General features: G+C 44.4%; 2 protein-coding genes across 2 annotated transcripts; one reads left to right on the top strand and one right to left on the bottom strand.

Annotated features, from left to right (window-relative positions):
* Positions 1-102,832: 102,832 nt before the first annotated feature.
* Positions 102,833-241,027, top strand: HPGDS (hematopoietic prostaglandin D synthase). Its single transcript, XM_082243432.1, has 11 exons — positions 102,833-102,942; positions 119,194-119,335; positions 124,484-124,576; positions 125,019-125,119; positions 127,957-128,046; positions 136,526-136,687; positions 207,537-207,672; positions 221,515-221,607; positions 232,944-233,044; positions 235,624-235,716; positions 240,857-241,027. The coding sequence occupies exons 2-11, from the start codon at positions 119,203-119,205 to the stop codon at positions 241,019-241,021; spliced, it is 1,167 nt and encodes a 388-aa protein (XP_082099558.1). The 5' UTR covers positions 102,833-102,942; positions 119,194-119,202; the 3' UTR covers positions 241,022-241,027.
* A 17,644-nt stretch (positions 241,028-258,671) lies between these two features.
* Positions 258,672-520,255, bottom strand: SMARCAD1 (SNF2 related chromatin remodeling ATPase with DExD box 1). Its single transcript, XM_082268551.1, has 24 exons — positions 520,136-520,255; positions 498,528-498,675; positions 495,712-495,874; positions 457,374-457,536; positions 455,362-455,428; positions 429,854-429,942; positions 410,615-410,716; positions 404,194-404,278; positions 368,452-368,840; positions 350,246-350,448; positions 340,212-340,302; positions 339,664-339,763; positions 339,093-339,152; positions 338,542-338,617; positions 334,270-334,405; positions 328,165-328,302; positions 315,297-315,392; positions 315,052-315,169; positions 305,090-305,211; positions 287,616-287,804; positions 273,620-273,738; positions 269,298-269,480; positions 265,993-266,102; positions 258,672-259,091 (listed from the first exon to the last, which is right to left on the bottom strand). Exons 2-24 carry the CDS (start codon positions 498,643-498,645, stop codon positions 259,030-259,032), a joined length of 2,979 nt encoding a protein of 992 aa, XP_082124677.1. The 5' UTR covers positions 498,646-498,675; positions 520,136-520,255; the 3' UTR covers positions 258,672-259,029.
* Between the last annotated feature and the right edge of the window lie 56,461 nt (positions 520,256-576,716).

The following is a 576,716-nucleotide window of genomic DNA, read 5'->3' as shown; positions in this document are numbered from 1 at the left end:
AGTGAGATCAACAATTTACGCCCTTAGAAAGCCTAAAGGTGCGCATTGGTTTTCCGGGTCCTGTACGCGGCTAGACTGGCAAAAAGTCTCACACATGGGGTATCATTGTACTCAGGAGAAGCAGCAGAATGTATTTTGGGGTGTCATTTCACATATACCCATGGCCTGTGTGAGCAATATATCATTTACTGACAACTTTGTGTAAAAAAATAAAAAAAAATAAAAAAAATTTTTTTCCTCGAAACTTGTGGCAAAATATAAACTATTCCATGGACTCACCATACTTCTCAGCCAGTAGCTTGGAGTGTCTACTTTGCAAAATGGGGTCATTTGGGGGGTTTTGTGCCATCTTGAAATTTCAGGGCCTCTGAAACTGTGACAGGTAGTCAGGGGTAAAATCAGCAATTTACGCCATTAGAAAACCTGAAGATGTGGATTGGTTTTCGGGGGCGCGTACACAGCTAGGCTCCCAAAAAGTCTCACACATGTGGTATCCCTGTACTCAGGAGAAGCAAAAGAATGTATTTTGGGGTGTCATTTCACATATTCCCATGGCATGCATGAGCAATATATCATTTAGTGACAACTTTCTGTAAAAAAACAACAAAAAAAAAAAAAATAATAATTTTCCCGAAACTTGTGGCAAAATATAAAATACTCCATGGACTCACCATGCCTCTCAGAAAAAAGCTTTGGGTGTCTACTTTTCAAAAAGGGGTCATTAGGGGGGTGTTTGAACAGTTCCGGCATTTTATACTCAATCTTATCCACACATCACCCACTCTTCTAACCACTTGAAAACCAAGCCTTTTCTGTGCCTTTTTGTTTACATGAAAAAATATTTTTTTTTTACTAGAAAATTACTTTGAACCCCCAAACATTATATATTTTTTTAAAGCAGAGGCCCTATAGAATAAAATGGTGGATGTTGCAAATTTTTTTGTCACACGGTATTTGCGCACAGATTTTCCAAACGCAATTTTTGCGAAAAAAATACATTTTTTTTTAATTTATTGCACAAATACACTATATAATTCCAATTTTTTTGGTAAAATTTAAAAGATGATCTTATGCCGAGTTCATAGACACCTAACATGACATGCTTTAAAAATTGCGCATGCCTGCGCAGCGACAAAAACGTATGTACATTTTTGAAAACCTTTAAAAGTCTCTACAGGTTACCACTTTAGACTTACAGAGGAGGTCTACTGCAAGAATTACTGCACTCGATCTGGCGATCGCGGCGATACCTCACATGCATGCTGCAATTGTGGTTTACATATGACACTAGACCACCGCTTGCGTGCGCCATTGCGCGCAAGCACCGGGGGTAAGGGGGGGGGCTCAATTTTTTTTTTTTTTTTTTTTTTTTTCTTTTGCTTTTTTATGTTATTTTGACACCTTTCCTTTAATTTATTTTTTTTAAATCATTTTTATTGTTATCATAGTGAATTTAAATATCCCCTATGATAGCAATCTGTAGTGACAGGTACTCTTTTTAAAAAAAATTGGTGTCTTTTAGACTCTAGATCTCTCCTCTGACCTTAACGCATCTGACCACACCAAAATTGGTGTGATAAAATACTTTCCCAATTTCCCAATGGCCCTGTTTATTTCTGGCGAAACAGAAGTCATAAAATGCTCGTAGCCTCCGGCATCTTAGGCCATAGAGATGATTGGAGCCATTCTCATCTCCAATTAGCTCTATGGTTAGATAATTGAACCACCGGCTGCACTCTCGGGTTAACCGGTGGGACAGGAGAGCCAGAGAAAAACCATGGAAGGCTGCGGAAGGCGGCGGTGGGGGGGGGGAGGCCCCTCCCACTGCATGTAAAAGCAGTCTAGCGGCCAATTACCTGCTAGAATTGCTTTTACATGTAAGCCGACCGCTGGCTGTAAAAAACGATACCAAGATGATGCCTAAATCTGCAGGCATCATCCTGGTATAACCACTCAAAGTCCAGCAACGTACCAGTACATTGCTGGTCCTTGTTTGGCATATAGGTTTTTTTTTTTTTCATGCAGCCTGTGGGCTGAACGGAAAAAAAGAGAACCTATCAGAAATCAGCACAGGAATAATGCGTAGTATTACTCATCATTAACCGCCCAAACAACCACCCACTGAATTTAATGATGGGTATACACGACACTATCCACGTATACCAAAATAGGATTTTAACTGCAGTGCTGAAATCAGAAAATCACCACAGCTGCTATCAGCAAAGGTATCCATATATGCTGAGCGCAAACGCTGTTTGTGTCAGAATATATAAAATCAATGCGTGGTAGCCGACGAGGGACCTGCAAGAGAAACAGGTCACAAAAGAATGAAAAAACAAACAAAGGACATTGAAAAAAAGTATAGTAGGAAGGAGTAGAAGGACATATAAAATGACTGACAACAACAGTTTTTGGATTTTCATCATTAACCGCCCAAACAACCACCCACTGAATTTAATGATGGGTATACACGGCGCTATCCACGTATACCAAAATAGGATTTTAACTGCAGTGCTGAAATCAGAAAATCACCACAGCTGCTATCAGCAAAGGTATCCATATATGCTGAGCGCAAACGCTGTTTGTGTCAGAATATATAAAATCAATGCGTGGTAGCCGACGAGGGACCTGCAAGAGAAACAGGTCACAAAAGAATGAAAAAACAAACAAAGGACATTGAAAAAAAGTATAGTAGGAAGGAGTAGAAGGACATATAAAATGACTGACAACAACAGTTTTTGGATTTTCATCATTAACCGCCCAAACAACCACCCACTGAATTTAATGATGGGTATACACGGCGCTATCCACGTATACCAAAATAGGATTTTAACTGCAGTGCTGAAATCAGAAAATCACCACAGCTGCTATCAGCAAAGGTATCCATATATGCTGAGCGCAAACGCTGTTTGTGTCAGAATATATAAAATCAATGCGTGGTAGCCGACGAGGGACCTGCAAGAGAAACAGGTCACAAAAGAATGAAAAAACAAACAAAGGACATTGAAAAAAAGTATAGTAGGAAGGAGTAGAAGGACATATAAAATTACTGACACCACAACAGTTTTTGGATCCTTTTATTTTTCTTTCTAACTGTTCCTTTACTTCTTGATTTGGGAGGGACTGCGATCATCTGCGATCTTCTCTTCCAGCTTGGGTCTCTCAAAATGTCGATGGACATCCAACATCCTTCGAGACCCTGTGTTTATGTGCCCTACACTGTGTCGTGCTGTACCCTACGCTAATAATCCACTAGTGTATGGTAGCGCTCGAAACATTCCCCGATGCAGAGACCAGGTTGGTCAGGACATTTGGGACAATAATAACGGGTGTCACGCCTAAATCCGCGCTTGCTACAGACACGACATCTTCTTTGGGGCCATCTTTGGGTAGGGGTACTCGGGAGGACATGTGAAAAATGCCTCTCATGCAGCCGGCTCACTGCATCTGGAAGGGGAAGTTGGGCAGGCATGCCTCCTGGGTACAGGTAGGCAAGGATGATCTCTTCCTGGAATTCCCGGAAAGATCCAGTTCGTCCTGACGCCCTGTATAGGACAAAGGCGTTCAGCATAGCCAATTGGTATAGGTAAACAGACACTTTTTTGTACCAGCGTCTGGCTTTACGGGCAACTAAATACGGCGCCAAAAGCTGGTCGTTAAGGTCCACCCCTCCCATGTTAAGGTTATATTCGTGGACACAGAGGGGTTTCTCCACAACGCCAGTTGCCGTAGGAATTTGGATCGTCGTGTCTGGGTGAAGGGAGGACAGAACATAAACATCCCGTGTATCCTTCCACTTCACCGCAAGTAATTTGTCCGTTTTCAAGCAGGCTCTCGCCCCCCGACTAAGACGGGAATCTACAAGCCGTTGGGGGAAGCCCCGGCGATTAGGTCGCACGGTGCCACATGCGCCAATTTGTAAATCAAGAAGGTGACTAAATAGTGGCACGCTTGTATAAAAGTTGTCCACGTACAAATGGTACCCCTTTCCGGATAAGGGTGACACCAAGTCCCAAACGATCTTACCGCTGCTCCCTATGTAGTCTGGGCAGTTGGGGGGCTCCACACAGCTATCTTTTCCCTCATAGACCCGGAAACTAACTGTATAGCCTGTGGCCCTGTCACACAATTTATACAGTTTGACCCCGTACTTGGCACGCTTGCTGGGGAGGTACTGTTTCATAGCAAGGCGGCCAGTAAATTTAATCAGGGACTCGTCAACGCAGACAACTTGTTCGGGGGTAAACAAGGCTGCAAACCGCTGATTGAAGTGGTCTATGAGGGGCCGAATTTTGTGGAGCCGATCGTATGCAGGGTCTCCCCGAGGACGACAGAGTTCATTGTCGCTGAAATGCATAAATCGCAGAATTTGCTCGTATCTCGTCCTGGACATAGAGGCAGAGTACATGCGCATATGGTGAACTGGGCTAGTGGACCAATATAGCCGCAATTCACTCTGTTTAGTTATGCCCATGTGGAGGGAAAGGCCCAGAAAGATCTTAAATTCGGAAACCGTTATAGGTTTCCAGCCGAATTGTCTGGCAAGGTGTGAATTTGGGTTGGCGGCGATGAACTGTTGTGCATACAAATTTGATTGATCCACAATAGATCTGTAAAGATCTTCCGTGAAGAACAGCTCAAAAAAGTTCAGGGGCGTAAAACCAGCTGTCTCCACGTGGATTCCAGGTTGGGCGGTGAATGGGGGAAGTACTGGCGCTGTAGTATCGGTGGGTTGCCAATTAGGAAATGCCAGCGCATCAGGGAGGGCACTATGGGCTCTACGGGCCTGTCTTCGAATACGCGGTGGCTGCGGGCCACTACTTGTGCTAGCCACCGCACCAGCTTCAACTGCACTTAGGGGACTCGCCACGTCACCAGGTCTTACTGCAGTGCTGGTTGTACTAGGTCCAGGTTGTACTAGGCCGCTGGCGCTTGCCAGGTCGCCAGAAGGATGAGCGGCACTAGTACCCACACTCTGCTCCATACGAGCACCCTGCGATTCCTGCATCACAACAACTTCAGAATGGGGTCGGGTACACCTGGGTCTAACAGGGACCCATCTGTCGTCGGAGCTATCTGTCAGGGAGCCGCTGCCGTCATCAGGTTCATATACTGACACTAATTCGGTCATTGTAGCTTCCCCTTCGCTATCAGATGACTCGGTCAGCATATAACTGAGAAGCTCTTCATCCCTGTACGAACGTTTGGTCATTTTGGCAACTAAATTTACTCGTACAGTGATGCGACTCACAGGTAATAAAAGCACCTGGTTGTCGAAGACTATTTCAAGCGCTACAAAAAAAACTGCTAATGCTAGCAGGGATCAGGCCTGACTCTGCTAACACAGCGGTTTTGTGTCTTGTGTTTTTTTGCAAGTGACAGTAATCTATTGATTACTACACTTGCCTGGGTGAAAGGGTTAAACGCAGGTGCTGGCCGGAATCAGTACTGATCGTGCAAACACCGCGTTTTGGGAACCCTAAACTATGGGGGCGCTAGTATAGTTCTGATCAGATCAGATATTGATCTGTTCAAACACTATACTAGAAATGGAAGTGTAGGTGCGTGCGTGCGTGCGTGCGTGCGTGTGTGGCAATCAAGGGGTTACTTCTAAACTATGCGCTGGGGATCTGGGGGGGGTGGCGGGGACCCTAAACCTCCTTTGGGAAAGAAACTAGCTAGCTAGCGCAACCTCAAGTCACAATGACACCAATACAAAATACAGTAAAAACAGTATATTATGTGTGTATTAGTGCTAATGTGACAGAGGGTGTAGGGGTTAACGGGATGTGATCAGGGGGGGATCAGGGGTTTAAATCTTTATTGGAAGGGACTGGCGGGTATCCTAAGGATAAAAGGAACGGTGGCAAGCGCTAAACCTGGTCACAAGTCACACTTATACGGGTATATAGAAAATGCTATATACTGTATACAGTGTGCGTTGTGGCAGGGGGTGTAGGGGTGATCAGGAGGGGATCAGGGGATTAAATCTTTATTGGGCGGGTGGGGGGGACCCTAAACCTGCTTGGGACACAAACTTAGTCGCCTGCGCTAATTCTGATCACAATGACACTAATACAAAAATACAAAAACACAGTATATTACGTTTGTATTAGTGCTGATGTGACAGAGGGTGTAGGGGTTAACTAGCGGTGATCAGGGGGGGATCAGGTGGGATCAGGGGCTTAAATCTTTATTAGGGGGGGGTGGCGGGTAATTCAAGTGGAAAAAGGGGGGTCGCAAGCGCTAGACCTGACCACAAATCACACTTATACGGGTATATAGCAAAATGCTATATACTGTATACGGTGTGTGTTATGGCAGGGGGTGTAGGGGTGATCAGGGGGGGGTCAGGGGCTTAAATCTTTATTGGGCGGGTGGCGGGGACCCTAAACCTTCTTGGGACAGAAACTTAGTCGCCTGCGCTAATTCTGATCACAATGACACTAATACAAAAATACAATAACACCGTATATTGCGTTTGTATTAGTGCTGATGTGACAGAGGGTGTAGGGGTTAACGGCGGTGATCAGGGGGGGTTCAGGGGGGATCAGTGGGTTAAATCTTTATTAGGGGGGGGTGGGGGGTAATTTGAGTGGAAAAGGGGGGGTCGCAAGGGCTACACCTGTTCACAAATCACACTTATACAGGTATATAGGTATATGCTATATGCTGTATATAGTGTGTGTTGTGTCAGGTGCTGTAGGGGTTAATTGGGGGGGCGATCGGGGGTGAAATGTGCCTATCTAACTGTGTGTGGGTGTGCTTGGTGCAGTACTCACAGTAAGATGTGCTCTCCTCTCACGCTGGATCCAAAAAGACCGTTGTGGGGGGAGGGCACATCTCCTCTAAGCCTGTGTTTACATTTCACAGGCTTAGAGGATGATCTGATTGGGCAGGACCGATCAACAGGTCCAGACCAAAAATGATTGGCCTGGACCTGATGACTGATCGGTTCTGAACCCAATCGAGTCATCATCGGCGGCGGGGACGCGCGGGAGCGCGCACAGGGCCGGCAAATTGTGCTGACTTAGGCCTACGTCAGTTTGCCTGGCCGGGGCTGAGTGCCGACGTAGATCGTCGTGCGCCGGTCGTAAAGTGGTTAACAGTATTAGATATTTAGCAGCAATGCAGTTTCAAGAATACACTTACATTCAGTGGTTATAGAAAGAGAAAAAAAAAATATTATATTATAAGTAACAAGTGTACAGAGATAAAGAGATCAAGGTAATAGCAACAGTAGGGATACACATTGGTCTACATGATAATTAGTACAAAGAAAATAGTCCAAACACGAGATGATACCTGCTATCCAGATCAGTATAAACTATAACAACGTCACCTACAGGGCAGCAATGATTAGTAATGATACTTGTGTAACAAACTCTAGAAACTAAACTCCCAATGTGCACTAGCTGTGGCTATGGTAGGCCTAAGGCAGTGGTTCTTAACCTGGGTTCGATCGAACCCCAGGGGTTCGGTGAGTCAGTCTCGCGGGTTCGGCGGAGGTCAAGACACACACCCGACTCGTATGATTCGTGATGACACGCCCTGCTCAGCCCCCCCCAGAAAATATTACTGATTGTGAGGCTGAGCGTACCCCGGGAAATCAGAGCTGCGGTCGGGACAACTCACAGCCATTACAAAAAGACACTTGATGCTCCGCCCCCTGTACCTCCCCCAGCAGGTTTCCAGCCTATCTCCTGCAGGCTGCTTGAGTGGGCCGGATGGGGATGTACCTGACCACGGAGATCACGCCCGCCAGGAAGAGGAAAGTGTGAGCAGCTGAGCAGAGGGAGCTGAGTGAATGTTCCTGGAGGTAGGCTCAGCTAACTGTACATGGTGGATTAGTTTACAAGCACCTCTATGCTAAGTCTTCTGAGTTACTGCAGCTTAGCATAGAGGTGCTGTTAGCTGACAAATGGAAATGCATGTCCTTTTCATTTAGCTCAATAAAGCATTGTGAATGCCCCCTGGTGTGTGCCCTCCTGACACCCCATGGTATGCCCTCCCAACCCCCCCCCCCCAGTGTGTGCCCTCCTGACACCCCATGGTGTGCCCTCCCAACACCTCCCCCCCAGTGTGTGCCCTCCTGACACCCCATGGTATGCCCTCCCAACCCCCCCCCCCCCCATTGTGTGCCCTCCTGACACCCCCAAGTCACACTGATTTGCAGTAAATATTCATTTTAATGGTTTTGTTCATTTTGTGCACATATGTATAATAAATATATACCTAAATATATACCTATGTTTTGAATTTGAAAAAAATCATATTTTATTTTTCCAATTAAGAAGGGTTCGGTGAATGCGCATATGAAACTGGTGGGGTTCAGTACCTCCAACAAGGTTAAGAACCACCGGCCTAAGGTAAGGTGACCAGATATTTAAAATGAAATCCGGGGACATATATATATTTTTTTTTTATTGGCAAATGGCACAGGACTGCATAACATACAGAGTGCTAGGCACAGGACTGCATAATACACAGAGTTCTGGGCACAGGACTGCATAACATACAGAGTTCTGGGCACAGGACTGCATAATACACAGAGCACTGGGTACAGGACTACATAATACACAGAGCACTGGGTACAGGACTACATAATACACAGAGCACTGGGCACAGGACTGCATAACATACAGAGTGCTGGGCACAGGACTGCATAATACACAGAGCAATGGGTACAGGACTACATAATACACAGAGCACTGGGTACAGGACTACATAATACACAGAGCACTGGGTACAGGACTACATAATACACAGAGCACTGGGCACAGGACTGCATAATACACAGAGTGCTGGGCACAGGACTGCATAATACACTGACCAAAGGACTGCATAATACACAGAGCACTGGGTACAGGACTGCATAATACACAGAGCACTGGGCACAGGACTGCAAAATCCACAGAGCGCTGGGCACAGGACTACATAACACACAGAGCACTGGGTACAGGACTACCATACATACAGGAGGGTGTTAGACATAGAGTACAGGGTTTAGAGGATTGCTATGCACAGAGGACACTTCTGCCCCCACTTCCGTAGCTCACCTCTGCACCCTTCTCTCATAGATTATCTCAGCAACCACCTCTTAGCCCTTCCCCCACAACAGCTAAACTCTCCATCTCTCCATGCAGCTGCATTAGCTCTGACCCCCACTGCCCTCACCTGTATACAAACAGACCCCCCCCCCCCCCCCATCTGCTCATCTCCCGGTCTCAGCCCTCCACACAGTCAATTTTTGTCTCTGCCTCTCCTCCACTGAACAGCAGCAGGAGCAGCAGTGAGATCATCCAGCAGGGGGCATCTGCATCTGAGCCACCAGGCTGTTTCTCAGCCAGCATGGGATGCCCTGTCTACATTAATCTGACCCTGAATCTGGGGACAAAACCGGGGACAGATTTGGACAGGGGACAGTGTCCTCAATCCGGGGACTGTCCCCGGAAACCAGGGACATCTGGTCACCCTAGCCTAAGGTCATATGGTAGCTTTACCAATGCTTAAAGTGTTAATAAACCCAGGACCCTGCATTCACTATATCTGGTCTCCCAAGTACACCGAGCATGGAAATGCAATTATTTTAGTAAATATAAACAGATAAATACCTTTTCTCATCGGCAGTATATACCAGCCTTGTGACTTGTATCAGTCCCTATAAAAGCTTGTAAGAGGAGTTTTCATTCTCCCCTGACCCTCTGTCTGGACAGTGCTGAGTGGCCTTTTGCTGATCACATGCACTCTCCCAAGAAAAAAAAAAAAAAACTCTCTAGCAATACACACCAAACTGAGCATGTGCAGCCCGTCCCCCGGCTCTGTAAATATCAGGTTATTTTTTAGAGACAGTGAAAGAAGAGGAGGATCGGGGAGACAGGATCAAACAGCCTTTATACACAATGCAGAGAATTAACCCCTTACGTTCCACAGTGAGTATAATGAATATACAGACTGATTTTACTGTTGTGGGTTTAGTAACACTTTAATAGAAATGAACTGGATGAACGGCGTCGGGACTGGGTTAATAAGAGTCAAGGTATGAAACTAGTAATATAAGTTTGCTATGGATGCTGAATAAAGCTGGAGTGGTGCAAAACGCGAGAAGTGTAATTAGCGTCCTGCACTCAGTAATATAGTTTCTGACAGCAGTAAACAAAACAGGCCAATAGCCCTTTCACAAATACCAAGAAACAGCTGTGAATACTCTTGGCGAAAGGAGAGGCCCCATTAGGTTTTTCTCTGAGGCTTCCAGTGAACAGCGATGGTAGCTGGCTGCAGTAGGCACTCCAACCCCCTTGTGGCAGTGGTCCGGTTGTGCATAGTGTAACCAATGTTGTGCTGCACCAGGTGTTCTCTACCCACAGTCACAGATCTTATAGGCAAGACTCCCTGTAGACAGGAGCCAATATACCAACGTCCTCTCTCTCTGTCCTAGCGCTCAAAAGCCCTGAACTTTCCCAGGCAGAATGATAAAAAAAACAAATCCTCCTCTCTTCCTGAGTCCCACAATCAATTGGGACCTGTACTTTCTCTGCCTCAGTGATCCTTGTCCTCACGAACTACATCTCCCAAGGTGCAGAATGGCAGCCATGTCCTCCTCCACCTACTGATTGGCCAGAATAACACTGCTAGAGAGGAAGAGGAGGGAAGGGGCTTTCACACATAGGCGACCCTCCGCTGCTGGATTCTGTCCATGTGTGCAGTAGTGGTAGGAAAGATGAAAAAGAAACCATAGCCAGTAGTACCCGGCTACACAGTTATGAAAGACACATACCTTTTTTGTTTTTTTCCAAATGCTGCTTTTTTTAAGTGGTTACGTATGTGTAGAGGTTTCCCTAGAGCAGGGGTCTCAAACTGGTGGCCATCCAGCTGTTGCAGAACTACAGTTCCCCTGAGGCATTGCAAGGCTGACAGTTGCAAGCATGACTCCCAAAGGCAGAGGCATGATGGGACTTGTAGTTCCACAACAGCTGAAGGGCTGCCAGTTTGAGACCCCTGCTCTAGAATGAAACAACAGTGCAATGTTTGCTGTGGTCTTCTCCTTGCTCCTATCTAGGAAGAAAGCTCCTGCCTCCTCTGAAATGTTGGTGGATCTTTAAAGGGTAGTCATGGATAGTTCTTGAAGTGGAAACTCATGCTATTACTAACTATATTTAAATCTGCCCCCACCTCTCCTTCTAAACCTTATTCTAACTACCCTGCAAAAATAGGATGTTTATGCTTACCTATTCACCGAGCGCTCTTGTCTGGTCACGTTCTCTCCTTAGCAATGGGCTTTAGGCTCCATGTACACGGGACGTTGTTAAAAGTCCCTTTGAATGCTGGAATTTTTAGGACGTTTGAAACGTCCGTTCGGTCGCGTTTGTACCCGCGTTTAGCGGCGTTTAGCAGCGTTTGCGGGCGTTTGCGGGCGTTTGCGTTTAGAAGCGTTCCTAGAGGTCAAAAAAATTATTCCCCTTTAAAATGGAAAAATGCGAACGCTAAACGCGGGTCATCGCGTTCAGACGCGTTCGGACGCGTTTGTGCGTTTGAAACGCCGGGAAACACACGTTCGAACGCAAATAATTGCGTTCTAAAAACAGTCCCTGAACGCAACTGCCTGCAAATGACTGTAAACGACCTGGTGTACATGGACAGATAAGATAAAATGTAGATGGGTTCAGGGGCTTCTGAAAAAAACGCCCAACTGCTCCTAAACGGCCATTTCCAGCGTCCCGTGTACATGGAGCCTTAGGGTCGAGGAGAGAGCAGCGACAACTACTGTAATGCATAGGCTGTAATGTCACCCATAAGCTGTGGGGCATCCATGATCGGCTGTCCCTCCTCTCCCCTGAAGCTGCTGCTGAGAGCTGGTCAGGTGACTGGACTGGAGCGCCCTCGCTATAGTTAAGTATAAGTATTTACCTGTTACAGGGTATTCAGTACAGAATATAGCAGGGGGTTGGAAACAGGTCTAAAGTGTAACCAAAGATAAAATTGTTTTTACGTTTTGGATAGAGTGGAGAAGGATTAGAACACTGGTCAGTTTTTATTGCTGTCTGTGCCCCCATTAAGGTGATTCACCCTCTCTATTTGTCCTATTTACTGTTATTAGTGGATGTAAAAGTAAAAGAAAATTCCAAATTATGGGTTGTCCCCAGAAAAGTAATAGAGGGGAAAGCTTCCAATGGGGACACTAGTTCTGGTGACTTGGGGACCCCAAAATAGTTCCCTTAATTTGCAGGGATCTCCTCTAACTTCCTGTTTGGTTATGGGGCAGGAAGTCAAGGGAAATCTCCCCAATAGGGCACAGATGGCGATAAAAAAAAAAAAAAAAAAAAAAAAAAAATCTGACAGGGGGTTATAACCCTTACTTGCTCTATCCAAAATGAAAAAAAAAAAAAAAAAAAAAAAAAGTTTTACTTTAAGCTTAGTTAGTAATAGCCTGGAATTCTACTTCCCTGTGACCTCTGCACTGTTATCTTCAAAATACAGCACAGGACCTGAATAACAACAAATCTTGGCATTAAAATATGTGTGCTTTGAAACATATGATGGCCAAAAAGATAGTGTACTTACATTAATATCAATGATTAATGCCATGTTTGATGCTCTCCCAACAGGTTAACCCGGAGCAGTTTTTTTCCATCACCATCACTTTTAGCCAGAAAGCACTGTTGTTATCTAAATGTTGCTTACTTTGCTTTTCATTGCTTTAGTTTATATACTGTGTTTTTAGAACGGTGTTTGCTGGGGGCGCAGCTGGAGCACAGTGTGCAAATAAGTCTTACCTCTCAGTTTGTCCTTCTCTGGCAATGATATGTGCATAGCTTTCAACTGTCCCACATTCGGATCAAAGTCCCCGTGTCCCTCTTTGCTCCTCATTTTGGTCTGGTACAAAAAATGCACTGCTTATCTATCAAAAAGTGTTTTTCAGTGCTAAACCTTTCATCCAATTTCTAAATTGCTGCATTTGTAAGTTCCAAAGTTAATTTGTAAACTGTAAGTTCCAAAAGCCAATATAAAGGAATAGTAGTGGTAAAAAAGCACTTGTGGGCAATGACACCAACATCATTATTTACACTCTTACACCTGAATCTATTTTTTCTCTTGTTAATATTGTTTGAATTAGAACTTAAAGGAGTTGTAAAGTCAGAAGGTTTTTTTTTTATCTTCATGCATTCTATGTATAAAGATAAAAAGCCTTCTGGGTGTAGCAGCCTCCCCAGCAACCCCCTAAGGGCCAGTTCACACCCACCACATACAGTCCAGTGCGTTTTTTTTCTGCATCAAAAATGCATGGAAAGTAGGTCATATGCTTTCCAATGGCATTGTTCACACCAGTGCTTGCAGTTCCAGTGCGTTCCAGAAAAAAAAGTAGAACATGCTGCATTTTTCCTGCACTGGACTGTACTGGAATGCTGTAAAACGCATCAAAAGTGCACTGGAATGCACCTAAGCATACCAAAAATGCACTGGAACACTCTTGTCCTTATTTAAGGTTAAGAAATAAAGAGGGGGAAAAATGCACTGGACTGCACCAAAAACGCACTGGAATGCATCAAAATTGCATGAAAAGCTCCTGGAACACATCCGGACTGCGTTTCTATGGCCCTTATACTTAAATAAACCTCATCTCTGTCCTGCGATGTCCACGAGTCACTGTACTGTCCAGTTCTCTCCCTCCTGATTGGCTGGGATACTGCTTAGGCGCCATTGGCTCCTGCGGCTGTCAATAAAAGTCAGTTAGCCAATAAGGAGAACGAGGGGGCGGGGTCGAATGGCAGCTCTGTGTCTGAGCTTGGCTTGGGTGCCCCCATAGTAAGCTGTTTGCTAAGGGGGCACTCAATAGGAGGGAGGGGGCAGGAGCAGCAATGAGGGACCCAAGAAGAGGAGGATCTGGGTTGCTCTGTGCAAAACCAACTGCACAGAGGAAGGAAGTATAACATGTTTGTTATTTTTATTTTTTTTTTAAAAGGAGATCTTACAATCACTTCAATGGTTGGACGTATTGTCTTCATCTCACCACACAGTATGTTCCCAGATGGGGTGTCTGGGGGTGCTAGACAATTCTCCGGACCTTACATCCAGTAACCAAATTTGCTTGCACTATTCACAAATGCTTGTTGTTACCGATTTGTCTTTTCCACCTTTCCATGCGTTGCTATTTCCTAGTCTTTTGTAAAGTTGATGATATCCATCTTTGTTCTTTCTGTCCTCATAAATAAAAGTATTGAACAAGAAAAAAGCTCTTGTGGGTTTAACCAATCATTTGTACAATTCTTATTTAAGAGGGGCCGACACTGCACACTGCTAATTACAGGTATTGAGATCATTTCCCAGTCTGTGCAGCTGAAATGTCGGGAAATGTTTCACTGCTTGTGATTAGCGGTGTGCAGTTTCAGCCCCTCGATCCCATACACATCTGAGCCCATCTCTAGGCAGCACGTGATGATGTAACTCCTATACATAAGCATTAATCCAACACTCCATTTTCACACGTGTGGAGAGAGCACACTGCACTGTGCAGGAGCAACGGGCAATGTATATTGCACACAATAAAATGCTAGGAGAAATGAGAAAGAAATGTTGGCAAAAGAGGCACACAAAGTCTAATTTTGCTAACACTCTGTGTCTACTAGCAATTTTTCAGACTTTAGCTTTACCCCCCGGATGCCTGCATACTTAGATGTACCTCTTGTATTCATCAACCATGTGAGTTGCTAAATGTTGTACCTTTATTAAATGTAACCATATTGCTACACTTAGAGGCGCCTCTCTTCTCTTTTATACTCTGCTGTGACGTGACGCTACTATTATATCAAGACATCACTTGTTTATCAAGTAAAAAAAAAATGTTGCTTGTCTTGCACAATGCTCTCAAACCAAGTTACTCTTTATCCAAGGTTTTACTGTATCAATATGCATCAGATCCCCTGAAGAAGTCACGTGAGCGATCGTGACGTAACGCGTAGGGCAAAGCACCGGAAGTGACGTACGGAACGCGGAAGTAAGTCCCGCAGCTGATTACAAACAGGTAAGAACAACATTTTTTTAATGTGAGTTGTTACAATTTTTTGAATAAATTTGTTGGATTGAAATTACTACACTATATTGGCCCCTTATTTCGAGATCCGAGGGAGTACCTGAGGGCCCCCAACTTGATCCAGATAATGCGAAGCACACCACCATCCTCCCACCATACACACCTTAAGAAGGAGAGGAGGAGAGATCATATCTTATATAGATCTAGAGGCACATTACCTGAGAGCTTGAGGTGAGAATTTAGCACACCCATAGGTGAGGAGCACCAAAGAGCACCCCATATATCACATGGTGTAAAGGTGGAAGAAATTGTATTGAGACACCTGGAAGAGGAAGATCAGCGTTATATGTTTCCTCGGACACTTGAGCACCTTTTAATAGATTTTGGCACTTTATTCCATGTTGCGAAATACACAAAAAGATATATCCGTTTATATTTGCACTGAACACTTTATTGGCACATTTATATTTTTTTTATGTAATTGATATGAACACAATATCACCATAAGCACCTTATGTATTTTGAAGAACAGTTTATCTTTACACCTATATATTTTATATATTTATTGATTTATTTTTATTGATATACTGTATATCACTATATATATTTATTTGAGCACTTCAATATTTATTGGTACATGGAATGATTTTTTTATATATTTATTTAGAAGATACCATACAAGAAATGATCTAGTATATACCACATTGCATATTTATTATTTATTGCTAAATAATTTTATTTATCTCACAAGTATTTATCAAACAACATTTCACTATTACTACACATCATATAGATTCCCCTTGAAGCGCGGTACTTCCCCCCATTTCTTTATGCATCAGTCTACTTGACAATAACTCTTAAATCATTTTTACTTTTTTGAGGGAAATATGAGAATTTTTTTTGTTTAATAAATAGCTTGCCTGTGTTTTTTATTATAAGCTGGCAATGGACAAAAATGTGTAAACATCCCATTATTGGTTTACACATAACAGTTTTTAATCAAAATGTTAAACATATTAAATGTGTTTTTATGCACAATGGTTCACATCTATGCAGGCTGCAGTTAACGCATTTTGCCAGTGTGTTTTGCATTTTTTTCATATGCGGTTTTTACATGTTTTTTAATGTGTTTTTGGTGCGTTTCCCCTTTTTTTTGGAGGTGTTTGTTGTCTTGCAGGAGAAATTAAAAACTGGGTTTTTGATACTATTGCTCTGCGTTTCAATTGAAGTCTATGGAACCAAAAAATGGACCGGTGGAAAACGCACAGATGTGAACGTAACCCATGGGAAACCATTTTCAATGGACTATAGTGCGTTTCTGTAAAACTGGAAATGCACTGAAGATGCATAGGTGTGAACATAATGCTTTTTCACTATCTGTTTTTCTCTGTGCAAAGTGAGGGCACAGAGAGAAAAGCATAATGCCATCTACAAATGTCTGTGATCAACATCAGACCTTTTTTTCTGAGAAAGTAGGTGCAGGAACTCAACCATGATCAGGGATGCACTACGTGAAGAGTTCAGGCGTGCGCTAGGTACATAGTGTAAAGTTCAGTCTTCTTCTACAGCTGCTTACCTCTGCATCCCCATTCCCCATCTTACTTTCACCCCTCTTCAGCTCTGAGCTCTGCATGCAACCCCCTTCCTCTGCCCCTTCCTCTGCAGGCAGCCGCTCCCAGGCAAATTGCCGTACATGTACAGGGGCCGCTCTCGGGAGTCTAGGGGGTGAGCGCGCGCTGCCGCCGGCGCACTCCCGCCCCCCGCTCATCAGCAGGGAAGCCGATGCGTGTGTCAGGCAGCTCCGATTGCCGCCTGACACCCGCGATCATTCCCTGCTGAGAGAGAAGGACAGTAGGAATCAGTGTGGAGATGGTGAAACAAGCAGCTGCTTCTTTAGACCAGAAAAGAGCCTCTATCAGCGTCCCTATTGGAAGTGTTTGGTCTGGTCTGGAGTGTCTCTGCCATACAATATCTGGAGCTGTGTCCTAGTGGAAGTGCTTGGTCGGGTTTTGGAGTCTCTTTGCCTTACAATATTTGGAGCTGGTAAGGGCATATGTATGTCAGCCCTCTTCGGTGGCACGGTTGGATTCTATATGCTCATTATACCTTCCTTTTGGTAAGCTGCAGTCCTATCGGGGGTGGCTTTCCCTTTGTCCTTTCTGCAACACTTTTCATTACTCTGGTAAGGAGCATTTTCACAGGATTGGAGGTGTCTGTGTCTTCTACCATCACTACTCTAGCACCTTTCTGACATTCCTATCACTTGGGGTGTTTATTCAATTTATTTGTGGTTTTACGCTATGGCATTTTTCATTTTTACATTTCACATGATCACCCAACACTGAGGAGATCCATCCAGAAATACGGAATCCAACTGACGTCTATCTCCTGTGGACTTCTTGAAGTTTCTTTGGGCCCTTATATCATTTGTTTTTGGTAAGCGGTACCTGTACAGATAACTCGTCAGACGTGCTGTTTGCTTACACATGGACTTTATTTTGGACTTTATTACATAATCATTTATGCTTTTCACTCTCTAGCGCAACTTATATATATATATTGTTTTTAAGGTGATAGTCACACTTGAAGTTGCAGCTTCACATTTTTCGTTGGTTTAGCGCAGTTGTCCACAATTTTTCTGTTGTAAACGCAGCCGACCGTCCTTCTCCCTGGGATGATCACAGAGCTCATAAGATCCTTCTATATAGGATCACATGTCTCTATGGTCATCTCAGAAGCCACGCCCCCCCCACAGTTATAATCACTCCCCTAGGCTTACATTTAACCCCTTGATCACCCGCAGGGTTAACCCTTCCCTGCCAGTGTCATTATTACAGTAACAGTGCATATTTCTAGCACTGATTACTGTAGTAATGTCACTGTTACCCCCAAAAGTGTCAAAAATGTCAGTTAGGGGTCCGATCTGTCCGCCGCAATGTAGCAGTCCAGCAAAAAAATCGCAGATCACTACCATTACTAGTAAAGAAAAAAACAATAAAAATGACATAAATCTTTTGCGTAGTTAGTAGACGCGATAACTTTTGCGCAAACCAATCAAGATATGCTTATTGCAATTTTTTTACCAAAAATATGTAGCAGAAAACAAATTGGCCCAAAATGTTAAAAAATTTTGATCTTAAATTTTTTTTTTTAGAATGTCATATAGCAGAATGTGAAACATATATATATATTTTTTTTCAAAATTGTCGCTTTTTTTTGCTTATAGCGCGAGAAATAAAAATCACACAGGTGATCAAATACCATTAAAAAAAAGCTCTATTTGTGGGGAAAAAAGGACGTAAATTTTGTTTGAGTACAGCGTCACACGTGTTAATAATACAGTGCCGAATCGCAAAATAGGACCTGGTCAGGAAGGGGGCAAATCCTTCCAGTCTTAAAGTGGTTAAAGCTCCAACATCTTCCACATGTCTTATTTTTGTTGTATTAAGCTGAAGCACCTCTAGTACCTCCCCGCACACTGTAGGTGGCTCTGCCTCTTTAACTTGCAGGGACATCATCCAGTGGGGGTGAACCCCGGACACTTGCATATCCCTTGTCCCCATCCTGCACTCAGTGGAAGCCGCTCAGGAGATCAGATCTATGGGAGCCAATGGGAGACGAGCTGCCACTTGTAAACACAGAAGCTGGGCTTCTGCATTTACAAGTGATAATGGTGAGCAGGGAGCAGAGGGCCTGAGCCAGAGGAGGTGGAAATCAGTTCCACCATGTTCCAGCTAAAAAAAAAAAAAACCCTGATCACCATTATTGGTAAAAACTGTGATCATGTTTGGTAACCACATTGATTGATTTTCACTCACTAGGCTGAGACTTGTAGCTGCCAGTAACAGCGGGGTCACAGAACTATGCGCTCATACACCTTGTTCTCTAGGTGCAATTGTAATTAGCATGCAAAACTGAGCAAGAGAACATTAATATACAGGTCCAAACTGCATGACAAGTCGCACCCTTTTGTCAGCAATGGAACTGTGCAAATCATTGCAATACTGACTTTGCAGTACCTCGCCGATTTGAAAAAGTAGTTCCTGCACTACTTTTGGCATTTTCAGGTGCGACTTGCATCTGTGCATGAAGTCACCCAGATGTTAGCCAAGCCATGTCTGAAGTCGCACTGACATGCAGCTTTGAAATCATGCGATTTCAAGTAAAGTTGCACGATTTTAAAGCCAAATTCAGTGTATACAAGTGCTAAGGCTAATCCTGAGCAAAAAGCTTAATATACAGATGGAATACATATATAGCTGCTCTACCTGCAAAAGGTTTTATAATTCTGCACATCCTGCCCTGAGATTTACACAGCTCATTTTTGTTCAACATGTCACAACCAAGCATTTCCTAACAAGAAAAAAATGCCAAGATGTAATAAAAGCTTCAGCTTAATTGATTTCCTTATGTTTTGGAAAGAGTGGAGAGACTAGAACACCTGTCAGGTTTTTATTGCTGTCTGTGCCCCCGTTAGGAAGATTCATCATCTCTGTTTGTCATGTCTACTGCTATAATTGAAAGTGAACGTAAAAGAAAATCCCAAATTTTGAGCTGTCCCCAGAAAAGTAGTAGAGAGTATATTTTGCAATGGGGACACTAGTTCTGGTGACAACAAGGGATTTCCTCACTTTGGAGGGATTTCCTCTCACTTCCTGTTTAGGCTACAAGACAGGAAGTGAAGGGAAATCTCCCCAATGGGACATAGATAGCAAAAAAACTGACAGAGGTTAAAACCCACTCTTAAGCCCTGTAAACACGAGTAGAAATTTGGCCGGGAAATTTTGTCCGACAACCGATCTGCCTATTTTCGGCTTGTTAGTATGATGCTTCCGACAACCGACTCCGACTTTTCGGCCGAAAAAATTCTGGTGTGCAGGCTATATAATTTTTGTCGACCATCAAAACACGTCCAATTTTCGTCTCATTAGTACAGATTTCGATGGGGAAAAATCTTATGTGCAAGACTAGGCATGCTCAGAGATGAAAGAACACATACAAAGCAATCCAACACATTGCATCACGTCTGAAGTAGAATTCTGTCGTGCGGGAAAATTCGTGTGCAGTCTAGAGCACATTCCAACCAACAAACACCACTCTGGACAAAAGACGGACGACCGGTCGGCGGAAATTCGTTGCGTGTGTACGAGGCTTTACTCTATCCAAAATGGAAAGAAAAAGTTTTCGCGTTGTGTTTATTTTAAGCAAAACAGCTTTTTCACGTCCCTGCCATCAGCGTAAGATTGGATAGTGATGGAGCAGTGATTGACTGATGAGTTCATCCCTCTACTCATATTGATCCATTCATAAGTTCTAATATTTTTTATCAACACCTGTGCATTCAGCAGAACTCGACTGGCTCTTGTGGTTCTCTATTACAGGAAATTACCAGGTCAAGATAGATACATTTAAATTTAATTTCAGATTTTATATGAACACGTAACTGCAATAACTGGTATTTTTTATATCTATTAAGGGAAAAAATATAAGTACCAAAGAATCTGACTACTGGGTAAATGATTAAGCCCGCAGTGAACTAGGGGACTGACTCACCATGACTGGTGACGCCTATTCCTTCAAACTCCCGAACATAAGAATCTATCAAAAGGAAATTTGGGAGGAGCCTAAAGGAGTTCTAAAAGCGAGGAGGGGAATCAGGCAAGCTGCGGTGTATTCCCATAAAAAATAAACTTTACTTTAACAAAGATGCAACATTCCTAATGAAAATATAGCAGACTACAAATAAGGGTCCTTTCACACGGGCTTTCCGCCCTGCGTACTCTGTTTTGCTCAGTGGAGATCGATCCGCCGATCCCCGCTGAGCAGGCGGATGACAGGTCCATCTCCATTTACTGTGCAGAGACGGACCTGTAAGATCCCCGCTCTCCTCTATGGGAGATCAGATGAAAATGGACGGCCTGTCTGTTTTCATCCGATCCAATCCTCCAGACGGATGGAAAATGGGGTTTCCATCCGTCTGGATTTCACGGACAGAATCGGATCGGAGAGCAGCGGGTGTCAGCGGACATGTCTCCACTGATATCCTCTGCTTCATAGGGGTGCGTGGAGCATCCGATCAGGTCCGCCTGAAAAACTGACAGGCGGACCTGATTGGAATGCCCGTGTGAAAGGGGCCTAAGAGTTAAAAATATGGCAAAGTTGCCACTAAAAACACACACATACCCTGGATTACCAGCACACCTCATGTATACGTAATAGTAGGAAACTTCAGTGTTGGTCATCTGCTCTCACCATTCACCTAAGATCAATACATAGTGAACTACTGATACATGCCTAAGAATAAACAAGCAAACAATTACTTTCACCAGAGATAATTCAGCTGGGGCGCCTCTAGAGTGCCAGTTCTACTCATGTAAAGTCACAGTGGAAGAGAGCCAGCTTTGTGAGAAAGCTGAATTTATCCCTGCGGGATGGATGGATTTTCTTAAGAGCACCATGTAGGATGAGGCGCTTTAGTAAGCGGGACAAGACCCAAGCTTAAAGATGTTTCAAATAGTTACTCGCTGTTCTGTGGCTATGTAGCACCGCTACAAGGTGACGGGATCACTGAGAGAGGGATTTCAGGGCAATGGCTTGTACCGTGTTTATTCCTGGAGCCGGTAGCGTTACTGATGGCGTGGGGCAATCACTATCATTCTGACAGGGTGCCTCTCTCACAGCTGTGCAGGGTATGTTGGGGGTGTGGGAGCCTCGATGCAACCGATAGTAGCCTCAGGGATCATGGATGCAAATGTAGGTGTAGCACGCCGCTTTATAGAGGAAGGCTCTGACTTAAATAGCGTTCCCGAGGCATTTTTTGGAAGTCCATCATAACTCCACTGAGGGTCTACGCTGCGCATTTGGATCATAGAGTCTATACCCAAACATCTTTCGGAAGCTCTACGCTTCTCTAGATTATGCCAACGCGAGACCTTCTGAATCTATACCCTCGACACTCTCAAGCCATATGGCCTTAACGAGAAGTTAGAGATCAGTACCATTCTTTAGATGTGGTCCATCTTTTGATGTCCACGGACAATAACCGTTTTTCATCTTTTCATCATTTCATTTTTTCATTTATTATTCATTTTTCATGTTTTCATTTTCTATTATTATTATTTATTATATTTTTTATTATTCATTATATATTTTTTTATTATTATTCATTATTTATTATTTGTATTATTATTATTATTATTCTTTATCTTTTTTTATCATTTTCTAAAAAATTTTATTATTATTTTTTTTCATATTTTATATAATTTTTTATAATATTTTTCATTTAACATTATGATTTAATCTTACTTATGTTGTTATGGCTTAGTCACATGTTCTATTATATGCATCCCTTACTATGGGTGCATATGTGTGGTTTATGTCCCATATTTATTATTTATCTTTTTTCAGATATCTCTTTTTTTTTTTTTTAGATATCACTATCTTTGTTTTTTCTCCATCTATGTTCATCCTTTTTTAATGATATATGGTTCACCTTTACTTTAATATCTACGGTGTATCCTCCTTTTTTTATATATATACATATGTACACTTTTATATGCCATTATGTACCCAGAATTGAGACTTGTGTCCATTATTTCCCTTGGCGCTTCTGTTTTCATTTATGAACCAGTATAGCCACCTCCCCTTTGTTTGTTCCCCTTCTCCTATATATTAGGCTTCCTCTCAGACTGTTATCCGATCCTACACTTGAAAAAAGAGTACGCATGCCCATTGTGAGCTTTGCGCAAGCTCTGAAATGCGTCGTGTCACCACCAGCTCCGGTGACGTCACGCAGCGTACGCTGCGTTCCAACCTGGTCCCTGGACACCAGCTGAACCCGGAAGATGGAAGACTCTACGGCCGGCTTCTTCCCGTCTACCGACTACACCATATCGGCTGCATACATCTACCTCTCCGGGACTTCTTGGACTTCACATCTTCCCTTTTATGGACCGCCGGAGCTGTTATAGCCTATTACTGTATATTATCATGTGAGTTACTACTATCTGTGATTTCATCGTTCAATAAATACTGCCCTTTGAGGCGCTCTGTGTTTCTCTTCCACCGACAAGTCTGTGAGCACTCAACAAACTGATCCGCACTCACTAGGTCCCGGAAGCAAGAGAGCTGGCACACTGTGAAGCAGATGGGTTTATAAGCTCTCCCATCGTCCTTCACTTCCCCATTATTCCCTGTGAGTACAGTTCCTTCAGCAATACAGATAACAGTCTTCTCCCAGTATAGAACTATGTCTCCCAAAGTCCAATTGTTTCACTTCCTGTGGGAGGCCAATCTCCCTCTGAAAGCAGTCTTAAAGAGGCGCACAGGCAATTCCAACAATAACGATAAACATGCAAATACATATATATTGTAGTAGTCTGATCCCTGCTACATAGGTTTTCACCAGTTAGCTCACCAAGGGAGTATCCCACGGTTAGGTATAGCCTAACGCCATCACTCTGAAGGTGCAGAGTGTATTTTCTTCGCTGACAGGCTCCGTACTGGATCAACTTGAATCAGTTGGTTGTACTGTCAACTGGTGGGCTGAAAGTGTCAGAGAGTAGTCTGTGGACGAAACATGTTGGTTCGCTTGCCCCTGCACCTCCCGGCTTACTCCCACACCAGCTGTCATCCCCTCCACCGACTACTCTCTGATACTTTGGTGGCAACATTGTCATATTTTTAACTCTTATGTGTAGTCTGCTATATTTTCATTAGGAATTTTGCATCTTTGTTAAAATAAAGTTTATTTTTTATGGGAATACACTGCAGCCTGACTGATTCCCCTCCTCCCATTTAGAACTCATTGGGGCTTCTCCCAAATTTCCTTTTGACATATTTTTTATATCTGCCTGGAGTTCAGGTTTAACAAATACATATATGTAAGTTACAACCACACCATTTGTACATAGAGGTAGAATAGCCGGTACTACAAAGACAAGTTGTGAACAGGGGAAAGAGCTGCCCCCGTGATGTTAACAGAACTGGACACCCGTACCTCTGAACACCAGTGCTTTCCGTTTGATGTCACAGCTTGTTATAAAATCAATTTGTTGTTTTTATGCTTCATTGGTTTTATGGGAAATTTTGAAATTCAGTATACTGCATGTCAGATTTTACCTTTTAGAATGATTTACAAACTAGTGTTTCCAGCTCTGAAGGAATGTAACACACTCTGATTTGCATCTCGGCTGCTCCACAATAGCTAGCTGAAATAACATTTTTTATTCTCATGAGCTGAAAGGTAAACACAGCGGACATTTTAATGAAAAAAAAAAATTCTTTTAACATTGGCTCTATTAAAATGACCTTAAACTTTAAATGGCGTCGTTTTGGGATGAGGGAATAGCAGAAATAGCAACTGACCTCAAAGAAACATGTTGCACCTTTTAGTTCCCTTCTGTTCAAATGGCAATCAGCAAGCAGTCTATGAACTCCCAGTTATCACAGCTTGCCATGTCCCAGTTAGTAAAGCAGTATATTGTAATATTTCCCTTTTCTGTACAAATTGTACTGAAAATATGGGGGAGGTTTTACTAAAGGTAAATAGACTGTTTTTTTTTGCAAGGGAAGTTGCATTTTGCAAGGGAATTTGCCACAGCGCCTAGTGAATGAAATTAAGTTCTGCTGATTTCCATTAGAGATGGTCTATGATGTATGTGGGATCCTAGTCCCAGCCCACCCAGCAGGAAGCCTACACTGCACACCGCCAATCACAGGAAGTGAGACATTTCCTGGTCTGCGCAGCTTTGGACCAGGAAATGTCTCACTGACTGTGATTACCGAGTGCAGTGTCGTCTTCATGGCGGGATCACACCAGCATTTTACAGAAAATGACAGCGCCTGCAGATTGAAAAGCAAAGGTACTTTTTAATAACATTCAATTACAATATGACTTTTACCCCCATAAAAGTGGAGTTACCCTTTAAAGTAATTGTAAATTTTCACCTTGTAAAACAACCCATTCAGTTTAAAATAGAAACAAAAGGAAAACATTTATGTATAGATATAAAAAAAAAACATGATAATGACCTTCCCCCCCCCCTTTTTTATAGTTGATCACATTCCCTCTGTTCTCAGCTGCATAAGAGCTGTGGGGGAGGAGAAGCAATAGTATACTGATCATCCCAGTGAATGACTGTTCAGCAGGGGCATGTCAGGACAAGTTTGGTCATTGGAGGAGAGCAGGCTGAGTTCCCAGCACAGCTAGAGAACTGACCATGCTGTGTTGTCCTGCTTGGTGTGGTCAGTTTTTAATAGGAAAGCAGAGGGACTGACAGGAATACCGGAGATTTCAGACAAAGGAAGCAATATAAAGAGAACAGGGGACTTCTTCATACAAGTACATGGTGCAGCAGCCACATATCAGGAATATGAAATGTTGGGGTAACAAATGCTTTAACTCCACATCTACCTGTGAGCAAACGCGGACTGGCCATAGGGCACACTGGGCATTTGCTCAGTGGGCCAGGGCCACATGTCTGTAACATGCAGGGCCAGCCGCGTGTGGATGTGCGGATTGCAGGCCCGGCCATGGGTGGATGTGCTGCATATGTAGTAGGAATCTACCATTCCCCCGCCCACCAAGCCGCTCCATGGCAACCTGGGCTGCCGCTGAACCGAAGGTCCTGGCTCCCACATGCGCCTTGCAGCCGCGGGTCATCTGGCAACCAGAACGCCAGGAGAGAAGGAAAGACAGAGAGGCTGAGGCCTTCCACACCACCACCTTCCGTATATGCAGTTGCAGGACCTTACTGGCTTTCATGTGCGGGAAGCAGATCTCAGGTGCTGCAGCCGCTTATAGGGAAAGCAGTGCAGCTGGTGTACACCCACCTCTTCCCGCCCACTTATTTTCCTGGGGGCAGCCTTGCTATGACCTGGGCACAAAATTTAGAGGAGTGCTGTCCAGAGTGTGCTGCCCTTGATGTCATGTCAGGTTCCATGGCAGCAGGAGCATGGCATGGCAGCGTCCTCTGGGTGCAGGCATGTATCTCCACACAGCAAGTGGCCAGATGGAGGCTGCTTGGATGGTAAACACTTAGCCTGGGAGCCCAGGAGGGAGAAGAGCTTCACAGCCTCCTTGACCCTCGAAGAGGCGCAGCATCCCCGCACTTTCTAAAGCCTGGACTCCGTCTCCTTCAACCTCCTCTCCGCTCCAACATCAGCAGCGAGGACAAGGATGGGCTTGATGCGCTAAAAAGGATGTCACTGAAAAGAGCAAAACACCCCCAGATCAAGGAGACTGGCATGGAAGGTACGGCATCATACAATAATACACAGACCTACCTGCAGACACAGACTGCGATAGGGGGGCAGACGAGAGACTGCAGATAGGGACAGGGCTAGGGGTCTCTCTCTCATCTCTCCCCTCACCCCCTCTCATTCCGCTATCCTCTCTGCCAGCCTCCTCTCCCTCTTTCAGTCCCCCTCTCTCTGTCAGCCCCCCTCTATCTGTCAGCTCCCCTCTCTCTCTCTGTCAGCCCCCCTCTCTCTCTGTCAGCCCCTCTCTCTGTCTGTCAGCCCCTCTCTCTCTCTGTCAGCCCCCTCTCTCTCTCTCTGTCAGCCCCCTCTCTCTCTCTGTCAGCCCCTCTTTATCTATCTACCACACTCTCTCTGTCTCTCTGTCTGCCACCCTCTCTCTGTCTGCCCCCTTCTCTCTCAGCCCCACTTCTCTCTGTCAGCCCCCCTATCTCAGCCATCCTCTGTCTCTCACCCCGTCTCTCACTCCCCTCTCTCTCAGTCCCCTTCTTTCTCTGTCTTTCTCTCTATCTTTCTCTCCATCTCTCTCTCTCTTTCTCTGAGGCCCCCCTCTCTCTCTCTCTCTCTCTCTCTCTCTCTCAACCCCTCTCTCTCTCTTTCTCCCCCCCTCTATCCCTCACCCCCCTCTCTCTCACCCCCTTTCTCGCTCTCACCCCCCTCTCTCTCACTCCCCTCTCTCTCTCTCAGCCCCCCTCCCTCTTTCTCCCCTCCTCTCTCTCACCCACCTCCCTCTTTCTTTTTCACCCACCTCCCTCTTTCTCTCTTTTCTGTGAATTGGACTGGTTAACACCTAGAGGGGGTGAAGGGGTAATTCATTAACAATGTCGTTAGTCAGTAAAATGCAGCAAGAAGGAGGTAATGTGCTGCCACTAGTCACTGGTACATTAGTGACCAGTGACAGTTATTTAACCCCTTTAGGCTGCATTAGTGACACCAGCGTCAGTGTTAATTAACCCCTTTATGAAGGGATTAAAAAACACTGCCAGTGGCCACTAATGCGGCACAAAGGGTTTAATAAACTCCACCAATACCCACCAATTCAAATAGAATTTCCAGTTTAAACTGAAGCAGCCTTAAAAATTCTCCCATCCCCTCTCCTAACACCTAAGGCTGGCTAATCTGTGTAGAAAAGATGTACTGTATACGCCAATTTGCAGGCTGCTCCGGTCTGGTCACATTATCTCCTGTGTGAGCCAGTGGTGTATGCGGGAGAGAGGAGGGAACACCAACAACAGATGGAACATAGGAACCTATGGGTGATGTCCCTGCTCCAGGCTTTACCGGGCATTGTCAAGCGTTCTCTCCTCTCCCCTGAAGCCACCACTGACTAACACAGAGAATCATGTGACCATACCGGAGCCTGCTGAGAATAGGTAAATCCACGGATTAGGGGGCGCAAATTACCTTCCTTGCGCCGAGCGCTGACAACCCACACTACACCACTGTTTCTGGGCACTCCTCTCCCTCAGCAGCGGTGTGCCTGGCTCAGGGTGAGGGGGAGACCGTTCTACCCAAAAAGATGACTTAGAATGAAATATTTAACATGCTTAACAGTACTAATAAAAATAATACTCATAAAGCCAATTATAAAGCAATACTTCTTTATAACCGGCTCTGTGAGTGATGCTTTATAACTGACATTGAAGTATTACTCATAGAGCCAGTTATAAAACATTACAAAGCCAGTTATAAAGGGATTTTTTCCCAAACTAAACAAGGTACCGTAACTGAATCCATGCATCCTGGAACCCCAAATACCATCACCAAGGGCTCCCCCACAAACGCCTGCCCCCAACCCCCCGAGCTTCTCAGTCTAAAATGCCTGGGCCTATTTTTTGTCCCAGTCCGGGCCTGACTGTCAGCCTGGCACCTTTGTTGCCATTCTTTGATTCTAACTCTGCACCTGCCCGCTGAACTGGTTACCTCTGCCTGTTGCAGACTTGACCTGCCTCTGAACTCTTTTCCAGCCATTCCAGGTGCCTGTGATCTGTCTGTGGTTTTTTTTTACTTCTTACCTTGCTGTTGCTCTTTCAAATGTTTCACCGCAGTTCAGTTACAGCTTCTTACAGAATTGTGTTACTGTTAATATATAAAGCTGCTGCTGTCTTGAAAATGTCACCGAATGTAACAGAAAGTCTCCCTTTTGCCGCACATGAAAACAATCCCATCAATAGGTGAAGAATGGCAGCCTCTGCCTGGCCTCCAACCAGTCCATGTTATCTCACTTATTGATTTTACAATTATTTTTTATATATTTGTTTTCTTTCCCTGAAACAGATTTCTTTGAGACTACAAAACAAAATCTATTTTGGTGATGTTGACGATGTAACATAAAATGTCCCCTTTTTTGGAAATTAACTATTGCTCCCTTCTGTATAAGATCTTCATGTGAGTTGTACAACATTTTATAGTTAGGTTTTTTAAAGATGGCCGTGCACAGCTTGTCATCTTTGAAGTAACACCTCTGCAGGGCATGTTGCTTCTTGGTGATGGTCTACATAACTATAGACTACAAATATGTATAAGAGCATATTCTGAGAGTTGATGAGTGGGTGTGCTTTTCTCTGCAGTAAACTTCATTATTTACAGATGAATGGCCATAAAAGGTTTTGTAAAATCTTGGATCAAGTTTACACTATCCAAATTATTGCTTTTATTGCCTTTTTAAACTGTTTATTGTACTTAAAGAGCACTTGAGCTATGGAATCTGTGCTCAAAAAAGTTAAACAGGGGGCAAAGGTCTAGTTACCGTGTTTCCCTAAAAATAAGACCGGGTCATATATTAATTTTGGCTAAAAAAAACACACTAGAGCTTATTTTCAGGGCATGTCTTATTTATTCAAATACAGTCATGTCATCTTCTGGGAAAAAAATATATATATCCTGACCCTTTAAAACACGATAGACAGCACAGTTCTTGTGCTGTGTCATGTTCTGAAAAACCTGGAATAAAATAAAATTTTATTTATTTATTTTTAAAAAGTTCCTGTGTCCCCTGTCGTATCTTCCCTTCTCCCCCTGTCAGCTCAGGAGTCAGCATTATGAAATTCTGAAATCCCCAAATTTTTGTTAAAGTCCTTGTAAAATTATGTAATCCATTCTGTAAAAAGATTACCGTATATAATGTGCAGTATGTCTCCTTGTGTAACTTTATTGTGGAAAATACCTCTGTGACGAGACCAATCTCGCCACTGGGCATTGGAGAAGCCTGGTTGCTTGCCTCCTGCAATATGACTATGGACCTAGGGGCTTTTACCCCTTTAAAACTGTATTTGGGCATGAAAATGTGCCTGCGGTCGGTCAGAAAAGGACTTCCGTCTAACTTTTTAACCCTTGGAGGGATTTCTATGATTTTTGGTTATGTTTGCATTTGAAGTATGCTGATTCTGAAAATGTAAGTTTTATTTGAATGTGATGCATATTTTAGAAGTTATGAAAATGTTGCTTTTGGCCTGAGGTGCATTCACCTATTGTCGGGTGTGCTAAGTATTCCTGTTCCATTCTTACATGCTAATGACCTTGCATTGTTCTGGCCAGGTGGCTAGATAATTAGTTTCGTGTTATTTTGTGCCTGTTTACAAATCTATCTGCATATGCTAATGCAATGAGACTCACATTACCTGATAGTGTATATAATGTGTTTGTGTGGATTTAATAAACTGTTCTAAGTCAGACCACTGCTTGAACCTCACACGGAGCTTTGTCTCGTTCTTGGGGGGATTCACTGTATGGTGTTGAAGACTGATTGCTAGGAGTGTAAGCTGATGTATGCTTTTCCTGTTTGTCTGCTAGCAGCTATTCGTGAGGTTCCAGGTTGGAGTGCTATTTTGTATCCAGTTCGGGAGTTTGGTGTCCTGCAAGTAGCTGTGCCTGTCTCTCAGAAAGGGGCATATCGCCTAAACTGATTTTAACCCCTTGTCTGCTGAAACGGTCCGTTATAACCTTATTTACAGTGCTGCTGGGCTCTCACATGACCTGCCGCAGCTCTTCTTTCCCGCTCCGAGCACTGCAGCCGGGAGGAGATAGGAGAGGAAAAGTTCTCCGGCGGGTCACGTGAGCGCCCAATGGTGCTGTAAATATGGTATTTTACACAATGAAGTTACCCAAGGAGACAAAACTGCACATTATATAATCTTTTTACAAAACAGATTACATGTTTTTACAAGGACTTTAACTAGGGCTTATTTTCATGGTAGGGCTCATATTGTAGCCATTCTCGAAAATCAAGCTAGGTCCTATTTTCAGGGTAGGGCTTATTTTCAGGGAAACAGGGTACCAGTGGTCTCCTGCAGCTAAACTGTTCCCATTACTGATTACTACAGATGGGCTCAGGCGTGCTTGGGTCATAGTCCCAACCCACCTGAGCAATCCCGCCAGCAAGCTGACACCGCCAATCATAGGCAGTGAGGCATTTCCCAGTCTGTGCAGATGTGGACCAAGAAACGCCTTACTGCCTATGATTGGCGGTGTGCAGTGTCAGCTTCCTGGCGTGATTTCTCAGGTGGATTGGGACTACGATCCCAAACACACCTGAGCCCATCACTACTGATTACCTTTTCTTGTTCTGCTCTTTGTATGGCCATCTTTGATGGCCATCTTTGTACAGGCAGATCTTTGCTTCATCTTGTCAATAGGGATGATCAAACTTTTGAAAAGTTCGGTTCGACCAGAACACCCGAATTTCCCGAAAGTTCGGTTCGGATTCCCGGACCCCATTGAATTCAATGGGACCTGAACTTCGGGAATCAAAAAACACCATTTTGAAGCCCTAAAACCTAATAAATGCCCCTGGGACTATGAATCAGGCAAAAAAAAGTTCTTAAAAATTGTCGTTTTTGATAAAGAGACAATTATTGAAAAAAAAAAATGAGATTTCTTTGGATTTAGTGTCTGGGGGGTCTAAGTGTACCTGTGAAGTTTCAGCTCTGTAGCATGTCCAGAACCAGAATTATAGCATGCCAAACCTTCAAAAATTACTTTTTTGCTTAACCACGCCTTTCTTTTGCTCCTAATCAAATGCACTGCCAATGTGTATGATGGGGACATAATGCAGTGCACTGGGATCAAGATTCGAGTTTTTTTTGGGAAAAGGTGCTGTCTCTTTAAATGTGGATATAATTAACAGGTGTATTTTCACAATGGGGCTATTATTACCAAATGTTTTCAAGAAGTTAAAAGATGTATCTAGATGCACTTTATTTCATGTAAAATGGTGTTTGGTGCACTTTAACTTGAATTTTCACAAGAAACAGACATATATGCACGGATACATTGAGGGTTAGAGATGTTTTGGATGAATACTGTTGTCTCTTGACTTTGAATAGAAGTAAAGGATTCTTAAAAATTGGGCCTTTGGTGGTGCCGACGATGCCTTGACACCATAACCCTATGAAAGTGCTGGTCATGAAGGCAATAATTGCCTTTGTAAGGAAAAAATTGCAATGATATGCATCTGTGAAACAGGTGCGCAAAAATTGTTGCTTGGGTGTTGGCGGAGCCATACCACTGTAAGCCCAAAGAGCTGGTGTTGAAGTAGGCGAAAAAATTAAGAAGATGTGTACCTGTGGATCAGGTGAGCAAACATTGTGTTTTGGGTGTTGGTGGAGCCTCCCCACCGTAAGCCCAAAGAGCTGGTTTTGAAGAAGGCGTAAAAATTATGAAGGTGTGCACCTGTGGAACAGGTGCGCAAACATGGTATTTTTGGTGTTGGCGGAGCCTCCCCACCATAAGCCCAAAGAGCTGGTGTTGCAGAAGGCCAAAAAAAAATTAATCTTTTGTAGTGGAAACTAAAATGAGGTTCTGTGAACCTAAACAGAACGAGAGGAGGGTTGGAGGGTGGCACCCTGGTCCAGGCTTAAACTGAGGCTCAGCTGCCACATCGCAACGATAGACTAGTCTACAAGGTCTGCATCAGGTGCATCAAAGCTTGATATCCACGACTGATTCATTTTAATGAATGTCAAAAGGTCGACTGAGTCAGTAGAGAGTCTCGTTCGATGGTCTGTGACGAATCCTCCTGCTGCGCTGAATGCCCGTTCCGATAGGACACTGGAAGCAGGGCAGGCCAACAACTCCATGGCATACTGGGCCAGTTCTGGCCAGTGGTCTAATCTTAAGACCCAGTATGCCAGTGGATCGGATTCGTCACATGAAAAGCCCTCTGTGTCACTTTGTGCCCTGACGTAATTGTCCACCATGTGATGTAGACGTTGTCGATGCGATGTGGCAGCTGAGAGGCCTGGGCGGTGAGGACTAAAAAAAGGCCGAAAGGCATCCGTCAACTGCACGCCTTCTCCAACGCTCCTCTCGTGACCTGCAATAGAGTCCCACCCTACGGGAGTCAGGGAACGTGTTCACCAAAATCCTCTTGACACTGTCCTCAAGGGATTTGATCCTGTGGACTCTCTGGGTGGATGGGAAAAGCTCAGAGACTTTTGACTTGTACCCGTGGTCAAGTAGGGTGGCCAACAAATAGTGGTCAGTCTCTTTAATGGCCTTGATTCTGGGGTCCTTTCGCAGGCTCTGAAGCATAATGTTTGCCATGCGTCGCAAATTTGCAAAGGCCTGAGAAGCTGACTCCTCGGGGTCACTCAAAACGACATGATCTTGAACGTGCTCCTCCTCCTCCCAGCCACGTACTAATCCAAAGTGTCCCGAGGGAGTCAAACTAGGCCTTGAAGATTGCCGCATGTCTTCCTCCTCCTCCTCAAAGCCTGCAAAAGTTCCTGAAGAATCGTCCACCTCCACGTCCTCTTCCACCCCTGGATCCTGCTCGGGAGCTAGGCATAATGGGGTCAGGATAAAGGGGGCCTTGAGAGGCAAGGAAGTCCTCCTCTTCCTCCTGCTGCTCTGCCTCCAGTGCCCTGTCCATAATGCCACGCATCTCTCTCTCTCTCTCTCTCCTCTCTCTCTCTCCCTCTCTCTCTCCTCTCTCCTCTCTCCTCTCTCTCTCTCTCTCGGAATTATGGTGTGGGGTGGCTTATCAGGGGTTGGGCCTAGCCCTTTAGTTCCAGTGAAGGGAACTATTAAAGGTGTCAGCATACCAAGACATTTAGGAAAATTTCATGCTCCAAGCTTTGTGGGAACAGTTTGGGGATGGCCCCTTTCTGTTCTAACATGACTGCGCACCAGTGCACAAAGGAAGGTCCACGAAGACATCGATGCACAAGTTTGTGGTGGAGGAACTTGACTGGCCTGCACAGAGTCCTAACCTCAACCCAATAGAACACCTTTGGGATGAATTCGAGCAGAGACTGTGAGCCAGGCCTTCTCATCCTACATCAGTGTCTAACCTCACAAATGCACTTCTGGAAGAATGGTCAAACATTCCCATAGACACACTCCTAAACGTTGTGGACAGCCTTCCCAGAAGAGTTGAAGCTGTTATAGCTGCAAAGGGTGGGCCAACTCAATATTGAACCCTACGAACTAAGGCTGGAATGCCATTAAAGTTCATGTGCATGTAAAGGCAGGCGTCCCAATACTTTTAGCGATATAGTGTATGTTTTCTATATACAATAAAGTGCAGTGTAAAACCATTTCAATTTCCCTAATCCTTCAATTTGTTTACAGCGTCTTTTCCCCTTGTGCCTTACGCAGAGGAAAGCTTAATCTCATGTAACAAGAATTCTGTGGATCTTTCAAATCAGTTTTCCAGGGCTCCTATCAAGAAACACCAGCTGTTATTAAAAACATTTCTGAATCAAGTAATACTGACATTAGGCACAACGATTACTGTACAGATTATTTCTCCTTAAAAAAACAATATTTTCAAGTTGGTGATAGCTATAATCTCTGTAGGCGTCTTCTGAGGCAATAAAGAAAAGCAGCCATTAGGGTAGTCATAAAATAACACCTGGTGATATAAAATAATTATTTATAAGAACATAAGGCTTTCAACATTTAAGCACCAATTCTTGCAGACAAAAAGGGACAACACACCTAATTGATATTTATGTTTGTGAATTGTACATTTTTATGACAATTATCATCTTAAAAAAATGGAATGGAGTTAAAATTACTCTATCAGCTAAACTGAGTCAGCAGGGTCTCCGAAAGCTAGGAACTTAAACAACTGAAGTAAACGAAACACTCAGTGCAGTGTGGGTAGTTTCTAGGAAAGGCTTGTAACAAACTTTACACTTATACCCAACATTGTCTTAATCTTTTGACTGCCAAAGACGTATTCCATACATTATGATGGTACCTTATCCTCTTATCCTAGATAGGCAATGATGCACGAACATGTGTTCAAAAGTATGTTCCTGGAGAGCTTTTTTCTAGGGTTGTACATCCATACACATGCATGTGTTTACTTACGTTATGGTGTAGACCTGTGTACACTCATTTATTTCTATAAGTGGCTGTAAGCAGCAACTGTGGCTCCTCGGCCTGAATTTTACATTTTAAGGCCACTGTCACCAAGACCAAGGTTGGGGGAAAAATCCAACATTTTGAGCTTTCACCAGAACAGAAATAGAGGGGAAATCTTTCCAAAGGGGACTGTCATGCCTTCAGCTTAGAAGTAATTAATGTTATTGGAACTTGTAATACCAATATTGTCCACAAGATGCCACTGTGACAAATACAAATGTTGGACAGTACTTTATGGTGTCTCTTGCTCTCTATTGCTGGATATTAGTTCCACCCCTCTCTGTGAAAATCTCCATTTTAGATTTACCTCGTGGACACAGCCAGACAGCATCTGAGGTTGCTGTGGGAGATTCCTGAACCCCCCTTGGAAGCATCGCTGGTATGCTCAGAACTGTTAGTATATACTCAGTGCATATATTGTTTACGTTTGTATACTGATTGTATGCTTTATCTGTTTTATTTACAGTTTCACCTATTCACAATCCTATTTGCATATCCATCTGACTTGTAACCTGTTTCATGTGACCACCATTCTTTCACTGGAATAAAGCCTTAAGTTACAAAAGGACTGGATACTATAGGATTAAAGGTTTAGCTATATGTTGAGCTGCACACGCCTGGGGCATACGTGTAGTGAGAACAGAACAGTGAAACAGCGGCTATCCAGCAAGTGGGATTTAGGACAGAGACTATACAGAGGCCTGCTACCCTGCCAGCGCAGTCATCTGCATATGCAATACAGCAGTCTCTACACAGTCAAGCATTCCTGCAAGCAATAGGTCACATAGCCAGACATCCTCACTCAAGACAAGGTCCCGAGTTTCCGGCTCCTCTAGATCTTCCTCCGCAAGCAATGCACTCGCCATAGCATGTGCGAAAGCTGAAGCCGCCAAGGCCTGAGCAGCCTTTGCTGAGCAAGAAATGCAGATTAAAAAGGAGAAAGTGAAGTTAAAGAAAGAGGCCGAGGAAGCCCTCCTAAAGGTAAAAACACAGAAAGAGACTGAGGAAGCCCTCCTAAAAACGCAGAAAGAGGCCGAGGAAGCCCTCCTAGAAGTAGCTATAGAGAAACTGACTGTAAGGAAGTAGCAGCAGCCATAGCTGAAGCAGACTGTGACGAGACCCTTGCTCGCTCTGTCCGCTCTCCCGACACTCCTCTGTTTCTAGTAAGTCAGCTTGCAGATCACAACGTTTGATGGTTCGGTCAACCAAGGATCCGGGATCCGAACTACAGCTATGTGCCGTCCGGAATCCATTAGAACAAACACCAAGCAAGCTGTATGTAAGTTCAAACAGGAAGACAATTTATTGGAAAAACACAGCACACTTTTATACAGAATTTGGAACATCCTGCCCCCAACAACCTATCCTATTGGTCAATTGTAAAGTACCTGCAGTTCCCATTCAGGTCCTCTCCAGACATGCAAATGAGGGCTCGAAAATGAGTCAGTAGTGATTGGTCAGATAGCTTGACCAGGAGACCTGACATGCAAATGAGGACTTGAAAATGAGTCAACAGGGATTGGTCGGATAGCTTTGACAAATGCAAGGAGACAGAAGCCCCAGGGGGCAAGCAATGTACACAATAGTCAGCCACAGAACAATGGTTCCCTAACGAGCCCTCAATACACATTACTCTGAGTGTCAATACCTCCCTTAGCAGACAACAGGTGTGGTCATTAGCACACCTGACAATAGGTGAATGGGGAGCCACCTCTTAGACTGTCCGGCTCCTCAGAACTTCCTGGGATGACCATATTAGGAGTGGACTTCCTGCTCAGAAACCTCATGGTAAAGGGAACAATTGACCTTGCTGACAAATATGAAGCAATTCAACCCCTCACCCATCTGTCCTTAAATTCCAGTGATGATTAACACCATCACATATCTTCCCCCGGGTAAACAGTCCAACAGCCACAGTGGGACCCCGAACGGGTCAACTCGAGGATGTTGGAAAAGTAGTCTTAAGGTTCTAGGTCTGTCTGTCGGGATAACCCCTCCGCATTCCCATGTATATTCCTGGTGTAGGGGTGTGGGGCCTTTGTGTAATTGAGAAATCTACACGTATGTGTCTTCCATCAAGTTCCATTCCATTTGCATGTTCTTTTGCCTCCTTTGCGTCTTCAACATTTTCAAAGCAGACAAACGCGAAACCCCTGGAACGTCGAGACTGCCGATCATACACAATGGATACATCAGCCATTGGACCATATGTTGAAAATACTTCTCTTAGATCACACTCCTTTGTGTAAAGACTTAGGCCAAACACGCCCAAACAGCAGTTAGGATCAGGATTTACCGGACGTACTCTACTTCCTATATGCCACCTTCGATTTGACATGGGAGAGCGACTGTGGCTGTGACGTCTGGTGGTCCCGGCCATGGTGGCCTCTGGGGCATAGGAGGAAGTTAAATGGCCCAAATCGTTCCCCAAAAGTACTTCTGCGGGTAACTCGCGTAGTAATCCCACTCGCACATATCGCTCCCCTGAGCCCCAATCCAAGAGGACTTGGGCGGTGGATAAACGTAGCACCTGGCCCCCTGCTACCCTGACTGCAACAGTCTGGCCGGTCCGGGCTGACTGGGGAATCATGTGAGGCTGGATGAGGGTAATCGTAGCCCTGGAATCGCGGAGTCCCTGGGCCGGCTGCCCATTAACCCATACTGCCTGGCGATGGTGCTGCCGATTATCTCTGGCAGCAGCTTGGACAGGATCCGCTTCGAAAAGTTTGCCGCACTCTTCCTGAACATCTCGATGGTTGGGCTCATTCTGGTAGCAATGAGCCGCTGGTCTGGATGGATGATTAGTCTCTCAATACCTCGTGGATTGGCTAGGGCAATGTCGTTGCAGATGACCAGTTTGGTTACAGGTATAGCACTTAGGTCCGGTAGGAGGGTTGGGTCGGGCTGGGGGTCTCGAGGCAGACCACGGAGGTACTGAAGTCGGCTTAGAGGCTGGTAAACTGGGCCGAGATAGTGGATAGCGCTCATTTTCGCCTGACCTTCGAGAGTCCAGATATTCATCGGCCAGAGTAGCCGCTTGCTGTACCGTCTGTGGTTGTTTATCTCGCACCCAATCCCGTACTACCGGAGGGGTGTGGTTAAAAAACTGTTCTAATAGTACTAGCTGGGTGATGTCCTCTATGGTATGAACGTGGCTTCCCTGTAACCAGCTCTTAAGGTTCCGCTGCATACGATGTGCCCACTCCACTTATGTTGTGTTGGTTTGTTTCCGGGATTCTCTAAACTTAATCCGGCTGGCTTCGGGTGTAATGGCAAATCGGGCTAGCAAAGCTTCTTTTACCCGGTCGTAGTCTTTAGCGTCTTTGTCCTCCAGGGCCCGATATGCATCCGCCGCTCTGCCAGTTAAATTACTCGCCAGTAAGGCGACCCAATCTTGGGACAGTACTTAATGTATCTGGCATAGTCTCTCAAAGTCCTGCAGGAATGCGTAAATTTCCTCCTCTCCTTCCTTAAATAGTTTGAACGCCCGAAAGGGCGACTTACGGACAGTCGCTGCATCTTTAGGCGTTTTCTCAGATTGACGTATTTCTGCCATTTTCTGCTCATGTTGCCGCTCTCGTTCCCTCTCTTGTCGTTCTAGTTCTTTCTCTTGACGCTCATCCTGCAGCTGGATGTCTCTAATGGCATTCTGTATGGCGGTCTCTGATGGGTTAGCACCATATAATGCCAACCGCTCCCGAACTCGTTGCTGAAACAAGTCTTCAACTGACCGGGGTCCTGCATCACCCTCCCTCTGATCCATCTCGGCCAGCTCACTGATCAGGGTGGCCTTGTTCTTTGTCCCACTGGTCCCTCCGCGGCTCTCAAGTAAGTCTCTCAACTACAGCTATGTGCCGTCCGGAATCCATTAGAACAAACACCAAGCAAGCTGTATGTAAGTTCAAACAGGAAGACAATTTATTGGAAGAACACAGCACACTTTTATACAGAATTTGGAACATCCTGCCCCCAACAACCGCTTTCCTATTGGTCAATTGTAAAGTACCTGCAGTTCCCATTCAGGTCCTCTCCAGACATGCAAATGAGGGCTCGAAAATGAGTCAGTAGTGATTGGTCAGATAGCTTGACCAGGAGACCTGACATGCAAATGAGGACTTGAAAATGAGTCAACAGGGATTGGTCAGATAGCTTTGACCAATGCAAGGAGACAGAAGCCCCAGGGGGCAAGCAATGTACACAATAGTCAGCCACAGAACAATGGTTCCCTAACGAGCCCTCAATACACATTACTCTGAGTGTCAATACCTCCCTTAGCAGACAACAGGTGCGGTCATTAGCACACCTGACAATAGGTGAATGAGGAGCCACCTTAGACAGTCTGGCTCCTCAGAACTTCCTGGGATGACCATATTAGGAGTGGACTTCCTGCTCAGAAACCTCATGGCAAAGGGAACAATTGACCTTGCTGACAAATATGAAGCAATTCAACCCCTCACCTATCTGTCCTTAAATTCCAGTGATGGTGAACACCATCAAACAGACAACAAACTTCAGATTACATCAATCAACACTTTAAAACAAGCAGTGTAAAAGATGACGTCAAAGAGACAAGCCAAAGACACTCCATGGTACCGCCGCAAGTCAGTGACAAGCCTCAAGCCTGCAAACGGGAGAAATCCGTGCAAAGTGACGTCTCCTACGACAGACTCCCCATAAGTGAGATAATAGAATCACCTTCTAATCGCCCTCTAGAACCAATGCCCAAGCCAGAACGGTACATCAGAGGACAGTTCGGTGCCAGCAAAAGGTATGACTAGGGTTGAGCGGACACCTAGATGTCCGTGTTCGACGGGTTCGGCCGAACTTTAAAAAAAAGTCCGGGTCCGTGTCCCGGACTTTTACCGAACTTTTCCCGGACACCGAACCCCATTGAAGTCAATGGGGACCCGAACTTTAAGGCACTAAAATGGCTCTAAAACACCAAAGGAAAGGGCTAGAGTGCTGCAAATGGCAGCAAAACGTAATTAAGAGCATGGCAAGTGCTCTGCAACCAAATGTGGATAGGGAAATAACTTAAAACAACAAAAAAAAACAGAAAAATAAAACAATGTTCTTCTTCATCTCTGAAGGACGAGGCCCATATGGAGTAGGAGGGAGGTTGAGGTGGTGGTGGATGTGGCGGTGACATAGGCGTGCGCACAGGGTGTGCTGGGTGTGCCTGGGCACACCCTAATCACCTAGGGCACATAGCATTGCCAGTGAGGAGATGGGAAAGATCTCCCTGGGACCTGCTCTGCTCTATTTCTCCTTGCCTACAGGTACATGGCCCCGATACATTACTCTCCCTGCTGGCAAACACATGCATGTGTATTTCAACTTTGGGGTGCACACCTTAATGCAATAGGCTGCGCACACCTATGGGCGGTGTAGGTGGAAGCGGCGGTGGAGGAGGACCAGGGCCGAAATTAACAGCATCATGGGCTTGGTGCTGAGGATTTTGAAGGGCCTTAAGGGCCGTGCCTTGCCATGCACCCAGAGGAGGAAGGGTGCAGCCATGCATGCCTAATTCAACATGGGATGCTGTCTCTGAAGCCCATAAACACATCCATGCATCGCCAACTGTCCCTCCTTGTCCGGCCTTCACGCTGTGTGGGGAGGTTCTGAGGGTGCTGCCTGGGGAAGCGAGCATAGAAGCCAGACTTCTGTGTTTACAAGTGACAGAAGAGCGGTAACAGTGAATATGGCCAACCCGGGGCCTATATAAAAGGTAGGGGCCTGGAGCTGCAGCTCCAATAGCCCCTACATTAATCTGGCCCTGAGGAGGAGGACGAGGTAGCCAACACTGCTTCTTTTCAAAAATTTTAAATGAGGGTACACCCCAAAAGAGTGAGAAAGAGCAAAAATGGAACAATGGGTGGGTAAGGTCGGTATCCATTGCTATTCTGCATAAGGTACGGAAAAGTCCCGTGGGATCCATGCCTGGTTCATTTTAATGAACGTGAGCTTGTCCACATTGTCTCTGGACAGGCGGCTGCGCTTGTCTGTTATAACGCCCCCAGCCGTGCTAAATACCCGTTCAGATAATACACTGGCTGCAGGGCACGCCAGCACCTCCAAGGTGTAAAGGGCAAGCTCAGGCCATGTGCCCAATTTGGAGACCCAGAAGTTGAAGGGGGCAGACCCGTCATTCACTACATGTAGGCGTGTGCACACATACTGCTCCACCATGTTGGTAAAATGCTGCCTCCTGCTAAGACGTTCCATCTGAGCTGCTGGTGCTGCTGTTTGTTGTGGCGTGCTGACAAAGCTTTTCCACATTTCGGCCATGCTAACCCTGCCTTCTGAGGTGCTGGCGGTGCCCTGGTTGCGTTGGCGACCTCCTCCTCCTCCTCCTCTGCCTTGTGCTTCCACTGTGGCCCCGCTGTCAGATGGGAATGCCAGCAGCATGGCGTCTACCAGCGTGCGCTTGTACTCGCGCATCTTGCGATCGCGCTCCAGTGAGTGAATTAAGGACGGTACGTTGTCCTTGTAACGGGGATCCAGCAGCGTGGCCACCCAGTAATCAGCACAAGTTAGAATGTGGGCAACTCGGCGGTCGTTGTGGAGACACTGCAGCATGTAATCGCTCATGTGTGCCAGGCTGCCCAGAGGCGACGAAAGGCTGTCCTCTGTGGGAGGTGTATCGTCCGTGTCCTCTGTATCCCCCCAGCCACGCACCAGTGATGGCCATGAGCTGGCCTGGGTGCCACCCTGCTGTGAACATGGTTCCATCTCCTCCTCCAGCTCCTCCTCCTCCTCATCCTCCTCATCCTCCAGAACTGTGCCCCTGCTGGACAATTGTGTCCCTGGCGTTTGTGTGTGCAGGAACCCACCCTCGGAGCCCCTTGCGAATGACTGCCCTGAAAGCCTTTGAAATGTTACCTCTTCATCCTCCTCCTCCTCCTCCTCATCCTGTGCCACATCCTCTTCCATCATCGCCCAAATTGTTTTTTCAAGGAGGCATAGAAGTGGGATAGTTAAGCTGAGAATGGCGTCATTGCCACTGGCCATGTTGGTGGAGTACCCAAAACAGCGCAACAAGGCACAATATATGCAAATGTCAAATATGCAAACTATGCCGCAATTTAATGTTTTTTACACCAAAAGGGTGTGTATTGAATAGCGGAATAGGATAAAAAACTGTGTATCTCACACGTACAAACACAGACTAGGCCCGATTAAATTTTTTCCTACCCTAAAGGGAGGATGAGGAAGAGGAGTATGGAACATGCAGCACCCTCAAATCTTCAGAAGTATGAGATGAACCCCAAAAACTTGGAAAGGTGGATCTCTCTCACACGTACCAACACAGACTATCCCCCAATTTAACTGATCCCCAAAGGTTTTTGATTAAATAGCGGAATAGAAAATATGATCCAAAAAAAGTGTATGTATATCACACGTACACAACCACACTAGGCCCCAATTACTATTGTTTGTACCCCTAAAAGGCTAGATGAGGAGTAGGGGGGGTATGGAACAGGCAGCACCCTCAAACCTTCAGAAGTATGAGATGAACCCCAACAACTTGGAAAGGTGGATCTCTCTCACACGTACCAACACAGACTATCCCCCAATTTAACTGATCCCCAAAGGTTTTTGATTAAATAGCGGAATAGAAAATATGATCCAAAAAAAGTGTATGTATATCACACGTACACAACCACACTAGGCCCCAATTACTATTGTTTGTACCCCTAAAAGGCTAGATGAGGAGTAGGGGGGGTATGGAACAGGCAGCACCCTCAAATCTTCAGAAGTATGAGATGAACCCCAAAAACTTGGAAAGGTGGATCTCTCTCACACGTACCAACACAGACTATCCCCCAATTTAACTGATCCCCAAAGGTTTTTGATTAAATAGCGGAATAGAAAATATGATCCAAAAAAAGTGTATGTATATCACACGTACACAACCACACTAGGCCCCAATTACTATTGTTTGTACCCCTAAAAGGCTAGATGAGGAGTAGGGGGGGTATGGAACAGGCAGCACCCTCAAACCTTCAGAAGTATGAGATGAACCCCAACAACTTGGAAAGGTGGATCTCTCTCACACGTACCAACACAGACTATCCCCCAATTTAACTGATCCCCAAAGGTTTTTGATTAAATAGCGGAATAGAAAATATGATCCAAAAAAAGTGTATGTATATCACACGTACACAACCACACTAGGCCCCAATTACTATTGTTTGTACCCCTAAAAGGCTAGGAGTAGGGGGAGTATGGAACAGGCAGCACCCTCAAACCTTCAGAAGTATGAGATGAACCCCAACAACTTGGAAAGGTGGATCTCTCTCACACGTACCAACACAGACTATCCCCCAATTTAACTGATCCCCAAAGGTTTTTGATTAAATAGCGGAATAGAAAATATGATCCAAAAAAAGTGTATGTATATCACACGTACACAACCACACTAGGCCCCAATTACTATTGTTTGTACCCCTAAAAGGCTAGATGAGGAGTAGGGGGGGTATGGAACAGGCAGCACCCTCAAATCTTCAGAAGTATGAGATGAACCCCAAAAACTTGGAAAGGTGGATCTCTCTCACACGTACCAACACAGACTATCCCCCAATTTAACTGATCCCCAAAGGTTTTTGATTAAATAGCGGAATAGAAAATATGATCCAAAAAAAGTGTATGTATATCACACGTACACAACCACACTAGGCCCCAATTACTATTGTTTGTACCCCTAAAAGGCTAGATGAGGAGTAGGGGGGGTATGGAACAGGCAGCACCCTCAAACCTTCAGAAGTATGAGATGAACCCCAACAACTTGGAAAGGTGGATCTCTCTCACACGTACCAACACAGACTATCCCCCAATTTAACTGATCCCCAAAGGTTTTTGATTAAATAGCGGAATAGAAAATATGATCCAAAAAATGTGTATGTATATCACACGTACACAACCACACTAGGCCCCAATTACTATTGTTTGTACCCCTAAAAGGCTAGATGAGGAGTAGGGGGGGTATGGAACAGGCAGCACCCTCAAATCTTCAGAAGTATGAGATGAACCCCAAAAACTTGGAAAGGTGGATCTCTCTCACACGTACCAACACAGACTATCCCCCAATTTAACTGATCCCCAAAGGTTTTTGATTAAATAGCGGAATAGAAAATATGATCCAAAAAAAGTGTATGTATATCACACGTACACAACCACACTAGGCCCCAATTACTATTGTTTGTACCCCTAAAAGGCTAGATGAGGAGTAGGGGGGGTATGGAACAGGCAGCACCCTCAAACCTTCAGAAGTATGAGATGAACCCCAACAACTTGGAAAGGTGGATCTCTCTCACACGTACCAACACAGACTATCCCCCAATTTAACTGATCCCCAAAGGTTTTTGATTAAATAGCGGAATAGAAAATATGATCCAAAAAAAGTGTATGTATATCACACGTACACAACCACACTGGGCCCCAATTACTATTGTTTGTACCCCTAAAAGGCTAGATGAGGAGTAGGGGGAGTATGGAACAGGCAGCACCCTCAAACCTTCAGAAGTATGAGATGAACCCCAACAACTTGGAAAGGTGGATCTCTCTCACACGTACCAACACAGACTATCCCCCAATTTAACTGATCCCCAAAGGTTTTTGATTAAATAGCGGAATAGAAAATATGATCCAAAAAAAGTGTATGTATATCACACGTACACAACCACACTGGGCCCCAATTACTATTGTTTGTACCCCTAAAAGGCTAGATGAGGAGTAGGGGGAGTATGGAACAGGCAGCACCCTCAAACCTTCAGAAGTATGAGATGAACCCCAACAACTTGGAAAGGTGGATCTCTCTCACACGTACCAACACAGACTATCCCCCAATTTAACTGATCCCCAAAGGTTTTTGATTAAATAGCGGAATAGAAAATATGATCCAAAAAAAGTGTATGTATATCACACGTACACAACCACACTAGGCCCCAATTACTATTGTTTGTACCCCTAAAAGGCTAGATGAGGAGTAGGGGGGGTATGGAACAGGCAGCACCCTCAAACCTTCAGAAGTATGAGATGAACCCCAACAACTTGGAAAGGTGGATCTCTCTCACACGTACCAACACAGACTATCCCCCAATTTAACTGATCCCCAAAGGTTTTTGATTAAATAGCGGAATAGAAAATATGATCCAAAAAAAGTGTATGTATATCACACGTACACAACCACACTGGGCCCCAATTACTATTGTTTGTACCCCTAAAAGGCTAGGAGTAGGGGGAGTATGGAACAGGCAGCACCCTCAAACCTTCAGAAGTATGAGATGAACCCCAACAACTTGGAAAGGTGGATCTCTCTCACACGTACCAACACAGACTATCCCCCAATTTAACTGATCCCCAAAGGTTTTTGATTAAATAGCGGAATAGAAAATATGATCCAAAAAAAGTGTATGTATATCACACGTACACAACCACACTAGGCCCCAATTACTATTGTTTGTACCCCTAAAAGGCTAGATGAGGAGTAGGGGGGGTATGGAACAGGCAGCACCCTCAAATCTTCAGAAGTATGAGATTGTGTTCACTGTACCCCACAAAGATTGAGTTCACTGCACCCCACAATGATTGTGTTCACTGCACCCCACAAAGATTGTGTTCACTGCACCTCACAAAGATTGTGTTCACTGTACCCCCCAAAGATTGTGTTCACTGCACCCCACAAAGATTCTGTTCACTGTACCCCACAAAGATTGTGTTCACTGCACCCTAAAAGGATGTTGTTCACTGCACCCCACAAAGATTGTGTTCACTGCACCCTAAAAGTATGTTGTTCACTGCACCCCAAAAAGATTGTGTTCACTGTACCCCCCCAAAGATTGTGTTCACTGCACCCCACAAAGATTGTGTTCACTGCACCCCAAAAAGATTGTGTTCACTGTACCCCCCAAAGATTGTGTTCACTGCACCCCAAAAAGATTGTGTTCACTGTACCCCCCAAAGATTGTGTTCACTGCACCCCACAAAGATTCTGTTCACTGTACCCCACAAAGATTGTGTTCACTGCACCCCAAAAAGATTGTGTTCACTGTACCCCCCCAAAGATTGTGTTCACTGCACCCCACAAAGATTCTGTTCACTGCACCCCACAAAGGATTTTGTTCACTGCACCCCAAAAAGATTGTGTTCACTGCACCCCAAAAAGGATTTTGATCACTGCACCCCAAAAAGGATGTTGTTCACTGCACCCCAAAAATGATTTTGTTCACTCCACCCCAAAAAGATTGTGTTCACTGCACCCCACAAAGATTGTGTTCACTGCACCCCAAAAAGATTGTGTTCACTGTACCCCCCAAAGATTGTGTTCACTGCACCCCACAAAGATTCTGTTCACTGTACCCCACAAAGATTGTGTTCACTGCACCCCAAAAAGATTGTGTTCACTGCACCCCAAAAAGGATGTTGTTCACTGCACCCCAAAAAGGATGTTGTTCACTCCACCCCAAAAAGATTGTGTTCACTGCACCCCACAAAGATTGTGTTCACTGCACCCCAAAAAGATTGTGTTCACTGCACCCCAAAAATGATTTTGTTCACTGCACCCCAAAAAGGATTTTGTTCACTGCACCCCAAAAAGGATGTTGTTCACTCCACCCCAAAAAGATTGTGTTCACTGCACCCCAAAAAGATTGTGTTCACTGCACCCCACAAAGGATTTTGTTCACTGCACCCCAAAAAGATTGTGTTCACTGCACCCCAAAAAGGATGTTGTTCACTGCACCCCAAAAAGGATTTTGTTCACTGCACCCCAAAAAGATTGTGTTCACTGCACCCCACAAAGGATTTTGTTCACTGCACCCCACAAAGATTGTGTTCACTGCACACCAAAAAGGATTGTGTTCACTGCACCCCAAAAAGATTTTGTTCACTGCACCCCAAAAAGATTGTGTTCACTGCAGCCCAAAAAGATTGTGTTCACTGCAGCCCAAAAAGATTGTGTTCACTGCAGCCCAAAAAGATTGTGTTCACTGCAGCCCAAAAAGATTGTGTTCACTGCAGCTCACACACAGAAAAATGGATGTGGATCACTGACACCTGCCTATCTCCAATCCCACACCACACAGCAATATCGATTGTAGTTTGTAGAACACAGTTTCCCTAAAATTCAGCAGACTCTGTCCCTAACAGGATTGAGAAGAGATCGTAGATCAGGATTGAGTGCAGATTCACCCCACCCCCCACACAGCAATATCGATTGTAGTTTGTAGAAGACACTGACCCTATAATTCAGCAGACTCTATCCCTAAAATGCCTACAACTCGCCCTGCCTAAACACTCCGACCTGTCCCTCAATTCTATCCGGACACAAATGGTTTTTTCCTGCCTATCTTTCCCTAATCAGCAGCCAGCACATTGATGTGTGCTCTGTCCCTTAGCTAAGCAGCAGAATGACGCTGCTGCGGCGGCTGCCTCGAACTTATAAAGACTTGGTCACATGCTTCAGACGGCCAATCACAGCTACTAAGACATTTGCAGGCATGGCTGGGATGGCTTAAGGCACACCAGTTAAACGATTGTTGATTGGCTGTTGAAAGCCCGCCATGAAAAGAGCGCCAAAGCATGCAAAACCCGGAAATAAAACGACCGAACACGGATTTTTACCCGAACATACAGTAAAGTGTCCGTGTCCGTGTTCGGGTAAAAAAAATCCAATTATTCGGTACGAACACGAATAATACAGTCCGTGTTCGCTCAACACTAGGTATGACTACACACAGCCATCTTACCATGACAACACACAGCAGGCTAACCAAGCCACCATAGACTTTGCAAGGTTCTTTGCACGACGCGAGTTGGTCACCAAAGGACTTGAAAAGTTTAATGACCGCCCTGAAAACTACAGAGCCTGGCGGTCATCCTTTCAAAACACTATCAGAGACTTAGGGCTATCTTCCAGCGAAGAGATAGACCTCCTGATCAAATGGCTTGGGAATGAGTCTGCCGAGCACGCCAGGCGAATCAGGACAATAAATATAAACTACCCAGACACTGGTCTTAGAACAATCTGGGATAGACTTGATGAGTGTTATGGTTCAACAGAAGCAGTAGAAAATGCATTATTCAAAAGACTTGATAACTTTCCCAGAATACCTAGCAAAGCCTACCATAAACTTAGAGAGTTAAGTGACTTGCTAATGGAACTTCAAGTAGCTAAATCCGAGGGAGACTTACAAGGACTTGCATTCCTTGACACAGCCAGAGGTGTCAACCCCATTGTGCAAAAGTTACCCTATAACTTGCAAGAGCAGTGGATTACACATGGATCCCGATTCAAAAGACAGCATGATGTTCCATTCCCTCCTTTTTCTGTTTTTGTGGACTTTGTGTGCCAGCAAGCTAAAACAAGAAATGATCCAAGTTTTGACTTTACGCTGTTGTGTGCTGCTCCTGTGGGACTTAACCCTCGCAAACCTCCAGTAGCAGTACACAAAACTAACGTGTCTCCTCCAGGTTCCTTTCACAGGTCTGCCAACTTTTCTAACTCAGAGACAAAGGTCAACAATCCTGGTAAGCAGTGTCCCTTGCATCGGAAGACACATCCTCTCCTAAAATGCAGAGCCTTCAGAGAGAAAACCCTGCAGGACCGCAAAGCCTTCCTCAAGGAGAACCACATCTGCTACAGGTGCTGCTCTTCAACATCTCATCTCGCCAAGGACTGTAAGGTCAGTTTAAAATGCACAGAATGTGACAGCTCAGATCACAACACAGGTTTACATCCTGGGCCAGCTCCATGGACTTTACAACACACCCTCAGCACTAGTGAGCACGGCGGGGAGGAGGAGCACACCACCACAACTACACCAGAGGTCACTTCACAATGTACAGAGATCTGCAAAGGAGCCATAGGTGGTAGGTCCTGCTCCAAAATCTGCCTAGTCAGAGTCTACCCAGCAGGCCAAAAAGACAAAGCTATTAAGCTTTACGTAATCCTGGATGACCAAAGTAACAAGTCATTAGCCAGCTCGACTCTCTTTGACATGTTCAGCATTAAAGGCCCCAACATTCCCTACTCCTTAAAAACTAGTGCAGGAATAGTGGAGACGGCTGGTAGGAGAGTATCTCCTTAAACGATGTCCTCTTGACAGGCCCAGACCTTAACAACAAACTCCTCGGATTGCTCTTACGCCTCCGCAAAGATTCTATTGCCTTCATAGCTGACATCCAGCAGATGTTCCATTGTTTCTTGGTTAGAGAGGAAGAAAGGAACTTCCTAAGGTTCCTTTGGTTCCAAGACAATGATCCTTCCAAAGATATCTCAGAGTATCGCATGAGGGTACACATCTTTGGCAATAGCCCTTCACCTGCAGTCGTTATCTACGGACTCAGACATTCTGCTCAAGAAGGTGAACTTGAGTTTGGCTCAGATGCAAGACAATTTGTAGAGAAAGACTGTTATGTGGATGACTGTTTAAAATCCTTACCTTCCAGTGAGTCTGCAATCTGTCTTCTTAAAAGAGCACAGGAAATGCTCGCTTGTTCCAATCTCAGACTTCACAAGATTGCTTCTAACAGCAAAGAGGTAATGGAAGCTTTCCCCACTCAAGACCATTCCAGTGATCTAAAGGACTTAGATCTGGGTACAGACTCTTTACCCGTACTACGCAGTCTAGGTCTACTTTGGGACTTGAAATACGATTCCTTTACCTTCCAAGTAAATGGAGAAGAAAGACCCTTCACTCGCAGAGGTGTCTTGTCTACAATCAATAGTCTGTACGATCCATTAGGATTTGCGGCACCTGTTACAATTCAAGGTAAAGCCTTACTTAGAGACTTGATTCGTGAAACATCTGATTGGGATGCCCCACTACCCCTTGATAAGAGGAACTCTTGGGTAGAGTGGAGGGACTCTCTATCAGTCTTATCTGATCTCCATGTTTCACGCCCATATGCTCCTGTACCTTCTACAGAGATACAGAGTCAAAACCTTTGCATATTCTGTGATGCTTCTGTCAAGGCAATAGCTGCCGTGGCCTACTTAAGAACTGTTGACACTACAGCACGATACCATGTAGGATTCATCATGGGCAAAGCAAAGCTTGCCCCACACCATGAGCATACTATACCTAGGCTAGAACTTTGTGCTGCAGTACTAGCTGTTGAACTTGCAGAACTAATAACCTCAGAGATGGACATTGACCTTAAAGATGTTCAGCTCTACACAGACAGCAAGGTCGTTCTAGGCTACATCTACAATGAGACCAGATGTTTCCATGTTTATGTCAACAACAGAGTGTTGAGGATTAGGAGATCCACCAGTCCAACACAATGGCACTATGTACCTACTGACTATAACCCTGCAGACCATGCTACAAGAGCTGTTTCTGCATGTAACCTTAAAGACACAACATGGTTTACAGGACCTGCATTCTTGTATGATGCAGAACAGACTTTTCCTAAAAGTGACACTATTGAACTAATAGATCCAGACTCAGATACTGACATCTGTCCTGAGATCTCAACATTTCATACTGCAACTTCAGGTTGTCAGCTTGAATCTTACAGATTTACCAGATTCTCAAAATGGAAGACACTTGTTCGAGCTATTTCTTGTCTTATTTACATAGCTCGCTCCTTTAAAGGTGACTCAAACAGCTGTGACCGCAAGGGATGGCACCATTATGAAAGGATCAGTTCAGTATTAGAGCTACAGCAGTCTCAGGATCTTATCATCCGCACTGTACAGCATGAAGCCTATGCTAAGGAGATTGACTATATCTTGAACGGAAAACCTATCCCTAGAGACAGTGCCTTGAGAAAACTTGACCCATTCCTTGATCAAAATGGACTACTTAGGGTAGGTGGTCGTCTAAGACAAAAATATAGTGATAATAATCAGCGCAAACCCTAAATAAAATAATCGAATAGTGTACACAAAGCTGCAAACAATTAGTGTCAAACACAAGACACCTGTGACTGAATTGATAAAAATATTGCTGCGCCAAGTGCATAAATCAATCAATAAATCAGATAAACATCAATCATAAAACCAATGAATAAATTGTGACATCAAGTGATGATAATAATAAAAAGTCCCAATTCACAGTGCATATATAAAGTGACTTGATGATAAACAAAATCTTCATCTGTGAACGTGATTAAAAGTGCTGCATGCTTCACATCCCGTGCTCCTGGTACCTGGTGTAAAATTAGCAGCTCACCTTAAAATCAGACTCCTGAGAGTCAAACACGCTTTTTGGGATAATCACTGCTGCCTGGTATTCCTTCCTATCACCGCCTTCACATAATCTCCAGATAAATGAGGAATCCGGTATGAAAAGAAAGAGATATCTAGTGCTCTCTGCTTAAAATAGGCTATTTATTTATATAACAGATAGACATCCACTCACTTTTGAAAGCACTTTCAAAGCAGTGCGGGCTTTCAGCACATCCTTGCCTGTAGCCTTAAGACATCCACGTAATTACGAGCAGGCTCCTCCCCCGTACGCGCCCCCGTACGCGTTGCGTCATCGACTTCTTCAGTGGGGTCTTTTCATACCGGATTCCTCATTTATCTGGAGATTATGTGAAGGCGGTGATAGGAAGGAACACCAGGCAGCAGTGATTATCCCAAAAAGCATGTTTGACTCTCGAGTCTGATTTTAAGGTGAGCTGCTAATTTTACACCAGGCACCAGGAGCACGGGATGTGAAGCATGCAGCACTTTTAATCACGTTCACAGATGAAGATTTTGTTTATCATCAAGTCACTTTATATATGCACTGTGAATTGGGACTTTTTATTATTATTATTATCACTTGATGTCACAATTTATTCATTGGTTTTATGATTGATGTTTATCTGATTTTTTGATTGATCTATGCACTTGGCGCAGCAATATTTTTATCAAATCAGGTCGTCTAAGACAAGCCAACCTAGATTCAGATGAGAAAAACCCTCTAATAGTTCCTGGTCACCACCACATCGCTTACTTGATTGTCTCACATCATCACTCTCACGTCAAGCATCAAGGAAGACTGTTCACAGAGGGAGCTCTACGAGCTGCTGGCCTATGGATCGTCGGAGCTAAGAGATGCGTGAGTAACATGATCTTTAAATGTGTTATTTGTCGTAAACTTCGTGGGATGTTGCAAACACAAAAAATGGCCAACCTGCCAGCTGATAGACTTGCTCCAGACCCTCCTTTCACCAATGTTGGTCTTGATGTTTTTGGCCCTTGGTCTATTGTAGCACGTCACACCAGGGGAGGACACGCAAACAACAAACGCTGGGCAGTAATATTTACCTGTATGGTCATCAGAGCAGTACAAATTGAAGTCATTGAATTTATGGACACTTCAAGCTTCATAAATGCCCTTAGGTGCTTCATCGCCATCCGAGGCCCTGTAAAACACATCCGCTCAAACAGAGGCACTAACTTTGTTGGAGCAGCCAGGGAACTGCATATTCCTTCTAATATGGACACCAAAAGGGTAGAGAGATACCTCAGGGACCAGGGCTGTTCATGGACTTTAAACCCACCTCACTCCTCTCACATGGGTGGAGCATGGGAAAGAATGATAGGCATAGCCCGCAAAATTCTGGACTCTATCTTTCTGCAAATGCAGACCTCAAGACTTACCCACGAGACCCTGGTAACCTTCATGGCTGAAGTCTCAGCCATCATCAACGCCAGACGTCTAACTTCAGTCTCAAATGACCCAGATGAGCCTGTTTTGCTCACACCAGCAGCACTCCTTACACAGAAAACTGGAGTGATCAGTGCTCCCTACGGAAATTTCACCACTAAGGACTTATACTTGCGCCAGTGGAGACAAGTACAAAGTCTGGTAAATACCATCTGGGACAGGTGGAGGAAACAATATCTATCTACCTTACAGCCACGTACTAAATGGCAAGATAACAAACCGAACTTGAAAAAGGGAGATCTTGTTCTTGTCAAAGACTGTCAGTCTCAAAGGAATGAATGGCCTTTGGGTCTCAACACCTTTCCAAGTGAGGATGGGAAGGTCAGGAAAGGGGAAGTCAAAATCTATAGAAACAAAGAGACAAAGTTGTTCCTCAGACCAGTTTCTGAACTAGTTCTGTTGTTATCATCTGAGGAATAAATAGTGGTATCTGATGATACCAGACGGGGAGTGTCATGCCTTCAGCTTAGAAGTAATTAATGTTATTGGAACTTGTAATACCAATATTGTCCACAGAACAAAAACAAAAAAACTAAATTAAAAACAAAGGACGGAAGGTATGTAGAGGAGAATAAAGGGCTAGCCGACTGCCTTAATGAATACTTCTGTTCAGTTTTTACAGAAGAAAAAGAAGGAGAAGGACCTCCACTTGAAAGGATGACTAATGAATCGTTTGATGCATGTGTCTTTACAGAGGAAGACGTTCTAAGATTGCTGTCTAAAGTGAAGACAAATAAGTCACAGGGTCCTGATCAGATACACCCAAAATTATTAAAAGAGCTTAGTGGTGAGCTGGCAAAACCATTAACAGATTTATTTAACCAATCATTAGTAACAGGAGTCGTCCCGGAAGATTGGAAATTGGCAAATGTCGTGCCCATTCACAAGAAAGGTAGTAGGGAGGAATCGAGCAACTATAGACCAGTGAGTCTGACATCAATAGTAGGCAAATTAATGGAAACCCTATTAAAGGATAGGATTGTGGAACATCTTAAATGCCATGGATTGCAAGATGAAAAACAACATGGATTTACTTCAGGGAGATCATGTCAAACAAATCTTATAGATTTTTTTTGACTGGGTGACTAAAATAATAGATGGTGGAGGTGCGGTAGACATTGCATATCTAGATTTTAGTAAGGCTTTTGACACTGTCCCAAATAGAAGACTTATCACTAAACTGCAGTCATTGAGCATGGACTCCCATATTGTTGAGTGGATTAGGCAGTGGCTGAGTGACAGACAACAGAGGGTTGTAGTCAATGGAGAACATTCAGAACAAGGTCATGTTACCAGTGGGGTACCTCAGGGATCTGTACTGGGACCAATTTTGTTTAATATCTTCATAAGTGATATTGCAAAAGGCCTCAATGGTAAGGTTTGTCTTTTTGCTGATGACACAAAGATATGTAACAGGGTTGATGTTCCTGGAGGGAAACGCCAAATGGAAAAGGATTTAGGAAAACTAGAAGAATGGTCAGAACTCTGGCAACTGAAATTTAATGTGGATAAGTGCAAGATAATGCACCTGGGGCGTAAAAACCCAAGGGCAGAATATAGAATATTTGACACAGTCCTGACCTCAGTATCTGAGGAAAGGGATTTAGGAGTAATTATTTCAGAAGACTTAAAGGTGGGAAGACAATGTAATAGAGCAGCACGAAATGCCAGCAGAATGCTTGGATGTATAGGGAGAGGTATAAGCAGTAGAAAGAGAGAAGTGCTTATGCCCCTGTACAGAACACTGGTGAGACCTCACTTGGAGTATTGTGCGCAGTACTGGAGGCCATATCTCCAGAAGGATATAGATACTCTAGAGAGAGTTCAGAGAAGAGCTACTAAACTAGTACATGGATTGCAGGAAAAAACTTACCAGGAAAGGTTAAAGGACCTTAACATGTATAGCTTGGAAGAAAGAAGAGACAGAGGGGATATGATAGAAACTTTTAAATACATAAAGGGAATCAACTCGGTAAAGGAGGAGAGCATATTTAAAAGAAGAAAAACTACCACAAGAGGACACAGTTTTAAATTAGAGGGGCAAAGGTTTAAAAGTAATATGAGGAAGTATTACTTTACTGAGAGAGTAGTGGATGCATGGAATAACCTTCCTGCAGAAGTGGTAGCTGCAAATACAGTGAAGGAGTTTAAGCATGCATGGGATAGGCATAAGGCTATCCTTCATATAAGATAGGGCCAGGGACTATTCATAGGATTCAGATATATTGGGCAGACTAGATGGGCCAAATGGTTCTTATCTGCCGACACATTCTATGTTTCTATGCCACTGTGACAAATACAATTGTTGGACAGTACTTTATGGTATCTCTTGCTCTCTATTGCTGGATATTAGTTCCACCCCTCTCTGTGAAAATCTCCATTTTAGATTTACCTCGTGGACACAGCCAGACAGCATCTGAGGTTGCTGTGTGTAACGCTCCGGCGTTTGTTTAGTGAACTGGATTTGCAGCTGCAGAATTTCCACTCAGTAGTCGTGTAGAGATGTGTTGAATTACCATATCCAACTCTCCAGACTCATAATTGTGGCCCAGCCTGCCTCACCATGCAAATATACAGACACTCAGATAAGATGTTCCTGGAGTGATAGGTTGTATACGATAGTATAGAGGTGATGTGCTGAAAGGACAGGCGTGAGTAGTGATAGCAATGATAGGCACTCAATAGTAATGTTCTAATAGTAATGAGTGTTAGCAGATGGTGATAGATAGTATGCAGATAGGTTAGCAATCATGTACAATAACAGGTGGTAGGGGACAGCAGATGAAGTGTACAGGAATTGTTAACTCAGTGCAAGGATATAGATGGTAGTAGACTCAAGAGCTAGCAATCTATGTAACAGTGCAGATGATAGAAATAGTAATGCATAGATAGCAACAGTCTTTAGTATGCAAGAGTAGATAGTGTAAGTTGATAGGAAGGAATCCCCTGTGGGGTACTTATCACTAGTTGGTTTAGAGAGATGAGGGGTCCGGTAATGAGATAAGGATCAGGTAGCGAGATACAGGATCAGTAGCGAGATACAGGAAATAGCTGGAGGCTTCTGCAGCGTCAGACAAGGCTGTGTAACAAACTGTTTGCACGAACACCTTGTGAGTGAAAGCCGGCGATTGAAATAGCCGCTCAGAGCGGCGCCTAGTGATGACGTCATGAGAGTTAAAGGGACAGCAGCTATATGCGGAAGAAATGGGCTGGAAGGGTACCGAAGGTACCAGAATCTTACAGTACCCCTTAAGGCCGGCTCCGGAAGGCCTATAGCACTGGTCTCTCCGGGTATTTGGAGTGGAACCTTCGTATAAGCCTGGGAGCGTGAACGTCAGAAGTGTCGACTTGGGGTCCATAGTTTTTCCATCTTATGAGATATTGGAGTTTCCCTCTGTGGATACGAGAATTCAAAATCTCCTTAATCTCAAATTCTTCTCCGCCCTCAACTTGTACTGGAGGTGGAGGCGAGATGGTAGGTCTTATTCCTTGGTTGGGAACATGTGGTTTCAGTAGCGACACGTGAAATGGGGTGTATTTTAAGATCTGCCGGTAAGGTGAGTTGAACTGCAGCTCTCCCAATGAGCTTCTCAATTGGGAAAGGTCCTAGAAACAAAGGCCCAAGCTTTTTGCTGGGGATCTTTAACCTTAAGTTTTTCGTAGATAGCCAAACGAGATCCCCAATAGCATATTGAGGAGAAGGTCTTCTACGGAGGTCGTAGTACCTTTTTTGTTGGCTATGAACATGTGAGATGGTGGTGTTAAGTAAACCCAGAGAGTCTTTTATTTGGGTAAGATAGTCAGAGGCTACTGGGTTACTTGATGGCAGGATGCGTGGTGGAAGAAGTGTGGGATGAAACCCATAGTTTAGGTAGAATGGACTTTGCTTAGTAGTACTGTGGGTTGCGTTATTGTAAGCAAATTCTGCCAGAGGGAGGAGGTCCACCCAATCATCCTGTAGGTATGAGGTGTAGCAACGCAAATATTGTTCAATGCACTGGTTGACTCTTTCAGTTTGTCCATTGGTCTGAGGGTGGTAGGGAGAAGTAAGTTTTCGCTCAATTCGTAGTATATGACATAGAGCTTTCCAAAACTTGGAGATGAACTGTGAACCTCGGTCAGATAAAAGAGTCATTGGAATTCCATGTAGCTTGAACACATGTTTCACTAATAATTCCGCTGTTTGCTTAGATGAAGGTAGTCTGCGAATAGAAATGAAATGTGCCATCTTTGTCAGATGGTCCACTGACACTAGAATGGTAGTAAATCCTTTGGAAGGTGGAAATTCTACTATAAAGTCTAAGGAGACAACTTCCCATGGAACTTTGGGTATTGGTAGACTGCAAAGTAGACCAGATGGTTTTGTAGTGTCAATTTTGGACCTTGCACAGATGTCACATGAGGAAACAAATTTTTGTACAGACGTCTTCATATCAGGCCACCAAAATTGCCTGGTGAGCAAATTGAATGTCTTAGTCATACCCATAGGTACTTCATGTGATAATTCCAAGATCTTGGTACGCATACCAGGAGGTATGTAGAGTTTGTCGTTAAAGTAGAGGAAGCCTTCTGCATCAGCACTTAGTTGTGGTGGTGGTGAATCCAGTCCTATACTGTGCAGAATCTCTTCCTTCAAGGAACGAACAACACCAATAATACGGTCATGGGGTATTATAGGAAGTGAAGGGATTTCGGCGCAGTTATCTTCGGTTAGCCGTGATAGCGCATCCGCTTTTTTGTTTTTGTCTGCAGGCGTGTAGGTCACTAGGAAGTTGAATCTTAGGAAGAATAATGACCAACGTACCTGCCGGTGGGAAAGAGTCTTGTTGGTCTGAAGGTATTGGAGATTCTTATGATCTGTATATATGAGTATTGGCAATCGAGTACCTTCAAGTAAATGTCGCCAATTTTCTAGTGCCAGTTTTATGGCAAGCAACTCTTTTTCACCCACTGGGTAATTCACCTCTGGGCTACTTAGTGATTTAGAGAAAAAGGCAACTGGGTGGAGTGGTGAAGTATTCGTTGGTCGTTGGGAAAGAACTGCTCCTACAGCCATATTTGACGCATCTACCTCCAGGATGTATTGGAGGGATGGGTCTGGATGGCGTAGTATGGGAGCAGAAGTGAAGCTTGATTTTAACAAGCGGAAAGCTTTATTTGCTTCTTCAGACCATTTGAATGGTTTCTTTACACTTGTAAGTTGTGTGAGCGGTCTCACAATAGAAGAGAAGTTCTTGATGAACTTCCTATAGAAGTTTGAAAATCCAAGGAATCGTTGTAATGCCTTACGAGTTGTTGGTACAGGCCAATCCAGTATACACGATATCTTGCTCATATCCATCTTGATACCGTTCTTAGATATGATGTATCCTAGGAATAGTACTTCTTCCTTATGAAATAGGCATTTTTTCAATTTTACGTATAAATTGTGTGCGAGTAATCTGGATAGCACAAGTCTTACATGTCTTATATGTTCGGACAAGGACTGAGAATAAATGAGTATATCATCCAGATATACCACAACACAAACATCAAGTAAGTCTCTGAAGATGTCATTTGTGAATCGCTGAAATGCTGCGGGAGCATTACACAACCCAAAAGGCATCACTAGATATTCGAATAATCCATATCTGGTTCTGAATGCCGTCTTCCACTCATCCCCATTACGGATTCGGATGAGGTTGTATGCCCCTTTTAGGTCCAATTTTGAAAAGTAGGTAGCTCCGCGCACTTGTTCAATGAGTTCGGGAATGAGAGGTAAAGGATAGCGATCCTTTATCGTAATGGTATTTAATTGCCTATAGTCAATAATAGGCCTGAGACTTAAATCCTTATTGCGGACAAAGAAAAGTCCTGCAGCTGTGGAAGAAGTAGAGGGTCTAATAAACCCTTTCGCTAAATTCTCATCCAAGTATTCCTTGAGATGAGAAAGTTCATTCTGAGAAAGAGGATAAACATGACCGAAAGGTAGTTTACTATTAGGGAGTAGATCAATAGAACAATCGTAGTCCCTATGGGGAGGCAATGCTTGAGCATTTTTCTCAAGGAAGACTTCAGATAGATCCTGATAGCATGATGGTGGTGTAATTTCATCCGACACCATGGACAGGATTTTTTTTTGAGATTGGAGGTTACACGTGGTCTCGCAGTAGTGAGAGGGGAAGGTTAGAGTCTGTGTTTTCCAATCAATGATTGGTTGATGTATGTGTAACCAAGGAAGTCCCAAAATAATGGGAAAATGTGGTGAAGGTAATACATCAAAAGTGGTGGTCTCAGCATGAGACTCGTTAGCAGTAGCAAGGAGTGCTTGTGTCTGATTGGTAATTGGACCAGAAGATAACGGAATACCGTTAATAAAACTAACAGAGACAGGTTTAGATTTTGAAATAATAGGTATTTTATTTAAAGTAACAAAACTAGTGTCAATGTAGTTCCCACAAGATCCTGTGTCGATCATAGCCTTGGTGGTGATCCTATTGTGGTCCCACTATAAGGTCAAATGAATAAAAAGATAGGGATTAGAAAAAGAAGTCGTTAATCCCCCCAGCAAGACATGTGAACACTCACCCTCTTTTTTGCGGACAAGGGGACAGACGCTTATCAAATGATCCGGGGAGGCGCAGTACATGCAGAGATTTTCAGATCTTCTCCTGGCTCGTTCAGTAGACGATATTGGTGGGCGTATGGTTCCTACCTCCATAGGAGTAGGGTCAACGGGCAAAACCCGAGAAGGATTGGATAATGGTACTCCCATTTTCTCAGCCTTTCTTTCTCGCAGTCGCCTGTCAATATTGATGCTGAGTTGTATTAAGGCATCCAAAGTGCCAGGTAAATCCGCTCGGGCGAGCTCGTCTTTAACGGCTTCTGATAACCCGAGTCTGAACTGGGTTCGCAAAGATGCATCATTCCACCCTGAATCAAGGGTCCATCATTTGAACTCTGCTACAAAGTCTTCAACAGGTCTCCTTCCTTGTTTTAAAGCCCTCAATTGGCTATCAGCAGTACTCTGCCTATTTGGGTCTTCATATAAGCTAGCGAGTTCTGCTAAGAATAAAGGATAGGAGTTAAGAAGAGGGTCATTTTTCTCAAAGAGAGAGTCTGCCCAAGCCCGTGGATCACCCGACAAGTATGAGATAGTGGTGCAGACTTTAATTTGGTCTGTAGTGTAAGTACGAGGTTTTAAATTAAAAAGCAATTGACATGCGTTTTTAAATTCACGAAATTTTTTCCGCTCACCTGTAAACACTAGAGGAGGGTTTATTTTGGGCTCACAAGGTTGAGCAGCAGTAAGCTGTGAAACACGGGCTATCTGCTGTCTCAAAGTCTGATTTTCATTTTTCACTTCAGCAAGGGAAAGGATTAATGCATCTACTTTTTGTGTTAGTTGTAACACATGAGTGGCTAATTCTGCTGAATCCGTTTTTTTTTCCTGGTTCGTGCAATCTGTAACGCTCCGGCGTTTGTTTAGTGAACTGGATTTGCAGCTGCAGAATTTCCACTCAGTAGTCGTGTAGAGATGTGTTGAATTACCATATCCAACTCTCCAGACTCATAATTGTGGCCCAGCCTGCCTCACCATGCAAATATACAGACACTCAGATAAGATGTTCCTGGAGTGATAGGTTGTATACGATAGTATAGAGGTGATGTGCTGAAAGGACAGGCGTGAGTAGTGATAGCAATGATAGGCACTCAATAGTAATGTTCTAATAGTAATAAGTGTTAGCAGATGGTGATAGATAGTATGCAGATAGGTTAGCAATCATGTACAATAACAGGTGGTAGGGGACAGCAGATGAAGTGTACAGGAATTGTTAACTCAGTGCAAGGATATAGATGGTAGTAGACTCAAGAGCTAGCAATCTATGTAACAGTGCAGATGATAGAAATAGTAATGCATAGATAGCAACAGTCTTTAGTATGCAAGAGTAGATAGTGTAAGTTGATAGGAAGGAATCCCCTGTGGGGTACTTATCACTAGTTGGTTTAGAGAGATGAGGGGTCCGGTAATGAGATAAGGATCAGGTAGCGAGATACAGGATCAGTAGCGAGATACAGGAAATAGCTGGAGGCTTCGGCAGCGTCAGACAAGGCTGTGTAACAAGCGGTTTGCACGAACACCTTGTGAGTGAAAGCCGGCGATTGAAATAGCCGCTCAGAGCGGCGCCTAGTGATGACGTCATGAGAGTTAAAGGGACAGCAGCTATATGCGGAAGAAATGGGCTGGAAGGGTACCGAAGGTACCAGAATCTTACACTGTGGGAGATTCCTGAACCCCCCTTGGAAGCATCGCTGGTATGCTCAGAACTGTTAGTATATACTCAGTGCATATATTGTTTATGTTTGTATACTGATTGTATGCTTTATCTGTTTTATTTACAGTTTCACCTATTCACAATCCTATTTGCATATCCATCTGACTTGTAACCTGTTTCATGTGACCACCATTCTTTCACTGGAATAAAGCCTTAAGTTACAAAAGGACTGGTTACTATAGGATTAAAGGTTTAGCTGTATGTTGAGCTGCACACGCCTGGTGCATACATGTAGTGAGAACAGAACACGGACAGTTGTTCAGATGACAGCTCAAAGGCAGTTTTCCTCCTTTAATGCCTCATTCACATGGGGTGATTACATCCATGTTCTGTGCAGGGCCATGTTTTTCCAGCACAGGGATTCACAGGTGTTTCATGCATTCCAGTGCCGGCAGTCCCATTAATGTATTTTGGGACGCAGCAGCTGCATGGGCAAAGCTGTTGTGTCCCAATATGACATCGGTGTGAGTGTGGGTGTGTGTCCCCAAACTCACCCTGGGTGCATTGAGGGCTGTGCACCCTCACAGATCTCATATTGGGAGCAGCAGCTGTGTCTTTGCTATGTCTTCCCAATAGTCATGCCACTGGGATGCACACAACACATCTTCATCCTCATGGTGGTTAAAGAATAAGTTCACCTTTGGGGAACATGTTACATATTCCACCCCAAAAATGGGAAACATGTACCCAATGCTGCAGCCTCTCCTCCTTTTTTGTGACAGCAGTACGGGGAGAAGTTCCCCATATTAGCTGTCAATTTTTTAAATCAACGTGGCCGCGTCCTTCATTCACACAGCTGTGTGTGAATTAACTACAAGCCCCAACATCCTTTGCAGCTTTTGACTTGTAGTTCTCAATGAACTACCATGGTTCTGCCATTGTATCTGCTTGCCCGTACGGGATGTACAGGCACACAAATACACAGAAAGATCTGCAGGAATCCTGCATGGAACCAGCAATCTGTTAATCGCTGGTGCAATATTTTACAGGCTCCAATGAAAAATAAATAAATGCACATTTTTTTACCTGCAAAAACGTGAACTTATCCTTTAAACATGGACCTGCCCAGGGCATGGATGTAATTACCCAGAGTGAATGAAGCCATAGAGCAGTGGTCTCCAATATGTGGCCCGGGATGTGGCTGGATGCAGCTCTTTGCTTGCCTTTTTCCAGCTATTGGGGCATTATTCTTACTGATACAACAAATTACATCAACAATGTGGCACATTTCTCCCACTGACACCAATCATGGGGCGCTATTCCTCCCAATGATACCAACGATGAGGCATTAGTCTTCCCCCTAATACCAAATGTGATGATGTTTACTCCCACTGATGCCAGGAAAATATTCACTCCCCCTTTCCACAGTCCAGGCCTCGTAATGTGTGAAAGACAATAAACTGGCCCTTTGTTTAGAGAGTTCAGAAACCGGTGCCATATAGACATTTCATCCCACTTGCAGCTGTCCCTACAGAACACAAAATGACAGGTAAATCTCCCAAATAGTACAGAGATGGCAAAAAAAAAAAAAAAATATATATATATATATATATATATATATATATATATATATATATTAGCTTGCATCATTCTATACTGTATACAAAATGAAGTAAAGAGTTTTTGTTTTAGATATGGAGATTAGCCTTTTATATTTAGTAGCAGGGTTGGTGATTATGCTGCATTTGTGTGCACTAATCATGATTTTCAAAATAAGGCATACAACATACAGTGTTATCTTTTAATTCTGCAGATGCTTTTAAAAATTTAAGATTTAGGGAATGTTTAGCAAATGCCTTTTAACTGCATTTTATAAAATGTTAAAAAATGGGAAAAATAATGATTTAGTGATCTGCAATGTAAAATAGAAGTCAATCCAAGGCAGTGCAGTGGTTAATCACTTCCCGACCACCACCCGCCTTTTTACTGTGGCAGGCTGGCTCTCCTGTGCAAATCGACGTAGACTTTGCGAGACGTAGACGGTGGCGCGACATAGACAGTCGCGCGCCAGAAGCTAGGGGGGCGAACGCCCCCACTCGGCAGCGGGGAAGCCGATGCACGGGGCAGGTGGCTCCGATTGCCGCCTGACACCTGCGATTGCTCCCCGCTGAGAGAGAAGGATGGGCGGCTGTTGTAAACACAGCAGACCGTCCTTCTCTATAGAATGATCATAGAGCCCATGTGATCCTTTTATATAGGATCACATGTCTCTATGGTCATTTCACAAGCCACGTCCCCCCCCCCCCCCCCCCCACAGTTAGAATCACTCTCCTAGGCTCACATTTAACCCACTGATCACCCATAGGGTTAACTCCTTCCCTGCCAATGGCATTATTACAGTAACAGTGCATATTTTTAGCACTGATTACTTTAGTAATGTCACTGGTACCCCCAAAAGTGTCAAAAATGTCAGTTATGTCTCCAATCAGTCCGCCACAATGTCGCAGTCCCGCAAAAAATCGCAGATCGCCGCCATTACTAGTAAAAAAAAAAAAAAGAAAACAATAAAAATGACATAAATCTTTCCCGTAGTTAGTAGACGCAATAGCTTTTGCTCAAACCAATCAAAAACACGCTTATTGCGATTTTTTTTTTTTACCAAAAATATGTAGCAGAAAACAAATTGGCCTAAAATTTTTTTTTGAGAATGTCATATAGCAGAATGTGAAAAATATATTTTTTTTTTCAAAATTGTCGCTCTTTTTTTGTTTATAGCGCAAAAAATTAAAATCGCCCAGGTGATCAAATACCACTAAAAGAAAGCTCTATTTGTGGGGAAAAAAGGGAATCAATTTTATTTGGGTACAGCGCCGCACGACCGCGCAATTGTCCGTTAAAGTAACGCAGCGCCGAAACGCAAAATAGGGCCTGGTCATTAAGGGGGCAAATCCTTCTGGTCTTAAAGTGGTTAAAGAAGCACTATGGCTTCACCCCATGAGATGCTGACCCAACGTTATTTCATGTTCATTTTAAACGGGTCTTTAAAACCGTGAAACATTTTCAAATATCAAGCTGTTTTTTTTATACTGATTTAAACAGGATTATAAACATTATTTGATTGTCATTTGATTATTGCTGCATATTTATGCAATTACCTCATGTACAAATTGATTAGACATGCAGGAATAATTGTGGTGTTTATTTCGAAATAAGCGGCACTGGAGGATGTAAACACTGCACATGGCCACACAGTGCTGTAGACACTAAGAGAACAGGTAACAGGTAGCAGGTAGCAAAGTTATTGATGGAAACCTTGATTTTTAGATATTTTTTTAAGTGCATATTTGAAATGCATTTGTTATAAAAATGTGTACACTTCTGATATTATATAAATAAACATCATGTTCATTAAAATCTTGATTTGAAAAACAAAAGATTGATAGCAAAGATGATATTACATTTGAAATTTTCTTCAATATAAGCAATTTTTCTTTCTGAACATGTATTTTTGATGGATTGGGGGAGGACATTGTTTTATATGAGATTGATTGTTCAAGCAGCGGAGTTTTCACTTTGCTGATTGCTCACTTAGCTTCGCTATAATTTGATACATTTATGTTCTCCTTAATTCTGCAATCATGTGCAAGTAAAAGTATTACTTTCTTTTTTTTTTTTTTTTTCAATTGCCTTATACTGTATATTCATGTATATATACAGTAAAAAGAGCATAGCTTCATACCATTAGCAGAACTATCACAATAGCAGTCCATGTGGCTGCTTTGGAGCCCAAGACAAAGAGTGACCCAGTCAGAACCTGTACATGTAAGCTATCCATTCGGTCCATTACACCAGGTGGCCAAAAGCAGGCGCCTAGCAGATTGGAACCCTTAACTCACCAGCTCTAGTCTGTCATCTATGATCACTGTGCTGGCATAGGAAATTTTTAACAAATTCATTCTTATGTGTCGCTGTCAATGAGATCCCCTCAACCTCTCTCAGATCATAAGTAGTTCCTATGATATAACAGAGACAATCTCATACACAGCCCTACATAGGAATTAAAAGTGTAATACTTCTGGCACGGTAATGTCAGATGACAGCTTGGAGCTGATAATAAATGGGTTCTCCACTGAAAGAGATCTGCTTTGGGAAGCACTGGCTAGGTAATGTACACTAAGCCCTGGTTCACACCTGAACAACCTGAAGTGCTTTCCTAGAAGAACTTGTAGGCAGGTGCAGTCTGTTTATTCCACAGCAGGTAGAGCTCACCGCAGCAGCACTGTTATTGGAGAGGGAATAAAGAGGAACAAGGTTCCTCTATGGTTTCCTGAGTCACTGGGGAAGCTATCCTATTGTATGCTTCTGCTCCACATGACTCAAGCAGCTGTTATCTTGGGTCAGGCAGAGCCTATTTAAGGTCCTGGCTCGCATATTGCGGGTGGACAGGTTAGGGACAGGTACCCTGCCTGTTAGGGGCAGTACTAGCATAAGGGAAAGGTTCTTGACAAGGAGGGAAAGAGTAGGGACCCTGCTTCCCTGGACATTTTCCTGATTGGATGCTGGACAGCCAGGCCACATTCTGCTCAAATCAACAGATGCTGCCATTCTGGAATCTGATCACACTACTGGAGTGTGCCCAGCTGGATGGCCTTCCCACCAGGTTTGTTTCCACCAGGAAATATTTACAAAAGTTTATCACCTATACTGTCCATGTTCTCATACATGATTTGCAGTTGTGCTGCTTTCATACTTAACCGTAGACTGCCCTCTGAACTAACATTCTTTGTGCAGTTGCTGTTACCAATGAGCATGAATACAACTTTATTCCTGTGATTCCAGCAGGGGTTTCTACCACTTACCAGCCCCCCCCCCCCCAGTCCCATTCGGGTTCACCATGGCCATCCTAGTGTCATTGTTTCTGTGAGACATTGCTATGTATGAATAGACACTGCATATCAATTTCCCATCTTTTAGAGCACATGTCAAACACAAGACCTGCAAGTTGAATCCAGCCAGCCAGGCCTTGTCATGTTGCCCTCACACTCAGACCTTCTCCATCAGCTTATTACCTATAATTATTACCTTTGTATCACTTGACCCTCCCTCTTAGATTGTACTATTAGATTGTAAGCTCTAACAAGCAGGGCCCTCTGTTTCCTCTTGTACCAAATTGTATTGTAACTGTAATGTATGCTTTAATTTTGTAAAGCGCTGCGCAAACTGTTGGCGCTATTTAAATCCTGCATAATAATAAAAATATGAACTCTGTACATAGTGTAATCCTGAACTGGACACTCATACATAATTCATGCAGGAACCCTGCACTCTGTACATAGTGCACCCACATACAACCAGCCTTTTGATGGCAACCATACTGCTGATGCAGCCCACAATGAAATTGAGTTTGACACCCCTGTTTCAGGGGGAACAAAAAGTAAGTGTTTTACTGATTGTTTTTTAGGAGTTGGAGTTGTGTCTGTGATGTGTCAGGTGACATTAAAGGAATTGTAAAGGCTGAAGGTTTTTTTTTTTATCTTAATGCATTCTATGCATTAAGAAAAAAAAAGCCTTCTGTGTGCAGCAGCCCCCCTCAGCCCCGCTCAGCCCTCCTAATACTTACCTGATCCCCCCTCTCGGTCCAGCGATGTCCACGAGTCCCTTGGCCATCCGGCACTCTTCTTCCTGATTGGCTGAGACACAGCAGCAGCGCCATTGGCTCCCGCTGCTGTCAATTAAAGTCAGTTAGCCAATGGGGAGAGAGAGGGGGCAGGACCAAACCGCAGCTCAGTGTCTGAATGGACAGACAGAGCTGCGGCTCGGCTCGGGTGCCCCCATAGCAAGCCGCTTGCTGTGGGGGCACTGGACAGGAGGGAGGGGCCAAGAGAGCCAGCAAGGGAACCGAGAAAAGGAGGATTCGGGCTGCTCTGTGCAACACCACTTCACAGGGCATGTAAGTATGACACGTTTGTTATTTTTAAAGAAAAGAAAACAAGGCTTTACAATCACTTTAACCTTCTTTTTACTTGTAGAGTCGGAGACAGTATAGGAGGATGATCTATGGTAAGCAATTTTTCCCACATAATAAACAGGAATTGTTATGTTATGTCTTCTTTAAACCTTTCTTTTTCTTTGCTGTATTGTGATATCATTTTGATTTGGCAATTAGCACTCCTGCAAAGTTGACATTATTTAAGGTTACTAAATTTTGTGACTGGTGAAATTTTTTTTTTTTTTAATAATTTTTTTTATTTATTTAGTCATGTGCATGAAATAAGTGACCGTGAAGCTAGTAATTTGGTCAGGTAAGGACAGGATGAGTGGTTTACATGTCATTGTCCTAACTGAACCTGGAGAGTAGTGCCTCCCACACTAAAAGAGGTCATCTCGGGGGACAGAATTAGAGTATTCATTTACAAAAGACCAGTAAGATACTAGAACAGTCAGTCAAATACTGAAAGGGTCAGTCATTTAGATCGTAATCATCATCCCATTAATGTGCTATTTTATTTCCAGATTTGTCTGTTACAGTTACATTTTTCTTTTTGTGTTTTGGGAGAGGGCCCAAAATTTTTTGTTTTTAGGCCATGGGATTTCAAATTATACTCATGCTTAACCCTATTCATTAGGTTAAAGTGATTGTAAATTTTGATATTTCTTTTTTTAAGTAACAAACAAGTCACACTTACATACAAAAAGAGTGCAGCGCTTAAAGTAAAATAAATGTGAATGTAAAAGTACAGATATTTATACAATAAAGACAAAATAATATATAGTCAAGACTCCAGACTATTAACACCATAGTGACAATCCGAAAAGCCTCTCCGATGAGAGAATCACCACACAACAGTCCGTGAAAAATCCAATTTTCCAGTGGTCCACCACTGTAAAAAGGGGCATACACACTTACCAGATTAAATGGACTGCCATACCGTAGGTACAGAGTCAATCACGTTTGTATGGATGTGACAGACAAATCAGACTGGACACCTCTCCACTGGGGACATTTTGGTTATTAGCATATTAAATATAGCTCTTCAAATGAGTCACACATGTAAACTCGTGGTTGGTCACAGCTCAACATCATCAACATTAGCCATATAGAAAATGAAAGTGCAAAATAGTGTAAAGCCGCTAGAAAATGTTTATTAAAATTAAAGAGTAACACTTACAAATTCAGAAGTATCAAAGCACTTGTGGATAACAACTGTCTCTGGGAAATAGAGGGATCACTTTCTGAATATAGAAACGCGATGACGTCATGAGCACAGGCTCCGTCCGATGCAATTTTTTTCATAACTGACGTCGTTCGGGGCTAGCAGTTAAGACAAAATGCGTTGAACAGAGCCTGTGCTCGTGACATCATCACATTCTTACATTTAAGGAAGTGATCCCTCTATTTCCCCGAGGGTGGTTGTCTACTGCCACATCTTTGCTTAGACTTCTAGGAGTCCCACTCCAAGAAGGACAAAATAGAGATAGGCAGGATTCCTATGAAGTCCTGAGCCACCTCTTCCACACAGGACACTGCCTCCTAAGGATAGACACTCCTCCAGATGTGGATGTGCCTCCAACCAGACAGGAGATAGCTCAGCTGAAGCGCTTCCCCATATGTCAGGGAGCTCCTCTTGCTCCGAAATTGCAACCCTTATCTCTGCTTTCCGAGCTGACTTTGGGTCATGGACACCCTGCAACAACAGGTAACGGCATCTGAAACTACTGTATTGGCTTATGCTCTTACTCAGGCAGACCATGCAGCACGTATTCTAGCTCTCGAATCAGCGTCTTCTGCGCACCTTTCCCACCTTCACCAGCACCAATTCTGCATCAAGGACAGTGAGAACTGGAGCTGCAGAAACAATAATTAAGCCAGGTGATTGCCAGACCATTATTCTTGATCTTTAAGGATAGTTTACAGACGAGTATGGTGCCAGCTGATTGGAAAAAAGCCAACGTGGTACCAATATTTAAAAAGGGGCCGAGATATATCCCGGGTAACTATAGGCCGATCAGCCTAACATCTGTAGTCTGCAAAATATTGGAGGGGATGTTAAGGGACCACATACAAGACTTTAGTAATGAAAACGGTATTATAAGTATTAATCAGCACGGATTCATGAAAAATCGTTCGTGCCAAACCAATCTATTAACCTTCTATGATGAAGTGAGCTGCCACCTAGATAAAGGTAAGCCTGTGGATGTGGTGTATCTGGACTTTGCAAAGGCCTTCGACACCGTTCCCAACAAACGCTTACTGTACAAACTAAGGAAGATAGGTATGGACCATAAGGTGAGTACCTGGATAGAGAACTGGCTCCAGGGGAGAGTACAGAGGGTGGTGATTAATGGGGAGTACTCGGATTGGGCGGGTGTGGAAAGTGGGGTCCCCCAGGGTTCTGTCCTGGGACCAATCCTGTTTAATTTATTCATAAATGATCTAGAGGAGGGGATATCTAGTACAATCTCAGTATTTGCGGATGATACTAAATTAGGCATGCCAATATCTTCTATGCAGGATGTGGAAACCTTGCAAGCGGACCTGAACAAAATAACGGAGTGGGCAACTACATGGCAGATGAGATTTAATGTTGAAAAATGTAAAGTAATGCACTTGGGGGCCAGAAACCAGAAAGCAAGCTACTCGCTAGGGGGGGAACCTCTGGGTGAGTCTAGGATGGAAAAGGACTTAGGGGTACTGGTAGACAACAGGCTTGGCAGTGGCATGCAATGCCAGGCCGCAGCAAGCAAAGCCAACAGAATACTGGGATGTATAAAAAAGGGGATTCACTCCAGAAATAAAGAGATTATTCTCCCGCTCTACAAGACTCTGGTCCGGCCACATCTGGAGTATGCTGTCCAGTTCTGGGCACCGGTCCTCAGAAAGGATGTGCTGGAACTGGAGAAAGTCCAGAGAAGGGCAACAAAAATAATTAGGGGGATGGAGGACATCAGCTATGAAGAAAGACTACAAGCCCTGAACTTATTCTCTCTGGAGAAGAGACGATTGAGGGGGGATATGATATCAATGTACAAATACTGTACTGGCGACCCGAGCATAAGGAACAAACTATTCAGAGAAAGGAGATACAATAAGACACGTGGCCACTCACTAAAACTAGAGGAAAGGCGGTTTAACCTTAAAGTGCGTAAGGGGTTCTTCACTGTAAGAGCGGTAAGGATGTGGAATTCTCTTCCACAAGAAGTCGTATCAGCAGGGAGCATTGATAGTTTCAAAAAACTGTTAAATGGACACCTTAAAGACCACAACATACAGGGGTAAAAAGCAAACACACACACACATCATAGGTTGAACTGGATGGACTGATGTCTTTTTTCAACCTCACTAACTATGTAACTATGTAACTATATTTAGGTGAAAGGCATCCTGGAAGCCACATCAGGTACTGGCTTAAAACCTTCAGTGATTGCTATTCTCAACCAGGTTCTGTGCAGGGAGGCTACATCCCCTATTGAACTGGACAGAGTGCAAAGAGTCAGGGGGACTGGTGACCTTGCCAGCTGTCCTAGGGATGTACTTTGCTGGGTACACTATTACACCCTGAAGAAGGAGTTTATTCGCAAGGTCTGGCGTCTATGTCCTGTAGACATTAACGATTCCAACATTTGTCTCGTCCAGGTCCTTTCTCTGAAAACTCTCTTTATGTGTGGGCTGGTCTGCCCTCTGATTGACTTAGTTTGCCAAGCTGGTGCTACACACACCTGGGGCCACCCTTTCAACATCTAAGTAACTCCAGGAGATAGCACATTTGTCCTTTGTCCTCTATTATCCGGAGCAATTTCCTGCTTTCTTTACTTTCTCAAACAGGTCCCCATCTCCTGAATTTGCTTAACCCTCCTGACACCCGTCACAAAGTGGCAGAATCGGAACCTCTTCCTCCACATCGCAGACACCCTAGATTCAAGTCCAAGTCAACTGAAGCTGGGACTTACCATCCCCTATCTCCAGAAACATGACTGTCTACCGTTGCACTACTTTGCAGTCTTACAACATGCCAGCTTCAGATACCCTGGATAACTACTTCTAAGCTGTGCTATGTTCAGGTTTACCCTTGGTTTGCTTTTCTCCACTTTGACTGAATTTCATGCCGAACTTCACACAGCTTTCTATGTATTATATTATTGTTGTGCACTGTTGCTCCCTGTGAACCCCTGTATTGGAAGGGGTAATGTTCTGATGTCTCTATGTTTTTATTGGTTTGAGCTCTGATTAGACCCTGTCTGCCCTACCTCTAACTGCTGGGCCACCCTGATGAGCCTACTCACCAATGGCACCATCTGTTCTAACCTAATGTCCTCCCATTTAAAAGTGGTGGCGATGTCGCAGCTCTCTTATTTCTGCATTAAGTTCAATTCTCTTTCCCGTTTCCCTTATTGCATCATTTATACAACTCGAGGTGTATGCGTTTTGGATCTGAACAGAGCCTTAAGATATGCAATCATGGGGGCCTATGCTTATTATTGACTGATGCTATTATTTACTTTGGTATGACCTGTGAGGCTTCCTATAAAGATGGTTTCATGGGCCCAAATTGCTGAAATTGGCAGTAAACTTACATGGCCCCATCTCACACCATACTGCTCCCGTTTATATGTTTTGTAACAGGGTTTGCTTTTTCAGGTAATGTTTAGTTTGTTGGTCTCCCTCCTACATGTTTCTTTCAGGGAGCTGGCACCTGCTCCTATGGACTCCATAGTTAAGTTAACAATTTTATTACTGCAAGATGTGATGTAGCTCTATTCACCTCAATTATCTGATGAGCGTATCCCATTCAACTATGCCACACCTGCTTGGCTGCTGGGAATGCATCTTTAGTATTCCTCTCATTGATTTCCCTCCCTACATAGACATGGTTTGTGCCTATTGAGTGATATATCACATAATGCATTGGGATTCCCCTGCAACACTCTCCCTTGAGTGCCTTCTTACCCTCTTTTTTGTTCTCTTTCATTTATCCCTTTGTTCCCCCCCCCCTGCCCTCTTTTTCTCTTGCCCAATCTTATCCTTTACCTTCACCTTTCATCTTAGTTCCACTTTTACCTCCCTCCCTTCCCTCACCCTCGCCCCCCTCCCCACACTCCATTATGGCCCACACGATTGTGACACATCTGACTTGGAAATTTTGCTTTTACTATGTCAAAGGTCTTAAAATCGCCTGCAAATGAGGTAAAATCCTCTACCAAATGCACAAACCAAAGGTTACAGATTACAGTCTGGAACAAACCAAAGGTTAACCTACTTCTTTTGCAAGAAACTCACTTTCAGACTAATTCCGTTCCTTCCTGCTCCAACAGATAATTCAATAGGTGGTTCCATAGTACCAATTCTGTCCAGGAGTCTCTACTGTCTTTCATAAAACTTTACCAATAGATTGACAATATGGCCGACTCCTAGGGACAGTATGTCTTTGTCAAATTTTCACTCTGGGTAACTAAAATCACAGTGGCCATTATATATATTTACCGACCGTCAACAAGATCCAAACTGCCCTGCGTTATCTAAAGATATTGTCCAGCTGCATGGAGGGGAAACTCTTAACTGTAGACTGTCCTTTGAACCTACATTCTTTGTGCAATTGCTCTTACCTATGAGCATGAATACAACTTGATTTTTTCTGTTTCCAGTGGGGGTTTCTACCACTTACAGTATCTCACAAAAGTGAGTACACCCTTCACATTTTTGTAAATATTTTTTTATATCTTTTCATGTGACAACACTGGAGAAATTATACTTTGCTACAATGTAAAGTAGTGAGTGTACAGCTTGTATAACAGTATAAATTTGCTGTCCCCTCAAAATAACTCAACACACAGCCATTAATGTCTAAACCGCTGGCAACAAAAGTGAGTACACCCCTCAGTAAAAATGTCCAAATTGGATCCAATGAGCCATTTTCCCTACCCGGTGTCGTGTGACTCGTTAGTATTACAAGGTCTCAGGTGTAACTGGGGAGTAGAGATGTCACCGAACTATTCGCCGCGAACATCGCTTGTTCGCCTCGGCGGGCGAACATATGCGATGTTCGGTCCGCCCCCTATACATCATCATTGAGCAAACTTTGACCCTGTACCTCACAGTCAGCAGGCACATTCCAGCCAATAAGCATACCCTCCCTCCCAGACCCTCCCACCTCCTATAAAAAAGCAAGAACAGCATCCATCATAGATTCATTCTGAAGCTGCAGAGTTAGTTAGAGCAGGGAGAGTGCTGCTGCTGCTGCTGAATTAATAGGGAAATCATTAGCTAGGCCAGTGTTCTGTGTCCACTCCTGCTTTAAGGACAGCATCCTGACAGCACCCCAAAAAGCCCTTTTTAGGGCTGGTATATCAGTCTGCTTTTATTTTTATATATATATATATATATATATATATATATATATATACAGACTGTACTGTGTGCACACCACTCATATCGGTTGGCACAGTACCTTGCAGATAAAAAAGTCATTTAATTTTTACCCTTTAATATAATTGCAGTTGCCTGCCAGTGTGTGTCAGGCCCACTGACTGAACTGTGCCCACTGCCAGTGCCCACCATTCATATAGGGTGGCACAGCACCTTGCAGATAAAAAATTAATTTAATTTTTCCTCTGTAATATAATTGCAGTTGCCTGCCTATGAGTGTCAGGTCCACAGACTGCACTGTGCCCACTGCCCACCACTCATTTAGGGTGGCACAGCACCTTGCAGATAAAAAAGTAATTTCATTTTTTCTCTGTAATATAATTGCAGTTGCCTGCCAGTGAGTGTCAGGCCCACAGACTGTACTGTGCCCACTGCCCACCACTCATATAGGGTGGCACAGCACCTTGCAGATAAAAAATTCATTTAATTTTTCCTATAATAAAAAATAAAATTCATCCAAAAAAAACAGGAACTGGCTTTTTCATTCGAATTTCAGTAGCGCAGGGATGGTGATAACCACCTCCCAAATAAATTGGATAATAACATATACCACCACCACATAGTGCCGGGAGAAGTATCTGAAATTCAGACTCACCAGACGCCTATGCCTAACCACTCTCATGGACTATAGTGCACTATAAATTTACCAGGAAATCTTCCAGCGGAGTCTTTGCAGCACAAATCAGAGACCTGGAGAAAACCTGATTTTACTATATGCTGTTGTTGGCTAGTCCATGAGAGTGGTTAGGCATAGGCGTCTGATGAGTCTGAATTTCAGATACTTCTCCCGGTACTGTGTGGTGGTGGCAAGCAAGGGTGGTCCCCATAAGTCGCACCTGTGATCCTTCATGTTTACACTTTCATTGCTCTATGCACTCTATACCTATGGACTTTATGGACTCCTATTGATGTGATTTCATGCTTTTATGTATTTATGATTTTATGCTTATATTTATCACATCTGATTCATATATTTTGGTATATGTTATCATCCTATTTATTTGGTAAGAGGGTATCACCATCCCTGTGCTACTGAAATTCGAATGAAAAAGCCAGTTCCTGTTTTTTCTGGATGAATTTTATTTTTTATTATATTTACTCATTTAAGTAGCAGCAATTTGTGTTATTTGTGTTATTCTGTCAGGTTTGTCTTACCTGTATTTACTAAAGCGCAGTGGATTACAACATCGTTTATTTTAGTACAAGTAGTGATATTTATATATTTAATTTTTCCTCTGCAATATAATTGCAGTTGCCTGCCAGTGAGTGTCAGGCCCACGGACTGCACTCTGCCCACTGCCCACCACTCATATAGGGTGGCACAGCACCTTGCAGATAAAAAATTAATTTAATGTTACCTCTGTAATATAATTGCAGTTGCCTGCCAGTGAGTGTCAGGCCCACAGACTGTACTGTGCCCACTGCAAATGGACTGTTTACGGTTGTTTGCGGTGCCTTAAACGGGGAGTTTGGTCTGTCAGAGTTTGGTCTGTCAGTGTGAAGCGGGCATAACCCTTACACTACCAGATCGATACAACATCATACCTGATCGTATACACACACTGGATGTTTTAAAGCCCGTTATTCCAAACAATTTAGGAATGTTAGGTGATTTATGCCCTTTATGGATTAAAACCCGACTCTGCGACAACTACGTAATTTTCCATGGGAGTGTTGCCATGGACCCCCCTCCGGCATGCCACAGTCCAGGTGTTAGTCCCCTTGAAACAACTTTTCCATCACTATTATGGCCAGAAAGAGTCCCTGTGGGTTTTAAAATCCGCCTGCCTATTGAAGTCTATGGCGGTTCGACCGGTTCGCCCGTTCGCGAACATTTGCGGAAATTCGCGTTCGCCGTTTGCGAACATAAAATTTTATGTTCGCGACATCTCTACTGGGGAGCAGGTGTGTTAAATTTGGTTTTATTGCTCTCACTCTCTCATACTGGTCACTGGAAGTTCAACAAGGCATCTCATGGCAAAGAACTCTCTAAAGATCTGAAAAAAATAATTATTTCTCTACATAAAGATGGCCTAGGCTATAAGAAGATTGCCAAGACCCTTAAAACTGAGCTGCAGCACAGTGAGCAAGACCATACAGCGGTTCCACTCAGAACAGGCCTTGCCATGGTCGACCAAAGAAGTTGAGCGCACGTGCTCAGGGTGATCTCCAGAGGTTGTCTTTGGGAAATAGATGTATGAATGCTGCCAGCATTGCTGCAGAGGTTTAAGGAGTGGGGAATCAGCCTGTCAGTGCTCAGACCATGTGGCGCACATTGAAGCAAATTGGTCTGCATGGCTGTTGTCCCAGAAGGAAGCCTCTTCTAAAGATGATGCACAAGAAAGCCAGCAAACAGTTTTCTGAAGACAAGCAGACTAAGCACATGGATTAAAAAAGAGGGGCGCACCGACCTAGTGCATTACCATAAAAACTTTTATTAAAATATTAAAAGGTGTACAATATACTCACAAGACTGGTGTGGTACAACACACATCAAAAATAGCATATACAGTCTCCAAGGTAGCCAGGTCCCAATAGTGACAAACGGGCATACAGATAGTCGCATGGGGCTGCTATGGCTAGGCTGACGCGTTTCAGGGGCGAGCCCCCTTCCTCAGAGCCAGAAAAGATGCTGCAGCATCTTTTCTGGCTCTGAGGAAGGGGGCTCGCCCCTGAAACGCGTCAGCCTAGCCATAGCAGCCCCATGCGACTATCTGTATGCCCGTTTGTCACTATTGGGACCTGGCTACCTTGGAGACTGTATATGCTATTTTTGATGTGTGTTGTACCACACCAGTCTTGTGAGTATATTGTACACCTTTTAATATTTTAATAAAAGTTTTTATGGTAATGCACTAGGTCGGTGCGCCCCTCTTTTTTCTTTTTTTGTCTTTTCTACCAGTGGTTCTGGATACCCTTGATCCTGAAGGGGGCAGCAAGACCAAACAGCTCTCTTTACATCTGAGTTTGTAGTGCACCTCTTTCTACTCCATCAGACAGCACTTAAGCGCAGGAGGTTTTGTTTTTACTTAAGCACATGGATTACTGGAACCATGTCCTGTGGTCTGATGAGACCAAGATAAACTTATTTGGTTCAGATGGTGTCAAGCGTGTGTGGTAGCAACCAGATGAGAAGTACAAAGACAAGTGTGTCTTGCCTACAGTGAAGCATGTTGGTGGGAGTGTCATAGTCTGGGGCTGCATGAGTGCTGCCGACACTGGGGAACTAGTTCATTGAGGGAACCTTGAATGCAACATGTACTGTGACATACTGAAGCAGAGCATGATCCCCTCCCTTCAGAGACTTTGCCGCAGAGCAGTATTCCAACATAACGACCCCAAACACACCCCCAAGATGACCACTGCCTTGCTAAAGAAGGTGATGGACTGGCCAAGCATTTTTGAACGGAAGGTGGAGGAGCGCAAGGTCTCTAACATCCACCAGCTCCGTGATGTCATCATGGAGGAGTGGAAGAGGACTCCAGTGGCAACCTGTGAAGCTCTGGTGAACTCCATGCCCAAGAGATTAAGACAGTGCTGCAAAATAATGGTGGTCACACAAAATATTGACACTTTGGGCCCAATTTGGACATTTTTACTTAGGGGTTTACTCACTTTTGTTGCCAATGATTTAGACACTAATGGCTGTGTTTTGAGTTATTTTGAGGGACAGCAAATGTACACTTTTATAAAAGCTGTACTCTCACTACTTTACATTGTAGCAAAGTGTCATTTCTTCAGTGATAAAATATTTACAAAAATGTGAGGGGTGTACTCACTTTTGTGAGATACTGTGTATGTATGTATATATATATATATATATATATATATATATATATAATGAAATGTGCTGAAAATGGGGTGCATTGGAGATTATATATCTTCAATATCATGTTTATTGGAGGTTCTACAATCCACTATTGATTTTATTTCAGCGTTCCAGGGTTTTCACCAGCTGCTTTTGGTTGTAATTGATTATGTCTCATTTAATAAACATCATTGCAACTGTAGGTCAATCATTTATTCAGCGTGAAGACATCAGAAAAGGTCAGACGCTATATATAGACTTTTTAAATACATTAAATTGATGCGCGGAGTAGTGCATGCAGATATTATGTGACTGTATCATTGAATGTTTGTGATCTAAAAGTGTGTTTTGCTAAGGGCAATGGGGTAAATTATAATTTATTTGGTCAGTTGGCAACCTCAGTACCATCAACATCTAGGGCAAAGGCACACAATGAAAACAGCATTGCTCTAGATAGAAGTGCATCATGAATGTCAGCCTTGCAGACTCAGCAGAGAGCCTCACAAATTTTGAAAATGTAGACAAAATTGATGGTGACATATTCAAGATGTCTAATTCTGAGGACAAAACTATAGTTTGTAGGCCTCATTCTGTAAAGTTATCCCATAGTCCCCAACCAGATTAAAGTTTTTGATCCTTTAGTTTCCTTTTAAGCTAGGTCCCATTGGAAACAAAACCATTAAAAAAAAAAAAAATGGAAGAACTTTTGCCAACACAAGACACCAAATGAAATTACATCCTCAAATTGTCAATGTTTTATGTAAGAAAAATAATGAGAACCCCCCTAAAATAATAATAATAATAATACACAGATGGTAAAGGTGGTCCCTAAAAGTAAATTTATTAAATTATTTTAGCAGTGGGGCTAGAAAAAAATGTGGTTTGTTGCTGTATAGCTCTCCACACTGAACCCAGTGTGCAGTTTCAGAGTGGCTGGGACCTGTAAGCGGAGACCACGCGTCAACTGGAATAGTTTTCCAGTGACCAGTAGAGCGGTTTTAACACACTATAACGCTTATCAAACGGTTCAAAACTGCACATAGGGCGTTTAGGGGAGCATTTTTTACGCGTCATTAACGCTTGTAAAATGCCAGTCTAATGCCCTTACTAAAGTTTTTTGACGCCAGTATAACATCCACACTAAAGCTCATTAACATGAATCTAATGCCCATAATAAAGCTATAGGAGCATTTTATTTTGTGACATTTTTTGGTTTGTTTCAGATAAAGATAAAGAAAATATAACAAGAATACTTAGCTAAAGATGTTTACCGCCATGGAGTACCGTTTGCTGTTACGTAACATGGCAGAGGTATTTAGGACCCGACACTTGCCTCATGGCCATTCTGGGGGAGACTAAGCTCTTAGCAGTTTGGGCAGTGGTATTTGTACTTGTGTATAAGGAATTTACTATCTCCAAGCCAACTTCCTCTGCAATATGACCCCCTCAAGGCAGTGTTTCTCAACTTTGTGTCCTTATGCACACTAACAGGCCAGGTTTGCAAGAAAACTGAAATACATCACAGGTGATATAATTTGCTGCTCAGTGATTGCAGTATTCTAGTCTGCATCTCCCCAAGGTAATACTTAAAATCTGGCCTGTTAGTGTGCCCTGAGGACCGGAGTTGGGACGGGTCTGTGGTAGTGAGCCCTTATAGATCTCCAGCTCAGGATTCCCCAGGGCACGGAGTCTAAGCCCCAGCCTGCTTCTTCACCAGGGCCCCTGATGGTGGGGATGGACTTGCAGCAGACTGGAACCAGGTCGCGGCCCCCAGGTAGGCCCAGCTGAGAATGTGGAGACCGCTGGCGTGTGCAGGGTAAACAGGAGACTATAAGGAGATCCAAGAGACAAGCCAAGGTCAGGACAGGCAGCAGACAAACGTAGACGGAGAAACAAAGCCGGGTCGGTACACAGGAGATCAGATACAATAGCCAAGGGATACACGGATGGGAGCTCAGAGAACAGCGAATTTGCTCAAGCAAGGAACAGTGCACTGAGCATGTGTATATATAGGGAAGCACACAGGGAGGTGGCCCAGGAAGTAATTGACAGGAACAGGATATAACCCACAGTGGAGCAGGCGACACCCATAGGAAACAGAGAAGCCCAAACACCACATGTGAAGGGAGGCAAAACAGAAGCACTGCAGCAAGGAGGTAAGAATATACAGACAAAACTATAGGCTAACTTGTGTCAGAAACACTGCCTCATGGACTTGACTAGCTAACAATAACATTCCTTTTTGTATACAGTAGTATTATGCTTATGTCCTTATATAGCTACTTGACCAGGATTTGGAGGCTTAGAATGCATTAGTGAGCCACTTTAATAATAAGGAAATATAAAATATACAATTTCCCCATCACATTAGAAAGCGTTAGAAATTTAGTCAAGTGTGAACAAGCCCTAGTGGTCATCCAGGACTGGACTGCATTGAAGTGAATTCTGCCAGAACTATAGAAGTGGTGAGAGGTGTACAGGCCAACATCTGTGAATGAAGGAGAGAATCCTGTGACTCATTACACTCTTCTCCATTCGCAGATAATGTTACAATCAGTGAAAGAATGTTTCTCAATGTAGGACGGAGGTAGATTGTCGTTGGGAACTTTTTCATAGAAGACCCAAAGCTTCTAACTGCAAGTTCAAGGACAGAAAGAGGACTGGGCATCCCAGCAGTGAAATTTTCTCTAGGATACAGTTGCCTGCAGGATGTGGGACATCCTTTATTACAGGAAAGTTATCTCACTAAAGTTATAGAGAATGTTTTTTTTCTGTGAGTAAACTTCAGCTGTAAGCATATTCTCATGCCTGCAACATGCTCTATTTTTTCCAGTAAAAGACCCAATTTCTTTAACCAATATTAGAAACTATGGGCTTCCATTCATGGTCAGATTCATCTCTTCTTTTTAATAGTGTGTGGGAACACCTTCAAATAAAGAAAAATATTCAGCGCTGGACTCTTGTACACACCACTAATAAATGGACCAGCAGCTAAGCACTCAAGGGCAATATCTCCAAAACACCTTCTGAATACATAATAGAAAAATAGTGCAGCGCAATCCTAGTGGTAAATTAATAAATCATATAATCATGCAGAGTCCCAATGTTAATAGGTGTCCATATAAACAGATAAAAGTCTCCAGTGTAAAGTGGTTCTAGGGCAATTCCATAAGGTGCTTGTCTCCACGAGTGCTCATGCAATCCCACCACCTGTTCACACTGCCGCTCACCTTAACAAAGAGACCCTACAGGGTCAACCAGCATGTCATCTCAAAATCAAAGCATCCTCACACTTTCTTCCTTAAGCGTAGTAAATGATTACACCTCCGATGCACTGTCAGCTCCTCAAACAAAGTTACCAATATGTGTAGGAGAAAAGAAAGAATGATCTAATGCTCTCTGTATGCAATCAAGCACTCTTTAATCCATATAAGTAAACAACTCACATTTTTGAAGAAAATAACAGCGCATATCTGCAGAGTTTGCAAGCAGGCGTGCATCAGATCCACCAACCCGGAAGAGTGAGAGGCGGCCGCGGGTCACGTGACGTCCCCCGTACGCATTGCGTCCGTAAAAGTAGGCGGGACTTCTTCAGGAAGGGTCAGGTGACCGCCTCTCACTCTTCCGGGTTGGTGGACCTGATGCACGCCTGCTTGCAAACTCTGCAGATATGCGCTGTTATTTTCTTCAAAAATGTGAGTTGTTTACTTATATGAATTAAAGAGTGCTTGATTGCATGCAGAGAGCATTAGATCGCTCTTTCTTTTCTCCTGCACATATTGGTAACATTGTTTGAGGAGCTGACAGTGCATCGGAGGTGTAATCATTTACTACGCTTAAGGAAGAAAGTGTGAGGATGCTTTGATTTTAAGATGACATGCTGGTTGTTAAGGTGAGCGGCAGTGTGAACAGGTGGTGGGATTGCATGAGCACTCATGGAGACAAGCACCTTATGGAATTGCCCTAGGACCACTTTACACTGGAGACTTTTATCTGTTTATATGGACACCTATTAACACTGGGACTCTGCATGATTATATGATTTATTAATTTACCACTAGGATTGCGCTGCACTATTTTTCTATTGTGGGAACACCTTGCCATAACTAAGGCTAAGTTTATCACTTCTCCTCCCCCCAGAAACCTGGAAGATAAGTGTTGTAGTGTCATGACCGATCAATCTCCTGTGTCCATGGTTCACTTGCCTTGTCCCTAATCACCAAAATGACAAGACAGCTTCCAATGCACGTGACTCTGTGACACGTCACAAATTTAGGAGTGCTTATGTAATAATAAACAAATCTTCCAGCTGCATGGTGAGCTCTTTGTGTGTCTGTGAATGTTCTGCCTGCTTGGTCTGTGACAGATTTAATTAAAGCGAGGCTCCACCCAAAAGGGTTAAACTCTGCTTATCTGTCTCCCCCCCCCCCCTTCTGCTGCCACAGTTTGCACCTTTTGGGGAGGAGCAGGTACCTGGTTTTGACGGGTACCCGATCCCACTTCTGCCTCAGTTTCCTGGCAAACTGAGCCAGAAGTTCGGCTCCCCCTCCTTCTCCCCGCAGCCTTCCTGGGACACTTCACAGGTCCCAGAAGACTGTGGCCCATTCACAAAGTGAAGCACGCTTCGCACATGTGCAGTAGGAGTTTATAGTTAGAACAGTAAGTTCTAAGTAATTTTCTAGCAAAAATACAGATTTTTACTTGTAAACAAAAAGTATCAGAAGAAGGCCTGGTCTTAAAGTGGATAATGCCTAAAGCTACTCCTTGGATGTTGTGCCTCTCTATGTGGTCAGGCTATAAAAAAACTCTCACACGTGTGGTATCACCATACTCAGGGGCGGTAGCAGTAAGTGTTTTGGGGTGTAGTTGCAAGTATGCCTATGCCATGTGTGAGAAATAATTGATTAACCACTTGCCCTCCGGAAGATTAACTCCCCTTCATGACCAGGCCATGTTTTGTGATACAGCACTGCGATATTTTAACTGACAATTGCGCAGTCATCCGATGCTGTATCCAAATAAATAAAATGTATGTCCTTTTTTTCTTTTGGTGTTATTTGATGACCTCTATGTTTTTTATTTTTTGCGCTATAAACACAAAAAGACCAACAATTTATAATAATTATATAAAAAAAAAAACTATATTTTTATATTTTTTACTTTCTGCTATAAAATATACCCAATAAAAATGTGAAAAAAAACAAAATGTCCTAATAAATATAGGCCAATAAGTATTCTGCTACATACAGTATCTCACAAAAGTGAGTACACCCCTCACATGTTTGTAAATATTTGATTATATCTTTTCATGTGACAACACTGAATAAATGACAATTTGCTACAATGTAAAGTAGTAAGTGTACAGCTTGTATAACAGTGTAAATTTGCTGTCCCCTCAAAATAACTCAACACACAGCCATTTATGTCTAAACTGCTGGCAACAAAAATGAGTACATTCCTAAGTGAAAATGTCCAAATTGGGCCCAAAGTGTTAATATTTTGTGAGGCCACCATTATTTTCCAGCACTGCCTTACCCTCTTGAGCATGGAGTTCACCAGAGCTTCACAGGTTGCCACTGGAGTCCTCTTCCACTCCTCCTTGATGACATCACAGAGCTGGTGGATGTTAGAGACCTTGCGCTCCTCCGCCTTCCTTTTGAGGATCTCCCACAGATGCTCAATAGCTTTTAGATCTGGAGACATGCTTGGCCAGTCCATCATCTTTACCCTCAGCTTCTTTAGCAAGGCAGTGGTCATCTTGGAGGTGTGTTTGGAGGTCGTTATTGTGTTGGAACGACTGACCTGCGGCCCAGTCTCCGAAGGGAGGGGATCATACTCTGCTTTAGTATGTCACAGTACATGTTTGCATTCATGGTTCTCTCGATGAACTGTAGCGCCCCAGTGCCGGCAGCACTCATGCAGCCCCAGACCATGACACTCCCACCAACATGCTTGACTGTAAGCAAGACACACTTGTCTTTGTACTCCTCACCTGGTTGCCGCCACACACGATTGACACCATCTGAACCAAATAAGTTTATCTTGGTCTCATCAGACCACAGGACATGGTTCCAGTAATCCATGTCCTTAGTCTGCTTGTCTTCAGCAAACTCTTTGTGGGCTTTCTTGTGCATCTTAAGAAGAGGCTTCCTTCTGAATCTGAAAATGGACTAGCTACAGATTATAAAATATTTTAATGATTGGGTTTCATTGGGGGATCAATCAATGAAGATGTTTTACTTGCAGTTTTTTAAAACATATTTATGTGTAAAGTATTTATTTCTTAATAATAGTAAAAAAATCAACAGAATACAGCATATTGTTATAGGAAATTAATATTTTTCTGACCTCTTATTTGGGGCTCATTGTCAGCATTACATAACACACGCCTGCTTGTCTCTTGTGTAAGAAGATATGCATTTTTACCTCCAGGGGGCAGTGTGAACTAATTGCAGCCATATGTTTACTGTGGGTGGATATCATCAAAATTCACAGAGAGTCTCAAACTGCTTTGTGGCAAGGAAAGGCAAGCGTTCCGCAGCTGCTACAAGTTCTCAGGACTTTGGACTGCTGAGGTAATGTTAAAAAACCGTCACATGCCTTTCTGAGCATAGGAAATGATTGGCTGCTTAGATTAGATATTAAGTCTAAATGCAGTTTTGACGTTTATCCGCAAATGTTAAACATTTGTTTAAAACTTATCGAAATGAGGCAGAGTTTAATTATTTGATACCAAACCAAAGGTCACAACCGTAAGCCGCATATTGGCTGGTGCATTTTTCTAACGATTGTCACTGGTGTATTATTAACTCCTTATATTCACATATCTGCAGCAACTGTTTAATGATTACATTTAGGCCCAGCATACACCTTAAAATCAGATTGATCAGATAGCTTAAGTTGATTGTAACGTGTATGGTGAGTCTTAGATATTTTTTATAAGATATGTGTGTATATATATGTGTATATATAATACATTTTTTTTTTTTTTTTTATATTGCCTTTTGTGGATATTTGGCCCAGATTTTATAAAAGCTTCGGGTATGCAGAAAAAAGACCACACAGGAGGTTTGCTTGTTGGCAAATGTGTTATATTCAGCCCATTGAAAGTAATAACATCAGCCAAGACACTAATCTCAAGCTATTACATGATTGAAAGCGTGTAATCAAGTGCACATGTTTAGGAAACAGTCAGCAGTTATCATTGGTGCTCTGTAAACTGCCGTACAACGAATGTGATAAGACCATCTTTGATACTGTTAAGATCTGTTTTAAAAACCGCAGGAAGATTCTCTCTTTATTAACACCCAATCACTAAATCTCATGAAAGCTTTAAACAACTTTTAGACCAGGCCTTTTTCTGACATTTGTTGTTTACAAGTAAAAATTAGTATTTTTTTGCTAGAAAATTACTTAGAAGCCCGAAACATAATAAATATATATATATATATATATATATATATATATATATATAATTATATTTGACAGAGACCCTAGAGAATAAAATGGCAATCGTTACAATATTTTATGTCACACTGTATTTGTTCAGCGGTCTTATTACAAACTAACGCAATTTTTTGGGAAAAAATACACAATACTATTTTTTGTATAATGTGAAAGATGGGAAAGATGATGTTACAGCAAGTAAATAGACAGCGAACATGTCATGCTTTAAAATTGCGCACGCTCGTGGAATGGCGACAAACTACGGTACTTGAAAATCTCCATAGACGCTTTCAATTATTTTACAGGTTATCTGTTTGGAGTTACAGAGGTCTTGCACTAGAAATATTGCACTCGCTCTAACGATCATGGGAATACCTCACATGTGGTTTGAACACCGTTTACATACGGGGGCGCGACTTAGTGCCCATTCACACTACCGCGACTTGTCAGGCGACTGGTCAGCCTGACAAGTCGCGGTCCATGCAGTGCTACGGGAACCGTTCTAATAGGAGCGACTCAAGTCGCTCCGACATAGAAAATAGTTCCTGTGCTACTTCGGGGCCACATCGGAGCGACTTGCATTGACATTCATTATATGAAGTCCGTGCAAGTCGCGCCAAAGTCGCAGTGCACGCGACTTCACAGGTCGCCCCCGAAGTCGTGCCGCGGTAGTGTGAACCGGCACTTACGTATGCGTTCGCTTCCGCGTGCAAGTTTGGATTTATTTTACTTGTTCTTTTTATTTTTTACACTGTCCCTTTTTTATTTATTTATGTTATGTAAACATCCCTTGTAATAGAATTAAACATGACAGGTCTACTTTATTGATCGATCAGAGGTCAAAAAGACGCACGATTTCAAGCCGGGATTTCAGTCCAACCTCGGGGGTGATTTCACAGACATCTATGCAGGTTTCTGCACAGATGTCTATGGAAATACACCCCCCCCCCCCCCCCCAAATCACCAAAAGTAGTACAGAAATTCCTTTTGGGAATCGGTGCGGCTCTGAAAAGTTGGCGTCGCACCAATTACGACGGTGTGATTGCTGGCAATTGGCTCCGATTTGACATGTCAAATCAGACCAATGTGAACGTCGGCTAAAAGTAATTTTCAATCTTTTGAAATTTGCATCTCTCGGTAAATCACACCTGGTGATTCTATTATATAGTTAGGTTAAAAAAGACACAAGTTCATTTAGTTCAACCAATAAAAAAAAAACAACCATACAATCTCATATACACAATCCTATATCCTATATTATGAAGGTGTTTGCAGGCATTTTACTTTAGGCCTCTTGCACACTGCAGCTTGAAAAAGCTCATTACAGATTTTTTTTTTTTGAACTGAGCTAAAATACAGCCCATTATTTGCCTATGCACACAGGTGCGTAAGCAAGCGTCGTGAATTCTTCAGTTTAAAAAAAAAATAAATAAAAATTGAGAAATCTGTTCTTAGGCCTCATGCGCACAAATACACGTAAATGCCCATTTACATATTGTGCAGAACAAGAACGTCTGAAAAAAAAAGTCTGAAAAAGTAGATGCTCAGACAGGAGTATCATGTGCAAGAGGCCTATTTTGACGGTTATTTTATAGGGTGATGACCATTTCCCAATTGAGCTTCAGTATTGTCACCTGTTCAATGCACTCCTGGTGGATACCACATGCTTAATCGCTGATGGTGAACCCCTTATGGGTGGGCCTTACTGCAAAGATAAATTGTACCACTTAGGCCCCTTTCACACATGGGAGTCCGTCGGTGGACTTCGTTTTTCTGAGCGGAAGATCGATCCGCCAATCCAGCGCTGAGCAGGCGGTTGGCAGCTCTGTCTCCGCGCTGTGTGCGGAGACAGAGCTGTCAGGTCCCCGCTGTTCTCTATGGGGGAATTGGATGAGAACGGACCGTCTGTCCATTCTTATCCGATCCCATCCGATCTGATCCACTGGACGGATGGAAAATAGGGTTTCCATCCAGATTTGACGGACCGGATCGGGTCGGATGTCAGCGGACATGTCTCCGCTGACATCCGATGCCCCATAGAGTTGCATGGGGCATCCGTTCAGATCTGCATGAAAAACTGACAGGCGAATCTGAACGGTCGGCTAGTGTGAAAGGGGAACACAGGGAAGGCAACACAATGTCTTCATTCAAATGAAAATCTGAGACCACCTTAGGAAGGAATGACGGACAGGGGCGAAGCACCACCTTATCCTTGTGAATCATCAGATAAGGTGAACAACAGGATAACGCTACCAGTTCCGACACCCTGTGCACCGAGGTGGTAGCCACCAAAAAGGCCACCTTCTGGGACAGGGTAAGCAGGGGAATCTTCCGAATATTTTCAAAGGGAGGCTTCTGTAGAGCTGAAAGCACCAAATTAAGATTCAAAGGCGGCAACGGAGCCCACACTGAATGAACCGAATGTCGGACACCCTGAAAAAAAGTACGCACCAGGGAGTGTGTGGCCAAAGGTCATTGGAAAAAGACTCTCAAAAGACTCCCACCATCAATGTACGACTTCCACGTATGATGGTAGATATTCCTTGAAGTACAACGTAGGAATCCCCGACTCAGGCAAACCTCTATCCTTTAGCACCTGGCGTTCAACAGCCAAGTCGTCAAAGCCAGCAACTTTAAAGCAGGATGGTAAATCGGTCCTTGGGACAGCAGATCCTCCCTGAGAGGAAGCTTCCAAGGAACACCGGTGACCAGCCGCACCAGATTGGCATTCCAAGCCCTGCGAGGCCAGTCAGGGGCCACTAAGATGACCAGAATCCTTTCTGCTTCGATCCTGCGTAGGAGTCTGGGCAGAAGCTTGAGAGGAGGGAAGGTGTATATCAGATGATACTGACCCAACGGGGCCACCAGAGCATCTGTGGCATCCACCAGAAGATCCCTTAACCGAGCCACAAACCTCTGCACCTTTCAGTTGAGCCTAGACACCCAACAGATCCACCTCGGGAGTGCCCCACAGGAGACACAGCTGATGAAACACCTCCCAATGAAGGGACCCCCTCCCTGTGGGAGTGCTGACTGAGGTACTGCCGACTTAGGTAGTCCGCCTGCCAATTATACACCCCAGGAATATGTCTGGCAGAGAGGGCAGGAATGAACCATTCTGCCCACCTTAGAATGCTGGCTACCTCCAGAGCCAGGGCACTTCTTGTGCCCCCTTGGTGATTGACATAAGCCACGGCCGGTCTCATCCCTCTGAGTTCCAGGACATTGATCAGTAGTCTGGATTCTTCGAGCATCCAGATTCCCTGAGCAGAATGCTTGCCGAGGATGCCTCCCCAGCCAGACAGGCTGGTATCTGTGGTGACCACTGTCCAATACAAATGGTAGGAAAGATTTTCCCAGCTGAAGCGGTGGAGAGTGAAGCCACCATATGAGGGACTTCTTTGTCTCCCGACTCAGACTGTGGAGTCTTGTCCCACTTGATCAGAATATCCCTTTGCAAGGAACTTGTATGGAACTGTGCAAACAGAACCGCCTTGAAGGTAGATACCATCAGGCCCAGCACCCGCATGCAATTCCGGAGGAATGACCATCTGTTGGACAGCAGGAGACGAATTGCAGCCTGCAATTTCTGGAGTTTGTCCAGATGAAAGAGCACTCTGGCTACAGCCAAGTCCAGAGTCAGGTCCAAATAGTCCAGCTTTGTGGACGGAACCAGGGCAGACTTCTGAAAATTCAGAATCCAGCTGAACTCCCGCAGAGTTCCTATTGTGATCTCCAGGTTCTTTACCAGAGCAGAGGGAGACTTTGCTTGCAAAAGGAGATCGTCCAAGTAGCCTAGTACCGCGATCCCCCGTTGGTGTACCAAGGCTAGCACTGGAGCCAACACTTTTGTGAAGACCCAAGGAGGAGAGGTGAGACCAAAAGGTCATGCCACAAATTGATAATGCTCCTCTCCCACATTCTCGTGGAGAAAACGCTGATGATTGGCACATATTGGAATGTGAAGACAGGCATCCTTGATATCTATAGAGGTGAGGAAATCCCCTGACACAGGGATGCCACTACCAGTCAAATGGACTCTATTCTGAACATTCTGAACTTCTGTACCCGCACAAAGTAGTTTAGCGCCTTGAGGTCCAGGAGTGGACGTGCTTTGCCTTCCTTCCTGGGAACTGTGAACAGATTTGAGTAAAAACCCTGAAGACCTTCCGGAATCGGGACAATGGCCCCTTGAAGGAACAGGTCTTGTACTGCCCCAAACAGACCCTGTACCGGTCTGGGGACAGGTGCAGGTTGGATGGAAAAAAACCTTGCCAGGATACAAGAGCGAAACTCGATCTTGTAGCCGGACCGAATGACTTTGTGGACCCACTTGTCTTGTACCCGGGAAGTCAACGGGTTCGGAAACCAGCAAAGATGTCCCCACCACCCCCGATATATGCAGAAGGAGCCTTGTCTGTGGGTCTGGAGAAGCCTGCTTGCCAAGCCAGGTTCGTTTGGATCCGCCAGAGGAGGTCCTGAAAGGCTTCGAGCTCTTGTCAGTCGCCCCTGGGGGCCGAAAAAACAGATGTCATCCAGGGTAGCTCCAAACAGGCGATCTCCTTTGAAAGGGAAGATCAGTCAAGGCCTTTTAGAAGTTTGATCCACAGACCAGCATTTGAGCCAAAAGACACACCAAAGGACCACCGCCAAAACAGACAAAACAGAGAGGCGAGCCATCAGAGGAGCCGCATCCAAAAAGGCAAAACAGATAAACTGCAGCCCCTGGACCAGCTGGTCCACCAGCTCAGCAAAGGCAGGGGGAGCTGTTCTCCCTCCAGGTCATGGCATAGGCACTTAGCCCACTCAGAGTTTGCGAGACCAGGGCAATGGTAAATGCTGGCCTCTCTGTCGAACCAGCTAAGGTGTACATAGTGCGGGCCACAGCCTCCGCCTTCTGGTCAACCGGGTCCTTAAAGGCTGAGGACTCTTCAACCGGAATAGCGGTTGCCTTGTTTAATCTGGAAACCAGAGGGTCCACCACCAGTGGGACAGTCCACCTCTTAAGAAGGGACTCCTTTAAGGTGTAATGCCTAGTAAAGCACTTAGGAACCCCAATTCTGTCAAAATAAGCAGGGAAAGGAAACACCTTTGCCCCTCTGGGTGGCTTGTGAGTGGCAAAGGGTACCTGCGCCCCGTTGCAGCTTCAGTTGCGTCCTCCATCTTCAGGGTTTCATGCACAGATACAATCAGTGCATCCACCAGCGCCTTTTCATGCATGGTCACAGACCTGGAGGAATCATCCTCACTATCGGAGGATTCCAGGTGTGTGGTCGCAGACCCCGAATCGGATTCAGAATCAGGGGAAGGTGGGGGTGCTTTTTGCTAGCCCGTCGCCTGCAAGCTGACTCCACCCGGGACACAAGGGTCTCCAGGACAGCCGTCAGCGCATGGGTGGTTGGTTGGGACACGGAGAGCCCCACAGCCTTAGCCACCAGTTGCTTTAAAGCTAATTCTACCTTTCACTGCATGGTTTATGGAACAAACCTATTTAGGGTGCCACTTCCCTAAAGTTGCCACCTTTTCTTGAAGCCAAACCCGAACACTTTAGCAGCACATGGCAATTTGTTTTTCAGTGTCATTCCCCTTCATCATTCAGGAGTCAGTGTCACCCCCTTCATAATACAGGGGCCCCCATAGAGACCCTTATTCGTTTAAAGTCCTCTTATATCAGTGCCCCCCATTAGAGATTCCCCCCCCCACATTACATCAGAGTCTAATTATGTTAATGTCCCTTCCCCCATTACACTAGAGTCCCCTTATTTCAGTGCCGCCCCTTAGAGACCTCCATTACATCAGAGTCCAATAATGTCAGTGTCCCTTCCCCCTTGGAGACCCCCCCATTACGTTAGAGTCCCCTTATATCATTGCTCCCATTAGAGACCCCTAGCACCACAATGTGGTGTGCTAGTATCCAACTCAAACAAACCATTGTGGAATGGATTGGTCGTTTCCACCACTATTCATATAGTATTGCATGTATCAAGAATGCACTGTATATACGTTTTGAATGGGATTGGAGTGTTTTAATACTTGGATTACCCTTGGAGTTTCCACACTCCCAATCATTCACATTTTTTTTTTTTTATAGGGGAAGTTGCGCTGCATTTTTAAAAAACGTTTAGTTTTTCGAAGTGTGGGAACAGATATCGGTGCTAGCATCAACACTATAGGTTTTTTGATTTATTTATTTATTTTTGTAGATCAGCAACCCCCTCCCCAAGGGGTGTGCTAGTATATAAAGGGAATCTGATCCAATGAGGGGTGCTGATATGAGATCTTTAAGGGGGGGTGGGGCGCTAATATGAGATTCTGACCAAACAGGGGAGGTCTCTAAGAAGATGGGAGGGTTCTGACTGCTAATCCAGTGGTTGGTCATCAACCATTAGATCAGCAGTCAGCACCCCTCTTAAGGGACCCCCCCCCCCCCCACCACCATTATCTCACTCTCTTTATATCAGCACCCCCCCCTTTAAAGACCTCCATTAGCTCTGAGAGGAAACCCCCCCCCCCTTATATCAGCACCCCTAAAGATCCCCATTGGATTGCCTTACTGGCAGGAGCCGCTGAGAGCCAGGAAGTGTAGGAGTCAGAGCTTGGGGGAGGAGCTTGGAAGTGAAGCTACTCTTTTTCTCTAGCTATTTTCCTCACACTGTGCAGAAGGAGAAGCAGATAAGTCTGGGAGAAGGCAGAGAGAGCACAGGCAGGCAATGCGCTGCTCTGCTGTGCCAGTCCGACAAAGGAATCCTTACTGGTGCAGCTAGAGCAGAGCACCCAGAGCAGCACTGGCTCCATTCCAGGGACAGAATTAGATTTACTTGAATTTGTCCCAGGATGGTTGGACTGTATGTATGTCCGGGTTTCAGGTGGACTAAAACTTGGACACCGTGGTCAAACCCGGACAGATGGCAACCCTACACTTCCTAACCCCAAACTGCCCCCCCACTCCCACTTACTCGAATCATGGGTGCTTCTCCTTGCAGGCTTATGTATTTTTGATTTTGGCCTAACGTGACATGTTGGGTATCTATTTACTCAGCGTAACATCATCTTTCACATTATACAAAAAAAATGCTAACTTTATATATATTTTTTTTATTTCATGAAAGTGTTTTTTTTTCCCAAAATTTTGCCTTTCTAAAACCGCTGCGCAAATACCGTATGACATAAAAAAATTGCAACATCCACCAGTTTATTCTATAGGGTCTCTGCTAATATATATATATATATATATACTGTATATGTATGTTATGTTTGGGGGTTCTAAGAAGTTTTCTAGCAAAAAGAGCGAAGTGTCAGAAATGGCCCGGGTGCAGGGCCGGACTGGGAATAAAATTCAGCCCTGGAAAAAAATTCATACCAGCCCCATAGCATTATTATACCAGCCCAACAGCATAACGCCATTATTTTCTTGTTCATAAAAGGGAAAACTGTGCATTTTAAAGCAAATTTGAAGAGTGTACTATACATAGATAAGATAGATAAGATAGATATGAAAGCATATAGGGCTTTATATATAAAAGAGCAAATTCTAGTTAAAAGTGGTAAAAGTGCGGACATGGTAAAGGAGATGTCATAGGCTGTGTGGACATGGTACAGGAGATGTCAGAGGCTGTGTGGACATGGTACAGGAGATGTCAGGGGCTGTGCGCACATGGTACAGGAGATGTCAGGGTCTGTGCGGACATGGTACAGGAGATGTCAGAGGATGTGCGGACATGGTACAGGAGATGTCAGGGGCTGTGTGGACACGGTACAGGAGATGTCAGAGGCTGTGTGGACATAGTACAGGACATGTCAGAGGCTGTGCGGACATGGTACAGGAGATGTCAGGGGCTGTGTGGACATGGTACAGGAGATGTCAGAATTATTAGGGGCCCTAATACAATGCTGAACCCCCCTCCCCCTAATACAATGCATTCCCCCCCCCCCCCAGGCCCTCTCCCCCTAATACAATGCTGACCACTCCCCCGGCACTCTCCCCCTAAAACAATGCTGTTCTCCCCGGCCCCTTCCCCCAATGCACTGCTGATCCACCTCCCACCCCCTAATATACTGCTGACCCCCCTCTAATACAATGCTGACCCGCCCCCTAATACAATGCTGTTTCCCCTCCCTCCCCCTAAATTTGTGGGGGGGGGGAATCAGCATTGTATTAGGGGGAGGTCATCATTTTATTAGGGGGAGGGGGGTTAGCATTGTATTAGGAGGAGGGGGCCCCAGGGAGGGATGGCAGATAAGCATTGTATGAGGGGGGGGGCGGGTCAGCATTGTATTAGGGGGAGGGGGTAGGTTAGCATTAGGGGCCCTAATATGCTGATTCTCCCCCCCAAATGCAAGGGGACTAGGTCCCCCAGGCCCCAGCCCATTTACTCTTGCCTGGCTGTGCTGTCTCAGGCTCTGCTCCGCTCCTTCAGTCACTCTCAGTCAGACAGTGTGACCTGCGATCATGCTGCTGCTGCTGGCGTCTGTGTGGGAGAGATCGGCCGGCGCCGTGACCGTCTTGCAGACAGTCAGATGATCCACCGCCGCGCAGCCGCTCCCGCCGGATGTGACGTCATGCCACTCATATCGGCTGACGTAGGAGAGACTAAGAGTGTATAATCCGTCAGAGGAGCGCAGCGGGGGCCGGGCTGCAGCGGCCATCATCACAGCGCAGCCGCGGCGCGGTCCCAATGCTTAAAGCGGCCCCATCTCAAAGTGGCCCCAGGGCCGGCGGCCCACCGGAAAATTTCCCGGTATCCCGATAGGCCAGTCCGGCACTGCCCGGGTGGCAAGTGGTTAACCTCCCTGGCGGTATGATTATGTCTGGAATTTTGTACCAAAAGCGGTACAATTTTTTGCATGGAAATTTGATGTTATGTATTATAGGCCTACAATTCTTAGTAATTACTGACTTAAACCTGACCAAAACAAGACTCTAGTAGACATCCCAGATGTAATAAAGTTTGAAACACAAAATCATGAATTATAATCTAATAAATAATATAATTATATTCAATAATGTAATAAATAATGAAATTTGTCAAACAAAGAAAATTCAATAAACATCCTGAGTGTGATAAATTTTGAAACATGGAACTGCACAAAGTCCGACGTCACAATCAGGACAATGGAACCTGGTTTCTTTTCGGACTTTCTTTCCATTGCCATCTCTCTTTGAGCAGCAAACTATGCACATCCTGGTAGGTGCTGCCTTTTTGCGGTTGGCGGGATATAGTCTGCAAAGTGACGACCAGTCAGGCGTTCTGGGTTGGCAACGTCAACAGCGCGATGTCCAGGTCTATTTACAACTACTGATGGCGTCTGGTGCTTGACAAAAATCCGCTCAGCCACCTTCCAGACAAACTCAGAATGAACAAGAGGCTTGTCACTCTTTGCTCTGTGCAGGATATATGCATTCCAAAGGCATTGTTCCAGAAGATGTCTGAATATTTTTTTATAATATTTTTTTTGCTGTTTGCGCATAGCCGGATAAAATGTCATGGCCTGATCGGCTCTGTCGACACCTCCCATGGTTTTGTTATAGTCTATCACGACTTGCGGCTTCAGCACATCTTTCCCACTTTTTGTGTGGACCAAGGCAGTGGAGGTATTGTGCACAGTGCTCATGAGACACACGTCCTTCTTGTCTCGCCATTGCATTGCCATCATCTTACCCTTCTGCCAGGCAACCATTTCTCCGGTTTTTAGTTTTTTTTTGGCAAACATAGATGGCATGTCTCGTTGGTTAGGCCTAACGGTACCATATGCATCAGTTTTATTTTGTACCAAAACCTCATATAGTTCCGGGGACATGTAGAAATTGTCCGTGGTCACACAATATCCCTGGTTCAGCAATGGCTCCAGAAGTGTAAGGACAGATGATGAGGCCATCCCATAGCCGCTGTACCTGGGGTTGAACTTCGTGCATTTACCGGTGTAAATTACCAAATTCCAGATGTACCCCGTGGATGACTCGCAGAGCATATAGGATTTGATGCCAAACCGCGCTCTTTTGGATGCAATGTACTGTATCCAGCTTAGGCGTCCCTTGTAGGCCATCAAACTTTTGTCCACGCTGATGTACCTTTCTGGCACGTAGGTCCGCTGGAAATTGGCCGAAATAAATTGCCATACCTCCCAGATTTTTTTTAGTTTGGGTGCAGGATGCCTGGCCTCATCAAACTCGTCTTGGTTTGTGAAGTGGAAATACTTCATAATCAGGGAAAAGCGGTATTCAGACATCACAGTGCCAAAAAACGGAGTGGCCAGTAACTTGTTGGTGGTCCAGTACCATTTCTGGAACGGTTTCCCCTCCAACCCCTGAAGAATGATGAGTCCCAAAAACTGCCAGATGTCCTCTTTTGTCACCGGTTCCCACTTTCTGCTTCTGGAAAACCTGGCATGCAGCGTAGCGGATTGCTGCTCTTGGTATCGATTCGTCTCCGTGACAATTTTTTCATTTACCTCCTCAGTGAGGAATAATTGCAGGTATGCCAGAGGGTTGTCTCGACATCTACCTTCATCCTAGGTGATCCAGTGAACGGGAATCTTGGGGGCGCTACCTGGTCCGCATCGCAGTCAATAGCGCACCAAGTGCGCACATCGCTGAGGTCAGGTGCAGGATCATTGCCGTTGTCACTTGCCAGATCAGTGTCAGACGACAAATCACCCCACGACTCGCTATCGCTCAGTTCTGAGAGCACCTCCGTGTCGCTGTCGCAGCCCGCTGTCATTCAACTGGTCCAAAAGGGCTTTAGTAAAGTGGCGCTTTTTTGACGCCATGTTATATTTTTTATTGGGCACAAATGACAGTAAAATGTCGGGCAAGGGGCACTGTAATGTATCTAATGTCAGATCTGAGGTAATCTGAGGTAATACAGTGTAATCCTCTCAGATTACATTGTATCACCTCTTTTATTTATTTTTACACTTTTGAAATTCTCGCCCAGTTCCGCTCCCGTGCGCCGCCTCTGCTCGCAGGGAACGGAACCAGGAAGTCAGATGCCGGTCAGGCGGCGATCGGAGCGAAGGACATCGCTGGATCGCCGGGACAAGGTAAGTGGACTACTCTGGCAGCTAAGGGGGCTCCGCTGGCACTCTCCAATGCTACCCCGAGTGTGACTCTGGGTTACCGCTCCTGACAGAAAAAATTAACCCCGAGTCACACTCGGGATCACCGCCAGGGAGGTTAAAGCTCTGGCCAGGCATACAGGATTTTCAGTCACACAAATGATTCTAGGAGCCAAAGCTTTTTCATATTAAATGAGGTGAAAAGGTGATTCACTCAAAAAAAAAAATAAGTACATAATGAAAAGTGGACCTTCACTCCAATTTACACTTTGATAATTATTAATCCAGTGTGCAGCCAATGTATTCCCCACTTCCCCCAAAGCCTTCTGTGATATCCACATCACAAAGAGGGGGAGAAGTGCCTCTTTAAGTTTAATTTTACCAAGAAAACTTTATTACAAGACAGCAAACATTAAGGGCCCATTTACACTTCCATGTTTTAGATGGGTTGCAATGCCAATGCTGTTTGTTGACACAGGAGATCTGGTTTAGAGTTTAGTTTAGAGTTGCATCGGAGATCTGGTGCTATAATTATTGCTCTCGCTCTGACGTTCGTGACAATACTTCATATGTGTGGTGCAATCACCATTTACATATTCATGCAGGCGTAACGTGTGCGTTCGCATTTGCTTGTACGCAAAGTGGGATAAATAAAATGTATTTTATAAAATTTTTTTTTTTTTGTTTTACTTTTTTTTTTTTTTTTACTAATTTTCATGCTATCACAAGAGACGAACAACATCCCTTGTGACAGCATGGGCCGTGACAGGTCCTCCTTATGGAGAGATTTGGGGTCTATTAGACCCCAAATCTCACCTCTGGCCTCCCATGCAGCCGATCAGACTCAGATCAGTCTAATCGCTTGCTTTCCCAGCCGCTGGTGGTCAGATAAACAAAGGGGCAGAACCAGAATTGATAAACTACTCATCGCTCCTGGTATCCAGGGTTCAAGAGAGGGGAACAACGTCAGTTCCTCTCTCTCTCTGTACAGGACAGCCATCGCTGCTGGCCTCCCTGATGGGATTAGGAGAGGGAGAGGCGGCGGCGCCAGACAGGTGTGGGACCCCCTTTCTGCCACCCGCAGAAGTGATCAAGTGGCTAATTAGCCACTCAGATCACTTCTGCAAAAAAGAGAATAATCGGCTGAAAAGATCCATGCCAGGATGATGCCTGTAGGTGCAGGCATCATCCCGATATAACCACTGACACCCAAGGACGTCCATGTACGTACCTTGAGCTTCAAGTGGTTAATAAAGCTGAAGTTTAGTTAATCATTTTTTTTTTTTCACAGCTTTAGTTACATTATTTACCTGTAATGAAGTATGTCCCAGATGTGCAGGCTGCTGGATTCTGTGGGACTCTGCACTGCAGGGCTGACCTGTCCTCTTCCTGCTGCTGAACATCTGATGCTGTGGAGGGTAACCGCTTCAGGTTTCCAGGCTCAGCTGCACTAAAGGTGATCCAACAGTAGGGCACTCCCTCCTTCTATCTCCTCTATTGAGAAAAGTTCTTCACTGATTACACTGCCTGTAACATGATCTGTAGATGGAGGAGAGTCTGTTTATGGATGAGCGAGTTTGGGATGGAGGAACTTGACTGGCCTGCACAGAGTCCTGACCTCAACCCAAAAGAACACCTTTGAGATAAATTAGAGTGCAGACTGAAAACCAGGCTTTTTCATCCAACATCAGTGCCTGACCTCACAAATGTGTTTCTGGAAGAATGGCCAAACATTCCTAAACCTTGCGGGCAGCCTTCCCAGAAGAGGTGAAACTGTTATAGATGCAAAGGGTGGGCCGACCCAATATTGAACTCTACGGACTAAGACTGGGATGCCATTAAAGTTCATGTGCGTGTAAAGGCAGGCGTCCCAATACTTTTGATAATATAGTGTATAACACTGCATATCATTTGAAATGGATAGGCCCTCATATAGGTTATTATGAAATGGTAACTAATCTGGTCGGTAAGCGCCGGTTCACATTGCAGCGACGCTACTTTGCACCGCGACCTCGGAGCAGCCGCCACGGACTTCATAACATTGAAGTCTATGGCGGTCGCCCCAAAGAAGCTCCGGACCCTTTTTCTAGGTCGGAGCGACTTGTGTCGCTCCTATTAGAACGGGTCCGCAGCTTCCCTATGGGAGGCGACCTGTGAGGCGACCAGGTGGCCTCACAGGTCGCCCTAGTGTGAACCGGCCCTAATAGGCTGTGTTTGTATATTGGTGATCTTCTATACCAGAGTTTCTCAACCAGGGTTCCTCCTGAGGTTTCTAGGGGTTCCTTGAGTAATGGTCAATTTCTGCCTCTCAGATAAGTTAACAATGACACCATTGTTCCTTTTAGCGAATTCTTCCCAATGAGGACAAGAGTAAGGAGTATTCTTCCCACTGATTGTAACACTAATGTGTCATGAGATTTAAAATTTTTAGCAGGGGTTCCCCACGACCAGAAGTTTATTTCAAGGGTTCCTCTGTGTTTGAAAAGGTTGAGAAAGGCTGTTTTATATATTTGTAATCTTTTCTTTGGTGACAAAGTCCACAGAGAACACTAAGGCTCTATTTACATAGACTCTGGTATACTATACTCTCAGTACATTTGTTTTTTCTGCATGACTTGGGATCATTCAGGGGCTTTGACATTAGAATGTTTGCTGCCATAGATGACTTGTAATAAACTTTCAAACATATGACTCCTGTTCAATGCTACATTGTGCCTAAAGGGCCTGTGGGGATTTCTCACTTCCTGCGCAAACTCATAGTACACAGAAATACAAAGATGCCTTCAGTGCTGCAGCAGCAATGCTAAGGTATATAACAAGCATTACATTGTAAGTTTTCTCCATAAGGTTAAACTTATGTAGAAGTTTAACCTTATGGAGAAAACCTGGTTATAGTTTTAGAAAACCTGGTTGTAGTTTTAGAAATGTCCCATTATGTCTGCTGCTAAACAATGTAGTGATTAAAGTGATCCTAAACATACACTGTTTAATTTGCTTTATTCCTTTTTTTTTGTGTACTGTATATGGATGACACTGTATTTATTTCAATAATCAATATACAGCTGTCCTGTGACCCAGCTCTTTGCCAGCCCATCTGCAGAGAAACATCAGCGGGAGGAACTTCTAGTCCTCTGATGCCAGTCACATGTTCGAAAAAGAAAAAAAAACCCTTCGAATACATTATTAACCACTTAAGGATCGGAAGGTTTTACCCCCCGAATGACCAGGCCATTTTTTGCGATTACGATACATTAACTAACAATTGCGCAATAGTACGACGCTGTACCCAAATAAAATTGATGTCCTTTTTCTCCCCACAAATAGAGCTTTCTTTTGGTGGTATTTGATCACCTCTGCAGGGTTTTTTATTTTATTTTATGCGCTATCAACAAAAAAAGAGCGACAATTCTGAAAAAAAAAAAAACAATATTTTTTACTTTCTGCTATAAAACATACCCAATAAAAAAGAAAATGTATTCATCAATTTAGGCCAATATGCATTCTGCTACGTGTTGTTGGTGAACAAAATCCCAAGGAGTGTATATTGATTGGTTTGCACAAAAGTTATCATGTCTACAAACTAGGGGAAAGATTTATGTCTTTTTTTTATTTAAATTTTTACTAGTAATGGCAAGCGATCAGTGATTTTTAGCTGGATTGCGGCGGACAGTTCGGACACTTAACCAACACTTTTGGGGGGACCAGTGACATTTAATGTTGATAAATATAAAGTTATGCACTTTGGGGGCTAGGAATATGCTTGCATCATACATACTAGGTGGAGTAGAACTGGGGGAATCTATAGCGGAGAAGGATCTGGGTGTTCTGGTAGATCCTAAGCTTAATAATAGCATGCAATGACAAGCTGCGGTTTTCAAAGCAAGCAAAGTCCTTTCTTGTATTAACAGAGGCATGGACTCCAGAGAGAGAGATATCATTTTGCCCCTGTACATTTTATTAGTAAGACCTCATCTGGAATATGCAGTTCAGTTTTGGGCACCAGTTCTCAAAAAGGATACCGGGGAACTGGAGAAAGTGCAGAGAAGGGCAACCAAACTGATAAGCGGCATGGAGGACCTCAGCTATGAGAAAAGATTAGAGGAACTGAATTTATTCTCTCTTGAAGAGGAGATTAAGGGGGGATATGATCAACATGTATAAATACATAAGGGGTCCATATAGTGAACTTAGTGTTGAGTTATTCATTTTAAGGTCATCACAGAGGACAAGGGGGCACACTTTAGGTCTAGAGGAAAAGAGATTTTTTCTACAAATACGGAAAGGTTTCTTGACAGTAAAAGTGAAAATGTGGAATAGACTCCCTTCTGGCCAGCTCACTAGATTGCTTTAAAAAGGCCTGGATTCTTTCCTGGGTGAAAATAATATAACTGGATACAAATATTTATAGGTAAAGTTGATCCAGGGAATATCCGATTGCCTCTCGGGGGATCAGGAGGGAATAATTTTTTCCCCAGCAAATAGGATCATGGTTTGCTGGGGTTTTTCGCCTTCCTCTGGATCAACGGTGGGAATAGGATTGTGTATATGGGACTGTATTGGTTGGGTTTTCATTACTGTTTGTTTTTTGTTTTTTTTATTGGTTGAGCCGGATGGACTTTTTTTTATTGGTTAAGCCGGTGTCTTTTTTCAACCTGATTAACTATGTAACTGTGTACTACAGTAATCAGTGCTAAAAATATGCACTGTTCCTGTACTAATGACACTGGCAGGAGAGGGGTTAACACCAGGGGCGGGGTGATCAAAGGGTTAAATGTGTGCCATGGGGATGCTTTATGAGAGGGTTGTAATCACTGGATGAACACAGAGACCTGTGTTCCTAAATAGGAGGTACAAAGGATACCTGTGTTCATCACTGACAGAGCAGCGGTTTACCGTGTTTACATTGGCAGACCACTCTTCTGTCTCCATGGGGAGCGATCGCAGATGCCTGGCGGACATCGCTTTTGCCGGACCCGCTGATTGGCTCCCCCTCTAGCCAGTCGGCGCATGTGCGTGCCCCCACTATCTGCTACATGAAGCGATGTACAAGTGTCATGTAACAGAGCCGACCTGTCACAGTAAAATTATGGCGGCTGTTCAGCAAGTGGTTAAGTCTCCGTTTCCACTACCGCAGCTACGAAGTCGTGCTACTTCTAGCGCGACTTCGTAGTGAAAGTAAACTGTGGCTTTCAGTGCGACTTGTCCCTCATTATAGATGAGCACAAACTACTTTTGAAGTCGTCGCGACAGTGAAAACGGGCTCGATTGAAACGAATGGCTTTTGACTTGCTGTGCGACTTGACATGTGTCAAGTCGCACAGCAAGTCTCACTAGTGGAAACCGGCCCTAAAACGGTTGTAAAGGTGTGTGTGTTTGTTATTTAAAAAAAAAAAAAAAACATGTCTATACTTGCCTGCTCTGCACAGAGAAGCCCCGATCCCTCTCTTCTTGGGTCCCCACCGGCACTCCTTCTCTCTTGCTGGTGCCCCCAATAGGAAATTGCTAAAGGAGCCGGAGCCAGTGGCTCCCACTGCTATCAATCTGCCCATTGAGAAAGGAGAGAGCAGGAGAGCAGCTGCTCCAATGTACGTTGCTGGATTAGATCCGGCTCAGGTAAAAATAAGGCGGGCTGAGGGGCTCCTACAGCAGAGAAGGTGTTTTAAATGAATGCATAGAATGCATTAGGGTAAAAAATAACTTTGAGGCTTCAGAACCACTTTAATATCAAATATATTTTTTAATTGTCTTAAAATTATATATTTGAACTCAAATCTTTTATTATTTTTGTGCACAAACATGGTGTGGGCTATCTAGGCGGAGGTTATGCCAGTCAAAGACTTTCATGCCCCTACAGCCTGTGTCTATTGTTTGTATGTACTCCCATTAATCAACCTGTAATATCCTGTCCCCATACTGTAGAGCTGTGTAGTGGGCATAAAGGAGGGAGGGGCATAAAGGAGGGAGGGGAGTGTCATCTAACACTGTGTATATGCCCACACATGGGCTGCACAGACAGAATTGAAACTGGTGCATGCACAGTAGATGTTGCAACGGCTGGTCTACACCATCTCAGGTTGCAGTGGGGACACAGACAAGGAGGGAGGGACAGTGAACAGCAGGATCAACCATGTTTATTGACTGAATAAGAATGAACAGCATGTACTGACAGTTTTTAATAACCCTTTAAGACATATTTATATCAAGACACACTGGTATATCACAAAATCCTGTGATAATTTGCCATGTTTGTAGGATAGTTGTCTATCAAGAGATTTAGCAAGTAGTAATGATCGCTGGAGGTTACCAAATAAATTAAAAAAATCATCAAATCTAGCACCCGAATCCAAATGAAGTCCATTGGAGCACAAGCTTGTAATTTACAGTATCTGGCCATTTTAAGGCCAATTTTCATGATTTTGGTGAAAAATGGCATAGGTAGCTGTCACTGCAATAAAGGACATGTACCAATGCAAAAAAAAAAAAAAAAAAAAATTCAAAAGGCATAAAGGGCAGCTTTAAACATTTTTTTTTTTTAAATAACATGCTTGGCACTTTCTGAGATGGGAAGAAGGGACATCAAAGTGTGTTGGTGTCCCTGCCAGTCCCTCTGTTACACAGACTATAAAGAGAAGGAATGCACAAAATAATTTGTTAAAAGCAGAACACCTGCCAAAAATAACAAGATAAAAATGAATGTCCCATTAAAAGATAAACCAAGAAAACCAGTTTTTCTGCAAAAATTTTCTCCAGAGTTTTCCAATAAATGTATTCAGATTCCCCTTCTAATTGTAATCCAGTTGATATGTCATTCAACTTACTTTCTCTGAGCCCAGGCCCACATGGACCCACTGTAGAAAGGGACTGGATAGTAAAAAGAGCTGCACAGTGATGAGCTCATCTCTCTGTCTTTCTTATTAGAATGCTTCTTACTAATACAGGAACTATTGGCTGTTTGTGCTCCTTCCTCTCCCCCTCCAGCTCTGCTGTATGGGGTCTGCAAGAGGCTATCGGGTCAAATTAAGGGCCTTACCCTGCTTTTGTTTATATCTAACTTTGTATAAATGATTTCCAGGGCTTCTTTTCTGCGGAAACATGGGGGAACGCAGTACCGGCACCCCCAGCATTTAATGCATGTAATTACAAGGAGTTCTGTCGGTCTATTGTTGCTGGCTGTTGGAGGATCTATTTTTTAGGCAGGGCTGAAGTTAGGGGGCAGGAGGGAAATCTCCCCCGGGCGCTGCATTGAGAGGGGTGCCATCATACCTATCCATTCAGGAACCTGCAGGACTGCACAGGAAGCTAAACCATGTCCCAGCATCCTGTAGATTCAAGCAGGTGTCCCGCAGCCAGCACACTGCCGCTGTCCTCAACCAGCTCTCTCTCACCAGTGCACTCGTGGTATTTATTCTGGCTGGCCTCCTATGACCGGTGATCTCTGATCTTCACACAGTGGTTTCAGTGCCAAGTGTATGTGATGTAGCCACTCCTCTCCTCTCTTCTCTTCTCTTCTCCCTGTGTTCAGCTCCTATGCTCAGAATCCTGTGTGAAGGTTTTCTGTGTGCTGCCTGTGTGCGGAGGCTGAACTGGACACACAGCTGCTTCTCAGCCCTCCCAGCAATCAGCAAGAAGTGAGTATAGTATCATATATCACCATGTGTATATTAGTGACAAATTCTAAATCACTGCAGACTTCTGTAAGTAACTAAGCTTAGAAAATCTAGCACTCCTAAAATTAGTCTACCTTATCTCTTTCCGCCTCCAGCCCCCATCAGTGTCCCCCTCCGCAGATATTCAGTGCCCCTTTCTGCCTCTGTATAGTGACAATGCCCCCTCTCCTCCTAAAGAGTGCCAGTGTCCCCCTTTCTCTGCAGAGTGCCAGTGTCCCCCTTTCTCTGCAGAGTGCCAGTGTCCCCCTTTCTCTGCAGAGTGCCAGTGCCCCCCTTTCTCTGCAGAGTGCCAGTGTCCCCCTTTCTCTGCAGAGTGCCAGTGTCCCCCTTTCTCTGCAGAGTGCCAGTGTCCCCCTTTCTCTGCAGAGTGCCAGTGTCCCCCTTTCTCTGCAGAGTGCCAGTGTCCCCCTTTCTCTGCAGAGTGCCAGTGTCCCCCTTTCTCTGCAGAGTGCCAGTGTCCCCCTTTCTCTGCAGAGTGCCAGTGCCCCCTTTCTCTGCAGAGTGCCAGTGCTTACCTTCTTCCTCCGAAGAGTGCCAGTGCTTACCTTCTTCCTCCGAAGAGTGCCAGTGCTTACCTTCTCCCTCTGCAGAGTGCCAGTGCCCCCCTTCTCCCTCTGCAGAGTGCCAGTGCCCCCCTTCTCCCTCTGCAGAGTGCCAGTGCCCCCCTTCTCCCTCTGCAGAGTGCCAGTGCCCCCCTTCTCCCTCTGCAGAGTGCCAGTGCCCCCCTTCTCCCTCTGCAGAGTGCCAGTGCCCCCCCTTCTCCCTCCCTCTGCAGAGTGCCAGTGCCCCCCCTTCTCCCTCCCTCTGCAGAGTGCCAGTGCCCCCCTTCTCCCTCCCTCTGCAGAGTGCCAGTGCCCCCCTTCTCCCTCCCTCTGCAGAGTGCCAGTGCCCCCCTTCTCCCTCCCTCTGCAGAGTACCAGTGCCCCCCTTCTCCCTCCCTCTGCAGAGTGCCAGTGCCCCCCCTTCTCCCTCCCTCTGCAGAGTGCCAGTGCCCCCCCCTGTTCCAAAGGATCAGTTCCAGTCATTGTGTAAGCCTTTGTGTAAGTATTGTGTAAGCCTTCTCTCTTGAATCTTTGCCCCAGGTGAAAAAATATCGAGCTTCACCACTGGTTGCAAGGGGGGTTTTATTGTTTTTTGGGGGGGTTTATTGTTGCTGGGGAGGTCTGTTGGGGGTCTATTGTTGCTTGCTGCAGGGGATCTATTTTACTGCTTTTGTTGTTATCAACAAATTCCATACAGAATATTTAACACCCGGTGGAGGTGATCGGAGGTGAGTAGGAGGCATAGATTTAGGAGGGATTACCTCCCCCTATTCTCTGAGGAAAAAAAATACCTGATAAAGCAGCAGTGGGGTGTTTACATACACTCTCTTCTGCTAAAGCACAAACTATGCTTGATCAGCTTAGTTGGGGTTCATAAGAGACATCAGGGGTCTAAGAGACCCTTTTACAAGTGGGCCTGTCACCCGTAATATGCTATCATAGTGGCCTCCTATGTCAGGATTCAGATCTGAACCCAGAACTTCTTTTGCATCTGGTTTTGTTATTGTGCCACCTGAGATGCTGGATAGGTCCTTTCCTGATCCATTTGACAGCCTTAATTTCTATCTTGTATCTGGTGAACCTTGAACTCCTTGCTCCTCCCATGAGCTTCCTATTTAAGCCATGTCTTTGCACTTCTACTTGCCACATTATTGTACACTTCTCCAGCCAATATCTCGCTCCTTTCACTCTTGCTGCACTCACGTATATTTCCTACCACTCATTACCAACCTTTGGCTTGTTTACTGACTATGCTTCTACATCTGCTACCAGACCCTTGCTTGCACACCTCCTGATAGAGTGATCTTGAGGACTGTGAACTGGCACTAGCATGCAGCAAAACTCCATAGGAACTCTGGTGAAGAACAGTTAGTGCTTAGGCCCCGCACCTGTAAACCTTCACACTGCTATAGCTTGTGGCCTCTGAGCCTGACCTTGACACCCTATTTGATAGCAATAAAGTGAAAAAAAAAAAAGTTTAAAAAATTAAAACAAAAATGTAAAGCCCTCTGCCCCCACATACATACGCATACAAATGTAAATGCATGGGTCAGGTGTGGTTATATACAAAATCGACAATTACACAAGTTGCATATTGAGGCACTAGGGAGTGAGCGCAATAATTCTAGGGTCATCACTCATAGTTAATTTCAAACTGTTGACTCTTGCAGGGCTTTAAAGTGTCACCTATGAACAATTTTGGGTACAAAAGTTTTTTTTTTTTGCCATTTCACTGGCTTGTGCATGTTGGGTATCTATTTACAAAAAAATAGTAATATATTGTGTTTGTGTGACATGAAATTAACTTATTATTTTACTAAAAATATGCGTTTGATAAATGATTAAAAAGTACTGTAAAATTTCCTATTGCTTTCCAAGACTGCATATCTTACCTTCCTACTAGGAAATGGCAAAAAGGAAATAGCAAAAAAATATATTTCTTGGAATTTTTGTGCTTGTATATCCTTAAAGTAGTGTTGATCTGAGTAGGAATTCAGTATTTCCCCCACATGAAATAAAAGCTTATTTTTTGCCAGGAAAACAAAGATGATTCCTGTGTTCTTGCTAATTGCCTATTGTTATGTTATCTACTTGGAAGATGATACGCCTTCCTGCTCAGCTTGTGAGCCATAACAAATCATAACTTAAGCTGGTCATACATGAATCGAAATTCGGCTGGTTCAGCAGGGACTGGCTGGATATCGATCCATGTGTGGGGACCCTGGTTGTACACAAATCAGTCTATTGACATATAGCTGTGGGCTGAACTAAAAAAAAAACCTAACAGATCCCTCTATTCACATCGATTGATGCAGATGAAGAAATCTCTGCTAGAAAGAAAATGAAAAAAGTTAATTCTAAGCATAGGAGCTTCCGCTACCTAAGCACCCCGCGCTCCTGATGCTGGGTATACACCTCCTTTTTTTAAACCTCTTCATGCCCGCGCTATAGCCGAAAGACTGCTACTGCGCGCGCCTAAATTACTGGGAGGGTGTTAATTTACGTCCTCCCGTGCATGAGCTGCCTGCACACTCCCTGCGGGCTCGCTCTGTGATCATCCAATGACAGCTGATCACGTGATGTAAATAGAGTTGGTAACCAGCTTTTTTGTTTTTCCTCATGCTGACAGAAAAAAGCCAATCGCCAGGTGCTGTCAGAGGGACATCAGTCCTGAAGAGGAAGAGCCACTGCTGCTGCATGTGTGCCCACCAGTGCAACCTATCAGTGCCCATCAGTGTTATTCAGTGCCCCATCATTAGTGCTTCCTATCATTGTCACCTACCAGTGCCCATCAGTGCCAGCTACCAGTGACTCCTATTAGTGCCCTTCAGTGCCACTTATCAGTACCCTTCAATGCCGCCCATCAGTGCCACCCATCAGTGCAGCCTATCAGTGCCGCCTTATGAGCGCACATCAATGAAGGTGAAAAATTACCTGTTTGCAAATATAAAAACGTTTTTTTTTTCAACATTTCTGGTCTTTTTTTGTTCAGCAAAAAATAAAAACCCCAGTGGAGAATAAATACCACCAAAAGAAAGCTCTATTTGTTTAAACAAAACAATAAAAATTTAATTTGGGTACAGCATTGCATGACCGCAAAATTGTCATTCAAAGTGCGACAGCGCTGAAAGCTGAACATTGGCCTGGGCAGGAAGGAGGTTTAAGTGCCCAGTAGTCAAGTGGTTAACTGCAGATGGAGAAATCTCCCCCTGCAGAGCTGCAGGCACTGACCTATGTATTCTGAGAGTATTCCTGTTGCTGTCAGAAAACACAGATCAGTGCTGCAGACATTCCTGCAAAGCAAACAACAGTTAACTATACTACACAGTAAAAATATAATAAAAAAAAAAAAAAACAACAACTTTATTTGTAACTTAACTTTTCAGGACCATAACTATTCCAGTCTTTAATTTTAGGGTCTCTCAAAATGTGATAGTTTCCTTACTATCTAACATCTTTAGAGACCCTTCTTGTGCAGTTATGTGCCGCGAAGTACACTAGACTGTGCCGTGTGTGTGGTAGTGATGGAAGCAGTCCTTGAGACAGAGGCCAGCTTGACCAGGGAAGGAAGGACAAAAAAATGGGTGTCATGCCTTATTCTGCATTTACCACAGACACAACATCCTTTTTGGGGTAGCTTTTGTGTTGGGGTACCTTGGAGGATATCTGGAAAATGCCTCCCATGCTCTAACTTCACTTGGATTTGGGCATTGGGCAACAGCACCCTCTCTATACAAAAGGGCAGTGATGATCGTTTCCTGAAATTTTCTTTCTGAAAAATGTCTTCCAGTAGCTTCATAAATTACAAAAGCGTTATATATAGCCAATTGAAATAAACACTTTTTTGTACCAGTGTCTAACTCTGTGGGAGTCTACTGTAAAATACAACTTCATCATTTGGCCGTTGAAGTCTACGCATTCCATATTTAGACTATAGTCGTGGACACAGAGAGGTTTTTAATAACCCTAGATGCTGTGGTAATTTGGACCGTCGTGTCTGGATGAACGGAAGACAGGATAAATAAAAGACGTTTTGGCTTTTCACTACGGCTAGTAGTTCTTCATTGCGAAAGCAAGCTTTGTCCCCCTTTCTAAGTGTAAGAGGTGTTAAAGTGTTACTAAACCCAAAACCTGCATTCACTATATCTGGTCTCCCACAGCAGACAGAACATGGAAATACAATAGTTTTCGTAAATACAAACTGCTAAATACCTTTTCTCAACAGCAGTTAGAGCAATCTTGTGACTTCTATCAGTGTGTGGTTAAAGCTTGTAGGAGGAGTTTTCATTTCACCCATGATTGTCCTATGAGGATGCAGGACCCCTGACTCTGTCTGGACAGTGCTAATTGACCCTGTGCTGCACTCTCCCAAAAAAAAAAAAAAAACTTTTTAGCAATACACACCAAACTGAGCATGTGCAGAGTGACTCCATAGACTCTGTAAATATCAGTTTATTTTTTTGAGTCAGTGGAAGATGATGATCAAAGAAGACAGGATCAAAAAGCCTTTTTACACAATGCCGAGGATTAACCCCTTAGGATCCACAGTGAGTATAACAAGCATGCTTTACTGCATATTCAGAGCGATGTTACTGTTGTGGGTTTAGTAACACGTTAATGAGCTGTTGGGGCAATTAGGTTACACGGTGCCACAGCGGCCAATTTCTTTAACGAATAAATGTGTAAAAAGTGGCACGCTTGCATAATTGTTGTTTACGTACTAATGGCACCCCTTATGGAACAAGGATAACAACAAGTCCCACTTTATCTTGCCACTGCTCCCCATGTAGTCTGGGCATTCAGGGGCTCCACTTGATTGTTTTTTCCCTCATAAATTCTAAAGCATTACGTATAGCCTGTGACCCTCTCATGGAGCTTATACATTTATGACCCCATAGCTTGCTGGTGAGTTATTGCTTAATTGGAAGCATGCTAGTAAAATGTACAAGCGACTAGTCTATGCAGATGTTTTTTTGGGGCGTATACAATGTGTGAATTTCTGGGACAGGTAGTTTAACCACTTTACCACCGAAGGATTTTTCTGTCTTGCGTCTGGGCCACTTTTTGCGATTCGGCACTGTGCGACTTTAACTGACAATTGCGTGGTCGTGCAACGCCGTACCCAAACTAAATTTACGTCCTTTTTTTTCCCACAAACAGAGCTTTCTTTTGATGGTATTTGATCACCTGTGCAATTTTTATTTTTTGTACTATAAACAAAAAAAGAGCGTAAATTTTGAAAAAATAACAATATTTTTCACATTTTTTTTTATATGAAATTCCCCCCCCAAAAAAATGTAAAAATCTAATTTTTTTTTACATTTTTGGCCAATTTGTTTTCTGCTACCTATGTTTGGTAAAAAAAATCACAATAAGCGTATTTTGATTGGTTTGCGCAAAAGTTATTGCGTTTACTAAGGGAAAGATTTCTGTCATTTTTGGTGTTTTTTTTTTTTTAACAAGTAATGGCGGCGATCTGCGATTTTTTTTTTTTTTGCGGGACTGCGACATTGGGGCAGACAGATCGGACCCTTGACTGACACTTTTGGAGGTACCAGTGACATTACTGCAGTAATCAGCGCTATATATATGCACTGTTACTGTAAAAATGACACTGGCAGGGAAGGGGTTAATTTTATTGGAGAGGGAGGGGTTAATGTATGCCTGGTGCTTAGTAACGTGTGTGGGGGGAGGTGACTGAGTGACACAGGGACAGATCGCATGTTCAGCTATGCTGAACCCTGCAATCTGACCCTGCCTGTCACTTAGGAGATCCGCCCGCTCTGTTTACACAAGCGGGCGGATCTCCACACTCGATTCCCCGACGATCGGGGAAGAGCAGCGGCGATCGCCGCCGCTCCTCCCCTGGCCCGACTCCCGCTATGAATGAATACAGCGGGAGCGAGCCTCCGGCGGCGCGCGCGCGCCACCGAGCCAGGGGAATGTCTGGTGACGTAGTACTACGTCGCCAGACATTATCAAGCCACTTTGCCGCAGTAGTGCTCTAGTGAGCAGACGGCAAGTGGTTAAGGGGCCGAATTTTGTGGAGCGGACCATAGTCAGGGTCATCCCGGGATAACAGAGGGCATTGTCATTGAAATGCATAAAACTCATTATTTGCTCATAGTTTTTCCTGGCCATTTCCTGGCAGAGCACATGGGCATTAGAGATGGCCTTGCGGTTCGCGGCAAATTTTGCTTGTTCGCTACCCGCCAAATTCTCGGACACATGGCGTCGTTCGCGGCGGCCATATTTGTTTACATTGGGGAGAACTTTGACCCATCACACAGCCGTCAGGTGGAACGGGACAGCCAATTGGAACATTCCAGCACATGGACAGTCCCCCTACCCTATAAATAGACCCGATCTGGCGGCCATTTCACATTCCGCTTTCTGCCAGTGTAGGGAGAGTTTGCTAGACACACATAGCGCTGTGAAGATCCACAAAAGCCCTTTTCAGGGCTGGTATTTCGGTATAGGCCTTCTACAGTCTCTTGTCAGGTTAGGGACAGGTATCCAGTGGTTGCTTTAGGGGCAGTTAGAGATCGGCTGCAGTCACAAATCGCTCTGTCAATGTCCACAAAAGTCCTTTTGAGGGCTGGTATTTCGGTATAGGTCTAGTATCTTTAGAGCTTAGGGGCAGTTATCCCGTGGTTGCTTTAGGGGCAGTTAGAGATCGGCTGCATTCACACACAAATCGCTTTGTCAATTTCCACCAAAGTAATTTAAAAAGCTCCAATGTCGTTATAGGGTCTCTTTACTATAGGGGCAGGTATCCTGTGGTTGCTGTAGGGGCAGTTAGAGATTGGCTGCAGTCACACACAAATCGCTTTGTCAATGTCCACAAAAGTAATTTAAAGGGCTGCAATTTTTTTGGTATTGCTGTGCAGTGCACTAAAAAGGGGGGGGGGTGGGGGAGGGGGTTAATCCACAGTATAATATACTTTGTAGAAAGCATATTATAGTGGATTAGTAGTATTATTGTGCACTGTGCAGCATTGTGACAGGTGTGGTGGTGAGACTGAGGGTTTCTGCAGCAACACTACACACAGTGGCAAACTCCCTGGCCAATTATTTGTAGAACTGGTGTGACAGACCAGTGGCCCCCCAATAGCACATATTGAAGTGGGGTCACTGGGGTGTTATCTGAGTATACTTTTACAAGTGTATTTGTGTCCTGCAACAACATTGCCTCTGTTGCTGTGTGAAGTCTGATACACACACAGCGCCAAACTCACTGGCCAATTTTTTCAACAACTGGTTTGATAAACCAGTAGCCCCCCAATTGCACATATTGAAGCGGGGTGTTATTTAACATTATACTTTTCTAAGAGTGTATTTTAGTCCTGCAAAAATTTGGCCTCTCTTGCTGTGTTGTCTGTGCTACACACAGTGACAACAGTTACTGGCCAATTATTTGTAGAACTGGTGTGATAAACCTGTGGCCCCCCAATACCACAGATTGAAGCGGGTGTTATCTACCTTTTTGCAGATATACTGTGATTCTCTAGAGACTTTTGTCACGGGGTAATTAAAAAACATGACAGGCAGAGGAAGAGGCAGAGACGTACGCAGGGGTGGTAAGGGTAGGGCAGGAGCAGTAGGCCGGAGCCTAACTGTGAAGTTTCAAAAGCCGCGTGCAATTACGACAAAGGACGCACCAGACTTGGTTGAGTGGGTCACTCAGCCTTCCTCTTCTGCACCCTCCTCATCCTCTCTATCTGCCCCCTCTTCACGCTCTGCTGTGTGCACCCCCAAAGACACCACCACCACCAGCACATACCCTCCACTTGAGTCACTGGAATTTTTTTGCGATCCATCACAAGAGGTTTGCGATGCGCAGCCATTGTTGGAATCGGATCAGGAAGAGGAGGTAGCAACAGCCACCACTCAGCAGTCTGACGACAGTACCCATATCAGCCCAAGGAGGTTGGTCCCCGCTGTTGCTGCCTACTCCGAGATCTCAAATGTTAGTGGTGGGGAAGATGACGTGGATGGTGACGAGTCTATGGACGACACGTGGAAGTCCACAAGAGAGGAAGAGGAAGGGAGTTCAGAGGGAGAGACGGACCGGCAGATAGGGAGGAGAGGCAGGCAGAACTTGGATTGCACAAGAGGTAGAAAGCAGACTGCAAATGTATCGGCAGCAAGCCATCAACCATGTACAGTCACATCTGGCGCTCCCAGGACGCCGGCACATGGCTCCGCAGGGTGGGCTTTTTTTAATGTGTCCGTTGCTGACAACAGTGTTGCCATCTGCAGCCTTTGCAGTCAACGCATAAGTCGCAGTAAGCCCAACACTCACCTAGGGACAACCGCATTAAGAAGGCACCTAAACTCCCATCACCAAGCCCAGTGGGAGAAACACCGTCAGAACCCACAAAGCCACACTCCTGGCTCTCACCGTCCAGCCCCTTATCCTTCTGCTTCTCCTTCTCCTCTCTCCTCACATTTGCCCTCCACTCCAACTTCCATGATGCCGTTGTCACGTTGTTCTGGAAAAAGGCAGGCTTCTGTGGTCCAAATGTTGGAGCGGAAAAAAATGACACCGGATAACCCTCTTGCCCAAGGTTTGACTGCTGGCTTGTCAGAACTGATAGCCCGCCAACTACTGCCATATCAACTGGTGGACTCAGAGGCCTTTCGTAAATTTGTGGCCATTGGAACACCACAATGGAAGGTCCCAGGCAGGAATTACTTCTCGCAAAAGGGCATTCCAGAGCTGTATGGCCATGTTAAGCGGCAAGTGAATATATCTCTGGCACACAGTGTTGGTGCCAAGATACATCTGACCACAGACACATGGTCTAGCAAACAGGGGCAGGGAAGGTATATTACTTTTACTGCCCACTGGGTGAACCTTCTGACGGCCGTTAAGCATGTAACCCGTGGCACCCGTGTAGATTTAGTTGTACCACCACGGATTGCAAGCAGGCCTGCCTCTTCTTCTCCTCCTCCATCATCCTCCCTCTCCTCCTTGGCTGACTCCTCCTCTTCCGCTGCTAACGTCTCTTCTCCTGCGCCGCCCAACATCCCCAGAACCTATGCCACATTCCAGGTGAGACGTTTCCATGCTGTGCTGCGTCTGTTGTGCTTGGAAGCCAAGAGCCACACTGGTCCTGCACTCCTTTCAGCTTTGCGTTCACAGGCAGATCAGTGGCTGACACCGCTGAATTTGTCAGTTGGTAAAGTGGTGTGCGACAATGGTGCCAATCTGCTGAGTGCGCTGAAAGAGGGAAAAATAACACGTGCCATGCATGGTACACGTCCTGAACTTGGTGGTGCAGCGATTAGTTGGCAAATACCCTGGGGTCCAGGACATCTTGCGGCAGGCCAGGAAAATCTCGGGCCATTTCCTAAGATCTTACACAGCCATGGCTCGCCTTGCTGAGATTCAGGGGCGACACAACCTGCCCCACAAGCGTCTTATTTGTGACTGCCCAACGCGATGGAACTCAACGTTGCATATGCTCGATAGGCTGCTCCAGCAGAAGCGTGCAGTTAATGAATACTTGTTCGAACTCGGCGGCAGGACAGTTTGTGGGGAGCTTGGGTATTTTTCACCAGACCAGTGGCTGCTCATGCGGGATGTATACAGACTCCTGCGGCCATTCGATGAGATCACCAAACTGGTCAGTCACGGCCAGGGCGCCATAAGCGACATCATACCTTACGCCTTCTTTCTGGAGCGTGCATTGCGTCGTGTCATTGATCAAGCCGTCGAGGAGCAGGAGCACGAAGATCAGGAAGTCGCAATGTTGGATGAATTCCCAGGGGGTGCTACTCCATCTGAGACAAATCAACAGCAGGAGTCTGAAGAGGAGTCAGAGGAGGAGGATGGTGCTGGGGGGGATGAGGAGGAGCAAGAAGAGCATGCTTTAAACCTTTCTGGGATCCCTGGTGTTATCCGTGGATGGGGGGAGGGGGAGGAGAACGAGGACGATATTATCCAGGATGATGAGCTGGAAGCAGGCCGCTATACCACTTCCAGTGTAGTGGGAATGGGGGCCTACACGCTGCAGTCTTTTAAGGGGGACCCCGTATAAAACGCATAAAGGCCAAGGACCAGTACTGGGTGGCAACGTACTTAGACCCCCGGTACAAACACAAAATGGCAGAAATGTTACCACAATCACAGACGGCGGTCAGAATGCAGCACTTCCAGGCCTTGCTGAGGGAAATGCTGCATTCTGCTTTTCCGTGAGCTGGCAGAGGAATGTCCAGTCACAGAGAGACAGTTGCGGATAGCAATTCAACAGCACCTGCAAGAAGAGGGCGGTTGGAAGATTTCTTGGTCACTTCAGATATGAGATCCTTCTTTCAGCCGAACCATCGACAGCTGTACTCCGGATCCAGCACGAGGGAACGCCTAGACCGACAGGTGTCTGACTACATCGGGTTAACGGCCGATGTGGACGCTCTGAGGAGTGATGAACCCCTGGACTACTAGGTGGGCAGGGTTGACCTCTGGCCAGAGCTTGCACAATTTGCATTGGAACTGTTGGCTTGCCCCCCGTCCAGTGTCCTGTCCGAAAGGACATTCAGCGCAGCAGCGAGGATCGTGACCGATAAGCGCACTCGCCTAGCTCATGACAGTGTAGACTACCTCACATTTATAAAAATGAATGAGGCATGGATCTCTGAGGAATTCAACACATGTGACCAGTAGACCAGGTTTCATCGAAATTCCTCCATCCACAACAATTCCTGGTCCTTGGCTTCGCTACATATAGCGGCATAAAAGGCATTTCATGTCCATTGAATGGCAAATTTTAGGGGCCTTTCAGGGCCGACAATTATTTTTTCTGTGAATGCCTAATGTACCTCCAGCCACCAAATACTACATTCTTTGCTGTCAGTTCAAACCATGTGAGCTAATTTTTGGAGCCTATACAGGCCGGCACTTACGCTTCTGTGTACTGTGAATGCCTATCGCACCTCTAGCCATCATATACTACGTTCTTTGCTGTCAGTTCAAACCATGTGAGCTAATTTTTGGAGCCTATACGATGTGTTAATGCCTAATGTACCTTCAGCCACAGAATACTACGTACTTAGCTGTCAGGTAAACCCATATGGGCTAATGTTTGGGGCCTGGAATGGGCGACACTTACTTCTGTATCCTGTGAATGCCTAATGTACCTTCAGCCACAGAATACTACATTCTTAGCTGTCAGGTAAACCCATGTGGGCTAATTTTTGGGGCCTGGAATGGCCGACACTTCTTTATCCTGTGAATGCCAAATTTTTCAGACTGGAAATTAAAAACAATGGGTCTGTAAAGGTTCTGCCAAATTGTGGAATGGATGCAAACCCATTTTACAGATGTGTGAATGGACCCAATATGTATTAGACAATGTATTTACCGGCTGCTGTCAGTTCTGGCTGATTTATGAAAAAAATATATATATTTTTTGCTGTAAAAAAAAAAAAAAAACAAACAATTTAGGGCAACTTTTTCAATTGCAATACTTCTGTTATGACATTGTCCATGTGATGGTACTATTTGTGCACAGCTAATACGTCTTTTGTGGCTGCAGCTGCAAATATGACCTAAAGGTTTTTAAAGTTCGCCTCCCATTAAAGTCAATGGGGCCCGCCGTGAACTCGCGGTTCGTGGACTTTTGAGAAAATTTGCAGCTGACGTTCGCGAACCGCCCCGGCCGATGTTCATCCATCACTAATGGGCATTATGATGAATCAGGTCTGTGCACCAATATGACCGCAATACATTATTTTATGTAATGCCCATGTGTTAGGGGTTAGGCCTTAAAAAAAAAAAAAAAAGTTTTTAAATTCGGAAACTGTGATAGGTTTCCACTCAAATGGTCTGACAAAATTTGAATTTGGGTTGGCGGTGATGTACTGTTAGGCATAAAGGTTACACAATCAGATTATATAGATGAAAAACGGCTAAAAAAAAGTTAAGTGGTGTTGTTAAGTTTGCTGTTGCCCCCTGAACCCCGGGCTAGTCTGTGAATGGGGGGGGGGGGACAATGGTTACTGCTGAGTCTGGGAGCAGTCAATTTGGGTTTTCAACCACCTCTGAAAGGCTACTATGGGCTCTTTGGCCTCTGCTCGAATTTTTGGTGGTTGTGGTTGCATTACGCTATGAGTGCTATCCACCAGCTTGTACTGCACTGCTGGTGCTCACCACTTCACTATGAAATAATACTGCAGTGCTGATGGCTAAAAGGCCAGGATTAGAGATGGGCCAAACCATCCTGTTATCCTGTTTGGTTCGCAGCGGAACTCCCGAACAGGGGAAAAGGCCTGCCCTGAACCGCTAACTATATTGCAGTGTATGGGAGCTGAACATGAGAAATCAAAAATCCCCATTATGAAGGCTTATATGCAAGTAATTGCCCATAAAAGGGTGTGGGGGTCTGCGTACTGCCCTGGGGGACATGTATCAAATCACATTTAACTGCTTCTTGACCGCCCGCCGCAATTTTCCTGCGCAAACCGACGTAGGTATAAGTCGGTCGCGCGCCTGCAGCTAGGGGACTGTGATGCATGGGGCAGGTGGCTCCGATCCCCGCCTGACACCCGCGATCGCTCCCCGCTGAGAGAGAAGAGCGGTCAGTTGTTGTAAACACAGCTGACTGTTCTTCTCTCTGGAATGATCACAGAGTGCCTGTGATCCTTCTATGTAGGATCACAGGTCTCTGAGGTCATTTCAAAAGCCCAACCCCCATACAGTTAGAATCACTCCCCTAGGCTCACATTTAACCCCTTGATAACCCACAGTGTTAACCCCTACCCCACCAGTGTCGTCATTACAGTAACGGTGCATATTTTTAGCACTGAATACTGTAGTAATGTCACTGGTCCCCCCCCCCCCCCCCCCAAAAGTGTCAGAAATGTCAGTTAAGTGTCTGATCTGTCCGCCGCAATGTCGCAGTCCCGCAAAAAAACGCAGATCGCCGCCATTACTATAAGAAAAAAAAAACAATAAAATTTGCATAAATCTTTCACGTAGTTAGTAGACGCGATACCTTTTGCACAAACCAATCAAAATACGCCTATTGCACTATTTCTGGTTAAAAAAAAAAAGGGCATCAATTTTATTTGGGTACAGTGTCGCACAACCACGCAATTGTCCGTTAAAGTAACGCAGTGCAGAATCGCAGAAAATGGCCCGCTCATTAATGGGGCAAATCCTTCCGGTCCAGAAGTGGTTCAATTGACTCGCGGTTGTAATTGCTTGCACCTGGCTATTTAAAAAGGAAAAAAAAAAAACAGTGTGGGGTACCAACCCTCCCACCCCCATCCATACCAGGTCCTTTGGGTCTGGTATGGATTTTACGGGGAACCCCATGCCAACATTTTTAAAAAGGCATGGGGCCCCCCACCAAAATCTATTCCAGACCCTTATCCAAGCTTTCAACCTGGCAGGTCAGGAAAGGGGGGAAAGAGTAAGCGCCCCCTCCAAAACCATACCAGGCCACATGCCCTTAACATGGGAGGGTGGGTGCCAGTGGCGGCTGGTGCTCAAAATTTTTGGGGGGGGGGCGCAAACAGAAAAATGTAATAGGCATTGCTTTGCGGCAAAAAACGCTGTAACAAATTGCGTGACTTTGAGGTCACAAAAGTGTAAAAAGGGGCCTTCAGTAATTAAGGTATAGCGTGCGCCCCCTGCAGAGAGACCAGCGTGCCCCCTTCAATGCAGAGATCATCATGCCCCCTTTCAATGCAGAGATGCCAGCGTGCCCCCTTTCAATGCAGAGATGCCAGCGTGCCCCCTTTCAATGCAGAGATGCCAGCGTGCCCCCTTTTAATGCAGAGATGCCAACGTGCCCCCTTTTAATGCAGAGATGCCAGCGTGCCCCCTTTCAATGCAGAGATGCCAGCGTGCCCCCTTTCAATGCAGAGATGCCAGCGTGCCCCCTTTCAATGCAGAGATGCCAGTGGGCCCCCTTTCAATGCAGAGATACCAGCGTGCCCCTTTCAATGCAGAGATACCAGCGTGCCCCTTTCAATGCAGAGATACCAGCGTGCCCCCTTTCAATGCAGAGATACCAGCGTGCCCCCTTTCAATGCAGAGAGACCAGCGTGCCCCCTTTCAATGCACAGAGACCAGCGTGCCCCCTTTCAATGCACAGAGACCAGCGTGCACCCTTTCAATGCAGAGATCATCATCCCCCATCATCAGTGCCCCCCCCAACACAGACATCATCATCCCCATCATCAGTGTCTCCCCCCCCCCCCCACACACACACACACACACACCGAGATCATCATCCCCCATCATCATTGACATCATCATCACTGCCCCCCCTCCTCTTCCCTGATGTCACACTGTGCCCCCCCCCCCCGGAATGTGCACTCACCCCCATACACAGGTGAAGTCGGTGAACAGATCATTGCTCAGTGGGTCGCTATCCGGGCTGTACACTGCAGCCGCTGGGTGACTCCTTGCCAGGCAGATGTCCGGTCGGCAGCGGCGGCTCGCGGCTTCAGTTCCCCGGCGTGGCGGCATTTCCTGAGTCCTCACTCTGTCCTCCTGGCTCCCACCTCCTCCCCAGCCAATGGCATGGGGTTTGCCTTTCGGCCAATCGGGAAGCGCGTATCGGACCCGCTTCCTGATTGGCCAGGAGGAGGATCTGTATGACAATAGCGAATTTTCATTCGCTATTGTCACACAACTGCGCCCCGAGCCCACCCTTTTTTTTTAGCCTGTGAGAGCCTCTGGCTCTAATCACATGGCAAAAAAAAAAAAAAAAAGCCCCATTGAACTCCATGCGTCCGACGCCCCGCATGTAGATTAGGGGGCCGGACGCATGGATAGGGGGGGTGGCGCCCCTAAGCCCCCAACACACCAACCACCACTGGTGGGTGCTTATGGGGCAGGGGGGCTCTGGTCGGCATTTTATAAAGGAGCTGTGTCTCAGTGGGAGATCCTCGCTCTGCGTGATCCGGCTGGAAATCCTCCCTTTGATCCCTGCTGCACTGATGGGCACTGATAGGCTGCACTTATGATGGGCTGCATTGAGGAGCACTGATGAGGCGGCACTGATAAGCTGCTTCAGCCCGCTGTCTGCTGGAAATGGGTCACAGTAGTGCAGAATGAACTGCACTACTGTGATCCACAGGAGAACTACACCCAAACACGCTTTGGCTGTACTCCTCCTTTTAAGGCATTAGCATAAAAAAAAAAAAACTTTTGGTGACACTTATGCTTTAATGATCAGTACTAAAAACAAGTTTAAGGCCTCAAGCACACTGGAGGTTTGGCCATCTCTCCGAGACACCTTTCCTTCTGGCAGCAACGTTTTGGCAGAAAAAAAACGCTTGAGGCTTGTAACGCATTTAGACTCTCCAAGCGCTTGGGCGTTCATCTCATTGGCTAGAATAATCATTTTATTTATAATTCTTTAGACTCGCCTAGCGTTAACACGTGTTTAGATGCATTTACATGCGTTGTGTGTTTTTTCTGCAAAAATGCTTCTGCCCCTGGCATTGAGGTTCTTGGTCTTTGATCCCTGCCTCCTGACACCCATGTGTTCATGGACACATAGCCTAACATGCAGGGGCATTTAGAGGCAAAAAAAAAAACACAGAATGCCCCTAACAGCAGCGTTAAAAACGTCCAGTACATGAGGCTGAAAAAACGTTTCCAGCTAACCATGGGGAGTGATTTATTTAATAAATACTTCTTCTTTTTCAGGAATAAATCATGACAACCTACAAGCTTACCTATTTCAGCTTCAGAGGAAAGGCAGAGCTCATTCGCTACCTATTTGCCTATATGAACACAGAATATGAAGACTGCAGAATTGAAATGAAAGACTGGCCTGAACAGAAGTCTTGTAAGTGGCAACTAATTATATTGGTTTTCAACAGATTATTGTGCTGAGCTAGACCTTTGCAGTTAAAGTTTTTTTTTTTGCTCTTTTCAAAAGATAAAAAGAAAAGGTGGCATTAATAAGTATTTATAGGAGAATGTATGTAAGAAGCTAAAAAGGCCTCATGCACACTGCTGCTGTTAAACTCAAATTTTTGTGAGTTTCATTGTGGTTTTTTTTTTTTTTCCTTCCTTCGTTTTTCTTCCCCTAAACTCCCCTCTATGTTATCCAGTGTTACTTTTAGCTGCAAATTTCGATTCAGTTTTAGTTAGTCTTTTGACTAAAATTCCATTTTAGTTTTAGTCGTATTTTAGTCATCTAAATTTTTTATTTTAGTTGACTAAAATCTCCAGTACATTTTAGTCAACCACAAATCGAATAGGTTTAGGTTAATTGTAATGCAGTATTTAAACATTTCTCTAGAATTTCCAAATGAATTACATACTCCTGGAGTAAAAGTCTAAATAATATGTTCCTATTTATGACATTAAGGTTTGAACATGCAATATAGATACAGGTTTAGCCATTGATATATACCATCTTTATAAATAAAATCAAGTTTATAAAGAAACAAAATATTGCTACAGGCATCACCCCGGTACAACCACTTAAAGTCAGCTGACGTAGGTCTACGTGGCTGGTCGGTAAGTGGTTAAAATATAAGAAAAAACAAAAAACTGTAAATTCTATTGGCTGCATTGTCCTCACACATATTACCTAAATATATTACCAACATTAATAATTAAGAAAAAATATTTAAAAGAAGCCTTTTCCTAATTTTTCTCTTTCAGCAGCTTAGTAGATGCCCCCTTCTTATGCTTATGCAGTAGTGCAATACATGTTTAAACTTTAATGCGCTATTATCACAGGCTCTTGATGGAATTGTGTTGCCGAAATGGACAGCAGAGCAGTGTTAATTTTTTGTCAATTTACGATTTCGTTTTAGTCATAGTCTTTGACTAAAATGTAATTTTAATTTTAGTCGTATTTTAGTCTGACTAAAGTGCCATTTTAGTTTTAGTCGTATTTTAGCCATCTGAATTGTTTTAGTCATATTTTAGTCGACTAAAATAGCGTTAATTTTGATGATGAAAATATTTTCATTAACAAAATTAACACTGATGTTATCCTATGTGTCCATGGACACATTGACGTTTTTATCAGTTTATCAGCGGAGGAGTTTGTGACGGAACCGTTGCGCACCCAGCTTGGGTGCTTCGGTCAAATTAAAGCTTCCTCCAGTCTGGACCCAGGAACCAGGTATAAATCTGAATATTGCACCTAATAATCTAGATGACAGGAGCTTAGTTGATCTGGAATTGGAACTAACTTTATTGTAAAATCATACAGAATATATAGCACACCAGATCAGGTGAGTCTAGTCACATTATCAATGCAGGGGGGGGGGGGGGCAGCAGCGCTATCCCACGGTACATAGTCTACAATGTAACTCAGGCAGGCTTGATGGAAAACCTTGAAAAGTTTATTTATAAAAAATATATAGTGATGATTAAAACATAATAGAATGTGTTCCAAACCAGATCTGTGGCGTTGCTGGGGGTCACTGGATGACCGAGCCGCTGGGTGAGCCGGAACTGTGTAGATGATCACAACAGGGAACCAGGCAGGAGGGATAAGAATCTTATGTGCCAAAAGCAGACCGGACCAGCCGGTAGGGTGGCGTGGCTTCCTCCCACCCGATAGTGTGGCTGCTCACACCGAAGCAGTGTAGACGTGCTGCGGAGCCGCCACCCAGAGGTATCCACAGCGGAGGCTGCTACCCGGAAGTGACATCAGCAAACGTCAGGACCCAGCCTGGAACGCATCAGGGTTGCCGTGACGACATGTTTCGCACTGCTGTGCTTTGTCAGTCACGGGGGAAACAGCAACCTGAACATTTAAGGTGGAGGAGGGGGCGGGCACCCAGTGTCTCAATATCATCATTAACCCCTCAACATCCTCTCTTATGAAAATTATAAAAAAAAAAAAAAAAAAGGAACATAGATAAAAGCAATTGCTACTGCATAAACAGTTGGTAATGATAGTGGACATATGCATTCAGTACTGGTACAAACATGAAACTGCAAATATGAGAAGAAATAATGAAAAACGCATAAAAAAACGCATAATAAAAACGCATAATAAAAACAATAGATGCAAAAACAAATAAAAATAACTGGATGTAAGGATAATAATAATAATAATAATAATAATAATAAATGAAAAAATATATGTGTATATATACATAAAACAATATAAACTTTTCAAGGTTTTCCATCAAGCCTGCCTGAGTTACATTGTAGACTATGTACCGTGGGATAGCGCTGCTGCCCCTCCCCCATGCACTGACTTATGCTGAATCAGCATTAATTAGCAGCAGCACCACACGGTAATTTGACTTTATTCATTCCTGAGAGTGAGAGATATCACAGTTAGCGCTGGAAGTCCCTTTGTTAGTCACATTATCAAGTACAATGCAAACTGTAAAAAGGACTATAAATAACAAAGCTAAAGAAAAGCCAACATAAACATTTAAACAACTAGCCACCTAGGTGGCTCAGTGCCCACCAAGACTGTACGGCATCCAGCCCACAACCTTGGATACAAAGTTCATTACACATATCAAAGGCATAAACATCCCACAATGGTTCGGTAACAAGCTAAAGTGGTCACAATATTAATCACATGTCCAAAAGATGATCAGGCATACAGAAACAATAGGTGACTCAATTACAATGCGAATGTACACCTAGGAGGTACACAATGGGAGAGACACAAACTTGGGTAATCTGTCCACTAGACAAGTCATCAGAAGACAAACCATGTTCCAGCAGTCTAAAAAGGTAGAATTTGTTTATTTTTAGCGATTTCTTGAGGGATATTGTTGATAAATATCATTGTCTCAAGTGGAGGGCTTATCTAACTTAGTCTGCAGGAAGGTCACCATATTTCCTCTGACTATTAACCTGTACAAGATCAATATTCCACCTTTCCATTTACTCCAGAAGGAAAGCTTTATTGTCCTTATTCAGAGAACAAATCCAAGCCTCGGTCTCAGCGTTCCTCATCTTGTCCATCATTCGAGAATGATCTGCTCTCTCAAAAGCCAGGGCCCATAGTCAGTAGGCAAGAGGCCACCCCGCAGTCCCTTCCAAAACCCCTTTCTTGGTTGGCTATGTCACAGAGCTTATAGGCTGTTTTCAGGGCACCCTAAAATTGGGTTCAGGAGCAGGAATTCTGATCACAAAAAAAACGCTGAACGCTGGTAAACACTCATAAATGCTCATAATCTCTAGGCAAATTTAGCACTTCAGCGTTTGTTTATTTAATTGCCATATTTGTCTTCTTTGATTTTTGTATGTTTTATTCTAAAATTCAATTATGGCCAATTAAATAAACTCCCAAAACTCTGATAAACTCACCTAGACTGTCAGCGTATTGATCGTGGGCAGAATCGCCGCGATTCCGCCCGTGATCCGGAAATCATTGCAAATCGTGGGACGCCTGTGCGTTGCCCTGTGATTTGCAATAGCACCCCAAACGCTGGGCGATGTTGCCGCGATTTCCGCCTGCCGAATCGCGGCAACATCGCGCAAAAAAAAATTGCGGGCGCATTACGCCCAAAAAAGTACAAGAGCTTCTTTGGAGCGTAATGCCACCCGCAATTTTTTTTATTCTAATTTTTTATTCTTTTTCACTTTGGATAAGATAAAACCTTTGGATTTTTTTTCCTTTTGCCATCTGTGTGCCATAGGAGATATGTCCCATAGCCAAAACAGGAAGTATTAGGAAATCCTGGTTTGTCATCAGGGTCACAAGAGCTCTTTCCACTGCCCCTACACTCCTACCCTTTTTTACAGCCCCCCTCTCCTATCCTTCACCTCCCGCCCTCCTCCTATCCTTTAACGGCCACCCCCTCCTTTTTTTTTTTACCGCCCCCCCCCCTTTTTATCTTAAACTGCCCCCCCCCCTTTCTATCTTTTACCGCCTCCTTTTTTTTTTTACCCCTCTCCAACTTTCTTCTTTGTTCTTATTTACAAATGTTGTCTGTGTATATATCCATCACTTTTTTAGATAGGAATTATTACCTGGTGTGTATCTTGATGAATTTATCATTTTGTATTTTTTAGTGTAATTATTAATATAGTCATCATAATAGGTTATTCTATTTGATGTCACCTTTATATAGTTAGATATTTTTTACCATTTATTATAAACTACTATCATGTGTTACTATGCAGTCGTTCACTCGGATCAGATGATATTTTTATCATTTTTAAGGATTTTTTGTAATCATGCCCATTTTCCTTTTATTCTATTTTATATACTTTTTAGCTCATTGCCCGCTGTGCTATAGGTACACTTGTGCCGCGCTATAACAGTTACAAACGGAGATTGGATCACAGCTAAAAAAAAGCCAGCCAGTATTACCCTGTTGATTGGGCAACTAGCCATGGCCGGTGCTGATTGGCTGTTTTTTATGCTGTCCAGACAGTATACATTTTCTCCTTAAGAGGGGGGGTTTGCCTGAAGAAGGAGGCGGCGCCTCAGAAATGCGTTGCTGCCCTCCCCTGTCCCGATTTGGTCTCTTGCTAGCACTGTCAGAGTGGGTGTGAGAGCTGGAGACACTGCCAGTTATATACCTCCATACAGCGGGTCCGAGCTTATCCCTACAGCGGTCTTCTCATCCCTTGTGACGGCTGGCTGCTTGATTGGTGATCCACATCCACCCTGTATGCAGCTTGCAAGATACTTTCTATGTAAGTGTATCTGAATAAAATGTTATTTGTTTTTACTATCATACTGGCCCAGGCGCCTTCTTTCTGCTGTTTTAGCAATAAAAACTGGCAGGTGTTCTAATCCCTCTGTACTCTATCCAAAACTAAATTAAAAGGATTTGCGTTTAGTTACACTTTAAGCTTATGTGTTTCATTTAGGACCAGATTTAGGCACATAAAATCTGGAGCCTTAATTTCCAGCTATGCTGTGCTCCTGTTGTGCCACTTAGTTTTGTTTTTTTTTTTTTTTTTGCTCAATCACTATTACATAGTGTGCATGTTATTAATTCGTTTATTGCTTAACTGTGCTTTTTTTTTTTTTTTCTCCCAACAGCTTATCCATTTGGAAAACTCCCAGTTTTAGAAATTGATGGGAAAGTTTATCATCAGAGCCTTGCTATAGGCAGATACTTGGCCAAAAAAGCAGGTAAAATGGGCATATCAGTTAACAACACGAATATAAAAAAATATATTTATATATTATATACCCCATTAAAAAATGAATATAGTGGGTGTGTTTTGTACAGTATGTGAATATTTGTATAAAAAGGTATGGAGGTCACCATTGTTGACCCACCAATTTTAAAAGTACTAGTTCTCGGGCTGTCATTCTGGTCCAATGGCTTCAGAACTTTCAGAGCTCAAGAAATGTATTTAGATTAGAGCCTCTGACTTTAGTCTAACTGACTAGATATACGTACAATTTCTTGATTCGTTTCAGAGAGAATGGACTCTTTCAAATATATCAGAAAACATAGACTGGCTTCTAGTTTATGCAGATCTGAAGAAGTTGAACCTGATGTTCTGCACTGCACATATTTATAACTGTTGTCTTTTTTTTCTTTTTTTTTCTTCCTGTTTATACTCAGGTCTGACAGGGAAGACAGAGCTGGAAAACCTTCATCTTGATGCCATTTTAGACACCATTGATGACTTTGTGTCACAATTGCCCTGGTACACAGAAGACAAAGTAGGGTCTTTTTACTGTACTGTAATATAATTTCTCTTGCATTTATTGACAGACCCAGCTCCATATTCTTCACCACAGGGTTATGCTGCCCTCTACAGGAGTAGGACTAGGCAGACAACACAACAGCTTGGCTACGCCCTGTGGGCTGTCCTCAGCTAGCATAATCCCCATCTCTGCTTAGAGATACTCAGTTTTTTGCTTGCCTAGTTCAGGAGTAGGACCTAGTCTCCCTGCCGGGCCCTGGCATTTTTGTCTATCTTTTTGCCGTTTGTTTTTGGATCCCGGCTTCTTTTCTGTGGAGATCTTCTAGCAACTGCTGGGCTGAGCGATGAGCTGGACTATTGCAGTTCCAGTGGTCCCCTCAGCATGGCCAGCAAGTGCATGCAGACCGTAGCTCCATGCTCAGTGGGCGGCGACATAGCCCCACTGGACAGGGGCTGGTCCGCGAGTTAAATGTCTCACAAGGTCACATACGACCGAGTCTCGGTCTGAGTTGCAGCTCCCCCACTTCAGTGGTGAGTTGGTTTCTGTTTGTTACCCACACACTTCACTGGATCAGTAAGCAAGGTCCCCCTTCTCTCCTTCCCTGGATACGGTGTGGGGCGCGAGTACTCCCTGGGGTGGTTGGTCCCTCCGGGGTTCTCTCCCCTCCCCTCCTCTCCCTCCCTAGGGTGGCATTGAGCTGGCTCTGCTCATGGGGGGGAGGGTTGGTCCCCAGGCTGTGAGTGCCCCTGGCCTTGGTGCCTGTGGTGCGCTGTCCCCCTCGGTGGGCCTGCTATGGGGTGGGTGGCCATTGGGACAGCTGGTGGGCCTGGGGGGCAGGTGGCCCAATGTCCGCTGGTCAGAGTATCACACGGTCGGGCAGGCCAAAAACTTAGGCTGCGGCTTTGCGGCCTACTTGCTGGAATTTGTATGGGGCAGCCCCAGGTGCGGCGGCTTCAGCCGCCATTGTACCCCAGGACATCTGTGTTCCCTCCGCTCCCCTGGCTAGTCGCGGGTTTCCCCAGGATCGCGCTCTTGCAGCAGGGCGGTCTATCAGGCTGCGCGACCGAAAATTTAGGCCACGGTTTAGTGGCCTACTAGGCACCCCCTTCTGGTAGGATGGCTCTGGGTGGGGGGGGGGGCTTGGGGGTCCCAGGCAGGCTTTGCTCCCATGGTTCTGTGGTCCTTGTGGGGTCCTGTTGGTGGCCTCCCCTTTGTTGGCCTCAGTCATCTCCCCCTGTGGGGGCTTGAGTCACTGACCCCCTTTGCGGGGTATGGATGGCGTTGGCTCAATGACTGTGCCCTCCCCCCTCCTGTCTCCTCAGACCCTGCATCTGGTTCATTCGCTGCAGATGGGACCACCCTTCGGGGTCTGCGTTCACGTTTCCCTGACCTGTTAGACAGTAAGGATGATTTCTCCATGGCTGCTGCGCCGCGCAAAAAAGGTGCTGGTAGATGCACTGATTGGATCAGTGCTGGGGCAATTTATGTTGGAGGATGCAACTGAGCCTGCTGCGGACATATCTGTTCTGTTTGTCACCCACAGGCCGTGCAAAGTGGTTATGGGTTTATCTTATCAGGCTTATTTTGAGGGTCTACGATCAGATATGTAATAAATGTCCCCCATATCAAATATTACTTTTGTTTCCCTGCACTTGCATTCTATATTGTTCATTCAGGGAATTATAATCAGTGGTTGATAGGTACTGAACAGAGTTTCATGCATGCTAGTAATACCCATAAATGATAAAAAAAAAAACATAGATACTGCAAATGCCTCAGTGTAGGATGTTTTATATATTAGACCGCTATTGTATTCCTTCTTGTTTAAAATGAACATGTGCTTTGGCTATGCAGTGCAACAGACTTATTTTAATTCCCTCTTTCCTTTACCTCTCCACTGCACAGTTCATCTCTCAGGAGCAGAAAAAGCTGGCATGTGTAAGCTATGAGAAGCTCAAAGTATAGTGAACAAAGATTTATGATATCATCCCATGTGGCAGCGCTGGTTCACAAGCTTTGCTATATCCAAAGCTACCTGTTGTTTTTTTCTTTGCTTCCTGCAGCTGAACAGAGCAACAGGGGAGGAAAGCTAAGGTAGAACTTGATAGGGAGGTTGGATAAAAGCAAATCTGATGCTTTCCACTGCATAGGCAAAGCATTAATTTGGTAATCTGTTCAGCACATAAAAGCAAACATCTCCCAGCTCCATCTTTCTGAAGTTCTAGCTCTTACTGAAGTCAAATTTGCAAATCCCCAGTTTCGTTTAAAAGGCTGATTCCCATCATCTACTACAGAAGTGGTCTCCAAACTGTGGCCCTCTGGCTCGATGTGGCCCTTTGCTGGCCTCTATCTGGCCCTTGGGGGACTACTCCATCCACAACAAACACTAATGATGGGGCACCATTCCTCCCACTAACACCAGTGGTGGGGAACTATTCCTCCCACAGACACCAATGATGGGGTGCTATTTCTCCCAATGAAATCAGCAATAGGGCACATTCCTTCCACGGACACCAACAATGGGGCACTATTAGTCCCACTTAAACCAATGATGGGGCATTGTTTACTTCCACTGACGCTGAAGCATTTTATACTCCCACTGGCCACAGCCCAGCCCCCCCTAAAGTCTGAAGGACTGTAAACTGGCCTTTTGTTTAGAAAGTTTGGAGACCTTTCTGGTATTATCTAGGAAGTTTGCAACTTCCTAGATAATACCAGATGTACATACTTTTAAAACCCCTGGAAAATTATAAAGAAAGCTACAAAAGGCAGATTTTGAAAAAATATGTGATTTATTGTACAGATTTGTGACCTAAACGTGTAAATGTAATTAGTCTGATTTGTTTATTTAGATGAAGGAATATGTGGAAAAAAATGCTCCTGCAATCCTGTCTAATTTAGAGAAGGATTTGGGGAAAAAGAATTGGTTTGCAGGTGATTATGTAAGTATACTGTTGGACTATGGTTTTACAGGTTGGGATATATATATCCTCAGTACACATCCATGCACCCAAAAAAAATACCTGACCCATGTTTTCTCCCAATCTGACGCTATACATATTTTTTCTATTAAAAAGTATTGGGAGTTTCCCCAAAAAATACACAACATATGTAGGTGTCCAATATCGACATGCATTACAACATGCACACATAGGTGTAAGGCCCCTTTCACACTTGTGCGACCTTGACACGACTTGAAACCATGCCTGTGTTATCTATGGACCTCAAGTCGCATCAAAGTCAGACCAAAGCAGTGCAGGGACTACTTTGAGGTCGCTGCGACTTGAAGTCGCACAGATATGAACGGTACTTATTGGAAATCATTGGGTACAACTTGTCATGCGACTTCGCAGTCCTAAGTTGCAGGACAAGTCGCACAAGTGTGAAAGGGGTCTGAATCTTGCCTCAACTACAGAAAAAAATTGCACTAACTTCATAAATTATGCAGTACACATAGGTTGCCTGTGCAAATTATGCAGCATTATAGCTATAACATCTTTTTAACAAGGCCATGGCGGTCACGTGAGTTGGATAGTTACATATTTGCCACTGTTTTCACCTCAAAATTGCATAGACTGAGAAAGCGGCTCTATATTTCAGGGGAAGATTACTCAAAATCTTTTATTTTTATAAATTTGTTACAGCAAAGGTTGTTTTTTTTTTTTTTTCTGCTGAAAACACAGATTTTTGTTCCAATTTAAAATGTTATTTTGCTTCCAAAACTATCATGAGAAAATGAGTTTTAAGAATTGCTACTAAGAGCACGAACAAGCTTATATTTTTACATTTAATTTCGGTGACAGCGTGGTAATTGCTGTGTTGCTGAGCCTTCACTTATCAGGACAAGCAACTAAATTGTATCAACATAGTACTGCAGAGGTCTCCAGAGCAGAGAATTGTCACAAAGGGGGTTCATTCTTGCAGAACTAACATAACTTACAGATCCCCGAATAAAACCTCCCACGTATTACTCCTAGAGAAAACACTACTTTTTGCTTTAGTGCAATAAAAAGTTACATCCTTGAAACAGAAGAAGATATAATTATGTGGAGGCCTTAGGCAAAAGATATAATCTGTACAAAGAATGGTTTGTTTTAACCCATGCCACCAAAGGAACGATAGATAAGTAACAAATCTTCTAAATCCATGTCGGATACATTTATTGAAATGCCTGAACTACAGGAGAAGAAAATGCTTACTAATAGTTGAGTGAATAATGTCTTATTGTATAGTTTGATAAAAAGTGGTTTTAATTTTTTTAGTACGTTTTTTAAATATGAAAAATGTATATGATAATGTTACGTTTATTTAGTAGATTAAGCTCAGATTAAATCACAGAACTGAAATGGTGAGCACAGCAACTTTCCCACTTCTTTTCCTCCTGTATGACTGCCTGCTGCCAGGCCATGCTCCACTTTTAAACTTAGCTGGCCGGGCCATTTTTGCAATTTTTCTATTGCTTTTTTATTTTTCCCTTAAGACCCCGTTCACACTGGGGCAATCCGACTTGCCGGGGCGACCTCACAGGTCGCGGTGCGCAGCTCGCACCGCGACCTCGGAGCGGCCCGCACGGACTTCATAACATTGACTTGTGTCGCTCCTATTAGAACGGGTCCACAGCTTCTCTATGGCAGGCGACCTACAGCAACCTGTCAGGTGACCAGGTCACCTGACAGGTCGCCCCAGTGTGAACGGGGTCTCAAGCTTTTAGGGTTTGTTAAAGACCCCCCCAACCATATACAGTCAGGTCCATAAATATTGGGACATAGACACAATTCTAATCTTTTTGGCTCTATGCACCACCACAATGGATTTTAAATGAAACAAACAAGATGTGCTTTAACTGCAGACTTTCAGCTTTAATTTGAGGGTATTTACATCCAAATCAGGTAAACGGTGTAGGAATAACAACAGTTTGTATATGTTCCTCCCACTTTTTAACCACTTGCCGACCAGTCACATTGACTGTACTGCGGCAAAGTGTCTCGTTCCCGTCCAGCGACGTAGACCTATGTCGCTGGACTCCTCCCCTTGTTGGCGGCGCGCATGCCCCGCCGGACGCTCGCTCCCGCTGTATTCAGTTACAGCGGGAGTCGGGCCAGGGGAGGAGTGGCGGTGATCACCGCCGCTCTTCCCCTATCGTCGGGGAATCGAGTGTGGAGATCCGCCCGCTTGTGTAAACACAAGCAGGCGGATCTCCTAAGTGACAGACAGGGTCAGATTGCAGGGTTCAGCATACCTGCGATCTGTCCCTGTGTCACTCAGTCACCTCTCCCCACACACGTCAGTAAGCACCAGGCATACATTAACCCCTTGATCACCAATAAAAATTAACGCCTTCCCTGCCAGTGTCATTTTTACAGTAACAGTGCATATGTATAGCACTGATTGCTGTAGTAATGTCACTGGTACCCCCAAAAGTGTCAATGTCAGTCAAGGGTCCGATCTGTCCGCCGCAATGTCGCAAACCCGCAAAAAAAATTGCAGATCGCCGCCATTACTTGTTAAAAAAAAGAACCCCAAAAATGACAGAAATCTTTCCCTTAGTTAGTAAACACAATAACTTTTGCGCAAACCAATCAAAATACGCTTATTGCGATTTATTTTTTTTATTTTTTTTTTTTTTACTATGTAGCAGAAAACAAATTGGCCTAAAATTATAAAAAATTTAGATTTTTACATTTTTTGGGGGGGGAATTTCATATAAAAAATGTGAAAAATATTGTTATTTTTTCAAAATTGTCGCTCTTTTTGTTTATAGGGCAAAAAGGAAAAATTGCAGAGGTGATCAAATACCACCAAAAGAAAGCTCTGTTTGTGGGAAAAAAAGGGCGTAAATTTCGTTTGGGCACGGCGCTGCATGACCGCGCAATTGTCAGTTAAAGTCACACAGTGCCGAATCGCAAAAAGTGGCCTGGACGTAAGACAGCAAAATCCTCCGGTGGTAAAGTTGTTAAGGGACTAAAAGTAATGGGACAGATTAACAATCATAAATCAAACTTTCACTTTTTAATACTTGGTTGCAAATCCTTTGCAGTCAATTACAGCCTGAAGTCTGGAAGGCATAGACATCACCAGACGCTGAGTTTTATCCCTGGTGATGCTCTGCCAGGCCTCTACTGAACTGTCTTCAGTTCCTGCTTGTTCTTGGGGCATTTTCCATTCAGTTTTGTCTTCAGCAAGTGAAATGCATGCTCAATCGGATTCAGGTCAGGTGATTGACTTGGCCATTGCATAACATTCCACTTCTTTCTCTTTGGTTGTTTTCGCAGTATGCTTTGGGTCATTGTCCATCTGCACTGTGAAGCGCCGTCCAATGAGTTCTGATGCATTTGGCTGAATATGAGCAGATAATATTGCCTGAAACACTTCAGAATTCATCCTGCTGCTTTTGTCAGCAGTCACATCATCAATAAATACAAGAGAACCAGTTCCATTGGCAGCCATACATGCCCACGCCATGATACTACCACCACCATGCTTCACTGATGAGGTGGTATGCTTTGGATCATGAGCAGTTCCTTTCCTTCTCCATACTCTTCTCTTCCCATCACTCTGGTACAAGTTGATCTTGGTCTCATCTGTCCATAGGATGTTGTTCCAGGACTGTGAAGGCTTTTTTAGATGTTTTTTGTCAAACTCTAATCTGGCCTTCCTGATTTTGAGGCTCACCAATGGTTTACATCTTGTGGTGAACCCTCTGTATTCACTCTGGTGAAGTCTTCTCTTGATTGTTGACTTTGACACACATACACCTACCTCCTGGAGAGTGTTCTTGATCTGGCCAACTGTTGTGAAGGGTGTTTTCTTCACCAGGGAAAGAATTCTTCTGTCATCCACCACCGTTGTTTTCCGTGGTCTTCCGGGTCTTTTGGTGTTCCTGAGCTCACCAGTGCGTTATTTCTTTTTAAGGATGTTCCAAACAGTTGGTTTGGCCACACCTAATGTAAATAACCACATTTCTCTAAAAATCTGGTTTTTCATTGTTCCCTTACAGCTTTCAGAGATTGTTAAAGACCCCCCCCCCCCAAACCATATATTTTCTGAAAGCATAGGATCAGAAGAATAAAAGGAAGGTGCTACTGATTTTTAAGGCCCCACGATATTATGTTTACTAAATCAATATTTTTGCTAAAAATACACCAAAAATCTGTTATAGCAGATACAAACACAGCAAATTTTACAAAATTCCTGCTAAATTTCTACTTAATCTGTGTTGAGTTAATAAATAACAAATATTTGTAAACTTTAAATTGCACTTTTTTGCAAAATGGTGAAAACTGAACGTGCACAAAAATGTAAATAACCAAAAATTTGGAGGTTTTCATTTTTCAGCTTTCAGAGTTTTTAAAATACCCCCCGCCCAACCTATACATTTCTGAAAGCAAAGGCCCATTAGAATAAATAGAACAGAGATCTCCAAACTACGGCCCTCCAGCTGTTGCGGAAGTACACATCCCATGAGGCATTTTAAAACACTGACAATCACAGACATGACAAGGCATGATGGGAATTGTAGTTCCTGAACAACTGGAGGGCCATAGTTTGGAGACCCCTGAAATAGAAGGTGCTACTGATTGTTAAGGCCCCACGATATTTGCGCAAATGTTTGCCAAAACAATATTTTTGCTAAAAATGCACTAAAAATCATTATTAGCATATACAAACACCGCAAATTTTACAAAATCCCTGCTAAGTTCCTTCTAAATATAAAAGCTAAACCTGTATTGAGTTAATAAATAACAAATATTTGTTCATTTTAAATTGCGCCTTTTTGAGAAATAGTGAAAATTGGATGTACACAAACATTTCTCTAATAATCTGGAGGTTTTCCTTTTTTACTTACAGCTTTCAGAATTTATAAGACGCCCGCCAAACCATATATTTTCTGAAAGCACATGGCCAGTAGGATTAAAAAAAGGATGCTACTGATTTTCAACCAGTTAATGACCGCCCGCCGCAGATGTACTGCGGCAGGACGCCTCTCCCAGGCAAATCGACGTACAAGTACGGCGCTCGCTCTCGGGAGGCTAGGGGGCGAGCGTGTGCCACCGCCATGCTCCCGCCCCCGCTCGTCAGCGGGAAACCCGATGCAGCAGGCAGGCGGCTCTGATTGCCGCCTGACACCCGCAATCATTCCCCGCTGAGAGAGAGAACAACGGTCAGCTGATGTAAACACAGCTGACCGTTCTCCTCCCTGAAATTATCATAGAGCACATGTGATCCTTCTATATAGGATCACATGTCTCTATGGTCATTTCAGAAGCCACGCCCCCCCCCCCCCACAGTTAGAATCACCCCCCTAGGCTCACATTTAACCCTTTGATCACCCATAATGTTAACCCCTTCCCTGCCAATGTCATTATTACAGTAAAAGTGCATATTTTTAGCACTGATTACTGTAGTAATGTCACTGGTCCCCACAAAAGTGTCAAAATGTCAGTCAGGGGTCCGATCTGTCCGCTGCAATGTCGCAGTCCCACAGAAAATCGCAGATTACCGCCATTACTAGTGAAAAAAAATTACATCTTTCCCGTAGTTGGTAAACGCGATAACTTTTGCGCAAACCAATCAAAATACGCTTATTGCGATATTTTTGGTAAAAAAAAAAAAATGTAGCAGAGAACAAATTGGCCTAAAATGTTACATTTTGGTTTTCAATTTTTTTTTTTTTTTTTTGAGAATGTCATATAGCAGAATGTGAAAAATATTTTTCAAAATTGTCGCTCTTTTTTTGTATATAGTGTACATAATTAAAATCGCACAGGTGATCAAATATCACCAAAAGAAAGCTCTATTTGTGGGGAAAAAAAGGACATCAATTTTATTTGGGTAACGCAGTGCTGAATTGCAAAATAGGGCCTGGTCAGGAAGGGGGCAAATCCTTCCAGTACCAACCAATATTTTTGCAAAAAATACACTAAAATCATTAATGGTGGATTCATACATGGCAAAATCTACAAAATTCCTACTAAATATAAAAGTTAAAACTGTACTGAGTTGTTAAATAAATATTTGAACAAATATTTGTACATTTTAAATTGCACCTTTTTTGTGAAATGGTGGAAACTGAATGTACGCAAAACTGTAAATAAAAACAAAAAAATTCCAGAGGTTACCAATTTTCACTTACAGCTTTCTGAATTTGAAAAGTCCCCTCAGGCAAGGTTTACACTGGTGCGATGCGGGAAACCCTGCAAATCCAGTGTGGGTTCCTGCATTGCACCTGATTCGCTGGCAGTTCACACTGCCCTCTGCGAACTGCTGAAGGTGTAAATACAAAGTTAATGACACCCCCAGATCGGTTTGCAGATCGCAGTGCAAACTGTGATTTCAGACAGGAATTGAATCGCATGTGAACACCCATGTGATCCAATTCTGGTGCGGACAAAAAAAAGGGTCCTGCACAATCTTGGTCCGAATGCAATGCAAATTCAGCCATACAGTATGGCTGAATTTGCATCGCACAGACCTTGCATGTGATCTGCACAGCAATGCGGTGCGAATCACATGCAATGTCTGGCATCGCACCAGTGTGAACCGGCCCTCAAACCAGACATTTTCTAAAAGCACATGACTTGTACTACATTCCAAATGACATCAATGGGACTGCCAGCACAGAGATGCATTGAACACCTGTGTATCCCTGTAAAGGTTTCCTGTGTATGCCCGGTGTGAACAAGGCCCCTTTCACACAAGCAGGCCGATTGGTTCTGTCTGTCTGTTTTTCAAGCGATCCCTCGCTGAGCAGGCGGATCGCTTGACATAGTCCATGCCATGTTTTTTTTATTTATTAATTTATTAATTTTTTTACAATTTAATATTTTTTTTGGGGGGAGGCGGGGGTTTTTGGTGAGATATCTGACCCCCATATCTCTTTTTCTTTTTTTTTTTTTGAGACCGAGAAAGGGACTTAAAGTAACTTTTTTTGCACCACTTTACATGAATGAATAAGGAATCTGTAGAGACTCCTTATCCATTCATAATTTGACAGTCTGACATAGTAAACTCTCAGGTTACTATGTTTAGCTGAGCTGTCAGTGGACACAGGAGCCTCGGTACACTGCACTACAGGGAGAGTGCTGGTAAACACATTTACTAAGCCCCTCCCATACCCTAGTACCCCCCACCCCCAGCTCAGTATGACAGCTGGCCGGACACAGTGCCGGTCAGCAGCTGCAGGCAGTGGGAGGGATGCTGCCGGGGGGATGGATGGGGGGTGCAGGGACTGGTATGGGAGGGGGACATTCTGTGATTTCTCCCCCCCCCCCCAAGCCCCAGCACCACCTGAAGCCGGCAGGAGGAGGGATGCCGGCTTCTAAAGGTAGCTGCAGGGGGATCAGTGGCATGTGGGGGGGGGGGGGGGGATCAGTGCTCGGGGGAGGGGGATGAAGGGGATAGGAAAGGAGAGTGGTGAGAGAATACTGTTATGTGGGTGGTGATGGTGGAGAAGTAGCTGGTTTAACTGGGTACAAGTTTTACAAGAAAGTTTAAATTTGTATTGGAATTTTGTCAGCTTCAGCAGTGGTGAGGGAGTTAAAAATTAATAGCAGGCATTTTACAAAGCCTGCTTTGCAATGCCGTACTTAGTTAAAGTGAAATAATAATTAGATATATGTGGTATAGGAAGCTTATCCAGCTGAACCTGATCTGCTGACATTAAAGGTATTAATCTTCCATAGTCTGAAACTGTAAAATTGTACAGAAAATTCCCAAAGCAGGTCATTGGCCAGTACTGTTTGCAATGTTCCCTGTTAGTGGATTCTAAAAACCTTACTATTTGGAGAATTGTCCCAGTTGTTATGTTATTTGAATCGGGTATGGGTTTTAAAAACGGTCAGAAACTGGACTCACAGCTATCATTTTTTTTCTGGTTGACACTGCAGTTGTTTTATTCTCAACATATTCATGTCTGTTTTACACCAGGATTTTTCAGGTTCTGAATATTTGTGTATCTCCGTTATGACCTTTATCATGTTGAAGGAGCACCTTTCTGCTTTACCGACTGCACTATAATGAATTCAGTTTTGCCTTCTAACATCTGCTTATTCATTATCCATGGAAAAGTTTAATGGACAAATTGAAGCATTCTATAGTAATAGGTTGAGGTCCATGCTTGCAGAACCATTTACCTCATAGTAATCCATGACAAACCATTCTCACGGCAATGCTGTGGATATGACTATAATTGTTTATGCTTGCCTAAAGTAACTGTTTAAAATACCACTATAATTAAGCCCCAGTGAGTGGGACAAAACATGTGAGTGGGCCTGGCCCAAAGAGCGGCATTGACTGAGGCTGTCACATGTACACATCCATACTAGGAGTGGCTTAGGCGAGTGGTGGTTTCAAGCTAAAATTTTTAACGTATTTCTACTCCTTATAATTAGCTAAAAATAATCTAGATCTGTTTCTCTACAGGTAACATGGGCTGACTTTTTCTGGGATGTCTGCAGTGATAGTATTGAATTTTATGCACCTGGCTTTGCAAAAAATTACCCAAGGCTGATGGCTCTTAAAGGAAAAGTAAAAGAAATCCCAGCAATTGCAGAATGGATAAAGAGACGCCCACAGGCACCTCAATAAAATATGCTTGTTACAAATAAGACCCTTTTATAAAATTCGTAGACACAGAATTCACAGAAATCGTATATTTAATTACTGAATGTGTTTGATCAAGCTTGTTATTTTCATGTCAATCAACATCCAGCAGATGATTATTAATGCATTACACATTCTTAAAGGAAATGCATAGTGGTTTTGTCACATTTTTTTTTTTTATTATGGATTAAAGATACAGTAGTAAAAAGTGTTGTATGTGCTTATATTTAAAGCAGTTCTAAATGCTAGGTGGTTTTTAACCCTAATACATTGATAGCGTTTAAGTAGTTGTAACCCTCTGAACCAATGAAAAATTAATAAAAGCATGCCCATCCATAGTATGTGCTAGCCTCAATCCAAAGCACATACTGTAATTTATGTCTGCTATTTCTAAAACTCTATGCCACAGAATCCAGGGGGGGCCTGCCCCCCCCCCCTCCCCAGCAAACAGCAGGTGATTGACAGTCCCAGCTCTGCATGGTTTTCCTATGAGACTGTGTGTAGAGGGGGGGTTTTTGAAATATCAGCTGAAGAACTGGGGAGCAAGGCACCCTATCCCATAAATAGAAGAATACATGTAGAATGGTAAATGGGGACTTTTAAGGTGCCAAACAAAGATAATATACTACATATTTTAAAATGAGTAACAATTTTTATTGAATACATTAAAATATCATCATAGTATTAATTTAAAAAAGTGAAGATCTTATGCGATTCAAGTATACCGTACAGCGATAGTTGCTCAACACATTTCGCCAGGAAATGCCTTCTTCAGGAGACTTTCTACTTTACTGTACAATATGTTCACTGTAGATAAAAAGTGTACATTTAGAGAGAGTATGCCCTGATAATTCCAATTAATACATAAACAAATTATATTACATTGAAATTACAATGAATCACCTGAGAAACTGCTCTTACCCTGGAGCCACTGCCAGGTAAGTGTCAGTGTTGCCAACCCCCCCGGAGGGAAATTTACTGGCAGAACGTCCAAAATTTACGGACGGCACCAATTTTTTACTGACATTGCAAAAATGCACATAAACAGGCTGTTTTCAGTGCTAAACTGTGCAAATATCAATACTTAAACTATAAACATGTAGATAGAGCTATTAGCAATGTGTTTAGGTTAAACAAAAGTCAAAAAACATATTTCTCCATTTACATGAAGATCAGATTAATATAACCCAGCCAGCACAGCGTTCCCCCATATATCAGTGTGCAGGATTCCCCCTTACAGTGTAACTCTGACAAAAAGAGGAATGCTGCAGATCTTGATTTAAGGGGGAACTCTGATTTAAGCGGGTGCTCTGGTGACCAGAAACCACCTTATATCAGAGTCCACTGCATTCCCCTTTACATCAGAGTTCCCTTTTACATCAGGGTCCGCAGAGTTCCCCCTTCGCACTGTAAGGGGAGAATCCTGCAGACTCTGATGTAAAGGGGAACGCCAGGAACTCTGATGTGGGGGGCAATCTGGTGACCAGAGACCACCTTCCACAGAGTGAATACATTAAGATATGGGGGGGGGTTACTAATATAGAGGGATCGTTATATCAGTGCCCCCTAGCCCTTACATCAGTGACCCCCCCCCCATCAGACTGGTCTGGCGGCACTGTCACTGACCTCCTCTCAGGTGCACTGTGCAGTGCTCAGTCAGACGGCTCTGGTCTCCACTCTGCAGGCCCCACACATCTGACTTCTCCCATGACCCCCATCCCGGCGGCGCTCTCATTCTGGACTCCTCTCCAGAGTCCAGACTCCCCTGCAGACATGATAAAAGACAAGAGATGGTCAGACTGCGGACATGGTACAAGAGATGGTCAGAGACTGCGGACATGGTACAAGAGATGGTCAGAGACTGCGGACATGGTACAAGAGATGGTCAGAGACTGCGGACATGGTACAAGAGATGGTCAGAGACTGCGGACATGGTACAAGAGATGGTCAGAGACTGCGGACATGATACAAGAGATGGTCAGAGACTGTGGACATGGTACAGGAGGTGGTCAGAGACTGCGGACATGGTACAGGAGGTGGTCAGAGACTGCGGACATGGTACAGGAGGTGGTCAGAGACTGCAGACATGGTACAGGAGGTGGTCAGAGACTGCAGACATGGTACAGGAGGTGGTCAGAGACTGCAGACATGGTACAGGAGGTGGTCAGAGGTGGCATGTGGGGCCTGGGGGGACTGGGAGCAAGGAGAGGCCATGGATGGAATCCTGGATGGATGGATTCTTCAGCAGCCCTGCCCTAGGCTCAGGCCAGGGGGTGACCGGGGTCAGAGATGGCAGGTGGGGCCTAGGGGGGGACTGGGAGCGAGGAGAGGCCATGGATGGAAATTGAATCCTGTTTCCTGGATGGATGGATCCTTCAGCAGCCCTGCCCTGGGCTCAGGCCAGGGCCAGGGCTGAGGGGGTCAGAGGTGGCAGCAGGTGGTGGGGCCTGGGGGGGGGACTGGGAGCGAGGTCGAGGAGAGTCCATGGATGGATGGAATCCTCAATTCCTCATGGATGGATCCTGCTTCAGCACTCAGCAGCCACCCTGGCCCTGCCCAGGGCTCAATCCAGGGCTGGGGGTCAGAGTCAGAGAGGTTGCAGGTGGGGCCTGAGGCTGGGGGGGACTGGGTCTGGCTAGGAAGCACATTTTTTATTGTGTTTATATCTCATATTGCTGCAATCTCACCCATGCATGGTTTCCAGCCCAATTTAGGTTCAAAACATGTGCTTACAGATTGGGTTGTCACATACTGTATACATGACCAAATCTGTATCACTCAGACATTTAGTAACAAAACTCTACTTTCAAAACAGGAGCAATAGGTCCTATAATGACCACCACTGGATTTATTGTCCAATATGTTCAATACTCAACAGATATTGATTTAGAGGAATACTCCAGTCTTTTGTCACAGGCAAATGTATACGCTTATTTTGTGGTCTAATTTTTACATACTGTATATCTGGGTTATTTTTGGGAACTGGGAGCAAGCAAGGAGAGGAGACTAGTAGGAGCCTAGCCCTAGGAGGAGTACTACTCACGGTCTCTGGAGGAGTGAAGAAGATCTCACTGGAGAGAGTGGAGTGGATGGCCGATGGTGGTGGTGTCTGTGCCAGGCCAGCCCAGGCAGAGATGGATGGATCCTTGGCTTGTCCTCGTCGTGGTGGGGGAAAGCCGGGGTGGTGGGACTGGGACTGGAGCTCAGCTGGCTGGTGGCGCTGCTGCAGACAGTCCTGGTCTGGTCGGGTCTCAGTCTCTCTACAGTGCACACTGCACACACGGTCCCCGGTCCGGCAACAGGCTCCTATAGGCTCAGGGAGGTAGCAGCCGCGGCGGCAGTGGCGGGAAGATTCAAGATTCTGGGCGGGCCCGCTGGGCCATGGGCAGGGCAGAGGGCCCACGCAGGCGGAGCCGGAGGCGGTCACGTCAGGCGGGGAGGACTCGGAGTCGGAGCAGGAGATGAGTTCACTTCAGAAGTGTCCGGAGATGACCGAAGCGCACGCCGCGCATGCGCAATCACATTGTTTTGCCGCAGCCATCATTTTAACGGGCACTTTTCTCCTGCTACGGGCATTTATGGGCAGGAGAAAAGTGCCCTGATTTTACGGGCTGTCCGTGAATATACGGACGGTTGGCAACACTGGTAAGTGTGCATCTGCCAGAGGGCCAAAGTGTCGCCACAAAAACCTGTCCCTTTAGCAGAAAAACACCTCCAAAACATAATGTTTCCACCTCCTGGCTTGATGGTAGCCAGCATTTCTCCTCCTCCAAACACGGCGAGTTGAGTTGATGCCAAAAAGCTTGATTTTGGTCTCATCTGACCACAGCATTTTCACCCAGTTCTCCTCCTGCTAATGAACAGATGTTCATTAGCAAGCTTCATATGGGCCTGTACATGTGCTTTCTTGAGCAGGGGGACCCCGCTGGCGCTGAAAGATTGCAGTCCTTAACGGCATAGTGTGTTACCAATTGTTTTCATGCTGACTATGGTCCCAGTTGCCTTGAGATCATTGACAAGATTCTCACGTGTAGTTTTCGGCTGATTCCTCACTGTTCCCATGATCAATGAAATGCTACGAGGTGAGGCCTTGCATGGAGCCGAAGACCGAGGGAGATTGACAGTTTTTCTGTGTTTCTTCCATTTGCGAATAGTCGCACCAACTGTTGTCATCCTCTCACCAAACTGCTTCACGATGGTTTTGTAGCCCAGTGGTCCTCAACTCCGGTCCTCAGGGCCCACTAACAGGCCAGATTTTAAGTATTACCTTGGGGAGATGCAGACTAGAGTACTGCAATCACTGAGCAGAAAATTATATCACCTGGGATGTATTTCAGTTATCTTGCAAATCTGGCCTGTTAGTGGGCCCTGTAGGCCAGAGTTGAGGACCACTGTTGTAGCCCATTCCAGCCTTGTGTAGGTCTACAATCTTGTCCCTGACATCTTTGGACAGCTCTTTGGTCTTGGCCATGGTGGAGATATTAGAATCTTATCAATTGCATCTGTGGATAGATGTCTTTTATACAGGTAACAAACTGAGATTAGGAGCACTCCCTTTAACAGAGTGCTCCTAATCTCAGCTCATTACTTGTATAGAAGACACCTGGGAGCCAGAAATCTTGCTGATTGATAGGGGATCGAATACATATTTCACTTATTAAAATGCAAATCAATTTAATAACTTTTTTAAAATGCGTTTTTATGGATTTTTTTGTTATTTTGTCTCTCACTGTTGAAATCAACCTACCATCAAAATTTGTAGACTGATCATTTCTTTGTCAGTGGGCTGTGACTCAGGTCAGGTGCCCCCATAGCAAGCTCCCTGCTTTGGGGGCACTCAGGAGGGAGGGGCCAGGAGCGCTGAAGAGGGACCCGAGCAGAGGAGGATCCGGGCTGCCCTGTGTGACATGTTTGTTATTAAAAAAATAGACTTTACAATCACTTTAAGCAAAGGATCTGAACAATAGCTGGAAATAAAATGGGAAAAATGTCCCTCCCTTTCTGACAATATTTCATATTAGGTTACAAAACTATCTCTCCAATTGGTATCTTGGGGCTCTTGCCTTCAAATATTGAACACAACAGGTGAAGTATGTGAGCAAAAACATCCTCCAATTACACTCGCTGACAACAGAAATTTCATTACAGCCAGGCCACTAAATCAGCTACACAGACAGGCCAGATACAGCAGATCTAAAAGACAAACAATACTTATGATTAGTAACTTCTCCGCTGACAACACAGAGCACTAACCAGAAACCAGGGTACTAGCACAATGTAGTTACCTTACTCAGCATGATTGTTCATAAAGGCTCCTCATTGCAGCATAGCAGGTGGTCGCACTACAGAGATTGCTGCCATGCAAGGTTATTTATAGTCCTCCCACCTCGTGGCAGGTGTCCCTGCCAACAAGATGCTGATCGTGCATGCCTGGACATAATGACCTCACGCGCACGTGCGGTATTTCGTCTGCCATTTTTGGAAAATCTTCTGGAGCCCTAACAAGTAAGAGCAATTGCCCATACCTAAAAGGATGGTGATATAATCCCACCACAGCATACAGGCAGATCAACAACCAAGCATCCTAGCAATTGTCATGTTGTCACCGCTATTCATGCTGGAATAAAGAATTTTACTTGGAAGAAGCCTTTTCGTGTGCCGGCTTTATTCATATAAGATCAACAACCAACACCACCAAGAGGGAAGCATCTTCTAACTACAATAGGCCATTGAGCAATCATGCCCATAGAAGAGCGCTCCCTTAAAGGGCTAATTGCAGCGTAAATAGTATTGAATAGGGCGATATATACCAGAACCAATATTCAGGCCAGTGAATAATACAGCACGTAATAAAGGGTGACCCCTGCAATGGACAGCCACAGTAGTGAACCCCATGGATGTTTTCCCACAGAATGATGCCCTGGGCATCTGTATGACCACCCATCCAGAATAGTGACCCAATGGTACCCCAGGTGCCTGCACATCTAAAAGAGCAATCAATCAGAGGATCCTTACAATAAACCACAATAAACAAAAAAATTGCAAGCACATAGGAGAAAGCCCCAAAGTGCTGGGTTCATAGCAAGAACTATATTATTTGTTGTAAATGCCAACAAATGGTGTGCAAATCACCTGTGAAGAGGGGGTCCTTTCCCTCCACTTACACCTCAAATAACATTCAGCTCTGTGCGCTATGCTGTGCATTGTGTCACATGAGATTCTTGCCCCCCCCTAACTTCTGTATTGGAGAAATGCTGTGTAAAGTGTGTGCTTTAGGAGGCTGGGGAGAAGAGAGGGCTGCAGATAAATAGGTACGACTTATGTAGGAGGATTTGATAAATCTTTGTGTATCACTGAAGGCTTTTCACTTCACTGGGTAAATGTAAGGGTTTAACAACACTTTTATTCACAGCTGCCAGCTGCAGGTCCCATGTTGTAGGTTTAGTAACACTTTAAGCATTTGAAGGTGACAGCTTGAGAAGTCCTTCCTATCTTTTCATCACTGCCTGTAGGACTTTGTTCTCCTTTTTACCTTGTTACCTTACATTTTTAACAGCATTGGATTTATGCATGTTGATTGTTTTACACATTTGTCACAATATTTAATTGATGTTTAGAGTTTTGAATATTGGAAAGGAAACCTGAACTGAAATAGAGACTGTCATTGCTGGCATACTTCTAAAAACACCATTTCTCTGACTGTCTCTGGTCTCAGTACTTTGTGTCACTGTGTCAGGAACAAGCTGGCTATAGCCCAGCTGAAGCTCTGAGGCACATGCTGGCCTGCTGGTGCCCATCTTACTGTGCTCAGGTGAATGCATATGCAAACACATGCGTATGCGCGCATTAGCCATTGACACTGGCGCCAAGTGGCTTATATACACTGCTCAAAAAAATTAAAGGAACACGTAATCAGATTCAGCTGCTTTGGTGTTAATGAAGTTCGCAACAGGTGCACTAGATGGGCAACAGTGAGACGACCTCCAAAACAGGAATGGTTTTACAGGTGGAGGACACTGACATTTTTTTTTCCCTACTCCTCTTTCAGTTTTGCATTTGGCTTGGGTCAGTGTCACTACTGGTAGCAGGAGGCAATACCTGGACTCTTTACATGTGGCACAGGTAGTCCAACTCCTCCTCCAGGATGGCACATCAATATGTGCCATTGTCAGAAGGTTTGCTGTGTCTCCCAGCAGAGTCTCAAGAGCATGGAGGAGATTTCAGGAAACGGGCAGTTCCTCTTGGAGACCTAGACAGGGCTGTAGAAGGTCCTTAGCCCATCAGCAGGTCCCATATCTGCTCCTTTGTGCAAGAAGGAACAGGATGAGCACTGCGGGAGGCCAACAAAATTACCACCAGCAGGCCACTGGTGTGAATGTCTCTGACCAAACGATCAGAAACAGACTTCATGAGGGTGGCCTGAGGGCCAGACATTCTCTAGTGGGCCCTGTGCTCACTGCCCGGCACTGTGGAGCTCGATTGGCATTTGCCATTGAACACCAGAATTGGCAGGTCCACCACTGGCACCCTGTGCTTTTCACAGATGAGATCAGGTTCACCCTGAGCACATGTGAGAGACTGGAAAAGGTCTGGAGAAGCCATGGAGAATGTTATGCTGCCTTTAACATTGTTCAGAATGAACGGCTTGGTGGTTGGTCAGTGATGGTCTGGGGAGGCATATCCATGGAGGGACGCACAGACTTCTACTGGCTAGACAATGGCGCCCTGACTACCAATAGTTATTGGGATGAAATTCTTGGACCCATTGTCAGACCCTATGCTGGTACAGTGGGTCCTGTGTTCCTCCTGGTGCACAACAATGCCTGGCCTCATGTGGCGAGAGTATGCAGCTAGTTCCTGAAGGATGAAGGAATTGATACCATTAAATGGCCCCCACCTTCGCCTGACCTAAATCGAATAGAACACCTCTGGGACAATTATTTTGCGGTCCATCTGACGCGGCCAGGTTGCACCTCAGTCTGTTCAGGAGCTCAGTCATGCCCTGGTCCAGATCTGGGAGGAAATACCCCAGGACACCATCCGTCGTCTCCTTAGCAGCATGCCCTGACGTCATCAGGCATGCATACAAGCATGTGGGGGCCATACAAAGTACCTTTTTGAGTTGCTACAATATACTTTCAGCAAAATGGACTAGCCTGCTGCATAATTTTTCACTTTGATTTTAGCCATCTGTAGGTTGATCATTTTCATTTCCATCAAATGATGTGGCATCCTTTCATTCCTAACACATTACCCAGTCCATATCAGTATAGATATCCAGCATGATATTTTTCCCAATTGAAATCTGAAGGTGTTTTCAAAGTGTTCCTTTAATTTTTTTGAGCAGTGTAATGAGCAGTGAAAGTGCAGCAGCTGCACTAGTCCATTGCTGTCTGATCTGCAGCTCTATCCATGTTCCTGTATCTGTATTTTGCGGACTTCTGTGTTTGACCCGGCTTGCTCCTGACTTTGCTTAAACGCTACCTGCCCTGACCTTGGCCTGTCTCTGGACTTAGCTCTGCCTTCTGCTTATCTGCCTGATCTCAAATTGCCAATCTCTGCCTTCACCCTGATGATTCCTTGCCTGCCACCTGTTGCCGAGCTGGCTTGTCTAACCTTGCATCCAGTTCTTCATCTGCCCTGCATGCACTTGCTACCAGACGCTGCCTGCTGTCTACCAGTCCAGGATCTGCTGTTCCTGCTGTCATCTACTGTACCAGCTATCTGGCCAACTCTAGTGATGTACAGTAGCTGCAACACATCACTACGTCCAGTGGAAGACCACACAGGCACTCATACCTCACTGTTGCAACATCAGTGGTCCCTGAGCTGGGGCTGTACGAGAGGCCTTCCTCTGTACGTCAGGTTCAGCCACAACGTATGTGACACACTGAACTGAAACAAGCATGCAGCTAGGGATGTCACTGCAAAGGTAAAATTCCTGAACTGAACAATTGTTTTGTTCAAAAAGTAGCAAATTCCTTTCACGCATTATTTTTCTGCTGCAAGGTCTTCCTTCTGGGTTGAAAGACAGCCAAAATTATTCAACCTGCTGCCTCTGAGTCTAGGCTGTCACAGAATCACCCCCAGCCTGTGACTAGACAGTGAAAGAGAAGCAATATAGATTAGCTCACCTCTCTATCACTCTGCTCTTTGCTCCTATCAGCGGGCTATAATTAGCACAAAAACCCCTCTCCTTGTATCAGCACTGGCTTGCTGCTGGCAACAGGGAACCATGCAGGAACTGCAAGCCGAGATGGAGCAGGGTGGAGAGGCAACTGGAGGACATGCTGTGTCATGGTGTCCATCACCGACCTCCAGTGGGAGAACTGGATCATGCAGGAGCAGATGGACAAACTCCGCTACTAGATGGAACTGTGGAAGTGACTGAGGTGGAACAGAGCAGGAATGAACAGACCAGGTACTCCAGTCATGCGTTGCGCACTGTGTCTGGCAAGGTGGCTCAGGTCAGTTTAATGAGGGGGTAACACACATCACAGGTGGGTATAGTCAGAACTGGTACTAGACTATTTTTCGCCTTTCTATACCGTACAGAACGTATATTTTAGAGGTATAGAAGTTTTTGGGGTTTTTTTGGTAGGGGGTGCAAGTAGCTGGTCTTGCCTAGGGAGCAAAATAGTCTAACATCAGCTCTGCCTCACACTCCGATATTTGCTATACAGAGGCTGCATTAGGCTGATACCAGATCAAATCCAGGTACTTACGTTGCTTGCATTTATTGGATTATTTGTGAATACAAATCTTCAATAAGCTGTGTATTGTTTCATTGCTTGCAGTTCAGCTTGACCCTATAAATCATTTAATATGTACTGTATGTTCTCTGTAGAGGTTTTCTGTATATTTTTCTACTATTCACAATTACTATGGACACAAGCTGACACATATTGGCTAATGTGGATTCACACATACAGAGAAATATTAACAGAACGTATGTCAGACAGTCTGAAAGAGATGCTAAGCATACCAATTAAAGCGCTACCCCGCAGGAGCCGCTGGTTATATCGGGTTCTCTGTTCTTACCTTTACATCTACCGTTGTACCTCTGACACCTGGGGTATACCTGTCAATAGACAAAGACTGATAGCTTTTGGTTAGTACCTTAGGGTCACTCTGAAATGAGGTTCCAAACTTTGGAGTGGAAGCACAAAATATATGGAGAAATTAAATATTCAAAAAGAATAGGATATTGGATTGCGGAACATTTTTTGACATATACAGTTTTAAATATCAAACAATATAGCAGGAGTGCCACTTTAAACTCTAAGGTAAGGTCAGGATAAATTATAGCTCCCAACTGAAAATGAAAAGCTTAAGGCAACAGTAAAATTGGTAGCAAAAGGATAATGGCTAATTTGCCTAGATATGATGAGGAAGCTAGGCTTAGGTTTGAATTCAATTACAGAAAGGTATTAATAAACTCTTGGCTATGCGGGATAACAGGTACTCTAGCATAGTCCTTAATGTAAGTCTTCTGCTGGTCGTTGGAGCTGCTGAAGGCGTGGGCGTGCTGGAGGGAATAGTTTCTGCAACAAAGAAAAGGGTTGTAGTACACTAATTTCCTAAAAGCACTGAGTGGAGAAGTGTCCAGAAGGGGTTAATTACCAGAGGTAAAATATCAGAGATATTTCAGATGTTCAGGGTTACAATTCTGAGCAGCAGGACTGTTGCAGAACACAAAGAGATAATTGGTGGTGCCTGTAACGGATCTCTTATACCCTGCCTAGGTATCTCCGCTGTATAATCCTTGAATCTGAGGAAGTACTAAAATATCCAAGGCAAAATCCCCCCCCCCCCCCCAGTAACTGGATGACACACAGTTCTTGGAGTCAACTGGAATGAACTGTTTATTGAAACACAAAAACACGAGATCTCCACTCTGGGAAAACCCCTCCCTCTTAAAGCCATTCCACAGAAAACATACACATCCCATAATAAGCTTATTCAAGGCAGACACTGAGGAACAATAGAATGCAGGTATTCAACAATAACAAACCCCATCCCCCTAGCAGGGGTCTATGAAACACTTCTGCCATATTCTAGCAATCTGCAATATATCTTTATATATTTCCTGAGGGACACTGTTCGGTAATATTATGGTCACTCTTTCAACACAAACCACACTCTCAGTGTCCATTCCGCTACACTGCTCCCCCTTAACCACAAGTCGGCATACACAGTCTGATCCATAATGGATCGGCTTGGGGATGTCCGGGGAGTACTCACAGATCATTTTTCCAGTTCAGTTTGTCGCGATAACCCATCGGCATTGCCGTTCTGTTTTCCGGGGCGGTAGTGAATAGTAAAGTCATACGGTTGTAGCGCCAATCTCCAGCACAACAACCGGGCATTGTCCCCTGCCACTCGGTTTAGCCATACCATCAGGTTGTGATCCGTGAGTAGGGTGAACTGCTGTCCCAACAAGTAGGGCTGAAGCTCACTTCCCTGGGGAGAAGTTTCCTGCTCAAGTAGGTCAAGGGTTGTTGTCTGCCATCTTCTCCAACCTGGCTCAATACTGCTCCCAATCCAAACATTGAAGCATCTGGACCTCAGAAGGCCAGTAGGTCTCCGTGATGTGGGCCTGGGATCTGGACTGACAGGAACGCTGAGGGCACCTGGCCTAGGTCATTCCCCAGTAAGATGTCAGTGGGGAGCTCCCATATCAATCCCACATCAACCAGACCTGACCCAGCACCCCAATTCAAGTGGACCCTCGCAGTGGGTAGTCAGTGTTCTGCTCCCCCTGCCATCCGTACCACTACTGAGCCTCCGGTTCGGGCGGCATCTGGGACCAGCTGTCGCTTGACCAAGGTGAGAGTGGCTCCCGTGTCTCGGAGACCTTGCGCTGGCTTTCCATTTAACTGGACAGATTGTAGATGATGCTGTCAGTTCTCTGTAGCGGCTTGCACTGGGTTAGCTTCATGAAGGGTACCCAATTGCTCCTTGGTGGGTTTGTACCTGGGTACAACTGGGGGAACCTCTGTGGGATAGTAGGGGACCGTTGTCCGTGCTGAAGAGGGTGACCCTGGTCGGATCCATAAAGCTTGGTTCCTGCTCTGGGTACAATCTCGTCGATAGTGCCCAAACGGCTTGCACCTGTGGCACTGTACCCCACTGCGAGACGGGCATCTGGTTATCTGGTGTTTGGAGGAGTTTCGCCCCCTCTGTGGTAGTAGTAGTCCTGTTCGAAACCATGAAGCGTGGTTCCAGTTCTGGGTGCAGTCTCTCTGATAGTGCCCAAATTTCTTGCACAAATGGTGCAATATTAATAAAAAGAAGCTACAATTTTGAAAAAAATAACAATATTTTTCTACTTTGACAGTTAAAAAATATCCAATATATTCAATTTTTGTCATATATTTAGGCCAAAATGTATTTAGCTACATGTCTTTGACAAAAAAATTCTCAATGAGCGTATTTTTAACCGCTTTAAGACCAGAAGATTTTACCCCATTCCTGACCAGGCCATATTTTGCGATTCGGCACTGCGTTACTTTAAGGAACAATTGCACAGTCGTGCGACGCTGTACCCAAATTAAATTTTTGTCATTTTTTCCCCACAAATAGAGCTTTCTTTTGGTGGTATTTGATCACCTGTGCGATTTTTACTTTTTGCGCTATAAACAAAAAAAGAGCAACAATTTTCACATTTTTTTATATGAAATTCCCCCCAAAAAATGTAAAAATCAAAATTTTTTAACATTTTAGGCCAATTTGATTTCTGCTACATATGTTTGGTAAAAAAAATCACAATAAGCGTATTTTGATTGGTTTGTGCAAAAGTTATTGCAGCTACAAACTACGAGAAATTTATGTCATTTTTATTGTTTTTTTTTTTAACTAGTAATGGCGGCGATCTGATTACGGAGGACAGATCGGACCCCTAACTGACATTTTTGACACTCTTGGGGGTACCAGTGACATTACTACAGTAATCAGTGCTATAAATATGCACCGTTACTGTAAAAATGACACTGGCGGGGAAGGGGTTAACTTTTATTGGTGATCAAGGGGTTAATGTATGCCTGGTGCTTACTGACGTGTGTGGGGGGAGGGGACTGTGTGACACAGGCACAGATCGCAGGTTCAGCTATGCTGAATCCTGTAATCTGTCCCTGTCTGTCACATAGGAGATCCGCCGCTTTGTTTACACAAGCCGGCGGATCTCCTCCCTCGATCCCCGACGATTGGGGAAGAGCAGCGGTGATCACCGCCTCTCCTCCCCTGGCCTGACTTCCGCTGTGTCTAAATACAGTGGGAACAAGCCTCCAGCGGCGCGCGCGCGCCGCCCACAAGTTGAGGAGTCCAGCGACGTAGACCTACGTCACTGGACGATAACGAACCACTTTGCCGCAGTACGCTCCATGTGTGCGGTCGGAAAGTGGTTAAAATGCTTGCTTATAGCAATTACATAATTTGATATTTTAATATATATATTTTTTTAATTTCCTAATTTTCCAAAAAAATATGATAAAAAAATACAACTTCAAAAAACTCACCATGCCGATTACTAAATACCTTGCCTGTCTACTTTCCAAAAAGGGGTCATATGGGGGGGTATTTCTATTGTTCTGACATTTTTGGGCCTCAAGAAAAGAGAAAATTATGTCAATACATCAGGATTGATCAAAAGAAAGACAACGCCTTAAATCTTACAAATGTCCATTTTGACCATAATATCTGTTTTGATTTCTTATGACCCATCTAAACAAGCTGATGCATCCAAACTTAATTCATATTTCCAGTACAGGTAACACAAAAAAATCTGGTGATAATGGCGAGGATCATTTGGATGAGAAAACGGAAAATTGTATACTCACCTTTCCGTAATTTTCCTTTCCTGGTGCATCTTCATAGCAGCATATAATGGGTTGTAGCTCTGCCTCCAGAACCTGATAGGACTGGTTAACAAAAATCAATGCTTGGAGCATTCTCTGTAACTCTCACCATTTTGGTGGGAATTTGTATGCTGCCATGAAGATGCACCAGGAAAGGACAACTACAGAAAGGTTTTACAATTTTCAGTTTTCCTGGCCCATCATGGCAGCATAAGACGGGGAACTAACTCGCCATACAGGAAGGTGCAAGAAAAATGTTGTAATTTTGAAACAGTATCAGGTTGACCTTTGGCTTTTTTAGGGGATACAGTTTTGACAACTTCTTGTTTTATACAGGCCTTTTTCTCTGACCCCTTCCATTCTTCCTGGATTAACTCCTAAAGTCATTCAATGAAGGGAAATCAGCACTTTCTAACCTTGTGGAGAGTTTCCTCCACTTCACCCTAGGCAATTGGGGTGCCCTTGCAAAAGGCTCTATTGGGCAAACATCAAAACCTGTGGCCCCTTTAATGCCTTTGTCCTCCGACAAGCTTTCCAATTTGGACACCACCTACTGGCTCTGGTTGGAAGTGCTAGGCAATTCAGCCGCCAACTGAGGAGTGCGGGCTTCATGTATCGACTCCTTGGTTGATTCTTTAATCAAGGCTGCTACTTTCCTGACATCCCGTTCTTTGTCAGTTGTTGCTTCCTCCAAGCAGACTTGACATAATAGCTTGTCAGACAATGACTTACCACCACAAACGCAGCAAAAATTAGGGCCTGAGTTGCCTGGATGTCTGCACCTAAAAAACGACTGTTCTGGCTTTTAGAGGGCTCCCTCCATCTTGAGGTCCTTGCAGGGCTGTATGCTTCTTGCTCAAGGCAGACTTGACATACTAGCTTGTCAGGCAATGACTTTCCACCACCAATGCAGCAACTTTTAGAGCTGGTAACCTGTGATGTTTGTAGAAGGGGAGCAATGATCCTGAGAGGTGAGATGATGACCTTGATCAACATTGCCTGGATGTCTGCTCTTAAATGGTGACTTGTCTTGAACTTTAGAGGGCTCCCTCCATCTTGAGGTCCTTACAGGGCTGTAAACGTTGGCTCTCTTTTTATTAATATCTTCACTGCTTACCTAATCCCTTTACCTTAAAAGTAATTGAGAAAAAGCATTGAGAAGGAGATATGAAAAGCCCAGGTGAATGCCATAAAAAGGGAAAACACCTACAAACAATGACAACATAAGCATCCAGCATGTATGAGTAGGGAACTCAACCATGTGTTGCCCAAAAATGGCATAAAACCATTTAAAACTGTCACATTTGGATATTAGTGATGATATCAGTGCCTGAGCATGCTCAGATCACCATCTTGGAAAAGAGCTAGCCAGGAAACTGACTACAGAGGCCAAAACACTTCATGCCTTTCATGCTCAGAGTGTTCTTGCACTGCTGTAGCCATGTGGAAATGGCAAATGCCCACAACACAGACAAACCATATAATTCATGTAGAGGCTGTACAGGAAGGACTTCCACCCAGGAGAGGCTGAAATATGTACCCAGACCACCAGAATGGGGCTCCAACCATTTTTCAGTTTTTTATTTGTTAAAAAAGTTTGAAATATCCAATACATTTTGTTCCACTTCACGATTGTGTCCCACTTGTTGTTGATTCTTCACAAAAAATTACAGTTTTATATCTTTATGCTTGAAGCCTGAAATGTGGCAAAAGGTTGCAAAGTTCAAGGGGGCCGAATACTTTCGCAAGGCACTGTAGCTCATTCAGAGACTGTAAAGGAAGGACTTCCATCTAGGAGAGGCTGAGCTATGCCCCCCGCCCCCCCCCCCCCCCTCAGACTACCAGAATAGGGCTCCAACCATATAGCTCATTTAGATGCTATACAGGAAGGATTTCCACCCAGGAGAGGCTAAAACTGGCTGGGACGACAAACGGTAAGGGATACCTTGCGACTCCAGCCCTGATCAAGTGAGGACAAAAAGGAGAATGCTGCAAGCTGGTTTTTGGGCCAGAGCCACAACCCATTGTATGCTGCCATGATGCACCAGGAAAGTAGTATTCCCCATGTACTTTACTGAATAAAGACGTTCTGAACTTACAGACCTGAGCAGAAGAAACAAATAAAAACGCAATTAAAACTGTTGCATAAGGGTGGTCTAACAGAATAAAACAAACACCTGCCAATCTACAGTTTTTTGATCATTTGGTCATTCACTCTTGGTTAGAGTTGAGCGGACACCTGGATGTCCATGTTCGGCAGGTTCGGCCGAACTTGAAAAAAAAGTCCGGGTCCGTGTCCCAGACTTTTTCCGAACTTTACCCGGACACCGAACCCCATTGAAGTCAATGGGGACCCGAACTTTCAGGCACTAAAATGGCTCTAAAACACCAATGGAAAGGGCTAGAGTGCTGCAAATGGCAGCAAAACGTAGTTAAGAGCATGGCAAGTGCTCTGCAAACAAATGTGGATAGGGAAATAACTTAAAACAATAAAAAAAAAACAGAAAAATAAAACAATTTTCTTCATCTGTGAAGGACGAGGCCCATATGGAGTAGGAGGGAGGTTGAGGTGGTGGTGGATGTGGCGGTGTAGGTGGAAGCGGCGGTGGAGGAGGACGAGGTAGCCAACACTGCTTTTTTTTCAGTCATTTTAAATGAGGGTACACCCCAAAAGAGTGAGAAAGATCAAAAATAGAACAATGGCTGGGTAAGGTCGGTATCCATCTCTATTCTGCACAAGGTACAGAAAAGTCCTGTGGGATCCATGCCTGGTTCATTTTAATGAACGTGAGCTTGTCCACAATGTCTCTGGACAGGCGGCTGCGCTTGTCTGTGATAACGCCCCCAGCCGTGCTAAATACATGTTCAGATAATACACTGGCTGCAGGGCACGCCAGCACCTCCAAGGCATAAAGGGCAAGCTCAGGCCATGTGCCCAATTTGGAGACCCAGAAGTTGAAGGGGGCAGACCCGTCATTCACTACATGTAGGCGTGTGCACACATACTGCTCCACCATGTTGGTAAAATGCTGCCTCCTGCTAAGACGTTCCATATGAGCTGCTGGTGCTGCTGTTTGTTGTGGCGTGCTGACAAAGCTTTTGTACATTTCGGCCATGCTAACCCTGCCTTCAGAGGTGCTGGCGGTGCCCTGGTTGCGTTGGCGACCTCTTCCTCCTCCTCCTCTGCCTTGGCCTTGTGCTTCCACTGTGGCCCCGCTGTCAGGTGGGAATGCCAGCAGCATCACGTCTACCAGCATGCGCCTGTACTCGCGCATCTTGCGATCGCGCTCCAGTGAGTGAATTAAGGACGGTACATTGTCCTTGTAACGGGGATCCAGCAGCGTGGCCACCCAGTAATCAGCACAAGTTAGAATGTGGGCAACTCGCGGTCGTTGTGGAGACACTGCAGCATGTAATCGCTCATGTGTGCCAGGCTGCCCAGAGGCAACGAAAGGCTGTCCTCTGTGGGAGGTGTATCGTCTGTGTCCTCTGTATCCCCCCAGCCACGCACCATTGATGGCCATGAGCTGGCCTGGGTGCCACCCTGCTGTGTACATGGTTCCATCTCCTCCTCCATCTCCTCCTCATCCTCCTCATCCTCCAGAACTGTGCCCCTGCTGGACAATTGTGTCCCTGGCGTTTGTGTGTGCAGGAACCCACCCTCGGAGCCACTTGCGAATGACTGCCCTGAAAGCCTTGGAAATGTTACCTCTTCATCCTCCTCCTCCTCCTCATCCTGTGCCACATCCTCTTCCATCATCGCCCGAATCGTTTTTTGAAGGAGGCATAGAAGTGGGATAGTTAAGCTGACAACGGCGTCATCGGCACTAGCCATGTTGGTGGAGTACTCAAAACAGCGCAACAAGGCACAAAGGTCTCGCATGGAGGCCCAGTTATTGGTGGTGAAGTGGTGCTGTTCCGCAGAGCGACTCACGCGTGCGTGCTGCAGCTGAAACTCCACTATGGCCTGCTGCTGCTCGCACAGTCTTTCCAGCATGTGCAAGGTGGAGTTCCACCTTGTGGGCACGTCACATATGAGACGGTGAGCGGGAAGGCCGAAGTTACGCTGCAGTGCTGACAGGCGAGCAGCAGCAGGGTGAGAATGCCGAAAGTGCGCACAGACGGCCCGCACTTTCTGCAGCAGCTCTGACATATCGGGGTAATTTTTAAGGAACCTCTGCACCACCAAATTCAGCACATGCGCCAGGCAAGGGATGTGCGTCAAACCGGCTAGGCCCAGAGCTGCTATGAGATTTCGCCCGTTATCGCACACCACCAGGCCGGGCTTGAGGCTCGCTGGCAGCAACCACTCATTTGTCTGCTGTTCCATGCTCCTCCACAACTCCTGCGCGGTGTGTGGTTTTCCCCCCAAACAGGCAAGTTTTAAAACTGCCTGCTGTCGTTTACCCCTGGCTGTGCTGAAGTTGGTGGTGAAGGTGTTACGCTGACCGGATGAGGAGGCGGTAGAGGATGAGGAAGCGGAGTAGGAGGAGTTAGGAACAGGAGGCAAACTGAAGCGCCCTGCAATCCTCGGTGGTGGAAGGACATGCGCCAAATCGCTATCCGCCTCAGGCCCATCCGCCACTGCATTTACCCAGTGTGCTGGGAGATATAACGCCCCTGACCGTGCTTACTGGTCCACGTATTGGTAGTTAGGTGGACCTTGACACAGATGGAGTTGCGCAGTGCACACCTGATTTTTTCCCCCACTTGGTTGTGCAGGGAAGGGATGGCTTGCCTGGAAAAGTAGTGGCGGCTTGGCACGACGTACTGTGGGACAGCCACCGACATAAGGCTTTTAAAACTGTGCGTCTCCACCAGACGGAATGACAGCATTTCAAAGGCCAAGAATTTTGAAATGCTGGCATTCAGGGCCAGGGATCGCGGGTGGGTAGGGGGGTACTTCCTCTTCCTCTGAAGTGTTTGGGAGATGGAAAGCTGAACGCTTCCAAGGGACATTGTGGAGATGGTTGGTGACTCAGGTGGTGGTGTTGCTGACAGATCGTCTGTTTGCGGGGTGGCAGGTGCCGGTATCACTACAGAGGTGGATGAAGAGGCCGAGACTGCAGCAGAAGAGGAAGCAGGAGGAGCCAGAGACCTTTCTTGGTTTTGAAGGTGTCTACTCCACTGCAGCTCGTGCTTTGCACTTAGATGCCTGATCATGCAGGTTGTGCTCAGGTTGAGAAGGTTTATGCCTCGCTTCAGGCTCTGATTGCACAGGGTGCAAACCACTCGTGTCCTGTCATCAGCACATTTTCTGAAGAACTTCCACGCTAGAGAACTCCTTTGAGCTGGATTTGGTGCGCTTGGTCCCTTGCTGCATTGGGCAGTAGCAGGCGTAGTGTCTAGGGCACGGCCGCTCCGCTTCTGCACCCTGCTCCCTCTTCTGCTGTGCTGATGGCTCTGTGCGACCACCGCCTCTTCCTCCAAACTACTCAGGTCACCTGCATGACCTTCATTCCATGTGGGGTCGAGGACCTCATCGTCCTCCACATCATCTTCCACCCAGTCTTCACCCCTGCCCTCCTTGTCGGTCTCCACAATTCTGAGTGCCGCAGCAGTTGGCACCTGCGTTTCGTCATCATCGGAGACGTGCTGCGATGGTCCTTCCATGTACTCATCTTGAGAAATAAGTGGTTGGGCATCGCTGCACTCAATCTCTTCCACTTCTGGGGCAGGGCTAGGTGGATGGCCCTGGGAAACCCTGCTGACAGAGTAATCAAAAAGAAGAAGAGACTGCTGCATGACTTGGGGCTCAGACTGCTTGCCTGATTTGCAAGGGGGTGAGCTGAAAGACGGTTAGACATCGGCTGCAGGTGCCAACTCTGACCTTTCTGCAGTAGACTGGGTGGGAGACAATGTGAAGGAACTGGAGGCACTGTCAGCAACCCAATCTACTATCGCCTGTAATTCTTCTGGCCTCATCACTTCTAGAGGCGCATGATGCCCTACCAAATACTGCTGCAGGTTCTGTCGCCTACTCACACTTGAGGAAGGTGTTTCACTTGTGCGTGTAGTTGGCACAGATCGACCACGTCCTCTCCTTGCAACAGGAGCTCTACCAGCAGCACCACGACCCAGGCCACGGCCCCTATTTGACGGTCTCCTCATATTTCTGTAATTTATGATCTTGCCCTAGAAAGGTGTTTATTGAATAGCGGAACAAAACAACAACAGTATCGCACGGGTGTATCTCACAGTCAAATATGCAAACTATGCCGCAATTAAATTTTTTTTACCTCAAAAGGGTGTTTATTAAATAGCGAAATAGAAAAACAGTATACAAATACAACGGGTGTATCTCACAGTCAAATATGCAAAGTATGACGCAAATTTAATTTTTTTCACAGACTAGGCCCCGATTACAATGTTTTGTACCCTAAAGGGAGGATGAGGAAGAGGAGTAGGAGGAGTTCGGAACAGGAGGCAAACTGAAGCGCCCTGCAATCCTTGGCGGTGGAAGGAGATGCGCCAAACAAATTTAAAAGGTGTATCTCACACGTACCGAAACAGACTATGCCGTAATTTAATTTTTTACACTCCAAAAGGGTGTATATTGAATAGCGGAATAGGAAATATGATATCAAAAGGTGTATCTATCTCACACGTACAGACCCAGACTAGGCCCCGATTACTATTTTTTGTACCCTAAAGGCAGGATGAGGAGTAGGAGGAGTTCGGAACAGGCAGGAGGCAAACTGAAGCACCCTGCAATCCTCGGCGGTGGAAGATGCGCCCCAAAAATTTGGAAGGTGTATCTCACACGTACCGAAACAGACTATGCCGCAATTTAATTCTTTTTACCCCAAAGGGTGTAGATTGAATAGCGGAATAGAAAATATGATATCAAAAGGTGTATCTATCTCACACGTACAGACCCAGACTAGGCCCCGATTACTATTTTTTGTACCCTAAAGGCAGGATGAGGAGTAGGAGGAGTTCGGAACAGGCAGGAGGCAAACTGAAGCACCCTGCAATCCTCGGCGGTGGAAGATGCGCCCCAAAAATTTGGAAGGTGTATCTCACATGTACCGAAACAGACTATGCCGCAATTTAATTCTTTTTACCCCAAAGGGTGTAGATTGAATAGCGGAATAGAAAATATGATATCAAAAGGTGTATCTATCTCACACGTACAGACCCAGACTAGGCCCCGATTACTATTTTTTGTACCCTAAAGGCAGGATGAGGAGTAGGAGGAGTTCGGAACAGGCAGGAGGCAAACTGAAGCACCCTGCAATCCTCGGCGGTGGAAGATGCGCCCCAAAAATTTGGAAGGTGTATCTCACACGTACCGAAACAGACTATGCCGCAATTTAATTCTTTTTACCCCAAAGGGTGTAGATTGAATAGCGGAATAGAAAATATGATATCAAAAGTTGTATCTATCTCACACGTACAGACCCAGACTATGCCCCGATTAGTATTTTTTGTACCCTAAAGGCAGGATGAGGAGTAGGAGGAGTTCGGAACAGGCAGGAGGCCAACTGAAGCACCCTGCAATCCTCGGCGGTGGAAGATGCGCCCCAAAAATTTGGAAGGTGTATCTCACACGTACCGAAACAGACTATGCCGCAATTTAATTCTTTTTACCCCAAAGGGTGTAGATTGAATAGCGGAATAGAAAATATGATATCAAAAGTTGTATCTATCTCACACGTACAGACCCAGACTAGGCCCCGATTACTATTTTTTGTACCTTAAAGGCAGGATGAGGAGTAGGAGGAGTTCGGAATAGGCAGGAGGCAAACTGAAGCACCCTGCAATCCTCGGCGGTGGAAGATGCGCCCCAAAAATTGGAAAGGTGTATCTCACACGTACCGATACAGACTATGCCGCAATTTAATTCTTTTTACCCCAAGGGTGTAGATTGAATAGCGGAATAGAAAATATGATATCAAAAGTTGTATCTATCTCACACGTACAGACCCAGACTAGGCCCCGATTACTATTTTTTGTACCCTAAAGGCAGGATGAGGAGTAGGAGGAGTTTGGAACAGGCAGGAGGCAAACTGAAGCACCCTGCAATCCTCGGCGGTGGAAGATGCGCCCCAAAATTGGAAAGGTGTATCTCACACGTACCGATACAGACAATGCCGCAATTTAATTATTTTTACCCCAAAGGGTGTAGATTGAATAGCTGAATAGAAAATATGATATAAAATTGGTGATTTTTCAATAGCACATGTGAACACAGCAGTGTCTTATGTCACAGTCAGCTCTGCAGCAGGCTATGAAGGGAAAAAAAAAGAAAATTCCCCTTTAAGTTTGTAATTTTTAAATAGATTAGTACAAACTATGCCACAATTTAAACAGGCAAAAAATTTGGGGGAGCATACCCATGTATTTCTAAAGCTGCTGCAGCTATGAACCAAAAGACATGTATATTAAAAAAGAATAGCGCGCAAATGCAAAAGAAATAACTACCAAATCTGAAGACAATCCATAAATAAAAATGGGGGTTTGGTCCCACCATATGGCCATATCGTGCTCAAGCCCACTACTGCGTCAAAGTACCCCATTATCAGTGGGTCCTACACTATCCATGAAAAAGAGATGAATCCAGCCTAACCCTTGGAGATAATACTCCTTGCTGGGAAGGATGTGCAAATGCACTACAGGGGACTCCTACTATATCCACTAGATGGTGGACACTGATTGAGTACAGGTGTGTGTGGGGGGTGGGGAGGGTTGCTCAACCTCGATAGTCTGGTCAGACCGAATACATAATAAACAGGCAAAAAATTTGGGGGAGCATACCCATGTATTTCTAAAGCTGCTGCAGCTATGAACCAAAAGACATGTATATTAAAAAAGAATAGCGCGCAAATGCAAAAGAAATAACTACCAAATCTGAAGACAATCCATAAATAAAAATGGGGGTTTGGTCCCACCATATGGCCATATCGTGCTCAAGCCCACTACTGCGTCAAAGTACCCCATTATCAGTGGGTCCTACACTATCCATGAAAAAGAGATGAATCCAGCCTAACCCTTGGAGATAATACTCCTTGCTGGGAAGGATGTGCAAATGCACTACAGGGGACTCCTACTATATCCACTAGATGGTGGACACTGATTGAGTACAGGTGTGTGTGGGGGGTGGGGAGGGTTGCTCAACCTCGATAGTCTGGTCAGACCGAATACATAATAAACAGGCAAAAAATTTGGGGGAGCATACCCATGTATTTCTAAAGCTGCTGCAGCTATGAACCAAAAGACATGTATATTAAAAAAGAATAGCGCGCAAATGCAAAAGAAATAACTACCAAATCTGAAGACAATCCATAAATAAAAATGGGGGTTTGGTCCCACCATATGGCCATATCGTGCTCAAGCCCACTACTGCGTCAAAGTACCCCATTATCAGTGGGTCCTACACTATCCATGAAAAAGAGATGAATCCAGCCTAACCCTTGGAGATAATACTCCTTGCTGGGAAGGATGTGCAAATGTGCAACCCTCCCCACCCCCCACACACACCTGTACTCAATCAGTGTCCACCATCTAGTGGATATAGTAGGAGTCCCCTGTAGTGCATTTGCACATCCTTCCCAGCAAGGAGTATTATCTCCAAGGGTTAGGCTGGATTCATCTCTTTTTCATGGATAGTGTAGGACCCACTGATAATGGGGTACTTTGACGCAGTAGTGGGCTTGAGCACGATATGGCCATATGGTGGGACCAAACCCCCATTTTTATTTATGGATTGTCTTCAGATTTGGTAGTTATTTCTTTTGCATTTGCGCGCTATTCTTTTTTAATATACATGTCTTTTGGTTCATAGCTGCAGCAGCTTTAGAAATACATGGGTATGCTCCCCCAAATTTTTTGCCTGTTTATTATGTATTCGGTCTGACCAGACTATCGAGGTTGAGCAACCCTCCCCACCCCCCACACACACCTGTACTCAATCAGTGTCCACCATCTAGTGGATATAGTAGGAGTCCCCTGTAGTGCATTTGCACATCCTTCCCAGTAAGGAGTATTATCTCCAAGGGTTAGGCTGGATTCATCTCTTTTTAATGGATAGTGTAGGACCCACTGATAATGGGGTACTTTGACGCAGTAGTGGGCTTGAGCACGATATGGCCATATGGTGGGACCAAACCCCCATTTTTATTTATGGATTGTCTTCAGATTTGGTAGTTATTTCTTTTGCATTTGCGCGCTATTCTTTTTTAATATACATGTCTTTTGGTTCATAGCTGCAGCAGCTTTAGAAATACATGGGTATGCTCCCCCAAATTTTTTGCCTGTTTATTATGTATTCGGTCTGACCAGACTATCGAGGTTGAGCAACCCTCCCCACCCCCCACACACACCTGTACTCAATCAGTGTCCACCATCTAGTGGATATAGTAGGAGTCCCCTGTAGTGCATTTGCACATCCTTCCCAGCAAGGAGTATTATCTCCAAGGGTTAGGCTGGATTCATCTCTTTTTCATGGATAGTGTAGGACCCACTGATAATGGGGTACTTTGACGCAGTAGTGGGCTTGAGCACGATATGGCCATATGGTGGGACCAAACCCCCATTTTTATTTATGGATTGTCTTCAGATTTGGTAGTTATTTCTTTTGCATTTGCGCGCTATTCTTTTTTAATATACATGTCTTTTGGTTCATAGCTGCAGCAGCTTTAGAAATACATGGGTATGCTCCCCCAAATTTTTTGCCTGTTTATTATGTATTCGGTCTGACCAGACTATCGAGGTTGAGCAACCCTCCCCACCCCCCACACACACCTATGCCACAATTTAATTTTTTTTAACCCAAAAGGGTGTATATTGAATAGTGGAATAGAAAAAAGTGTATAAAATTGAAAATCACTCAATAGCACATGTGAACACAGCAGTGTCTTATGTCACAGTCAGCACTGGAGCAAAAAGGCTATAAAGGGGGAAAAAAAATCCCTTTTAACTTGTAGTAAAATAGATCTAAGATGAACGCTGCACACAACTGACTGATAAAAATAGATTTTTTTTCTCCCTCCTCCTCCTCCTCCTCAGTGGGCTCAAGTGAGGGCAAAAAGATTGTTCACTGCACCACCCCCCACACAGCAAAATCGATGTATACTGTCCCTGCCTAATCTCCAGCCTGTCCCTAATATGCTCAATAAGATCGTTCACTGCACCACCCCCCACACAGCAAAATCGATGTAGAAGACTGACCCTGCCTAATCTCCAGCCTGGCCCTAAAATGCTCTAATAACTTTCCCTGCCTGCACTCCGACCTGTCCCTGCATTCTTTTGGGACACAATTTTTCACAGAATAACTGTCTGTCCCTAATCAGCAGCCAGCATGTATGATGTGTGCTCTCTCCCTAATCTACAGCAGAATGACGCAGCGCGCTGGGGCTCTCGAACTTATAAAGACATGGTCACATGCTTCAGATGGCCAATCACAGCTACTAATACATTAGTAGGCATGGCTGGGATGGCTTAAGGCACACCAGTTAAACGCTTGTTGATTGGCTGTTGAAAGCCCGCCATTAAAAGCGCGCCATTACATACAAAACAGGAAATAAAATGACCGAACACGGATTTTAAACTCGAATATACAGTAAAGTTTTCGGGTCTGTGTTCGGGTAACAAAAATCCAATTATTCGGTACGAATACGAATAATACAGTCCGTGTTCGCTCAACACTACTCTTGGTAACCAACGATCTACAAGAAATAAAACAAGCAAAACTGCAAAGAAAATAGACCAGCCAGCCAAAATGACAAATAACATATGTAGCACCCTACAGGTAGGTGCTAGGTAAATGTATAGTGGCCCTTGTCTGCCTAACAGCAGGGCCATGATTTCCTTTGGTTAAGGTGCCATGGTTTCCAGGTGTGCCTGCTGAAGGGGAAGTCTCCCCACTGGCACCTGTGAGTGGCTTCTCATAGGGTAGTGGAGGAACCCAATCAGGGGACACATTCAAGCTTGTAACTACCCCAGAAGGCAGATTAGGCTGCAAAGGATTCTGGGAGTGGGTATAGGTTTGGGGGAAGCGCGTGACCCGGCGTCTTTGGCGGGAGCAGAGTCCCAGGAGGGAGAGAATGGCTGTCTCTCCTCCTGTCTGAGGAAGCGGATGTCTCGGGGTGCCACCCGAGAATCCAGAGAGTGCTGAGTTGAGCTGAGGGGATCCAGTGTGCCGAGAACCAGCAGAGAGCAAGAGGGGTCCAGTCCCAGGAAAGCCTACACAAGTCGTGAGTGCTGAGGATTGCCCCTGGGGGTCTGCCTGAAGAGTTAGAGGAGACCACTCCGGAGGAGGTTCTGGGATCCAGTGTCAGCTAGCTGGAAAGGGGGTAACTAGGTTGAGGACCCTGAAGTAACAGAGGGGGTACATAGTCAGTGGACCCCAAAGAGCTAAAAGTGTAAAGGGGGCGCCTGCGGTTTGGGCCCTGAATTGTGCAGAGTACCATTTGAGAGTTGCAGCAATACAGTAATTCACAGCAAGCTACCTCAAGCCAGTGCCAGGCTGGAGAGAGTGGTCAGTGACTTTGCAGTGCAGCAGTGTCAGTAGTTCTATGCTCCACAGTCCTGAGTCTTCTTGACCTAGAGTCGAGGATTCAGCACTTCTGTCAAGTTACAGTGTGTTCTAAGTGTCAGTGAGCGCTGGCTAGCATCGGCTGGCATCAAGGCAGCGTTAACAGACATTTTTTGGATAAAGTCCCGAATTGTATTTAGTTAAGCCTAAAGGAGTATCCCACTCATTTCCTTCTCCCATCCCCTTTATCTACGATTATGAAATGTATTCTGCTATTAGAAAATGGAGAGCAGGAGGCAAATGTGTCCAAGTGTATGAATGCTGCAACTGCTTAACAGTGAGAAGCCCCAGGGTGGGCAGTGAAGATGGCGTCAGGGGTCCCAGGGGAGGACAGAGAAGAGGATGTCGGAGGTCCTAGTGTGGACCATGAAGATGGAGGCCCGGGGGCACGGGTTGAGAGGTGCCAGGGCCTGGTGGTGGTGCTCGCTATGTGGAAGGATGTTGACCATGCATTTGACAGCGGGACATTTATTCTTTATAGTTGCTGCACACATACTGTGGGGATGATCGTAGTGGGCCATGCCGAGAAGGGCAGTGAGGCTAGTCCCGGAGCCAGTATGGAAGATGAGGATTGCACGTGTGTGGCAAGAAGGAGGAGTATCGGCCGTGCAACCGGCAGCGGGATGCTACTCTTGCCGAGCCAAAAGGGACAACTGGCCTCAGTCAGGAAAAGCTCAGTGGATGCCCTAGTGCCATTGAGATGAGCAGACGTGTGTCTAGCAAGTGACACAGTCCACTTTGCAGCTACTTCCCCAAAGGTTTGCAGCGAAGCAGCATGGCAGGGGAAGAGTTACAGTACCGCGCGGGAAAGCGCGCCACATGCAGGTCTGCCCAGTGGGAGGAGTAACCGCCCAATATGGCGAAAGGGTGGAGATAGTGGGAACCTCTGGCCAATCAGGAGTGATCCAGGGGACTCTATTAATGTCCCCTCCTTCGGGTGCGGCCGTGTGGGAGACACGTGTAGGAGAAGGATGCATAACGTTCACTAGAGGAGCGAAGAGTTTTCCCGCTATTACTGCCACCATGGGCCAAAACCTTGCGGAGCAAAGCCAGGAGCAGATCCAACAGCCCAATCCCCCCCTAGTCTGGGATACCGGTATCCGGATGGTGCCGGACAGAGGACTCACGTTGTGCACCGGAGGAGGTCGAGAGTTCCTTGGAGTGGTATGTCCCCAATGTGCCACCATTACTCTGAAAGTGCAGGCGTGGGTTCAATGTGGGCAATGTGGTGATCTGCTGCTCAGGGCTGAGAAGGGTGAGGGCGGTCCCAGGAAGCTTACTGTTATGTGGGAGACCGGCCTCACCCAGGAGGTGATGGGGAATGAGTGCAAGTTCCTCCGTGGAGCAGGAAGGGGCATGTTCAGGCTGATGATGCAGCTGGAGGCCCTGCCAGCAGTCGGTGGGCCTACAGCCTGCGGGAAGGGAGTTCGATTGCAGAGCTCCATATGGAGGGGATCCGTGTCCACCCAAACTGTAGGAGAGTGGCCCGAAATGCCTACAGCAAGGGCCCTAACGGGATCTGCCCCTACTACTGTTCCACAGCCTGTCAAGACAGAAGTCACCCAGGTGTCCTCTTCCAGCACCAGCAGCGTTAACAGACATTTTTTGGATAAAGTCCCGAATTGTATTTAGTTAAGCCTAAAGGAGTATCCCACTCATTCCCTTCTCCCATCCCCTTTATCTACAATAAAACCACAAAACCAAGATGCCGGAGTTGTCAATGTCTCAGTACTCACACCCAGGGTCACAGCTCACATGGGCTGGAGAGGTAACCGGTAACAATGGCAGACCCAATGCCTGGAAAACCTGCTACATTTGGGGGCTCATCCGAGATTTTGCCATTAGTTACTGGGCCAGTTGCCCTTGGCAACGGCAAAAAGAAAAGTCCAAAAAATCCCTTTTTGTGTCCGGAACTGCTATTCAAACGCCAGGCCGGGTTTAAGACTGCAACCATGGGAGGCAGGGAGAGTGGGTTGAAGTTGGAAGCCCACATGGAAGGATGTTTGTGGCAACGTAAATATTCTAAGAGAAATTGTGATGTGACAAAGACTTTTCATGTGGATTATTAAATGTATTCTGCTATCAGAAAATGGAGAGCAGGAGGCAAATGTGTCCGAGTGTATGAATGCTGCAACTGCTTAACAGTGAGAAGCCCCAGGGTGGGCAGTGAAGATGGTGTCAGGGGTCCCAGGGGAGGACAGAGAAGAGGACGTTGGAGGCCCTAGTGTGGACCATGAAGATGGAGGCCGGGGGGGAACGGGTTGAGAGGTGCCAGGGGCCTGAAGGTGGTGCACGCTATGTGGAAGGATGTTGACCATGCATTTGACAGCGGGACATTTATTCTTTATAGTTGCTGCACACATACTGTGGGGATCATAGTTGGCCATGCCGAGAAGGGCAGTGGGGCTAGTCCCGGAGCCAGTATGGAAGATGAGGATTGCACGTGTGTGGCAAGGAAGAGGAGTATCGGCCGTGCAACTCTTGCCGAGCAAAAAGGGACAGCTGGCCTCAGTCAGGAAAAGCGCAGTGGAGGCCCTAGTGCAATTGAGATGGGCGGACGTGTGTCTAGCAAGTGACACAGTCCACTTTGCAGCTACTTCCCCAAAGGTTTGCAGCGAAGCAGCATGGCAGGGGAAGAGTTACAGTACCGCGAGTTACCTCTCCACATGGGCTGGAGAGGTAACCGGTAACAATGGCAGACCCACATCAGGTCCAATGCCTGGAAAACCTGTTACACATACCTGGACCATTACAGCACAAGCTAACCATGCATATCTTTGATTTAAGAGAATATGCATTATTTCTGCATGTGGGCTAGATTTCAAACATCCCAGAATCCTTGAGTTATCAGATAAAAAATCTTTCACTGTTGTTGCCAAACTCAAGTCAAGTGTATATCTGAATAGTGGGGTTGCAAGGAAAATAGTTTTAGACAGCATACTTTTTCCAAACTGAGAGATATAAACCATAGAGTGTAGAAGTCAGCATTTCAGTTCTGAATACATTGGTTGAGAGAATGGTTCAGACCCTAAAAATAATAAAGGACATGCAGGCAACGCAACAGGTTTGCTTTAGGCCCTATTCACATTTCTCTGGGTCAACGCGGTGCACTAAGTCAAGCACATTGACACTCGTTATGCTGCAAGTTAACACGCATTGCAATAATGGGATGTCAACCAACAACATCCAACAACAACCAACCAATGGTCTGAAAAGAAGGCGTTACCCTTATTCTTAACTCACCACAACACAGGGCATGATGTGCACTGTTGCGTAGGGGGACTTTTTTTTCCAATCCTTAGTAACACAAACTTGTAGGCAGGTGTGGCTCATCCTCCATGCTGTAGGTGGTGCTGTGTTGGTGTTCTTATGTGCATGTGAAGTGGAGGCTGAGAGGAACATTGTTCCTCTGCAGACTCCGTATGTGTCTTAAGGGGAACTCTGGTCCTATTGGACACTGCAACCCTGAGTGACCTTTGATGGCTATCTTTAGTGTGGGCAGTGCTAATAAATAGCAGTTCCCTGCTGGGGTTGACACGCATTCTGTGAGAGGCTAGAGTAGGGAGAGAAACAACATTTGTCAGGGGCGGGGATTTAGCCATAGGGAAAATTGCTTGCATGAGGAGGGAAAGCTTAGGGAAATTGCTGTATTATCTGCTGTCCACCATCCAGAAGACTCACCGCATAGGTTCTGTTCATTCTCCTCCAGACCCGCTTGTGCTGCCACTCCATCAGTCAGCCTTCCCTCTTGCAGATGCAGCACCCAGTAATGTAAGCTGTATGCCTGTTTGATAAATGCAGTACTGCACAGTGGTGTATTGGTTAGCACTTTCACCTAGCAACAAGAAGGTCGCTGGTTCGAATCCCAACCATGACACTACCTGCCTGGAGTTTGCATGTTCTCCCTGTGCCTGCGTGGGTTTCCTCCGGGTACTCCGGTTTCCTCCCACACTCCAAAGACATGCTGGTAGGTTAATTGGATCCTGTATAAAAAAAAAAAAATTGACCCTACTGTGTATGTATGTGAGTTAGGGACCTTAGATTGTAAGCTCCTTGAGGGCAGGGACTGATGTGAATGTACAATGCATATGTAAAGCGCTGCGTAAATTGACAGCGCTATATAAGTACCTGAAATAAATAAATACTGTGGGCAGCCAACGTTACTTTATTTGTATCTGTATCACCAAAGTAACTGAGTTCGCTAGTTCAAGAGTATCTGGAACTGTTACCTCAAGTGTGTGTCACATTTACTATATCTATTTATTGGTGCTATTAATTACAGATTGCCACTTGTCTTATCTTGGTAAAGCAGAGTTCAACCCATTTTCTACATGTGCAATCTATCTTATGGCCATTAAGAATGCTCTTACAATTGGCAATTTTTTTTTTTTTGTTTTAAAGTAAAATGGGATTTTTGTATTTACCGTAAGATCCATTTCTCAATTCATCGACGGACACAGTGCTCCATAAAACATAACTAGTGGGTTATATTGCCTCCTTTAGGAGTAGGACTAGGCAGAACAAAAAAACCCTGGCCACTCCCATGGGCCGTCCTCAGCTGGTATATAACCCCCCTCTCTGCTCTAGGTAATCAGTTTAGTGGCAAGCAGTATTAGAAGTATCAGAACTCCATAGAGGGGTGGGTGCAGAGTCCATCAATGAACTAAGAGAAATGGATTTTACGGTAAGAACAAAAATCACATTTTCTCTTCCGTTCATCGACGGACACAGTGCAAATCATAACTAGTGGGAAGTCCAAAAACAGTGCCAAATGGAAAATGAGGGGTGGGGAAAATAGCCCAAGACTAAACATAAGAGCCCTTTAACCAAGACACAGGAGCCTTAACTGGGTCACAGGAGCCCCGTCTGAAAAATAAAGGTTTAAAGAAAAAACACCCCTCAAGAGGGATCAACCCCTCTTAAACAGCAGTCTGCAAAACTTTGCGGCCAAAAGAAGCATCCGCAGATACCAAAGTATCTACCTTATAGAATTTCGTGAAGGTATGCACGGACGACCAAGTGGCCACCTTGCAAACCTGCGATATTGAAGCCTTATAACGGAAGGCCCAAGAAGCACTCAGCGCTTGAGTAGAATGCGCCATGACAAGGAAAGGTGGAACCTGACCTTTAATGGAATAGGCCTGAGTTACCGTCTGTCTGATCCATCTGGAGATGGTAGCCGAAGAAGCGGCCAGCCCTTTTCTTGGACCGTCCCTAACCACAAAAAGCAAGTCTGACATCCGAAAAGACTCAGTAGCTGCCAGATACACTCGAATCGCATGAACCACATCCAAGGTCTACAAAGCAAATCCCTTGGAATGAGCCAGCTTGGGACACAAGGAAGGCAACACATGGTCCTCATTCAAATGGAAGTCAGAGACAACTTTGGGCAGGAATGATGGACAGGGACGAAGAACCACTTTATCCCTATGGACCACTAAATAGGGACTGCAACCGGATAATGTCACCAATTCCGATACCCTGTGGGCCGAGGTAACCAACAATGTCACTTTCTGGGATAACGTAGGCAAGGGAATCTCCTGAATATTCTCAAACAGAGGTTTCTGGAGAACCGAAAGTACTAAATAGAAATCCCATGGTGGCAAAAGAGACTGTACAGGTGGAACCACATGTTGAATCCCCTAAATGAAAGTACGAATTAAAGACTGCATGGCTAGGGGTCGCTGAAAGAAGATTGCCAAGGAAGACACCTGGCCCTTGATGGTACTCAAGGCCAACTTCTGATCAATACCCTGTTGAAGAAAGTTTAAGATCTGAGCCATAGAAAAGGATCGAGGATAAGCGCCAATTGACTCACACCAAGAAATATACATAAGATGGTATATCTTGCTGGAAGACGACTTCCTTGCCTTCACCACAGTTGGTATCTCTGATCCAGAAAGACCTCTATCCCTCAGTACCTGGCTTTTAATAGCTAACCCATTAAACCAGCAACTGTAAAGTAGGATGGTAGATCAGCCCTTGGTACAACTGGTGTTCTCTGAGAGGAAGCCCCCAAAGGACCAAAGGACGTTTACAGCCATCAAGATAATTGGAAGATCCTTGATTCCTCGCAGGAACTCCGGAAGAAGCCTTAGCAGAGGATGATTCTGGCCTTACCATGGCTCTTGGATGCCTGCGGTGTCTGTCGGAGGACCCCGTGACCTCGTCATGAGCTTCCGTATCCTCCTGTGGAGCAGCTGCATGTAGGACTGTGCAAACAGAACTTTCTTGAAGGTGGATACCACCAGACTCTGTATGCAAAATGGGAGAGAGAGCTGTCTGTGTGACAGCAGCAAGTAAATCACGGCCTGTGGTTCCTAAAATTTGTCCAGAGGAAGGACCACCCTAGGTAAATCAATTCCCTGGACAGGGAGAGGGGGGACCTTAGGTAGTTCAGACATCACCTGAACCTTTGTAGGAATTAAATCTGCACAAGGAGACTCAGGACCTAAAAAACCTGAAAAAGACAAGCTTTGTCCCCCTTTCTGGGTATCCCCAAAATAAACATTTCATGGATCTCCTTGATGCTCACCAAAGAAGTCTATGGGGCCGGAAACCAGCAAAGATGTCCCCCCACCCCAATAATGGGTGAGGGCAGACCTTCATGCTGAAGGAGTCTTGTCTGCTGTTCCGGGGAAGCTAGCTGTAGGCCTACCTGACCAAGGTTGCTTGGAACCTCCCGGGGAAGATTTAAAAGAGCCATTTCCCTTATTCTCTGTCCCAGAAGCACAAAATAATTTTCTATGGGCTGAGAAGGAGGGACCCTGCCCACCGCAAGGTTTCTTCGTTTTCCTTGACTGTGGCAGGAAGGTACTCTCCCCCCCCCGGCATACCCTTACTGATGTCATCCAGGGTAGCCCCAAACAAGCGATCGCCTTTAAAGGGCAGATCAATGAGAGCTTTCTTAGAAGGTTGGTCTGCGGACTAATTTTTAAGCCACAGCACGTGCCTAATCACCACAGCTGAAACAGAAAGTTTGGACAGCACAGGAGCTGTATCCAAAGCTGCATCACAAATAAACTGAAGCCCGCAGACCAACTGGTCCACTAAATCAACATAAGCAGCGGGGACCTGCTCACCCTCCAGGCCCTGGCGCAAAAGCTTGGTCAATTCAGTTAGGGTCTGAAACACCAGGGCTGAGGCAAAGACTGGCCGCAATGCCGAACCAGCCATAGTAAACATGCTTAGTGCCACAGCCTGCGCTTCCTTGTCAGTTGGGTCCTTAAAGGATAGGGATTCCTCTACTGGGATCATGGTTGCTTTATTCAACCTGGGAACAGGAGGGTCCACCATTGGTGGACTAGCCCACTTTTTTAAAAGTGACTCTTTAAAAGGGTAATGTACAGCAAAACGTTTGGGGACCACAAAGGGTAATTTTGGTTGTTCCCATTCCTTACAGAAAAACCTGTCAAAATAAGGCACATAAGGAAATACCTTTGAAGTATACCAAACGACACAGCCACGTCCATGGCTACATCAGCCGAATGCTCCATTTTAAAATTCTCACGCACTGCAGTGATAAGTGCGTCTAACATTCTCTGCTGTGACCATGGAGGATTCATCCTCACTATCAGATGGATCAGGGGGTGTCATATTAAATCTCCCTGGACGTGCCGCATCCACAGCGGCATCCGGCTCAGAATCAGATGAGACAGCCTGAGCAGGGGAAGGACGCTTCCTCCTGGGCCTTTGCCCACATGCCACTTCCACCCTGGACACTAAGAACTGCAAGACCGCGGTCAGTGCTACCATGGGAAGCTGGGATTCCAAGGGACCTGCCACCTCCATGAGGGGTCAGTGGGGGAGATGTGACCCTGAGGCTCCATAAAGAAAAGGAGGACCTTGCAGTATAAAAAATGATCTTTTGGCACCACTAAAGGATCCTCTCAAGGCTCAGGGTACCTATCAACAGAGAGAGAGAGAGATAACAGGGACTCCCAAAGACTGACCCTACCAACAAGAGGAACGCCGAGAATTTGAACCCAGCATCCTGTTCATATGTCCCAGGCACAGGAAGAGGAAACTAAGAAGGAAGAGGAAGAGGAGGAGCTTCACCATCCCCACAAGGCTTCAGTTGTCTCCAGCATCTCCCAGACTAAGGGAAAATCGCCCCCTGACATCATTCAGCTACACAAACATGGCTGCCAAAGGGAGACCAGCCAGACTAAAGGAAAATGACCCCCCGTGACATTATCCGACTACACAAACATGGCCGCCCACCAGAGACCAGCCAGACTAAGAGAAAATGGCCACAATCAGCTACAAACACTGAAGCATGCTGCCAGAATCTTTCCTCTTTCCTGCACCCTCTGCAACGATGTACCCTGTGCAAGTGGGCCCCCCCGAAGGCAGGACACACATTTAGGGGAGACTCTGCTGTGCACTCTGCACCGGTCTCTGCACTGGGATCCCCCTGCACTATACCCACACTGCAGACAGCAGGGCATGCACCTAGGGGTTTCCTACACTGGGACCTCTCCAGACTACCAGGGTGGGACACACACTATCCCAGGACCCTTACAGAGTGGGGATAGCGGGGGGACCCCAGGGGCCTCTGCTGCATTCTCTGCCCTGGAACCCCCACCAGACACTAGGTCCAGACAGGGGAGGATGGGAGTGGGGGAAGCCCAGCTCAGTGAGGGATTTAAGGATTGGAGGAGGGAACGTGCAGGTATGTCCGACCGTCCCTGGAGGTTACCCGCGTCCACCCCACAGAAAACCACCAAAAGGGGGGAGGGGGGACTGTACTTACCCTTCCATGGTGCGGGTAATGCTCCAGACAGAATTCCTTGCCACCGAAGAAGGGGAGCTGTTGGCCAAGGGACGGCTTGCGACTCATACCCAAGACTGGTCGTATGCGACCCTGTGAGACGTTTCACTTGTAGGCCAGCCTCTGTCTGTGAGGCTATGTCATGGCCGACCTAGCGCGTAGCTCACTGGCTGGGCTGTGGGGACCACTGGATCTAGATTATCCAGCCCGTTGCCCAGCCCGGCAGTTGATTGTAGATCTCCTGAGAGAAAACAAAAAAGATGTAAGGAAGGAGAAAATTGCTAGGACCAGAGATCCCAGCCGGGAGCCTAGGTCCTTACTCCTGACTAGACAGATTAAAACTGGTTACCTAGAGCAGAGAGGGGGGTTATATACCAGCTGAGGACAGCTCATGGGCATAGCCAGGTGTTTTTTGTTCTGCCTAGTCCTACTCCTGGAGGAGGCAATATAACCCAATAGTTATGATTTATGGAGCGCTTTGTCCGTCGATGAATGAAAGAGAAATAGCTTTTTTCTTTTAATTTCCAGCAGCACTTTTGGCTGAGACCGCCTAGGCCAGGGGTGTTCAAACTTTTTTTCAAAGAGGGCCAGACTTGATGAAGTGAACATGTGTGAGGGCCGACCATTTTGCCTGACATTAGAGCAGGCCAGGGTCCCCCCTCCCATGTCCCTCCCCCACAGAAAAGATCTAAGCCATAGTAAGTACTGTAGTGAGTGACTCCGTTTTGACTTCAAGACAGTACTCTTCTTACTTCGCCTACCTTAGACTGTTGTTCCTAGTCCTCCGGTCCAGTCTCTCTCTCCAGTCTCCAAGAATTTTTTCCTCCATAGTCCAAATCCTCCCTCCATCCAGTTCTCCTCCCGTGCTTTGGCAGCGGCGCTGAAGTGCACAGTCAACTAGTGAGTCTACTCCTCAGTCTCAGTCCTTCCCCCAGCCAGGGCCCAGAGATCACTCCGCACTCCACAGCCACGTGTCCCTCGCCGCCACCACTTCATTTGTGGGCGGCGCTGGCCAGATAGAGCTGTGCGAGGGGCGGAGCGGGACTCAGGAGTGGCCAAGCCGAGCTGCTGAGGGAGGCCAGAGGCGGTGATGCATCAGGGCGGGGATATGACGAGTCTCAGAGAGACATTGAGAAAAGTCAGCGATGTCCCTGGGGCTGGATTAAACTGAAGCACGGGCCACAACTGGCCCACGGGCCAGACTTTGGTCATGACTGGCCTAGGCAATTTCGATACTAGGTGATTCGCAAGGACTCTTGGGATATTAGCATCATGCATCCCAGGAGTCCATGCGCATCGCCTAGTGATGATTTCTTGCATTATATACAGACTGAAAGGAGAGGAAAGAAAGAGAGAGCGCCGTTAAGTTGCATTTCTGCACAGGCGCGAGATCGGGAAATGCATGCTGGGTAGCAAGCTACACTGATTCCCGAAAAATTAAGAGAAAAGGACTTAAAATGCCCACAGCTGACATAGAACCTGCCTGTTTCCTGAAATCTGGTAAAGTATTTCACTATTTTAACATAAACTACAAAGGCCACATATACACTTTATTACCAAAAGCATTGGGACACCTGTCTTTACACTCACATGAATTTTATTGGCATCCCAGTCTTAGTCCGTAGGGTTGGCCCACCCTTTGCAACTATCACAGCTTCAACTCTTCTGGGAAGGCTGTCCACAAGGTTTAGGAGTGTGTCTGTGGATAGATCTCTGTGCAGGTCAGTCAAGTTCCTCGACCCCCAACTCACTCATTCATGTCCTTATGGACCTTGCTTTGTGCACTGGTGCGCAGTCATGTTGAAAGAGGAAGGGGCCATCCCCAAACTGGTCCCACAAAGTTGGGAGCATGAAATTGTCCAAAATGTCTTGGTATGCTGACGCCTGAGGAGTTCCCTTCATTGGAACTAAGGGGCCAACCCCAACCCCTGAAAAACAACCCCACACCATAATCCCCCCTCCACTAAATGATTTGGACGAGTGCACAAAGCAAGATGGATGAGCGGGTTTGGGGTGGAGGAACCTGACCGGCATGCACAGAGTCCTGACCATAAGCTAATAGAACACCTTTGAGATGAATTAGAGAAAAGACTGCAAGCCAGGCCTTCTCATCCACATCAGTGCCTGACCTCACAAATGAGCTTCTGGAAGAATGGTCAAACGTTCCCATAGACACACTCCTAAACTTTGTAGACAGCCTTCCCAGAAGAGTTGAAGCTGTTAAAGCTGCAAAGGATGGGAGGATGGGCCAAGTCAATGTTGAACCCTACAGACTAAGACTGGGATGCCATTAAAGATCATGTGCGTTTAAAGGCAGGCGTCCCAATACTTTTGGTAATATAGTGTATGACATTATCTAAATGTTGCTGTATATGTGTAAACAAGTATAGCCAGTGGCGGCTGGTGCGTTGGGGGCGCAGGGGCGCCGCCCCCCTATCCATGCGTCCGGCCCCTTAATCTACATGCGGGGCGCCAGACGCATGGAGCTCAATGGGTTTTTTTTTCTGAGTCACCTGATTAGAGTCAGAGGCTCTAATAGGCTTCAGAAAAGGGTGGCCCCGGGCGCAGAGCAGTGCCCCCCTGAGCCCACCCATTGTGTGACAATAGCGATGATGATCCTGATTGGCCGAAAGGAAAAACCATGCCATTGGCTAAAGAGGAGGCGGGAGGACTCGAGGAGATGCCGCGGGCTGAGGAGAAGCCGCCGCTACAGGTAAGTGCACTGGTCTCGGGGGGGCACGGCACGCTGGACACTGCACACTCTGCATTAAAAGGGGGCACGCTGGTCATTCTGTATTGAAAGGGGGCACACTGGCTATTCTGCATTAAAAGGGGGCACACTGGTCATTCTGCATTCAAAGGGGGCACACTGGTCGTTCTGCATTGAAAGGGGGCACGGCACGCTGGTCATTCTGCATTGAAAGGGGGCACGTTTGTCATTCTGCATTGAAAGGGACACCCTGGTCATTCTGCATTGAAAGGGGGCACACTGGTCATTCTGCATTGAAAGAGGGCACACTGGTCATTCTGCATTGAAAGGGGGCACGCTGGTCTGTCTGCATTGAAAGGGGGCACGCTGGTCATTCTGCATTGAAAGGGGGCACGCTGGTCATTCTGCATTGAAAGGGGCCACACTGGTCATTCTGCATTGAAAGGGGCCACACTGGTCACTCTGCATTGAAAGGGGTCACACTGGTCATTCTGCATTGAAAGGGGGCACACTGGTCATTCTGCATTGAGAGGGGGCACGGCACGCTGGTCATTCTGCATTGAAAGGGGGCACGCTGGTCTGTCTGCATTGAAAGCGGACACGCTGGTCATTCTGCATTGAAAGGGGGCACGCTGGTCATTCTGCATTGAAAGGGGGCACGCTGGTTATTCTGCATTAAAGGGGCACGCTGGTCATTCTGCATTGAAAGGGGGCACGCTGGTCATTCTGCATTAAAGGGGCACGCTGGTCATTCTGCATTGAAAGGGGGCACGCTGGTCATTCTGCATTGAAAGGGAGCACGCTGGTCATTCTGCATTAAAGGGGCATGCTGGTCATTCTGCATTGAAAGGGGCCACGCATGTCATTCTGCATTGAAAGGGGGCACACTGGTCATTCTGCATTGAAAGGGGGCACGGCACGCTTGTCATTCTGCATTGAAAGGGGGCACGCTGGTCTGTCTGCATTGACAGTGGGCACGCTGGTCATTCTGCATTAAAAGGGGGCACGCTGGTCATTCTGCATTGAAAGGGGGCACACTGGTCATTCTGCATTGAAAAGGGGCACGCTGGTCTGTCTGCATTGAAAGGGGGCACGCTGGTCATTCTGCATTGAAAGGGGGCACGCTGGTCATTCTGCATTGAAAGGGGCCACACTGGTCAATATGCATTGAAAGGGGTCACACTGGTCATTCTGCATTGAAAGGGGGCACACTGGTCATTCTGAATTGAGAGGGGGCACGGCACGCTGGTCATTCTGCATTGAAAGGGGGCACGCTGGTCTGTCTGCATTGAAAGTGGACACGCTGGTCATTCTGCATTGAAAGGGGGCACGCTGGTCATTCTGCATTGAAAGGGGACACGCTGGTTATTCTGCATTAAAGGGGCACGCTGGTCATTCTGCATTGAAAGGGGGCACGCTGGTCATTCCGCATTAAAGGGGCACGCTGGTCATTCTGCATTGAAAGGGGGCACGCTGGTCATTCTGCATTGAAAGGGGGCACGCTGGTCATTCTGCATTAAAGGGGCACGCTGGTCATTCTGCATTGAAAGGGGCCATGCTGGTCATTCTGCATTGAAAGGGGGCACACTGGTCATTCTGCATTGAAAGGGGCACGGCACGCTGGTCATTCTGCATTGAAAGGGGGCACGCTGGTCTGTCTGCATTGACAGTGGGCACGCTGGTCATTCTGCATTAAAAGGGGGCACGCTGGTCATTCTGCATTGAAAGGGGGCACGCTGGTTATTCTGCATTAACCACTTGCCGACTGCCTAGCGACGATTTACGTCGGCAGTCAGTCCCTCACAGGCACAGCAACGTAGGTCTACGTCGCTAGCCTGTGAGGCTCTGGGGAGCGAGTGCGCACCACCGGATGTGCGCTCCCGCTCGGTCACGGACCCCCCCCCGCGCGTGTGCCCGGCAGACCCGATGTACACCGGGCACTCGCGATCATCCGTTACACCGGGAGAAAGGCAAGCGGCTAGTGTAAACAAAGCCGCCTGTCATTCTCCCCTGTGTAAGAATGGTGATCATACGGTTCTGCTATGTAGGACCGTTGATCACTGTTCTTACACATCAAGCCACAGCCAATCACAGTTAGAAACACGCCCCTAGGGACACACTTAACCCCTCCCTCTCAAAAAAAGTTAACCCTTTCACTGGCAGTGTCATTTTTACAGTAACAGTGCATATGTATAGCACTGATTACTGTAGTAATGTCACTGGTAACCCCAAAAGTGTCAAAAATGTCAGTCAAGGGTCCGATCTGTCCGCCCCAATGTCGCAGTCCCGCAAAAAAAATTGCAGATCGCCGCCATTATGCGTTAAAAAAAACAACAATAAAAATTACAAAAATCTTTCCCTTTGTTAGTAAACGCAATAACTTTTGCGCAGACCAATCAAAATACGCTTTTTGCGATTTTTTTTACCAAACATATGGTAAAAAAAAATTGGCCTAAAATGTTAAAAAATTTAGATTTTTACATTTTTTGGGGGGAATTTCATATAAAAAATGTGAAAAATATTGTTATTTTTGCAATATTGACGCTATTTTTTTGTTTATAGCGCATGATCAAAAAATCGCACAGGTGATCAAATACCAACAAAAGAAAGCTCTGTTTGTGGGAAAAAAAGGACCCCAAATTCGTTTAGGTACAGCGTCGCACGACCGCGCAATTGTCCGTTAAAGTCACGCAGTGCCGAATCGCAAAAAAGGCCCTGGTCAGGAAGGGGGTAACATCTTCCGGGGCTTAAGTGGTTAAAGGGGGCACGCTGGTCATTCTGCATTGAAAGGGGGCACGCTGGTCATTCTGCATTGAGAGGGGGCATGCTGGTCATTCTGCATTGAAAGGGGCACGCTGGTCATTTGCATTGAAAGGGGCACGCTGGTCATTCTGCATTGAAAGGGGGCACGCTGGTCATTCTGCATTGAAAGGGGGCACGCTGATCATTCTGCATTGAAAGGGGCACGCTGGTCATTCTGCATTGAAAGGGGGCACGCTGGTCATTCTGCATTGAAAGGGGGCTTGCTGGTCATTCTGCATTGAAAGGGGGCACTCCGGTCATTCTGCATTGAAAGGGGCACGCTGGTCATTCTGCATTGAAAGGGGTCATGCTGGTCATTCTGCATTGAAAGGGGGCACACTGGTCATTCTGCATTGAAAGGGGGCACGGCACGCTGGTCATTCTGCATTGAAAGGGGGCACGCTGGTCATTCTGCATTGAAAGGGGGCACGCTGGTCATTCTGCATTGAGAGGGGGCATGCTGGTCATCCTACATTGAAAGGGCAGCACGCTGGTCATTCTGCATTGAAAGGGGGCACACTGGTCTCTCTGCATTGAAGGGGGGCACGGCATGCTCGTCACTCTGCATTGAAATTGCATTTTTTTTTGTTTATAGCGCATGATCAAAAAATCGCACAGGTGATCAAATACCAACAAAAGAAAGCTCTGTTTGTGGGAAAAAAAGGACCCCAAATTCGTTTAGGTACAGCGTCGCACGACCGCGCAATTGTCCGTTAAAGTCACGCAGTGCCGAATCGCAAAAAAGGCCCTGGTCAGGAAGGGGGTAACATCTTCCGGGGCTTAAGTGGTTAAAGGGGGCACGCTGGTCATTCTGCATTGAAAGGGGGCACGCTGGTCATTCTGCATTGAGAGGGGGCATGCTGGTCATTCTGCATTGAAAGGGGCACGCTGGTCATTTGCATTGAAAGGGGCACGCTGGTCATTCTGCATTGAAAGGGGGCACGCTGGTCATTCTGCATTGAAAGGGGGCACGCTGATCATTCTGCATTGAAAGGGGCACGCTGGTCATTCTGCATTGAAAGGGGGCACGCTGGTCATTCTGCATTGAAAGGGGGCTTGCTGGTCATTCTGCATTGAAAGGGGGCACTCCGGTCATTCTGCATTGAAAGGGGCACGCTGGTCATTCTGCATTGAAAGGGGTCATGCTGGTCATTCTGCATTGAAAGGGGGCACACTGGTCATTCTGCATTGAAAGGGGGCACGGCACGCTGGTCATTCTGCATTGAAAGGGGGCACGCTGGTCATTCTGCATTGAAAGGGGGCACGCTGGTCATTCTGCATTGAGAGGGGGCATGCTGGTCATCCTACATTGAAAGGGCAGCACGCTGGTCATTCTGCATTGAAAGGGGGCACACTGGTCTCTCTGCATTGAAGGGGGGCACGGCATGCTCGTCACTCTGCATTGAAATTGCATTTTTTTTGTTTATAGCGCATGATCAAAAAATCGCACAGGTGATCAAATACCAACAAAAGAAAGCTCTGTTTGTGGGAAAAAAAGGACCCCAAATTCGTTTAGGTACAGCGTCGCACGACCGCGCAATTGTCCGTTAAAGTCACGCAGTGCCGAATCGTAAAAAAGGCCCTGGTCAGGAAGGGGGTAACATCTCCCGGGGCTTAAGTGGTTAAAGGGGGCACGCTGGTCATTCTGCATTGAAAGGGGGCACGCTGGTCATTCTGCATTGAGAGGGGGCACGCTGGTCATTCTGCATTGAAAGGGGCATGCTGGTCATTTGCATTGAAAGGGGCATGCTGGTCATTCTGCATTGAAAGGGGGCACGCTGGTCATTCTGCATTGAAAGGGGGCACGCTGATCATTCTGCATTGAAAGGGGCACGCTGGTTATTCTGCATTGAAAGGAGGCACGCTGGTCATTCTGCATTGAAAGGAGGCACGCTGGTCATTCTGCATTGAAAGGGGGCACGCTGGTCATTCTGCATTGAAAGGGGGCTTGCTGGTCATTCTGCATTGAAAGGGGGCACGCCGGTCATTCTGCATTGAAAGGGGTCATGCTGGTCATTCTGCATTGAAAGGGGGCCCACTGGTCATTCTGCATTGAAAGGGGGCACGGCACGCTGGTCTGTCTGCATTGAAAGTGGGCACGCTGGTCATTCTGCATTGAAAGGGGGCACGCTGGTCATTCTGCATTGAGAGGGGGCATGCTGGTCATTCTACATTGAAAGGGCAGCACGCTGGTCATTCTGCGTTGAAAGGGGGCACGCTGGTCTCTCTGCATTGAAGGGGGGCACGGCATGCTGGTCACTCTGCATTGAAAGGGGGCACGCTGGTCTCTCTGCAATGAAAGGGGGCACACTATACCTTGATTACTGAAGGCCCCTTTCACGATTTTGTGTCTCAAAGTCACGCAATTTTTCTGTTTGCGCCCCCCCCCCCCCCAAAAAAAAATTTTGAGCACCAGCCGCCACTGAGTACGGCAGAATGTTTTTAGTATTTGGGGGACAGGAACTCCACTTCAAAAGCTTTGGCCCTACTTCTCCTTTAAATAAGAAAAGTTTGATGTTGAAAAAAATATACTCGGCTTTCTATGTAGGAATATAATGTAATAATGTATGTAACAGGCATTTAAAAGTGTAGAAGTTTTCCACCAGGGGGCGATATTGAATGAATAAAATTAGATCCCGGTCTGTCGTTTTTTTTTCCTGGTTAAGTTCAAAGGTTTAAAGCTACTTTTGTCTAAAAGGCAGATCACAGTGCACTGCAGCTCATTAGATCAGAAGACTCTGGACTGCTAAGGTAATAGAGAGAACACACAACCTGAGCGTAAGCTATGAAAGGATAGGAATTTAATTACAGCTTCTTTTTACAAATGTACATGTGTGTATGAAAGGAACAATTTTCCTATCCTATAGGAAAAGAGCTAGCAGCTACTGCATAGAGAAGAGAAAGGTAGAGCAGTAACAATAGATATTAGATGTAACCTTCTAGGTTAGGTGAAATATAGGAAATTGCCTGTATTGTTATTTGGGGCTGTGTGCAAATATCTTTAGTGCAATGTTTTTGCAGCATAGGCTGAATATAATACTTATATTATTATTTTTATGTCTTGTTTAATAGAGTATTTAAAAGCACAAGAAGGCATTAAGATGGTATGAAATCTTAGCTGGTTCAGCAGGGACCGGAGGAGATTCAAACCATCTATGGGCAGGCTGATTGTACCCAAGTCGATTCATTGACCGACTTAGGCACAAGCAGCATGTTGGCTTTTCGACATGCAATTATTACCAGCGTCTTTAACCAGTAGCAATATTCACTGTTTTCCCGACAGGGACGGCTCCCCGTGACCAGGAGAACACAATAGCTCCGCGGGAGGGATTTCCCCTTCAACACTGTGTTGATGGAGGAATCAAGCAATTTTCTTTCCTGCAACCACTTATCATCTATGGCCTGCCTAAGACAGACAATACAAACATATAATGCATTTCCATTGATGAATATTTAGATCAAAGTTTCTCAACCTTTTTTCAGTCAGGCCACCCTTTCAAATTTGTGCACAATCTCGAGGTAACCCATTTTAAAATGTAAAAGAAACGAATAGTTCTACATAATGCAGAGGCATCAATATATATAGGACACATTAGAGGTGATTTATCTTAAATACCTTTACACACTGGTACTAACTAGTATTCCAGTGTTTCTCCTCTCCCTCATTTTCCCTCCTTCATTCAGCTAATGTGACCCCCAAGGGCAATCAAGAATGACCTCAGGTGCTCAATGTCTTCCTTATCCTTGATGACATCATCATTTATTGGAATCCCAGCAGCAAACTCGTATGGTGCCCAAGGTTGTAATGCTGCACAAATTTAAATCTTTGTGTAATAAAAATTGCAGATGAGATCTATCTGCCCGCATGTTGACAATTTTGGGCAATTTGAGGTAATATTTAGCATTTTGCCAAGGCACCCCTGAGGAGCCCAGAAGGCACTCTGGTTGAAAAAGGTTGATATAGATATATATTGCAAAACCATACAAACCACTAACAAGATTAAATAGTGAGAGAGACAGCCATGTCCCCATCAAGCTTAAAAGCTACAGCAGGGTTTCTCAACCAGGTGTTCAGATGCTGGATGTGGCAAAGAAAGTAGTGTAGAAAGGCATTTGTACAGGAGAAGGGAATGACAAGGCTGGCAAGGATGAATACAATCAGGAACATGCAGGTAGCTGGCAATGCAGTGAGAACAGTGACGTCCTCCCAGGAGGCGGGCCACAGGAAGAACAACAACGAGCAATCGGCTGCCTTTATCACACACTATTATAATATATTGGAATATATAATGCTCAACCTGAAATGATAGCAGGTGTGGTGCAGGTCAGTACTCCTTTGATGTGGGTAATGAGTTAGCAAATAGTATAAAATAGAAAAGCAGAGCTCTGCGCCATTATATGTCTAATGAACAGCCCTACCTATCACTCTCAGCACAGGGTTTAAAAAAGGTAGATAGAAGAGCAGTATGACATTAATAACGGCAGTGTAAGGATTTCTTTATGGTGGGTTCCTGGACATCAAGTGAACAGAATCACTCCCATTGTGATGATGATGATGATGATGATGATAGTAATAATAAAAACGACACTACTTAGTTATAAGACAAACAATAATGGGAGTAGTTCATTTACTTGCTGCCTGGTAATTCACCATAGAAAAATCCTCACACTACCATTAATTATGTCATAATGCATGAGAAGAAAACTGTACCCTGCTCTCATGTAATGTTTCCTGCTCTCATGTAATGTCACCTGCTCTCGTGTAATGTTCCCTGCTACCATGTATTGTCACCTGCTCCCATGTAATGGGCTCTGATCTCATGTAGTGTGCCCCTCTCTTATATAATGTGCTCTGCTCCCATATAATATGCCCCGTTGTCATGTAATGTCCCCTGCTCCCATGTAATGGGCCCTGATCTCATGTAATGGCCCTGCTCCCACATAATGTGCTCCTCTCCCATGTAATGTGCTCTGCTCCCATGTACTATGCCCTGTTGTCATGTAATGTGCTCTGCTCTCGTGTAATGTGCTCTGCTCTCATGTAATGGGCCCTGATCTCATGTAATGGGCCCTGATCTCATGTAATGGGCTCTGATCTCATGTAATGTGCCCCGCTCCCACATAATGTGCTCTGCTATCATGTAATGTGCTCTGCTCCCATGTAATGTGCCCTGATCTCATGTAATGGGTCCTGATCTCATGTAATGTGCCATGCTCCCACATAATGTGCTCTGCTCCCATGTAATATGCCCTGTGGTCATTTAATGTGCCCTGCTCCCATGTAATGTCCCCTGCTCCCATATAATGGGCCCTGATCTCATGTAATGGGCCCTGCTCCCACATAATGTGCCCTGCTCCCACATAAATTTCCCTGCTCCCGCGTAATGTGCCCTTCTCCCATGTAATGTGCCCTGCTGTCCTATATTGTGTCCTGTTATCATGTAATGTGCCCTTCTCCCATGGAAAGTGTTCTGCTCTCCTGTAATGTGTCCTGTGGTCATGTAAAGTGCCCTTCTCCCATGTAATATGCTATGCTCCCATGTAATATGCCCCTCTTCCATGTAATGTGCCCCGCTCCCATGTAATGTGCTCTTCTCCCGTGTAATGTGGCCTGCTCCCACGTAATGTGCCCTGCTCCCACGTAATGTGCCCTGCTCCCATTTAATGTGTCCTGTAGTCATGTGATGTGCCCTTCTCCCATGTAATGAGCTCTGCTCTCCTGTAATGTGTCCTGTGGTCATACAATTTACTCTGCTCTTCTGTAATGTGCCCTGTTGTCATGTAATGTGCCCTATTGTCATGCAATGTGCCCTGTTGTCATGCAATAAGGCCTGCCCTGATGTGCTCTGCTCCCATATAATGTACCCTGCTCCCATGTTATGTGCCCTGCTCCCATGTAATCTGCCCTGCTCTCATGTAATATGCCCTGCTCTCATGTAATATGCCCTGCTCCCATGCAATATGCCTTAATGTGCTCTGCTCTCATGTAAATGAGTGACCTCCCAATGTAATCTCCCCTGCTCCCATGTAATGGGCCCTGTTCTTATGTAATGTGCCCTGCTCCCACGTAATGTGCCCTGCTCCAACCTATTGTGCCCTTCTTCTATGTAATGTGCCTTGCTCCCATGTAATGTGCCCTGCTCCAATGTAGTGTGCCCTGCTCCCATGTAATGTTCCCTGCTTTCATGTAATGTGCTCTGCTCCCATATAATGTGTCTTGTTGTCATGTACAATACTCTGTTCCCATGTACTGTGTCCTGCTGTCATGTAATTTGCCCTTCTCCCACATGGGATTCAGACCCCTGTCCCTTATATAATGACAAAGGACCAGTGGGTCAGACCCAAGAAGTCGCAATGAGAAACCCAGGAAACATAGTTAACTCCAACCCTTCTGGCTGAGGCAGCACCGAAATGAACTCCAACAAGCACTCTAGATATAAAGTGACACCATGTGCCATCTTATGGTAGCCATACTTACTTCGATAAGTGTTTAGTTTTCTGATGTCTCTCCAAATGGGAATATTAATCTATAGTTGACAACCCAACTGATCAATATGCCACACACAGGGAAGTGGATTTCTACCAATATTTGGAAAATATGATCACAAGTTATCAATTGCATCTGAGTTTCCACCATGTAATCTCATAATCTGATCAACCAAAATATGCATGGATACATGACCAAAGCATCTTAGTGCTCCTGATTTATTAAAATATGATCAATCATTTTCTGCCCTAGCCCATTGATTGATCAGAAGGGAAATTATAGCTATTTGATTATTTTCTGATTCAATCATTTGATTGAATCGCAAATCAATTAAATATTGAAGCATGTATGGCCACCATAGGTGTGTGCAGCCTATTGCATTAGGGTGTGCGCCCCAAAGATCAAACACACATGCCTTTCTCTGCAGTCTCAGCTGCACTGGACAGTAAATGAATGGGAAGTTCTGCAATGAGCAGCTTCCTGTTCATTCACAAACTGAAGCATAGTAGACACAGTTATGAATAAACACAGTGGGTGTGTTCACTGTGTTCATTTAGAAAATGAAGGGGCCAGTAAATGGCATAATGACTAGCCCTTTCCTCCGCTCTCAGTTCTGAAACATGGGGGGGGGGGGGGGGACATGGCACCCTCCTGCGCACACCTATTGTGGCCACCATTAGAGTAGCATGCATATGTCTAAATAGAATATCTCAGGTCTGGTTATCTGCCCATTATATGCTATATTCTATGAAAATTTTGCTACATAACACACCATTTAAACTGCACAGTACATATATTTTATTATGATTGTTCTTTCCTCATAATACTATTATTAAGACATTATGACAAAGCTTGTCAAAATGAAATGTCATTATGAGATTATTCACATTTAACATTCAACAGTCACTGAAAGGAGACATTGTTCATTTCATAGTTAGTGAATGAATAATATGATAAGGATTTCCTGTATTACATTCAGGCAAAACAAAAGAGAAGTATTAAAACTCCTTGCCTAACATATGAAAATCAGTACATGAACATGATCCCAGGTGTTCCATCTACAGGACTTGTAAAAATGTACAAGCGATAGACTATTTTCAACCCTAGCCAGAAAACATAAATATTCCTGCAGTTAGTATTAAGCTGAATAGAGTTATAAAAGAGTTATAAAGTGAGAAGATTTTTTATCTTCATGCACTCTATGCATGAGGATAAAAAGCCTTCTGGGTGTAGAAGCCCCCCCAGCACCCCAATACTTACCGGAGGTCCTTCTCTGTCCAGCGATGTCCACAAGTCCCTCGCCATTGGCTCCCACGGCTGTCTATCAAACCCAGTTAGCTAATCAGGAGAGAGAAGGGGCGGGGCCGAATGACAGCTCCGTGTCTGAATGGCCACACGAAGCTGCAGCTCGGCTTGGGGGCCCCTATAGCAAGCTGCTTGCTGTGGGGGCACTCGACAGGAGGGAGGGGCCAGGAGCACGAAAGAGGGCCCTGAGAAGAGGAGGATCCGGGCTACTCTGTGCAAATCCAACTGCACAGAGCAGGTAAGTATAACATGTTTTTTTATTTTTAAAATAAATCACTTGACCTCTAAGCAGATATAAAAGACACAAGTTAATGCAGCTCTGTAATCACAATTACATAATTAAATGTATTTTTAAATGCAAGCAGTATCATGCAAGTATGAGTTTACAGTGTGAGAGAAAAAAGCAGCACAATGAGCCAATCAGTTTATGTGCTGACAATAAGCATGCTGATGGGGAGAAAAAGCAGAGTGACAGAGTAAGAAAGATGAGCTCATCATTTTGCTGCATCTCCTTTCACTGTCTAATCACAGGCTGTGGTGGGTCTAGGACAACCTGGGCTCAGAGGAAGTGGGTTGAATGATGCTGGCCAGAAGACTGGGAATATCTAGTGGCAGAAAAAGTTGGGGAAATCTCTGGATTCAAGTTTATTACAGGATTAATAGTTAGGTTTGCTAGTTTATCTTTTAACGGGCTATTCATTCGTATAATGCTATGTTTAGCTGGAGTTCTGCTTTAAATACATTTTTAAGCTCATTATGTTCAGATTGACTATTCCGATTGTACTTATGGTAAAAGCTAACTTCTAAACATAGCTCATATGAAATGTCATGTATTATTGCCCTTGTCTCCTAACTGCTATATATAAACATGGATGCTTCTGATCATGGGTAACACTTAGGGGCCTATTTATAAAAAAGTTGCTGTGAAAATGTATCAGCAATCCCACAGAAGTCATAAATAATACCCTTGCAAATGTTTTTACTTTATTATTAGGGATTATTAATACCATAGGAACAGTGAATGCTAAGAGAAAATAGCCTAGGAACATTCAACCAGAAGAGAAAATAGCCTAAAACAATAGAACATTTGTTTAAAATTGCCTAAAAGAATAGCTTAAGAACATTCAACAAGAAGAGAAAATAGCCTCAAATAGTAGATAAAAAAAAAATCAGCTCTTCCAGATATGTTTAGGAACATACTCTGACTCTGTTGCTCTATGTTTAGATCCAGCAAAAAAACAGTCGGACGGCTTCGGTCTCTGACATCTTGCTCTCTACTACAAATCTGCACTCCTGAAACATAACGTTGAAGGGATTTTTTGTACCAAAGACATACTGTGGGTTGACATGATGGATGCGATCCCGCCTGTTACTTTCACTTCCTTTCCTTGGGTACACCCTGGAAACTGACCACTATTATCCCTTTTCCATATCAGTATCCCTCCTGTACTACAAGATTGGGATGATGCAATCAAACATTGGGTAATCTCCTCATATATTGGCCCCTTTACCCCAATTTGGGGTAACCCTGCTTTTTCCTTAGTGCTCTCCTTTTCTCTGCTGGACACATGGGCCTCCTACCCCTATTTCCCAGGCCTTGATTAATGGCACCTCCAATCACTTACCTGTCTTACCAAGGACTTGGATCCCTGCCCTGGCCACTGGTACCAATGATTTCAACTTTGGGCATTTCTACAACAACTTAGAAAATGATGGTGGTCCATAGGGACCTTACTTCCTTTAAAGATCTGTGTCTTTCTAAGGAAGATCCGCCTCATCCAATCTCTGTCCTACACACAAAATTCCTGTAATATGCTAGTCCTAAACCGTTCCCTTTATTTAAAAGCTTGGGAAAGGAAACTGGGGAAATAGTTGCAGGAAGCAGATCTTCTAAAGACATAAACTCTTACTTACAAAGCAAGCATAGCCTCCTCAGCTCAAAAACAAAGTTTTAATATGCTAACACACTGGTATAGGTGCCCCTATGATATCCAAATGATTTTCCCTTCAGCCTCACTGATCTCTGTTTAGCTTTGCCTCAGTGCCTAATGTACACTATATTACCATATTACCAAAAGTGTTGGCGCGCCTGCCTTTACACACACACATGAAATTTAATGGCATCCCAGTCTTAGTCCGTAGGGTTCATTATTGAGTTGGCCCACCCTTTGCAGCTATAACAGCTTCAACTCCTCTGGGAAGACTGTACACAAGGTTTAGGAGTGTGTTTACGGGAATGTTTGTGAGGTCAGGCACTGATGAGGAAGAGAAGGCCTGGTTCATAGTCTCCGCTCTAATTCATCCCAAAGGTGTTCATTATTGAGTTGGCCCACCCTTTGCAGCTATAACAGCTTCAGCTCTTCTAGGAAGGCTGTCCACAAGGCTTAGGAGTGTGTCTATGGGAACGTTTGACCATTCTTCCAGAAGCACACTTGTGAGGTCAGGCACTGATGTTGGATGAGAAGGTCTGGTTTGCAGTCTCTAATTTATCCCAAAGGTGTTCTATCAGTTAAGGTCAGAACTCTGTGCAAGCCAGTCAATTTCTTCCACCCCAAACTAACTCATCCATGTCTTTATGGACCTTGCTTTGTGCATTGGTGTGCAGTTATGTTGGAACAGGAAGGGGCCATCCCCAAACTGTTCCCACAAAGTTGGGAGCATGAAATTTTCCAAAATGTCTGGGTATGCCGATGCCTAAGAGTTCCCTTCACTGGAACTAGGGGGTCAAGCCTAACCCCTGAAAAACAACCCCACGCCATAATCCCCCCTCCACCAAATGATTTGGACCAGTGCACAAAGCAAGGTCCATAAAGACATGGATAAGCGAGTTTGGGGTGGAGGAACTTGACTGGCCTGCACAGGGTCCTGACCTCAACCGATAGAACACCTTTGGGACAAATTAGAGCAGAGACTGCAAAACAGACCTTCTCGTCCAACATCAGTGCCTGACCTCACAAATGTACTTTTGGAAGAATGGTCAAACATTCCCAAAGACACACTCCTAAACCTTGTGGACAGCCTTCCCAGAAGAGTTGAAGCTGTTATAGCTGCAACGGGTGGGCCAACTCAATATTGAACCCTATGGACTAAGACTGGGATGCCATTAAAGTTTATGTGTGTGTAAAGGCAGGTGTCCCAATACTTTTGGGAATAGAGTGTATATGGGAATTATTTAATGAATTACTGACTTTGTTTTACGCTGTGGCTAGGGCCCGTGGTCCCTTTGGATCTAATGACTGTATATGCACTATGTTTTCATACTGAGAACTAATAAATGTATATTCTGTAAAACACAATAGACTACAAACAATTTGACCAGAAGAGAAAATTGCCTAAAACAGAAGCCCAAAAATGTTTAACCAGAAAAATAGCTTAAGAACAATCGATTAAAAGAGAAAATACCTTTAGAACATTCAATTTTGTCCTATTCACATGATATCCCTAAAACTAACGAGCAAATGCTGGTTATTTGGTTAAGTCAGAGCAAACATAATGTAAAGCAAATGTAATATATGAATAGTTAATTTTGTGGGCTACTGTCCATTCAACCTTAAAACTCATGGGAGGAAGTTGGGATTGGTAAATATAAGTGGGATAGGAGATTGGTTTTAAAGAGACATTGAATGACAAACTGACTAGGGCCTCTTTTGCAACTAGGGTAAGTAGCTGAATTTGTCATATCATCCGCATGTCCTTTTATAGTACTACTGGGGAAAGAAGGCAAGCCAGCCATACAATGCTGGCTGTAAACATTGCTATAGAAGGAGATAGTAAGGTAAAATAGAGTGTTCTGGTGCCTAGGTAATCAGTGGTTGAATAGCCAAAGAGAGACAAGGGAATCAAAACAAGCTGCTGCTAATCTACTGCCGGTGTCCCACATAGAGATAGAGAAATAGAATGATCAGCGCACGTTTGTATCCTTCCCAGATTGACTGAATCCAATCTTCTATATATATAATAGTGCTAATGTGCAAAATAAATATATAAAAACAGTGTATGGAGATGTGTGTCAAAAGATGAAACCTATATTCCTCATGAACCAGGTACTAAAAGCTGTGAAAAGAGTATGTGAAAATTATCCCATATAAAAAAAAAAAATTGTGTGCCACATATATTGTGCAAAAATGCCAACGCTATAGTGCTGAAAAGTGTCCAAGTGCCTATATGTTGTATGCCAACCAAATATGTAAAAGAGTGTTTCGATATGTAAAACTATACAGTATATATATACATATGTATAAATAGAGACTCCTATCCAAAAAGTGCAAGTGCAAAATATACTATGTAAAAAGCAAAAAAATAAAAAACACAATCAAATAACCAAACTTATAAGAAGCTAATAAACAATTCATAAGAAATAATAATAAAATCTGATGATAAATAAGTCCTTACAAAAAGTCCCAAGTGACAAAGGTGCCAAAATATAATCTGATTAATTCAATCGATACAATAGTGATCACTCGTAAAAAAAAAAAAAAACCCTGATCTGCTCCACTGTCTCCCCCCAAAACTGACTCACCAGATGGGAAGCTGGTCAAATTATAATTATAAATAAAAGAAATTGTGCTTAATAAACATTTTCCAGCAGAACGATCTAAATTTAGGACTTGGATCTTCCCCAACTCTCCATGGATGTACTAGTCCCAAGATTTGCACGGTAAGGGTGATAAAATAAGAGAAGGAAGGATGCCAAATAGTGTGATTCTGTTTAGAAATCCAAAAGGATTATTAACATATAAAATATTGCACTCACATTCTCACATCACCTGACACTAGGATCATTCGTTTTTGACTCCCACACTCCGGTTGTGTCTCCGAGCCGCAAGTGTGGGGTGTGACTATCTTGTGGTGTTTTTCGGCGTCCTGGCCCTGCCCTACTAGTTTCGTCACCCGACGTCCTCACGGATCAGTAGCATACCAGATTCATGAGGAATATAGGTTTCATCTTTTGACATACATCTCCATACACTTTTTATATATTTATTTTGCACCACATTAGCACTTTTATATATATATATATATATATATATATATATATATATATATATATATATAGAAGATTGGATTCAGTCAATCTGGGAAGGATACAAACGTGTGCTAAACATCTTATTTCTCTATAGAAGGAGATAGCAGGGTGTGCAGAATATAAAGATCTCCCTTAGCCCCCATTCACATTGAGTGCAGCTTTGAAATCGTGCCATTTCACCTGAAATCGTACAATTTCAAAGCTGCATTGCAGTGGGACTTTGGGTGCGACTTTGAAGACATCTGTGCGGCTTCACGTACAGATATCTATTTTAAGTCGCATCGGAAATCGCCAAAAGTAGTGCATGAACTACTTTTTCAAATCTATATGGCACCGCAAAGTCAACGTCACATCAGTTTGAACACTACCATTCAGGGGCGTAACTACAGGGGTTGCAGGGGTTGCGATTGCTACCGGGCCCCATGCTCCAGGGGGCCCAGTAGCAAACCAGTGGGTGAACTTCCAGGATTGCAAAAGTCACACTTGCGACCGGGCCCTGGCATTGCACCACTGTGGGGAGGCCCCAAGATTGCAGGAAGGGAGCCCACTGCAGAACTTGTGAAAGGATCCTGCTGCGGGACCGTAATAAAAGGCCATGCAACGAGAGTAAAGAGCCCCAGGATTAGTGGGAAGAGCCCTGGGCTTGAAGGGAAGGGCCCGGCCAGGGATCTGGGGGGGCCCTTCATGGTTTCTTGCATCGGGGCCCTGAAGGCTCTAGTTACGCCTCTGCTACCATTGCAGAGAATAGGATGCAACTTGTCAAATCGCTCCAATGTGAACGGGGGCTTTGTGTCCAGTCATTAGGCTGGGGATGTGTCCATGATGGAGCTGTGGTGAATCTGTCGTGGAGGTTGAGGATCTGGCTTTGCTGTCTGGCAGGAGTGGGTGGATCACAAGCCTGGCTGCACAAAAATACAATGTAAAACAATTTGCATATACAATATGTATTTTAAATCTGTATTTTCCTAATAACCTGGAGTTCAACAATCATTTCAATGTAGTTAAGTAGCTACAAATTGAGATATTTGTGAGTTGATGATCTTGAAAGAAAAATACTTCCATATGTATAAATGTAAAAAAAAAAAAGAATTTGTTTAGCTTTAATGTGTAGCTATATAATAATCTATAGTGGAATTCAGAGTAAACACAACCTGTAACAAATATGTCATTCATTCACCAGGTTATTTAGGCAGGCTGCGATTTTTTCAGTATGTTGGATTTGTATTGCTCTTCCCCTGTAGAGCAGATTTTCAACTGCTAACAGCTAAGAAAATGTATGCATGGAAAGTGCTTGCAGAATTTACATTTACATCTTAAAAGGAACTTAAAATCCCAATATTGGGCCCCTGTGAATCAAAAAGTAGAATGTGTTCTTTGTGAGAGTGCTGTTTCATCTGAAGACTGACAGTGCCTTTCATTCATTGATAGAGACACATTTTGTTTCTGGTTTAGTAAAGAACAGGACGTGTCCAGGGTAATAAAAGGAAGGTTCTGGTTGGCCTAATTTCACTCATAAGCTAGCCGTACATGGATTGACGTTTAGCCAATTTAGCAGGGATCTATCAATCGACTTGCATACAACCAGCCAGGTTTTTTCTGACAAGACTCTCAGCTGTCAGAATACAGCCGTGGCCAAAAGTTTTGAGAATGACACAAATATTAAAGAGGTTGTAAACCCCAATTTTTTTTTTTCTCACCCTGAAAGAGAAACACATAATGAGCTAGTATGCACCGCATACTAGCTCATTATGAAATACTTACCTTAGAACGAGCCCCCGCCGCACCGCCCGCTTACCTGTATGACGGGCGACATGTTCAGTCGCCCGTCTTCTGGGATCGCGGCATCCGGCCATCTCATTGGCCGGAGCCGCGGTGACGTCACTCCCGCGCACGGGAGCCGACGGTCACGGCACGGGGCTCTGAAGGAACGGCACCAGCGGCCGTTCCTTCAGAGCGCATGCGCCAGTAACGTCACTGAATGCATCTAAGGTAAATATCTCCTAAAAGGTACATGTTGAGGAGATATTTACAGTACCTATAGGTAAGCCTTATCATAGGCTTACCTATAGGTAAAAGTGTCAGAGGAGGGTTTACTTCCTCTTTAACTTTCACAAAGTCAGTTTTTATGATGGCAGTTTGCATATACTTCAGAATGTTATGAAGAGTGATCAGATGATTTGCAATGTATTGCAAAGTTCCTCTTTGCCATGAAAATGGGCGTAATCCCATAAAAAACATTTCCACTGCATTTGTGAAAAAAGCTTCAGTGCGCCCAAGAATGTCCAGCAAGCACCAGAACAGCACAATCACATGAGAGGAAAGGGAATAAGTCACATGGTTCAACAAACCTTGTTCTGTATTTCTCTTCTCTCCTGGTACCAAATAGGTCAGTAGGGGAATGGAGGGTAAGTATATGCCGGGGGGGGGGGGGGTATATTGCTTCTGTATGCAGGAAAGGGGGGGGAGTGTATTACTGCCATCAGTTTTAAAATTACCTTATTTTTTTTCTTAAAATGGCAACATTTTCACAGTTAAAAAAGTTGATATGTTTTCTATACTGAATAAAATATGGGGTTGAGATTTGCAAATCATTGCATTCTGCTTTTATGTAGATTTTACACAGTGTCTCAACATTTTTGGAATTGGGGTTGTAGTTTACAACTGATAATGAGATCGGCTAGCACAGTTATGCTCTGTGAATGGGGCCATGTAACAAACATAAAGTAGGTGCGTTATCCTTGATTGGCTAAAAAAGGGTAAATACCCTTTAAAGGAGTTGTAAAGTCAGAAAGTTTTTTTTTTTAATCCTAATGCATTCTATGTATTGAGATAAAAAGCCTTCTGTGTGTAGCAGCCTCCACAGCACCCCTAATACTTCCCTGTGCCCCTTCTCTGTCCAGCAATGTCCACGAGTCCCTCACTGCCATTGGCTCCCACGCCTGTTAATCAAAGTCAGTGAGCCAATCAGGAGAAGGGAGGGCGAACGGCAGCTTCGTGTCTGAATGGACACACAGAGCTGCAGCTCAGGTCGGGTGCCCCCATAGAAAGCTGCTACCTGTGGGGGCACTTAACAGGAGGGAGGAGCCAGGAGCAGCAACAAGGGACCCGAGAAGAGGAGGATCAGAGCTGCCCTGTGCAAAACCACTACACAGAGGAGGTAAGTATCACATGTTTGTTATTTGGAAAAAAAACAAAACAAAACAAAAAAAAAACGAGACATTACAATCACTTTTAGCCCCCATTCACACTGGGGCGACGCTACTTCGCACCGCGACCTCCGAGGCCGCCACGGACTTCGTAACATTGAAGTCTATGGCGGTCGCCTCCTGGTCGCCCCAAAGAAGCTCCGGACCCTTTTTCTGAGTCGGAGCGACTTGTGTCGCTCCTATCAGAACGGGTCCGCAGCTTCCCTATGGGAGGCGACCTGTGAGGCGACCAGGTCGCCTCACAGGTCGCCCCAGTGTGAACGGGGGCTAAGTGTAAACTTTAGATTTAGTGCCGGTTCACACTAGGTCGCTCCGACTTAGGGGGCGACCTGTGAAGTCGCGTGCAGCGCGACTTCGGCGCAACTTGCACGGACTTCATAAAATGAATGTCAATGCAAGTCGCCTCCAGGTCGCCCCGAAGTAGTACAGGACCCTTTTTCTAAGTCGGAGCGACTTGTGTCGCTCCTATTAGAACCGGTCCTGTGCTACACAGTTGACCGGTGCACGACTTGCCAGGCTGACCAAGTCGCCTGACAAGTCGTATTAGTGTGAACCGGCACTTAGGGTATTTTTTAAGTACTAGGTTTAGCTTGTTGATTGTCCAGGCAGGAGAAATTAATTTTTAGGTTAGGGACTGGGACAGTAGAACAATATGACTTTTATTTGCTAAAAACTCTGTGCCAAGCTAACAGCATTCCTCCTAGTAAAATCTAACATAGAATTTTCAATGTTAGTATTTTTTCTTTCATCTGAAAAGTTTGTATAGGTTATGGAACCTAAAATGTAACCATGTATTTTAGCTGGCATCTAAGTTCCCTGCAACAAGTACAGTAGAGAGCTCGGGCACTACCACCCACCTTCCATGTAAAACGGACATGAGATATTTTATCTGTATAAAAACTGAAGAATGTCAGAGGCGGAATTCTGGCTCTGATCATTTCTGTTGTTCATTCTTCCTTCCCTTTACACAAGTGAATTGTTGTTACTGTGCGTTTAATATATGACAGCTTTCCCACAAAACATACAATATATAATTAAAGTTGTAAAGTTTGCATATGCAGTGTTTATTTTCCAACACTCCTAGTACATTGTATATGCAAACATATTTCTTTTCAGCCTTTCACATGTGTGAGCATGTGATCAAATAAGCCTTTGCTATATTAAAAGGATAGAGATACGCCTATTAGGTATCCTAGGATTTTATACTGTTTTTATATTATTTATTTTGTCTCCAAATAATATAAAGACAACTATCACAGCTCAAGGGAAAAAAAAGGTCTACCCTACATGTAGAAGTGTTTCCATCAAAGTACTAAAAGACTTTCAGGACTAAATGGGGTGGAGGCTGAAACCTTATAGCTGGGAAGTATCTATTCTAATAGCAATCACAAGAATGTCTTTATGTTCCTCGAAGATAAACTGAAGTTGTCTAGAGGTGCCACCAAAAACAATATGATAGTTTACAACTTGGAGAAGCAGCAGTGCCATCTAGACTTCTAACAACTTTGTGTATTAAGTCTATCTGAACCTATATGATCCTGCAAATAATCGTTCTGTCACTTCATGTCTACATTTCTCAATTGTATCTATGGATGGGTTTCACACCGGCTGGACCAACATATCTCCACTTCATTAGGGATGATGGAATTCGTTGTTTGGGCTTTCTGTGAAGCTCACAGGAAGTGACAAGGACCCTGGCAATATCAACAAATATTTTCTGTATTTGCTGAAAAATGTCTTACCCTGAAATGAAAACAAATGCAGCCATTTTTAGGTTTATATACACTTTAACCAGTTCCCGACCACCCGCCGCCTTTTTACTGCGGCAGGGTGGCTCGTACAGGCAGAACGACGTAGACCTACGTCGCTCGCCTGAGAGGAACTGGGGGGCGAGCACATGCCGCAGGCGAAGAGCTCCCACCCCCGATCATCAAGGGGGAGGCCGATGCGTGTGTCAGGAGGCTCTGATTGCCGCCTGACATTCTCCATTGTTCCCCGCTTAGAGAGAAGGACGGTCGGCTGTTGTAAACACAGCTGACCGTCCTTCTCCCTGGGATGATCCTGCTGTGTAGGATCACATGTCTCTGTGGTCATTTCAGAAGCCACGCCCCCCGTTAGAATCACTCCCCTAGGGTCACATTTAACCCCTTGATCATCTATACTGTTAACCACTTAAGCCCCGGAAGATCTTACCCCCTTCCTGACCAGGCCCTATTTTGCGATTCGGCACTGCGTGATTTTAACGGACAATTGCGCGGTCGTGCGACGCTGTACCCAAAGGAAATTGACGTCCTTTTTTCCCACAAACAGAGCTTTCTTTTGGTGGTATTTGATCACCTGTGCGATTTTTACTTTTTGCGCTATAAACAAAAAAATAGCGACAATTTTGAAAAAATAACAATATTTTTCACATTTTTTTATCAGAAATTCCCCCCAAAAAATGTAAAAATCAAAATTTTTTAACATTTTTGGCCAATTTGTTTTCTGCTACATATGTTTGGTAAAAAAAATCGCAATAAGCGTATTTTGATTGGTTTGCGCAAAAGTTATTGCGTTTACTAACTAAGGGAAAGATTTCTGTCATTTTTGGTGTTTTTTTTTTTTTTAACGAGTAATGGCGGCGATCTGTGATTTTTTTTTTGCGGGACTGCGACATTGCGGCAGACAGATCGGACCCTTGACTGACATTTTTGACACTTTTGGGGGTACCAGTGACATTACAGTACTACAGTAATCAGTGCTATACATATGCACTGTTACTGTAAAAATGACACTGGCAGGGAAGGGGTTAACTTTATTGGAGATGCAGGGGTTAAATGTGTCCCTAGGGGCGTGTTTCTAACTGTAAAGGGGTGTGGATTTTCGTGTAACCACAGAGATATACGATCCTACATAGCAGGACTGTATGATCTCTGCAGTTACACAAGGGAGAATGACAGGCGGCTTTGTTTACATCAGCCGCCTGCCTTTCTCCCTCTCCACCGGATGATCGCGCAGACCTGTTAGGGAACGAGCGGGAGCGTGCCTCCGGCGGCGCGCGCTCGCCCCCTAGAGGCTCACAGGCTAGCGACGTAGTCCTATGTCACTTTGCCTGTACGGTGCTGTTCGCCGCAGTAAATAGTCGTGCGGCGGTCGGCAAGCGGTTAATCCCTTCCCTGCCAGTGTCATTATTACAGTAGCAGTGCATATTTTTAGCACTGATTACTGTAGTAATGTCACTGGTACCCCCAAAAATGTCAAAAATGTCAGTCAGGGGTCCGATCTGTCCGCCGCAATGTCTCAGTCCCGCAAAAAAAAAAATCGCAGATCGCCGCCATTGCTAGTACAAAAATAAAAAAACAATAAAAAATTTGAAAATCTTACTCGTAGTTAATATAACTTTTGTGCAAACCAATCAAAATACGCTTATTGCGATTTTTTTTTTTTACCAAAAATATGTAGCAGAAAACAAATTGGCCTAAAATGTTAAAAAAATTTGATTTTTTAATTTTTTTTCAGGAATGTTATATAGCAGAAAGTGAAATAATATTGTTTTTTTTTTTTTTTTTTTTCAAAATTGTCGTTTTTTTTGTTTATAATGCAAAAAATAAAAATTGCACAGGTGATCAAATACCACCAAAAGAAAGCTCTATTTGTGGGAAAAAAAAGAACATCAGTTTTATTTGGGTACAGCGTCGCACGACCGCGCAATTGTCCGTTAAATTCACGCAGTGTCGAATTGCAAAATAGGCCCTGGTCTTTGAGCAGCCAAATCCTCCGGGGCTAAAGTGAATACTTATGAAGGCCCCTTGAACCTCCTTTAGGGAAAGGGAGCCTTGACTGCTAGAAGCATGGCGTCACTGTGGGTGTGAACCTAAAAGAGAAGCTAAGTAGCTCCCTTAGGATTGGCTACAAAGACCTGAGGTGACTGGGCGGAGCCTGAACTCTAGGAAAAGGCTACCCTGAGGCACATCCAACTGCTCTGAGGAGATTCAGCGTTACAAGAGTTGCCCACCATGCCCCTGTCCATTGTGAGGTTTTGTCACAGCTTTATTGGTGGTTTTGACCTTGCCAGCAATTGATGTTGCTTTATGGGCTATGCCCTCAGGGTAAATTCTGGGGTCAATCTAATGTCTGTCTGGTACTGATAGTAAGGACAGGCCTCTTAGACTATGGCATAGCATCACTGTGGGTGTGAACCTAAAAGAGAAGCTAAGTAGCTCCCTTGGGATTGGCTACAAAGACCTGAGGTGACTGGGTGGAGCCTGAACTCTAGGAAAAGGCTAGGCTGAGGCACATCCTACTGCTCTGAGGAGATTCAGCGTTACAAGAGTTTCTAAGTGAGTACCCTCCTCTGTTCCTAGGCCCCTCACTACCAAATTACACAGGAGTTACCCAGCGTTCCTGTACCATCATGGACACAGAACTTTTATCCAGAGGTCAGGCTGACTGGCTGCTTTCTCTTCTTATGGTGAGACTGTCCCCTCAGCTCCTACACATGCTGACCATCCCCCCGCCTGCTAGGCCACCCTCTTCCAGGGTCATTCAGTGCAACTTCCCTCCATTAAGACCGAGCCTCAGCCCCTCCAGGGTCACCAATAATACAGCCAGACACAGGACCCCCTCTGGTGTTACTGTCCCTGAGAGCGCCAGCTATATCCCTTCTTTGCTAGCCCCTCACTCTGCCTTCATTCCCCTGAGCTCTTCCCAGCGCAGCCATGCCTCCAATCCAGCATCTTCCCCTGTAAATGGACACGGCCTGCCCCATTCTAGGATTCCCAGAACACTGCAATCACATGTGAATGGACCTCAGATGTCTGCAGCATCTCCTTCCCTGGATTCTGTCAGTAAAACTCAGCTCCCTGTGCCCTGCAGGTCAGGAACTGATTTACACTGTCAGCTTCCATCCCCTCCAGCATATCACTCCTCTCCTCTCCTCTGCTCTCACTGCCTGTGTGAGAGATCAGGTTTCCATACAGCAGGGGGCACTGATCATTAACTCTTTTCATCCCTGCCTTAGCCTGCATGCCAGCCAGCTCTCCTCTTCTTCAGCAACAAGTGATTTCAGTGTTCCAGCCCCCTCCAAGTGACATGGCTTCTGTGTCACTTGAGGCTCCTTCCTATTAACACTGCATGTCCCAGCGCAACCTCTGATACACAGGGTGAACTCCTGGACTCCAGACTCTCCCTCCAGATCTTTCTGAAGGCAATCATCAATCTTCCTACTCAAACTCTGCTGGGTAAGTATGATTATGGGGTGGTCTGGGGTAAGTCAAGTGTAGCTGTTTTAGGGCCACTGATGCATTTTTGAATCAGTTTTTATTTTTACTATATTTGGGTGTCACACCAGCTGTGGCACCCACCCAATCCCCAGGGCAGTGGTTCTTAACCTTGTTGGGAGGTACTGAACCCCACCAGTTTCATATGCGCATTCACCGAACCCTTCTTAATTGGAAAAATAAAATATGGCTCTCCTCACCTTGAATTCAGCGAGCGTTGTGTTCTTGTATTTTCCAACTCCATGCAGCTTAAGGAAGTGTTCTCTTAGTTTTGCCGGTGCTAGACTAGAATTGCTCAACTTGGCATTGAAAATCGTGCAGTTAGGACGCTGACTCCCATCACGTTCCGTTATACATGTGAATCCATATTGTACATATTCGTCCAACCACTTTCTTTTTTTGCTCAACATAGTATTAAGGGATTAATATTGAGGAAGAAATCACACGACGTACCATCACGACAGTTACATTTCGACTACTGGGCGCGCCAAATTCCCTGCAGCACAGATAGGCCAAGTGATGTTGCGTGATCACCTGCAGCCAATGAGCGGGGCGTGTCATCACGAATCATATGAGTCGGGTGTGTGTCTTGACCTCCGCCGAACCCGCGAGACTGACTCACCGAACCCCTGGGGTTCGATCGAACCCAGGTTAAGAACCACTGCCCCAGGGTCTGGGTCTCACCTGGGTGACCCACTATAATTGATTTTTCCTGTCAATTTGCAGTAATTAACGCCCCCAAACTGCTCCCATGTTAAACCTGTATGGGCCAAGGTATTAAATAATTCAATTTTAAAGATGGCATCGTCAGTTCACAGATGTGTTGACGCTGATGCTTTTTGATACACAGACAGTTGACAAATAAAAAATATGAAGATGTTAATACTGAGGGTGAAAAATCAAAGGCTATGCCCTCAAGGTAAATTCTGGGGTCAGTCTAATGTCTGCCTGGCACTTATGGTAAGGACAGGCCTCTTAGACTATGTAAGTTTATGTTTTATGGGTGCTCACGGTAGAACTGTGACTGGCATTGTTGTTTGGTAAATTCTGGGGTCAGTCTAATGTCTGTCTGGTACTGATGATAAGGACAGGCCTCTTAGACTCTGTTCACACTACCGCGACTTGTCAGGCGACTGGTCAGCCTGACAAGTCGCGGTCCATTGTGTGCTACGGGAACCGTTCTAATAGGAGCGACTCAAGTCGCTCCGACTTAGAAAAAGGTTCCTGTACTACTTCGGGGCGACCTGGAGCATCTTGCATAGACATTCATTATATGAAGTCCGTGCAAGTTGCGCCGAATTCGCGGTGCACGCGACTTCACAGGTCTCCCCCGAAGTCGTGCCGCGTTAGTGTGAACCGGCACTTATACTATGTGAGTTTATGTTTTATGGGTGCTCACAGTATAACCATGACTGGCATTTTTGTTTGATACATTTGGAAAGTTGTTACTTTTGCAAAGTTCAATAAAGCTGTGTCCTTGCCCTATGTCCAACTTAATCAGCTTCCATATCTTTTTAGGGGGCAAGGTATTGGTCTATTAGTTGGTCATAAATGAGCCTATGCTGCTTCTCAGCAGTCAAGGTAATGGGCAGTCTATTTGAAGCCCAGCCAAATAAAACACTTTTGTCAGCATTGTTCTGCATCGTTTTGATTTCCACCTTTATTACAGTGTGATTCAACCCAGTTTGAAGTTCAGACTGTTTAGATTATGATTTTAATCTCAACAAGGTTAAATAGGGATCAGTAGCATGGAGCACATGTTTGTTTTGGCAAGTAAATGTTACTGGGGCTAAGTTGTAATCATAGGTGTACGCAGCCTATTGCATTAGGGTGTGCACCCCAATGCTCAAACATATATTCATGTGTGTTGCGCATATATATATATATATATATATATATATACTGTCGGTGTCAGAGTTACAGACGGTGTCAGAAGGGTGAGATTGGTGTCAGTAGTTTTGATTTTTATGATTTAATTTTTTTTTTAGCATTTTTTTTATTATTATTTTATTTAATAAGTATGTATATATATTTTTTTTTTACTATTTTTTAGGAGCCCCTTTAGGGGTTTTTGGTGAAATGTAAGGGGTCTAAACAGGGGGAATCTGGCACACCCTGTGTGCAAGCCTATGGGTGTAATGTATTTTTTCAGATACAAAAGTCTTTTTTTCAGATACTGTATGTAAGTGTAATCTGAAAAAACACAAGCTACAATACATACTTTAAAAATGCAAAGTAAATGTGGTCCAAGTTATGAGTAGCATGTACAGTAAATGCCTCTGGCAGATTACATAACAATTTTAATGGTGCTGGCACTTTTACATACATGAATACTGCATACTGAAAAATGCTGCCTTTTTAGTAGGCTGCCATTGCTTACCTTTCTCTGAAATTGCCAGTTGCCTGGCCACCATTGTTGCCAGTAGTTTCTGAGTTACTGACTTTGAACAAGCATGCAGCAATCAGATTTGCATGCTTGCTGCAGGTCAGTGGCTCATATTACGGGATCAGCTTGACTGCCAGACAGACCAAATACCCCTGAAGGGCCAAATGATTATTTTTGTCTAGGTTCCCAGGAAAAAAGATTTTTACTTACCTAATCCCTCGTCCCTGCAGAGGGACCCAAAGCCTCTTCTCTAAGGTTTTACGGCCAGTGGCCACAGCTCTGATGTCATGAACTACAATGTAGAACCAGTAGCCCTGCATTGTAAGTGAGGGTCCCGAAGGCATGCTTAGAGCCCGGAGCCTAGGAAAGAACAGGAAAGTGCCAGCTGTAGGGGACGTGAGGGATAAATCCTTTCTCTTGGTACCTTTGGCAAAAATGAGAGTCCTACTACAAGGATATTTCTTCTTTACCACAGAGTTCAGCTTAACAGACTGTTGGTGCCGTTTTTGTGCCACTCTCTTCAGTTAGCTGCACATGGGCAGGGTGAAAACAAAATCTCCAAAATTATTTTATATGTAATTATAAACTACTGGTATCCTGTACTTATGTTTTATACACGGCTCAAAAAAAATTAACCACTTCCATACCGAACCTTTTTTGGCACACCTCTCCTATGTGTAAAAATCATTTTTTTGCTAGAACCCCAAAACATTATATATGTTTTTTTAACAGACACCCTAGGGAAAAAATTGGCTGTCATTGCAACTTTTTTATGTCACACGGTATTTGCGCAGCAATTTTTAAAACACGTTTTTTTTTTTGTAAAAAAAACAGCTTCATGAAAAAAAAAATCACTAAAGTTAGCCCAATTTTTTTGTATAATGTGAAAGATGATGTTATGCCAAGTAAATAGATACCTAACATGTCACGCTTTAAAATTGCGCACACTTGCCGAATGGAGCCAAACTTCGGTACTTAAAAATTTCCATAGGCGACGCTTTAAAATTTTTTACAGGTTACCAGTTTAAAGTTACAGAGGAGGTCTTGGGCTAGAATCGTTGCTCTTGCGCTAACGTTCACGGCGATACCTCGCATGTGTGGTTTGAACGGTGTTTGCATATGTGGGTGCGACAAACGTGTTTTCTTTTTATTGTTTATTTTATTTTTATTTTTACATTTTTACACTTTCATTTAATTTTTTTTTTAATCACTTTTATTCTTACAAGGAATGTAAACATCCCTTGTAAAAAGAATGGGACAGGTCCTCTCTATGGGGAGATGCGGGTTCTATAATCTCTAAAAAAATTATCTCAGCCTTTTCAGCCCAGATCACGGCAGTATTTACAACTGCCAAGCCGGACATGACGTCATAACGTCACGCCCAGGCCTCCGAGAGTCATAGAGACTGCCGGGGACCATCTGGTCCTCAGTATTCTCTATGGTGAACTTCCACTGTCCGTGAATTCCTTCTCTTACGGGTGTACTCACTTTTGATGCCAGAGGTTTAGAAATGAATGGCTGTGTGTTGAGTTATTTTGAGGGGACAGCAAATTTACATTGTCATACAAGCTGTACACTCACTACTTTACATTGTAGCAAAGTGTCATTTCTTCAGTGTTGTCACATGAAAAGATATAATAAAATATTTACAAAAATGTAAGGGGTGTACTCACTTTTGTGTTATACTGTGTATATATATATATATATATATATACTGCTCAAAAAAATTACTTATTTATAGTAATGTAACTAATGTTATTCAAATTACACTTTCCTTTTCACTCTGGTGCTACCTATTATATATATTGTATGTGAATATAAAATATTTCTATGTATTTGCTGATTAAATATATTTAATGCAATACATTATACACATCACTATACATTCTTTGTGCATTGCTAACTCTGTGCGTAGGTGTAGCTATTCATTTTTTTTGTATGGTAGCGTATATGAATTTACTATAGGTAGTTTGTATTACAGTACTTCATATATAGAAATATACACATTTGTTCCATGTAAATGTAACTGAAAGATGGGAATGATGTACAGAATAAGTTACTGCATGTAAATGGCAGGAAATGTTGCAATTCCTTTTAGGCAAAGTGGGGAAATTGTGAAAAGAGATACATTTAAACATTGCGGTTAAACAAAACCTGTCTTTTTCACAACATATAGAGTGTCAATACTGATTTGTGAAATGCTAGTTGCTTGACTGTTAGGCCTTATGCCCATGGACATTTGCATGCTGAGCATTAAATCCTCAGAGCTAAACCGTACGGGGGGAGCTGCAGGCGCTGCATACAGCTGCCCGTACAAGAGAATTGCTGTACACGGCCGTGTAAATGCTGCTCATTTCTGCATCAGTATTTTTGCTTATCCTCTGGTTTAAAAAAACAGCAGATAAGAACATCTGTGATGCTGCTACAACCTCTACCTTGGCTGTTCCAGGACAGTGAGTTTGTGTAAGGATCATTATGACAGCCAGGAAGCAGACATTAATAAAATGAGATCAGTAACGGCAGCTTATGCAATATTCTCTTGATAGGTTCCCTTTAGGGCTCACTCACACTAAAGCATTGTTGTATGTGTTAACGTGCGTTATGGCACGCATTAATGTGCATTGCAATAAGGCACCCTATTCTTTGTGAATGGCATGGCTTTTTTAGCAACATAGCAGGCATGGGCCCTGTGTGTAAAGAAAGAGGGGGTCTGCATTTGTTTGTTCACTGGTTATCTTCAAAACTTTTTTCTGCTTACTTCCACCAACATTACACCAAGAGACACTCTCTACAAGGATAAATGGTAATGCATTTATAAATTGCAACTCAGCCGGCTGAAAGGTGCAAAAGTGCCAGGGCCCATTCATACCTTCCTGGTCTTGTGTGTTTTGTGAATTAATGTTTATTAACGCATTTTATGTCATGCGTTAACATACTTTAAACATAAAAGACAGACTAAACAACTAACATACAGCATTTTTTCCGAAACATTGCGCCACAATGTGTTACCATATGGTGTGGTTTGCTGCAATGCATGTACATCGAAGGTCTGTTTCCTTTTTAAATGGCATCCCAACACACTTAATAAGAGCATTACTGTGATGATCACAACAGTGTGTTTCAGCTCTTAATGTAGCCCACAATTTGCAGGCTGACTGGTTACTACTGACACAATACAAAACTATGCTTGTTAACTTCTTTATTCATACATGTGGCCCATGACCCAGTGCCTATGAAATTGTTATCACGTCAGCACTGGTTTAACAAATAGGAAAAATGTCATTTTTTCAATCTTATCTTGCTTGGTGTCACCTACGCAATGAGTATCAGGACTAAACCCTAGATAAAGTTCTCTTTTTGTGTGCTTAAGGGTCAGATTCATTGTGGTGTGAATGCATGGCATCTACTGACACGGGCTTGCATCAGAAGTTGGGAAGAACCACAATGTTCTATCACTGTGCTTTTAAATCACAGACATAAAAATCATATGGTATTAGAAAGGGTGTCACTGAACCTCAATACTCAGCAGCAAATCCTTTATGGACTGGGGAACATCACTGTAATGTACTCGCATTGCAATTAAAGAGGAAATAAACTCTCTCTTTTTTACTTGTATCTACAGGTAAGCCTATAAGGCTTACCTGTAGGTACTTTATATCTACTAAACTTGTTTAGTAGATATTCAGAGTGCATGCAGCTGATGATGTCATCGGCGCATGTGCTCTGAAGGTCCGGCTTACCGTGCCAGACTTTTAGAGCCCGTGGCGCAAACAGGCGGCTCCCGTGCGCATGCGCGGGAGTGATGTTATCGCAGCTTTGGCCACTAACGGTGCCTGAGCCCACGAACCAGGGAAGAAACACCAGGGAAGATGTCAGCCATCTCAGCTGTGTGTGGGCACCACTGAGACAGCTTTGTTCTAAGGTAAGTATTTCATAATGAGCTAGTATGCGATGCATACTAGCTCATTATGCCTTTGTCTTACATCCTATGTTCTATAAAACCTGATTTCACATGGAACTTTAGCTTTCAGTAGAAGAATATTCTGCCACTGTTTTCTGTTGAACCTGTAGCGTTACTCTGCAGGAGCCGCTGGTAATTGGGCCTATTTCCCCCCACTCACAGCATGCACACCCAGGATTTTCAGCATTTCTCCACTGGCTCAAAAATCAGGCTAGGGGTTTCTTTTTAGGATTTTTATTGAACAAGAACTTTGATAGAGATGGGGAGCATGGGATACCCTGAACTGTAGAACTTGAGGACTGCTAGGCTTCTGGCAACTCTGTACAAAATGATGGCTGTATTGCACAACCTTAGGCTGCACTGTACTGTCTCTTGGCTGAACTTGTACAGCTTCTGGCTGTATTGCACAGTTCTTGGCTGCATTAGGCACAGTTAAGCAATATGGCAAGCTCCTGGCTGTCTTGCACAGCTCCTGGTTGCACTGGGCACACTTAGAGAGTATAGCATGCTCTTGGCTGTTTTTCACAACTCTTGACTTTTCTGCATTTGGCTGTAAGGTAAAACACCCAATACTCACTCAGTCCTAGATTAGTGAAGCTTCCTCAGACCTGTTCTCCTGCTCTGTCCAAGCTCTGACCAAGGCTCTATTTGGTTGCCCCCCCCCCCCCCCAGCTTAGTTTAGCTGAGACCTTGATGTCTCCAAAAAGAACCTTCAGGCTTCTCCTCCTTGCCTTTCCCTCTGCCCCGGGGACAGTCTCCCAGCACAGGGGTATTCTCTGTTAGGCTAGACCCTGAAACTCTGCACTCTTCTGCCAGGCCTCAGAACTCGTCTAGGCTCTCTAGCCACCTACTGGACACACCTCTCCAGGGATTGGCCGGAGTTCCATAAATATTCAGACTGCCTGTTCTGCTCTCCCTCTGCGCTCCAAAAGACAGGGGGAAGTAGCAGAACAGCAGCCTGTGAGACACTGAACAGCCCAAAGCAATCAAACCCTGCTACACTGATTACGAAGCAGAGAGCTAAATTTGCCTATCAGCCTGCTCTACACTGGGAAGGTGCTACAAACTATTTTCCTGCCAGAATACCCTTTCACCAAGAGGTTATGTTTTACATGAAAATTAGATTTGCCCTCCAGGTGTAACCCCCTGCTTCCTCTCCACTAACCAACTCTTCCTCTTTTATGAGCTAGAGACCCTCATGATGAACAACAGTAAATCTCCCTGATTCCACTGCAGCTTTCACCACCTCTTAATGCACTCCTCATTGTAACAATGGAGGTCCTGGACTCATACTCCGCTTTTTGGAGCTCAGAACCTCCATCACTGTAGTCAGGATGCTGAGTGGGAGAAGATCAATAAACTGTTGCTTACTAATCTCCTCTGCAAAGAAGGTTCAAGGCTTCAGAGTGCCAATGCTATGAATTAGCTGTAGATTGGATACTCTTTGCTCCTGTTCCATATTTGATGCACATAGAGGAAATATCAAGGGTTTAGTATACTATTGAATATCGCTATAAATATGACTGTCACTAAACAAGTCACTTAGGGGGATTATCAGCTTTCCTTAACAGCTATTGGTGGCATCAGTTTGAGATCATTCAGAATTCAATGACAGATGCATTTGATCTACAGTTAACCTCCTTCCTACCTGCCTAATGCAGGGTTTTCATTCCATATATATGAATATAACTCCCTCCCCCAAAGTAAACAAAAGCCTAAAAACGACTTACCTGTTTTGGAAAATATATATATGTACTTTAGGCTCCGTTCACATGTAGGCGTTTTGGGGCGTTTTTGGGGAGTTTTTCTGCTCTAGGATCAGCTCTCAAAACGCCCAACAAGACAAATCCTATTCATTTCAATGGCCCCTGTTCACATCTGAGCGTTTTGACACTGTAAGCAAAACGCCCAACGCTCAAAAAAGTACATGAGCTTCTTTTTGGGCAGATTACAGGCGTTTTCCATTGGTTTCTATTCAATCTAAAAACGCCTGCACAAAAAACGCCTGTAAAAACGCCTGTAAATCACGGTACAAATCGCGGTAAAAACGCGGTAAGAATCGCGGTAAAAAACGCGCAAAAACGCTACGCTCAGGTGTGAATGTAGCCTTAGATGTTGAGGTGTAGTAGTTTACTTTCTCCTAAAATTCATATGTAAAAAGATATGTGCAAATTATGCTTTGTTGCACTTTATGTGTATTGATGTGTTACCCACTTCTCTTTTTATTAAAGTTGAGTTTTCTGCTCCACACATCAAACGGAATGGCTCTTTTTGCATATCCATAATTGGAATCACGAATTCTCAGCTATTAGCAGATGAGATGTAACAGGTGCTGACACCTTTGAACAATTTGGGGTGGTATAATATAAAACTCAACTCCCTGCATATTTAGTAAGCTTTGCATACAACCTTATGGAAAACATGAAAAACTGAAACTTTTATTGATGTTAACATCTCTTTGCTTATTGCCAGTGCTTATATATATATTTATGTTCTTTTATGTTGTAGACATTTCAAAAGTAAACCATGCCAAACTACAAGCTGACCTATTTCAATTTCAAAGGGAGAGGAGAGATTATACGCTACATATTTGCTTACAAAAATACTCCATATGAAGATAAAAGAATTGAATATAGTGAATGGTCTGCCCACAAAGCTTGTAAGTATGAATCTGTTTCAGACATGGTGTTGTATCCTTCATCATATTTATAATGTATATGTATAATGGAAGTAGCAGTAACTTGGAATAGACTACTGAATACACTGCGCTGCTTTTTTTTATATTTGTATATGTTTGCTTGACTTAGGTTACTTTTAAACCCCGTACACACGCGTCGAAAATTGGCAGGGAATTTTCGGCCAACGTCCGATCTGCCAATTTTCGGCTTGTTAGTATGATGCTTCCGACAACCAACTCCGACTTTTCGGGCGAAAAAAAATCTGGTGTGCAGACTATAAAATTTTTGTTGGCCGTCAAAACACTTCCGATTTTCGTGCAGTCAGTACAGATTTTGACAGGGAAAAATCTGATGAGCAAGACTGGGCATGCTCAGTGAAGAAAAAACACAAAGAAAACAAACCAACACATGACATCACTTCTGAAGTAGAATTTTGTTGGCCGAGAAAATTTGTGTGCAGTCTAGGCACATTCCAACCAACAAAACACAACTTGGACAAAAGTCGGACGATCGGTCGGCCGATAATCGTTGCGTGTGTACGAGGCTTTAGATTGATAGGTATAAGGTCTGGGCTTTTAGATATGCACTTATGTGTGGGGCAAAATGGTGTTTTGTTTTCTTTTTACCTGATCTTCTGGTTGAGGGAATGCAACTTCCGGATGAGTGATGCATTCATTCTGGTTGAAAACTGAAGACCCCTTTGCTCTCTGCCTCCACATGCACCATCTTTTGATGCTAGATAGTACAGATTTTTAGCACAGCTATGACTTGTAAAATGATGCTACACCCCTCGGAGGAAGTCCAATACATAGATGAAATGTGTGAGGCTCAACAAATGGCTTCTCTGTGCAGACTGCCATATCACGCTTGTCTAGGGGATGTACTGCCATTAGATGGGAAACACATGGTGGCTGGTAAGAGCGATATAGTATTCAACTGATCCATGCATTTTTTAAGGAAATATGCCCATATCCCTGTATCTAGATTGGATGGCTGTACCATTTGGCTTCCATTTACACTAGCTGGTGTTTATCACCAGTGATTGAAGATTAACTACTTGACTAATATACAGCGAGAATTCCTCTGTGTTTATGCATCCTTTCATTATAACAATTATAGAGAATATGGGCAATATGATTTTGTCAAATGATGTGTATTAGGAACTCATTTGTGCCTACATTGTGTGCAAAGTACTGCCTGTTCTGCCAAGAATTCCTTTTATTGTCACCACATTGCAGCCAGCAGACTGCATTAGATATTAGATGTTTGCTTTCCACCAGGACAACAGGATTTTACAAGAGTCATGTATACTAACCAATGACCGGTAACATTACTTCCTCCATTTGTTCATCACAAAGGTATGGAATAGGCCAACTGGGAAGCCATGGCATCCTGTTATGTAACAGAACAGGATGAAGTAACACATGCATCTTCTATATCTTCTGTGTTCCAATTTATGGATATACAGTTTTGCATATTATTCTGCTATCCATGTGAATATTTGGGACACCACTATTGGACACATTGGTATACTAGTTACACTTTGTAATCCAGAGTGAATTAAATTCCACACTCCTATTGTAACAACAAGTACAATCAACAACAATATTACATCAGTTATGGACTCCTGTGTGTTGAATTTTTGAGAGGACTACGCTTTTATCTGTAAAAAGACAAATCTGTATTTTTGTTGGTACGTAGTCTGGGACAGATGTTATTGATATCCTGAGTTTTTTTTATTGTATTATTATGCTGGATGATCATTGTTGTTTTGCTATTGAAGATATATGGATATTTTTGCAGGGCCCTACATTAGGCATTTTTAAGGCCCCAGCTGGACACTGTACCGAGTGGTACTACTGTTTAGGGCAGGCATTCTCAAACTACGGCCCTCCAGCTGTTGCGGAACTACACATCCCATGAGGCATTGTAAAACTCTGACATTCACATACATGACTAGGCATGATGGGGATTGTAGTTCCTGAACAACTGGAGGGCCGTAGTTTGAAGAACCCTGGTTTAGGGCTTTATGCCCCCCCTAGACAAATGGCCAGGAAGCAGCATTCTTTAATTCTGGGCATTCATTCATGGATTTAAAGCGTTCTTACCACTTGGTACAATAAATGCTGAATGTGTCCGCTTTAGTGCCAGTTCACACCAGAATCGCAGAGCACAATCTAGTGTGATTCCCGTGCAATTCAGTGTGCTTTTTCATTTGAATGAGCTGAAAATGCAATGGATCACACCAGAAGTAGTGCATGCACTACCTTTAAAAAAAAAAGCACTGTAACCAAATACTGGTACTGTAGTACCTTGCGATCTGGTGCAGGCAAACACACTGCATTTTCAATCTGCATTTAGGGTATCATTAGGATAACACTAACAACAACAGCAGATCACACAGCTGGTGACTTTTGAATGTGGCATGGGAAACATGCACAGAATGCAGGTTTTCTGCACCACAGTTTAATGTGAACGGGCTCTTAAAGAAAGTTGTGTTAATCAGCAAATATGAGTTTTCACAGTAATGTAAGGCAAGCAACATAATGCACAATGCCTGAGCCTGAATTGCACATGTATCAAGACATGAGTAAAAAAAGATGCAAAACTATTTCATACATTAAAAGGTATCATGTCAAAAATAATGAAAATGCCAATTCCTCTGACATTTATGTTGATACTATGGTTTTAATGCCACTACCCCAAAACAACTATAGATACAGTATATAGAATTCTGAACCTGGTTCTATATTTTAGAAGTATTAAGGCTAGGCTAGCATTTTCAGAAAGAGGCAAGCAGTGACTGTATATTAATCTGTCAAGTGTACTCTGACCTAAGCAATTACTTATTTGGTATATTTAGGAAAATGCCCCAAAGAAACTAGAAAGCAAAATGGACTAAACTACAGTTTCCGTATATTTAGCAAAACAGGATTTTTGTAATTCACCTAAAATTCATTTCTTGGATATCATTAAGGGGCACAGGATTTAGAGACAATAGCTTATACTGTCGCATACTGGAGGATTAGGACATAGACAACAACAGGGATGGCTCTGGTATAACCCCTTCCACTTCCAGCTCATCACAGTTTGTAGAGAAACAGTAATGGAAATAGGCTCAAAAAAATTTCAGAGGATTCAGAGACAACTGGTACATCCGAAAGCAGTCTAAGTGAGGGGTGGGCAGCTCTAATTGCAGCCTGAGGGCCCATTGACACTAGGGACTACAAGTGAATTGTACAGGAATGCTGTGCACTTCCTGTGCGATTCACGAGCAGTGCGATTTCAGCCCTATTCATTCTGAATGGGCTGAAATTGCACCACACCAAAATTAGTGCATGTGCTACTTTTTTAAACACACAGCAACCGCATTGCATGGCACTTTTTACCATGCGATCCAGTGCTGGCAAACGTACTGCATTTTAAACCTGCGTTTGGGGTGTCGTTAACTTTGCACGTGGCTTTCCCGCACTACATTCTAGTGTAAACAGGCCCTAAAGGACTTTATACCCCAAGCATGTATCAGATGAGTCCTGAACATCCATTTGGTAAAACTTAGAAAACTTGCAAACTGAAGACCAGATGGCCGCAAATATGAGAAACAGTTGCCTAAAGTTAAAAAGCTCACGAAACAAACACAGATCTAGCAGAGTGAGCTTTAATAGGAAAGGCTGGAACCAGATCCTTAAGACCATAAACCTGAGAAACGATCTGTCTGAGCCACTGAGAAATGGTGTAATGAGAAGCGAGTTCCCTTTTTATTGGGACCATCAAGGATGAAAAAAATAGTGTCAATCTTTCTAATAGAAGCACAGGCTGCAAGGTAAATCCACACAACACAGCAGACATTGAAGAGAAATGTATTTCTTATATACTACCGCTGGACAGAGAGAGACAAGAAAATAGTGTCCTGATTGAGGTGTAAGGCCGAAACTACCAAGAAAGGAAGAAGGCTCTTGTATGGAATACAACCATATCTTTGTGTAAGGCCAGAAAGGTTTTCCACCAGACTCAAACACACGCCTCACAAAGATGATGGTGGCAAGGAAAACAACCTTGTGAGTAATGCCTCGTACACACGCAACGATTTCGGCCGACCGATCGGCCGTCTTTTGTCCAAGTGGTGTTTTGTTGGTTGGAATGTGCCTAGACTGCACACAAATTTTCTCGGCCAACAAAAATCAACTTCAGAAGTGATGTCATGTGATGGTTTACTTTCCGTGTGTTTTTTCTTCTCTGAGCATGCCCAGTCTTGCTCATCAGATTTTTGTCTGCTGAAATCTGTACTGACTGACCGAAAATCGGCCATTGTGGTGACAGCCAACAAAAATTTTATAGTCTGCACAACAGATTTTATTTGGCCGAAAAGTCGGAGTCGGTTGTCGAAAGCATCATACTAACAAGCCGAAAATCGGCCGATCGGACGTTGGCCGAAAATTCACGGCCAACTATCGACGCGTGTGTACGATGCATAAGGGTGGTAAGGGGAACTACCCTGATAGGTTCAAAAGTCAGTCTTTGAAGTGCTGACAAATCTAAATGTTGTGAACTACAGGTGTTACAGGTGGTTAGTGTTTTTTGGAATGGGATTGCAAGGCCCAGAATTTGCCCCGGAAATGGTACTCAGGGCTGAATGTTGATCTAGACTGATTGTAAAAAGGTTAGGATTTGTCCCACAGAGTCTTTCCTCAGATGAAAACTTCAGTCCTCGCACAACAGCAAGCATGCCTTTCATGTGTGATGGTAGACCTTTTGGGTTGTAGACTTCCCTGCTTTTAACAATGTAGGAACTACTGAAACCGAGAGGTCCTTGTCTTTAAAAACTGTGCTTCAACAGCCATGCTGCTAAAGCTGCCAACTGTGAAGAAAGGTGGTAAATCGGTCCTTGGGATGAAAGATTCAGGATTCCACAGGGTGTCTGCTAGCAGCTTGGCCAGGTCAGAGTACCATATCCCCTTGGACTAGTTGGAAACTATGAGCAGCACTAGAATGCCTTCCATCCCAATGTTGCAAAGTTGATGAGAAGGGAGTTTCAGAGGAAGAAAGGCATAGATCAGGTTATACTGATCCTGTGGAGCACCAGAGCAACCACTGTTTCCACCAGAGGTAAAAAAAAAACCTTTCTGATTTGTTGTTGAACCTGGAGGCCAGGTCTTCAAACACCTCTTGGTATATGGACCATTCATCTGGGTCCAGGCACTTCGGGCTGGGGTAGTCTTCTTGCGAATTGTCTATGCCTGGGATGTGAACAGCTGATGAGCTTGGAATATGAGTTTTAGCCCAGATCGAACGACCCTCCGGTCAGGAGGTCCAGTATTGCAGGGACAACCTGCAAAATTCCAAACTGCTGATTGGTAGATGAGATGCCTACAGTGTCCAAGTCCCCTGCATCAATAAAATATCTAGGATTCCTCCGCAGTCCTTCAGGCTGTCATCCATTTCCTAGGACACTAGGAAAAAAGTGAGGCATGATGGGAGTGGCATGGGTTATACCAAACTGGTAACTGTTTGTTGCTAGTGTCCAAATCCTTCTGCAGGTGACAGTATAACTCAAATATCCCCCAAATCTTGCATCCCTTAATGAATGAGATAGAATATATGAAATTGTTTGTTAGCTTTCTATTTAGATTATGGTATTTGCTTTTAGCCAAACAAGAGATTGTTTTTTTGCTAATAATACATTTAATGTATTATTAATTAATGCTTTAATACATTCAAAATAAGCAACTTTTGAAGTTTGTTCTCAACTGTGATCACGGTGCCAGTTTTTTTTTTTTTTGGACCAAAAATTAAGAGTTGTTTAAAGTGCATGTTTACAGTCTGGGCAGTATTTCAAAATTCAACAAAATATACATCAAAGCGATGGTATCCTTTCAAGGTTAGTAACTGTTCAGGGACATAGCATTCCCTTGAGAAGAAGATGTGTCATGCATTTTAGCACATTTGTATAAAAAAGGTGTTTGCTTTAATGCAATCAATAATTTCACATTCACTTCATAAGGGAAAGAAAGAACTTTTCAGAAGAAAAGTCATTTAGCAGCAACCTATAGCAGTCAGTTAAGATATTACTTTACATTTAGAGCATTCAGAACAGAAATAACTGAATGGTTTCTACAGATTGCTGCAGTTGGCATATTGCTTTAATAATGTTAATCTGTAACCCAGCCTCAGTTGCTTAACTATATTTCATCATGGCTACATAGATTAAAACAATCAAGGGGTGTAAAGTTCATGCTTGGGACAGCATGACATGGTAGTAAATGGCTTCTCAATTTTCATGCTTGCAAAACAACAAAACTATTAGAACTAGAACATTCTAGTTGACATTTTTCCAGCACAATTGAGAAGATCAATTAAGCAATTACCTTGTTTAACGAGTATGTTCCAGCTTTTTTAAAGCAGACCCCCATTCATAATTTCTAATTTTGCACGACAAGTGTAAAGTCCTGTTTATAGGAGATTTGCTAGAGCAGGGTTACATTTCAAGCTGGATAAGTTGATAAAAACCTAACTTAAGCCAAAACATTTTCAAACAGTTTTCAAAGATTGAAAATCTTGAAAAAAAAACAACGCATCTTTCTTTGTTTGTGTTTATAAAATTAAGCAAATAAAAATCGTTTTTTCATAAATTTAGGCCAAACTGTTGTCTGCTAGATTTCTTTGGTGGAAATAACCCAAATCGGTGTTTATATTTAGTCTGTAGGAAAGTTTTATAGAGTCCACGAACTATGGTATACCGTATATCTGAAAATTTATCAATCCTGAAAACATCAAGACAGGACAAATATCCCCCGAATTACCCCTTTTTGGATAGTAGACAGTCCAAGGTATTTATTAAGAGGCACTGTGGGTTTTTTTTTACATTTTTTTTCCTATTACATATTGTCACCAGTGCAGTTCAGCATCATCATCATATGCCTGGTGTGTCGGTGATTAAGGACTCTTACTGGTGACCAAATGTAAAAAAATAATATATATATATATATATATATATATATATTTTTTTTTTTCTAATTTATTATTACATGTTTTATTACAGTGTACTACACTAGAGAAGCGATCAGGATTTTTTTTTTTTTTACACATTATGATTGCTTATACCAGTGAATTTTACTTGTATAAGTGTAGCACTACTCCCAAGGGAGCTGCTGAGTGTGGGTCCCCTGGGACGCTAGCAACAACAGTACCTTTAAGCATGTTTTTCAAGTGTGAGCACCTCAGACAAGAACCAGTCCAGTTTCTTTGTTTTTTAGGGTTTATTTGAGAACTTGGATGGGAGAAGTGGGATACTCCAACAACTGAACTATGCACAATTAGGCAGGGACACTGAAAAATGCTGCTTGACGCTGATTAGCGATTCACTGACACTGGTCTTGGCTAGGCCAGTTACTAGAACTTCACCTCTGACTGTGGAAAAGTCCATTTGAGCTCCCCAAAGTACTCCTTCCTGAGGTAGCTGACTTTAATGCAAACTGTATTGCTGAACATTTCAGAGCCCTTCCTGGTGCCCCCCCCCTTTACTCCCCAAACTTCAGGGCTTTACTACTTGGCACCCCCTTTACTGTACACTCCTGGTTAGCTGGCTCCTGGATCCCATTTGACCTCTCTAGAGTGGTCCCCTCTCCTAGGCAGATCCCTGGGCAGATCTTGAGTACACACGACACTATTTTTTTCCTGAAGATCTCTGCCCAGCAGCTCCACTCGGTCAGCAACTCTGGATCCCTTGCAGTCCAGCTCAACCTCCGGTCCCTAGGCCGACTGCCTGGACCACCGTCTCACTTTTACAGGAAGAGAGACAGCCGTCAGCTCCTCCTGGGACTGATGCTACCACCAAAATACGCTCTGTCACATGCTCCCTCCAGATTTATTTTCAATCCCACGGTGTATTGCGGCAAACCCCACCCACTGGGACAGTCATAAACCCTGGTGTGCTATTGGCTAGGTTTCCTCCACTGCCCAACAAGATCCCTCATTGGATACAGTGGGGAGACTCCCCAGACTCAACAGGCCACACCTGGAGGCATGTGACAGAACAGCTAACAAATCAGGCCCCCCTGATAAGCAGACGGGGCCAATATATGCTTTTTTTTTCTAGCACCTACCTAGGAGGGTGCTACATCAGCAATCATTTTTATTGAATTAAATTGATGGTCACAGCTAATCACATGGTACAGATGGGCTCTGATTGACCCTGTCTGAACGAATGTCATGAAAGGAAGCCATGCATTTCGTACAATTTTCATGTGATCGGCTGTGATTGGTTACAGCGATCACATGGTACCTGCACACTGATTAGTCATTGGCTGTTTACGGTGGACACAGCTGGTGACATACCCTTATAAAATATGGGGCCCCCAGATAATGTTCCTCCCCTATGTGGTGAATGAGTAAGGGTCCTTTCACACGGCCGCTCCGTGTGTCCGCAAATCATCCCATCCGTTTGCGGATGATTTGCGGACATAATGTAAGTGAATGGCATTGCGGATGTCAGCGGAATACCATCTGCTGACATCCGATTTTCCTCCTTTCGAATGGAACAGAATCCTATTTTTTCATCCGTGTAAAAAACGGAAAGGAAGGAAAATCGGATGTCAGCGGTATCATCCGCTGACATCCGCAATGCCCATATACTTACATTATGTCCGCATATCATCCGCAAACGGATAGGATGATATGCGGGCACACGGAGCGGATGACTTCCGCTCCGTGGAAAAAAAAAAAGTCCCGCAGCGGACCTTTCACACGGAGCGGCCGTGTGAAAGAAGCCTAAGGGGTACATAGTATCCCTACTCATTTACAAAAAAAATACATGTTAATAAACACACTAACATAGTTTAAAAAAAAAAAAAAAAAAAAAAAAAAAAAGCAATCCACGATAAACTGTAAATCCATTGTCAATCATAATGAGCGATGCCCACCAACATGCTGATGTTCACTCTAGTTGCTTACCCGCTACAAATGACTGCTCCTGGTCCTTTTTGTAGACAAAGGGATGGGGTCTCCAAGGTGACACTGGACCAAATATGGACAGGACCATTCTTGGTGACCTCATGGGGGATCCATGCCTTATTGAACCAAACTGTGAGCTTATCCATATTTTATTTATTTTATTTCATGTAATTCCTACATTCTTGCATCATGTACACCCAGATGTAATACATTACATTGTTATATTCTTTTGATATTTGCTTTGTATGTTACATATGTACGTATGTTTGAAAGTAAAGTTTAAAAAGTTTTAAAGAAATATGCAGTATATCTATGTTACTATGGTGAAAATTGACAACAAAGAATAATGGACAGTTACTGATCAATCGATTATTTGCTACCCCTAAAGTACTAGCTCTCAGGGTGTAGGGGGCTGCAGAGTAAGTGCTATGAAAAGAATTATAATGTATGCATGCACCTTTTGTGGCATAATGAATTGGAGTCCTGTAATGCTGAAGTTTTGTTTTTTTGGTCAAAGATCCACCACAATTTATCAGACAGAATTAGAGGGAATAGAAGAGTAAAAAAAAACATTTACAGTAAAGGGAATAACTAGTGATATGATCCTTTAAGAGTTCAATAGCATTTTAACTTAAAGTGAAATTCCATCCAATTCCTAACTAAGCCTAAACCTGTTCTAACCCCCCCCCCCCCCAACTCTATTATTCTGTTTACCCTGTGAAAAGAAAATTTGTATATTTGCCTATTCTCAGAGCAATCCAGTCTGGTCACATGATCACCCCACTGGCTTCAGTGAAGAGGAGATCCAATATAGAGAGAAGATGACCACACTCCAGATTGCGGAGGATGAAACGCTTTATTAAATAAACTCCATAGAAGATAAGAAAACATAGCCATGATACAATCACAATACAAACAGACAGCAGCAACATTCAGTGAAGGGGAGAGAATGCGAGCAACGGCCGATGGGGTCACCCATAGGCTTACTATAGGAGCATCCGTTGTCAACTGCCCCTCCTCTACACTGAAGCTGCCATTGACATCTGATCATGTGACTGGACCGGATCACTCTCTGAATAGGTAAATATACACATCTTCCTTTCACTGGGTAGATAGAATAGAGTTTAGAAGGGGTGGGAGCAGATTTAAGCTTAGTTGGGAAAAAGTAAAACTTCCACTTTAAATCTGAGCTCGAGCAAGACTTTTTTTTCTGGATAGAATGAACAAGTGTAAAATGCGCATTTTTCTTTTTTTTTTTATAAAGCCAGAAACAGGGAACAAATCTGTTAAATATAGGCACAGACAGGAACACATAAGTATGTGTATGTCAGGTTTCTATGGCTTTCTCTAACTCTTTGGCGGGGGATTTCCATCACTTCCTATCCCACCTTTATAGATCGGTGCAGTAAGGAAAGCACCCATTTGACTTTGACCTTTGTTTGCAAAACCAAAGGGCTATATTTACCTAAATGTACATGTTTTATGTTGTAAATAAAATAACTCAGCACACTATCCACATGATCACTGTTCAGTAATGTCCTGGCAGCTGAAAAACTGTACTAAGTGAGCTAACTGAGGTCTCTTCCAGGCATTTTCTGCATCCTGTCATTAGGCTCTGAGTGAAGACACAATAGCTGTTATGCTACTTGTTTTAGTTAAAAGATAAATATTCTGATTACAATTTCCTGACTTTAGATAAATAAAAAGTAGTAGAGGCACTCATGGGTCTTGGGCAGGAGTATATGTCCAAAGAAGAAGAGTTTAATCGGTTAACCATTTTGATGAATCACAGTCCACTAGTCCAGGGATTCTATAACAATAATAAAGCGGCCCGCGGGCCGGACTTTGGACATACCTGGTATAGATGGTGTGTCCTCCTATTATATAGTTTTGGAAAATCTAAAGGAGATTGTACAATCCGATTGTATAGTGTATGGCCACCTTTATACACCTAAAATGAACTAGTTGCACTTTTGGTGCCATCAATTGTTAACAGCATCTCAAATGCCATGTGAAAACGAGCAACAACGCAGTAAAATACAGTAAGCAACATGCCAAAATGTCTCATGAGCTACTTTGCCAAGTATAGGACAACCCACTAAAACCAATTGGCTGCTCTGTGTGTGTCGCAGGAAAAACAAGCCAAAAAAGGTATGGTCCCACAATGCTGGGTGTGAGTGGGACCTGAAAGTGAAATTGGTGTGTTTACACAAGAATGATGAGGCTCCATTCACATCTGCGTGTTTCTGAACACCTGGCAAACTGCACAGAAAACACATGCATTGTCATGCGTTTCAGAGCTGCGCTGCAAATGCACAGCATGCTTGTATTATCGTGTTAATTGCAACCCAAGTGCGGGTAACAGGCATGCATTTGCCGTGCAACAAACATGATGCAAACGCACCACTCTTCACTCCATAAAAAGTCCTGGAGCTTCTTTGGGGCGATTGTTGCATATAGGGCAGCCCATTCAAAGGAATAGACTGCCCTATGCATGATGAGAGAAAGCACAGCAGGACACCCCAAAAAAAAAAACGCATGCAGGAATGTGAGTTCCCGCTACGTAGAGATGTGAATGGGACCTGACAATAGAGTGTCTCTGCCCACTCCCTCCTATGTACTTGTATAAAGCTGGCCACACACTATGCAATCTGATTTTACAATCTCTGTACGATTTCCTTTAGATTTACCAGAACTATGGAATAGGAGGAACCACCTTAACAATCCATTCAATCTGTATCAAATCAGACAGGCTCTTGCACTACATAGCTGATGGTAGATCTAAAGGAGATTGTACAATCAGATTGTACAGAAATAAAAAAAAAAGAGATGGTAAAGAAATAAACACACCCTATCAAGCCCTCTTCTGTGATGCAACAAGACAGTGCATGCTGTGATATGATCCACAAGAAGTGATCCATTCAAAAAGCTTTTTAAAAATCCAAAGAAACAGATTAATATTGAAAGCTGATATAGATGAGCTAAGTGAGACTTTTAATAATATTTTTTGCATACTGCGCAGCACTTTGTATATCATATATAGGTTTTCACACATATTGATTAGGGAGTGATCAGTGCAGGCTGCAGTCTATACGCATAGTAGCTCACAGGATCTCCTTTTGTAATGAGCTAAGTGAGAGATAAGTACTTTGGGATGGCTGGGGCAAAAAAGACATTGGAAAATGCTTTTATGTATTGTGAAAAGGGAAATTCTACATGAAAAGGTGAACTTAGCCTTTAATTACCATCGGTCATGTTTTTTTTTTTTTTTTTTTTTTTAGAGCCTGATATTTGTTAAAACTATAGTAAACTCATTATATAAAAGGCAATGCTATAATGTGCTAGTATGCATCCCATACTAGTATATCACAGGCAGTCCCCAGGTTACAAACAAGATAGGGTATGTAGATTAGTTCTTAAGTTGAATTAATTGGAACAGGTACATTTTTTTAAATGTAGCTCGAGCCCAAAAAAAAAATGTTTTAAACTTTATGGATAGCATAGGGAAGGGTTAACCACCCCTGTAATGTTTGTTTTGCTGTCTGTGCCCCTGTTCAGAAGATTTCACCTCACTTTCTGTCCCTATGACAATTGGATTTTGAAAATTTTGGGTTGTTGTGGAAACAAGAATTGGTGATAAAGCTTCAGTGGAGACATCTTTTTCCCATGATAACTCTTCCAGGAATGAATGTCTCTTCCTAGGGGTAGATTTCTCCTCTCTTCCTATTGTCTCCCTCCGTTTGTAAGTATGAGTCAATTGTTAAGCCTCGTGCACATTGTTGGCCGTAAATTGTCGGCCAACGTCCGATCGGCCGATTGTAGGCTTGTTAGTATGATGCTTCCGACAAACAACTGTGAATTTTCGACCGAAAAAAAATCTGGTGTGCAGGCTATAAAATTTTTGTTGGCCAACAACAGAACGGCCAATTGTTCCTCAGTCAGTACAGATTTCGGCAGACAAAAATCAGATGAGCAAGACTGGGCATGCTCAGAGAAGAAAAAGCACACGGAAAGTCAACCATCACATGACATCACTTCTGAAGTTGGTTTTTGTTGGCCAACAAAAGTCCAGTGCAAGTCTAGAGCACATTTCAACCAACAAACAACACTGGACAAAAGACGGCCAACAATCTGTGCGTGTGTACGAGGCTTAAGTTGGATGTGTGTAACCCAGGGACCACCTGTATGTGAAACTTACCTTAGAGCGAAGCTCTCCAGCTGACAGGGCTTCCACCTTCACCCGGTTTTCCTTCCAGGTTCGTGGGCTGCAGTCCTTTAAAACGACAATCCGCGATGATGTCATGAGAGTCGCTGTTTATGGCACAGGGCTCATGCACTCTGAAGGACGGCATACCCATGCTGTTCCTTCAGAGCGCTTGCGCCAGTGTCCCTGGCAGCTTCACAAGTATATATCTCCTAAACCGTTCATGTTTAGGAGATATTTACTGTACCCATAGGTAAGCCTTATAAGAGCCAATGAACCAAGGGAGTTTACTCATGAACCAATGAACCAAGGGAGTTTTAACATTTTGCCAAAGCTTTATATATGAGTACTGCTTGAATTTTAGAAGGAGGGGTTATACACCGAAAGTTTTTCCACAAAATGTAACTGTTAATGCAAATAAAAAAAAAAGTCACAGATAGTTCTCAAACCTGGATAAATATGCTCTATGATCCATCAAAATGTTGGACAAAAAAAACCCTCCTCGTTTGGACATATACTCCTGTCCAAGACTTGTGAGTGACTCTACTATTTTATATCTACTATACTTTGCTGCAGTTCACCTGGAAAGATACTCACTGGACAGTGTGCAGTGAATGCCATTTGATTTTATATTATGATTTCTTCACTGTTTTTTTTTTTTTTTTTGCAGCTTACCCATTCGGAAAGCTCCCAGTTTTAGAGATTGATGGAGTGGTCTATAATCAGAGCCTTGCTATTAGCAGACACTTGGCCAAACAAGCAGGTAAGGTCAATTATTATAGCAACATACTGTTGCAAATTTGCGTTAAGTTAAATGTTTAATTCTTAAAGTGGTTGTTCTATGCATGAAGGTTAAAAAAAAAACCTGTGTGCAGCTTCCCCCGCAGCCCCTCCTAATACTTACCCGAACCTGATCTTGATTCAGCAATGTGCTGATTTCATTGGCTGAGACACAGCAACAGGAACCATTGTTTCCTGCAGCTGTTAACCACTTCTGCCGGGCCTTTTTCTGACACTTGTTGTAGCAATTTTTTTTGCTAGAAAAATACTTAGAACCCCAAAACATTATATTTTTTTTTTAGCAGAGACCCTAGAGAATAAAATTGAGATAGTTGCAATATTTTATCACAATTTTATCAACTGTATTTGAGCAGCGGTCTTACAAACACAATTTTTCGGAAAAAATACATTTTTTTAAATTAAAAAATAAGAAAACAGTAAAGTTAGCCCAATTTTTTTCTATAGTGTGAAAGATAATGTTACGCCAAGTAAATAGATACCCAACATGTCATCCTTCAAAATTGCGCATGCTCGTGGAATGGCAACAAACATTGGTACTTAAAAATCCCCTGACAATTAAAAAATGTAGCGCTAATCAATAAGTAAAGTCAGTGTCCACATCCAGGGGAAAAAGAACCAAACAAAGGGTGTTCTCCTGCTGATACAATGAGTTGTAAAAGGACCGTCACCAGCACCCAACCACACAGCCTCTTACCGAATCACATTGACCCTCATTACAAAGGTTAATATAAGCAACAAATTCTGTGTAAAACGTATACAGCTGTGAGATCCTCTCAGCATTCGTCCCCGGTGTTCGTCTGGCTTGGTCTCAATGGTCCAATCTTCCTATTGTATAGATGGTTTGATTGGCAAGCTGTGCAGGAGCTGAGTGATATCAGCATATGTGGAGCAGAGCTGTAGTAAACATCCCTTCTAATAGAAATAAGCATGACAGGACCTCTTTAATGTGGGATCTGGGAATCAAAAAGACCTCAGATCTCACATCTACACTAAAAAAAAAAAAAAAAAATAAAATAAAAAAAAGTATTTTTTTTTCCATTATGAAAAACAAATGGATTCTTTAAGGCCGTTGCTAGGAAATGACGTTTGACATTGAAGGCCATAGAGTTGAGTGAGGGCCATCTTTCCCTCACTCGACTTCCTGCCTAAGAGGACAGCGGATCGGATTGTTTTCCCCGCTGCCGACGAAAATGACTGGGAAGGGGAGGGGGGGGCACCTCTCCCACCGCCCATAAAGCTGATCCCGTGGCAAATCCTATGTTAAAGCGGACTGCCTGCAGTTTAAAAAAATATCGGGGTTATGGCAGCTATCTGCTGCCATAACCCCGATATTTACCGCAAAAAGACCAACGTAAATACACGGCGGGTGGTCCATAAGTGGTTGATCACAGCCAGATGGAGTGGGGGGGGGGGGGGGGCGAGCCACGCACTGTGTGCCTTACGGACACACAGAGCTGGCTCGGAAGTGAGCATGCAAGAGTGCCCCTATAGTAAGTGGCTTGTCAGGAGAGCCAGCGGGGTATCAGAGAAGAGGAAGATTGGGGCTGCTCTGTGCAAAAAAAATAATAAAAAAATGAAAAAAAATCCCCAAAACCACAAGACCTTACTATCACTTTAAATTGTGCTGCAGTTTAAAAGTAGCTTTTAAATAATGGACAGATGAGATACATCACTTAAATCACTAGTGGCACTGTGTGAAGAAATGGAAAAGTGACAAGTGCAGCGCAGAGATTTCTGTAACAACTTTGTTAAAGCATTAAAGCAGACAAGTAGAGAAAATGTCTGCTTAATGGTGAGGGAATGATGTGTAAGAACTATGATGTTTGAAGTAGATTATTAATTTCAAGGTCAAGGATGTGACACATTCAAAGAGGTTTTCCACATTATGTAAAGAGCTGACCCAGGAACAAACAACACCCACTCTGCGCTAAATGGAGATATATACATGTATGTTATATGTATGTTTATAATCTCCCGCTATTGAACTAAATGATAATCATAACATATGTAAAACCCCAACAGCCAAAATCGCTGCTGTAAACACCAAAAAGTGTAAAATAAATGTAATCTATAATGCCTCATACAGTGCACTGATAAATACCGGACAATAAAAGCATTTAAATGTTATTGTTAAAATGTTATGATACTGTATATCACTGTGCTGTAGTATATGAGGCATTATATACTTCATTTATTTTATAAAGAGCTAACCTATTTTCTAAATTCTGCAGATTGCTTTATGTTGTTGGCTCCCTATCTCCATATTCCCTTCCTGCCTTTGTCCATGTTTTGCACTTTCAGATTTCACCTGCAGTTAAGCTAAGCTGGCTATACTTGTTGGGTTCCTTGCAACCTACAGAGTGTATGTTTTCCTGCATAGACAGGTGGTATGTGTCAGCACTGGAAACAAGTCAGAGAGATAAGTGGCAATTGTATCTGTGTGCAAACAAGGCTAGGGCACTCATTTAACACGCCCATGTACTTGACTGTCATTCCACAACTGTTTTCATTAGAGTTCATGTGGAAGGGAACCATGAAGTGGAAAAGCCCTTTCAAGTTTATGTTGTTCTATGTGCTGACAGTGAGAGTTCTATGCCCAAGTGATTTCATGTGACACATTTGTAATACCCAGCATTACAGAGACCCTGTCACCCCATTTGGCAGGGTCCACTAATTACATGAAACCTGGAGTAGTAGATAAATCATAAAAGCAACACATAGTAAACCCACGGTCTTAAAGAATAAGTTTATCTTTGGGAACATGTTACAGGTTCCACCTGTTTTTAGGGTGGAAAATGTAACATGTTTCCAATGCTACAGTCACTGTGCGATCCCCCCTAACCATGAAAGCAGTACGGAGAGAAGTTCCCCAAACTAGCTGTCACTTTTTTAAATCAGTGAGGCCGCATCATTCATTCACACAGCTTTGCGTGTGTGAATGAACTACAACTCCTTTGCGGCTGTGGATTGTATGTGCTTGCTCATACGGGATGTACCAGGCACACAGATATTTTGACAGATTTCGACCTGCATTGCACCAGAGTTCTGCTTATCGTTGGTGCAATGCTTTACAGGCTCCAAAAAATGGGATTTGTGACTTACCGTAAAATCCATTTCTCTGATGTTTATTGACGGACACAGCTCCTGATATTCATAACCATTGGGCTATACTGCCCCCTACAGGTGTAGGACGCTAGGCACAAAAGAATTCTGGCTACACCCATGGGCAGTCCCAGGGGGGTATACTCTCTATGCTATAGCCACTCAGTTTTGTTACAAGCAGTGTCAGGAGAATTATAACTCCACAGAGGGATGGGTGCTGTGTCCATCAATGAAAATCAGAGAAACTTTGCCAGGGGACAAGAGCGAAACTCGATCTTGTAGCTGTGGACCCACTTGTCTTGCACCCGGGAAGTCCACAGGTCCGGAAACCAGCAAAGATGTCCCGTCACCCCCCATACAGGTGAGGGCACACCTTCATGCAGAAGGAGGCTTGTCCACAGGTCTGGAGAAGCCCGATCTTGGCTTGCCAGACCAGGTTCGTTTGGATCCTCCAGAAGAGCCCCTGAGAGGCTTCGAGCCCTTGTCAGTCGACCCTGAAGGATGAAAAAACTTCTTATGAGCTGAGAAGGAAGGCCCACCTCTATGACGAGGTTCCTTGCCCTTAGTAGCCTGCAAAAGAAAAGTACTCTTTTCCCCTTGTGAGACCTTTAATGATGTCATCCAGTGTAGCTCCAAACAGGCGATTTCCTTGAAAAGTAAAATCAGTCAAGGCCTTTTTTGAAGTGTGATCCGCAGACCAGCACTTGAGCCAAAAGACATGCCGAAGGACCACTAGGGCAATGGTGAATACCGGCCTCATTGCCGATTCAGCCAGAGTGTACATGTTGCGGGCCACAGCCTCCGCCTTCTAGCCATCCAGATCCTTAAAAGCCGGAGACTCTTCAACCGGAATCATGGTTGCCTTGTTTAATCTGGAAATCGGAGGGTCCACCAATGGTGGCACAGTCCACTTCTTAAGAAGGGACTCCTTATAAGGGTAATGCCTAGTAAAGCACTTAGGGACCCCACAGAGACGCTTTGGTCGTCCCCACTCTATAGTGACAATTCTGTCAAAATAGGCAGGGAAAGGAAAATCATTTGCCGCTTTGGATAGCTTGTGAGTGCCAAAGGGCACCTGCGCCTCCGTCGCAGCTTCAGCTGCGTCCTCCATCTGCAGGGTCTCATGTACAGATACAATCGGTACATCCACCAGTGCCTTCTCGTGCACGGTCACCGACGTGGAGGAATTATCCTCACTATCAGAGGATTCCAGGCACGTGGTTGCAGACCCAGCAGGGTGACCCACGCCCACAGTGGCCGAATGAGATTCAGGATCTGATGAGGCAGGGGAAGGCGGGGGGGGGGGGTGCTTTTTAGCTAGCCTGTTGCCCACAAGCTACCTCCACCTCCACCCGGGACTCCAGGACCGCCGTCAGTGCATAGATGGATGGTTGGGACCCAGAGGGCCTTGCAGCTTTAGAGAGGGGATCAGGTGGGGAAACATGCTCCAAAGACTCCAAAGTGTAAAACACTGCTAAGGGACAACCCCCCACCACGCTGGCAGCACCACCCGGTCGCCAGGCACAAAACACCAAGCGATCCTCAGCAGAGAGAGAGAGGACCCCACCAAACTCCCCAGCCACAGAAACAGGCACCTGCAGCCACCAGGAGAATCTGCACTACTACAGGAAGTAAAATGACCCAGGAGTCAGCACCAGGAGGTAAGGAGGGGCTCCCACAGCTGAAATCGCCACCCACAGGGCTCGACTGTCATGTCCGCTGCTATTTCTAATGGCAAACCTTAACAAAATAGCAGAGATGTATAGTAACTAAGTAGAACTACTTCACTACTGTACTTAAGTACCGAAAGGCGGTATCTGTACTTTCCTAGAGTAGAATTTTTTTCTCCTACTTCAACTTTTACTTCACTACATTTTTTCGATGATTTCAATACTTCTACTCCAATATTTTTTTTTTTGTGCTGCATAGTTACTCATTACTATTATAAAAATTACCACTGCCCGAACAGTAGATGGCAGGTTTCATGAAGCTCAAAACGTGTATTATCAGCGCATACGAAAATAAAAGCTACTGTATGTATAAATAAAAGCTGCATTTGAAATAATAAAAAAACAATATGATGTTCAAACTTTTGACTTCTTTCTTTAATAACTACATAACACAGTACTTGTACTTTTACTGTCAGTACTTGAGTAGCAATTTTTTTTTCAAAACTACTGGTACTTTTACTTTCAGTACTTGAGTAGCAAAATTTTTAAAAAAAACTACTTGCAATACTTAAGTACAAAAAATGTTGAATACTTTAGTACTTCTACTCAAGTCACTTTTTGATCGAGCACTTCTACTCAAGTCACTTTTTGATCGAGCACTTGTACTTTTACTCAAGTATGGGTTTCGAGTACTTTATACAACTCTGCAAAATAGCCGCCAGACTACACAAACATGGCTGCTGTGTATAGAAACACACAGGCTACAACATAATGGCGGCCCCACAAGGCTTACAGGGACCCAGGAGGGAGACCAGGCTTCAAGGACAGATCCAGGCAAGACGGGGGCCCTGGTAGGAGCCCCCAAAAGGTACAACCCCCCCTTCCCCCCGCACAGTCGATCGTCCGGTCCCCGGCGCCCCCCCCCCCCCACCCCCATCACCAGGAAAGTGGCCAGACCACCCAGACAGCCCCAGCGTGAAGGGGGGCAGGCCAGCCCCCATCCAGTGGGGCTATGTCGCGGTCTACCTAGCGTGGAGCTGATGTCTGCACCCGTTCGCTGTCCAAACTGGGGTGACCACTGGATCTAGATTATCCAGCCCGTCGCCCAGTCAGGCAATTGATTGTAGATCTCCCAGGAAAAAATCCAGGAGGAAAAAATGTTATATCTAAAAAATTTTGCCAGGACCAAAGATCCCAGCAAAGAAATAGGTCCTTACTCCTGACTGGGCAGAAAAAAAATGAAGTGGCTATAGCAGAGAGAGGGAGTATACCCCCTGGGACTGCCCATGGGTGTAGTCAGAATTCTTTTCTGCCTAGTGTCCTACTTCTGTAGGGGGCAGTATAACCCAATGGTTATGCATATCAGGAGCTATGTCTGTCAATGAACGAAAGAGAAAAAAATATAAATGCACATTTTTTTACCTGCACAAAAGTGTCCATTTATTATTTTTTTCTAAAAAGTGAACTTATCCTTTAATTGTAGGTCAGCAGTTTTGACTTTCAGGCTTTGGAGATTTTACTGGGATCAGGAGTAATGCTGGCCATACACTACTAGGTTTTCAAACAAATGTTCGTACGAAAATACTCAACAGTACATTTGATATGACATTACAAATGTCGTTTGAAAGTATAGAAAAAGTGTGTGCTTTTATTTAATGGACTTTCCTCAATTAAAACCACATTCACTATGAAAAACTCATTCATTTGAGAAAATGTTTCTTCAGGAACCAAACATTATGTATTATAGCAGTATTACTTACCTTATTATACATGACAGCTTTTCGCTGTCACTGGTTGTTAAGAAAGCCGGCAGGTGCATACACCACCAAGTCGTTAACAACCAGTGACATCACTGGCTTTATTCACTTTGATTCCTAGGAATCCCCAGCCATGTAAGCAAGGGGGCATGGGGTTCTCCTCCTCATTCATATCAGTTATTGTAAACCTCAGACATGAAATACACTATATTTCCAAAAGTATTGGGACACCCCTCCAAATCATTGGATTCACGTGTTCCAATCACCTCCATGGCCACAGGGGTATAAAATCCAGCACCTAGGCTTCTACAAACATTTGTGAAGAAATGGGTCACTCTCAGGAGCTCAGAGGATTCAACTGTGGTACCGTGATACTTTGCCCCTGTGCAATAAGTCCATTTCCTTGCTGCAAGTCCATTCCACGGTCAATGGTTAGTGGTATTATAACAAAGTAGAAGCAACTGGAAACAACAGCAACTCAGCCACGAAGTGGTAGGCAACGTAAAATGACAAAGCGGGGTCAGCGCATGCTACAACTCAGTGTGCAGAAGTCATCAACTGTCTGCAGATTCAATAGCTACAGACCTCCGAACTACATTAGCTACATGCAGCCAGGAAGGCAAGGAAAGGGGTGGATGAATGTGTGCCCCCTTCCCTCCTGAATCCACCCCAGGCCACATTCCCCTAACATGAGAAGGGTACCTTACCATTATTTTTTTTTTTTCCAAAACAATTTATTAAGAAAAGGGTAAAGAGCATTACATGAAATGAACGCCATACAGAAACAAGAGGTACATAATACTCTCAAAAATAGCATATTTCAATATAAAGTGAACAGTGCAAAATAATACACAACAGTATATAAACAGTATGAGAGGAGAGAAACTCCTCAACAAGTGTAGGCATCCGTTGGTCCATAGGGACAGAGGGCGGCATAGGAATTAGTACATGGAGACAAAATAACCTCAGGCCGTCCAAGGCAGGGTGTAGCAAGGGACACAGGCAGGACACGGAAAGGCACGACGGGCAAGGCCGAAAGGTGCAAGTGTCCCATGGGGAAGGGACCAAGCACAACGTCCTCCCCCAGCACGGGGTCCGGCGACCGTCCCCATGAGGGGGGGAGGGGGTGATAGGAGGGGTAGAGCTACGAGGCACATCTTAAGAAGGCGTTCAGAAAAGGCGTGGAGAGTGCTCGCCAGTCGGCTTAACCAACCGGCAGAGAGCACAGAGGAGGAGGGAAGGCGACTCATGATGGGGAGTGGAGGGGAAGGGAGGGGGGGAAGGGGATAAGGGAGAGGGGGGGGGGGAAGAGAAAAAAAAAAAGGGGGGGGCCTACACACATACACTCAACGCATACATACCACAACACCAAGGGGGGGGGGGGGAAGAAGAGTAGTCCTGGGTAGGTCAAGTAAAACTTACCATTATTTTTGCTGGTACATGTCTGCTAGGGCAGTGGCCATCCACCCTTGTTATTTGCCAGAAATACAGTTTAATTTCACTTCCAGTCAGTTTAAAAATCTCTTGCTGTCCAGCTTATGTAAAAATACATTCTGCACAGCAAGCTGCAGCCATGATCCTGGTATTAATTTTTACAGATGGCCATTGAGTTTACAGTAAAAGTGATCAGAGCAGCTTTACAGGTGCCCAATTACTTTTACAGGGCTTGAAAGCCCTCTCCTTGATCAGTTGACTTGGAGGGCAGACTGACAGCTGCTCCTCACACATTACAATTAAAATGAACACAAAACCAGTTGTTTTTTTATTACTTACACTAAAATCCCTTTCTCTGTGTACATTGATGGACACAGCCTCTCTTCTTATGTTTGACCAAACAGGGTTTATAGCGCCACCTATTGGTGTAGGACACTAAGCAGCAAAGAATTGGCCACCTTTTATGGTCAGTCCTCAATGGTATAAAACCCTCTCTCTGCGATAGGACAGCGGTCCTCAACTCCGGTCCTCGGGGCCCACTAACAGGCCAGATTTTAAGTATTGCCTTGGGGAGATGCAGACTAGAATACTGCAATCACTGAGCAGCAAATGAGATCACCTGTGATTTAATTTAGTTATCTTGCAAACCTGGCCTGTTAGTGGGCCCCAAGGACCGGGGTTGAGGACCACTACTATAGGAGAGCCAGTAAAGCCTCGTACACACGCAACGATTGTCGGCCGACCGATCGGCCGACTTTTGTCCAGTGTTGTTGTGTTGGTTGAAATGTGCTCTAGACTTGCACTGGACTTTTGTTGGCCAACAAAAATCTACCTCAGAAGTGATGTCATGTGCTGGTTACTTTCCGTGTGTTTTTTCTTCTCTGAGCATGCCCAGTCTTGCTCATCAGCTTTTTGTCTGCCGAAATCTGTACTGACTGACGAACAATTGGCCGTTCTGTTGACGGCCAACAAAAGTTTTATAGCATGCACACCAGATTTTGTTCGGCCGAAAAGTCTGAGTCGGTTGTCGGAAGCATCATACTAACAAGCCGACAATCGGCCGATCGGACGTTGGCCGAAAATTCACGGCCAACAATCGTTGCGTGTGTACGAGGCTTTAGTCACAAAGCAGTGTCAGATGTATAAATTCCTAAAGTGGAGTGGGTGCCTCATCCATCAATGAACTCAGAGAAAGGTATTTAACTGTAGCAAAAAAATCATGTTATCTCTTACGTTCATTAATGGACACAGCCTTTCTTCTTAAATTTAACCAAATAGGGATGTCCTAAAGCAGTTCCACAATGAGTGGTGGGAACATAAAAAACTGGAGCATCTAGGCAACATGCCAACCACCCAAACAAAACCAGTGGGGCAAATAAGGAACCTTCAACAGCAGCCTGCAAAACCTGCAGCCAAAACAAGCATCTGAAGATGCAAAGATTTCAACTTGTAGAATGTCGCAGAAGTATGCACAGACAATCAGGTAGCTGCCATGCGATCCTTTAACAAAGACTCCGGATATTGGAATGCTCAGGAGGCACTAATTGCCCTGGTGGAGCACGCTGTAATAGGGGAGGAAGGAAACCTGACCCTCAGTGGATTACATCTGAAAATTGTGTGCCAAATCCATTGGTGTATAGTAGCAAAGGAGGATGCCAGGCCTTTTCTTGTACCATCCGTGAGTCCAAATAGAGAATCTGACCTCTGGCAGGAGGCCATAGCAGATAGGTATACAAGAACTGCCTGATACAAGTCCAACGCAATTTATATAGGACATAACAGTGGACACAGGGATGGCAGGACAAGTCCTCATTCAGGTGAAAATCTGGCAATCCCTTCAGAGAAAGGATGGGCATGGACAGAGAACTACCTTATCCTTGTGCAAGACCAGATGGGGAGACTTACAAGATAAAGCCACCAGGGCCAACACCCACCAAGACCAAGGTGGCAACATTTGAGTAGGAGTAAGCAGGAAAATATCCTGAAAAACCTTCAAAAGGGAGGCTTCTGCAGGACTGAAGACTGAAAGAACCAAATTCAAGTGGCAATGGGGAGCGCAAAGTGGGAGGCACATGAACTACTTGGAAGAAAGTTTTGATCAAGGAATATCCTAGCTTCACCTAACACTCTACTCCCTTTTCTCCATCAGCTCATCCCCTACAGTTATTGCCTTTTGTTTTGCTTAACCCACCCTTCTAGATTGTAAGCTGTAACGAGAAGGGCCTTCTAAGTCCTCCTGTATTGAATTGTCTTGTAAATGTATTGTCTTCCCTCATATTGTAAAGCGCTGCGCAAACTGTTGGCACTATATAAATCCTGTATAATAATAATATGTGGCCAATGGGTGCTAAGAAAAGATTGCATATACAGAAACCTGGCCTTTAATGGTACTTAAAGCAAACTGTTGTTCAACACCCCAATGGAGACAGGCCAAAACCTGAGCCACCAAGGAGGAGCATGGGTGGACACCCAGAGCCTTGCACTAGGCAATATAAGCTGTTCAGGAGCGATATAGCTTCTGAGAGGTAGACTTGCCTGCCTTCAACATTGTGGGGATCACCAAACCCGACAATCCCTTGTTCGTCAAAATCTGAACTTCAGTAGCAATACTGTCAAAGCCAGAGACAGTAAAGCAGGGTGATAGGCTGGACCCTAGGATAGGCGTTCCTCCTGAAGAGGCAACTGTCCGGGAGTGACCAAGACCAGCCGCACCACATCAACGTACCACGGACGAGGGCTGATCACCCCCGGGAGCATCCACACCGCATCCAGGGAGGGAAGGGGAGCACCTTAGTGATTCAGTGGAGTCTGCAGTTAAGGCTCCCATGACAGATCCTCCTCTCCACCAAAGTGGGGGCAGTTGGCCAGGGTAACACTATAACATGGACTCCAGCGTCTGGTCATATGTATTCCCTCAAGATGTTTAACTCGTTGGCTGCCCTGCTCCAGGATGGGGCTGTCGCAGCCTACCCAGCACGTAGCTAAAGGTCTGCCTGCGCTTGTTTGCCTGATTGGGGTGATCAATGGATCTAGATTATCCACCCTGGCTGTTGATTGGAGATCTATGCAGGAAAAAAACAAAAAAGTAAGAGAAAACAAGAAAGGCTTATAGAACTATAGGTCCCAGCAGGGAACCAGGTCCTAACTCCTTAACACTAGGCAGAATAACTGGCTGTGACCCTAATATCCTCTAGATACAAGGGATGGCAGTTTAAATGTTTATTGGTTTGAAAAGAGCTGTCATCTCTTATATCTGGGGGATATATGGTTCATGGTCTATGGTGATTTGTAGTTCATGAATTTTACAAATATGGTTTCTTGCTTATATTTTACAGGTCTGACGGGAAAATCAGCGATGGATGACCTTAACATTGATATCATAATTGCTAATTTGGATGACTTGGTGACATTGTTTCCTTGGGAAGGCGAAAAACCGGTATGGTATTTACCATCTGTTCTTTAGAAGGGTTTAAAACTACAGACCTAAATTTATTTTTACTGTATTACCTAGGAATAGGGACTGCATGACAGGGACTGAAGCAAGGTGTGCAATTCTACACTTGAGGGTCTATAAAAGACTCTTTTGTTTGTGCCACTAGGAAATACTGGTGTTTCAGCACCTGGCTTCTGAACTTTTTTGTCTGTACCAGTTAACTATTTTGAGGGTGAAACTGGTGTCTTACATAAGTGCAAGCTTGCCAGATCCCATTGGGAATCTATGATTTGCCAGGAAATCAGATATCAAGGCATTTCTTAGCAAAAAAAACAAAAACGCACCAACAAACAAGCTGGGCAGTGAAAGAGGCATTCTGACAATTTTGAGTAGATGTTAACCACCCTCAGTCATTGCCAACCAGCTTTCAATTGCAAAAACAACCAAATAGATCAAGTTATTTATATGTTATTACCTTTTCAAACATTCTTCAAATGATTGCAGAAAGAATACATAACCCCAACTGTCCCTCGTTTGGCACAGATTCCCTCTGTTCCTCATTTCTCCTCAAATTCCTATTTTATTAAACGTCTAAGTGTATTAAAGTGATTATAAAGGATCACTTTGTAAAACAACCCATTCAGTTTCAAATAGAAAGTAAAAATGAAAGGCAAAACATTTTTGTATAGATATACAAAAAACATTTTTTCCCTTTTTTTTATAAGTGATCACATTCCCTCTGCTCTCAGCTGCATAAATGCTGGGGAATGAGAAATAGCAGAACACTGAGCTTCCCAAATGAATGGAACATGGTGTGCTTAGTATAGTCAGTTTTTAATAGGAAAGCAAGGGGACTGGCTGGAACACCAGGGACTTCACACAATGGAAGCAATACAAAGAGTACAGGGGACTTTTTCATACAAATACATGGTACAGCAGGCACATATCAGGAATATGAAGAGTTGGGGGTAGCAGCAAACACTTTATTCTGTGTGAATGCATGTCCTTATTTAACAACCAAGGTTATTACATTTTTCAAATGATTGCATTTTTTAGTTTTAGCACACTATCTGCGTTCAGGGCTGTGCAGCTGTCCCTGTGTACCTGTCAAACTCAGATGTGTGGGTGTGTCCATACAGACACTGTGTCCCAATTTACTAATGTCTGATGTAGCTCCAGCAAATTCCTTATTCATGTGCCTCAGTGCCTGTGTAAATGAGGCCTTAAACACCAAATTAATGGAAATGTAGCAGTGCAAAAAAGCCAAAATGTATTTGTTACCATTTTGTTACTTTAGCCATGATTCAGAAGATCAGGGGTGTGTATAAATATTCTGTGCTATTATTTTATTTATTGAAAGTTTTTTTTTTTTTTTCTGACAAATACATACAACAAAAACAAGAAAATAGAGAATAAACCACATTCACAAAACGGAAATGCCAAGCTAAACCCACCTTTACATATTTAAAACATAACACATTCTGATCTATCTATCTATACTCATTGGTCCATTTGCTTTAAAATTCCCAAGTTTGTAGTGTATTTTCAACAGTTTGGTACCCATTTTGCCAAAATCTTTTGAAATTTGTTTAAAACTTGGATAACTTAATTGTTCTCATTTCAAATTGAAATTGATTGTCCATGTCCATAACTGTCAGTGAATGTAGAAAAATCCAATTTTGTGCAATTAATTTTCTAGCAAAAAACATTGTGCTGTCTAAATATTTGTTTACTCTGGGGTGTTTCATTCACATACACCTAGAAGTGTTGAGTGGTTTGTGGCACAGACTAGTTTATTATTATTGTTCTAAGCCCCAATATCATATTAACTTGGTTTCTATATTAGTTCAATCTTAGCGCTTGAAAGATATGTGATTATAAACATTTCTATTTTAATTCAAGCAAATAAAAAAGGGAAAGTGCCTACTTTCACTAAACCAACATTTCTCATAGTGTCATAAGAGAAAAGTTATCTGACCTATCCTTCTGTAAATGCTGGTTATGTGGCTGTCAATCTGATGCAATGGTTGTAACAAGAATATATTTTTGAGTTTCCCAGCAATAAATGTCTACAAAAACTTCCCACAACTGCTGTACTTTTTATAAAACCTGTGGAAGTATGGAGGCTGTCATTGCCAATGGCTTCTGAAAATCATAGTTCTTCAAACTATCATGAAGATCCATTGCTTTTATGTTTCTGGCTTGCTGATCTGGAACATTAGTGACTTCACTCTGCCCTGATCTGTATTACTTGTCATGCGGCAGTGTCTCTAAAAGCACTGAAGTCAGAAACAGCCAGCAAGTTAACACTGAAGGTGGTCAGTTCAGCTTTTCTTTAGTTAGTACTTGGACCCAGATACAGAATCAACCAAGCAAACTAGAAAAAATCCTGGTCAAGCCACAGACCAAGCTGACACATGGAGCCATATATCACCAGGGAGAAAAGGGGTTGTTGGCTGTACTCTAAACAATCCCAAATTACACTGAGGATTTCTTCAATTTTAGGTAAAGGAACATTTTTAAATGTTACAATTGAAAGGAGCAGGAAAACTTTACTCACATAACACCATTTTGTACCCTAGAAAGTAAAGGAGTACATGGAAAAGAATTGTCATCCAGTCCTGGCTTACTTGGAGAAGGCTTTGGGTGAAAAGAAATGGTTTGCTGGAGACTACGTAAGTATCCTTTCTCAAAATGGATAGTTGCATAGCAAAGGCAGCACAATCTTCGCTTCATGTGAAAATAAAGCTATAAAGAGTTTAACATTTCCTAATAAGCCACAGATACAAATTTAATAAATGAGAGGCGCACAGGCAAAGGGTTTGTTAAAACGTAACTTCGCCTAAAAGGGGAACCCTGTTTCCTTGTGTTTGCCTCCTCCCCACTTTTTGGGGGGAGCAGGTACCCGGTTTTAACAGGTACCTGCTCCCACTTCCTCCCGGATCAACTAGGCAATCTGAGAGGATATATATATATATATATATATATATATATATGTATATATATGTGTGTGTGTATGTATATATATATGTGTGCTTATATAGGTACTATATATATATATATATATATATATATATATATAATATAAATGAGTTTGTGTTTTGTGCAACGTTTGAATTTCCCTCCCAGTTCCGCTCCCATGCAGCATTGCTGCTGCAGGGAACGGTGCTAGGTAGTCATCATACCGACGGACGAGCGGCGGGGATCTCGGCTGGCGATCACAGCAATGGGAGATCATCGCTGGATCGCCAGGAGAAGGTAAGAGACAGCGCTGTACGCTCTGCACATCTACCCCGAGTGTGACTCGGGGATACCGATCCTAGCATAAGAAATCCACCCGAGTCTCACTCGGGGATACCGCTAAGGCGATTAATGTTGGTTGGTAGTATCAGCTGTTTCATGTTTGTGGTGGTTCTTCAGTCTTTTTACAAATCAACAACATACAGGTATGTAGGCCTCCTCAACTGGCTCTTGTGTGTGACAGTAGTATAAAATGATGTAAATGGAAAAGGAATTTTAACTTGCCTTCAGGTGATTAGACACTGGCAAGCATTTGAGGATACACCCCTTAGACGCCTCCCCTTAGTTTTGGAGCAAGCAATGTGGGGTAGCCAAGAAATGAAAGGGAGGGTGACCTGTGTCCTGTACTGTACTCCAAGATATATAATTTACTGGTAAGTCAAAATTCCGCTCATCTTAATCGTACAGTACAGGACACGGTACAGGCTTTTTCATAGACCCTAGGATGTCCCCAAGCAATAAATAAAAGGGAGGGCAACAAATAGGCTAACAGAACTGTGACAACAGGCCCGGCAACAACAAGGATCAACAGACCAAGCCAGAGTCCTGCTGGAAAAACCTTGCACCCAAAAACTGTATCCTCAGAAAATTGGACAACTACCTGTTAGAACTTTGCAAAGGTATGAACAAAGGACCTTACAAATCTAGGCTACAGAGGCCTGGTGCCTAGAATGCCCAGGAAACCTCAACTGACCTGGTGGCATGGGCATGTAAAAGCTCTGGAGGAGATATGTCCTTGAAAGCTCTAGTGATCAGATGCCTTTTTCATAGAGCATTTGTGGAGTTGGAGGCAGGATGTCCCTTGAGAGGTGCTTAGGAAAGGACAAACGGGGTCCATCTTCCTAATCAAAGCTGTGGCTTTGAGGTAGATTCTTATGGCTCGGACTATGTCCAAACAATGGTGAGCAATTTCCTTTGGGGGCTTTGAATTAGGGCATAATGATGGTAGGACTATGTCTTTATTGAGATGAAAGATTGATACCACTTTAGGAAGAAAGGGTGGGTCTTGGGCGCATTGTGAAGAATAAGGAACAATCCCTTACAATAGAGAGCTGCTTACTCAGAGACAAGTTTAACAAATGTGATAGCAACCAAAAAGGCCACTTGGCAGGAGATGTAATCTAAGAGGATATTCCTGATTGGTTGAAAATGTGGTTTCTACAGGGCAGTGACAACCAAGTTAAAAACCAAGAAAGTACAAGGTGCTGCAAGGGGGGAACTTGATGCAAAATACACCTTGAAAAAAGGTTTTGACAAGAGAGAGCAAGGCCAGAAGTTTTTGAAAAAGAATGAACAAGGCCAAAACCTGTCCAATTGGAGCGCTAAAGGCCAAGCTCTGGTCAAGACCTAAAAGGAATACCAGTGACTTGTTTTGCTACAGTGGATATAAAAAGTCTACACAACCCTGTTAAAATGTCAGGTTTGAGACAAGATAAATAATTTCAGAATTGTTTCCACCTTTAATGTGACCAATAAACTGTACAACTCAACTGGGAAAAAAAAAAACAAACTGAAATATTGTAAGGGTGGGGGGTGGGTGGGATAAAAAAAAAAAAAAAATTAAAATAATGTGGTTGCATAAATGTGCACACCCTCTTATAACTGGGGATGTAGCGATGTTCAGAAATAAGCAATCCCATACATCAGCCCTCAAAAATTCCACTCGCCTACTAGCATTTTGCGAGTGGAATTTTGAGGATGGCGAGCTGTGCCTGCCGCCGCCGCCGCCATTAACAGCAGCCGGCGATTTACTTTCACTTTCTTTTTTTAGAAAAGGATGGGCTCTAGGAGCAGAGCACTGCGTCCTGAGCCCACCCATTGTGTGACAATAGCGAATGGGTATTCGCTATTGTCACAGGGATCCTCCTCCTGATCCTCCTACTGGCCAATCAGGAGGCAGGTGTTTCCTGATTGGCAAAAAGGCGAACAATTGTAACTGGCCGAGGAGGAGGACTCGGGAGACATGGAGGACGCACAGGATTGATGAGAAGCCGCCTGCTGCAGGTAAGTGCACGCTGTGATGATCGCTCTGCAATTAAGGGGACATGCTGTGTGATGATCGCTCTGCAATTAAGGGGACATGCTGTGATGATCGCTCTGCAATTAAGGAGACATGCTGTGGGCACTCTGCAATGAAAGGGGTCATGCTGTGGGCGCTCTGCAATGAAAGGGGACATGCTGTGATGATCGCTCTGCAATGTAAGGGGACATGCTGTGGGCGCTCTGCAATTTAAGGGGTCATGCTGTGAGCGCTCTGCAATTTAAGGGGACATGCTGCGATCGCTCTGCAATGAAAGGGGACATGCTGTGATCTCTCTGCAATTAAAGGGGACATGCTGTGATCTCTCTGCAATTTAAGGGGACATGCTGTGATCGCTCTGCAATTTAAGGGGACATGCTGTGATCGCTCTGCAATGAAAGGGGACATGCTGTGGGCGCTCTGCAATGAAAGGGGACATGCTGTGGGCGCTCTGCAATGAAAGGGGACATGCTGTGATCGCTCTGCAATGAAAGGGGACATGCTGTGGGCGCTCTGCAATGAAAGGGGACATGCTGTGATCCCTCTGCAATGAAAGGGGACATGCTGTGGGCGCTCTGCAATGTAGAGGGCGTGTTTAGGGGCGGAGCAGGGTGGGGTTTGGGTGGGGCAACAAGTGGCGAGTAACTCTTAAGGCCTGGCTAGTAGCTCATGACTTGAAATTTTGAGCCCTGCCATACATGTTAAATAGGATTAACCCCAAATAAAGTTCAGGTGTTCTAGCAGGTCTTTTCTGACATTTTCCTAGTCGCATCCTACAGCAAAAGCCATGGTCCGCTGGGAGCTTCCAAAGCATCAGAGGGATCTCATTTCTAAACAGTATCAGTCAGGAGAAGGGTAAAAAAGTATTTCCAAGGCATTAGATCTATCATGGAACACAGTGCAGACAGTCATCATGAAGTGGAGAAAATATGGCACAACGGTGACATTACCAAGAACTGGATGTCCCTCCAAAATTGATGAAAAGATGAGAAGAAAACTGGTAGGGAGACCTCCAAGAGGCCTACAGCAACATTAAAGAAGCTGCAGGAATATCTGGCAAGTACTGGCTGTGTGGTACATGTGACAACAATCTCCTGTATTCTTCATGTCTGGGCTATGAGGTAGAGTGGCAAGAGAAAAGCCTTTTCTTACGAAGAAAAACATCCAAGCCCGCTGCTCTGCCGAAAACTCCAACTCGCCAAGATGTCCAACCACATCACAACTCCCATACAGTTAGAAAGCATCCCCTAGGCACACATTTAACCTTTTGATCGCCCCTGGTGTTAACCCCTTCCCTGACAGTGTCATTAGCATAGTAACCATGCATTTTTTTTTTAGCACTGATTACTGTAATGTAATGTCACTGGTCCCCCCCAAAAGTGTCAGTTAGGTGTCTGATCTGTCCGCCTCAATGTCGCAGTCCCGTTAAAAATCGCTGAACGCCACCATTACTAGTAACAAAAATAAATAAAAGTTATATAAATCTATCCCCTAGTATGTAGACACGATAATTTTTGTGCAAACCAATCAATATACACTTATTGGGATTTTTGTTAAAAAAACATGTAGCAGAATACATATTGGCTTAAATTAATGAAAAAAAAAATTTTTTTTTTTAGGTTTTTATATTGGTAATGTTTTAAAGCAGAAAGTAAAAATTTTTTTTTTCCAGAATCGTTGCTCTTTTTTTTTTTGTTTATAGCGCAAAAAAACAAAAAAATCACACAGGTGATCAAATACAACCATAAGAAAGCTCTATTTGTGGTAAAAAAAGGACATCAACTTTTTTGGGTATAACTTTGCACGACCCTGCAATTGTCAGTTAAAGTAACGCAGTACCGTATCGCAAAAAATGGCCTGGTCATTAAGGGGGTAAAACCTTCCGGTCCTTAAGTGGTCAAAGGTGTGCACACTTGTGCAACCATATTATTTTAGGTTTTTTTTTTTTATTTTACTTCCCTCCACCTAAAAGATTTCAGTTTGTTGTTCAACCGAGTTGTACAGTTTATAGGTCACATTAAAGGTGGAAAAAGTTCTAAAATTATTTATCTTTCTCTCATTTTTTTTACATCACAGAAACCTGGCATTTTAACAGGGGTGTGTGGACTTATTATATTCACTGTATATCACACAAATGAATCAATAAAAAGGTCTACAGAGACATGGAAGCATCTCTAGCAGATTGCTTTAATGGAGGTACACTCTGTAGATGAACTTGTGATGGCAATAAACTCCCATCTAACACTGCCCTAAGCATTGACCTAGAGCAGGGGTCTTCAAACTATGGCCCTCCAATTGTTCAGGAACTACAATTCCCATCATGCCCTAGTCATGTCTGTAAATGTCAGAGTTTTACAATGCCTCATGGGATGTGTAGTTCCGTAACAGCTGGAGGGCCGTAGTTTGAGGACCGCTGACCTAGAGCATCGAAGTTGTCATTCTTTTTTGTATCAGACTAAATTTGACTAAATCAAATTACTCTTTACTACCTATAGGTAACATGGGCTGACTTTTTCTGGGATAACTGTTTTGACATGTTTGAGTACCAGCAACCTGGTTTTGGAAATGCCTATCCTCGTTTACTGGCTCTAAGAAAGAGAGTACATGAAATCCCAGCGATTGCAGCATGGATAAAGAAACGACCAGAGTCACAATTCTAATTTGTCTTCTGTCATGTTGCGGTTATTAAGAATTAAAAGATTTTTCTTGGTTAAAATAAAACTTGCAACTTCTGTGTCCAGTTTGTGTAAACGTGTTCTCAATGTACTGTGTATTAGTGTTTAAATGTAATATATATTTCACATTCACAGAAACGTCTCTATAAGTATTGACATTGCTTTGAATAACAAAGACATTGGGTCAATTTACATTTGCGTGTTGTGGTGAGGCACATTAGATGCATTATAAGGTCATTTAGGTCTATAGTAACTTATACAGAACAGTGCAATGATATATATCGAACAAACAAAAGTGATCCTAACAACATAGGTTGATTTACTAAAACTGGACAGCTGCACCAGATTGTGCACTCTAGTTTTAATAAATCAACCCCATAGTGTCAATGAAAAAAAATGACAATGGTGTCCTGTGCTGTCATACAAAAACAAATGCAATAGTGACAAAATGTGCAATGTTCCTTTTCTTTCCCTAGGGACAATTAGGAAGGATCAAAGCAGTTCTGATTGATCAGAGACCATTACCTTTGGTCCAAGTGGTGGTTGCTGAGATAATACGCCTGACAGTTGTCCACTTATGGGATGTGGACCATAGAAACCAATGGACAATGAGTTCCTGTCCACGAGATAAACTGGTTTGCTTCCTTTAAGACAGTTAAGCCTCGTACACACGCAACGAATTTCCGCTGACCGGTCATTCGTCTTTTGTCCAGAGTGGTGTCTGTTGGTTGGAATGTGCTCTAGACTGCACACGAATTTTCCCGCACGACAGAATTCTACTTCAGAAGTGATGTCATGTGTTGGTTTGCTTTCTTTGTGTTTTTTCATCTCTGAGCATGCCTAGTCTTGCTCATAAGATTTTTCCCCATCGAAATCTGTTCTGACTGCACGAAAATCGAACGTGTTTTGACGGAGGACAATAATGTTATAGCCTGCACCAGGATTTTTTCGGCCAAAAAGTCGGAGTCGGTTGTCGAGAGCACCATACTAACAAGCCGAAAATCGGCAGATTGGTCGTCGGAAGAAAATTCCCGGCCGAATTTCGACTGGTGTGCACGGGCCATTTAGGCTCCGCATTCTCCTTTGATAGTTGACTTATGCTGGATGGACAGCCTAATTGCTCCAAGCTCAAAGATGTTGATGAGGAGTTTGGTTTCCTTTTCTGATTGTGTTCCTTGAACTATCAAGGATTGGAACACTCCCAACTTCATAAACTTGTAAGAGATAAAAAAGAGGATAGGACAAACCCCCAAAAATTCTTCAAATATATTAATAGTAAAAAGGTCAGCTCTGAGCATGTAGGCCCTTTACAAAATAATATAGTGAGTGGGTGACTGGGGACAAAGAGAAGGCAAATTTATCATATACTGTACCTTTTTCTGCTCTGTGTATACAAAGGAGCATGGGGGGGGGGGGGGCTTCATGGCCATAATGGGGATGGTATTGACACAGCCTCAAGTGATCAACAATGGCTCAAAAGTGATTTGATACAGAAATATTCAAGACAGAATAAATGTGGATAAAGCACCTGGACCACATGGCATACACCCACGGATCCTAAAAAAAAAAAAATGAGCTCTGTCATTTCAAAGCCATTGTTTCTAGTTTTTTTAGGGGCTCTAAGACTGGAATAGTACCAATGGATTGGCGTAACCAACTTGGTGCCTATATTGAAGAAGGGACCAAAGTCTTTACCAAGTAACCATAGACCTGTTAGTTTAACTTCTATAGTTGGGAAGATACTGGAGAGTTCAATAAAAGACAACATAGATGAGTTCTTGCTGGAAAAAAAAAGTATTTTAAACAGCATGGGTTCATGAAAGACAGATGTTGGACAAATCGGATTTCTTTTTACAAAGAGGTTAAGTAAAACCTTGGACAGAGGGGTGGCTGTGGACGTGGTATACCTGGATTTTGCAAAAGCGTTTCACAATGTTCCCCACACACGGCTAATGTGTAAGGTAAAGTCTACTGGCCTGGAAAAAAACTAATTTTGTAAATGGATAGAAAACTGGCTAAAAGACCATATTCAGAGAGTAGTGGTAATTGGTTAATGCTCTGAATGGTCTAAGGTCATCATTGTGTACCCCCAAGGTTCAGTGTTGGAACCCTACCTTTTAGTATCTTTATAAATGATCTAGGGTCTGGGAATCAAAGTAGCATTTAAGTGTTTGCAGATGACACCAAGCTATGCAGTGGAATAACATCCTTACCAGGGGTCTCCAAATTACAAGCCCACCTCAATGCACTGCTTATTTGGGCAACTATGTGGAAAATCATGTTTAATGTTGATAAATGTAATAGAGGGGATCAATAGTGGAGATGGATCTCAGTGTTTTGGTAGATCATAAGCTTAATAATAGCATGCAATGTCAAGCTGCGGCTTCCAAAGCGAGCAGAATCATTTCATGTATTAAGAGAGGAATAGAAAATGTAAATACATAAGTGGTCCATATAGTTAAATTGGTGTTGAGTTATTCACTTTAAGATCATCACAGAGGACAAGGAGGCACTCTATACCTGGAGGAAAAGAGATTTAATCTCCAAATAAGGAAAGGTTTCTTCACAGTAAGAGCTGTGAAAATGTGAAATAGACTCCCTCAAGAGCTGGTTCTGGCTAGCTCAGTAGCTTTCTTTAAAAAGCCTGGATTCTTTCCTAAATGTACATATATACAGTATCTCACAAAAGTGACTACACCCCTCACATTTTTGTAAATATTTTATCTTTTCATGTGACGACGCTGAAGAAATTACACTTTCCTACAATGTAAAGTAGTGAGTGAACAGTTTATTTAACAGTATAAATTTGCTATTCCCTCAAAATAACTCAACACACAGCCATTAATGTCTAAACCGCTGGCAACAAAAGTGAGTACAACCCTCAGTAAAAATGTCCGAAAGTGGGCCCAAAGTGTCAATATTTTGTGTGGCCACCATTATTTTCCAGCACTCTTGGGCATGGAGTTCACCAGAGCTTCACAGGTTGCCACTGGAGTCTTCTTCCACTCCTCCATGACGACATCACAGAGGTGGTGGATGTTGGAGACCTTGCGCTCCTTCACCTTCCGTTTGAGGATGCTCCACAGATGCTCAACAGGGTTTAGGTCTGGAGACATGCTTGGCCAGTCCAACACCTTTATCCTGAGCTTCATAAGCAAGGCAGTTCTAAAGTACAAAAAAAAGCCCAAGCGCTGTTAATCAAAAACTCCCGGCAGGAGGTTGACCAATGGGACACTGGAAAATCCAAACTGAAACAGTCCTTGTGCCGCCGGTCCCAAGCATGGGATGCAAATGCAATGAAATAAAACACTAAAAAAAGGACAGCACACAGGAGTGTCAATAAGGTGTGAAAAGAGAATCCCCAGACAGCAAACCATGTAGGGAGGTTAGTTTATTAAATTAATAAAACCAGGGAGGGTTAAGATGTTACCACTGGTGTGTGGGTGGCGGTGAGGGCATTGTGAGATGGTGAATGCCAATGGTCACTGCAAGGTAATCCAACGCTATGCCTCTCGGAGACGTAAAGGTGTCCAACACACCGGGATCCCTATGGAGGAAGGGAAGATCCTAGTCGGTCACCGATGCTGCCGCGAACCAGCCGTGTTGTGGATCCACCGAGGGTTGCGTGATGCCTGGAAGTGACGTCACTCGGTGGAGCGAGGCCCGATGCAGGAAGCAACGTGGAATGCAGGCCAATCCGTTGCTGTGTGTTGGACACCTTTACATCTCCGAGAGGCATAGCGTTGGATTACCTTGCAGTGACCATTGGCGTTCACTATCACACAATGTCCTCACAACAGTGGTAACGTCTTAGCCATCCCTGGTTTTATTCATTTAGTAAACTAACCTTTCTAAATGGTTTGCTGTTTGGGGATTCTCTTTTGACACCTGATTGACACTGTCCTTTTTAGTGTTTTAGCAAGGCAGTGGTCGTCTTGGAGATGTGTTTGGGGTCATTATCTTGTTGGAATACTGCGCTGCCGCCCAGTCCCGAAGGGAGGGGATCATGCCCTGTTTCAGTATGTCACAGTACACGTTGGCATTCATGGTTCCCTCAATAAACTGTAGCTCCCCAGTGTCGGCAGCACTCATGCAGCCCCAGACCATGACACTCCCACCACCATGCTTGACTGTAGGCAAGACACACTTGTCTTTGTACTTCTCACCTGGTTGCCACCACCCACGCCTGACACCATCTGAACCAAATAGGTTTGTCTTGGTCTCATCAGACCACAGGACATGGTTCCAGTAATCCATGTCCTTAGTCTGCTTGTCTTAAGCAAACAGTTTGCAGGCTTTTGTGTGCATCATCTTTAGAAGAGGTTTCTGGGACGACAGCCATGTTGACCATTTTGATGCAGCGTGTGGTCTGAGCACTGACAGGCTGTCCCCATTTCCCCCCCCCCCCTCACCTCTGCAGCAATGCTGGCAGCACTCATATGTCTATTTCCTAAAGACAACCTTTGGATATGATGATGAGCATGTGCACTCAACTGCTTTGGTTGACCATGGCGGGGCCTGTTCTGAGTGGAACCTGTCCTGTTAAACCACTGTGTGGTCTTGGCCACCATGCTGCAGCTCAGTTTCAGGGTCTTGGCAATCTTATTATAGCCTAGGTCATCTTTATGTAGAGTAACAATTTATTTTTTTTTTTTGATCCTCAAAGAGTTCTTTGCCATGTTGAACTTCCAGTGACCAGTATAAAAGTGAGAGCGATAACACCAAATTTAACACACCTCCGCATTCACACCTGAGACCTTGTAACACTAACGAGTCACATCATACCAGGGAGGGAAAATGGCAAATTGGGCCCAATTTGGACATTTTCACTTAGGGGTGTACTCACTTTTGTTGCCAGCGGTTTATACACTAATGGCTGTGTGTTGAGTTATTTTGAGGGAACAGCAAATTTACACTGTTATACAAGCTGTACACTCACTACTTTACGGTGTAGCAAAGTGTCATTTCATCAGTGTTTAACCACCGGAGGATTTTCCTGCTTTACGTCCAGGCCACTTTTTGCGATTCGGCACTGTGCGACTTTAACTGACAACTGCGCGGTCATGCAACACCGTACCCAAACGAAATTTACGTCCTTTTTACCCCACAAACAGAGCTTTCTTTGGTGGTATTTGATCACCTCTGCACTTTTCATTTTTTGCGATATTAATAAAAAAAAAGGCGACAATTTTGAAAAAATAACAATATTTTTCTACTTTGACAGTTAAAAAAAATATCCAATATATTCAATTTTTGTCATATATTTACGAAATTTACGTCCTTTTTTTCCCACAAATAGAGCATGGTATTTGATCACCTGTGCGATTTTTACTTTTTGCGCTATAAACAAAAAAAAAAAAGCGACAATTACCGTAAAATCCTTTTCTCTTAAGCTCATTGACAGACGCAGGACTGATATCTTGATATCCGTAGGGTTATACTACCCCCTACAGGAGTAGGACACTAGGCAGGAAAAAAGTTCTGGTCACACCTATGGGCAGTCCCAGGGGGTATATCCTCTCTCTCCCTGCCACAGGATGTCAGTTATGTAACAAAGCAGTGTCAGAGACTCATACCAACCCAACTCAAAATAGAGGGGTGGGTACTGCGTCTGTCAATGAGCTTAAGAGAAAAGGATTTTACGTTAAGTCAAAAATCCAGTTTTCTCTGTCGCTCATTGACAGACGCAGGACTGATATCTTGATATCCGTAGGGACGTCCCAAAGCAGTGCCATAAATGAGGGGTGGGATAACAGAAATGAAATCCAATCCAGAAGGCCAAAACAGAGCCGACCAGAGGACTCATCGAAACAAGCAGATGAGACCCACCTGAAAAAAAAAAAAAAACAAAACCCCAGAGGCAGACCAAAGGTCCCCTCAAACAGCAGCCTGCAAAACCTTGTGGCCAAAAGAGGCATCCGCCGATGCCAGCACATCAACCTTATAAAATTTTGTAAAAGGTATGAACTGACGACCGTGTAGCCGCCTTGCAAACCTGAAGCACCGACGCCTGATGGCGGAAGGCCCAGGAAGCACTAAGAGCCCGAGTAGAGTGCGCCTTAACAGGGAACGGAGGAACCCGACCTTTAATAGAATAAGCCTGCACCACCGTCTGTCTGATCCATCTGGAGATAGTCACAGCAGACGCAGGCAACCCCTTTCTAGGGCCATCCGTGATCACAAAAAGTGAATCAGCCTCACGAAAAGTCAGTAGTAGCCAAGTACACCCTGATCGCCCGAACCACATCCAAGGAGTGTAACGCAAACTCCCGAGGATGACTGGGCTTAGGACACAGGGAAGGTAACCACTTTAGGAAGGAAGGATGGGTTCGGACGAAGAACCACCTTATCCCTATGAACCACCAGATAGGGGGAACGACAGGACAACGCAGCCAGTTCCGACACCCCGCGTGCAGAAGTGATGGCCACCTTCTGGGATAAGGTAAGCAAGGGAATCTCCCTAATATTTTCAAAGGGAGGTTTCTGGAGAACCGCCAAAACCAAATTAAGATCCCAGGGCGGCAAGGGCACGCGCACCAGAGGAGCCAGGTGCCGCACCCCCTGGATGAAGTTCCGCACCAAAGAATAAGTAGCCAGTGGCCTCTGGAAGAAGATCGCCAATGCTGAAACCTGACCCTTGATAGTGCTCAAGGCCAGCTTCTGCTCAACCCCCCCCCCCCCCGTTGCAGAAAGGCCAATATCCGAGCCACAAGTAAGAACGTGGAGGAACCCCGAGGGACTCACACCACGCGATAGACTTCCATGTGCAATGATAGATCTTTCTGGAAGTTGCTTTCCTCGCTTTAATCAGAGTAGGAATAACTGAAACAGACAAACCCCTGTCCTTCAGCACCTGGCTCTCAACAGCCAAGCCGTCAAAGCCAGCGATCGTAAAGCAGGATGGAAGATCGGTCCCTGAGACAGCAGATCCTCCCTGAGAGGAAGTCGCCAAGGAGCATCCGCGACCAGCCTGACCAAGTCGGCGTACCAGGTCCGACGAGGCCAGTCCGGAGCCACAAGGATGACTGGAATTCCCTCCACCTCTATCCTGCGAAGAAGTTTCGGCAGCAACTTGAAAGGAGGAAAGGCATACAGCAGCTGATACTGCCCCCGCGGAGCAACCAGCGCGTCTGCGGCGTCCGCCCGAGGATCGCGGGAGCGGGCTGCAAACCTCTGCACCTTCCTGTTGAGCCGAGATGCCAACAGATCCACGTCCGGGGTGCCCCAATGAAGGCACAACTGGTGAAACACCTCTGGATGAAGAGACCATTCCCCTTGATCCAAGGTCTGACGGCTGAGAAAGTCCGCCTGACAATTTTCCATGCCCGGAATGTGAACTGCGGAAAGAGCCGGAACAAACCGTTCCGCCCAATGAAGAATGCCGGCCACTTCTACGGCCGCCAGAACACTCTTGGTGCCCCCCTGGTGATGGACATAAGCCACGGCCGTGGCATTGTCCGACTGAATCCGAACCGGGTAGCCCCGAAGATGCTCGATCCAGTGAACCAGGCAAAACCTGATCACTCTCAGTTCCAACACATTTATCGGCCACCTGGATTCTTCCAGGGACCAGAGCCCCTGAGCAGCCAGAGACTCCCTGGTCCGCTTGCTCAGCCGGATCCGATTGTCCAGGGAATCGGGATTCCGGTTCTATTTGAGAAAAATCTCCTTTTGGAGAGTCCGCGTATGAAACTGAGCCTGCGGAGACTCCGTACCGAGGAGGAGGTCGTCCAGGTAGCCCAGGACCAATATGCCCCGCTGCCGCAACAGCACCAGAACTGGGGCCAAAACCTTTGTGAAAACCCGGGGAGCAGAAGCGAGACCAAAGGGTAACGCCACAAACTGATAATGGTCCTCTCCCACAGCAAAGTGCAGAAACCGCTGGTGTCCTGCGTAAATGGGAGCATGAAGATAGGCATCCTTGATGTCTATGGACGCCAGAAAATCCCCCTGATGCAGGGAGGCCACCACTGTGCGAATGGACTCCACTCCTTGTTGCATCAGGTCCTGCACTGCCCCCAACAGAGCCGTTAGGCGATTTGGGGACAGTCGCATTGGAAGGGAAGAACCGCACCGGTGGAAGCGATCGAAACTCGATCTTGTATCCCAACCGTATGACCTCCCTGGAGAGCCACGGGTCCGGGAACCGGCGAAGACACCCCCCCACCCCTGATATGGGTGGGGGCGCACCTTCAGGCTGAAGCGGTCTAATCCTCAGGTCTGGAAGGACCGTATTTTTGCTTACCAGACCAGGATCTCTTGAAACCCCCCCGGGGGGGGGGGGGGGGGCTTTGGAGGGCTTCGCCTTGTCGCCCGCCCAGGAAGAGCGAAAAAACTTCTTGTGAGCTGAAAAGGAAGGTCCCTGTCTGCGACGAGGTTCCTTACCCTTATTAGCCTGTGGTAGAAAGGTGCTCTTGCCCCCAGTGAGATCTTTGTTAATCTCATCCAAGGTAGCACCAAACAGGCGATCCCCCTGAAAAGGGAGATCAGTCAAGGCTTTTTTGGAAGCCTGATCCGCCGACCAGCACTTCAACCATAGCATGCGCCGGAGGACCACCGCCGAGATCGACACACGCCCCAGCAATGGAGCAGCGTCCAGTGAGGCGTCACAAACAAACTGTAGCCCCTGCACCATCTGCTCCAGCAAATCCGTCACGGCAGGGGGGAGACTTCTCCCCTCCAGGTCATGGCGTAACAGCTTGGCCCATTCCGTCAACGTCTGCGAAACCAGAGCAATGGTAAACACTTGCCTCAAGGCCGACCCTGCCAGGGAGAATATGGAACGGGACACAGATTCTGCCCTACGATCAACCGGATCCCGAAAGGACGGGGAATCCTCCAACAGGATAACAGTAGCCTTATTTAGTCTGGAAACCGGCGGATCCACCGAAGGTGGCACCGTCCATTTCTTAAGGAGGGACTCTTCAAACGGGTAGCGCCTAGCAATCCGTTTGGGCATCACAGGGGGTCGTTTTGGACGGACCCACTCCTTTTTAATGATATCGTCAAAGCATTTGGGAAAGGGAAACACCTTCGCCACCCTGGAGGGCTTGCGAGTGCCAAAGGCAACTTCCGTATGAGCTGCATCCGCAGGTGCAACCTCCAGTTTTAGGATCTCCCGGACAGACACAATCAGTGCGTCCACCAGTGCCTTGTCTTGCGCTATGGCGGAGGCAGAAAGGTCATCCTCACTATCAGAGGAGACGGGGCGCGAGACAGCAGCCCCAGAGGAGGAACCCGCAGCAGCAGCGATTGGCTCAGAATCAGAATCTGAGGCATCAGACAAAACAGGGGTAGGCGGGGGTCACTTTTTAGCCCCCCCGTCCCTGACAGGCTACCTCCACCCGGGACACAAATGACTCCAGGACCGCCGAAAGCACATCAATGGTGAGCGGAGAATCGGAGGGCCCTGCGGCCACCTCGAGGGGATCAGGTGGGGACATGTGCAGCAGGGTCCATGGCAACACCAGGGGAACCCGTCAGCAAAATATGACAAAATAAAAAAAAAAAAACAAAACTTTTTTTTTGCAAAATGTCACCCAGCGCTACAGCGCCCCTCAATGGCCAGACAGCGTGCCTCGAGACCCCCGCAGAGAGAGACCCCCAAAAGGCTCACCACACCATGACTCAGAGTTCAACAGGACTGCTCTCAGCGTTTGTCTGCATGACAAGGAAGTCCTGTGGAGCAATCTTCCCGGGTCTAGGGAGGGGCTCCGCCCCCTCACACGCCCTCAGTAACTCCCACAGCTGCCCAGCCCTGCAAACAAAACGAGCTGGGTGTACCAAGATGGCCGCCCCCATGAGCCACATGAGGGACTCCAAACAAATGGCGGCCCCGCGCGCTGCGGTGGGAAGGGGGGTCCCCACATTCACTAACAGACGATCGATCGGCAGGTAGGCCCTGGGAAGCCAGGGAGGAAGCCCCCCCGCACAATAGCCGTCCGCACTCGGGACCCCCCCACCCCCTTAGCGGCTTGCATGAACGGCTAGTCCGACCGTCCCAGGGAGGGGCCCGGGTCCACCCCAGAGTCAGCCATGAGGAGCAGGGGGAAATATTTACTCACCATACCGGAACAGAGCGGGCGCCACTCCAGACAAAAACCCCTCACCACCCAGTGGAGGAGGGGGGGGGTGTCGGCCAAAGGAGACGCTGCGGCTCGGCCGTCGACCGGTCATATGCGACTCGGTGGGACGTTTAACCCGCGGGCCAGTCCCCATCCAGCTGGACTATGTCGCGGCCGACCCAGTGCGGAGCTAGGGCCTGCACGCACTCGTAGGCCGGCTGGGGTGACCACTGGATTTCAACATCCAGCCCGTCGCCCAGATCTGGCATAATTGCTTGAAGATCTCACAGGAACAACTGGAGAAAACCGCTAACTAAAAAAAGATTTATCTAAAAAAGCTTGCCAGGACCAGAGATCCCAGCAAGGAACTTAGGTCCTTACTCCTGACTAGGCAGAAAAAAACTGACATCCTATGGCAGGGAGAGAGAGGATATACCCCCTGGGACTGCCCATGGCTGTGGCCAGAACTTTTTTCCTGCCTAGTGTCTTACTCCTGTAGGGGGCAGTATAACCCTACGGATATCAAGATATCAGTCCTGCGTCTGTCAATGAGCAACATAGAAAGCTGATTTTAGAAAATGATTGTTACCATGCACAGCTGTACCAGATTCTGAGTGCATCAGCTTTAGTAAATCTACTCCTATGTGTTTGTTATAAAAATGTTCCAATTGTAAAGAAGGAAAAATGTTCCCACTGTTAGAGCTGGAGTGGCGATACGCCAGGAAGGGGAAGTTCTTGTTTGATCGGATGGGAGAATGTGTAGGTCATGCTGCCTGAAAGTTTTGTTGGAGAGTTTTTGAGTGGAATTGGGCAAATATACTGGCTTGAAAGAGGCAACCATTAGGCCCAGGGCTCTAATAGTGAATTTCACTGTGGGATTTCTCTTTCATTTCAGTTATCAAGCATGTGTTGTTAAAGAAACTTTATTTTCTCAAAGACAGATGCTTGTTTGGGATGTATCCAGAATTATACACCATAAAAGTATTCTAGGCACAAAAAAAGTCTGGAAAGCAGATCTGTTGAAATGGATCACCCATTTAAAGGTTTGCAATACCTGAATTGTCTTTTGGACATTTGCTGGGAGTTGGAAGGGAGACGAACACTTTAGGATAAAGTTGTCTAGATAGCATGTCACTTGGATTCCCCGAGTCCTGAGAAGGGCAAGCAAGGGTACTAAGACCTTCTGAAACACCCTGGGAGCAGAAGATAGGGCAGGGCAACAAAGTGGTTGTGTGCCACTGCAAAGTAAATCAATTGCTTATGAGGTAGGTAAATAGGAACATGCATATAGACATCTTGGATATCCATGGATGTCATATGCTCCCATCTCAATGAGGCAATTAATGGCCTTGCAGATTCCATTCACAATTTTGTAATTTATTGAGGGATTTTAAGTCCAGGATAGGATGAATGCCTTATGCCCCATACACACGTGCAGATTGTCTGCAGACTTACCAAAACCATATAATATGAGGTCAAACCTAAACACTTTCAATTTGTATGCAATCCGGCAGGCCCTTGCACTACATAGAAAAGGTAAGTCTGCAGACAAAAGTCTTCAGATAATCTGCACGTGTGTACGGGGCATTAGTTAATCTTTTGTACCGTGAACAGGTTTGAGTAAAATCCCTTGAACCTGTCCTGTGGCAACCTGGTATGGCGACTGTCTGGGACAAGAGGTGGTTCAAGGCATTCTGAAAATTTGACTGTCCTTGAACAGTTTTGGTTGATTTGATCTGTGTCTTCTATGATCCAGAGAGACACAAACTAACAGCCAAGGGTTTTGGGAAAGGCTTTGTGGTCCAAGCCTTTTACAGAAAGGGAAGCCTGAACTTCGGTTTAAAAATTGAAGCCTGATAAAGCGTGCTCTGCATTTAGAGGAGCTAGGGGCTCTTGAGGAGGTTGGTTTTGGTACCTTCCTCTGAGAAGGTAAAACATTCCCACCTGTGTGACCTCTTAAATGAATCGGTCAAGTGCCTCACCAAACAGATGTTTTCCTTGAAAGGGCATGTGTGGGAGGTGCCCTTTACAGGCAGCTTTTGCTGTTAAGGCCTTTAGCCATAGGATGCTGTGCATATGAATAGAGATTAGACATTCTGGATACTTGTCTCCTAACGTGTTCAGCGCATCTACACAAAAAAGCAGAGCAGAAGGCAATAGTTGAAATTACTCTGCAAAAACAGCATGATCCAGAAATACTGGGTCATATTGGTTAATCATGGTCTTAGCCCAGTTAGCGGAAGTTTGACATACAGAAAAGGCTACAAGATCTGGTTGCAAGGCTGAGGTAAGGAGAGCTTTTAGCAACATCTCAAATTTTCTTTGAGCAGATGTTCAGCAGAATGAAAGGAGGAACATATTCAATAGGTACAGAGAGATATTTATTTAGGACCAAGACAGGAGAATCAACCACAGAAATAGCCCATTTTTAACAATCTTTTTCCACTGGATACATTTCTGCAAATATTTTTGGGGGAGTGAAAGCCCTTTCAGTAGGGCTTCTATTACAATAGATGAAATATTCTGTTTATGAACAGGGAATTTATTGCAAATTTTTGTAGGTCTCTTGGTGCCCAAAGCAGCATGGCGAGACAGTGGAGAGCCAATTTTCACAATGCCAAGGCTTTTGCAGACAGAGGCAATAAGCTTTTCAATGTGATCAAATGGGCCTTGCTCAGTTATGCTTTAGATATTCCATTTCATTTTGGCTATACATGTAGGGTTCTCCCTTAAAGTTTCCATTCTTTAGCTGCATTCTCATGAAAAACAGAACATAACATTTTGTATTTCCAGGCATATTAATTTTACCGTATTGTTCCAAGCAACTGACACAGGATCTTACCTCATCTCTTAACTATACAAAAGCTGCTGTAAGTTATTGAATAGGCAAGAATTTTCTTGCAACCATTCTGTGTGGGTGTTTTATCTTCCTGTGTACAGTACAGGCTTCTTTATACTCTGGGTATATTTTTAAGTCAGTATACAGCAGACCACTTCTGACTAACAAATGTTGCAAGTTGCACAAATCGCTCTCTTCAACATAGTGACAATGTGGGGAGGAGAAATCTTCAGCTTCCTCCAACACTACCTTAACATCCTCTTCATTCTGTTCTGATTCAGCATCCTCTAGGACCAGCATATCAGGGTATGTTGTATTAAGGACAATCTGTCCAATAAATTGTGACATCAATGCAGACAATTCTTCTCATCAAGGAGGCGGTTTTGTTGCATGCCTGAAATAAAGCTAGAATTGCATGCTGAGACAGGTGTTAAAACTGGGTCCTGCTCTGCTGCAAGGGAAGCATTGTCACTCTGAGGATGAGTGTTGTTCAAGCCTTTGGCAGAGCAGATATTCACCTATCTTAAATGGGCTCCCTTTTGCCTGGTATCCCACATTGCTACAAGTGAGGGTATTACACTATGTAGTACTCGCAAAGAAGAATGGGAGATAGGGTAGACCTGTCTGGAAGTAGTATGCAATAATCCAGGTGTACAATCCTGTGACAAATCATGGGGCAAGGGCGGGAGGGAAGCACCTGAGTATTTTATAAGGGCTCTAAGTGAAAGTTGTGTTAAAGTGTGCAACCAGTGATGTGATGTAACACCTGGTCATCCACCTCTGACTGAGCTCTAAGTTGTTGAATTTTAGTGCCAAGTTTAAAAGATTTGCACTGTGAGGTGAAAACATTCCAAACATAGCCCTGTTTATACTGGTCAGAGATATGAGGTGACCTTGACTTGAGTTAGACTGCACAGCAAGCCATGGCTTTGCTCATCACAGTGGGCATACCCCTGAAAGGGTTTTCAGGAACTGAGTTTCATAGCAATGGACTAGAGTCCTGGACCTGTATAGGACCCTTCGGCTAACAAGTTGCACCAAGTGCCAAGGTGAGCGCCCCATACAGGATCCAATGACACAGCATTCACAAGGTTTTTACAGTTCTAGATATACTACTTTTGTGTAGGCATGAGAAGACAGTGAGGGTTGATTGAAAAAATCTAAGAAAAAAATAAATAAATAGTACTGTAAACTAGTGCAGCCAATTTCTCAACCTTCATACACTGGCAAAAAAAGTACGACTCACAGAATGGGGTAAGGATTTAAAGGGAGGAGCACTGTTCAGGATGAGTGTCCGTTCACTGGGAAGCTGGACTGCTCTGCAGGATGAGATAAGCGATCTGGATCGCCACTGTGCTGCATACAGAAGTTCGCTTTTACAGTTCATAATACCTACTTGGGGCTTCAACTGGGCTTTAAAGTAAAATTTTAAGTTAAACAGCACAAACCTGATCACCGGTACCCACAACTAAGTGCTGCTCAAATGCAGTTTAGTGTCACAGCATTGTTCACGCCAGCCAATATCCTTAAAGCAGCTCTCTAATTTTCCACTTGCCAGCTTGGATTTGGCGAGTGGAAATAAGCCGAGTGCGAGTATAGCCGCATCGGAGAGGGAACTTGGCACACTTGCAAGGAAGAAATATGACGGTGAATACCAGCTTCTAGGGCCAACCCCTGGGATACCGAGCTAATCCCAGAGAAACGCCACTTCTGAGAGGGGGATGAGGAGATCTGCGTTCGGGGTCAAAGCAGGGGAGGCGGCGTCGAGGTAAGTGCACTGTCTCCCCAACTAACCAAGAGAAGGGGGAGGAGAGGGGACACATTACAGGACACTGAAGGGGAAGAGGGCAAGCCACTAGAGTGGGGGGGGCAGGACACAACCTCGGAGTGGGTGAAAGAACACTGCAGGGGAGAGATGGAGATCGGACACTGTATTTGGGGGACACACACACAAACACACACTGGGGAGACAAGATACTGGAGTGGAACAAGGGGGGCAGGATACTAGGGTGAGGTTACCGGAAACTGGAGAGGGGATGACAGGACACTAGGGGGTGAGCATGGAGGGTACAATAGGACACAGAAGGGGGATGGGGTGATACTGAAGGGGGTAATAGAACATTGGAGTGGAAAGAGGGGGGGGATGCAAGATACACGAGTGGAGGGGGAGGGGAACCAATGAACAGGGTGATAGAACTCAAGTGGGGGGTGTGAGGAATACTGAAGTGGAGGCAGGGGCAAGCTGGAGGAGGAGAGGATGACAGGAAACTAGGGGGTGAGCATGGAGGGTGGAATAGGACACTGGAGAGGGTGGGGGGGCTACAGCATATTGAAAAGGGTTGTAGAGCGGGGTACTGAGAGGTCCATGAGGGGCAGCATGGAGGGTACAGAACACTGAAAAAGGGATAGGGACACAATAGACAATGTGTTGAGGGGGTATTACTGAAGAACCAGGAAGGTATTGTTTGGAAGGTAGAATGACTGACTGCAGGGAGGGGGGCTTTGCTGGAGAAGATGTGAAGAGGGGGGCAGTATGTAAGACGGTGGAGTGGGGGCCAGAATGGAGGAAGACGGCGGTGGAGGGAGGGCCAGTAGGGACGACGGTGGAGGGAGGGCCATTATGGAGGAGGACAGTGGAGGGAGGGCCAGTATGGAGGACGACGGTGGAGGGAGGGCCAGTATGGAGGGCGACGGTGGAGGGAGGGCCAGTATGGAGGGCGACGGTGGAGGGAGGGCCAGTATGGAGGGCGACGGTGGAGGGAGGGCCAGTATGGAGGACGATGGTGGAGGGAGGGCCAGTATGGAGGACGACGGTGGAGGGAGGGCCAGTATGGAGGACGACGGTGGAGGGAGGGCCAGTATGGAGGACGACGACGGTGGAGGGAGGGCCAGTATGGAGGACGACGACGGTGGAGGGAGGGCCAGTATGGAGGACGACGACGGTGGAGGGAGGGCCAGTATGGAGGAGGGAGGGCCAGTAGGGAGGACGACGACGGTGGAAGGAGGGCCAGTATGGAGGAGGATGGCGGTGGAGGGAGAGCCAGTAGGGAGGAGGACGGTGGAGGGAGGGCCAGTATGGAGGAGGACGGTGGAGGGAGGGCCAGTATGGAGGAGGACAGTGGAGGGAGGGCCAGTATGGAGGACGACGGTGGAGGGAGGGCCAGTATGGAGGATGACGGTGGAGGGAGGGCCAGTATGGAGGATGACGGTGGAGGGAGGGCCAGTATGGAGGACGACGGTGGAGGGAGGGCCAGTATGGAGGACGACGGTGGAGGGAGGGCCAGTATGGAGGAGGACGGTGGAGGGAGGGCCAGTATGGAGGACGACGGTGGAGGGAGGGACAGTATGGAGGAGGACGGTGGAGGGAGGGCCAGTATGGACGACGGTGGAGGGAGGGCCAGTATGGAGGAGGGAGGGCCAGTATGGAGGAGGGAGGGCCAGTATGGAGGAGGGAGGGCCAGTATGGAGGAGGGAGGGCCAGTATGGAGGAGGGAGGGCCAGTAGGGAGGGCGACGATGGTGGAGGGAGGGCCAGTAGGGAGGGCGACGATGGTGGAGGGAGGGCTAGTATGGAGGAGGAGGACGACGATGGTGGCGGGAGGGCCAGTATGGAGGACGACGGTGGAGGGAGGACGAGGATGGTGGAGGGAGGGCCAGTAGGGAGGACGATGACGGTGGAGGGAGGGCCAGTGGGGAGGACCAGTAGGGAGGACGGTGGAGGGAGGGCCAGTAGGGAGGACGGTGGAATGTGGGGGGAGGCAGTATGGAGTCATTCATTGGTTTTATTTTTTTAATGCTATATTTATTAAAGCATTAAAATATTTACTCTACAGGGCAGTAATGATGTGTATAGTGCCTTTAGCAGCTGATCATGATTTATCCTTATTTTATCACAGTCAGATCAATGAAATATGATTGCTGGTATTGGGTATTTTTATTTTTCCTTATTCAGTGTAACTATTATATGGAATAAAGAAAAAATAAAAGTAACCAATACCAGCAATCGGCAATCATATTTCATTGATCTGACTGTGATAAGTAAAATAAGGATAAAATATAATTTACGACCGGGCGTTTAGGGGCGGAATTAGGGGCGGGGCTGGGCAACTAGTGGGGAGTAAAAAAGGTGTATATGTGGGCGCTTCCATGGGGTAAAGCCCCGGATCCAATGGGTTGTATAGATCTACATGCACTAGAACAGCACCTGAGAGGAGAAGCGGCTGTGTAGAAATGTAGGAGAACAACGTGCCTCTAAGTGCAATATAGACTATTTAATAGAACATAAAAGGGTTAAAACAACTTACAAGAAGTTCTTAAAATGAAAGCCAAAAGCTAGTGGCGAATAAATCTTAGGGCCTGGCTAGTAGCTTAGGAATTGAAATTTTGAGCCCTGCTTTAAGAGGGGTTCATTCAAAAGCAAAAAAACAGCTACGACTAAAGTTAAATAATGCCCTTGCCATAGGTATAGGTTATTATACTCCCACAGCATGACCGAAAAAAAAAAAAACAAAGATGGCATCATCCTGTCCTGCCTTGTTGTTAGGACGTTGCTAAGATACAAGATAATTATTAAAAAAAAAAAAAAAAAAAAACAGAATTTACACATCCATTTGCAAATCTTATTTTTTAATAAATCAAATAAAGAAGAAAAAAAAAAAAAAAAAACCTCTGGAATCAGCGCATGTATTACAAATAACACTAAATAAAATGTAACAATCAAATCACGTTTAACAAAAAAACATAGTGTACACATACAGTAGAATACAGGACATAGTATTAAAGAGATCAAGTAAACATACAAAAATACTGACAATCTAAAGAACCAGTGAATTTGCAGTTACAAACATGACTTAACATATTCAGAATGTTAATTCCAAAATGTGGATTACTTAGCTGCTGTGAAATTTAAACAGTACATCAAACAGCTCAGATACCCCAAATTGCTATAAATGTAAGTTCAGTTTCTTAAGAAATACTTACAATAATAATAAAAAAAAAAAAAAAGGACAGCAGTTTACAACCCTTGTCAGTATAAAAATCACTGCCTTGAAAACATAATTAGAAATAGAGGAAAAGAACCGTCTCTCTTCATTAAAGACCAAGAGATGTTTTCAGTAAAGTCGCCACATCTAGAGGAATGGATCCTTCATCTCCTGAAACAGACAAAAAGATTATCATCATCTATGAATGGTTGGAATTACACAAGTTGAGTGAAGCTCTATCATGAACTAGAAGCATATTGGTAGTGTGTAAATATATATGGGGGTCTGATAGATGTGTTCTCTCTATAAAGATATACACACACACACATACACACTGTTACTTCTGCTTTTTCATTATTTTATTTTAAGAGCAAGTTTGAGCCTGTGATGACACTTACCGCCTGATGAAAACAAACCACCTACCTTACTGCTTGATCAAAGAATATACATTTGTGGTCAGAACCAGTTTGAACCAACAACTGTCATGGCGGACTGCTGCTAGTTCCCTTTTTGTGTCGGTCACATGATGTCCATCCTAAAGGTTTTGTTTGAAGGCTACCTAACCGGAAAAATAGTCCTCATCTACATATCTAATATTGACAATTTATGGGGAACACAGCAGACTACGGTAACTTAGGCTGAACTGATCTTAGTGTTTCTGTGAGGAGGGAGCAGGGGTGTGGCTTACTGGTCCTGTCGTCTATAGCCCAGCTCAGGAGTGCACGTCCACTAATGTTTCCTAAGCACCTGGCTTGCTAAGGAGGCACACGGAGCAGGGGGAAGCAGACCGTGCTGGCAGGGGACTGCCAAAAAGGAGTTAAGGAAACCCACAATATCACTGCACAAAGAAGGTAAGTATACTATCTTTTTTATTTTAAAGAGGAAGTAAACCCTCCTCTACAACTTTTACCTATAGGAAAGCCTATGATAAGGCTTACCTATAGGTACTGTAAATATCTCCTAAACATGCACCGTTTAGGAGATTTTTACCTTACATGCAGCTAGTGACATCACTGGCGTATGCGCTCTGAAGGAACGGCCGCTGGTGCCAATCCTGCAGAGCCCCGTGCCGTGACTGTTGGCTCCCGCGCACAGGAGTGACGTCACCGCGGCTCCGGCCAATCAGATGGCCAGATGCTGCGATCCCAGAAGACGGGTGACTGAACATGTCGCCCGTCATACAGGTAAGCGGGCGGCACGGCGGGGGCTCGTTCTAAGGTAAGTATTTCATAATGAGCTAGTATGCGATGCTTACTAGCTCATTATGTGTTTCTCTTTCAGGTTGAAAAAAAAAATGTTGTTAATGGGTTTACAACCTCTTTAAAACAAAAACAATATATACAGGGCGTGCAGAATTATTAGGCAAATGAGTATTTTGACCACATCCTCTTTATGCATGTTGTCTTACTCCAAGCTGTATAGGCTCAAAAGCCTATTACCAATTAAGCATATTAGGTGATGTGCATCTCTGTAATGAGAAGGGGTGTGGTCTAATGACAACACCCTATATCAGGTGTGCATAATTATTAGGCAACTTCCTTTCCTTGGGCAAAATGGGTCAAAAGAAGGACTTGACAGGCTCAGAAAAGTCAAAAATAGTGAGATATCTTGCAGAGGGATGCAGCACTCTTAAAATTGCAAAGCTTCTGAAGCGTGATCATCGAACAATCAAGCATTTCATTCAAAATAGTCAACAGGGTCGCAAGAAGCGTGTGGAAAAACCAAGGCGCAAAATAACAGCCCATGAACTGAGAAAAGTCAAGCGTGCAGCTGCCAAGATGCCACTTGCCACCAGTTTGGCCATATTTCAGAGCTGCAACATCACTGGAGTGCCCAAAAGCACAAGGTGTGCAATACTCAGAGACATGGCCAAGGTAAGAAAGGCTGAAAGACGACCACCACTGAACAAGACACACAAGCTGAAACGTCAAGACTGGGCCAAGAAATATCTCAAGACTGATTTTTCAAAGGTTTTATGGACTGATGAAATGAGAGTGAGTCTTGATGGGCCAGATTGATGGGCCCGTGGCTGGATTGGTAAAGGGCAGAGAGCTCCAGTCCGACTCAGACGCCAGCAAGGTGGAGGTGGAGTACTGGTTTGGGCTGGTATCATCAAAGATGAGCTTGTGGGGCCTTTTCGGGTTGAGGATGGAGTCAAGCTCAACTCCCAGTCCTACTGCCAGTTTCTGGAAGACACCTTCTTCAAGCAGTGGTACAGGAAGAAGTCTGCATCCTTCAAGAAAAACATGATTTACATGCAGGACAATGCTCCATCACACGCGTCCAAGTACTCCACAGCGTGGCTGGCAAGAAAGGGTATAAAAGAAGAAAAGCTAATGACATGGCCTCCTTGTTCACCTGATCTGAACCCCATTGAGAACCTGTGGTCCATCATCAAATGTGAGATTTACAAGGAGAGAAAACAGTACACCTCTCTGAACAGTGTCTGGGAGGCTGTGGTTGCTGCTGCACGCAATGTTGATGGTGAACAGATCAAAACACTGACAGAATCCATGGATGGCAGGCTTTTGAGTGTCCTTGCAAAGAAAGGTGGCTATATTGTTCACTGATTTGTTTTTGTTTTGTTTTTGAATGTCAGAAATGTATATTTGTGAATGTTGAGATGTTATATTGGTTTCACTGGTAAAAAAAATAATTGAAATGGGTATACTGTATATTTGATTTTTGTTAAGTTGCCTAATAATTATGCACAGTAATAGTCACCTGCACACACAGATATCCCCCTAAAATAGCTAAAACTAAAAACAAACTAAAAACTACTTCCAAAAATAGTCAGCTTTGATATTAATGAGTTTTTTGGGTTCATTGAGAACATGGTTGTTGTTCAATAATAAAATTAAGCCTCAAAAATACTAATTTGCCTAATAATTCTGCACTCCCTGTAGCATCTCACAAAAGTGAGTACACCCCTCACATTTTTGGAAATATTTTATTATACCTTTTCATGTGACAACACTGAAGAAATGACACTTTGATACAATGTAAAGCACTGAGTGTACAGCTTGTATAACAGTATAAATTTGATGTACTAAGCGCAGAGAGCATGTTCACTTGCAAAGTGAACTTTCACTCGTCTTCGTGAATGAGATGAAAAACTGATAAATAAAAACAATGATTTGTTTCTTGCACATTATTGGAAGATTAAAGGGTAACTTCACCCAAAAGGTAAAGTTCCACTTTTCCTTCCTCCTCCCCCCTCTTTCATAAATGGAATGTATTTTGGGGGGGAGTGGGTATTTCCTGTCTGTGCAGTCTCTTGGGACACTTCAACGGGTCCCAGGAAACTGCAGGACCATTCACGAAGCACAGCATGGCTTACACTTTTCACAGTTGGCAGCCGGCTGTGAAGCCCCAGGAAGTCACAGTTGGCTGCCCACACTTAAGATGTCCGAGCCTGGACCTAAAGAGGACTGGCGAAGAGCCAGGTAAGTAGGTAAAAAAAAAAAAAAAGTGTAAAACACTAACAATGATTTTCTCCCGTTTCCTCCCTTTTGGGACTATTATTAAACATTTAATTTGTATTGGTTTGAGAAGTGAAAATATATTGTAGCAGGGCCCTGTGTATTGACTGTACTGTCGGCCCTCATGATATAAAGCATTGCACAAACTGTTGCAGCTACATAAATCCAGTATAATAATAATTCTAACTGCAATCTTGTGAACAAATGAATAAGCTCTGTGTATAAGAAAGGGATACGGAGATGTGGAGGGGGGACGGAAGATGTAGAGCGGTCTGTTTTCTTTGCGATATATCAGAAATTAAGTAGGCAGGGCTGACATTACAGGTAATTCAGAGCTGTGTTGGCAAGCCAAAGGAGGTAGGGGCATCTTTTTTTTTTCCTGTGCTTGCAGCTTGTTAAAACGTTAAGACATGGGGAACCTGCATGTATTCCAGAGTCATATTTGATTTTTTTTTGGAAAGAAGAAAGGAAGTGATTGGCGCTGCCTAGTGGGGTGTTTAGGGAATGCAATTTGTGGTTGCTACACTCCTGAGTAGGGTTTTATATAAAAGTCTATGCAATATAATTTATATTCAGACCTGTATATAACATACTAAAATCATATACCAAATGGCAAAACTGTGTAAAATCAGAGTAGGTCTATGTGCAAAATCCAAACAAAGTAAAAGCCTTTTAAAATTAAATCAGCAAATACATACAATGTGTGCAATGTGCAGGAAAGTGCAATAGTGAATATAAGGAGTGAAGTGATAAGTATTAAATATCGATTAAATAATATCCAATAATAACTTAGCAACCATGAAATAACAATCAATAGATATAATCATAAAAATCCTAATAAATATAAGTGAAATTAATATATATATATAACTGCCAATGAATAAATGTGTGCAAAAGTGCAAGGGTGAAAAAAATCCCTTCTTATAAATAGCTGTGCAAAAATGGCAGTATAAAAAGTAAAAAAGTGTCCATATAGATTATCAAATGAATAAATCCAAACACATGTGCAATCTCGGTGATATCAGATCCAGAAAGAGTCCTAAGTATGTATAGTCCGTATATGGTGGTTAAGGTGCTCTTTTTTCTAAGCCCAAAGTGTAGTGGGTGGGCCGAAGGAAAAGTGTTCCCCTGAGCCTGGGGTCCTGCGCTTACCAGATTCCCTTACCCCTACAGGGGTAAACAGCGGGTCGATTTTTAGGGGATCGCTCCCACACACTGGCAATCAGGATCTCCCCAGACCTCGATTTCTCTCCTTTGTTGGTATTCAGATGTCAGCTCAATAAGTATATTAAACTCCAGGGCAGTACCCGGGTATGTGGAAGAAAAGGGAAGGAGCCTCCGATAGTGTAGTATTGTAGTAGTAGTGTAGTATTTTTTAAAAGCTTTATTATTGAAAAAGACATGTACTCCAGATGACGTCAGTTTGACGAAACCGGTCGAGAGCGTGACCACGTCATTTCCGTCTACTGAACCCGAGGCTTGGAACGCACATCCGGCGGTTGGCACACACGCTACTCCCAAGCGTGCACCGCGAGAGAGGAGGTTGCGGCTCCTATGCCAGACGGGCATACATTGGATTTTACTATTATGTGAGTACATGTCTTTTTCAATAATAAAGCTTTTAAAAAACAATACTACACTATCGGAGGCTCCTTCCCTTTTCTTCCACATACCCGGGTACTGCACTGGAGTTTAATATACTTATTGAGCTGACATCTGAATACCAACAAAGGAGAGAAATCGAGGTCTGGGGAGATCCTGATTTCCAGTGTGTGTGAGCGATCCCCTAAAAATCGACCCGCTGTTTACCCCTGTAGGGGTAAGGGAATCTGGTAAGCGCAGGACCCCAGGCTCAGGGGAACACTTTTCCTTCGGCCCACCCACTACACTTTGGGCTTAGAAAAAAGAGCACCTTAACCACCATATACGGACTATACATACTTAGGACTCTTTCTGGATCTGATATCACCGAGATTGCACATGTGTTTGGATTTATTCATTTGATAATCTATATGGACACTTTTTTACTTTTTATACTGCCATTTTTGCACAGCTATTTATAAGAAGGGATTTTTTTCACCCTTGCACTTTTGCACACATTTATTCATTGGCAGTTTATATATATATATATATATATATATATATATATATATATATATATATATATATATATATTTCACTTATATTTATTAGGATTTTTATGATTATATCTATTGATTGTTATTTCATGGTTGCTAAGTTATTATTGGATATTATTTAATCGATATTTAATACTTATCACTTCACTCCTTATATTCACTATTGCACTTTCCTGCACATTGCACACATTGTATGTATTTGCTGATTTAATTTTAAAAGGCTTTTACTTTATGTTTGGATTTTGCACATAGACCTACTCTGATTTTACACAGTTTTGCCATTTGGTAAATGATTTTAGTATGTTATATACAGGTCTGAATATAAATTATATTGCATAGACTTTTATATAAAACCCTACTCAGGAGTGTAGCAACCACAAATTGCATTCCATAAACACCCCACTAGGCAGCGCCAATCACTTCCTTTCTTCTTTCCATATTTAAATGCTCCCCTTTTAGGGTTGCATTTTCTGAAGTGGGCAGCAGCCAGGTGTGGTGTCATTCTTTACTTATATACCCCCCATCCTAAGCGCGGAACCACATAAACCTTTTGATTTTTTTTTTTGTTTTGCCTTGACATTTAAATTAACGGAAGAACCAGGCTTACATGTCCCACTGTTCTAGGGTATTCTTATGCTATGAATTATTGGTAATTCCAAAAAAATAAAAAAAATGCAGTGTGAGAGAACCAAATCATTAACTATCCAATTAGGGTTCAATGGTATCCCCTTTATTTTTTAAGGTAGGGAAGTGAATGGTCAAAAATGGTGTTCTGTTTAATATTAAAGTGGATGTAAACGCTTTCCTATACCCAGTGAAGTGAACAGCCTCAGATGATACACAGAGATGAGACAAATCTCCCTGTATAATACAACTTTGACATGTATATCTGCTGTCCTTCCATTTCTACACTCTTTGAAAAGTGCAGATTGTGTTACAAATCTTTCTTCATGTTTCAGCAGCACATAGGGATGGGTGTGGAGTCTGGACTTACACTGTGTGTGTGTGAGCTGATTGGAGCACACACCCCCACTCCACATAGGCAGAGGAATGAAGGAACATGCAGAACTATACTGCGAATAGACAAGCTCTCTGCTTATCTATCTCTAAGCTCCCTCCCCAACACAAATTTTCAGCTGCTGTCATCTCGTGTGTTAGAGAACTTGTCAGAAGTGACTCTGCTGATAACAGAGGAACGAAGCAGCAGAAAGACATGGCACTTAGAGCTTTGGAGAGAAATAAGTAAACACTACAGATATATGTGCCTTGGTCAAATTTCATGAATGGAGTTAACAACCACTTTAACATCATTTGTGTTGACAGAAAATCAAAACAGAATTAACAGAATTTGCAAGCATTATAATGCAAGCATATCCATTTATGCTTTTTTTTCTTCTTCCTTGCGTTGGCAACTGTGATTTCTTATTTCCTAGGTTTCCGAAGCAGACATACCTGTATCCGTGGTCGTCATATCTTGTTCTAATCTTAATTTATGTTGACTGATTTTTAACATGGACTCCTCGATTGTTTCTTTACCAATTAACTTGATAACATTTACTTCCCTTAGAGAAAAAAAAGAAGGTTTTATTATTATTGTCCTACCAAATGTGACTATCATGATGGATGTGGCATCGTCATATAAGGAAAATACAAAAAAATCCAGTGCTCTTACTACACCTTAAAACAACAAAGGATCTATTTTGGTATGTAGGTTCTATCTTTCAGAGGGCAGGAAAGATTTTACTTTTTTTTTTTCAGTCAAACATGGGCAGACAATATTCTGTATTTTCTCAATAGTCATTTCTATGCTGGGTTACATTCCACTTAGAAATCCTCTGTCTCAGGAATCTACGGTACTGCGATACATTTTCACTCTGGATTCTGTCACAGTGTGATCAAGATTATAATTTGGTTAAAAATTGCTCTGTACTGTGAGAGGAGTTTTGTGGGCAGCTGGGCGGCAGTTTTCAAGCAATAGCTGCTAACTGCTGCAGCCCCGGGGAACAGCAGCCTGAATGGAGGATACATAATTGGTGAGTGACTTCTATCCCCAGAATAACCCCCCTCTGTTCCCACCCTTTTGTGCTATGCACCTTCTCCCCCCCCTTTCCTTTTCTCTCTCTACCCTTCCCCCCTCTTTCCTCCTGCCCCCATGCTACCCTAGCCTGCCCCCATGCTACCCTAGCCTGCCCACATACCTGCGGACCATGGCTGGTGTAAGGAAGCGAGCCGGTGCTGCCACTATTTGGGTTCAGGGTGGGTCCAGAGGCACAGGTGCGGGCCTGCAGACTAGGACTGAAGAAATAGTGGAGAGGCTCCGCAAAAATCCACACCCTCCGCCATTTCCAATGTATAAATGGGCAGAGTGAATAGGGTTCAGTCAGGGGTGGAGCCAATGAGGGCAGCAAAATTAAGTTTTGCACAGGGTGTCAAAAATACTTGAACCAGCCCTGCATGGAACAGTGTTGGCTCTCAAAATAAATCTTGCTGATTTTTCTTAGTGTGATGGTAAAGGAGAGCTCTCTTTTTTCTGGTGCCGAGGAGGGGTGGACAGAAATGATCTGAAAACAAAAGGTCCCAGGAGTGGCCAATGGGATGTTACAGTCTATATGATCATGTAGCTGCCACTCCCACAGAAACAGTTTTTCAGGCAGAAGTGATCTCAGTAGCTAATTAGCCACTCAATCACTTCTGCAGCTGGCAGAAGGGGGCCCACCTCCCTCCCGCCGCCTCTCCCATCGCAGAGACCGGGAGCAATGCAGCCAGTGGCGATAGCTGCCTGGTACAGAGAGCGGAACGTACGTTGTTCCGCTCTGTAACCCTGGAAACTCAGAGCGACGAGTATTCGTCTCTTCCGGTTCTGCCCCTTTGTTTACCTGGCCACCAGTGGCCAGAGAAGCAGCCGATCGGACCGGTCTGATCGGCTGCATGGAGGGCCAGAGGAGAGATTTGCAGTCGAATAGACCCCAAATCTCTCTATAAAGAGGCCCTTTCAAGGCCCATGCTGTCTTAAAGCGGAGTTCCGCCCCCCTTAAAAAAAATTAAAAGTCAGCAGCTACAAATACTGTGACTGCTGACTTTTAAATAGTAGAACTTATCTGTCCAGGAAGCCCACGATGTTGGCACCCGAAGCGGATTTCCGCATTGGCTCTCGAGTGCCGCCGCCATCCAGGGTAAGCAGATCAGCGGAGTTCCACTTTTAAGTGGAACTCTGCATTAAGGGATGTTGTTTATCCCTTGTGATAGCAATAGAGTTATTGCAAAAAATATATATATTTTTGTTATAAGTTAAAAAAAAACAAAAAAAACTTTAAAGTGCCCCCGTCCCACTGTGCTTACACGCAAATGCGAACGCATACGTTTCTCCTGCTCACATATGTAAACGGTGATCGCACCACACGTGAGGTATTGCTGCGAACATCAGCGTGAGAGCAATAATTCTAGCACCAGACCCTCCTGTGCAACTCCAAGCTGGTAACCTATAAAGGGATCCAGTGTCTTAAGCAAAAATTACAGGCCGACCCCACTATTGTGGGGCCCGACTACAGATCCTGAGATATACACAATGGGTAACTGATCCAGAAATTGCTAGTAAATCAAGGAGGCAACAAGCAGTCTTCTCCAGTATAAGAAGGGGTCCATCACCTATGGATTTATAGGATTATATGAATGTACTGACCCAGCAAAGCTTTTGCAAGTCTTATAACCTGTAGCACATATTAAACATGGTATAAGAATCAATTCCTGCGTCCCGTACAGTATGTATACGGAAGTTCAATTTCCCCTAGTTTTATGAATGTCCCTTATTTTCCTGCATTTAGAGTCTGCAAACAAATCAAAAGTAAAAAGTAAAAAGTTAAATGGAAAACATTCTGGCGTGGCACAGGCTGTGTATTTTAGTCAGATTAGGAAATCATATTACAACAGCGTTATGTGCAAAGTCATCAAAACCACAAGAAAACCACAATGTCTGACTTAACTGTCTTTTTATTTATTTATTTTTAAATGACAATGGTTAGGATATTACCATATTTCCTACTAAAGAGAGCCATTAATGGCAGATTTTTGTATACCTTACACTTGTACTTTGGAATAAAAGCTTACATTAAGAGTTAAGCTTTGGCATAATCCATCTCAAGAATTGGCTTGTGTAAACATATTACTTAAACTGTGAATAAGCAATTGTTCTTTCGCCCTACAATTACTAAGCATCTAGAAGAAAGTGGGGGTATTTGAAATTGCAGCAATCAAGGCTGCTTGAAAGCTAGGGGGGTGAACTAATAAAACAAACACGGTCAACAAGTGAAAAGGGGTTTTAATTTACGCAGACATATCAAAAATTGAAATTTAGGCTTGCAACAGAGGCAAACTGCTCTCAAGTCAAGCAGAGAAATAATTTTACATTATTTCACCCTAAACAGTAAATGGTGCATGGGTTTTCTGCTGTTGAAGTAGAACCGTTCATCTTTTTTTACTGTCTGGGAAATTCATCTTCTCTCCAATAGTTCTATAAACCACTGTGCCTGGGAAAGTAAAGGTGAAATTTCCCAGAAATAGTAACATTTTGCTCCCCAATATGTTTCTGGGAAAGGACAGCAGGGTGGAATCTGTTCGAATATGGCAGGCAGCACAAAGAAGTGGACTTGAAATTTTCACCCTTTGTCAGCCTACCCAAACCAGAAGACAAAAAAAAAAAAAAAAAAAAAAAAAGGTTTCACTAAAGATCCACACTTTTTATAATAAAATTAAAACTTTACTTGGTTTGGCCCACTCTATGGCAGCGATCTTCAGCTTGCTTGTCATTGTAAGGATTACAGTCTATATCATGGAGGATTACAACATTTGCTGAGGTAAGATTTATCCCAAGTCCACCTGCTTTAGTAGATAGAAGGAATATAAATATATCCATGTCGGTATTGAATTCATCTATAAGATGTATCCTACAAAAAAATAAGAAAAAAAAAAGTTTTATAAATGGAAAGGTAATTCAATAAACACACAAGTTATGGAATGGACACTCTCAACCAAGACAACCAGAGCAAGTAGAAGCAAATGTGTTTCTCTTCAACTGAACCATTCTAAAAAAAAAATGGAGAGGTTGTAGGCTAGGCAGTCACATTTCCATCTTAGTAAACAATTGTTATTACAAATCTTGCCCTAAATTACTCATATAGCATCCCCTGTGGGAATAATACAATTTTGTTTATAGTTTTATCAAACAGACATGCACAACTGTTTTCCAATGGTGTTGCATAAGACACTTAACAAGGATGCAGAACAGGGATGGGCAGATCTCAAAAGCAAGGGCAAGCAATGCATCTAAGGCCTCGTGCACACTGGAGGTTTTCCTCTCTCTCCTAAATGCTTTTCCTCCTGGCAGCAGTGTTTTGGCAGAAAAAACACTTGAGACCTGTAAATGCATGAAACGCATTTAGGCGTGTTAAGTGCTTGGGTGTTAATTTAATTGTGCAAAATAATAATTTATTCTGGCCACTGAAATGAATTAATGCACCTAGCGTAAAGGTACGTTTCAACGCTTTTACAGGCTTTTCTGGACATGCTAGTAGTGGGTTTCCTTTCCTGCTTCTGAATTCATACAGTTGTGCTCATAAGTTTACATACCCTAGCAGAATTTATGATTTCTTGGCCATTTTCCAAAGAATATGAACAACACCACAAACTTTTCTTACACTCATGGTTAGTGTTTGGTTGAAGCCAATTATTATTAATTAACTGTTTATTCTGTTTAAATCTTAATGACAACAGAAACGACCCAAAGGACCCTGATCAAAAGTTTACATACCCCCGTTCTCAATCGACAGCTTGAAGTCTTTTGTGGTATTTGTGGATGAGGCTCTTTATCTTCTCAGGTGGTAAAGCTGCCCATTGTTCCTGTAAATTCTTGGGCTGTCTTGCATGAACTGCACGTTTGAGATCTACCCCAAAGAGGGTCACAAAGATATTGAGATCAGAAGACTGAGATGGCCACTCCAGAACCTTCACTTTATTCTGTTGTAGCCAATGACAGGTCGATTTAGCCTTGTGTTTAGGATCATTGTCATGTTGGAATGTCCAACATCGTCCAAGGGCAGCTTCCGGGCTGATTAATGCAAATTTTACTGATATTTTTGATAACATACTGCATTCGTTTTGCCATCAATTCTGACCAAATTTCCTGTGCCTTTGTAGCTCACACATCCCCAAAACATCAGCGATCCACCTCCGTGTTTCACAGTAGGAATGGTGTACCTTTCATCATAGGCCTTGTTGACTCCTCTCCAAACGCAGTGTTTATGGATGTGGCCAACAAGCTCAATCACTCCAAATGACTTTGTGCCAGAAGGTTTGATGCTTGTCTCTGTGCTGTTTGGTGTATTGTAAGTGGGATACTTTGTGGCATTTGTGTAGTAATGGTTTTCTTCTGGCGACTCGACCATGCAGCACATCTTTCTTCAAGTGCCACCTTATTGTGCATCTTAAAACAGCCACACCACATGTTTTCAGAGAGTTCTGTATTTCACCTGAAGTTATTTGTGGGTTTTTCTTTGCATTTCGAACAATTTTCCTGGCAGTTGTGGCTGAAACTTTAGTTGGTCTACCTGACCGTGATTTGGTTTCAACTAGTGATCGACCAATATCGTTTTTTTTAGTGCCGATACCGATATTCTGGGACATTTAAAAAAAAATATTTTATAATTTTTTTTCACAGGTACAGTTGTGGAGGGATTTGGGTAGGGACCCCAACCCCCCCCCCCCCCCTCTGCACTTAAAAGTATTTAAAACAGCCAGGTTTGGCTGTTCTGAATGCGGTCATTTTTTTTAATCTGGCGCAGACAACCCAGAAGTAATGTCATGACATCCACTTCCGGGTTTTTATATGGAGACCCGATCAGAGCCAAATGCGGCCATTAAAGAACGAGGATTCCTCTACTGGGATCATGGTTGCTTTTTTGAACCTGGAAACAGGAGGGTCCACCACTGGTTAACGTACAGCAAAACTTTGTTTTTTTACGGACCACAAAGGGTAATTTTTGTTGTTCCCATTCCTTACAGGAAAACCTGTCAAAATAAGGCACATAAGGAAACACCTTTGGAGTACGAAGCACACCAAACGACACAGCCACATCCATGGCTACATCAGCCGCATCCTCCATCTTTACAATTTCATGCACTGCAGTAATAAGTTCGCCTACCAGCGGCTTTTCCCTTGCTGCTGTGACCATGGAGGAATCATCCTATCGGATGGAACAGGGGGAGATATTAAGTCCCCCTGGACGGAGTGCGTCCACGGCGGCATACGGCTCAGAATCAGATGAGACAGACTGACCAGGGGAAGGCGGGGGACGCGTCCTCCTGGGCCTTTGCCCACATGCCACTTCCACCTGTGACACTAAGGACTGCAGGACCGCCGTCAGTGCAACCATGGGAAGCTGGGGTACCAAGGGACCTGCCACCTCCATGAGAGGTCAGTGGGGGAGATGTGACCCTGAAGCATAAAAACGATCCTTTGGCACCACTAAAAGGATCCCCTCAAGGCTCAGGGTACCTATCAGCAGAGAGAGATAACAGGGACCCCCAAAGACTCACCCTAACGACCGGAGGAGTGCCGAGAATTCAAACCCAGCATCATCATAGATGCTATCCCTGTTCATATGTCCCGGGCACAGGAAGAGGACACTGAGGAGGAAGAGGAGCTTTGGCATCCCCACGAGGCCTCAGTTGTCTCCAGCATCTCCCAGACTAAGGGAAAATGGCCCCCATGACATCATCCGGCTACACAAACATGGCCGCCAACCTGAGACCAGCCAGCTTCCATGGTGCACGTAATGCTCCAGACAGACTCCTCGCCACCAAAGTAGGGGAGCTGTCGGCCAAGGGACAGCTGTGACTCTGGCCCAAGCCTGGTCGTATGTGACCCTGTCCGTGAGGCTATGTCGCCGTCGACCTAGCGCGTAGCTGCGGTCTGCATGCTCTCGCTGGCTGGACTGGGGGGACACTGGATCTAGATTATCCAGCCCATCGCCCAGCCCGGCAGTCGATTGTAGATCCCAGAGAGAAAACAAAAAGAAAAAAGATGTAAGGAAGGAAAAAATTGCTAGGTTCAGAGATGCCAGCCGGGAGCCTAGGTCCTTACTCCTGACTAGACAGATTAAAACTGATTACGTAGAGCAGAGGGGGGGTTATATACCAGCTGAGGACTGCCCATGGGCGTAGCCAGGAGTTTTTTGTTCTGCCTAGTCCTACTCCTGGAAGAGGCAATATAACCCACTAGTTATGATTTATGTATCGCTGTGTCCATCGATGAATGAAAGAGAAAAGAATAAGATGCTAAAGATGCATCTAGGAGCAGCAGAAAACAAACGTTCGGTGTACATTCTGTGTTTTTTTTGTGTCTTGCTGCCAATGAAGGTGGTCCTTGAATTGTGCATAAGGTGTCCGTTCCTGAAGTAGAATACCATACCACTAGCTCAGCTTTAAAACATAACATTTTCTGAGGCCTCATGCACACGGCATTAAAAAAAAAAAAAGAAAAAACACGAGCTGCAAAGTCAGTACCGATGCCAGGAAAAAGCAGCTGTAAAAATGTGCTTTTAGAAATGTATTGCATTAGCATGAATGCGCGTTTAGGGTTTAACAGTGTTTCTCTGCTCTCTATTTTTTACGCCCAAATCCAATTGCTAGAGCTTAAAAACGCTTGACACAGCTTCATGCTGTATACAGTGTTAACACGCGTGTTTACAGCTATAAACGCTGCTGCTCCAGAACGGGCTAGCCCGGGGGGTTTTTTTGCAGCTTGAAAAACGCCTATGCCACTAAAAGCTCCCAAAAGCCTATGTGTGCATGAACACACAGAACATGGAGAGGAGTTTTTAAGCTGTAAAAAAAAAAGAAAAAGAAAAAAAAAGAAAAACCCGCCTGTCGCTCCTAAAAGTAGCAGGAAAAACATGAGGCCTCAGAATGGATACAATGATGAATAACAGGTATGCAAACATAAACAGACCTTAATATGCAAACTAGCATGAACACATTGCATAATTTACACTCAAAGCAACCCAAAGGGTTGAGCATTTATACACACCTGTCTGATATCTGAGTTTTCCCATCCAGTCGGAGATAACGATGCTGGTGGTGCTGTAGAAAGACTTCTAATATGTCTAACATCATAGTGAACTGGCTGAAAAGTACAACTCTGTCACCCTATGTAGAAATAAATGTAAAATCATCATAAAGAGTTTGTGGTTGATTTTGTGCTATTTTTGTTATATGTCAAAGCCTACTTTTAAGTTTCTCCTCCTTGGTTTTGAATAAAAATGGATTTTTGTAAAATCTTACCGTAAAATCCTTTTCTCTTAAGCTCATTGACAGACGTAGTCCTCCTTGATTAATATCAACTCGGGTTATACTGCCCTCTACAGGACTAGGACTAGACAGGAAAGAAAACGTTCTGGCCACACCCTAGGGGCAGTCCCAGAGGGTATATACTCACTTCCTGCTACATCAAATCAGTTATGTCACAAAGCAGTGTTTAGAGAATTTAACCCAACCCAACTCAAAAACAGAGGGGCGGGTACTACGTCTGTCAATGAGCTTAAGAGAAAAGGATTTTATGGTAAGATTTTACAAAAATCCATTTTTCTCTGTCGCTCATTGACAGACGTAGTCCTCCTTGATTAATATCAACTCGGGACGTCCCAAAGCAGTGCCACAAATGAGGGGTGGGAAAATGGAAATCAAAATCCAATCTAGAAGGCCCAACCGGTGCCAACTAGAAGTTTAAAAGGCTCATCAAAAGATGAGACTCAACAGAAATTCCAACGGAAAAAAACCCTCGAGGTAGACCACCGGTCTCCTCAAATTGCGGTCTGCAAAACCTTGCGGCCAAATGAGGCATCCACCGATGCCATCACATCAACTTTATAAAATTTTGTAAAGGTATGCACCGACTACCAGGTAGCCGCCTTGCACACCTGGACCACTGACGCCTGATGGCGGAAGGCCCAAGAAGTACTGAGCGCTCGAGTGGAGTGCGCCTTAACAGGGAACGGAGGATTCCGACCCTTAATAGAATAAGCCTGTACCACTGTCTGTCTAATCCATTTGGAGATAGTCACCGCAGATGCAGGCAACCCCTTTCTGGGGCCATCCGTGATCACAAAAAGTGAATCCGTTTTACGGAACGACTCCGTAGTCTTCAGGTATACCCTGATTGCCCGCACCACATCCAAGGAATGCAACGCACATTCCTGAGGATGACTGGGCTTAGGACACAAGGAAGGTAGCACAATATCTTCATTCAGATGAAAGTCTGAAAACCACCTTAGGAAAAAAGATGACTTCGGATGAAGAACTACCTTATCCCTATGAATCCCCAGATAAGGGGAATGACACAATAATGCAGCCAGTTCTGACACCCTGCGTGCAGAAGTGATAGCCACCAAGAAGGCCACCTTCTGGGATAATGTAAGCAAGGGAATCTCCCTGACATTTTCAAAGGGAGGTTTCTGAAGAAACGACAACACCAAATTAAGATCCCAGGGTGGTAAGGGCGCGCGCACTGGCGAAGCCAAGTGCTGCACCTCCTGGATGAAATTCCGCACCAAGGAATGAGTAGCCAGAGGCTTCTGGAAGAAGATTGCTAATGCTGAAACCTGACCCTTGGTAGTGCTCAAGGATAGTTTCTGCTCAACCCCCTTTTGCAGAAAAAAAACAAGATTCGGGTCACCGAATAGGTACGTGGGGGAAAACTCCTACGATTCACACCACGCAATATAAGCCTTCCATGTGCGATAATAGACTTTGCTGGAAGTCGCTTTTCTTGCTTTAGAGTAGGAATAACTGAAGCTGACAATTCCTTGTCCTTCGGTACCTGGGTCTCAATGGCCAGGCCGTTAAAGCCAACGACTGTAAAGCACAATGGAAGATCGGTCCTTGAGACCGCAGATCCTCCCTGAGAAGAAGTCCCAAGGAGCGTCCACGACTAGTCTTGCCCGAGTCGGCGTACCCGGCTTGACGAGGCTAGCCCGGAATACCGGGATAACTGGAGTTCCCTCCACCTCTATCCTGCGGAGAAATCTCAACAGTAACTTGAGAAGGGGGAAGACATACAGTAGCTGATACTTCCCCTACGGGGCGCTCAGCGCGTCTGCTGCGTCCGCTAGAGGATCGCGGGCGCGAGCCCTGTTGAGCCAACCTGCCAACAGATCCATCTCCGGGGTGCCCCAATGAAGGGACAGCTGGTGAAATACCTCTGGATGAAGAGACTATTCATCTTGATCCAGAATCTGACGGCTGAAATAATCTGCCTGTCCACCCCCATGATAAATATCGTGGAGAGAACTGGAACAACTGTTCCCCCCAATAGGAATGTTGGCCACTTCTATGGCCGCCAGGGCACTCTTGGTGCCCCTTGGTGATCGACATAAGTCATGACCGAGGCATAGTCCGATTGGATCCGAACCGGGCTGCCCTGGAGCTGCTCGGTCCAGTAAATCAGACAAAGTCTGATCGCTCTCAGTTCCAACACATTTATCGGTAACCTGGAATTTATTAGAAGAAATGACTTCCCCTGGCTGAGCATCAAGGACCGAAGCCACCAGACCAGAGCCTCCCTGGTCCGCTCGCTCAATCGGATCCGATTGTCCAGGGAATCGGGATTCCGATTCCATACGAGAAGAATCTCCTCTTTGGAGAATTCGGGTATGAGACTGGGCAAACGGTACTGCCTCTAAAGAGGCGACCATCAATCCCAGCCAGTTGACGGACAGCAACATCCGAATCATTGACTGAATCTTCTGGAGTTTCTCCTCATGGAGAAACACTCTTGCCAAGGATGTATCCAAAATTAGGCCCAGATAGTTCAGTCTCCTGGTGGGAACCAGGGATGATCTTTGGGAAAAGCAACGAAAACGCTGATGTCCTGCGAAGATGGGGATATGAAGATAGGCATCCTTAATGTCTATGAACGCCAGGAAATCCCCCTGATGCAGGGAGGCCACCACTGTATGGATGGACTCCATCTCTTCCAAGACCAGAATTGGACGCACCTAGCCCTTTTGCCTGGGCATTGTGAACAGGTTCGACTAGAACTCCTCCAAGGAATGGGAACTACCACTGCTTGTTGCATCAAGCTGTCCCCCGCAAAGCTTTTTAAGCGACCCGGGGATGTCGAATATTGGAAGGGAAGAATCGCACCGGTGGAAGTGATCGAAACTCGATCTTGTATCCCGAACATATGACCTTGCGAACCCCTTTATCCGGGATTCTGGAAAGCCCTGGATCCGGAAACCGGTGAAGACGTCCCCCCACCCTAGAGATGGTTGGGGCCCATTCTGTCAATCCAACGGGATAACAGTGGTTCTATTTAGTCTGGAAATCGGTGAGTCCACTATTGGTGGTACCGTCCATCTTTGTAATGAGGGATTCCTCAAAATGATAGCGCTTAGCAATGCGTTTGGAAATAGCAGGGGCTCGTTTACGGACGACCCCATTTGAGCAAGGGAAACCCTTCATCATTTTGGTAGGCTTGCTAGTACCAAAAAAGGAATATGAGTCTCCGCTACCTCTGCCGGTATAACCTCAAGATTTAAGGTTTCCCAGACAGACACAACTAGTGCTTCCACCAACGCTTCTTGTGCTATGGCAGAGGCAGAAGCGTCCTCCTCACTATCTGAGGAGACCGTACCTGAGACAACAACCCCAGAAAAGGGACTGCAATGACCAGCTCAGAATCCGTATCTGAAGTATCAGATGACATAGGGGTAGGCGGGGGGTCGCTCTTCTTGACCCCCGTCCCTGACAGGCTACCTCCACCCGGGATACCAAAGACTCCAAAACTGCTAATATAATATCATCACAAATGGGGTACTGGAGGGTCCTGCGGCCACCCCAAGGGGATCAGGTGGGGATACATGTGTGGCAGGGTTCATGTAACAAGACACTTGCCAGAAAAACACAAAAAAATTGCAAGAAAAAAAAAACATTTTTTTTTAACTTAGTCCCCCAGCGCAATAGCGCCCCTCAGTCTACCTGCTTGGACCCCTCAGAAAGAGAGAGAGAGAGAGAGAGAGACCCCAAGGCTCATCTGATGCACAGAAGTTTCTTATCAACTTGCTTCCAGCACTGTGTTACAGACAGGAAGTCTTTGGCTTGCTTTCCCTGGGCCAAGGAGGCGGCTCCGCCCCTTTACACGCCTTCCGGCGCCTCCCAATTACTCCACGAGGTGTTTGGTCACCTCAAACATGGCCGCCCCCATGCTGGAGACACGACGCTACGCAAATATGGCGGCCTCGTGCGATCTGCAGGAAAATGGCGGCGGCCTGTATAGGATAGCGGCGGCTTGCAAGCTAGCAGCGGCCTGCGGGAGGTGTGCATTCGGCCTGTGCGGCCTACGGGAATGCCTCGGCCTGCGGGAGGTGTCCTCGGCCTGCGGGAGGCTGTGCGGCCTGTGGAAGTGACCGGCTTTCTGGAGGGATAGCGATCTGTGGCTGCAGTACTCAGGCATAGGCATCGGCCTGTGTACACACTATGACAGGTAGGATACCTCTATCCTCATGGTAATGCCTTTTAGTAGTCTGCCACTGACTTCAGTCACCCTTACAGTCATATAGTGACTTTAGATCGTCAGCTCCCAAACCAAGCCTCCTGGTTTCTATTCACAAAATCACACTCAAAATTGGGGGATCTGTGACCTGTTATAGGATAGAGGGGAGACCCAGAAACTGAGTGTCCGACCATCCCAGAGAGGGGCCCGCGTCCACCAACAAACCCGACAGGGGGAGAGGGGGAACATTCTACTCACCACACCGGAACCAGGCGGGCGCCAACTCCTGACAGAACCCCTCTCCACCGGGGTGGGGGGGCTGTCGACCAATACGGACGCCGTGACTCTGCTGGTCATTGGCGTCCAGGCGAGACGTTTAACTTGCAGGGTCAGTCCTCGTCCAGTGGGACTATGTCGCGGCCGACCCAGCGTGGAGCTATGGCCTGCACGCACTCGTAGGCTGAACTGGGGTGACCACTGGATCTCAACATCCAGCCCGTCGCCCAGTTTCAGCGTACTTGCTTGAAGATCTCACAGGAACACTGGAGAAAAAAAGCTGTCTAAAAAAGTATTTCTAAAAAAAAATCCTGCCAGGATCGAAGATCCTAGCAAGGAATCTAGGTCCTTACTCCTAACTAGACAGAAAAAAACTGATTTGCTGTAGCAGGATATACCCTCTGGGACTGCCCCTAGGGTGTGGCCAGAACGTTTTCTTTCCTGTCTAGTCCTACTCCTGTAGAGGGCAGTATAACCCGAGTTGATATTAATCAAGGAGGACTACGTCTGTCAATGAGCGACAGAGAAAACCAACTTTTAGAAAATAAAAATAAGCTGGTGTTCTATATTATAATGCAGGCGGAAATTTACTAAAACTGGAGCACTCAGAATCTGATGCAGCTGTGCATGGTAGCTAATTAGCTTGTTAATGTAAGCTTTGACAATAAAACCTGGAATCTGATTGGATTTGCAGAGCTGCACCGGATTTTGTATGCTCCAGTTTTAGTAAATCTCCCACACGGTGCAGAGGATACTATTCAATTAGTGTGGTTGCTGAGGATAGTTTTGTCCAGCTATTTGGGTCCTGTGAATACGTAGGGCCTTGCTTCATATCCTGAGCTTAAGTTGCTTTGCAACTTCAGGGATGCAATATGTCTTTCTAGACACAGAGGGGCCGCTTCACTGCAACAAACGATCCCAGCTCACATTAAATTTAAGGTTCTGGGAAAGCTTGTTTCATGTTTGCTAAAGGGGTACTATTATTAAAGATGTCACTGGAAGCAAGAACAACCACCTACCTTAGCGTACAAAGCATAGGGAAAGGTTTAATAAGTCTCCTTCGTTTCATTCGTTCACCCCTGGATTATGCACTTCTAAGCCTCCCTAAGCCTAAACTTGTTTCTCTAGCCACTCGTCAAGTCTGGGGTAAGAAGCCTGCTAAACCTTCAGAAAAGCCTTCCCTACCATAGCGGTGTGCTCCCACTTTCCAAACTAGGGGAAGGTTTGGCAAACTTTGCAGACCCCTGGGACAGTTGCCTTTCAGGGACCTAGGTGCAGATTGTGGTATTCCACAAATACAAACAATCTTCAGCTCTTCTTTAGCCTTCCTGTTTCACTGCACAGATTTACCCTCTACTTATCCTACCTCTACCACTCCCTTCACCAGGGCACCATTGTTTCTAGCTTCTGTACCACTGTAATCTTAGGAGTTGTTTTCCAACCAGGTCACCATTCTCTCTCTCCCAGAGTAAACATTGGCCTCTTTTGAGTCCTGTAGGTTTAAAAGCTTTGCATGGCATTAAAGATACAAAATTGAAAAAAATATCAGCGCTCAAACCTAACAGCAGCTGGACACTACAGGGTTCAGAAACAAAAACCTCAAAAAGACAAGATAAATATATGGACAGTGCAGCGCTAAAAAAAAGTTCCTAAAAAAGTCCTAAAACAGTAAGGTGAAGAGGTCTAGGAGTAGTAGTCCATGATCAGTGCAATAAGTCCCAATAGAAAAATCCAGAGGAGCCAGGTGCAGATAGAAGTGACACACACCCTCCACCTTCCAAAATGGCCTCTCACCTCAATTCTCTTAAAATACAGGCACTGCAAGCACATCTCACGGGCAAACAGCAGCCTCTATACACTTCTTCCATGCATCAAGAGCGGGTAGTGAAATGATTCCCCAAATAGGCTATATCGCCTCCAGAGCCCATGCATAACACTCCTGTGTAAATCACTCCGGTATCCAGGATGGCATAAGGGAAGAGATACCCAATATAGTGTAATACTGACTTTAATTCAAAAGCAAAACATAAAAAATTGGCCTCTTACATGAATCCAAGGCTTGATGCGGCATAAACATACAACAGCAACCGGCGATCCAGCAGGGACAGCGAGACTGACTCGGTCCTAGTCGGTCTCTTCCGTATCAGCGGGTGACGTCAGACGCTTCCTCCTCCCTCCGCACGCGTATCGCCTCCGTGGGTGGAGGCTTCGTCAGCGGTGATGAGGATTGGCTGAACGTCACCCGATAAATAATCCTCACTCGTGGGTGATTGGCCGAACCTCCGTAGTGGTTCCTATGTTAACCCAGACGCCGGAACCCGAAGGATTTCCGGCTCTTACACCCAACGATGCATGATATATCTGCCAGACTCGAGAAATGAGAGGCTTGTAACCCCTTAGGTCCCCGAGGGCAACTGAAAGGCGCCACAAAACCTAATTTAAAATATAAATTAAAAGGCAGCAAATAGCACTGCTATTAAAATATAATGCAGATAACAAAAAATAATTTATATTAGGAAGCGTAAAACGTGCTATACACGCTGATACGCAAGATACATTATTATACATAGGCATAAAACATATTGAATATTACCATACATGATAAACATATAAAAATTCACATTATAAAACAAACATAAAACCGATATTTAAAAGATATATATATATATATATATATATATATATATATATATACTCTGAGACCTCGCACTTGTTAAAAAACAAAAGGTAAAAAACAATCGATCAGTCATCATCGGTCCGAAATTTAACAGTTCAAATCAAAATCGGTATTCAGACCCCGGGGTACGGCAACTTTTGTTTCGTAAATCCAAAAGGATTCCCTTTTGCTCAATTGACGAACAAAATTGCCGCCCCTCCAGTGCTTTTTTACCCTCTAAATACCCCAAAATTTAAAATCTGTGGGGTCTTTAATATGAATGTTTTTAAAGTGCTGGTATAGGTAATCAGGGGATTTTCCTTTTCTGATACGCCTTACATGTTCGGCCAATCTGACCTGCAAAGCTCTCGAGGTCCTTCCCACATATTGCAACCCGCAGTTGCATTCCATCATATAAACGACCCCGGTGGTCGCACAAGTAATAAGATCACTGATCTTATATTCTCTCCCTGTAGCCTGAGCCACAAATTCCTTCCTCCGTTTCAGATTCTTCCTGGCAGTACGGCAAACTATACATTTGCCGCATGCATAGAATCCTTTCAGGAAGGCAAACAACTTGTTATGTGCTTCTACTGGGGGATCTACTACCCCCGGGGCCAAGATGTTCCTAAGGGTGGGAGCCCTTTTGTACACAAAACAAGGTCTTTCTGGAAGATGATCTCGTAAAACCCGATCCTGCATTAGAATGGGCCAATGTTTGTTAAAAGTCCTTTCAACCTTCTTATATTGAATATTGTAGTCTAAAATGATCCTTACATCCCCCTTGGGGGCTTCCCGTTTGGGACCACTGGATAACAATGTGTTACGGTCAACCTCTTGGATACTTAATAGGTCTTTCGCCAGTCTACCTTCGTTGTAACCCTTCTGCATAAACCGTTCAGATAGCACATTAGCCTGTGTAATATAATCAGCCTCCGAGGAGCAATTTCGTCTAAGCCTTACGAACTGCTCCTTAGGAATATTACAAAGCCAAGAGGCATGGTGGCAGCTGCCGAGGGGGATGTAAGCATTCCTATCTGTCGGTTTGAAGTGATTACTGGTAATGAACCGCTTGTTCCCTTTGAGATGACCAGATCCAAGAAGCACACACTTGCAGGGCCGATGGTCCATGTAAGGACTATATTCTTGTTATTCCTGTTCAGTTTACTCATAAATGACTCGAGATCTCCCTTCTCGCCGTTCCAAACTAGGAACACGTCATCTATGTACCTTTTATAGCACACCAGTTCGGGGGGGGGGGGGGGGGCGGTCATGGAACACCACCTCCTCCTCCCAGTGGGCCATAAATAAATTGGCCACACTGGGAGCGAAAAGGGCGCCCATGGCCACCCCCCTTTTCTGGAGATAAAAGTTATCGTACCAGAAATAATTTCTGGAGAGGCAGAATAGTAAACTGCTCAAGGTTAAACTCCTTAGTTTCCTCGGAAGGCTGGATGTAGAAAAAGCCCACTTTACTGCTGCCTCTGCCTCCTCATGATCTATAATAGTATACAGCGAACCTACGTCCGCTGTTACTAAGATAGAGGCAGGGGTGCAGGATACATCTTGTTAACATACGTCTGAAATTTGTTCAGATTCCGTACCGGTTTCAAGTTTGCTCCGGTACGGAATCTGAACAAATTTCAGACGTATGTTAACATACAGAAATTTGTGAGGACAATAAACGTAAAAAAATACTGCCTATCCAACCCCATTGTTAGGAACTCTACGAACTCAGGCTCTTCTGTACTAACTAGTTCTTCGAGCCCAGCCATGCCTAGTACCAATCTGAGGAATAAATCAGTATTCAATCCCCTCAACAAAAATAATAAATTTATAGACGTATTCAAAAATATGGTCTGTAAAGACTTGGAAAGTCTTAAGGTAAAAAAGGTATCGGATCCACAATTCATCAAAGCAGGGATTAAATCCCTCGAGGACAATAAACAAATTGTGATCAGACCTGCCGATAAAGGCGGCGGTTTGGTGGTACTAAGCTTGGAGTACTACAAAGAGGAGATGAGCCGCCTACTGGCAGATCGAGATACTTATGAATTACTGAGGGGTGACCCTTTACTGAAATTTAAAGGGGAACTGAGTAAACTAATAGAGTCAGGTAAGCTTAAGGGAGTTCTCAATAAAAAAGAGTCACTTTACTTGGACCCACTTTTCTGTAGGACTCCAATTATCTATTGTTTACCGAAGGTGCACAAAGACAAAGAACGCCCACCGGGAAGGCCGATAGTCAACGGTATCGATTTCGTGACGTCCCGGTTGGGCCAATTTGTCGATGTGCACCTTCAGCCATTAGTAGTATCTACGGAAGCTTACCTAAAGGATACTAAGCATATTATCCAGATCCTACAAGATGTATCCTGCACCCCTGCCTCCATCTTAGTAACAGCGGACGTAGGTTCGCTGTATACTATTATAGATCATGAGGAGGCAGAGGCAGCAGTAAAGTGGGCTTTTTTCTACATCCAGCCTTCCGAGGAAACTAAGGAGTTTTCTCTTGAGCAGTTTACTATTCTGCCTCTCCAAAAATAATTTCTGGTACGATAACTTTTATCTCCAGAAAAGGGGCGTGGCCATGGGCGCCCGTTTCGCTCCCAGTGTGGCCAATTTATTTATGGCCCACTGGGAGGAGGAGGTGGTGTTCCATGACCGCCCCCCCGAACTGGTGTGCTATAAAAGGTACATAGATGACGTGTTCCTAGTTTGGAACGGCGAGAAGGGAGATCGAGTCATTTATGAGTAAACTGAACAGGAATAACAAGAATATAGTCCTTACATAGACCATCAGCCCTGCAAGTGTGTGCTTCTTGGACCTGGTCATCTCAAAGGTAACAAGCGGGTTCATTACAAGTAATCACTTCAAACCGACAGATAGGAATGCTTACATCCCCCTCGACAGCTGCCACCATGCCTCTTGGCTTTGTAATATTCCTAAGGGGCAGTTCGTAAGGCTTAGACGAAATTGCTCCTCGGAGGCTGATTATATTACACAGGCTAATGTGCTATCTGAACGGTTTATGCAGAAGGGTTACAACGAAGGTAGACTGGCGAAAGACCTATTAAGTATCAAAGAGGTTGACCGTAACACACTGTTATCCAGTGGTCCCAAACGGGAAGCCCCCAAGGGGGATGTAAGGATCATTTTAGACTACAATATTCAATATAAGAAGGTTGAAAGGATTTTTAACAAACATTGGCCCATTCTGATGCAGGATCGGGTTTTACGAGATCATCTTCCAGAGAGACCTCGTTTTGTGTACAAAAGGGCTCCCACCCTTAGGAACATCTTGGCCCTGGGGGTAGTAGATCCCCCAGTAGAAGCACATAACAAGTTGTTCGCCTTCCTGAAAGGATTCTATGCATGCGGCAAATGTATAGTTTGCCGTACTGCCAGGAATAATCTGAAACGGAGGAAGGAATTTGTGGCTCAGGCTACAGGGAGAGAATATAAGATCAGTGATCTTATTACTTGTGCGACCATCGGGGTCGTTTATATGATGGAATGCAACTGCGGGTTGCAATATGTGGGAAGGACCTCGAGAGCTTTGCAGGTCAGATTGGCCGAACATGTAAGGCGTATCAGAAAAGGAAAATCCCCTGATTACCTATACCAGCACTTTAAAAACATTCATAATAAAGACCCCACAGATCTTAAATTTTGGGGTATTAAGGAGGGTAAAAAAGCACTGGAGGGGCGGCAATTTTGTTCGTCAATTGAGCAAAAGGGAATCCTTTTGGATTTACGAAACAAAAGTTGCCGTACCCCGGGGTCTGAATACCGATTTTGATTTGAACTGTTTCATTTCGGACCGATGATGACTGATCGATTGTTTTTTACCTTTTGTTTTTTAACAAGTGCGAGGTCTCAGAGTATATATATATCTTTTAAATATCAGTTTTATGTTTGTTTTATAATGTGAATTTTTATATGTTTATCATGTATGGTAATATTCAATATGTTTTATGCCTATGTATAATAATGTATCTTACGTATCAGCGGGTATAGCACGTTTTACGCTTCCTAATATAAATTATTTTTTGTTATCTGCATTATATTTTAATAGCAGTGCTATTTGCTGCCTTTTAATTTATATTTTAAATTAGGTTTTGTGGCGCCTTTCAGCTGCCCTCGGGGACCTAAGGGGTTACAAGCCTCTCCTTTCTCGAGTCTGGCAGATATATCATGCATCGTTGGGTGTAAGAGCCGGAAATCCTTCGGGTTCCGGCGTCTGGGTTAACATAGGAACCACTACGGAGGTTCGGCCAATCACCCACGAGTGAGGATTATTTATCGGGTGACGTTCAGCCAATCCTCATCACCGCTGACGAAGCCTCCACCCACGGAGGCGATACGCGTGCGGAGGGAGGAGGAAGCGTCTGACGTCACCCGCTGATACGGAAGAGACCGACTAGGACCGAGTCAGTCTCGCTGTCCCTGCTGGATCGCTGGTTGCGGTTGTATATTTATGCCGCATCAAGCCTTGGATTCATGTAAGAGGCCAATTTTTTATGTTTTGCTTTTGAATTAAAGTCAGTATTACACTATATTGGGCATCTCTTCCCTTATGCCATCCTAGATACCGGAGTGATTTACACAGGAGTGTTATGCATGGGCTCTGGAGGCGATATAGCCTATTTGGGGAATCATTTCACTACCGGCTCTTGATGCATGGAAGGAGTGTATAGAGGCTGGAGTCTTGCTGTTTGCCCGTGAGATGTGCTTGCAGTGCCTGTATTTTAAGAGAATTGAGGTGAGAGGCCATTTTGGAAGGTGGAGGGTGTGTGTCACTTCTATCTGCACCTGGCTCCTCTGGATTTTTCTATTGGGACTTATTGCACTGATCATGGACTACTACTCCTAGACCTCTTCACCTTACTGTTTTAGGACTTTTTTAGGAACTTTTTTTTAGCGCTGCACTGTCCATATATTTATTTTGCATGGCATTAACCTGCTCTACCTTTTCAGAGACACCCTCTGGTCTCAATGGTCAGCTAGGACAGGTTCTTACAAAACACTGTTCCCTCAGCACAAACTTGCTTCTTGCCTCTGCAGCCTGAGCTATCTTAGAATGTTGGCCCGAGTGTAAGCCCTAGCACAACTTGGAACCCTAGGTCTTTTTGGACCTAGGATCAGGATAAGTAGATCACTTCTTGACCTAGTTCAGTTCTGATCTTCCTCCAACCAGGACATTGTCTTTATATTGTTCATTTCGGGCCTGATAGAGATTCCTTGCTCTATTGCCCACCCCTCAGTTAACCTCCTACTTCCCAAGCCTATTCTGACAGATACTTTGCTGTGAAAATCTACTTTTTTTTTTGCTAGAAAATTACTTCGCACCCCCAAACATTTTATATTTTTTTTAGCAGAGACCCTATAGAATAAAATGGTGTGTTGCAATTTTTTATGTCACATGGTATTTGTGCAGCAGTTTTTCAAACGCATTTTGGAAACAAAACCCTTCCATGAATTAAAAAAAAAAAAAAAACAGTAAAGTTAGCCCAATTTTTTTTGTATAATGTGAAATATGATGTTATTTAGAGTAAATAGATACCTAACATGTCATGCTTTAAAATTGCGTCCGCCCGTGGAATGGCGGCAAACTACGGTGCTTAAAATTCTCCACAGGCGGCGCTTTAAACACCTTCACAGGTTACCAGTTTAGAGTGGCACAGGTGGTCTGGTGCTAGAATTATTGCTCTGATGTTCGCGATAATACCTCACGTGTGGTTTACATATGTGTGTGGGAGTAACGTCTGTCTTTGCATTGGTGTGTAAGCACGGTGGGACGGTAGCGCTTTAATTTTTTATATTTTACACATTTTTCTTTGTTACTTTTTTTTGTACAAACTTTATTGCTATCACAAGTGATGAACAACATCCTTTATGATAGCATGGGCCGTGACAGGTCCTCTTTATGGAGAGATTTAGGGCCTATTAGATGCCAAATCTCTCCTCTGTCTCCCCCCCCCCCCCCATGCAGCCGATCAGACCGAGATTGGTCAAATCGGCTGCTTCTCTGGGCGCTGGTGGCCGGGTAAACAAAGGGGCGGAACCGGAAGTAATGAACACTCATCGCTCCCGGTTTCCAGAAAAAGGGGAATGGCATCAGTTTCACTCTCTCTGTCCCAGGCAGCCATCGCCGCATCGAACCCGGCCTCCATGAGGGGACCGGAGAGCACAGGAGAGGCAGTGGCAGGAGCGGGGGCGGTAAGACCCCTTTTCGCCGCCCGCAGAAGTGATTGAGTGGCTAATTAGCCACACCGATCATTTCTGCCTTCTACAGAATCGCTGACTGAAAATAATGGTACTGGGATGATGCCTGTAGGCACAGGTTCCACACCCCTCTGCATTTATGCTCATCTTCTTGGTACTGTTTTTCTACAAAACTGAGGCATGCTGGTAGTAGGATTAGGTTATTCTGGCTGTCCTACAGTTTTTTGTTTGCCAATGCTTAATCATCCTGTTGGCAGCAGTATACACCAAAGGTTAAAGACTTCCAGTGTTTCTCAATGGACTCCAAAAAAATAATTCAATAGGGAGTACAAAAATCCTTGAAAAAAAAAAAAAAAAAGGGAAAAGAAAATTACCTTTTTCTTAGAGTCAGATAGTAAGTTTTCCAGCATCTCAAATTTTCCAGAATCTAAAAGCAGTTGCTTTTCAAGTGTAAATGTGGATAGGCTTGAGAATTCACTGCATAGTCTGTGCAGTTCAAAATCTGTCATAACCTCCATATCTTCAAAGATAAGATCAGGATTGGCTTCACAATGTGTAGGTTCCTTTAAAAATAGGATACAAAATGAAAACTCATAGTTAGTCAAACATTTTACTTTAATTCATAAAGAATAGTGACACTTTAAAAAGTTCTAGGGAATAGATCAAAGACTTCAAATAATATGATAAAAGACAACCTGATATGTTGCTCTCCATTAAACCATTACATTCAAGTGCATCTCATAAAATATCATCAAAAAGTTTATTTATGGAGATGCGGATTTCATTTTCCAGCAGGACTTGCCACTGCCCACATTGCCAAAAGTACCAATACCTGGTTTAATGATCATGGTATCACTGTGCTCGATTGGCCAGCAAACTCGCCTGACCTATACCCCGTAGAGAATCTGTGGGGTATTGTCAAGAGGAAGATGAGGGGCACCAGATCCAACAATGCAGGTGAGCTGAAAGCCTCTATCAAAGCAACCTGGGCTTCCGTAACACCTCAGCAGTGGCCACTGGCTGATCGCCTCCATGCCACGCCACACTGATGCAGTAATTCATGCAAAAGGAGCCTCGACCAAGTATTGAGTGCATTATATACTGCACATGGACATACTTTTCAGTAATTCAACACTTCTGTATTAAAAAATCTTTTTATTGGTCATATAGAATATTCTAATCTGAGATACTGAATATTTTCACTAGCTGTAAGCCATAATCATCAAAATTAAAAGAAAGAAATGCTTGAAATATATCACTCTGTTGGTAACGCATCTATATAAAATATATGATTTTCACTTTTTGAATTGAATTACTGAAATAACGTTTTTGATGATATTCAAATGTTATGAAATTCATCTGTATATACCCACCAATACCCCTTTTAAACTGGAAATGTAATTTAATGTAAACAGCAGGAATAAGGGAATAATGCATCTACAGGGAGTGCAGAATTATTAGGCAAATGAGTATTTTGACCACATCATCCTCTTTATGCATGTGGTCTTACTCCAAGCTGTATAGGCTCGAAAGCCTACTACCAATTAAGCATATTAGGTGATGTGCATCTCTGTAATGAGAAGGGGTGTGGTCTAATGACATCAACACCCTATATCAGGTGTGCATAATTATTAGGCAACTTCCTTTCCTTGGGCAAAATGGGTCAAAAGAAGGACTTGACAGGCTCAGAAAAGTCAAAAATAGTGAGATATCTTGCAGAGGGATGCAGCACTCTTAAAATTGCAAAGCTTCTGAAGCGTGATCATCGAACAATCAAGCATTTCATTCAAAATAGTCAACAGGGTCGCAAGAAGCGTGTGGAAAAACCAAGGCGCAAAATAACAGCCCATGAACTGAGAAAAGTCAAGCGTGCAGCTGCCAAGATGCCACTTGCCACCAGTTTGGCCATATTTCAGAGCTGCAACATCACTGGAGTGCCCAAAAGCACAAGGTGTGCAATACTCAGAGACATGGCCAAGGTAAGAAAGGCTGAAAGACGACCACCACTGAACAAGACACACAAGCTGAAACGTCAAGACTGGGCCAAGAAATATCTCAAGACTGATTTTTCAAAGGTTTTATGGACTGATGAAATGAGAGTGAGTCTTGATGGGCCAGATGGATGGGCCCGTGGCTGGATTGGTAAAGGGCAGAAAGCTCCAGTCCGACACAGACGCCAGCAAGGTGGAGGTGGAGTACTGGTTTGGGCTGGTATCATCAAAGATGAGCTTGTGGGGCCTTTTCGGGTTGAGGATGGAGTCAAGCTCAACTCCCAGTCCTACTGCCAGTTTCTGGAAGACACCTTCTTAAAGCAGTGGTACAGGAAGAAGTCTGCATCCTTCAAGAAAAACATGATTTTCATGCAGGACAATGCTCCATCACACGCGTCCAAGTACTCCACAGCGTGGCTGGCAAGAAAGGGTATAAAAGAAGAAAAGCTAATGACATGGCCTCCTTGTTCACCTGATCTGAACCCCATTGAGAACCTGTGGTCCATCAAATGTGAGATTTACAAGGAGGGAAAACAGTACACCTCTCTGAACAGTGTATGGGAGGCTGTGGTTGCTGCTGCACGCAATGTTGATGGTGAACAGATCAAAACACTGACAGAATCCATGGATGGCAGGCTTTTGAGTGTCCTTGCAAAGAAAGGTGGCTATATTGGTCACTGATTTGTTTTTGTTTTTGAATGTCAGAAATGTATATTTGTGAATGTTGAGATGTTATATTGGTTTCACTGGTAAAAATAAATAATTGAAATGGGTATACTGTATCTTTGATTTTTGTTAAGTTGCCTAATAATTACGCACAGTAATAGTCACCTGCACACACAGAAATCCCCCTAAAATAGCTAAAACTAAAAACAAACTAAAAACTACTTCCAAAAATAGTCAGCTTTGATATTAATGAGTTTTTTGGGTTCATTGAGAACATGGTTGTTGTTCAATAATAAAATTAATCCTCAAAAATACTCATTTGCCTAATAAGTCTGAACTCCCTGTATAAAGAAAAAACATTCTTTCACCAATGCAATTTCAAAAATCACATATTTGAGTTACAAAAAATGCACGTCTGCCAGGCTAACTAGAGAAAACACAATGTTACGATTATTTCTAATATTATTGCCCTGGACATGAAAGCAAACTACTGAGTCATGAAAGGCTAGCACATTTACAGGTGCCATTTTTGTAAATGAATCGCCTAGAAAGCTGCAGACAAGGGACAGCTACTTGCTAAACAGCAAAGGTACCAGTGCACACAGAACAGAGTGCCTCAATTAATTATGTAAGGAAAGGGGTGTCTTAAATGATACCCGATAAGAAAATATAGAGTATCACAATATATTGTATGCTTTTATCCTCGTGTATAATTTTCACTGTCTAGTGTCAAAAACTATCTTCATAAAACCAGCAGTGTTGAAGGGTATGGAGAACACGGGAGCTTATGAATATATCAATAAGTATTGCTTAGACAATGAATTTTAAAGAGATTTGTGTAATTATTGTACAATTTCTCCTACCAACCCAGAAAGACTTGACTGCAGTTCTAATGCGACAGAAGGTTGCTACTTTAGGAATTACATTTCCATAGAAATGTTGTGCACATACTTTGAGAACATGGACATAAAATATGTGCAGCCCTGGATAAAGCTCTGTATTTAGGAAACAATATAGAACGGTAAACTAAATAAATCATACAAAAGAATCAGGAGGCATTCTGCTAGTTTCTTGGGCCCTAGCAAAGAAGCCTCATTGCTTCCACTAATGCGATCACAGATCTCCCTCAGCTGTATGCAGACCAGCAGTTAAACAAGAAAACCTCTCAGATCAGCTGTATAATCTACTTTGTTCATTCACACTTGTGCGGCGATCACTGGTTTTCTGCACTTGGAACATGTTGGTCTGGACAAGGTCACACAGCCTTGTTCACACTGGAGCACATGCAGTGTCTATGCATCGCAGCTGAGAAGCAGGGCATAAAAATAAATGAAAATGGGATTTTTGTACTTACAGTAAAATCCATTTCTCCGAGTTTGACGGACAAAGCGCTCCATAAATCATAACTACTGGGTTATATTGCCTCCTCCAGAAGTAGGACTAGGCAAAAAAAAAAAAACACCTGCCTATGCCCATGGGTCATGCTCAGCTTGGTATAAAACCCCCTCTCTGCGCTAGGTAATCAGCTTAGTAGCAAGCAGTATTAGAAGTATCAAAACTCCTTAGAGGGGTGGGTGCTGTGTCCGTTAATGAACTCAGAGAAATGGAATTTAAGTTAAGTTACAAAAATCCCATTTTCTCTTTCGTTCAACAGACACAGCGCTCCATAAATAATAACTAGTGGGACAAACAAAAGCAGTGCCAAAAGGAAAATGAGGGGTGGGGAAAATAACCCAGGGCTAAACATAAGAGCCCTAACCAGAACAAAGGAGCCTTAACCGGATCACAGGAGCCCCATCTGGAAAAATAGAAATTTAAAGAAAAAACACACCTCAAGAGAGAACAGCCCCTCTTAAACAGCAGCCTGCAAAACTTTGCGGCCAAAAGAAGCATCTGCAGATGCCAAAGAATCTACCATACAGAATTTTGTGTAGGTATTCACTGACGAGTAAGTGGCGGCCTTGCAAACTTGCGATATTGATGCCTGATGACGGAAGGCAGAAGCACTCAGTGCCTGAGTAGAATGCGACATGATAGGGAAAGGTGGAACCTGACCTTTAATAGAGACTAGGCCTGAGTCAGAGTCTTTCTGATCCATCTGGAGATGGTATCTGAAGAAGCGGCCAGCCCATTTCTTGGTCTGTCCGTAACCACAAAAAGAGAGTCTGACCTTCGAAAGGACTCCGTAGCTGCCAGATACACCCGAATCACACGAACCACATCCAAGGTATGCAAAGCATATTCCTTGGGATGAGCCGGCTTGGGACACAAGGAAGGCAACACAATGTCCTCATTTAAATGGAAGTCAGGGACAACTTTGGGCAGGAATGATGGACAGGGACGAAGAACCACTTTATTCCTATGGACCACCAAATAGGGACTGTGACAGGAAAAATGCTGCCAGTTTCGATACCCTGCGGGCCGAGGTAAGAGCCACCAAGAATGTCACCTTCTGGGATACTGGGTCACTGAAATTAGATTGCCAAGGTAGACACCTGGCCCTTGATAGTACTCAAGGCCAACTTCTGATCAAGTTCAGGAAAGTTAAAGATCCGAGCCACAGAAAAGGATCAAGGATGAGTGCCAATCGACTCACACCAAGAAATGTACACTTTCCACGTACAATGGTATATCTTCCTGGGAGAGGACTTCCTCGCCTTCACCATAGTAGGGATCACTGATCACTATCGGATGGATGGATCTAGGGGTGGGATATTAAGCTCCCCTGAATGGGCCGCGTCCACCGCTGCGTCAGGCTCAGAATCAGATGAGACAGACTGATCAGGGAAAAAAGGCGGGGGACACGTGATCCTGGGCCTTTGCCCACACGCCACTTCCACCTGGGACACTAAGGACTGCAGTACCGCCATCAGTGCCACCATGGGAAGCTGGGGTTTTGAGGGACCTGCCACCTCCATGAAGGGGTCACTGGGAGAGATGTGGCCCTGAGGCTCCATAAGGAAAGGAAGGCCTTGCAGTACAAAAAAACATCTTTTGGCACCTCTAAAGGATCCCCTCAAGGCTCAGGGTACCCATCAGCAGAGAGAGAGATAACAGGGACCCCCAAAGACTTACCCTACCAACCAGAGGAGCACCGAGAATTCAAACCCAGCCTTATCATGGATGCTATCTCTGTTCATATGTCCCGGGCACAGGAAGCGGAAACTAAGAAGGAAGAGGAGGAGCTTTGACATTCCCACGAGGCTTCAGTAGTCTCCAGCATCTCCCAGACTAAGTGAAAATGGCCCCATGACATCATCCAGCTACACAAACATGGCTGCCAACCGGAGACCCGGCAGACTAAGGGAAAATGGCCACCATCAGCTACAATCACTGAAGCATGCTGCCAGGATCTTTCCTGTACCCTCTGGAAGGTGACACCCCCTGAAGGTAGGGGACACATTTAGGGGAGATTCTGCCGTGCACTCTGCACCAGTCTCTGCAATGGGACCCCCCCGCACTATACCCACACTGCAAACAGCAGGGCATGCACCTAGAGGTCTCCTACACTGTGACCCCTCCAGACTACCAGGGCAAGACACCCACTATCCCAGGACCCTTACAAAGTGGGGATAGCGGGGGGAGACCCCAGGGGGTCTCTGCCACATTCTCTGCCCTGGGACCCCCACCAGACTCTAGGTCCAGAAAGGGGGGAATGGGAGTGGGGGAAGCCCAGCTCAGTGAGGGATTGGATGGGAAAGTGCAGGCAGGTCCGACCGTCCCTGGAGGTTACCCGCGTCCACCCCAAAGAAAACCACCAAAAGGGGAGAAGGGGGACTGTACTTACCCTTCCATGGTGCGGGTAACGCTCCAGACATTACTCCTCGCCACCAAAGTAGGGGGAGCTGTCGGCCAAGGGACCGCTGCAACTCAGTCCCAAACCCGGTTTTATGCGACCCTGCGAGAGGTTTAACTCGGGGGTCAGCCCCTGTTCGTGAGGCTATGTCGCGGCCGACCTAGCGTTCAGCTGCGGTCTGCATGCGCTCGCTGCCTGGGCTGGGGGACCACTGGATCTACATTATCCAGTCTGGTGCCCAGCCTAGCAGTTGATTGTAGATCTCCCAAGAGAAAACAAAAAAGATGTTAAGGATGGAGAAAATTGCTAGGACTAGAGATCCCAGCTGGGATAGACAGATTAAAACTGATTACCTAGAGCAGAGAAGGGGGGGGGGTATACACAAGATGAGGATGGCCCATGGGGGTAGACAGGTGTTTTTTGTTCTGCCATATAACCCACTAGTTCTGATTTATGGAGCGATGTGTCCGTCGATGAACGAAAGAGAAAAACTCTTTATGTGTGGGGTACCCAAATCAGTCCCAAAATAAGGGTCAGTCAAGGAAACTCAACAAGGCAAGCTTATCCCCCCCCCCCCCCCCAGATTCTCTATATGCTTTTTTTTTATATTGCCACCCCCCCCTCCCGCCGTTCTAGTATTATAGAACTAATCCTGTGAAACCTACCCAAGTCAATTAGAACTCATTGCTGCACTAATAGAAGAATTGCAAAACTCTGCACCTGGGCAAGATTCAAAGAAAAAAACAGTCTGTAAAATAGAAGAAACCAGATAGCAATGAATACTATTAATGCTAACAATATAGTAACATCTTTGCTAAACAGACTCTTTTTATTCACTTTCCTCAGCTCACAAATTACAGGACTTAGTCACTTAAACAAAAAAAAAAATGTACATGATCAAGTCGTCCCATTGGATGCTATTGTTTCTTGCTATTTTCGGTTTTTAAAAAGATTGAAAAGGCAGACAAAATTATAGGGAGGGCAAATTAGGGTAAATATGGAGAGGAGGCAATTTGATACAGAATTTTGTCACTGCAGAAGCAGCTGTCATCTACAGTGCCGTTTCAAAATGGCCCCGACACTGGGCGGCCATGGGTGCTGGACCAAAGGCAGTCACAGAGAGATGAGTTCTGGTGTTCAACCTAGGAGCTGAATCAATTGCCTCTTCAACATCTGATTATAATAAAAGCATGCAATAAATAAAAACTATTTGGTGCTGTAAACCTTTCCTGGTGGGGATGGGCTACATTGGTCTGGCCAGGGGCCAGGACCGAAAAAAGCCCATGGTGCATGTACCCCTAGGGTGGCAGCCTAGGGGTGCCTTAATCTCACAGGTGGGGGCAGCTCATCTTGAGTATTTCGGCACCTTGGTCACTGCACTACACACTTTTTTCCCACCTGCCTCTTAGGACGGGCCTTTTGGCCGGGACCAGAGGATTTTTTTATTCCTGGCCGGAAGGCCTGCCATGGTATTTCACTATGGCACTAAGCACTTTCCCCACCTTTTTGTTTGTGTGTTTTCTTTGTTGCGTGTCACTTCACTTTCACCTTTTCTTCACATGATGAGTAGGGTGTGGGTCCTCGGGCCTACCTTGAGAGTCTTGGGAGGGGGCGGATATGGACTTCTGGCTTAATTCGCCCTCTCTCATGGGGTCTCCCTTCGGGGGAGCCCCACCTAGTACTTGGGGTGGGCTGTTTCGGTAGTACTCCCAGAGAACAGGGTTTGCCTGGTTTGGGCCGGGCAGACCATAGGAAGTACCTCAGTCCCTGTCAGGAGTCTTGCGCCCCGGGGGATCAAGGTCAGGGTCCGTCCTCTTCGGAGGTGGCCCATTTCGCACACCCTGTGCACTTTTTGTGTTTCCCACGTTTCCGTGTGTGCACTTTTTTATGCACCGAGTGCTAGTCTGAGTGTGTTCACGCACCACAGGAAAAGACAGTGTGCAGGAGACCTGCATGGCATCAGCTAAATACTGATCGCTGGTGCAATGCTTTACAGACTCCTACTACAAAAAATAAATGCATATTTTTTTTTTTACCTGAAATAAAATGTGCATTATTAAAGTGCTTTTATTATTTTTCAAAATGAACGTATCCTTTAAAACAGCGATCTACAAAAAACAGCAATAAGTCATCATAAAGGGTCTGATGCTGCAGAAGTGTATGAGAAAGGAGAGATGGGACATAAGCCTGCTCTGCTGACAAAAAAAGAAAGGAAGGGGAAAAAAAAAAACAGTCACAATGAATACTGTAAATGACTTATGATTAAGAGAATTCAAGGTGCTCACACAAATATGAGCAATGTTAAATTTCTAACCAACTTGCAAATATACTGCCATCAAACATATTCATGTCTACACAAACCTAAATCAATTCTTACCTTAAAATTTACAAATACATTTTTTTCACCTGTGTGTACCCATATATGATGTGCAAATGTGACAAAATAAAAGCTGGATAAATGGTCTTGTGGCTGTACAATTTTGAGGCAAATACCAGGGGTTGTACTAATTACTTTCACGGAACAAGGGAGTAGAGCTGTGGTCCTCAAAAATAGTTAAAAAGGAACAATAGATAGCTGAATGTACCGCCAACCAAACGTGTTTTTTTTTTTTTTTTTTTTTAAGGAAGAGTGGAAATGCTCCCTACCTCTCATAAGGTTTAACTGCCATCTGTGACGGAGGGTGAGATTTCCAATTACTACCAGTCCTGGTGACAATTTTGTGACTTGAGACACAGAGTAGTAGGAAATCTCCTTATGAACATTCCAAAAAAAGTGTTATTTCAATGCAGTTACAGGGATAGCAAGAAAGAAGGAGATAGGGAAAAAAGTGAAACTAAAAATCTGACAGCAGATTTAACACCATTCTGTGCACATATGCTTCAATTCAAAATACAGAAAATTGTGAACCACTTACAGGTTTGTAGCAAGCATTGAGAAACAGACAAGAGGGATCTCTGTATCCTGCAATGCACTCCACGAAAGGGAGTATTACATGTAAACAAAAAAATCCCAATTTCCTAACCAGACAACACAGGACTACTTAGGATGTCTCAAAGCACTGAATATATGGTGTGGCCATCACAGCAAAAAGCCCAAACACACCCAAAACTAAAAAAAAAAAAAAAAAAACAGAACAGGGGGAATCCCACTACAAAGCCTCCAGGAAGACCTTTTGTCCAAACTGGACATCCCCAGGGGCGTGAACATCTACATGGTAGAACTTTGTAAACATCAAGAGAAGATCAGGTAGCACCCTTACAAACTTGATGCTGAATTACCCAGGAAGAATTGACACCCATGATGGAAATGGCCTTGATTGGAAAAGGAATAACCTTGCCCTTGATACCATTAGGCCTGAGAAATGGGCTGACGAAGACACCTAGAAATAGGGGATTAAGAGAGAGCCTTACTTTTGTGAGGACTCTAAGGCAGAACAAACAGGGAATCAGACCAGATTGTTGAAAGGAAGCTGTTAACTTTAGATAAGCTTGAACATCCAAAGTGTGAAGCATCTTCTACTTAGGATATTTTGTTTCCATCCTTTTGTTCCAATCCTGATGCAGGTGGAATGAAGAATCACCTTACGTTTAAAAAAAAAAAAATAAGAAAATAATAAAGGACCAAGATCTCAACACTATCTTATCTGGTGAAAGAACTAGGAGAGGTTACTTGCAGGAAAGCACAGCTAACTTCAAGATCCTAAGATCTAAGTTAAGGGCAATCAAACTGGCAACCTTGTCTGTAACAAGCAACTAGAACATCTCTTGGGAGAGACTCAAATGAGGTCTGCAAAACAAACAAAACAAAGTTAAGGTTCCCTTGGAGTCAAAGGGGGATGCACAGGGGAAAACAATCTGACACCCTGCACAAAATCTTTTACTAAGGAGAGTGGTGACTGACAGTCACTGCTTTTTGCTCTGAGCAGACTAAGAGCTGAGTGATCAGTGGTCATTTGATCGCTCAGTTCTTGGTCTTAAACCCGCTTCACACGAGATGCGGTGCAAATTCACAGCGCATCAAAATCGCAACCTGTTCATGCAAACGCATCACAGTGACATGAGACAGTCACTGCTTTCCGCTCCGAGCAGATCGAAAGCTGAGAAATCAGTGGTCATTCGATCGCTCAGTTCTTGGAGCGGACTTGGGAAAGTCACTGTTTTCTGCTCCGAGCAGACCCAGAGCGGAGAGATCAGGTGTTTCAACACATTGATAACCCCCAAAAGCTGATCTCAGAGACCAGAATGACTATTCTCCTGATACAAAAGAAGCAGGGGATTGTGCCCCTGAGACAGTAGACATACCAGATAAGTGCAGAGCTAATCTGACCCTTTTTTTGAACCATTGCAGGGGAAATGGTGCAGGTGGTCCTTCCTACCTGGTAAGGATTTGAGAGCCCACCACATCATCCTTCCCTCCACCTCTCTGCCTGCCCAAGGCATGCTGAGGATTGTTACCCCGTTTATACCCTAAGGGGAGCGGTCTCCCAGCTGAAAGAAGTGTGAACAAGTCCTCAGATACTTGCTGCTGAAGTTGCTGTGCAGTGGCTGTGTCAGATGAACCACTGGGCATACTAAGCAGCAGGATCCTGTAAAACACGTTGCTGCACCCAAGAGTACCAGAAAAACTGTGCCTGTGCATGAACAGACGCTCACAATGACCCCATCACGCGTGGCACTTGTCTGCCTCTTCTGTACAGCGCTAATGTTTTGTGAGCTCACATACTCACTTCAGGGGAATGTTGCCACCTGCTTCACTTGGACCCAAGGCGCTTACCAGTCCCAACTGCAGGTCTAATCTTCACCCATTATGGCTGGACTTTCTGGGGCTCATTAAAACGCTCAGCCCCCCCCCCCCCCATTATCATCCTCCAGGGATCATCGGTCTGCCTGGACCTGCAGAGCAATCTACCAGCGAAGTGATCTGGTACAGTGTACCCTGGAAGTTACGTTTGCTGGCCTTATCTACTCTTGCATGCGGGATGCAGATAGTCACACTTGGCCTACTGGCCATAGTGATGTAGCTGGATGAAGCCCCCTCTTGCCCCATAAGGGTTGTTAGGAAAAGGACAGAAAGTATGGCACTAAAGCTTACATAATTAAATCTTTAGGGAAGCATATGTAGGCACATCTATTACCTAAGGACATTAGTTAAGAAGTGAGGCTTCTTTGAGCTGGGGAGGATTATGCCTGAACAAAAAATTCCTGCCTTTTTGTTGCCAATGTCAATTCAAAGTCCTTTGTGTCCTGTAATGTACGATTATGAAACTTTTTGATTTTATCCAAATAAAACTTTACTACAAGATAAAGCATCTCTGTTCTACACCATTTTACTGAGGAATGGCACCTAAAACTACACTGGTGATTTCAAAAGAACGGTCGTCTTCTTCATGAAGGGCTAACTAATGCAAACTGTGCACAAAGAAAATCCATAGTGAAGGTGTATTTTATATCATTGGTGGCAATGAGGGCAAGTTCACACCTGTGCGGTGCATTTTGACAGCCCATTCATTTGAAAAGGCACTGAACCGTGCAAAAAATTGTGCTTATCCTACTTTAAAAAATGCACTGCCCCAAAACGCAGGGTACTGCAGTATCATGCAATTTGATGCCCACAAAAACAATGCATTTGAGATCTGCATTTGATTTATGGTGCTGTTAATACACTGGCATCCACATGCAGAAAGCAAGAGCAGCGCATTCACCTGAGGTGCGGGAAATATGCACGGACGCTTCTTTCCCAAAATGCGTTTTGGTGTGAACCGGCCCTGAATGAGTGTTTCCTTTGATGCTATGTTTTGAATTATCAGGTGACCACAGAATTTATTATAAGCCCTAAATAATTCCTAATGTCATTATTTAGAATTTACTTAAACTGGAGAAGTCAGAATCTGGAGCAGCTGTGCATAACAAACAATCATCTTCTAACCTCGGCTTGTTCAGTTAGTCATTGGTCATAAAAGCTTAAAGCGGATTGGTTGCCATGTACAACTTCTCCAGATTCTGGCAAATCCAGTGTTAGATAATTGCTCTCAATGTATTTTCCTACAAATTGCTCAGACTATCAACAAATACTACGCTACCATCTAGTGGACATCAGGTAGTACTGCTATGCACTGTCATGTTTCATTTGTGCTATTGGTGTATAAGTGGCTACTGTACAGAAATCATCAAAACATCCCCTAGGGTAAATATTTACTAATGCGTTAGAACAAGTGCACTAGACTGTGAACTCACATAAAACAGTTTAGTTAGGTAAAAAAAAAAAAAAAAAACACAGGTCTGTGTAGTCAGGCTTTAAAAGGAAATGCAATTTGTTTTTTTACATCAATTTGAGAATTCTGAGATTAGGATTTTATTGCAGGTGCAATTGAAATGTGTCTGCATTCTGATAGACTTGTATGTGGAGAGCAGTTCTGAAGTGAACTTTTTAGACTGTCGACCCTGGCACTTCACAACATCTAAAAATGTCTATACTAACTTATTCCAATAACATTTAGTATACATGGAAGCCCTGTCGAGATTGAATCCAGCAGGCTGGTTGTACCAAAATTGAATGATCAACTAGGTACATTTAGCCTGCCCATCAAGGGTCCCGCTAAACCTGCCACGATTCGAACCGTGTATGGCCGGGCTAAGTTCCCCAGTATGATACAAAACACTGTTCGGCTTCTAAAACTGTAGCTTCATTTGAATGCCATTCCTGTAGGCATTTTGTGGCACCCCTTAAGCTTGTCTGAAAAACGTCCGTAGCAAGAATGCAAAATATGACGCAAATTGCATGTTGTGAGTGTCAAAAGCTGGAATTTTTACACAGCTGCCATGATTTCCAAAACTAAGAGACCACTATAGCTAGATGTCAAGAGGATGAATCCAGATGTATAGGTATTTGAACAAATTTCCTGATCATTTAACATTTGTTGCAAACTTTTAAACAAATTGGAGGATCCTGTAGAGTACTGGTCATTTCATGAAGATCTTTAGTTTCCCTGGTTGCTCTCAATAGTCCTATAGTAGCCAGGGAAAAGAAAGCCTTTCTTTGCAGCATTTCTTTTCACCATATGGAGCAATTGCTTATTTTCTATCTTAGGATGACATCTCCTCCATAAAAATTGTGAAACAAACCTAAAAGGATAGTAGATTCCCACCTTCTTCATATCTCACAGAATTGCAGACTTTCCTTCTTAATGAATAATTCCAAGTTCAAAACCAACATAAGGGATATGACCCCCACAAATAAACTTTGGTTTAAATGTAGATTCCTTCAAGACATGCATGAAACAATTTGAACCGTTGTGGACATCCATGCCTTTTCCTAAATGGTTTGTCACATTTTGATTAATTATTATTTGTGCTTGAAGAAGAGTTCCATTTACAGTGCAGCGGGGTTGCAATGGGTTCCAATATCGGTATGTCATTTGCAGGGGCATTTATGCGTCATCTTGAGACGAGACTCTCATATTCCATTGAGACCTTCACCAGACATTGTTGCATCTCTGGTGGCATTTCATTGATGACGACTTTGAATTATGTTGCCGTGACATTGGACCCTACTGTCCTTCAATTATGAAATGGTTTTCATATGTGTATAAAATTATTGACCTTTACACAAAACAAACTGATAAGAATTAACTACTACTATCTATCAGGTTAATTGATGAGAATACACCGAATTGTGAGCGAGGAGACACATTTAGGAGAGAGGCTTCGTGAAATGTCAAAAAGATTATCAAGAAGGTACCCAAAATATCTAGTGGAGTCAGAGAGGGGGTGATTGAAATAAAGTGGAAGGTAACTGAGAAATTAAAGAAAAGCAACACTAAAAGGATCCCCTTAACCACTTAAGCCCCAGAAGATTTTACCCCCTTCCTAACCAGGGTTTTTTTTGCGATTTTTTACTGCGTGAATTTAACGGACAATTGCGCGGTCGTGCGACGCTGTACCTAAACGAATTTGACGTCCTTTTTTTCCCCACAGAGCTTTCTTTTGGTGGTATTTGATCACCTGTGCAATTTTTACTTTTTGCGCTATAAACAAAAAAAGAGCGTAAATTTTGCAAAAATAACAATATTTTTCACATTTTTTTATATTAAATTCCCCCCCCAAAAAAAAAAGTAAAAATCAAAATTTTTTAACATTTTTGGCCAATTTGTTTTCTGCTACATATGTTTGGTAAAAGAAAAAAAAAAAAAAAAAAAATCGCAAAAAGCGTATTTTGATTGGTTTGCGCAAAAGTTATTGCGTTTACTAAGGGAAAGATTTGTCATTTTTAGTTTTTTTTTTTAACGCGTAATGGCGGCGATCTGCATTTTTTTTGCGGTACTGCGACATTACCAGTGACATTACTGCAGTAATCAGTGCTATACATATGCACTGTTACTGCAAAATGACACTGGCAGGGAAGGGGTTAACTTTATTGGGGAAGGAGGGCTTAAGTGTGTCCCTAGGGGCGTCCTTTTTACTGTGATTGGACATGGCTACTAGTGTAGGAACAGTGATCAACGGTCCTACATAGTAGAACCGTATGATCACCATTCCTACACAGGGGAGAATGACAGGTGGCTTGTTTACATCAGCCGCCTGCCTTTCTCCCTCTCCACCAACGATCGCCGAGTGACCGGCAGACATCGGGTCCGCCGGTCACACACACGGACTTCCTAGGAAACGAGCCGTGGCGAGCGCGCGCTCGCCCGCTATTGGCTCACAAGGAAGCGACAGGCTAGTGATGTATATATACGTCACTTTGCCTGGCCGGGGCTGACCGCCGCCGTATATAGTCGTGCGGCAGTCGGCAACCGGTTGACTTCACAATTTCATGCATACAACAAAAATATCTTTGGAACTAAGAAAAACTGGTGCATTCTTATGGATGCGTACCCTGAAATTTGGGAATCCTAACAAATATCTATGCAAACTTTTAAAAGAAGTTTATGTAATGCATTCGTGAAGACGGAGTTTCTCTCAACCTTCTCCTAGGTCCTAGGAGAAGAGGTCTTTCCCGTTTTAGGGTACACACAGTGGATGGTTAAGGGTTACACACCCCATGAACAGCAAACTTAACCTGCCAATTATTTGTGATACATGAGCTGATCTGCCCATTTGGGCTAATCTATATGGGAAAAATGAGGTAGCAAGTAAATGGAAGATTAGATCATCATCAATCTTCACTTCGATTGAAACAGACAACTGCAAAATTCCCAGGCATTTTATAGAAAAGGGACATAAAAACAGTAATCAAACTCCTGATTTTGGAAGAAATCTCCAAACTGAGAAGAGGAAATAAGAGTTTTGAAATAGGGAAAGAAAACCAGTAAGATAGATTTACTAATTGTCCTCACTACATCCATAGAAATTAAAAATATATTCGGATCTGTATCTTTTTCTGCAAACCATTATAAGGATCAAGGGACTTCATCACTTATTCTAGATTTTTTCTTTGTAGATTATGAAGAATCACTCATGTCTTGTGTACTCTGCAAGCCCATTTATACCAGAAGTAGATGGAAGGGATTACAATGTATCTTGTTTTAGCAGTGAGATTGTTTTATCAGTTATTTAGTAACAGGGTGGTTACATGTTTCTTCTTCTAAGTTTATTTTTAATGATCTTTTAGGCCTGTTGGTATACATTTTTAAAGTGCTTGTGAACTTAAGGGCGGGGACGTAAACGGTCATTCAATTTGTTCCATGTATGTCTTGAAGGAATCGAGATGCAAACGAAGAGTGCCTCATCCTTTATTTTGAATTGGATATGATACGAGTGATGTTGGAAAGCCTGCAGAAAGAATGTGCATATATTTATAAGAAAAGGGTTACATAGTTAGTGAGGTTGAAAAAAGACATCAGTCCATCCAGTTCAACCTGTGTGTGTTTGCTTTTAACCGTACATTGTATACCCCTGTATGTTGTGGTCTCCAAGGTGCCCATCTAATAGTTTTTTGAAACTATCAATGCTCCCTGCTGATACGACTGCTTGTGGAAGAGAATTCCACATCCTTACCGCTCTTACAGTGAAGAACCCCTTACGCACTTTAAGGTTAAACCGCCTTTCCTCTAGTTTTAGTGAGTGGCCACGTGTCTTATTGCATTCCCTTACTCTGAATAGTTTGTTCCTTATGCTAGGGTCGCCAGTACAGTATTTGTACATTGATATCATATCCCCCCTCAATCGTCTTTTCTCCAGAGAGAATAGGTTCAGTGCTTGTAGTCTTTCCTCATAGCTGATGTCCTCCATTCCCCTAATTATTTCTGTTGCCCTTCTCTGGACTCTCTCCAGTTCCAGCACATCCTTCCTGAGGACCGGTGCCCAGAACTGGACAGCATACTCCAGATGTGGCCAGACCAGAGTCTTGTAGAGCAGGAGAATAATCTCTTTATTTCTGGAGTGAATCCCCTTTTTTATACATCCCAGTATTCTGTTGGCTTTGCTTGCAGCGGCTTGGCATTGCATGCCACTGCCAAGCCTGTTGTCCACCAGTACCCCCAAGTCTTTTTCCATCCTAGACTCACCCAGAGGTTCCCCCCCCCTAGTGAGTAGCTTGCTTTCTGGTTTCTGGCACCCAAGTGCATTACTTTACATTTTTCAACATTAAACCTCATCTGCCATGTAGTTGCCCACCCCGCTATTTTGTTCAGGTCCGCTTGTAAGATTTCCACATCCTGCATAGAAGATATTGGCATGCTTAGTTTAGTATCATCCGCAAATACTGAGATTTTACTAGATATCCCCTCCTCTAGATCATTTATGAATAAATTAAACAGGATTGGTCCCAGGACAGAACCCTGGGGGAAAAGTGAGTACACCCCTCACATTTTTGTAAATATTTTATTATATCTTTTCATGCGACAACACTGAAGAAATGACACTTTGCTACAATGTAAAGTAGTGAGTGTACAGCTTGTATAACAGTGTAAATTTGCTGTCCCCTCAAAATAACTCAACACACAGCCATTAATGTCTAAACCGCTAGCAAGAAAAGTGAGTACACCCCTAAGTGACAATGTCCAAATTGGGCCCAAAGTGTCAATATTTTGTGTGGCCAACATTATTTCCCAACACTGCCTTAACCCTCTTGGGCATGGAGATCACCAGAGCTTCACAGGTTGCTACTGGAGTCCTCTTCCACTCCTACATGACAACGTCACAGAGCTGGTGGATGTTCGAGACCTTGCCCTCCTCCACCTCCCGTTTGAGGATGCCCCACAGATGCTCACAACAGAAAACATATCAAATGTTTAACCTGAGAAAAATGTACCATTTTAAGAAAAAAATATAGCAGCAACACATCTCAAAAAAAAGTTTGGGCAGGGCAAAAAAAACAAAAAAAAACTGGAAAAGTATTATATAGCTGTAATGTACAAGTTATATATGGTTCATCCAGATACCACAGAGTACTTACCTTAAGCATCAGCTTGGACATAGTTCTTAACTTCTCTGCAGTATAGTACTGCCTGTGTAGTAAAGGGTGATTAGCCATTTTTCTTAAGTGCATCATTACATTGCATAGTTCAGTATTTTTCTCTAGAATACAAAAGAAAATTAAGTTAGATCTACTAGCGTGGTCTTTTCTGGTAATTTACTATAGTACTACTGACAGATGATCTTTTCACCAGGACTTGGCAGGAAGCTAGCATAAATAGCAAAATAAAATACAATCATTAAAACAAATTAGGTAGGGGCATTTTTTTCCCTTAAAAGAAAGGCATTTAGTGGATAAAACATTGCACCAACAATAAAAAAAGACCTACAGAATCTCACAAATGTGAGTACACCCCTCACATTTTTGTAAATATTTTATTATATTTTTTCATGTCACAACACTGAAGAAATGACACTTTGCTACAATGTAAAGTAGTGAGTGTACAGCTTGTATAACAGTGTAAATTTGCTGTCCCCTCAAAATAACTCAACACAGCCATTAATGTCTAAACCTCTGGCAACAGGAGTACACCACTAAGTAAAAATGTCCAAATTGGGCCTAATTAGCCATTTTCCCTCCCCGATGTCATGTGATTCGTTAGTGTTACAAGGTCTCAGGTGTGAATGGGGAGCAGGTGTATTAAATTTGATGTCATCGCTCTCACTCTCTCATACTGGTCACTAGAAGATCAACATGGCACCTCATGGCAAAGAACTCTCTGAGGATCTGAAAAAAAAAAAAAATATTGCTCTACATAAAGATGACCTAGGCTATAAGAAGATTGCCAAGATCCTGAAACTGAGCTGCCAAGACCATACAGTGGTTTAACAGGACAGGTTCCACTCAGAACAGGCCTCGCCATGGTCGACCAAAGAAGTTGAGTGCACCTGCTCCGCGTCATATCCAGAGGTTGTCTTTGGGAAATAGAGGTATGAGTGCTGCCAGCATTGCTGCAAAGGTTGAAGAGGTGGGGGTCAGCCTGTCAGTGCTCAGACCATATGCTGCACACTGCATCAAATTGATCTGCATGTCTGTCGCCCAAGAAGGAAGCCTCTTCTAAAGATAATGCACAAGAGAGCCCGCAAACAGTTTGCTGAAGACAAGCAGACTAAGGACATTACTTGATTACTGGAACCATGTCCTGTGGCCTGATGAGTCCAAGATAAACGTATTTGGTTCAGATGGTGTCAATCGTGTGTGGTGGCAACCAGGTGAGGAGTCCAAAGATAAGTGTGTCTTGCCTACAGTCAAGCATGGTGGTGGGAGTGTTATGGTCTGGGGCTGCATGAGTGCTGCCGTCATTGGGGAGCTACAGTTCATTGAGAGAACCATGAATACCAACATGTACTGTGACATACTGAAGCAGAGCATGATCCCCTCCCTTCATAGACTGGACCACAGGGCATTATTCCAACATGAAAACGACCCCAAACCCATCTCCAAGATGGCCACTGCCTTGCTAAAGAAGCTGAGGGCAAAGGTAATGGACTGGACAAGCATGTCTCCAGACCTAAACCCTATTGAGCATCTGTGGGGCATCCAAACGGAAGGCGGAGGAGCGCAAGGTCTCTAACATCCACCAGCTTTGTGAAGTGGTCATGTAGGAGTGGAAGAGGACTCCAGTGGCAACCTGTGAAGCTCTGGTGAACTCCATGCCCAAGAGGGTTAAGGCAGTGCTGGAAAATAATGGTGGCCACACAAAATATTGACACTTTGGGCCCAATTTGGAAATTTCAACTTAGAGGTGTACACACTTTTGTTGGCAGCGGTTTAGACATTAATGACTGTGTGCTGAGTTTTTTTGAAGGGACAGCAAACCTACACGGTTATACAAGCTGTACACTCACTACTTTACATTGTAGCAAAATGTCATTTCTTCAGTTTTGTCACATGAAACGATATAATAACATATTTACAAAAGATGTGAGGGGTGTACTCACATTTGTGAGATACTGTATATATTAATTTACTTTTTGCTAATATTAGCGTGATGGAAAGGGTGTGTAAGTTTTTTTTTTTTTTTTTTTAATAAATGGAAATACAGTCATGAGTGTAGGATGGCCAGAATACAAGGCACAGAAGGGCCTGTGTTCACACAGGCATTAAAAGGATTTCCAGGTACAATAGTAGACCTCTCTGGAAGTGAATAGGGAATTCCCTGTTGGCTGGATAGGAGAATGGGTAGGGGAAGGAGCATGCTTATTCCATACCAACAAAATGTTGCATTGGAGAGATCTAAAATAAAATTGGGCAAATGGGACAGCCTCAAAAGAGCCCCCAAACTTTCCCTTAGTTCTAAGACGGTGCAAGAAGTTTAAATGAATAGTTTGATGGCAGAGGATAGCTCAAATGGCAGTGCAACAAACTGGAAGTTTTACCCTACTGCAAAGTGTAGAAAGCGCTGATGAGGTGGATAAATGGGAATATGCAGGTAGGCATCTTGGATGTCAAGTATCCCCTTGTCTCAGAGAGGCAATACCCGACTTTGCAGATTCCATGCAAAATTTGGGAATCTGCAGGTATTTGTTTAGAGATGTGAAATACAAGATAGGACGTGTATAATAAACAGGTTTAAAGAGAATCCTTTAAATTTGTTCTCTAGAGGTACTGGCACATCTACTCCCTGTGAGAACAAAGGGTTCAGGAATTTTGCAAATCTGACTCGCTTTGGACACATTTTGGCTAATTTGAGAGAAGAAAGCATTGGGGGGGGGGGCTTTGAAATCCGGGAACTTCATTACATCGCAAGAGGTATGGATATTTATTAAATGGAAGTCTGTTTTGATATGTATTGTGTATAACTTATAAGCTTGTATTAGTGTATAACTAAATGCAAAACCTTTTTTTTTTTTTTTTTTTTAAATTCTGGATAGAGTGTAGAGGAATTAGAATGCTTATCCTGTTTACCCTTATCATTAAAAGTAAAAGAAAATCACAATTTTTGAGTTGTCCCCCAAAAAAGAAGAGGGGAAATCTTCCAATGGGGACACTAGTTCTGGTGACCTGGGGGTCTCCAAGAAATTTCCCTTAATTTGCAGGGATCTCCTCTCACTTCCTGTTTGGTTATGGGACATAATGTAAATATCCACAATGGGACACAGATGAAAAAAAAAAAATCTGTCAGGGTTTATAACCCTCCCTTACTCTATTCAAAAAAGTTTTGCGTCCACAACTTTTACATGGGTGGGGAGAAAGAGTGAAAGATCTATTTATGCTGTTTTTTGACTGCCTTACTTACATAAGAGATGCACATTAGAAGGTGAGCTGATCACCAAAGGTAAGCCTTCGTTGGGAGGGGATCACTCTGGAGGGTGATAGTTTAAATCGCCTTTCTGGAACTGTTTAAGTGATTTGGAACACTGATTGGATCCCAATCGCTTTACAGACAAAATTAAAGTTGTTTAATTCTTTCACTGAAGTACTTTAAAGTTTCCTGTTTATAATCATATTAATGTTTTCTGATATATTCACTCTGAGCATGAGTTGTTTGATGTTTATGGATGAATTTAATTATTTAGTAGTGCTGTAAAAATCCCTTCATTGGGGAATGACTGGGGATTATTGGAGAAGACTCGGTGGGCTTTGTTGGCCAAGTCTTGTGCTGAAAGGATGGGATTGAATTTAGGCTTAGAGGTTGAAGCCTGGGTAGAGTGGCTGAGATGTTCTGTGTTTTAAGAAGACAGAGGCTCCTGAGGAAGCGGATATTTGAACTTAACACTGGGGAAGAAGAACCTTTCCTCCTGCAGCATATTTAATGAGTTTTTCAAGTGCCTCACAAAGAGACTTCTGCCTTCAAAAGACATACATGTGAAGCCTCTTTTACAGATAAATCATAACTGACCAGCTTTTGAGTCACAAGAGTCTCCCTAAGTGGATGTAAATCAGAGCCATTCTGGTTTTTTTAACCATAACTTGTTCCAAGAACATCGACAAAAGGGCAGGGCATACAGTTATTGCCAAGATAAAGTTTGATCCTGGAATACAGAATCATGTTGGTTGTTCATTGCCTAAAGGCCCGTACACACGTACCGATCGTCGGCATACAAACGTCGGTGGACGAAGGATCTGCCGATTGTACGCGTGTTAGTATGGTGCCTCCGACAGATGTCTGCGCACAATCCGCGGACAAAAGTCTTTCGTGCAAACATGAAAATATTTGTATGCCGACACCAGAACGGACGATTGTTCGCCTGTCAGTACACAATTCGGCCGACAGACCGCAGATTTGCAAGACTGGGCATGCTCAGAAAATAGAAAACACAGGGAAAGTTAACCATTACATGACATCACTTCTGCAGTCGGCGGACAAAATTCTTGTGCTGTCCTTGTGCTGTCTTTGCACTTTTCAGCAGACACCGACATCCCGGGGAGAAAAGAGGAACATTTGTAAGCCGACCATCGGTACGTGTGTACGGGGCTTTAGTCTAGTTAGGTTTGACAGACAAATGTATGCAATAGCTGGTTGCAGAGCTGAGTCTGCAAGGGTAAAAAAAAGCCCATAGGAGCGTCTCAGACTCTCCTCCAAAGCTAGAGTAGGGTTATATTGGCCTTGTGCCAAAATGGCCATACCTTAACAGATGTTTATTTTTACTATGTATTAGTTGCTCATAAAACAATAGAAAGCAGATGGTCTTGTCTTTAGAGCTAAAGTCCTAAGATGTGTATAAAATTGGCCTAGGTTTCTGCTGTACTCTCAATCGGTGGGCATATAGAGTCGTTGAAAACTGTGGTAGAAGTGTCCTTTTTTATGACTTTTTTTGCCCTGTCAAGTCCAAGGGGGTCATTTCACAGAAATGCTGTTCCGAAAAGGTAGGAAATGGATTTCACACACTCATGCTAAGCTAAGGAGTACTCTCTACAACTTAAGCTGGGCATAGACACATTTTTTTTTTTTTTTTTATTCAGTCAGCAGGCTGAGCAAAAAAAAAAAAAAAAAAAAAAAAAAAAATGATCGGAATCCTCCATCCACACAAACGAGGTGGATGAAGAAATCTCACCCTTGGGACATAGCGTTATGACAGCTGGACTCTCGGCTGTCAAAATACTGATTAGTGGAAGCAGCCGACTGATCGAGAAAAAAAACTTCCAATTTCCCATTTGACAAAAATGGATTTTTGTAAAATCTTACCGTAAAATCCTTTTCTCTTAGCTCATTGACAGACGTAGTCCTCGGTGATACACCACCTTCGGGTTATGTTGCCTCCACAGGAGCAGGACTAGACAGGAAATTAAAAAGCTCTGGCCACACCCTAGGGGCAGTCCCAGAGGGTATATCCTCTCTCTCTCTCTGCCTCAGCAAATCAGTTATGTGAAAAAGCAGTCTTTAGAGATTTTAACCCAACTCAAAAAACAGAGGGGCGGGGACTACGTCTGTCAATGAGCTAAGAGAAAAGGATTTTACGGTAAGATTTTACAAAAATCCATTTTTCTCTAGCGCTCATTGACAGACGTAGTCCTCGGTGATACACCACCTTCGGGACGTCCCAGAGCAGTATCACAACTGAGGGGTGGGAAAATGAAATCAAATCCCAATCTAGAAGGCCCAACCGGTGCCAACTAGAAGTTTACAATGCTCATCCTTAATGATGAGACTCAACAAAAAAGAGAAAAATCTTTTTTTTTTCCAAACAGAAAAAAACCCTCGAGGTAGACCACCGGTCTCCTCAAATTGCGGCCTGCAAAACCTTGCGGCCAAATGAGGCATCCGCCGATGCCGTCACATCAATCTTATAGAATTTTGTAAAGGTATGTACCGACGACCAGGTGGCCGCCTTACATACCTGGACCACTGACGCCTGATGGCGAAAGGCCCAGGAAGTACTGAGCGCTCGAGTGGAGTGCGCCCTAACAGGGAACGGAGGACTCTGACCCTTAATAGAATAAGCCTGTACCACCGTTTGTCTAATCCATTTGGCAATGGTCGCGGCAGATGCAGGCAAACCCTTTCTGGGGCCATCCGTGATCACAAAAAGTGAATCCGTCTTACGGAAAGATTCCGTCGCTTTCAGGTATACCCTGATTGCCCGAACCACATCTAAGGAATGCAACGCATGTTCCCGATGATGCTTGGGCTGAGGACACAAGGAAGGTAGTACAATATCTTCATTCAGATGAAAATCTGAAACCACCTTAGGAAGAAAAGATGGCTTAGGATGAAGTACTACCTTATCCCTATGAATCACTAGGTATGGGGACTGGCATGATAATGCAGCCAGTTCTGACACCCTGCGAGCAGAAGTAATAGCCACCAAGAAGGCCACCTTCTGGGATAAAGTAAGCAAGGGAATCTCCCTGATGTTTTCAAAGGGAGGTTTCTGTAGAACCGACAAAACCAAATTAAGATCCCAGGGCGGTAAGGGCGCGCGGACTGGAGGAGCCAGGTGCCGCACCCCCTGGATGAAATTCCGCACCAAGGATTTGGTAGCTAAAGGTTTCTGAAAGAAGATTGCTAATGCTGAAACTTGACCCTTGATGGTGCTCAAGGCTAGCTTCTGCTCAACCCCTTGTTGCAAAAAGGCCAATATTCGAGTCACCGAATAGGTACGTGGAGGAAATCCTAAAGATTCGCACCACGCAATATAAGTCTTCCATGTGTGATAATAGACTTTGCTGGAAGTCGCTTTCCTTGCTTTAATAAGGGTAGGAATGACTGAAGTAGACAAACCTCTGTCCTTCAGTACTTGGGTCTCAATGGCCAGGCCATTAAACCCAGCGACTGTAAAGCATGATGGTAAATTGGTCCTTGAGACCACAGACACTCCCTGAGACGAAGTTCCCACGGAACGTCTACGACTAACATGTCCAAGTCGGCCAGGCCGGCTTGAGGAGGCCAGCCTAGAATTTCTAGGACCACTGGCGCTGATAGAATCTGAACCAGGCGTCCCTAGAGGTATCTGGCCCCGACCATCCGAGAAAGTCTGGTCGTTTTCTGTTCCCACACATTTATCAGATACCTGATTGTTATCAGGAAAGGTGATCTTTTCTGGTTGAACCTCAGGGACCGAAGTCACCCGACTAGAGGCTACTTGGCCTATCTGGTCAACCAGATCCGATTCCTGTGAGGTATCGGGACTAATCTTAGGAAAAGGTAAAGGAAAAGATCTATTCAGGGAACGGTAACTACCGCTTCCTGTAGTACCTAAATGTTGGAAGGGAAGAATCGCACCGGTAGTAGTGGTTGATGCTCGATCTAATGTCCTGAATACCGGTGAAAACGTCCCCCCACCCTGAAACCGGGTGGGGGCGCACCTTCAGGCTGTGTACTCCTTTGCTTCGGGTTTGGCTGGGTTGGTCCTTTGCTTGTCCGACCAGCCCTTCTTGAACCCTCCTGGAGGAGTCTTGCCTTTCCCGCTAGTACCAGCCGGGCGCCCTTTATGGGCGGTAAAGAAAGGTCCTCGCTTGTTGCGAGGTCCCTTAGCTTTAGCAGCCTGTGGCAAAAAAGTGCTCTTGCCCCCAGTGGCATCCTTAATGATTTCATCTAGGTTGGCCCCAAATAGACGATTCCCCTGAAAGGGGAGATTTGTCAAGGTCTTTTTGGAACCTAGGTCAGCTGACCAGCATTTTAACCACAGCACACATCTGAGGATCACCGCTGACTTAGATGCATGCCCTAATAAGGGAGTAGTGTCCAAGGCTGCGTCACAGATAAACTGTAGCCCTTGTATAATCTGTTCCATCAAATCAGATGTCTCCTGGGGAATATCTTTTCCCCTAAGATCTTGGCGTACCATTTTCGCCCATTCCGTAAGTGTCTGGGAAACTAGACCAATAACAATTACTGGTCTAAATGCTGACCCTATCAGGGAGAAGATGGTGCGGGACTCTGCTTCCATCTTTCGATCCACCGGATCCTTAAAGGACGAAGTGTCCTCCACTGGAATAACCGTGGCTTTATTCAGCCTGGAAATAGGTGGATCCACCACTGGTGGTACCGTCCATTTCTTAATGATGGATTCCTCAAACGGATAGCGTCTAGCAATACGCTTGGAAATAGTAAAGGTACGTTTAGAATGCTCCCATTCTCCTTTAATCTGATTACCGAAACATTTAGGTACAGGAAAAACCTTCACCGTTTTGATGGGCTTATTAGTACCAAAAGGAATCTCTGTTTCAGTTGCCTCTGCCGGTAAAGCCTCAAGTTTTAAGGTTTCCTGGACTGCCACAACTAGTGCGTCCACCAATGCTTCTTCCTGAATTATAGCAGGAGAAGAAGCGTCCTCCTCACTGTCTGAGGGGGCTTTACCTGGGATAACAGCCCTTGCAGAGGAACCTGCAACTGCAGTGACCATCTCTGAATCAGAGTCAGAGGTGTCAGATAGTATAGGGGTAGGCGGGGGTCGCTTCCTTGACCCCCGTCCCTGACAGGCCGCCTCCACCCGAGCCACCATAGACTCCAAAATTGCTGTAAATGACTCTATACTCTGTGCACCGGCGGGTCCCGTGGCCCCCTCGAGGGAAACAGGTGGGGGAATATGTGTGGCAGGGTCCATGATAAATTCCAGTCACTTCCTGGATAATATAATTCAAAAATAAAAAACTTTTTTTTTTTTCTCAGACCCCCAGCGCCACAAAAGCCCCTTAGTGTTACCTGCTAGGGATCCCTATCGATCGAGAGAGAGAGAGAGATAGACCCCCAGGCTCACCACTTGATGCTCAGAGTTTAACTGCAACAGGTTACAGCGCTGTCTTGACAAACAGGAAGTCTTTTGGCTGGCTGCCCAGGAAGAAAGGAGGCGGCTCCGCCCCTCTGCACGCCTTCCGGCGCCTCCCCCAAGCTCCACGAGGTGTTTGGATCACCTCAAACATGGCCGCCCCCATGCTGGAGACACGAGGCTACGCCAAAATGGCGGCTCGTGCGATCCAGCAAAAAAAATGGCGGCGGCCTGTACTGAATAGCGGTGTGCTGCAGGGCACACAACACTCTCTCTGCATGGGGATATGGCGTGGTTGGCGGTACCGGCCCTGGCGGACCGCATGGCCATTCGGGAGGCCTGCAAATGGCTGGAGATCTGATTAGGAAGGCAGTCTACATGTCCGTGGCTTCTGACTGGTAGGTAGCTTATTCTTAACACCGTAAGATTCCCAGAATGCCACAGATTACATCTTTTTAACATGTATACAATTAGATTGTTAGCTCCCAAACCAAGCCTCCTGGCTTTTTGCACATAAAATCACACTCAAAGTAGGAGGATCTGTGTCATGTTATAGGATAGAGGGGGACTCTATCTTACCATACAGAGAGGGGCCCGCGTTCACCACAAGACCCGTCAGGGGAAAAGGGGGAACATACTACTCACCATACCGGAACCAGGCGGGCACCAACTCCTGACAGTACCCCTCTCCACCGGGGCGGGAGGGCTGTCGACCGATACGGACGCCGTGACTCATGGTCTTTGGCGTTTCAGCGAGACGTTTAACTCGCGTGGACAGTCCTTTAATGGGACCTTGTCGCGGCCGACCCAGCGCGGAGCTATGGCCTGCACGCGCTCGTAGGCTGAACTGGGGTGACCACCGGATCTCAACATCCAGCCCGTCGCCCAGTTCAGCTTTCTTGCTTGAAGATCTCACAGGAACACTGGAGAAAAAAAGCTGTCTAAAAAATCCTTTAAGAAAAAATTCTTGCCAGGACCTAAGATCCCAGCAAGGTATCTAGGTCCTTACTCCTAACTAGACAGAAAATAACTGATTTGCTGAGGCAGAGAGAGAGAGGATATACCCTCTGGGACTGCCCCTAGGGTGTGGCCAGAGCTTTTTAATTTCCTGTCTAGTCCTGCTCCTGTGGAGGCAACATAACCCGAAGGTGGTGTATCACCGAGGACTACGTCTGTCAATGAGCGCTAGAGAAAAGTGGATTACAATCAATGGATCGAAACTTGGCCTGTCCTGCTGAACCGGCTGAATTTTGATCCATCTATGGCGAAGCTTTATCTTCTACACATTACCTGTGCCTTCAACGGAGCGCTTTAGTCTATTCATTAGATCATTGTACAGCTGCTGTTGCTTCGTGGACAATGGGCAAAACTTAATATGATCTTGCTTTGGAGGTAGTTGCTTGAGGACCTGGAAGAAACAAATGTTGATAATACTAACAGTAAGCAGAATATGAACGATGTCCACAACTGTTTGTAAGTAATATGCACAGATTGGTCACATTTTAACATAAAACTGTATTTGTGAAAAACCATACCTCGCTTTTAACTCTTCTGAGAATAAATGGCCTCATGATTCGTTTAGCATGAGCAATTCTTCCTTTTTCAAAAGGGCTTTGTTCATCAGTAGATTTCTAAAAAAAAAAAAAAAAAGAAGAATCAGCGTTAAAATGTAATCAGGACACTGCTATGATTATGAAAAGAGAAATTTTGACACAAGCGTAAACTCTGTATCTTGGAGTACAGCACCACACACAAATTGTAGACCATGGATTATTTGCAGCCACCTTCATGCAATTCGACCTTGGCAAAAGCTTTGCTAAGACTGCCCCCCAGTCTATAATCCTGACCACGCCGTAAGACTCCAGTAAGACCAGCAATGAAGAGATAAAAAGAGGAGAGACCTGTGTCTTTTACTGTACTTCCAAGATACAGAATTTACACGTCAAATTTCTTCAGCTTTATTGCTTAGTGCAGGATTTAATTTATAGACCAAGGGATGTCCCAAAGCAATAAATCGAGGGATGGGCAACAAAACAGCTAAGCAGCAACAACAGGCTGACAGGAAGATAATCAGGGTCAGTAGATCCAAACAAAATATAAATAGTGGAAACCCTTCACTGCTGGAGCAAGCAACAAAAAAGGGTAAACAGCCTCCTAGTACCCACAGTGTAAAGGAACATGTAAAAATACAGGCAGAGGCTTCAAAGAGGAGCACAGACACTAGGGACAGCAGAGGCGCCAGAACCCCACCTCAATGAGAGGATGCGTCTAAGCGGGGATGGGGAGATCCATTCCCAGAAGGCAGAAAGTGCCTAAAAAGTGGGTTAAAGCAACCACATAGTAGGCTGGAAATGGAGAGAGGAAGCCCCAGGGAAACTTCTCTGAAAAGAACAAGAGAATTTAAAAAGAAAACAAAAACAAAAAACATACCACTGCTGCTGAAAATAAGAGACAGGAGGGTCCGCGTCTATGAGGACCCACAGGAGGGGAAAGCCTTTACTTCCAAAGGGCAGGGCTTGGCTAGGTTACAAGGGCTTGCAGGAATCCCTACATAAAAACCAGGAAGAATCCACCATTAGCATAAAGTGCCCTGATGGTCCATGCACTAAGGAGAATAGGAAAGAATCTAGAAGGATGAATAGGACCCACTGGGTACAAGTTGGGACACAGTAAGCTAGATCAGGCAGATAATTTGTACAATATGATGAAAAATTTAAATTTTGGATCACTAGGTGAAAATAGCTTAGCAGGAACTACCGAGTTGGAAAACATAACCTGCATGAAAGAGGACCTTTGGGAGGGGTGGGAAGTTTATAGAAGCTAAGTCCCTTAGCATGTAGAGGAAAGTGACCACAGAAGAACCCTTGGGAACAGGGTTAACCTGTCCAACACTAAGGTCAAGGGCTAAAGAAAAAGAAAAGTGAGAGCTGCGATCCAATGATCTGTAACGAAGAAGTAGGGAAAGGCACAACAAACTTTGATAGTCTTGAGGGCCGATACCAAAGAAAAGATATGCTCGATTGGAACACTAGGGGCTAAGTCAGAGAAGACCTCTTCTGAGGCCAGATGCTGAAAGACATGCAGCAAGAGAACACCCAAGGTCTATACACAAGACAGTAGGGCCAAGAGCACAAGGTGCATCTTTGAAGAAAGTGAATGATAATCTATAGTAGGGGAGAGTACAGCATGGGTTTCTTCAGCCCATTTAGCGAATAGCAGCTAAAGGAGGTTCTCAGAAGTAGCCTGTTGCTATTGTTTAGTTTTTTTGTTACCCACCCCTTGATTAATGCTTGGGGACATATCTGTATATTCCGTATCTTAACCACTTGCCGACCGACCGCCTCAGGTTTACTGCGGCAGGCTGGCTCGGCTGCACGAATCGACGTAGGGGTAAGTCGGTTGCGAGAGTGGTGCTGTGGGGGCGAGCGAGTGCCGCCAGTAGTGCGCCTGTCCCCCCACTAGGCAGCGAGATGCCAATCCACGGGACCAGCGGCAGCGATTGCCGGTCCGGGCACCCACGATCGCTCCCCGCTGAAAGAGAAGAACGGTCAGCTGTTGATCTATATAGGATCACAGGTGTCTGTGGTAATTTCACAAGCCCATACAGTTAAAAAAAACACTCCCCTAGGCTCACACTTAACCCTTTGATTACCACTGTGTTAACCCCTCCCTGCCAATGTCATTATTATAGTAACAGTGCATATTTTTAGCACTGATTACTGTAGTAATCTCGCTGGTCCCCCCAAAAGAGTAAAACATTTAATTTTGGGGTCCAATCTGTCTGCCGCAATGTTGCAGTCCCGCTAACAATCGCCGCCATTACTAGTAAAAAAATAAATAAAAATTACAGAAATCTTTCCCCCAGTTTGTAGACGCAACAAATTTTGCCCAAACCAATCAAAATACACTTATTGCGATTTTGTTTACTAAAAATATGTAGCAGAATACAAATTGGCCTACAAGGATGAAAAATTTAAATTTACATTTTTTCTTGGGAATGTTTTATCGCAGAATGTGAAAAATATTGTTTTAGTTTTTTTTTTCAGAATTGTCGCTCTTTTTTTGTTTATAGCGCAAAAAATAAAAATTGCACAGGTGATCAAATACCACCAAAAGAAAGCTCTATTTGTGGTAAAAAAAAAAAGGAAATCAATTTAATTTCGGTACAGTGTCACAAGACTGCGCAATTTTCCGTAAAAATAACGCAGTGCCGAATCGCAAAAAATGGCCTGGTCATTAAGGGGGCAAATCCTTCCGGTCCAGAACTGGTTAAAGTACACTACAGGACAGTGGTCCCTTTCCTTTCTTTTTATCTTTTCATTGCTTCCTAACAAAACTGGAGTCTCACAGCATGGTCAGGGTTATATGGATACACTGGGGTGGAGCCTGTCTTACCTTGTGCATGTTGACAGTCCCATCCAGGGGTCCAGGCTTTGACCGTCATGATGGGCATACCCTCAGTGGATTCCCCAGTGTCTAGGTGCCAAAAAGAATGGACCAAAGCCCTGCACCTGTACAGCACCCTGCAGCTAACTACACACATTGCATAAAGTGCGGATGTGAGTACCCATGCAAGATTCAGTGCCTGAAGCAAATGACAAGTCAGCCCCGGCTGCCATGTGGTCCAGGTACTGTTCCCAAGGTGTACATGAGGGTTGCCCATCTAGAAACTGCTAAATGAGTCTCGAAGGCATTTAGATATTGACAAAATAAATTGGGTAGGAAAATCTTCTTCAAGGGAAGAAGGCATCCACCATTTACGAACACTAGAAAAAAAGTCTCACTGCATGGACAAGGTAGGTTGTTAAGATACACTAAGAGATGGACCCAGTGAAGCTTTTCCCAGCATCCAATCACCTGAAGGTAACAACATATAATCCATGGTCTATGAAATCCGTTTCTGTGTCCTGTACCATATGATAAAGTTATATAATTTAAAGCTAAAAACACATATAGAGGTTTGATTTCACACTTTTTTTGCGGTGAAAATCTGTTACCCAAACAAATTCTAGCCTTCTAAACCACTGTGTGCTAAAAAAATGAACTACATTACAAAATGCCAAAACATTACATACATAATAAATAATTCTGTTTTACTGTGGCACCAAAATTTCAGTCTTTGCAAGCTTTTACAGTCTGAATGTTTCTCTACAGTAAATGCAGTTCAGTAGTCGGTGGGTCTCAGTACGCAGGTCCTTGCATTCTTGTGCTTGAAGCTGATGTTTCGAAGGGGGGTTGTAACCCAACAGGCAGGACTGACAATGGTGGTTGAGATTCCAGTGCAATAGAAACACTGTGAAAGAAGTTAGGCGCAAACTGGATTTCTGGCAGATCAACAGCTGTTTTCCAGTACTAGCAGCATTTTTAAAAGGGATAAAAAAAAGAAAAAAAAGAAAATGTACACTTATTGCAGAGATGTATTGAATATGTTTTTTTTTTTTTTTTTTATCTCCGTCATACACATTAAGTCTCGATTCACACTAGCGCGACTTGTCAGCCTGACAAGTCGCGCTCCGTCGGGGTCCATTGACTGCTACAGGACCTGTTCTAATAGGAGCGACACAAGTCGCTCCGACTTAGAAAAAGGGTCCTGTACTACTTCGCGGCGACCTCAGAGCGACTTGCATAGACTTCCATTATGTGAAGTCCATGCAAGTCGCTCCGAAGTCGTGGTGCATGGGAATGCACAAGTCACCCCCGAAGTAGTAAGGAGTCGTGCCGCCCCAGTGTGAACCGAGCCTTAACCACTTGCCGACCGCCGCACGACTATCTACGTCGGCGGTCAGCCCCTCACAGGCAAACTAACGTAGGGCTACGTTGCTTGCTTGTGAGGGTCTAGGGAGCGAGCGCGCGCCCCCCGGGGCGCGCTCCCGCTCCCGCGTGGTCACGGACCCCCCCGCGCGTGTGACCAGCGGACCCGATGTCCGCCGGTCACTCGGCGATCGGCGGGGGAGAGGGAGAATGTCAGGCAGCTTGTGTAAACAAACTGCCTGTCATTCTCTTCGCTGCAAAGACACTGATAAAACGGATCTGGTATGTAGATCCGTTGATCAGTGTCTTTACAGCTAGAGCCACAGCCAATCACAGTAGAAACCACGCCCCTAGGGACACACACAGCCCCTCCCTTCCAAATAAAGTTAACCCCTTCACTACCAGTGTATTTTTACAGTAACAGTGCATATATATAGCACTGATTACTGTAGAAATGTCACTGGTAACCCCAAAAGTGTCAAAAATGTCAGTCAAGGGTCCGATCTGTCCGCCGCAATGTCGCAGTACCGCAAAAAAAATCGCAGATCGCCGCCATTACGCGTTAAAAAAAAAAACAACAAAAATGACAAAAATCTTTCCCTTTGTTAGTAAACGCGATAACTTTTGCGCAAACCAATCAAAATACGCTTTTTGCGATTTTTTTTACCAAACATAGGTAGCATAAAATAAATTGGCCGAAAATTTTTAAAAATTTTGATTTTTACATTTTTTTTTGGGGGAATTTCATATAAAAAAATGTGAAAAATATTGCTATTTTTGCAAAATTGACGCTCTTTTTTTGTTTATAGCGCGTGATCAAAAAATCGCACAGGTGATCAAATACCACCAAAAGAAAGCTCTGTTTGTGGGAAAAAAAGGACGTCAAATTCGTTTAGGTACAGCGTCGCACGACCGCGCAATTGTGCGTTAAATTCACGCAGTGCCGAATCGCAAAATACCCCCTGGTCGGAATGGGGGTAAAATCTTCCGGGGCTTAAGTGGTTAAGGGATTGTAAAGTCTTGTTTTAACAAAAAAAAAAAAAAAAAAAAAACACCACAAAGCAAACGTGTTATACTTACCTGCACTGTGTAGTGGTTTTGCACAGACCAGCCCGAATCCTCCTCTTCTCTGGTCCCTCTTCTGTGCTCCTGGCCCCTCCCTAGTGTTGAGCAACCCCACAGCAAGCAGCTTGCTTTGGGGGCACTCGAGCCGAGTCACAGCTCCCTGTGTCCATTCAGACAAAGAGCCGTGGCTCTGCCTCGCCCCCTCTCTCCCCTGATTGGCTGACTGACAGCAGCAGGAGCCAATCGTGCCGCCATCTCAGCCAATGAGCAGAAGAGTTCCAGACAGCTGAGAAACTCCTGCAACATCGCTAGATAAAGATGGGCTCAGGTAAGTATTGAGGGGGGAGGGTGGGGAGGCTGCTGCACACACAAGGTTTTTTTCTTAATGCATAGAATGCATTAAAGTGGAGTTCCACCCTAAATTTATACTTACCTCCATCTTCTCGCTCCGGGTCACCTGAAACACAAATGGATAATCACAATTTTTTTTTTTTTTTACTTACCTCGTAGAGAAAATATACTTACCTTACTTCCTTCTTCCTCCCCTCGGCGGCCACGGCGATTTGTCACTTGCTGATTTTTGCAATGATTCCTGGGAGCTGAACGTCATCGCTACCAGGAATCAATGCGCCTGCACCGACCCGACGTCAGTTCTGGTGCGCGCGCGTCATTTCCTTCTAAACAGCTTCTGGGCATGCCCAGAAGCTGTGGAGGGATAACGCGCGCGCACCGGAAGTGACGGCGGGGCCGGTGCAGTGCATCGTGGGACCGAAGGAGGAAGAGGACGCAGAAGAGGAACGCGCTGGCTTCAAGCTGCCCACACCTGAGATGGCAGCGCTGGACAATACTTTTTCACGGTAAGTATTTCTCCTAAAAGGTAAGTGCAACCCGGGACAGATCAGAGGCTAGCCATTGTGGAATGTACTAGCCCTGACTGTCCCGGGGGTATTTTTATTAAAAAAAGTATTCCCAGGGTGGAACTCTGCTTTAAGATAAAAAGAAAAAAAAATTCTGTCTTTACAATCCCTTTAATAAAATGTACTGCTTGCCGACTTGTACATTACAGAATGTATTACTGAATTACCACTGATATAGCCAGGCTTTAGTCACATATGATCCTTTATGTTAGTGCAGCAGGTTTTCCCAAAAAATCTTCTGTTAAAAAAAAAAAAAAAAAAAAAAAAAAAAAAGGGAGTGGCTTGGCTGAGCATGTGAGAAGTTGCCTCTCACTGTGCCTCGCCGACTATTAGCTGAATACCAGCTAAAACATTAGCTACACCGGCATCACCAACGCACGAACCTGTGCAATTACGAACGGGGAGAGGAGAACTTGCGGGCACTATTTTACATCGGAGCCCGCACACTAGAGCGCTGGGGAAGGGGCTTAATGCAGCAGGGGACTTGGCGGCCTCGGGCTCCCTAAACGGCGCTGAACCGCTACCGCCACACATGCCAGCGTTGGACAGGGGCAGAGAGGCGACGGAAAGGGTAGAGCGATTTGCGTGGAACGCGACAACAATGCCTGTGGAGGCAGGGGGAAAGCTTGTGGAGCAGGCCCGGTTACCAAAGAACACCAAAAGACCGTCGGCAATAAATGCTTATGAGGTAACCGAGGGCAGAGACTGTGTGGAGAACATGACGTTGGAAGCAGGGGGAGGAAAAGCTGTGCAGGCTATTTCTGAGGCCTTGACCCTTGTGCTACCTCCTGTAAGGGAACCGACCCTTAAAGACGTATTTATGGCAATACAAAATTGCAATCATACCCTGAACTCTCTGAAAACACAATTTACCCACCTAAGGGAAGATGTCACCGTTATGCGCCAAGATATGCAGAGGATGAGAGACCTACTTCAGCTGTGGAGGGCAGAGTTAGCACTATAGAGGATGAAATGGGCCCTGGCATGAGAGAGATTAAAGGGGTCAGCATGCAGTCCGCTCACCATGCTAACCGTATTGATGACATGGAGAACAGACTTAGAAGAAATAGTGTGCGGATACTGGGCCTCCCTGAGCAGATGGAGGGGAGAACCCCTACAGAATTTATTGAGCATTGGCTAATCGAAATATTTGGCAAGCAAAATTGTACGTCGTCCTTTGTAGTTGAGAGAGCTCATAGGATCCCGGCCAGACCTCCACCGCCAGGTAACCCTCCACGTCTGTTTATCCTTAAACTGCTGCATTATAGAGACAGGGATAAACTTCTTACATTGGCCCATAATAGGGGCAATGTGGAGGTTAATGGATCGAAAAGTAGGATTTTTTACTTACCGTAAAATCCATTTCTCTGAGTCCACCGATGGACGTAGCTGCTGCTTTAAATCATAGATAGCTGGGTAATAAGCCCCTCCCACTAGGAGGTAGAGCCGAAGGCTTTGACACGACCAGGGGGGCAGCGTCCCTGGGTTATTACTCCTGGCCTCACCGTTGCATCTTCAGTTTAGTTGCAAGCATTGAATAATAACCAAAACCCAACTCTTCAGAGAAAAGAGGGGTGGGAGCTACGTCCGCCGGTGGACTCCGAGAAATGGATTTCACGGTAAGTAAAAAATCCCATTTTCTCTTTCGTCCATTCTGTAAAACTTGGTGAACGTATATACAGACGACCAAGTGGCTGCCTTGCAAACCTGCATCACTGACGCCTGATGGCGGAAAGCCCAAGAGGCACTCAACGCCCACGTAGAGTGAGCCGTGACAGGGAAAGGAGGAACTTTGCCCTTAAGAGAATACGCCTTCACCACCGTCTGTCTGATCCATCGAGAGATGGTTGCCGCAGACACAGCCTGACCCTTATGGGGTCCATCCGTATTCACATACAGAGAGTCCGACTTACGAAAAGACTCAGTCTCCAGATACACCCGTATCGCCCAGACCACATCCAAGCAATGCAAGGCAATTTCCTTAGGATGTGAAGGTTTCGAACAGAGTGACGAAAGCACTACGTCTTCGTTCAGATGGAAGTCTGAAACCACCTTAGGAAGAAACGCCAAATCCCTCCCTCCCTCCCCCCCCCCCCTTCAAAGATCAAGGGACATGGGAGGATTAGCAGTTCCTCAACCGAAAATATATTTTATTGCCTCTCAACTATAGCATTGTATCCCGAGCACTGGAGTCAGCTGAGTCAAGCAGTGCACAAGAAGAAGAAGAGAGGATCCTGCTGCAGTAGAGCTTTAGGAATCCATAGAAAGAACCGCTGAGCACACAGGATACAAACCAGCCTCTCCTCCCCATCCCTCCACTGCCAGGCTCTCTCTACAGCTTCCCTTTTTAAGGATTTCTTGTCTAAATGGATCTTTTGTATGACTAAGTGGATCTGAGCACGAGAAGGAGAAAAAAGTCCCTAGAAGTAGAGGAGAAGTAGACGATCGCCTTGTGCTTTCTGGGAATATTGGTCAAAAAGGCCCATTGGACACAGGACTATTAGCAGATGTGTATCCGGAGTGTCCCTGGAGCCTGATTGGCCACGCTACCTAAAGGAGATAGGAACCCCCGCCGGCCATACTATCTACCCATAGGGAAAGGATCCTTACTGATTACACATTCTATAGGAGCCGAGGGATAAGATTTGAGGGCTATAGGAACCATACACAGCCCAGATTACAGGTCTACTACCCCTTTAGGGGTTTTCACTTCTGGTAAGTGCGGTCCTGGGAGTGAGGGGAGCACCGTTGACACATCACACCGGCCACACTTGGAGAATCACAAGATCCGTTAAACAGCACTAGTCACTTTTCAGATGTGATACAATATCGAGTTGCACTTATTTACCCCTGCACTGGAGCACTTTCACGTGTGATTTGGAATACTATAGAACTCATTTATATGTAACTCCTGCTTGAGAGTTACATCTCACTTTAAGTGTGATTTGGACACTTGATTTTTATAATTGTTTGTGTGAGATTTTGTTTTGTTTTTTATGCGGCTTTAAAATCGCATAATTTTGAATCATCAAGCTGCCTTTTACAAATTTGTTTTTGATAGCACCTTATGTCCCACTCCTTTTTTGATATTCTTTCACCCATTTAGATTTACCTTTACACACCCTTTGGGCTTATTCATTGGGTGGTAGCACCAACACATAGTCACTTCAGCACCTTATCCTTTATCCTGATTGGGATCTGCACTTTTATATTATTTTTAGGGGGATATTAAATTTTGAATCTATAGCACTCAGTCACCTAATCACTTTATATAGATCCCATTTGATATGCACTATATAAGTTATCTTTCGGATAAGGAGTACACTTTTTGACTTATCACCATTAAGTCACTTTTTATTGTGTATTTTTAGATCTTTATATATTTGAATCTCATTAGCATTAAGTCACCTCTTATTGTATATTATGTATATTTTTCACACTGTGATCATAATCATATTTATTTATATCTTTGAGTTATACCCTTCTCCTTGCACTTCTTTATTTACATTGGGCAGCGCCATTTACCTCCCTACCATTTTTTCCAAGTAAACAATGCTTTATTGAAAGAACAATACATTTATAAGAATAGGGGTACTCCACAAAAGTTTTATAAAATATGGGAGTTGTGGTTAGCGTTTTCTGGCCTGGCTCTCACCTCTTTCAGATTTTGATAACAAAGGATAAGGGTGAATTTTTATGAATAAAAGAGATTGACGTGGAAAAGTGTATGCTGATTTTTGCTATCAAGAGGACTTTGTAATATTACCACGTATGGTGTGAGATGGTGTCGCGCTAATCCAAATACACAAACAATGCTGATAAAAAAGAGAAAACAAGTCCCAAATGCAATGACTGAGTCCACATAAACCGTAGAGATGGAGGGGTGCAAACAGGAAAGTCCACCACCGAACAGTACAATGAGGTACTCTTACCGACTTGATAGACCCCACAGGGTCTAAACACGCCCAGAGTATAGTGAAGTCTGTGGCAGGGAAGGACTGATCACATCCATACACTTCCTCCCACTGGCGACCGGATTGGGTTCCCCCAAAGAAACTCCTTCAAGCACTTGCTGAGATCTGGTTCTTTCGTTCCCAGCGGATCCCTCGCCGATATCCTCCTCTGTGACGTAATTCGCTTCCTGACGACGCACCACCTGGTCCTGTCCCCGTCCTTTCCCAATGAAGTCGAAAAAACAACAATATCTCTCCTGCGTTCGAGTGGTATGTGGGAAGGTGAATCTTCTAGGCGGTTTTATGACACAAATGAAGTGCTCTTGCTGCCCTCTCAGGACCAAGGGTATCCAAAAGGCACTACAAGAAAACAACACAAGAGAAGGGCGCACCGACCTTGTGCATTACCACTTAACCACTTAAGCCCCGGAAGATTTTACCCCCATTCCGACCAGGGGGTATTTTGCGATTCGGCACTGCGTGACTTTAACAGACAATTGCGCGGTCGTGCGACGCTGTACCTAAACGAATTTGGCGTCCTTTTTTTCCCACAAACAGAGCTTTCTTTTGGTGGTATTTGATCACCTGTGCGATTTTTTGATCACGCGCTATAAACAAAAAAAGAGCGACAATTTTGCAAAAATAGCAATATTTTTCACATTTTTTTATATGAAATTCCCCAAAAAAAAAATTTAAAAATCAAAATTTTTTTACTTTTTCGGCCAATTTGTTTTATGCTACCTATGTTTGGTAAAAAAAATCGCAAAAAGCGTATTTTGATTGGTTTGCGCAAAAGTTATCGCGTTTACTAACAAAGGGAAAGATTTCTGTCATTTTTGTTGTTTTTTTTTTTAACGTGTAATGGCGGCGATCTGCGATTTTTTTTGCGGTACTGTGACATTGGGGCGGACAGATCGGACCCTTGACTGACATTTTTGACACTTTTGGGGTTACCAGTGACATTTCTACAGTAATCAGTGCTATATATATATGCACTGTTACTGTAAAAATACACTGGTAGTGAAGGGGTTAACTTTATTTGGGAGGGAGGGGCTGTGTGTGTCCCTAGGGGCGTGCTTTCTACTGTGATTGGCTGGGGCTTGAGCTGTATGGACACTGATCAACGGATCTACATACTAGATCCGAGTGATCAGTATCCTAACAGCAAGGAGAATGACAGGTGGCTTGTTTACACAAGCTGCCTGACATTCTCCCTCTCCCCCGCCGATCGCCGAGTGACCGGCGGACATCGGGTCCGCCGGTCACACGCGCGGGGGGGGTCCGTGACCACGCGGGAGCGCGTCTCCGGGGGCGCGCGCTCGCTCCCTAGACCCTCACAGGCTAGTGACGTAGCCCTACGTCACTTTGCCTGTGAGGGGCTGACTGCCGACGTAGATCGGCGTTAGGCAGTCGGCAAGTGGTTAAAAGTTTATTAAAATCAAAGAAGGGTAGCGTACAATATACTCACAAACGTAGCATATGAACAAGTATATGGGAAATGGGCACCGCTCGCTTCCAGGACACTTCTCTACTGCTGGATAGCGTGATGGCGTCCTCAAAACCTGATGTGGCTTACGCGTTTCGAGGGAGGACCCTCTTCCTCAGAGCCAAAATCGTGATCAGGTTTTGAGGACGCCATCACGCTATCCAGCAGTAGAGAAGTGTCCTGGAAGCGAGCGGTGCCCATTTCCAGAGTATATTGTACGCTACCCTTCTTTGATTTTAATAAACTTTTAAGTGGTAATGCACAAGGTCGGTGCGCCCTTCTCTTGTTGTTTTCTTTCCCAATGAAGGACTGTGCCTCTTTGGATATGCCACGTATATATGTCCTCACACTTACGGTCTCGCTGACTGAAAAATGCACACCGTAAGTGTGAGGACATATATACGTGGCATATCCAAAGAAGCACAGTCCTTCATTGGGAAAGGACGGGACCAGGTGGTGCGTCATCGGGAAGCAAATTACGTCACAGAGGAGGATATCGGCGAGGGAACCGCTGGGCACGAAAGAACCAGAACTCAGCAAGTGCTTGAAGGAGTTTCTTTGGGGGAACCCAATCCGGTCGCCAGTGGGAGGAAGTGTATGGATGTGATCAGTCCTTCCCTGCGACAGACTTCACTATACTCTGGGCGTGTTTTGACCCTGTGGGGTCTATCAAGTCGGTAAGAGTACCTCATTATACTGTTCGGTGGTGGACTTTCTTGTTTGCACCCCTCCATCTCTACGGTTTATGTAGACTCAGTCATTGCACTTGGGACTTGTTTTCTCTTTTTTATCAGCATTGTTTGTGTATTTGGATTAGCGCGACACCATCTCACACCATTTCATTGAAGATACAGTTTTCTTGTCTTTTTGTGTCAGCTGCTTTCCTTTAAAAGGAATATACTGGTTTTTATATTTTTTATGCTATCATGATTATAGCGCAGCAAATTTACTATATATTACCACGTATGGTTTGACCGAATGGATGGTGTTTTTTTTTTTTTTTTCCTCTTTCTTTAAGATATTTTGCTCTATTGTTGATGCTTTTTGTTATTTTAATGTTGTTTCATGTACCTGAAAAAAACCTTAATAAAAAGTATTTCCAAAAAAAAAAAAAAAACAATCTACATTCAGTGTACCACTGTCAACTGGTAATCAGACAAAGGTTTCAAATAGAGAGCTGTAAGGCTCCAAAACTAGCCTTATAACATTAAAGTGGCTAAGCTGACATTACCGCTTTGGATGAGAACATTCTTTTGATTTCACTGGTGCTGCTGCTGAACATGTGTGGCATGACGAAATTCAGGAGTGACATCAGCTCTAGTAGGTTATTCTGAACTGGAGTTCCAGTCAGCAGGAGGCGATTCTTGGCCTGTATGTACAAAGCGAAGAAAGTAATGTTGGCAGTTCTTGATAACTAGCATCACCAAAGAGCTTCCCAAATGATGTGAAGCCTCAGCTGTAAACAGTTAAGAAAGGCATGAAGGTTAAGAGAACTGAAATTTACTTAAAATGGGAATGAGGCATAACTGTTGTGATGAAAAAGTATTTAAAAGTATGGTGGGGTTTTTTTTTTTTTTTTTTTTAGTTATACTTACCTAGGTGGATGCAGCATTGGTCCAATGCTGCATGTGTCCCCAAGAATCGAGCGATCGAACATCGCCGATCGCTCAGTTCTGACAGCTCTCCGGGCAGAGAGCTGCTGATTGTCAGTCAATAAAATCAATTAACGCCCAAGTGCTTGACGTCTGTAAAAGCACCTAAACTTTTACAAGGATACGCCAAAAATGGATTTTTTTAAAATCTTACCGTAAAATCCTTTTCTCTTAAGCTCATTGACAGACGCAGTCCTCTTGATTAATAACACATTGGGTTATACTGCCCTCAACAGGAGTAGGACACTAGATGGAAGGAAAACGTTCTGGCCACACCTTAGGGGCAGTCCCAGAGGGTATATCCTCTCTCTCTCTGCTACAGGATGTCAGTTATGTCACAAAGCAGTGTGAGAGAATTTAACCCAACCCAACTCAAAAACAGAGGGGCGGGTACTGCGTCTGTCAATGAGCTTAAGAGAAAAGGATTTTACGGTAAGATTTTACAAAAATCCATTTTTCTCTGTCGCTCATTGACAGACGCAGTCCTCTTGATTAATAACACATTGGGACGTCCCAAAGCAGTGCCACAAATGAGGGGTGGGATAACAGAAATCAAAATCCAATCTAGAAGGCCCAACCGGTGCCGACTAGAAGTCTTAAAGGCTCATCAGTCAAAAGGATGAGACTCCCAACAGGAAAACCCTCGAGGTAGACCAACGGTCTCCTCAAATTGCGGCCTGCAGAACCTTGCGGCCAAAAGAGGCATCCGATGATGCCATCACATCAACTTTATAAAATTTTGTAAAGGTATGAACCGTCGATCAAGTAGTCGCCTTGAAAACCTGGACCACCGACGCCTGATAGCGGAAGGCCCAGGAAACACTAAGCGCCCGAGTAGAGTGCGCCTTAACAGGGAACGGGGGAACCCGCCCCTTAATAGAATAAGCCTGTACCACCGTCTGTCTGATCCATCTAGAAATGGTCGCGGCAGAAACAGGCAACCCCTTTCTAGGGCCATCCGTGATCACAAAAAGTGAATCCGTTTTACGAAACTAGTTCGTAGTAGTCAAGTGTACCCTGATTGTCCGAACCACATCCAAGGAGTGTAATGCAAACTCCCAAGGATGGCTAGGCTTAGGACACAGGGAAGGTAACACAATATTCTCATTCAGATGAAACTCTGAAACCACTTTAGGAAGGAAGGATGAATTCGGACGAAGAACCACCTTATCCCTATGAACCACCAGATATGGGGAACGACAAGATAATGCAGCCAGTTCTGACACCCTGCGTGCAGAAGTAATGGCCACCAAGAAGGCCACCTTCTGGGATAACGTAAGCAAGGGAATCTCCCTGATATCTTCAAAGGGAGGTTTCTGAAGAACCGACAACACTGAAAGAAGATTGCTAACGCTGAAACCTGACCCTTGATAGTGCTCAAGGACAGTTTCTGCTCAACCCCCTGTTGCCGAAAGGCCAAGATTCGGGTCACCGAATAAGTACATGGAGGAAATCCAAGAGATTCACACCACGCAATATAAGACTTCCATGTGCTGGAAGTCGCTTTCCTTGCTTTAATTAGAGTAGGAATAACTGAAGCTGACAATCCCTTGTCCTTCAGTACCTGGGTCTCAATGGCCAGGCCATTAAGCCAGCGATTGTAAAGCAAGATGGAAGATCGGTCCCTGAGACCGCAGATCCTCCCTGAGAGGAAGTCTCCAAGGAGCGTCCGCGACTAGCCTCACCAAGTCGGCGTACCAGGCTCGACGAGGTCAGTCCGGAGTTACCAGGATAACTGGAATTCCCTCCACCTCTATCCTGCGAAGAAGTTCCCGCAGTAACTTGAGAGGATGGAAGGCATACCGTAGCTGATACTGCCCCCATGGGGCGATCAGCACGTCTGCTGCGTCCGCTAGAGTATCGCGGGCGCGAGCTACAAACCTCCGCACTTTCCTGTTGAGCCGAGACGCCAACAGATCCACATCCGGGGTGCCCCAATGAAGGGACAGCTAGTGAAATACCTCTGGATGAAGAGGCCATACCCCTTGATGCAGAATCTGACGGCTGAGATAATCTGCCTGCCGATTTCCCACCCCCGGAGTGAATACTGCGGAGAGAGCCGGAACAAACCGTTCCGTCCAACGAAAGATGCTGGTCATTTCAATGGCCACCAGGACACTCTTAGGTGTCCCTTTGGTGATTGACATTGCCCGATTGGATCCGAACCGGGCTGCCCTGGAGCTGCTCGGTCCAGTAAATCAGACAAAGTCTGATCGCTCTCAGTTCCTATACCTTTATTGGTAACCTGGATACTATCGGAAGGAATGACTTCCCCTGGTAGAGCATCGGAGACCAAAGCCACCAGACCAGAGACTCCCTGGTCCGCTCGCTCAACCAGATCCGATTGTCCAGAGAATCGAGATTCTGATTCCATTTGAGAAGAATCTCCTCTTGGAGAATTCGGGTATGAGAGTGGGCGAAAGATACTGCCTCTAAGGAGGCCACCATCAGTTACAGCCAGTTGACGGACAGCAACATCCGAATCGTTGACTGAACCTTCTGGAGTTTCTCCGCAAGGAGAAACACCTTGCCAAGGATCTATCCAAAATTAGGCCCAGATAGTTCAGTCTCCTGGTGGGAACCAGGGATGATCTTTGGGAAAAGCTAAGAAAACGCTGATGTCCTGCGAAGATGGGGATATGAAGATAGGCATCCTAAATGTCTATGGACGCCAGGAAATCCACCTGATGCAGGGAGGCCACCACTGTTCGGATGGACTCCATCTTTCCCAAGTCCAGAATTTGGACGCACCTTGCCCTCTTTCCTGGGCATTGTAAACAGGTTCGAATAGAACCCCTGAAAACGTACTATCCAAGGAACGGGAACTACCGCTCCCTGTAGCATACGAATGTTGGGAGGGAAGAATCGCACCGGTAGAAGTGATCGAATACTCAATCTTGTATCCCGACCGTGTGACCTCTTGAACCCCTTTGTCCGGGATTCAGGAAAACCATGGATCTGGAAACCGGTGAAGACGTCCCCCCACCCCAGAGATGGGTGGGGGTGCATCAGGCTGTCTTAGCAAGAGAGTGCTCTTGCCCCCCAGTGAGATCCTTTATAATCTTGAAATTAAACCAATAGCAACCACTGGCCTAAAGGTTGACCCTATCAGGGAAAAAATTAAGCGGGATTCCGCTTTCACTCTTCGATCCACCGGATCCCTAAAGGACGGAGCGTGCTCCAACGGGATAACAGTGGCTTTATCTGGAAATCGGTGAGTCCACCACTGGTGGTACCGTCCATTTTTTAAAGAGGGATTCCTCAAACGGATAGCGCCTAGCCATGCGTTTGGAAATAGCAGGGGTACGTTTCAGACGACCCCATTTGGGAAAAGGAAAATCCTTCGCCATCTTGGTAGGCTAACTAGTACCAAAAAGGAATTTCAGTCTCAGCTACCTCTGCCGGTGTAACCTCAAGACTTAAGGTTTCCCGGACAGACACAACTAGTGCATCCACCAACGCTTCTTCTTGTGCTATGGCGGAGGCGAAAACGTCCTCCTCACTGTCTGAGGAGACCGTACCTGAGACAGCAGCCCCAGAAGAGGGGAACTGCAACTGCAGTGACCAGCTCAGAATCTGTATCTGAAATAGGGGTAGGCGGGGGTCGCTTTCTTGACCACCGTCCCTGACAAGCCACCTCCACGCGGGATACCAAAGACTCCAAAACTGCTGATAATGCATCAATCCAAGTGGGGTACTGGAGGGTCCTGCGGCCACCTCGAGGGGATCAGGTGGGGATACATGTGTGGCAGGGTCCATGATTATACAAGACACTTTGCCAGCAACCAAAAAAATAATTGCAAAGAAAAAAACTTTTTTTTTTTTCTGTAATCCCCCAGCGCAATAGCGCCCCTCAGTGTTACCTGCTTGGACCCCACAGAGAGAGAGAGACCCCAAGGCTCATCCACCTGATGCACAGAAGTTTCTATCAACCTGCTCCCAGCACTGTCTGTTACAGACAGGAAGTCTTTGGCTCCTTTTCCCGGGTAAAGGAGGCGGCTCCGCCCCTTTACATGCCCTCCGGCGCCTCCCAATTACTCCTCAAGGTGTTTGGTCATCTCAAACATGGCCGCCCCCATGCTGGAGACACGAGGCTACGCCAAGATGGCAGCCCCGCGCGACCTGCGGGAAAATGGCGGCGGCCTGTGGAGGATGGCAGCGGCTTGTGGCAAGATAGCGGCGGCCTGCGGGAGGTAGTCACCGGCCTGTGCGGCCTGCGGGAGGTGTACGGCCTGTAGGAGGATGGCGGCCTGCGGATGGCGGTAGTTCAGGCACAGGCATCGGCCTGTATTGCAACCTTATCAGGTAGGATGCTATAACCCTTATACATGGCCATCATCACAGTAATGCCCCACTGACTTCAGTCATGGTCCCTTAACAGTGCAAACTCATACAGTGACTTTAGATAGTCAGCTCCCAAACCAAGCCTCCTGGTTTCTTATTCACAAAATCACACTCAATTGGGGGATCTGTGACACCTGTTATAGGATAGAGGGGGGACCCAGAAACATGAGCGTCCGACCATCCCAGAGAGGGGCCCGCGTCCACCAACAAACCCGACAGGGGGAGAGGGGGAACATTTTACTCACCATACCGGAACCAGGCGGGCGCCAACTTCTGACAGAACCCCTCTCCACCGAGGTGGGGGGCTGTCGACCAATGTGGACGCCGTGACTCAGTTTCCAACTGGTCATCGGCGTCCAGGCGAGACGTTTAACTCGCAGGGTCAGTCCCCGTCTAGTGGGACTATGTCGCGGCCGACCCAGCGCGGAGCTAGGGCCTGCACGCGCTCGCAGGCTGACTGGGGTGACCACTGGATCTCAACATCCAGCCCGTCGCCCAGTTTCAGCGTACTTGCTTGAAGATCTCACAGGAACAACTGGAGAAAAAAAGCTGCCCAATAAAAAGTTTTTCTAAAAAATCCTGCCAGGACCAAAGATCCCAGCAAGGAACTTAGGTCCTTACTCCTAACTAGACAGAAAAAAACTGACTTCCTGTAGCAGAGAGAGAGAGGATATACCCTCTGGGACTGCCCCTAAGGTGTGGCCAGAACGTTTTCCTTCCGTCTAGTGTCCTACTCCTGTAGAGGGCAGTATAACCCAATGTGTTATTAATCAAGAGGACTGCGTCTGTCAATGAGCGACAGAGAAAAGTCTTTTAGGAGAGTTTCCAAAACGTCCTGTGTGCATGAGGCCTTACCTTGGAATTCATAAAGGCTGGAAGATTTTATCAAAGTGTCTCTCATGCATTCTAAAAGTAAAGAATATGCCAAATTCAATTACTTGTCTAGAATTTGTACTCTAATCTGTCTGAGATAGTTTCTCTCTCTACATGCCAAAGAGTTGGTTTTAAATTAGCTCCACTTTTACATTTGGCACATTCAACGGCGACACAAAGTAACAGTGGTGCCTCTTAGAACTAACTGAATTTGGGGCACGAGTTGCTGTCAGAACCAAAAGTGTTGCAAATACTTCATGATTTTGGCACAATACATTAACAAGAGCGATTAACGCCAGAACGGTGGTACAGCTGCTTTATTGAATCCCCCCCCCCTACAATATACAGTCAATTGTTGAATTGAAGAATTTTTCAAATCCAAAGAATGGTCAACCATGTATAATTACGTAACTACTGGTTACATAAGCAGTAAAATATCTCTGTACATTATGAAGGGTTAAACTTACATTTAAAGTCATAAGGTGCTGATAGCGAATGGCACTCATGTTCTTCAGCATGTGTCCTTCATCAAACACTGCAAAATTTAACTTCAAGCGTCGGAACAAACTGCGATCCTCAGAGTTGCTAATTGCACAGTTGTATCTGCCATATGTATGAAAGAAATTATCAGTAATATAAAATATCTCAAGGAGTATTATGCTATGAAACCATAAATAATTTTCCGTGCAATATAAACAATAAAGAATTACTGGTCTTCTGCCAATACTCAAAGACTGAAGCGCAAGACGGTTTTTTTTTTTTCTTATTGTGATTATGCATTGTTTTTCATTATTGTGGATTTGCAATTCCCAATGATCCCACAAGATGTCATCAGTCTGCTTTTACAGTAACTAAACTTTAAACACTTTACACTCCAGCAACTTAAAACACTTCTCTCTCAGGTTCTGGGGATGTGTAAAGTTTGACTATATTTTATTGTTTGCATCTCTTATCTATGGTTTTAGGGCTGATAAGGATTTATAGTTGCAACACATTTGGATATAAGTATGCTTATATTTGGCTGCACTGCGATCACAATTTTTATGCAAAATCGCAACTTGGTAAATGGAAAAATCAATGTTTTCCTTTCAATTAATAGATTTTATTTTTTTACCTTTTACAATATTGCTGCATACAAACATGCGCACAATGTAGTACCAAGAAGGAGTTTTGATCTGAGCAGAACTAAACTGTTGCAGCAAGAACATTGCACAGCTCTGCATAACTGACAAAATTTCATATAGAAAAAAAAGCGTGATTTCTGGGGACCTGTGACCTAATGGAAAATAGGGCATATTTTTTTATTTCATTTTTTCAATTTAGTTGTATGCACTACACTTGCATTGTGAAAGTCTATGTAGCCTTATCCACTTTAGTGAACAGTATATGAAGATTTCTCATTTGTTTTCTATGTCGGAAGCCACTGTATAAACATAGTAAAGCTACCCCTTCTAATTAAATGTGTCATATATTCAAATCAACACATTATGTCAAATTTCTGATAGAAGATCACATGTAGAACCCAATACATTTTAATTATAATAATCTTCCTCAGGGGTAGAGCAGTACAAATGTTTTGTATTACATGTGAGCAAATACGTACATATAGTGTCAAGCCTATATTTAAAAACAAATGGTCCAGAGGTGAACGCTGACCCGCCAAGTCACCTGGAGGGAGAACCAACAAGGATCACCAGAACTTCCCCAAAAGAGCAAACACAGCATCATGGGATCACCATCACAGTTAATCTGTAGTAAAGATATTACTAGTCAAGGAAAATTGGAAATAAAGAAGGAATGGACTATGTAGGCATAATTAAAATCTTTTTATACTTAATCTTTTATAGCAAAAAATATTATCAAATATAAAAACACATACACCATAAATTGTGAGCTAAAAAATTTGCTGACCACCTCGTGATCAATTAATCCTCTGTGAAAATTTAACTAAGCTATAGAAGATCATAACGTCCCAAAGACTGTCAAGTACCCCAATATAGTAGGTGATCTGAACAGGTGGTATCCTGGCGAAAGTGTTTGTGGGGTCAACAAAGCCAACTCTGGGTATGTCAATTCTGCTCGGTATTTGTTATACATCAGAGTAAGGAAGTGTATAAGCGCATGTTCAATTAATTTACTTACAAAAGTAGTAATATTGCATACGGTAGTGTCAGTAAAGCAGAGCAGTTTAGCGGATACGGAGATATCAGGGAGCCATGCAGGTCATAGAAGACAGATATAGGGGTGCAATTTACAGGCGGCAACAATCAGGGTCTGACAAGGATATCATAAAATTCAGCTCATGAAAAATGGGGGCAAAAACAAAAGTGTTGCGTTTATCATTTTGATCAGTGTATATTATAATCATCATTTGTTCGTCTGTATTTTTAGAATAGCGCGTTGTTGCGTAACACTAGTCGAGCAGAGACTGAACAAATAACGAGCAGAATTGACATACCCCGAGTTTGCTTTGTTAACCCCTACAACACTTTCGCCAGGATAGTACCTGTTCAGTTCACCTACTGTGTTACTATATTGGGGTAATTACCAGTCTAAGGCTAGGTTTCCACTAGTGCGGCTACGAAGTCGTGCTACTTCTAGCACGACTTCGTAGCAAAAGTAAACCGCGGCTTCAGTTAGACTTGTCCCTCATATATAGAGGGAAGTCGCGCTCAAAAGTAGTACACGATTTACTTTTGAGGTCGCGGCAACTGAAGCCGCGGCAGTGGAAACGTGCCCCATTGAAAACAATGGGGTTTGACTTGCTGTGCGACTTGACATGTGTCAAGTCGCACCGCAAGTCGCACTAGTGGAAACCGAGCCTTAGTGATATTATGAGCCTATATTGCTTAGTTCTATTTTCACGGAGGATGAAATGACCTCCAGATGGCCAGTGAAATTTATAGCTCACAATTTATGGTATATGTGTTTTTTTATATTGGTCTTTGTTAATATTGTTTGCTATAATAAAGATTATGTATAAAAAGTTTTTATTATGCCTACAAAGTCCATTCCTTCTTTATTTCAGATTTTTCTTTAAATACTAGGACGTGGCATCATTATTTTGTCCATTTATTACGCCCCAGATGGAAAGACTGGAGAATATCTAAATATGACTATACCTTTCTGCAGCAGCAAAAGTATAGGTGTTCAAATAAGTTATGGGGATGCCATGTCATATTATAATGGAGCACCTTAAAAATTAAGTCCAATTTAAAGAAAGGTTTAGGATTTGCAATATTTTTGAGGGATGTGGAACTTTACATTTATGAAGCACAACTGGACCAATTCATATCTTTAGTTCTCGCATCGAGCTGTAATCAGTAGAATTTGAAAGCATATCTCAAATAGGTTCAAACTGTGGTCTCTATAGGACCAACCACACCACAGAGTTAGCAGGGAGCGTACTGCTGGAACAATGTGGGACACCCCTTGAAATATTCTGACCAAATAGGGGGAAGCCTTCAGTGTCTGGAAAGGCACCACCAAGGCAGAAACCTGACCCAAGAACTAGTCCAGTCATGACTGAAGGAAGAAAGGGATTTGGCGTGGGGACACATTGGGTGCCTTCAGCTGTCACTGTGCTCTTGTTCGGCGTCCAATGTGTTCCTGCACCTTTGAGTCGTTGGATCCCTCCAGGCAAACATGCCCTTAATTTATACACTGCTATACATGTTCCCAACTTGGAGACTCTCAAATATAGAGTTAAGATCACAGTATACAGAGGAGCATTGGGGAGGCACTACAACTTCCACATATATTTGCAATTGGGCACAAATAAAACCCTCTGTTTTTAATGTGAAATGTTAGACAGGGTCAGTTTTTTTTTGCAGGTTAGCTGGTAAGTGTGCTATAATTTTTTTTTTTTTTTCGTTTGTGAAGGTGCAACAGAATATTTCCTTGAGATGAAGCTTTCCCTTTTTCACACAAAGCAAAGTATGCTTTCCATGTGCAGTGGTAAACCCTTTGTGAAGAGGGCTTTCTTGCCTCCAGCAAAGGGGCATTTGGATCTTGACTGCATCTTGCTACAAATTATTTTGTAAAGATAGGATAAAAATTACAGCCCTGGAACATTTGCTGCAAAAAAAAAAAAAAAAAAAAAAAAGCAAAAGGCAACTCCTTGTTTTCTATCCTGGCAGCTTCCTTTTAAATGTACCCACTATTGCTTAAGTGGGAATTACATCCTGAACCATATCTAAATACAGTGATTTTACCATATGGCATTAGCCTGTCAGCTGCATTATATTAGTGAATTCTCTTTTACAAAACAATGGAGAGAATCCGCTGCCTCTAAACAGTAGCCTCCTTCTCACAGTGCCCATGTGCTACCTTTTGGCAGGCTACTCTACAAATTCTTCTTTATGACACACATCACAGTTAAGATTGTATCAAAGACCTCACTGGCAAAGAACGAAAACAGAGAGGCTACGTACCTGCCCAAACACACAAACTGTATGCGCCTGCATGTTAATATATTAAAACCCCCTGTGCTTTAAGTACTAGCACTCTGGGTTTTCACTGTCAGAAAATGGTCTATAGAAATGCATGTAGTCCAAATCCAGTGGTGATCAGCGGATGTATGCCATCTCAAGCCCTAAGGTGTTGGATAACCAGGTGAACTTTGCATTGTGCCATACAGGGAAATGGGTGGACAGACCTACAGAAGTGAAATAGGTGCGGTTCTGTAGAGAAAGGCTAAGTATAACAAACATGTGTACTTATCCTTCTAGAATACTCACGTTGTGACAATTACATTAAATTCTATAACTTTATTAAGTATGTCATAGCGTAAGTGCCTTCGGTCTTCCTGAGAACCTGAAACGAGAGAAGTATATTTGTGCTGGATATAAATATATAAAATCCTGCGAGCTACTTACTAAAATAGGTAAAAAATTAGTTGAGCTGCAGGCACGGATCACAATCCCATTTATGTGCTAAAATAACTAAATCATAATAATGCCACGCTGTAGTGCTCAATATAATGTCAATAATTATCATAAAAACTAAAAAATATTTTTTTTACATTAAAAAAAAACTATTAAATCACAAATATTTTTACCATATCGTATAGAAAAAATATTTGTGATTATTAGTTTGGTTTTTTTGTGACACTTGACACATAAAATTATTTATTAATATTCTTTTAGTAAATTCTCTTTTTTTTACATTTTTTAGGATACTCATGGACAATTTTTTTATATTGCGAACTACAGCGCGGCATTATTGTGAATATTTTTGCTTGAAAGACATATACATGTTTAAATGCAGTAGGAAAAAACTGTGTTCTTACCATAGTATAGTAAGATATTCATGTCTGGACACCACTGATTGAATTCTCGTATCCAGTTATCTGTGGAATCATATCAAGATTTAAAAAATCCAAAACTAAATAACATCTGTTATATTATTCGAGCTAAATAAATATTATAGACATGCAGAAATCATGTTTACTAAAGCTGGCCACAAATGGGTTGTTTATTTCGTTCAGCAAGTGAACTGAAGAAACTGATTCCTCCATCAACACAAGGTGGGTGGAAGAATCCCCCAGCTGAGGCACTGTATTCTGACAGCAGGACTCCTTCACTGTCAAAACGCACTAACAAGCAACTGTAGCTGCTGATTGGGAATTTTGGAAAATTTGTGTCATTCAACAGAAGTCGACCCAACGATGGACTTCCGTCAAACAGCGACTGCTACACATGGATTGAAATTCAGCTGATCCCTGCTGAACCCAGCAGAAATGTAATCCATCCATGGCCAGCTTTACCAGAAAGTCATCTTGTTTTGCATATATTTGCATATACCCCCCCCCCCCAATAAAGACTTCTACAGGTATATTATAATTGGTATAAACCACTAACCTAAAGTTGAAGCTGGTACTACCACAAGGTGTGGGCCCTTATTTCCCAACTCGTAAAGATGCGCAAGGAATGCTATAGCTTGAACAGTTTTGCCCAAACCCTGTGAAAAAACACAAAAGAAATTTTTTTCATAATGCTCGATGTTGTCCATGGAAGCGAAGAACTTTTCCAACACACACTTTAATTCTACCAGTATCTCACTGGATATATTGTGATTTGCATAGGCAATGGACAGAGATTTGCTGTCAGCAAGAAAATGACCCCAACAGAGCCAAATCTAAACTTGCAGCTGAAATTCCACAGTGATAAATCAAAAGATTAATATTTATGCAACCAATAATGTCTGTTTTGTTTAACTACTGGGTAACAATATATTTTAATATATGTAAACTCAAACTGTAAAAAAATCGCAATTCTCAAAGTCCAAAGGGGTGAATACTTAAGACACATTTTGTTTTTCTCTGGGTTACATTTTTTTTCTTTCTTAACATGGTTTGAAATGGTAATTCAGGAAGTATAGTAAAAGATGCAAGTACAGAACAACTCACCATCTCATCTGCCAAAATTCCATTGACATTATGTTTGTGAAGCAAAGCTAGCCAATTCAAACCAATCTTCTGGTAAGGCTTGAGCTCTAGACTTTAAAAATAAAAGCACTGTCAACAAACACTTGTGATGGCAGGAACTAGAGGGTGTTTAAGACAAAAGATGATTATTCAGAAAAAGTAGTAATGCATGCCAATAGGAGGCTAAAAATAATAAAAAGTTGAAGTAAATTTAAGAGTACATTAACTTGCTTTGACATTAATTATCCACTTCTTAGCTGTGTAATTTCTCAGATTTACAACCAACTGCCACAACTGTAAGCAGAGATAACCAGAAGGATCACAGTAAGTAGCGGCACACAGGCTTATACCTCAGACACTGACAACACAATCACTCAAGCTACCCCTACACAACATTGGGGTTTCACTCCTGTTGACATTATACAATGCCTTAAAAAAAGTATCCATACCCCTTGAAATGTTCCACATTTTGTCATGTTACAACCAAAAACATAAATGTATTTTATTAGGATTTTATGTGAGAGACCAACACAAAGTGGCACATAATTGTGAAGTGGAAGGAAAATGATAAATGGTTTTCACATTTTTTTACAAATTAACATCTGAAAAGTGTTGCGTGCATTTGAATTCAGCCCCCCAGTCAATACTTTGTAGAACCACCTTTTGCTGCAATTACAGCTGCAAGTCTTTTTGGGAATGTCTCTACCAGCTTTGCACATCTAGAGAGTGAATTTTTGTCTATTCTTCTTTTCAAAATAGCTCAACCTCTGTCAGATTGGATGGAGAGTGTATGAACAGCAATTTTCAAGTCTTGCCACAGATTCTCAATTGGATTTTGGTCTGAACTTTAACTGGGCAATTCTAAACACATGAATATGCTTTGATCTAAACCATTCCATTGTAGCTCTGGCTGTATGTTTAGGGTAGTTGTCCTGCTGGAAGGTAAAACTGCTCCCCAATCTCAAGTCTTTTGCAGACTAACGGGTTTTCTTCTAAGATTGCCCTGTATTTGGCTCCATCAATCTTCCCATCAATTCTGACCAGCTTTCCTGTCCCTGATGAAAAAAAGCATTAGCACAACATGATGCTGCCACCTTAATGTTTCATGATGGGGATGGTGTGCTCAGGTCAGGGTGATGTGCAGCGTTAGTTTTCCGCCACACCCCACCTGAGCTATGGATCTCTGTAGCTCCTCCAAAATTTTCATGGGCCTCTTGGCTGCTTCTCTGATTAATGCTCTCCTTGCCTGGCTTGTCAGTTTAGGTGGACGGCCATGTCTTGGTAGGTTTGCAGTTGTGCCATTCTCTTTCCTTTTTCAGATGATGGATTGAACAGTTTAAAACTTGGGATATTTTTTTATAACCTAACCCTGTTTTAAACTTCGCTACAACGAAACCCCTGACCCGTCTGGCCTTCATGATGCAGTTTGTTCACTAAGGTTCTCTAACAAACCTCTGAGGGCTTCACAGAACAGCAGTGAGATTAAATTACACAGGCGGACTCTATTTACTAATTAGGTGACTTCTGAAGGCAATTGGTTCCACTAGATTTTAGTTAGGGGTGTCAGAGTAAAGGGGGCTGAATACAAATGCACGCCACACTTTTCTGATATTTGTAAAAAATGTATAATTTTCCCTCCACTTCATACTTATGTGCCACTTTGTGTTGATCCATAACATAAAATCCCAATAAAATACATTTACATTTTTGGTTGTAATGACAAAATGTGGAAAATTTCAAGGGGCATGAATACTTTAAGGCACTGTATACATTTTCCCTATTCGCACAACAGCAACAGGTGGAATCAAACCACCTTAGACTGAGTTAACAGTGTCTACAGTGGGAGCATAAAGAGCTTGTCACTGCAGTTGGATCCAGATGGATGATAAAATAGGTTTTTTAGATTATCTGTAAAATCCATGAACATTACAGGACACAGGATGGTATTTCAGAGATGCAGGGTTATGCTGCCTTTAGGAGATTTGGATATTGGCAAGACAGAAATCCTATCCTTTTCCAATAAAACATTACAGGACACAGAATGGTATTCAAAGACACGGGAATAAACCTAAGCAATATTACTGAGGGGTGTGAAACACAGCAAACAAAAAATCAACAGGCCCACATAAAGTTATGGAAAGGGCTCAGTAAAGCTTGCAAAGTCCCGTGAAGAACCTTATGACCAAAACTGGCATCAGTTGAAGCCTGAACATCTACTCTCTAAAACTTAGCAAATATGTGAACAGATGAAAACGTAGCAACCTTGCATATCTGAGAAATGGATGGCTAATGCTGAAAAGCCTAAGAAGTACTAACCAATTTAGTGGAGGTCTGCTTAGGACAGGGAAAGGCAGTACCGTGGACTTAAAGCCTAAGTTAACCTAAAAAAAAGAAGAAATACTATGCCCACCCTTTCAGTCCAACTCATCCATTCATAGAGGCCATTACTATAGCTTCTATAAATTAAACAGGATTTAAAGATGGAGGACAGGTGGATGACTGTAAAGTCGGCACCCATCATTCAAAGATCCTGCAGTATAATGGAAGGGTTCCTTACAAGTAAGGCCACCAACTCAAACACTTTATGCTGAGGTGATGGCAAGAAGAAAGGCAACCTAATGAGTGAGAGAAGAAAAGGGAACATCCACATTAGGCTCAACAGGTGTTTTCAGGAGAGTCAACAGAACAATGAAATCCCATGGGATCACAAGTACAGAGGGAACAATGTGAGCAACACCCTGTACAAGGGCTTTTTACTGAGTGAGAAGCAAGCAGTATCTGAAAGAAAATCAACAGGAAAAAGAACTGACATTTGATGGTACTCAAGGCCAAATGTCTTTTCTGAAACAACTGGGGAAAAGTCAGGAATAATCCCAGAGTACTTTAGAAAATGGAAATATCTTGTTTTGCACCACAAAAAATGTGCTAAGTGCAATTGTAGACCTGTCAAGAGGTCTACTTCCCAGCCTTTAACAGTGTAGGATTAACTGAAGCTGAAATGCCACCATTTTTCAGGACTCAAGCTTCAACAGCCAGGCTGTTAAAGCCAACAACCATTAAAGCAGGGTGGTAAACTGGTCTTTGGGACACAAGAGGTCCGACAAGGTCTAAGTACCACATCTGCCTGTTTGGCCAGTTGGTGCGATATGAATCACCAGAATGCCCTCCATCTCAACCCTGCGGAGCCAACGAGGAAGGACCCACAGATGGGGGGATGCGTATAGATCACCAATGTGTCCAGTGTGAAGGGTAGGAGATACAATGGACATGGAAACAAGTCATACAAGCTTGTTGTCGAATCTGGAAGCCAGGGGGTCCCACTTTTGTTGTCCCCTAGCTGCAACAGAGATAGGTGAAGAGACCCTTCTCTGGAGTCCAGAGGTTTATTACTGAGGAATTCAGCCTTCCAATATACTGCTTGGAATGCACATGGCAGACAGGGCTTGTACAAGGTGGTATCAAAATTTTTGAGACTCACCAACAGATGGCAGCACACGCAGTCACAGGGAGCACCGACCTTCATTAGTCAGTGTGTAAATCAGGAGCTGTGCAACTGGCGCTATTCTGACCATGTGTGTTACATCAGCTAAACTGGCAAAATTTGCCACAGAGACGTTTGACAAGTTTACAGCAATGCTGGAACGAGTCATTCAATGTGTTGAGTGGCATGCAAGCTTTAAGAGCAGATCATCACTGGAAGATGGCGAGAGATCAGGAAGACCTTCAACAAGCTCAACTCCCAACAATGTTAAAACCATTCAGTAACTTGTGCACGATGATCGAAGAACAATCGTACAACTCAAAACACCTCGAACGACTCATTGCAGTATCCCTAAAAAACTTGTCAAGTCAGGTCAAAAGTCTCTGTGGCAGATTTGCCCAGTTTAAGAAAGAATTTCACGTTTGCTCTTTGTTCTAACTTGCTGTCTATGATTAAATAGCAGATGTGGTAACGCACATGGTCAGAATAGCATCAGTTGCACAGCTGCCAATGTACACAGGACAATGTCTTTTGGCACACTGACTTATGAAGGTCGGTGCTCCGTGTGACTGTGTGCAGCCTTGTGCTGCCATCTGTTGGCCGGTTACAAAAGTCTTGAAACTTTTTGATACCACCTCCTATATGTAGTTCCACTCAAGCCAGAATCTGACCCCTCTGAATGTTGAAACATCTAGTTCCTCCATGAATGTTGATGTAAGCCACCGCTGTGTTGTCTGAGGTTCAGTGCTGAGGGTGTACTGGGTCACTGAGCAGAAGAATGCTGATCAGAGCAAAAGCTTTCTCTGGCGACTAAGTCCCTAGAATTAAGACAGAGTCCAGTTCTGTCACGAGAAACCTTCCAGCAGAAGGGCAAAAAGGACTTCCTTGATTTTAAAGTTGGATATGTGTTCTGCCAAGCAAGAGCAAGCCAGGTCCTGGGCTGCAGATGAATGTCTTGTCCCATACAGCTATAAGTTGTAACGACATGGAGTGAAATTGGGTGTCAGGGACTGCCTCTTGAAGTGGGGTACTATTAAAGGGGAAATCCAAGAAAGAAGGTACTTTATTGTGAATGGGCGAGAGAAGTTATTAACAATCCATTGCCAAACACATCTAGAGGGTTGTTGAGGATGCTAAATAGGTTATTTTTTTTTTTCCCCCGGAAACGGACTGTGACAGCACAGTGAAGCGCGTATCACTTACTTTCCCATTCCCGTTTCTTCAGCCATTCACAAAAAGCCTTGTATAATTTTCACTGAATACAAGGCTTTCTGTAAATATGTGAGGATATTCCGTGGTTTACCTACCCCTCATCTCCTCTCAAAGAAAGCTTGTATTCAGTGAAAAGAATACAAAGCTTTTGTGAATGGCTGGATAAACTTGTCCAGAACTGTACAATTGTCTTATCAGGCTTTAATACCCTTAATTCTCGGTCTGAAAATGTATGGACGGTGCTGATTGGCCCTGTGCTGATCACATGTACCCTCCTAAGAAAAAAAAATCTTCCATCAAGATGTGACATCCCGCCCACAGTTTTCTTTTTTAGTTACTGGGCATGGAGGTGGGAGAGAGGGACTGGGCTGTCATTTAGGATCTGTATACACGCTCCCACATATATGATGTTAATAACATGTAACCTGAATAGCTCAGCTAAAACCAGGAAGTGTTCTCTGAGCAAGAGAGACCAAACTGAGCATGTGCAGCTGAACCACACTTACTGTGCTTATCTGGACTTGTCAAGAGGGAACGTGCAGGAGGGGGAGGATCTGTGCATACAGGGTCACACATCCTTTTTACACAATACAGAGGATTAAGCATTTAAGTTACACAGTGAGTATAACGAGGCAGGCTATTCTGCATCTTTAGACATATTTTACTGTTGTGGGTTTAGTAACACTTTAACTGGTATTTTTTTGCAAAGATTTTCTGCAGACCAACATACATGGCTGTAAACATAACCGCGATAGCAGGTTGCATGCAGGTCCTGCAAAAGAAAAGGGCTTTGGGTATCTAAGTTCCCCTCCCCACTTAAGACAAGCAATGGCTAGATCTACAGAAGGGGGGGGGGGGGGGGTGGTGGTCCATTATGATAGGAACACCTCCTGCACAGGGTATTGTTGGGAAAAAAATGGCACAAAGACCTTGTTCAGCTTAAGTAAATTACTAAATAAAACATGCCATAATAGTGAACAGGAAAATATATATACTCTTTTCTTCAGACCAGGGGGCAGAACACAGACAAGCAACTGTAGGCAAAACTGACACTGGTCATTCCAGGTCTAGACACGTGCAAACATTTTTTTCAACCAGTGGGTTAAACAAAAAAAAAAAAAAAAAAACAGATTTCCCTATCCACACATTTGAGGTGAAGGGGGGAATCACTCCCACTGTGGTATTGTATTCCGACACTGGGGAACCTTCCCTGCCGTCAGTATATGATGATTAGTGGTATTGTATTCGGACACTGGGGAACCTTCCCTGCCGTCAGTATACGATGATTAGTGGTATTGTATTCGGACACTGGGGAACCTTCCCTGCCGTCAGTATACAATGATTAGTGGTATTGTATTCGGACACTGGGGAACCTTCCCTGCCGTCAGTATACGATGATTAGTGGTATTGTATTCGGACACTGGGGAACCTTCCCTGCCGTCAGTATACGATTAGTGGTATTGTATTCGGAACACTGGGGAACCTTCCCTGCCGTCAGTATACGATGATTAGTGGTGCAGTCTATAGCCGGCAGCACTGATTGTTTGGAAAAAACCCGATAAGCTGGTTGTATACAAGTCAATCGATCGATAGACTTGTGTACATCCAGGCTGCCCATACGTGGATCGAAATTCGGCCTGACGTACCAGCCAAACTTCGATTCATTTATGACCGGCTTAAGTGTTGCAATAGGGTCCACAATCTGTGGTTATATTATACACTTATTTTAGGACATCAGCATTGTAATTGCAAAACATACAATTCTTGTTTTGACAATCCAAAGTTTAATTCCTTGAATATGGCTTGCCATCTCTTTCACAACTTCCTAGATTCCGTTAATGTTTTTCAGCTTCCTCTATGTGGTTTACTTTTCAATGTCGAAGGACTATATAGCCCATGGTTATGGGCTATATAGTCCTTGAAAGATGCGATTACTGTACAGGCTGAAACTCTTCTCCCACCTCTGTAGTTCAGGAGGCAAGGTCTGAATTCTGTGTGCAGCAATGCCAATCAACAGGGCAACGTGAACATATGTCACAGAATTTAAGAAATTATGTGGGCATCTTCACAAACTTCAAAATCATTCAGAGTAAAAGGAGTAGGCTAGAAATAATTAAAAAACTAAGTGGAAATAAATTCTGTATAAGATTTTACATTTTGATCATAGATATGCTTTAGGCAAATTAGAAAATGTTCCCATTAACTCAAGACATACTTGCATTAAAATCCTCCCTGGATAAATCCGCGGATGGAGCTACCGCTGAAAAGGAGAAGTGCTGTGATTCAAACAAGGGACAGTGATCCAGGCACTCGTTATCAGGCTCTTTGGAGGGTACACTGCAGGCCCCTTTGAACAATTGGAGCTTCCAAGGTACATGGCACCTCTGCTCTTGTGCTTATGATCCTCCATACTGGGGATACGGAGTAGAAAATCTAATTAAGAGAGATGCACAAGACCTGCAGAAGCAGGAGGGGTACACTGCTGCACGAGAAACAGAACTGAAAGTACTGATATACGGAGTCGGCTGCACACATTCTGGAAAATGAAGCGAGCATGCGAAGAATGATCAATAAAGAGGATGCGTAGACACCTAATTTAAAATGGTGATACGCTCCATTTGCTGCTGGTCTGCAACAAAAAGGGTTGCAGCCAGTCAATCTTTGTTAACCCTTTGGGGGAAAAAGTAGAGGATAGGCATGCACCCACAGGTTCCCAATAAAACGAAAAGGCCCAGACATACCACTATTAAAGCCCCACCATACAAAAGGCAACAAGCAGGGTTCAGGGACTCCAAGCAGTCTTTGCCCTCCTGATGAGCAAACTCTTCCAGGAGTCTTCAGGGACAAAGTTGCATCAAAGTGTAAACCAAGAACCTGAACCTGTACAAGCACTCGGCAGCTTTCATGTGTGTTTCACCTAATGCCTCGTACACATGCATCAATTATTGGGCGTGAATTTTTGGCCAACGTCCGATCGGCCGATTTTCGGCTTGTTAGTATGATGCTTTCGACAACCGACTCCGACTTTTCGGCCGAATAAAATCTGGTGTGCAGGCTATAAAATTTTTGTTTGCCGTCAACACAACGGCCGATTTTCGGTCAGTCAGTACAGATTTCGGCAGACAAAAATCTGATGAGCAAGACTGGGCATGCTCAGAGAAGAAAAAACACACGGAAAGTAAACCAGCACATGACATCACTTCTGAAGTAGATTTTTGTTGGCCGAGAAAATTCGTGTGCAGTCTAGGCACATTCCAACCAACAAAACACAACTTGGACAAAAGACGGCCGATCGGTCGGTCGATAATCATTGCGTGTGTACGAGGCATTAGGCTCCATTCACACCAATGCATTTTTTCTGCTTTTTGCAGAAATGCAGGACACTATAACATGGGTTCCTATGGAACACGTTCACATCAATGCAGTTTTGTGCCTCTGCATTTTTGGAAAGGGTCAGGGACTTTTTTTAAACGCAAAACACTGCTTTTGTGGTTCAATAGACTTCAATAGAAAAGCAGCAGAAAAGCATGTAGTTTGTTTTTACCCGGATTTTGCCACGATTTGTGTTTTCAAATCTCATCAAAACAACAAATTTGCCTAAAAAAAACAAAAAAAAAAAAACGAAATGCAAAATGAGAATCGAACAATTGTAAAAACGCAAAAAGCACTACAGAAACGCTCAAGAGTAACATGCATGGATGTGAATAGAACCTAAGGTACCAAGAAGTGTGTGTGTGCCTTTTGCAGTGTTCAGTGTACGACGACTCATTACAGGTCCAACATGCTTCTTCCTCCCAGTGGGGCATAGGGACTGCCTCCAAGGTTATGCCAAAGAAAGCTTCCTAAAAGAGAAATCTTAAAAACGGTAACGATAAAAACGGTCTGCTTCTCTCAGAGTAGAGCAAAGGTAACAATCTCCTGAGGACCCCAGCAAAAAAGTAGGGATGCTGGATGTGGGAGGATCATACTGGGCTATCTTAAAGCTATTGTGCTAGTATCAAAATCTCCTGAAGGTGTCCGCATAACCCTGTGTCTCTGGATAGCATCCTGTGTCCTGTAATGCACAATTAACAAATCATTCAATACTGACGCATTAGTTCTGTATGCCCTAATCCCCTAAATGTGTCTGAATTCAAGTGGGGAAAAAAGTGAAAAATTATAATTTTACAGGAAACATCAAGCAAAGTTAAACAAACCTAATGAGTACCTTGAAAAAAAGCCATATTTTGGTATTGCATTCCATTCTTGTACTTTAAGCCCAATAACTGTATGCAGTGGGAGATTATATAATGGCATTGCTGCCTCTGACTACTGATCTCACAAAATTTGGTGATGCCACTGCTGTGCTGCTGTTCCCTGCTTCATTCTGTGGACATGCGATTTCTGTACCTCCCCTGCTGCTTATTAAATATACCCTTAACAGTCACCTGGGGTGTAGCTTTAAAATGACAAAATAGGTTGCCTTCACAAAGATGGCTGCCTCCACACAGATACAGTGCGAAACAAGGTATAGTAAGTCAGTAACAGGGATAAGATATTTTGCAGCGACCCAATAGGCCATACTGGTGACCAGTCTTTTGTTAATAAATTTTCTGTGGAAGCGGTGTATTAAAAAAGCAATCAGCTTTGGTTTGGAATTGGTGTGCCTAGGAATGCTTAGTTATGGATCAAGTGATAAAAAAACAAACATATCACATTAGCTGTACTCATCTCGCTTTGCAGATGAACAAAAGTGCTTACCACCACCTCACTTGCATTCTGAATTTAAGTTGGCTATCAATTTCCGGTTGGTCCCCACTTATGGCACTTTTCCACTGCAAGTACCGGCTCGGCTCTACTCGGCCCGGTTTGCTTTTCCACTGCGGTACCGCATGGTATAGTGTCGGAACGGTTCGGTACGGTATAGGTTTGCTTTTCCACTAAAGTAGTACTAAAGTTAAGTGGGTGGGATAACAACGGGGTGGGTGTGATTCTCTGACCAATCAGTGGCTAGTAGTGACTGCATGCAAAGGATTGTGGGATATGGTACCAGTTTGGTACCTGTTGGAACCACAATCGAGTAGGTACTGTTTTTTCAGAGCCGTACCGTACCGTAGCATTCGGTTCCATGCAGTGGAAAAGCAAACCTATACCGTACCGTACCGAACCGTTCCGACCCTATACCATGCGGTACCGCAGTGGAAAAGCACAAAAGCGTGCCGAGCCGGTACGGTTCTATGCAGTGGAAAAGCGCCATTAGTCAAGTAAAAACCTACACCTAACTTAAGGTGGTGGAATGTTACGGACATTGCTGAAATAAAAACCCTGACAAGTCTGGACATACCTCTTAGACAGCATAGATGGTTGCTTCACATTCCACCCGCTTTCACCTTCTTCAGTGATATGTGTCACCTGCTTCACCAATTTCTTGGAAATCTCCTCACATCTGTTCATAAGTTTTAAAACCACTTCCCTCTCCTTGATCAGTATTTTACAGTTCCAAACCAGGTCTAACGAAAGAGTATTCACTTTGTTAATTTTGTTAAGCTGCAAAAGAGAAAAAGAATAAATTGAAAAAAAAAATATATGTGATATAGCTGGTGTGCATGAAGTCACACAGTTGCATATCCTTGAAAAACAGGCAGCCTCTTCCTTTAAAACAACCAAGAATGCAAAAGTAGCATAAATTATTACCCTTCTGCACACAAGTCGATAAAAACATGCATGCTCTAACTTTTATAAACTGATAAGTTTGCCGTCTAGATCTGGGGTCTCCATACTTTCTAAACAAAGGGCCAGTTTACGGTCCTTCGGGCTTTAGGGGGGCCAGACTGTGGCCAGTGGGAGTAGAAAATGCCCTGTCATTGGGAAGAATAGTGCCTAATTGTTGGTGTTTGTGGGAGACATAGCGCCCTATTATTGGTGTCAGTGAGATGAATACTGCCCCATCATTGGTGTCAGTGGAATGAATGGTGCCCCATCATTGATGTAAGTGTGAAAAATAGTGCCCCATCACTGGTGTCAGTAGGAGGAATAGTGTCTCATCGATGGTAGTGGAAGGAATAGTACTCCATCATGGCTGTTAGTGGGAGAAAGAGTGCTTCAAGGGCCAGAAAGAGAAAGCAAAGGTCCGCATTCGGCCCCGGGCCACAGTTTGGAGACCACTGGTCTAGATGAAAGTTAATATGGGACTCAAAACTACTTCTGCTATCTAAAATTTGTTTTTTGAATCCTGAGCCACAATGAGCCTTCAAATTATTCCCAAATCAAGAGTCTTGAGAAATCAGTCTAAAATTACTTTCAGCCCTGGTTCACACTGCACATGATTCGCACGACATTCCTGTTCAAATCACATGCAATTCTGTGCGGTGCGATTTGAACCCATTAATTTTGACTGCACTGGAACTGGATGTAAATACCCATACATTCCGGTTCAGGCAAACGCAGTGCATTTTGTGACCTGCTTTTGGGGTGCCATTAACTTTTAATTGACACCCGCAGCAGATCGCATGAACACAGTGCGATTGCTATGCAGTACAAGAAACGCACAGGAATCGCTGTGTTTCCCACACCTCAGTGTGAATCAGGGCTCAAACTTCTCGGGTTATAGTCCTGCTGTTGCTACAGACTATCTGCTAAATAATTTTTGCTATTGCAGTGGCTGCATATCTTGGCTGGCATGAACTTTTTGAGTAAATTGAGAATACATCTTTTAGTGTGACCTCCTCATATCCTTATATGGTGTAGTGAAGGGAAGGTTTCATGAACTGCATCTTTAATACTTTTACGCAGCAATACAGTTTAAAACAGCCTTTTGCAGCCAGGGTACTGTGGCACCCTTGGGTACTGTGGCAAAAGTCCTAAATGTTCCCTCAAATTAGCCTACAAATTATTGATCATGCCTTTTTTGTCACATAAAGCCACAAGTTTTTATTGGGCAGAATCATAACCTTGGGCACCATCTGGGCCAGCCACCACCACCCTAACAACTAATGAGGTCATCAATTGATAAGGAGCACATCTAGTCCCTGCCCAGTGTCCTAGTTTATCCCCCTTGCCCATCCCTCTCCAGCAGCACTGGAATCACATTATAGTTGCCAGAGGGAGAGAAGCTAAGGGAGAAGAGGAATGCTGGAATACTAGTGTGCAAGTGTATATTTGCAATCTTAAAAAAAAAAAAAAAAATTATATATACACATCACTACTGGATGCAAATAACGGAATTTTTGTAAAATCTTACCTGTAAAATTCCTTTCTCTGAGTCCTCCGACAGTCGCCGCCTCTTCATATTCGTCACAATGGGGTATTAGACTTTGCTCCGAAGGAGTAGCTAGGCAACAGAATATGTCAACATTAAAGCTTTTAACATATCCCACCCTCAAGGGGTGGTCCCCTCAGTCAATACTCTCCTACTTCCTGCAACCATATTTCAGTTTCAGTGGAATAGCAGTAGAGTATATAACCAAAACCCCAAAAGAGGGGCGGGGGCGGCGACTGTCGGAGGACTCAGAGAAAGGAATTTTACAGGTAAGATTTTACAAATATTCCGTTTTCTCTTACGTCCTCCGACAGTCGCCGCCTCTTCATATTCGTCACAATGGGGACGTCCCAAAGCAGTGCAAACATGAGGGGTGGGAAACGCATCCGCGCTGTAAGGCAACACAGTCTCCGCATCAAAGAAAGGAACCTTACCAAAGGAAGGAAACCAGCTGGGCAATAGGAAAAAAACTTGCTCAACAGGAGCAACAACCCAGGAAAAAAATAACCAGGGGATAAAAAAAAAAAAAAAAAAACTTATCCCAACAGCCAGGGATCCCAACAGGTGACCCTAGGGAACAGCCGCACTAAGAACCTTGCGGCCAAAGGAAGCATCCGCCGATGCCTGAACATCTACCTTGTAGAATTTTGTGAAAGTGTGTACGGTCGACCAGGTCGCCGCCTTACACACCTGGGCTACAGAAGCCCCATGACGACAGGCCCAAGACGTACTCCGAGATCTAGTAGAGTGCGCCTTCACAGGCATAGGGGGAACTTTCCCCTGCAAGACATATGCCTGTTCAACGGTCTGCCTGATCCATTTGGCGATGGTAGAGGCCGACGCCGCCATGCCCTTCCGAGGACCCTCTGGAAGAACAAACAAAGAATCCGTCTTTCGAAAAGACTCAGTCGATTTAAGGTAAACCTTAATCGCCCGAACAACATCCAAAGAATGTAGTCTCACCTCTTTCGGATGTTTAGGCTTCGCGCACAGCGAAGGCAAGACAATATCCTCATTGAGATGGAATTCCGAAACTCGCTTCGGAAGAAAGGAAGGATTAGGTCGCAAGACCACCTTACCCAAGTGAATAACCAGATACGGAGACTTGCAGGACAAAGCCGCCAGCTCCGACACTCTGTGAGCCGAAGTGATCGCAACCAAAAAGGCGACCTTTTTGGACAACATAGACAACGAGATGTTGATCTGTTCAAAAGGAGCACGTTGTAACACAGATAGAACGAGATTCAAGTCCCAAGGAGGCAGAGGTTCCCTCCTAGGAGGAACCAGATGCCGCACACCCTGAACAAAAGTGCCAACCAAGGAGTTGGAAGCCACGGGACGTTGAAAAAGAACGGCCAGCGCAGACACCCGACCCTTTATCGTAGCCAGCGCCAAACGCTGATCGACACCTGTTTGAAGGAAGGACAATACTCGAGAAACAGAGTACGTGCGGGGTGAAAACCCCCTGGACTCACACCAGGCAAAATAGGCCTTCCAAGTACGGTAGTAAACCTTCCCCGAGGAAGACTTCCTCGCGTTGATCAAGGACGAAAAGACTTGGCCCCCGACACCATCGGGGACTGGAACCACCACAGAAGGTCCCTTCTGGTGCGATGGCCCAACGAGATTTGAAGATCCAGAGATTGAGGTCGCCCATCCCACCTGGACAGGATCTCCGATTGGAGACCCCGCGTGTGAAACTGGGCGAAGGGAATCGCCTCGAAGGCCGAGACCATCAATCCCAGACATGTCATGCACGTCCGCAGAGACGAGTGCGGAACGTCCCTGAGGGACCTGACTTCCTCCTGAAGAGTCCTGAGTTTGTCTTCCGGCAGGAAGACCTTTGCCTGAACCGAGTCCAGGATCATTCCCAGGTAGGGAAGACGAACCGACGGACTCAGCGTCTACTTTGGAAAATTTATCGTCCAACCAAACTCCTGCAGAGTTTGCATCGTGACAGGTCCTTTTCCAGACCCTGGCTGGTCGCAGACCGAACCAGGATGTCGTCCAGATACCTCAGGACAGAGATGCCCTGGGCCCTCAGCAATGCCAGAACCGGTGCAAGCACCTTGGTGAAAACCCGTGGAGCAGAGGCGAGACCAAAAGGTAACGCCACGAACTGGTAATGATCCTCCGCAATGGCGAATCGAAGGTACCTCTGGTGACCCTCGAAAATCGGGATGTGAAGATACGCATCCTTCAAATCGATGGAGGCCATGAATTCCCCCGGAACCAGGGCAGCCACCACCGACCGCAGGGATTCCATGCGGAACTTGCGAACCCGCACAGAGCGGTTTAGAGCCTTCAAGTCCAGAATTGGACGAACCTTGCCCTCCTTCCTGGGCACGGTGAACAGATTGGAATAAAACCCACGAAATCTGTCCCGATGAGGCACCGGAACCACCACTCCCTGAGCCCTCAGGTCTCGCACCGCCAGGTGCAGGTCCCGTAAACGCTCTGGAGACAGTTGAAGATTTGAGGGAAAAAATCTGCTCTCCGGCCGAGAGAGAAACTCGATCTTGTAACCAGATCGAATGATCTCCTGAACCCACCGGTCCCGCACGCGGGCCAACCAGGGTTTAAGAAAACCGAGCAAGCGTCCCCCCACCCCAAAACTGGGTGAGGGCGCCCCTTCAGGCCGCACTGTTATGGGCAGCGGGTCCGGACTGACCAGACTTCTGTTTACCAGACCAGGGCTTCTTTTGAGAGCCCTGTCCCTTGAACGGTTTGCCCTTGTAGTGCGACCGAAAGGCACGAAAGGACCCCTGAGGAGGCCGAAAATTAGCATGTTTCTTCCCAGAAGCCCCCTTAGCCTTGGGGAAATGGGGCAAGAGAGTGCTCTTACCTCCGGTGATCCCCTTAATCAACGCATCCAAGGACTCCCCAAAAAGGCGAGACCCATCATAAGGCAGATTGGCTAAGGTCTTACGCGAAGATTGGTCCACCGACCAACACTTCAACCAAACCAGGCGGCGAGACAACACCGCCACGCTGTGTACACGTGCAGCCAACGGGACTAAGTCCAAGTCCGCATCACACAGATACATGACACCCTGGTGGATTTGATCCACCATATCCAGGGTCGCCGGCGAGGCCGAATCGGCCACTAGGACGCGCCTAAGCATCTGCGTCCAACTTGCGACAGCCTGGGCCGCCATAAGAGAGGCAAACAGAGCTTTAAGCATCGAACCCGTAACAGAATAAGTATGACAGGCAAGAGACTCCAGTCTTCTATCCGTGGCATCACGGAACACCGGGGAATCCTCTGCAGGAATCGCAGTGGATTTGTTCGAAACCGCAATTGCGTGATCCACCGGGGGTGGCACACACCACCGTTCATCAGTGGAAGGCGAAAAAGGATAACGCAGCTTGAACCTACTTGGCACAGCAAAAGGTTTGCGTAAATTGCGCCATTGTTCCTTAACAGCGCGCTGAAAATCATCATTGCAGGGAAAAACCTGCGGCGTCCTGCGTTTTCTCTGCGTCCCATAAGCCGCCAAGGCAGCGGGGGGACACACTTCATCCTGCAAACGCAGCGTTTGTTTTATGGAAGCAATCAATTCATCCATGATTGCAAGCTCTTCAGGCGAGCCAGGGGGAGAATTATCAACCCCCTCAACCTCAGCCTCCACCTCGGACCCCACGAGATCCAGGGAGGAGCGGGACCCTGATAAGGAGACCCCCGAGATAACAGCACCCTCACCTTCACCCTCAGAATCAGAGGAAAGAGAAACTCTGGGTCTTTTAGTAGATTGAGCAGCCACCAGCATCTGCACCTGAGCAGCAAGGCCAGCCACAATACTGGCCAAATCCCCCCCCTGGGGGGGAAACAGCGGTCCCCTGGCTTTCCACCAAGGTGGCAGGAAATTTGCCCTCCTGAGAATCCATTGCCCCAATATGATATGCCGGAGAATAAAGGGTTAACTGCCCCTTTAACGAGCGCAGCCCACCGCACCACACACAAGCACAATGAGACCCCCACAGGGAACAATAAACTGAACACAGGCAATGCATATAGCAAGAACAGAAGGATAAAACCTGAGGAGACCCTTGCCGCTGCTGCTGCCTCGATCGGTGTACCCAGGAGAAGAGGAAGTGATGAAACCAGGGCGCTCTATTAAAGCCTATGGGAGGCTACAAGAAAATGGCCGCCTGCATGGAGAACATGCGGCCGGAGCAAAAGCAGGCAAAATGGCGCCGTTTGGCGCCGAAACCGCCGCTCCTACAGTACAGTTATGCATATAACACCATCCATATAAAAAAACATGGCAGATCGCCGCAGCGATCGCTGTATCGTGCCCCAACATGCCACAAAACATGCCCCACAGCACACAGCTTCTCACACTGAACAAGGCTGACACAGACAGTGTCACACAGCTCCCCCCCCCCCCTTGCAGCCCGCAGCATGCAGCAGAGTGATAGGGAGACAAACAGTGAGAACAGAGGCAGGTTACACAGTCCCAGACTGACACCCCCCCCCCCCGACAGACAGGTCCCCACATAGATACACTTACCTCTCAATGGTGTGGGGGACCCGCACAGGCGAACAAGCCGCTGCACATGAGGCAGGGAGAGTCGCATACAAGACGCACAAAATTGGGGTTAAGAAACCGCACAGCGTCCAGTGAGGTAGCCACCTCACCAATCATCCCTGCACCGAACAGGGATGGGTCGTTCACTGTGCCAGGAGCGTTACCTGGCTGAACGCTCGATGGCAGGCTGGGAAGCCACTGATCCACGACCTGTGACCAGGGGGGATCAGCCCGAGACCCAGCCCGCATGATCCTCTTCGTCAGAAGAACTAACTAATGCTGACAAAAAGAACAGCTAAGTAAAGAGAGAAAAAACTCAAACAAAAAATCAAAAAAGAAGAAAGAGGCTGGGGCACAAAGCCCCAGCACAGAGAGAACCAGCTACTCCTGACAAGCTAGACATTGAAACTGAGATATGGTTGCAGGAAGTAGGAGGGTATTGACTGGGGGGACCACCCCTTGAGGGTGGGATATGTTAAAAGCTTTAATGTTAACATATTCTGTTGCCTAGCTACTTCTTCGGAGCAAAGTCTAATACCCCATTGTGACGAATATGAAGAGGCGGCGACTGTCGGAGGACGTAAGAGAAATATTTTTTCAGTTTATGATTACATGGGTTCTTGCACACGGGTGGCCTAAGCCACATTCAGTGTAATAGGCATATTTTGCTCTGCCCAGGCAGCCCAGATGCAACCTACAGCCTGCCATTAACACGCCATTAATACACAAGTACACGCTGTACTTGTGTATATGGTGTAGCAAACAAGAGTCCAGTTTGCAAGTGTTTGCAAAATAGCCGCCCTGCCGCAGTAAATCTGCATGGGGCGGTCAGCAAGTGGTTAATGACCGACTGTACGCAGCACCTGCGCTGCCTGGGTGGAAGAAACATCCTGGGCATTAAACCTGAATGGCTCAGGCAGCCGGTTAGCAAGAGCCTCTAATCTTTAATAAACGAATGACCTAATTGATCCAAGCTTTTTGATTTTACAGCTATCACCTTATTTCCTCCTCTGAGTAAGGGTTTAGGGAGATTACAGGTAGTTCTTTAAGATATACTACATTTATGTACCTTGCTCGATTGACAAGATGCTTAAAGGATTTAGGGAACAGCTAAGCCAACTCAAATGAAAATGTTTGACGGTATTTGCTCCAAGCTGTAATTTTCTCACACTTATTCCCTACTTATTTAACTTAATATCAGGACAAAAGTATAAGGAGAAAGATATAGATTTGGCGCCAAAACAAATAAAATAAAGCCTACTCGTCCTCAGTTTATACATACAGGTGCATCTCATAAAATTAGAATATCAAAAAAATATGTTTTTTTTCAGTAATTCAATTCAAAAAGTGAAACTCCTATTTTATATAGATGTGATAGAGCAATATATTTTAAGCATTTTTTCTTTTAAATTTTGACAATTATGGCTTACAGCTAGTGAAAACCCAAAATTCAGTATCTCAGAAAATTAGAAAATTACACAAGATCAATAAAAAAAAGTATTTTTAATACAGAAAAGTTGGCTTACTGAAAAGTATGACCATGTACAGTATAGTATGCACTTAATACTTAGTCAGGGGGCTCCTTTTGCATGAATTACTGCACCAATGTGGCATAGCATGGAAGTGATCAGCCTGTGGTACTGCTGAGGTGTTATTGAAGCCCAGGTTTCTTTGATATCAGCTTTTAGCTCGTCTGCATTGTTGGGTCGGGTGTCTCTTATCTTCCGCTTGACAATACCCCACAGATTCTCTATGGGGTTTAGGTCAGGCGAGTTTGCTGGCCAATCAAGCATAGTGATACCATGATCATTAAAACCAGGTATTGATACTTTTGGCAGTGTGGGCAGGTGCCAAGTCCTGCTGGAAAATGAAATCAGCATCTCCATAAAGCTGGTCAGCAGAGGGAAGCATTAAGTGCTCTAGAATTTCCTGGTAGAGGGATGCTTTGACCTTGGACTTGATAAAACACAGAGAACCAACACCAGCAGATGACATTGTTCATTAAATCATCATTGACGATGGAAACTTCATACTGGACCTCATGCAACTTGGACTCTGTGCCTGTCCACTCTTCCTCTAGACTCTGGGACTTTGATTTTTAAATTAAATACATAATGTACCACAGTCCGTGATGATTTGGGGAGATACAGAATTTTCTGATACACTCATTTTTGGGTTTTCACTAGCTGTAAGCCAGGGCTAGAGCTGCACGATTAATCGTATGAAAATCGCGATCTCGATTCACCCCTCCTGACGATCTAAACCTGAAATATGCTCGATTCTTTGCATAGCAGAGAGAACAGCTGTGGAAAAAAAAAAAAAAGCCTCCCGGCAAACGGCTATCAGCAAAGTCTCCCAGTAACTATAAACAAAAATGATTACATTGTATCTTTTCCTTCCCTCTGCCAGGGAGAAAGGAAGTTTAACCTCTTAAAGACTGGATCTTTTTCTAACATTTGTTGCTTGCAAGTTAAAATCATTTTTTTTTTGCTAGAAAAGTACTTAGAACCCCCAAACATTTTATATATTTTTTTTAGCAGAGACCCTACAGAATAAAAATGGCGATTGTTGTAATATTTTATGTCACACTGTATTTGTGCAGCAGTCTTTCAAACGCAATTAATAGACTTTAATGAATAAAAAAAAAAAAACGTAACAGTAAAGTTATCCCAATTTCTTTTTTGTTACACAGAGAATCGTGATCTTTATTCCAAGCTAAAAAATCGTGATTCTCATTTTGGCCAGAATCGTGCAGCTCTAGCCAGGGCTTGACAAATTTGCTTAAAATCTAGGAGCAAGTTAAAAAGTTAGGAGCCAATTTTTTTTTTGCACATGCTGAATGGCACCCTTTTGTCGGACCAGCTGTCATACACACGGGCCCAATGGCGGCCAGTTTTTATTGCACCGGCTGATGTTGCCCAGCATTCAACCTGTGTGTACTTGGTTTACTTTTTCTGAGAGATATTAAAAGAACACTCCACCATGACTACTTCAGTGATTTGAAGTGGTCATTGTGGTTGGAGTCAGAAACACTGCACATGCTGGGATATTTAAAATTTTGTCCTGGGGGCTAGTTGCACCCCTAGCACATGTGACTTACTGCTGGCTGCAAATGCTGTGGGTGCTGCTGGCGGGAAATGCTGGCAGAGAGTGTAAGGAGCGGCGTTGGAGGAGGCATGCAGAGCTGATGCTTCCTGTACCTCTCCTCTATCATTTGATATCATGCCGCCTGTGACAGGACGAACCTGGAACTATACAGATAGCATTGGCTCCGTTCTGTCACAGCTGAAACAGACAGCCAGACATTATTTGGCACTTGAGGGTGTCCGGGAGACACCTGCACCTTGCGGGAGACATGGGATGTCTGGCGACAAGACACCTGCCACAGTGTAGCCCAGGCGCCAGGACACTAATTCTAGTCGCCAATGCGACCTTGTGCCTGGGGATTTTGAGTCCAGCTGTAAGCCATAATCCTCAAATCTAAAAGAAAAAAAACGCTTGAAATATATTACTCTGTGTGTAACCAGTGTTGGTCATCTTACTTTAAAAAAGTAATTAGTTACAGTTACAAATTACTTCTTCCAAAAAGTAATTGAGTTAGTGACTCAGTTACCACATTGAAAAAGTAATTAGTTACTCAGCAAAGTAACTGACTTTTTTTTACTATTCTATAATGCAATTACGTTCTATAAGATCTTTAATAGTGGTGGCGGTGAGGCACACTGTGGGGGTCTGAGTCCTGAGTCCTCCTGACTGTGTGAGTAACTGTATTTTGTTTTGTTTTTTGGTACCTGCTGCCTGGAGTGGCTGGCTGTTGGTGGTGGTGGTGGGGCACACTGTTTGTGGCGGTGGGGCACACTGTTTGTGGCGGTGGGGCACACTGGCGGTGTGGCACACTGGCGGTGGCGGTGTGGCACACTGGCGGTGGCAGTGGGGCACACTGGCAGTGGGGCACACTGGCGGTGGGGCACACTGGCGGTGGGGCACACTGGCGGTGGGGCACACTGGCGGTGGGGCACACTGGCGGTGGGGCACACTGGCGGTGGCGTTGGTCTGAGTCCTGACTGTCTGAGGTTTTTTTTTTGGTACATTCTGTGCTGGGCTGGCTGCTGGTGGTGTGGCCTGGCAGGCACTGGCACACTGTCAGGGTCCGTCTGGCTCTGTTCTCCTCCAGGCCTCAGGCCTGTCTGTCTGTGCCTCTCTCTCTTCTGGGCCTGGCGCGCTGTGCTCTCTGCCTCTCTCACAGTCTCTCGTGTCTCGTCTGAGTCTCCTCCTCTTCTCTCTCCAGTACCGCGGACAGCGGTCATAGAGGAGAGGGGGAATTACAATTACATCTACTGCCATCTAGTGGCGGTAGATGTAATTGCGGTAACGCAGCCAAAAGTAGCGGCATCAGTGTTACAGGGAGGGGACGGGTAATCAGTTAGATTACTCGTTACCCTCAAAAGTAACTGCGTTAAGTAACGCTGTTTACTTAAACGCAGTTACTACCATCACTGTGTGTAACACATACATATAAAATATACGAGTCACTTAAATACACGACAACAATTCACAGAGTGTTATAGGCAAGCTAAAAAGACAGCAAAGAAGCTGGGTGTCCTAAAGTGATAGTAAAACCTTGTTTTTTTGTTTGTTTTTTTTCAAATAACAAACCTGTTATACTTACCTCCTCTGTGCAATAGTTTTGCACAAAACAACCTGGATCCTCCTCTTTTCATCCCATGCTGGTACTCCTGGCTACTCCCTCCTGCCCGGTGCCCCCACAGCAAGCAGCTTGCTCTATGAGCACCCAAGCAGGCATGCTCCTGAGCTGCGGCTCTGTGTGCCCATTCACACATGGAGCCGAAGCTCGGCCCCACTCCTTCCATCTGATTGGCTCACTGGCTGTAATTGACAGCAGTGGGAGGTGTCAGGTGACAGCCAGTAAGTGAGAACCGCATAATACACATTTCATATTTACCAGTTTAAAAAATTCCTTACTAAAACAAATATTACACATTTACTATGCCTTTTTAAGTGGTTCCAGACCGTTTATGTCTCCTGGCGCAAGGCGGGTTTTCTTGTTTATGCTTTTTTCGCTTAGCAAGGTTAGGCATGCAATAGCAAGGCCTGCTAGGTCTTAAAGCCCATATGTGAGCAAATATTTCCCCACCCATCACTCCCTCTGTTCCATCCTCTGATAATTTTAATAATCTGAATCACCCATTACGTGTCCCTTGCCGATACCGATTTTTCAGAAGAAAAAACTGCACTGCCCAGTTTCTACACTGTGACATTGTGAAATAATTGCAGTCTTCAGGACCCTAATAGAACCCTGCTGCTTGACATTTTGGAATATTTCATGTCACAGAGGCTGCAATACAGGCCCCCAAATAAGGACCCTCCCACTCTGCAGTAAGGAGGAGAGAAAATGCGGGACATACATTGCCAAGTGACTAAAAATGTAGGCAAGTATTTTGGATAAATATATATATTTTTTAAAAAATTTTACTGAAGGAAAAAAGGAAGAAGGTGTATTTTCCCATAATGCAGTCCTTAAGCATACTCAGGAGGTAGGTTTACCTTAGCCTGAAAACCCAGGATAAAAGTGTCAGACCACAGGTCGTGTTGAGACCAGAATTTTTTGGTTTGACCCCTTGAATCACCTTAGCTTATTTCTATTGGCTTACCAAATCTCACTCACCTTTTTTTAACTTCATGAGTGAAATGTTTGGTCCCTGGCCTCTTACTTTGCAAATGCTAGAGGCAAAGTGGTAATGCTGTCCCACTTGCATCAGCATTTCAAATTAATGACCAAGATCAAGATGCAGATACGGACTTCTGACGTTTCTTGTCAGTGAAATGATTGAATATTAACACAAAGAGTACAGCAGGATGTGATAAATACACAAAACTAAAATATATATTTAAAAAAGTAAAAATTATGTTGCCAATGAGTAAAAGCACATGGCACTGTAAAAACAGCAGTTGTAATCCCTTATCCATTAGTGTAGTTTGCCATCTCAAAGAAATGCTTCCAACATTAAGCAGTTGTGCCTTCAGCATCTATCCAATGTGCCAAGATTTTGCTGTATTTCTTAGGACATTTATGACTAGCATAGGTAAACTTGTATACAGGTAAGAAATTGTTACTCACAGTCTATGTTCTATGGGATTGGAATGTGGAATTTTATTTTATATGTGTTTTTTATATTTGTAATAAACTTTTTGGTATTTTTTATACTATTATTTCATTATTATTATTATTATTATACAGGATTTATATAGAGCCAACAGCTTACGCAGCGCTTAACAAAATGAAGCCAGACAACACAGTTACAATACAATTGGTACAAAAGGAATCAGCAGGCCCTGCTCGTTAGAGCTTATGTGTTTGCCGTCTTTGAACAAGTAAAGTCTGAATTTCATTTTTTTTAGGTAAGACATTGTTAATCAGTCTTCCACTCAGAAAAATAGTGGGTGGTGAGAGTGATTTCCATTTTTTTCAATATTTCTCATCTGGTATAAGAGGCAGCATAAAAAACAATTTGCCATAGCGGCACTGTTCATGGTAATTGGTCATTCCCAGGAAAAATATAAGGGGATCCACTGGAGCTGCCACCCTCGCCAATGCAAAGACCTTGGACACCCCTCCAATAATCTGGGACAGGTCCATAGCATATGTAGAAAGGGACCCACATTGATGGAACATTTATGACTTCTGAATTTGCCAATTTGCGTTTTTTGGTGACTAAAGGTAATCACAAAATGGCATTTTCAGCTGTCAGCAATGACCACCCCAAAACTTTAGCTTCACTCTGATTCAAAGGCAACATAAAGATTAATCTGTGAGCTTTTACTGACTGCAGTTTGATTATATATATATATTTTATTTTTTTTTAATTTCTAAGTAAATTCCTATTTTACTTCTTGACTCCAGTAACTACTGTGGAAAGCAGAAAATAATTGAAGCTTAGGAGAAAAATACAGCTGAAAGATAGTTAAAGGAACTAAATGTGTATAATTTCACAGGTGAGGTTAAAACATATGTAACACTCAACTGATAAATGCACACTGAAGTTCTAAACCTCTCAAAAAAAAAAAAAAAAAGTGGTTAAGTGTCGCCAGGTACTTCAAAGTAAATTGGGGCAGAATGTATTTTCACCTTAAGAAATATAATTTGAACATTGTTGAAACTTGCAAAATGCATATTTATTCAGCACAGATGGCACATAATAACTTGGGTTTAACATCAATCACTTCCACAAAAATCAAGATGAATAATACAAGTTATCAAGCGCAGTTACTTGGAAGAGCTGTACTTTTGCAATAAGAACCACTATGAATCAGAGGATCACATATGTCCCCCTACAGGTACAAACAAGCAGCTCTACAGTATGTACAAACATGTTTTACATTGTAATATACCACTATACTACATACCACTTCACACGGCCAGAGAAAAACAATTAGCGGTTTAAAAGCAAATTTAGTTTTCACAATTCAATATTATAGAGACCCAAACTCCATGTTTATAAGCATTCAGCCAGTGATCGGATCGAAAAAAAAAAACTGAACTGATACCATTATTAGCACAGGAACACGCTTGTGCATTCCTGTGTGATTCACTTGCGATCTGGGTACAGCCCAATATCACCCTTTTCATTTGAATTGGGCTGAAATTGTGTCGGACCGCACCAAAAAGTAGTACATGCACTACTTTATAAAACATTCCACAACCGGATCGCGTAGTTGTGTGTGCAACCTGCGTTTGGGGTGTCATTAAGTTAACACTGACACCCGCTGCAAAATTGCAGTGCATTTTTTTGCACGGTGTGGAACTTTTTTTTTTTTTTTAATGGACCCTCAGGAAGTTTATGCCATAATGTGCTAGTATGCACCCCATATTAGCACATTATGACAGACTTCCCTGTCAAATAGCTCTCCAAAGCTGCACTGTCACTGCTCAAGCAGGTCCCGGATGCTTCAGTCTTCACCCGGCCCTCATTCCTGGGCTTGTGCTCTCCAGCCACTTGATGGCTGGGCTGCGATGACGTAAATGCTTTGCTGAAGTGACTCCTGTGCATGCACTGCATCACAGCACAGAGCTGCAAATGTGATCTGAGCTGTGCAAGCTGAGCTCAGATTACATTACCGCTGACGGCCGGGGGAGGCATTTAAGAAAGAAGAGACCATTAGGCTCTCTTCCGTTATAAAAACCTTGCCTGTCAGTGGTTTTTCAACTTTTGACTTTAAGGCCCCTTTCAAGCATACGGACCATAGTTACATAGTAGTTGAGGTTGAATAAAGACAACAGTCCATCCAGGTCAACCTGTGCAGGTGTGTGTGTCAGTGGCAGGATCATTTCCCAAAATCCTGAATGTTGTGATCTGTGAGATGCATGTCCAAGAGTTTTTTAAAATAAGCCATACTCCCCGCAGCTACCACCAATTGTGGAGGAGAGTTCTACATTCTCACAGCACTTACAGTGAAGAACCCCTTACGCAGCTTAAGGTTAAACCGCCTCTCCTCTAATTTCATTGTGTGGCCACTTGCACTCCTTGAGACTAAATAGTTTTTTTTCCTATGCTGGGATCGCCATTGGAGGTATTTTTAAATCGCTATCATATACCCTCTCAGGCGTCTCCTCTCCAAAGAGAATAAATTAAGCGCTTGTAAACGCTCCTCGTAATTAAGGTGCTCCAATCCCCTAATTAGTTTAGTTGCCCTTCTTTGGACACTCTCCAGTTCCAGCACATTCAGCAAGTAACTTGCACTGGAGCACTTTTGCCTTCTATGAAGCACTTTATGTTGAATAGCACCAATGATGAACTACTTAAAAATGTGGGACTAATAACATTTGCATAGGACTAGTTTGTATATATGTATGCATTTGGTAACTAATAGGAGGTATATACACTGACTGAATTTCTTGTAATGGTCCAGGACAGTGCTATGGATTAACTATTTCATGTGTGACAAGCAACCAATTCAGGGTTATTTGTTGAACAGCAGCAGTCCTACACAAAACAACCTTAGAAGTATAGTTGACATCTACCTAATAGGCTTATGTACAGGCACTAATTTGGGTTATTGATTCGGGTTTGTGGAGTGACAGCACCGTGTGAAAAAAAAAAACTGCAAACATTTTAAATCCCTTTAAAGACCATCTTTACCTTCCATAAAACAGAAAAAAGGGAAGGCACAGGCCCAGAACATCACATGACCTCAGATTTCAGATACTCTCCATAATACCCTCTATAAACTACAGTAATTCAGCAGCATTTCACTGCTAAGCAACATGGTCTCAAACTGAAAATGCATTTAGGTTATTCTATCAAGATCAATGGCTTATTTATGAAAACTATGGTCAAGGTAATCAGCTGGAAAAGAAACTGTGCACTTTTCCCAAGAGATTACAATGTTATTGGCCCTCAGCAATCTGCCACAAGCAAACTTGTGACCACAATAGCATCAGAAAGCACTGGCGTTTAAAAAGGCACAACTATTCTAGTTGACCTAAACTGGGAAAGGACTGAAACTGTGGGTGGCAGACTGCTGTAGATCCAACATATATAGGTGATGATATACAATTCTATTATGTATGTATTCAATCAAAAGCAGAAGGGCTTCCAAAATTGGCTGAGGTTCACTAGGTGTATGGCCAGAAAAGCACATCACATGGTAAAAAAAAAAGAATACCAACACAGGACTGATCAGCTACAGGTCCTAGGTTTCTTCTGCTTCCACAGAACTTAAAAAAAAAAAAATCATCTTTGTCTAGCACAACTTTAACCATATTGCAATTTCAATCATAATATGCTCTTTTAGGCTACTATCACACTCGTGCAACTTCAACGTTGTGCAATTTCCATTGCGACATTGATGCAACTTTGGATGGGTGAGACCTGGGCTATGACTGTTGCATCAATAACATTAAGACGGCACTTAAGTTAACTAACAGACGCATCAGAGTAGTGCAGTAACCTTTTTAAAGTGGCAGAGGCTTTAAGCCTCGGATTCGAATGGCTTCCATTGTTAAATTGTTAAATGACTGTCCACAGTTGCATGACAAGTCACACAAGCGTGAATGAAACCTCAATCTTTGGGCAATAAAATGTATATACTAGGATTTGAATCGGATACGCTGTATGAAAAATGAGGGCTTGCAATTTGTAAACATCTAGAGAAACTCCACTACACTGCAAAATTGTATTTTGTAGTGAACAAATCTATTTAACAAGTTAATGTGTACATCTGCACAGGAAATAAGTTACGAACATCAAATGTTAAAAGAAAATTTAGACAGAATTAAGTAAATGTTATTCATTCTTTGGCAACATATGAAGCTATTAGAAGGAATAAGAATTTTGTGTGCATTAGCAACATCTCTGGGCATGTAGTTACAGCAACCAAATAACATAAGGGCGTTGGTTCTATGAAAGACGTGTTTAATCAAATAAAAGGAAAGAAAAAAAAAACTGCAGGTCAGTACAGCGTTTACAACATTATCTTTTTTTTTTTTTTTTTTTTACTTTTGCCAAAGGGGGTAAAAACTGAAGAGAGACATCTGAAGCAAAGACAGCCCTTTAGCAAATAGTTTTACAAAGAATTAGCAAAGGCGAAGCCCGACAAGTTCAGCTGCGAGCTGCCTATCAGACAGATGTTGTCAGGCCAGCCAAAAGCTCCAGGCAAAACGATCCTTCCCTGTGCAAAGAGCGGCTTGTGAATCTGCACTGCAGCTTTAGCAATTACCTTTCTCCGTCCTCTTTTGTAAAACATAAAGGAGGAAAAAAAGGTTTCTGTTTTTGTGAAGGAATAGCTAAAAAGTGGCCCTGATAATAATTATACCTAGAAACCATGCCCACTTTAGTGCATCACATGGTGATCCTTTAAAATACAATCATCTTCTAAAATGACACTAAGTTTTAAGAGCAATTTGCAAGACACAGCGCATTATACCCACCGAGGCCTGCAAACATGCACTTTAAGAATTAGTACTTGCTAACAAAGGAAAAAAAAAAAAAAAAGTATAGGAGAAAAAATATATTTCATAATTTCACCGGCACAGAGAAATTACATTAATTATTAGAAACAGAGAAATGTGCAGAAAAATTTGCGATTTACTAACCTTGTCAGTGTAACAAATTTCCTTTCCCAAAGTCCATCATTTTATTTATAGCCCTCTGCTATGTAAACGCCTGTTAACATTCACTCAGAAAATGGCAGGGTTGTGTAAGCACAATAAACATGTGAAAAAATCCTTTGCATAGCAGAGGTGACAGACATGCAGTACAATGGAGAAAAGATGCTGTTTTAAGAAGAAACTTGAAAAATAATGCTGGCATCCTGAAACATGGAGCAGTTCCTGCAGCTGTTTCTCCAGGCAGACGCAGTTGAGATAAAAATCCTGCAGCATTCTTGCTTTCTGCAAAAGTTTCCTGTAAAACAGCTCAGAGCAGACTGGCAAAGTTCTTCTTCCCATATGAAAGCTCTTATGTCTGCTTCTGCAAAGCACTGAACCAAGTTCCTAGGTTGCTGAATGAGTGACAGCATTGCCAGCCAATCAGCAAGGGTTTTTCAGGAAAATCACCCCTTAATTTATTCAAAATTAGGTCATATGAACTGCTATTGGCTTACAAGGAATATAGTGTTAGCTTACTCAGGGAAAAGGCCACCCATCTATGCCTCCTTAAGGTTGTAGACACCTCTTGCCTATGAGCATAAAAGGAATATATATATTTATAAAAAAAAAAGTACTGTACACTGAAAACTTACCAGAGAATCCCAAGAATGGAAGGGCCGGAGCTCAGTTATCCTCTGAGCTTTTTTTAGAGAGCACTGAGGGATCAGAGAGAGCTCATCCAAGGAAGCATCTTGAAGGAAGCTAACTATTTTAGTTTTGTGTTCTTCCTCCATTATCTCATCACCACTGCTGTAGTCTTCATCCAGAACACTGTCTGCATCTGAAGCAGACTCATCGCTTTCTGAGTCTCGTTTAAAGCTGATCAGTTTTTTTTTGCCTTTTGATTTTTTCTTTAAACCGTTCTGTAGGAGTTCATTAGATTTGTGATCTGGCTTGGCTTTGGTGCTGTTTTTAGGATAGTTTTTTTCACTTGCTGATGTTCCATTGCACGCAGCGCTTTTGGAAGTGCTCTGCAAATCATCTGTTTAAGTAATGAAGACAAACAGTTTTAATACAAATTTTGCATACAAATGTTTGCGGCTAATTGGAGTGTCTGGCACTTTTGAAGTGGATAGGTTAATTGATTAAGGAATACGGAGTTAAGTTTTTTTTTTTTTTTTTTTAATAAAAAAGACAAAATAAGAAAAAACGGTTTGTGGAACTTCCAAAAAGATTCTGGGTCAAATAAAACCATTATCACATTTTTAAGATAATTTATCTACACTTGACCAATCCATTAGATTTATAGTATAGGTTTTTAAAAATGTCAATGAGGAAGCAAAAATTAAAATGTTGCAATTGAGATAAGACTTGGTTAAAATGTAACGATGCTAACGTCCCAAACAAAACAAAAAAAAAAACCACATGCTGGGTAATGCATTATTCCCTCTCTTTCGCTCTGTCACCTGGGTGGGACTACACAAGTTGCTGAGACCTTTGTCCAATCACAGCAGAGATTCCTTATGCCCTATGTCCTACTTGCAATATTTTTCCATAAATACCCACACTTACAGCAAGTCTTAGATTTTACACTTGTGATTTAGTGGTTGAAATGCACACAGAGATCTTGGGGAAGAAAAATCAAAATAACGCTATACAGGATATTACAGTACTTCAATGCACACACAATACTGCTATATGTGGATATACTATATAGTTATCTACTGAGACTTTGTTTCTGAAAACACAAAAACAATGTAAAAAAAATATACAAAGAAACCGCTCTAAAAACCTTTTGGCCTCTTTCATACGTGCGTTACGCATGTCCGTATATTACCCCATCCGTTTGCGGGTGATATACGGACATAATGCATGTCAATGGGATTGCGGATGTCAGCGGATGACCATCCGCTGACATCCGATTTGCGTCCTTTCAGTTCTTTTCCGTTTTTTGGAATGGAACAGAACCCTATTTTTCTTCTGTTTAAAAAACGGAAAGGACGCAAAATCGGATGTCAGCGGTGCCATCCGCTAACATCCGCAATCTCATAGACCTACATTATGTCCGTATATCATCCGCAAACGGATGGGATGATATGCAGACATACGGGCCGGATGACACAAGTGCCATCCGTGTCCGTAAAAAAAAAAAAAAAAGTGACTGAATGGACGAAAAAAACGGAACGCCCGTGTGAAAGAGGCCTCTTATCGACAAGGGAGTTTGTGGCAAAAATATATAAATTTTCCTTCTGACTACCATTTTTGTTGGAATACATTCTGTGTCTTTTGTACACTTAAAAGGACATCAGGGGTGCAGATTTTATTACAATGGCTATGGTGAGAACAGAATTTACACTACGGTTTCCTACAATACTTGTAATGTATAAAGGGCACATTAGAGGTGCACCGAATGGAAATTTTGGTGCCGAAGCAAAAAAATGCAGGATGTACTTGGCCTAAACAAGAAGAGGACAGTTTTTTTTAAAAAAAAGATATATTTTTATATACATAACTATTATATTTGACTTTTTCATATCATGACTTTAAATGTATATGAATTTATTGTCAGCTATTATTGCAGCCTTTAGTACAAGAAAAGTGAATCCCTTTAAATTCTATTTAAGTCTTCACACTGGTCTGTTGTGCTTCCGTTGTGGTGTTAAAAATCCTGCTTGCAGCATTTTTGGTCAGTTCAAAAAAAAAAAACACCAAAAAACGCATCTCCCTGATCAAATGCACTGAAAACGCAGCAACACAATAATGCACCCGTGTTACGTTTTTTTACGTACTTTGTGGTTTTTGAGTCACATGACCTATGAAAAACGAAACCATAAGCACAGTAAAAATCGCGTGCGTTTTCGGTGCCATTTTCGGCACCTTTTTCTCTTACCCCTTTCGGTGCCATTTTCGGCATCAAAATTATGATTCATCTCTAGTTCCCATAGTTTTTTCTCCTCAGCAAAATAGGGGTAGTTTCACATGAAGGGCTCCAATTGCGCTGCAGTAATGTGCATTATACACAAATGGTGTGCCATTCATATAGCAATGCAGTGAACCGCAACGCACACTAGCACGCAGTGGGGATCTACTAAACACTACTAGTAAAAGGAGGGAGAATAATGCCATTGATAACACAAACCACTGTACATTTTGTACGCAGTAAGAAGCACATTTAATTGCACCAAAATGAACACATGAACAGTGAACTAGATAAACTGACCCAATTAAGGGAAGCTGTACACAGTCCAGTAATTCTGTCCTTTTAGCACTGTCTGTAATATAATAGTGAAAATCCATTTTCAGCATACTAGAAAACCTCTGTTTATTGACTGCTCCTTATTTATACAAAAAAGTGAATGGCCCCTTCACTGTGTGTATGCAATGTAACAAATAGCAACGTAAAAGATAAAAACATGAATGCATCACTTACCCATGGTTGCTTGTGTATTGTGTCTAAAGCATTTCTGAAAACAAGAACTAAAATGGAATATATTGCAGCTTACCAATTCTTACGTGTGGTGCCTGAATTCATTTTCTTTTTTTAAGCTTTCACTTTATTTTCACCTGGTGACAACGCTCACTTACTGTACTGTGTCTTTAGAAGAGCAGAACTGCCACCCTAGGAATGCAGGTATTTTAAGGCTACAGAACACCTTCAAAACCCTTTCCTCCTTGCTTGTTTAATGCTTTCCCTGTGCCCCAATTTTAACTGAAGACCATTTTTGCAATTTTACCTTTTTCATCATTTTTCACATACAGCTTTCAGACCTAAAAACTAAAAGGTGGTGCAACTGATTTTAGAAGTCCTATGGTATAGTGCTCAAAACCAGATTTTCTTCAAAACTAAGATTATTAGCACACAAACACAACATAACTTAAACAATTCCTACTAAATCTAAAAGATAACATATTAGCTATGTTAAAGTTAATAACATATTCATGAATTTTAAATTGTGCCTCTTTGCAAAATTGGTGAAAATCAAATAAATATAAAACTGTAAAATAGGTAATCTGGAGGTTGGCATTACACTAAACACTGGTAATGCCCAATCTGCAAAGCAGAATGTGCAATGTGAAAAAATTATGCAGGCATATATTTTCTGACGGCTGTGCCACAATGCACTGCAACACGTCACAACGTAGACAGAGTTGAATACATTTTCTTTAAATCAAGCACTGCTGTGTTTTTGCACAAAACACACCAGCATGCACACAATATGTCCCCTACGATGCACACCTGCTGGTGTGAATGTGCCCATTCACAGGGTACCAACAAGTCTAACACCCATTTCCACAAAGTGTGTGTAGTATGTGTGAGGTGTGCTGGGCCTTATTTACATGGTCACAAAAGGCCTACCTGACAGAGCCAGGACCTGAGCGTTACCACCACTTCACCAAGTCCACCAACAGAGGAGGAGGCGTGCACTGTGGAAAAATCTGGCTGTGGCAAAACTGCACTGACAATGGGAGAGGTTTAAAATCTGTACAGAGCACAGGGGGTCAAAAAGTATGCAACATACTGCCAGTATCAGGTGTATATAATGTTGAAAATGCCAGTGCCAGTAGTGGGTAATATACACAATTCACTTGTATATAATGTTGTAAATGCAATTCACTTGTATTTAATGTTGTAAATGCAAGTGCCAGGAGCGTGTAATGCACACAGTGCAGCGGTCAGGAGCGTGTAATGCACATAGTTGCAGACGTCGACTCAGGAGTAGGTAACGTACAAAGTGCAAGGGTTGGGAGGGGATAATGCACAGGAAGCAGATGAAGCAAAAGATCAAAAGACAGTGGATGGGGGTGCATGGCAGTATGACAAAAGTGTAGCGTTCAGCCGCCAAGTGTGACCCACTCCGCCAAACAGGGCTGCCCTGTATTATTGGTGTACGATGTGCACAGTGATGCAGGTTTATAGGGGTAAAGTCAGGAGGTGAGTAAGCAATATAAAGTTCTCAATGCCTGTCAAACCACCTCTGAAAAGTGATCTACCACAGATAGTTTTTCAGGAGGGGACACATGCACACTAACCCAAAACAATAGTGACCATATGACTGTATGGTTAGCAGTACTTCACTGGACTTGCCGCTATGGCAAACAGAGGGTGAAATCAGGAAAAGGCTGGATAAAATTAAACACAAATAAATCCCCAGGCACGGATGGCGTTCATCCAAGAGTACTCAAAAGACTCAGTAATGTTATATCTAGACCACTGTTTCTGATCTTTGCTGACAGTATTATGACAGGAACTGTACCAGGTGATTGCAGGAAAGCTAGCATGATACCGATATTCAAAAAAGGGCAGAGGCATATCCCGGTAAATTATAGGCGGGTCAGCCATACTTCATTAGTATGTAAACTTCTAGAAGGGATGATAAGGGACTATATCCAAGAGTTTGCTAAAAACCAACAACATCAGCAGCAGTAATCAGCACGGGTTTACAAAAGGGCGTTCTAGTCAAACCAATCTGTTAACATTCTACGAGGAGGTGAGCTGCGGGCTAGACAGGGGGACCTGTGGATGTGGTGTACCTGGATTTTGGCAAGGAGTTTGATACAGTTCCCCACAAAACACTAGGTTTGCTCTTGGAACTGGTTAAAAGGGCGTGTCCAAAGGGTGGTAATAAATGCATACTGATTCTGGCCTGGGGTGGTAAGTGGGGTCCCCCAAGGCTCAGTCCTGTGACCAATTTTGTTAAATTTATTTATGAATAGCAATAAGGATGGGATCATTCGCTTGATCTCAGTTTTTGCAGATGACACAAAATTGGGCAGGGCAATAACTTCAAAACTTGAGGCAGAAATCTTACAGAATGACCAGAACAAAATAACAGAGTGGACAACTACATGGCAAATGAGGTTTAATGTGGAGAAGTGTAAGGTATTGCACTTGGGGACTAAAAACATAAAAGCACAATACACTTTAGGGGGGGGGGGAATCAAAAATGGAGAAGGATCTGGGAGTCTTAGTGGAATATAGACTTAGCAATAGCATGCAATGTCAAGCTGCAGCTGCCAAAGCCGGCAGAATATTAGCATGCATAAGGAAGGGGATGTATTCCAGAGATAAAACTATAATCCTACCACTTTATAAAACACTAGTCCGACCGCATCTGGAGTATGCTGTCCAGTTTTGGTCGCCAGTCCTCAGAAGGGATGTGTTGGAGCTGGAGAGAATCCAGAGAAGGGCAACTAAACTAATTAGGGGATTGGAGGACCTTAATTATGAAGCATGTTTACAAGTGCTTGATTTATTCTCCCTGGAGAAGAGACGCCAGAGAGGGGACATGATAGCAATTTACAAATACCTCAACAGTGATCTCAGCATAGAAAAAAAACGATTCAGTCGCAAGGATTGCATGAGGACACAAAGGTCATACAATGCGATTAGAGGAGAAGCATTTTAACCTCAGGCTATGCAGGGGGTGCTTTACAGTAAGGGCTACAAGACTGTGGAATTCTCTGCCACAAATGGTATAGTAACTGCGGGGAGTTTGGCTACGTTTAAAGACTCTTGGACGTACATCTCAAAGATCAAAACATTCAGGGGTATGAGAAATGATTACGGCCACACACACCTACACAGGTTGAACTGGAAGGACTATAGTCTTTATTCAACCTCAACTACTATGTAACTTCCCCTGGCCACATTTTTTTAGAAAAGGGACTTAATGACTGTGGGGGTGCAGGCGGAGTAATCTTCAGCACCACATTTCTCGATTAATTTAAGTTTCAGCCTGCCCCAGTGTGTTGATATAGAAGAGGCTAGGACTTTAATTATTGGGAACCCCAGCGCAGAAGAGTACTCCGCCCACACCTAAAAGTCATTAAATGGTCCCCTTTCTGCCCCTGACACCCTACAAAGGAAATGGGGCTCGGGGACGTTTTTTTTAAATTGCTGCCAAGAGAAGTTGGGAGTCCCACTACAGAGCAGTGAATAAGCATGTGCACCCTATTACAGGAATGGTGTTACTGGTAGTTCATCAGATGAAAGTAAAGCAAAAGGTGTTCGAAAAAAAAAAAAAGAACCAATGTAGCCACCACATCTAAGGACTGGAAAGCTGCAATAAATACATTTTATGTTTTTACATGTAGATACACAAATTGTAATTTTGGGGTTAAAGCGAACCTTTCCAAATCACTTACATAGCTGCCTGATCACTCCTTTGCCTGCCTGATATGGGACAGCAGGGCCAAGGTCAAGGCACAATTACATGCTCATCCATACTTGAAATTATCAGGCAGTTTACTTTGTTCCCAGTGGCTGAATGGAGGAGTGAAGGAAAGGTTTAGGGAAAGGAAAGGTTCACTTTAATGTTGTGGAGTCTGAGTTTTGCAAAAGTTAGTTGATCTGGCATAAGATAACATTTTATATCATGTGCATTGTCAGGAGCAATATGTAACAATTTTACCCCTTACAATGTTTCTATTCATCCTGCCCCCCTTTCCAGAATACAGCACCATTTTTGTTTAGGCATCAACCACGATCTGTACCTGTCTGCACTACAATCTTTCCTGTAGAAGCCAAAACCATGAAAATCCCTGTGCCTTTTCAGTAGAGCTTTGTTATCTTGGGTGTGAGGAAACACCAAAGTCAGAAAGGTAACTATGTAAGTACATTATTTTTGATAAAGATTTCTAGGGTTACAAAAATATTTTTTGGTGCATGCCAAGGCATTACTCAAAATTACCCCTAGAGCTCCCTTTCTAGAGCATGTCCAAGCATTTTTTTTTTACCTTGTTCCTGCAGGGAGTAAAAGCTTTAGTACTCCCCATGACTCCATCAGCAGGCTTGAAAGATTCTTGCAGGGACAGCTAATGGAGCTCCATTCCTATTGATGCAAGTACACCCTCCAGAATGGTATCTCCCAAGAGATTTTTTCTATACACAATATGTGAATATGCTCTTGGGAGTCAAGGCAGCAGCATTACTTTGCTGGGAAAGAAAGCATGGAGGGTGGAACTTGGTGTTGGTGATCAGAGTTCTGTAGTCGGGCTGACAACACCATTTGATATTCCAGTGCAGCACTGTCAGCCCAAACAGGAACTTAGGAGAATGCTACTTTTCTGGCTGATGAACAGGCATTTTTTTTCTTCCATGCAGCTTTGCCCTGACAAACCTAGCTATAAAGTGAATCGGTTAATTTGTACACAGTGGTTAGACATGGTAAGAAGCCTTTAACTACCCTGCCATATGTTGTCATGCCAGGAAAACTCACCCCTGCCTCTCACAGCATGACACTCAGTGCCTAATTGGTCAGTTGCCATGCTTGAGTGCAATAATGTGAGGGTAGTGTGGAGGCACCTTAGCCAATGTGTAAGCCCTAGCCTTGCATACAGATCTTAACAGGGGATGTGCTGGGCATATGGATACCTTTATACTCTATAGAATTACCAATAACATTTAAAAAAGCCAAGGAAGAGCTTGTAGGAATACATTTACCAGCACTCTCATCTTTGATTTCCTAGGAACTGGACAAACTTCAAAAAACCATTTTGTGCAGAGTTCGCTCAAGTTCAGGATATAAATGTTAATTTATTTTTTTTTTAAACTGCACTTTAACCTCAAAAAGAATTGTACATAAAATGCAATCTGAGGATCCACAATATGATTGGGAAGTTTTTCTTTCTCAAAATGTTTCTCTTTCTTAGATGTCCTTTGGTTAGCACATTTAAACATGAACAACCCTGGACATTTGCACAAGATGGATATCTAAAATTCAAGCAAATTTTGATCATGCAAGAATATGCATCCTAGTATTGCAAGGTAGTCAGAGTGCACTGGCATTATGAGGGCGACTATGAGGCCTCAAAATATAAATGAATAAGATCCAGGTGATTGGCATTTATTGAAAGAAAAACTGACCTGATGCCCTGCTGGTACCTACACATATCACTGAGATACGGTGAAATTTTCTACACAAAGTGGCAACCACCTGTTTATGTGTGTTCTTAACATACAACCCATTTTATTTTTTATTGCCAAATTCTATTTACCCCCAGCAAATAAATATTTAGGGCATCAATACAAATCAACATATCTACTCTTGTTTACCTGCCTAAAAAAAAAAAAAAAACACAACACCTTTGAGCTTCATTTTTACCTTTCCCATGGAGCTGTAAAGCCAGAGAACGTTAGTATACACATGCCACAGCAAAAACTATTCCCCCCCTGCAGTGGCACAGAATTTGATGCAGATCACTTTTCAGAGGCTTGGCAACGACAGCATGTATAAACCCAGCCTTACTGTAATAAACAAATGTTTTTGGTGTTTTAACACTCTTGCAGTGTATTTTGGTAGAAGAAGGGGTGGAGCAGACCTGTAGTTGACGGTTTTACTTTCACCATGTTTAGGTATTGATGAATTCCATATATTAGGAATATCTTTACCACCTGCATATGAATCTTAATTTTAGAAGAGAATGAATTCTTAATTAAAGCCAGCCATAGGAGGTTTGAATCTCAGCTGGTTCAGCAAGAACCAGCCAAGACTCCAACAATGTATGGGCAGGATGAATGTACCAAGTTGATCAATTACTAGCAATAATCAATGTCTTCTCTCGGCGGGGACCGCTTCCCTCACCGGGACAGATTTCCCTATCAGCACTCTGTGTTGATGGGGGGGGGGGGGGGGTAAGGGGAATCGTGCAAACTTCTTTCCTGAAATTTGCACTGTCTATGGCCTGCCTTAGGCTGGCTTATACATTAGAAAAAAAATTTGTACAATTTTCCTTTAGAAAACCATATAATATGAGGTCAAACAAACACTTTCAATTTGTATGCAATCAGGCAGGCCCTTGCACTACATTGTTGAAAGTAAATCTAAATTAAGTTGAATAAGAAAACTGTGCAATGTATGGCCAGCCCAACAGCAGTCAGCAATGTCAGTTTTTCTGAGCCGATTTGAAGATCTCTTTAAAGCTTTATCTGTTGCTAATCAGACAGTGTAAGGAGATCAAGGAATTTACCTGACCACCTGAAATCTGTTTTGATATTACATATGTGGCATGGAACATGCATTAAAACACCCCAATGGGTGCCCGTTTTTTGTGTCAGGCAAAATTTGGCAATCTCTAACTGTATATATATATATATATATATATATATATATATATATATATATATATATATATATATATATATATATATATATATATATATATATATATAAAATCCAAATTAGTACCAGAGCAAAAACTTTTTTTTTTTTTTTTTTTTTTTTTTAGAAGTTACACCTACAACTAATGTGCAACAGCATTAAAATCTGTGTAAAAATGAGAGGAAATGGTTAATTTCTATTTACCTCCCTGATTCCCAGTGCAAAAAGCATCAAATAATGCCTCGATTCTGTCATTTATGCCACTCTGAAGGAGGTGGTAATAGGAATGTAGCCTCCCTCTCTTGTGCACAGAGCAGTGCACGTGACCATATGCACTGTTCGTTACAAGCAAATGGAAATGAGGGAAGAAAAGGAAAGGAGCAGAAGCTCACAAATGACATTGCAAGGAGGAAGAAAAAAAAAAAACAGTAAGGAAGGCTTTCATGAAAACAAAAAAAACAAAAAAAACAAAAAAAAAAAAAGAGCATGGCCATTAGTAGTGGGTGTGTTTAGATCAATTTCAGAGAATAAGGGTACAGTTTCCTGAGAAAAAAAAAAAAGGTCTAATTTTGCAAGATTATATGCATTCGTGAGTTTTGTGAATGGACTACCTTTAGGACCCATTAACAATTGCCGCACATCAAAATGGAGCGGTTTAGTGTGTAATTAGCAGCCGTTTTGGGCAGCGGAGGGTGGTGTGATGCGTTTTATTATATCATACTACTTTATGGGAAGTGCACAAAGTGACACTTTATGTCACTGGACGGCAAAGGAAGCCTTTGAAAACTGCTCGTTGGAAATGCTGCAGTCAGTTTAAGGGAGTTCATCTCCTGAACTTACCAATATTAATTCTCTGCTACTAACTAAAGGAATTTACTGATATAGGTCTGTAGAAAAAGGATGAGACCAGGGAATAGTAGCCTAACCTAAAACATTGTAGACAAAAAGCACAAAAAATGTATACATTTTCAGTGCTTACCTGGAATGTTCCTCAATTTTATCATTTTTTATTTCCAATTCGGTCACAATGGGGTTTATTTACTAAAGCTAAAGAGGGCAAAATCAGGCACACTGATTTCTCTGCAGAAGTGTGACTGATTTTGCCCTCTCTAGCTTTAGTAAATAAACCCCAATGTTCCATTGAACTGAAAATGTGAATTTTCCAGGAAGAGTCAATTTCCTAGCACAGCCTCCCCTGTACATCATAGTCCTCATTTCTGAGAATTAAATGTTCCCTGTGTTAGCCAACTAGCTTGGGGAGGAGCAAATGATACTGGAGTGACAACGTGTTCAATATGGCAGCACCCACTGCTTTTCAATGTCTATATAAAGAAGGCTTTTACAGCTAAATAAGTAAGCACAGTAGGGGTCAAAGACGGGACCAGAAATCGGGCAACAAAAAAATGTTGGTTTCTAAAAGTGTCTTCAAATGGCAATTTCTCGTCCTTACCTGTACCGTTACTGCCGAAAACGCACACAATTTATTCACATACCAGGGAGTAATTTTAGAAAGAAAGTGAAGAAAATGGAACACACCATAATATATTTGATAAATAATAATAGTTTTGACAGAGTTGCACACAGACAACTCTGCAATCCCACTTTGCTCTCCATCAGCGGATTGGAAGTTTCATAAGATGGGTGTATGTTATCCCAACATTTTATATTTCTGATATGGGTGTGTTACCATGTATTTGTATAAAAACATTCTGTTTTCTTTTTTTTGCATCATTGTGTGAAATATTTGGTGATCCTAGCAGTTCCACTGCTCTCCTATTTTAAACAGACCATGTCAGGAATGGAAGAACATCTATCCCAGCATGGTCAGTTTTCTTTGTTGCATTCTACTTGCCTGTCCTCCTGTTGTCAGACTTTTGCAAACACCACCCCCATCCACAGCTCTTCATTCACTGGAAAAATCAATGTACTGCTCTCCCTCGGCCTCCAGGCCACATGCATAGCTCTTTACAAGGAAAATTTGTGCATTGCTGTTTCTCTACCTCTGCTACCATGACCCCCTGCACAACTTAGTATATTTGAATATGCATTTTACACAAGACTGTGCCTGAGTCTCCATCCCCATCTTTCTAAGCTCCTTCCTGCAGCTTAGAATAGCAGTCATGTAGAAGAAAAAAAAAAAAAAAAAAAAGGATTGTATGTATACAATATATATATATATATATACATATATATATATACATATATATATATATATATATACATATATATATACACATATATATACATATATATATATATATATATATATACACACACACACACACACACAGATATACACACACACACACAGTGCCTTGCGAAAGTATTCGGCCCCCTTGAACTTTGCGACCTTTTGCCACATTTCAGGCTTCAAACATAAAGATATAAAACTGTAATTTTTTGTGAAGAATCAACAAGTGGGACACAATCGTGAAGTGGAACGAAATTTATTGGATATTTCAAACTTTGTTAAATAAAAAACTGAAAAATTGGGCGTGCAAAATTATTCAGCCCCTTGCAGCAAACTCTCTCCAGAAGTTCAGTGAGGCTCTCTGAAAGATCCAATGTTGACCTAAATGACTAATGATGATAAATAGAATCCACCTGTGTGTAATCAAGTCTCTGTATAAATGCACCTGCACTGTGATAGTCTCAGAGGTCCGTTTAAAGCGCAGAGAGCATCATGAAGAACAAGGAACACACCAGGCAGGTCTGAGATACTGTTGTGGAGAAGTTTAAAGCCGGATTTGGATACAAAAAGATTTCCCAAGCTTTAAACAGCCCAAGGAGCACTGTGCAAGCGATAATATTGAAATGGGAGTATCAGACCACTGCAAATCTACAAAGACCTGGCCTTCCCTCTAAACTTTCAGCTCATACAAGGAGAAGACTGATCAGAGATGCAGCCAAGAGACCCATGATCACTCTGGATGAACTGCAGAGATCTACAGCTGAGGTGGGAGACTCTGTCCATAGGACAACAATCAGTCGTATACTGCACAAATCTGGCCTTTATGGAACAGTGGCAAGAAGAAAGCCATTTCTTAAAGATATCCATAAAAAGTGTCATTTAAAGTTTGCCACAAGCCACCTGGGAGACACACCAAACATGTGGAAGAAGGTGCTCTGGTCAGATGAAACCAAAATCAAACTTTTTGGCCACAATGCAAAACGTTATGTTTGGCATAAAAGCAACACAACTCATCACCCTGAACACACCATCCCCACTGTCAAACATGGTGGTGGCAGCATCATGGTTTGGGCCTGCTTTTCTTCAGCAGGGACAGGGTTAAAATTGATGGGAAGATGGATGGAGCCAAATACAGGACCATTCTGGAAGAAAACCTGATGGAGTCTGCAAAAGACCTGAGACTGGGACGGAGATTTGTCTTCAAACAAGACAATGATCCAAAACAAAGCAAAATCTACAATGGAATGGTTCACAAATAAACATATCCAGGTGTTAGAATGGCCAAATCAAAGTCCAGACCTGAATTCAATCGAGAATCTGTGGAAAGAACTGAAAACTGCTGTTCACAAACGCTCTCCATCCAACCTCACTGAGCTCATGCTGTTTTGCATGGAGGAATGGGCAAAAATGTCAGTCTCTCGATGTGCAAAACTGATAGAGACATACCCCAAGCGACTTACAGCTGTAATCGCTGCAAAAGGTGGCGCTACAAAGTATTAACTTAAGGGGGCTAAATAATTTTGCACGCCCAATTTTTCAGTTTTTTATTTGTTAAAAAAAGTTTGAAATATCCAATAAATTTAGTTCCACTTCATGATTGTGTCCCACTTGTTGATTCTTCACAAAAAAATACAGTTTTATATCCTTATGTTTGAAGCCTGAAATGTGGCAAAAGGTCGCAAAGTTCAAGGGGGCCGAATACTTTCACAAGGCACTGTATGTATGTATGTATGTATGTATGTATGTATGTATGTATGTATGTATATATATACATACATATATATATATATATATATATATATATATATATATATATATATATATATATATATATATATATATATATATATATATATATATATACACACATATACACACACACACATATACACACACACAGCTGTGCACATAAGTATACAAACCCTGGCAGAATTTATGATTTCTTGGACATTTTTCCAAGAATATGAATGATAAAGTTTTCTTTCACTCATGGTTAGTGTTTGGCTGAAGCCATTTATTATCAATCAACTGTGTTTACTCTTTAAAATCATAACAGAAACTACCCAAATGACTCTGATCAAAAGTGTACATACCCTGGTGATTTTGGCCCGATAACATGCTCACAAGTTGACACAAAGGGATTTGAATGGCTATTAAAAGGTAACCATCCTCACCTGTGATCTGTTTGCTTGTAATTAGTGTGTGTGTGTGTAAAGAAAAGGTCAAAGAGTTTCTGGACTCCTGACAGACCCTTGCATCTTTCATCCAGTGCTGCACTGACGTTTCTGGATTCTGAGTCATGGGGAAATCAAAAGAATTGTCAAAGGATCTGCAGGAAAAGGTAGTTGAACTGTATAAAACAGGAAAGGGATATAAAAGAGATATCAAAGAAATTGAGAATGCCAATCAGCAGTGTTCAAACTCTAATCAAGAAGTGGAAAATGAGGGGTTCTGTTGAAACCAAATCACGATCAGGTAGACCAACTAAAATTTCAGCCACAACTGCCAGGAAAACTGTTCAGGATGCAAAGTAAAACCCACAAATCTTCAGGTGAAATACAGCACTCTCTGAAAACATGGTGTGGCTGTTTCAAGGTGCACAATAAAGGAGGCACTTGAAGAAAGATGGGCTGCATGGTCGCGTCACCAGAAGAAAAGCCATTACTTTGCAAATACCACAAAGTATCCAGCTTACAATACGCCAAACAGCACAGAGACAAACATCAAACCTTCTGGCAAGAAGTCATTTGGAGTGATGAGACCAAAATTGAGCCACAACCATAAAACGCTATATTGTAGAATGCAGTATGTTATCAAAAAATACTGGAGGAAAATTTGCATTCATCAGCCCAGGAGCTGCGCATGGGACATGCTTGAACATTCCAACATGACAATGATCCCAAACATAAGGCCAAGTCGACCTGTCATTGGTTACAGCAGAATAAAGTGAAGGTTCTGGAGCGGCCATCTCAGTCTCCTGACCTCAATATCATTGAGCCAGTCTGGGGAGATTTCAAACGTGCAGTTCATGCAGCCCAAGAATTTACAGGGACTGGAGGCTTTTTGTCAGGAAGAATTTGCAGCTTTACCATCTGAGAAGATAAAGAGCCTCATCCACAAAATACCACAAGAGACTTCAAGCTGTCATTGATTTTAAAGGGGGCAATACACTGTATTAAGAACTGGGGTATGTAAACTTTTGCGCAGGGTCACTTGGGTAGTTTCTGTTGTCATTATGATTTAAAGAGCGTAAACACAGTTGACTGATAATAAATTGCTTCAGCCAAACACAAACCAAGAGTGAAAGAAAAGTTTTGTCATTCATATTCTCTGAAAGAATGGCCAAGAAATCATAAATTCTGCTAGGGTATGTAAACGTATGAGCACAAGTGTGTGTGTGTATATATAGAATATATATATATATATATATATATATATATATATATATACACACACACACACACACATATTATACATACATACACATTATATTTCCAAAAGCATTGGGACGCCTGCCTTTACACGCACATGGTCTTTAATGGCATCGGCATCCCAGTCTTAGTTCATAGTGTTCAATATTGAGTTGGCCCACCCTTTGCAGCTATAACAGCTTCAACTCTTCTGGGAAGGCTGTCCACAAGGTTTAGAAGTGTGTGTCTATGGGAATGTTTGATCATTCTTCCAGAAGCGCATTTGTGAGGTCAGGCACTGATGTGGATGAGAAGGCCTGGCTCGCAGTCTACGCTCCAATTCATCCCAAAGGTGTTCTTTAAGGTTGAGGTTAGGACTCTGTGCAGGCCAGTCAAGTTCCTCCACCCCAAACTCGCTCATCCATGTCTTTATGGACCTTGCTTTGTGCACTGGTCCAAATCATTTGGTGTAGGGGGTAATGTGGTGTCGGGTTGTTTTTCAGGAGTTGGGCTTGGTCCCTTAGTTCCAGGGAAGGGAACTCAGCATACCAAGACATTTTGGACAATTTCATGCTCCCAATTTTGTGGGAAAAGTTTAGAGATGACCCCTTCCTGTTCCAACATTACTGCGCACCAATGCAGAAACAAGGTCCATAAAGACACGGATAAGCGAGTTTGAGGTGGAAAAACTTGACTAGCCTGCAAAGCCCTGACCTCAACCCGATAAAACACCTTTGGGATGAATTACAGCGGAGACTGTGAGCCAGGCCTTCTACTCCAACATCTGTGACTGACCTCAGAAATGCGCTTCTGGAAGAATGGTCAAACACACACAAACACACACACACACACACACACACACCTCAAAAAAATTAAAGGAACACTTTAAAAACACATCAGATCTCAATGGGGGGAAAAAAAGATGGGATTTTTGACTTACCATAAAATCCATTTCTCTGATGTTCATTGACGGACACAGCTCCTTATCTTTTTGACCACTGCCCCCTACAGGAGTAGGACACCAAGCAAGAACAATCTTGAACACGCCTATGGGGCAGCCTTCTCTTCTTGACCATCGGGACGTCCCAAAGCAGTGTCAAACGTGAGGGGTGGAAACAGGAGGAAAAAATTCCCAAGGCTAAACTGTAGCCAACCAAGAAACATGGAGTTCAACCATAAACAACCGGAGCTCACTTAAAAAACAATACACCCTCAAAGAGAACCAGGTCCTCTAAACAGCAGCCTGCAAAACCTTGCGGCCAAAAGAAGCATCCGCAGGTGCCAACACATCCACCTGATAAAATTTTGTGAAAGTGTGCACAGACGACCAGGTGGCCGCCTTGCAAACCTGCATTACTGACGCCTGATGGCGGAAGGCCCAGGAGGCACTAAGCACCTGAATAGAGTGCGCCTTAACAGGGAAATTAGGAACCTGACCCCTAATTGAATAGGCTTGAATCACTATCTGTCTAATCCATCTGGAAATGGTCTCAGCAGAAGCGGCCAACCCTTTCCGAGGTCCATCCATGAGTACAAATAGTGAGTTACTTACTGAAAGACTCTGTAGCTGCCAGGTACACCCTGATTGCCCGAACCACATTTAGGGAATGCAAGGCAATGTCCTTAGGATGTTTAGGCCTGGGAAATAGGAAAGGCAACACAATGTCTTAATTCAAAAGGAAATCAGAGACGACCTTTGGAAGGAATGACTGACAGGGACGAAGAACCACCAGGTAAGGTGAACGACAAGACAACGCCGCCAGCTCTGACACCCTGGGCGCAACAGTAATAGCCACCAAAAAAGGCCACCTTCTGGGATACCGTAAGCAGGGGAAACTCCCAAATATTTTTTGAAGTGAGGTTTCTGACAACCAAATTGAGGTCCTACGGAAGCAAGGAGCCAAGTATCGAACTCCCTGGATAAAGGTACGCACCAAGGAATGTGATGCCAATAAATGTTGAGCACCATCAAGGGCCAGGTTTCGGCCTTGGTGGTTTTCTTTCAAGGCCAGGTGCTGCTTAACCCCCCCAAGCCACAAAAAAGCAGTGAGAGAGAACCCCAAGAGACTCACATCCCCGCAACATACGTCTTCCAAGTACGATGGTAGATCTTCCTAGATGTAGCTTTTCTAGGTTTCCTTTATCATAGGAATCACTGATTCAGACAAACCTCTATCCTTCAGCACCTGGCTTTCAATAGCCAAGTCATTGAAGCCAGCAACTGTCAGTGCCGGTTCACACTATAGCGTGTGCGGTGTTCGCATGTAATATCGGAGCGCACTGCTCCTTCATTACATGCGATCGGATGTGCAGTGCGAATTCAGCCATACACTTTGTATAGCTAAATTCGCACTGCACCCGCACAAAAGTCGCACATGACCCTTTTTTTCAGCCGCATCAGGATCGGATCGCACAGTGGTTCACACTTGTGCGATCCGATCCTGTACGAACTGTCAGATAGCACTGCGATATGCGATCAAACTGGGGGTGTCATTAACATTTCATTGACACCCCCTGCGTATCGCATATGGCAGGGTGAACTGCCAGATGTGCGTTTGTGTTGCGGGAACAGGCTGTGAGTTCGCAGCCTTCCCGCATCGCACAAGTGTGACCCGGCACTAACGCATGATGCAAAATTGGCCTTTGGAACCGCAGAGTTCCCCTGAGAGGAAGTCTCCTAGGAGCATCGGAGACCAGCCGTACCAGATAAGTGTACAAAGATCGGCGAGGTCAGTCTGGAGCCACTAGAATGACCAGAATCTCCTCTGCCTTGATCATGCACAGGAGTGTTGGCAGAAGTTTAAGGGGGGGGGGGGGGGAGGCGTAAAATCAGATGATAGTGACTCCAATGAGCCACTAATGTGTCTGTGGTGTCGACCAGAGGATATCGAGACTGTGCCACAAACCTCTGTACCTTCCTTGAAACGTGTACAGCAGAGAGGGCTGGAACAAAAGCGGAGTGCCTACCTTGGAATGCCCGCTACTTCCCGAGTCACCAGGAAACTTCTTGTGCCCCCATAGAGATTGACAGACCACAGCCGTGGCATTGTACAATTAAATTAGCACCAGACACCCCTGAAGACGAAATATCCAATGATCCAGACAAACTCTGATCGCTCGGAGTTCCAGTACATTAATCGGCAGTCTGGACTCTTCTAGATTCCAGACCCTCTGAGCACAATCTGTGCCAGGACAGGCTGGCGTCCGTGGTGACAACCGTCGAGTACAGAGGGAGAAAGGATTTTTCCTGTCGTGCAAGCCCAGAGGGATGACCGTCTGCTGGACAATAGAATTGCCTCCTGCAACGTCTTGAGTTTTTCCAGAGGAAGAAACACTTTGGCTGAGGCCGAGTCCAGAGTCAGACCAAGATAGTCCAGTTTTGTGGACAGAACCAGAGCAGACTTCTTAAGGTTGAATCCAACCTAACTACCTCAAGAGTTTGGAGTAAATCTCCAAGTTGTCTATCAGAGCAGTTGGAGGCTCTGCTCGCAGAAGATGAACGTTCAGGTACCCCAGTAACACGATCCCCCGCTGACGCAACAATGCTAGCACCGGGGCCAACACTTTTGTAAAGATCCAAAGAGCGGAGGCAAGACCAAAGGGTAACACCTCAAACGGATAATGCTCCTTGCCCGCGGAGGAAGCACTGGTGACGACATATATTGGAATGTGAAGGTAGTCGTCCTTGATGTCGATAGAAGGGAGAAAATCTCCCTGATGTAGGGACGCCACTACCGTGAAAATGGACTCCATTCGGAACTTCTGTACCCGCACAAAGCAGTTTAGCACCTTGAGGTCCAGAAATGGACGTACCTTGCCTTCCTTCCTGGAAACTGTAAAGAGGTTTGAGTAAAACCCCTGAAAAGGTATCGAAGTCGAAACCCGAACAATCACACCTTGAAGGAACAAGTCTTGCACTGCCCAAATAAGACCCCGTAAGCAACCTGGGGACAAGTGCAGATTGGAAGGGAAGAACTATTCCGGAGGATAAGACCGAAACTCGATCTTGTAGCTGGACGAAATGACTGAGGACCCACTTGCCATGTACCAGTCCACGGATCCGGAACCAGCGAAGGAAGCTTTGTCCGCAGGTCTGGAAGAGCCCGCTCGTAGCTTGCCAGTGCAGGTCCTAGTGGAACCTCCGGTGGACTTTGAGCCCTTGTCTTGAGATCCTGAGACACAAAAAGGGCACTTATGACCCAAGAAGACTGGTCCACGTCTACAACGGCACTCCTTGCCCTTGGTAGCCTGCGGAAGAGGAGTACTCTTCCCCCATGTGAGACCCTTAATGATGTCATCCAAGGAAGCTCCAAACAGGCGATCCCCTACAAAGGGGAGATCAGATAAGACCTTCTTAGAAGTCTGGTCCACAGATCAGTATTTTAGCCTGATAATATGCCAAAGGACCACTGCTGATACAGACAGCCTAGAAATTAAAGCAGGCACATCCAAAGAGGCATCACAGATAAAAACTGTAGTCCCTGGACAAACTGACCTGCCAGCTCCACAAAAGGTAGGGGGGAAGTTATTTCCCCTCCAGGGCGTAAAAGTTTAGCCCACTCGGTCAGTTTGAGACACCAGGGCAATAGTAAATACCAGCCTAAGTGCCGAACCAGCCACAGTGAACATATGGCTGGCCAGAGCCCCCACCCTCGTATGAGCCAGATCCTTAAAGGCCAGGGACTCCTCAACCGCAAATAAGGTAGCTTTATTTAACCTGGAAACTAGCGAGTCCACTACAGGTGGGACCATTCACTTTTTAAGCAGGGAATCCTCATAAGAATACCGCAAAGCAAAACGCACAAGAGTGCATTTTGGACAACCCCACTGTGTTCTGACAATGTTGTCAAAGTAAGCGGAAAAGGGGAACCACCCTCGCCACTTTGGAGGGCCTGTGGGTGCCAAAAAGGGACCGGCGCCTCTGATGCAGCATCAGCCGCATCCTTCATTTTTAAAGTTTCACGCACTGTCACAATCCGTGCATCCACCAGCGCTTTTTCATACGTGGCTAGAAGAGCAGAGGAATCATCCTCATTAACTGAGCACTCGGTGCAAGGATGCAGACCCAGTAGGGTGACTTGTCTGCAGCGGCCAAAACAGATTCAGGGCCTGCTGAGACAGATGAAACAGGGGAGGGCGCTATATACTAAGCTCACCCGGAAAACAATCAGGGGAGGGCCGGCAACTGCAATCCCGCAAAGAGGACGCCGACCAAGGGCCCACGAATGGACCACCATGGGAGCCCCCAAAAAACAAGGTGGTCGCCCTCCGAGCCCCTCCATTAAGGACCGCATAATAGGAATTAACATCCTTAAAAAGGGGCCGACCACCATGACGCGGACGCGCAGGCAGAGTACCTTGATAGTCCCGCAGAGCTAAAAAGGGGCAGGTGCCCTACACAATAATGGCCGCATGGCCACCCCTTCCAAGTCGCATGGCCTAGTAGGACGCGGCCAAAATTTTTGTGGAAGCTAAGCCACAGGTGCACAGATCCCAGCCAGGAAGACGCAGAGCGGGGGCTTCACCTAACCTCACTGAGGCCGCCCCCCCCCTCACTGTAGGCCGCAAAGCCGTAGCCTACTTTTTTGGCCGAATCCGACCACGTGAGGTGCAGATCCGCAGATGCTAAACCATCCGCTCCCCCAGCCCCCCATCTGCAGCAGGGAGCTGAGAGGACATTCCTGTCCTAGACACCAACCCCCCATTGCGCACCAGGAAAAACCAGGCCAGCAGCAACTCCAACAAGCCTCCCTTAAGAGCATGTGACAAAGGCCAGCTCATAACTTCATTTCATTGCAGCAACTCAAAATGGTACTCAGTAGATTGTATGGCCCCCATGTGCTTGCGCGTGTGCCTGACAACGTCGGGACATGCTCCTAATGGGACGGATGGTGTCCTGGGGTATTTCCTCCCAGATCTGGACCAGGGCTTCACTGAGCTCCTGAGGTGCAACCTGGCAGTGTCGGATGGACTAAAACAATGTCCCAGAGGTTTTCTATTGGATTTAGGTCAGGCAAGCATGGGGGCCATTCAATGGTATCAATTCCTTCAACCTCTAAGAACTGGCTGCATACTCTCGCGACATGAAGCCGGGCATGGTCGTGCACCAGGAGGAACACAGGACCCACTGCCCCAACGTAGGGTCTGACAATGGGTCCAAGGATTTCATCCTGATATCGAATGGCAGTCAGGGTGCCATCGTCTAGCATGTAGAGGTCTGTGCGTCCCTCCATGGATAGGTCTCCCCAGACTATCACTGAACTACCACCAAACTGGTCATGCTAAACGATGTTACAGGCAGCATAACAATCTCCACGGCTTCTCCAGGCCTTTTTACATCTGTCACATGTGCTCAAGGTGAACCTGCTCTCATCTGTGAAAAGCACAGAGCGCCAGTGGTGGACCTGCCAATTCTGGTGTACGAATGCCAAATGCCATTCAAGCTCTACGGTGCCAGGCAGTGAGCACAGGGCCCAGAAGAGGACGTCGGGCCCTCAGGCCACCCTCGAAATCTGTTTCTGATTGTTTGGTCAGAGACATTCACACCAGTGGCCTGCTGGAGGTCATTTTGTAGGGCTCTGGCAGTGCTCATCCTGTTCCTCCTTGTACAAAGGCACAGATACCAGTCCTGCTGATGGGTTAAGGATCTTCTACGGCCCTGTCCAGCTCTCCTAGGGTAAACTGCCTCTCTCCTGGAATCTCCTCCATGCTCTTAAGACTATGCTGCGAGACACAGCAAACCTTCTGGCAATGGCACGTATTGATGTGCCATTCTGGAGGAGTTGGACAACCTGTGCAACCTCTATAGGGTCCAGGTTTTGCCTCATGCTACCAGTAGTGACACTGACCCAAGCAAAAGGCAAAACTAGTGAAAAACAGTCAGAAAAGAGGAGTAGGGAAAAAAAGCTCAGTGGCCTCCACCTATAAAACCATTTTGATTTTGGAGGTCGTCTCATTGTTGCCCATCTAGTGCACCTGTTAAATTCCTCAACACCAAAGCAGCTAAAACTGATTAACCCCCTCTGCTGCTACTTAACTGACCAGATCAATCTCCAAGGAGTTTAATTTTTTTGAGCTAGAGATTACATATATGTGTGTGTGTGTGTGTGTGTGTGTGTGTGTGTGTGTGTGTGTGTGTGTGTGTATATATATATATGTGTATGATATATATATACATATATATACACACACATATATATATATATATATATATATATATATATATATATATATATATATATATACACACACATACATACACACATACACACACACACACACACACACACACACACACACACACACACATACATACATACATACAGTGGGTACGGAAAGTATTCAGACCCCCTTAAATTTTTCACTCTGTTATATTGCCGCCATTTGCTAAAATCATTTAAGTTCATTCTTCTTCCTCATGAATGTACACATAGCACCCCCATACTGACAGAAAAACACAGAATTGTTGACATTGTTGCAGATTTATTAAAAAAGAAAAACTGAAATATCACATGGTCCTAAGTATTCAGACCCTTTGCTGTGACACTCCTATATTTAACTCAGGTGCTTTCCATTTCTTCTGATCATCCTTGAGATGGTTCTACACCTTTATTTGAGTCCAGCTGTGTTTGATTATACTGATTGGACTTGATTAGGAAAGCCACACACCTGTCTATATAAGACCTTCCAGATCACAATGCATGTCAGAGCAAATGAGAAACATGAGGTCAAAGGAACTGCCTGAAGAGCTCAGAGACAGAATTGTGGCAAGGCACATATCTGGCCAAGGTTACAAAAAGATTTCTGCTGCACTTAAGGTTCCTAAGAGCACAGTGGCCTCCATAATCCTCAAATGGAAGACGTTTGGGACGACCAGAACCCTTCCTAGAGCTGGCCGTCCGGCCAAACTGAGCTATCGGGGGAGAAGAGCCTTGGTGAGAGAGGTAAAGAAGAACCCAAAGATCACTGTGGCTGAGCTCCAGAGATGCAGTCAGGAGATGGGAGAAAGTTGTAGAAAGTCAACCATCACTGCAGCCCTCCACCAGTCGGGGCTTTATGGCAGAGTGGCCCGACGGAAGCCTCTCCTCAGTGTAAGACACATGAAAGCCTGCATGAAGTTTGCTAAAAAAACACCTGAAGGACTCCAAGATGGTGAGAAAAAAGATTCTCTGGTCTGATGAGACCAAAATAGAACTTTTTGGCCTTAATTCTAAGCGGTATGTGTGGAGAAAACCAGGCACTGCTCATCACCTGTCCAATACAGTCCCAACAGTGAAGCATGGTGGTGGCAGCATCATGCTGTGGGGGTGTTTTTCAGCTGCAGGGACAGGACGACTGGTTGCAATCGAGGGAAAGATGAATGCGGCCAAGTACAGGGATATCCTGGACAAAAACCTTCTCCAGAGTGCTCTGGACCTCAGACTGGGCCGAAGGTTTACCTTCCAACAAGACAATGACCCTAAGCACACAGCTAAAATAACGAAGGAGTGGCTTCACAACAACTCCGTGACTGTTCTTGAATGGCCCAGCCAGAGCCCTGACTTAAACCCAATTGAGCATCTCTGGAGAGACCTAAAAATGGCTGTCCACCAACGTTTACCATCCAACCTGACAGAACTGGAGAGGATCTGCAAGGAGGAATGGCAGAGGATCCCCAAATCCAGGTGTGAAAGACTTGTTGCATCTTTCCCAAAAAGACTCCTGGCTGTATTAGATCAAAAGGGGGCTTCTACTAAATACTGAGCAAAGGGTCTGAATACTTAGGACCATGTGATATTTCAGTTTTTCTTTTTTAATAAATCTGCAACAATGTCAACAATTCTGTGTTTTTCTGTCAGTATGGGGTGCTATGTGTACATTCATGAGGAAGAATAATGAACTTAAATGATTTTAGCAAATGGCTGCAATATAACAAAGAGTGAAAAATTTAAGGGGGTCTGAATACTTTCCGTACCCACTGTACATATAATCACAAAAGGGATTACACCTCTCACATTTTTGTAAATATTTTATTATATATCTTTTCATGTGACAACACTGAAGAAATGACTTTGTTACAATGTAAAGTAGTGGGTGTACAGATTGTAGAACCGTGTAAATTTGCTGCCGCCTCAAAATAACTAAACACAGCCATTAATGTTAAGGCCCCATGCACACGGGACGTTTTTAACGCTGCTGTAAGCAGCGTCAGGCGTTTTCTTTTTGCAGCCTAAAAACGCCCCTCCATGTTATTCTATGGCCTCATGCACACTCAGACGTTTTTGAGCTGTAAGTGGCTTAGGCGTTTTTAGGCTGCAACAAGAACCCACCACCTGCGCGTTCTGAGGACCAGCGTTACAGCGTTAAAAACGCCTGACGCTGCTAACAGCTGAATAACTTTGCTATAACGTTGCTTAACGTGCGTTAAGCCACGTTATACGTTTTTTTTTTCTTCCATTCAAAATCAATGGTTCCCTATGGGAGCCTATTGATTTGAATGGAGGTCGCACCGCAACACCGCAAGTCGGATCCGACTTGCGGGGTGACTTGCGCTGTGGGAATCTTGAGGGGGAACTCCACGCCAAAATGTGAAAAAAACGGCGTGGGGTCCCCCCCCAAGGTTCCAAACCAGGCCCTTAGGGTCTGTTATGGAATTTGAGGGTAGCCCCATGCCGAAAAAACGGCGTGGGCCCCCCCCCAAAATCCATACCAGACCCTTATCCGAGCATGCAGCCCGGCAGGCCAGGAAAGGGGAGGGGACGAGCGAGCGGCCCCACCCCCCCTGGACCACACCAGGCCACATGCCCTCAACATGGGGGGGTGTTGGTGCTTTGGGGCAGGGGGAGCTCTGCACCCCCCACCTCAAAGCACCTTGCCCCCATGTTGATGAGGACAAGGGCCTCATCCCCACAACCCTGGCCGGTGGTTGTGGGGGTCTGCGGGCAGGGGGCTCATCGGAATCTGGAAGCACCCTTTAACAAGGGGGCCCCCCAGATCCCGGACCCCCTCCCTATGTGAATGGGTATGGGGTACACTGTACCCCTACCCATTCACCCCATAAAAGGCAGTGTATGGAAATAACGACAAGAGACGTTTTGGAAAGTTTATTAAAAATCTTCATCCGACTCTTCTTGTCTTCTCCTCTCAGGGGTCTTCTCCGGGGTCTTCTGCTCTTTTGCTGTCCGCCCTTCTTGTCTTCTCCTCTCCGGGGTCTTCTGCTCTTTTGCTGTCCCCCTCTTCTTGTGTTCTTCTCTCCGGGGTCTTCTGCTGTCCCCTCTTCTGCTGTCCTCCCTTCTTTTCTTCTCCTCTCCGGTCTTCTGCTCTTTTGCTGTCGGCTGTCGGCTGTCTTCTTCCTCCGGTCCTCCTCCTCCGACGTCTCCGCTGATTATGCCTATCTCCGGTCTCTTCAGCTTATTATATAGCCATTAGGGGCGTGGCCCCGATGACGTCATCGGGAGGCCCCGCCCCCTCATGACACAGATGACATCATCTGTGACATGAGGGGGCGGGGCCTCCCGGTGACGTCATCTGTGTCATGAGGGGGCGGGGCCTCCCGGTGACGTCATCGGGGCCACGCCCCTAATGGCTATATAATAAGCTGAAGAGACCGGAGATAGGCATAATCAGCGGAGACGTCGGAGGAGGAGGACCGGAGGAAGAAGACAGCCGACAGCCGACAGCAAAAGAGCAGAAGACCGGAGAGGAGAAGAAAAGAAGGGAGGACAGCAGAAGAGGGGACAGCAGAAGACCCCGGAGAGAAGAACACAAGAAGAGGGGGACAGCAAAAGAGCAGAAGACCCCGGAGAGGAGAAGACAAGAAGGGCGGACAGCAAAAGAGCAGAAGACCCCGGAGAAGACCCCTGAGAGGAGAAGACAAGAAGAGTCGGATGAAGATTTTTAATAAACTTTCCAAAACGTCTCTTGTCGTTATTTCCATACACTGCCTTTTATGGGGTGAATGGGTAGGGGTACAGTGTACCCCATACCCATTCACATAGGGAGGGGGTCCGGGATCTGGGGGGCCCCCTTGTTAAAGGGTGCTTCCAGATTCCGATGAGCCCCCTGCCCGCAGACCCCCACAACCACCGGCCAGGGTTGTGGGGATGAGGCCCTTGTCCTCATCAACATGGGGGCAAGGTGCTTTGAGGTGGGGGGTGCAGAGCTCCCCCTGCCCCAAAGCACCAACACCCCCCCATGTTGAGGGCATGTGGCCTGGTGTGGTCCAGGGGGGGTGGGGCCGCTCGCTCGTCCCCTCCCCTTTCCTGGCCTGCCGGGCTGCATGCTCGGATAAGGGTCTGGTATGGATTTTGGGGGGGGGGCCCCACGCCGTTTTTTCGGCATGAGGCTACCCTCAAATTCCATAACAGACCCTAAGGGCCTGGTTTGGAACCTTGGGGGGGGACCCCACGCCGTTTTTTTCACATTTTGGCGTGGAGTTCCCCCTCAAGATTCCCACAGCGCAAGTCACCCCGCAAGTCGGATCCGACTTGCGGTGTTGCGGTGCGACCTCCATTCAAATCAATAGGCTCCCATAGGGAACCATTGATTTTGAATGGAAGAAAAAAAAACGCTGCTAAAAGCAACGTGGCAAAACGTGCAATAACGCCAATGGAAAAAGCTACTGAAAGCACGTTTTTACAGCTGCTTTTTCCGGCGTCAGAACTAACTTTGACGTACGTTTTTTCTAACGCCCCGTGTGCATGGGGCCTTAAACCGCTGGCAATAAATGAGAGTACACCCCTAAGTTAAAATGTCCAAATTGGGCCCAAAGTGTCAATATTTTGTGCGGCCACCATTATTTTTCAGCACTGCCTTAACCCTCTTGGGCATGGAGTTCACTAGAGCTTCACAGGTTGCCACTGGAGTCCTCTTCCACTCCATGACGACATCACGGAGCTGGTGGATGTTGGAGACCTTGTGCTCCTCCACCTTCCATTTGAGGATGCTCCACAGATGCTCGATATGGTTTAGGTCTGGAGACATGCTTGGCCAAGCCATCACCTTTACCCTTAGCTTCTTTAGCAAGGCAGTGGTCATCTTGGAAGTGTATTTGGGGTCGTTATGTTGGAATACTGCACTGCGGCCCAGTCTCTGCTTCAGTATGTCACAGTACAGGTTGGCATTCATGGTTCCCTCAATGAACTTTGTTTACACAGCAGTGTGATTGTAGACCCATGTAAAAACAGTTACATAACCTGCACATGGAGATCAATGGGTCTACTGCAACAAAGTCCACTTTGTCTTTTTAACCTCTAGTTGCACAGCCGCCGTTGTCCCGCGAAACGACGTACTCGTACGTCGTTTCACAGGACTGCTAGTGGGGGGGCACGCGTATGCGCTGATTGGCTACAGGGGGAGCCAATCAGCGGGTCCGGGGGCCGCGATGTCCGCCGGGCACCCGCAATCGCTCCCTGTGCAGACAGACCGGCGGTCTGCCATTGTAAACACAGCAGACCACTGTTCTATCAGTAATGAACACAGGGATCCAGTGTTCCTCTTATTTAGGAACACAGGTCTCTGCATTCATTCAGCAAGCCCCCCCCCCCCCCCTACACACAAAGTTAGGTGTCCAATCTGTCCGCCGTAATGTTGCAGTCACACTACAAATCGCTGAGCTCCGCCATTACTAGTAAAAAAGAAAAAGTTAAAAATAAAAATGACAAATCTTTCCCCTAGTTTGTAGACACGATAACGTTTGCGCAAGCCAATCAATATACTCTTATTGGGATTTTTTTTTATCAAAAATATGTAGCAGAATACATATTGGCCTAAAATGATGAAAACAATTGATTTTTAAAATGTTTTTATTGGGAATGTTTTATAGCCGAAAGTAAAAAAAAGTTTTGTTTTTTTACAAAATTGTTGCTTTTTTTGTTTATAGCGCAAAAAATAAAAAGTCGCAGAGGTGATCAAATACCACCAAAAGAAAACCAAGTTTGTGGGGGAAAAAAGTACATCAATTTTATTTGGGTACAGCGTCGCACGACTGTGCAATTGTCAAGTAAAGCAATGCAGTGCCATATCGCAAAAAATGGCCTGATCATTAAGGGGATAAACCTTCTGGTCCAGAAATGGTTAACCAGTGAAGGCAAAACCTGTCTGCCATTCCAGGGCTGTCCCATAACTCACTAGTAAAAATACACGAGGACGCACATGCATAATGATGGGTGTTATAAGGTGCATTTCCTGTGATTGTTGCTGGTTTCTCAGTCAATTATCAACCAGCTGTTGCTTTTTTTTTTGTTGAAAAGCATTCTCACAGGTACAATGTTTTCTTTTTATTTATTTTTTTTGGTTGAGCTAGATGGATTTGTGCATTTTTTAAACCTATGTAACACAAAGAAAAGTAACTTGGGGGGGGGGGGGGGGTTACATTTGTAAGTCCTAGGAGTCTCTTAAATGTACCTGTACTTTTATCATCTACATCAGGGGTGCTTAAGTTTCTAAACAAAATTAGTGTTCTGCAAAACAAAAGGCAAAACTTAAATGTTTACGTTGGGGATGGAGTGGAGAGGGATTAGAAGCCCGGTCAGCTTTATTGCTGTGTCCCCAAGAAGGAGATTCACTCTATAAGTCCTGTTTACCATTATTATTAAACATGAAAGTAAAGGAAAATCCCAAGTTTTGGGTTGTCCCCATTAAAAGTAAGAGGGGAAATCTTCCAAGGGGGACACCAGTTCTGGTGACCTGGGTCCCCAAGGGATTCCCTTAATTTCCACTCACTTCCTGATTTGTGATGGGACAGGAAGTGAAGGTAAATCTCCCCAATAGGACACAGACAGCGGAAAAAAAATATGACAGTTCTAACCTTCTCTTACTCTATCCAATATGAAAAAAAAAAAATTGGATTTTTGTGTTGCCGTAAAACCCTCTCTCTTTTCATTGACTGACACAGCTCCACAATCTTCTTGACCACTGGGTTATGCTGTCCCCTACAGGAGTAGGACACTAGGCAGGAAAAAGCTTTACCACGCCTATGGGACAGTCCCAGGGGGTATATTCCCACTTCCTGCTATAGGCATTCAGTTTTGTTGCAGGGAGTGTCAGAAGAAAAATAACCCAACTCAGATGGGTGGGTGCGGTGTCCGTCAAACATCAGAGAAAAGGATTTTACTGTAAGACAAAAATCCAAATTTTCTCTTTCGTTCATTGACGTACAACTTCAAAGCAGTTTCAAACATAAGGTGTGAGAAAAACAGCTGAGAAAAAATCCCAAAGGCTAAACCTAGCCAACCAAGTAACATGGAACTCAACCAGGAACAACTAGAGCTCTCCTGAAAAAAATACACTCAAGACCTCTCAAACAGCGGTCAGCCAAACAGTGCGGTCAAAAGCAGCATCTGCAGATGCCAACAGATCTACTTTGTAGAGTTTTGTGAAAGCGTGCACAGAGGACCAGGTGGCCCCCTTACAAACCTGCATCATTGACGCCTGATAGCGGAAGGCCCAGGAGGCACTAAGCACCCGCTTAGAATGCGCCTTAACCGGGAAAGGAGGAACCTGACCCTTGATTGAATAGGCCTGCACAACAGTTTGTCTGATTAAGCTGGAAATGGTTGTGGCAGACGCAGCCAACCCCTTGCGAGGTCCATCCGTAAGGACAAAAAGGGAGTCTGATTTCCTAAAGGACTCGGTTGCCGCCAGGTACACCCTGATCGCACGAACCACATCCAGAGAATGCAAGGCAATCTCCTTAGAATTCTTAGGCTTTGGACACAGGGAAGGCAACAAAATGTCTTTATTCAGATGAAAGCCAGAGACAACCTTAGGAAGGAACGAATGACAAGGGCGAGGGACCACTTTATCTCTGTAAACCACCAGATAAAGGTGAACGACAAAACAAAGCTGCCAGCTCGGACACTCTGCATGCAGAAGTAATTGCCACCGAGAAGGCTACCGTCTGGGACAATGTAAGCAGGGGAATCTCAAAAATATTCTCAAAAGGCTGTTTCTGGAGAACCGATAGCACCAAATTGAGGTCCAACGGAGGCAATGGAAATCACACAGGTGGAGCCAAGTGGCGAACTCCGTGAACAAAAGTGCGAACCAAGGAACGCGTAGCCAAAAGAACGTTGAAAGAAAAATCGCCAAGGCCGAAACCCGGCCCTTGATGGTATCCAAGGCCAGGCGCTGTTCCACACCTCTTTGGAGGAACGCCAAAGTTCGAGCAACCGAAAAGGAATGGGGAGACACCCCCAGAGACTCACACCATGCAATATACAACTTCCAGACGCGATGGTAAATCTTATTTCTAGGAGGTCGTTTTCACCTCGTTTTCAGTCAGACAACCCCCTATCCTTCAGCACCTGGCTTTCAACAACCAAGCCGTTAAAGCCAGCGACTGTAAAGCAGGATGGAAGATCGGCCCTTGGGCCAACAGGTCTTCTCAGAGGGAGTGGCCAAGGGATATCGGCGACCAGCCGTACTAGATCAGCATACCAAGTTCGACGAGGCCAGTCTGGGGCCACGAGGATGAACGGAATTCCTATTGCCTTGATCCTTCTCAGAAGTCTCAGCAGAAGGTTGAGAGGGGGGAAAGGTGTATATATCAGACAGTATTGGCCCCAAGGAGCCATCAGCGTGTCCCTGGCGTCTGCCAGAGGATCTCGACACCTTGCTATGAATCTCTGCTCCTTCCTGTTGAGACGAGGCGACAACAGGTCCACCTCGGGAGTTCCCCACCGGAGACACAGCTGATGAAACACCTCTGGATGAAGGGATCATTCTCCTTGATCCAAGGCCTGTCGACTGAGGTAATCCGCCTGCCAATTTTCCACCTCCAGAATATGCATAGCAGAGAGAGCTGGAACGAAAACGTTCCTCCCACCTTAGAATGCTGGCAACTTCCCGAGCCGCTAGGACACTTTCATTGCTCCCTTGGTGATTGACATATGCCACGGCTGTGGCATTGTCCGAATAAATACGTACCGGAAACCCCTGCAGACAAACCGTCCAATGGGCCAGACAATGTCTGATCACCCCAATGTTACAGAACATTGATCGGTAGCCTGGACTCCCATCAGGAGTACAGTCTGTGCCCAAAACACCTCCCCACCTGAAGAGGCTGGCATCCGTAGTGATCACTGTCCAGTACAGGGCGAAGGAAGGATTTTCCCAGTCGAAGTGCCGTAAGCCACAAAATCAGGGACCTTCTCGTACCCCAGCTCAACAGGATCAGATTGTCTAGAGACTGTGGATTATTTTCCCACTTGGGAAGAATCTCTCTGCAGGTCTTGTGTGGAACTGAGCAAACGGAGCCACCTCGAAGGTAGACACCATCAGGCCCAGCACCCGCATGCAAGTCCTGAGAGACAACTGACTGCTGGACAACAGAAGTCGAATGGCATCCTGCAGCTTCTGGAACTTGTCCAGTGGAGAAACACCCTGGCTGCGGCCGAGTCCAGAGTCAGACCCAGATAGTATCAACTTGGTGGTTGGAACCAGAGCAGACTTCCTGCAGTCCACCCAAACTGCTGCAGAGTCAGCACAGCGATGTCCAGGTTGTCCCGTAAGAGCAGTCAGAGACTCTGCTCGTAGAAGATCGTCCAGGTACCCCAGCACCGCAATCCCCCGTTGTCGCAACAATGCCAACACTTGTGAACATCCGAGGAGCTGATGCGAGACCAAAGGGTAAACACATAGAATTGATGATGCTCCTCCCCCACAGCAAAGCGGAGAAAGGGCTGATGTCCAACATATATAGAGATATGGATAATCCTCCTTGCTATCTATAGAAGCCAAAAGATCCCCTTGATGAAGGGATGCCACCACTGAATGGATGGACTCCACCTAGAACTTCTGTACCTGCACAAAGCAGTTTATGGATTTGAGATCCAGGATTTTACGAACTTTGCCTTCCATTCTGGGTACTGTAAACAGGTTTGAATAAAATCCCTGAAAATATTCTGATTATGGAACCACTACAATTTCTCCTTGCAGTAGCAAATCTCCCGCCCCGAGGAGACCATGCAAGCAGTCTGGGGACAAACGCAGGTTGGAAGGAAAAAAACCTCTCTGGAGGATAAGACCAAAATTAGATCTTGTAGCCGGACCGAATCAGCTTGTGGACCCACCTTTCTTAAATCAGAGGTCCACGGGTCGGGGGAAAAAAAATGAAGACGCTCCCCCACCCCAGATGCGGGTGAGGGCGCTCCTTCAGGCAGAAGGTGGCCTGTCTGCAGGCCTGGCAGGACATGCTTTAGGCTCACCAGGCCAGGGCCTCTTGGAACCTCCGGAGACGTTTTTTCCGAACGGATTTGGATCCTTTTTCATGAGACCCTGAGGGACAAAAAAAAACACTTGAGCTGAGAAAAATGGACCACGTCTGCGACAAGACTCCTTGCCCCTGGAGGCCTGTGGGAGGAGAGTACTATTCCCTCCTATGGCTCCCTTAATGATTTCATCCAGGGAAGACCCAAACAGGCGATCCCCCAAAAAGGGGAGATCTGTTAAGGCCTTCTTGGAGCTTGGTCCGCAGAGCAGCATTTCAGCCATATCATGTGCCGAAGGACCACTGCTGTCACAGACAGCCTAGAAACTAAGGTAGCTGCATCCAGAGAGGCATCACAGAGAAACTGCAACCCCTGGACCAACTGGTCCGCCAGTTTCGCAAAGGCAGAGGGAAGTCATTCCCCCCTTCAGATCTTGGTGCAAAAGCTTAGCCCACTCTATCAAGGTCTGGGACACCAAGGCAATGCAGCCTAAATATTGAACACCAGCCTAAGTATTGAACCGGCCATAGTAAATATGTGCTGGACCAAGGTCTCTGCCTGCCTATCAAAAGGGTCTTTAAAAGCCAGAGACTCCTCCACCAGAATCAGGGTGGGTTTGTTCAGCCTGGAAACTGGGGAATCCACCACAGGTGGAACCGTCCACTTTTTTTTTTTTTTTTTAACAGGGACTCTTCAAAGAGGTACCTTCAAGCAAAAACGCTTAGGAACCACCACATTGTGTTTAGAGTAACCCCACTGATTTGCGATAATTTTGTCAAAATAGGCGGGGAAAAAAACTTTTGCTGCTTTCGAGGATTTTCGAGTACCGAAGGGGACCCACGCCTCCGACACAGCCAAAGTTTCCCGCATTGATACAACCAGTGCCTCCACCTGCGCTTTTTCATGCATGGCTGCAACGGAAGAGGAATCATCCTCACCATCAGAGCACTCAAGGTGCGTGGACGCAGACCCAGCAGGGTGACTTGCGTCCGCGGCGGCCAGATCAGATTCAGAATCTTAGGAGACAGAGGTGGCAGGTAAAAGGCGGTGGACGCTTTTTACTGGTCCTTTTTTGCAGCACCAAATCAACCTTAGACACCAATGGCTCCAGAGCCATCATTGCAGACAGGGTGGACTGGGACCCAGAAGGGCCCACCGCCTCTGAGATGGGATTAGGGGTTGAAATTTGCTCCAGGGACTCCATGTTACCAGGGAACCACCAGGCAATAGAGGAAAAAAAAAAAAAAAACACACACACTGCCAAGTGACCCCCCCGCTGCTGCGCTAGCAGCACTAAAAGTCCTGGCACAGCTAAATCGCTGCTTTAGCAGAGAGAGGGAGATCCGTCTAGGGAACTCGCAATAACTCACCACCCATGGTCAGCACAGAGCAGAGCGCTGGAAGCTGTACACCATGCAGCGATCAGAGAGAAAGAGTAGGTCCAGGAGTCAGCACTAGAGGTCCACCGTCCCAGTCACCGCCCACAAGGCTCAAAAAACATGGCTGCCATTCTATTCAATGGGAAACCCAAGAAAAACGTCTGTCGGAGTACACAAATATGGCCGCCTGAATACAGGCGGGGGTCCGACCATCCCAGGGAGGGGCCCATGTCCACCCCGAAAGGCCACCAGGGAAGGGGGGGGGGACACTACTTATCATACCATGCGACTGGGTGGGCACCGCTCCAGGCAGAACAGTTCTCCATTGGAATAGGGGTGCTGCGGGCTGGGAGTGTGGAGCTGAGGTCTGCACGTGCTCGCTGGCCGGACTGGGGAGACCATAAGGCTCTAGAATATCCAGTCCATCGCTCAGTCCAGCAGTTGACTGTAGTTCTCACAGGAACAGAACATAAGAGGAAAAAAATCAGTTTAAAAAAGAAAATAAATGCTAGGACTAGAGATCCCAGCAAGGAACCAGGTCCTTACTCCTGACTAGGCAGAAAAAAAAATAAACAATGCCTATAGCAGGAAGTGGGAGTATACCCCCTGGGACTGCCTAGTGGTAAAGCTTTTTCCTGCCTAGTGTCCTACTCCTGTAGGGGGCAGTATAACCCAATGGTCAAAAAGATTCTGGAGCTGCATCCGTCAAACGAAAGAGAAAAATATTTTGCCTGTAGTTCTACTTTAAGGGGGCTAGACTGTAGCCATTGGGAGTAGTAAATGCCCCAGGCTCAGTGGGAATAATAAAAAAAAAAAAAGTGAGTTGATGTTGGAGCTCGTGGGAATAGTGCACCACCGTTGGTGTCAGTGCTAGGAATAGTGCACCGCCATTGTTGTCAAAGATGGAAATAGTGCACTGCTGTTGTCAGAGCTATGAATAGTTCACCGCCATTGCTGTCAGAGCTAGGAATTGGGCACTGTCATTGTGGTCAGAGCAAGGAATAGTGCAAGATTGTTGGAGCCAGTAGCAGAAACAGTGCTCAACCGTTTGCGTCAGTGGCAGAAAGCGATCCCAGTCATTGGTGTCAGTGGCAAGAATAGGGCCCCATCCTAGTTGTCAGTGGGAAGAATAGTGCCTCATCGTTGACATCAGTAGGAGGAATAATTTCCCTCCACTGGAGTCAATGGCAAGAATAATGCCCTATTATTGATGTCAGTAAGAGGAATAGTATTCTCAGAGAGGAATACCATAGTGAGAGGAATAGTACCTCATCACTGGTATCAATGGGAGGAATACTGCCTTACTGTTGGTGTCTGTGGAAGAAGCAATGCCTCATTGTTTGTGTCAGTAGAAAAAGAAACAGAGGGTTATTGTTGGTGTTTTTGTGGGGGGGAGACTGCCCCATCATAGTTGTCATTGGGAGGAATAGCGTCTCATCGCTGGTGTCAGTACAAGGAACAATTTGCCATCATTGGTGTTTGTGGAAACCAACAATGGGGCACTATTTCTGCCACTGAGGAACAGTGCTCCATGGTTTGTATAAGCAGGAAGAAAAGTCCCTCATTGTTTGTGTCAGTGAAAGGAGTAGTGCCCTCATTGATGTCAGTGTAAAGCAAGGTATACATGCAGAGGCTTTATTTTATTTTTTTTTTCATTCAACTAAAAATCCCTGCAATTACCCAAACTATGTGGATGCAGGGATCTTCCCCGCTGTGCTATTCCCCTTCAGAACACACTGATTAGTGTTTCAGCCCCTGGCTGCATGGGTTGATCGAAAGCTGGTTCCTATTGAACCAACCAAATTTTGAAACCTGTATACCCAGCTTAAGGAAAAAATGCCTCAATAATGGTGTCAATGGGAGGAAATGCTGATGTATTTAGCTCTAGAATTTCAACAGTTAAGGCCCAACCTGAAACTTTTCAGTTATTAAAAATATTCTGTGCTTCAAATTAAAAAACAGTATAGATTATGTAGAACAGTAAATAAAGAAAAAAAAGATTAGTTTGCAGTTTTGAAAACATTCTAGTAGACACCATACTTCACATTAGTATATGTATTTTATTGTTTCATTAAAAAGAAAGAAAAAAAAAAAAAACGGAAAGCTGTGAATGTGGCAGACTTTACCTTGTTCATCTTCAGCAAACAACTTCAACGCCTCAAGTGCTTCATGAAAAGACCAGTCGTGTTCTTGAAGAACCTCTCTAAGCTCCTATTCAAAAACAAATATTGCATAATTACAGAACGTCTTTATCACATTAGTTACGGATCAAGAAATCAAAACACTACCATGTCAAATGAAACTGAACCCATGCTGCCAGCAAAAAGGCAATTAAAGCTATAGAGAGACTTCAAGCATTCAACTTATCAAGAGGAGATCTGAAATAAAACAATGTAAACAAATAAGACTAACAAGGGTGTCTGCACTGGATATAGGGAACCTCTACAAAGATATTCCAGAAGAGAAGTTAACTGTAGAACAAAAAGACATCATCAAAAGACTAAAAGATATGGAGGAAAAAATCAAGGACTTCCAGAACCCCCTGGATGTACCAATTACTCTACAAGAAATTAGGGAGAAAATCCAACAACTGCAAACTAAAAAAGCCAGCGGGATGGATGGAATCCTCCCGGTAATGATTAAACATGGCTCCCCAGATGTACATGCTGCAATTTGCAAAGTGTTCAATCTGGTCCTGAGTACCGGTTACTACCCTAAAGTATGGAATCAAGGCCTCATAACACCCATCCATAAGAATGGAGACCAGTATGATCCAGCCAACTACAGAGGGATATGTGTCAGCAGCACATTAGGGAAACTATTCAACAGTATTCTCAACAACCGGATCCTAAACTTCCTAACACAACGTCCTCAGCAGAAGTCAGGCGGGGTTCATGCCGAACCATCGCACTACAGACCACATCTACACACTGCACAGTCTCATTAGGAACCATATTCACAATACAAAACATGGAAAGATATTCGCCTGTTTTGTGGACTTTAAGAAGGCATTTGACTCTGTGTGGCACCCAGGCCTGTTCCTCAAACTATTGGAAAGTGGAATAGGAGGGAAAATATACAATGTCATCAAGAGTTCATATACTGAGAACAGCTGCAGTGTAAAGGTGAAGGGGAAAAGAAGAAAAAAACTATTCCAACAGGCCCGGGGAGTCAGACAGGGCTGAAGCCTAAGTCCAACCCTCTTCAACATCTACATCAATGAACTAGCTGCAGCTCTAGAATCCTCCCCCAGCACCTGGACTGATTCTGCATGAACAGAGGTGAAGTTCCTGCTCTATGCGGATGACCTCCTACTTCTGTCACCAACAGAGAGAGGCCTACAAGACAGCCTGGAAATGCTGGAGAAATACAGTGCCACATGGGCACTACCCATCAACTCAAGCAAAACAAAAATCATGGTGTTACAAAGGAAAAAGAAAAAAATAGAGCCCCTCCTTTACATTAAACAACCACACTCTTGATGAATCCAACTACACTTACCTCGGCCTAGAAATTACCAAATCAGGAAGTTTTTAGGCCAGCCATAGAGGCCCTAAAAGACAAGGCACTCAGAGCCTTCTATGCCATCAGGAGACAGCTGTATCACCTAAAACCACCGGTGCGAGTCTGGCTCAGAGTTTTTGATGGCGTCATCACCCCAATCCTATATGGCAGTGAAATACACAATGTTAACAGGCGCTTGATCACATATCGAAACAAAAGTCCATGGAGTTCCAAGTCATTAATGGCACAGGGGGAGAAAAAGTCCACCATGTAGGGCAGCCATCCAGAAACCAAAAGCCAGGGGTTCCACAGGGCTAAAACAAAGACAGACAGAGGCGCCTCTAAGTGTAGACTTTATGAAACGGGTTTAATGAATAAAATCATGCATTCACGTTAGTGAGTTAGTTGGAGCTGAAATTCGCCGTGGCCGGCTTGTACGGCAAGGTTAGAACCAGGAAGTAGGCTCTGTGTATTTGCTTGACAGCAAGGCTTGGTGGACAGTCGACCCTGGATGATGTCATCTGCATTGCCGTACAAGTCGGCCACGGCGAAAGGATTTCAGCTCCAGCAGGACGGATGTCCGTGACCGGATGATGTACACTTCTCCACACTGGAACCTTTTTTTATGGGCATGAATATATGCTTGAGATAAAGCCAGGAACTACCTTAGGCATGAAGGAAGTTCTTTGCCTAATTACCACCTTGTCCCCATACAAAACCAGCAGGGGGGGTACCTTGTAGGATAAAGCCTCTCCTTTAGACACTCGACTCAGAGGTGATGGCTACAGGGAACACTACCTGATGTGTTGGATCAAAAAGGAATGTCTCCGATTCATATGTCAGTTCTGAAGCCCAGAGAGATCTAGGTTCAGATCCCACAAAGTCAAAGGGGAACAAACTGGGGGAGCTGTATGGAAGATGCTCTGTACAAAGGTGTTAAGAAGTGAGAGGCCAACAGCCTCTGAAACGAAACAGAAAGAGTGCCTAGCACTTGATAGTGCTAAAAGCTAAACAATTGTCCAGACTTAGCTTCAGAAAGGAGAGGATTTGTTCCACGAGTTCCAAGACTCCCACTAAGTGAAGTACTGAAAATCTTCCATGTCCAAAGACATGGAAGTAGCTTTATTAACATAGGAATCAGAGGTGCAGAAATATCCCTGTCTCTCAAAACCTGGGTTTCAACGGCCATGCCGGTAAAGACAGCGAATATGACACAGGATGGTAAATTGGTCTTTGAGACAAAAGATCTTTATGATCTAGCAGAGCTCACAGTGTCATAGTTAATCTGGTTAAAAAAAAATGACAAAGTCTACCCAGTTCAACCAATAAAACAGGGAAAACAAATATATAATTTTACAACCCTATATACATAATGCCATACTCACAGCTGATGCAAGGCAAAAAAAGGATAAGGATTTTCCAAAATTGGAAGAAAAGACTTCCCCCTATTCCAAAGCTGGATTCCTGAACCACCAAGCCAGAGACAAAATTTGTCCTCAGTGCTAATTAAATTGGTCTATCTAGGGACCTGGCTGACTTGTCCCAAGATTACAGAATGTTGCCTTGTAGAGGTGTATCATGAAACTTGTCAAATAGGAATGCCTTGAAGGAGGCTACCATCAGACCAAAAACTCACAAAGAGTTAGGCAATCACTGGTCTGGAGAGCTTGAAACTGAAATGGGGGGGGGGGGGATCCACCCTGGCAGCTGAAACGCCTGTTGATGGGACCATAAAAGTAAAACATCCAACAAAGCCCATGACCTGACCCTAAAGAAGACCACTAGGTGAAATGCGTAGATCTGATTGTCCCCACATGCCCGTGGACACTCTGCGGCTGATGACATCCTGCCGCTCAGCACCACCACCCTGTGATCTGGATGTTGAGGCTACCACATTGACTCGAGGCTCCCACTCCCAGGGCTACTACCTTGACCCTAGGCTCCCACTTCCATATCTACCGATGCTGAGAAACACCAACGCAGGAAGGACAATTTCGTACAGAGCGGAGAGTGCGGATTGTGTACTGGCTTCCCTCTGTTGCTCATCTAGGAACAGTAAATAATCCCCAGCAAGGAACAGCGCTACCTGTCCACGCGTCAGATTAACACGAACTGACAAGTACATACATTGCCAGTGTGAACTTGATCAGATCACTCTCCGCACCTGACACTGCATGGATTTACCTCATTCAACCAGGAATTGCGTGTATCTATATGCACAACACAGACTGTCAGAAGTTAAACTGAAATCACTCACTCACATTCAACAGAACTGCAGATACTTGCACTAGTGAATTGCTCTAAGTAAAGAACCTACAGATACGGGCCATTCCAGCTGTGGCTCACGCATTCCAAGTATGCCATCTGACATCTGTAAGAACCTTAGTTCATGTGGTGACCTACCATTTCTTGCTTAGCCCAATTGGTCCACTTGGGGAAAAAGGAAGCTCTATGAATGGTGCGGCCTTCCTGTTTTATCAAAAGAAAAGATATACTAAGCAGTGCATCTAGGGTATGAATAAGATGAAAAAGAATGTAGCAGTGGCAACATGTGCTCCTTTTTGGGTTTACTGGTGCAGCTCACCATCACTTTCCTTTAAAGAGCCGAAAGGGATAAACACAGAATGCTAGGTTTTTTTAGACAATCCTTTTCTCACATGGAGACTTGCTTTGCAGTCTGCTGACAGAGAAATAGCATTTAACAGCCATGTGGAGGAAGAAGTTGGGCAGAATGAAGAACTGTAACAGCCTCTGTAAAGACGCAAAGGAAGACTTGTGGACATGCCACAGCAGATTGAAAGGAAGGAAGACATAACATTGGCATTGCGGGATGCTTTTTTGGGCACAGAAAATTGTACATATGGTAGCTCTAGCAAACTCAGTGCTGACAAATCTACTAAAATGTAAAGATGTATTATGCATGATTAAATATGTACAGTACACAAACATAATGAAAACAGATGTGCTATAGTGCAAGCAACCTCACTATGGTGCAGTATTTATAAAGCCTTATATAAAGTGCTCAGCATAAATGAGTACACCCCTTTTGAAAAGTACGATTTAACCAATATCTCAAAGAACACCAGAACAATTTCAGAAATTTTTACAAAACTGAGTTTTATAGAACATTTCTTTAGCTCATTACATGAAAGGAAGGTTAAGAATATAACGGATTAAAAAATCTTCAGTTTTACTCAAAATGAGTTGATGCAAAAATGAATACACCCCATAACAAAAACTAATACATCTAGTATTTTGTATGACATTTATGATTTGTAAGGACAGCACCAAGTCTTCTAGGCATGGAATGAACAAGTTGACGACATATTGAAACCTCGGTTTCCATTCTTCAAGAATAACCTCTTTTAGAGCCAGGATGCTGGATGGAGAGTGACGCTCAACTGTCTCTTTACACTTCCCCATAGGTGTTCGATTGGGTTCAGATCAGGAGACATACTTGGTCACTGAATCACTTTCATCCTGTTCTTTTTAAGAAATGTAACAGTGGCTTTAGGATGTGTGTTTTGGATCATCGTCATGCTGGAAAAGTGCACGATGACCAAGGGCATGGAATGATGGTAGCATCTTCTCTTGCAATATAGAGCAGTACCATCTTTGAATTCATGATACCATCAATGTAATGCAGCTCTCCGACACCAACAGCACTCATGCAGCCCCACAGGAGGACACCGCCACCACCATGTTTCAGTGTAGGCACCATGCATTTTTCTTTGTACTTGTCACCTTTCAAAGCCATCAGTTCCAAAAACATTTATCTTGGTCTCATCACTCCAGAGTCCCAGTATTCATCTTTTTCAACATGGGCCCTGGCAAATTTTAGATGGCTTTTTTGTGCATGGGCTTTAGGGGAGGCCTTCCTTTGTGGACGACACCCATGCATGCCTCTGCAGTATACGCGGTATTGTGTCATGGGAAACAATCACCCCAGTTTGGCTTTCTACTTCTTTCGCTAACTGCAGTAAACTTGCATGGCGATTTTCAACATAAAACGCTCCTATCAAGATGTTAACTTCCATGGATGGCCTGGACATCTCTGGGATGGTTGCAGATCCATCTTTTTTTTTAACCCCTTTTACTACAGTATTCTGACTGATAAGTGAAGCTTATTGTAGCCTTCACCTTTTTTATGTAAAGAAATTATTTTCTTTCTCAGGCCTTGTGACATTTCTTTTCCATGTGGTGCCATTGCTGACCTCATTTTTGCAACATGGTCTTGAATGACTTTGTTAGGAAAGATATTTTGTGTGCAAATAAACAAATATTGGTTGCAATCAATGGCCCGCATTTGTGGGAGAATTTTGTAGTATAGTGTCCCATAAAAAAATGTTGATTCTGAAAGGTAAAGGTTTTCTGACAAATCTGTTGTGGTGTAATCATTTATCCTGAGCACTATATGCGCAAACCTCTGGAAACCCTTAACTGCCACCATTCCATACTGCCCTAATAATGCCAAGTATTTACAGTTAATTTGCACAGAAAGTGTTGATTTCCAGTTGAGCAGTAGCAGAGATGCAGCTGACAGCAAACACCAACAAAATCAGTTTTGTACAGTGTGACCTGGTCAGAAAAATACATTTCCCATGACCAAATCATAAAAAATATGGCAGCCTAATATTTAAATCACGTATTGCTAAAAAAAAAAAAAAAATTGTATCAGATGGAGCATTTTTGTGTCAAAGTCTTTTGAACTGTGTATGCACTTATAATATACATAAAAACACACAAAATGCAACCCAACATTGCTGGACAAACCATATACTACTATTTACTCCTTGCATACAAAGCATACACACACACACACACACACACACACACACACAGTGATGGTTTGTTTAATTTAGTTATCTACTTCTCACTCTAGCTTATGCTCCAGACACAAAACACTGTGAATAAGACACTTTTATTTGTACTTGTTAAATGCCTAAGAAATGGCACACTTCTCTTCTGCACTAAAAAAAAAAAAAAAAAAAAAAAAGAAATTCATGCAAAGCACAAACGAAAATAACGTGACTGTCCTCTGACCTCCTTATCCAAATCAGGAAAATGCTTCTGCAGTTTTTTTACACTGGCCTCTTGTTTTTCCCATTCTTCTTCAGAGCCTGAGCTGTCACTGTCCACGCCAAACTGCAAAAGATAAAAAAAATGTTTTAGAATGAGACAAATTAGAAATGAATTGACCAAACAAAATAGAATCAATGTAAAAGACAAAACAAAGGGATTTTTATATAGTAAAATAAATATATAGGTTTCTCTACTCTTGAGGATGATCCATACTTCTTTTTCGTGTTTTTTTTTCCTCTACCATTTGTATGTGCTTTAGATGTATAGTAAGCTCATCATACCCCACCTAAGTTTGAAATACGACTTTAGGGTGGAATGTCTCAACTTATTCGCAGTTAAACTAAGGAGAACAAGCTAGTCAGAACTTGACCTTAGAGAAAAGGGACTGGGCTTCATTACATGGTTTCTCATCACTGATGCAGAATTCTCTAAGTTTCTCTAACTTTAATGGCAGATCTACCAGCAACACTTTCCCCATTCCTTTAATCCCCCATCACTCCATTCAGCCATGGGGGGTGAAGAAAAACAGCTGGTACTTTGGAATATGATGAGTATGTGACTACGTCTTTCGTCCTTCCACATGACAGAATTTGTGTTTGGTAAATGCCTGCACATGCACCAATTTCTGTCACATGGGTGTGAAGAGTAGGTTTGGAGATGCAGCTTGGAGCTTACACGCTTCTGCTTTTTGCATTCATTAGACTCTACACCAGCCTTTTCCAACCAGGGTGCTTTCTGGGTTCTTCAAGGGTGCCTTAAAAAAATACCTAACAATGACCTAAACAGCACCAAAATTGGCAACAAGCCTGAGAGTGGATCAAACCTGTCTTTTTATTACACAAAGCCACAGGATTTTATTGCATAGCATTACAACCTTGGGGACTGTGTGGGCCGGCCACTGGTATCCCAACCACCAATGATGTCATTGGTTGATGAGAAGCATGTTGGATGCCTGCATACTGTGCTTGTGTGGCCCTCTGCTGCCTCGCTCTGTCAGCACTGGGGTCACTTTAGCTGAAAGAGGGAAAGAGGGAGAGAAACTGAAAGAGGAGAAACTCTGGAATACTAGCCCATACCAGTGTGCAAAGGTGTATTTGCTTTGTAAGAATAAGGGCCCATTCACACTTCAGATGGGCGGCTATTCCAGCGCAGTCCTATTGCATGACAAGGCAAAATGCCTTGTCTCTAGTGTTCCTAGTTCCCACTACTGCGCTATGGTGGTGTGCAGGCAATTTGTGCTGAGAAAAGTACCACTTACAGTATTCCCAGCGCAGTGCGAGGCAGACTACGGCCAGCAAATTAACTTACTGAAATGTCTGACATTTCAATAAAAAGAAAAAAAAAAAAGTAAACAGTGCAATTCGCCAACATCCGCACACCAGCCAATTTGTTGTATTGCAGCAGTTTCTGTGAAATAGGACACCCAAAATTAGAGGTCATTTAGGGCTATGTGTGGATGATGCAACATTATGTAACACTATTAGTTTTCTACATTTTAGACTAGTGTGCCTTGGGATTGTACAGAATTTTAAAAGGGTGCCTTGACTGAAAAAAAGGTTGAGAAACACTGCCCTGCAGAAAAAAAAAAAAAGGCAAACATGCAACATTTGTCTGAATGTCTTGGGCAAAGCTACTCACTACGACAATGCACGGAGTTTAAAATCACATCTAAAACTTGCACTCCACAGAAATGAGTACAGAGAAAGACTACCTTTCTACAGTGAATTATAAAGTCAATTTTCAATGACACCATGGCAATGAATACCCCTAATACGTTACATGGAGCCTCCAAGGAGTACACAATTTATTAGTATGGAGATTTGCATCCACCAGCCTACCCTACTGTCCCCTTTGAAAGAGGCATTCACAAGCTGAATCTAGGAGAGAAACATGCACACAGACAAGGGTAACTATTGCCAAAAGGAAAGGAGTGTCAAACGAAATGTGGATATAAAATACATGAGGAAGTAGAAAACATCACTAACCTCAGGAAGCAGACAGGCTGTCTCCAAAATAACGTTGACTACTTTTTTTGCCAAATAATTTAAAAAAGGTCTGGACATGTCCAAGATATAATTATAGCTGAACTAAAAACTGTCCAAATTGTATTACCTTAAAAGTGTCTATATAATTCATAGCTTTCCTGAATCATAAGTACTATAAAACAATATTCCACATGACACGTTTTAAGCATAAATAACTTTGGGATGGGAAGGTGCTCCTGTAATACTTAAAAGCTCAACTCTTGGCACATACAGTGCCTTGCAAAGGTATTCACCCCCTTGACTTTTTACCTATTTTGTTACATTACAGCCTTAAGTTCAATGTTTTGTTAATCTGAATTTTTTGTGATGGATCAGAACACAATAGTCTAAGTTGGTGAAGTGAAATGAGAAAAATATATACATAAAACTATTTTTTAGAAATAGAAAACAGAAAATTGGCATGTGCGTATGTATTCACCCCTTTGTTATGAAGCCCATAAAAAGCTCTGGTGCAACCAATAACCTTCAGAAGTCACATAATTAGTGAAATGATGTCCACTTGTGTGCAATCTAAGTGTCACATGATCTGTCATTACATATACACACCTTTTTTGAAAGGCCCCAGAGGCTGCTTAACCTAAGCAAGAGGCACCACTAACTAAACACTGCCATGAAGACCAAGGAACTCTCCAAACAAGTAAGGGATAATGTTGAGAAGTACAAGCCAGGGTTAGGTTATAAAAAAATATCCAAATCTTTGATGATCCCCAGGAGCACCATCAAATCTATCATATCAAATGGAAAGAACATGGCACAACAGCAAACCTTCCAAGAGACGGCCGCCCACCAAAACTAACGGACCGGGCAAGGAGGGCATTATTCAGAGAGGCAGCACAGAAACCTAAGGTAACCCTGGAGGAGCTGCAGAGTTCCACAGCAGAGACTGGAGTATCTGTACATAGGAGGACAATAAGACGTATGCTCCATAGAGTTGGGCTTTATGGCAGAGTGGCCAGAAGAAAGCCATTACTATCAGCACAAAAAAAAAAAAAATGGCATGTTTTGAGATTGCGAGAAGGCATGTGGGAGACTCCCAAAATGTATAGAGGAAGGTGCTCTGGTCTGATGAAACTAAAACTGAACTTTTTAGCCATAAAAAAAAAAAAAAACGCTGTCTGGCGCAAACACAACACAATCACATCACCCAAAGAACACCATCCCCACAGTGAAACATGGTGGTGGCAGCAGCATGCTGTGGGGATGTTTTTCAGCAGCCAGGACAGGGAAACTGGTCAAGAGTTGAGGGAAAGATGGATGGTGCTAAATACAGGGATATTCTTGAGCAAAACCTGTACCACTCTGTGCGTGATTTGAGGCTAGGACAGAGGTTCCCCTTCCAACAGGACAATGACCCCAAACACACTGCTAAAGCAACACTTGAGTGGTTTAAGGGGAAACATGTAAATGTGTTGGAATGGCCTAGTCAAAGCCAAGACCTCAATCCAATAGAAAATCTGTGATCGGACTTAAAGATTGCTGTTCACAATCGCAAACCATCCAACTTGAAAGAGCTGGAGCAGTTTTGCAAGGAGGAATGGGAAGAATCCCAGTGGTAAGATGCGGCAAGCTCAGAGACTTATCCGAGCCGACTTGGAGCAGTGATTGCCGCAAAAGGTGGCTCTACAAAGTATTGACATTAGGGGGTGAATAGTTATGCACATTGACTTTTTTGGTTATTTTGTCCTATTTGTTGTTTGCTTCACAATAAAAAAAAATAAATAAATAATAAAACATCGTCAAGTTGTGGGCATGCTCTGTAAATTAATTAAAATGATGCAAATCCTCAAACAACCATGTTAATTCCAGGTTGTGAGGCAAAAAAACACGAAAAATGCCATGGGGGTAATTACTTTTGCAAGACACTGTATCTCTTGAATAATTGTACAGGTAGGTGTGTTTATACCTTTAAATATGTGAGCTCTTACTTTGTAAAACAACCCATTACATTTTTAAAAAATGCAAGGCAAAACGTGTATAATATACACGCACACGCAGTGGGGCAAACAATCATTTGATCCCTGTACCAAAACACTGAAGAGTTGTGGATAATCTTCCAGCATGACAATGACCCAACACATACCACCAAGGCAACAAAGTAGTGGCTCAAGAAGAAGTACATTAAGGTCATGAGGTGGCCTAGCCAATCTCCAGACCTTAATCCTATAGAAAATTTATGGAGGGAGCTGAGATACCAAGTGACAGCCAATAAACCTTAAGGATTTAGAGAACATCTGTAAAGAAGAGTGGACCAAAATCCCTCCTGAGATGTGTGCAAACCTGGTAACCAACTACAGTACAAGAAACGTTTTACTTCTCTGCTTGCAAACAAGGGTTTCTCCAGCAATTACCAAGTCATGTTTTGCTTGGGGATACTTCTTTTACTCAATGAATTGCAACTTCATTTATAGCATTTGTTTTAGGCGTTTTTTTTTTTCTGTCTCTATCATTTAAAGGACACTGTAGCAGAGCATCCCAGAGAGCTGGTTAAAGTCCCGTTCAGGGTTTATATATCTCCTAGGCTCCTCCATTACACATTTGGGACCTCATATCCACAATCCAGATCAGGTCTTTGTCCTCTCCTCCAGGTCAATCTAGGACAGACAGCAAGTGCTCTCAGCCTGTAAGATCAGACACCTTCTGTCTGAGAGCAAGCGGTTGGTGAAAACTTACAAGCTGTGAAAGTGGAAGCTGGCAAGCTGTAGGATTGCTCAGCCTGGTAGTTAGGACATGTATATTTTGTATGGTTAGTGCCAAGACACAGCTAGGTTTTTGTTTTGCTATTTTTGAGACCCTGTACATCACCAGTATATAGACTTGTAAATATCACAAAAAAAACTGCACTGTTTGTCACTACATTCTTGGATTTGGTATCTCTGCTTGATAGACTGCCTATCCCAGGGAGCTTTGTACCTGCTACCTGTTCCCCAGCTTACATATGGTGGAGGCCTGCGGGCAGCTGTAGTAAGTTACTTCTTAAAGGACCAGTACCTGCCTGACTAAACAGAGGAAATCCTCAAACAGTTGGATTTGTCTAACGCTGCACAGCAGCAAGCAAATGCTATCGCACAGGAGCAAACAAAGGCGCTGTGCCAACAGACTGGTGCTGTACAGGAGCAAATGCAGAGGCTGTTTGAACAGCTAGCCACTGCTGCAAAAGCGGATAGGAAAACCCTGACTTGAGGTTGTGGAGACACTGGCGCAGTGGTGCCCTGCTAAAATTGAAGGTGTTGGCAGCCTTCCGCGTGGGTCACTTCCTCTCCAAGATGATGGCAGATGACCCAGAGGCCTTCCTGCTGACGTTTAAAAGGACCACTGAGAGGAAAGGTTGGCCAAAAACCCAGTGGGTAAGACTGGTCGTCCCCCTTACTTATTGGAGAATTGCAGAAGGCCTACTATGATCTGAATACAGAAAAAAGAAGAGGGGTAGGTATAACCTGGATAGTAGAGTGTAATGTCCCTGGGAACACCGCAGGTATGGCAGTCCTGCCCCTGGCTCTATGACATATGCAGAAAAAAGCTGTACCGGAAGGGACCAGGGGGATGGGGATGGATAAATAAAACCACAGGGCTTATAGATCAAATAGAATGTGTTTTATTCGGGTGTGAATATTATAAACACAGGTTTGATCTGAAGGCGGCAGAAGCAAGGAGTAAAAAAATAGAATTTTTGTAAGAATTTTCTGTAAAATTATTTTCTTTGAGTCCTCTGACAGACGCAGCCACTTCAGTTTCCTCACAAATGGGTAATGCGCCACCTACAGGAGTAGACTAGGCAGTGAAACTATTTAGAAAAACTTTTCACTAGACACACCCTTAGGGGCGGTCCCCTCAGACATTACCCCAGACACATCCAGCTTACTAATCAGTTTCGTAGCAAGCAGTGAAGGAAAAAAAAAAAAAAAAAAAGACAACCAACCCCAAATAGAGGGACAGGGGCTGCGTCTGTCAGAGGACTCAGAAAAGAATTTACGGTAAGTTCTTACAAAAATTCTATTTTCTCTTACGTCCTCTGACAGACGCAGCCACTTCATAGTATCCTCACAAAGGGGATGTCCCAAAGCAGTGTAGGCATGAGGGGCGGGAAGAAACACAACCAACTAAAACGGTAGCGATCCATCAAGGCCAGAAAAAAAACGTAGCCAACAGGGCAACATAAGCTCAACCAAAAGGAGCCAAACCCAAAACGAAAATTCACCCCAGGAAGAGAAACCCAAGTCTCTTCAGCAAACAGCACTCTACAAAACCTTGCGGCCAAAGGAAGCACCCGAGGATGCTATTAAATCAATCTTGTAGAATTTCGTAAAAGTGTGTACCGACGAACAGGTCGCCACCTTACACACCTGAGCCACAGAAACCTGATGGTGAAAAGCCCAAGAAGCACTCATGGCTCTGGTAGAATGTGCCCTCACAGGGAAAGGAGGAACCTGACCCTTTAGTAAATAGGCCTGAACAACCGTCTGTCTGATCCATTTGGAAATGGTTGCAGCCGAACCCTTACAAGGTCCTTCAGGAAGGACAAACAGGGAATCAGACTTCCGAAAAGATCCCGGGGCCGACAGGTAAACCCTGACCGCCCGGACCACATTCAGGGTATGCAGAGCAAATTCCTTGGGATGCTTGGGCTTCGCACAAAGTGAAGGCAAGACAATATCTTCATTGAGGTGGAAGGCAGACACCACCTTAGGGAGAAAAGATTGGTTGGGTCGCAGAACAACCTTATCCCTATGAACGACAAGACAGCGCCGCCAACTCAGACACCCAACGAGCAGAGGTGATAGCCACCAGAAAGGAAACCTTCTGGGACAACACAGGCAAAGAGACTTCCCTGATATTCTCAAAGGGAGTGGACAAAACCAAATTCAGATCGCACGGAGACAAGGTGGATCTCCTTGGAGGAGCCAGATGACGCACCCCTTGAACAAAGGTGCGAATCAAGGAATTCGTCACCAAGGGACGCTGGAAGTAAATGGCCAAGGCAGACGCCTGACCCTTAAGCGTGCCCAAAGCCAAACGTTGCTCCACACCTTTCTGCAAGAAAGTCAAGACCCTCGCCACCAAAAAGGAATGAGGATGCAACCCTTGCGACTCACACCAGGCAATATACGCCTTCCAGGTACGATGATAAATTTTCCTACAGGTAGCCTTTCAAGCCCTCAAGGTAGGAATCATGGCATCAGAGAGACCTCCCTCTCTCAACACCTGGCTTTCAACAGCCACACAGTTAAAGCCAGAGACCGTAAAGCAGGATGGAAGATCTTCCCTCAGAGGCAGCCGCCAGGGAGGCTCAACGACCATCTTTACTAGGTCCGCATACCAAGACTGTTGAGGCCAGTCTGGGGCCACCAGAACCACCTGCACTGTCTCCACCACCAACCTGCGGAGGAACCGGGACAACAGCTGATTCGGAGGAAAGGCATAAAACAGCCGAAAGGGACTCCAAGGCACCACCAGTGCGTCCATGGCATTGGCCAGAGGATCTCGAGCCCTGGCCACAAACCACTCTACCTTTCTGTTTAGACGAGATGCAAACAGATCCACCTCCAGAGTTCCCCCATCCGGCATACAGGAGGTGAAAAACCTGATGCAGAAACCATTCCCCCTGATCCATGGCCTGACGACTCAGGTAATCAGCTTGCCAGTTCTCCACCCCTGGAATGTGGACAGCAGAAAGGGCCGGAACATGTGCCTCGGCCCAAGTCAGAATCTCGGCCACTTCCTTGGCCGCCCGGGCACTCTTGGTGCCCCCTTGGTGATTGATGTAAGCCACAGCTGTGGCAATGTCGGTTTGAACCCGAACCGGGAGACCTTGCAGCCAAAGCGTCCAATGGAGCAGGCAGAGCTTGATCGCCCTGAGCTCCAGGACATATATTGGCAAGGACGATTCCACCTGTAACCACGTTCCTTGGGCACACAGTGTCCAGTACTCCTCCCCGGCCAGACACGCTGGCATCCATGGTGATATCCGTCCACAACAGCGGCAGAAAAGACCTGCCCTGGCTCAGAGCGGGCAACAGAAGCCACCACGAGAGTTCTGACCTCGTGGGATGGCTTCGACATATCATCCAGTCCAAGAACTGCGGAGCCTTGTCCCACTTGGCAAGAATCTGCTTGTAGAGGCCTTGTGCAGATTGAGGGAGAAGAGTACTCATACCCCCTGTTAGGCCCTTGATTAACTCATCCAAGGAGTCACCAAAAAGGCTTCCTCCCAAAAAGGGGAGATCAGTAACAACCTTCTTGGAAGCCTGGTCCGCTGACCAGCTTTTCAGTCACAACATGCGGCGAATGGCAACCCCCAACGCAGACACTCTGGCAGCCAGGGGAGCAGTGTCCAGGGCCGTGTCACACAGGTACACCATGGCCTGGGCCATTTGATCCGTGAGCTCAATCAGAGTTGGAGGAACCAACTCAGCGTTCAAGTTGCTCCTAAGCACCTTGACCCATTCGGTAACCGTCAGAGTTCAGGACGGAGTCAAATACAGACTTAAGAACCAAATCCGTTAACAAGTGCAGGTGACGGCAAAGTGATTCCATGCACCAGTCCATCGGGTCCTTGAATGAGTCCTAGAGGGAGTCCTCTAAAGGGACCACCGTGGATTTATTCAACCAGGAAACAGTGTGATCCACCTAGGTGACACTGTCCAACAATTGGAAACCGAGTCTGCAAAGGGGTAACGGCGCTGAAAAAGCTTGGGCACCGCCATCACTTGTGTAATACGCCTCCATTGCTCATTCACAATATCGTGAAACTTCTCAGGACAAGGAAAAACCTGACCCGACTTCTGGGCTTTGCGGGAGCCGAAGACAACCCGCTCCCCTGACTGTGTGGGCTCATCATCCAAATGTAATGTTTCCCTCAATGAACGAATCAGTGCTTCCACACAAGCGAGCGTTCTCGCGCCGCAGCTGAGGAGGACTCATCCTCCTCACCACCGGACTGAGGACAGAGATCCCTCAGGGAGGGCATTGTCCGTGGCAATCAAAATAGGTCCTGAATCAGAGGACAGAGGGCATCAGCCTTTTACTAGCAGTGACTCGGTTCATCACAAGATCCACCTTGGATGCTAAAGTTTCTAAGGCTGCAGACAGACACCCGAGAAGTTGATCCGGAGGGTCAGGCTGCACAAATAAAGTCAAAAAAGGAATATTCACCCTGGGACTCCATGTTCCATAAAGTGAAAATTAGTACACCGGCCCTTTAAAATCGCGACCGTGGTTCCCCCAGTATCCTGACAGGAGCAAGGTATGCCTGAGGAATGCCCCAAGGATTAAAAACCCCTCACTGTGCCAGCAAACCTGAGAAGCAGCCGCTCTGCCTGCAGTCTTCAGCGTGAGGAGGAAGTGACGAAACCGCACTAGAGGCGGATGCCTACAAACAAATGGCACCCATTAGAAAGCACAGTAAACACTGGGAAAATGGCCGCCGCCCATACAGCGTGGTTGCCCACACTGAGGATGGTGCCCGAAAATGGCGCAAAAGCCTCAGGAAAATGGCTTCTGCCCTCACAGCAAGTCAGCCTGATGCCCACAGCCAAAATGGCGGCCGAAAACTGCACCAATCATACAGGGAACCCAGGAATAAGCCCACCGCAGGGATCCACCTAAGGGGACCCCCCCGGACAAGGTAACAACCCCAAGACCCCCCCCCAGGTGTCAGATGCCCCTAGAGTGCCCCCAGCGGGAGCGGGGAGGGCAGGACCGTCCAGATAGGCCTAGGGGATCTTTGCAGAGACACACAGCCTGCAATCCCTAGGAGTGAGCCCCATCTTCCCCTCAGAGGACTGTCACAGGGACACAGGATCACTCACCATACCATGGATCAGGGGGCTCCGCTCTGAAGCAGCTCGCCTCCCACCCTAAGTGGGGGTGCTGTCAGCCAAAGAGGGGTACGCTGCAACTCAGGGCGTTCCAGGTTGATGCGTCCCGCAAAGCATCCGTTCGCAGGCTCGTCCCCATCCACCGGGGCTCTGTCGTGGCGAGGCCTGGGCGGACCACAACCTGCTCACGCTCGTAGGCCAGGCTGGGAGACCATAAGGATCTAGATCAGTGTGAAACTCCAGCCCGGCTGTTGCTTGTAGTTCACCAGGAAGATCCCCCTGACACTAGCTAGCGATAGTGAGTAAAGAAACATTTTTCAATAGAAAACAAAAAACTGAGCCTGAAGTCCCAGCAGGGAAACCTAGGTCCTACTTCACTAGGAAGCAAGAAAACTGATTAGTAAGCTGGATGTGTCTGGGCTAATGTCTGAGGGGACAGCCCCTAAGGGTGTGTCTAGTGAAAAGTTTTTGTAACTAGTTTAACTGCGAGGAAACTATGAAGTGGCTGCGTCTGTCAGAGGACGTAAGAGGAAAGGTAAAGCAGGAAATCCTGGCGCGACTTGGTGGCACCTTGGCCGTTCGAGCACAGAGGGTCTACAAGCTGGTCCTTCCGAAATGAGAGGGCCCCAATTTCACAGATGCTTAACCCAATCCACCTGGTGTGGAAATGGCTACACCCGGAGTCCATGTCTAGGCCACAAATAGTAGAGCATGTGGTCATGGATTCCTGAGGTCACTATCAATTTCCCTGCAGACGTGGGTGATTAAAGGGGACCCCAAGTCGCCAGACAACCTGGTGGAGCTCGTTAAAAGGTACTTTGCTGCAGAGAGCCTGGTCACCACCCCTACAGCTGCACAGACTTTCCATCCAAAGCCACGGTCTCCCCAAGCAACCGGTATGATTGTTCCAGGGGAAGTGGGTGGTAAGCACGCAAGGAGACAGGGAGTGCCAGGTCTGAAGATTGGCATCCCAAACAAGGGAAGCCAGAGCCTGTCAGCAAACCTAACTGGATAAATGTTAAGTGTTTCTGTTGTCAGGAACTGGGACATGTTGCAGCAAACTGTTCATTGACAGATGAACCTATGCAACGTGACTTTGCTTTCAGACAGCAGTCTATGTTCGCTGCGTCTGGGTAAACCTGTATCAAATTAATGTCAATATCAGCGTTAACCAAAGTAATTAAACATCCTGAGTCCAGCAAGGCTTGCTGGACTCAGGATGTTTAATTACTTTGGTTAACGCTGATCTGGTTAAGCCTGTGAATTCTCATGCTGTTTCTGTGATTTCTGTACATGGGGATACCCGGAAGTATCCTATAGCTACGGTCAAGTTTTAATCGGACATAGGTACTGTGACTCATCTGGTTGGCGTTGTATCCCACTTAGTGCATGAGGCCATAATTGGCAGGGATTTCCCCAAGTTATGGGAACTGTGGGATTGTCTAGACTCAAGTCACATTAGCTGAATCAAAGTCGAAGCCAGAATCCCTGGCCAGCACAGAAAATGTGGGTCCAGGCGACTCCTCTCAGGAATCCCAGGTTTTCCTTTCTCTGTTATGGGCAGGAGAACTATTAGAGACTGAGGAAGTCCCCACAGTCAGTGAAAGTGGACAGCCTTCTGCTGACACTGGTGCTAGATTGGATGTTACGGATCTTAATGTGCACCAGGAAAACTTTGGTACTGAGCAAAGAAAAAACCCTACACTTGCCAGGGCCTGGGAAAAATGTGGTAATGGTTAATGGTGTACCTGTCAAACCAGGGGACAGGCTATGTTTTCCGTATTTCTGTAGCAATGAGTATTTACTGTATCAAGTGTATAAAAAAAAAAGAAATTGTTGAATAGTTGGTGGTCCTTAAACTGTATAGAAGGGTGGAACTAGAACTTGCCCATGGACACTTGCTGGGAGGCCATTTGGGTGTTGAGAAAACCGCTAAAGTGTTACGCAGGTTTTAATGGCCTAGGGTTCAAAAAGACATTGAGAATTATTGTCAATCTTGCCCTGTATGTCAAATGTCAGCACCCCTGCCTCACTTTTGAAGTCCTTTAGTGCCATTGCCCATTATTGAAGTCTCCGTTTAAGAGGATCACCAGGACCTTGTGGGTCCACTACAAGTCTGCCTGGGGCCATCAGCACATTCTTGTGATTATGCTACCAGTTACCCCGAGGCAGTCCCTTTACGGAACACATCTGCTAAAAACATTGCCAAGGAGTTGTTTATGATGTTCAGTCCCATTGGGGTCCCTAAGGATGTCCTTACAGACCAAGGCAACCCATTCATGTCACAACTAAAGAGTTGTGCAAATTGTTTAAGGTGACAAAGATGCAAACCTTTGTGTACCACCCTCAAACTGATGGCTTGTTGGAACGCTTTAATAAAACATTAAAGGGTATGTTTAAAAAGGTTGAGAAGGATGGAACAAACAATTGGGGACTTCTTGCTTCCGTACTTGGGGCTTGCCATCAGGGAGGTTCCCCAGTCCTCTACGGGGAACTCTCCATTTGAGTTGCTCTATGGGAGACACCCTTGGGGACTCTTACAACATAGCCATGGAAACCTGGGAGCGAGGGCAGACAGCCCATAAAAGTGTAATTGAGCATATTGCTAAGATGCAGGACAGAATTGCAGCGATAATGCCCATGGTAAAGGAACACTTACTTCAGGCCCAAGAAGCCCAACGAACAATATACAACATGGGGGGCCGACTCAGTGTTTTCTCGCCTGGTGACAGGGTCCTGGTCTTCGTTCCCACTGATGAAAACAAGTTCTTGGCTAAGTGGCATGGTCCCTTTGAAGTAGTTGAAAGAGCTGGAGAGGTGAAATACAAGGTATATCAACCGGGTAAAAGAAAGCCTAAGCGGATATACCCTGTGAACCTGTTAAAACCCTGGAAGGATAGGCTGGCATTAGCTGCAAACCTTGCGTCTGTAACTCCTGGGAGTACGGAGTCCCCCCTGGTCCCTGAAGTTAAAATTCCAGGCACACTGTCATTCTCAAAAAGGAGGAAGGTACAGAGTTCCTGATAAGGAACAGAGAAAACGTTTCAGAGTTACCAGGCACAACTTCAGTGGTTCAGCATGATATTTTTACTGAACCTGGAGTACGTGTCAAACTCAAGCCATACCAAATTCCTGAAGTTAGGAGAAAGGAGATCAGTGACAAAGTCAAAAGGATGCTGGAGCTGGATGTCATTAAGGAGTCCAATAGTGACTTGGTCTAGTCCCATCATGACAAGTCCCAAAACTGGACAGGAGGTTTTACGGCAAATCCAAAAAAGCGCGCAATTGGTTTAGAGGAAGCCAGGTAATTTGGGCTACACTATTTGTCAAGGAGTCAAAAAAACCCCAATTAAACAAAGTAGAAGCCATCCAAGAGAGGCCACATCTGGTAAAGAAGCAGGTCAGAGCGTTTCTGGGTATCACGGGATACTATAGAAAGTTCATTCCGAATTATGGCCCTTTAGCAGCTCCAATGACTGATCATACAAAAGGGAAAGACTGCGTAATGGTAAAAGGGTCCCCAGAAGCAGAAGAGTCTTTCCAAATCTTGAAGAAGGCTCTTTGTGAACAACCAGTGTCATTCTTCCCTGATTTTTCCAAGGATTGTTTGGTTCAGATGAAAGTGTCTGATGTCGGCACTGGAGCAGTATTGTCACAGGTACACAATGGGGAAGAACGCCCTGTGGTGTACCTGAGCAGAAAGCTTAATGAGCATGAGAGAAAGTATATATACACACACACACACACACACATTACACTGTAAATACTTTAACAAGTAATCACATGACCTCTGTTCTCAGCTGCATAAGGGGCTAGGAGAGGTGTGGATGGAGACAGCAGGGGGAACCTTTCAGCAGAAAGCAGAGAAACAGCAGTACACCGACATTCCCAGTGAAGAGCTGTGCAGGGAGCATGTCAGCAGAAGTCTGACCATTGGAGTACTGGCACGCTGTGCTCTCAAGGAAAATGCATAAGAGAAAACTGACCACACTGGGTTAGATGTGCTTCAATGCATAAGAGAAAACTGACCACACTGGGTTAGATGTGCTTCCATGCAAAGAACAATGCACAGAGAACAAGATAGTTTTTACCACCAGGCTATTTTTTGCGATACAGCACTGCGCTATTTTAACTGACAATTGTTCGGTCGTGCGACGCTGTACCCAAATAAAATTGATGTCCTTTTTTTTCCCACAAATAGAGCTCTCTTTGGTGGTTTTTGATCACCTGTGCGATTTTTATTATTTGCGCTATAAACAAAAAAAAAAGTGACATGTCTGAAAAAATAAAAATAGCATTTTTTACTATAAAACATTTCCAATAAAAAAAATTTAAAAATCTAATTTTTTTCATAATTTTAGGCCAATATGTATTCTACATATTTTGGTAAAAAAAATCCCAATAAGTGTATATAGATTGGTTTGTGCAAAAGTTATCACGTCTACAAACTAGGGGAAAGATTTTTCCTTTGTATTTATTTTCATCACAAATCAGCGATTTTTAGCGGGACTACGACATTGTTGTTATGGACAGAGCGGACACCTGACATTTTAGACACTATTGGGGAGACCAGTGACATTATTACAGTAATCAGTGCTAAAAATATGCACTGTTACTGTACTGACACTGGCAGGGAAAGGGTTAACACCAAGGGCGATCAAAGGGTTAAATGTGTCCCTAGGGGGTGTTTTCTGTGTGGGGGATGTGCTTGCTGAATGAACACAAAGACCTGTGTTACTAAAAAGGAGGAACACAGGATCCCAGTGTTCATTACTGACAGAACAGCGGTCTGCCGTGTTTACAACAGCAGACAGATAGCTGTTCTGTCTCCACAGGGAGCGATCGCGGGTGCCGGGCAGACAGAGCGGCTGCCGGACCCGTTGATTGGCTCCCCCTGTAGCCAATCGGTGCGCGCAACCGCGAAACTACGTACAGGCCCGTTGTTTCGCGGGACAGAGCCGACCGTTGGCAAGAGGTTAATACAAGTACATGGTAACACAGACACATTAGAAAGAAGAAGTGTTGGGGAAACCTACACTTTAGGATTTTCACGTTTTCACACATCCTGTCCCTGCGTGTAAAGACATCTACTTCCTCCCCACTAGACCAGTTACTCCTGTCTGCTTTTTATCTTCTAAAATACTATCCCTGCCAGTGAGCTGCAAAGTAAGGCTCTCGCTCTGAGGAAAAGAATTGATCTTTTGTCAGAAATCCAACATGCCTGCTGAGTCCGAATCAAAGCTCTCAAATCAGCAGGGAGTATAAGCGTTGCGGATTGCAGAGCTATAGGTCTGACTCAGTAGGGTGCATGGCAAATCTCTGCAGAGAGACCACTATTACCACACACAAAGCAATTGCCCCACTCTGTAGCTGCTTGTAGAGAACAGACTTTTCTATTCAGGCTGCAGCCGATTTAGAAGGAAATTGATCTGCAAGACAATGAACACCTTTTATTTTGATACAACTGTAATGTATTTGAATGATTTAAACAAAGGGTTCAATTGTGTTTTAAAGAAAACCTGTACTGAAAGAAAGACGTGCTGTAATTGCTCATCCTGGCTACTGACAAACCCAAGTTATTATTAGATCTGACTTCACCAGTTGCTTTCCTGCTAAAACTCCTACGTAGTAACTGGCATATTGAAAGCATGGCGCAAAAATTCTTTGCACTATGATAGCACAGTATGAAAGCCAACACCTCTAAAAACACCTTGACAGTACTCTTATAGACACAGATTACAATTATGTTGTTTACTAAATACATGTATGATGATTTGTACAGAAATCTCAATACGCAAACACACACGACACAAACGCATAAGACAATCAGATGAGACTAAAAATTATCAAATACATTCAATTAGTAAACAGAAGGAGAGGATCCTCCCTAGTGGGACTTTAGCAGTCTTTATCCTAATGGTAGGTAATACCTGAGATACGGGTTATGTACGAAACAGTACTGTGTTGTACATAATCCGTATCTCGGGTATTACCTACCATTAGGATAAAGACTGCTAAAGTCCCACTAGGGGGGAATTCTCTCCTTCTGTTTTCTTGTTAAGGGATGTTGGTCTAATGGTGTGAATACACGATTAGAATATCGCCCGATCATTCGACCACCGACTTTTGAAAAAGTATTTGTCGGTCAAAAAACGTTGCCAACATACACGGCCCGAATATCGCCCAACCGGTGCCCGCCGACTATCGAAACAGCGTTCGGTCGAAAACGTTGCCAACATCAACGATCCAAAAAAAAAACGTTACAGACCAATCGATTAGATACGTAATCCTCACGTTGCACGTTTAAGCGGAAGTGATGTAATGTGCGTGTGACCTTTTTAGAGCCACGCACTTCCTCCTAGCACCAAGAGCCCGGCACTTCCTCCTAGCACCAACGACTGCCTAGCACGAACCAGCGTGGGACCAAGGTTAAAACAGATAATTTAATATAGCCGTGTGTATATATACATATATATCACATTTTTTGTGTGACTTGGAATGCACTAATACAGGGCTTGACAAATTTGCCTGAAATCTAGGAGCCAGCTAAAAAAGTTAGGAGCCAGTTTTTTTTTTTTTAAACTAACAACCAAGCTTTATTTAATAAAACGGATACTAAATTTACACATAAGTATGACTAGAACCCCACTCTCCTCTATAGCGCAATTGGATGGAAACAGACTGTCTCTTTCCATCCGATGCCATCTGATCCGATCCACGGGATGGATAGAAAATAGAACCACCATCCATCTGTTTTTGGAGGACAGGATCAGATGGCGGCAGATTACCGCTCCATAGAGGAGAATGAAGGGTCCGATCATCTCTGTCTGAAAAACTGACAGGCGGACCCGATCAGACAGCCCGTGTGAAAGGGGCCTTCGGCTGTGGCACGGCGATGAGGGAAAAAAAAAAAAAAAAAGATAGATATATATATATAAATTTTTTTTTTTATAATAAGAATTGAAAAAAAAAAAAAAGAAAAAGATGTTTATTTTTTTTTTTAATAAAAAAAAAAATTTATTTTTTTTTTAAATTTAAAAAATAAATAAATAATAATAACCACACTCCCTGTCCACTTACATTTTAAGCAAAAGGTAACTGGACAGAGATGAAGCCTGCAAAAACTTCCCATCTCCTTCCAAAGAGCAGATGAGAGGGAAGGCATTGAGAACATGCATTACTCCCGGCCACCACAAGAGGGCGCCAGTTCCCCTAGCCTCTCATCTCACAGAAGAAGGCCGAAAAGCCGGGGCCTCAATTTATGGACGGCGTGGAAGTCCGTGCACTCGGGAAAGAAGGTGGGGGCGCAAAAAGGGACAGGACACCTCCTGCAGGGCACCCCAGGCGCCAGGTCGCTAATTCTAGTCGCAAATGCGACCTGGCGCCCGGGGTTTGTCGAGGCCTGCACTAATAAGTACAAAAGAGATGTGCTTATTTTGTATTTCCGTAGGTGCATGGGACCAACTGTCCTATTGCCTCTAAGCTCCTCCTCTGTGTTCTTGCTGGTGTACGTAATGACAGGTGGATCACATGTCCCTATCAATACATATGTAGCATTGCCTCCAGTTCCCATTGATCGTGCTAACATTTTTTGTGTGACTTGGAATGCACTAATAAGTACAAAAGAGATGTGCTTATTTTTGTATTTCCGTAGGTGCATGGCCTAGGCTCCTCCTCTGTGTTCTCGCATTTTTGTAGGGGAGGGGAGGGGATCGGGTCAACTGTCTGTTTGGAACATTGAATCCTCCTCTGTGTTGGATCAGCGCATACGAAAACTAATGTGTACATGACTACTTCATGCAGTGGTTGCCTATTATAGTCTACGGTCTTCCAGTGTCCTTGATGCATACTGTTGAACAATCATAATCATCTGAAAAAAGAGAGTCTTTGATTTGGATTTTGCTCCCCCTTACCTCTCAGTGGCTGTTCTATTTTAAAATTATGTTGCATTATGGCATACAGATGTCACAACAATGACCTGCAAGGACAACCTACAAATACTCAATACCTGCACCATAAGTCCATTTCCCATTGATCATGCTTGCACTTGCATATATGGGCAATTTGCACTATTTGGCAACCTGTTATTTGTTGTGTATGTTTTTTCTCCATTGGCACTATGTGAACATCTGTCAAATATCTTTTTGTATTATTTATACAAAACCCACATCTTTATGTTTTTTATGATATATAAATATATATTTTTATTTGGTTACAAAATCAATAAAAAAAATTTGTTTACGCATTTATGGTGTCTTCTTTAGATTTTCTTTGGGAATTTATCATGCATTTAATATATATCGGACAATGTTGATTAATGCTTTATTTTAAAAAGTCCTTTTACTATTTAAATAGGGAATACATTACCAATGGATTTGCTAAAAACATACATGGCATATGTCTATTTGACATTCCATGCTATATCTTGGCTGAGAGGACTTCTTTAGCTTTTTTCATTCGTGTTTACGAAACTTCTTGACATGGTACAATGCTTCCGGGTCAACAAACATTTCGGGGAAAATATTTTCGGACATGCGTGATGAGGTTAAACTGAACGACCTCAACATCAACGTATAGAATATCGTTCTTTCGCAAACAAGACGACAGAATTTTTTGGGTTTTTCAAACGGTATTTTTCGTTCACAATATCGATATCGCTCATTGATGGCTGGACATTAACAAGTAGAATATCGGCCGATCGCTCGCTGAACGGAAATTTACGTCCGATATTCTTATCGTGTATTCCGGCCATTATCCGTCACCTCTTTCATCCACTAGCCATTCCTGGTTTTCAATTACATAGTAGAGCATGTTTATTACTGCAGGTGTCTATCCTATAGGCTCCATTCACACCTGAGTGTATGCTTTTCAGTCTTTTTTGGGGGAGTTTTCAGGTGTTTTTTGCAGGTGTTTGGAGGCAGGCATTGACTCCTAAAAAAAAAAAAAACGAATCTGCCAGAAAAGAAGCTCATGTATTTTTTGAGCTTCAGGCGACAAAATGCTCATATGTGAACAGGTGCCATTAAAATGAATGGGATTTTGAGACTTTAGAGATTAGCATTTTATGAGCTTGATAGAAGTGGGTAAGTTTTTCCCAGGACTTCCTCAAGTTGAGCTTCATCAACCCAAAAACATGTAGGTGCATACAGTAGGTTTGTACGACACTGGTAATGTCCGTAGATTGTAAAATTCCTCCAGGGCAATGACGGATATACAAAGAATGCTTGGATCTAAAGTATTTTGAGGTGTGTGGTGAAAACGAGCAAAATGGAACTACAAAACAAAGTTGTTGTAAGACATAGAAGAAGCAAAATGACAGTCAGTGTCGTACAAATACTTACAGAATCAGATTTCTTCTTTTTTGCAACCTTTTCCTCAGCTCCATCCTGGGGACGGTCATCTGCCTTTCTTTTTCGAGATGAATTTTTATCTAAATATGTTAAACAGGTATATTACAAACATTATTACTGCAGACACATGATTACAATGCAAATACTGAGAAGTTCACAATAGTGTCATAAAATCTAGAAAAACCGCAAAAAACACACAACACTGACTCCTTTCAAAGTACACAGAATGACAGATACGGTCACTACAGAAGCCAAAAAGGACCACAGGCCTTACATGTGTGCTGACTGATACTTAGGACTCTCACCCTCTCTGTAGTGGGAGCCTGCTGCTGCTGTGTGAAAAGGATGATAGGACACTAAAATGTGGGCATTCTCAAATGGAAGGTGGAGGAGCGCAAGGTCTCTTACATCCACCAGCTCCGTGATGTCCTCGTGGAAGACAACTCCAGCGGCAACCTGTGAAGCTCTGGTGAACTCCATGCCTAAGAGGGTTAAAAAGGTTGTAAACCCCACATTTTTTTTTCAACCTGCAAGAGAAACACATAATGAGCTAGTATGCATCGCATACTAGCTCATTATGAAATACTTACCTCAGAACGAGCCGCCGCCGTGCTGCCCGCTTACCTCTATGACGGGCGACATGTCCAGTCGCCCGTCTTCTGGGATCCCGGCATCCAGCCATCTGATTGGCCGGAGCCGCAGTGACATCACTCCCGCGCACGCGGGAGCCGACGGTCACAACACCAGCGGCTGTTCCTTCAGAGCGCATGCGCCAGTGACGTCACTGGCTGCATGTAAGGTAAATATCTCCTAAACGGTACATGTTTAGGAGATAATTACAGTACCTATAGGTAAGCCTTATCATAGGCTTACCTATAGGTAAAAGTGTCAGAGGAGGGTTTACTTCCTCTTTAAGTCAGTGCTGGAAAATAATGGTGGCCACACAAAATATTGACACTTTGGGCCAAACCTGGACATTTACACTTAGGAGTGTACTCACTTTTGTTGCCAGCGGTTTAGACATTAATGGCTGTGTGTTGAGTTATTTTGAGGGGACAGCAAATTTACACTGTTATACAAGCTGTACACTCACTACTTTACATTGTAGCAGAGTGTCATTTAAATGTGAGGGGTGTACTCACTTTTCTGAGATACTGTACATACACGTGCATGTTAAAAAATTAGAAAATCATCAAATCTTTATTTTCAATAATTCAATTCAGAAAGTGAAACTCATATTATATGGATTCATTACATACACACAGAGTGATTTTAAGCATTTACTTCTTTTAAATTTAGAGGATTGTGGCTTACAAGTGAAAACCCAGAATTCGGTATCTCAGAAAATAAGAATATTGTGAAAAAGTTAATATTGTAGACTCTTGTCACACTTTAATCAGCTAAAATTAAATATACTGTCCCTTTAACCAGTTTACGACCGCCCGCCACAGATGTACTGCGGTAGGCAGCCGCTCCCAGGCAAATCGCCGTTAGAATCACTCCCCTAGGCTCACATCTAACCCCTTCCCTGCCAATGTCATTACAGTAACAGTGCATATTTTTAGCAGTGATTACTGTAGTAATGTAACTGGTACCCCCAAAAGTGTCAAAAATGTCAGTTAGGGGTCAGATCTGTCCTCCGCAATGTCGCAGTCCCGCAAAAAAAAGAAAAAAAAAAAAATCACAGAATGCCGCCATTAATAGTAAAAAAAAGAAAAAACACAAAAAGGACATAAATCTTTCCCATAGTTAGTAGACACGATAACTTTTCCGCAAACGAATCAAAATACGCTTATTGCGATTTTTTTTTTACCAAAAATATGTAGTAGAAAACAAATTCGCCAAAAATGTTAAAAAAGTTTGTTTGATTTTTTTTTTTTGAGAATGTCATAGCAGAATGTGAAATATATATATATATATATATACATATATATATACATATATATACATATATATATATATATATATATATATATATATATATTTTTTTTTTTTTCAAAATTGACGCTTTTTTGTTTATAGCGCAAAAAAAAAAAAAAAAAAAAAAAAAAAAAAAAAAAAAAAATCGCACAGGTGATCAAATACCACCAAAAGAAAGCTCTATTTGTGGGGGGGAAAAAAGACATCAATTTTTTTTGGGTACAGCATCACACAATTGTCCATAAAAGTAACGCAGTGCCGAATCACAAAATGGGGCCTGGTCAGGAAGGGGGTAAAATCGTCTGGGGCTGAAGTGGCTAAAGCATGATAAACAGCACAGTACTTGAGCCATGTAATCTGTCCCTTTGTATGCTGTAATGTTCCTGTGTCCCCGTCTCTGTTGACCACGATAATCATGACTCCTGATCTATGATACAGTGGTCAGCATAACCTGCCTCTGTCATCACGCTATCTCTCTCTCTCCCCCTGCCTGTCAGTTCTGATGCCTGTGTGTGAAAGCGATCCCCCTCCTTGCCCCTCCCCTCTCTCTGATCTTCACTGTCGCTTGAAATACCTTTAAAAAGTAGCTTGCATCCCATCCCCTCTCTTTTATCTGGATCTAAACTACTAGATGTACGTCATTTTAAAACTCTAATCATAAATCCTTCTCGCAGCCATCTCATGACCTTCCTCTGCTAGCTGATGTCAGAGGGTAATCTCAGCCCCTCCCTCCACATTTCTTACATGGGTAAAACCGAGCAGAGGAATGTCACTGACATCAAGTTATTGCTGCGAGATAAGGTACTTACAATTAGAATTTAAAAAAAAAAAAGGAGACACAGTGCTATACTTCTTGATTAAAAAGAGGGAATGGCAGTGTTTTATCAGCTTAGCCCCCAGCTACATCACCAGCCTCGTCTCAAAATACCAACCTAATCGCTCTCTTCGTTCCTCTCAAAACCTCCTGCTCTCTAGCCCCCTCGTCACCTCCTCCCATGCTCGCCTCCAGGACTTTTCCAGAGCCTCTCCAATCCTATGGAACTCCTTACCCTTATCTGTCCGATTATCTCCTACTCTATTAGCTTTTAGGCGATCTCTGAAAACCCTCCTTTTCAGAGAAGCCTATCCTACCAACACCTAACAAATGTATCTCCATCAACACATCCCCCACAGTTATTGCCTTTTGTTTCACTTGACCCTCCCTTCTAGATTGTAAGCTCCAACGAGCAGGGCCCTCTAGTTCCTCCTGTTTTGAACTGTATTGTAACTGTATTGTCTTCCCTCACATTGTTAAGCGCTGCGCAAACTGTTGGCGCTATATAAATCCTGTATAATAATAATCCTGACTTCACAACCTCTAACTCAAAATACCAGTAAAAAGTTTCCTGAGCCTTTAAAAATGGTCTCTCAGTCTGGTTCAATAGGTTACACAAACTTGCGGAAGAATACTGACTTGACAGTTATCGACACCCTCCCTTGTGGAGGGTAAGTCATTGCTAAAGAAGCTGGCTGTTCACAGAGTGCGGTATCCAAGCATATTAATGGAAAGTTGAGTGTAAGGAAAAGTGTGGTAGAAAAAGGTGCACAAGCAACAGGGATAACCTAAGCCTTGAGAGTATTGTGAAGCAAAGGCAATTTAATAATTTGGGGGAGAGTCACAAGGAGTGGACTACGGCTGGTGTCAGTGCTTCATAAGCAACCACACACACTCAAGCTTTGCATAGAAACCAATCAGCTTCCAGGTTTTTTTGTCAAAGCTTATTTGAACAAGCTGAAGTTAGAAGCGGATTGGCTACCATGCACAGTTGCACCAGATTTTGCACTCTCCAGTTTAGTAAATCAACCCTACCATTTCCTCAGAGAAAGCACTACTTTTGTTGGGATTCCTGAATGAGATAAAGCTCCTTTCCTGCATATTACAAATATTTCACATTTTGCCAACTATTTTTTAAACATATAAACAATAACATACATGCAAAAGCACTATACATTCTCTGTAATCTGTGACACATCTCCGGTGCTTAAAAGCCCTTACGCTTTTTCCATTCAAGGCAAACAACATTGTCTCACCCAAAGGATGGTATACTCATTGATCCATACTCCTTCACCATCTACCAACTCTATTGTTTTAATAAACTGAGGCTTCTAGGAGCATGTGGTCTTTACTATGCAAGCATGCTTGGGCCCGAGTGGCCAATCATCAGGCCCAATCATTACTACATTTGGGGGAGGGGGGGGGGGGGTCAGTCCGGAGTGCTGAAGAGTCATTCATGCAAGCTCTAACACCATTTAACCCTGAATCTTACCTAGAGTGGATTAACAGCGGGGAGGCAGCAAGGGAGCATGGAACAGTGAGGATACCTTGCTGCGTGTAAGCTATCAGGAAACAATGTCACTTTGTCACGAATGAGCAAAGTTGCAATGTCTACTCAGTTTAGAACTAAAATGAACGAACTTGTAATAGAACCAGACTTTCTTTGCTACATTATTGGCCCCCTCAATGTCATGGTTGGACTCACTGATCAACAACCTATACAGTATAACCATAGCTCAAATCAAAACTGAATTTTACCAAGAGAAACAGAGGCTGTCATTATCATTGTCATTCTGCAAATGGAGGTTACCTGATTCTCTGTTCAAAACTTCTCCTCTTGTTCACCAAGACTGCGACATTGTGGCGGACAGATCAGACCCAAAATTGAATTTTTTTGGGGATCAGTGACATTAATACAGTAATCAGTGCTAAATAATATGCTTAGCTGAATCACATCAATCGCCTGCTTTGTTTACATAGGCAGGCATCTCTTCTGTTAGGGGATTGGAGGACCTTAATTATGAAGAGCGTCTGCAATCGCTCGATTTATTCTCCCTGGAGAAGAGACGCCTGAGGGGGGGGGACATGATAGCAATTTATAAATATCTCAATGGGGATCTCAGCTTAGAAAAAAAGCTGTTCAGTCGAAGGGATTGCATGAGGACAAGAGGGCATACAATGCGATTAGAGGAGAAGCGTTTTAACCTCAGGCAACGTAGGGGGTTCTTTACTGTTAGGGCTACAAGATTTGTGGAATTCTCTACCACAAGAGGTAGTTTCTGCGGGAAGTATGGTGGCTTTTAAAAGACACTTAGACGTACATCTCAAGGATCAGGACATTCAGGGCTATGCGAGATGATTACAGCCACACACACCTACACAGGTTGAACTGGATGGACTATTGTCTTTATTCAACCTCACCTACTATGTAACTATGTAACTATTCTAGCCAAAGATCGCGGGAGGCCAGCAGCAACTGAGCCCGCTCCTCCCGTGATCTAGCTACCGCTGTGTCTAATTACAGTGTGTGTGCGGCTCCGGCGGCCAAAACTGCGTGCACAAAATCACGTAGATCTACGTGATTATGCGCAGTCGAGCCGCCCTGCTGCAGTAAATCTGCGTGGGGCGGTCGGCAAGTGGTTAAAGTGTTATCAACCCCAAACTGAGCTGCAATATATTACATTTTTGTCTTTGGGTTTTGCTTTAAAGAGGTTGTAAACCTCGGAATAAAAAACAAAAAAAAAAAACCAAACACCTTAAAGACAAACACATAATGAGCTAGTATGCATCGCATACTAGCTCATTATGAAATACTTACCTTAGAACGAAGCTCCGCAGTGCAGCTCGCTCACCTCCCTCACGGGGACATTTCGGTCACTCTTCTTCCTGCTTGCGGCATCCGGGCATCTGATTGGCTAGAGCCGCGGTGACGTCACTCCCGCGCGTGCGCGCGGGAGCCGACTTTTGTGGAACTTGGCTCTGAAGGAACGGCACGAGCGGCCGTTGCTTCAGAGTGCATGTGGCAGTGATGTCACTGGCTGCATGCAAGCTAAATATCTCCTAAACGGTACATGTTTAGGAGATATTTACAGTACCTATAGGTAAGCCTCATCATAGGCTTACCTATAGGTACAAGTTGCAGAGGAGGGTTTACTTTCTCTTTAATTCAGTGCTTCTGCAATTAATATAAAAATATTAAAAGTTAAAGCGGCTCTTCAGTCATTTTTTCATCTTTCCATCTATTAAATCCTCTGGCCTTGTTTTAACTTTGGATAGTAAAACTTTTTTCTGCCAGTAAACACTTTATACAGCCCACTTCTTTCTTGTCTGGTAATTAGCCTAGGTTAATGACATCATGCATAGTATTCTCTCTCACTCTTGTGAGAGTTTGTCAGAAAGGGAGGAGGGATGAGTCCTAGAGCCAATGAGTGCTGGAGGTGGGTAGATGAGGGCAGAGATAACAGGAGACTGCAGAGATCCATGAGGAAGGAGAGACAGAGAGAGACAGACAGAGAGAGAGAGACAGACTCTGTAAATCCAGGAAGCAGCTTCAGCTGCCCACAGTTAAAATAGATGCAGCCAGACTTAATGGAGGGAGATTTCTCCAGCATATCTGGCAAGTACAGAATCACAGTACATATAAAATAATATGCAAAGTGGTTGGAGGGAAGCTTCAGAATTGCAAAGATGTTTTTATTATAAATTATATAAGCAGACTGCAGTTCATTTAAGTTCTTGAATCTTTAGTTATCTACTGTGCAGTCATTCTACCAGTTCAATACTTTTTAAAGCAGAACACCGAGCAGATATAAGAGATACAAATTAAAGCAGCACTCATCCCTAATATATAAATACATTTATGCACATACATATGGCTCAATATCAGTCTCCTGTCTACTGTAAAGCAGCAGAAGAAGCAAAAAACTTCATGTGCACATTGTCAATATGCAGAGGCAGAGTGACAAATTAGCTTATTACAGTGCTACTCATCCTTTCACCTGCCAGCCACAGGCAGCTACAATACAGTCCGAGCTCAGAGAATGTAGGGTGAATGATGCTAGTAGTCATACAGGCTCCTTTCACACTGACAGAGTCTGCCAGTGAATTCGCCCGCTCATCAGGGGATCGCTCTGATGATGAGCAGGAAGAGGACAGGTCCATGTCCTCTCCACTATGTATAATGGAAATGGACACAGCCCACTGTCCTCTATGAGGCTTTTGGATGTAAACAGACCACATACCCGTTTCCACCCACCTGTCATCCAAACTGATCGTCATCCGTCTGTTTTCAGCGTACAGGATCGAATCACATGCCGGCGGGTGTGAACGGACACATGTCCATTGACATCTGCCACTGCATAGAGAGCAATAGATGGTCTGATCGGGTCCGCCTGAATAACTGATCAGTCAGTCAGTGTGAAAGGGACCTTAATCTGTAAGACTTCACATATAGTGGCAGAAAATAAATTACTGGAGGGGACAGCTCTGGAATGAAGGTGAGTGTTGCAGTAAAGGCTATGCGATTCTTTTTAAATGTTATTTTATCTTTTATGGGCCTTTTTTTTTTGCTTGTAGTTCAGTAGTTTAGCAATACTGTGCAGTGAAATGGAGTGCCATAAATAAATGGCACTGTAATGTGCCGTACATACAGCAGTGGACATGGGCCCTAAAGAGTTAGTACAGTTCCATAAACACAGATTCTGCCTTTATACAACAGAGAAAACAGACCAAAAAACATATTCAGAGAGCCATTTATTTTACTAAGAAAAATGCTTATGTCAGATCATTTCTGGTCTACCTTGGGATTTTGGACATGACAAGATAATGAGCCACTCACATGACAGAAAGTGTTGACATTTTTATTTTGATTAGCAGCTGAATTCTTTCACTGCTTTGATCTGTCTATGAAACTTAAGGACACACCTAAGGCAGAATACCACTATAGCTAGCAAGCAGAAAATGTTTTTGTGCATTAATTTGATGGTCGGTCTGTCACAGACCAGACCACACTAGGAAACACACCTTAAACAGTAAGGTGCACAAAAAGTATATTTAAAAAAAATCCTAAGAAAAAAAAAAAACAGGCTATCTGGAATTTTCCAGTGTTAGCCTCCAAGCTATTTTCTGAACATTAATTATGCATATCTGCAAATTTATCATTTAATACCCCATTAAACATTATGTGACATCACATTGCAAATTATCCATAAAGCAGATGTTGAACAAGGTTTCAGCAACTCAAAGAACCAGAAGTGCCTCAAGTTAAAGCAGACACTAATAAACGAAAACATGTCTTTACCTGCTAAAAACATTTTTAAACGTGGACAGCAGCTGTGATCTGCCCCCTAAATGCCGGAATGGCAGACTGCCCCACAGTGTGTGCTCTGCTGGAAGGGTGTACAGAAGTCAAATCTACACAAGTTTTCCTTAGTACAGCAAATATTTGATAGAACAAGTATGAAAGAGAAAAAGTGTGCTATCAAGTCAAAAATTCAAGAGATGCAGATGAAGAAAAAGTGTAGGGATTTTATTTGTAAGACATTAAAGAGAACAGGGTTGGGCAGTAATAAAAATCTGAATCTCTACTCAAAATGTAAGCGTGTAGCTTTATCATTCATGCATAGGTGTGTACGGTTATTAATTTCTGCTTTCCTGTCAGGGGAAAAATGGTCAGCCAATTGTTAATTTGTGTGGCCACTCCGCAGCCTTGCCTGTCCTTACTTCCCAGCCAATCCGCAACGCACGGGTGAGCTGGGAATTTTTTGGTTTGTATTTGGATATGCGTTGCCCTTCCATTTGTTCCTTGTTGGAAATGCCAGTTATAGGTTGGGGTGGTTGACATTTATTTGTATGGTTGGTGATTTAGTGCCGGTTCACACTTCCGCGTGTGCGGCGATCGCATGTAATATCGGAGCGCACTGCTCCTTCATTACATGTGATCGGATGTGCAGTGCGAATTCAGCCATACACTTTGTATGGCTAAATTCGCACTGCACCCGCACAAAAGTCGCACGAGGCATTTTTTTCAGCCGCATCAGGATCGGATCGCACAGTGGTTCACACTTGTGCGGTCAGATCGCACTGCGATATGCAATCAAACTGGGGGTGTCGTTAACATGAACACCCCCAGCGTATCACATATGGCAGTGTGAACTGCCAGATGTGCGTTTGCGATGAGGGAACAGGCTGCGAATTCGCAGCCTTCCCTCATCGCACAAGTGTGACCCGGCACTTAGTGAGGATACCTTCACTGCCTTTGTGTTATTTCTGGGTGTCCAGTGCATCCCTATATCTTAAAAGGCTCCCTACAGGTATACCTGCCCTTAATCTATCCATTATTATATACAGTGCTCAGGATAAATTAGTACATTCCAACAGATTGGTCAGAAAACCTTTACTTTCCTTTCAGAATCAGTATTTTCTACGGGACACTATACTATGAAATACTCCCACAAATGTTCACTGGCTAGAATATTCATTTACCATCTTACTCATTGCATTTTGACTGCAAGGACACTCGCACCCACCAGATGCTTTTAACCGTGCAGGCTACCTGAGCACAGTTATTTTTCCAACCCTGTAAGTACTCGTTATTGTTATCATAATAACTATGTAAAACTCTATAAAGTTATGTTGGAATGTCTTCCTTCTTTAAAAACCTTCAAAAAATTTATGGTTTTTGTATTATCTATACTCTCTTATTCATTAGAGTACCGTTTGAACCCCTCCCCTGAAGAAGCAGCAAAATCTTTCCTTTGGCTTCGAAACATGTTGGGTTTCAGTTCAGACTACTACGGTTGATATATCTGTCTCTCCTCTGCCTGTACCGTTTTTAATCATTATTTGTGTTTACAATAAAATTTATATTTTTTCAATACTCTTTTCATATAATTTTATACATAGTATATATCTTATGTGCCTATAAAGTCCCACAAGGGGAACCCCACTTTCTTTGTCTAAACATTAGGGATGTGGCACACATAAAGCGCTAGGCTGAAGCACCCCATTTACTCCCACAAATGTGGGCCATTGATTGCAACCAAGATTTGTAAGTTAATTTGCACACACACAAAAGTATTTTTCCCAACAAATTCAATCAAGACCATGTTGCAAAAATGAATACACCAAATGAAAGTCTTAAGAGCAAAGCTAAATTTTAGACAACAAAATCCTAATTAACAAGAATTCAACCACAGGTGAGTTCGATTATTCATTAAACAGGTCTCCAGCAGAGTTTATTATAAAAAGGGCATTACTTCCCATTTTATGCTGTCAGCAATGGCACCACATGGAAGAAAAATTTCACAAGGCCTGAGAAAGAAAATAATTCCTTTACACAAGAAAGGTGAAGACTTCAAGAAGATCAGCAAATCTTTACTTATCAGTCAGAATACTGTAGCAAAAGTGATACAAAAATTTAACAAAGATGGAACTGCAACCATCTCACAGATGTACAAGATTGTCCTCGGAAGTGAACACCTCGACAGGAGCATCTTCTAATGAGAAGGGTTGAAGAAATTCACCATGCAAGTTCACTGTAGTTAACTAAAGTAGAAGAAAGCCAAACTGGGGCGATTGTGTCCCGTGACACAATACAGCATACATTGCAGAGGAATGGCATGCATGGTTGTCATCCACGTAGGAAGCCTCTCCCTAAGCCCATGCACAAAAAAAGCCTGCATGGAATTTTCCAGGGCTCATGCTGAAACAAAAAACGGCAACTATTGGGACTCCCTACTCAGGAGTGATGAGACCAAGATAAAGGTTTTTGGAACTGATGGCTTCAAAAATGTGTGGCGTTGCAAGGGTGAGGAGTACAAAGAAAAATGCTTGGTGCCTCCAGTGAAACATGGCAGTGGCAGTGTCCTTCTGTGGGGCTGCACGAGTGCTGCTGGTGTCGGGGAGCTACATTTCATTGATGGTACTGATGTACTGCTCTATATTGAAAGAGAAGGTGCTACTGATCACTATGTGCTCTTGGTCATCATGCTCTCTTCCAACATAATGATCCAAAACACACATCTAACAAGAACAGGGTGAAAGTGATTCAGTGGCTAAGTAAGTTTCCTAATCTGAACCCAATCAAACACTCATGAGGAATTTCTGAAGAGACAAGTTGACCATCACTCTCCATCCAGCATCCAAGCTCTAAAACAGGTCGTTCTTGAAGCATAGAAAAAGATAGATGTTGCAATAGATCACCAACTTGTTCATTCTGTGCCTAGAAGACTTGGTGCTGTCCTTCCAAACCATGGAGGTCATACAAAATACTAGTTGTTGTAGTTTTTATTGTGAGGTGTATTCATTTTGGCATCAAACTGAAGATTTTGTAATCCAAGGTATATTAACCTTACTTTCATGGAATGAGCTAAACAAATCTTCTATATAACTCAGTCTTGTCAATTTTGGAAATTGTTCTTGTGTTCTTTGAGATAGTGATTAAAATCCTATTTAAGGGGTGTACTCATTTATGCTGAGCACTGTATGTGCTCCAACTCTTGAGACTCTCAAATTATAGAATGAGGACTGCGGTACACTGGGGTGGCTTGTCACGGCCTCTGCAGCTTACGCATAGATTTGCAAATGTGTGCGAACTAAACCCCTTGGTTTTATCGTTAAGTGTGAACCAAGTCCATGCACAATAAAAATATTAAAAAAATATCAAACAGTGTCCAAACAAATTCCTCAAGAGTGAAATATATGGTATTGAAGAAAATTCCAGGAACCACAGGTCCCAGCAGGTGAGTTCAAATCCCCACAGCACCAGGAATATGGAAGAAGACAGCACCCGTGCAAAAATCAGCAAGGAAGCAAAATATAGCAGCTTACCAGAGCAAGTTGGTCACCCAAACTAATGGATAGACCAATGCAGGCTTAGCAGTATTGACCAAAAGCATCCACCAGATGTCACTTCACTAGTGACCAGCAACTCAAGTCCGATATCCGATTTAGCATATAAAAAACGATAATGGGGACATAGTGTAACTCCATAAAAACAGCATATTTATTAAAAACATAGGTATTACACTCATATTATACCCATATAAATATGCAAATTGATGTCTTCTGAAATGTGAGTGTAATACCTACGTTTTTAAAAAATAGGCTGTTTTTATGGGAGTTACACATGTCCCCATTATCGTTTTTTTATATGCTAAATCGAATACCGGACTTGAGTTGCTGGTCACTAGTGAAGTGACATCTGGTGGATCCTTTTGGTCAATACTGCTAAGCCTACACTGGTCTATCCATTAGTTTGGGTGGCCAACTTGCTCTGGTAAGCTGCTATATTTTGTTTCCTTGCTGATTTTTGCACGGGTGCTGTCTTCTTCCATATTCCTGGTGCTGTGGAAATTTGAACTCATCTGCTGGGACTTGTGGTTCCTGGAATTTTCTTCAATACCATATATTTCACTCTTGAGGAATTTGTTTGGACACGGTTTGATATTTAATATTTTTATTGTGCATGGACTTGGCTCACACTTCCGTTTTTTGGCACTATATTCTGATTGATTTCTTCACGGATTCATTTCCATTTATGATTATATCACCAATGTAATTAATTTTGTCAGTCTATAAGTTATAAAGTTTTGTTAGCGCTACACATATTGATATATTATTGTTTTTGGGGATTTTTTCTATGATTCCTTTGTGTGCTGCTTTCACCTCATTCAATCTACACATAGATTTATGAGTTTAACCCACTAGTGCGGAAATTTTCCTATTTATATTTATCGTTAACAGTTAGAGAGTCAGTTAGGTTTGTTGCAGGCTGGCAAGTGAGCTGGGAATTTTTGCTTGGTTTTTGACATGCAACGCCCTTCAATGTGCTCCTTGCTGTAAAGGCCAATTCTAGGTTGCTTTGGTCACCATTTGTTTTACCTGTCCTCCCGCCCTACCTCAAGACATGACAACAAACATCTTCTTAGCTGCTGAAAGACTTTAAAAACTGCCATTAACAAGTTATTTAACTTTTATGTGTAATCCAGCCAGTACTTTTTAGCATCTATGTCTTCAGAACTGAGCTCAGACAGCTAGGAGGACAGCTTTGCAGCCTGACCATTTTACAATGTAAGTGACAGAAAAGATTTTAAAAAAATACATAAAATGCAGGTTACAGTGTGGATATTTACAGCAGTCCTTTAGTTTAAATGCATTATAAATCTTCCTCAAACCTATTGTCACCAGCATAAGATGTGCAATGATCCTGTAGTAGCATGGTGTCATTTTTTGCCCTGTCTGCTCAGCATACAGTAGATTAAATCTTCACATTTCTGTGTCGAAGGTTTCTTTTAATGTATAACATGAGGCATGCAGCGTGTGGCACTGTGCATGTTAATATATGACCTCTGTAGGCAAATAACTGACACTTTCTATGAAGAAAACATATTCCACAATCCCTGGGTCTCTCAATTTAACACAGGCGTAGACGAGCACTAAATAGCAATTAACACCTTCCTGCTCGGCCTATAGAAGAATGGTGGCTCGGCAGTGGCTTTTCCATCTTGACTGGACGTCATAGGGGTTAGGTCATAAAAAAATAAAAATCCCAAGCTTTGAACATCGCACAGAGCACTGTTCAATCCATCCGATCATCCGAAAAAGGAAAGAGTATGGCACAACTGCAAACCCACCAAGATATTGCCGTCCACCTAAACTAACAGGACTGGCAAGCAGAGCATTAATCAGAGAAGCAGCCAAAAGGCCCATTGTAACTCTGGAGGACCTGCAGAGATTCACAGCTCACAGACCTAGCTTGAGGCAATCCTCCCTTGAGGAGGTTATGATTTATATGGGAGGATCCTTCAAATGGACCTTCGAGCTCCCTGTGACTCCCTATAATCAGGCTGTGGTTTCTCTATAAATTTTCATGTTCATTTAACCTCCCTGGCGGTATTCCCGAGTGTGGCTCGGGGTTAAATTTCAGTGCAAAAAGCAGTAACCCCGAGCCACACTCGGGGTACCGACAGAAGCATCGCTGGATCCTGAAAGAGGGGTTACTTACCTTGTCCCCGGGATCCAGCGATGTATCCGGGCAGTGTGCGGCGGCCGGATCTTCCGCCCGATGCTCTCTGTGCCCCGGCTTACATCTCCTGCGAAATGACGTTCACAGGGGGGTGGAAGCGGCGGGAAATTCAAAAAGTTAAAAACACAAAAACACACTGATACACTGTAATCCTATTGGATTACATTACTAAAATAAAATAAATTGACCTTAGCTTGCCCCCCCCCCCCAGTGCTTTCTCCATTGCCCTTCCTGCATTTTTCATGTACCTTGTGTCTGGATACTGCAGAGCGACCATGGCATAAAAAAAGTGCGCCGCCACCTCAAAAGCGGTATATGACCTGCTGGAAAACAGTGACAGCGATACAAAATCACTTGCAGAATGGAGTGATAGCAATTCATGGGGAAGTTCATCATTGGACGCAGAAAACGATTTTAGCGATGATCCTGCAACTGTTCCCAGCGATGTGCGGACTTGGTGCTCGATTGACTGCGTTACGGAGCACGTAGCGCCCCCCAAGGTTCCCGTTTACTGGAGCACCTGGTATCAAAGTGGATGTTGAGGATGACAACCCCTTTGCAAACATCCAACTCTCTTTGACCAATGAGGTTATTCAAAAAATTGTTGTGGAAACGAATCAGTACCATGAGCAACAAGCTGCAGCGCATCAGAGGTTTTCAAGGAGCAGGATGTGGGAACCAGTGACCAAAGAGGACATCTGGAAGTTTCTGGGCCAAATTATTTTGCAGGGAGTGGTGGGGAAACCCCTGCAGAAGTGGTATTGGACCACCAACAAATTACTGGCCACTCCTTTTGGCACGGTCATGTCGGAATACAAATTTTCGCTCATCATGAAAAATTTGCACATTACAAATAATGACGAACTTGACGAGACTTCTCATCCAGCTCCAAAACTCAAAAAGATTTGGGACAATTATCAAATCATTTTGAAAAATTTCCAGCAGTCCTATGTGCCAGATAGAGACATTTGTATAGACAAAAGTCTAATGGCCTACAAAGGAAGACTCAGCTGGATACAGCATATTGCGTCCAAGAGAGCACGCTTTGGCATAAAGTCATTCATGCTATGTGAATCCAGCTCTGGATACATTCGGTACTACACAAAGGAACCAAATTCAATGAAAGGTTCAGCAGTTATGGAATGGCAATCGCTTCAGTTCTTACGCTGATTGAGCCATTGCTGAATCAGGGGTACTGTGTCACCACAGACAATTTTTTATACGTCCCCAGAACTCTATGAGTTCCTTCTTCAAAACAGTTAACGCTAACCGGCGTGACATGCCCCCAAACTTTGCCAACAAAAAGCTCAAGGCAGGAGAAATAGTTGCCTGGCAGAAAGGCAAAATGATGGCACTGAGATGGCGCTACAAAAAAGATGTGTGCCCAATGAGTACCATCCACAGCACCTCTACTCTCATGGTGCACACAAAAGGTGGAAAAGATGTAATGAAACCACAACTGGTGATGGATTATAACACCATGGGAGGTGTGGACAGAGCTGACCAGGCCATGACGTTTTATCCGGCAATGCGGAAACAACAAAAAAAATATTATAAAAAAATATTCAGGCATGTTCTTGAACAGTGTTTGTGGAACGCATTTATTCTCCTAAAAAAGAAGAGTGACAGGCCTGTGGTTCATGCGGACTTTGTGTGGAAAATTGCCGAACTGATATTTCTTAGGCACCAAACACCAATGGCTGTAAGTAGATCCGGACGCCGTGCTGCTGGCGTTGTGAACCCCGAACGCCTGACCGGTCGTCCCTTTATGGACCACATTCCACCAACGGAAAAGAAGCCTGCACCCACAAGGATGTGTGTGGTTTGCTGTTCCAAATGTGACGACCCTGGTAGGAAAATCCGTAAAGAAACGCGTTACTATTGTCCTGACTGTGACGTTGGACTTTGTGCTGTACCCGGTTTTAAAATTTTCCATACCCGGGACGTTTACTGAAGCAATATGACTACTAATATTGCATCCTTGTTTGGCCAAAAAAAATGTCAGTGCGTTATTTACTATAATTTATTGAATAAAAAGTATTATTATTATATTATTTGTTATTTTATAGTTATTATATTATAATTTATGATTTTGTGTTTCAAACTTTATCATACCCAAGATGTTATAAAGAAGAACGCACAGTAAAAAAAAAAAAATCATATATAAATAGTTGGTTTGGGCTGCTCATCCTTAAGAATTACATGCAAAATAATGGTACCGCTTTCAGCACCTAAAATCCGAAATAATCATACCGCCAGGGAGGTTAACTTTCATTAATTTTTTTTTCCATTTTAATTTCTATTATTTTTACTATATATATATTTATATATTTTTTTTTTTTATTACAAAATTTTATTGAAAAAATAATCTGCATTACAAAGATCGGATTACGTGACAAAAACTGACACGGTTTTCAAATATAAGCAAAACATTGCAGATAGTAAACAAAATATTATTTGTACAATCTTTGGTACGGTCATACTTTTTATATCCTTGGATTATGGCAAACATATCAAGTTTTATATATGTGTCATAGTTGTATAATGTAAAGTGCCAATAAAAATAAAAAAACATAAAAAACAAAAGTAAACATTAGAAAGTAATGGGTAGGAGTATTTTGTTAGAAAGAGAATAAAACTAAGGTACAATATGGTAATATATAGGCGTGTAGTCTATGCATCTGGTGAATTTTTGCAAATAAACCATGGATTCCATTTTAGATCAAAAAGTTTTTGTGTTATTCAATGTGTGAAAAATATTTTCCATGAGTCTAATTTCTTCAATTCTTTTTTTTTTTTTAATGAATTTTTATTAAGTTTTCAAAGATAACAAACAAGAGGAACTGTAGTAGTAACATAGTATTGTATATCAAGAAATACAATGCGATAATACAAATTACAGAAGGATGTGGGGGGGGGGGGGATCCGTCATGCAATATCCATCCATCAATGGGATAAGTAAAACTGGTAGGTAAGGTAGGGCAATGAGCGGAGTTGACAGCGGGGTTGATAAGCAATGTCAATGTGTGGCATCTTATTCGCTAGAACTCATCAGGAACATCACTTGCACAGAAGCAACAATGCAATAACAGTGAAAAAAAAACTAGTGATTCCGTAAGGACACACGTCAAACAGGCAATTCAAAATGGGAAAAAGAGCGGTACAGTGTAATACATGAAGAGGTGTAAACTGGGCACCATATGTATATGTAATGCGGAGGGGGAAGGAGGGGAATTAAGCCAAGGCATATACGGATCCACCACGCGCGTGCCGCCCTTTGGGTCTCCAGCCCACGCGTGGGGGGGGGGGGGGGGAGGGAGGGAGGCGTCTCCACAACATACAATAGATCAGTAATGTATCATACAGCAGAAGTCCAGAAGTCCCAGTGTTTATCAAACTTCGCTAGGGTTGTAGCATTTACAGCTAAGGAACGCTCAGATCTATGATTGGTTTGGAGCAACAAGATAACTTCCTGCATAGTAGGGGGTGATGAGGTTTTCCATTTTCGGAGAATCAGAAGACGAGTAGCGATAAGTATATGTGAGATCCAAGCATGGAAGCGGTATGGGTGCGTGTTGATGCCTAAATGAAGGAGAGCTAGAGCAGGGTTCGGGGTTATGATACAGCCCGTTTGAGAGGCTATATATTTAAAGACGTTATTCCACAGACTTCTGAGGGAAGGACAGTCCCACAGAACATGCAGAAGTGTTCCTGTGTGTCCGCAGTCTCTCCAGCATAAGAGCGAGTAGGCCTTGGAGAAGCCAGCCAGGCGGTAAGGAGTGTAATACCACCTGTTGGTGATCTTCATGGCCATTTCCCAGTGTGTAGTGCAGTGGGTATGTCTATGTACTATCCGTAAAGCCTGCTTCCACTGAGTGACAGAGAAGGTCGAGCCAAGATCTGTGTCCCATTTGAACATGGGTGGGGTTTTCAAAAAGGAGGTATTATCCGAGAGAAGGTCATAGTAATGGGAGAGGCGTTTGGGGTTTTTTGGACAGGTGGTGTATGTGTCCCATAGTCGTCTATCAATCAGTATCTCTTTGAGTGGATGCAGGGATAGAAAGTGTCGGATAAGCAGAATATGAAAGGAAAAAGAGGGCGGAAAATTGTAAGTTTGCAACAAAGTGGCACTGGGTAGCACTCGACCGCCTGTAAAAAACTGTGAAATATCCAGCAGACCATGATGTCAGAGGGTCTGGACAGGGAGGTCCGGGATATGTGTGGCTAATAGAGAAATAGGCATGGATGTGGAAGGGAGGATGTTCACTGCGAATATATGGGGGGTGCATTTGCGCCATGCCTTCAATGAAGCTTGCATGGGTAGAGGAAGCATCCTCATGTCCCATTGTAGCCACTTATCGCTGAGGAGGAGTAGGCGTAAGTTTTTGGTAGGGGCAATACCCCTTTCCAAATCTACCCAAAAGTGGAGGTGAAGAGTCTTGAAACCACAATTTAGTTTGGGATAGAGTAATTGCCCAATAGTAAGCGGGGATGTCAGGTAGGCCCGCTCCACCCCATTGCTTTCGTTTATGGAGAAGAGAGGATGCACACCTAGCGCGTTTGCCCTCCCATAGAAATTTATGGAGTTGTTTAGTAAACAAAGAGAGGCTAGTATATGGGAAGGGAATGGGTAAGTTCCGGAACAGGTAAAGAATTTGCGGGAGAACTATCATTTTGTAAGCTGCAAGGCGCCCGCTCCATGTTAGCTCTGTTTTCTGTATATGTTGTAGAGTGGCCGTAGTTTTCTTAAGAATTTGTCGTAAGTTAAACGGGGAGCAATGTGCAGGGGGTGGAGGTGACATCTATACCAAGGTAATGAATACTAATCCAAGGACCAGGGAATGGGGATTATTTTTTGTAGATGGCATTTTGTTCTATCAACTCCCAAGTTTAAAACCGAGGATTTTGCCGCATTGAGTTTATAGTAGGAAATATCACTAAAGGACTGAAGAGCGCTGTAAGCAGCAGGTAAGGATAGAGCAGTGTCCGTCAACATGAGGATGATGTCATCCGCAAATAGACTTATCTTATGGTGTGTGTTCTCAATAGAAAAACCAGATATGGCAGGGTTGGACCGAATAGATTCCGCTAGGGGTTCAATGATAAGGTTAAATAAAGAAGGGGATAGTGGGCAACCTTGCCTAGTGCCGTTCGTTATGTGAAACGGTTTTGAGAGGACACCAGAGGTGTTGACTTGAGCCGAGGGGTTTGAGTATAGTGCGGAAATGGCCATGAGAATGGGACCGGAGAAGCCGAATTTTCTCAGGGTAGAGTACATATATCCCCAATGGACCCTGTCAAAGGCCTTTTCCGCATCTATAGTCAATAAGACTGAAGGGATTTTGTGGAGATTTGCATAGTTGGTAACGTCTAGGACTCTTCTAGTAGCGTCGGATGTATGGCGGCCTGGCATAAACCCCATTTGATCTGACCCTATGAGAGTGGGCAATACACATTGAAGGCGCTTGGCTATAATTTTGGCATAGAGTTTGGCGTCCGAGTTGAGGAGGGAGATCGGGCGAAAATTAGCAGGGGTCGTAGGGTACTTACCCGGCTTTGGGAGGGTGGAAATGTAGGCTTTGAGCATGTCATGTGGGAGGGAGCCACTAGCAGTAGCTTTCGCGAAGACCTCAACCAGATGAGGGGCTAGGGTGTGCGCGAATTGCTGGTAGTACTCATTGATGAGACCATCAGGGCCTGGGGATTTACCCTTAGGTAGGGTCTTTATAACGTCCAAGACTTCTTGCACGGTGATGGTCAGGTTCAGAGAGTGAAGTTGGGCATCCGTAAGGGAGGGTAGAGTGAGAGATCGTAAAAAACGATTAATGGCATGGTCAGTGGGTTGGCCCTCGTCAGGACAGTCTTTGAGGTTATACAAGGAGGCATAAAAGTCAGCAAAAGCGTCAGTTATAGCTTGGGGGTGAGACACCTTTTGTGCAGAGGACGCGTCTAATAAAAAAGGGATAAGGGTTTTAGCCTGCTTCTGTTTGACCCTAGAAGCCAGATGTTTGCCTGCCTTATTGGCTTGTGTATAATGGGACTGTTTAAGGTGGTTGAGAAGTCTATCCGATTGCTCCAAAAACAATAAGCGAAGATCATGCCTGAGACGTGTCAACGTGGATGAATGAGCATCCGAGGGAGACTGTTTATTTAAAGATTCCAGGGTATGAATTTGGGATAGGACATCTGTCACCCGCTTTTGATGTTGCTTCCTCGCCCTCGCCTGCTGTTGGATGCACACACCCCTAATAAAGGCCTTGTGTGCGGCCCACAGCACCCAAGGGTCCGAGACAGAGTTCGTATTGAATTTGAAAAATTCACTAAGATGCTTTTTGATATGCGTCTGGGAGGGGGTGCTCTGCAAGATCTTGCTGTCGCATCTCCAGAGGAAGGTCATCCGAACCGGTGTCCCCTCCTCGATGGTCAGTTCAACTGCAGCATTATCCGACCATGTAATATCCCTGACCATCGAGGAGGTGGACTTCTCCAGGAGATAGAAATCAGCGACAAAACAAGTCAATGCGAGAGTAAGAGTGGTGGCGATTGGAATAAAACGAGTAGTCTCTCTCGGATGCATGAAAGCATCGCCAAACGTCGAACAAACGTTCTGAACTCAACAAAGAACTCAAAGAGACGCGTTGGCCCTCGGAAGGACACGAGGAGTCCAGCCCAGGGTCGACAACTAAGTTGAAATCGCCACACATCAATAAATGCCCATACTTAATCCTGTGGACTGGTTTAAGTAACCTGCGGAGAAAACGAAGCTGGTGAGTATTTGGGGCATATAGTGTCACAATCGTCAAGGGAATGTTGTTGACATCGCAAGTAAGGATGATGTAGCGTCCAGAAGGATCTGTAATAGAAGATTTTAGGTGGAAGGTCAGGGTGTCCCTCAAAGCCAGCATCACTCCCGCCTTTTTGTCTGGACCGTTGGCAAGAAAGACGTGGGGAAAGTTCCTATGTAGGCAGGGGGGGTGGTTGTTGGACTGAAAGTGCGTTTCTTGCACCGCAACTATATCCGCCTTGCTGTCACGCACTTCTCTCCATAGGGAGTGCCGTTTGGCCGGATGGTTCAGGCCATTAGCGTTAATGGTTAGACACTTTACAGTCATGGTGGTCGAAGGGGAAGGGCGGTGAAGTTGAGGTGCAGTGCGACTGTACAAAAGGCATCAGAGAGTCGTGCGAGGCGTGCTGTAATAGGGTAACTCGACAACCAAGAAATTGCCCAAGGCATCAGTGGATATGGAGTGAGGATCAGGGGATGACGGACATAAACCGGGGATAAAACCAGGAGGAACAGGAATAAGAAAAGGATTGTCTCAGCAATCCGGGAACAGTCAAAGCTGTCGCAAACAGACTGGAGGGCCATATAGGAGTGAAACATCCTAAGGCCTAGGACACTGACATGTCGTATAATCCTGAAGATGGGGTGAGTCCCGACCGTTTTCACTTAGATTTGGCCGAGCGTTTCCGAGAGACCAGGTGCCAAGGTTCTTCTTGGTGTACAGGATGCGGTGGTATAGCAGAGCCCGACTCAGGGAGTGGAATGATGTTCCATGACCGTAGAGCTGATAGGCCTTCCTCAAGGGTCCGGATCAGGACAGTGGAGCCTCCATGCGTGATAAGCAGGTTGGCCGGATATCTCCATTTGTGGGGGATGTTGTTGTTTCATAAGGCCTTAGTGATGGTGGCTAAGTTACGTCTACTTTGGAGCGTGTGCCTAGAGAGATCCGGCAACAATTGGAGGCTTTGGTACTGAGCCGGCAGGGATGGTGCGTTACGGACAGCCCTCATAAGTTGGTCTTTTATGTGGTAAAAGTGGACTCTCAGCAACACATCCCTGCGTAGGTCCCCCGCGATGAAAGATGGCTTTGAAAGTCTGTGGACCCTATCAATCAGGAGGTCAGAGGCTGACGCAGTGGGCAGTATGGTTTGGAAAAGGGTAGTAACATAGGGCAACAGTTGGTCTGGAGGAACCGATTCTGGAATGCCGCGGATCTTGACGTTGTTCCTTCTGGAACGGTCCTCCAGATCAGCCACCTTGTTTTTCAACCAATGAATGTCATCCCTTTGTGCATTAAAGGCATCCATCATTATAGGAGGATGCCTGTGTAGAAACTGCACGTTCCACAGTGTCCACTCTGGAGCCCAGGGTCTGTACCTCAGTTTTGTACTGATGCATGCATGCCATCATGTCTGCATGCATGGACGTTTTTAGAGTAAGGAGCATGTCCTTGATGAGAGAGACAGAGACAGGTTGGTCCCCAGAAGGAAAGGTAGCGAAAGGGTCCGGAGCAGCCTGGGAGACAGTCAGTGGAGCAGAGGGGGACAAGGAGGTATGCATACCTGGGTGTTGTAGAGGTCTAGGAGGGGAGGCCGTCCTGGGTCTATTCTTGACTGGGCTCCTGGAAGATGGGGACAAAGGAGGAGAAGGCGGTGATGTGGAGCCAGATGATGTCCCGCTATCAGGGTTTGCCACCATCCGTGTGGGGTGAGAGGAGGATGTCAGCGGCTGCTGCTGGCTCTGCAAGTTGCGGCTCGTGGGATGGCGCGGTCTGCCGCCGCCATCTTTCTGGAGACCAGGGGCAGCGTGGAGGAAGAAGCCCTCCAGCTTATTAAGCTGGCCGGGGTCTTTCTTGCGGCGGGTCATCGGCTCTGCGGAGCTCGGGAGGCAGGCTGGCTCAATGCGGGGTTCCGGCAGTCGGTCGGGAGCCGTAGGTGCGGGCAGTGTCCGTGGTGGCTAGTGGAGCGGGAGCTCTAAGCGGCCATTCACTCCGGCGGAAGCCACGCCCTCTAATTTCTTCAATTCTTGATAAGATCTGTGAGAATGGTACAGAATTTTTCTTCCAATTGAAAACTATAGTCCAAAGTGTGGCAACACATATGGTGTGAATTAACTGCATAAGGGGGGTTCACATTTTCATTTATTTTATTTTCATTTTTTTTTCACTAACCACTAGATGGCTTTCCGGTTTAGATTATCCTTCATTGTCCCCTTGTGACATTCTTTGAAGGGAACGAAGGGAGTTGTTGCTCGTTCAAATGGGGGAAGAGGTTGACCCAGCACGCGGGCGTTCCGTGGGCATACCTGGGTTCCTGTTCGTTGGGGGCCAGGGTGTGTCTGATCCACGTGCACCTTCATTGCCTTGGTTTTGCGTGGCGTCGGGACCCTGTGGCATCAGAGTACGCATGAGACGAGCATGCATGCGTCCTGGGCTTTGCCTGTGGCGCGCATGCATCCGCCACACAGGACTGGCGCTGCAGCCCAGGGGTTCCATTGGGTATCCTCTTTGGGGTCTGTGCCACTCCACAGCGTAATCAAGCTGGGCGTGGTGTGAGGAGCATTTCAGAAGCCCCTCTAGTCAGCTCATTCCATCGGCGTCTAAACTGGGGCACAGACGTGGTCCACAAACAGCAGAAGGTGAAACCCTGCAGGTGGGTGACTGTTTTTCAGCAATCTGTCCCCCTTTTTACCAAATTAAATAACCTTTATATCCTCTCGTTTTATTACTAGATCTGTAGAGGATTTGTCCTCCACTAAAATGTAATTTAAATAGTGGTTCTATAGGGGATTAATGATCCCTTAGTTGAAGCATATGAATATTCTGGCAAGTATTTTATCTACCTTATTTAATTATATTTTAATGTGCCCATATTATCCCATTATTGTATAGATTCCCAATATGTAATAAAATTATGCTAATGAACTTATACTGCTTTCAATTAGTATCAAATACACTCCCTTGATACTGGGTTAGTGTGGGGAATGGCTTATTCCTATTTTACCATGTAACACAGAGTACATGGTTAGTAGTGGGGACACATCTGTTTCTCCCCTCCTACGGCCAGCACATGAATGCCACATCCACGTCGTGTGTGTTTTTCTTTATGTTCGCTAAATATTTAAACATGGATTTTTTGGACTTTCCTTCCTTTGGATCAGTATGCCTATCAATGGTGAACAGCAGGAAGATGCCTCTCAGTCAATCTGTACTTATTTTGTATATACTCCTTTTGAATTTTCTATATGTTGCATTTTGTATATTTGTTACCAGTTATTATTTCAGGTACTTATATAGCGCTGTCAATTTACGCAGCGCTTTACATATACATTACACATTCACATCAGTCCCTGCCCTCAAGGAGCTTACAATCTAAGGTCCCTGACTCACATTCATACATACATACATACATAGTAGGGCCAATTTTTTTTTTTTTACAGGATCCAATTAACCTACCAGCATGTCTTTGGAGTGTGGGAGGAAACCGGAGTGCCCGGAGGAAACCCACACAGGCACAGGGAGAACATGCAAACTCCAGGCAGGTAGTGTCGTGGTTGGGATTCGAACCAGCGACCCTCTTGTTGCTAGGTTAAAGTGCCAACCACTACACCACTGTGCCGCCCAGTTGAAATAAATACTTATCTCCGTTTACAATGACCATATTCAAAATTTATCCATCTAGGTGTGATAATATTCCCTGAAGAAGTCGAATTGGCAAAACATTTTGTGATTTTCACCCCACTTTTACTACTAACAGTTGATCTCATTTGTCAACATCTGTAACAACCTGATCTAGTAATTTTATAACATGTCCTTGTGTATATATGTACTTTTTGCTACATCTATATATTTAAACAAAAGATTATATATTTTTATGTGTGTGTCTGAAATTGGGTTATTGGCTCCTTAAAAATACCAGCGCCTGACGGGAGCATGTTTTCTTGTGTCCCATTTCTAAACTGATGGGATGCGGTGCTTGTGAGCTTTCCTCTGACAAACTCCCTCATGATCCCATTAGAGAGAAACAGGAAACAGTAAAGATGAATAGCGGCAGAATCATAATGGTAACTATGCTGTATGACCGTTTTGTGAAACTGTGGGGCCAATAGCAAGTTTTCCCATCCTAGGTGCTTACCTCAGGGTCAGTGAAGGAAAAAATCCATTATGGCCCTTTCACACAGGCGTCCTGCATGCCCGTATATCATCCTATTTTTTTTTGCGGATGATATACGGACATAATGTATGTCAATGGCATTGCGGATGTCAGCGGATGACCATCCGCTGACATCCGATTTTCGTCCTTTCAGTTCTGTTCCTTTTTTGGAACGGAACAGAACCCTATTTTTGTTCCGTTTAAAAAACGGAACGGATGCAAAAATCGGATGTCAGCGGTGTCATCCGCAATGCCCATAGACATACATTATGTCCGTATATCATCCGCAAACGTATGGGATGATATGCGGACATACGGAGCGGATGACACAAGTGTCACCCGCTCCGTGAAAAAAAAAAAAACGCCGGAGCGGATCGCAATGTGGTCCGTTCCGTGTGAAATAGCCCTTAGACTGTCTTGATTATTATCAATAACGCTTAGGTTTTTTGTTTATTTTCTTTGTTTTTTTGCTCAGATTTTTTACGATGGGTATTGCAATGTGGAATATAAAATGTGGGACCAGCATTTATTTTTTAGAGGCAAGTTTGCAGTCTCTTACCACTTTAGAAATATGTCTCAAGTCTCTCAGCAACTCCTGCAGCATATCAACAGTGTCCAACTATCTACTATATGACCAGTCTGACAGTTTTTTTGCAGCATTGCATACACTGAATACATTTTTGTACAGCATTTTGGGGATTTCAGTGCCTGCTCTGGTTTACCACCACTAAGGTCAACTGTTTGTGTATGTTTAAAATCAAAATTGAAAAATCGAATGCATAATAAAAAAAAAATAGGACATACCCTTATCATCAAAGCGAGCTATACCAGCAGCTACAGCATCTTCCAATGTGTCTGTGGATTGAATTAGCTGTAATAATATTAAACATGGGTTGAAAGTTGCAACAAATGTAACACTATAGTAATATGTTTATCTACATGAATTTAAATAGTTTGACCTTTCTAAATAAGGTCCCGTTCACACTGGGGCGATCCGACTTGCCGGGGCGACCTCATAGGTCATGGCGCGCTGCTCGCACCGCGACCTCGGAGCGGCCGGCACGGACTTCATAACATTGAAGTCTATGCAGGTCGCTCCGGGTCGCCCCAAAGAAGCTCCGGACCCTTTTTCTAATTAGGAGCGACTTGTGTCGCTCCTATTAGAACGGGTCCACAGCTTCTCTATGGCAGGCGACCTACGGCGACCTGTCAGGCGACCAGGTCGCCTGACAGGTCGCCCCAGTGTGAACGGGGTCTAATAGGATATATTATTATTTTGCTTAAAAAATAAAAAAAAAAAACAAACACACACCACACACAGCTGTTACTGTTCATTCCCACCATCACATAAGATGTCAAAAGCTGAGCTCAAAGCTCCTGAGTCAGGGAAGAGAAAGCACACGTGATGGTGTTTGTTTTAGAGAAAATGCTGGCTTTTATGATGGTGCAGGTAAGCAGTAATGGCTGGGAGAGTGTCTTAGCAAAGTCCTAGCAACAAGACAGGGTGGGATGGTGCCAACTCTGGGAGGATTTCAGTCAGGCTTAAGGATGTATAAAAATGGTTTGTTTTTATCTACACACACCTTACTTGCATAGGAAATTTTTTGGTGAACTAGGTCTTTAACTGCTTCCCATCTACCCTATAGCAGTTTTACTGCTACACGGTGGCAGCTGTGTGCCGGATCACACACACATTTTAAAATATAAATATAAATATATATATATACACACACACACACATATATATACACACACACACGATCTCGCACTTCCGAATAGGGGGTGCCAGGTACCCAATGCCTGGTACCCGCCAATCAGGCAGCGACTCAGGTCTGCGATCTGCCTATGTATACAAGGCAGATAGCCGGTCTGACAGGAGGAAGGGATGGAGTTTGTGTCCCTGCAAAACAGTGTAAAAATTGTCTCTTTCCCCTAGTAAAAGCACCTCAAACAGTTCATATAAAAACACTGGATTGGATAGGTACACAATTAACCCTTTGATTGCCCCTGAGGACCCCTACCAAGTAAGTGTCATTTGTACAGTGACAGTGCATATTTTTTTTAGCACTGATCATTGTATTATTGTCACTGTTTCCCAAAAACGTGTCAGAATGTCAGCCGCAATATTGCAGTCCCGCAATAAGCCACTGATCGTCGCCAATACTAGTAAAAATATCCCATAGTTCATATAAATTTTGCGCCAACCAATCAACATACGCTTATTTGCAATTTTTTTTACCAACATTTTTAAACAAATTTGATTTTCTTCACCTTTTTTATTGAATAGGTTTTATAGCAGAAAGTTAAACTTTTTTTATTTATTTTTTTTTAATTGTAGGCCTTTGTAGTGCAAAAAATAAAAATGGCAGTGGTGATAAAAGAAAGCACTATTTGTGGGGGGGGAAAAAATTACAAAATTTATTTGGGTACAGCCTCACATGACCAAGCAATTGTCAGTTAAAATAACGCACTGCTGTATTGCAAAAAAAAATGGCCTGGTCATGAACCCTTTACTAGATAAACCAGGAATGTTTATACTTTATTCTAAGGCATTTCAACTGTGAACCTAGCCTGAGCCTTGGGTCAGTGAGTGAACCAAATTTTGATTTATCATTGGGTAGCAAAGTCAGTCACTGCAAACAAGCTTACAACAGGAGAGAAAACTGACCTGGTCAGTATGCTATGTATTTACATATAAGTTTCTCAAGCATCTGGTGACCTTGCAAGGATAGGTTTCCTTTTTGTTTAATAGGATACCTTCTTAAATATGGAAAAAAAAAACACAATCAGGCTAGATTTTAATTGCACCACATTACTTGCAATAGTTCTTCACTGGTCCTTTGAGGGAAGATTTCTTGAAGCTTTTGGAGTTTATCTTTGGTCCCATCGTTAACCTGAGATTTATTTGTTGCAGTAGTCGTTTTGGGAGGAGGGCATTCATCTGCTGAATCATCTGTGGCAGATTCCGAAACCCCATTCCTTTAACAAAAAAAGGACAACGTTTTAGATGAGTAGGTTCATATGAAAACCACAGCTACCTAACAGATTAGGGACTTTTAGCGCCGGTTCACACTGCAGCGACGCTACTTCGCACCGCGACCTCCGAGGTCGCGGTGCGAGCAGCGCGCCGCTACCGTGGAGCGGCCGTCACAAACTTCATAACATTGAAGTCTATGGCTGTCGCCTCCGGGTCGCCCCAAAGAAGCTCCGGACCCTTTTTCTAGGTCGGAGCGACTTGTGTCACTCCTATTAGAACGGGTCTGCAGCTTCCCTATGGGAGGCGACCTGCGGCGACCTGTGAGGCGACCAGGTCGCCCTAGTGTGAACCGGCACTTCTACTTGAAAAAGTATCCAGTCCTGAGGAAAACAAAAAACTTTTGTACACACTGGAAAATCCTCAGTCTTTAACCTACTACCTACAAGAGGATTGGACACTGGTAAAGACAACAAAACTGTAGGTCAGCCCAGGATAACTCTCTACCACTACCACCATGCCTCAGGTTTGTAGTAAAACAGTACCAACAGCACAATAAGAAATATGGTTGGAACCTGTATTCCTTAATGGAAAAGAATATTTCAGTGAGTACACAAATCCTATTTCTTCCTCATCCTTTGAGGAACAGGACATTTTTCACCTTTGGTTTATCCAAAAGCAATCCAACATAGGGGTGGGAAACACAGCAAACAACCGCTAACAGGCCAACTGAAAGGCTGGAAGCTGCCTGCAGCTCAAGAGATACCTGAATTACTTTACACTCAATGCTAGCATTTGATGAGAATGCAACCCCACCTGGTAAAAAAAACAAAAACCAGGTGACATCCTTGCATAGTGAAAACAGCCTTAGATGCCAGAAAGATTACAAAAAAAAATACCCAGACTATCAGCAAACGGCTGACAGCCATAGTCAACTGCTCCCAAACCCTCTCTAGCCTGGTGCTCCAGCGAGCGCAGACTGACAGTCACTGCTGTCTGCTCAGAGCGGAATGAAAACGGAGCCCATATTACCACCATTACACCTAGGATCCAGTGAGAGAAAACCTTTCTATAGTAACTTATAAATAAGTATTATGAGCCTGAGGAATTGTGTAGGAGGATCTAGGTGTGGCTGAAAGGAATAATCTTGATTGGGTCATGGTGTGAATGGTCTGGACAATTGACGATGTTCTTTGACGACAATGCTGTAATTTTTATATTGATCGTGTTCAATTTGTCTTCTGTATTTGTTCTACTAATGAAATAACTACTAGCTATACTGCAGTTGCCACTAACCAACCTCTGATTCTGTGGTTACTCCATTGATGAAGGTAGTTTGAGGCAGGTGTTCCCTTTGGAAAAGAGTACAGTGATCAAGCTGAAGTACAACTCCTAAAACCTGCCACAAGAACTATGGCAGACACAACCTGGTCCTGAAGACCTCAAATAACTAAATACAGATCTATCTGTGCAGAAACACAGAAAGTGAAGAGCTTAGGAGGGAGCGGAAAGCAAAGATTCAGTTTGTACCCCTAGAATATCACTCCTTGCATCCAAGCACCTCTGAGAGGCAAATGCACGTGTGCCAAGCCAGGCTGGTGCTCTTGCCTCCAGTAATATCCTTGATAATAATATCAATGACCAGTCGAAAAGTACACTGTCTCTCAAAGACCATACGGGGCAGGTGCCCTATGGTTGCAGGATACACAGACCAGCACTTTTTTTCCATACATTTTATTGAGAAATTGAACATGGAAAAACAGAGTTCACAGTGACTATAAGCAACTTGTACACTTAGATTAAAACAAACTTATTTTGTAACAAAATGTAACAAGGTGAACATTGTCTTTAAGTTAGAGTTGGGTTATAGTAACCCGTGCTTTAACTAAGAAAAGAGCAATCATGGCGGATAATATAAGACAAGGCAATTCTGAGAATGTGAAAAACGTATCCGTATTCTGGTAGGTTATCATATTAACAAAGTTTCATTACAATCTCCTTAATTGGAGGTAAGAGTGATATGTGTTGGTGTACGATTTGCGAACAGTTGATTATTCACCTCTATGTGGCCTGCACATAGATACAAAGGGTTAAAGTATGTTATAATCAGTTATGAGGTGACGGTAGAGCTGCACGATTCTGGCCAAAATTAGAATCACAATTTTTTTGCTTGGAATAAAGATCACGATTCTCTGTGTAACATCTTTTACATTATAAAAAAAAAAATGGGCTAACTTTACAGTTTTGTTTTATTTTTTTATTCATTAAAGTGTATTAATTGCGTTTGAAAGACTGCTACGCAAATACAGTGTGACATAAAAATTTACAACAATCACCATTCTATTCTGCAGGGTCTCTGCTAAAAAAAAAAAAATATATAAATGTTTGGGGGTTCTAACTACTTTTCTAGGAAAAATAAACTGATTTAACTTGCAAGCAACAAGTGTAGGAAAAAGGTTTAGTCTTTAAGAGGTTAAACTTATCCTTCGGCAGAGGGAAAGAAAAGATACAATGTAATCATTTGTGTTTACAGTTCAGTGGGAGACTAATGCTGATAGGCTTTTGTGGGAGGCTCTTTTTTTTTTTTTTGACAGCTGCTCCCTCACAGCTATGTAAAGAATCGAGCAAGTGTCATGTTAAGATCGTCAGGGGGAGTGAATCGCGATCTCGATTCTGTTACGATTAATCGTGCAGCTCTAGGTGACGGGGAGGCACACAGACCAGCACTTTAACCAGAATGAGCTACACATCTGTCTTGACAAAAGCCTGATGCAGAAGACAAGCCAAGGTGCTCCCTGCAGGTCATTCACAGCTGAAATCCTAAGCTCCAGCAATTTGCTCTATACACACTCATAAGTGAAGAATCAATTGCCACGGTGGAGAGATCTTTTGACCATTTTGCCATAGTTTATTTTTAAATTCACTGCCAGCATAAGGCGAAGGGCCAGGCTGGCCAAAAAGAGTTCAAAAAAGGGTTTCCATTCATTGGAAAGGTCTTTAAACACAGGAATGTCCCCTACTAGCATAGTTATCCCCTTAATAAAAGTTGACTACTAATAGATTCCCAGATGGAAAAGGGAACAACTCTAGTAAGCAATTGGAGGGTGTGAAAAGGTATGCATAGGTGTTTCCAATTCCTACAGAGAAAGACCTCAAAAAAGGGTGCAATTGAAAGGTTCTTGCAGCTTCAAGGGCTCTAAAAGCTTTTTTTTTTTTTAGCTACGAGGAAGCCACAAGGTCACATGACGTAAGGGGCCAGGAGGCGGGGCTTACGAGGTCATCGCACCAGGAACTTCGGTAGCTGTCATTTTACATGTGGTTTCCACAGAAGTTTATACTTAAATCGCAGTTCTGGCCTCGAAAACAACTTTGCACCAATCTGCTTTCTTTTTTTTCCCCTGAAAAAGAATTGGATAGTTGAAGGGGCGTGGCGACCGCTCATCAAGATGGCCGCATTCTAAAGTTGCTCTGCCGCGCGCCCAGGGAAAACTAAGCCGACTGAGACATCAGGCCCTGATCCGACACCGCTGACACCCGCCATACCTGTTGGAATAGCCGCTCCGCCATCCGCCATGCACAGGAACCGGACAGACCCACTCCCAGTGAAGAAACTGGACGATTATTTCTCCGCTCTCCAGCCGCCGAGTTTCCAGCAAAATGGCGGTGGGAGACCGCCCACGCCCACGCCGCCTCCTATGCCTCTAGCGTCCGGCGGAACGCCGATGATCTCACTGCAAATGGAGGATACAGATGCAATCTCACATAGATCGCAGGCATTAGACGCTGACACGGACTACGGAAACCAGCATCCCATCCACCCACAGCCCCCTGAAATCAAAACCGCGTATTGAAACCAGCACACGGAGGCGGATGATTCACACTGATGTACCAGACGACATGCAGGTACTTTTCACAGCCTCCAACACATGGCCTGACGCTTTTGCCCACTTTCCGACCACCGGCCAGCCTATCTCAGATGTAACTATGAAGGAAATGATGCATGCAGTGAGAGCTGCTCTTCATGCAGATCTGTTTACAGCTGTACAGCAATGCAGGGCGGAAGTACATGACTTAGGACAGAGTCCACTCCACGGAAACCAAACTTACTGAAGTGGCAGTTTCCTACAATGCCCTGGTTGAATCCCACAACACTCAGACGACCTTTTCCTGATTAAAAACAAGCTTGCAGACCTCGAAGACAGATCGCACAGGAATAATATCAAAAAGAATTAGATAGTTTACATTTTGTTTATTTACTTACCTTGTTTTTTAAGAAAATATACTCGCCCGCGCCGTCTCTTCCTGCTTACATTGACTCCTGGGAGACGAGCGTCATCGCTCCTAGGAGTCAATGCGCCTGCACTGCGCGTCACTTCCGGGGCAGGTGCGTCATTCCCTGCTAAACAGCTTCTGGGCATGCCCAGAAGCATTGCAGGGATGACGCCCCTGCCCCAGAAGTGACGAGCAGGGCCGGTGCAGGGCATTCTGGGACGTCACCGAAGAGGATGCTCCGGCTTCAACTGCCCACACCTGAGATGGCAGCGCTGGACAAAACATTTTCAAGTATTTCTTCTTAAAAGGTAAGTGAAACAGGGGACAGTTCAGAGGCCATCGTTGCTGAAATGCACTAGCCCTGACTGTCCCGGAAGTATTTTTAGCTAAAAACTGAATTTTTTCCACGCCAGGCGCTGGTCCACACCAGTTTGTAGGAAGGCCAACACCCTTGCCACCGAGAAGGAACGAGGAGGGAAGCCTCTGGATTCGCACCAGGCAAAATAAGCCTTCCAGGTACGGTAATAGATCTTACCGGACGAGGCTTTCCTAGCCTTGAGCAAAGTAGGAATGACCTCAGAAGAGAGACCCCCTGTCTCTCAGGACCTGGCTTTCAACAGCCATGCCGTTAAAGCCAGCGACTGAAAAGCAGGATGGAAGATCGGTCCCTGAGACAGTAGATCGTCTCGTAACGGTAGCCACCACGGAGGCTCGACGGCCAGTCGAATGATGTCCGCGTACCAGGACCGGCGTGGCCAGTCCGGGGCCACCAGAGTCACCAACTTCGGTTCCGAGACCAACCTGCGCAGGAACCTGGACAACAACTGAATCGGGGAAAAGCATACATCAGATGATACCGATGCCAAGGCACCACCGGCGCGTTCTTGCCACGAACCTCCCTACCTTGTTGTTTAGCCGGGACGCGAACAAATCCACATCCGGGGATCCCCATTCGCACACAGCATTTGAAAAACCTGCCCCCAGCTCTCCACACCCGGAATGTGAACTGCCGAAATTGCCGGGACGCGAGTCTCGTCCCAAGACAGAATGCTGGTCACTTCCTGAGCCGCCCGGGCACTCCTGGTGCCCCCTTGGTGATTGATGTAAGCCACCGCAGTCGCATTGTCCGTCTGCACCCGTACAGGGCGGCCCTGAAGACGATCCGACCAATGGAGCAGGTACAGCCTGATCGCTCTCAATTCCAAGATGTTCATCAGTAGGGATGATTCCTCCACCGACCAAGTGCCCTGGGCAGACAGGTTGCCCAGTTCGCCACTGAGGAAGGGGCACGGCCTCGAAACGCATCAGCCCTCCGTCTACATGAGACATTGGACTTTTTTATTGATGCTGCTCTTTGGAATGGATATGCTGGTCTATCACGCATGGTTGTGAGTAGTCGATTTTAAAACATATTAAAAGCCCGCTGAGGATAATGCACTAGGCTGGCAACGGCCAGAAGGATTTCCCCTCCGCTACAGCCGGGGACCGAAGCCACCACAGAAGATCCACTCTGGTTTGGTGACTCAGAGACCCCCTCAGGTCCAAGGACTGAGGGAGCCTGTCCCACCTGGCCAGTATCTCCGCTTGGAGAGACCGCGTGTGAAACTGTGCAAACGGTATCGCCTTGAAGGCTGACACCATCAATCCCAGGGACCACATACAGGTCCTGAGCGACGAGGACTCGTTGTCCCTGAGGGACCTGACCTCGCTCTGCAGGGTCCGGAGCTTGTCCCTCGGCAGAAACACCTTCACTTGGGCGGAGTCCAAGACCATTCCCAAATATGGGAGACGAACCGAAGGAGACAAAGTCGACTTCTGAGCATTGATGGTCCATCCGAACTCCTGGAGCATCTGAACCATAGTGGACAGATAGCGCAGCAGGCTCTGACTGGCACACGATCTTAAAAGGAGATCGTCCAGATAACCCAAGACCGCAATGCCCTGTGCCCGTAATAGGCCCAGAACAGGAGCCAGCACTTTGGTAAACACCCTTGGAGCCAAAGCAAGACCGAAAGGTAACGCCACAAACTGATAGTGTTCCTACGCGATAGCGAAATCGGAGGTACCTCTGATGACCCTCGATTTTAGGGATGTGTAAATACGCATCCTTTAGGTCGATCGAAGCCAGGAAATCTCCCAGACTCAGGGAGGCCACCACCGAGCGGAGCGATTTCATGCGGAATTTTTGAACGCGCACAAATCGGTTCAAAGCTTTTAAGTCCCGAATCGGACGCACCTTGCCCTCCTTTCTGGGCACAGTGAACAGATTGAGTAAAACCCCCGAAATCTGTCCCGATGTGGCACCGGGACGATTACCCCCTGGGCGAGTAGATCCTGAACTGCCCGATGAAGATCTTGCAGCTGATCTGGGGTTAAATCAAAATTTGAGGGAAAGAATCTGTCCCCTGGTCGCGAAAGGAATTAGATCTTGTAACCTGATCGAATGATTTCCTGAACCCACCTGTCCGGAATCCGGAGCAGCCAAGGTTGGAGGAAACCGTGCAGACGTCCCCCCACCCCTGAAACGGGTGAGGACGCCCCTTCAGGCAGTGGCGGACTGTGTCGCCGCACCAGCCTGGGCGACTTTTGGCTTGCCCGCCCAGGACTTTCTCTGGCCACCCTGGCCCTTGAAAGGTTTCCCCTTGTCCTGCGCCTTGAAGGCACGAAAGGACCCCTGATTTGGTTTAAAGGAGGGGCCCCGCTTACCGCGGAAAGACTTACCCCTAGGATTCTGGGGCAACAGAGTGCTCTTGCCCCCAGTGACAATTCATCCAGGGATTCTCCAAAAAGACGAGACCCAGCATAAGGGATGTCAGACACAGTCTTCCTGGAAGTCTGGTCAGCAGCCCAGCTTTTTAACCATATCAAGCAGCGATTAAGTACTGCGACGATAGATAAGCGCACAGCTAAGGGGGGCTCATTCAAGGCCCCATCGCACAAATACATGACCCCTATCAGCCCTCTGTAGGTTGATAATTTTCATTTCCATTTTTTTTTTTTTTTTTTTTTTAAACACAGTACCCAGTCCATATCAGTATAGATATCCAGCATGATTTTTCCCCATTGAGATCCAATGTGTTTTTAAAGTGTTCCTTTACATTTTTTTAAGACTTGTTAAAAACAAAGTAATTTACATAGACACCTGTAGGGGGCTGTCCCACTGGTCCAATACCCCCCTGCTATCAGCATTCCCAACTCAGTTTGGAAGCAAGCAGTTAAAGTCCAAAAAAACCCAAAAAGAGGGGCGGGGTGGCGACTGCCACAGGACTCAGAGAAAGGAATTTTACCGTAAGATTTTACAAAAATTCAGTTTTCCCTTACGTCCTCTGACAATCGCCGCCCCTCAATAGTCTTCACCAATGGGATGTCCCAAAGCAGTGTAGACATGAGGGGTGGGAAGCGCAACCGTCACAAAGGCACGCAGCACCCAAGTCAGAGAAAGGAACCTTATCTGAACAGAAAGGTAAAACCTCTGGATAACAGAAAAGCTCAACTGGAGCAAACAAACCAGGAAAGCAAATAAAAAGGGGGAAACAACCCCAACAGCCAGGGACCTGCAAAACGAGGGCCCCCTCAAGGCACTACGGCACACAGAACTTTGCGGGCAAAGGAAGCATCAGCAGATGCCAGAACATCTAGTTTGTAGAATTTGGAAAAGGTGTGCACAGACGACCAAGTCGCAGCCTTGCGCACCTGGGCCACCGAAGCCTGATGCCGGAAAGCCCAGGACGCACTCACCGCCCTGGTAGAGTGCGCCTTGACAGGGAAGGGCGGAACCCGTTCCCTAATCGAATAGGCCTGTACAATCGTCTGTCTGATCCATCTAGAAATGATTGCCGCAGACGCAGCCATACCCTTCCGAGGTCCCTCAGGAAGGACAAAAAGAATCAGACTGTCTGAAGGATCCAGTGGACAACAGGTAGACCCTGATCGCCCGGACTACATCCAAGGAATGCAAGGCACACTCCTTAGGATGCTTAGGATTCGCACACAGCGAAGGTAAGACAATATCCTCGTTAAGGTGAAAATCCGAAACCACCTTAGGAAGGAAAGATTGGTTAGGTCGTAAGACCACCTTATCCCTATGAACCACCAGGTAAGGGGAGCGGCAAGACAAGGCCGCCAACTCCGACACTCTGCGAGCAGATGTGATTGCCACCAGAAAGGCAGCCTTTCTCGTCAGGAGAGGCAGAGAAAATTTTCCTGATGTTTTCAAAGGGAGGACGTTGCAAAACAGACAGGACCAAGTTCAAGTCCCAAGGAGGTAAAGGTGCCCTCCGAGGAGGAGCCAAATGACGCACACCTTGAATAAAGGTGCATATCAATGAATGAGACGCCAAAGGGCGCATTAAAAAGGACGCCTAGAGCAGATAACTGGCCCTTAATAGTGGTTAAGCACAAGACGCTGGTCCACCCCAGATTGGCGGAAGGCTAACACCCTCGCCACTGAAAAGGAGCGGGGGATGGAGCAAATAAAAGTATTAAAATAGAAGAATGGCTGAGACCGTAGCCCGAGCAGAGGGATAGCCTATCTTACTCCTTAACTAGGCAGAAGACAAACTGAGTTGGGAATGCTGATAGCAGGGGGGTATTGGACCAGTAGGACAGCCCCCTACAGGTGTGTCTGTAAATTACTTTGTTTTTAACAAGTCTTATGCCTAGCTTGCTCCTGTGGATAAGAGGTCAATACCCATTGGTGAAGACTGTATGAGTGGGCGGCGACTGTCAGAGGACGCAAGAGAAAATTCTGTTTTGTCATTTAACATTACACTTTATTTAAAAAAATATGATTTTTGTAAGAACTTAACATAAAATCCTTTTTTTCTGAAGTTCGACAGATGCAGCTCCTTATCTTCATGACTCATATGGTTGTGCTCCTCCTTCTAGGAATAGGCACTAGGCAGGAGAAAACGCAACTATGCCTATGGGGGCTGTCCCTGCAGGCATAACCCCTCAGACTCCGCTATCATCAAGCAGCTTAGCTGCAAGCAATGTTTAGAAGACAAAAACCCCATACCTCAGAAGTAGAGGGGCGGGTGCTGCGTCTGTCGAACTTCAGAGAAAAGGATTTTACGGTAAGTTCAGACGCAGCTCGTTATCTTCATGACTTATAGGGATGTCCCAAAGCAGTATAATCATTAGGGGTGGGAAACACAGAAACAAAATGTATGTCTCCAATGGCTAAACTTAGCCAAGCAGATAACATGGAGCTCAACCAGGAATAACTGGAGCTCAGCCTGAAAAAATTGAACCCTCAAAAGAGAAACTAAAAACAGAGTTCTCTTTTAAACTGCAGCCTGCAAAACCTTGCGGCCAAAAGAAGCATCCGCGAATGCCAACACATCTACCTAGTAGAATTTTGTGAACGTATGCACAGACAACCAAGTTGCCGCGCTGCAAACTTGCAGCAATGACGCCTGATGGAGAAAAGCCCAAGAGGAGGCACTCACGGCTCTCGTAGAATGAGCCTTCACTGGGAAAGGAGGAACCTGACCCCTCAGTGAATAGGCCTGTACCACCGTCTGCCTAATCCATCTGGAAATGGTCGCAGCAGTAGCAGCCAATCCCTTACGAGGTCCATCAGTAAGATCAAAAAGAGAGAGTCTGATTTTCTAAAGGACTCAGTGGTCTCTAAATAAACCCTGATTGCCCGAATCACATCCAAAGAATGCAGGGCATTCTCCTTAGGATGCTGAGGTTTAGGGCAAAGTGAAGGCAACACAATGTCTTCATTCAGATGAAAATCAGAAACCACCTTAGGAACGAACGACTGATTAGGTCGAAGTACCACCTTATCCCTGTGTACCACCAGATAAGGCGATTGGCAAAAAAATTCAGATACCCTGTGGGCAGAATGGATCGCCACCAAGAAAGCAACCTTCTGACACAAAGAAAGCAGCGAAATCTCCCGAATTTTTTCAAAAGAAGGCTTTTTAACCGGTTGCCGACCGCCGCACGACTATATACTGCGGCGGTCAGCCCCGGCCAGGCAGAGTGACGTATCGGTACGTCACTCGCCTGTCACTGACTTGCGAGCCTATAGCGAGCGGGCGCGCGCCCGCCGAGGCGCGCGCCCGCCGCGGCTCGTTCACAGGCAAGTCAGTGCGTGTGACCGGCGGACTCGATGTCCGCCAGTCACACTGCGATCGCTCCTGTGAAGGGAGAAAGACAGAGCAGCTTGTGTAAACAAGCTGCCTGTCAGTTCTCCCTGTGTAAAAGTAAAGATCTGACCGTTCTACTATGTAGAACGGTTGATCTTTGCTTTTACACCAATAGCAATGTCCCTACACAGTAGAAAGCACGCCCCTAGGACACACTTAACCCCTCCCTGTCCAATAAAGTTAACCCCTTCCCTGCCAGTGTCATTTTTGCAGTAACAGTGCATATGTATAGCACTGATTACTGCAGTAATGTCACTGGTAACCCCAAAAGTGTCAAAAATGTCAGTCAAGGGTCCGATCTGTCCGCCGCAATGTCGCAGTACCGAAAAAAAAATCGCAGATCGCCGCCATTACGCGTTAAAAAAAAAAAACACCAAAAATGACAAAAATCTTTCTCTTTGTTAGTAAACGCGATAACTTTTGCGCAAACCAATCAAAATACGCTTTTTGCGATTTTTTTTACCAAACATAGGTAGCATAAAACAAATTGGCCGAAAAATGTTAAAAAATTTTGATTTTTACTTTTTTTTTTGGGGAATTTCATATAAAAAAATGTGAAAAATATTGTTATTTTTGCAAAATTTACGCTCTTTTTTTGTTTATAGCGCGTGATCAAAAAATCGCACAGGTGATCAAATACCACCAAAAGAAAGCTCTGTTTGTGGGAAAAAAAGGACGTCAAATTCGTTTAGGTACAGCGTCGCACGACCGCGCAATTGTCCGTTAAAGTCACGCAGTAAAAAATCGCAAAAAAAACCCCTGGTCCTTTAGCAGCCAAATCCTCCGGGGCTTAAGTGGTTAAGAACAGATAACACCAGATTTAGATCCCACGGATGTATCAGGGATCGCCTCGGAGGAGCCATATGGCGCGCTCCCTGGATAAAAGTATGGATTAGGACATGCGTGGCTAACAGGTAGGGCTGGGCGATTTTGCCTAAAAAAAAAATCTTCGATTTTTAAAGAAAAATTTGAGTTTCGATTCGATTTTTCGATTTTTTTTCCAATGCACTTAAAAAATGACTGCAGACATCAGATATAGTGTCAAAAGTGCAACTTTATTGCTATTTTAACTCCTCAAGAGTTAAAATGCATAGAATCCCAAAACAAAAAGTACACGCTGCCATGTTAATTTTTTGACTGTGTTGTTGTTCTTTTAATAGACTAGACATTAGACAGTAAAAGAAGACGCGGGGGCTGGCTCATATCGCGTTGAGCGGGGAGGGAGGAGAGCTCACTGTGTGGAGGGAGGACTGAGGAGAAGCGCTGCGGCTGTATATGTGTGTCTGACGGACCACCGCCGCGCCTTGATGTGACGTCAGCTGCGGGCGGTGCGTCTGTACAGGGGCTGCGCTGTGATAGGTACAGTCAGAGAACTCCCCAGTAGCCGGCCACCTTTTTTAGTTTGAAACGATTTTTTTCTACAATTGTTTTTTTTTTCTGCTTTTTTCCGCCTTTTTCCGCCTGCCCCCGCGTAACTACACACACCTGGGCTCAGCCAGCTTTTTTAGTTTTAAACAATTTTTTTTTTTCAAACGAGTTTTTTCTACAATTTTTTTTTTCTGCTTTTTTCCGCCTTTTTCCTCCCTTTTCCGCCTGCCCCCGCGTAACTACACACACCTGGGCTCAGCCAGCTACTAGTCCGCCGCACAGGAACCGAACTCTCCCCAGTAACGGACCACCGCCGCCGCGCCTGGATGTGACGTCAGCTGCGGGCGGTGCGTAATTTTCAGATTATTATTTTTAAGTGAAAATTCTTGAGAGACATACAAGGGGTACCATTGCAGACCTCTTTTTGGAAATGCTATTTGCTGTTCCAGTGATTTTAGTATGTTGTGTCACTGACCCAGAACTAGAATGCAGAGCGCTGCAGAACTAGCTGCGGCGCGCTGTGATAGGTACACAGAGAACTCCCCGGCCTGGATGTGACGTCAGCTGCCGGGAGAGGAAGGGGGCGGTGCGTCTGTACAGGCCAGGGGCTGTGATAGGATAGGTACTCCCTGCAGCTGACGTCACATCCAGGCCGGGGAGTTATCTGTGTACCTATCACAGCGCGCCGCAGCCCCTGTACAGACGCACCGCCCGCAGCTGACGTCACATCCAGGCGCGGCGGCGGTGGTCCGATACTGCGGAGAGTTCGGTTCCTGTGCGTCGAACTAGTAGCTGGCTAAGTCCAGGTGTGTGTAGTTACGCGGGGGCAGGCGGAAAAAGGAGGAAAAAAACAATTGTATAAAAAACTCGAGTTTTAAAAAAAAAATTGTTTCAAACTAAAAAAAAAAAAATCGATAAATCGATTTATCGCGTGCACCTTCAGCGAGTCACACAATGAAATGTACAATTTCCACGTACGATGGTAGATCTTCCTAGAAGTGGACATCCTAGCCTTCAAGAGTGTAGGAATCACAGAGTCAGAAAGACCCCTCTCTCTCTCTCTCTCTCTCAACACCGGACTTTCAACAGCCATGCCGTTAAAGCCAGCGACTGTAAAGAAGGATGGAAGATCAGACCTTGAGACAGCAGATCTTCCCTGAGAGGAAGTCTCCAAGGGGTATCGACGACCAGCCTTATCAGGTCTGCGTACCATGACTGGTGAGGCCAGTCTGGAGCCACCAGAATGACTGGAATGTTTTTCACCTCTATCCTGCGCAAAAGCCTCGGCAGGAGTTTCAATGGAGGAAATGCATAAATCAGCAGACACCAAGGAGCCACCAGTGCATCTGTGGCGTCGGCCAGAGGATCTCCAGACCTGGCTATGAATCTCTGTACCTGCTTGTTGAGGCAAAAGCCAAAACAGATCGACCTCGGGAGTCCCCCCACCGAACACACAGGAGGCGGAACACCTCCAGGTGTAGGGACCACTCCCCTTGATCCAACACTTGATGACTCAGGTAATCCGCCTGCCAGTTTTCCACACCTGGAATGTGTACAGCAGAGAGGGCTGGAACAAAGCTTTCCACCCAGACCAGAATTTCGGCTACATCTTTGGCCGCCAAGACACTCTTGGTGTCCCCCCTGGTGATTGACGTAAGCCACAGCCGTGGCATTGTCTGAATCTGAACCGGACAACCTTGCAGACGAGTCGTCCAATGACGCGCACAAAGCTTTTTCGCTTTGAGATCCAAAATATTTATCGAAAGTTTTGACTCTTCCATCGTCCAGGTACCCTGGGCACATAGCTGCCCCAGCCCGACAGGCTGGCGTCCGTGGTTACCACCGTCTATAGCAAAGGAAGGCACAGTGCTGGAGACTGAATCCACCACAACAGAGCAGATTTTGTGTTGTGGCTCTACCGAATCACAGAATCCAAGGACTTTGGATCCTTGCTTCATTTTACCAGAATCTCCCTTTGCAAAGGCCTTGTATGGAATGGAGCAAATGGAACCGCCTTGAAGGTCGATACCATCAGACCCCAGGCTCGCATGCAAACTCGTAGAGAGGAAAGATTGTTGACCAACAACAACTGAATAGCCCCCTGCAACTCTTGCAGCTTGTCTGGGGGAAGAAAAACCCTCGCCAAGGCTGAATCCAGAGTCAAGCCCAGATAATCCAGTCTCTGAACTGGAGTCAGAGTGGATTTCTTGAAATTGATGTTCCAACCGTGATTGTCAGATCCCCCAACAAGGCTGAATGAGAGTCCGCACTCAACAGGAGATCGTCCAGGCACCCCAGTACCGCAATCCCCCGACAGCGCAGCAGTGCCAATATCGGTGCTATTACCTCGGTAAACACTCTGGGAGCGGAATCGAGACCAAAGGGTAACGCCACAAATTGTTAATGCTCCTTGGCTACCGCAAAGCGAAGAAACCGCTGGTGTCCAGCATAGATAGGGATGTGTAGATATGCGTCCTTGATATCTATGGAAGCTAAGAAATCTCCCTGATGCAGAGATGCTACTACCGTGCGGATGGACTCCATCCGAAACCTCTGTACCCGCACAAAGCAGTTCAGGGCCTTGAGATCCAGGATGGGACGCACCTTGCCTTCTTTTCTGAGCACGGTGAATACGTTTGAATAAAACCCCTGAAAACGTTTTTGAGCGGGAACCAACACAATCACTCCTTGCAATAGCAAATCGTGTACTGCCACTCGCAAGTCCCTTAATTGGACTGGGGATAATTGAAGATTGGACGGGAAGAACCTGCCCTGAATAAAGGAGGTCCAGGGTTACTGAAAGAATCAAAGACGCCCCCCACCACCCCAGACTCGGGTGAGGGCACCCCTTTATGCAGCCGAGGTCTGCAGGTCCAGATTGGCCGGACTTAGATTTTCCCGACTATGGCTTCTTGGAACCCCCGGAAGACCTCAATGGTTTACCTTTTTCTTGCGACCCGGAGGCTTGAAAAACAGAATTTTTGTAAAATCTTACCTGTAAAATTCCTTTCTCTGAGTCCTCCGACAGTCGCCGCCTCTTCATATTCGTCACATATGGGGTATTAGACTTTGCTCCGAAGGAGTAGCTAGGCAACAGAATATGTTAAAGCTTTTAACATATCCCACCCTCAAGGGGTGGTCCCCTCAGTCAATACCCTCCTACTTCCTGCAACCATATCTCAGTTTCAGTGGAATAGCAGTAGAGTATACAACCAAACCCCAAAAGAGGGGCGGGGGCGGCGACTGTCGGAGTACTCAGAGAAAGGAATTTTACAGGTAAGATTTTACAAAAATTCAGTTTTCTCTTACGTCCTCCGACAGTCGCCGCCTCTTCATATTAGTCACATATGGGGACGTCCCAAAGCAGTGCAAACATGAGGGGTGGGAAACGCATCCGCGCCGAAAGGCAACGCAGACTCCGCATCAAAGAAAGGAACCTTACCAAAGGAAGGAAACCAGCTGGGCTACAGGAAAAACAAGTGCTCAACAGGAGCAACAACCCAGGAAAAGACAAATAACCAGGGGATAAAAAACTTATCCCAACAGCCAGAGGTCCCCAACAAGGGACCCTAGGGAATTGCCGCACTAAGAACCTTGCGGCCAAAGGAAGCATCCGCCGATGCCTGAACATCTACTTTGTAGAATTTTGTGAAAGTGTGCATGGTCGACCAGGTCGCCGCCTTACACACCTGGGCTACAGAAGCCCCATGACAACAGGCCCAAGACGTACTCAGATCTAGTAGAGTGCGCCTTCACAGGCACAGGGGGAACCTTCCCCTGCAAAGCATAGGCCTGTTCAATGGTCTGCCTGATCCATTTGGCGATGGTAGAGGCCGACGCCGCCATGCCCTTCCGAGGACCCTCTGGAAGAACAAACAAGAAGTCCGTCTTTCGAAAAGACTCAGTCGATTTAAGGTAAACCCTTATCGCCCGAACAACATCCAAAGAATGTAATCTCACCTCCTTTGGATGTTTAGGCTTCGCGCACAGCGAAGGCAAGACAATATCCTCATTAAGATGGAATTCCGAAACTCGCTTCGGAAGAAAAGAAGGATTAGGTCGCAAGACCACCTTATCCAAATGAACAACCAGATACGGAGACTTGCAGGACAAAGCCGCCAGCTCCGACATTCTGCGAGCCGAAGTGATCGCAACCAAAAAAGGCGACCTTTTTGGACAACATAGACAACGAGATCTCCCTGATCTGTTCAAAAGGAGCACGTTGTAACACAGATAGAACGAGATTCAAGTCCCAAGGGGGCAGAGGATCCCTCCTAGGAGGAACCAGATGCCGCACTCCCTGAACAAAAGTGCCAACCAAGGAGTTGGAAGCCACGGGACGTTGAAACAGAACGGCCAGCGCAGACACCTGACCCTTTATCGTAGCCAGCGCCAAACGCTGATCGACACCCGTTTGAAGGAAGGACAGCACTCGGGAAACCGAGTACGTGCGGGGTGAAAACCCCCTGGACTCACACCAGGCAAAATAGGCCTTCCAAGTACGGTAATAAACCTTCCCCGAGGAAGACTTCCTCGCGTTGATCAAGGTATGAACGACCTCTGGGGAGAGACCCTTCTCCTTCAGGACCTCGGTCTCAACAGCCAGTCCGTCAAAGCCAGCGACTGTAAAGCAGGATGGTATATCGGTCCTTGAGACAGGAGATCGTCTCGAAGAGGCAGACGCCACGGGGCGTCGACCGCCAGATTCACGAGGTCTGCGTACCAGGACCGGCGAGGCCAGTCCGGCGCCACAAGAATCACCGTGCTGCGTTCCGAGTGTAACCTGCTTAGGAACCTGGACAGCAACTGAATCGGTGGAAACGCGTACATCAGCCTGTACTGATGCCACGGGGCCAATAACGCGTGCGTCCGACGCGTCTGCCCGAGGGTCGCGCGTCCTTGCCACGAACCTTCTCACCTTGTTGTTGAGACGAGACGCGAACAGGTCCACATCTGGAAGACCCCACTTCGCGCACAACAGCTGGAAGACAGCCGGGTGGAGAGACCATTCCCCCTGATCCAGGGTCTGGCGACTCAGATAGTCCGCCTGCCAGTTCTCCACCCCCGGAATGTGAACCGCCGGGACATGAGTCTCGGCCCAAGACAGAATGTCGGCCACTTCTCGAGCCGCTCGGGCACTCCTGGTGCCCCCTTGGTGGTTGATGTAGGCCACCGCCGTGGCATTGTCCGTCTGCACCCGAACCGGGCAGCCCTGCAGCCGGTCCGTCCAGCGATGAAGACAGAGATTTATCGCACGCAATTCCAGAATGTTGATCGGAAGGGAGGACTCCCCCTCCGACCAAGTCCCCTGGGCGGACAGAACGCCCAGAACACCATCCCAGCCCGACAGGCTGGCATCCGTGGTGATTACCGTCCACGAGATAGGACGAAACGACTTGCCCCCGGACACCATCGGGGACTGGAGCCACCACAGAAGGTCTCTTCTGGTGCGATGACTCAACGAGATTTGAAGATCCAGAGATTGAGGTCGCCCGTCCCACATGGACAGGATCTCCGCTTGGAGACCCCGCGTGTGAAACTGGGCGAAGGGAATCGCCTCGAAGGCCGAGACCATCAATCTCAGACATCTCATGCACGTCCGCAGAGACGAGTGCGGAACGTCCCTGAGGGACCTGACTTCCTCCTGAAGAGTTCTGAGTTTGTCTTCCGGCAGGAAGACCTTCGCCTGCACCGAGTCCAGAATCATTCCCAGGTAGGGAAGACGAACCGACGGACTCAGTGTCGACTTTTGGAAAATTTATCGTCCAACCTGCAGAGTTTGCATCGTGACAGACAGGTCCTTCTCCAGACCCTGGCTGGTCGCAGACCGAACCAGAATGTCGTCCAGATACCCCAGGACAGAAATGCCCTGGGCCCTCAATAATGCCAGAACCGGTGCAAGCACCTTGGTGAAGACCCGCGGAGCCGAGGCGAGACCAAAAGGCAACGCCACGAACTGGTAGTGATCCTCCGCAATGGCAAATCGAAGGTACCTCTGGTGACCCTCGAAAATGGGGATGTGAAGATACGCATCCTTCAAATCGATGGAGGCCATGAATTCCCCCGGAACCAGGGCAGCCACCACCGACCGCAGGGATTCCATGCGGAACTTGCGAACCCGCACAGAGCGGTTCAGAGCCTTCAAGTCCAGAATTGGACGAACCTTGCCCTCCTTTCTGGGCACGGTGAACAGATTGGAATAAAACCCTCGAAATCTGTCCCGATAAGGCACCGGAACTACCACTCCCTGAGCCCTCAGGTCCCGTAAACGCTCCGGAGACAGTTGAAGATTTGAGGGAAAAAATCTGCTCTCCGGCCGAGAGAGAAACTCGATCTTGTAACCAGATTGAACGATCTCCTGAACCCATCTGTCCCGCACGCGGGCCAACCAGGGCTGAAGAAAACCGAGCAAGCGTCCCCCCACCCCAAAACTGGGTGAGGGCGCCCCTTCAGGCCGCACTGTTATGGGCTGCGGATCCGGATCGACCGGACTTCTGTTTTCCAGACCAGGGCTTCTTCTGAGAGCCTTGACCTTTGAACGGTTTGCCCTTGTAGTGCGACCGAAAGGCACGAAAGGACCCCTGAGGGGGCCGAAAATTAGCATGCTTCTTCCCAGAAGCCCCCTTAGCCTTGGGGAAATGGGGCAAGAGAGTGCTCTTACCTCCGGTGATCCCCTTAATCAACACATCCAAGGACTCCCCAAAAAGGCGAGACCCATCATAAGGCAGATTGGCTAAGGTCTTACGTGAAGACTGGTCCACCGACCAACATTTCAACCAAACCAGGCGGCGAGACAACACCGCCACGCTGTGCACACGTGCAGCCAACGGGACCAGGTCCAAGTCCGCATCACACAGATACATGACACCCTGGTGGATTTGATCCACCATATCCAGGGTCGCCCGCGAGGCCGAATCGACCGCCTGGGCCGCCATGAGAGAGGCAAACAGAGCCTTAAGCATAGAACCCGTAACAGAATAAGTATGACGGGCAAGAGACTCCAATCTCCTATCCGTGGCATCATGGAACACAGGGGAATCCTCTGCAGGAATCGCAGTGGATTTGTTTAAAACTGCAATTGCGTGATCCACTGGGGGTGGCACACACCACCTTTCATCAGTGGAAGGTGAGAAAGGATAACGCAGCTTGAACCTACTTGGTACAGCAAAAGGTTTGCGCAGATTGCGCCATTGTTCCTTAACAGCACGCTGAAAATCATCATTGCAGGGAAAAACCTGCGGCGTCCTGCGTTTTCTCTGCGTCCCATAAGCCGCCAAGGCAGCGGGGGGACACACTTCATCCTGCAAACGCAGCGTTTGTTTTATGGAAGCAATCAATTCATCCATGATTGCAAGCTCTTCAGGCGAGCCAGGGGGGGAGAATTATCAACCCCTTCAACTTCAGCCTCCACCTCGGACCCCACTAGATCCAGGGAGGAGCGGGACCCCTATAAGGAGGCCCCCGCCATAACAGCCCCATCACCTTCACCCTCAGAATCAGAGGAAAGAGAAACTCTGGGTCTTTTAGTAGATTGAGCAGCCACCAGCATCTGCACCTGAGCAGCAAGGCCAGCCACAATAGTGGCTAAATCCCCCCCTGGGGGGGAAACAGCGGTCCCCTGGCTTTCCACCAAGGCGGTAGGAAATTTGCCCTCCTGAGAATCCATTGCCCCTATTACAAATGCCAGATAATAAAGGGTTAACTGCCCCTTTAACAAGCGCGGCGAGCGCAGCCCACCGCACCACACACAAGCACAATGAGACCCCCACAGGGACAATAAAACTGACACAGGCAATGGATAAGAAGGATATAACCTGAGGAGACCCTCGCCGCTGCCTCGATCGGTGTTCCTGGAGAAGAGGAAGTGATGCTGCCAGGGCGCTCTATGAAAGCCTATGGGAGGCTACAAGAAAATGGCCGCCATGCATGTAGAACATGCGGCCGGCGCGAGTGTAGGCAAAATGGCGCCGTTTGGCGACGAAACCGCCGCTCCACAGTACAGTAATGCACACATGTCATCCATGTATAAAAAAAAAAAAAAAAACATGTCAGATCGCCGCAGCGATCGCTGTATAGTGCCCAAACATGCCCAAAACATGCCCCACAGCACACAGCTTCTCACACTGACAAGGCTGACACACAGTGTCACACAGCTCCCCCCCCCCCCCCTTGCAGTCCACAGCATGCAGCCGAGTGATAGGGAGACAAACAGTGTGAACAGAGGCAGGTTACACAGTCCCAGACTGACACCCCCCCAGACAGACAGGTCCCCACATAGATACACTTACCTCACAATGGCGTGGGGGACCCGCACAGGCGAACAAGCCGCTGCACATGAGGCAGGGAGAGTCGCATACAAGACGCACAGAATGGGGGTTAAGAAACCGCACAGCGTCCAGTGAGGTAGCCACCTCACCAATCATCCCTGCACCGAACAGGGATGGGTCGTTCACTGTGCCAGGAGCGTTACCTGGCTGAACGCTCGATGGCAGGCTGGGAAGCCACTGACCCACGACCTGCGACCAGGGGGATCAGCCCAAAACCCAGCCCGCATGATCCTCTTCATCCGAAGAACTAACTAACGCTGACAAAAAGAACAGCTAAGTAAAGGTAGAGAGAAAACTCAAACAAAAAATCAAAAAAGAAGAAAGAGTCTGGGGCACAAAGCCCCAGCACAGAGAGAGCCAGCCACTCCTGACAAGCTAGACATTGAAACTGAGATATGGTTGCAGGAAGTAGGAGGGTATTGACTGAGGGGACCACCCCTTAAGGGTGGGATATGTTAAAAGCTTTAATGTTAACATATTCTGTTGCCTAGCTACTCCTTCGGAGCAAAGTCTAATACCCCATATGTGACGAATATGAAGAGGCGGCGACTGTCGGAGGACGTAAGAGAAAAGAAGTTTGTGAGCAGTAAAGGAAGGCCCCCGTCTAGTACGTGACGCGTAAGAGAATTGGGGCAGATTCGTGCCCTTGCCCCCCGTGATACCTTTGATAAACTTGTCTAGGGAAGATCCAAACAACCTCTACCCTGTAAAAGCAAGATTAGTCACAGCCTTCTTAGAAGCCTGGTCAGCCAACCAGCATTTTAGCCATTCCATGTGCCTAATAGCAATCCCCACTGCCGACGTCCTCGCAACCACCAACAAAGTTGAGTCTAGGGACGTATCACACATGATGGGGGGTGGAAGCCATGCCATTTCCAAGTTACTTTTCAGTAACTTCACCCATTCAGTAGCAGTCTGCGCTACTAAAACATTCACAAAGGTAGCCTCTAACATGTGACCTGCTACCACATGTAAATGGCAGGAAAAGGATTCCACCCGTCTATCCACAGGATCCGGAAAGGTTCCCTGGCCACCGGAGAATCCACTTTCGGTGGTACAGTCTACCTATTGGACACCGCCTACGCAAAAGGATACTGGCGTGCAAAACGCTTAGGCACCACCAACATGTGCTTAATGCATCACTATTGTTCATCCACAATATGAAACAATTCTGGACAAGGGAATACCTTGCCCGATTTACGGGACTTGCGTGAGCCAAAAGACACCTGCGTATCTGACGCTGTAGGTACATCAGCCAATTTTAGGGTTTCCCGCACAGAAACTATCAGGGTTTCCACTAATGCGCATTCCCGCACAGCGGCTGAGGACGACAGGTCCTCTTCACCATCAGAATGTGAAGACACCAAGCACTCAAGGTGGTCTGCGTCCACGCGACCATATCTGTCTCAGAATCCAAAGATCCTGCCGATGGAGGCGAGGGCTGAGGGCATTTGCAGCTGGGCAGCACCAGAAATGACAAAATCCACTTTTGACATCAGGCTTTGCAAAAAAAACTGCAATTTCTGGCTGAGACTGAGCCGGAGGGTCCCACAGTCGCTTCCAGGGGGTCTGCAGGTGAATTTTTATCCTGGGACTCTATTGCTCAAATTAAAAAAAAAAAATTGTGTAATGTCCCTTAAGACAGGAACAAAAACGCGTTCCCACCGCTATTACTGCGGATTCACAATCCCCAATTATTATGTAATAGAGCAGAAGAGGAAAAACCCACAGGGAAACCCAGGAACCTTAGCAGACTACAGAAAAGCATTCAGCCTGATCAGTGTAAAAACAAAACTAACTGTCTGGACAGGAAGAGGAAGAAGCTTTGCCTCTAGCATTACAAGCCATGCCGCATGCCTGTCCATCCCACGGACCTCAAGAAAATGGCCGCTCATACATTCTCAATGGGGAATCACAGCAAAATGGAGCCCCCATGGCGTGCCATGCGGTCTCCAGGACTACCCAAAGGGGTCCCAGAACAATAGGCATCTAAAAGGTTCTTTAGCCAGGGACCCACCCAGGACAATTCACCCCCATCCATCGGGGCACTGTCGTGGTGAGGCCTAGTTCTGGACTATAACCTGCTCACTGCTGGCCAAGCTGGGAGACCTTAAGGATCTAGATTATCCAGTGAGAGTTAAAAAAATAAAAATCACAAACTTTCCTTGTTACAGAGAAGACTGAAGTCCCAGCAGGAAGCTAGGTCCTATTCCTAACACTAGGCAGAACAAACTGTTTGATGACAGCGGAGTCTGAGGGGTTATGCCTGCAGGGACAGCCCCCATAGGCGTGGTAAATTTTTTTCCTGCCTAGTGCCTATTCCTAAATGGAGGAGCATAATCCTATGAGTCATGAAGATAAGGAGCTGCGTCTGTCGAACGATAGAGAAAGGGGGGTTTTATTTATATCACCTTTGAGTTTGATGGAAGACCTGAAAGCATTTGATGGGTTTAAGTGTTACTAAAGAACAGTTGGATTTCCCTTCGAACAACAAAAAATCAGTGGCTCTCTTACATACTGTAACCAGGCCTATACAAAGACTAGGGATACACAGATTTTTCATAGACAAGAAACTTTGTGCCACAATTGTGCAACAAAGAAAAGAGTATACTTTTTCACAGCTCTTTGTAATATTTATACAACATACAGTAGTAAAGATCGGTTATTCCTTTGAGGGCACAAGTACCCAAGAAAAGCACTATAAAATTTATAGCATGCTTGCAGTGGTCATAAGCCAAGTGATTCACTTCAGTGCCTCAACTTTTCTTGTTCAGTAGCTACTTCACAGCTGCTTATAGTAACAGCTGTCTAATGACAATCTACAGGAGTGACCAGGGGGTGAAGCATAATACTGCAGCAACACATTAGAAATAATTTACACTGATTAGCGTCAGTATACCAATTAATAAAAAAGCATGTTCATTGGGCAAAATGGTTGGCATAAAAAAAATAATGTAGTGGCTGCTTGCAAAATGAATGTCCCTAGGCTTAGTAAATAAGGTGTAGCTGTGTTCACTTCAATCAACCAATCCATTATTAAAACGTTCCTGACAATTGGCTATTCTTTTTAAGGTGAGCACTGGTTCATCATATTTACTACATTTACTTTTCTGAGTGTAACAGCCTCTGCTCCTTTAGTAATTCATCTCCTCCGTCCAAAAGAAAATAAAAGAAAAACTTATGGAGATTTTTAATGTTGGCACTCCTAGGTGCTTTCACTTTATAAACGGCAGTAAATTCTTATATTCTGTTTCAGGAGACTAGCTCTAGGAAGAACAACTATGAGTTTAGCTAGCCTTGGAATTCAGTCACGTTTACCACCTTTTCTAGACTGATAACTGAATAATCAGGATGATCAGCTAACCCCTGTGAAAAGTACCAACAGAGAAACCCATAAGAAACTTAAAACAGAAAACACTGGATTCATCTACCGAGTTTGTACAGCATGAGAGATGCGTGAATCTCTAAACTGGCATCAGGATATCCCTTTTTAACTCCATAGATTGGCTGTGTTGACATCCCCATACACATGGAAATAAGGTGTATTTCATACAACTGCTACTTCAATGATCTCCACTTGCTTCCAAATCCCGCTCGAGGCAGCTGCTTTTCTGCGCCATAAACACAGGAGGCTGGCCATTTGAAATGAGCGCCATTTAGAGAATGAATTTTCTGAAAAAAAGCAAAGAATTCTGAGATTGGACGAGGTGGGGCGACGTGGCAGGGATCTTGCATATTAGTAGTTGAGGTTGAATAAAGACAAAAGTCCATCTATATCAACCTGTGGGACCTCATCCAGTTAGAGAAAGCTTTGCATTCATTCAGAAAATGCAAAGCATTATGTGAATGGAGCCCGTGCAAGAGGCAAAACTCCTGTATTCACAAGGCATTGGGCCAGTCGCTCAGCACGGGACCCGGAAGCAAGTGGAGATCATTGAAGTAGCAGTGTCAATTTCAGTGGTTTCCAGATTTCAGGGGCATTGGCCAGGTATGTTATATACATATAAAAACACAAAACATTGCAGCGCTTAGGATTATGAACATAGATGAACAGACAATCTGACAGAGTGCAAACATCGTAGTATAAAATATAAAAATGGTGCATAACAGTCAAAATTGGTCAGTCCATAAAAATATACATAGTTACATTGGTACAAGCTGGACCATTGTAACTGTGCAACTTGCCAATGCCTGAACTTTTTTTTAGTTTTCAATAGATTTTCATATATTTTATCCATTTAAAGACTCTGCAAGTACAAGAAAATACCTATCTATTGGCCAGAAATGCACTGACTCAGCTCCTAATTTTATGTAGAAATGAATCTGGCTGATTGCTGTATTCTCTTCTAACTCACAGTCTGTCTCTACACTTACATCCTGTAAGAGTTTAAGACATAAGTGAGGATGCAATCTGATCATCTCATGGTATAAATGGACTAATATAAGGCGGACATCAATGTGCAGTAGAGATGCATGATTAATCGTAACAGAATCGAGATCGCGATTCACTCCCCCTGACGATCTTAACATGACACTTGCTCGATTCTTTACATCGCTATGAGGGAGCAGCTGTCAAAAAAAAAAAAAAAAAAAAGCCTATCAGCATTAGTCTCCCACTGAACTGTAAACACAAAGGATTACATTTTATCTTTTCTTTCCCTCTGCCGGAGGAAGGAAATTTAACCTCTTAAAGACTAAACCTTTTTCCTACACTTGTTGCTTGCAAGTTAAATCAGTTTATTTTTCCTAGAAAAGTAGTTAGAACCCCCAAACATTTATATATTTTTTTTTTTTTTAGCAGAGACCCTGCAGAATAAAATGGTGATTGTTGTAAATTTTTATGTCACACTGTATTTGCGCAGCAGTCTTTCAAACGCAATTAATACACTTTAATGAATAAAAAAAATAAAACAAATAAAACAAAACCGTAAAGTTATCCCAATTTTTTTTATAAAGTAAAAGATGTTACACAGAGAATCGTGAGAGAATCGTGATCTTTATTCCAAGCAAAAAAATTGTGATTCTCATTTTGGCCAGAATCGTGCAGCTCTAATGTGCAGCAACCGCTATCTTTTATAGTGCTAAATTTCCTTTTGTGGACCGATACATAAACAGGACTTCCACTATACCACATCCCTAATTGTTACATCACACCAAAAACAAAGAAACATTCCAGTCACTTTACAATATCGGATTTTAAGTTACACCATCAGAAGGCCAAAGTTTCATAAAAACATCTATTTTATTTACAATTGTTTAAAACAGTCAATGGCATACTTGACCCAGAACATACCAAACTTCTATAAAAAAAAAAAATAAATATAACAGACAAACATTACTATATGACAATGTTCCTACACAGGGAACAAACACCTGAGACGGTTTGCAAATAATCATGAGTAAATCAATGTAAAAAAGGTACATAGCAAGGCGTCTTCCCTGTAAAAAAAAAATGTCAACACATTTTATGGCAAAGGCAACTTTCTCAGGACAGAACACTTCTATTATTATAAAAGGCACTAGATATATAAAAAAAAAAAAAAAAAAAAACTGGATTTTTGACTTACCCTAAAATCTTTTTCTCTGAATTTCATTGACAGACGCAGCTCTATATTCTTAACCATTGGGTTATGCTGCCCCCTACAGGAATAGGACACTAGGCAGGAAAACAGGAAAATAAACTTTACAACACCTATGGGGCAGTCCCTGAAGGCATACACCCACTCACTCTGCTATAGGATTTAGTTTTGTTGCAAGCAGTGTCAGATGGTCAGACAGCCCAGTCAGAAACAACCACATCCACTCCCCCCACCCCCCCAAAGCAAAGCCAGCACCTACCTAACCCCGGGGGGGGCATGGGGGTAGGTTGGGGCCAATAGACCACCATGACTGTTAGAGGGGCTGGGGGAAATGGAAGGTAACCCGGGGGGGTCCCACCATCCCAGGGAGGGATCCACGTCCACCCCAAGACCGCAAGAGCTATGGGGGGGGGGGGACACTACTTACCATACCAACGACAATCGGGTGGGCACCACTCCAGACAGACTACCTCTCCACTTGGGGTAGGGGTGCTGACCGCTAAGTGGCACGCTGCGTCTCAGGCGGAACAAGGTCTTGTGCGCCCCGGCGAGGCGTTTTGCTTGCAGGCCAACCCCCGTCCATTAGGGCTCTGTCGTGGCGAGGCCTATAACCTGCACACTCATTGGCCGGACTGGGAGACCTTAAGTATCTAGGTTATCCTGTCCGAAACCTTGTCCGGCTGTTGATTGCAGTTCTCTCAGGAACATAACTAGATAAAAAATTTAACATTTTAACAAAGGTTCCCTTTAAAATAAAAAAAAAAACACGCCAAGACCGAAGTCCCAGCCGGGAACTAAGTCCTACTCCTAAAATAGGCAGAAAATCTGAATCCTATAGCAGAGTGAGTAGGTGTATGCCTTCAGGGACTGCCCCATAGGCATGATAAAGTTTTTTTTTCCTGCCTAGTGTCCTACTCCTGTAGGGTGCAGCATAACCCAATGGTTAGGAAGAATTTTGGAACTGCGTCTGTCAATGAACGATAAAGGTAAAAAAAAAAAAATTCTCATTAAGTACATATATAGCACATATATTCAGTTATAAATACAAAATAGACAGTCTCTCACATGTTATGTGTTCCTCACAGGGAAATGTCCTCATCGAGGTGAAAATCCAAAACCACCTTTGGAAGAAAGGACGGCTTAGGTCGCAAGACCACCTTATCCCTATGGACCACCAGGTAAGGGGAGCGGCAAGACAACGCTGCCAACTCCGACACTCTGCGAGCAGAAGTGATCGCTACCAGAAAGGCTACCTTTTTAGACAGCAGAGGTAACGAAATTTCCCTGATGTTTTCAAACGGGGAACGTAACACGGACAGAACCAAGTTCATGTCCCATGGAGGTAGAGGCTCCCTTCTAGGAGGGGCCAAGTGACGCACACCTTGAATGAAGGTGCAAATCAAAGAATTAGACGCCACAGGGCGCTGGAAAAGAACAGCCAGAGCAGATACGTGGCCAACGCAAGGTGCTTGTCCACACTAGACTGGAGGAAAGCCAACACTCTCGCCACCGAGTATGAACGAGGAGATAAACCCCTGGACTCACACCAGGCAAAATAAGCTTTCCATGTACAGTAATAAATCTTACCAGATGAGGCTTTTCTTCTTAGCCTTGATTAAAGTAGGAATGACCTCTTAGGAAAGACCCGTCTCTCAGGACCTGGCTTTCAACAGCCATGCCGTTAAAGCCAGCGACTAAAGCAGGATGGAAGATCGGTCCCTGAGACAGCAGATCTTCTCGCATTGGCAGCCACCATGGAGGTTCGACGGCCAGGTGAACGATGTCCGCATACCAGGACCGGCGTGGCCAGTGCGGCACCACCAGAATCACCAGTGTTTGTTCCGAGGCCAACCTGCGAAGGAACCTGGACAACAACTGAATCGGAGGAAAGGCATAGATCAGACGATACTTATGCCAAGGCACCACCAGCGCACCCGAGGAGTCTGCCAGAGGATCGCGCGTTCTTGCCACGAACCTTTCCACCTTGTGGTTTAGCCGAGACGCGAACAGATCCACATCAGAGGATCCCCACTTCGCACACAGCATTCAAAATACCTCCGGGTGCAGGAACCATTCCCCCTGGTCCAGGGTCTGGAGGCTCAGATAATCGGCCTGCCAATTCTCCACACCCAGAATGTGAACTGTCGATATAGCTGGGACATGAGTCTCGGCCCAAGACAGAATACTGGTCACTTCCTGGGCCGCCCGGGCACTCCTGGTGCCCCCTTGGTGTTTGATGTACGTCTCCGCAATGGCACTGTCCATCTGCACCCGCAGAGGATGGCCCTGAAGACGATCCGACCAGTGGAGCAGGCACAGCCTGATCGCTCTCAATTCCAATATGTTTATTGGAAGGGAGGATTCCACCTCCGACCAAGTGCCCTGGGCAGATAGGTTGCCCAGGGCGCCACCCCAGCCCGACAGGCTGGCATCCGTGGTAATCACCGTCCATAGCAACGGCCGGAAGGACTTTCCTTCCGAAACACCCGGGGACTGAAGCCACCACAAGAGATCCATTCTGGTTTGGCGACTCAGACACTCTCAGGTCCAAGGACTGAGGTAGTCTGTCCCACCTGGCCAGGATCTCCGCTAGGAGAGATCGCGTGTGAAACTGTGAAAATGGTATCACCTCGAAGGCCGATACCATCAACCCCAGGGACCGCATACAGGTCCTGAGTGACGAAGATTTGTTGTCCCTGAGGGACCTGACCTCGGACTGTAGGGTCCGGAGCTTGTCCTCCGGTAAGAACACCTTTGCTTGAGCAGAGTCCAGAACCATTCCCAAATACGGGAGATGAACGGAAAGGGACAAGGTCGACTTCTGAACGTTGATGGTCCAACCAAACTCCTGGAGCGTCTGGACCGCAGTGGAAAGATCGCGCAACAGGCTCTGACTGGCACTCGACCTTAACAGGAGATCATCCAGATATCCCAAGACCGCAATGCCCTGTGCCCGCAAAAGTCCCAGAACAGGCGCCAACACTTGGTAAAGACCCTTGGTGCTGAAGCGAGACCAAAAGGTAACGCCACAAACTGATAATGATCCTCCACGATAGCAAACCGGAGGTACCTCTGATGACCCTCGAAAATGGGGATGTGTAGATACGCATTCTTCAGGTCGATAGAGGCCAGGAATTCTCCTGGACTCAGGGAGGCCACCACCGAGCGGAGCGATTCCATGCGGAACTTTCCAACGCGCACGAAGCGGTTCAGAGCTTTTAAGTCCAGAATCGGACGCACTTTGCCCTGCATTCTGGGCACAGTGAACAGATTTGAGTAAAACCCCTGAAACCTGTCCCGATGAGGCACCGGACGATTACCCCCTGAGCGAGGAGATCCTGTACCGCTTGATGCAGGTCCTGTAACCGCCCTGGGGTCAAATGAAGATTTGAGGGAAAGAATCTGTCTGCCGGCCGTGAAAGAAATTCGATCTTGTACCCTGATCGAATGATTTCCTGAACCCACCTGTCCGGAACTCGGAGCAGCCAAGGTTGGAGGAAACCATGCAAACGTCCCCCCACCCCTGAAATGGGTGAGGGCGCCCCTTCAGGCAGAGGCGGACTGAGCCGCCGCACCAACTTGGCCTGGATTTTTGTTTGCCGGCCCAGGGCTTTCTCTGGCCACCCTGGCCCTTGAAGGGTTTCCCCTTGTACTGTGCCTTGAAGGCACGAAAGGACCCCTGATTTGGTTTAAAGGCGGGACCCCGCTTGCCGCGGAAAAACTTGCCCTTAGGATTCTGGGGCAGCAGAGTGCTCTTGCCCCCAGTGACTCCTTTAACCAATTCATCCAGGGAGTCTCCAAAAAGGCGAGACCCGCATAGGGAATATCAGCCACCGTCTTTCTGGACTTCTGGTCAGCCGACCAGCTTTTCAACCATATCAGTCGACGGTTAAGCACCGCGACACTGGACAAGCGCGCAGCCAATGGGGCCTCATTTAAGGCTGCATCGCACAAATACATGACCCCTTGATAAATCTGGTCCACCATCTCCACGGTAGTGGGGGGGGCAGAATTAGCCACTAGAGTGCGTCTTAGCACCTTGGTCCAATCCGCCACAGCCTAAGCTGCCATGACAGAGGCGAAAATAGGCTTTAGCATGGAACCCGCCACCACGTAGGTATGGCGGGCAAGAGATTCCAGCCTCCTATCCGTAGGATCCCCCCTAAATACCGGGGAATCTTCGGTGGGAACCAGAGTAGCCTTGTTCAATCTGGCTACAGTGTGATCCACTTGAGGAGCCACACACCAGCGTGCAACCGTAGTAGACGCATAAAGGTAGAGAAGTTGAAACCTTTTAGGCACCATGAAGGTGTGTTTTAAATTGCGCCATTGTTCACTCACTGTGTGATGAAACTCAGCGGGGCAAGGAAAAACCTGCACCGTCTTGCGGGTCCTGTGTGTACCAAAAGAGGACACAATGCCCGGAGGATTGGGCTCATCCTCTAAATGTAGTGTTTCTTTAATGGCAAGAATCAGCGCATCCATAGCTGCGCGTTCCTCGGGCGTCCAGGGGGGGGGGGGGGGAATCATCCACCCCTGTAACCTTCGCCTCCCCCTCAGACTCTTGCGGGTCCTGAGAAGAGCGAGGCCCTGAAAGGGGCATGCTACTCACAGCAACCATGTCACATTCAGAATCAGAAGAAAAATAAATCCTAGGTCTTTTTCTAGCAGCACGTTCAGTCAGCAGCACATCCATTTTGGACACCAAAGTCGCCACCACAGCAGCCAAATTAGTCAGGGTAGAGGATTCAGGAGGAACTTGAATCCCCCACCAAGGCTGGAGCACACCGCTACAATGACTGTGGAACACAGACCCCCCGCAGGGACAAACTGAAAGCCAGGAAGATTGCACAAGGGAGGAAAAGAAGGACAGCAGAACAGAGCCCCACAAGTGTGTTACCACCGCAGTCGGTCACTCCTGAGTGAAGGAAGGAGACTGAACTGAGGCTGCAGGCTAAGGAAATATGGATGCCTATGTAAAGTAATGGGAGGCTTCGGTAAAATGGCTGCCGACATGTGCTCGGAATGATGGTTTGCCACACACAAGATGGGGCCGCAAGGTGCCAAAATACACTACATACAATGCTGTAAAAGCGCCCATAGTGAAGCCAGACATGCTGCCCACACCTAAAATGGCGGACCGGCGGTTCTTAACCCCGCAGCGGTCACCGCATGTGTCTGTACCTCCAAGCACCCTGAAGTGACACAGGAGAGGGATCCCCAAAACCCCACACAGCACTGGCTGTGAGAGAAAAAACCCCCGCAGGGAGCGGGATCAGGGAGCCCAAAACGCACAGACATAGGAGATACCACAGACACACAGGACTGCCGACCCCAGACAGAGGCCCCACACAGAGTGTACTTACCTGTACCCGATTGCGTGGGGTGCCTCATATCAAACGGGAAACCGCCCACCCTCAGATGGCAGGGGAGTGCCGTCAGCCAAAAACGCAGGACACCAGTAGTGCACAGACGAACCGTGGATGTGTCCGGTGAGGTAGCCACCTCACTGGCTGCATCCCTGAGGACAGGGATGGGTTGTTTGCGAGGCCAGGGCGAACACATAGCCTGCTAAACGCTCGATGGCTGGCTGGGATTCCATCTGACCCTCTGTCCCAGAGCACCAGGACGACCAGTCCGATTCCCAGGTCTGCAAACGCCGTCTTCATCCGAAGATCCGACTACCGCTGTTAAAATAAACAGCTAGTAATGCAAAGAAAAAACTGAATTTTTGTAAAATCTTACCTGTAAAATTCCTTTCTCTGAGTCCTCCGACAGTCGCCGCCTCCTCTAAGTCATCACTATTGGGTATTGACTTCCGTTCCGCAGGAACAGCTAGGCATAAAGACTTAGTCAAAAGAACAAAGGCATTTGCATATACACACGCATGGGGGCTGTCCCATCTGGTCAATACCCCCCTGCAGTGACCACTCCCAACTCAGTTTGGTAGCATAGCAGTAGGTAATAAGACACAACCCCAAAAGAGGGGCGGGGGCGGCGGAGGACTCAGAGAAAGGAATTTTACAGGTAAGATTTTACAAAAATTCAGTTTTCTCTTACGTCCTCCGACAGTCGCTACCTCCTCTAAGTCATCACTATTGGGATGTCCCAAAGCAGTATAGACATGAGGGGTAGGAGACGCAACCGTAGAAAAGGCAACGCAGAACCCACATCAGAGAAAGGAATCTGACATGCACCGTAAGAGAACCCACTGGGCAACAGAAAACAATGCTCAACAGGAGCAACAGCCCAGGAATGCAAATACCAACAGCCAGGGACCCAGAAAAAATTCAAGGGACCTTCATGGCACTGCCGCACTGAGAACTTTGCGGCCAAAGGAAACATCAGCTGATGCCAGAACATCTACTTCATAGAATTTGTAAAAAGGTGTGCACCGACGACCAAGTCGCAGCCTTGCACACCTGGGCCACCGAGGCCCGAAGCCAATAGGCCCAGGACGCACTCAAAGATCTGGTAGAGTGCGCCTTAACAGGGAAGGGTGGAACCCGTTCCTTCAAAGCATAAGCCTGCTCAATGGTCTGTCTGATCCATTTGGCAATAGTTGCTGCGGACGCAGCCATGCCCTTCCGAGATCCCTCAGGAAGGACAAATAGGGAATCCGTCTACCGAAAGGATTCCGTAGACGACAGGGAAACCCTGATCGCCCTGACAACATCCAAGAAATGCAAACCAATCTCCTCCGGATGCTAAGGCTTCGTACAAAGCGAAGGGAGGACAAAGTCCTCATTAAGGTGGATCTCCGTGATCACCTTGGGAAGAAAGGACGGGGGTGGTCTCAAAACCACCTTATCCTCGCGAATCATGAAGGAAGGGGAGCGGCAAGACAACGCCGCCAGCTCCGACACTCTGCGAGCCGAAGTGATCGCCACTAAAAAGCAACCTTTTTGACAGCAGAGGCAACGATATCTCCCTGATGTTTTCAAAGGGAGCACGCTGTAACACGGACAGAACCAAGTTCAAGTCCCATGGAGGTAAAGGCTCCTTCCTGGGATGAACCAAATGTCGCACACCGTGAATGAAGGTGCGAATCAAAGAATGAGACGCCACAGGGCGTTGGAAAAGTATAGCCAATGTAGACACCTGGCCCTGTATCGTGGCCAGCGCCAGGCGCTGGTCCACTCCAGACAGGAGGAAAGCCAACACTCTCAACACCGAGTAAGAGCGAGTGGAGAACCCCCTGGACTCACACCAGGCGAAATAAGCTTTCCAGGTACGGTAATAGATTTTACCAGAGGAGGTTTTCCTAGCCTTGATTAGAGTAGGGATAACCTCAGGGAAGAGACCCTTGTCCCTCAGGACCTGGGTCTCAACAGCCAGGCCGTGAAAGCCAGCGACTGTAAAGCAGAATGGAAGATCGGTCCCTGAGACAGTAGATCTTCCCGCATTGGCAGTCGCCACGGAAGGCGCCACTGCCAGATGAACAACGTCGGCGTACCTGGACCGGCGAGGCCAGTCCGGTGCCACCAGAATCACTAGGTGCGGTTCCGAGGTTAACCTGCGGAGGAACCTGGACAGCAACTGAATCGGAGGAAAGGCATACATCAGACGATACTGATGCCAAGGGGCCACCAACGCATCCGAGGCGTCCGCCAGCGGATCGCGCCTTCTGCCACGAACCTTTCCAGCTTTCGGTTTTGCCGAGATGCGAAAAGATCCACGTCCGGGGATCCCCACTTCGCACACAGCATTTGGAAGACCTCCGGGTGTAGGGACCATTCCCCCTGGTCCAGGGTCTGGCGGCTCAGATAGACGGCCTGCCAATTCTCCACACCCGGAACGTGAACTGCTGAGATCGCCGGGACACGAGTCTCGGCCCAAGACAGAATGTCGGCCACCACCCGGGCCGCCCGAGCACACCTGGTGCCCCCTTGGTTGATGTAAACCACCGCGGTAGCATTGTCCGTCTGTATCCGGACAGGACGACCCCGAAGACGGTCCGACCATTGGAAGAGAGTTTTATCGCTCGCAATTCCAGCACATTCATCGGGAGGGAGGATCCCTCCTCCGACCAAGTGCCCTGGGCAGACAGGTTGCCCAGGACCCCACCCCAACCCGACAGGCTGGCATCCGTGGTAATCACCGTCCACACCAACGGACGGAAGGACTTGCCCTCCGCCACCGACGGGGGCTGGAGCCACCCCAGAAGAGCCAATCTGGTCTGACGGTTCAATGAGACACTCAGATCCAGGGACTGAGGCAGTCTGTCCCACCTGACCAGGATCTCCTCCTGGAGAGCCCGCGTGTGAAACTGAGCAAAGGGTATCGCCTCGAAGGCCGACACCATCAATCACCCGCATACAGGTCCTGAGTGACGAGGACGGATTGTCCCTGAGTGACTTGAGCTCGTCCTGCAAGGCCCGGAGCTTTTCCTCCGGCAAGAACACCTTTGCCTGAGCAGAGTCCAGACTCATTCCCAGATAGGGAAGACGAACCGATGGAGACAACTTCGATTTTTGAAACGTTGATGGTCCATCGGAACTCCTGGAGCGTCTGTACCGTGGTGGACAGATCGCGCACTAGGTCCCGGCTGACACGCGATCTTAAAAGAAGATCATCCAGGTAACCCAAGACCGCAATGCCCTAAGCAGGCCCAGAACCGGCGCCAACACTTTGGTAAAAACCCTTGGTGCCGAAACGAGACCGAAAGGTAACGCCACAAACTGGTAGTGGTCCTCTGCGATATCAAAACCTAAGGAACCGCTGATGACCCTCAAAAATGGGTATGTGCAGGTACGCATCCTTGAGATCTATCGAGGCCAGGAATTCCCCTGGGTTCAGAGAAGCCACCACCGAGCGGAGAGACTCCATACGGAATTTCCGAACACGCACAAAGCGGTTCAGCGCTTTCAGGTCCAGAATAGGACGCACTTTGCCCTCCTTTCTGGCACAGCGAACAGATTTGAACAAAACCCCCAAAACCTCTCCCGATGAGACACCGGTACAAGTACCCTTTGAGCAAGACGGTCCTGAACCGCGTGGTGCGGGTCCTGCAGACGCCCCGGAGGCAAATGAAGATCTGAGGGAAAAAATCTGTCCGCCGGCCGGGAAAGGAATTCGATCTTGCATCTTGATCGAATGATTTCCTGAACCCACCTGTCCGAAATTAGGAGTAGCCAAATTTGGAGGAAACCGTGCAAACGGCCCCCCACTCCAGAAATGGGTGAGGATGCCCCTTCAGGCAGAGGCGGACTGACCCGCCGAGCCGGCATAGTCTGACTTCTGCTTACCCGCCCAGAGCTTCATCTGACTGCCCTGGGCCTTGAAGGGCTTGCCCTAAGATTGGTTCCGAAAGGCACGAAAGGACCCCTGAGTGGATCTAGGCGCAGAACCCCGCTTGCCTCGAAAGGACTTGTTCGTCGGGTTCTGGGGCAGCAAGTGCTCTTGCCCCCTGTGATGCCTGTCACCAGGGTATCCAATGCCTCGCCATAAAGGCGAGAGCCAGCATAGGGAAGAACAGCAACTGTTTTTGCGAGGACTGGTCAGCCGACCAGCTTTTCCGCCACATCAGTTCCCGGTGAAGCACCGAGACACTATTATTATTATTATTATTATTATTATTATACAGGATTTATATAGCGCCAACAGTTTGCGCAGCGCTTAACAAAATGAGGGCAGACATTACAGTTACACTACAATTTGGAACAAAAGGAATCAGAGGGCCCTGCTCGTTAGAGCTTACTAGAGAGGCGAACCACTTTTAAGGCCGCATCACTCAAATACATGATTCCTTGGTGAATTTTATCCACCATTTCCAGCCGGGCAGGCGGAACATCAGACACGAGGTTGCTCCTAGGCACCTTAGTCCATTCAGCCACCGCCTAAACCACCAAAACGGATGCGAAAATGGGTCTAAGCAAAGAGACCGCCACCGAATAGGAATGGCGGGCAAGAGACTCCAACCGCCGGTCCGTGGGATCCCGGAAAACCGGGGTATCCTCAGCAGGAACCAGTGTAGCCTTGTTTAACACGGCCACAGCGTGATCAACCTGTGGAGGCACACACCATCGTGATTCCATAGCCGGAGCAAAGGAATAAAGCAATTTGAACCGACTAGGTACCAGGAATGGACGTTTTAACGTGCGCCACATTTCATTAACCGTGTAATGAAACTCAGCGGGCCAGGAAAAAACCTGCGCCGACTTGCGGGTCCTGTGCGTCCCAAATGAGGACACAACGCCCGGAGGACTGGGCTCATCCTCCAAATGCAGTGTTTCCGTAACAGAAACAATTGAATCATCCATGGTCTGCTCTGCAGGCGACCCCGGGGAAGAGGTATTAACCCCTTCCACCTCTGCCTCCCCCTCAGGCCCCAGCGGGTCCAAGGATGAGCGAGACCATGAAAAGGGCACACCCGCAGTAGCAGCAGCAGCCATATCACCATCTGAATCAGAGGAGAGAGACAATCCGAGCCTCTGTTTTAGCAGCACGTTCAGCCATCAGCATTTCCATGATTGACACCAAGGACGCCACTACAGCGTCCAAATCAGGTCTCAGAGGGGCCACAGGAGAATTGGGGACCCCCACCAGAGTTGGGGGGAATAGTATGTCCCGATAATCCATTGCTCAAATGAAAAACAAAGTGCAAAAGAAAAAATTTTTGTACTGCCCCTTTAAGAGCGCTGCGGAGTGCACAGCCCACCGCTACAGCTACAGTGACAAAAGACCCCCAAACGGGAGAAGACAAAAAAACTGAGCTACAATGACAATACAGAAAAAATTATTGAGAGCAATAACCTGCAGAGCTCCGCAGAGTGTTGCCACCGATGTCCTAGGCTGAACGTATAGGCTGCACGACTCAGGGAAAATGGCTGCCCCATTGGATTGCATTGAAAGCTCCGCCAAAATGGCCGCCGAACATGCAGTCGGAACGATCGTTCGGCTACCGCAAAATGGCGGCGGATGGCGCCAAAAACAGCATGTAGATAGCCCACAAAGAAGCCCAACATGCCTGCCCATTCTTAAAATGGCGGACCGCGCGTTTTTTTCCCACTGCGGTCGCCGCACACGCAGTCTGTACCCCCCAAACACCGAAGTGACACAGGGACAGGGACCCCCAAAAACACACAGCACCGCAGTGCATGTACAAGCGATCCCCGCAGGGATCGCACCAGGGATTCACACAGGCACAGACATGGGGAACACACAGCAACACAGACTGCCACCCCAGACAGAGGCCCCACACAGAAGTACTTACCTGTACCAGATGGCGTGGGGAAGCCTCTCAGAACGGAAAGCCGCTGTCCTCATCTGACAGGGAATGCCGTTAGCCAGGGACATTGCACTGCATGCAGGGCAGATGCGTCCATGTGAGGTAGCCACCTCACGGCTGCATTCCTGCTGCAAACAGGGATGGGTCGTTCATAGTGCCAGGGCGAACCATAGCTGAATGCTCGATGGCGGGCTGGGGGTCCATCTGACCCTCTGCCCTGGATAACCAGGGCGGTCAGTCCGAATCCCAGCTCCGCAGGAATCCATGTTCATCCGAAAAAATCGACTAAAAACTAAAGCTGACAAAATAAACAGCTAGTAAAGTAAGAAAAAAACTGACATTTTCAAAGAAAATCAAAGAAAAAGATCAGATAGGCTGAGACTGTAGCCCCAGCACAGGGAAGCCTAACTGTTCCTGACGCTAGGCAAGAAGAAACTGAGTTGGGAGTGGTCACTGCAGGGGGGTATTGACCAGATGGGACAGCCCCCATGGGTGTGTATATGCAAATGCCTTTGTTCTTTTGACTAAGTCTTTATTCCTAGCTGTTCCTGCGGAACGGAAGTCAATACCCAATAGTGATGACTTAGAGGAGGCGGCGACTGTCGGAGGACGTAAGAGAAAATGACATTTGCAGAAAATAAAATCATAAAATAGAAGAAGAAGGCTGAGACTGTAGCCCAAGCACAGGGAAGCCTTTCTACTCCTGAACTAGGCAGAAGACAAACTGAATTGGGATGGCTATTGCAGGGGGGTATTGGATCAGTGGGACAGCCCTCATGGGTGTGTCTATGTAAATGCTTTTGTTTAAACAAGTCTTATGCCTAGCTACTCCTAAGGAGAGGAAGTCAATACCCCATTGGTGAAGACTGTATGAGTGGGCGGCGACTGTCGGAGGACGTAAGAGAAATCAATTTTAATTCTATTTTAGAAAGCCCACAGTTCTGAATTCATATTCCAAGCTGAAATGATTTTGCATGCAAGAAGATGAAGACATTTCACAAACCGGGGCAATTGACAACTACAAGGCTTTCCTGGAAGTTACTACAAAAGCATTTTTCAAAGTTTCAGGAATTTACAGAGATACAGTACAGATTACAAATTTAAAGAAAAAAATATTCCACTGGCTGTTTAAAAGAACAAAATCACAAAAGTAAACTTCGCTTTACAATTAAGAATTAATTTTCCATTCTGGCAGTGAAAATGTAAACACGAATTATGTGTTTAGGACCCATTCGTTACTTACTCTTCCCTTGGGTGGGCTTTTCTGTGTGTGGAACTCATACTCGGTTGGCTTCCTTGGTCCTCAATTTCAGACTCAGAGTCCAGAAAACTAACACCTTTATCCTTCTTAAAAAAGGAGACACTATTTAGTCTCTTATTTTCTGGAGTCTCTGGGATGCTGGTCACTAACAATGAGAAAAAAAAAAGAAAAAATTAATGCATTCCTTTTAAGAATCCTAAAAACTGATTTTACACACAATATATACATACGGTACATATATAAAGACACACACTCCATATTACCAAAAGTAGTTTAGTCCGTAGGGTTCAATATTGGAGTTGGCCCACCCTTTCCAGCTATAACAGCTTCAACTCTTCTGGGAAGGCTGTCTACAAGGTTTAGGGTGTGTCTTTGGGAATGTTTGACCATTCTTCAAGTAGTGCATTTGTGAGGTCAGGCACTGATGTGGATGTGAGTGCTCTAATTCATCCCAAAGGTATTTTATCGGGTTGAGGGCAGGCCAGTCAAGTTCCTCCACCCCAAACTCGCTCATCCAATTCTTTTAGGACCTTGCTTTGTGCTCAATCATGTTGGAACAGGAAGGGGCCATCTCCAAACTGTTCCCACAAAGTTGGCAGCATGAAATTGTCCAAAATGTCTTGGTATGCTGACACCTTAAAAAAAGTTCCCTTCACTGGAACGGGCTAAGCCCAACCCCTGAAAAACAACCCCACACAACCCCCCCTCCACCAAATGATTTGGACCAGTGCACAAAGCAAGGTCCATAAAGACATGAATGAGTGAGTTTGGGGTGGAGAAGCTTGACTGGCCTGCACAGAGTCCTGACCTCAACCCAAAAGAAAACCTCTGGGATGAATTCAAGCGAAAAATGCGAGCCAAGCCTTCTCATCCACATCACTGCCTGTCCTTACAAATGCGCTTCTTCAAGAATGGTCAAACATTCCCATAGATGCTCTCCTAAACATGGTGGACAGCCTTCCCAGAAGAATTTAAGTGGTCATAGCTGCAAAGGGTGGGCCAACCTAATATTGAACCCTACGGACGAAGACTGGGATGCCAGTAAAGTTAATGTGCGTGTAAAGACAGACGCCGCAATACCTTTGGTAAAATAGTGCACATACATATAATACACACATGCACTTAATATTTATTACAGGTACGTGTGTAGCCAAGAGAGGGGCGGACAGATCAATCTAATACTTCCACATTTGAGATCGCAGTTCTCGTATTCAGAGCGGGCCAAAAGTACAGTGGGAGCTGTGCAGCATTATGGACATTTAGTGCACTGGAGCAAAGGTATCTTTTTGCAAATAGAAAGTGAAAAAAAAATTGTGCCCGTTCTGTTTTAAAGTCCATCTATAGCCCAATATTTTTTTTTTATTTTTTTTTTTTATTTATTTTTTAACCAGTTTTTGATTAGTGTGGAAGGGCTACCTCTACTGACAGATTTTATTGGAAAGATTCCTTAATCTTCTGTTTATTATTGTCTCTTTTCCTGTTGTAGATTTTTTTAAAAATGTTTTTTCTTTACCTTTAATGCTTATTTAGGGTAGAATGGTAACTAACCCTCTATGTAATAGCATGGACAGATGACAAGTCCTCCATATGAAGCGATCAGGGATCTTTTAGATCCCCCATTGTCTCCCTGCAGCTAATCAAGGACAGATTGTGCTCAGTTTACTGCTGCCCCATCTGTATCTAGGAAATGATAGCTGTGAACCCAGAAGTGACAAAATGGAAAAAAAAAAAAAAAAGGGGGACTCTCCTGCACAACCTTAAAAAGTAAAATAAATAATAAAATACAAATATGCATTTCCTGCTGCTGCTGAAATCCAACTAGTGCTCCACATACACTTGAATGTACAGATAAAATAAATTAATTCAGCGCTGCACCATATAAAAGACAAAACGATTATATATATATATATAACAAAAATTCAAACAAAAAAACATCCACATGTACAGCGATTCCAAATGCTGTATATTGTCACGGTGCTGACAGTTCATGAATCTTCCATAAACAACTCCTGTGCACCAAGGATCATAACTGGATGATACCTTCCAACCATGATCATGTGATCAATTCCTACTCCAACAACTTCACCACGGGCGTGGCTTCAGAGGGATTGAATCCCTCTGCGCAGTATCCTCCAAGGTGAGCTGCTTGTGGTGGCGGGGAGTGCTGTCACATGGTGAAGTGTAATAATCAGAAGCGGTTTATGGAAGATTCATGAACTGTTCAGCACTGCGACAATATACAGCATTTGGAATCACTGGATATTTTTCTGTTTGAATTTTTGTTATACAGATTGTCGGGTTCATTGATTGATTTAAAGAGCATCTATGGTCCAAATGTAATATATATTCATTCCCACTATGCCATGTGAATAGGCAATGTCCTGGCACAGAATTCACAGAGGCTGCCTTTAAAACTAAAGGTGGTAAGAAAGGGAGTTTCAGGAGGTGGAGTCAGTAAAAGAATCAGTGCTTGTAGGCAGCAAGATACCAATGGGATACATAGTCCTGAGAATTTGAAAGTAAAAACGGAGGAGAAGCTGCAAAGTATGGAGGGAATCCAGGAAGTTGTGGAAAGAAATGGCCAGCAAACAGATAGCACTAACAACATCAAAGGAGATTTTTCAAGTAAGTTAGTTATATTGGACTGTCAAATATGCCCATTGTTTGTATTATTTTTACAATGCTGATGAATGAGTAAAAGTGACAATAGAATTCTTAAGCAAAGATTTTCAGATTTACTATGCAAGTGCACCACACTGAACAAAGAAAGAAAAAAAAGAAATACATAAACCGCTTACTAGGTTTTTCATCAAATTCATTTTTTGGAGTTCCAGGTCTGCTTGTCCCTTCCTTGTCAATGGAAGCTGGGTCCCCCTTCTTATCAAAGCGGAAGCGGTCAAGATTAAACAAGCTCATTTCTTTCTACCTTCTTCACCACAAAATAATCTGGAAACAGAAAATAAAAAAACACATAAATCAAACTTTAAAATACAAAGGAAAAGCCTCTTGAACCACTTGAGCTCCGGAAGGTTTTACCCCCCCTTCTTGACTAGGTCATTTTTTTTTGCTATTCGGTACTGCACTACTTTAACTGGCATTTGCACGGTCATGCAACACTGTGCCCAAATGAAATTTAGATAATTTTTTTTTCCTACAAATAGAGCTTTTCTGGTGGTAGTTGATCACCAACTTTATATATATATATAAAAAAAAAAAAAAGACAGAAATTGTCTATTTTTCATTTCTACTTTCGGTTATAAACCATATCCAATAAAAATAAAATTTCTTCATAAATTTAGTCCAAAATGAAATCTGCTAAATGTCTTTGGTAAAAATGAATCCCAAAAGGGGAAAAATAATTGGTTTGTATGAATGTTATATATATTTAAAATTTGATCAATCCTGATGTACTGATGGCCTATCTCTTCTATCCATTTCCTGAGGCACTTAAAATAGCAGGATCTGAGGTATTCGTAAGAAGCATAGCAAGTATTTTTAAGTTGTAATTATATAAGATTATATATATATATATATATATATATATATATATATATATATATATATATATATATATATATATATATATATATATATATATATATATATATATATATATATATCTCTATCTATAGTCACCAGTGCAGTAGAGTCAGATGACTGGTATGGCGGTGATCAGGGACCCTGACTGGTGATCGGAAGTTAAATTATTATTTTTTTTTTTTTACATACTTTCATCAGAGTAGTTCAGTGTTGCCATAGTAACACTGTACCACTCTGGGGGGGGGGAGCGGGGTGATGAGGGATTTTTTTTTTAAACTTTGATTGCGGTTTAAATGGTGATCACTGTAACAGCAATGTTTTGAACTGTCATGAAAGGGTTACATTCATAACAGCTGTGATTACTAGTGATATGTGATTGGCTACAGAGTACTGTGATTGGCCCAGGTACCATGCGATAGCTGTGTGCCAATCTCAGCATCACTGTAAAGGAAACGGAGTTATGAATGACATTTATAATAGCTTTGTTGACATTGTAATCACATAGCGATCACATGATCCCCGGGTCTCTCAAAGTGTCCGGGTATCGGGTGCCGCAATCCAATGTGTCCAGAAAGACACAGCAGTTGCAGGAACATTGCACTGGGCACCCCAGGCTGGACGACATACATGTACGTCATCCAGCCTGCCCATGCCGCCAACCTGCAGTAAATGTACAGTAGGCAGTCAGTAAGTGGTTAAACTACAATAACGATCAGACATGGCTTGCAGACACAAGGGCACCTTTGGACTCCAGTATTGTCATGTTTGCGGGAGGAGAGTGTTAGATGTACTAGCACATTTAGATATACAGCAGTTAAAGCAACAGTTTATCTTCTTTTGGGATAAAGGTTTTACATGAATAAAAATTGATCATTGTGAGCACTCCCATCAGTGGTAAACAGTTTGTCTCAATACTCTGATGGATTTGCACTTTTTCTGTTGAAACACACTAGACTTACTGGCTGAAAATAAAGGAGGGTAAGCATGGAAAAAAAAAAAAAAAATATGAATGCAGCCATCACACCCAAGAAAAAGAAAGCGGCTATAAAAATAAGTGTTTGATTTTCGGTTTAATACTGCCAACTCAAAAAAGTACCTTCTATTACTCTCAGGCTCCACCCTATCTCCAAATTCCTTTTTTGCTGCTGTGATCTAACTTGCTGTTAGAGGGTGACTGCATTCGTTCTACATGGTCCTACTGTATGTATAATGTAGCCACCCTCTTTTTCTCATGTCTGACATGGATTATGGTACATGTAGTGTGCATAGAGCAGTGAACATGACAACAACTAACTTGCACTGCTCATTCCAAAAAAATGAAAGGGAGAGGCTCAGGAGATCAAGGAAGACATTACAAGGAGGTAGTAACGATTTCATGAAAATACAGCACCATTACAAGTTGGTGTATTTTTTTTGGAGAAAAAGGTGGCAGGCCTTGCAAATCTGAGCAAGACATGCCCGATCCTGAAAAGCCCACACATGCACTAACAGGAATGGTAGACTGTGCCAGGGCCCAGGCAAGAGCATGTGGGGACAAAAGTTTATCCTGGGATAGGAACATCCTAAACAGCCCTAGATGTTTAACCCTTTCCCAAGCAGTGTCATTGCACTGATCACTGTATTAGCGTCACTGGTTCCCGCCAAGTGTCAGTTAGTGTCCGATTGTTTGCTGCAATATCACAATGCCTCTATAGGTCACTGATCGCCACCAATACTAGGATTAGAAAAAAAAAATTCCATAAATATATACCATTGTTTATAGACGCTAGAAAGTTTGTGTAAACAATATATGCTTATTGGGATTTTTGTTTTACCAAAAACATGTGGCAGAATACATATTGGCCTAAATTTATGACGAAATTAGATTTTTATTGGATGTGTTTTATAGCAGAAAGTAAATACCAAAACAATCTTCTTTTGTTTAAAGTGCAAAAAATAAAAATGCAGTGGTGGTTAAATACCACCAAAAGCTTTTTCTGAGGGGAAAAAAATGCATATATTTTATATTTCAAATCTTGGAAGGCGGTCCACAAGGTTTAGCTGTGTCTGTGTATGGTAATGTTTAACCGTTCTTACAGAAGCACATTTGTCAAGTTAGGCACTGATGTGGACGAGAAGGCCTGGCTAACAGTCCCCGCTCCAATTCATCCCAAAGGTGTTCTATTGGGTTGAGGTCAGGACTCTGTGCAGGCCAGTCAAGTTCCTCCACACCAAACTACCTCATCCATGTCCTTGTTTGTGCACTGGTGTGCAGTCATGTTGGAACAGAATGTCTTGGTATGCTGACACCTTAAGAGTTCCCTTCACTAGAACTAAGAGGCCAAGCCCAACCCCTGGAAGAACAACCCCACACCATAATCCCTGCTCCACCAAATGATTTGGACCAGTGCACAAAGCAAGGTCCAAAAAAAAAAAAAAAAAAAAACCATGGTTGAGCAAGTACCTGACTTCACAAACGAACTTCCGGAAGAATGGTCAAACATTTCTGTAGACACACTCCTAATCCTTGTGGACAGCCTTCCCAGAAGAGTTGAAGCTGTTATAGCTGCAAAGGGTGGGCCAACTCAATATTGAATCCCTACGGACTAAGACTGGGATTCCATTAAAGTTCCATGTGCGTGGAAAGGTGTCCCAATACTTTTGACAATATAGTGTATATGTTGGTGGAAAGGACACCACTTCTGTCTTCACTTACAGTGGATGCCTAATTCACGTTAACTGAAACTATCTTGGATTTTATGGACTGTTAAAACAGTTCCAGCCAGTAAAAAAAAAAAAAAGGATTAAAAAAGATCAGCAGCTACAAATACTGTAGCTGCGAACTTTTAACCACTTCCGGACCGCCCACCGTGCATTTAGCTCGCTAATTTGACGTTTAATACCAGAGTTATGGCAGAAGATAGCTACCATAATCCCGGTATTTTTCTACATGGCCGGCGGTCCTCTTTCATATCAAAATGGTCCCAGAGGCAGATTCGCCACGGTATCACTTTTATGGGTGGCGGAAGAGGTGCCCACCCCTCTCCTGCCGCTTTCCGGTCATTTTCCCCCCACTTACAGAAGCCGGCCCTCTGTAGTGCTCGGCAGAAATTTCAGTGAGGCAAGATGGCCCCCTCTTGACTCTATGCCCTTGGAGGACCAGAGCGACGTCAGACGTAGTTTTCGCCCAACTGCATTTCTTTTTTTTTTTTTTTATTGCTTTTAAAAAGGAGTTGTAAAGTAAGGAAGGTTTTTTTATCTTCATGCATTCTATGAATTAAGATAAAAAGCCTTCTGTGTGTAGCAGCCCACTCAGCACCCCCTATTACTTGCCTGTGCCCCTTCTCTGTCCATGAGTCCATCCGCCCTCCTGGGACTCTTCCTCCTGATTGGCTGAGATACAGCCGCGGCGCCATTGGTTCCCGCAGCTGTCAAAGTCAGTGAGCCAATAAGGAAAGAGGGGCGGGGCCGAACAGCAGCTTAGTGTCTGGACGGACACATGGAGCTGCAGCTCGGCTCAGGTTCCCCCATAGCAAGCTGTTTGCTGTGGGGGCACTCGATAGGAGGGAGGGGCTAGGAGCAGGAACGAGGGACCCGAGAATAGGAGGATCCGGGCTGCTCTGTGCAAAACCACCAGTAGAGACTTGACACTCTAAGTGCCGGTTCACATTTCTGCGATGCGGGAACGCTGCGAATATCCAGTGTTCCCGCATCGCATCCGCACCCCTGGCAGTTCACACTGCCATATGCGATACGCTGGGGTGTCAATTAAAAGTTAACGACACCCCCAGATCAGATCGCATATCGCAGTGCGATCTGAAAGTTCGCACAGAATCGTCTCGCACTGGTGTGAACCACCATGCGATCCGATTCTGCTGCGGACCAAAAAAGTTGGCTATTCTGAACGCTTTTGTAATATACAGAGCATCAGGACGAACCGGATCCTTCCGAGAATTCAAAGGAAGGGATCATCAATGCCTACCTGTACCCAGGAGGTGTTCCTGCCCAACTTCCCCTTCCAGATGCAGTGAGCTGCCTGCATGAGAGGCACTTTCCACAAGTCCTCCCGAGTACCCCTTCCCAAAGAAGATGTTGTGTCTGTAGCAGGCGCGGATTTAGGCGTGACACCTGCTATTATTGTCCCGACCAACCTGGTCTCTGCATCTGGGACTGTTTCCGTCGCTACCACACACACTAGTAGAGTTTTAGTGTAGGGTACAGCACGACACAGTGTAGAGCACACTAACACAGGGTCTCAAAAGATGTTCGATGGCTATCGACATTTTGAGAGACCCTAACCTGGAAAGTTGCAGTTGACAAAAAAACAAAAAAATATAAAATAAAAAAGCCAAAAACAGTTGTCTCAGGTTCTTCAACTATATATGGATACCTCTGATGGCAGCGCTGTGGTAGGTTGATTTCACCACTGCAGTTAAAATACCTTTAGGTATACGTGGAATATTGTCATATGTACCCGCCATTAAGAAGTGGGTTTGGATGTTTGGGCGGTTAATGGTGTGTGTGTGTATACTACACAATTTTCCTGCAGAGATTTGTTAGGTTCTCTTTTTTTCCCTTTCAGCCCACAGGCTGCATGGAAAAAAAAAAAAAAAAAAAAAACCTACACTATATGCCAAACAAGGATCAGCAATGTACTGGTACGTTGCTGGACTTGGAGTGGTTATACCAGGATGATGCCTGCCGATTTAGGCATCATCTTGGTATGTTTTTTTTACAGCCAGTGGTCGGCTTACATGTAAAAGCAATCCTAGCGGGTAATTTCCCGCTAGACTGCTTTTACAAGCAGTGGGAGGGGATTCTCTCACTTAATGATATATTGCTCACGCATGTCATGGGTATATGTGAAATGACACCCCAAAATACATTCTGCTGCTTCTCCTGAGTACAAGGGATACCACATGTGTGAGACTTTTTGGGAGCCTAGCTGTGTATAGGACCCCGAAAACCAATCACCTCCTTCAGGTTTTCTAATGGCCAAAATTGTGCATTTTACTTCCGCACTACCTGTCACAGTTTCAGAGCCCCTGAAATTTCAAGATAGGGCAAACCCCCCCCCCCCCAAAAAAAATGACCCCATTTTGCAAAGCAGACACTCCATGCTATTAGCTGAGAGGCATGGTGAGTCCATGGAATAGTTTATATTTTGCCACTGCCCTGCCATTTTAGCACTTCATGAAATGAGATAGGCAGTCAAAGTAAAAGCTGCATAAATTCCAGTATTTACACCATAGTTTGTAGACGCTATAACTTTTGCGCAAACCAATAAAAAATACGCTCATTGAGATTTTTTTTGTCGAAGACATGTAGCTAAATGCATTTTGGCCAAAATATATGACATAAATTGAGTATATTGGATATTTTTTAAAAGACAAAGTTGAAAATGTCATTTTTTTCTCAAAATTTTCGCTCTTTTTTTATAATTATCGCAAAAAAAAAAAAAAAAAAAACAGAGGTGATCAAATACCACCATAAGAAAGCTCTGTTTGTGGGAGAAAAAAAAAAAGGGGACGTACATTTAAAGTCACGCAGTGCCAAGTTGAAAAAAGGGGCCTGGTCCTTGAGCAGCCAGATCTTCCGGGGCTTAAGTGGTTAAGCAGACTGCGATTGTCTATTGTTGTGACTTGGATGATGGTCAGATCACATTTTATGACCAATTTGTGCAAAATCCATATCATTGCAAAGGGTTCACATACTTTTTCTTGCAGCTGTGTGTGTGTGTATATATGCAGCTGTGTGTGTGTATATATATATATATATATATATATATATATATATATATATATATATATATAGATACACACACACACTCAAAAGTTTGGGGTCACCCAGGCAATTTCCTGTTTTACACTTTACGCTTTTACGCTTTAACAAAATATAGTCAAGACATTGACGAGGTTAGATATGATTTTTATTTGCAATAATAATTTTGTCCTTCAAACTTTGCTTTCAAAGAATTATCTATTTGCAGCAATTACAGCCTTGCAGACCTTTGGCTTTCTAGCTGTCAATTTGTTGAGGTAATCTAAAGAAATTTCCCCCCACGCTTCCTGAAGCACCTCCCACAAGTTGGATTGGCTTGTTGGGCACTTCTTACGTACCATACGGTCAAGCTGCTCCCATAACAGCTCAATAGGGTTGAGATCTGGTGACTGGCTACTCCATTACAGACAGAATACCAGCTGACTGCTTCTTCCCTAAATAGTTCTTGCATAGTTTGCAGGTGTGCTTTGGGTCATTGTCCTGTTGAAGGAGGAAATTTGCTCCAATCAAGCGCTGTCCACAGGGTATGGCATGGCGTTGCAAAATGGAGCGATAGCCTTCCTTATTCAAAATCCCTTTTACCTTGTACAAATCTCCCACTTTACCAGCACCATATAAGCCCCAGACCATCACATTACCGCCACCATGCTTGACAGATGGCGTCAGGCACTCCTCCAGCATCTGCTTGCTTGTTCTGCGTCTCACAAATGTTCTTCTGTATGATCCAAACACCTCAAACTTAGATTTGTCTGTCCAGAACACTTTTTTCCAATCTTCCTCTGTCCAATGTCTGTGTTCTTTTGCCCATCCTAATCTTTTCCTTTTATTGGCGACTCTCAGATATGGCTTTTTCTTTGCCACTCTGCCTAGAAGGCCAGCATCCCGGAGTCGCCTCTTCACTGTGGACATTGAGACTGGCGATTTGCGAGTGCAATTTAGTGAAGCTGCCAGTTGAGGACTTGAGAGGCGTCTATTTCTCAAACTAGAGACTAATGTACTTGTCCTCTTGCTTAGTTGTGCACCAGAGCCTCCCACTTCTTTCTATTCTGGTTCAAGCCGGTTTGTGCTGTTCTCTGAAGAGAGTAATACACACGGTTGTAGGAAATCTTAAGTGTCTTGGCAATTTCTCGCATGGAAAAGCCTCCATTTCTCAAAACAAGAATAGACTGTCAAGTTTCAGAAGAAAGTTCTCTTTTTCTGGCCATTTTGTGAGTATATACGAACCCACAAATGCTGATGCTCCAGATACTCAACTAGCTCAAAGGAAGCCCAGTTTTACAGCTTCTCTAATCAGCACAACAGTTTTCAGCTGTGCTAACATTAATTGCACAAAGGTTTTGTAATTATCAATTAGCCTTTTAAACACTATTAGCTAACACAATGTACCATTAGAACACAGGGGTGATGGTTGCTGGAAATGGCCCTCTGTACACCCAAGTAGATATTCCATTAAAAAACAGCCGTTTCCACCTAGAATAGTCATTTACCACACTAGCAATGTCTAGACTGTATTTCCGATTAATTTAGTGTCCTCTTCATTGAAAAAAAAAAAAAAAAAAAAAAAAAAAAACAGTGCTTTTCTTTCAAAAAGAAGGACATTTCTAAGTGACCCCAAATATTTGATCAGTATTTGTAAATATTTTATTATACCTTTTCATATGACAACACTAAAGAAATGACACTTTGCTACAATGTAAAGTAATGAGTGTACAGCTTGTATAACAGTGTAAATTCGCTGTCCTCTCAAAATAACTCAACACACAGCCATTAATGTCTAAAACACTGGCAGCAAAAGTGAGTACACCCCTAAGTCAAAAAGTCCAAATTGGGCCCAAAGTGTCAATGTTTTGTGTGGCCACCATTATTTGCCAGCACTGCCTTAACCCTCTTGGGAATGGAGTTCACCAGAGCTTCACAGGTTGCCACTGGAGTCCTCTTCAACTCCTCCATGATGACATCACAGGGCTGGTGGATGTTAGAGACTTTGCGCTCCTTCACCTTCCGTTTGAGGATACCCCACAGATGTTCAATAGGGTTTCGGTCTGGAGACATACTTGGCCAGTCCATCACCTTTACCCTCAGCTTCTTTAGCAAGACAGTGGTTGAGTTGTTGGAATACTGCCCTGCGGCCCAGTCTCGGAAGGGAGGGGATCATGCTCTGCTTTAGTATGTCACAGTAAATGTTGGCATTCATGGTTCCCTCAATGAACTGTAGCTCCCCAATGCCGGCAGCACTCATGCAGCCCTAGACCATGACACTCCCACCACCATGCTTGACTGTAGGCAAGACACTGTCTTTGTCACCGCCTGATGACACTAGCATAAGCTAAATGAATTGTGGTCTCTGCTAAACCCGGAAGTTGAGAGGAGAGTCACCTCCGATTGCATTGGAACGCATGCTGGGATGCACGCCAGACTGCTGCACGCTACAGGGGTAAACCAGGAAGGAGATTATCAGGAGACTGCAGATCCTGTCCCCCCCCGATCCTGCTACCCATAGCAACCAATGCATATTGCCCTGTGCCAGGTGGGCACAACTAATAGTAAGCAGCCATTTTTTATGACTGATTCAATTTAAAAATAAAGTTACAGTATTACACTATTTTCAGCTTCTTATCTGTCTCCGTGCATATGGGCTTAATATATACCTACGTGAGGTAAATTAATGGAGGAGTGAGGAGAAGGAGCATAATACTTTGTTGAAAACCATACAAATATCCAAGTGGAGAGAGGAGGTGTGCCTATGGTCTGATCCACCCAAGGGAAAAAGGATCACAGGCTTTTGGGGTCTGTGTGACCTTCCTGTATCTGGTAAGAGGCAATGATTACCATCCTTATTGGTAGTCACCTGATATCCAAGCAATACTACCCCCCACTATCTTGCATGAACTGTTTGGATCACAGTCCACTATTGGAGCACTTTATAAGCACTTATCTGAATACTAATTATAATTTTTGCCAAAAATTAATTTAATTTTTCACCATCTTGTATTCATATGTTTTATACCTTAATTTCTATAATAAGTTATTATCAAGCACTTGATTGGCAATTTACTGCCCTTTTCAGCACTTTATAATTGTGCCTTGCACAGTACACATTTGTGTCACTAGCACCTTATAATCTACAGTGATTTTGTATATGATTATTGGTTGTTTATTTTATACCTATATACATTTTTTTATCACAACATATATATATTTTTTTATTGCACAGTAAACTTTTGTGTCGCTAGCACTTCACCATTTTAAATGATTTTGCATATGATAACTGGCTGTTTGCTTTTAATCTATTTTATACATTATTTATCACACTAGATAAAAGAGCTAGTATTTTATGCATTTCAATTTATATATTGTGAAGATAGGTGTGTACCGCGCTCAGGAAAAAATGTATATATTAAATAACTAAATTGTTTGTGAACTTCAATGCAGCTGTTCAAAGTGGTAGTACCAAATGTGTTTAAAGTGCAGTGCAAATACAGCGCAAAGATTACTAGTGAAACTAAAATATTAATATTGGCGATGAGATTCTAGGATGCAGCTGTTCATAAATAATGGATTCCCAAAATTCACAAATGCAAGAACAATATCACAGCGCAAACCAATAGTGAATCATATACAAAATGATTAGGGTTCTACTAAAAACAAAGCTCATAAAGTGCACCGTGCAAATATGTGCAAAGGAGGCTGAAGTGTAGAAACCATAAGAACATAAGCAATATATAAAAATATAATAAAATAAAGATATGATAAAATGCCAGTCCAAATAAATTAGTTCTTATTAGATCTCAATAGATGGAAAAGATGTTAACAGTCCCACAGATGGGTCCCACAACAGTGCTGGAGTGCCAGGAAGAAAGGTGCACAATCATGCAATCTTTTCCAGTGCAGTGAGCAAGTGCCTGTCCTCCCCCTTTGGGTGTTCACTTACCGGACAACGATGACCCCTATGCTATATAGCTATAGAGATCGACAAAGCTTTTGTCCTAGTAAGGAACCGACTTTCAGACTCCTCCAAGCCAAATGTGTCTCCACAGATGTAAATACCCCGATACATGTATTGGAGAAAAAGGATGCTCACATAGTGTAAATCCGATAAACGAGTATTTATTGTGCAAATGTTGAAAACAAACTCACATTTCGTAGCTCTTGATAAGGCATATAATGAAATAGATCTCGTCCTTCCTAATAGCTGATGCCGCTAGAACGCCCCGTGGTTGCGGCGTGCGTTCCACCGCACCGGAAGTGACGTATCGCTATGGCGTAGACCGGAATTGCGTCGACGCGTTTCGCCCTCCTCCGGGCGTTATCACAGACTTCTGTGATTGTTATTGTGGCATTTTTAAAATACCGAGTTTCTCTGCTCCTGGGTCTGACTTGTGAATCGATACATTTCAGTGAGCTGGATGACTCATTTACTCAGGCTACATTCACACCTGAGCGTAGCGTTTTTCGCGCGTTTTTTACCGCGATTTTTGCGGCGTTTTTTACCACGATTTTACCGCGATTTTTACCGCGATTTTTGTGCAGGCGTTTTTAGATTGAATAGAGATCAATGGAAAACGCCTGTAATCTGACCAAAAAGAAGCTCATGTACTTTTTTGAGTGTTGGGCGTTTTGTATACAGCGTCAAAACGCTCAGATGTGAACAGGGGCCATTGAAATGAATAGGATTTGTCTTGTTGGGCGTTTTGAGAGCTGATCCTAGAGCAGAAAAACGCCCCAAAAACGCCCCAAAACGCCTACATGTGAACGGAGCCTCACACAGCTCTCCCAGTAACTATAAACAAAAATGTTTTACATTGTATCTTTTCCTTCCCTCTGCCAGGGAGAAAGGAAGTTTAACCTCTTAAAGACTGGACCTTTTTCTGACACTTGTTAGTTAAAATCAGTTTTTTTTTTGCTAGAAAAGTACTTAGAACCCCCAAACATTTTATATATTTTTTTTAGCAGAGACCCTACAGAAAAAAAATGGCGATTGTTGTAATATTTTATGTCACACTGTATTTGCGCAGCAGTCTTTCAAACGCAATTAATATATAAAAAATAAAAAAATTTCCGCGCTAATATGATAAATAATTAATAAAAAGTTGATAAATATATATCAGCAGCCAACACAAAATCAACTAACAGTGACTCAAATTAACAATAAAACATAAAAGTGTAGCGCTAAGAGTATTGATGATCACAAAAATGATAAATAGTGTCCAAATGAATGGAAAAAACTACTAATCACAATGATGTGTATAACGAAGAGAAAAAGTGTCCAAATGAATAAGTCCCAATATAAATGATATAGAATGAGATCATAAATCCACGTGTACAATATTGCAAGAAGTGATTCGACCCGTGACACCCAGGGTATGTGAAGGAAGGGGACACCTCGGTGATGGGATATATTAAGCAGCTTACCAGATTTCCTTGGCTGCTCAACTTAATGAGTCAGCCTCTCCCAGCTGTTAATCAAGGTCGCTGAAGATCTGATGTTAAAGGGATGCTTAATCGATGCAAGTAGACCACCTCTTAAGAAGCATGTAGCAGATCAATATAGGGTTCATACTCCTCAATATTTTTCTCCAGCATAAATGAATGTGTGGAAAGAAAAGAAAGCGAAGCCCATAGCGTAATCCCGTTTTAGAAATAATATTCCACTTTATTAAAAAAAATTTTACTCACATTTTCTCAAGAATAAAATAGCTTTATCAAATCGCTAGACAGGGGATGGAGGTGCGGCGTCCCGCGAACAATCCCAAGTAGCAAAGGATGATGAAGGCCGGCTAATTTCCAGGGGGCGTGTGGACGTTGCGTCTGGAGTCGCCAACGTTTCGTCTCAATAGACTTCGTCTGGGCTTTTGCACCATGCGACTAACCTGCAGTTCCTGCTCTGGCAAGCTTTCTGCATTTTTCATGGCCACTGCATTTTTTTAAATTCTGCATGCACCTTTTTTCAGCTGAAAACGCAGGCATAGCAGCTCAAGCCCATTCACATCAATGGGCTGCTATGCCTGTGCAAATGTGGGCCCCCAACCCGCATACATGTGAACCAGGCCTAAAGCAATAGTAAAGTCATTAATAGATAAAAACCGCTCCTCCTGCAGGTTTAACCAATTAATGACTTTACTATTGCTTTAGGCCTGGTCCTTAGGCCAAGAATCCATCCTTCTTTTGCACCATGCGACTTACCTGCCATTGCTGCACACGCAAACTGTTTTTAAATGCCGTGCCCACTTATACAAAAAACGCAGAAAGCTTGCCAGAGCAGGAACTGCAGGTTAGTCGCATGGTGCAAAAGCAGGATGGATTTCAAGGCCACTGAATTTTAAAAAAATGCTGCATGCACCTTTTTTCTGCGGAAAATGAGGGCATAGCAGCCCGTTCAAATCAATGGGCTGCTATGCCTGTGCAAATGTGGGCCGCCAACCAGCATACATGTGAACCACCAACCCGCATACATGTGAACCAGGCCTAAAGCAATAGTAAAGTAATTTATAAACAACACCTCCTTCAGGTTTAACCACTTCTTGACCACAAGGATTTGCCCTCTTAATGACCAGGCCATCGGATCGGAGCCGAGCGCCAGGACCAGTTATCACCAGTTAGGCCAGACACTGCTTGATGACCTATTTTAGGCCTGGTTCACAGAGTCTGTACTGACTGACTATATAATAATGTGCATAAGTGAACCAAAGCCCCTAAATTCAGCAATGAAATTGAAGTGAGGTGGAAATTTAATAATTTAAATTTAATAATAGAATACCGTGATAATACCGTATACCGTGGCAAAACCTTAATCAATTAATCGCAGCATGAAAATCTGATACCGTCACAAGCCTAGTCTCATCAGACTACAGGACATGGTTCCAGAAATCCATGTCCTTAGTCTGCTTGTCTTCAGCAAACTGTTTGCGGCTTTCTTGTGCATCATTTTTAGAAGAGGCTTCCTTCTGGGACGACAGCCATACAGACCAATTTGATGCAGTGTGCGGCGTATGGTCTGAGCACTGACAGGCTGACCCCCCCACCCCTTCAACCTCTGCAGCAATGCAGCATCTTTTCGTAGAGCAACAATTATTTTCTTCAGATCCTCAGAGAGCTCTTTGCCATGAGGTACCATGTTGAACTTCCAGTGACCAGCATGAGAGAGTGAGAGCGATAACACCAAATTTAACATACCTGCTCCCAATTCACACCTGAGACCTTGTAACACTGAAGAGTCACATGACAACGGGGAGAGAAAATGGCTGACTGGGCCCAATTTGGACATTTTTCACGTAGGGGTGTACTCACTTTTGTTGCCAGTGGTTTAGACATTAATGGCTGTGTGTTGCGTTATTTTGAGGGGACAGCAAATTTACACTGTTATACAAGCTGTACACTCACTACTATACATTGTAGCAAAGTTTAATTTCTTCAGTGTTGTGACATGAAAAGATACAATAAAATACAGGCATACCCCGTTTTAAAGCGGAGTTCCGGGCACAGATGTCATTTTTCAATGAACATACCCCCGGGACAGTCAGGGCTAGCACATTCCACAATGGCTAGCCTCTGATCTGTCCCGGTTCGCACTTACCTTTTAGAAGAAATACTTACTTATAAAATTTCTTCCACAGCGTTTCCATCTCTCGTGGGCAGCTGAAGCCGGCGCGGTCCTCTTCTGTGTCTTCTTCCACATCTTCTTGTCCCAGAATGCGCCTGCAACGGCCCCTCTCGTCACTTCCGGTGCGGCGCCGCATTCCTAAACAGCTTCTGGGCATGCCCAGAAGCTGTTTAGCAGGGGAATGTGGCGTCGCCCGGAAGTGACGAGCGGGGCCGGTGCCGTCGCATTGATTCCGGAGAGCGATGACGTTTAGCTCCCAGGAATCATCGCAGCGCAGGAAGTGACAGCGGAGCCGCGGCGCTGAGGGAGGAAGTACCCTGAGGTGAGTATTTACGATCGTCAATTACAAGGTGAGTTTTTTTAAAAAAAAACCTAACTATCCAATTCCTTTTCAGGTTATGCTGAACTAACGGACGGGCACAAAAAAAAAATATTGATTTTGTGCCCGGAACTCCGCTTTAATTACACTCACTTTACGTACACTCGCAAGTACGGACACAGCCTGGTCAGCTTGGCATGGCACTACTCCAGGTTTGGGAAATCTTTGTCAGCTTGACATGGTACTGCTCCCAAACCATAAGTGACAGGGATATCAAACTTAGGGAGCACCGAGAGGGGACCCAGGACTACAACATATCCTATTTGTGGCTGGCCAGCTTGCCTAGGTAATCTACCATGTCATAGTCCTGGATCACCTTAACATGCTCCCCAAGCTTGGTGTCCTTGTCACTTATGGTTTGGGAGCAGTGCCATGCCAAGCTGACCAAGATTTCCTATGGAGCTAGTGTATTTACATGCATTAAGGAAAAAAAGTATTGCTTCACTTTAAGTACATTTTCTTTTTACATACATGCTCTGGTCCCATTGTGTACTTAAAAGTGGGGTATGCCTGTATTTACAAAAATGTGAAGGGTGTACTCACTTTTGTGAGAGATTAATATATGTGTGATTCTGCACAGAGCGGCAGCCATGTCGCAGTAAAACTGTTATAGGGCAGTCGACAAGTGTGATAAAATATTTGCGAACAACAAATATTTGAGTATATATAGATATAAAAAAAAAATACCCCCCCCCCTTTATTATAATTGATCACATACCCTCTGTCCTCAGCTGCATAATTAACTCAGAGCTAGGGGAGAAGCAGCACACTGGTTTTCCCAGTGACTGGCTGTGCAAGAATGCGGTGTGTCAGGAAAAGCTTAATCATTAGAGGGGAGTGGGCTCAGTTCTCAGCACAGCTAGAGAATCGACCAATCAGTGCTCCCATGCCTAGTGTGGTCAGTTTTGGATAGGAAAGGAGAGGAACTAGCAGGAACACCGCGGATTTCACACAAAGGAACAATACAAAGTGAACAGGATACAATTTCAGTCAAGTACATGCTACAGCAGAAATATTTTAGGAATATGAAATATTGGGTTTTAAAGCTGATCTTCACCCTTCACCCTGTAAGCAAAGTTCCCTTCTCTACATAAAGTTTTTTTTTTTTATTAAAATGTACCTTTTTTTAACCACTTGACCTCCAGAAAATGTATCCCCCCATCTAGACCAGGCCATTTTTTACAATACAGCACTGCGTTATTTTAACTGACAATTGCACGGACTGTATCCCAAAAAAAAAAAAAAAAAAAAAAAAATGTATAACCCCCCCCCCCCCCACCACCACCACAAACCAAGCTCTTTTGATCACCTCTGTTTATTTTTTTTGCGCTATTAAAAAAAAAAGACAATTCTGAAAAAAAATTTCAGCTATAAAATCTATTCAATACAAAAAAATTCAAAAAAATCGAATTTCTTCATAAATTTAGGCCAAGCTTCCATGTTTTATTATCAAAGCTTAAAGCGGTAGTATCCCGCTTTTTTCCACTTTTAACTACAGGTAAGCCTATAATAAGGCTTACCTGTAGTTACAATTAATATCTCCTAAACCGGCACGGTTTAGGAGATATTTGCACTGCATGCAGCCACTCACGCGAGCGGCGCATGCGCTCTGAAGGTCCGGCGGACCTTCAGCTTTCATTGCCGGGAGCTTGTCAGAAAATGACTCCCACACGCATGTGCGGGAGTGACTTCATCGCGGCTCCGGCCAATAACAGCGCCGGAGCCGCCGAACCCAGAAGAGACGCTGAGGGATCATGTCAGCTCCCACAGCGGTGTCCGGGGGTCCGTGTCGGGGCTTCGTTCTAAGGTAAGTAATTCATAATGAGCCCAGTGTCGTGAACGGCGGCTCGCATGCGCTGGAGTGATGTAATCGCGCCTCCGGCCAATCAGGGGCTTTGTTTTTAGGTAAGTACTTCATAATGAACTAGTATAGGGCTGCAACTAACGATTAATTTGTCTGTCGACTAATCTATCGATTATTTTTACGATTAGTCGACTAATCTAACGATTATTTGAATGTTTTGTTTTTTTGCTTAATTTCGTGTTTTTTTGATTAGCTAATTAATCCTGTAATTAATACAGACCCCTCAGTAAGCCCCCCTCCCACTACAGACCCCTCAGTAAGCCCCCCTCCCAGTACAGACCCCCACAGTAAGCCCTCCCACCCAGTACAGACCACTTACTAAGCCCCCCCCTCCCAGTACAGACCCCTCAGTAAGCCCTCCCACCTAGTACATACCACTTACTAAGCCCCCCCTCCCAGTACAGACCCCTCAGTAAGCCCTCCCACCTAGTACAGACCACTTACTAAACCCCCCTCCCAGTACAGACCCCTCAGTAAGCCCTCCCACCCAGTACAGACCACTTAGTAAGCCCCCCTCCCAGTGCAGACCCCTCAGTAAGCCCTCCCACCTAGTACAGACCACTTACTAAACCCCCCTCCCAGTACAGACCCCTCAGTAAGCCCTCCCACCCAGTACAGACCACTTAGTAAGCCCCCCTCCCAGTGCAGACCCCTCAGTAAGCCCTCCCACCTAGTACAGTATGTACTGGGTGGGAGGGCTTACTGAGGGGTCTGCACTGGGAGGGGGGGCTTACTAAGGGGTCTGTACTAGGTGGGAGGGCTTACTGAGGGGTCTGTACTGGAAGGGGGGCTTACTAAGTGGTCTGTACTGTACAGACCACTTAGTAAGCCCCCCTCCCAGTACACTAGTACAGACCCCTCAGTAAGCCCCCCCTCCCAGTACAGACCCCTTAGTAAGCCCCCCCCTCCCAGTACAGACACCCCAGTAAGCCCTCCCACCCAGTACAGACCCCTTAGTAAGCCCCCCTCCCAGTGCAGACCCCTCAGTAAGCCCTCCCACCTAGTACAGGGCTTACTGAGGGGTCTGCACTGGGAGGGGGGCTTACTAAGGGGTCTGTACTGGGTGGAAGGGCTTACTGAGGGGTCTGCACTGGGAGGGGGGGCTTACTAAGTGGTCTGTACTGGGTGGGAGGGCTTACTGAGGGGTCTGCACTGGAAGGGGGGCTTACTAAGTGGTCTGTACTGTACAGACCACTTAGTAAGCCCCCCTCCCAGTACACTAGTACAGACCCCTCAGTAAGCCCTCCAACCTAGTACAGACCCCTTAGTAAGCACCCCTCCCAGTGCAGACCCCTCAGTAAGCCCTCCCACCTAGTACAGACTGACTTGTGTCGCTCCTATTAGAACCGTTCCTGTACTACACTATGGGACGCGACGGACCGTGACTTGTCAGGCTGACCAAGTCGCGGTCCAAGTCGGATCAGGGTGAATGGGCTGTTAAGGGCTAATATGCTCTGACCTTAGCTTTTAATATATAAAAATGTTTTGTTTTGTATCTAGATAACTATAAACAATGTTTTACAAAGTATCTTTTCATTCTATTAGATCAAAGGAATGAACTTCCTCTGTGAGGGCAGTTTAACCAACTTAGCCTTTTTCTGACACTTGTTGCTTACAAGTCAAAATCTGTATTTTTTGCTAGAAAATTACTTCGAACCCCCAAACATTATATATATTTTTTTTAGCAGAGACCCTAGAAAATAAAATGGCAATCATTGCTATCTTTTATGTCACACGGTATTTGCGCAGAAGTCTTTTAAACAAATTTTGGGGAAAAACAAACACTTTAATGAATTTAATAATAAAACATAACAGTAAAGTTAGTCCAATTTTTTTGTATAAATGTAAAAGATGATGTTACGGCAAGAATCGTGATCTTTATTCTAAGCAAAAAAATCGTGATTCTCATTTTATCCAGAATCGTGCAGCTCTAGTTGGTGGGTGTAAATAGCACTGCCTAGTGATCACCAAAGGGGGGGGGGGGGCTTATCAGCGCTGGGCACCATCGCCGCGTCCCCCGATGCCAACGCTGGGCACCCTTATCACATCCGCTGACACCAACGCTGGGCACCCTCATCACATCCGCTGACACCAACGCTGGGCACCCTCATCACATCCGCTGACACCAACGCTGGGCACCCTCATCACATCCGCTGACACCAACGCTGGGCACCCTCATCACATCCGCTGACACCAACGCTGGGCACCCTCATCACATCCGCTGACACCAACGCTGGGCACCCTCATCACATCCGCTGACACCAACGCTGGGCACCCTCATCACATCCGCTGACACCAACGCTGGGCACCCTTATCACATCCGCTGACACCAACGCTGGGCACCCTCAACACATCCGCTGACACCAACGCTGGGCACCCTCATCACATCCGCTGACACCAACGCTGGGCACCCTTATCACATCCGCTGACACCAACGCTGGGCACCCTTATCACATCCGCTGACACCAACGCTGGGCACCCTTATCACATCCGCTGACAACAACGCTAGGCACCCTTATCTGATTTGCCGATACCGTTGCTGGACACCATTATCACATCCACCTACCCCAATGCTGGAGGTTAAACATGCATCCACTGCCACCAATGCTAGGGTTATTATTGCGTCCACTGACACCAACACTGGGGGGGGGGCGCCTTGATTGCAACCATTGACACTGATGGGGCTTATTTTTTATTTCCACTACTTTTAGCATGCAAAAATGCAGCACAACCAAAATGTTGGGGTGCTGAGATGTTAAGCGCTTATTCATTTTAAATGTACTAACTTAACATAATGGCACTCCTATTAAGCATAAATTTGCCACTATTGTGTAGCCCTCTCAAGTGTGGAGGGTTGCAATTAAAGAGGAAGTAAAGCCGCTGAAAAAAAAATGTGAAAAAAAAAAACCTGTAAAAACAAAGGCATAATAAGCTAGTATGCATCACATACTAGCTCATTATGAAGTACTTACCTAAAAACAAAGCCCCTGCAGTACCAACAGGACAGCCGACATGTCCGGCCGTCCTGCTTCCTGGATCGCGTCCTCCGGCCATCTGATTGGCCGGAGGCGCGATTACATCACTCCCGTGCATGCGAGCTGCCATTCACGGCACTGGGCTCTGAAGGAACGGCACGGGTGGCCGTTCCTTCAGAGCGCATGCGCCGATGACGTCATCGGCTGCATGCACTGTAAATATCTCCTAAACGGTGCAAGTTTAGGAGATATTTATAGCATCTATAGGTAAGCCTTAAAGCGGAGTTCCAGCCTCAAAAATGACTTTGTGCCATCCGCTTGCTTTAAATGCCCTATAAAACAAATGGTTAGTCTCGATTTTTTTTTCCCTTTACTTACCTCGTTTTTGAAGAAAGTATACTCACCTTCCTTCTACTTCCTCCCTCTGCGGCCCGCGCCGTCACTTCCTGCTTGCGTTGACTCCTGGGAGCTGAACGTAATCACTCCATGGAGTCAATGCGCCTGTGAGTTCCGGTGCAGGCGCGTCATTTCCTGCTAAAACGCTTCTGGGCATGCCCAGAAGATGTGCAGGGATGACGCGCCTGCCCCGGAACTGACGAGCGGGACCGGTGCAGGTGCATTCTGGGACGGAGAGAACAACGAAGAAGACGTGATGGCTTCAGCTACCCACACCTGAGATGGCAGCGCTGGACAAGAAATTTTCAAGGTAAGTATTTCTTCTAAAAGGTAAGGGCAACCTGGGACAGTTCAGAGGCTATCCATTATGGAATGTACTAGCCCCGACTGTCCCGGGGGTATTTTTAGCTAAATGTCACCCCCGAGGCAGGAACTCCGCTTTAAAGTGAACATGGTAGTGAGCCCTAGTAGAATGTTAATCCTAGGTTCTTTAGGGAGCAGACAGAATCTCCACCACTAGCCCTGACTGTCCTGGGGGTATTTATTTCTAAAAAAAAAACTTTTCTGAGGCCGGAACTCCGCTTTAATATAGGCTTACCTATAGGTAAATGTCAACAAAGTGGGTTTACAACCACTTTGAAGCTTCTCTATAATAGAAGGTCACAACAGACCTAGATCAATGGTCTCTGAATCCCCGTCAGGCTCCACCTGCCCAGGTTCATTACTCCTTGACCGTGATATCCAGGTGACAGCTGTGGGAGGGGAGCTCAGCTACACTAGGGGCCCTTTCACACAGGCGCTCCGTATGTCCGCAAATCATCCTATTTTTTTGCGGATGATTTGCGGACATAATGTAAGTCAATGCTATTGCGGATGACCATCCGCTGACATCCGATTTTCTTCCTTTCAGTTCTGTTACGTTTTTTGGAACGGAACAGAACCCTATTTTGCCTCCATTCAAAAAACAGAAAGGAAGCAAAATCGGATGTCAGCGGTGTCATCCGCAATGCCCATAGACATAAATTATGTCCGTATATCATCCGCAAACGGATGGGATATGCGGACATACGGAGCGGATGAACGCCCTGGGCTCAATGCGCCTGCACACAAGGTGCTTAACACAAATTCATGAACCTGTTTCCAGCGTGAACATGAATCTGTGGCCCGCACCAACATTTGTCATGCAGAGGCACATCTGAATTATGAAGAGTCTAGACCAGGGTTCATCCTGAGGTTGCTAGGGGTTCCTTGAGCAATTTCTGCCTCTCAGATAAGTTTACAATGACACCATTGTTCCTTTTAGCAAATTCTTCCCAATGATGACAAGAGTAAGGAGCATTCTTCCCACTGACTCTCACACTAATGTGTCAGGAGTTGAATATTTTTAGCAGGGTGTCCATGAGACCAGAAATTTAAATGGTTCCTCTGTGATGCAAAGGTTGTTCTTTACACTGTGGACGAATCCCCCTCTATATAAGACCTGTGAAGAAGGCATGATGCTGATGTAGGTTACATAAAGCTCTATGACACAAAGCTGATTGGGCCTTGACTTCCCGAGCACTGTATCACACATCCGCATGCTATGGCGATTACTAGTTCCCCATGACTCGGGCTAATCTCTCACAGAACAGTACACAGCAGCAGCTCCCATTTCATACAACCAATGACTCCATTTCCATCTCAGAGCCCACACAAAACACAGGCTGCCCATGGAGAGCCCTCCTTGTAATATTGCTGTGCGGCAGCTCTTCTCACACATACACAAAGAGCTGCCGGCTCCTTGTCATATTCATAGTCCGTGTGAGAGGAGGGACTCGGAGCACCATTCCCTCTCTCCGCTCATGTCTTCTCACACTCAGCCATCACCATACAGGCCGGTCTGCTTTCCTCACCTCCTTCTCCCTTCCCGCTGCTTCCACGGTCTCCGGCAACCTGCGCTGCCTGATGACGACACCGTCCAGGCCGGAGACTGAGACAGGCGCCTGAATGACGTCACACGCAGAGCTGCTCCGCTACGTTTCCATCTACTGACGTCTCAGCGTGCAAATTACTGTTCTTCGGTGATAGGGGAAGGAAGGGAACGTGTGTGGAAGATGGACCTCTCAGGGGGGCTCAGCTAGGAAGTTTACGTAATAGCCAGCCATTCATTTTATAACTTAAATAGTGCTTAGTCATGTCACACAGGCTGTTTATTTGTAGCAAAGCCACTGCTGTGAAACAAAATGCAAAGCAATACTCCAGGTTAGCAGGCATCCCATTCTCCAGAAACTAATCTCAGGGAGGTGGCTAACTCATTTCATGGAAGTGGCACTCCGCTTCGCTAGAGCGCCCCCCCCCCCCCCCACTAATTTAAAGGGGAGTTCCACCCTAAAATTACTCTTCTGTTCATCTTCATGCCCGGGGTCACCTTAAAGAGGAGTTCCGGGCAGAAAAACGTTTTTTTCCTGAACATACCCCCGGGACAGTCAGGGCTAGCACATTCCACAATGGCTAGCCTCTGATCTGTGCCGGTTCGCACTTACCTTTTAGAAGAAATACTTACTTAGAAATTTTCTTCCACAGCGTTTCCATCTCGGTTGTGGGCAGCTGAAGCCGGCGCGGTCCTCTTCTCTGTCTTCTTCCGCGTCTTCGTGTCCCAGAATGCACTGCACCGGCCCCTCTCGTCACTTCCGGTGCGGCGTCGCCCGGAAATGACGAGCGGGGCCGGTGCGGCGCATTGATTCCTGGGAGCTATGACGTTTAGCTCCCAGGAATCATCGCGAGGCAGGAAGTGACGGGGTGAGCCTCGGCGCTGGAGGAGGAAGCTGTCATAGGTGAGTATTTACGATCTTCAATAAAAAGGTGAGTAAACAAAAAAAAAAAAAATAACTATCCAATTCCTTTTCAGGTGCGGCATACCTAGCGGAGGGGCACAAAAAAAAAATCTTTTTTGTGCCCGGAACTCCGCTTTAAAAAGAAATGGATAATCGCATTTTTTTTATTTTTACTTACCTTGGATTAGAAGAAAATATACTTACCTTACTTCCTCTTCCTTCCTCGGCGGCCACGGCCCGTCGTCACTTCCTGGCTTGCATTGATTCCTGGGAGCTGAACGTCATCGCTCCCAGGAATCAATGCGCTTGCACCGGCCCCGACGTCAGTTCCGGTGCAGGCGCCGTCATACCTTGCTAAACAGCTTCTGGGCATGCCCAGAAGCTGTGCAGGGATGACACTGCAGACCCGGAAGTGACGGCGGGGCCGGCGCAGTGCATCGTGGGACCGAAGAGGATGCAGATGAGGATCGCGCTGGCTTCAAGCTGCCCACACCTGAGATGGCAGCGCTGGAGAAGAAATTTTCAAGGTAAGTATTTCTTCTAAAAGGTAAGTGCGAACCGGGACAGATCAGAGGCTATCCATTATGGAATGTACTAGCCCTGACTGTCCCGGGGGTATTTTTGTGTCATTTTTTTTTTCTTTTTAGGTGGAACTCCGCTTTAACACAACGAGAGGATGATCAGATGAAATGGAATCAGTATACAGAGGTTCACTTCTTCTGAGAGATATTAAAGGAACACTCTAACCACCATGACCGCTTCAGTGATTTGAAGTGGTTATGGTGGTAGGAGTCAGAAACACTGCACATGCTGGGATATTTACAATTATGTGCTGGGGAATAGTTGCACCCCTAGCACACATTACTTAGGCAGCCAGAAAATGTAATGTCCTTATTCATACAGATACATGTATGAACAAGGACATGACATATTATGACAAAACACAACTAGTTATTAAAAAACATATTGCAACAATTTACACACGCTAATGCACATACCTTTTCTTTCTTATTTTGCAGACAGCTGGCGGGTACTGCTGGTGCATTTACTGCTGGCGGTTACTGCTGGCGATTACTGCCAGCAGTTGCTGCTGGCAGGTATTGCTGGTGTGTACTGCTGGTGGTTATTGTTGGTGGGTAATGCTGGTGGGTACTGCTGGCGGGTAATGCTGGTCATGCGGGAACTGCTTGTGGAAGCAGAGGCTGCAGTAGAGAGCAGAGCCGCTGCTTCCTGTATGGCTCCTGTCACAGGCAGAGTGCATTTTATATCACTCCGCCTGTTACAGAGCCGGAACCATACAGGAAGCAGCAGCTCTGTCACTGACTGCAGACATCCTAATGGGCCATACACACTATAAGATTTTCTGAAGACTTTTTCCTTCAGACTTACCAAAACCATATAATATCAGGTCAAACCTAAACACTTTCAATTTGTATGCAATCTAGCAGGCCCTTGCACTACATAGAAAAGGTAAATCTGAAGGAAATCTAACCACAAAAGTTGGATAGTGTGTATCCAGCTTAAGTCTCCCGCGGCAGCCTGGAGATCGCACGGCACTTGCAGGTGTCCGTGAGCCACCGGCCAGTCACGGGAGACTTGGGATGTCTGCTTTTGTTAAGAAAAAATTCCCCTCTGGGTGTTTAATGTACATTGCAACGATTTTAAAGCGGAGCTCCACCTAAAAGGGAAGCTCCGCTTGTTTGCCTCCCCCTCCGCTGCCACATTTGTTTTTAACAGGCACCTGCAGAGTTCTAATGAGGAAAGTAACAGGGTCTGCATCCCTTAACCACTTGCCGACCGCCGCACGACTATCTACGGCGGCGGTCAGCCCCTCACAGGCAAAGTGACGTAGGTCTACGTCGCTCGCCTGTGAGGGTTTAGGGAGCGAGCGCGCGCCGCCTGAGGCGCGCTCCCGCTCCCGCGTGGTCAGGGACCCCCCCGCGCGTGTGACCGGCGGACCCGATCGCCGCCGGCCACTCTGCGATCGGCGGGGGAGAGGGAGAAAGTCAGGCAGCTTGTGTAAACAAGCTGCCTGTCATTCTCCTCTCTGTATGAGAGATGATCACATGGATCTACTATGTAGATCCATTGATCACTCTGCATACAGTTGAAGCCACAGCCAATCACAGTTAGAATCACGCCCCTAGGGACACACACAGCCCCTCCCTCTCAAATAAAGTTAACCCCTTCACTACCAGTGTATTTTTACAGTAACAGTGCATATATATAGCACTGATTACTGTAGAAATGTCACTGGTAACCCCAAAAGTGTCAAAAATGTCAGTCAAGGGTCCGATCTGTCCGCCGCAATGTCGCAGTACCGCAAAAAAAATCGCAGATCGCCGCCATTACGCGTTAAAAAAAAAAACAACAAAAATGACAAAAATCTTTCCCTTTGTTAGTAAACGCAATAACTTTTGCGCAAACCAATCAAAATACGCTTTTTGCGATTTTTTTTACCAAACATAGGTAGCATAAAACAAATTGGCCGAAAATATTAAAAAATTTTGATTTTTACATTTTTTTTGGGGGGAATTTCATATAAAAAAAAGGGAAAAATATTGCTATTTTTGCAAAATTGACGCTCTTTTTTTGTTTATAGCACGTGATCAAAAAATCGCACAGGTGATCAAATACCGCCAAAAGAAAGCTCTGTTTGTGGGAAAAAAAGGACGCCAAATTCGTTTAGGTACAGCGTCGCACGACCGCGCAATTGTCCGTTAAAGTCACGCAGTGCCGAATCGCAAAATACCCTCTGGTCGTTTAGCAGCCAAATCCTCCGGGGCTTAAGTGGTTAAACGTGTTTTCCTATTGGTAGTATCTCACCAAAAATGACATTTTTGTTGCAGGGGATGCTCAAAATCTAAATTATGTCTTAGAGCAGACTTCTGGGAAAATCAGTGAGCCAATTACACAAGCAGGAAATTATGTTTCTGGGGGGGGCGTTCTGTACACGTTCTTTGTACAGAACAATGCAATATTGCATTGCATTTTACAGAGAATTACAGCATTGCAGACTGAAAAGGAAAGGTAATTTTTAATAACATTCAAATACAATATGAATGTTGCGCAATTGTCTACGCTATATTATTATTATTTTTTTTCTTTTGCTATTTTTTTCCCCAGAAAAGTGGAGTTACCCATTATTACACAAGCAGGAAATTATGTTTCTGGGGGGGCGTTCTGTACACATTCTTTGTACAGAACACTTCCGTGTAGCGATATTGCATTGCATTTTACAGAAAATGACAGCATTGCAGACTGAAAAGGAAAGGTAATTTTTAATAACATTCAATTACAATATGAATGTTGCGCAATTGTCTACGCTATATTATTATTATTTTTTTTTCTTTTGCTATTTTTTTCCCCAGAAAAGTGGAGTTACCCATTAAAAAAAAAAAAACTCCACACAGCTGGGTTTAACACGCATTTAAGGAGAAGTAGGGGCAGAGCTATTTTGGCTATACTTCTAAGGATCAAAGGAATGCACTTCGTTCTGCACTCCTGTGACCGGTTTTTAGCTGACAGTGGGCTAAAGTCCACAGGCATCACTCAGCCGGTCCAAGCTCAGGAAGAATCCCAACTTTACTGTCAGGATCCACCCAGATATCCAGACCAGTAGCTGGCCCAGTCTGGCAGCAAGTCGCTGGGAGACTGAGCCAGCCACTCCCGCCCCCTTCTCAGCCCAGCACTCCAGTGAAGAAACGAAGGAGGAAGAATTGTGCTGTGAACAGGTTGTAAAGTGCATATATTAAAAGGCAGCAGCTATAAACCCTGTATAAAAGGACACTTACCAGGGATCCAGTGCCATGCTCATCTGGGGTAGTTCATTACTAGCCTTTGGGGTCCCGGCGCCGACATAATAACTGGGGGCAGCCAGCTGTGCTGCTTGTGACTTCTCAGCCAGCTGCCCACTGCTCATATGTGAGCCGCTCTGTGTTTTGTGAATGTCCCCGCAATCTTCTGGGACCTGTGAAGGGGGAAAAGAGAATATCCACTCGGCTCACGTAGGCGATCCAAGTGGAAGTGGGAGTGGGTACCTGTCAAAGCAATAAGGACTTAAAGCGTAACTTTTCTTTTTCCCTTTTTAGGTGGAGTTCAGCTTTAACTAACGGAATGAAGTGTAAGGGACCCTCAAAACACGCCCAATGCTAGAGAATATATAAACCAGAGGTTCGGTTCTGCCTATACTGAGTCCCTAGATAAATAAATAGGGTGGACAGGGATCCACAATGAGTAATAGGGCTACCAAGTCCAAAGGGACTAAAGGAAGGGTCCCCCTGAAGGACCATGTAGATTAAACAGTGAGAGAATTTATAAAAGAAAAATATGGAATTTGGGTTACAGAATCATTACCTATTTGAGCAGAATGGACACAATGTAACAGTAGACCTAAAGGGTGTTTTGATGTTCAAGTGGTTGTAAAAATATATATATATATATATATTTTTACCTTAATGCATTCTCTGCAATAAGGTAAAAAAAAAAAAAAAAAAACTTTTAAGTGCAGCTTCCTCCAGAGCCCCCCCCCTAAATACTCATCACTTGAGCCCAGTTTCCATTCAGCGCTGTGCACATGTGTAGCAACTCTTCTCCAAGCTCTCACAGGCTTGGCAATCAAAACGTGTGAGCAGAGAGTGGGGAGCTGGGGCGAGCCTCAGGATTGAGCACACTGGAGTACATCCATAGGAAGCGGCTTCCTATGGGAACACTCGGCGGGGGAGGAGTCAGGAGTGCCCACGGAGAAACTGAAAAAAGAAGGATAGGGGCTGCTCTGTGCAAAACAATTGCACAGAGAAGGTAAGTATAACAGTTTTATTATTTTAATGAAAAAAAAAGAAGCTTTACTACCACTTTAAGTTATGGTATGAATTTATTGCCAGGTATGGACTATAACTAGTGAATACTGAAACATGGAAAAAGCTAAAACAAGGAGAAAGGAAAGTCAAATTGTTCTAGTATAATGATTACCAGAACTTTTGGCACTGGCCCAAATAAAATGTTCCATATGTGGTCAGAGAAGGAATATGGGTGAAGCACTATGGCTGTCTGTCTGATCATAGAAACTAGAGTATGAGAACTACAGTAGGAGGAGAAAACTTAAAATAAAGATAGCAGGTTAAGCACATTATAAGGATGATAGAACATGGGATGCAAGGCATCTCAGAGAGGAAAGTACAGATAGTGAAATGTATGGAGTTATCTTTCACTTGGATGTTATAAGTTGCATTATAAATACTGCTGGATAAAACTAAAATTGTGTCTGTCTCCATTTCAGGCGGGGAGATTTGTTTCTATACCTACTGTAAGAGGGTTACAGGAAGGCGACATAAAATACAATGTATAGGCGAACTGTGGTGAACAGGTTAGTCAGTGAATTGAGGTACAATACAAGTCACAAACCATTAAGTAGGTGAAATCAGTGCTACAAGTAAGTGCCACAAAATTCTTATGCAAATGTGTGCCCCTTCTCCCAAAAATATGTGGGATAAGAAGCGAGATGGGAAAATCTAAAAATCTAAGAACCACAATGTGATTGCAAATAATATGCTTTCCTGAAAGCTTTAATAACCTTTTTGTTTTTCCTTTTTGAAAAGAAAATTATGTAAATCAATTAACATGATGATAAACAGTGTGGTCACAGTTATTTTAAATCTTTTTTATTATTATTATTTCAGGTACTTATATAGCGCTGTCAATTTATGCAGCGCTTTACATATACATTGTACATTCACATCAGTCCCTACCCTCAATGAGCTTACAATCTAAGGTCCCTAACTCACATACATACACATTAGGGACAATTTTTTTATACAGGATCCAATTAACCTACCAGCATGTCTTTGGAGTGTGGGAGGAAACCCACACAGGGAGAACATGAAAACTCCAGGCAGATAGTGTGGTGGTTGGGATTCGAACCAGCGACCCTCTTGCTGCTAGGTGAAAGTGCTACCCACTACACCACTGTACCGCCCAATAATGGTAAAATGAATGTATTTATACGGGCAACCTTTATTAGTAATACCATTTAAATTTAGGGGAAGAGTTCATGTGGCACTAAATCTGATCCCTCGCTGATCATTTAGTTCTCCTCTCCGCTCTGAGCAGAGAGCCATGACTTGTCAGTCAGCTGCTCTCTGCCCCTCCAAAGACACTGGAGCACCGAGATGTGGAGGGGGCGGGAACGGCTGGCTCAGGCTCTCAGCAGATCCTTCTTTTCAGAGCTTGGACAGGTTCTGGACTGCTGTCGTCTGAGAATTAACTGCACTCCTGTGATCCATAGCAGAAGTATAGCCAAAAAAGCTTTGGCTATACTTTTCCTTTAAAGAGATGATACCTGTGTATTTGAAATTAGTGTGAAAAATAAATTGTCGCTCAAGTTTTCGTTTCTGTGTCCGCCTGTGATCCTGTGTGAAGTTCTTGCTTCTCACTGGCGGCTTCAGCATTTCCCTGTAGTGGTGGTATCCCGCATAGCAACTAAGCCTTACCTGCAGATCCATCAACAGTTTAAATTTCTCCTCAAACTCTCCTGTGCTTGTTAGTGCATATACTGTATGATTGCTTTAACATGTTTTTTTTTTTTTTTGTTTTTTTAAATAAAATGGACTTACTACACTATATGGCTGCTTGGCACCCCTCTCCTTTTCTTGTGTTTTCGCAGATTGTTGTTCCCCAGCCTGATGTGAAGAGGCAGCCTAGATTCAGCCCTCACTAGTTTCTAAGGCTGGCCATACACTATACAATTTTCTTGTGCAACTTTCCTTTAGATTTACCAAAACCATGTAATATAGGGTCAAACCTACAAACTTTCAATTTGTATGCAATCAGGCAGGCCCTTGCACTACATAGTTTAAGGTAAATCTAAAGGAAATTGAATAAGAAAATTGTATAGTGTATGGCCAGCCTTATGTCTAGTTTATGCAACACCTTTAGGATTTGATCTATTTTTGTTTTCATTTACTATGATACATTTTTACTTTTTATCTCATCTGCAGAGTGTTTGTAGTAATTTTAGACTAACCTGCAACATATCATTACCTACAATAATTGACACACTAAGCGTGTTTCACAGATCCCATTCATTTATTTTTGGGTTACTTTCCCTTGGGGTTTGTGATCCCTTGGTGCTGTATGTGCGCCACAGGCAATTTTCATTTGTCTTTTTTTGTACGGAACAATAATATTGTGAAACTGTGAAAACATTCTAGTGTGCTTTCATTCAAAGAACAATATCCTTCTGGTGAAATGTTACAATTTATTTTCTTTCCTGTGCTTAGGGTAAAACGTTTTCACACTGATACATTGTATACTTTTAACTTACTGGCCAGTGCATAGTTCACCGCATTATTATTCTGTACATTAATAAAATACCAGCTGCCCACATCAGGTGATAAATAACAAATGTATGTGTTTTTCAGTGAATTGATGTCACAATAGCTGTGTAATTCTTGCCTTCTTGCTGCAGTAGTTCTCCTAGACCTGTGATTCCTTTCACATGTAGTGTTTGGCTTTTGGGCTCAGTTATGGGCATCGCCTGCTAATCTGTGGGTTTATATTTCTTTTCCCTTCTATCATGTCCTAGCCCACCTTCCAGTTTGCTTCCCTGTATAAGACATGCTCAGTGCAGCCCGCATTGCCTGAGCAACTTCCTAGTTCTGGGGGCTCCTGTTTGCCCACTATTATGTGTATTCAGTTTCTGACTTCCTTTGTTCCGACCCCAGTTTGTTTGTGCTTGCCTGCTGCCCAACCTGACCTCTGCTTGTTTCCTGGATTTCCTTCTGTCTTCTTACATTTGTATTCTGCACACACAAGTGATCTCCACATCTTAAGGTGCCTGTTTTTCTGAACTGCTCTGCTGTTTGGATTTCCTTGTTGATGACCTCGGATCGGATATTGGACTATTCTCTGGACCTTATCTGTCTTTATACTATGGATTGACCCTGGCTATTCTGAACCTTGCCTGCCTTTGACTTGGACTGTCATTTAACCACTCTGCCTGTCTGCCAACCACAAGTACCTGTTTGCTTTGCTCAGTTTGCACCTGCCCCAGCATGGTGGCCAGGCACTATAGCATTGTGTATAAGTTCTGGGGGCAACCAAGTACCAGTAGGCCTGCTTGCCTTATGCAAAAGGGGGCTGCCATAGGTGAAGAACACAGAAGCCACTATAGTGCCTGACCACCTGCGCTTGGGGTAAGTGTGTCACAAGTGCATGGCATTTACAGGGAAAAAGTCCAGTATTTCCCTTAGGTGTCATTCTAATGTAATATAAAAATATTAGGGTACATTTAGGCCATAGTTTTATAGTTTCCATACATCAACATCTATTTTACAGAATTCATTAGGTCTTTCTACTTTTCCACTACATTATGAATTTATTCATATTTTACTTTCATGAATTTACTCTTTATTTTCTCATGTGATATTTTTGAAAACTGAGTCGTGTGACATTCATACCAGATGCGGAATCTTTTTACCCCCTACTGTCCATAATGTAGTGGAAAAGTAGCGATAACTTTTGTGCAAACCAATCAATATACACTTATTGGGATTTTTTTTAGCAGAAATATGTAGCAGAATACATATTGGCCTAAAATGATGAAAACATTAATACATTTATTTTTTATTGGGAATGTTTTATAGCAGAAAGTAAACAAATTTTTTTTTTTTCCAGAGTTGTTTTTTTGTTTAAAGCGCAAAAAATAAAAATTGCACAGGTGATCAAATACTCTATTTGTGGGGAAAAAAAGGACATCAATTTTATTTGGGTACATCATCACACGACCGCACAATTGTCAGTTAAAAGCAGTGCCGTTTCGCAAAAAAATGGCCTGGTCCTTAAAGGGGCTAAAACCGTCTGGTCCTTAAGTGGTTAAAGAAGCAGTGATTTTAATTATGCTTAAAGTGAAACAATAAAAATAAAAAATTCCTTTAAATATAATGACTGGGGGATCCCCTTAGTCTGTCTGTAAACTGGCACATCTGTACTGTGTATAGAACCCGCTGCAGCAAAACTGAAATTACATTTAAATCGATTTTCCCAGCTTCAAGCCATAGCCGGAAATACAAAAATGTTTGGGTCTGGTATTAATTTTAAGAGGAACCCTATGCCAAAATGTAAAAAAAATAACGACAGGGTTCCCCCCAAAATCCATTCTAGACCCTGATCCAAACATGCAGCCCGGCAGGCCAGTAAAGGGACGGAAGCGAGCACCCCCTCCTGAACCATACCAGGCCACATGTCCTCAACATGGGGGGGTGCTTTGCCCCCCCACCCCAGAGAACTTTGTCCCCATGTGGATGGGTACAAGAGCCTCTTCCCCTGGGCTGTGGTTGTGTGGGTCTGTAGACAGGGGTCTTATCGGAATCTGGAAGCCCCCTTTAACAAGGGGGCCCCCAGATCCTGTCCCTCCTATGTGAATGAGTATGGGGTACATTGTACCCCTACTTATTGACCAAAAAAAGTATCAAATAGAAATAAAAACACACACACAGTTTTTGACAATTCCTTTATTTAAAAAAAAAAAAAGTGCCCCTGATGTAGCTCCATTGTTAATCACGATGCCTGTGACGTTGCAAGGTGGCTCCGCTCCTTGCCTATTTAGGAACTGTCAGATGGCGTGGCAGGCAGTCGGCAGTGTGTGTTTTTATTTCTTTTTGACCCTTTTTTGGTAATTTTCAACATACTGGGGAAAGAAGCGGGGGATGGGTATTTGCTACCCTGGTTTGCAGACACAATTGTATGCCCCAGTAAGATGAAAAGCTGGAAGTAAGTTGCCAACATCATGATGGATGCCAGCCTGTTCTACTGGAAAGGAGGCTTAGGGATGGAAAATGTCCAAGGGGCTTGGTCATGAAGGGAGTCAAAACTTCCCATTAAGGTTTTGGAACTAAGGGCAATTTGTCTGTCCCTTCAATACTGTACCGACTAGCTTTAGGGACCATTAATGAGGATACAGTCAGACAACGTCACATCTGTGGCTTACATCAGTCATCAGAACAGCACAAGTAGTAGCATATCCCTAAATGAGTCAGATTTTGTTCTGGGCTGACCTGAAAGGCTTGTTCTGGGCTTGTACACTGTTCATTTTTGAATTAGACAATCAGCAGGTGAACTTCTTCAGTCATAAGTGCCAGGATGCAGGGCAATGGTAAAAAACTAAATAAATAATTGGCAGCACACTAGACAGCTAGCTTTTCAAATGTTATATATTTGTGAAAGGAAGCATCATATAAAGACATAACAACTTTTTTTTGTACATGCACAAGATCACCCCATAGTTCCTCTACCTAGACAAAAAGAAGACTCTCAACTACTAGCAGTGTATATATTTTTTTATTGGAACAGAGCGGAGATCCAGGTTAAAACTGCAGCAATTAATAACAACAATTTTACAAACTTTGCAAGGAAATGGTCTCTGCATCCTGAATTGTTCTGGAATATCCCCTAAGGGGAACCAGAATCATGTCCCTGATCACTATCAGACCAGTACAATGTCACTAGATCAGTGCAGCCAGCCACAGTATCCCTGATCACTGCTACACCAGTCTCAGTGTCACCAAACCAGTGCAGCTATCAACAGTGTTCCTGATCATCACTACACCAGTCCCAGTGTCCCCAGACCAATATTAACCAGCAACAGTATCCCCGAGTGCTGTCACACCAGTTACAGAGTCTCAAGAACAGTCTAAGTAAGCAAAAATGTTCATGATCGCTGCTACACCAGTTCTATTGTTGCCAGACCAGTGTAAGCCAACATCAGTGTTCCTGATCGCTGCAAAACCAGTACAGTGTTACCAGACCAGTGTAAGCCAGTAACAGTGTTCTTGATTGCCGCCACGAGTCCCAGTGTCACCAGACCAATGTAAGTCAGTAACAGTAGGGTCAATTCAAAAAAGGATATTGCATGTGATATTTGGGTCATGTGACACATTTAACCCAAATATTGCATGCACTATAGAAAATGTCAATTCCCTACAGGTTTATGTGGTATTTACCGCAAAAAAAAGAAACCCTTGGTAAATACCGCATGAACCTAGGTAAAAGTAAATTTACCAAAAAAAAAAAGCAAACAAAAACATTAATTAAATAAGTGTGGTCTAGACAGCCTTAACAAACAGTGAATAGCTGGTTGTTAAGGAGCTGGCACCCACTGGCATCCCTAACAACCAGGAAACGCTTGCTAAGGAGCTGGCACCAGTCATTAACAACCTGTGAATAACGGGTTGTTAAGGAGCTGGCACTCGCTGCATCCTTAACAACCTGTGACTCATCTGCTGTCAGCAGAATGTAAAGATAGAAAAACAAAAACCTTTGAAAAAAAGGAGTGCAGTTCCCCACTAATCCACACCAGGCCCTTTGGTCATGGTATTGATTTTGAGAGAAATCAATAATAAAAAAAAGGGTGTGAGGTGCACCCAAAACCCACATCTGACTCTTATCTGAGCATGCAGGCCAGGAAAGGGGGGGTCAAGCATGCACCCCCTTACCCAAACCATACCTGGCCACATGCCCTCAAGATCGGGGATCCAATGTCATCCATTGTCACAATATACATCCCCCACAAAAAAAAAAATCTGCCAGCCAACACAACAGCTCCCAATGCTTGACTCCCGCCAACTGACACGCCGCTTCCCCCCGCCGTTTAAGTAAACAAGGGGTCTGAGGTCAATGATGTCCCAAGGGGACAGGGCCAACTGGTGATGTAATTGACCAAACATGGATGTGTCGACGGCGGTTGACATTTTTGGAGATTGACGATGAATGTATATCAGGGGACATTTTAAAGGATTTTTTTTTAACAAAGGACTTGTCAAAAATGAACTGCTGTTTTTATTAACACTTGTCATTTTTTTGGTGAATGAGAAAGGGTACTATGAGTTCACATAAGGCTGGTGCTTCCAGATTCCTATAAGTCCCCCTCTCTTGCACCCCCACAACCACCAGGCCAGGTTTGTGGGGAAAAGGCTCGTATCCTCATCAACATGGGGAGACAAGGTGCTGTGCTAGAGGAGCCCCATGGCACAACAGCCCCCATGTTGAATGCATGTGACCTGGTATGGTTCGGGGGAAGGGGGGCCACACACTCGTTTTTTTTTTTTTTTTTTTGGCATGTCAGCTCTTTTGTTTACATTCTGCAGGGATGAGTCATTGTTGTTGTTAGGATGCCAGCGAGTGCCAGCCCTTCCCCACTAACAGCCCTGAGCTGAACTGTCATATTTAGCAGTATTAAGAATACCCTGCTAAATGTTTCCATTCCTGCTGCAGCCGATGTGCAGTAAAATAATTATTATTGTTATTAATATTATCATACAGGATTTATATAGCGCCAACAGATTGCGCATTACAAAATGAGGTAAGACAAAACAGTTTCAATACAGGAGGAATTAGAGGGCCCTGCACGTTAGAGCTTACAATCTAGACGGGAGGGTCAAGTGAAACAGAAGGCAATAACTGTGGGGGATGAGCTGATGGGGAAAAAGGAAGTACGGTTGTTAGGTGTGGGTAGGATAGGCTTCTCTGAAGAGGGTTTTCAGGGATCGTCTAAAAGCTAATAGAGTAGGAGATAATCGGACAGACTGGGGTAAGGAGTTTCATAAGATTGAAGAGGCTCTAGAAAAGTCCTAGAGGTGAGCATGGGAGGAGGTGTCAAGGGAGCTAGAGAGCAGGGGGTTTTGAGAGGAACGAAGAGAGCGATTAGGTTGGTATTTTGAGACTAGGCTAGTGATGTAGCTGGGGGGCTAAATTGTGAATGGCTTTGTAAGATGTTGTTAGTATTTTAAATTGAAATTATTGTGCAAAATCACATGTTAAATACCACAAAATAAAAAACAAAAAACTCATGCGGTATTTAACGTGTTTTTTATTGAATTGCATGTTCCTGAGTTAAATACTCAAATACTCATGCGGTATTCAACTCTTAATGAATTGACCCAAGTGTTCCTGATTGCCAGCACACCAGTCTCAGGTCCCTTTCACACATACGGTCCGTTTGTCCGTTTTTCATCCATCCGTTGACGGATGAAAAACAGACATCAATGTATCTCTATGTAAAAACGGATGACAACGGATGATCATCCGTTAACATCTGTTTTCATCCGCTTCCGTTAATGTCCGTTTTTTTGAACGGATGAATGACCTATTTTTCATCCTTCAAAAAAACGGATCGGACGAAAAACGGATGACAATGGATGAAAAACGGATGACAACGGATAACAACTGACGAAAAACTGATGAAAAACGGATGACAACTGACGAAAAACTGATGAAATATGGATGAAAAATGGATGAAAAACAGATGGAAAACTGATACATTTTGACGTGACTGAACTGAAGAACTGAACGGACCATATGTGTGAAAGGGGCCTCAGTGTTACCAGACCAGAGTAGCCAATAATAGTGTTTCTGATCACCACCACACAACACTTGGGAGAAATAGCAGAAAGTGCTTTGGGCTGGAATTCTATATATGCCCATGCTTTGTGAGAAATATCCTATAAATTGATAGCTGTGTGTAAAGAAAAAAAAACACATTTTCAATTTCTTTACAAAAACTGTGGCAAAAATGTGATCTTTGAGGGACTCACTATGCTTCAAATTAGGTACATTGGAGGCTCAATTCAGCGCCTCAAAAAATGTGAGGTGCTCTCTTATCTGAATCGACCACCATACCTAAAACCATCTTCACAGATCATCACCTGCTGTCCAGGTTCTGGCACCCGTGCTACCCTTAGCCATGAACACCTATTCTCACTTTCAGGTGTGTTTGGACCAAAGTTGCAAGGGAAACCCTCTGACCACTTCAGCCTCCACCAAGGTAGGTGACATCTTAAAAGATGCAGCATACATGATTTTGATGCGCTTTCATGAAAATGCACTTTCTTTAACAACTGTGCACCTAAAAACTTGCTTAAAATGCACATAACTGCACTGATGTAATCAGGGCCTCACACCTGTAAGTAGCATATATGAACATATAAGGTACATGCCAGTCAAAATAAAGAATGAAATGTTGGGATGCATAAAAGGAGCAAAGCCTACCTGCTTAGTGCTTTCATTTTTAGGCATAGTTGTTCTGCTCCAGTCTGCACTATTATCTTTTGTTGGTTATGGCTGAACTTTAGGTTGGTTATGGCTGAACTTTAGGCTTGCAGGGAAGTGTGCAATTTATTGTTGGGATCTTGCATGTATAACTGTAGGGGGTGTTATGGTGACACCCGAAATGTGTCAGATGTCACCATATGCTGTATTAACTATAGGTTCTATCATATTGTCTAGAATTTCCTCATTTGAAATCAGTCCCTACTTCATGTGTATATTTTATTGCAAATTATGTTTAATAGTATATTTAAAAAAAATTATAAACTTTTTAACTTTATTATATGGCTTCTTGGACATGTTGCTGCACTAAAGTTCCCATATTTAGAGGGTTTTGCTTAATTTACATTGATTCATTTACTGATTAATTTCCCAGGAGGGGAATCCCCTGTGTTCACAGAGGCCCTGCCCTGGGTGGAGGCACTGCCAACTTTATCATTTACCACTTCTGGACCGGAAGGTTTTATCCCCTTAATGACCAGGCCATTTTTTGAGATATGGCACTGCGTTATTTTAACTGACAGTTGGGCGGTCGTGTGACGCTGTACCCAAATAAAATTGATGTCCTTTTTTCCCACAAATAAAAGCTTTCTTTTGGTGGTATTTAATCACCTCTGCGGTTTTTATTTTAAGAGCTATAAACAAAAAAAGAGTGACAATTCAAAAAAATTCATATTTTTTTACTTTCTGCTATAATACACAGCCAATAAAAAAAACTAAAAAATATTTTTTTTTCATAATTTTCGGCCAATATGTTTTCTACTACATATTTTTGGTAAAAAAAAAAAAAAAATCCCAATAAGTGTACTGTATATTCATTGGTTTGCGCAAAAGTTATCGCGTCTACAAACTAGGGCATAGATTAATGCCATTTTTATGGCGCAGACAGTGGAGACACAGCACACTCATAGCTCCCTCCCAGGCCTCCTGGTTGAAATTCACTAGCCATGATGGAGACAACCTCGCCAGGAGAACAATCCTCCTACTCTCCCTAAGGCTTCTGATAGGCACAAGAGAGCTGCTGACTCGCCAGCTCAATCTCCTCTCAAGGCACCTGTAAGTAAGAAACATATGGGGGATGATGACAGCACTAATCAGGAGGGGGATGATCTGAGCTCCCTGGCTACTATACCAGCTTCTAGCAACTCAGTCTCTGAACACTTTCTGAAATCAATGATCCTAGCTCTCCATAAAAATATCCAATCAGAACTCAGATCCTCACTCTCACATATCCATAACAGAATAGATCAAGTAGAAGAATGCACTGATCAAATTGAAAGGCAGATGGATGAGTTTAGCTTATAATGAAATGGTCAATTCACCTGTTGACCACACAGAGAAAATTCAATACTTAAAAGCCAAAGTTGCAAATCTTGAAAATCGTTCCAGATGGAACAATATAAAATTTAGAGGTATTCCTGAATCTGTTAAAAATTTGGATCTGGTGCCGTATCTCCAACAGCTCCTCGGCAAACTCTGTCTCCATCAGATCTTCTAATTGATCGAGCTCACAGGGCCGAAACATCTCCCTGAGTCCATCCCAGGGGGTTTTCTTGCTGCCATCCATTTACTAACAGATCCCTCCACACCCTCCCCGATCCCTACTCAAAGATTGCCTTGTTTGCAGATATCTATGCTGTCACTGCACAGATGCAGAAATAATTCTCCTCGATAACCAAGGCTCTCAGGGACTGCAACCTGGCGTACCAATGGGGATACCCCACTCAATTACTAGTGACCTACCAAAACCAGGCGTACTCTCAAGCCCTATTAGGCTACCATATCTCCCGAAAGGACAGCCGGTTCCTAATCATATGGGATATTTTAAATAACCCTCCCCCTAGTCCTGGTTAATATCTACGCCCCAATGAGCGCCATACACAATTTTTCCATTCCCTATTAAAAAAACGTAGTGCTTATACCAAGAACCAAATAATCTTATGTGAGGACTTTAACACAGTTCTAGACCACTCTATTGATTTGACTTACATCTGCAAAAGACGCTCTACGTCCTCGTATGTCAGACTGGAGGATCTCTATGACCCCTGGAGGTGTTTACATACCTTGGAAAGAGACTACTTGTTTTTTTTTCTCCACGCAAACATTTTATTCCAGGCTTGATCTCTTCCTGGTCAACAAACATCTCCTACAATCTGTCACTTCTTCACAAATATGTCTGATCACATGGTCAGATTATGCCCCAGTGTCACTCGAACTATTCGCTTCTTCAGACAAACGATCTCACACAATCTGGCGAATAAACTCCTCCCTTCTCTACCACCCCTCCTACCAGGAAAAGATCAAAACTGAGATCCAGCACTTCTTTAATGCTAACACTGGCTCTATATCAGATGAAGCTATGCTCTGGAACATGCATAAGGCCTACATCAGAGGTCTTTTGAAGAAATTTGGTGCACAGGAGAAAAGGGTACAAGCTGACTTCTATGTCAAAAGGCTAAGTACCACTTAGTACGCCCAAGACAACAAACCTGGTCCGATATTGGCAACACAATATAAACGCAAAATGGCACATTCCATAATCTCCTACCTGCTAGATCTCCAGGGTAATAAACTCTCTAAACGCCCAAGATATTGCCAATAGGATCAGTGAATTTTACTCCAAACTATATAATCTAAAAGATCCCCCATTGATCCTCTCCCCACCCCAGCAATCATCCAAAACTTTTTATCCTATATTGATTTGCCCTCTCTCCAACCTGAGCAACTGGATGACCTTTCCAAACCTTTCACAACTGATGAGATAAACAAAATAATTTCCAAACTCCCTCTATATAAAGCCCCTAGCCCAGACTGGTTTAGCAATGAAAATGACAAAACCTTCAAAGATCTGTTGTCTCCCCATCTCCAAAAAACATTCTCCTCTTTTGTAAACTCTGGTAATATCCCTAAAGATTCCTAAGCAAGCAACTCACATCTTAACAATTCCTAAACCAGGCAAGCCCACAGATAACCCAGCTAACTAGCAACCCATTTCACTTCTAAATGTAGATATCAAAATATATGTGAAGCTCTTGGCTTCCAGAATTTCTCAATATGTCCCAAAACTTGTTCACAAAGATCAAGTAGGATTGATAGAGGGGCAGCAGGCCTTTGATGGGACTCGTTGCTTTGTAGACCTAATTCAGTGGGCAGAGAGCGGTCGAAGGCCTTCTCTGTTCTTGTCTCTTGATGCAGAGAAGGCCTTCGACATGGTACACTGGACTTTCTTAAAAAAAAAGAAGTCCTTTAAAAATTCGGCTGTGTGGGGCTCCATCCTTTTCCCAATCTTGCGCTCTTACTCTCTCCCAAGTGCCAGGGTTTGGACCTCCGGCTTATTATCTGACCCCTTTGATATCACCAACGGCTCTCGCCAGTCGCCAGGGCTGTCTACTTTCCCCTATCATATTTGCCCTAATCATGGAACCCCTGGCGGCATCAATAAGATCTAACCCCAACATATCAGGTATCTCGGTCGGTGCGGAGCAATTTAAAATAGGACTTTATGCAGACGACATCCTCCTATCCCTCTCCAACCCATTAGTCTCTCTCCCCGCAGTGCAAAACACTGTGCAAACATTTGGCTCTGTATCTCTATATATAAAACTAATTATTATAAATTCAGCATGCTAGAAATCCACCTTGACTCTACTCTTAAGAAGCAAATCTCTAGCCTAACTCCTTTCTCCTGGGCACCAAACAACTCCCTACCTTACCTAGGTGTACAGCTGACGGCGCCTTCCAACAACATCCTAGCTCTCAACTACAACCGATTGATTGAAAAATTGCTCAATATATCTCAGGACCTGAAAAATGTTAAAGTCTCATGGGCTGGGTGGATTGCCCTAGCGAAAATGTTCCTACTGCCACACATACTTTACTTTTTCAGGACTTTGCCCCTCTCACTTTTGCCCCAGCAATTGCAAAAACTACAATCTACCTTAAACTCTTTTATTTTGAACAAAAAGCGCCCCCTTATGAAGTCAGTTCTTCTCAGTACCCCCACCCGTCTAGCAGGCCTTGGTGCATCCAACCAAACAGCATATTACAATTTGGTAATTCTTGACCAGACCAGACACCGGTGGCTTTCCCCTGACCCACCTGCCTGGATCTAGATTGAAAGCTCAGTCCTTCGCTCTTCAACGAGAGCCACGTTATCAGCAATCCTACTTAAAAAAAACAGCCTTCTCACAACATTCTGAGCACAATTGTAGCTACTACACGCAACTGGTCCTTCATAGCCCAATCTGCTCCAGGTATCCACAACAATACACAACTACTTCCTCTAGGAATGACAGCCCTCATTTCCTCAGACCTCAATGTCAGCACCTGGATCCGAGGCAGTATTGGTCAGATTGAAGATCTTTATAATGGCTCCAATTTATGCTCTTTCTCTTTTAGAGCTCCAACTAAAATTCAGCATCAATCACAATGACTTCTTCAAATACAGTCCCTACGCATCCGATTAATCCTCCAAAACACGAAAAACTTGGAGATTGCTCTTCTTCATGATGTCCTAAATTTTTTCAACTCCCTTGCCGAAATTCCGGAAAGGAATTTTATACTTCTACCATTTGCTCACGAGACAGGCAACACAAGGCAAATCTACATCTATACTGGGAACAACAAATGCACTTTTCCATTCCCCTTTGACAATGGTACATCTCATTACAGCTCCCACTAAAGCTCTCTAAATGCCTGTCCCACTGGGAATCTCAACTAAAAATTTTCCATAAATGGTATTACACCCCGACCAGACTCGCTTCCATCTTTCCAGATTCCTCCCCACATTGCTGGAGATTGTGTGGCCAAAACAGCACCCTTTATTATATCTGGTGGGACTGTCCAATCATCTCCCCATACTGGTCAGCAGTAGCGCAGTGTATGTCCTCCATGACATCCTACAATGTTTCACTCAGCCCACAAATGGCTCTACTGGGAGTAGGCATTATAGATCTCCCTCCACACCTCAGATCTTTCATCTCCCATAGCCTAATGGCAGCCAGACCAGTCCTTGCTTGCAAATGGAAACAAAAATCCCCTCCTTCTCTGGGTGAAGTAAAACGGACCATCAATAACCATTTCCAAATGGAGTTTTCATTCACTAAAGCAAACCTAACACTCCCAACTTTCAAAAAGAATAGGGAACCCTGGATCAAAGACAGCAGAAGTTCTACCATTTATTAACCTCTTTATTATCGCACCATTTTATCCTCTTTCTCATCCCGTTAATCTTCTGTAACCCTTACTCACCTACCTGCTTAAGCTGGAATTCCCCTTCTTCTGGTAATAAGCAATCGCTGCAACTATTGCCCTAACAGCCCTCCTGGATTACACACTCTCACCTCCACTGGGTCCTATAGGGTCCGACGTAAGTTGTTCTACCCTTCAAATTCAGTCTTGGAGAAATCTTATAATACCACTCATCGACTAACTCTAAGGTGACACTGTACTCCCTCCCACAATTTCCTCCTCATTTAGTATATATGCTTGTGCCGAGCTGATGGAGATGTCTTGGTCACAGTATAATCTCACTTGGGGTGATCAACACACTCTCCTTCACAAGGCCCTCATGTTTATGTTAACTTTGTTGCTTTGTTAAGAGGCTATTTCCTTTGTACCATCTATGCGACATAAAGATCATCTCATGTTTTGTACCATTTGAAACTATTCTTCAATAAAAATTGAAAATAAAAATTGAAAAAATGTAGTCTGGGCAGCTCATCTTGAGCAAACAAATCTATTTGAGTTTTGAGGGAGCCTTCACTAGACTGCCTTTTTCAGCATTTTATATGCAGTAGATGTTCAGCAGGATTCAGTTCAGGGCTCATCAAAGGCCACCTAAAAATAGTGCACAGTTTTATTGTTAAAGTGTTACTAAACTCACAACAGTAAAATCAGTCTGTATATGCAGTAATGCTTGTTTTACTCACTGTGAAACCTAAGGGGTTAATCCTCCTCATTATGTAAAAAAAAAGCTGTTTGATCCTGTCTTGTCTGATCCTCCAATTCTTTCACAGTCATCACTCCATCTTCTGATAGTACAGAGCCTTGGGGGCACTTTGCACATGCTCAGTTTGGTGTGTATTGCTAGAGTTTTTTTTTGGGGGGGAGGGTGTATGTGATCAGCACAGGGCCAATAAACACTGTCCAGACAGAGGGTCAGGAATCATGCAAGCTCATAGGACAGTCAGAGTAGAATGAAAAATCCTCCTACAAGCTTAAACCAGACACTGATAGAAGTCACAAGACTGCTATATACTGCTAAAGAGAAAAGGTATTTAGCAGTTTATATTTACTAAAATCAGGGCTTTTTTTTCTTAGAAAGTAGGATCAGGAACTCAACCACGACCCCCCAAAATCCTGCCTCCCCCGCACACCCTCCAAAATCGCACCAAATAGTAGGCGTGGTCCAATTTCACTAAAAGTGGGAGGGTCTTAAAGGGGCATTAAATACCAGGAGTGCATTGCATGCAGTGTTTGGGGGTGTGCTACATGCAGAGTTTGGGGGTGTGCTACGGGAAGAGTTTGGGGAAGCTTTACAAACAGAATATAGAGTTCAGCCTCCTTCCACAGCTGCTTACCTCTGCATTCCCCATCCACATCTCACTTTCATCCCTCTTCAGCTCTGACCTCTGCATGCAACCCCCGCCCCCCCCCCCCCCACCCCTTAAAAGCTCTCCATCTTCATATGTCTTATGTTTGTTGCTGCATTAGGCTAAGGCACCCATTCGGCTCTGGTATCTCCCCGCACAATGTAGGTGGCTCTGCCTCTCTCAATTGCCGGGAGTTCATCAAGTGGGGGTGTCGGCATTCCTGGGAACCTGCTTCTCCCATGTCCCCATCCTGCACTCAGTGGGAGCCACTGGGAGACAAGCTATCACTTGTAAATACAGAAGCCAGACTTCTGTGTGTTTACAAGAAAAAGTGGTGAGCAGGGAGCAGAGGGCCTGGGCCAGAGGTGGTGGAACTAAGTTTCAGCTGAAAAAAAGCCCTGACTAAAATAATTAAATTTCCGTGTTCTGTGTACTGTGGGAAGCCAGATATAGTGAATACAGGGTCCTGGGTTTAGTAACACTTGAAACATTCTTGTTTTTTTTTTTAGCTTTGTGCCTTTGGTCATTATACTTTTTTAGGTCACATGACCTGCAACTGAGACAAAGCTCTCCGAGACTAGGCAGTACTTTTCATTTCTCAATTCCTTGATAGTCTGAAGATCCCTTTCTGCCCTGCACATATAATTCACTCCATGTCAGACCCAGCAATGCAGCTACAAATCATAAGCATGCATATCGTCCTTTACTTTGAAATCTTAATTTTTTTAAGGTTTGAGTTGATGTACATTGCGACAACACTCTATTTTTCAACATTGAGTATTATATGTATTACTAGATGTAACATAAATGTTATGTGTTTTTAGGGATACAATTATTAATATAAACGTATTCATGTGCCAAAGAGGGATGCAAAATGATGTCCCTGCCCCTCCCCTCCACCTTGTCCAGTCAAAGGACACCTTGTATTCAGTAAGAAATACAAGGCATTTTTATGAATGGTGGAGGTGTTGAGTGAGTGACCCCCTGTGGTCAACATGCAGTGGAAGAGCACAGAACCCAGAAGATCGTGGCTGTCATTAAATATGTATAGCACAGGCTACTACAGTAATTTACAGCAGCCCCCTGGATATCATAGTTTTATACTTGGTAAGGCTACATAAAGACATCAGTTCAACCTGTTCCATCCAGTTCAGCTGGTCCAATGTAGATATGCAAAAAATACAATTCCTGGAGTTCAGCTTTAAGTAACGATTGTTAGAGTAGATAATATTACTAATAGAAGGACATATATGGAACCAGGACGTGGATCTTTTGAACTTTAGAATATTGCTATGGCAGCTCCCCTTCAGGGGACAAAAAGTAGATGGCAAACATTTCCCTAACAGATTTTTCCCCTAACAGGGGCCAGATCAGATTTTACTTTTTGCAGTTTAAAAATAATTCACAGTAACAATGCAAGCCCTGCTTGTCACCGCTGCTTCACAGTGGACACTAGCCTGCATGCTAGTGTCCTATCCATATGTCAAAGCAACGTTTTGCAAAATGTCAAATATACAGTGCCTTGGTCAGTACCCACAGAAATAAAAACTAACATATGCCTTTCCTTAGGTTTGCCCTTAACACAGGTATGTGTCTATTTAATTAAGCTATATAAAGCTGTATACTACATATAAAATACTTACTGCAGGAGACTTTCTTTGCCAGACACTGGACGGCTCATATTGGTTGTGGACTGCATCAGCTGGGGTCTATGGGTCTAAGGTTAATGAACAGTCAAGATATCTTAAATTTCAAAGCCAGTGTGTAGAGGTCAAAGCGGAGTGTAGAAGTCAGTTTTATGTAATGCAGAGTGCAGGGGTTAATAGTAAGTAAACAAGAGTGCACAGCTCTGTATTGTGTAATACAAAGCTCAAGGGGCAAGAATTAGTAGCGCAATGTGCAGGGGTCATATTCATTTGAAACACAGAGTTCAGTGGTCAGTAGTGTCTAACATAGACTGCAGAGGTTAGTGGTGAGTAATGCAGAGCGCAGGGGACAGTAGTAAATTATGCAGATAGCAAAGGTCAGAAGTAAGTAATGCAGAGCGCAGGGGACAGTAGTAAATTATGCAGATAGCAAAGGTCAGAAGTAAGTAATGCTGTGTGCAGGGGTCAGTAGTAATGCAAAGGTCACTAGTAAATAATGAAGAGTGCAGTGGTCAGATAACAGTAATGCAGAGTGCAGAGGCCAGTTGTAGGTAATACAGAGTGTAGCATTCAGTTGTAAGTAATGCAGATTGCATGGGTCAATTGTAAGTAATGCAGAGGGCAGGACTCAGAAGTAAGTAATGCAGAGTGCATGGGTCAGTGGTAACACACATCTACCTTTACTTCACATGTAAATTCACTTCATCTCACCTTGCCTCATCATAACACCTGCACCTCGACCCCCCCCCCCCCCCCATCCAGCCCTTGATGACCTCCATTATCACCTATGCACTAAGACACATGCACTAGCTACATACACACACCCCAACATACCACCTTTAACTAAGCTCCCACACACACCTACCTAAGCTTTCACAAGTGTTGATGATCATGCAGCAGGTGGGTCTGCTTCCCCACTTATGGAGCTCTGAGTGTCCTATTCTCCTCTTAGGGTCTTGGTGGCTACCTACAACAGCTGCCTGTGCTATTGCCCATCAAGGGCCCTAAGTGTTTGTGCCAATGCCTGAGTAACATGTGCCCCATACTTACACACCTTGTGTGCTTGGGTCAGGTTCAGAGTGGGTTACAGCCTGGATCTTCAAATTCTAGGACTTTGTTAAGATTCCAGGACAGCCCAATGGGATCTGGGCTTGTTGGGAGGTATGCCTACAGCCTCATAGCTATATATTTGCAGTGTAAAATCTAAGACACTACTACTTATGACTGCTAGTCACAGGAGGTTTGAAGTGGAATTTGGTGGTGTAACTACTGTGCTGCTTACTGTACTGTCAACAAAATAGAAAAGCCCTGCTTCTACAAAGATCTCTTCCCTTACACAGAGACACAATGCTGCACAAGGCATGGTAAGTCAGTAATGGAGAAAGATTAGCTGCAGGGAGACCACAAGCCATACAGGTGACTAATCCTTAGTCCTCTGCCTGTCTTCTTTCTCTTCAAGACAGACTGATTAAGGGCTGCATTTGAAAGTGTATATGGCACTAAAACAATTTTTTACATGCCCACCAAATGATATATGAAGCACCTACCTTGACCTCTCATATTTGTCAAATATGTCCATTATCGCATGTACCAACATGAGGAAAACTCTCAGATAGTTCTATCTACTTGTGTATTGCTAATTTGCAAATACCTATATTTTAAAGCTAGCCCAGCCAAAATGGATATCTCAAAACTTAGTAGATGCTGGCTTTATCAGGTGTTTAGATCTGGAAATTGAAGTGCAGATATCATCGTACCAGCCTGCTTCATGTACACTAGCAGCTCCTAGGAATGTTTTGACCACCGGCTACGGGAAAATGCAAATTGCTTCAAAATCGTGTAAAAACACGGTTTTTGTTTTTGCCATGGTTTTCATTTTCCTCCAGCTGCCATTAGGGTAGGCTAGTGTACATGTAGCCTAAGAGATACAAGACACTAATAAGTGGTATAAATTGAACATGTTCTCAATTTTGGAATGTTAAAAATAAACATGCTTTCTGCCCAATGACATCTACTCAAGCAGTGGCAGTTGAGGAGCTTAGCCATAAGTTCAGAGAAGGTCAGAGTGTAGTAGCATCAATAAACTAAATGAGAGGATAACATATAGAGCAGGGGTGGGGAACCTTTTTTCTGCCAAGGGCCATTTGGGTATTTATAAAATCATTCGGGGGCCGTACAAAATTATCACCTTAAAAATGTGCCTTTTACATTTGGTCAAAAATTTAATTAACTCACCCCTAATGTGATGGCTGCAACTGCTTCTCTTTGGTGAGGTGTGTGATGTTAGCTGGTATTGATGATGTTGCTACTCGCAACTGGTTTTCCAGGTTTGCATCAGTCAGTCTGGAGCGCAGTCGACTTTGTGGTGGTAAGTTTTGAAAATAACTGCTGGCGGTTAATGCTGGTGGGTATAGCTGGCTGGTACTGCTGGTGGGTACAGCTGGCTGGTACTGCTGTGGGTACTGCTGGCTCAGGCTGGTACTGCTGGCTTGTACTGTGTTGTGGGTACTGCTGGCTAGTACTGCTGGCTCAGGCTGGCACTGCTGTGGGTATTGCTGATTCAGGTTGGTACTGTGCTGTAAGTACTGCCTTGGGTACTGCTGGCTCAGGCTGGTACTGCTGGCTGGTACTGCTGGCTCAGGCTGGTACTGCTGTGGGTACTGCTGGCTGGTATTGCTGAGGGTACTGCTGGCTGGTACTGTTCTGTAGGTACTGCTGGCTGGTACTGTTGTGGGTACTGCTGACTCTGGCTGGTACTTCTGTGCGTACTACTGGCTCTGGCTGGTACTGCTGTGGGTACTGCTGGCTCTGGCTTATACTGCTGTGGGTACTGCTGGCTCTGGCTCATACTGCTGTGAGTACTGCTTACTCTGGCTTATACTGCTGTGCAGGGCTGCTGTTAGAAATGATGGGGCCCCGTACAGCCTACCTGATGGGGCCCCCTTCATCCCCATCCCTGGCCCCACCTCAAAACAAAATGCAGGTTTGTCACCGTTTACGTATATATGTGCGGGACCAATGTGCATGTTTGCAATTACGCATTAGCAAGGGGGAATGGGGGCTTTAAAAAGGTTTTACATTTTATTTTATTTATGTTACTTTGTGCAAAGTTGCTGAGGCTATAATGCTGCAGGGATGACCGAGATATCACCCTTCCAATCCAGGGACGTGCCAGTGTTCTGTCAGAATAGCGCTACCTATCAGATTCTGCTACTGGAAGTGACATACGGACTAGAACAACTTACTGCGCATGCGCCATGCGTTCCAACATGGCAGCTATGCATTCCAATAGGTTTCTTAATGTGACAGAACACGAAGCAGCGGTGGACATCTTCTTACACCCACGCAAGTCTTCAATTTTACATTTATTTTAGCAGTAAACTGACCTTATAGAATAAATCACAGTATTACATTTCTATTATTATTGTATTCTAGTAAATATAGCGAGAAACCTGCGGCCAGAAGGTGGTGACGGCCATCTTGGTACACCCCGCACTGCTCAGCGACAAACTGATTATATAGTGAAATAGACTGTTCCACTCGGCTGCGGTGAAATAGTCTATTTCAGTCTATAAGGTGAGTTTACTGATAAAATAAATGTAAAATTGAAGACTTGTGTTGGTGTAAGGGCTCTTTCACACGGGCGCTCCGTATGTCCACAAATCATCCTATTTTTTTGCGGATGATATACGGACATAATGCATGTCAATGGCATTGCGGATGTCAGCGGAATACCATCCGCTGACATCCGATTTTCTTCCTTTTTTTTGGAACGGAACAGAACCCTATTTTTTCATCCGTTCAAAAAACAGGAAGGAAGGAAAATCGGATGTCAGCGGTGTCATCCGCTGACATCCGCAATGCCATAGACATACATTATGTCCGTATATCATCCGCAAACGGATGGGATGATATGTGGACATACGGAATGGATGACACAAGTGTCATCCGCTCCGTGGAAAAAAAAAGTCCCGCAGCAGAGCTTTCACACGGAGCGGCCGTGTGAAAGAGCCCTGAGAAGATGTCCACTGCTGCTTCGTGTTCTGTCACATTAGGAAACCTATTGGAACGCATAGCCGCCATGTTGGAACGCATGGAGCATGGGCAGTATGTTGTTCTAGTCTGTATGTCACTTCCAGTAGCAGAATCTGATAGGTAGCGCTATTCTGACAGAACACCGATACATCGATGGACGGGAAGAGGTTAAAGGGGAGTGGTTTGACTGCACATGTTTACTGTCCCCCAAACACAAGTTTAAAGTAGCATCTCACTGTGTCCTATGATTAGCAGCGTGAAAATCACACAGGCAGCAGGTGCCCTGTCACAGTGTCATATGGATGCTGGGGATGCTGACTTTGTTATGCAGTAACACTCACTACAGTCATAGCTTAAAGTCAGCATCCCCAGCATCCATATGACACTGTGACAGAGCACCTGCAGCCTGTGTGATTTTTCATACTGGTGATCATTGGACACAGTGAGGACTCTATCTTCTGTTCTTCACTCACTGTGTCCAATGCAGCCACGCTGTCCTCCTGCTGCTCCCTGTCAGCTGCTGAGTCGTCTGCCTCCTTACATGATCACACATTCGGCACTTGAGTAAGGGGAGGCGGGGCTGAGCAGAGAATTATTGTATCCCTCCGCCGGGGAAGGCAGTGGACAGCAGCAGCCAGGACTTTATGGCAGCAAATCAATGTGGAACTACATCCCATGTATACATGCGCCCCCGAAAATGAAAAAAAAGTCCCGCCACTGCACTCACCTCCTGGGCCCTTCTGTTAACATTATAGGGCCCAGGAAAATGTAATTACACCCCCAAGAAAGTACAAATTAGGAAAAAGTTTAGAAAAAACGATTTTTTTTTAACATGCAGAAATTTACTGTGATGCTGCCCGGGCCCCTTGTAGAGCTGATGGAGCCCGGGCCCGGTACAACAGGGCTGGTTGTACTGCCCTATCAGCGGCCCTGCTGCTGTGAGTACTGCTGGCTCTGGCTGGTACTGCTGGTTCTGGCTGGTACTGCTGTGTGTGCTGCTGGCGGGAAATGCTGGCTAGCAGCGGTGCCGCGCTGGAGGAAGAGGCAATGTTTCCTGTATTGGTCACAGGCGGAGTGCATTTGATATCACTCCACCTGTGACTCACTCAGACTGTCAGAACGGAGCCGGAACTATACAGGAAGCATTGGCTCCATTCTGACAAATCAGCTGAGAGACAAAGACTCAGCTGCATGGGGGGCCGGACCAAATGAGTTTGAGGGCCGCATACGGCCCCCGGGACGTAGGTTCCCCACCCCTGATATAGAGGGATTGGGAACACTCAAAGTTTGGGCTGTAGACATCTAAAGCTCCATTACAATGCTAGGTATGGACAGATCACAGAAATATATTTGAAGCCAAAACTATAGGTTACACATAGGACATAAAAGCCTGAAAATAGGTAGAAAAAAATAACTACATGCATCTTTTTTTTTGGGGGGGGTTCTTACTATATGGTAGAATTTCTGTAAGTACCAGAACAATTTACAAAGTGTATTGCTCTATTGCCTTATTGAATTTAGCGCACAGCAAGGACATGATCTGAGTGGCCACTAGATGCCAGACTTCCTTTTCCAAGCTCTTTAAAAACGGCTTCAAATGTTACAGATAATGCTTTAAATCTGGCTGGTTTATTCTTTGCCTTCAGGCAGATTCTTCATATGCTGGCATACTCCTAAATAGAAAAAAATACTTGTCAACCAAAGAAAAAGAGTATGATACATTACCAGTGACATGTTTATTAGTGATATTGTTTTTGCAATAACTTACTGTATATTTTACTCTTAAAACAGCAGTGAACTTATAGTTTCTTCTGAGCAATATTCATTGCTTCTTTAAGATAAAGTTATATATGATAACATGAAGCTAAGGATAGAGAAAAGAAAGTGTGTTGTCATAAAGGGTGTTAAAATTCATTGGAAAAACCTATTGAAATAGAGTTAACCACTTAGAGACCAGAAGGTTTTACCACCTTACTGACCAGGCCATTTTTTGCAATTTGGCAATGGGCGGCATTAACTGGTAATTGGGCAGTCATGCAATGCTGTACCCAAACAAACATTTATGACCTTTTTTTCACACAAATAGAACTTTCTTTTGGTGATGTTTAAGCATCTCTGCGGTTTTTATTTTTTGCAATATAAATGAAAAAATACGTTTTCTACTTTTTCTTATAAAAATATTCAATAAACAGTCGGGAACCTACAAGCCTTTGCGGAAAGCCCAGGCAATTAGGTCGCAGGGTGCCACATGCGCCAATTCCAGAATCAAAAAGGTGACTAAAAAGTGGCACAAGCGCTTGTGTAATAATGTCCTATAAATGTTACCCCTTTCCGAATAAGGGTGACACCAAGTCCCAAACAATCTTGCCACTGCTTCCTATGTAGTCTGGGCAGTCGGGGGGCTCCACACTGCTATATTTTCCCTTGTAAATCTTGAAACTACCTGTATAGCCTGTTGCCCTGTCACAAAGCTTATACAACTTGACTCTCTATCTGGCTCTTTTGCTGGGGAGAAACTGTTTGAAAACAAGGCAACCATGTAAATGTAATCAGGGACTCATCAACGCAGACAGTTTGTTGGGGTGTATACAAGGCTGCAGATTTTTGATTGAAGTGATTTACGAGGGGCCAAATTTTATGGAGCCGGTTATATCCAGGGTCACCCCGACGACGACAAAGTTCATTGTCATTGAAATGCATGAACCGTGAGATTTTGTATCTAGTCCTGGCCATGGCAGCAGAGAACACGGGCATATGATAAATTGGGTCAGTGGACCAATATGACCGCAACTCACTCTTTTTAGTAATGCCTATGTTGAGGGATAGGCCCAGAAAGGTTCAAAATTTGGAAACAGTGATACGTTTTCATGCAAATTCTCTGGCAACAGTTAACTTTGGATTTGTGGTGATAAATTAATCGGCATATAAATTGCTTTTGTCCACAGATTTTCAGTGAAAAATAGCTCATAAAAACCAAGGGGAGTAAAATGGGCTGTTTCCACCTAAATTTCAGGTTGGCCACTGAATGGGGGAAGTACGGGCACTGCAGAAGTGGTGGGCTCCCAATCAGGATTTGCAAGCGCATCAGGAAGGACACTATGTGCTCCACGGGCCTGTCTTTGAATACTTGGTGTTTGCGGGACACTACTTGTGCTAGCCACCGCACCAGCTTGAACTGCACTTATGGGACTCGCCATGTCATCAAGTGTTACTGCAGTGCTGATTTGTCTACGACCAGTATGTACTAGGCTGCTGGTGCTTGCCAGTTCACCAGAAGGTTGAGCGGCACTAGTACCAAGGGACCACTGAGTCCCTGAATACTGAGCCTGATTCTGACAGTGAGGCTTCCCCAACGCCCTCATCTGTCATGCTTTGCATCATGTAGGCCTCTTCACTAGTGTACCTCTGTTTGGACATTTTGGGCAATAAATTTATAGGTACCTAGTATGACTCACAGGTAAAAAAGCACCTGGTTGTAAAGGACTGTTTGAACCGCTACCAAAAAATTTAGGCCTGACTCTGCTAACGGTGTGGTTTTGTGTGCTGTGTATCGGAAGTGACAGTGATCTGCTGATACTGCACTTTTAGGGGCTGGGCAGAGGGGATAAATGCAGGTGCTGGCAGGTGTCAGAGCTGAACCTGCTAATGCTGCATTTTGGGAACACTATACTATACTATTGGGGACACTTGTATAGTTCTGATCTGATCAAATATATTGATCTGTTCAGACACTATACTAGTAATGATGGTTTTTAGTGTGTGTGTGTCACTTACAATCAAAGGGTTAAAATGTATTACTAACTATGTGGCGGGCAATCTGATGCTATCCTGGTTTGACGCTAACTAGGGTTAACGCTAACTGACATCACCTGTGACACAAATAAAGTGATCAGAAAAAAGATCTGTACACTATAATTATGCCACAGGGCAGTGAAGCGGTTAATAGGGGGTGATCAGGGTGTTAAATATTTATTTGGGGATATATGGCAGGTACCCTAAATCTATTTTGGACAGACACTAAAATACCACTAACTGACGCTCACACTAACTGGCATCACCAGTGACACTAATACAGTAATCAGTAAATTATCTGTATACTGTCTATAGTGACACTGTGACAGGGAGTGAAAGGATTAACTGGGGGGGTGATCAGGGGGTAAAAAATGTGCCTATGTGTACTGGTGTCAGTGTAGTGCTTGTGTACTCACAGTTGATGCTTTCTCCTCTCACGCTGGAAGTGAAAAGGGCTCCAGAAGAGAAGATTTCATAATATCCTGTACCTGTGTTTACATTACACAGGCACAGGAGGTTCTGCCATTGATCAGAACCAATCACCAGGTCCAGGCCATAAATCATCCCCTACCCCCGCACGCGACCTGTATGTCGAGACTTTGATTCACGCAGCCAAGCCACCTTGCCACAATAAAACTGCGATGGGTGGTCAGCAACTGGTTAATACCCCATTATTCTTGTTCTAGTGATAACTAAAACATTTTGATTTTTGTTTCACTTTTAGTCCTTGTAAAAATAGTAACCAGGACAAAAAGAGAAGTTGAATCTCCCCAGCAGGGACAGAGACAAAATGAAACCAAATTAAAATAAAAAAGGGAAGGTCCTACATTATAACAAAACTAAAAATTGAGCCCTGTAGGTGTTCCCTGCTGTACCTAATAATAATAGTAGTAATAATATATATTTGATTACCTATTGTCTAGGTTTAGTCAAGATCTTTCAGGTTGGCAGCTTTCAACTGATTCCTATGGAAATCCATTTGCTTGTCTTTAACAAGAGGTACCTTGCTAAATCACTGCAGATGTATTTAAACATATTGTGCAGCTTAACCACTTAATCCCCCGATATTTTGCGATTCGGTAATGACTGTAACGGACAATTGCGCGGTCGTGCGACGGTGTACCCAAATTAAATTGATTTCCTTTTTTTCCCACAAGCAGAGCTTTCTTTTGGTGGTATTTGATCACCTCTGCGATTTTTACTTTTTGCGCTATAAACAAAAAAAGAGCAACAATTTTGAAAAAATAGCAATATTTTTTACATTTTTTTATATGAAATTCTCAAAAAAATGTAAAAATCAAAATTTTTTGACAATTTGTTTTCTGCTACATATTTTTAGTAAAATAAATAGCAATAAGCATATTTTGATTGGTTTGTGCAAAAGTTATTGCGTTTAATAACTAAACGGGAAAGATTTATGTAATTTCCTATTGTTTTTTTTTTTTTAACTAGTAATGACGGTGATCTGCGATTTTTTTTGCGGGACTGCGACATTGCGCCAGACAGATCGGACCCTTGACTGACATTTTTGACACTTTTGGGGGTACCACTGACATTACTACAGTAATCAGTGCTAAAAATATGCACTGTTACTGTAAAAATGACACTGGCAGGGAATGGGTTAACTTTATTGGTGATCAAGGGGTTAAGTGTGTCCCTAGGGGCGTGATTCTAACTGTCAGGGGGCATGGTTTGTTAGATCATCACAGAGACATACGATCCTACATAGCAGGATCGCATAGCCTCAGTGATGATCTAAGGGAGAATGACAGACGGCTGTGTTTACATCAGCCATCTGTCTTTCTCGCTCTCCTGAGTGAGATCACGAGTGGCCGGCAGACATCGGAGCCGCCAGTCACACGCGCAGGGAAGGCAGGGAACGAGCGGGGGTGGGAGCGTGCCGCCGCCAGCGCGCTTGCCCCCTACAGGCTCGTGGGTAAGTGACGTACCCATACGTCACTTTGCCCAGGAGAGGCTGACTGCCGCAGTACATAGTTGTGCGGCAGTCGGCAAGTGGTTAAAGTATACCTAAAGGCAAACATTTTTTTTAAGTTTTGGATAGAGAGGAGAGGGGTTAGAACACCTGTCAGTTTTTATTGAAATCTGTGCCCCTGTTAAGGATATTCACCCTCTCCTTTTGTCCTGTTTATCATTATCATTGAAAGTGAAAGTTGAGGAACATTTTGGGTTGTCCTGGAAAAGTGATAGGGAGAAAATATTCCAATGGAGACACTAGTTCTGCTGGGGGTCCCCAAGAAATGTCATTAATTTGCAGGGATTTCCTCTCACGTCCTGTTTTGGCTATGGGACAGGAAGTGAAGGTAAATCTCCCCAATGGGACAAAGATGGCAAAAATAAACCTTACAGGGGTTATAACCATCCCTTACTCTATCCAAAATGAAGAAAAGAAAGATGCTCCCTACTCCCAGCATTGTCCTTTTTTACCTCATACCTCCGGACTGGTGAAGAGTAGCAGCATGTCCCTACCTCTGCCTCTGTGCAGCTTCCGCTGGGTTAGGCCTCTCCCAAGCGCAGTCCCTGTACTCGGGCCTCTCTTAGCGCTAAAAAGTCTGGGAATCCCTTCTGCGGATCTTTTGGGGTATGCAGAGCATCCTAATGAGGAACGCAGTCTGCCATAAACTCTTTTGCATAAAGAGATTTTTTTGTGATTGGCATTGATGGCAGCAACAGGATCAGCATTCTTTGACTCCCCCCTGCTATCTTTGTTCAGGTATCCATTTTATTTCCCTCCTTTCCAGGTGAGCTTTTTGTCCACTTTATTTCTATCCCTCATTCCCTCCATCTGCTAAATGTCCCCCTCTTTCTTTACCAGACAGCCAGGTTTCTCCCTCCATCCACTCGTGGCTCCGGCGGCTTGCGGTGTCTGCAGCGTGGTTTGCGATCTTGGCTTTGGCGTTCCTGGTGGAGTGCTCATGCGCGCCCGGGACCATCCGATAAGCGGGCGCATGCGCGGTAGCGCCGGCGGAGGCCTTGGCGGCCATTTTAACTCCTGTATCCAGTTGGTAAAGGGCAAGAGTTTGTAAATTAAAAAAAAAAAATATATATATATATATATATATATATAAATAAAGAGATAAATAAATAAAGAGATAAATATGGGAAAGAAGAGTTAAACGTTTAAATTCAAAAGCAAATCATAGGATCTTTCATCATTTAAAAAAAAAAAAAAGACAAAAAAGAAAGGAATAACCCAGCAAGCAGATATTGCCTTTTTTGTCAGGAAAAAGAGGTCCCATGGATTTCTCTCCCTCCCCTTCCCCTATAAATTTTGATCGATCAGTCTGGGGCTTGCTGGCAACCTGTGCGCAGGCTTGTCAGGTTGTGTCTTACACCAGTTACGTCTTTTTTCTGTTATTTTCTTTAAAAAAAAAAAGAGAAAACACTAGAATATCCTTTCCTTTTGGCGCGGAATTTGAAGCTTTCTTCCTCTTCCCTATTTTCAGCTGATCCTATTGCTTTAGCCAACATGAGCCACTTACCTCATGATCAAGATCCGCAAATGTCTATTAGGTGTGGGACCACCCTTGCTTGGTTATTAAAAGAGCGCACTGACGAATGTGTTTAAAAAAAAAAAAAAACACATTCCTCTCTCTTTATATTTTTCAGCCCTGTGAAGAGATTGAGAGAGTCATCCGGACATCATTCTTACCCTCGTGAACGCAGTCCGAGCAACAGGTTGCATTCATCTAGGCATAGATCTTCCGGTCGATCTAGATCTCATAGGAGCTATCGCTCTCCCTCTCCTCATACAAGTTCGGTGAGGAAAAAATGCTGGGCCTGTGGCGCCACACCCTGTAATGTTCCGGTACCTTTGGTACCCTAAATTACTCTTTTCACAAGTGTATGCACCCCACCATTCTCTTTTGGAAAGGTGCGCATACACCTTTAAGACTGAAGCTGTCATCACTCAGCGCCGGACTAGATGGCTATTTAAATCGCCGGTTCTCACTCACATGGGTTGGTTCAAACACCCTTACCTGGATGCTAACTTGGCTTGAAGCTTTCATGCTTGCAAGTATACCTCGCTGACGGAACCTCGCTGCGCTGATCCCTGTATCCCGCTTCTGGATCATCCGCTCCTCCTGAACCAACCTTCGGCTGTATTGCTATTAGTGCTAAGTACCCCGCAGGGGAACCCTCTATAAACTTATACTAAGCTTACACTATCTAGCTCTGCATAGTAAAGACTATTTATCACATCTGCATATCTAGATTGCTAGCTCTTAAGACTACTGCTACTTATTCCTGCACTGGGTTGATCTCTCTTGTATGTCCACCTGCTACTCTGTCATCTGCTACCATACATGATTGCTAAACCTACCTGCATCCATCTGCTACTGTCTTACCTTCAAGTGTCTGTCACCTACCACCTCCACTCAACCTGTCTCTTAAATCTTCATCACTGTGTTACTACATACATAAAGTCACTCTAGGAACCAGCTTGTTGAGTGTGTGTATTTACTAGCTGAATTAAGACCTTCCACACATGATGAGTCATTGAGGTTGGGAATGGTATCTCAGCATCTCTCTTACATGACTACTGAAGTGGAATATTTCTGCAGCTGAAAATCCACACCATACATGAAACGCAGGAGCGTTACACACCCCTACCTAACAAGCTGGTCTGTCAGAGCTGCTTTTAGGAATACGCAGCTGACCAAGACCTAAAGAGTCTACAAGTGGCCAGCATGCCAATTCCCCCTTCAGGGCACAGGTCCAGAACCCCTTCTCAGGAGGATCCTTCACAGAGAAAGGAGGCTTTAGTTTTTCACTCATTCAACCCTTTATAGAGGCAGAGAAATCGGCCATCGCATGGAAGGATCCCAAGGACCCCCCCTCTCGAAGTCAAGAAGGTACTTCCCTCACTTAAAAAGGAGGCAAGCAGTCTTTCCTTTGATGCCTGAGATAGAGGAGGTGATTGAGGAGGAGTGGAAGGAGACGGAAAATAAGATTTTGTTCGCAAAGTTTGGGAAACTTTACTCTTTAGTTCCAGCTGATTCAGAGTCCCTGGATTCAATGCCAGTAGTGCATACAGCAGTAGACTGGCTAGCAAAAATTTTTACTCTTCCTATGGAAGATTCAGCATCCTTTAAAGATCCCTTAGAGAGGCATATGGATCTGGATCTCAAACGGAGCTATCTAGCTTCAGGTGCAGCTTGTAAGCCTATAGACAAAAAATGCAGCGCTCATAGAATAACATATGGTGTAAATGAATATATGAAAGTCCACTTCAAGCTGTCGAAATGAGTTGTATAGTCCACCGACAACACCCTTAATGTGTGACAATCCGTTTATGAAATCGCAGGGACAGTGAAGACCTCCACCACACACAAAGTAGCCTGCTGGCCTCTTACCAGATGGGTATGACCACTGCTCTCACAATGGTCACACAACGCTTGTTGTTATAAAGCTTGGTAATCGACCCTGAAAGCCTTCCAATAGGTGCTCCCAATTCAAAAGTCGGAGCTTGTAAGCCTGCAATCGCCCTTTCATCAATGTCCACAGAAAGTAAAGCCTGGACAGAAAACATAAAGTCGGCTATCAGACAAGATGTGCCAAAGAAAGACATCATAATGGCACTAGACGAGTTGAAGATGTCAGACTATTTAGTCGGAGAAGAAGCAATTGACACCATTCACTGCTCAGCCAGAGCAATGCTGCATTCAGTCATGGCCAAAAGGGCCTTATGGCTAAAGCCGTGGGCAGTGGATATTGCTTCAAAACAGAACTGGTGCAGGATTCCCTTTGATGGGAAGGCGCTGTTTAGGGAGAAATTGGACAAAGCAATCTCCAGAGTGACTGGTGGCAAGTCAGGGTTACTTCCACAAGACAGAAGGGCCAGGAGATCCAGAAACGTCACTTCTAGATTTCAGTAATCCAGGTCAAGACATTTCAGACAATCTCGCCAAGATAGAGATAACCAGAAAGCCTGGAGGGGTACCCTGTCTTCCTCTCTGGGGACAAGAAAAAGTGAACCTTTCTCCGCCCCCCAGGATAAAACAAAATCCTTTTGACATAGGGAAGGCCCAAAAACTCCCGGTTTTTGGGCCAGGCTCAAACATTTTGTGCCAGTTTGGGCAAACAGATGCCAGAACGCTTATGTCCTATCTACAATAAAACACGGACACTACTGGACTTTCTCTCCTCAGCCTCCTCAAGATTACTTAAAGAGGACAGAGACCCCAACATCACCACAGAAAGCAGAAGCTCTTCTGCAGTTTATAACGTGTCTCTAAGTACAGAGCACAGTGGTTCCAGTGCCCCCTTCGGAGCAATATACAGGTTTATACTCCACTCTATTCCTCGTTCCAAGGAAAACTGGGGGATGGAGACCAATAATAGACCTGAGAAAGCTCAATCAACATATTGATCTAGAACGTTTCAAGATGGAATCTCTGCAGACTATAACCCAGGAGGTACAACCAAAGGATTGGTTACTCTCCATAGATCTTCAGGATGCCTATCTTCACATTCCGATTCTTCCGTCCTTTCAGAAATACCTGAAGCTTGCAATTGGTCCCCTACAGTTTCAGCTTCAGTGCCTGCCATTCGGCTTATGCACTCTCCTCAGGTCTTCACGAAGGGCCTGGTCTCTACCATAGCCCCTCTCAGGGAAAAGGGCCTAAGAATATATCACTACCTGGACGACATCCTCTTGCTCGTGGACAGCCAGAGTCACCTTCTTGCATAGGGACATCTTGTTACAGTCTTTGACCCAGGCAGGGTGGTTAATAAACTATTAGAAGAGCCCTTTCATGCTTACCCATACAGAAGGCAAAGATCATCATTCAGAGAGAGGTTCCAAGATCTTGCGCAACCCACGATTGACAGCTTCTCTCTGTTTGAGCCTCATAGGTTCAATGTCACCGTGCATCCCGATGGTGCCATGGTCACATTGGTATCTGAGGGACTTTCAGACTGGCTTCCTGAGACAGTGTAAGGAACAGCGTCTCTCGTAACCCATCCTCCTAACACCGTGCATGCGCAGAAGTCTTCACTGGTGGCCAAAGCTTCAGAACCTCTCCAAACCTCGACAGTTGGGTTCCCTCTCCCGGGCCACAATTACTTCGGACGTCTTTTACCAGATCGCCAATCACTGGAAATATCCTCAGGTGGATCTCTTTGCTACACCATGGAACACCAAGTTTCCCAGATTTATCTCCCGCTTTCCACACCCCCAGGCGGAAACAGTGGATGCTCTGACATGCACCTGGAAATTCCACACATCGTATGCCTTCCTATCTCTCCCTCTTATTCTAAAATTCCTCCTGAGGCTCCTGAAGGAATCAGTACACATCCTGGCGATTCTTCTTTATTGGTAAAAGAGACCTTGGTTTTCTGGTGGCCATGCAGTTGTCTGTGAGCCCACCTCTGAGACTTCCCCTGTTCCCTCAACTTCTACTGCAAGGCAGAGTCTCTCATCCAAACCCATACAGACTGGATCTATGGGTGTGGAAATTGAGCAGAGGTTTGAAGCCTTAAGCTGTTTCCACAAACTCCATCTACTCAAGAGTCTGGGAAAAATTTCAAACCTTTGCGGCTGGGAAAAAATTTAGATCCATCCTCACCTTCAGTCTCCAATATTCTGGGATTCGTGCAGACCGGACTTGACCTACGCCTAGATCTCAGCTCATTTAAGGTCCAGGTAGCTGCATTATTATCAGCGGCAACAAATTCAATTTGGGCATTCAACCCTCTCGTAATTACGTTCCTTAGAGGGTTGTTAAAGTCAGATGCACTTTTCCAAATGGGACCTAACTCTAATCCGGGAGGCCTTAGCAGAATATTGTTTTGCTCCTATGGAACAAATATCAATCTGTAACTTATCCTTAAAGACAGCTTTTCTTCTAGCCATTACATCTGGCAGGAGGATATCGGAATCACAAACCCTGAGATCATGTCTCTGTCTTTCCAGACAGAGTGGAACTGCGACCTATTCAAGGTTTCACCCCTAAAGTCACTACCGCAAGTCATCTCAGGGAACCATTGGCCTTGCCAGTCTTTTCCCAGTCAGAAATAGATCCAAACTTGGGCATATCAAAGTCCTCAAGAAGTATCTCAAGGCTACAGAAAACTTTAAAACATCTGACAGGCTTTTTGTTATCCCATGGGGAAAAACAGAGGAAAGGAAGCCTCTAGCAAGACTCCTGCAACCTGGATTGTCAAACTGATTCGTAAAGTGTGCAGGGCTAAAAGCATGATTCCTGCGGAGCAGGTGAAGGCTTATTCTACGAGATCAATTTCTGCCACGTGGGCAGCCAGAGCGAACGTCTTCCTGGAAACCATCTGCAGGGCTGCCACCTGGTCGTCTCAGCACACATTTCTAAAACATTATAGAGTTGACCCTGGAGCGCTCACCACTGTAGAATTTGGAAGAAGGGCAATGCAGAAAGCCCTTTCTTCATCTAAATAAAGAATTTTACCCACCCTTTTTTAGCTAGTTATTTATCACAAGTATGCTGCCATGGAGGTACCAGGAAAATGGAAAATTGTATCATACTTAACATAATTTTCCTTTCCTGGTGCCTATCCATGGCAGCATACGCTCCCTCCCTCTGTATTCTATATCACAGGAGAATGCTGAGAGTAGGGGAGCATCTTTCTTTTATGTTATTCATTATTCCTAAAGGCGGAGTAGAGGCGGAGCTCTATCACAAGTATGCTACCATGGATAGGCACCAGGAAAGGAAAATTACAGTAAGTGTGATACAATTTTCTGTTTTTTTTTTTTCATTTTGGATAGAGTAAGGGAGGGTTATAACCCTTGTAAGGTTTATTTTCGCAAGGTTTTTATTGCTGTCTGTGCCCCTGTTAAGGAGATTAACCATCTCTATTTGTCCTGTTTACCATTATCATTGAAAGTGAAAGTTCTAAAATATTTTGGGTTGTCCCTGTAAAAATAATACGGAGAAAATATTCCAATGGTTACACTATTTCTGCTGGGGGTCCCCAAGAAATTCTCCTAATTTGCTAGGATAGGATTTCCTCTCACTTCCTGTTTGCCTATCAGACAGGAAGTGAAGGTAAACCTCCCCAATGGGACAAAGATGGCAAAAATAAACGTTACAGGGGTTATAACCCTCCCTTACTCTATCCAAAATGAAAAAAGCTTTGCCTATAGTTGCACTTTAACTGGAAGGTGAAAGTAAGATAAAAATTGTGGGTTTTTTATTTATTAGCTGATTGAATGCCTTTTTTTTTTTTCATGTTTTTTTTCATGTTTTTAATCATGTTATCAAATATTTTAGCAATAGGTGGAAGCTGCTGAGGGTGAGAACTCCTTGTATGTCTTAGATATTTCAACTCTAAGATATCCATACTTCTTAAAGCTGAACTCTGGTAATTCAACTACTTTGTAAAATGTGCTGGCTTACTATAAGTTAGGTCCAACGAGGTACATGCTACCTCATGGACTTTTCTCTGTTATTTACAATGGAGAGTTTTACTGAGTGCTGGGAGTACATCTATTGCTACACTCCCAGCACTCTGAGAGGAGAGAAGGTGTCTTCCCAAACACAGCTTATCTGTCTGCCCCTCGCCTCTGCTCTTTATTTACAGAAGTATTTTTTCTGTGAATGAGTTCATATAATACAAATAGCTCTGTGCCTAGGCAGGAAGAGGGGAAGGGTGGGCACAGCGGCTGCATGGGACTCATCAGCTGCTGGAGCTAAAACCAGAAGTTCCAATGTTGGAGCACCAGAAGCAGAGTGATAGCTACACTCCCGCTGCTCAGTAAAAATGTAAACTGTAAAGAGATAAGTCCACAAGGTGGCATGCACTTATAGACTTATTCCATAGTAATCCAGAACATTTTACAAAGTTTTTTTATTTTTTGCGCAATAAATGGAAAAAGACAGATAATTTTGTAAAAAAAATGCATTTTTCTTTGTTTCGGTTTTAACATTTTGCAAGTTTAGTCATTTTTTTTCATTAATTTTGGCCAAAATTTATACTGCTACATATCTTTAGTAAAAATAACCCAAATAAGTATACATTTTTTGGTCTTTGTGAAGGTTATAGAGTCTACAAGCTATGGTGCCAATCATTTAAAATTGATCACACCTGATGTACTGACGGCCTATCTAATTTCTTGAGACCCTAACAAGCCAGTAAAGTACAAATACCCCCCAAATGACCACTTTTTTTGAAAGTAGACATTACAAAGTATTTAGTAAGAGGCATAGTGAGTTTTTGGAAGTTGTAATTTTTTTTCCACAATTCTTTGCAAAATGAAGATTTTTTTTTTCACAAAATGGTCACCAAGTTATTTCTCACACACTATATTGTCATACTTGCTACTACACCCCAAAATACATTCTGCTACTCCTCCCGAGTATGGCGATACCACATGTGTGGGACTTTTCCATAGCCTGACCACATACAGAGGTCCAACATCCAAGTAGCACCGTCAGGCATTCTAGAAGCAAAAATTACACATATAATTTCCTGACAACCTATCAGACTTTTTAAGGCCCTGGAGCACCAGGACAATGGAAACGCCCACAAAATGACCCCATTTTGGAAAGCAAACATCCCAACACCTAATCTAGGAGGAAAAATGAGTCTTTTGAACATGTCATTTTTTTCCACAAGTTTTTGGAAAATGTGGAAAGAAAATGAAATCGCAATTTTTTTACACAAGGTTGTCCATTTATAAGATATTTTTAACACATAGCATGTACATAGCAAAAATGACACCCCAAAATAGATTCTGCTACTCCTCCTGAGTATGGTGATACCACATGTGTGACACTTTTCCACAGCCTAGCCACATACAGAGGCCCAACATGCAGGGAGCACCATCATTTCCTGACTTCCCATTACAATTTTGTGAGGCACTGTAGGGCACTGATAAGCACTGTAGTGGCACTGATGTGGTATGGATGAACACTAATGTGGCATGGATGAGCACTGATGTGGCACGGATGAGCACTGATGTGGCACTGATATGGCATGGATAAGCACTGATGTGACATGGATGTGGCACAGATGAGCACTGACGTGACATGAATGTGGCTCGGATGAGCACTGATGTGGCATGGATGTGGCACAGATGAGCACTGATGTGGCACGGATGAGCACTGACGGGACATGGATGTGGCACGGATGAGCACTGACGTGACATGGATGTGGCACAGATGAGCACTGACGTGGCATGGATGTGGCACAGATGAGCACTGACGTGACATGGATGTGGCACGGATGAGCACTGATGTGGCATTGATGTGGCACGGATGAGCACTGACATGGCATGGATGTGGCACGGATGAGCACTGACGTGGCATGAATGTGGCACTGAAGAGCATTGATGTGGTAAGGATGAGCACTGATTTTTTTACATTTTAGGCCAATTTGTTTTCTGCTACATATTTTTGGTTAAAAAAAATCACAATAAGTGTATTTTGATTGGTTTGCGCAAAAGTTATCACGTCTACTAACTACGGGAAAGATTTATGTCATTTTTATTGTTTTTTTTTTACTAGTAATGGCGACGATCTGCGATTTTTAGCAGGACTGCGACATTGTGGCAGACGGACCCCTAAGTGACATTTATGATATTTTTTGGGGGGGGGGGCAGTGACATTACTACAGTAATCAGCGCTAAAAATATGCACTGTTACTGTAATAATAACACTGTGGGTAATTGTGGGGGGCGTGGCTTGTGAAATGATCATAGAGACCTGTGACCCTATATAGAAGGATCACAGGGGCTCTGTGATCATTCCAGGGAGAAGAAAAAAAAATCTTCCAGTCCAGAAGTGGTTAAACAGTATAGGCACTTATTGTTAGCTATTCCTTCAAAAGGGGCCCACCTGAAGTCATCTAGCGGGACTTAATTTTCTGACTAAAGTTCCCCTTTAAGCTGAATATAGAACAATTCATCATACAAGCTTAAAACGAATTTCCAGAGTTCTGGTAGTTAGCCAGTTATTTAAGGCATTAAAGAAATTCCTATTATAGTATATACATAAATAAAATATTATTATTATTACTATTACTAACTTGATAGAATATACTATAGATAATGACAACAAATAATGACAATAATTTTCAGCAAAAAGTTGTTTTTATAATTGTTCTTTCGTACTATGGCCTTCGTAGTTCCTTTCCTTCAGTAGTCCAGGAAGGCTTTTTTCCTAAGTACTGAACTGTTGAACTTGTAAAGTCTAAGGTTAAAGACAACTCAAGCAAGTCAGTTGAGGTGCACTGTTTCATTTTCAATACAGACCACTGCTTTTTGAAGTGACCGGCTATTGTTACACATTCTATTATGCACGAGTTTAATGCACGATATGATATGCAAATGGAATCTATATGATGTATCCTGCTGCTAATGTTGAGCACTTAACAGCTCTGTTGCATTAATGTGATGTGAATGAGTTTAAGCTACATAATCTGTGCACTCATGATAAAAGTAAAAACAATGACTCCGAGCTATCAAGACACAATCCTATTAACATTTCGCATAAGATTGGAAAGAAAATGCTATTAAAACTAAAAAAATTAAACCTGTCTGCACATAAGTACCTAAAATAAATAAATAAATTAGGAATAGCTGATAAATTCTAAACATATATTTGACTCTATCTAATTTAGCCAGGTGACTGTAATTTTAAAACTTTTATTGGAAAATTACTGACACTTTTTCTAAAATAATTATACTTATCCTGTTGTATTATCTTTGTGAATTGAGCTGATTGTCTTTGTTTTTTTAAAACTTGTATTAACAAATAAGGATTGAAAGCAATATTAAAGCGGAGCTCCACCCAAAACTGGAAGCTCCACTAGTTTGCTTCTCCCCGTCGCTCCAACATTTGGCACGGGTCGAGGGGGAGCGGATACCTGCCAAAACCAGGTACACGCTCCCACTTCCAGGTAAGATCTTTGTGTGGCGATCTACGAAATTTCCGGCCCCTCCTCCTTCCCCCTGCTGCCTTCTAAGAGACACACAGGTCCCAGAAGACAGTGGGACCATTCAGAAAGCGCAGCACAACTCGCACATGCGCAGTAGGAAACAGACTGGGAAGCCTGCACCCAGAGCCAATGGATGGATCGGCTTGGGGTACCGACATCTCGGGATCCCTGGACAGGTACGTTTCCATACATTAAAAGTCAGCAGCTGTGGTATTTGTAGCTGCTGACTTTTATTTTTTGTTTTTTTACAGGCTGGAACTCCGCTTTAACAACTTTTTACAGATCACTAATGCTGAAACAAACCTTTTAATTATATAGTCAAAAGGTCAATCAAAATGAAAATCATAAACATAGTATGATTGTAACTTACATAGGACAAAGCCAGCTGAGCCAAGTGTACCTACATTTAGGTAAAACTAACAAAGTGTCACAGAAGGGAAAGGGGACAATGTCTGCCTGGTGACTGATATGACTCTGCAGCAAATAAGAACCATTGTTTACCTAGCCTGTTCTCATCTCTCTGTAAATTAAACTTCTGGAAGTTGAGCATTGGAAGTAATAATCATGTCAACACGAGGAGTTAGCTTTGGAGGCTGCAAAGACTGTAAGTAGCAGTGACAGGATTGCTACTTGAGCTGGTGGTGAAGCAGTGTGGAATAGAAGGCAGTAGGGGTCAGTGACACTGGATAAGGATGGCCATAAGGATTAATTGAGTTGAGTTAAAAAAGGGGGGGGGGGGTAAAAGGCAGTGACAGTGGAACATGATGGAATAGAGGGAAGTATGAATCAATGTAGTGGAGCAGTATGGCAAAGAAAGCAGGGGGGTTTGGGGATGGTGAAGCAGGATAAGACATGGTAGCAGGGAGTGACAGTTGGGTGGAATGGGAAAGAGGGCAGTTTATTAGCAGTTAGGCAAACAGGGAGAGAACGGAAGCAGTACATGTTGGGTCTCTGTTAAGGTCTGTTGACCGCAAGCAGGATGAGCCTTAACTTTAGGAGTCACTGTTTAAAGATGCTTCATGTGTGTTGCTGGTACTTGGGTGCCACATGACTTGCCCATCAGGTATCATCCTAACAGGCCCTTCCCTAGTAAGGGCGAGCTAAGAACTGCAGTAGTTGAGGTGAGTAGCCAAGGTCATTGCAGGAAGTAACAAGAGCCAAGCGTCTAAGCCAAAGGTTTGAACAGGGATGTCGTTTCTACCAAAGGCAAGAGACTTAGGCCGAGGTTAGGTCAAGCAAGATCTAATTAAATCTAGGAAGTCTAGAAGGTCAGGGATAGGTATATGGGTTCAAACAGACAGGAACCAGGAATGAAAACCAAAGGAGACAAGACTACAGGAAACAGAAACACTCCAGGATGGTGGCAAGCCCATGCAGGGCATTATATTGCTAGCAGCCATACAGCCCTGCCCTAGGCTACTCTGCTCTAACTGGCTGCACTTTTCTGATACCTGATTTAAGCCCAAGGTTCTGCTTCTTGTCCCTCACCTATCTCTCAGCTAGTTCCTGCCCTATCTACTTTTCCTGGATTCCCTGTTTCTGACCTCTGCTTGGATTTTTCTTTGGAAATGCATTGACCTCAAACTCTTTAATAGGCAATGCTTATCTGCTGCCTGCCCTGATCTCAGAACCATCTTCTGGATTACACTTGCCGGCTACCAGTCCTGATCTTGGAGCCATTTACTTGATCACGCTTGCCTACAGCCTGCCATGTTCTTGGACTGTCACATAGATGCAGTCCAGCTGGTGCCAGGTCAGGCTGTGTCTGAACTTCTTCTGGACTGCAGGTATCCTTTCCTGTTATTGTCACCTAATCCTGCTGTCATATGATTATAGCATTGTATATTGCATATATATATATTGCATTGTATATTGTATATAGTATTATACAAATTTTAAGTATCTGTGCTCAGAATCTATACGAGACAAATTGTTAAGTGATGAAACTAATAGGCAGCCAGCTAAACAGGTAGATTACACACCCAAAAACAGTTAAAAAAATAAAAGAGCAGCGCCAAAAATTAAATTGAATATCAACACAGCCCCAAGGTGAAGTCTCTGAAAGAGGTGAAACAGTTGAGGTCCTCCAATCACCGGTGGACACAGAAGTGGAGGATGACAAAAAAAAACCACGTGACAGTTCAAACAATGCTTACCAGACATTCTGACCCTCCTTTCACAGAGCGGTCAGATTTAGCATAGGTAACACTTGTGAAGAGTGACTGCAACACAGCTGATCAAACCTTCCTCCTCCTTCATAGACACTTACCTTAATCATCTGAACCTCTCTGAACGGAGAGGTCAGAAGCTGCAGGACATAGGCACACAGGCAACCAAGGACCCTCCTCCTCTTTAAGCAACCAGGAAGCCACCTCAGAAAAAAAAGGGGATTCCCAATAGTGCAGTATGTCTCATAAAATGTCATTTATTGTAAAAAGAAAAGCACTCGCATAAATACAGGCATATATGCAGAGTAAGCACCGCGGTAACAGAGGCGTGCTAGTCGTCCGAATGTCTGGCTGATGGATCCGCCTTACGCGTATCATCATACATTGACATCATCAGAGGCATGGCCATCAGACGAGAGCAGGCGAATAAGAAGTGTACGAATTGGACGTGACATACAAGGAAGTGAATGTCAGCATCTGCGTTCCACTTACAGGAAACCAGGCTCAGTGGAAACCGGATATCACTGCGTAACAAAACGCCATATCCTCCCACAAATGAGTATACTGGGTCCCGCTCGTGGAACCACAAATACCAGACTGTCTGCACATTTACATACAAACTGAACATAAGTAAATAATATTTTGACAATAATAATACAAAGAACTTAATAAGACACCCCACATAATGAGATGATGGGCAGTCAAAAAAGAAAAGTTTAAACAGGATATTAAACCACAATATAAATAAAAAAACGGTAATAAAATATATTCCAGAAAATTATGTACATTTAGACAGTAAATAACGTGCACATATTCTGGCCCTAAGATGAGTATATATATATTTAGCAACAAGTAAAAACAACAAAAACCGTCAAACTAAAGAAAGTATATATATATATATATATATATATATATATATATATATATATATATATATATATATATACACTCAACTAAAAAAAGGGAACATAAATAAGGCTGCAACCAACACGTCCATGAGCTGATTGCCAATATGGCAATAAACGTCACATTCCCATGATAAAAAATTATATGCAAAAAATGAATAATCAGAAAACATAAAATACATAATTTAGCAAAAAACTAAACAGCAGAATACGCCAAAAAGAAGGAGGCATGAATGGGACCACAACTACCACATCCATTAACTATTGTTGATGTCCCATTTAATGTTCATCCCCCACGGAGTGTAAGTCTTCATGTCATAGATCCAGCGGGTTTCTAATTTAGAAATCTCCTGCTGGACATGACTACCCCTCCAGTGGGGGATGAACTTATCAATGCCCCATACCATAGTACCAGCCGGATTTTTGTTATGGCATCTACCGTAGTGCTTAGACGCGCTATGACCTGGAAAGCCCTTTCTGATATTTTTAAAATGCTTGTTAACCCTGATAGTCAAAGTCCTCATAGTGCGGCCTATATACTGTAGGCCGCAAGGATATTGCAAAAGATAAACAACATTTGTGGAGGAGCAGGCAATTAAAGATTTGATTTTATGATTTTTGGAAGTAGCAGTAGATTGAACTTCACAGATTATCCTGCCGGGAAAAGTATTCACCCGGCATACTACACATCTCCTGCAAGGGAAGAAACCAATAAGATTGCGGAAAAAAGATACTCTGTTGGGCTGATCCAAAACATTTGGGGCTATATACAACCTTAAAGGCTGAACAACCCTAAAAAAACACCTTTGGGGTAGCCAGTAGTTGAGACCCCAATACCTTGTCATTCCTCAAGACTCCACAATGCTTCTTGAAGATGCGCTTTATCTCATGATGTTGTTTTGAATAGGTGGTAATAAAAGAATAACCCAACTGGTTGTCAACCTCTGGACCTCTAGTGTTACCCCTCAAGAGGACGGACCTATCTAGACCACCCATTTCACCAATCACGGTGTCCAAAGTAGCACCATCATAGCCTTTGTCCAGGAATCTGTGCTTCAACATAGCTTCCTGTTTGAAGTAATCATCCCTCATGGTGCAATTACGGTGTAATCGCAAAAATTGGCTCTTAGGTACCGAATTTAACCATGACAAATGATGGCAGCTCCCCTGTTCTATAAACCCATTACGGTCAGTGGACTTAAAGTAAGTACTCGTGACAATAGTACAATTTTTAACCTCAATGTTGAGATCCAGGAAATTAATCCGTGTACTACTGGCCTCATGTTGGAGCACAATCGCCAAGGGATTGGTGTTAAGATCTCCAATAAAGTTATCCAAGGATTTCCTGTCGCCATCCCATAGGAGGAGGACGTCATCTATGTAGCGACGCCAGAGGACCAATTCAGGTCTACGCTGGCTATAGATGATGTCCTACTCCCACTTGGCCATAAACAGGTTGGCCATGCTGGGCGCAAATTTTGCGCCCATGGCGACTCCTCTGTTTTGGCGATAGTAGGAGCCGCCAAACCAAAAGTAATTATGTTGCATGGCAAACAATAAAAGAGACAGAATGAACTGACGCTGTGCAGGCACCAGAGAAGTATCTTTCTCAAGGAAAACCTCCACTGCATTATACTCATGTTCATGGGATATAATGGTGTATAAGGATGTGACATCCGCCGTGGCTAATAGATAGCCGTCCTTCCATTGGATGTCACTAAGTAGATTCAACACTTGAGTGGAGACCTTGAGATAGGAAGGTGTCTGTGTTACCAAAGGTTGTAAAAACCCATCAATATACCTCCCTATTCTACTAGTCACGGAATCAATTCCGCTAATGATGGGACGACCTAGTATTGTCTATTGCCTTAGGAGAACAGGAGCTAGCTTTCTGGATACCACCATATTTTTTCCAACTTTGTCCATATTTGTAAGCTGTATTCCCAGCTTAGGCCATGCTTTACTGGCGCTGAGGCCCAGTGGGTACAAATAGTTTCAGGGGGACTCCTAGTCCTGAGCTTTTTAATTTTATCTTCTGAAAGCCCTATTCTCAGCCTCCTTTGATGAGTTTTTCAAAGCCCTTGAACATAGGGAGAAAGAATAAGAACATGATAGAGAAGATGTGTAGGGGAGTAAGGACTGTAAACAAAGGGGAAAGAAGAGACAGGGCTTAGAGGAAGATCAAAATTTGAACTGCATGTAGAGAAGATGTTGGGGAATTGATGCCTAGTGCAGAGGAGTAAGGCTCATCGTGAAGGAGGAATACCAGTTGTGGAGGAAAACGTGTTCCCCTGCAGATATGTAAGGCCCTTTCCAATATTTCTGTTATCACAAAGTAAAGTGCAGACCTATCCAAAAGATCAGGACCCTCCATCAACATTGTAATACTGATTATTTTAATAGACCAGCCACCTTCACTGTCCTGAGTCCCTGTGAGCTACTATGTAAATTGTTGACACTATATACAGTAAATATCTATATTAAATCAAATAAAAAATACATTTTTTCCACTCTGACTTTTTCAGTGTCTGACTGTTGTAATGCAATCATGTGCCAAATCTACAATAGTTGGCACTTCTATCATGTAAATCTGCACCCCTGTTGCCTGATGTGTCACAGTGGTTGTAGTAGACCCTCCCATTGCTCTGCTCTGCATGAGAGCAGGTTTATGTACTAGTATCCCTACAAAAGATAGGAATTCCAACATATACAGTACACCATGGCGTGCCCAGAGTAGCACAGTAATGGCATAACTTGTGAAGGGGAGGTGTGGGAGTTCAGCTCGGTTTCTGTTTCTTTAAAGCTTTCCCTGTGGGCTTGATCAGTACTTGCAAGACACTGCTCATAAATATTTTTGCATCATACCTAATACATCCAGTCACCTTTGTGAGGTCTGTCAATACTTGCTACTTAGCAAGTGTTATAGCTTCATATTTCACTAAAAAGATAATTTAATGTTTGGAAAGACAAAACGAGGGCAAAGATTGGCCCAGATAATAGGTCAAGCCGTGTCCTCAAGGAAAGGGGGATTTAAATGTGCCTCTATATATCACTATAATATGCATATATTTGTACAGGATAGCAATAACACATATATTTAAAAAAAATTGGAAAATCTTTATTTATACATAGAATAAAAACAATAAGTACGTAAGTTCATCTACAATGATTGAGATGGGAGTAACAATATATTGTACAGCATTATAGCATGTGCAGAAAGAATTGCTGGAGCTACGCGTTTCGCATAATGCGCTTCCTCAGGGTCCAGCAAAAAGATGTATTTGAGCAGAAAATCAATTTAAACAATCCTAGATTGAAGAGCACGGTAGATAAGGTGGGTCGTACTTATTTTAATTTAAAAACGGGTAGTGTAGAAAGGGAGCCAGTAAGCCCAGGGACTCATTTTAAAGGGTCATATTCATGGTGACCAAAGGGTCAAAGAACCAAGTGTAGGGAGTGAATAGAGTGATCCAAATATTAATTATTAAAGTAAACCCCCTATACCTATATCCACAGGTAGGGGGCAATGGACATGCCCACGTGTATATATAAATAGTCCTTTCAAGGATAAGAGTGAGTATAGTGCACCTCGTGCATAACTAAATAGAGCAGAGTCACCGGGTATACTGGGTATTCGGCTCACTTCATAAGATCAGGTAAATGGAAGCCAAAAATCTCACAAATAGAGGAGCCGTCTGAATACCTGCTCAAATACATCTTTTTGCTGGACCCTGAGGAAGCGCATTATGCGAAACGCGTAGCTACAGCAATTCTTTCTGCACATGCTATAATGCTGTACAATATATTGTTACTCCCATCTCAATCATTGTAGATGAACTTACGTACTTATTGTTTTTATTCTATGTATAAATAAAGATTTTCCAATTTTTTTAAAATATATATGTGTTATTGCTATCCTGTACAAATATATGCATATTTTAGTGATATATAGAGGCACATTTAAATCCCCCTTTCCTTGAGGACACGGCTTGACCTATTATCTGGGCCAATCTTTGCCCTCGTTTTGTCTTTCCATATTGTACATATGGGGGAAGGTGCCATTATACCCTCTATCTAAACAGGCCCCTAGCTCTCCTTCTATATAAATCTCTGCTCGTATAATTTAATGTTTATGTTGTGATTAAACAGCATCAGAATCCAATGTCTCCCAATGCTGCCTCCATGTCCAGTAAGGAGACAGAGAGAGAGAGCGAGAGAGAGAGAGAGAGAGAGAGAGGAGAGAGGAGAGAGACGCTGCTCTCGGGCACAGTGTTGAATCAAAATCAGGCTCAGGTAAGTATAGGGGGGAAGTTGATCACGGGTGTTTTTACCAAAATGCAGTGAATGCATTAGCATTTACAACCACTGGAAATCTACTGTATAGTCACAGCATACGCTTCCATTTCGTAACTTCGTAACTTCAGTATTGTAATGGCAAACAATAGTTTTTATTGACAATCCAATATAAGCTTACTTGAAAAATCTCTTTAATGTTGTGAGTTCTGCCTGTCTGCTGGTCATCTTTTTCCACAGCTTCCTGGATTCCATGTATGCTTTGCATCTTCTCCTCTACTGTTTACTTTTAACTTCTAATGACTACATATCCCATGGTACCTTGCTGCCTGCAAGATGTGATTCTTGTACAGAATCCACCTCTCAGCACCATTGTAGTTCGGAAGACAGGCTCTGTGAAATGTGCCACACAGCAGGGCCTACTCAAAAGGTATAGTGACTGTGTGTTACAGAATTCAAGGAAGTAAATGTATGGGGAATCTTCACTAAGTAAGTTTATGTAGCACCCTCTAGTGTGTGCTACTAGTAGTGGGAGTAGGTAAAAGCACAGCTGGCTCTGGTCCTTGCTTTATGCACTGGTCCAAATCATTTGATGGAGGGGGGATTATGATGTGGGGTTGTTGTTCAGAGGTTGGGCTTAGCCCATTAGTTCCAGGGAACGGAACTCTTAAGGTGTCAGTATACCAAGACATTTTGGAAAATTTCATTCTCCCAACTTTGTGGGACTAGTTTGGGGTTGGCTGCTTCCTGTTCCAACATGACTGTGCACCAGTGCACAAAGCAAGGTCCACAAAGACATGGATGAGCGAGTTTAGGGTGGAGGAACTTGACTGGCCTGCACAGTCCTGACCTCAACCCGATAGAACACCTTTTGGATGAATTAGAATGCAGACTGTGAGCAAGGCCTTCCCGACCTCCCAAATAAGCTTCTGGAAGAATGGTCAAACATTCCCATAGACACACTCCTAAACCTTGTGGACAGCCTTCCTAGAAGAGTTGAAGCTGTTATACAGTGCCTTGCGAAAGTATTCGGCCCCCTTGAACTTTTCAACCTTTTGCCACATTTCAGGCTTCAAACATAAAGATATAAAACTGTAATTTTTTGTGAAGAATCAACAAGTGGGAAACAATCATGAAGTGGAACGAAATTTATTGGATATTTCAAACTTTTTTTAACAAATAAAAAACTGAAAAATTGGGCGTGCAAAATTATTCAGCCCCCTTAAGTTAATACTTTGTAGCACCAGCTTTTGCTGCGATTACAGCTGTAAGTCGCTTGGGGTATGTCTCTATCAGTTTTACACATCGAGAGACTGAAATTTTTGCCCATTCCTCCTTGCAAAACAGCTCGAGCTCAGTGAGGTTGGATGGAGAGCGTTTGTGAACAGCAGTTTTCAGTTCTTTTCACAGATTCCTGATTGGATTCAGGTCTGGACTTTGACTTGGCCATTCTAACACCTGGATATGTTTATTTGTGAACCATTCCATTGTAGATTTTGCTTTATGTTTTGGATCATTGTCTTGTTGGAAGACAAATCTCGGTCCCAGTCTCAGGTCTTTTGCAGACTCCATCAGGTTTTCTTCCAGAATGGTCCTGTATTTTGCTCCATCCATCTTCCCATCAATTTGAACCATCTTCCCTGTCCCTGCTGAAGAAAAGCAGGCCCAAATCATGATGCTGCCACCACCATGTTTGACAGTGGGGATGGTGTGTTCAGGGTGATGAGCTGTGTTGCTTTTACGCCAAACATAACGTTTTGCATTGTTGCCAAAAAGTTCGATTTTGGTTTCATCTGACCAGAGCACCTTCTTCCACATGTTTGGTGTGTCTTCCAGGTGGCTTGTGGAAAACTTTAAACTACACTTTTTATGGATATCTTTAAGAAATGGCTTTCTTCTTGCCACTCTTCCATAAAGGCCAGATTTGTGCAGTATACGACTGATTGTTGTCCTATGGACAGAGTCTCCCACCTCAGCTGTAGATCTCTGCAGTTCATCCAGAGTGATCATGGGCCTCTATGACTGCATCTCTGATCAGTCTTTTCCTTGTATGAGCTGAAAGTTTAGAGGGACGGCCAGGTCTTTGTAGATTTGCAGTGGTCTGATACTCCTTCCATTTCAATATTATCGCTTGCACAGTACTCCTTGGGATGTTTAAAGCTTGGGAAATCTTTTTGTATCCAAATCCGGCTTTAAACTTCTCCACAACAGTATCTCGGACATGCCTGGTGTGTTCCTTGTTCTTCATGATGCTCTCTGCACTTTAAACGAACCTCTGAGACTATCACAGTGCGGAGACTTGATTACACACAGGTGGATTCTATTTATCATCATTAGTCATTTAGGTCAACATTGGATCATTCAGAGATCCTCACTGAACTTCTGGAGAGAGTTTGCTGCACTGAAAGTAAATGGGGCTGAATAATTTTGCACGCCCAATTTTTCAGTTTTTTATTTGTTAACAAAGTTTGAAATATCCAATAAATTTCGTTCCACTTCATGATTGTGTCCCACTTGTTGATTCTTCACAAAAAATTGCAGTTTTATATCTTTATGTTTGAAGCCTGAAATGTGGCAAAAGTTCGCAAAGTTCAAGGGGGCCGAATACTTTCACAAGGCACTGTAGCTGCAATGGGTGGGCCAACTCAAGATTGAACCCTATGGACTATGACTGGGATGCCATTAAAGTTTGTGTGCATGTAAAGGCAGGCGTCTCAATAATTTTGGTAATATAGTGTATTTTTATTAAAAACTATTTTTATTTAAATTTAGCTCTTCAATCACAAAACTTTTTGCCTGACAGCAATCGTAAAGCATTTCTAGCGGTACCTGATGTCCATTTCCTTTGATAAATGAGCAGCAGAATAGGGTTCAAGCACTGAATTTCAAAGGTCATAGACTTGATTTTCCCTTCATACCTCAAAGGATCTATAAGCACCAGCAAGAGCATTTTATTGTAATGTTTGTAGAAGAGGAATGGGTTAAATGACAAGACAGGAGAGTCCCTAAGGCAAAGGTTTCTGCTGTTCAGACTCATTGTAATTAGTCAACTTCAAGCATTGTTCCCTGTTTACACAGGCTAGGAACAATGTTTATCAAGAGATGTATTGTTTCTGTCTTGTCAAGATCCTCAGCAGGGATGAGTGCTAGTGGGAGTGCAGCCAATGCCCTCAAGATCAGGTACAGAGAAAAAGACTGATTAAAAACTGCTAGGATCCTAACCACAAACACAAATTAATGCCTAGCATGAATGATATAATAATTATGGTGGGGTTTATTCTCAAAGGGTACTCTGTAGACAAGAATTATGACAGAGGAAACAAAAGTAATGGATGCCATTATTTAACTGTGATCCTGGAAGTAAATGTTCAAATTTGACACACAGAATGGATATCTAGGGGACACTTAATTCCGGTTCACAATGGGGCAACTTGTCAGGCGACATAGCCGCCTGACAAGTCGCACTCCATTCAGTGCAATAGAACCGTTCTAATTGGAGCAACTCAAGTCGCTCCGAGTTAGAAAAAGGTTCCTGCACCACTTTGGGGGCGACTTGCATTGACTTCTATTAGAGAAGTCGTTTGCAAGCCCCGCTGAAGTCGCGCTGCACGGGGCTGCTTCAGAGTTGGGCGACTTTGAAGCCACCCCAGTGTGAACTCAGCCTTAGCCATTTTAGTTAAGTTCTGGAGGTGTTTAGAGCAACTTGGCTTGTTTCAAAAACGTAGTGCAATAAGCTACTGATCTAGACTCATTGCTCTAGTTTACCCTCGACTATGCTTTTTCTGGTTGCTATTGTTTTTTTCACACTAACGCCTCATGGAAAAATACAAGTGTGTAACAGGGCAAGATCTCGGACAGGTTGGCATCAAAACTGCAGCATGCACAGCATACTGGTTTATGGAGGTGACTACCATATAAATATTCCAGCTTACATCAGATAAATGGTAATCTTTAATAATATACATTTGTACATATATGTATTTTCTTCAGTTCCTTTAATGCATTTTTATTGGTTCTTTAAAGAGCATTTTGTTTCCAAAGAAAGAGAAAACCTTGTCTTGTAAACAATAAGTTAACAATTACAGAGATAGAATGATCTTACAGAGAAGAAGTAGCCAGACTACAGTAAAGCCGGGTACACAATATACCTTTTTTTTTTTGTTCAACCCAGCAAGTTGAACGAAAAAAAAACTGGGAGCTCAGGTTGGAGCCACTGTACTAACTATCTGACATTAGTACAGCGATCTCTCCCACTGAGCTGCCCCCGCCAGAACGCTCCAGTCAGCGCTCTCAGCCATTGGGTGAGAGCGCTGATCAGGAGCTGGTCGGCTGCTGGTTTTTCAGCATGCATGTCCGACAGAAGCTGGCTGGCATCTGTCGAACCAACTGCCATTCACAAGGGCATTCAGCCCACGTGTATTAGGGTTAAGTGATTCTTACTACTAAGTTTTAGAAAAACAGGATAAAGTAAGGTAGAAGGAGGAAGGAGTTGCTACAGAAATAGGGGTTGCATTCACTGCATTATAGTCAGGGCTTTTTTTCAGCTGGAACATGGTGGAACTCCGTTCTGCCACCTCTGGTTCTTTCCCTCTGCCCCCCGCTCTCCATAGTCACTTGTAAACACAGAAGCCCAGCTTCTGTGTTTACAAGGACAGCTTTTGTCTTGGTGGCTCCCACAGATCCCTACCTGCCCCACATTCATGGTGGTGACAAGGGAGATGCAGATGCACGTGCAATGTGGTCAAGGGTGGGAGGGGGCATTGTGTGGTAGGCTGCACTATGTTTTCCATCTGTGCTCGGGTGCAAAGATGCAGACAGATGATCTCACTGCAAGTTAGAGAGAAATAGAGGTGAAGCCACTAACAGCGTGGGGAGGTACTATGGCCAGTCGGGTGTTTATTTATTTTTTTTAAAAGGTAAGATGCGTGGAAGCATTTGGGGGAGAGATGAGGGCACTGGATGTATGTATGTGTAGAGGTCAGAGATGAGGAGGGGTGGGGGGAGTGAAATGTAGACAGCTTGTGAAAGAGAGCAGATCTCTGCACTCTGTACATAGATCACTGTAAGTAGCACCTTCCTTAACCCTGCATTCCATGTATAGCGCACCCCTGAAACCTGCACTGTGTACGTAGCACACCCCTGAACTCTGCACTCTGTACATAGATCACTGTACATAGTACCTTCCTGAACCCTGC

This window comes from Pelophylax lessonae, assembly GCF_965119305.1.
Source record: "Pelophylax lessonae genome assembly, chromosome: 1".
Classification (NCBI taxonomy): Eukaryota; Metazoa; Chordata; class Amphibia; order Anura; family Ranidae; genus Pelophylax; species Pelophylax lessonae.
Note: the sequence above shows the minus strand (reverse complement) of the source record. Positions and strands in the feature narration are given on the sequence as shown.

Coding starts and splice junctions, on each gene's coding strand:
- SMARCAD1 (XM_082268551.1), bottom strand. CDS start 498,645: ATGAGCTTGTTTAATCTTGACCGCTTCCGCTTTGATAAGAAGGGGGAC. Junction 455,429..457,373: donor CCAGTGAAGAACTATTGCAA/GTAATGTGGTGC, acceptor ATATTATTACAG/CTAATTCAATCCACAGACAC. Junction 269,481..273,619: donor AAAACTCAGATATCAGACAG/GTGTGTATAAAT, acceptor ATTTTTTTGTAG/GATACATCTTATAGATGAAT.
- HPGDS (XM_082243432.1), top strand. CDS start 119,203: ATGACAACCTACAAGCTTACCTATTTCAGCTTCAGAGGAAAGGCAGAG. Junction 125,120..127,956: donor CCTGGTACACAGAAGACAAA/GTAGGGTCTTTT, acceptor TTGTTTATTTAG/ATGAAGGAATATGTGGAAAA. Junction 128,047..136,525: donor ATTGGTTTGCAGGTGATTAT/GTAAGTATACTG, acceptor GTTTCTCTACAG/GTAACATGGGCTGACTTTTT.